Source organism: Vipera berus (genome assembly GCF_964194415.1).
Source record: "Vipera berus genome assembly, chromosome: 5".
NCBI classification, from domain to species: Eukaryota; Metazoa; Chordata; class Lepidosauria; order Squamata; family Viperidae; genus Vipera; species Vipera berus.
In genome coordinates, this window is record NC_138207.1 from 39,605,363 (window position 1) to 40,182,078 (window position 576,716).

The 576,716-nt window shown below is 38.5% G+C and overlaps 2 protein-coding genes across 3 annotated transcripts in view; one reads left to right on the plus strand and one right to left on the minus strand.

Annotated features, from left to right (window-relative positions):
* The window catches only part of KY (kyphoscoliosis peptidase), a 33,967-nt gene extending 33,301 nt beyond the window's left edge, over positions 1 to 666 (minus strand). For both annotated transcript variants that reach the window (XM_081328934.1, XM_081328932.1), the window contains exon 1: positions 345 to 666. In XM_081328934.1, coding sequence (XP_081185060.1) covers positions 345 to 492 — 148 coding nt within the window. In that variant the 5' untranslated portion in view covers positions 493 to 666. The remainder of the gene's footprint in view (positions 1 to 344) is intronic.
* A 98,611-nt stretch (positions 667 to 99,277) lies between these two features.
* Positions 99,278 to 475,018, plus strand: EPHB1 (EPH receptor B1; the record flags this gene model as incomplete). Its single annotated transcript, XM_081329090.1, has 16 exons — positions 99,278 to 99,350; positions 209,821 to 209,885; positions 257,065 to 257,746; positions 386,906 to 387,061; positions 401,105 to 401,440; positions 426,942 to 427,123; positions 429,152 to 429,314; positions 436,140 to 436,248; positions 438,425 to 438,489; positions 447,572 to 447,694; positions 457,706 to 457,953; positions 458,557 to 458,772; positions 470,220 to 470,369; positions 472,985 to 473,178; positions 473,683 to 473,838; positions 474,910 to 475,018. 16 exons carry the CDS (start codon positions 99,278 to 99,280, stop codon positions 475,016 to 475,018), a joined length of 3,027 nt encoding a protein of 1,008 aa, XP_081185216.1.
* Positions 475,019 to 576,716: the final 101,698 nt, after the last annotated feature.

Consider the following 576,716-nt stretch of genomic DNA (forward strand, 5'->3'; position numbering starts at 1 on the left):
AGGTGTAGGAGCAACGTTTCGACCCGAATGACCAAAGATCCACATACAAACACCCGCAAAAACCTCAGAAAACACACACACACACACACACACACACACACACACACACACACACATATATATATATATATATATATATATATATATATATATATATATATATATATATATATATATATATATATATATGCATATCAAAATAAAACAAACCAACCAAAAACCCCCAAACTGCTTTGTTTCCTTTCATTCCCCAATCCCCTCATTCTGCTAAAGTAACACTTACTAAGGGAGATGTACAGATAATCCCTCACTGCAAACTCCCCAGTCAATGCAATTTTTTTTACCTTGGTTTTGCTGTAGGACAAGGCTTCCCCCCTCTTTGTCTTCCTGCAGTTTTTGCACAGCAGTGGTGTGTCTCTTCTCAGATTGGACTACAAGAAGCATTTCTAGAGCAACTGCACTATGAACATTTGGAAACTCCATAGTCCCCATTAGATCATTGCCTCTTCTCCCTTATAACTACAGATTATACTGTCTCTAAGGACAAACGCTGTGCACATTTTGCTTCACCCTATACCCAATACATGCTCACACCCATACATGCATGAAACACATGCAGAAGGTTGATGATCTTGTTGATGTTCTATAGTGATCTGACCTAAAATCAGGTTACAAATCAGTTTTGAAAGGAAATCCCCAGCAGGGATCCATTTCCCAAACAGAGAGAGAGAGAGAGAGAGAGAGAGAGAGAGAGAGAGAGAGAGAGAGAGAGAGAGAGAGAGAGAGAGAGAGAGAGAGAGAGAGAGACAGAGAGAATATGGGGAGGGGAGGGTCAAGTTTCAGATCATGTCCTCTTTAAGCCTCTTCCTTTTCTGGCTGCCCTTTCAGCATGAAGTCCTTGCCCGCACATAAACCCTGCTAATATCTCTGTTGCTGTCGGAGAATTTACTTTGTGAAGATTGCCCATTCCCTAAAAGGATTTCTCCTTGATTGACAAACCAATGCTTGGACTTAAAACAAGGCTTAGGGTGAGCTAGTTTGGGTAGAAAATCAGTGAAATAGAAAAAATAGCAAAAAGGAAAGAAATGATCTGGATGCTCTTTGGAAATGGAAGTTTTTGATATTGTCCAACTCATCTCAAACAGTTAACAATGCAATCTCAAATATCTTTAGAAGCTGACCAGATCTTCCAAGATGTAACAGCATCAGCACAATATCTGCATTCCCCTATTTTTGTGACATTTTGCATATTTGATTAAATTTGCAGTGCCCACTCAGGCTAAGCATAAAAAAGGCTGAAGTCTCAACCAATCCTTTTTGCAGTCTTCCAGGCCAGCTAAAATCTGAGAAGGAACATAGGCAATATGGTTTAGCAATTACGAGCGACCTAGTTTAGCCAGCCAGTGTAGTGGGGAGAGAGTGCTAGCTTAAGAATCCTTTCTAAATATATATTGGGCCTCTATCTAGAGCTAGATGTTTAATGATGTTTGGCTTGTGGTTTCTGGAGGTTGAGTAAAGGACTGTTCAACACAGTTACATATTTTTGTGCTTCTGTTCATTAATCAAATGTGAATTTATATAATTGATCACAGAGTATCCAAGCTTTAACCACTACCAGCTCATTTTTTTCAAGTAACTTTGCTGTAGCTTGGGACTATAAATATTTGTGCAGATAATCCTTGACTTACAACCATTCATTTAGTAACCTCTAGAAGTTATAATGGCACCGAAAACCTCTAGAAGTTATGATGACCACTTCTCACATTCAAGAGCTCAGTTATAAGAGCAAAGATGCAGCCAAGAGCAGACTGTGGAACAGAACATGAATTGGTTATCCTTAAGCTAAAACAGAAAAACAAAGCCAACCAGATTGTATGATGTGATCTTGAGCATATGCTACCATTTTCAAGGAGAACATCAAATTTACTTTAAAGTCCTGAATCTCATTGATAGAGAACCAGAGGAACTAAAGAATGAAACTGAAAATGTTTCAGGATGAATGTAAAAAGAGACTGCCAAAGACCAAGAAACAGAAGAAAAGCACATTAAATGTTGGAAGAAATGATGGAAATTGTAAAGAACAAAAAAGAAGCCTAAACCAAGAAAAATAAAAATCAAAGAAAGGAAATGAACAAAGAATTTCAGAAAACCATTAACTATTTTTAACCAACTTTTCACAATTATGCATCCACAGGGTTTGGGGATAGAATTGTATAATTAAATGAAAGTTGAAAAAATTGTCCAGCATTTCCATAAGGACCAAATTGGATCCTCCCAGAAGTCTCCAAGCAGGGCATGAATACAATAGCCTCGATCACAGTTTCTCCCCACACATGATCCTCATGACAAATACTCCATCATCCAGAAAAATTTTTAATCCCTCAATCATGCCATTTGGTAGCCGTCATCACAAATTGTGGCAGGAAATCCATCAGTTAAATCTTATGTGCAGTAATATTTTCTACTGTTTGTTATGCATCGTGCTGCTCATTTTTTCCCTCGGTAGATTTTAGCTTCTACTTTGAGGGAGGAAAAATGTCCACTTTATCCACATTGTGTATCTTTATTTCTATAAACTACTAGTACATTATCTTATTTTTTATTTCTTAAAGCCTTAAATATTTTACTCTTTCTTTGTTAAGGAAACTGTTCCAACACCTTAATTTTTATTGCTCTTTTTTTTTGCACCTTTTCCAGCTCTACAGTACAAATATAGTATGCCAAAAAACATGATACCACAGATTTATGTAACACCATTAAGGCTTGAACAATTTTATCACCACTCCTTTTTCTAATAATCTGTAGTGTGAAATTTATTGTTTCACAGCTGCCAAACCCTGACTCCTTTTACATAATATGGTGAGTGTGTATATAAAAGAAAAGTATTGTGCTATCTTCTAAGTGCATTTAAGAAAAGGTGTGCAAATATTAACTTTCCCCATTCTGCAGTCCCAATAGGAATCAGGGCTGATCTCAATTTGCTCTGGTAAAATAAGGGTTGGATCACAAGTGCAAGATGCCTTTATAAAGGGCTGTGAATGGGCGGGAACAATGTCCTCCATTCCTGCAGTAAGGAATTGGTAAGAGGTTCATATAGATGATGAACCACACAGAGAGTGTAAAACTGCCTTAGAGAGAATGCTACAGAGATAGGAAGGCAACAGAGAAAGTGGTTGGCCTAGAGTAAGACATTTGTAGCCTTACCACATCTTAAAAGCAGTATGCATTTAGCCTAGGGCCTATAAGTATTAGTGTACATTCATTTGTTAATAATTAATAGATTCTTAGCATAGTTTCATTTGTTAATAATTAATAGCCTAAATCTCACTTGATCATACAGAATATCAAAGTACGTTTTGTCCCAGGAGTGTACATTAGACTGCTGAGCCTTAACTCTCAGTCAAAAGCATCTGTGAGGTCAGGAGACCTCAAAACAGATACAACAGTGGATGCAGTTTCAGAATCAAGTACTCAACACTTTGTACATATGCATGCTAGTGATGCACACACAAAAAGGATTCGACTTGGCTTCTGATGCTGTGTCAGTCATGTTGCCTATTGGATCCTGTACCCAGTGGACACCCTTGTTCAAAATGCTAAAAAATGAATGAACTCCCAGCATCCTAGCACAGAAGTATGATGCTCCAATAGCACAAACGAGAGGATAGTTATGGCTCTCTCTGTGACTGAGAGCTGAAAAAGGGAATAAAGCTTAATGCAATGTTAGCTTTGTTGCCTCAAATGAGCTTTCTGACAGGTAGCAAACTTAATAAGGTGATAAAACTCATTGATCAATTACTAATGGCAAAGTCACAAATCTTGATCCTCTATTTTGTCTTCATCTATGGGATTAAGTTGCAATATTAAATATTGTTTGTAGTCCCCCCCCTCCAATGCAACAGAAACGCCATAAAGTCTGTGAAGTGCTTCGAAAGGCTATGAAATGCTTTGAAGCTGCTGATTTGATTCACTGCTTTCATACAGTTCTCTGCTTTGATTCACAAATAGGCTTGGCTGGAATGATTCAGTTGATGTTTCGTTGAATTGAAGAACTCCTTTGAAGTTTTGCACAACTCTAGTTCTTAAACACCTTTCAGCAGACTTTATTTGCTAGCCCATTAAGCACTTTGTACATCTGACTGATTCTGAGAATAGACTGAGAACTGTATTACATGATTTATGTCCCATTTATAACCAGGATTATACCCATATTTTCTCTCACCATGTAGCTTGTGAGAAGCAGCTTGCAGGAAGTAACTATGAGCAACTTCCTCCCCTCAAAAAAAATAATCGAAGAGGGAAAGGAGTAAGCAAACATTTCCACTTGTATTTGTCCTTAGTTCTGACTGCATACTGTAATTTTATATTTGTGAAAAGTATCATGTTGCCTGAGCTCTTAGCCTAGTCTTAAGCATATTTATTTGGAAAAAATAATTCCTCCCAGATTCGATGGAACTTGTTTATTTATGCCTAGGATTGTTGATATTTGTCTCCATTATTATGGTATGTTAATCTGATTGCACAAGATGTTGCTCTGATACTGAATTCTGCTGTTTTGGAATGCAGACTGAATTTTTAAAGAAGAAATTTAACATTCAGGTGAAAAAAGAAAAAGATATATATTTTAGTTGTTTGTGGGCGAGGTAGTAATAAGTCCCAGGGAGATGCATTAGTTACTAGAGGAAGCTATCAGGATGCATGATGAATAAATCTATCCTACATATACATTCAATTTGTATCTTGATATCCTGGGTAAACAGGAAGGGGTTTAAATAACATAGGTTCCATAAGGAATGAAGAAAACTTTTGGAGGAAAAAAAAGGCAGACCAAGTATGTGGGGCATAGCTTCTGGAATCTTTCTAGCTCTTTTCCAGCAATGGTTGTAGGAAATGCATTTTCTTCTGTGTAAGAGAGTGGTTTAAGCTAGTGACACCCTTTTATAAGTGTATAAAAAAAATAGAATAACAGAGTTGGAAGGGTCCTTGGAGGTCTACTAGGCAATCTTCTGCCAAGCAGGAAACCCTATACTCTTCCAAACAAATGGCTGTCCAATCTCTTCCTAAAAACCTCCAATGATGGAGCATCCACATCTTCTGAAGGCAAGCTATTCACTGATTAATTGTTCTCACTGAAAGGAAAATTGTCCTTAGTTTTAGGTTGGATCAATCTTTGATAAGTTTCCATCTTTATTTCTTGTCTTGTCCTTTGGAAAATGGGTTGACTCCCTCCTGTTTGTGATAGCGTCTCAAATATTCGAAGATTGCTATCATGTCACCCCTAGTCCTTCTCTTTGTTAGACTAGACACCCATTTTCTGCAAGTGTTTTGTCATATGTGTTAATCTCCAGACCCTGATCATATTTTTTTCGCTCTTCTCTCTGCTCTTTCTAGAGTCTCACCATCTTTTTTTGTATCGTGATGACCAGTACTGGATGCAGTATATTGCATCCTTCTGTTGTTGTTTTTTTGCACAGTATGCATTTTATTCCAAAGGGCTATTCAGATTGTGTGCATATGTGTTGTTTGATAGAAAAGCCTATATAGCACAGGACAGCAGCAGAGGCTTTTCTATGCATCAGTGACCTTGAGGGAAGTGAGACTGAACCCAGAGTGGAACTCCCCCAGGATCTCAAGCCACTCCCAATTTGTGTTTTCCAAATGGATGAATCAGAGGACTTTTTTCTCTCTCTCAGAATGTTTGGTTAGGAAGCTCATAGCCACTCCTGGCCCATTTTCTAACTCAATCTTTCTTTGGTCAGTTTCTCCTTCTGCACCAAATGTGGTCCTGTTCAGGTCTGTTTTCAAAAGGCTATTCTAATGACTAAGTCCTTTCTTTACGACCCTCTGTTGAATTGAAAGGAACAAAAAGATGAAATTATTAAATAGTCATTTTCAAACAAGTTGTCTTGATTTCTAAAGGTATAATCATGTTTTATTCTGTGAAAAAAGGCACAGAATCGATTGTGGTGATTTGCCTAACCTGGCTTCAAATTTTTCCTCTCATTGAACTCTTCAGTCTAAATGTTAAACTATGGTATATTTATAACTCTTGGTTTAGATGGACTCATTTTTTTCTAGTTTTAGATCAAAAATCAGGAATTAAACACATCTTTTTTGACCCAAAGCTGCTTTTTCACAAGGCAACTGGTCTTTCTTTGAAGACGTTTTGCTTCTCGTCCAAGAAGCATTTTTGAATCTCTTCTTGTAGTACATGACATCTGAATTTATTCATTTGGCTAGGGCTAAGTATTTTTTTTTCAACCAGTAATTTGTAATGTAACCTTAATATGTACGCATTTGAACTCTTCTATTCAGGGTTCAGATCTAGTCATAGAATATAAATTACATTTATTGCTTTGGTGGCACTTTTCTTGTTCCTGCTTGATCTCTTAGCATGCTTCATACCATTCATCATGATATCCTATTGGAATGACTGCAAAGGTTGGCAGCAACTCTAACTTTAACTAATATCAGAGTAGTACTGTACTTGTGCAAGGTCTGGCACAATTCTTCCATTTTGAAGCATGCAGTGCCCTATTCATGGTAGAAGGTCACATAATTTCCATCATCTATAGCTAATCTAGGATATCATCCAAATTAATTTGATTGTCGTAGGTTTAAATGATCATAGTAATCAGTTTTAGGTATGAATTGCTTTTATCTTATATTGAGAGGATACTGATTAAGCATGCAGATAATATATGGCAAGATTGTGAATGTGACTCTCCTGGTGTTGTTTCATATTACTTCCACACCCCCTCCATATACATATCTACCCTTTGGACCACTTCTAAGGCCTGGCCTAAAGGTCATCAACACTGTAGGAGATGACCAGACTAATCCCGAGAAAAGAGTTGTACCATCAGTCTTGAGTCTCTTTGTACCCACAGGAGATGTTAATCCAACCCACCTTGAATTCCATTATCCTTATCTACTGTCAATTTGCTTTGACTGTTAGTTCAGATTCTTGTAGAGAGCTTATGCTTCTAATAAGCCTATATATTCATTTGAATTGCCTGGACTGCTGATTTCCTGTGCTTGACAAACACATGCATCAACACAAGATCTGGACACTGATGCTATTCAACTCTAAACTTTAATTCCTTATTGAACAGATAATATGAATGTATTGACTTAGAGACTGGATGGGGAAGAAAAAGCTTAGGTTCTATCTAGGCGGAATGGCTGCATGTTCAGGAGGCATCCAGTTTCAGGGAGAGACCATCCTTAATTCTGGATGGGATCATACTGCCATATATAAAATGAGCTCTTAACTTGGAGGAGGGGGCTTATTCATCTTTCATTTAGATCATTGCAATGCAATCTTTGAATAGAAGATACAGCTGATCCAGAATGCAATGACTCAAGTGGTTATGGATGCTACCTAATTTATTCATAGAACACAGCTACTTTGAAATTTTCATTGGTTGAAAGTTAACTGCTACTGCTAAGCTTGTTAGCTGCCCTGAGTCTTCAGAGAAGGGCAGGATATAAATGCAATTAAAATAAAAATAAATAAATAAATAACTTATGGGTGATCATTTTAAAAGCCCTTTATCCCTCAAGATGTAAGCATCTGTGGGATCACCTATCCCCAATAATGTCTGCCATTCTAATAAGATGTGGTAAACAGCCTCCCTTCATGTTCTTGGATTATTGTCTCTGGGGGTCATGGAAATAATCCTTCTCCATCAGTGCGCACTCCCACACCTCCATGGAACATAATACATCCAGAAGTGCATATCATTTCTCTTTGTTTTCAGAAAGGTGATTCAGCTTGGCTATTACAGGAGGCATCAAAAATTTGGTTGTCATAAAACTTTCTCTCTGATATATAATTTTATAATTAAATGAAGCTCCCTGTGTTTATGTTTACTTATGTTAATATGTTTGATTTTTTTAAAAAAAATATACACTTATTTTTTTAACCTGATTTACGACATTAGGATGTATGCCATGCAGAACTAGAATGGTTTATAAAACCATGAATAAATAAAATTATTATTTGAAGATTTATTATTGCTGCTGCTATTATTACAAGAAAAGACTGTCATGATCTAGTAAGAAGTGTACAGTATTATAGTCATTTTGTAGTGATTGACAAGCCAATTCATTCTGAAAACATTTTTACAAGGCAGCCATCTCAAATAAAATTGCCTTGTTAAGTTGGCAAGTCATCAATTAAATGTGCTGGGAAAGGAAGCTTTTTCCACTTCTGTTTAAAGATGCTGACTAAATTAACTGCAGCTCTCCTGCTATGCTTCAACTGTAGAACAAAGACTTCCAGGGTAATATGAGCTTGGAAGAGTCTGTTAATGGAAGCTTTAACTCTCATTTTCTGACTGACACTTTGCTCTGTATAGGTGCAAGGGGAATATCCAGAAAGCTTACTTTACCTGTTGAACATTTGTTACCTGTAAAGTATTTCCTGCTATATGTCTTTAATTTCATGGGTACTTGTTGTCTCTAATCTGGCTTTCTGAATATGATCAGGAAAATTCCTGTGCACCTCAGAACTTGAAGCATATACCAATTGAGTATAGTAGTCAAAAGTTTAAAGTCTGCAAGTGAAAAATATATAACATGCACCCTATTAAAACAAGCTGTGTAGCATCTATGGGTGGGTTCCTTTAAAGCAATATTTTTCAGAAAGGTTGATGGAATATAAAAATGCATGCCATAGTAATTTAGATTGTTCTGGCTAGAGAATCAAGGGCTAGTAAGGTCCCATGTCTTTCCAAAAAGTGAGAATTTGGATTGAGCACCATTTAAATAGAAGATCACTGAATAGTTAAACCCACCATTGATCCTTTTTTCCATCCACCATACCAACTTACAGGTTCCCACACTCACCTTTATTTTCAAATTTAGCTCAGTCTTGTTATTCTATTTACAGTACATGTCCTGTGAATTTTCAAAGACATTATTTGGATTTTGTTGCTTAGTAGAAAAACAAACGAACAGGTGGTATTCTCAATTTTGCCAGCTATTTACCTGGGTTGGGGAGTGGTGGGGTTTGAATGGATTTGGAGTGCACGCTTCAACTGCAGAGGATAAAACCTGAAAAAAGTGTGATGGTAGCAGTTATTAATTCTAACAAATTAGTTCTACCGTATTACCTTGCCACATTCAAATATCAGAAGCATTGTTATAGGCAGAAAATGGGAACAATTTGAGAAAACTATAATAAAAGTCACTATGGCAGTCTGACAATAAGGAATTCTGTAAAGAATCCCAAACATACCAGCCACAGAAATCATGTCCTCTATCTGCTGCATCATATTCTTAACAAGCTTACTGGTCATTCCTTTTTCGCTTGTAGCTGATATATTGTCCAAGGGATTTCTATCAAAGCATTTCAGCAACGTTATAGGATTTACATCTTTTGATTTCAAAAGTTGTTCTCCTTCCTTGCAACAAGTTAGACGAAGCAATTACTCACACTTTCCAAGCTGTTGAAACATAATGAACAACCCTTGGCTTCACACTATGCCTATGAGATGAGAAAGGCAAATATCTGATTAATTGGTTGTTATTTAACTATTAAATTTTAAAATTATAACTATAAAAAGTATTTCAAATAATAAAACATTGCACTTGTGTGTCATTCATAAATTAAAAAATGTGTAAATCAAACAATTATGTATGTGTATATATGTATGTGTGTGTGTGTATACACACACATACATACACACAAACACACACATTCCAATATAAAATATTGGAAAGCTATTTCTGCTTCTGTATAGGACAAGGTAATACACCATACAAATTGGAAAGCAGATAGTGTAAAACTTTCACATCAGGAGATATAAAGGCCATGATTAGTTCTACTCATTTCTGCATTCTTGCTGCATTGTTCCTCAATGTGTGGCAGAGCTAAACCCCTGATAAATTGCAGATGACATGATTGGAAAAGAACACCACTATATAGAAGAGACTATAAAGAAAATGCAGGAAAAGTCAGAATTGCCAAATCTCTCTCTGAAATGTATGGACATATGAATAGTCTAGATTTTAATTGGTTTTGATTCGAAAACACACTCTTCTATATAGTTGTGTTTTGAATTGCTGGAGAAATTCTTTCAGTTTGAATTTTTACCAAGCTGGATTTCACTGGAACTAACCTAATAATTCTGGTTATGTCTGTTTCCATTGTTATGTTTGTGAATGCTCATGAGCAGCCCAAGAATTTAGATAATTCTTGACTATGATTCAAGGAGCCATGGATGAGAAAGCAGAACTCAAGCTGTAGTATGATTTAAACACACACACACACACACACACACACACACACACACACACACACACACAAACACACACACACACACTTCTTACAGGCACCAGTTCAAACCTCATTTTTGTACCTGAAACAGGTTTAAGAGCACCTTTTCACCCATTGTCCCCAAAAAATCTTAAATCGACTTTACGTGGTTAGAAAATATGATATTTTAATTTATTTCCCTCTTGAGATTTAGTCAATGTTTTTATAGTGACAGTTGAAACTATACTTTTAACAACTAAATGCACATGTTATTTGCCTATTTTAACCCTAAATTAGAATTCAGCTTTGCTTTATTAGTATGAGGCTATCCAAATAGCTGTGGGAATAGAATGAAAGATTGAGTAAAACATTTAACTAAACAAAACAGGCAATGACCAGTTTTATAAGCAAAGTGAAATTCTCAGTCTCCAATAGAAGGTCCTATGTATTCCTTCTTGAAATACCACTTAGCAAAAGTCTTACTCAAAAATAATCTGGATCTAATTGGATGGCCAGCCATTGCATACAGAACAATGAAGGGCTTGAAGGCTGGACTTGAAGGAGATTGCCCTTGAGATTCAAACGTCTCCCTCCCCCACCTGCAGGAGATTCCTGAAAACTTGGCTCTTGCCCAGACCTTTTGGAGAAGGTGATTGAAGCCCTCCTTCCTTTCTTTGTGCCTATCTGGTTTTATCATTTTGGCCATCTTTATCCTTTTGTGGATTTACCTTTTCCTTGTTTTTAAATGGTTTAACTAAACCAGCCTGAGATACTGGGAATTGGCCACTATACACATTTAATAAATTATTATGTTTATTGAATGAGTAGCAGGTAATAATAATAATAATAATAATAATAATAATAATAATAATAATAATAATAATAATAATAATAATAATAATAATAACTATTATTATTATTATTATTATTATTATTATTATTATTATTATTATTATTATTATTATTTAATTTTTATACCGCCCTTCTCCCGAAGGACTCAGGGCGGTGTACAGGGCAATACAATAAAATACAATATATAAAAATTAAAAGAAATATTAAATACAGTAGCCCAATTAAATAGATTAATACAAAATGTTAAAATACCCCTAAACCCATCAGAACAGGCCGGCTTGTTCAAATAAATATGTTTTTAGGTCACGTCGGAAGGAGCGAAGGTCGGGAGCCATCTGGAGCTCCACCGGAGGGCTCTCAGACCATTTTCAACTAAATTCAGGTTGTCTGGTTCCTCCTCACTCCTTATTGATCACCTTTCAGAACTGCCTGACAATCCTAGCTCCTGATTGGTCTTTCTTTGTGAGTGCCCTATGTGACATTCATTTTCCTGTATGTATCCATCAGTGTTTAACTTGATAAGTTGAAGAGCCTCACCACTCTGATTACAATGGTCCTTTCAAGGGGTAATTAAAACTGTCCTTGCAACTCTAGCTTTAAATATATTACATACTATATAGATACATAACAAAAATTATATATTGCATAGGTAGATAGCAAAGTCTAAAACAATGTGTCTATCTTGTATCCCACACAACATTTTCTATATAACAATATAACAATGATGATCAGGGGACTGGAGGCTAAAACATACAAAGAACAGTTCCAATATCTCAGGGGTTGCCACAAAGAAGAGGGAGTCAAGCTATTCTCCAAAGCACCTGAAGGCAGGACAAGAAGCAACTAATCAAACTAATTAAAGAGAGAAGCAACCTAGAACTAAGGAGAAATTTTCTGACAGTTAGAACAATTAATTAGTGGAACAACCTGCCTCCAGAAGCTGTGAATGCTCCAACACTGGAAGTTTTTAAGAAAAGACTGGACAGCCATTTGTCTGAAATGGTATAGGGTTTCCTGCCTGAGCAGGGGGTTGGACTAGATGACCTCCAAGGTCCCTTCCATCATCATCATCATCATCATCATCATCATCATCATCATCATCATCATCATCATCTGGATTATTTGATGAACATAATAACAAAACTAGGATAAGTCACCCTTCTCAAGAAGCCAATGATTCAGCCAATACTGGACTATCTCCAATTTTGTATGACTAATATGGAGGGAGTACAGCTTTTTAAATCCTGCTTAATATTTCAGTGACATTCAATACTGTTGATCATTATATACCCATGAGGGTTGCAGGTTGGAGGTATTGTTTTTCAGTTATTTTGCTTCTTGAGTACATAAAGGGTGATCCAATCAGTGTGAATGAGAGTGGAAAGATCAGGCCCTTGGCTACGACATTATGAGCGTCAGTGCTCAGTTTTTCAACCTTCTTTTTCAGTATCTACATAAATCTACTAGGAAAGGTTTTTTTTTAAAAAAAATATTCAAAGTGAAGTATAACCACCCCTGCTGTGCAGGAAATGCAGTGGAAGTCCTGATCCAGTCCTTGGAATCCATGAATGGGACTGGGTGGGATGGAACAGGTTGTGAATAAAACCTAGCATGAGAGAGCTCCCTGGATCCAGAACTGCAACACTTTTGATTCTAGTTATCTTAGTCATGTCTCCCTGAAGAAGCAGTTGTGCAACTTTGGGATCTTCCTGAACTTATGACTTTTGCAAGCCTTTGTCCAGCTTGCAATCTACATCAAAAAGTTCTAACAAGAGTTATCAATGTTCTTATTATCTTGAAGGTGGATTACTTTAATTTGCTTTATATGGGGTGCCTTTATAAAAGGCAGCTGCCAACAGGCTGAATAGCCAACACTGATATAGCAGAGCAACATTAATATCGTGGGAGGTTCATTGATTGCCAATTGCACTTCAAGGTTCTACTCATTACCTATAAAGTGCTTTAAGCTTGGGTCCTTGTTAGTTTGGGGACCCAAGAAAAATCTTCCTGCCCAGCAGATGCTGGCTGAGGATACACTAATGCCCCCATCAAGACATTAAAGGAATGGTATTTGAAAAAAAAGCTTTCTCCTTAGCAGTCCCTTTATGCCAGTTCCTGAGTAAGGATGGTCCCTAACCTTGGAAGGTGATGAAAACTGCAGGCATTTTGGAATTTGATATAAAATAGTCCTTTTCTAACCAATCTTTGGGGGTAGAGATGTCACTTAATTGGATCTCTAACTGGAGGTAATTGTCTAGAATGCATGAAGTTACATAGTGTATGATTTACAATATTCATTTTGTTATTTTTATGATTTTATGGATAGTGCCATATAATTAATAGAGCAGGTGGCATACAAATGTAGCATGACATGAATAAATAAAATTAACTGGTGGAAATGTTTATTAATTAAAATGGGGAGAAATTTCTTATGAAAATATTAATGCACGCATGCATGATTTCATCTTATGCTTCTGTTGTGTGATTCATACCGAGCATGTTTTCTATATTCTTCCCTTTCAGAAATGTACACAACTATACCTGAAGCCAAATAAAATAACATCAAATCTGCTTGCTTTGTAAGCACCAACTCTTCAAGGTGCAAATCACAAAACATGTGATTAACTTATAACTTTATATAACATGCAGAAAGTGTAACAGGCGCACATTGTGGATACCAATAGCCAAGAAACATGGCATGGACAGTAATTCAGTATGCGTGTGGCAAGACATTTTGCACTTCCCAGGTGGCATTTTTAAAATCATGTGAGATGGGTGGATCAATGCTGACAGTTCTTCTCAGCCAAGTCATTATGACCATCTGCTCTCACTTTTACTGAGCCAAGAGCTTCTATAAAGAGAAGGCATGTCACAGGATGGTTGGCCTCTTTTGCAGTAATAGGATCTCTGGAACCTTGAGAATGGAGCTGACTCTGTATTTCCTACTGCAAAGTTTTGTACATTTTAATTTCAGTTCTTGGTCAAAGCATAGAGTAAAAAGCAACACAAGCCTCCTTAACTAGGGTAGCTGAAGAATGGGAAGATCTTTCAATCTCTATGTGGAACCACCATCAACATTGATTCCACAAAGGAACAAGTCCATACAGGTTTGTGTGAGGATCATTTATAAGCTGCTACCATTTATGCTAGTGTCACCCATGTTAAGCAACTGCTAATGTTACTCAGCTCTTAATATACAGTAATGTTTTGCAGAGATAGTTCCATATTTGCAGAAAGACTTGGAAAAGGTTTTTAGAAAACTCGTATTTTAATACGTTAACATTGAACAAACAAAAATATACAGTATTTAACAAGTATGCAAAAACTGCATCTGTGCCTGATGATAAGAACAAAGTTGTCATTAACATTCCCCCATGTACAAAAGAAAAGTTAGTAAGCGCAAATGCAAAAATCTCTCATGGTATTAATTTGTTCAGTGTATCCGGAAGATAAGTACCACACTTTTCCTTTGTGAGGGTATAAAAGGTGACGGTGAGCAATATTTCAGATTTCATACCAGTCAGTGTTGCATACCAGAATTTTTTTCTTCAACACATCACTGAGTGTACTAATGTTAGAAAGTTTATTCCACGTTTGTGGATTTAGATGAACTCAAGTGAACAACCTAAAAATATTGAATGGTTTGCATGAATATGATTTCTGGTTGTTGAATGTGATGGATACAAAATATGCTTGAATAAAATATGCATGCAATTAAGTGGAATGCTTGGTGAGTGGTTGGTTGTTGAACAAGGCGTAAGACAAAGAGGTGCGCTGTCCCATTGCTTACTGAGTGTACAAGGAATGCTTGTGATGATGATAGATCATGTAAGTTAGCTGGGATGTGAAAATATACATATTTTTGTATGGGGATGTTATCATGTGATTGGTTGACAACCTGAACAGTTTGTTGATCAGATAGTGTGATACAATGAGAAGTTCGGACATTAAAATTAGTATGTCAAAGATCAAGTTAATTGTAGTCGACACAGAAACAGATCGTGATTGCAAGTTAAAAGAAATTGTAAAAATATTAGAGAAGGAGATGAATGCGAGTGCTAAAGATGAAAAAGGATAGATAAATTTTAAGGTTGAGTAAATACTGTGCAAAAGATAATAGATATTTAGCATTCAATTGCAAGAAATGAACGTTTGTTAAAAGAAGCAAACATGGGTGTGTGTAACATGATGCTTCTGCCCACTTAATTTTAAGAGGAGAAACCTAAAAGAAAGTTGAATGAGATACAAAGTGTGTGATACATTAAAAAAAAGGTATGGTCAAAAATGATTGAATAGTTGACGAATAAACTGATTGCAAAAGTGAATAAAATGTAGGCACAAAACAAGTGTTTCAAATAGTTTTGGTCATAAAGAAAGAATGAGGATTCATTTATACGTAAGTTTAGAGGAAAGGAAAGAATGAGAAAGTCCTAATTGGATAGAATTGATAAAAATCTTCAAAAAGAGAGAGGTGAAAACTTTAAAGGGCAAAAGCCTATGAAATGGTCTTTGGATAGATTAGAAGCATGGATGGTTTGCAAAGACAAAAAGGTGTGGAGGAGTTTCGGGAATGGTACTGGTGAAAAAATAGATTTAGTTATATTTTCCTTGCTTTTTCTTGTTTGCCTTTAACCTTTGTTTCTTACTTATTGCTTTTCTTTGCCTTGCAGAGCTGCTGACTCTGAAAGGAAATTGCATAATGGGAATGAAGATATGTTGAGTGTCAAGATAATTTATTTATAGGTGAAATGCCATCATTAAAATAGACAGGATATGCTTGCATACACTGGCAGCCTATACTATATTCCAGGGTAGGGAAATGCAATATGATTCTCCAAATACATTGATTTTCTATCAGTAATACACACCATGTGTGACTTTGCATTAAGGAAAAGGGATGCCACTCATACAATCCTGGTATTTAATATTCCTTGTGTTCCCCTGACCCCAAAAGATTTCCTGAGATTTAGGAAACTCTTGGAAACAGAATGAAACAGACATTGGACAGCTGCCATAGCTGTAACGGGATATCAGTACATGTGTCTATTTAAGTAAACAGGAAGGTTTTCTGCAAAGTTTTTTTTTAAAAAAAGAAACAAAGCCATCAGTCCAACAACAAAGCAAACAAGGTAATTTTCTTGGATCAAGTGACTGACCTCAGGAAGATGGAAGACTGAGTCAACCTTGAGCCCTAGCAAGACCAAACTTCAGGCTGAGGGCAGAGTTTGCCTGCAATGTTGCATTCTAACAACTGTGCCAGCAGGGCTCCTAAAAGTTGGTTAGAAGCTGCAAACTGCTGAAACCACACACTAATCTTTGGGTGCCACAGCAGAAAATGCTTTCCTCCTGAGTCCTATCAAATGATATTCCTTCATGGATGGGATCTGCAACATGCCTTTTTTGCCAGACCTGATGGGAAAAGGTAGAGGTTAGATGTACTTGGAGATAGGCAGTCTCTCAACAGTGCAATTGGCTCTTAAAAATACTGCCTTACTTTTCTCAGCTATCTTAAGATAGCTACTTTTCCCCCTTTACCTTAAAGGAATGTATTTTCAATGAAAAACAAATGGGAAGATATATGGAATTATTATGAAAATCCACAGAGCCATGAAAACAAACAAGTTAGGTTCAGAGAATAATAGATACATCTGACTGTGTGATTTCTTTCTCTGTAGCGTTTTCAGTACCCCATATGGGAATACTTTCTCTTGTTTAGGTAATTATTTTTAATTCAATACCCTGATGTTCTGTTTTGGAGCAGATTGTAGTGAATTCAGATAGTCCTCAGCTTAGCAGCACCTGAAATCATTCCACATTCGGCACAACAAGACCTGGTATCTAGCCATGTTTGCTTGCCTTTTTAGAGGGCTCAAATTACTGGCACAGCAAGAGTCTTCAGAACTACAATAAACCAAATTTCTTTATTCTTTGATTAACTTGCATGTACTTATATATGCATATAATGAGCCCACTAAAGTCTCATCCCCACCTTACACTCCGCTGTTAAAATATTCACAATAATCTGATCTTTCCTCAACATATCTAGACTAAAGTCATAGTACTTAAAAGCATCCTGCACTTTTCAATTGAGCTTCATTACATTTCCAATGAATTTTTATGCAAAGTCTTACTTTCTCAATCGCAAGGCTATGAAACCCTGTATGACTTACCATATTTTATTTCATTTCCTTTGCAAGTTTGTTCTCACTGAATAAAGGATCAAGTACTTCAGTGGATTCTTTTACGGACCACAAGCAGTTTTAATAAGCTTATGCTTACTAAAAGTCATTTCCTCTGATGCAATAAATAATGGCAAAGCAACAAGCCTTCTCAAGCAAATGAACAATTGAGGGAAACACAGTTTTTAGGGCATTGCCACAAAAGTTGTATGGCAAGTTGAAATGGACTTGTTCAAGCTGTGGTGTTGGAGAAGGCTCCTGAGGATTCATTGGACAGCAAAGGTAACAAACAAGTACAGGAGCATATAAAACCAGACATATCACTGGAAGGCGAAATCACAAAATTCTGCCAATACTTCTTTTGGCCATATCATATGATCAAACTCATTGGAAAAGGCAGTTATGCTCAGAATGGCCAGCAGCAGCAATGAAAGGAAAGAAGACTGCCAAAAAACACAGTGGCTAGAGATCACAGACATCAGCCAGAACATAAACAACTGAAAGAAGCTGTACAACATCAGACAATGATATTCTACAGCTTCTTTCTGGTCTTTAGAATTTCTGAGAATTGTACACAATTGAAAGCACTCAACTAGGCCTGCTTATACTTTCTACCTAAATAGCCTATGGCCTACTGACACAGCCAATATAGGAGCTGCTCCTGTTCCATTGAGGATATATCTAGTAGCCACGCTAGAGAAATGTGATGGCCTTCACAATCATTTTCCAGCTTTCTTTTCACAATACATACTCTTCATAGACCTACGTTTTGAAGACTTCCAAAATGACTATATATGTGTGGAATGGATGACCAACTAGAGCTGATGCTAAAAGGATCGCACCTTTTTTGCTACAATAGAGGCCTCTGCTAGATGACTTTGATGGATGTAGCTAGCAATTAAAGATTATATACATGTATCCCATGAAACCTTGGACTGCCAATAGGTGCATTTATGAACTGAAGAAAGGGCAAGGCCTGGTGGCTGAACACATCAATGCCATTAGTTTATTAGCCCATGACTTGGACTGGAACAATGCAGGTTTGGCTAATCAATTTTAGGAGGGTCTGTCAAATGAGCTTCTTGAACTGAATGGCTTAATGCAACTCAGTCTGTGTATGGAAGAGCAACTACCAGGATGAAGGGCCAGAACTTGAGTCTCTAAAAGATCAGACCTGCCTGCACTCATCATGCCTGCATTTCCTGCAGTGAAAGAATCCACATAAGCAGGCAGGACCCATCAAGCAGAAAAGACTTTACAAGCCAGAATGCAGCTGTACTTAACTGTGAGGGCCAGGACTGCATATGCTGTTAAGGCACTGTGCCCCACTATGTTGGGAAAGGGAACTAGAAGTCTTTCTAGACTGGGGCAGTTTATCAGCAAGTCAGAACCCTCAAGTAATGCCCACCAAGTGCCTATGATGGTTTAAAATTTCAAGTGGCAGGAAAAAGATCTCTACTATCTCTGATTTTGGTAGATTCTGAAGCTACAAACAACTTCATAGATCTCTAGTTCACAGCAGACCATGGCATTTGAAAGCACACCATCCAACCACCCCTAGTAATTGAGATGATCACAGTCATCCTCTGCCATCAGTCCCAGTGGTCTGGGCCACACCACCATTGAGCTTGTGATTGGGAATTCTCCAAGAAATGGTTGACTGTCTATGTGTATGTGGGTTTAAAACCTGAAATAGGACATGTAAAGATCTAAAGGATTGTGAGTAAAGTACTGCTAGTTAATGCAGTTAATGGACTATAACCCTGGGGGATTCCTGTACTAATCCAGAGAAGGCATTGAGCAGCTTGGGCAAGGAATATGCTTATCAGTAGCATCAATTCCAGCTCATCCTTAAGGCCCAGCTTTATAAGTAGAATCTCATGCTGAGTTATCTTGAACTGTCTTTGAGGCAGTGCCCTGACAATCTTCAGAAACACCCAGAAAACAATAGTGTCCCGCTCCCTCCCAGTAGATTGTATCTGGGATCCTACAGTATGTCTTTAGTGGAATCTAAGGCAGACGCGGTGGCTCAGTGGGTTAGGACGCTGAGCTTGTCGATCAGAAGGTCGGCAGTTTGGCGGGTCGAATCCTGAGTGCCGCGTAACAGAGTGAGCGCCTGTTACTCGTCCCAGCTTCTGCCAACCTAGCAGTTCGAAAGCACGTAAAAATGCAAGTAGAAAAATAGGGACCACTACGGTGGGAAGGTAACAGCGTTCCGTGCGCCTTTGGTGTCTAGTCATGCCGGCCACATGACCACGGAGATGTCCTCGGACAAGCGCTGGCTCTTCGGCTTTGAAACGGAGATGAGCACCGGCCCCTAGAGTCGGAAACGACTAGCACGCATGTGCGGGGGAACCTTTACCTTTACCTTTTTAAGGCAGAAAAATACACACTGATGAAAGCAAGATTATGTTCACTGATGAACAATAAAAATAAAGTATATTTTATAGTAGAAAACAAAAGGCCACAATCATCCTGTTCAGCCTAGAATAAAATCATTTAGCTACAGAAAACAGCCCTATGGCTAGAAGCAAATCTTGCTTCAGTTTTTCATTAGGCTAACTGGAGATGAGGAAAATAGGGATGGCATTATTATAGCCTAAAATTAGAATACTGTATGCAGATCAAAAGGGCGCCTTGCAGCCCCCTAGTGGCCAAGTAAAATCAGTAAAACAAATCTCAAACTACCACATCAAATATTTCCTCTCCTTTTCCCTTAATATCTGCTGTATCATATTTAAACTAATACAATTCTTATTATATCCATTAAGTAAAGATAGCCTTGTTACATTTATCAACAATTTTTTCGCTTATACATATCCTAGTTACTTTAACATCCAATCTTTATAAACAGTCAATGTCCTGTAGTTAGTTGTTCCCAATTTTGAGTTTCCTGTTAATATTTAACATTTGATATTTATAATTTCCAAATTTTTGGTAACCAAAGTTTCCTTTATCACAATTCTTAACAAAGTCTATTATTCATAATACACATCTTATCTACTTGAGTATATTCTACTTCTCACCATATTATACCATCTAATTAATAATACAACATAACATTTCTTATTTTCAACTAGTTTCCAAATGTCTTAAATTTAATGACCAAAATTTTCCTTATCTCAGCATCAAATATTTCCTCTCTTTAACTCTTGATATCTACTATTTCATATTTACGCTAATACAGTTCTTATTATCTCAAATAAAAACATATTTATTACATTTATCAATATTTTTTTAGCTTATTACGTATCTTAATTACTTTTACATTCAACCTTTATAAACAATCAATATCCTATTTATTTGTTTTCCCCAATTTTTAATTTTCCATCAATATTCAATTTCAACTTTTAGTATTTATACTTCCAAGTTTTAAATGACCAAAGTTTTCTTTATCTCAATTCATAACAAAATCTGGTATTCAAAGTACACATCTTGTCTATTTAAGTGTATTCTATTTTAATTAGTAATATAAAATCCTCACTGATAAATCAGACCCCCAATTTTTTTCAGCCTTATTCTAGCTTTCTTCCTTTGCCAACCATGTCAGTGCTTTTAGGTCATCAAATAGATCTTCGCTCTGTTATTATATATATTATTTGAAATAAAAGAGACCATCTAGTTGGCATTTTTTTGGAAGGGCTAATAAATCATTTCTCTATTATTCCAGATCCCCATAATTGTCCTGGTATGTTTAGCTTCCCTTCAGTCTGTTCTTCTTCTTGTTCCTCAAGTTTCTTCTGGTTTATATAGAAAGTCTTTTCCATTTTCAACGTTGTCAGTCCCTTTTCTGGACTTTCCATTGACTATATTTGTTGGTCAGTTGAATCCTCTGTTATAGTATTAAATTGTTCCACTTCTTCTGTTATGTTTTGTGTAGTTGTAGTCAAAATGGCAGTGCTATTTTTGTCATAGAACACCTTTTTTTGACAGATTTTCCAAGTTTTAAAAGTAACTTTTGAAAATTTGATGTTTGGTCCACATGGACTTAAATCGCCCTTTCAAGCATAGCAGGTCGGCGGCAAAATCATTAAAACGGTGCATGCAGGCTGCTTGTGTGTCGAGTCCAATGCATGTGTACTTTGTTTGGCTGCTCAGCTTGTGACACTGCTTGGCTTGTGATTGGTCATGTGGCTGTGTGCTGAGTGCTTACTGGGGGTGACGACTGTTATATTTTGTTACACAACTGATGTGTGTGGGTGTGTGTACAGTGATTGACTATGTGCGAAAGGTAAATAAAAGATTAACAAGATGTGAGTTCCAGCATCTTTTTTCTTATAAAAAAAGCACTGTGTATGAGTATAGATATGTGTGTGTGTGTGTGTGTGTGTGTGTGTAATAGCATGTATGTTATGTATGAGTACGGGTAGATATATGCTTTCTTTTGAGAGCAGGCAACGTAATTTCATTTTTAATGTGTGACAGTGTGCCCACAGTAAAAAAATATGGCAATACAGGTTAACTTATCTAATTTTTCTGAACTGAATATTTTATCGTGAACCTGCCACCAATCCAATTCTGGAAAAATAGTTTTGTTTTAAATGCCTTTGAAGAAATTGTGGTATTACAAGAAATAGGTAGGATTTACCTTACTTCTTGATCCAACAAATAAAGTCTTAATTGACTAAGACTGGGAATCAGTGGTTTACAAACATGAAAGGAGGAAATCATTGGCAAGAGCATGAAGAGTTTTAAATCTTGCATATAGCTCCATTCATTCAATTGGCAGACTTGCTATCTCTGTAATCATTTTTTGCAAATTTTTTCCATAAGGTAAACAATATGACATTCTCCCTTTCTTACCTCTGTTTTGTGAGATGGTCTCATGAGGTCGATGGATCGTTAAGGTGCTTCCAAGTGAAAGGCAGAACGCAGAGATGCAATCATATATATGAAGTTTTATTCAACGATAGATTAGAGAGAAAGAATTACTTGGCATGGAGGCATCCATGCCTGCGTGTGAGAGAGAACAGAACAGAACTAGACTAGAAGAGACAAGAACCAAGAACAAAGAGCAGCCCCTTGAGCAGAGGTATTTATGGGGGGTCTCAGCCCCTCCCTAACCATAAAACTCTCTCGCCAATGGGGCTGCAGGGGCCGGGGACCCCTGACCCATCAGTGGAAGCAAAGAAGCCTCTTTGCTCCCATCTGATGACCTTTTTGGGGAACTGCCATGGCTGGCACAAAACATCTAACATGTTTTTGATTAGTTCTTGCAGGTGAAAAATTCCCTAATCTGCTGCCCTCCAGATGTGTTAAGAGTATGATTTACAAAATTCCTGACCAGACTTTGCACAGGAGAACTGGGAATATTGAGAATGGTGCATCCATTTTCTTGGGAATGAAGCAATTTGAAGAACACTATTGTAAGATACTTCTTGTGGTTGGAAACTGGAATGCTAAATAGGAAACATTATGAAAGAAAGTGTGGTTGGACTGTATGGTCTAGGTCTCTAGGAAACAGAAATCAGTTAGGAGAATGACTTAATCGGTGTCTATCAATCCAATTATTTCTTAATGTTTAACATAGTCTTCCAACAAACAACATTTTGCCTATAATGGATAATGGACATCACCAGATAGAGTACACAGAGTTAAATGAGTATATTATTGGCATAAGGAGGTGGAAGATCTCACTTATAATAGCAAAGGCATGCCAAGAAACTGGCTGTGGAACAGACTGTGAACTGTTCATGTGTAAATTCCAAATCAAATTAAAGTGGGAAAAGACTGCAAAACAGCTTCCGTGGTATGATCTTGAGCATATGCCCAGCATTTTCAAGAAAAACCCATGAATTACTGAATTGCATTGATAGAAAACAAAGAAACTGTAGAGTGAAATCAAAGAAGTTGTTAAGGATGAATGTGAAACTGCCAAAGGCCAAGAAACAGAAGACAGCAAACTGGATGTCACAACAAATGGAGCAAAATGCCAGGAAGAGAACAAGAGAACAGAAGCCAAAACCAAAAAAGAAAAAAGAAAAAGAAAAAGAAAAAATTCAAAGATCTAGGGACTGAGCGATGAGATAAGAAGAAATTTTACAATGACATGTATAAAGTCATGAAAGATAGGAACAGACATGGAAAACAAGAAAAAAATTCCAAAAGATCCCCAAATTCAAACAGATGTTCCAACCTCAAAATGGTATGCTAAAGAACATTAATGGACAGATAAAAACTGATTCCAAGAAGATTAAACAAAAATCAAAGAACTATATTGAAATTCTAAATGTAGTAGATATGACAACAGCCAAGGTACTTTCAAACATACCGGTATTCCCTACTTGCAAGAATCACTAATTTATATCATCACTCTGGTCAATACTTAGATGTTTTTTTTCTTCCATTCAATTTTATTTCATTCAGTTTTCAGAGTCTGCCTGAACATGTCCCTGTGGTTTCCTTGGCAAGGATTTTCACAAGTGGTTTTCCATTGCCTGCTTCCTAGGGCTGAGAGAAAGTGACTGGCCCAAGGTCACCCATTTGGCTTTCTGCCTAAGGTGGAGCTAGAGCTCAGTCTCTTAGTTTTTAGCCTGATGCCTCAATCATTGCATCAAACTGGTTCAGTACTAAGATGGGCAGGCATAGGAATTGATGAAATATCTACACAAATACAACAAACAGCAGCAGAAGAATTTGTGAAGGTTCTAGCCAAATCACACCAGCAAATTTGGAGAAAGGCAAATGGCTAACAGATTGGAATAGGTCAGTCTACATATCAGCACCAAACTATTGTACAATATCTTTAATTTCACATCCTTGCAACATAATGTTCAGAATGATCCAACACATATTAGAGCTTTGTATAGAAATGGAAATGTCAGATGTTCAAACTGTCTTTAGCAAAGGCCAAGGAACAAGACACTTGATTGTTGAAGCATGGTGGATAATTGAAAAATCCAAAGAATATCAAAAAGAGGAGGTTGTATTTCATTAACTAAAAACTCTTACTCTGGTTTATGCTAAACCTATTAATCTTGATTCCCAGTTTAGCCAAAACTAGAAATCATAGTTAAAGTAATAGTTTCTGTTGTTTGTGCTCTTGCCAGAAAAACAACAACAGTGATAGGATTTTGTGCTTTAAGGCTATTGACTTTAGGATAGGAGTTCTTCTATACCACCATCTGCAGCCCTTAAGAAACCAACTCTTTGCTTTGAAACCAAGAAAATAGTTACCACTAAGGTATCAATAATATTTGTACGTCAAAATCTGAAGATTATTACCACCCAATAGTAACTTATTTATGGGCCTTATTCTACCCTTTGTATTGCATCCACTCTGTTGTATAATTAATCTTTTGAATAGCAGCTGAAAGATACTTGATGTACATGTTGCTTTCAATGTGCCTGCATGTTCTTGTTTCTGTATTGCTCTTGCTGTGGAAACCAAAATTAGAAGTTTCTCTGGGAGGCCTAATTAGCTATTTATGATGGAAACTGCATTTCAATAACTGTGGCAGTATTAAATGAAAAGGAGACTGGTAAAATCCACATTTTTCAATAGGGAATATACAAACTTTAAGAAAATAATTTGCTATGTTTCTAATACCAGAATTATTTATAAAAGCTTGATGAGTTATTAGCATCTCTAACCTATAAACAAGCAATGAAGAGAAATATGTCCTGGATTCTTTGTGCCTATTGCATAACTATGTATATGATCACATTATAACAGACACAAATTCACTTATTAATAGTGAAACAAACTCTAACATTGTACTTCAGAGCCATATTGTCTTCAGTTCATTAGGCTTAACAATAAATTTCATCATTCAAGGACAGCAAGGGAAAAACCCCTAGAACTGAACTCATGTCAGGTAAATTAGATTAACAAAAATGCAGATAAAGCAATACTATATTCATTGCCTAGGAAGCTGGGAACATGTTTTTATTCTTCAGTTCATGATGACATGTGCTGTCAGTAGCAGAGTTATTATGCTGAGCAATTTCAGAGCAGCCAGAAAAGCTAAAGCACAGCATATTATCTGACATGAATCTTCTGCATCTATATATTTACAAAGACTTGAAGGAAGAGATCTCATTAAAACTAGTAATTAGGTTGATAAACTATTTTATGCTTCAAGAAGAGCATAAAATAAGTCCAGCAAGGTTATTTGGGCTGGCACGATTTTTAGTTTGTTAGTGGAGGCTGGGGAGAATGAGGAGCACCCATGAACTGCATCAAGCTGCATCCTATCTAATCTTGCTTAATGAACATCTTTGCAAACAGAGAGAGGCTTTCTAATCTGCTATTCAGGCAGTTGAGGCAGAAATATACAGAGTGACCTTTGATACTTTTTGCATGCAAAGCAAGATTTTTGCAACCTTGCTGCAACCCTTTCCCTATATTTACTTCTAACATCTGTTGCTTGCAAGTAGTAAAATCTCTTGCCCTAACGTTGACTCAGTAGCAGTCTCTTAGTGCAAACCTGTTTAAACAGTTGAGCAACACTTAAATATAAAGACACTGCCATTCTGACAGGATGTTATGGGCTCCAAACTAGTATGTGTACTAGATTCAATCTGTTATATTTAAGGCACAAATCTGACAATAAATAATATATAATACAGTTATATGTGATAAATGACAATTTCACACATGCAAAAGCATTCAAAGAATATAACTCTAAACAGCATATGGTAGTGTCAGAGAATAAAATACCCTGGAGCTAAACCCTCTAATGTTTTAAGGATAATGATGTCCAAAATGAAAATTCTTTAACTGGAGCAAGCAGCCATGACATCGAAAAGCAATGCTAGCAGAAACAAGAAGTGAGATCTAGGATCTGGTAAGGAAAGCACAACTTCCATCAGCCTACAGGCCACTTTAGCTGCTCTGCAGCTGACCAAGATACACACTTTAAATGCAGGCAGGAAAATTAGGACTTTTTCAAAAAGGTGTTTTATAAGTAGCTGACTTCCCTCTAACATACATGTGCCAGCGTATAAAGCAATAGGGCGAGAGAGAAGGCTAGAAGATAGGGACCAAAGACATCACCATGGGCTGCAATTCAATTCCTGTGGCTCATAGGTAGCCTGCACTCTTGGTTGTCTTGACTAACATGGAGAGTCCATTTGCTACACATTAAATGATACCATGCAGCTGTTGTGTCTTTCCCTTCCTACTCTCCCCTGCAGAAAGCTTTTATCTGCCAAAAGACACAGAAAATGATGGAAGGAATGTGAGGAAAGACAGGTAAATTCTTCCACCTGGAATCTTCCTGTCTGGTACTTTTGAGACAAGAAGCCATATTGAATCCTTGGTGCTCTCTGAGCTTAGCTGTTTGCTTGCAGATATTTCATTACCCAACCAAGTAACACCACCAGTGATAGTTACCAAGTGGGTAATTAAATATCTGCAAGCAAATAGCCAAGCTCAACACCAAAACATCCACAATTCAACCCTCAGCTACAGATATTTTCTTTTACTGAAGGCATACTGAAGATTTCCCCCTCCTTTAATATGATAGGGGTGGTATTTAGAAATAAGTTTTCCCTACAGCCTTCTCCCTTTTCGCACTGGTCAGGTTGTCTTACTATCTGTTTGTTTTTTGAATGATGGTTAAAACACCGTTTTTCAACCAAACTTTTGAGGAACCCAGAATGTTAAGGTGTTGTACTGGGCTACTGTCCCTCATAACAGTTTTTTTTATGTGTGTGGTTTTTTGTGTGATTGCATTGCTTGCTGTAAATAGTTGTACTGAGACATGGAAAAATAATAAATAGAAGGCAACCTTGTCCATAGCATTCCACCAATGAGGCAGGGTCACCCACAATAACAATCTGTCTGGAAAACAAGAATATCTGACTTGTTTTTCTAAGATAAACAAAAACACTAATATGTTGTTTGTTATGATGGATAATGAAGAGATAAATGTTGTGCACTTACTCTTTGTGAATGTGTATGTTGTTATAGCAGCTATAATTCTAATCTCCTTAACAAGCTTAAAGCCAAAAAACATTGTTTTTTCCTATCATTAATTTTGTTTAGAGTTTTATATGTTAATCTATTTTTGAATAAAATAAAAAAAATGAATTAAAAAAGAAACATTCATTATCTCCACCCAAGCAACGTAAGAACCTTGCTTGGGTGGGAAAAAATGTAACAGTTTGACTTTTCTTACCTTTAGTATCAATTGCACTGGGAGAAGAGAATGGATGCTTGGCTGTAAATTTTTGATAAGGTAATATTGAGAATTTCACCCTCAGGTCTATATTTTTAATGAATTATATGAATGAATGTCTTTCACAAACTCAAGAACATTTTTGTAAATTTCATAACAATTCATGTTGGCTAGTGACAATGCTTGTTCATTTATTATATACTTTAGATATTGTTTTTGTTTGCCTTGATACCTAAGGATCTTTGTTGACTCAAAAGGTGATTTGAATCCACTTTGAAATACTTCAGGTCTGCAGATTTATAACATGTTAAAGTCTAGATTTACAAAATAGTTTGTCAAGTTAGAATTTGGCTTGAGGTATAGCTTTGCTTTCATTTAGGTCAGAATTGCAATATTCATTATCCCTGAGATACAAGACTTCCTCTGCAATATGTGTTATCTTGAGGCAATGCTACATCAATGGATATGATTGATTTAAAAACAGTGATAATAAAATACTATGTAAGCAATATTTTTAGTTGCTTTCATAGTAACACATAAAAAGTAATCTTTCCTATGGGCAAAATGTTTTAATAATTTTGCATAGCTACTTTTATGAATGTTCAAAATGATTAATCACTATGTATTTTGTTTAATGTTTATAAGACAATTAAAATCTGTTTCACAAGTTTGAAAAGATGATGGGAGGGGGGTATTTTCAGTGGTGGGATTTAAATATGTGAACAACCGGTTCTCTGTGTGGATGCTGCTTCTGGAAGTCCATTCTGGACCTGGACAACAAAAAATTAGCTACCAGTTCTGCCAAAATTGTGCCAACTGGCTAAATCCAACCACTGGGTATTTTCCTAAATTCTGGAAGTACACAGTCAAATGTACCTCTCTAGAAAGAGTATTGCACTGACTGAAAGTTGTCTGGAAAAAACCCTGTCTTGTGTACCAGATAGCCAAGTTGCTGGCATCTGGGACATCTTCAGTGAACTTTCCAACTGATTTAAGCAACCAGGCAAGGAGAAGTGGTTCCTCACATAGCTTTCTGGAAAGATGTAAAGATGAATCTCCTTCCCATGTCCGCAGCACTAATGTATGTAGAAAAAGAGAGCTAGCCAAAGAGATATACATATCAGAAAAAGTTGTGGAATATAAGAAAATATGAATTTAAAAAATGATGTACTTTTGGATGAAAGCTAAGGAGGGATCATAATAAACAGACATCAGGAAAGATCTCAGTTGAATTCATACCCAACATAGGCTTAAGTTGTAGGCAACCAAGAAGTCAACCTAAGTTACAAAAGCATATGGATTACAGCCACATGAAATGAAAGAAAGGCAGAAACATAATTTATCTGTATCAAATAGCTGGTATGGAAAAAACAAGAAAGCTGAGTTATAGAGGAATGAATTATGCCAGGAGCAAGGAAAACGCAAAAACAAAATTGAAATGCTTAATAGGGCCACTAAGTTAGAAATGAATGGTTACATTAGGAAAGAAAGTGATAACAAAAATTAAGAGGAAGAATAGTTTATAACTGACAGCAATAGATATTAAAGACTTAGTAATCAAATGGACATAAACATAAACATGCATTTATCAATGTAGACCTCCCCCTGCTAATTAAAAAAATATCTAGACTAGTGGTTATAGCACCAGGTTAAAAATCAGAAGACTTTAAATTCATGCCTTAGGCATGAAAACCAGCTGGGTGACTTGGGCCAGTCATTCTTTCTCAGAGGGTTGGTGTGGGGAAAATAGGAGGAAGAAGGAATATTAACTATATTGCTACCTTGAGTTATTTATAAAAATAATAAAGGCAGGATATACATAAATATCTTTTTTTTTAATTATTTCTCTCTCTCTGTCTCTCTCTCATAGACATACACACAGAGACACATGCGCGCACACACGCATGTACACACACAAACACACAAACACACAAACACACTCTATTGTGGGACACATGGAATTTTTTAAAAAATCTGCCAAACATTTGATGAAGTATTTCGTGATTTAATTCCCACTTCACATGTCTTGATATCACATTTTAAGGACTGAGAAACAGAAGATTCATAGAAAGGCAAAAGGCATAATCAAGGATCTAGAAGCTGAATAATACACAGAGAGAGATTGTAGGAGAAAAGCAATTTTAAGCCATAGTGGCAAAGTCATAAGGAGTCTGGCAGCACCTTTTTCAGACTAACAAATATTAAAAACCATAAACTTTCATGAGCTGCAACTCACTTTGTCAGAAGCATACTGTGGCTATGCGGATATAAGATTATAAGGTGTGATAAGGGGACAGAAAGGGGAAGGAAGACATGTTGGTTAAGCAAATGGTTTAGTTACATGTGAGATGGATTACCAGCATCTTAACAAATCTAATGTTTTCACGGAAATCTTTCAAGATTGCCTTCTCACATAATGGTACAGTTAAAGTACCATTTTCCAAAAAACCCATACTTGTATATGCAATCCTTGGATGCTGAAATACTCTGATATTGCTTTGCCCTTGTTCTGAATCTTGATGTCAAATTTGAGCCCATCAATTATTTTCTCTTTGCATTACATAGAATCCAGAGGGGCATTGCTTCCAAAAATGGACAAAGGTATAAGGCTTGGAGTTTCATCATGTGACTGCAATTGGCAAATTGGAGCTAATGTTCTGATGCTCTTAAAATGTAAAGATAACATTTATTTGCAATCCAATTATTGTATATTGGCAAGGGCTTGGGTAGTTGGTGATCCCCAGGGGGAGGGTGTTCTCTGTGGGCCCGCCTGCCCTATGGAATCAACTGCCAACGGAACTCCGGACTGCCCCCGACCTTCGTTCGTTTTGCTGGGACCTAAAAACCTGGCTCTTTGAGCTATCTGGCCTGGACTGAGGGGTTTTAATGATTTTAAATTGTGATTTTGATTTTTTGGGGCTATATTTAATTTTATTTAATTTTAATTTTATATTGTATTGTTTTTAAATTCTGCCCTGTAAACCACCCTGAGTCCTTCGGGAATAGGGCAGTATATAAACCGAATAAGTAAATAATTAAATAAATAATAGTTATTAACCTTTACATAAAACAGTAAGTTCCTGAAATCAAAGAGCTTGAGCTGAATGCTAAAGCACCTATTTTATTTATATAAAGTTCCAAGTTCAGTTCCTTGCATTTCCTTCTTCTTTAGGAAGAAGTCTAACATTCCTGTAAACAAACAAACAAACAAATATGTAGGGACATACGTACGGAAAAGTTCCAAAAGTGCTTTTCAAAAGGCAACTAGATTTTCTTGGTTTTTTTTCTTTGAAAATGTTTCACTTCTCAGCCAAGAAGCTTCTTCAGTTCACTTCACTTCATTTCTTCAGAAGCGAAACATTTTTAAAGAAAATCCAGTTGCCTTTTGAAAAGCACCTCTGAGACAACCATGACCTGGATGCTTGCGAATCTCCATAGACATGTAGGGGAAAGCCTGTAAGTAGAAATTCCAATAGGGACGCGGTGGCTCAGTGGGTTAGGACGCTGAGCTTGTCGATCAGAAGGTCGGCAGTTTGGCGGGTCGAATCCCAAGTGCCGCGTAGCAGAGTGAGCGCCTGTTACTCGTCCCACCTTCTGCCAACCTAGCAGTTTGAAAGCATGTAAAAATGCAAGTAGAGAAATAGGGACCACTACGGTGGGAAGGTAACAGCGTTCCGTGCGCCTTTGGCGTCTAGTCATGCCGGTCACATGACCACGGAGACGTCCTCGGACAAGCGCTGGCTCTTCGGCTTTGAAACGGAGATGAGCACCGGCCCCTAGAGTCGGAAACGACTAGCACACATGTGCGGGGGAACCTTTACCTTTACCTTTTAGAAATTCCAATAAATAATATTTATGAAGTTAATATCATTTCTGATTATATCATTTCAGAATGCCAAGTCTTATTTTCAAGGAAGGAGGGAAGGTACTAATTCTTTACCCTCTCTGCTTTACACAAAACCAAAGTGATGAAATTCATTTGGACGGTAAAATGTGTCTTAAAATCTCTTGGGCCCCTTGACTGCATTTTAAAACTTCATCTATCAAGCCAAACTGACTCTTATTTGTTTCTAGGTGTGGGCAGCAGCACTGTGTTTAATGGTCTGCAATGAATATTCATAGCAAATCATCTGCATACATTGTTCATGCAGCCTTATTTAAACTTCTTCATGCTTCTCAAGAAATTGGAGCCAAACAGCCTCTGGCAGACTTTGTCCTCTTGGCACCCATTATTAAATTCTGAGTGGAAGTTGACAGCACTGAGCATAAATTTAGCATTCATAAATAAAAGCAAGAAAGTAAAGAAGCTATTCTGGAATTTTGCAAAAAAAAAAGAACAGATGTTTAATTATTTTAATTTTTTTTATCGACATGTGAGTATTTTTCGTAAAGCAAAATGTGAGAAGTAGGTGTAGATTGTGTAGAAAAATCTGTTTAGGAGGGTTCATAAATAATTTGAAATTCAGCAATTATAAACTTTTTAGAGAAGTGAGAGTACCTGATAGAAAAGAACTGGCAGATAAAGATAAATATTGGGTCTTATTGGAAAACTATCAAGGGAAATTTAAAATCAGATCAAGAGAGCAATTAATAGCAGATGGATATAACTTTCAATGATTTTCCCATTTACAGTTAGCAGAAAGATTTTAAATAGATAAAAGACATTATATGGAGCAAATAGATTTTGAAATATAAATGTGTACTAATGTGGATATGCAATTGTTAAAATTTACAAACTTTTGTTGAAATTGAAACAGGAAGAACAGGTTAAAATATACGATAAAGTGGACTAAGAATTTTGGTTATAATATGCAGATCAATGGGAAAATATATGGTTAAAGGGGTTGAAATTTACACCGTTATGATTTCTAAGAGAATTTTTTTTAATAAAAATGATATATCATTGCAACATAGTACTGTTGGATAAACAGTAAAAGCCATAAATGATTATCTATATATGTCTAAAACACTTGTTCCCATAACCTTTAACTGGGTGAAGCAATGCACCACAGGGCAACAATTTTTGAACCAAGGTATTTCAAATGGGCTAATTTTACACAATGTGCCCAAAATTCAGAAACCGTAATTCCCACAGAAATTAAATTTGGGAAAGTTCTTTGCTGCTTCAGTGCTGTTGGGCTGCTATTGTTTCAGCTCTGTTGGGCTTTGGGTGCAGTCACGTGATGCTCATCTTCAACATTCTGTGACAATTTCCCAGCCACTCTCATAACCTCTTGCTTCCTCCCACCTAGCAACAGCCACTAACATCCCTGCTGTGAAGGGAAGGGGGAAGAAAGGGAAGACTGAGGGAGAAAAAAGATAGAAGAGGGAAGGAGGGAGGAAGGAAGGAAGGAAGGAAGGAAGGGGAAGGGGGGAGGGGATGGAGGGAAGGAGGGAAGAAAGAGGGAGAGAAGAAAGCAACATTTCTGATTCTCCCAATCAATTTTCCACAAGAAAATACAAAGGACAAGCTAGCAAGAACTCTGAAGCCACTCCTGCTCTTGCTGCTTTTTTGCCCACCAGTGGTCATTCTGTTTTCCTGTTTAAATAAGGAAATAATTTTGAAATGAACCCAGTGGGGCACAGGTTCACTAGTAAATAATCACCAAACAATGGTTTCCCCTACCCACTTTCAGTACTAAAAGATTGCTTACTTCTGGTTTGGTGTTTAAATGGAACTGGGAAAACAAAGTGTCTTCTATTTGATTCATACAACGAAGGACTCATACAGTGTTACCAGTTCTTAAAGTCAGTTTAGAAGATTAGAAACAAATAAAATAATATCAAAGGGAATTATAATAGTTAAAATATATACACAGTGGATTTTAAACTAATTCAAACAATATTTGCAAAGAAAAGGATACTTTTTTGTACCCTTTCCCTTTCTCAGGGTTTCTCAACCTTGACATCATTTTCAAGTTGCCATGGTTTGAGAAACACTCCTATATCCGAAGTATTCCTTATTCTTCTCTTGGTACTAACCACATTTTTTGGCCACACAGTATTTTGGTATTTTAACAGATTGCCCATTTGAGGTTTCTGAATGCTGATCAGTACTTCTATTTTGCTTTTATTTCAGCCTTAATAGCAGCATTTTTGGACATTTTCTTAGTTCATACCTCCATTTAAATGCATCAAGATATACAGGAGAAATGGGTTTTCTCCTCTTTGGGGAATGCAGTCAGAGGGACTGCACTAGAGAATTACTAATATTCCTGGAAATGAGGTTTCTACTAAAAAGTAAAATATAAATAAATCTAAAAATCCTTTATTCGTGCTCTTTATGCTGAACATTAGTAGGGAGATTTATTCTCCTAGCCTTTTTCTGCCGTAAGTATTGAAGCTAGGCAAGTAGATTGAATTCAAAAACAACTACTGGTTCAAAAATCAGCTGGTGTTTTTGCTGCTACAAAATATAGTTATATATTCAAAACTTATCATTGGTCTGCTAATAATTTGCTAATAATGAACTTTTCCTTTTGCACAGGATTACTTCAATATTTTCCTTTTTCTTCATTAAAAAGGAAAGAGGACAAAATGAAATCCAAACCTTTTAGCATGTATTTGAGCTCCTTTGAATACCTTGTCTAAGAGAAGTATGAACTTGTCCATGCATAGCCTTAGAAGAGACTACAAACTTGCATTTTTCATGTGTTCATAGAAAGGAAAGAGTTGTTTACTTGCAATTGATGGAGAAAAGACAAGATATTAATCCAGTCAGTAAAGAAATAATAACATGTGAAATCTCCTGTTTAGAACATGCAAACCAGGATTGGAGGCTTCAACAAAGGCTCTCAAAGTTCTAGAGGTTTACAGAAGAGCAACCAATTGTTTTATGGCATTAGCCAAAAAAATAAGGCCATGTTTTTTAGCCCATGGTACTGTAGGTGGGAGGAGGGGGGGAACAGGATAAGATGAGAATAAGCCTGGCAGTGGCGTAGCGTGGGGGGTGCAGGGGGGGCCGGCCGCACCGGGCGCAACATCTGGGGGGGCGCCCATTAAGCTCGCCGGAGGGGGACGATTCCGCTTCGCCGAGGGTCGGAGGAGCGAGTGAGTGAGCGAGCGAGCGAGCGGGCGGAGTGTAGAAAGCAACCGCATTCGCTGCGCCCAGCCAGAGCGGGATCCCGTCCTCTCGCGGCTGCGGATCGCCTCCTTTCTCGGGTGGGGGTGGGGAGGCTTGGCGGTGTCTTGCCTCCCTCTCTTTCTCCCGCCGCGGCTCTCCTCCGCTTGGCTCTCAACCTGCAAGCCCGGCCCCCCCGACCCAGCTCCCGCCCCCGTCTCCTCCTTTCCCAGAGGTAAAGGTAACAACTGCAGCTGCCGCACCTGCGGCTGCTTGCTGCTGCTCCTCCTCCTCCTCCTCCTCCTGCCGTATTGACTCTCTGCGGCCACTCGGTTCCCCCTGCAGGAGGCGATCGGGACCGCCCCCCCGACACACGTCGCCAGCAGCGAGAGTTTCCAGCCAGGCCGGCGAATCTTTGGGGCGAGGTGCCAAAGAGAAGGAGGCGGCTTGGCTTGGATAAGCAGCGTCTGGGCAGAAAATAGGTCGGGCGCCGCAGCAAGTATGAATTCCTGGGGTACAGCCTAAGCAGGCAAAGCTGCAGGGTGGGTTGGTTGGCTTTTCCGGCTTTGGAATAACCTTGGGAAGCTGAGGCATTGTAAGTTGGAAGTCATTGTTTGTCGCCTAACATGTTGGGTCAACCCCACGCCACATGCTAAGCCATAAACCGTGGTTGGTATCCAGGGTTTAGGACAAGATGGAGAAAACTAGCCAATTGTGGGATCATAAATCTTGATGAAGCCCATCATCGCTCCATGTGATGTATGCACTCAATCTGCAAACGTACGGTAGTCCAAGCCTATTCACATCTGTTGTAAGGTCATTCTCTTGTGGGGTTTATCCTGACGTCCACTAAGAGTGGAACAAACATGCCCCATTAACCATTTTCAACGCCATGTCCTCTCTTTGTCTCATCCTAAATCACAGCTGAGGCACCTTAAAGTTGCCTTTCAGTTTTAAACTAGCATTTTCCCTCTTCTCCAGAGACCCTTTTTTGCCTTGAACCTAACTCAGGGGTAGGCAACCTTGGCTCTTTTATGACTCATGGACTTCAACTCCCAGAATTCCTGAGCTAGTGGAAGAGACTCGAATGCTAAAATCCACAGGTTAGGGGGCGCAAATTACTTGCCTTGCCCCGGGTGCTGACAACCCACGCTACGCCACTGAAGCCTGGAGCATTCTAGGAGACAAACCAGGCCTTTCCCTATAAGACCCAAAGCCCTCAAAGTTTAAAATAATTATGCTGAAGTTTGGTTATTTTACTGCCAAGATTTAGCAACACAGTCTGCGAGTTCAAGGAAGCCACATGTATCTAATTTAGACTAAAGCAGGGGTGTCAAACTGCCAGCCTGCGGTCTGGATGCGTCATGGCGAAACCATGCCCACCCCATTGCTGGCAATGGAAAAAAAAGTCGTGATATGTCACGACATGTCATGTGATATTGCGGGTTTGACACCCCCTGGACTAAAGGGTGCATGTCTTGTCATAAGACACAACTTCAATGTGATGTTGTAGAAATTCAGCACCCACCTTGCTAGAGAAGGAAATATTTTGGGGGATATTAAAAAAAGGCAGAATATTATATTTCCCAAAGGAATAATGGAGAAAAATCTTAGGCAGAAAAGCTCCTAGTCTATCTTTCCTCCAAGCAGAAACTGAGGATGCCATCTTTTTAGAAATGTAAATTTGGTAATTCATTTAGGAAGGTTGGTGGCAGGAAGGCTGGATCTGAGGGGATTAGGAAAATATTCCAAGGATGAGACATGACCTTTAGGATATAGTAGGATTAACCCACCACCATTAGAATACCAAAATGGCACATTCAAGCTCAGACAGAAACAGGCACCTCAAATACAAAGCCCAAGAAGGCTCTCTCAACTCCATTTTGTCAGCCATCCCAGAATCATGCTGTATCACTGAAGTTTCTGGCAACCAAATAAACAAGAACCTTCTTTCCTAAGCAGCCTCCATTTTATTTCCAGTGTCTTAGCCTCCATTTTATTTACTCCCAGCTTGGAACTAGACCTGATGATTTTTTTTCTTCTGACAATGTCAAGCAAAAATGTCACTGTTTTAGAGAAATCAGTCTTGATATAAAAGGTGGCATAATGAAGGAGAATATTTGTAGATTGGCTTAACAAGAGGGGTCCTTGGTGCTCTCTGAGCTTGCTTGGGTTTTTTGTAGACATTTCATTACCCAAACTAGATAACACCTAGTAAGGAGTGCAGTTTGCTGTCAGTTTATATTCTGTTGGCTTGCCCTCTCAGTATTGGTATTTTCACGTGATGAAAATTCTTTAATTTTGTCTTGAAACTTCCTAGATTTGAATTATTTAATTTCATAACATATAGACAGATTTAGCCATAATTTTAATTGGGAAAATGTGACCATGCTAGAACAAGCGAAGTCCAAAAACTAGCAGGTAATTTCTAGAAGCCTGGCACTCTACAAATCAGAGATCAATAGACACATAGACATTAACAGCATCTATAGACTATGCAAAAGAGACTATCACCCAGCCCAAAAAAGAACAAAAAGGCAGATGGTTAGCTTATAGATTGAGGAAAAAACAAAGGGCTTCTAATATAGACAAGATTGAGCATAAAGGAAGGGTTGTGTTTCAACAGGACCTTATCAAGGACGCTTTTGTGGATTTTTATTCTAAATTATATGCTAAGGAGAAAATTAATGAAAAGGACATTGATATATATTTGGAAAATGCTAGCATCCCGGTTCTTACGCAAGTACAAAAAGAAGGGATTAATCAACTGATCACAGAAGAAGAAATTTTTATAGCAATTAAGGAATTGAAGGTGGATAAAGCACCAGGTACGGATGGCTTGACTGCGGCCTATTATAAAAATTTACAATTAGAATTGATAAAACCGTTAAAGGAACTGTTCCAGACAATCCAGAGGGGGGGAAAGGTGCCACCGTCTTGGAGAACAGCTTTTATCTCTTTGATTCCGAAGGAAGACCAAGATGTTACTCAAGTTAAAAATTATAGACCGATATCGCTTTTAAACACAGATTACAAGATATTTGCTAAGGTTTTGGCTAATAGACTGATGAGGGTTCTGCAACAGGTGATTCATGGGGATCAAACAGGGTTTATTAGTGGTAGGCAAATGAAAAATAATGTGAGGCATATAGTTGATGTGTTAGAGTTTTTGGAAAGGAACAACCAGATTGCTGTGGTGCTAATTTTTTTAGATGCTGAAAAAGCTTTTGATCAATTGAATTGGAAATTTTTGTTGAAAGTTTTAGATAAAATGGATTTTGGGGAAAAATTTTTACAACCGATTAGGGCATTATATCAAAAACAAACTGCCCGAATTATAGTTAATAATAGCTTGACAGAAGCATGTAATATTGAGAAGGGCACAAGGCAAGGGTGTCCGTTATCGCCCTTGTTATTTGTGTTAACATTAGAGATATTATTGGTTAAAATTCGGAATTCGGAAAAAATTAAGGGGATTCAAATTGGAGATCAGGACTATAGATTGAGAGCATTCGCAGACGATCTGGTTGTTACAGTGACCCAGCCAGAGAACTCTGTTGTGGACCTGATGGAGATAATAACACAATATGGGAAGGTTTCTGGATTTAAGGTTAATGTACAAAAAACAAAAATTTTGGCCAAAAATATGACAACATCGCAAAAGGCCCTTTTAGAAGGATTAACTGGATTTGAGATTGTTAAAAGGGTTAAATATTTGGGGGTGATTTTGTCGCCCTCTAATACAAAGCTATATAAAAATAATTATGAAAAACTATGGGGGAAAATTCAAAAAGAATTGGGGAGTTGGAAAAAATTGCAATTGTCTTTGTTGGGACGGATTGCAGCAGTAAAAATGAATGTCCTGCCTAAATTTTTATTTTTATTTCAAATGATACCGATTCTTAAGAAAGATTCTAATCTGGAGGAATGGCAGCGAGGTATCAATAAATTTGTGTGGGCAGGGAAAAAACCACGAGTTAAACTTAAGATTATGCAGGATACTCGTGAGAGAGGTGGCCTTAAATTGCCTAATTTTAAATTATATTATGAAGCTGCTGCATTAGTAGGAATAAGTGACTGGATTAATTTGACGCAAGGGAGGTTATTAAATCTTGAGGGCCACGATTTGTTGTTTGGCTGGCATGCATATTTGTTGTATGATAAGAAGGTAGACAACGTGTTTAGGGTGCATATTTTAAGACAGGCATTGCTGAGAGTTTGGAAGAAGTACAGACATAAGTTAAGTTGCAAGATACCATTGTGGGCAATTCCAAAACACGCAATAGAAAATATACATGCTGGCTTTAAACATGATTTGACTACGTACAAGGAGATTCTCAGTTTGGAAAGAAATGTTTGGTGTTTGAAATCATATAGCCTCTTGCGAGAAGAGAAGGTTGTTCAAAATTGGTTTCAATATACTCAGTTACGGGCCAGGTGGAAAGAAGACCAGAAAAATGGATTTACAATGACTGATGAAAATTTGATAAAGCAAATCAGGAATCAGGGACCAGCACATATCAAACGGATATATCTTGCATTGATAGAGATTGACTCAGAAACAGAGCTTGTTAAGGATTGTATGATAAAATGGGCCCAAAATATCCAGGAAGTTATCACAATGGACACGTGGGAAAAGATTTGGGTGAGGAACGTAAAATTTACACAAGCTCAAAATTTAAGAGAGAATTTTTACAAAATGTTTTATAGATGGCATTTAGATCCCAAAAAGCTTGCAAGTATGTATCCGAATTATCAGCCTAAATGTTGGAGGTGCGGTGATGAAGATGCAACATATTTTCACATATGGTGGACTTGTAAAAAGGTTAAGGCTTTTTGGATAAAAGTCTGGTGGAACATGCAGAAGATTTTTAAACAGAGGATAAAGTTTTGTCCGCAATTTTTTTTGTTGGGAATAATTACAGATGCCACAGTTGTGGACACCAAGTTGATGTTGAATTTAATTACGGCGGCAAGACTTTTGATAGGCCAATACTGGAAGAAAGAGGAACTGCCGACCATAGAGGAGTGGACTTTAAAGGTTTCCGACCTGGCAGAGATGGCGAAGATTTCGGCCTATTTGAAAGATCATTCGCAAGAACGCTATATTATGGAATGGAGAAAATGGATTGATTTTATCCAGAACAAGTATAGGGTTAAGAAGTTTTATGTAGCATTTGAATAAGTCTTCCTTCGTTTTTTTTTCTTTATTATCTTAGTTTTTTTTTTATACATATTCAATATTATTATTATTTGTTTTATCTTATATAAGCTAGAGAGTGATGGATTTTAGAGTTTATAATTGTTAGTATATGATTGTTTATGATTGCTTTTTATATATATACCTTGTATTTAGCTCTGGGAAGTCGGGGGGGGAGGGGGGGAGGGGGGGAGGTAGGGAGGGGGGAGGAGGGAGGGGGAAGGGGGGATTCTTAAAGGAAAACTGTATTTTAAAACTCTTCAATAAAAAAAAACAACAAAAAGACCCAAACACCTCTCCACCAGCAATCTGCACCCAGATCAGCATAGATTAACTCCAAGGTTAACATCAGACCAACAATCAAGTAAACAATACCCCAGTCAAGAAACTGCCAAGGAGCCAACAGTAAACAGCCCAACCAAAGAATTTCTAAGACCACCATCACCAACACTAACAGGGAAAGCCACCAGAATATAATCTGACAGCAAATTGCATTCCTTACTAGCACTGATAAATGCTATCTAGTTTGTGTAATGAAATGTATGCAAGAAAACAAGCAAGCTCAGAGAGCATCAAGGACCCCTCAAAGTGATACAAACATTATGTTTAAATTTTGACATACAAAGACACAATGCTTTGGGGAAGGAAGCTGGGGCTTCTTTGAGGGCCACATGACTATTTGGAGGTTTGCTTTCTACTTTTAGATTTATTCCTAGTAAGAATGGTTAAAACTGTGACCTTAAATTTTGAGAGAAATATTAGAACTTATCTCACAGTATCTGATCATATTTTATTGCAGGCAAGATTTGTGTAATCAGAATTTGTTGAAGAAGCCAAAATAAATTGGTTCACACATAACTTTATACAAATACCATGTCCAATTACTGCTATACAGTAGAGTAGCAGTTATATAACACCCCCCTCTCTCTCTCTCTCTCTCTCTCTCTCTCTCTCTCTCTCTCTCTCTCTCTCTCTCTCTCTCTCTGTGTGTGTGTGTCTGTCTGTCTGTCTGTCTGTCTGTCTGTCTGTCTGTCTGTCTGTCTCTCACAGACAGACAGACAGACTTAAATTAAAAGAAATGGAAATCTGGCATGCTGCAAAGCAAAGCACCAGTCTTAAATATAAAGTTTATTTCCAAAATTGTCTCTGGGCAATTTTATAACTCTGGGCTTCCAGAGCTGGAATATCCAGATAATCACTAGATAGTAGTAAACAGGCAGAGTGTTCTTCACCTAAGTGACATTATTGATTTCTGAAATCCTGAAACCTGATTGTCACATTGTAGTTTTTCATTCAAAATAAAAACAATAGCCCCCAGTAGAAACTCAGGAAACCACCTTTTAGAAATGCAGATTTGATAATCCCATTCGTGAGCAAGTACCCCCAGGCAGAAGTCCATTCAAGACAAAATATTTTGAAATCCCCCTACAGCAAAACTGATAGCTAACAATAGTAGAGTGATAGAATTACAACCAGCAACCCCTCACACAAAAAATCCAATACAGGAAGTAAGCCATCAGCCCCAGCCCCAGCCCCAGAGAAGCAGGATATGACCTTTAGGATTAATCCACCAATATCAAAAAGGCACACTGAACCTCAGGTCAAAGTTCATGTCACAGGAACAGGAAACAACCTCAAAAGCCCAAGAAGGTATAAAAACTGACCACTCCCGGCTACATGTGGTCAGTTGCTCCAGAGTCTCATATCTTGTGGATCTGCTCTTCAATAAACTCCAACCTTTTTTCTAAAGCAATCTCCATTTTGTTTATTCCAGGCTTGAACTGGACCCTGATGAAGACTTTTCTTTTAACAATCCGTTGGAAGTAAGGCAGAAGTATATCACTCAGGGTAAGTGTTTTGCAGCTGGATATTTTGGACACAGCGTCTTTTCCCCTCAACAGCTACTTTATAACACAGATAGACCCAGATAAATTCTTAAAATTCTAAATCTGCTCAATCAAGCCCCAAAGACAGGTTATTTCTGTATGAGAGCATGCTACAATGAACTTTATTTGTTTATAAAGTAGGATGATAGTTGAAGCTAGCCAATTATAGATTATCTGGATTTTTCAAGCTAGCAGGAGGTTGGAAGCCTTAGCTGCCCTGTCCAATTAAGATTTTAAGATTTAGATTTATTGAGATTTTTATACCGCCCTTCTCCCAAAGGGACTCAGGGCGGTTCACAGGGCATAAATATAAACAACAGTACAAACATTAAAAGATAATTAAATTAATGCCCAAGTTAAAACCAGAATAATAAAACAAACCTATAAAAAACCCAAGTACCCCCATCAGGCCAGACCCGCTAGTTCGAATAAATGGGTCTTCAACCCGCGACGGAAGGATCGGAGGTCTGATGCCATCCGGAGCTCAACAGAGAAGGCCCTCCCCCTGGGGGCCACCAGTCGACATTCCTTGACAGGAGGCACCCTGAGGAGGCCCTCTCTGTGGGCGCGCACAGGGCGGAGGGGAGTCGACGCCGGCAGCAGGTGGTCCTCGAGGTATCACGGACCCATGCCATGCCACTTATTAACCATTACTAAATAAATCACAGATAGCACAATGCATGACCCCAGCATATAGTTTAGCAGGATTTATTAATTAATCCTCTCTATAGGCAGGGGAGTTATTGTACATTGGGCAACTGGGCAAAGGAATATATACAGGGATGTAATATACAGAAAAGATACACACAGAAAGATCCTATTAATTTTCATGAGAAAAAAATAAAAAAAAACATATGCTCATTCAAATGTTTATGATAACCTTTTTCTTTATTTCATTCCATGCAATCTCAAGATTAGATACACCTCTTTAAGTCTACATTAGGACTAATTAGCCCATGTGTGGCTGTAATAAAGCAATTATTAGTGAAAAATTTGCCACAATGTTATATACACTTCATTTGGATTTCAATATTTTTAAATATTGTATATCATCAGAGGTATTTTCAGTTACACTGACAACTAGCACATATATCTGACAAGCCTTAAAAAGCATGAAATCAGTCACATGCTGCCTCCTGGTGGTCAATCTAACTGGGGAAGGGGATTATCTAGCAATCAGGTTTGTTACATTCCTTTCCCTGTATAAAGTTATTCCACTGAAGCTGCTATTAGCATTAAGCGAGAGAATGGGAAGAACCAACAGTGTTAGAACCTTCATGTTTGCAAGTTTCTGGAAATGCCATTAACTGCAGTGCCACAGAAGAATACCCAACCCCACCTTACTGTAACCTCATTCTTTCCCTCCACTTTCATCTAGAAATTTCTAATAAATGAATAGATGAGCAACTCAACCTTGGACTTTCCTCATCCCCCATCTAGTTTGGTTTTGAGTCAATTTGGGGAAATTATGATTAATCTCTAAGTAGTGTCCATCAGGAGTACCCAATTGTCCATGTGAAGGTAGGTTTCTGAAGTCTTGAAGACAATTGTTGATAGTATGGCTTTTGTCAGTATGCCTGGCTTTCTGGTTGATTGAAGAATCACACTAAGATTACAAAGCAGATTTCTAATGGGCAGAATTGAAAGGCTTTCTTCTGATGTGTCTTCTGAACCATAATATTGCAATTGCTCTGTTGATTAATTTCATGTCTAACACATGAAGGTTATAAATGTATACTTACAAGCAAATCCCATTGGATTCCAAGAACGTATTTCATAAGAAGCCCCAGAAAGAAGTTAAAGTAAACATTTCTGGCCAGAGAATCTTTAGCAATTTGCAGCTTTGCAACAAAGAACGCAATCACTGGCTCTAGAGGACAAGGTTGAAAAGTACCGATCAAGTTGCTAACTCATAGCTAACCATAAAAGTGCAACCCTCATTCTCCTTTAATATCTTTTAAATTTGTGCAGGGACCAGAACAGGATACATCTGTGTGCTTACAAACCAATTATGCCTTGGCTAGAGTCAGAGCAGGATGAGCATATTGACATCTATGTATTGAGATGAGCTAGGGTGTTCTCAGAACTCTTTTCATATTTTCATTACTCTCAGATATTGAATGGCTGAAGTTTTCTTAAGTGATTTAATACTAAGAGGAGAGAAGTTCCTAAATAAGCACTCAGATTCTGATCAGAGATACTGGTTTCAATTGTTCAGGAGCTGAATAATTGACTGGCAAAGTTTTGCTGATGGATCACATGCACAGAGTTTTGCAAACAGAGCTCTTTACATCTTAAAAGGTCAGTGTTTAAAAGAAGCAAAATGAATTTTGGAGGCGATTTTAATTTGATATATTATTGAGATGTAAAGGGGCATCGCACAAATTTGAACTATACCTAACCTCATGGCTGAGTATTTTCCTGATGTATTTGTTTGGATTTTGCTATTCTAACGTATATTTCCACAATATATCTCCTTCTCTTAAAAAAAAAGATTACTGTGTTATATGAAAATCAGATCATAAGGGTAATGACCTGAGCAAGACACAAATGAAACTAACACAGTTTTAATGGAACTCGCCTTAGCTCCGTTGTGCCTTACCACTGAATATACCAGTGATGCTTAACTGCCATTAAGTATTATGTTTTACTTTTGAATATATCCATTAAGGGATAGATAAAGCTTATTAATTTGTATCTTTTCTTGAACATAGAAGCTAAGCCTAAAAGCTAATGCATTGGTCTGTCTTGGCACTATTCACTTCTTTGGTCCATTTATACTATTTAGTCATTTATACTTTATTTAGGAAATTGTTTTAACTGACTTTCTTTGTGGAGGTAAATTTACCAATATAGTATCTGAAAGTACTCATCATTGTACAAGACTAAAAAGCTAAAAGTAAATGTTCATGGGCAATTCTGAAACAATTTATAATTGGCCCTGTGCCATTAATTTTCAAAAAGCAGTGGCAAAGACCTCTCATTCAGACCTGATCAGCAAAAGTCCATTAAATTTACAGAGCTAACAGTTTATCTATTTTAACTTTGAACATATAAACTAACTTTATACAGTATTCCTTCCTTTTAGTTTTAACAATCTTGATCTTCAGTTCTTTCAAATAATGTCCTAGAATTTTATTTGTTTTCATTTTTTTCTTTGTCACCACTCACAAAATTCTTTATAGCTTTAACAAAATCTCATTTTGCAAATTCAACATAGGAAAGTTATCCAGGTTAGTTTTTTATTTGTTATTTATACAAATAAACATAATTTAATTATGAAGACATCCATCAGTTTCATATATATGTCTGGTGTAACATCTTTTTCCATATCATTCTTGTAGACTGTCATTTTTAAATCCACTTTCACATCAGTTTCAGTAATTTCTTGTCCAGTAACACTTGTTCCTCTTCCATAACCATGTCTTTCATCCAGAGAGGAATTGTGGTTTACTCACTGGCTTTTCATTCTGCTATAGTCATTCTGCTACAGTCATGTTCAGTTCATAATTTCTTTTCTGGAAATCATTTTATTGTGCAGCTTTTCATACAGTTGCTACATTGGGCTATTAATTGGAACCAGTAGAAATGCCATGTTTACTTGTCATGAAGGAAAAATATATTTTTTGTGATAGTCTGTTTTTTTTAAAATACACAGTTACTATTACTTAGCAGCTACAAGTAAAATGTTGATAGGCTGAGTGCCTTTTTTTTTAAAGTTTCCCCCGCACATGCGTGCTAGTCGTTTCTGACTCTAGGGGCCGGTGCTCATCTCCGTTTCAAAGCCGAAGAGCCAGCGCTTGTCCGAGGACGTCTCCGTGGTCATGTGGCCAGCATGACTAGATGCCAAAGGCGCACAGAACGCTGTTACCTTCCCACCATATTTTTCTACTTGCATTTTTACGTGCTTTCGAACTGCTAGGTTGGCAGAAGCTGGGACGAGTAACAGGCGCTCACTCTGTTACGTGGCACTCGGGATTCGACCCGCCAAACCGCCGACCTTCTGATCGACAAGCTCAGTATCCTAACCCACTGAGCCACTGCGTCCCTAGGCTGAGTGCCTACTTTTCTGTAAATTTTTGTTTTACATTCATATATTTCATTTAAATAAGAGCAGAATTTGCATATTGGGATTATATAAAAATATGTATATTACATGTAGAGGGCTAGCTAGTACTATGGTGTATTTGTTGGCCTTATCTTTTCACTTATATAACGAAAGAGAATTATCAGGAGGATGATATATTTCAGATTCTTGATAGTTTTCCTATTGTTTTTTTTATAGAACTTGCAAGAAGGTACTAAAAGGTTGAGATGTCAATACATACAACAATTCTTGATCTACAACCCAATTCCAAGCAAAATGACTGAACCTTGTCATTTTTTACAACCAAGATTCATCATAGGTTCATCTATCTCTGTTTTCCCTATTAAAAGTTTGTGAAATTATCTACATCTGATTGACTTTAACTTCAGCAGTCAAAGCTGAACATCAACTTGATTTTTTTGCTATTTATTTTTTGAAAAGTAAAAGGAGAGAGAAAGAAAAAAAATAGTAGCTACATAAGATGACAATATGTCTGTGTTTCTACATAGGTGTAAACTTAAAAGCTTCAGTCTAACGACTCCTAGGAGCATTGCTCAACATTTCCCCTCCTATATGCCATTGGTTATATTCCATGAAGGATTCCATGTAACTCCACTTTGCCTTGAAAAAACCTCAGATTTTAAGAAGGGCAATTCAAATGTACATACTCTATCTCCTGATTACATCACAAAAAATGGGGAACTTAGAGAATGCTAATTCCAGCTGAACAAAGATACAGTTCAGGGGAAATTTTATCCCCAAACGTGACCATTTCAGGTTTTCTCTTAAGAAAATTGAAGGTAATAAAAGAGAATGGAGCTGAATCACGAGTTCCTATATCATTTTCATGTTTTTAGTCCCCTGATGTCTGAGGAGAACTTTTGCTTTACTTGCTAACTTATGCCTGGCTTTAGAAAGATCAGTGTTGAGGTAAGATGAACAGAAAATCTAAAAGAGTTTCATAGCAGTGTGGACTGAAAAGCACAGAGAGATGGAACCGTAGCATTTCAGGACGGCAGTCATCGATAATTTTATTGCATTTTTGCTATAACAAATCAAAAGTAAGACTAGTAGTCGTCAACCTATTTTCAAAACAGTGATCCTAGCCAATGAACCAAAAGCATTCTTGGCCTTTGGAGTACCATGGCCACACTCCCCAAAATAGTGGATATGGCTTGTATCAAAAAGTATTTTGATTTTTCTTTCATTTGGCTGGAATTATAGTTAATATGATTATTCTTCAATCATGTAATTATTACTCTCCTTCCATTGCATAAAAAATAACCATAGCAATTTTGGGAATCAGTGATCTATATTAAGGTTGTGAAGTCTCAGGTTAAATGTCTATGGAGATTCTTAGTCATCCAGGTCATGGTTGTCCCAAAGGTGCTTTTTCAGGAGGCAACTGGACTTTTTTGTTTTTCTTTCTCCGTAGACATTTAGCTATGCAGTTCGGGTTGAACTCCCTTTGAATGGTGAGAGAGTATGAATGGATTTCCAGAAAACATTGCAGATTACAGGAACCATTTGCACTTCAGTTTGAGAAGCAGACAGCACAGACCTATCTGCATCAGCGTAAGCCTGTTTTCAACAGGGAAGAGACACAGGGCAGAAAACATTCTGCAGCCAGGAAGGCTCCACACAATTTGCACTACTCAGATGACCCTGAAGACACAGGTAAACCTCCAGATGGCTTCAACGACTCTCTAAAAGAATGCAAATGACCAGCTGTCTCCAAGGAATATAAATCCTTCCATTCCCCACCATCCAGTCAGAGCTGAAGAGGCTTCTTGGATGAGAAGCCAAACGTCTTCAAAGAAAAACAAGAAAGTCCAGTTGCCTCTTGAAAAAGTACCTTGGGAAGTCTCAGGTTGTACGCCTCTGGTTTAATATTTCCAGCATTAAGTGTACACTTGATCAATTCAACATTTAACTTTCTCACACAGATAATACAATTAATTTCCCAAGATTCAATGAACAGGATAAATTTTATTTTGATTCTGCATTTGCACTTCCATTATGCATCATTAGCCAGAACAATTTCTAAAATAAACCTAACATGTAGAGCTGGCTGCTATCCAGATGTTTTGGTTTTGAACAAAATCAATGCAATGACTTGAGGCTTGGTCAGCATATTTGAAATCCATAACACATGTCAAAGTATCATGAAGCATTTTTTTATTTTAAATCTTAAAATAAAACATTTCAGATAACCTTTTAAATTTACAATTAAATTCAAACATGTTCTTTTTTTCAGTCAATGTATATATGTACTACAATGTTCACAAAGTTCAAGCTGGATTTTAGTAGCTAAAATGTGTTAAACACATTAACTGTATTTTTATTGGATAAACTCATAATGAAAATTGATTTATATTTTATCAGATATATGGCTGAAGCTGGCTCCAGATACCCATTATTATAGGGGTCTATCTCTATGTCCCTATACAGCTTTTTCTTCTAAACTCTTAAGTTCTGTCAGGACTATTTGAAATTGGTCAGCACCAGCCTATATCCAATAACTTACAGTATTTCTACTGGCCTATAATTAGGATATTTTAGAAAATAGTAACTGCTCAATTATACACTAAAGTGGGAATAAACCATAATTGCAAAATATGCGGAAAACAGCAGAATAGGAAAATGGATCTTTGTTGGAAAGTCTTCCTCAGAGTTTCAAACCTAACAATAGCATGTCCAGTTATGCAACATCACTTCAGTCAGGGAACTCAAGATTTTGAACAACTATTAGTGGATCCTGTTTGGACCTCTCCCTTACTAGGTAACTATATAATGATGTTGCACAGCAGAAATCTGAAACTTTGCATAAGCTGAAGATCTAAATTCTAATTAAATCTGTCTCTCACAGCTTTCTTCCTGGCTACATCTGTTTAAAATTAAAGGGCTATTATCCAAAGGTTTCTTTAGAATGAGAGGATCCATATTCTGAATCCAAGAATAATTGGGGTGCCAATCCTTTTGATATGCAAAGCATAGGCTACCAAATATTTTTTCTTGTTTTCAAACTGTTACAACTTGCTTTCCTCAGTGTGTTACAAAACCCAGAGTTAAACTTCATGGCTGTGATTATCTGAAATTATGCCTAATCAATGCTTTGCCATCATCTGGATAAGAAATAGTATTTCCATCTATCAGTTCTACTCTTTACACAGACTAAGGGGCAAAGCAAAAGCAACACATTAAGAAAGAATTTCCTTTGATTAAACTGGTTTTCAGTCCATGAAAATATAGCTGAGGGGCACAATTAATGCCATCCATATGTTGAAATCTTCTTTTAAGAACAAGGCCTAGCATTTCAAAGTAGAAAAATGTATTATAATACCTGCTTTAATGAATGGATATACTTTAAAAAAGTAAGTATGGAAAGAGAGAGTATGTGTATGTGAAAAAGTGAGAACAGAGCCAAATTTTATTTAGACTAAATTTGATGTCTATCAAAGGGATGTTGATGGATTACAACAGCAGATATAAGTCTAGGAGGACCACCAAATTGCACATCATGTTTGAATGACATTCCATAAAGCTTAGGATCTGAAGCCTTCTTTTCCAAATTTCAAAGAATAGGTTGAGAACTCTGGAAGAAGGCATTCCTGAAGTTTTCCTAGGACTTGAACAATGAAATATTTTAAAAAAGACAACCAACAGCCCAAACTGCACTTGGAAACAAATTGTGTATAGTTCTCAGAACAGAAATATTATATGGGTAGCTTGACTAGTGCCCATACCTATTTGACCCACTGGATTGTGAATAATTTCCAGTTTTGGGGAAGTCTCCAGATATAGCCTTATGTAAACAGACTTGAGAAATCCAAACAGGATGTGATTCAGGAGTTTGGGACAGCAGATATCTCCATTGTATCTTCTTATCTGTTCATAATTTATTGACTATCTAGTTTCTCTAACCACCATCTCTTGGAAGTTGTGGGACATTTGGCAGGCTCAGCCACCACTTTATTAATGGATCATCAAGTTTATTCATTTATTGTATTTCCATTTCATACTTTACTTGGGACAGCAAAACAGCTTACATGGAAATCTTTCCTATCTTTATTTCTTTATTTTATTTATATTGTATTAAAGATAAACTTCCTAACAGTGACGACAATTAACCAGTGAAACAGATTGCATTCAGAAGATGTAGGTGCTTCATCACTGGAGATTTTTTAGAAAAGAGGGGACAGCCACCTATCTGAAATAGCATAGGTCTCATACTTGAGCAGGGGGATTGGACTAGAAGACCTCCAAGTTCAGTTCCCTCAATTGAATGGCTGCTATTGTAAGTGTGCTTTTTTACATACACACCATCCTATTTTCATTAACTGTCATGCTATATAACAGATCTCCAATGATGCTTATAAATTATAAACAGATAGATCCAATCAGATCTGAAATCACATAGGAACTTGAAGAGAGCATTGTCCTAAGACCAAGATTAGAATCAAATAGAGATAGAAGGGACCTTGGAAATCTTCTAGTCCAGCCCCCCACTCAAGCAGGAGAACCTATACCATCTCAGACAAGTGACTATCCAGCCTCTTCTTAAAAATCTCCAGTGATGGAGCACCCACGATTTCTGGAGGCAAGCTGTTCTACTGGTTAATTGTCCTCACTGTCAGGAAGTGTCTCCAGGTTGCTTCTCTGATCAGTTTCCAACCATTGTTTCTTGGTTTCTTCTGGTGCTTTGGTGAATAACGTGACCCCCCTCTTCTTGGTGGCAGCTCCTCAATAGGGTTTTATAAAGTGGTACTAATACTTCACGTGATCTTGATTCTATGCCTCTGTTTATACAACCCAGGATTGTATTAGCTTTTTTGGCTGCTGCTGCACACTACTGGCTCATAGTCAAGTGATCGTCCACTAGGACTCCAAGGTCCCTCTCACAGTTACTGTTTTTAAACCAGGTCTCGCCCAGTATGTACTTGTATCTTTGATTTTTCCTGCTTAAATATAAAACTTTACTTTTCTCCACATTAAAACTCATTTTGTTGGATAGGACCCATTGTTCAAGACACAACGTATCTACCATATTTTGTGTTAACAGTAAGTTTAAGTTTAAGTTTAAGTTTAAGTTTTATTTAATTTGTATACCGCCCTTCTCCTTGGTAGGGACTCAGGGCGGTTCACAGGGCATATATAAAAAAGACAATACAAAAATTAAAAAAGATTAAACCCATGCCCAATTAAAACAGTAATACAAATCTAAAACAACAAATTAAAACCCATAATCCCCCGTCAGGCCAGACCAGCCATTTCAAATAGGTGGGTCTTCAGGCCACGACGGAAAGTTCGGAGGTCTGATGCCGTCCGGAGCTCTACCGGCAGTTGGTTCCATAATGCCGGAGCGCCCACAGAGAAGGCCCTCCCCCTGGGGGCCACCAGTCGGCATTCCTTGACTGGCGGCACCCTGAGGAGGCCCTCTCTGTGGGAACGCACAGGGCGGAGGGGAGTTGATGCCGGCAGCAGGTGGTCCCTGAGGTATCCCGGACCCATGCCATGTAGGGACTTAAAGATCGTAACCAAAACCTTGAACCTCACCCGAAAGACAACTGGTAACCAATGCAGCTCGCGGAGCAAAGGTGTAACATGGGAGTACCGGGAAACTCCCAAGACAACTCTCGCGGCCGCATTCTGTACCAGTTGGAGCCTCCGAGTGGTCTTCAAGGGAAGCCCCATGTAGAGAGCATTACAGTAGTCAAGGCGAGAGGTCACGAGCGCATGAGTGACCGTACACAGGGCATCCCGGTTCAGATAGGGCCGCAACTGGCGCACCAGGCGAACCTGGGCGAAAGCCCCCCTAGTCACGGCCACTATATGATCTTCCAAGGTAAGCCGTGAATCTAGGAGGACTCCCAAGTTGCGAGCCCTATCCACGGGGGGTAAGAGCTCACCCCCCATAGAAAGAGATGGAACATTTTGAATGTCCCGGGATGCCGGAATGTACAGCCACTCAGTCTTGTCAGGGTTGAGTTGAAGTCTGTTCCTCCCCATCCAGACCCGAACCGCCTCCAGGCAACGGGACATCACAGCGAGGGCATCACTGGGGTGGTTTGGGGTCGAAAAGAAAAGTTGGGTATCATCAGCATATTGATGATACCCAACTCCAAAACCACGAATGATCTCACCCAGCGGTTTCATGTAGATGTTGAACAGGAGAGGCGAGAGAACCGACCCCTGAGGAACTCCACAAACGAGAGACCTAGGGGCCGATCTCTGCCCCCCTGCCAACACCGACTGCGAGCGTCCCAGGAGATAGGAGGAGAACCACTGAAGAACTGTGCCTCCCACTCCCAATCCCCTGAGACGCCGCAGCAGGATACCATGGTCGATGGTATCGAAAGCCGCCGAGAGGTCTAATAGGACTAGGACAGAGGAATATCCCCTATCCCGAGCCCTCCAGAGATCATTCACCAGAGCGACCAATGCCGTCTCCGTGCTGTACCCGGGCCTGAAACCCGATTGGTAGGGGTCCAGATAATCCGCTTCATCCAGGACCAGAGGGAGCTGATGCGCCACCACACTCTCGACAACCTTCGCAAGAAAGCGAAGGTTGGAGACTGGACGAAAGTTGTTCAAAACAGCTGGGTCCAAGGCAGGCTTCTTGAGGAGAGGTCTCACCACCGCCTCCTTCAAGACGGTGGGGAAATAACCCTCACTCAAAGAAGCAGATATAACCGCCTGGAGCCAGCCTCGTGTCCTCTCCCTAGCTGCATAAACCAGCCAGGAAGGGCACGGGTCCAACAAACATGTGGAGGAGCTCAGCCTCCCCATAATCCTGTCCACTTCATCAGGGGTCACAGAATCAAACTCTTCCCAGGTAACATTGACTTTACTTCTGAACCCTTTGAAAGGCAACTTTAAAATCAAAGTCAGAGTAAGCAAAACAAGAAGTGGTTAAGGATACAATCTTCATTCCTTTGAAAAGGCTTTGAATCCACATACAGTAATGATACAGTGGTCTTGTGATAGGCTAACTCTTAACTGAAGTAAGCATAAAGACTTTTTAAACCGATCTTGCTTCCCCTCCCTACCAATTTGTATTTGTTCTGTTTAGTGGGATTGGAGACTCCTATAAAAATAGCAAATAGTTCCTTACATATCCAAAGTCTGCCCATTCCAGCCCTAAACTTCATCAAGTCTTAACATGTTTATTCAGAAAAGTCTTCAAAGTTCATTACTGTTTCCATCTTATCTAATGTGCTGGGTGTATTGCAGTCTTTGATTCAGAACCATACTGGAACAGTATGCTCAGCATATTGACTGCTGCAGTAGCTTTCATATGCAGATCTCTACCCTGGATTCTACTGAGATTTGCCGGCAATGTTCTCCAGTGACTTAATTAGGCTGGGAGCTCGCTCTGAGCAGTGCGTGCTGCTCAATATTCATCTCTAATCATGCAAAAACATTAAATACTCTGCCTGCCTCTACTCTTTCCCAATTTCACCCTACAGGGAAAAAAGGCTATCAGAGATCAGGGGTGATACATCACAGAGTATGGAAGCTGGGCAAGAAAAGCACTGTGCACTGATGATCTCATTAGTGCTAGTAAAATATAAGCTGCTGGAATACAGATGGGCCTTAAGCAAATTTGCTCTGTGTTTGTGGTTTGGTCCTTTTGAAACTTCTTTCAAAGCTTCTTGTGCTCCCATTTGTAGTTTAGATTTTATTCCTCACCTATTTATTCTGTGATGATCTGTTGACCCAAATTTTGGCACATGGATGAAATGCCACCTGTGAGAGAGTAATGTCCTTCTCCTCCTCCTGTGTTTGAATACCATGATATAGTAGCTGCAATATGGAAACATTATTAAAGCAATAAAAACCTGGGCAGTTTCTTGTAATTAGATATACCACAGAAATAATTGACTGGTCCCAAGCCAAAATCAGACAATCTTGATAGGAAAACAAGGACACTAATGACCATACAACATGCCCTTCAGCCAAGATGTGACATTCATAGATTATACATACCCAGAAGTAAAGATACTAGAGGACTATTGCAAATAAAATAAACTAGAAAAACAAAAGCATATTCTGGATGATTACATCAAGAAAAAACAGAGCCTGTATCTTATAGATGTTAGTAAGGGGAGGTTCTTGAAGACAAACAAACACTAAATCAGAATAGAAGACTCAAGTAGTATATATGTGTGTGTGTATTATTTCTTTGAAAAATAATACATATTTTGCTGAAAAATATTCTGGTTAAATGTAATAGTTGATTACAAAAAATCCATATATTTCTGATTTGGACAAAGTAAGTTGTTTTGATATATCACTGTTTTACTTGAAGACCATTATCAGTGGAATATAAGGAAAAAATTACCTCTTCCTTAGAGAAATCATACCCAGATTGTGGTTGGGGCTGAAAACTAACATCAACGGCTAAGAATACTGAATTATGCAAAATATTTTGTCTCTTGACAATCATAACTAATTATTCATCTTACTGAAAGAAATCTCTAAGTCCTTTGTTTAACAACACTTTTTTTGGAAAAAGATATAACTAGTATTTCCACTGCCTCATAAATATTTATCTGAGCATTAATTCATAAACACAGGTCTGGGGAATACACTGTAATTTGGATGAGATCTATTTAGAATATTCCAGAAAGAAAATCTTTCATTTTCTTTCTGTTACTCTTCATGTTACTATAAAAACTATATAACTGGGCCCCATATTTATATGCAAGTACATAGAAAACCAATTTTTGCTCTTGAAAGTAATCCTCCTATCTTTAACTTGTACTTTAGCCACCAAAAATGTATTTTCCAGTCTTTTTAAATAGGATAGGAAGGGGGCAAAATCATATTATCACTATGACAGTATAAAAAGGCCATTGATCAAAGTCAGAATAAGAAATTAAACAGGGAAAGGAAGGGATCTATTATAAATGAAATAAGATTTAATTTATTCAAAATACAGCCAATAATTCCAACTAGAGCTGAGCATAAATAGCCCTTTTGAAACTCTTCACCTAATTTGTGGGAAGGAAAATTGTGTGGCTAATTTCTCTGACTTTTTCCAGTGGAAAGAGAATTTCTTTAACAATTTCTCAAGGGCAGAACTATTCTTTTATTAATAGCTGTAGCAGAAGTTGTAATTTTTTTTCATGATGCTTCTCATACTTTTAATTGAGCATAGAAATCCAGAGATGCTGCAAAATACAGAAAATGATTATAAATTAGAAGACAGAATATTCACAGACACAAACCCTGGCTATTTCATAACTTAATTAGATTCAAACTACTACAGTCCATATATATGAAACATGACTTTAGATCAATCTCAAAAACAATTTCTCTTTCATAAAACTGAATGACAAATGGCATTAAAATGTAGAATTTGTCCACCCAATTCTAACTCCAACAAGTTTTCATTAAGAAAACATTTTAAATGTATAATTTTTACAACTGGAAATTATGAGCTGAAGCAAGCATAACTAACCAGAACTGAATGGATGATAGATATCCACTAAGGTTGGTTCCAAAAAATTTAAAATGTATTACATGTGATTTCTACATTTAGAATGGATCCAAATGTAGTTATATTTAGACAGATGCATGATGGGACATAAATTAGTCATAACTTTTGTAACTGATTTCAGCAGGACCTGAATTAGATGTGACTGAATTAAATCCTCTCAATTACAGTGGATCGACTAAATATGATCAAAATTAAACCCCCTTTTATAATTAGGAAAATTAATCTTTGGCAGTAGGGCTAGAGGACGGTTAATTGATTAGTCTTTGGTATTGGGCTATATTGAGCTGTTACATAAAATGCTATTTTTTTTACTTTGAGTTTTATAGTTATATCCATTAAACACATTCCACAATATAAAATATTTTCTTATTTATTTAAATTCTAGCTTATCCATTAAAATATTTTTAGTTTTTAAATATATGATGAAATAAAAACAGAAGATAGATTATGGGAAAAAACATCTGTCTTCAGAGGAAGTAAGTTTCATATTTAGATCTGCATTTAGAAATATGTTATCATCAAAGAAGATTTTTTACTAGAGAGAGGGAGGCAGAAAGGCCCAAATCTATGATAATAATTTAAATGTAGTATAATAGTCATACAACTGAACCATCCAATGCAAAACCTGTTGTTACATTAAAAATCTTACTGATTTTGCAGACTGAATCTGCAAAATATATCTTATAGGTACAAAAACCCCTTCATGGATTATTGCCTTGTCGTGGTGAATGGGCTTGCATAATTCAATGAAGCTATGAACTATGCCGTGCAGGGCCACCCAAGATGGAAAGGTCATAGCCGAGAGTTCTGACAAAACGTGATCCACTGGAGAAGGAAATGGCAACCCACTCCAGTATCTTTGCCATGAAAACCCCATGGACAGTACCAAAACGAAAAAAGATATGATGCTGGAAGATGAGCCCCTGAGGTCAGAAGGCGTCCAATGTGCTACTGGGGAAGAGCAGAGGGCTAGTACTAGTAGCACCAGAAAGAATGAAGCGACTGGGCCAAAGCCGAAAGGACACTCAGCTGTGGATGTGTCTGGTGGTGAAAGGAAAGTCCGATGCTGTAAAGATTTTTTCTCCATAGGAACCTGGAATGTAAGCTCCATGAATCAAGGCAAGCTGGATGTGGTCAAACAAGAGATGACAAGACTGAACATCGACATCTTAGGTATCAGCAAACTAAAATGGACAGGAATGGGTTAATTTAATTCAGATGACCATCAGGTATACTACTACGGGCAAGAATCCCTCAGAAGAAATGGAGTAGCCTTCATAGTCAATAAAAGAGTAGGAAAAGCAATACTGGGATACAATCCTCAAAATGACAGAATGATCTCAATTCGAATCCAAGGCAAACCATTCAATATCACAGTAGTCCAAGTCTATGCCCTAACCACCAGTGCTGAAGAGGATGAAATTGACCAGTTCTACGAAGCCCTACAGCACCTTATAGAACTAACACCCAAAAATGATGTCCTTATCATCATGGGGGATTGGAATGCTAAAGTAGGAAGCCAAAAGATAACCGGAATAACAGGAAAGTTTGGCCTTGGAGTACAAAATGAAGCAGGGCACAGGCTGATAGAATTTTGTCAAGCGAATACAATGGTCATAGCAAACACTCTTTTCCAACAATCCAAGAGACGGCTCTACACATGGACATCACCAGACGGTCAACACAGAAATCAGATTGACTATATGCACTGCAGCCAAAGATGGAGAAGCTCTATACAGTCAGTAAAAACAAGACCAGGAGCTGACTGTGGCTCAGACCATGAGCTTCTCATTGCAAAGTTTAGGCTTAAACTGAAGAAAGTAGGGAAAAGCACTAGGCCACTCAGGTATGAATTAAATCATATCCCTGTTGAATATACAGTAGAGGTGACAAATAGATTTAAGGAATTAGATCTGATAGACAGAGAACTATGGACAGAGGTTCGCAACATTGTACAACAGGTAGCAACCCAAACCATCCCAAAGAAAAAGAAATGTAAGAAAGCAAAATGGCTGTCTGAGGAAGCTTTGCAAATAGCTGAGGGAAGGAGGGAAGCTCCTTTCCTCTAGTGGCACAGTTGTTAGAATGCAGTAAAATCTGCCCTCAGCCTGAAGTTCAGTCCTGATGGGGCTCAAGGTTGACTCAGCCTTCTATCCTTCCAAGGTCAGTAAAATAAAGACTGTTGGGGAAATATGTTGATATTGTAAACCACCCAGAGACTGCTGCAAAGCACTATGGGGCAGAATATACTATAAGTACTATTGTTACTGCTATTGCTTATCTTAAGTTGACTGTACACACACACACACAATTTTAAAAGATATAAGAAAAATGTGATAGGAATAATCTTTTCATGGAAGCTAAGCTATGTTGGGTCTGGTTGGTACAGTCCTAGAGCTTAGGATAGACCAGAGAGTCTAAATCTCTCTCTCCCCACCCCCATGCTTCTACTGGAGGGAGACAATCGGAAGCCACTTCTGTAAAGCTGCTAGGAAAGTTGCATGGGTGTATTCATGAACTCAGTAGAATTCTAACTCTTCATACTCTTTTTAAAATGTATAATAAATTGCAGCTACCTAACCCAGGAAGTCCTGCTGCCCAAGGAATGAAGGTCCACCATTCTTCACTATTGTTACTCTCTAACTGTACATGCTTTCTTCAATAGATTAAATTGACCCCTGATGGCCAGCAAGCAGACTGCCCTATCAACACAATCTGATGGAGTCCTCAAAGTGATGTGACGTAGCTGAAGTCTGCTTGTAGGGAGAGATGATATAACCTCCATACAGTAATTCTTTGAGAATCATAGCCAGATTCATATAAGCTAACCTGCCTGGGCAGAAAGAAAATCAATTGGCTTTGATTTCAATAAGGCAGATGCTTGTTGACATAGATATAGAAGGTGATGGATAGGGATGTCTCTGCAATCCACCATCTGTATTGTTCTGACATTAAACTGCTTGTTTTTTCTTGTCTAATTGATTATGTGACATCAGATCAGTATCAGCTCTTAGCAACCACATAGATTTTCTCCATGACAACCTTTCCCTAACCTGGTTCTTCAGGTCTTCCAAGAGAACCTATCACCTGCTATCTGATTCTATTCACCTACTGTAATTCACCCATGTAATATACACTAGATAAAATTGTCATGTGAAGTTTTTTCTGGAGATTGAAGCAATGAAAAAAGTTCAATACCCCAAAGATTAGTTTGGAATTAAGACAGAATAGAAGACCTGCCAGAAAAAAAACCCAGTGAACTTTACTGAGCCATTCTATATTATATTTACAGTAATATAGACTATTGAATCATGAGTATATGTGAGCTGTGATATTAGTGGTGATGGGAAATTACAGCTCACTCTGCAGTGTTGGGAATGCTATTTGAACAGTTGACAAAACATAGAACGTAATCGGGTCCAAGTCCTTATATAAGTTCTGTATTATCAATAAGAATTGGAACAATTTTATTTTTTCCGCTGCTTTCTGCTATCAACTTTCTGCTATCAACTTTAGGGGGATTCATGAAACCAGTATATTGTTAATATGGTAATTAAGTTTTGAAAAAACTTGACTGACCTAAGGCCACCCAGCTGCTTTTATGCCTAAAACAGGACTAGAATTCACACTTCCCCAATTTTTAGCCTGGTCCTTAACCACTGCATCAAACTGGTTATCAATTTATTTATTAATAGGATTCTTTTAAAAGTAGGTAGCCCACATTTCTGTTTCCATGATATTCCAGTTCTGTTTCTGTTTTTATTCATCTTATGTTGATCTCACTTTGTCAGTCTTGGGGATCTTTGTCTTTGAAAGATAGAAATCTTTAGGGAATATTTTAATGATTTACTGTACACAGAAATAAAAGCTGCCATTCATAGTTACTGTTCCTTCAAAGTGGTTCCTTTATCATCTCAGATAAGTGGCTTTTCAAATCAATGATCAACAACTTCACAGGAAAATGAAAGGAACAGGGCTGGGTGACACCAGGGCATATTTAAAATTTCTAATGCTTCAGCAGGTTTCTGTCAGCTGGGACCCGTCCAATATTTCTGTATCACTGCATCCAGGAATACCAGCCAGAAGGGGTGGACTTGATTATATCAGTGATGATTATGAGAAGACCTGAAGGACCAGATATGAGACAGATCATCCCAGAGAAGTGGTCACTAAAGTAAATACAAATGTTATGACACATAATCAATTTATCAATCAATCCATCATCAGACTCTGCAGTTTGTCAGGCTGGCCCTGACTCTGATATGAAATACACAAAAACACTTAAGAAATTATCTTATGATGTATTTCCCTGGGAACTAATTGAAGTGTTGGGAGTCAAGGAATCTAACCGCCCCCCCCACCCCCCAAAAAAGATAACTGTACCAAGAAAGATGAGGGCTATATGCATTTCTCAACTACCTCCAAATTAATTATGACTATGAGAATTGTATGTTGGTACATTTTGGCAATTTGTTTTCTTTTGTCAAATTTATTTATCCGATTTATGTACTCAGTTGGAATACACATAAACATCACACACATACACATGTACCATACTTCCTCAAGTTGCTTTGAAAATGGCAATTTATCCCCTTCATGTATATGTGTGATCTGACTCTCAATTTTAATTGGTTAAGGGCAAGATAAATGCTTTATAAGACTCATCATTTCCCCACTATTCTGGTAAATAAACAGTAAATATTTATTAAAGTGGCTTGTAAATTATGTCACAAGCTATGTTTCAAAAGTTGAATTATGATGAGGTAGAATGGAAGGAATATTCCCATATATTATTTTGCCATTTTAGATAGTAAAAGAAATGTATTAAATACTAAACCAATGAAGTGAGAGGAGATATCATAGTTAAATCCTGAATGTTGAGATTTTTTTAGCAAAGCACAGTAAACTTAAATGTATCAATTTCCTCCAGCAATGGCCCTGCAATTCCCATTATTTTTAGAATCCAAGGCAAGAGCATGCTGGTGACTCATACATTTGCCTCTCTAAAAAAAGGGTAGCAAATTAAACTAGCTGTGATTTAAATCACCAGCAGTGATTTAATATCAAAATCAGCTCTGTTTTAATGGATTTGGTTTTATTCTATAATGATGTCTTAAGTGATGCCAAGCTATTTCCAGAGGATTAAGATATGGAGGCCTAATGAAAGGAAATCTGAAGTGTTAACATATACTGAAGGAACAGTTGCTCCTGAAAATTCATTTTAATTATCTACAGGCAATAATGACACAGTTCATGACTTTGATACGAACTCTTTAGCCTTTCCCTGGCCTCTGTATTGCAAAGCATTCTCTACATTAGAGTCTTAATTGAGTAATATGCCAGCTGTTTATTTCTGTAGTGGCAATGTCAAGCATTGACTAGGATAAGAAATACTGTAGTCCAGTATAGCATTTCTCTCAAGCAACTTTGAAGGACAAAATCAGTTGGAAATTTGTAACTTTCTTTTTTTGTTAGCTGCAAAGTCGTGTCCGACCCATCGCGACCCTATGGACAACGTTCCTCCAGGCCTTCCTGTCCTCTACCATCTTCTGGAGTCCATTTAAGCTCACGCCTACTGCTTCAGTGATTCCATCCAGCCACCTCATTCTCTGTCGTCCCGTTCTTCTATTGCCCTCAATCTTTCCCAGCATTAAGCTCTTCTCCAGTGACTGCTTCCTTCTCATTAGGTGGCCAAAGTATTTGAGTTTCAACTTCAGGATCTGGCCTTCTAAAGAGCAGTCAGGGTTGATCTCCTCTAGGATTGATCGGTTTGATCACCTTGCAGTCCAAGGGATTAGCAGGAATCTTCTCCAGCACCATAGTTCAAAGGCCTCAATTCTTTGGCGCTCACAGCCCTACATTGCAACTGGGAAGACTATATGCACTTTTGTCAGCAGGGTGATGTTCTACATTTTAGTGTGCTGTCTAGATTTGCCATGGCTTTCCTTCTCAGGAGCAAACGTCTTTTAATTTCTTGGCTGCAGTCCCCATCTGTGGTGATCTTGGAGCCCAGGAAAATAAAATCTTTCACTACCTCCATTTCTTCCCCGTCTATTTGCCAGGAATTGAGAGGGCCAGATGCCATGATCTAGGTTTTCTTCATGTTAAGTTTCAAGCCAACTTTTGCACTAGAATCTGAAGACTTAGGAACCTGAGTTCATTTGGGAAAATATATTAAATATGAAGAAAGTTGAATTTGCCTTAATAAAAAAATAACTTTACGAACTAATATTTTTTTCTTACCAGTGTTAAAATAGAAATTTTTCACAAGCTAATGTTTAAAATAATGATAAATCACAATATTAATTGTTAATAATGTAAATGTATTTCCAATAAAGTACTGATTTCACAGGTTGTCTTATAAACAGTTGAAGATACTCCAGACAGAACAGACTTAGGTGACATATGGACTTGGAATAGCAGAACTAACCTTGGAAATTACTACTGAAGGAACACTTTAGTGGTAAGAGTGAAAATAGTACCACCACCCCTTACAAAATTAATTAGACTGTTATTTTTGCAACTCAAATAAATTAAGGGGAAGAATAGGATCTAGGATGGAAGAATATAAGTTCTTCACAGAACTTCCAGGCATTGTTTACCTTAAGGAATCTTTATTTGAGTAGCATAGCATCGGCACTAACATTATCAAAGCCAAAAACTGAGTTCCCCTCCCCTGAGCACATAATAAAAGCACAATTCCCTCCTCCAATTAACAGTCATAAATCACATTCCCCAATTAGTTTGAAGCACGGGCTTCCCTTTCAGCTCTCCAGCCCGCCAATTCTTTATCATCTCTTATTTCAATAACCTTGGTTCTCACAATACGTTCAGTGTTATTATGTCTAGCTAGACTCTCATGCACTCCCCCCCTCCCCAGCATCATCTAACTCTAAAAGCAAAAAGAAGAAAATGGCTGCATCTCCATCTGTTGTCAATGCAAAAACATCCAATGTTAGCAGCATTGACAATAAGCTTCTTTCTTAAGACTAATACTGTTATAACAACAATTAAGGAAGCTAAATTTTACTTGAAAAAGGTACAATGGGAGGTCATTCTTTTCTTTTAGTGGGAGTGGAAATATATCTGAGAGTAGTAAGTACAGATAAGTATAGAATAAGAGTAATAACTAAACTGCCATATGTGGTAAAAGCCTTAGAAGTTTCTTATTTTACATATGTACAAAAGGTACAAAAAACTTTCTCATTGCCCGTATCCTGGGAAATCTAGAAAAATCAGTTTCCAGCAAAGAAGTTCTTTCAATTAGCTGGTACAGAAAATGTAATAACCTCAATTCCACAGTAGAAGCATTTGCAGTTCCAGGGCTCTGTAAAATTTGAAAGCTTGCACAGTTTGAATATAAGTTTAAATTAAAGACCAAAGCATAATTTTAAAGACCAAAAAGGAAAAAAAAATTGCCCCTGCCAAACTTCAGCTGAAGGGCGGGTTGGATATGGCAGAAGTGAAGCACTACCAGAGAGAAGATATGTCCATATGAAGGGCCCAATAACAACCTTAGAGAGTTCTGTGCATGTGTAGGAGACCAATCCCTGCTGTCCCACTAGTTGTTAGGTGCTGAAATGCAGTCCGTGCTGAAATGCTGCCGGCATCAACTTCCCTCCGCCCTGTGCGTTCCCACAGAGAGGGCCTCCTCAGGGTGCCACCGATCAGAGAATGTCGATTGGTGGCCCCCAGGGGGAGGTCCTTCTCTGTGGGCGCCCCGGAGCTATGGAATCGGTTACCGGTTGAGCGCCCGACCTTCGCTCCTTCCATTGCGATCTAAAGACATTCTTATTTGAACAAGCCGGCCTGGCCTGATGGGGGATGGGTGGGGTTTTTTATTGTTATTTTAATATTTGTATTCACTGTTTTTAGTTGGGCATATGTTTAATTCCTTTTAACTTTTGTATTTTTCTATTTTTTATATATTTGCCCTGTTCACCGCCCTGAGTCCTTCGGGAGAAGGGCGGTATATAAATAAAATTAATAATAATAATAAAGTCCATAGGGGAGAGGCTAGAATCTGCTGGATCAAAAGCCCCATGTACCCCTGGCATAGTTGATATAATTATTGTCTTACCCATGTTGAGGAGGGGAATAAAAAAGTAAAGGTACAATTATTGGTGTAAAAATGAATAAATGCTTTTCTTGTCCCCATATTTTACAAGCTAGTAGGAAAGTTGTAGGTCTTCCTCCTACATTACACTACTACCATCATTGCTTTTTTGTGATTGTTTTAATCTAATTCATGCAATTTTCTGTTTATAGTTCTAACTGGCAATAAATAATAGTAGCACTCAAGGCAGCTAAACAAAACGCATGGCATCACCAATGTAAAAAAAAAAAAAAGTCCATGGTTAAGCACACTTTTTTGTTTAGTTTCAGGCCAGGTAGAAAAGAGAACATCTTCCAAAGTTATTTATTGAGGTAAATGGTCTTAAAACCAGAGGCTGCTGGTGCTGAAGAAGGCTTGGACATGTTTCAGTATGTTCTATCCAATCTCCTTTCAGCAGGATGGACAAGATCAAGTCAGCACATCCATGTGATATGGGAATGATGAACAGAAAGGATATTTCAATTTAAGATAGAAGGATGATTTGTTACATTAGCCAAACCTTCTGACAGCACATTTTTAATCTATAGTAACAAGAAAAACATTTTCCTCATCACTACTTGTCACGTTCAGTGCAGCTGGGCAAGATCAAGGAAACAAGGACAACACAGAGTTTGGTGCACTATAGTTAATGCTAGTCTCAGAAAACAGACTCTTAAAAACTGCAAGAGGAATTTCCAACCCTCATTTATAGTGAGATATTTAAAACAGAGTCTCTTTGAATGCTCTGAAATGCTTTACACTTTTCTTCCCACATGGTTTAGTTACCATTTGTGAGATAAAGCTGCTTCTCTCTGTCTCTCGATTATTTATACTTTCCCAGCTTTCCTCAATTTCTCACACCATATTACTACTATTCCAAATCAAACTCCTTAGTCTGAGAAAGCTTCAGAGTAGGACAGAAATAATATGTTTCTCTTTTTTGGCTCTAACTTTGTTGTTCCCAACTATGTCAAAAACATGGCCTGGCAATGAAAGAGAGTCAGCCAGCTGTATAGTGCTGATTGAGTCATCATTTGGTATATTATATGCTTTTCTTTTTTCTTTCTTTCTTTTTATTAGTTTTCCAATATTACAATAGTATCTTTAAAAAGCAACGTGGTGTCTGGGTTACAATAGTTCCATTTCAGACAAATACATATTATTACAAATCTCCAAATTGTTGTAACCAATACTTCCTCTCTCTTGTTTCCTTTAATACATATTATCTCTTATCTAAATTAACATACTTCTCATTGCTATCCATCAGTCATTTAATAGTTTTCTTATATTTGTCAATACTTTGGTATATTTTATATTTTAACATTACATCTTTAAAACATCAAACACCTTATATATTTTTCCAGCTTTAATTTTACATTGATATTAAAATTAAACGTTTAAAGTTTCTCATTTTCATATTGCTAAATAACCTACTTTCCCTTTACACAATTTTATTTATTTATTTATTTATTTATTTATTTATTTATTTATTTATTTATTTATTTATTTATTTATTTAATTTAATTTTTATACCGCCCTTCCCCCGAAGGACTCAGGGCAGTGTACAGGGCAATACAATAAAATACAATATATAAAAATTAAAAAATATTAAATACAATAGCCCAGTTTAATAAATTACAAAATGTTAAAATACCCCTAAACCCATCAGACCATAGTAATGTAAATACACTTCTTATTTATCTCATTTACGTATCAATGTTAGTAGTACAATATTAGAATGGTAGTCATTAGGATACCAATTGCAAGGAGGAGAAAGAGGAGGACAATATAATATTCTTATTTCTCATTTATAGTTTACACATATTAAAATTAACCAAAATTTCTTCCGTTTCAACATTTAATACATCCTTTCATGTCACTACATCCAAGTATATTAGTTACATTCTATCATTCTTAACATATATACATCTTAATCCATGTCATTTAAAGAGCTCAATATTTCATTGTTAGTATTCATACATCTGTGTTTTATTTTTTTTAATTAGTCAGTATTTTCATCTACTCATCAAAACAATCTCTTGTATCCAAGTACAATCCTGTCTGTTTTGGTATTATCTATTTCAGGCCTCTTAAGGATGTCCATATTTCTTCAATCTTATTCTTGCTTTCTTCCTTTGCCATGTCATTTTTCACTTCTTTGCCTCAGGGTCATCAAAGCATTCTTGTGTTGTTATATCATATTGAAGTAGCTCTCCAGTCTCCATTTTTGAAGGATTGAGGAGTCCGTTAACAGTGCCAAATCTTCTCATTATTTTCACCTCTTGATATAATTGTCCTGGACTGAATAATTTTTTCCACCTTTTTCCTATTATGGTCTTCAAAAGTCTGTGTTTGTTGAATAGTTAATTCTTCTGCCAATGTACTTGATTGTTCAATTTCTTCTGTTAAGTTCTGTCCTGATAAAATATTAGTTGTAGTCACAGTTTGAGTTTGTTTCTTCAAAATGCTTTCTAATTCTTTTCCAAAAGCTCTTATTTCATTGCCAGCTGTAGAAAGGAACTGATACGTTTGGTAAGATATTTCCCTCATAGCATAGATTTGTTTTTGAAACTCTTCCATGGTGGAGTTTCACATCTGGTGTTCAAGGTTAATCTTATCTTGTTTTTCTTAAATATTTTCTTGATTTTTTTAAAAGAGAAAGTCAGATTGCAATTTCAGGTTTAGCCACTGGGTGTCCCCCAAGTACTTTGAAAGTTCTTTTCTTTTAGTCCGTTTCTTTTTTCAACATTTTTTTTAAAAAAACACCCCTGAGTTTGCTTGCCGCTTATTAGAAGGGAGGGTTGAATTCCCCCCTCCCTCTCCACTGGGGGGGAAGGTACTTAGCAACTTATTTACTGTAGGTGAAAAGAAGAAGATTAAGGTATAAGAGAGAAACCTTACCCCTGTCTCTTCCACACTGCTTTAATGTTGCCTGGTGGTAAGTTTGACTTCAGCTGTCTGCAGCCTAGTAACTGGCCATATTACTATGCCCAGTCTTTTGTCCACCAGTACAAAGAGAATTCAGGCACTAATGGGGGGGGGGTTGCGGCTCCCCCACATTTCTGCAAAAGCCCCTTCTATCTGGTTGCCCCTCCAAGGCGACTCTTCGGCCCTTTTAGGACCCCCCAGCAATGCGAAACTGGACATGGAAGATGAGAGCCATCCTCCAGACATCCATGTCGGCTGGCTTGGCAAACCGGAAGTCATATTATATGCTTTTCTTTGCTTCTGCTGAAGAGGGGGGCATACAGTATGTGCATTATTATGATTGTTGTTATCACTGCCATTTCTCAGATCTTGGGCAAGAGTTGTACAATTGCACCCTGAGCAGACAATACTGTGGGATCAGTCTCATGAAGCTACAGTTTTTGTAGCTGTCTGTACAATGCCCAATGATTTGTGTTTCCCTTGATGGACGGTTGGTTACCATTTTGCTTACATTGTGCTGATTTTGATGATATTAGGTGCCCTGGTGATTATTGTTCTTATACACAGGCCAATCACAACTGCTTGAATCTGGAAGGCTGTTCTAGTGAAGGTAGTTTCCATTACTGTCCAGTGGCTTCTTCCATGAGGTCAGAAGAAGATTTCTTAGTCTCTTGCTGCACTAGTCGGAGAAAAAACATGCTAATTATCAATTGCTTTCTCCCACTTCAACCTGTGTCTCCCTGTGTGGGTTGTTTTTTTTCCTGCCAAATGGGCTAATTTTGAACATCTATTTAGTACTCTTTCAGAAGGCTGCTATACTTGTGTTTAGAAATAGTCTTAGTGACAGGTTACAGGTATACAGAGATGGATTGTGAAGAGCATCAGAAGAGGGCTGCCCTGCTTTTAACAGTATGTCCTCTTAGCACCTGTCACCAGTTAGTCATGCAACTTGTCAGATGGTTAAACCTGCCATTTTAAGAATTTATCTAAAGCCCACCCCGTGTTAAGAAGAGTGATTGAGGATTGTTTTCCCAGCAGCATGTGAACCTTGGAGAGAGGGGAAATAAAGCCAGAGGAATCCACCAATCTCTGTTATAAACTTGGGCCACAATAAATAAGTAAGGACAGCACCATTCACTGGCCTCATTACTATGACAAATGGGGATTGGCAACAAGGACAGTACAATTTATTGTAGTTTTTTTCCTGCTCACTCAAGGATTGGTGGATAACATTTTAACTCAGCTGTGTGGATGTGAAAGACTATAAGTTCTAGTATGCAAGCAAACTGAAGTTGTGTGTGTGCTCAAATTAGTATTCTGTTCTTTCTGAATGTGTTAACGGATCCTGAGACTTGCCTCTAACTCCAGTTTATAGACCTCAGAATCCTAGGAAATGAGAATGGGAAAACCTGAAACTTGCTTGTCTTTAATACATGGTACATTGTATCATTCATAAATACATTTGTTTCTTATAAGGTATTTATTGAGAATTCTATAGAAGAGAGTGGGAAATGTTGATCTTCCAGGTATTGCTGGATTAAAACATAGTAGTCATGCTGACTGTAGTTCTTGTTTGCAGTGATGCAGAAACTTTTCATCTCATAGAAAGCGGAAGCATTAGAAAATTCAAATATGTCATGTTGTTGCACAAATGTGATACTAACAAATACATGAGCAACAAAATGAAAGGCTTGGTGCCTTGCTTGGTTTATGTTTATTAATTAATTGGATTTATTTGACACCAAAAGGTTATTGTGTCTTACAACATTCAGAATTGTAACAGGAGATGCACAGCAGCAGCAACAATATTGTTCTAAATTGTTTTAAAAAGTAGAGATGTAACTATTGCTTTGCTGGTAGAAAATGGAGAACTGCATTGGCTTTTTAAAACAAAATCCTTTTTAAAACCAAACCCCAACAGAAAGCTTAAACAGTGATCTCTCATTCTCTCTCTGTCTCTCTTACACACACACACACACACACACACACACACACACACACACACACACACACAAACCCTATTCTATGGTTATGCTCTCTATTGTTCAAATATAGTTAAAATTCACTCACCTTTCTCTAAAGACAATAACTTGTTTTTGGAATAGTTGATTATCAGTTTTTCTTTACAATACCAGCAAAGGCTTAAAGCTTAAGCATACTTGAGTTGTAGAAGGAATAACTGCATCAGCAGCAGAAAGGAGATTGAGATTGAGGAAACTTGTTTTTGGATATGGTATGAATGAAAGAATTGACATACAAGTGACAGCTAAAATGCACTTTTGACTTCTGGAAGGAAATGGAGGAAGAAAAAACTTAAAAACTTTTGTTATTTTTATAAAGTGAGATAAAATTACAAGTATCAGAAGGAAACACATGAGGCCAGCAGAAAGGTTTTTCACTGGATAATTTATTAGGAATCTGATTGCTTGTAGAATTACTGAATAAACCACTAAAATACTGAATCCAAATCTCTGGAGAAACTATTCTACTTGTCTGGGAAGCAGCTTTTGGAACAGAATGTTCTATAAGTTGCCAAAAAGCTGAAGAATTCTTGCTTTTAATTGATTAAACTATTTTTTTCCTATGGTAAATTTGACCCTTGTTTTTATTTTGGCTGTGTGTTCTGAAAATTAAAAAAAATGTAGCTCTCACATGATATTCTTGGCATTTTGTATAGATTTCATCTAATTTGATGTTAGCATATAATTAGCATATGATTCAAACAAGGGTTTATATCTATGCTGTCATGGCCAGGAATCAGGTGCTGAATCTAAATTTGGAGTAGCTGCTCCAGCAGAACCTGTGGAATGACAGCCTCAGGGGACACAAACCCAGGAATCACCTGGGGGTAACCAACAAAGGAACCACCTGAGCAGTCCAATGATGTTGACATCAGGCTTTTCAGCCCTACTTTGGCAAAGACAGAGCAAAGACATTTTATGAGGCTCCTTGTCAATCAAAGGGTGTAATCACTTGATTAAAGGCAGCTAGCTGTGGCCTGACCCTTGTTCCCTTGTTGGAGTCAACCATCTGACTTCTGGCACTTGTGGATTCTGCTTGTGAAATTCTGGACTGGCTGACAACCCTGACCTGCACCTTGGAACTCTGGATTGGATTTTGGCTATTCTTCTGTGTGCTTCTGTTAAAAGCAAAACCATCCAGGCAAGCTTCTTTTAAACTAAACTCTGTTTTGCTTTACATTCTCTGTGACCTGGAGTAAGCTCCTAATATCCATGGCAACCTTGTGAGTATATAATTGAAAGAAGAAGCAGGACGTATGCTGAGTTCTGACATTCTTAATAGAAATTCAGCCATTAGAAATCTTGAATGAGAGATTGTATTCTGAATGATTCACAAAGTTTCATCTATGCCTTTTCTTTGAAAAATGGTTTGTCGAAACTGAAGAGTTCAGTGAGCAGTTGAAAAACTGGTTGGCAAATCTCTCCAATTTTCTGGACCATCTAATTGAATCATCTTTATCAAGTGATATTTCATCTTCATGAACATGCACTAGAAGACTAGCTTCACAGCTTCAGTTCTCATTGCAAGGGATTGCTATCAAGAAGGAGATAAGTTTTTAATTGATAGCTGTTGAATAAATGTGGGGTATGATCAAATGATAACATTGATACATTCCATCCAAGTGAGTGAATTGCCCTTCAAAATCACACTCATCATACACATTTTGAAAAGAAGCACTTGGGTCACCTGTCTCTGCCTGAGGTTATGTTTTCTTAAATGAAATAATCAAGGAAAGTATGAATGGTTGGGCATAAAGCATGGTTTTAAAATGGAAATAAAGAGTCTGCCATTCAGGCACTGAATACAAGGATTTAGCCTGAACTTGTAAACATGAACAGTAGGTTCAGGAAATAATAAATATGACCCGACAGCTGTCGTTGTTTTGATTCATTAATTTATAATAGAGAGAAATGTACAGTATATTCACTGTCAAGAAGGAGCAATAACTTTCATTCAGATTGATGGTCATTTCCAGATGGTCACACATTTTGTTGTATTATGTTTGATGCAATTTAGAACAAATTAAAATTCTGGTTCCTCTGTGTGATTCTTCACTCTTTGGGTTAAATATGGCTTGTAATGCAGAAGAATGTCCAAGAAGCTCCAGTAACTCCTTTTCTTCAATTTGTTTTAAAAGAATGTTTCCATTTTATTTATTAAGCAGGTAAAGGAAAGGTCATGTCTCTTGGAACAAAAGCCATCTAGGTGCCAGAACATTACGGAGATATCCTTCTTGAGATATTTCAGCCATGGCAAATAAGGAAAGGAGCCTCTGAGTCAGTGGATCATTGGCTAAGACAAAGAAATCAAGATCTACTCTATGTTTCAGATATTGAAACATATCTTTGGGCCTAGTTCCATGATCCTCCTGCAGCTTCTGAGGAGGGATGTGTCCAAAATTTGAATCTCCATGATGTTGGTCTTAGTGAAGAACTATTTTAGTATTGCAGATAATGCAGGCATGTCAAACTGCCGGCCCGCAGGCCAGATGCATCATACTAAAACCGTGCCCACCCCATTTCTGGCAATGGGGAAAAAGTCACGATATGTCGTGCGATATCACGTGATGTCACGAGTTTGACATGCCTGAGATAATGGGTAGCTGATTAATTCCAGCAAATTCATAATTTTCTGACAATTGTACAATAGAAGAAGGAAATTGGAGTTGATTAGCAGTAGACCATGGACATTGCCTCTATTGGATCACTGGAAGTTATTCTGACATTTGATTTAAAAATCTAAGGTAACAGAATCTCTTTTACATTGTGAGCTGTAGACTAACAGAGGTTTAAGAGAATAGACATACGTATAATATCCAGTCAAGTCTTGTTTAAAACTTCTAGACTTTAAAGGATGAATTGGGATCATTATACCTGAGATAATTGGTCTCTAACCTAAATGTTTTCCGTAAATAAAAACAATCTTTAAAGACTTCTCTTCAGGTACAGCTTCAGAAGAGACGGTTTTAAAATTAGGCTTCATTTTTTTCTTTCAAGAGTTATTAAATTTGACATGATTTTCTTTGTACGTGTGTACACTGAAATTATGCCTACTCTTCCTTTCTGTTAATAGTGGTCTAGTACCAGCATGTTAAATACAGGTTCTTGAGTGTGTTACCAATGATTTTCTGTTCTTGGGAGCTGAACTGATCTTTCTGAAGCTAGTCCTGCCCTCAGATGCTTTATTTTTATTTATTTTATTTATTTTTATTACATTTATATCCCGCCCTTCTCCGAAGACTCAGGGCGGCTTACAAACTTAGCAGTAGCCTTCATTCTATGTATATGCCTGCTTGTTAGGGCTTTCACACACACCCCAAGCGGCATTATTACAAAGTCAGCTTAATTGCCCCCAACAATCTGGGTCCTCATTTTACCTACCTCGGAAGGATGGAAGGCTGAGTCAACCTTGAGCCTGGTGGGATGCGAACCTGCACTAATTGCAGGCAGCTGGTGTTACTTAAGGAGGCATTAGCCCACTGCTCCACCAAGAGAATAGGTTGACCTGTTATCTCTGTGACAGGCCTTTAAATATAGAAGACTGCTATCATGTCACCCCTAGTCCTCCTCTTTGTTAGATACCCAGTTCTCCCAACCCTTCATTATATGTTTTAGCCTCCAGCTCCCTAATCATATATATTGCTCTTCTCTGCACTCTTTCTAGAGTCTCAACAACTTTTCTGTATTGTGGTGATCAAAACTGGATGCAATATCCCAAGTGTGTTTTTTTTAAAAAATCCCATTTATATCCCACCCTTTCTCCGAAGACTCAGGGCGGCTTACAATCTAAAGCACAAATCAATGTGCTTAGCAATAGCCTTCATTCTATGTATATGCCTGCTTATTAGGGCTTTCAGCCCCCCCCAAAGTGGCATTATTACAAAGTCAGCTTATTGCCCCCAACAATCTGGGTCCTCATTTTACCTACCTCGGAAGGATGGAAGGCTGAGTCAACCAAAGCAGTATAAAATGGTACCAATACTTCAGTTGACCTTGATATTTTCCCTCTGTTGATGAATGAACCTTTATTGTCAAAGTACAACCATGTATACATTGAGATTGGCTGAGCCTCCCTTCGTGCCCCCACCCACAACTCACAGTGACAACAAACCCTCCATCTTATTACACCATGTGAGCAAATTTGACTGAGCATGCCCAAGATGGCGGACGTGCTCGGCTAAGCTCCGTTTGGAGCTTCAGCAATGCAACGACCCTGGGAGCCTCACAGGAACATTCTTTTCTGTGAAGGACTTGGATGGGGGACGAGGACGAGGTGAGCCTCTGTACTGCTGTCTTTTGGCCCCGTGAGCCTTGAACTCTCTGAACTCTCCGAGGTTTTTCCATCTGAGCCCGGAAGAGTTTTAGAGGCCTTAGAGGATGCGGAGGAGGCTCGGTGCTGCATGATCAGCTGTTCGTCGGACCAGCTGTTTGTCGGGAGGCTTGCGGACTTGGCGAACTCTAATGGAGGCTGCTGGAGTGCCTGGAAGACCCAGATATTCTGCGGAGCTCTACTCTGACTGTTGGGGCCGGGAGTTTTTTCTGAGAGTTTTGAGAGCTTGTTTAAGAACTTGTTGGAGCCGGGCGGAGGATTTCGGAGGCCTGCGTTACGCCGACCAGCTGATTGTCGGCCCTGATAGAGTTTGCGGATCCGGGAGGCATTCTCGAAGCCTGTGGAGCCCGGGACATCTTTTTAGAGCTTGGCGGTGTTCCGGAGCGCCCTTCAGCTGCTTGGGGGAGCCGCGTGTTGACTGATTAACTATGAATCGCGGCTTGGAGCAGCGTTGGCGTGGAAATGCTGAAGTGTTTGTCGGCTTTTTGGAGGGCCCTGGCTGCTCGGAGGAAGTTTGGGAGAGCCGTGTGGGCCCGGAAGATCTGATTGAGCCCCGTGTTGAATTTCTTGGCGCCGACCAGCTGACTGTGCTCCGCGGTACCGGCCAGCTGTCTGTCGGCTTTCCGGAGGGTCCCGGCTGTTTGGAGGACTTTGGGGAGAGCCGTGCAGGCCTGGAAGAACTGGCAGAGCCTTGTGCTGTGCTTTTTGGCTCCGACCAGCTGTCTGTGCCCCGTGGTGCCGATCAGCTGTTGTCGGATCCCGGGACAACTCGACGGAGCCGGTGACCTTGAGGGGAACCTTCCAGTTGCTCAGGAGCCGGATGCTGGTTGAGTTACAACTGCTATTATGAACTACGGTTTGGAGCAGCGTCAGCGTTTTAAGCTGGAGTGGTGGAGACGGCCCTGGTTGGCGTCTGAGACGGTTGGCGGTGAGGGAGTTGGAGCGCCGCGACCGCCTTGGCACGGTGACTATGGCTGGGTGGAGTATGGACTTTTATGCCTGGACATCTGGAGGCATGGACTATTATAGTTCATTGGACCATATCCCTGAGCCCCACTCCGTGACTTTACGGGTTTTTACCCTAATCCATCTCGCTGACTGGTTTCCCCTATTGTCCTCCCTTTTTCCTTTCCCCCTGGGCTGTGGAAGGCGCCGGGTGTATAACCACTGTGAGAGAGTGGTTATGAGCTAAGAGTTTCCATCTGTTCCGTCTTGGAGGTGAGAGCTCTAGGCGGTATCTCTCTCCCTGGCCGTATATCTCAGGCTGCTCCCCGGTTCTTACCGTTGTGAGAGAACAGGGATTGTCCCGGGGTTACCCAGCTCTAGTGGCAGAAGAGCTGGGTTTGCAGTCTGGATACTGTCCTTCCATTTTTAAGATCCTCCCATTTTATTTATTCGATCTGGGTCTGTTTTTGCTGTTTTACCCAATTTTACCATGGTTTTGAGGTATTCCAGCACGGTTTTACTCGCTCTCAGGGGTGCCCCCCCATCCTGGGAGCGACCCGCCTTACCTATTAATTTGCCTCTTGATGACGGGTCCGACTGTTGGGTCCCTGAGAGATGGCCGGGCAGTAACAGGGGCCTAAGATATAAATTTAATAAGAGGCCCCTGATTACTTTTTTAGCTAAATTTTTTGTAGGGTTAGGGAGGGGGGAGGGTTGTGGTTGGTTGGAGAGGGGGGGTAATCCGCCAACTGCTGTTCAGACCAGGCCTAGGATAGATCGCGTTGAGGGGGAGCCGGGGTCGGTCATCTCTGGAGCTCTGGAGCGGGTCGTGGGAATGCCAATTCCCACGACGATAGGGAATGGCAGCAGGTGTAAGATCAGAGGGCCGTACCGACCTCCGGGAGGGCCTCTCCACTACCTACAAGCGGTGAGGCGCTCCGACCCTCTGCCTTCGACCCAAGGTTCTGGGAGCGGGGATGTGCAGCCACCTGAGCTCCGACTGGTGTACTTGAATGCCAGGTCCGTTGCTAATAAGGCTCCCCTCGTCCGGGATTTAGTCGAGGGTGAGCAAGCGGACCTGGCCTGCATCACGGAAACCTGGTTGGGCCCAGAGGGTGGTATCCCCCTGGTTGATCTTTGCCCACCAGGCTTCCGGGTGCTACACCAGCCTCGGACTCAGGGTAGGGGTGGGGGAGTGGCTGTGGTTATGAGGGAGACCTTATGTCCGCAGGAGGCCACCGTTCCTCAGATAGTCGGGTGTGAATCTCTCTTATTGAGGTTTGGTCCCAGGGCGCAGTTGGGCTTGCTGCTCGTGTACCTTTCGCCTAGTCGCGTAGCAGCAGCCCTGCCTGAGCTTCTCGATATCCTCTCAGGGCTGGTGATTGAGTTTCCCAAACTTATGGTTTTGGGAGACTTCAATCTACCATCCCTGGGAGGAGCATCTGAGGTAGCTCGGGAGTTCATGGCTTCCATGACGGCCATGGACCTGACGCAGGTAATTCTTGGACCGACTCATGAGGGAGGTCACACCCTTGACTTGGTTTTCTTATCTGGTCGGTGGTTAGATGATCTTGGTGGGGGCTCCCCAATTGTTATGCCCCTGTCATGGACCGATCATCATCTCCTGCGGCTGGTCTTCCGTTTTGCCACTCCCCACCGTGGGGTTGTTGAGCCAACTAGATGGTTCCGCCCCAGACGCTTAATGGACCCTGAGAGGTTTCAGGCAGCGCTGGGGTCCCCACCTGCCTCCTCAGCTCACAGCTCGGCAGATGCCTTAGTGGAAGCCTGGGAAAGGACGGCCACGGAGGCACTTGACCGAGTTGTACCCTTGCGGCCCCTGACCCGGCGCAGATCCCAATGGGCTCCATGGTTCTCCACGGAGCTCCGGGAGATGAAGCGTCGGAGACGGGGCCTAGAGAGCGTTTGGAGGTCCACCCGATCTGAATCCGACCGATTGCGACTAAGAACCCATATTAGGTCTTATCTCGCAGCGATGAGGGTAGCGAGATCTAACTACTACGCTGCCCTCATCGCGTCCGCAGATAATCGCCCGGCCGCCCTGTTTAGGGTGACCCGCTCCCTCCTTAATCAGGAGGTTAGTGGGGAACCCTTGCAGGGGCGGGCCGAGGAATTTTGTCAACATCTGTCGGACAAAATCGCTCGGATTCGGACCGGTTTGGACTCCGACTGGGCAGTATCGGACGATCAGGACACGAGCGGTCTTGTCAATGTCACCTGGGAGGAGTTCGATCCTGTGACTCCGGAGGAAGTGGACAGGATCATGGGGAGGCTGAGCTCCACCACATGTTTATTGGACCCGTGCCCTTCCTGGCTGGTTTATGCAGCCCGGGAGGGGACACGAGGCTGGTTCCAGGCGGTTATATCTGCTTCTCTGAGTGAGGGTAGTTTTCCCGCCGCCTTGAAAGAGGCGGTGGTGAGACCTCTCCTCAAGAAGCCTGCCTTGGACCCGGCTGTTTTGAATAACTTTCGTCCGGTCTCCAACCTTCGCTTTCTTGCGAAGGTTGTTGAGAGTGTGGTGGCGCATCAGCTCCCTCTGGTCCTGGATGAAGCGGATTATCTAGACCCGTACCAATCGGGCTTCAGACCCGGGTACAGCACGGAGACGGCATTGGTCGCACTGGTGAATGATCTCTGGAGGGCTCGGGACAGAGGATACTCCTCTGTTCTAGTCCTATTAGACCTCTCAGCGGCTTTCGATACCATCGACCATGGTATCTTGCTGCGGCGTCTCAGGGGATTGGGAGTGGGAGGCACGGTTTTTCAGTGGTTCTCCTCCTATCTCCTGGGACGCTCGCAGTCGGTGTTGGCAGGAGGGCAGAGGTCGACCGCGAGGCCTCTCGCTTGTGGAGTCCCTCAGGGGTCGGTCCTCTCGCCCCTTCTGTTCAACATCTACATGAAACCGCTGGGTGAGATCATTCGTGGTTTTGGAGTTGGGTATCATCAGTATGCTGATGATACCCAACTTTTCATTTCGACCCCAAACCACCCCAGTGATGCCCTCGACGTGATGTCCCGGTGCCTGGAGGCGGTCCGGGTCTGGATGGGGAGGAACAGGCTTCGTCTCAACCCTGACAAGACGGAGTGGCTGTGCGTACCGGCATCTCGGGATATTCAGGATATCCCACCCCTCATTATGGGGGGTGAGTCTTTACCTCCTGTAGATAGGGCTCGCAACTTGGGAGTCCTCCTAGACTCACAACTCTCCTTAGAAGATCATATTGTAGCTGTGACTAGGGGGGCATTCGCCCAGGTTCGCCTGGTGCGCCAGTTGCGGCCCTATCTAGACCGGGATGCCTTGCGCACGGTCACTCATGCGCTCGTGACCTCTCGTCTTGATTACTGCAACGCTCTCTACATGGGGCTACCCTTGAAGACCACTCGGAGGCTCCAACTGGTACAGAATGCAGCCGCGAGAGTTGTATTGGGAGTCTCCCGATACTCCCGTGTTACACCTCTGCTCCGTGAGCTGCATTGGTTACCAGTTGTCTTCCGGGTGAGGTTCAAGGTGTTGGTAATGACCTACAAAGCCCTCCATGGCATGGGTCCAGAATACCTTGGGGAGCACCTGCAGCCGGCGTCAACTTCCCTCCGCCCAGTACGCTCCCACAGAGAGGGCCTCCTCAGGGTGCCGCCGGTCAAAGAATGCCGACTGGTGGCCCCCAGGGGGAGAGCGTTCTCTGTGGGTGCACCGGATTTATGGAACCATCTTCCGGTTGAGCTCCGGATGGCGCCCGATCTCCGCTCCTTCCGGCGCGACCTTAAAACCTATCTTTTTAAACAAGCTGGCCTGGCCTGATGGGACGGGGTGGGATTTTTATTAACGACTTCAATTTTAAACTTGTATTATTTCTGGGCATTGTTTAATTATGTTTTAATAATCTAATTTTAACTTTTGTATCTAATTTTTATGTATTGCCCTGTTCACCGCCCTGAGTCTCTTGAGAGAAGGGCGGTATATAAATTAAATTAATAATAATAAAAATTGCACAACACACCGGCCTCACAAGTCAATCATACATAAAGTTTATAAAATTATTTCCCGTTCAAGAGCCTAACAGCCCATGGATAAAAGCTGTTCTTCAGCCTGTTGGTACGGCTGGCTCTACTTCTATATTTCCTACCCGATGGTAAGAGAGTAAAGAGATACCATCCAGGGTGTGAGTCATCCCTGAGAATTTTCCTCACTCTTCCAAGGCAGCAAGCCCTGGCGATGTCATCCAGTGGTGTCAGGGGACAGCCTACAATGTCTTGTGCTGTGCTCACCACCCTGTGTAATACTTTCCTATCCGCAGCTGTCAGACCAGCATACCAAACCACAATACAGTACGAGACGACGCTCTCTATAGTAGACCGGTAAAAGAGGGTCATTAGCCTTTGTTCTACCCTGTTCTTCCGCAAGACCCTGAGGAAGTGGAGTCTCTGTTGGACCTTTCTGGCCACCTGGGTTGTATTAACTTTTCAGCTAAGATCTTCACAGAGGTAGACTCCCAGAAATTTAAAGGAGGAAACTCTCTCCACACAGCCCCCCCCGATGTAAAATGGGGCAGGTTCCTCTTTTTTCCTCCGGAGGTCTAGCACCATCTTTCTCGTCTTGCCGATGTTCAGGTGCAAGTTGTTGAAACACCATATGGATAGTTTTTGTACCTCCCCCCTGTATGCTGTCTCATCCCCACCTGTAATAAGACCCACTACGGTGGTATCATCTGCTAACTAGGAAGCCACTGGCTATTATGGCAGTTGCAGCACATTGCTGGTTCACATTTAAGTGATTGTCTACCAGTACTCCTAGATCCATTTCAGTTACAGCTATTGAGCCAGGTGCCATTATAATATGACCTTGTTTTATACAGATAATCTTTATGTATGGCTAGATTTAATATTCCTGTCTCCATCATTTTAGGAGGAATATACAATAGCAAGGAAAACATTTCCCTTTTCTATTGGGGTGACAGAATATTTTCTCATCTTTTATTGTAGCATCCATTCTATCAAGTTTGACACCTTGACTTAATAATCACTTTGTTTTTTAATCATCTGGGTAGGTCAGATAAAAATATAATCTTATGGTACTAGCTTACCTGTGAACAGAAAACACTGGGAGAGTCAACAAGTTTTGTTGCTTGCAACTGCCATAAGAATGTAAATTATTTAGTTCTCACTGCTTCTGTGGACCATAAAAGTTGTCAGAAGTTGGTATAATGACACAGCCCAACTTTACTGATTAACTATTATTTTTTTATTATTATTTTTTATTTTGCTGGAGTTTTTTTCTTTGTATACATTGAGTGAATTGTGATTATTATACCTGAGGTAATTGGTCTCTAACCTTCATAAAATAAGTACACTACATAGTAAAAGATAAAAGGATGCTTTCAGCATTATTACTACAAAAATTACTACAAAAATAGAACCCCACTGCAAAATGAGATAAATATTCTAGAATTTACCTTTGTAAGCTGCCTGAAGTCCCTAAGAAAGAGTTGACAGGCCATATAAATTTTCTTAAATAAATAAATTGTAGCTCAGAAATTCTGGGGTTTATTAACACACATTCTGTGAATTCTACTATAGTGTCATGGCAGATGCTTAATTTTCTAGGGAAAGTGTGGAAATCCTTCTTTAGTGACTAATTTAAAGTCTCAGGTCGTAAATGTTTTAAAAGGACATTTGAGTGCTTATGTAATTGCAAAGATTGTCATATTTTATCCAAAACTGGCAACATTGAGGAGATCCAATCCAATACAGAGTTAGGCATATTCAATCCCTGATAATTTTCAATATGTACTAGGTCATATTTTAGTGTTTTCCAATGCTTCTTTTCTTCAAGAAACTGAATAAGTTTTAATAAAACTGAGAGTCTTGAATTGCAAATTCATGTACCCTTCATTAGATAACTGATTTCCAAAAGGTGGTGAAAAGCAATTCATGAAGTTGGGAAACATCCCAAAGTTCACTTAAGTGTAACTTTGTGCTACTGTGGACTATCCATCAGTAGCTCTGCACACTCCAACCCATGCAATACATCTGCCACAGTCAGATGTATCTTAGAGCTGCTTTCAGATCACAAAATCCCTGCTTTATAAAGAAAGGTAACAGATCCCACAGCGTGGGATAAAACTGCTTCCTTATCACAAATATGATGGTGATGGTATTTGATCCTAAGCAGGCATGGGTATATGTTACAAAAGAATGCTGGCACACTTTCCTGAAAAGCAGTCATAGCTGTCAAAGAAAAAGCACAGTTAAGAAGTGCTAAGGCGCTTGTTTTTTTGTTCCAGGTCCTCAACTTTTATGTGTCTGCTTTTTCCTCCATAGGGTTCTAAAATTTCCCTTGCAGACTTATAAAATTTATTGTTGATCTTTATGTCTTGAGTTATCCATATACATATTTACACCTGTACAACACCTTCTATATAACCTACCATATGATCTCTGCCTCATTACTCTTCTACGAATAACTACTCTATTTTATTAGTGACTTATAAAATTTCCATTTCATAAACAGTAATTTTAATGTACAGTTAATCTTCAACATACGTCCACAATGGAACCTATCCATTATAGTTGGAAGTTGAGATAGTAGTAAAATGGGTTGGTCATGTGACTGACCTGATTTTATGACTTTTTGGGTGGTAGTTGTTAAGCAAATGCTGCGGCACTTAAGCAAACCGATTGTTTCTATGGTGTGGTTTTGCTGAAAACCAGAAGAAAAATGCGGTCATATGACTGCAGGATGCTGCAAAGGACCGTAAATATGGTTGTCTTGCTAAGTGTCCAATGTTCGGTGACATGTCTGTGGAGGGGCTCTGACAGTAGGAACTTTGAATCTGGGTCATAAATAGCCCAAAGATAGTCCTCAACTTAAGAACTGTTCAGTTACAACGGAACTATTTGCAAAAGATAAGTTTAAATAGAATGTCCTGTTTAAATATTAGTAAACATATATTTCATAGTTCAACTGAACAATAGGGCTATAGCACTTAATGGTTCACTGGTGACAAATTCTATTTAAAGAATTTTTTTTTATCCCAACTGTTTTTGTGGTGATAGAAAGATGCTGTTATTATGTTTAAAAAACAATATTTCCCTACAAATAATTGAGTCACTTGAGCCATAGTTATAGTTTTGAAATTATTTTGTACACAAACACTTCAAAGAAATATATTTTTTAAACCTGGAATAAAGTATTGGTAAATAAAAACCTTGAACTGTTCTATTTTCTCAATGCCTTCCCCCAATTTAGCAGTTTAATTACGCAGAAACATCTAGATCAATGCAATTATTTGATTCTTGCACCCAGTTCACTAAAAAAAAGAGATTTTGTGCATTGCACTGCAGGACTAAGCTGATCTGTGCTGCATCACAGAATCAATTGGAGTTGAGTTACTATAATAAATTTAAATAAATACATACATGAGCATATTTCAATGTAATCATTTGTTTGTATAAAGCAATACTGATCAAGGATTTGAAAAACTTTTTACAATAGTCAGACTGGGAGCAGGTGGAGCTTCTAAAAATGTTATTATTGTCAGCTTGTGGAGCTATGATTTGGCTGAAGCCTGAATCAGCAATTCCCCACCCCCTTCAAATTATAACACACACAGACGTTTTCTTATTTGCCTCCCTTTAATTATGCTCTCTTTGTGCTAGATTATAAGTGAGCAAACAGGTTGAAAACCCCCCAGAAAGAACTACACTACCCCTGTTCAGTTTCAGACAAATATTTGGAGATGGATTTGTGCAAGAAAGGAGAATCATGAATGTTGACTTGAATCTGATATTTTCAGAAGTTGAAATGGCAGTAAAATAGAGTAATTCATTGTCTTGTCCACAAAACCCATCACTCGTTAGGTTAGTTCAGTTATGGTTGATGGAACACTTCACATGACTTCCTAGGGCAAGAGACTAGGCAACAATTAAGAGGGAACAATAAGAGGGAGAAATACCTGTACCCTTAACCCCCATAGTTTCTCTACTCACACCATACTGTGATTGGCTAAGTAGCAGTAGCCTGATATCAGCAATAATTTTTAGTTTAAAGGCAAACCTAATGAACATTAAACCTGATATTCCTTCTCCCTTTCATCATAGCATTTAACATATTGTAACTGGTTAAACTCTCTTTCTTTTGGGGGTCCCTTTCCTCTTTGTAATTTGGGCTGGACATAGTTAATTCAGAAATGAGTTCTCATTAGCAATATTGATTAGAAGGAAGGTTAAGGTTACAATAGAAGAATTCCAGCAAGTACTCTACTTTCAAATATATATGTCGGTAATCTAATGTGAGAAAAGTGTGATCTGTTTTCTTGTGGTGTTCTCAGGGCAAAGGGCTTGAAGCTTATAATTTTCATGATGCTGAAACAATCTGCATCTGATCATTGTTTCAGTAACTAACTGCTGCAACTGCTGTGATGCTGCCTTTCATAGCACCACATCGTTTGAAGAAAGAGGCTTGCAGTGGAGTTTTGGGGAGACCCAGCATTAGAACAGAACAAGTTCAAATTTATTTGTTTCATCCCAGATAAAAGTAGTTATAGAAGAAGCTGGCTTCCCCTTGGTCAATCCACAGCTTTACTTGGAGGTGCATTGCATCTCCTAAGCATTGGAGTGGGGCCTTTACATACACGCCCAGTGATTTTCCAGAAAGCTGGTGGCCACATCTGACCTTTACCAGTCATGTGTTACTTTCTCCTGGACATATACCATCATTTACATACTGTCCAGACATTTGCTGGACATTTGTTACCATCTAAAAGACTATGTGTTTGGCATTGCTGTGCTGAAGGGGAAGTGGGGAATGTGGCTCTTCAATTGGCATCCCCCATATCAAGCTGTGGGCTGTTGTTTGAACTTTTCTCCACTTCCATTCTCATTTGGGGATTATACTCTCCTGTGGGGAGTTTAAATCAAGAGCCCAAGAGAGCTACTTTATCCAAACAATCTAGATTTATTTTATCCATTTCTCTTTTCTTGAGGGTGAAGGGGAAAGTGGAGATACAGGGTCAAGTGTTACTTCTCTCAGTGTTTTCTTTCTTTGCAATGTGAAATGGGGAAGCAAATTTTTCATCGATTCCCCATGATAAATCTAGAGGAAACCCTCATCTTCCTTTGCTGCTTCTGTTATTCAATTGTCACACATGGCAAGAGAAGCTGGTAAGAGAACAGCTTCTTTGGAAATTGTCCTCTGATCCCAGAGAACTGATCATTCCATGGATCTGGGAAAGTGACAGCAGAAGATTCTAACAGAAGATTGTCTGTTATTGTTTGTTCCACTCTTGCTTCAGTTTTATGCTGTTAGCTGCTCAGAATGATTAAGATGAGCATGCATATACATTTTCTGAACAAACATAGACACTGCCTACCATGGTCACTAGTGGTAAAAGGTTGTAAATAATTCCAAAACCAGATTCTGCAAGTTTTTCCTACTGTATTGGAATAGGTTATAGAAAGAATCTTGAAAGTTTGACATTTTTCCTCCCTCCTTTCTATATTGAAGAGAGTAAAGGGAGAGTCATTTTGAGAATTATTTATTTTGTAATAACGGCCAATTCTGACAGGTTTTTTTTAGTTCTGCTTCAAATAAATGCACCCTGACCTATCTCTTCAGGTCAACCTAGGCTAGGTAAAACTGCTATTTGCTATTGGTTTGGAAAGGTCTTTCCCTGATCAAACTCCTCTGGTTTTAGAGATAAAATATCTGCTAAACTCCTTTCTTCCTAACCAGATGGCAATGTCCTTCAAGCTTTAAGGACTGTCTTTTTGTTAACTGGCTTCTGGCAGATTAGCATCAGAACACGCAGGAGACTTTCTCTTGTTGCTTTATCTTGGTTCCCTTGTTGCAATAGCTAATGTCATTTGGTATCCATATGGCCTCTTTAGGAGAATCTCAATGTTTTGCAGACATAGAATGAGGACTTAGTCATTTAGTGCCTTTCCAAGTGTTTAAATGATCCTTCTGAAATTATTGTTCAACTCTTTCAATCTGAAAATAGGTAGGGACCTATCAGATGTATGAGTGAGACTATCATTCTGGCAACCGAGTTCTTTGAATTTCTAACTGGATGGCATATCACCGTTCACTGTTTCCCATTTTAAAATGAAAGCAAGAAACCAGGCTCTGGTTTTTCTGCACTATAAAGGAAGCTTAAGTACATTCAGCCCAATGATCTATGGGGAAAATGCCTAGATGCTTATAGCTGTACTCTTTTATTTATTTTATAAAATTTCAGTAGCATTCTCTCAAAAATACTTTAGGCAGTACAGTATAACACATGAAGATAAAATGCTCATATCGATAGCCCTAATCCAATAAAGAACAACCTCAGCACCCTCTCCAGCATAGGGGGGAAAAAAACAACAACCCATAATCAGGTACAGTTGCCAAGTCACCAATGGATTTAAGTGTCAGACTTCCAGTTAAAAAGAAGAATCTAAGTGTTTTGCTAATAAAAGAGAGAAGAGGATATATACTATGCAGGCTTTCTTTTGTAGAAGAAGGAGCATTTATCTGTAATGCTCATACGTTGAACATCCTAGTTGAAAATTTTCCTGCATTATTGTGCCCCTTCCACATTCTCACTGAGATTGACAAAGTAGGACCAGGGGATGGATTTGTCATTTCACCAGTAGTTTGTCTATACTTTTCTTTAAATGTGTGTACACCCAGTGGCATCAAGGCTGAAACATATGTTCATATCTCCTTTATGTTGGCCTTGATATTTTTTTTATCAGAAGAGGCTTTCTCTTGGCTTTGACATTTTTATCAGATGAGGAAAAGAGTGAAGGAAAGAGTGCACAACAAATGCCCACACTGTGGAACAGGAATTGGTATTTAATAAAGAAGCTGCACTGTGAACACCTGAAGTGATTAAAGCGATACTTCCCAAGGGACAGAAAACACAAATCTATTTGCAGAGTTCACAGCTGGTTAGGAAAGGTGTTCAGTAGACAAAGAAGCTTGTAGGCCATGCAATATAAGGATGCTAAAATTATTACATGCACGTACATTTTCTCCAAGGCCATTACAGCAATCATTTTAAAGAATTGTTGCATGCAGTATCCAACTCACTATGTAAACCAGGCCAGGCAATCACCTCCACAGAAGGCTAAAATTATTTTTATTGAGATTAACTATAATAACAGACTCTTTTGAATCTGATTGTCCTATACCTTTTCTTTTTTTCTTATGCTTCAGCAAATTAGGAAGAAGTTTATTTGTGCATCTGTTGAATGTTATCTTGTTCTGGACTTAAAAAAATGTTTAATCTCCTTTTGCCTTGGTAATGGTTCCCGCATGTTTCCAACAGCATCTTCCTGAATCTCTACAGGCAGTGTATGACAAATAAAATGTAAGTATCCCAGCCCCACTTGATGTTCACCAAAGCACCCTTGTATTGTGTTACTGAAATCTGATAGCCAAGTGCTGACTGTCAGTATTGTTAATGTCCGGGTATAATCCTAAATTAAGGAAAAATGGTTAGAATATTTCATCTTGGTATAATCAGCCTGTCGTCTGCTATGCACAGGGCATGGTCTTTAGGACAGAAAAATACAAAGTAAGGTCCCTAATGAGGAAAAAATAACATTGCTCACCCCCATTTAAAACTATAATTTTCTTTCATACAGTATGAACAGGCAAACAGTGGGAATGAGACTTACAGAGGCACACGTGAAATCTGTCTCATATTACTAATTAAGCAGGCTTGTCTCAAAGGGATTTTACTTTTAAAAGAAGGGTCTTAATTTCATTTAATGCCCTTAAACGTAAGTAGCATAAGACAGGGTTTTTTAGTCAGTTTCAGAGCATATTTTTAAAAATGCCCTTTGCAGAGACAGTTTAGAAAATGCACCTGTGATTAGGGCTGCTACAGTAATTAAAATTTAGAGTATGTTTCTTGTTAACACTTAATACAGGATATGCTGGAAGAGAACTGTTCTTCATCTTCATTTTCCCCTCTACAGTTCCAGATTTTTTTTCTTTTAAAAAATACATCTTGATGTAGTTAAATATATTGAATTTTCATTGGGAAGAATTTTGCATCAGCTATACATGCACTGAGTAGAAAAAGGATTTGGATAGACTTGTACACCACAAACAAGCATTCAGCAATAATTGAATATGCATTCCCCAGACTCTCGATAACTGTTTATTAAAAGAATAAACAGGTAGTGGAAAGAGCTTTGAGGTTAGGAATTTGGGGGAGGGGGGGATAACTGCAGTGTAATTTATGGCAAGAACAAAGGATTTTGCTGAGTCAAATGAAAGAGAGATTCTTGTGGGCTTTGTTATGCAATATGTGCCCACTCATACTTCCACACCAGTTCCCAGAGGGTATTATGTGGCCTGGGGCTCAGGTGCTGATTCAGAAGACATGGCAGATTGTGCATCTTCATTCATTGCCCACAGTGTTATGTATTGGTAATGATACTATCATTGTTGTGACACACAATATGTGTCCTCCAGCTGCTATGCTCACCCACCAGCCAACAAGCTTGACTTGCTACTATTACGACAGCACCATATAAGACCAAAAGTTTGATTTGGCTCAAATGAGCTGTGAAAATTCTCCACCAGTCTGTGGGCAAAAAACCTGGATGGACTTCTCCTTTCCCTGTGTTCCAGGGAAAGGAGAATTTTTCCAACAATTTCTCAAGGTAGGATTCCCTGTTTGTGGTAACAGTAGTGCTCTGATGAAAAGGCCCAGCGGAGAAAGCTGGCTTGACTTCCCATGACAATCGAAATATGGGAATCAGAAAGGCTGCAGACCATTGGAAAGAAAACTGTACAGTGAAAGGTAGAAGAGGAACACAAACATACATTACACCTCAAATTTATGCAAGACAACCATGCTCTCCCCATGGGAATTTCTCAGAATTTGTATTCTCCTCTGGAAAAATTCCTAAAGTACACAAGAATCAAAAAACAAAATATGCAAGAGGATTTTTCCCCCCTTGTTTAATTTGTTTATTTTTTTAATTGGAATGTCAGTGCTGAAATGTGGCTGGTGGCATTCTTAGAGACTTTTCAGAATGTGAATTTCATGCTTTGCTCCAAGCAAAGGCCTTTTCTTCAAACCAAGGCATTGTGGTGAATTGGTCTAGAACAGGGGTGTCAAACTGCCTGCCCATGGGCCGGATGCATCATGCCAAAACTGTGCCCACCCTATTGCCGGCAATGGAAAAAAAGTCACGATACATTGCGACATGTCATGTGACATTGCGAGTTTGACGTATAGAATATCTGCACTGCATTGTAATACCATTGAAAGCCAGGTAGGGAATCTTTAGTTTCCTAAGAACTAAATCCCCATCAAGGTATCTCCTAAGGGCATCATGACAGCAATAGGTGAGTGGAAGCCATACCCATCATGCTCCTTGATGCCCAGCCAGAGTTTACAAATAGAAACAGTTGAGATAGAGAAGAAAGGTGGCTGGGTTTAATTTCAGTTAGGAATGTTGTTGACCTTAATAAATTATGTAGAGTCAGCCTATGATCCCAAGTAAATCCCTTTGAATCCTTGTGCCTTGGTGCAGCAGCTTTCCAATGGTCGACTTTTCCTGAATATCTCTGGGTGGTTTAAGATACTGAAGCATTCATGGGAAAGACATGCAGGCTGTAGTTGAAATTTTTTATTTAGCCAGCTACTTTGATGCGTGCCTGTCTCTTTGTTTGGATATGAAGCCACTCACGTCCTTCTGCAGACAAATTAAATCCCTTGATGCCAAACAGATGATCCTTTCTCTGGGCCAGCATGTATTGGATTAACTTCACTTTCTTATCCATGGAACATTTGACCCTGATGTCAAATATTCAGGCAGTTTTAGGCAACATTACTGCTGGGATTAATTTTTTCTGATTGCATAGTTTCTATACTTGGCAGGATATGGAAGAATTAAATTGACTTGTAGAGATATATCAATATACATTTACTAGTTCCATCTCTACTAAGCAATTGAAGAAACTAAAACTGTTGAATATCTAACAGGACTTCTCTATCTCCTGCCCAGTATGGACCTGATAGTCTATACAAGTGGAGTTTGACCTCTGATTTGCAAAACTACTATATGTGAGTGAAACACATTTAAAACAGAGTTATTGTATTGCACTTTCTTTGGTTTGAACAAGAATGGAAATTGTAAGCATCTTACTATTCTCATCCTAACTTAACTGTTCTTGAATGTTCAGTGTACTGTAGGGGCAGATATATGGAAATATATATTTCAGAGAGAGATCAAAGTCACATACTTGGCAATAGGAAATGAGGTTGGCATTTTCCTTTTGCCAAATGATCAAGTCCCACTAAACCTGTCCAATCAAAATAGTGCATCTTCAAAGTCATAAATTGAACTGAGTAATCAAGCAAATATTTTATCACAGTTGAGTACAATACTTCTACTTCTGTGATTCATTACATACTGTGGTACAGAAAATCTGGGCAGACATGGTTCAGTTCATCATGACTGATCATTGCTAGGGAGGAATACACTGTATGTGGAAGGTGTGGGAAGAGAGGGCGACTTGTGAATTGGACTGAGGTCAAATTGAGGGTAGAACTCCAGTGACTGAGATTTCTTTTAACTCAAAAGGTATACTGAAAGTTTTCTTTAACAAAAGAAATATGAGTAAATACCATTATTAGAAAGATAAATGACCCCTTCTTTATAGGCTATAAGTTGAATTTTACCTTGGAAATGAAAAGGACTGTTGCTTTTATTTGTGTGCGTTTGTGTCTAAGGGACATCTCAGTTGCAAGGGGGATAATTATAGAATATTTATTTATTCTACAAGTATAAAAGCAATAAAACATTTTTAATATTTTAAACAATACAAAAATCCTAATTAAATATATGCAGCAGCTGTGATAATTAACTAGTTAATAGTAAAGCCAAGAAATGGGGCCCTTAGCACATTCAAAGCGTCAGGCTTGGGTACACACCCAAGTTTTTAAAGCCTTACCAAAGGCTCTCAGGGTTAGGAATACTTGATCTCCGAGGGGAGAATATTTCACAGATTATTGGCTACTGCTGAAAAGGCCTGTCTTCTAGTCCCTGTCAGGCCAACCTTCAATAATAAAGAACATTTTAAATAATAATAATAAACAATAGTTCAGTGAGAACCATTCAAAAACATACAACCAGAAACATGAAGTTGGGCTTATCCAATAGCCTGACCCAATGCCAGGGGAATAATCAGACCTTCATCATCTTATACAAGGCCAGTAGAGTTGGGACTATCCAAATCTCAGGGGACATATTTTCCCAAAGGGCAGGTGACACAAAAGAGAAAGCATTCTTCCTAGATTCCAATAGGTGGCAGTGTTTCATAAATGGGACCAGGAGGCTGGCTGCCCAACTTGTAAGACTTATACCTGTGTATGGAACTAGCTTTTCAAATAAGCATATATTAAGTTTGAAACTCCTGAAAAAAGTGCAATTGCTTTAAGGCATTAATTCATTAGTGAATGTGTTTGTTAAGTCAGTCACACTTTTATTTACAGGATGACATAGCAGTCATATACAAAATTGTTGTTTGTATATTAAAGGTAATACATAACCATAAAGGTAATACATAACTAGTATTAGTTATGAAATTCTTAACTTCCATGAATTTTTCTAACCGTCCTTTAAAGTCATTCATGTGGTGGCCGTCACTACATCTTGTGGTAGCACATTCCACAATTTAACAATATATTCTTTTATTAGTTCTTTTATTGTTTAACTATTGGTTGAACCAAGTTTTAATATAATAACAGAGGGAAAATCATGTCCACCTTTTTGTATATATCATTTATGTACTTTTTCATACAGCACTGCATGCTCATTTTTGCATTTTCCTAGAATAAGCCTTTCATCTGATCGTGGAATAACTTCAGAGTAACATCTGCCAGACAAGAGACCATATCACTTGGGATCTTGGATGCCTGCAGCATGTGAGTTAGCTCTGAAACTTACTTTAATAACTGCTTTCTCTAAATCATTTCCACATACTGATTCATTGGCAGACATACACAGTTATTTCATAAAATAGCAGTGATTTCCTTCTGTAGGGACTGCCAAACATAAAGTTTAGCTGTATATATTTGAATGTTCAAGTGTAAATGTAGGCTTTTTACTATGACACCCAAATACATTATCAGACTGAAGGTTTAAATAAATCCAATAAGACTTAGTAAGATACTTACAGATTATTACTTACAGAATATTGTGCAAGACAGTTGCTGTTTATTAGATTTCTTGGCCCATTATGTTTATACAGTTAAAATGTAGAAGAGTAGCAGAATAAAATACAATCTATGAAAACTTTGTCATGAATGACAGTAATTGTCACCATCAATGTTTCCTTATTATTGTTGTATAAAAACCACTGTTCAACATGTAATAATTGCAGTGATTATGATAGGTTATTATAGAACCTGTCCCATATGGCATCTCTTTATTGCAGTTGATTCATATTATTTAAAAAAGAGTGAGAGCGATAATACTTTATATGATACACACACACACACACACACACACACACACACACACACACACACACACACACACATGATTCCTCCTTAGAGGAGCATAGTAGCAATTGCACTTAGACTTATATACCACTTCACAATGCTTTACAGCCCTTTATAAGCGGTTTACAGACCCAACAATCTGGGTCCTCATTTTACCGACCTCGGAAGGATGGAAGACTCAGTTAACCTTGAGCCGATGAGACTTTAACTACCAAACTGCTGGCAGCCACCAACCAGCAGAAGTAGCCTGTAGTACTGCATTCTAACCACTGCTCCACCAGGGCTCAGTATTACAGTATCATGTAATATTGGTCCATATAAACACAGAGCACTAAAATCCTACCCTGGTTCCCTTGTTAGGTTATGTGAATCAGCATAAAGCAATCTTCGTATTTTGTCCCACAGTATAAGAAATAGCAATCTTAATTCATTAGCAATTACTTATGAACATCTGCTAATTACATTTCATTGTTTGATGATGATGATGATGATGAGCCTGAATTAATCCATTCCATGGATTTATATGGAGTAAAAAGACTTCTTCTCTGAAGGTTATGCATAGTAATCTACCATGCTGGTTGCAGGTTACTAAGTTTTTTTTTATTATTATTTCCCAGTGTAAGGGCCAAAGTTTCCCAGTTAGCTTCTGTTTCTAAGAAAAGGCTACAATTTGATGCTGCTGGTCCTGCTCCAGGACCTTTAATCATTTTACTGTACTGGCTCTAGATTTGTAAATTAGATCTGTTTAGAATCTTAATGTTATATAGATATATTACTATCAACCCAGATATATTAAGTTTGTATATTTTATATTTTTTAAACAAAGCTGTAGCTTTATGTTTTTTCCAGTGTGAAGAAGTACATGAATCTTCTTTACCTGCAATTGAGCTGTTTCAATACCAATTTTATCCTTGTCATTTTCTTGTGTTTTTTTTTTCAAGCTTGGCAAATTATAATTTAAGTTTTTTAAATTATATCAGTTGTAGTCTACATAGAAGAGACGTTACAAACAAAATAAAGCAGTATCACTTTAGCAATTATTCTCTTTTGCCTTTGTATTCTAGCAGGTTATCGTATAGCTTTTGCCAAGGCATTTGATAAAGCATGTACAGCAACTTTTTCCCAATTTGGCATATAGATCCCCCCCATTCTTGGTATTTCTATGGGAGGATTGCCCTTCAGCGATGGGGTTTCCACACTTTGTCCTTAGAATGTAAAAGTGAACCATGTTATCTGGGATGAGCTTGGTTTGAAAGTCAAGCTCTAAGTAAAACATGAGGGATGGAAACAAAGATGTTGTGAGGGAGGATTGAGGTAAGCAGAAGTATGGAAAGTAAGATATAAAGGTGGAGAGAAATTAGATGAAATGGTCACAGTACAATGGTACTGTACATCAGGGCTTTTCAACCAGTGGTACAGGTACCACCTGTGGTACATTGACACCTGGCAGGTGGTACGCGACCATTCTAGAAAAGTGGTAGCTGGGGAGGGGAATGAGCTGAACTGGTGGCAGCACCGCACAAGCCTGAGCAAGAGATGGCTGGAGCTGCAGGGCTATCAGGGCTCAGTGGAAGTGCCAGGATCAGCGCCAGTTTCCAGCTGGAGCTCGGCGCTGATCCTGGCGCTTCTGCTGAGTCCAGAAGAAGCGCCGATCAGCTGGAATGTTGCAGCATCTCCAGGGTCTTGTAATTTACATTCAGATGCTTGGAAACTGATTCATATTTATGATGGTCACAGTGTCCCAGGGTCATGTGAAGTGACCAAAACCTGCTGCAACCACCCAGCAGAGGGGGGGGAAATAAAAACTAAACACCACCACCACCACCCAACCCCTGCTCCCAATCCTCAACAGAAATGCTCACAACAATGAAAACCTTGGACAGGAGGAAGAGCGCCGTTGGGCGAGCAGGCAGATGTCTTGCTTGGCTGTGGCTTGGGGGGCACTTTTTCAGTGCCATTGTAACTTTGAACAGTCACTAAGCGAACTGTTGTAAATTGAGGACTACCTGTACTTCATTACTTTTTTTTTCCTTTTTTGGGAGGGTCATTAAGTTTTTGACACCTTGCTAGGCAACTGGTGGTACTCAGATGTTGCCATATCCTAAAAGTGGTACAATGGATGAAAAAGTTGAAAAGCCCGTGTTCTGCAGGCAGAAGATGTCAGCTTCAGTTCCTAACATTTCAAGCAGGGCTAGAAATCACTAGGGATCACTACTATACTGGGTGAGATGGATTGATGGCCTGATTGTATAAAGAATAAAAGGTAAAGGTTTCCTCGGGCCAGTCACGTCCAACTCTAGGAAATGGTGCTCATCTCTGATTCACAGGCGAAGAGCCAGTATTATCCAAAGAGGCTTCTGTGGTCATGTGACCAGCATGACTATATGCTGAAGGCGCACGGAATGCCGTTATCTTCCCACCAATATGGTACCTATTTATGCACTTAAATTTACATGCTTTTGAACTGCTAGGTGGGGGTAAGTCACGGGAGCTCACCCTGTCATGCCATACTTGGTCTCGAACTGCCAACCTTCCAGTTGACAAGCCCAGCATTTTAACAGCTCAGCTGCTGAGCCCCTGTATACAGAATAGTTTTCAATACATGAAAATTACAACAGGGCAAGAAACTGCAAAGATGGAGAAAAGCCATCCTTAGAAACTTGCTGCACAGAGAAGTCACATCTCATCCAAATGGATTTTCTCCCTTGAGCATAATGAGACATGGGAAATAAGCCAAGGAAGTACAGTTTGGAAAGCTTACTGAATAATACACAGAGTTTACATATATTCCTCTCACTCCAGTGAAGCACTACATTAGAAAAGGCTACAAATATTTCAAAAAGATAAAAAGTGGCAAGAATGCTTACCTGTGATGCAAATATGATGCAGCCAAGTACAGGAACAGATCTCTCCCAATTAGGGATTCTATTGGTATAAATCTAAAATCTCAATCACACTGAATCTGCACTGTGATGGCATTTCATTCAAAGACCCCGGAGCAGTGAACTGAGCTTGGCAGGTCTGATGTGTTTGTGTTTTTTGCTGCTTACTCCCATTTATTTATGCATTTTGATTGAACAGAACATGTCTAATGTCTATTATCATAAAATATATGTACAGACATAAACCATCACTGCATTGTACAGCAAAAGCTGATTTAATGGCATCCCTTTCCATTTTATTCTTGAGTAGTGCATGAAAAATCAAGGTACGCAGTATAAATACTAATAAGAAGGCTTGGCTGAGCTTTGTGATCGCTCCCCATCTCTCATCTCCAGCCAGGTTGTCAGAGAGAGAGAGGGAAGGAAAGAGAGAGAAACCTAATTTGCACTCTCCCAGAGTTAGGGTCTGAGCCTGCAATTCCTTATAGCACTCTTTCCTCGATCTAGCACTGCTCAGAATCCCAGACTCTCATAGCCAAAGAATTGTCGGAAGGTACAGTTGAGTCCATTTAAAAGAAATTGGGCTGAGAAAAGCCGAAGCTCATTTCTCCTTTTTATACCCATAATATCTGTAACACCTGACAGACCTATTTCTCCGAAATGAACAAAAATAAGGTTGTAAGCTATTATTTGTCATAGAGGTAAAAGAACAAAACAAATTTCCTTGGAATTCATTCCTGTTTAACATAATTTGACTTTTGAGTATAAACAGCAGTTTGCTTTTTAAAATGATTAAATATTAAAATGTTGCAATCTTAGTCCCTTTTCTATGCAATGGCTTACATTTGCTCGAGCTGTATTAAATGAGCAGCCTTCAATATGTTTTTGGAATCGGAAGTAACCTTAAGTTAAAAAAAAAAGGTAGGCAAGCATCCATTTGTACTTTCTGCTCTTTTTTTCTGTAGCTGTGTCACCTGTCTTAAGACTTGTGTGACAATAATGAGAAGTTAGTGAATCATTCTACTGCAACTTACAATAGAAAAATGGCAAGGAAGATGATATTAGTGGCATGTAGTTTGTTGATTTTTTTGTATCTAAACAATACTTCTTGGAAAAATAATAAATAACCAAAAAACAGTAACACAATAGCACAGTAACATGCTATTCTGACATAATACAAGGCCGTTATGTGTAATAGAACTTGACCCTTTAGAGCAGGGATGTCAAACTGCCGGCCCCGCAGGCCGGATGTGTCATGGCGAAACCACACCTACCCCATTGCCAGCAATGGGAAAAAAAGTCACGATATGTTGCGACACGTCACGTGACATTGCGAGTTTGACACCCCTGACTTAGAGCATCCTTTTCTAGATCTCGATCACTAGATGTTACAGTAGCCAAGATGAACCAGTTGGGGATGGTTACATATACTAACTGGGGCAATCGATCTCAAGCTGCAAATAATTTAAATATAGAAAATCTTTTAAATCTTATTTAACCATATAAAAAAACCTTTTTTGACATTGCACTTATAATATCTTTAAGTTATATGTCTGTAATTATAAGATCACACAATTATATGGCAGCATCTAGCTGACTTTGCTTAAGCAAGTCAGATGGAGTTAATACTTGGAGACTACAAAAAATATTAGGGCTATAGGCTAGATATCTACAAAAGAAGACAATGATGAATCACTTTCTTATTATTGTCAAGAAAATATATAAATACATTCTTACCACATATTCCATTTGATGGTTTCGTTGTTTCTTGCAGGTTAGTTTCAAAAAAAGAACTATGGTACTCTTCCTGCTTGTCTTCCTATATTGCCCTGAAGATCAAGAACATCTAAGAATAATATAGGAAGACAAGCAGGAAGAGTACCATAGTTCTTTTTTTGAAACTAACCTGCAAGAAACAACGAAACCATCAAATGGAATATGTGGAAAGAATGTATTTATATATTTAAAAGATTTCCATGCTGCTTCCCATTAAAAAAACATCAAAAGCATTTTACAATGGAAAAACGTGCCTAAAACAATTACTAAAAACTTGCACTGAAACATTTATTAAATTCAGAACAAAATAAAGTGTAACATAACATTAAAACAATGATAAAAAACCAAACAGCAATATAAAGTTAAAAATTACAGCAGAATTAACACATAATTAAAAGGATGGGGAAAATAATATTTCTGTTTGCTGTTGAAATAGGCAGGTGACTAGGGTGCCTTGTTGTAAGACAGGAGCTAGCACAGAAAAGAGCTGCTTCTGAGTAGCCCTGGCCACAGATCAGCATAGCAAGACATCTGGATGAGACCCTCTGAGCAGAAACTTCAGATACTGATAGGACAACTTCGTCAGTCCTGCCAAAGTCATGCTGACACTAGGAATACCAGAAGCCACTGGTTTTATTCTTTTAATATTGTTTTTATGTGCCTTTTCACTTTTAAGGATGGGAAGATATAACAAAAGTGCATAGGTAAAATTATCTGCTTGCAATGCCCTTCTGGATTCTGTTGGACAATGGGGCAAACTTTGCATAGAATAATTAATGGACACATTTTTGACATATAGGTTCCAGGCAAGGACTAAATAGTATCAGATCATTTTGACCTCCTAGGGCATCATAGCAGATCTCAAAGTGGCTGTTGTGGAAAGATGGGAATTTAATTGCCTACACCACAGGTCGGCAACCCGTGGCTCCGGAGCCGCATGCGGCTCTTTGAGCCGTCTCCTGCGGCTCCCAGCCGCCCGGTGCGCGTGCACCTCTTTGAACGGGCAGTGGTGCGCGCGCACCTCTCCAAATGGAGAGTGGCACCGCCCGTTCCGAGATGTGCGCGCGCACCTTTCCGAAGGGCGGAGGTGCACGCGCACCACTCCAAGCCGCCGCCGCCCCGTCTGGAGACCTGTCGTGTTCACGGCAGCTGTGCAAACGGGATGGCAGCGGTTTGGAGAGTGCGCGCGCACCTCTCCCAAGCCGCCGCCGTCCGGAGACCTGCCGACGTTTGGGGAGGTTTGGGGAGGTGCGCGCGCACCTCTCGGAATGGGTAGCGGCCCTGCTTGTTGTGAAAGCTGCTGCGGCCCGTCTGCAAAGCTGCCGCTTTCGGCAGCTTTGCAGACAGGCCGTTGCCGTCGCGCAACCGGGAACCGGTTCCATCACACATAAAAAAAAGGCAACCACGTGCGTCCGCGCATGCGCAAGAAACGTTTTTTGCGCATGCGCGTGCATGGACACACACACACGCGGCTCCCACTTTTTTTTATGTGTGATGGAACCGGTTCCCAGTGGCTCTTTTTCTTTTTCGGGTTTTATTTATTTTATTTTATTTTATTGCATTTATATACCGCCCTTTCCCTGAGGACTCAGGGCGGTTTACAGGGAGTTAAAATCAACCATACAAAAGTTAAAACCCAATTTAAAAAATATTAAATCAACCCTGTACTATTAAAACCCCCAATTAAAATGAATGTCTCCTCAGCCTGGGCCCGAGAGCTCAAAGAGCCAGGTCTTCAGGCCCCGGCGGAATGATCGGAGGTCGGGAGCAGTCCTCAGCTCCACCGGCAGCTGGTTCCAGAGGGCAGGCGCTCCCACTGAGAAGGCCCTATCCCTGGGTGTCACCCACTGGCAATCTCTTACCGGCGGGACCCTGAGCAGACCCTCCCTGTGGGAGCGCACTGGGCGAAGGGCGTTTGATGCCGGCAGCAGGTGTTCCCTCAAATACCCCGGACCCAGGCCATGTAGGGCTTTATAGGTGATAACCAGCACCTTGAATTTCACCCGGAGGGCAACCGGAAGCCAATGCAGCTCGCGGAGTAGAGGTGTTACATGGGAGTATCGGGAGACCCCCATTACAACTCGCGTGGCCGCATTCTGCACCAGTTGAAGCCTCCGAGTGGTCTTCAAGGGCAACCCCATGTAGGGTTGCCGACCCCTGGCCTACACGCTAGTGAGAGGTTGCTGAACTCACCCCCATCAAAATATTTCAGGTACTCTCAGGATATCTCAAAAAACCAAGTAGGTTTTTAACACATTTCAGTGGCCAATTGATAAAATACAGGTAGTCCTTGACTTACAACAGTTCATACAGTGACCGTTTGTAAAGTTACAACAGCACTGAAAAGTGGCATGATTATTTTTCACACTCGTTGCAGCATCCCCACGATCATGTGATCAAAATTCAGATACTTGGCAACTGACTCATATTTATGATGGTTTCAGTGACCCAGGGTCATGTGATCACCTTGTGCGACCTTCTGACAAGCAAAGTCAATTGACTTTGACGACCTTCACTTGACAACCATGTTACAAACTTAACAACTGCAGTGATTCACTTAACAACCGTGGAAAGAAAGATTGTAAAATGGGGCAAAACTCAATTTTAGGCATACGTTGAGGATTACCTGTACTGATGATCTTTCTTATATGTAATCTACATAATCAACATGTTTCCCCCCCCCATCCCTGTTCAAACTCATCAGTCTAACCACTCTGCATGTGATAAATTGAACTGCAACTCTAATAAGGCTGCATCTTTTAATAATAATTTGTTGGCTGGAAAAGGTGCTACCAGATTCCTTCCATGAATCATGTACTTTTGATTCCTTTTTCAGGATGACATTGGCTGACCCTTAGATTATAACTTCACAATATTTTTCTTCTTAGCACGCTTATTATATGTTATTGGGATATTTCAGCTTGTTTTTTGTAAATTACCTTGGAAGCTACCAAAAGGCAACATATAAAATCACCTCTTTTTATAACAAATGCTCTACCTCTCTATTCAACACAACCCAATTAACTTTAATAGAATTAATTCCAGTATATGTAGATATCACCCTGGAGACAAAAGCAAATAAATCGATGTTATTTAAGTTAAGCATTTACCTGCATGAACTTTTCAAAAGCAAAGCAGGATTACAATTTTGAAAAGATGTATTCCAAATATATATATCTTCATATCCCATATACAGACTTTGGATTATTTATTTTTATTTATTTATTCATTTTTATTACATTTATATCCCGCCCTTCTCCGAAGACTCAGGGCGGCTTACAAGCTTAGCGGTAGCCTTCATTCTATGTATGTGCCTGCTTGTTAGGGCTTTCACACACACCCCAAGCGGCATTATTACAAAGTCAGCTTATTGCCCCCAACAATCTGGGTCCTCATTTTACCTACCTCGGAAGGATGGAAGGCTGAGTCAACCTTGAGCCTGGTGGGATGCGAACCTGCACTAATTGCAGGCAGCTGGTGTTACTTAAGGAGGCATCAGCCCACTGCTCCACCAAGGCTCTCTGTTATTATTGTTATTATGTTAACTTCTACCCAATGCAAAAATGTTTTGTTCTCATCAAAACTTGGATGGAAAGAGCTGCTGTTATTCGTTCTTTAAACAACAACAGAGGAATTTGATTCTAGGTATTACCGGCGCGACTAAAATGCCCAAAGGTCAAGAAAGTCTTTATCAGAGATCCCAGTATCTCCTTCTGCTCCGTTCACCAACCTTAGACTCTGCCTTCACCTGGCACAGCTCAGGGTTGTTGGGCTATGTTAGCCTACGGTACTTTCCTACATAAAAAAAAACACAACATATCGAATGGGAGAGTCTCGAAGACCCAGTGTGAAGAAAATTTTTACACAGACCAGATCCGAAGGTAGAAATAGGTAGGTTAAGAAAGAGCCAAGTGGCTTTGCGGACGGGTGACCGGAATGGATACGACTTGAATAGAATGAGACGAACTATGTGGCCGTGGAGACAGTAGGGGGCGCTGTTCTCCTTCCTTCTACGCTTTTGCTCGCTCGCGCGGGTCTTTCCCTACCGCTTCCTGCAAAAGTTTCTCTAAAACTAACAATACCGGAGTAAAGGGAGTGTTCTTTGCTGATTGGTCGAAGGATTTTTGTGGGCTCGATTTCTTGATTGGACGGGAGCCGTTAGGGGTGGGAAAAGTATTGATGGGGGCGCGCGCGCGCGATTGACGAGGAGGGGGGGGAACCCTTCTCTCTCCCCCTCCCTTCAGCCTCAGCGGCTGATTTTGTTCTCACTGTACTCTACTACCGCTTGCAATGTGACACTTGAATGTAGCTCTCTCTTTTTCTCACCCCCACACACATCACACCTCATACACACACACACACACACGCATACAGACATTGGCACATACCTACACACACTTGCGCACACACACACACGCACGCACGGACCCACGCGGTGGACTCGGTATTCCGGAGCGGAGTTGTTCAGGATATATATTGAATTATATATATATATAAAGAGAGAGGGAGAGAAAGAGAAAAAGCGACGAGAAAGGAGCTAAATCTGGTCCAACAAGGAACTATTCCTTTCTTCTTTTTAAATCTGCCCCCCTCTCACGTCTCTTCTGCATCATGTTCGGGGCTCCTACGGCACTGGATTTTGTTGTGCTTTTTTGCTTGGCATCTGCAATTGCAGCGGTGGAAGGTAACAAAATATGATCAACGAAAGGGAAGCGAGTGGGCGGGTAGAAAGAAAACTTTTTTTTTTTTAAAAAAAGCCCTGACGATATTCGCCGGATTGTTCAGTTTGCTGTTGATACTCGCACGGGGGGGGGGGAAGCCCTGCTCGGTTCCCTTGCTGTGTCTGCCGCTTTCCCAGCCCACGCTCGGAAAAAGGACGCGGGGAGCGGGCACCGACTCCACGGGACGCGTCCCCGGGTAGATTTCCCATCCAGTCCGGCTGCAATGCGGCTCGGCTACCCTATTCCAAGATCTGGAAGGCTAGGGAACTGGGGCCAGGAAGTGGTTTCCAACCCTTCCCGCTGCGGAGCTCAGAGATTCTGCCGGCGCTCGGAACCGGGCTCCGGTGGCGTTTGCACCGCCCTTCGGCCCCTCACCCCGACTCTTGCTTCAATGGAGAAACGGGCTTTTCCCAGGGAAGGGAACGTCGGAGCGGTGTGCGTGGTAGACCGGGCGCAGTAGCCGGGCAAATCCGGGCAAGACGTTTGTGCTCGGGGGAGAAGGCGGGCAGGTCCGGCAAAGAGCAAGAGCGGAGCGTCGACCGGCTCCCAACTTAAGTGCTCACACCGCCCGTCCTCCTCCGCCCACAGCCGTGTCAGGCTACAATAGATGAAGGGTGGGAGTGGGCTGGCGTGGTGGAAGGTGTAACTGGGACCCGATCCTTAATTCTCCCTTTTTGAGTTTCAGTAAAGGAAACGCCTGATAATGAACGCTCGCAAATTTGGCCGGTGGTTTGGTGTGTGTGTGTGTTTGGTCTGGCTAGCTTGAAGAGGGGAAGAATCAAACCGGGGCGGCGGTCCTTGTGATGGCTCTTAGCGTGGAAAGAATATAGATGTGTAGCCTACAGGCCATTTCCACCCGAGGGATTTAGAGCGACTTATACTGTACCACGTCCCGGCCCCTCGTGGTTTGCGAGATGAAGTCTGGTTTGGTTAGTGGTCGATTCGTCCTTCAGGGCTCGCTCTAAGCAGAGCTCCCGCTCGCGTTTCCCGGACTATACCTTACTTGAATCGCTAGTCGGGCCAGCACGTTCTGGAGAGGAGAATGCCGCCGGCCCTTTTCCTGGGCTGGGGATCGAGCGCAGAACTTGCTGCAGCTTTTTTTTTTGCAGGGAATGACTTAAAAACTTAAGTCCTGCCCGGCTTTTTTCTTTGCTGTCTAGGGAGTAGCTGGGAGTCTCCCCTTTCCCAAAAAGAAAAAAGAAAATAATCGAGGGCGGCCACCCCAACGAGCGTGCTGTGATTTTACTACCTCAAATGAGGGGTGGGGGCACAGCCTAGTGATGAACTGCGGGGTACATCGCATTGGTGGGCGCCCCTGTTGTAATGGGCAGAATCGGTATAAAAACTCTAGGCAGGATCCAAAGGAAAGAAGGGGGGGGAGGGAGGGAGCCCGAGAAGGAGGTGCTGTTGGTGTAGCTTTGATGATGAACGTGACCATTCAGAAGATGTTTCTCGGCTGCAATTAAAACAGAACCGCGAAAACCGCTTAGCTAGACTGCTCCTTGATTGATGCAACAGGGTAGGGAAAACTTGGGAAGCTTATAGGGACCACCAGATCGTGGCATCCTAAACCCACGGACCTCTGGTATTTCTTCCCAGGAGCAGTTTATTCTATGAGTAGCGGGAGAAACGTCAAAACCCCTCTTCTTTTTGTTTTGAGAGCTGCGGGGGAGCCACCTTGCGGATCCCCACGTCGCCCCTGCCTTCATCCGCGATGAGATTAACCGGAAGGCAGCGTTTGGCGACCCTTTTCTCTTCCCATCCTTCTCAGATGGCGGTTTTCTTTTTTTTTTTGCGCGCTGATCTTCTCCCAGCTGGTTGCTTTGCGGGAGCTCTTTATTTAAGAAATTGCTGAGATGCAAGGGAGGAGCCTTGGCTAGCCGCTAAAGCAGAAGGCGAGCCCACTCCAGCCTCGACGTTGACGGCGGCTTTATTGCAGGCAATTAGGCGGGAGGGGGGGGGAGCGGCAGCGACATTGGTAAAAAAGACACTTTTAGTGGAATCTTGTTTTGTTCTCCTTGCAAAAGGCCAAAAAAAAAAAAAGCTTTGGGCAATAGGCATATTCTGCAGTTAAACTAGGGAGGAAACGAACTGGGCAGGACAACAGGGAGCTGTATTTTTATAAAAATTAGGAAGGAAAAAAAACCCCTGAATTTGGTGGACCTTGTGTGTGTGTGTGTGGGTGTGCCTAGAAAATAAATTGGCATATTCATGATAACCTGAAGAGCTGAAGTTGTTTATATCTGCTTTTGTTCTTAGACTTGTGCAAGTGAAGACAGTACAGTTTGCAGTACAGTCTGAAAATGAAAAGAAATAATAAACATGAAATTGTGTCAGTTGGGGGAATGCATCTAGGATTAGGGTTGGGTAGGATCACAGGACCATTAAATGGATATATGATTGGCTTGCAAACTGTATCCAGGGTGTTCATAAATGGTTCCTCATTAAGTTGTAGAATGATACCCAGTGAGGTTACACATGGTTTAGCCCTGCATCTTCTTTTGGCTTTTAGCATTTAAAAAAAATCACTTCAAAGATAACGTGTATGTATGTATATAAAATTTGCAAGCAAAATGGCCCAGAATAGCTGATGCTCTAAAACACGGGTGTCAAACTCGCCACATCATGTGACGTATTGCGACGTATCACGACTGTTTTTGCATTGCTGGAGCTGGGGTGGGTGCGGCCTCCATATGATGCAACCAGCCCACGGGTCGGCAGTTTAACACCCCTGCGTAAAGCAGAGGTCCCCAATATTTTGAGCACCAGGGACCGGTTCTGTGGAGAAAGATTTTCCTGCGAACCAGAGCGGATGTGGTTTTGTGTGCTGCCTGCATCCAGTGGATGGGGTTTCACTTGTTTGCGCAGCCCGGTTGCTGGTATGCCGCAGCTCAGTGCCGGTCCACAGAACAGGGGTTGGGGACCTCTGCTCTAAAGTAAAAATCAAAACCATCTTGATAGTAGCAGCATCTGCAGGGATGGGCGAAGGGGCCAGATTAGCATCAGCAGCGTGGCAGTGTTGTGATGCAAACCCCATCTTCTGTGTACATCACAACATTGCATGCATGGCCCAAGGGACAAAGTTTGCAATGTGTTCTCACCATCATTCCATTAATGGCAGTGAGTTTATGTGGATGCTGCTGCTTGGTGCGTGAGAGAAATGGATGGGCAACAAATACTTGAAAATTAATGGAAGGAAATGCAAAGTTTTATCCTTCAGAAACAGATCAAAACAGAGGTGTAAGAGGGTGATGTTTGGCAGCATTAGTTGTAAAATTAGGCTATATCATATGTGCCTAAAATCTAATCATGTGAATGAATAGTGTGATTTCCTGCAAAAAGGACAAATGGGCTGTATCATTTCTGTTGAAATCACTTGTTGAGATGGGCAGTCGTATAAATTGGAAAAATAAGTAAATTACAAGAAGTAATTGTTCTGTTTTATCCCATGTTAGTCCCTTGCCTTCATACTGAACCCAGTTCTGGACATCAAACTGAAACATGTTTAAGGAAGGTTGTCAGAATGGTCAGGGAGTAGAAACTAAAACTTACAAATAGAAGATGAAACAATTTGAAATGTTTAACCATGAGACAAAGGCTGGGGTGGTGAGCATGATCACAGTCTTGAAAATACCTGAAGGATGTTGTATAACATGTGACCAAATTGAAGGCATAAGGTTTTAACACTGTTTTTAACTAATTTACTGCATCCGGCACAATCATTTAATTTTAAATCTTATATTCTGTATTCTTATTTTTATTGCCCTGTACACCGCCCTGAGTCCTTCGGGAGAAGGGCGGTATATAAATCAAATAAATAAATAAATAAAAAATAAATAAATAAATAAATAAATAAATAAATAAATAAATAAATAAATAATAGACTGATGGATTGAAGTTACAAGTAGCCAGTCTTTACTGGATTTTAGACCAAAAATCATGGTAGTTGTAGGAGCAATTCAAATAGTGGAATCAATTACCCAGAAAGGGGGAAGATTGGTATGTATCCTTCACTGGATATATTCAGCAAAAGGCTGAACCGCCATCTACTCCAGATGCTTTCATGTGGATTCCTGCACTGAAAAACAAAAGGGACTTAATGATTGAAATCCCCTCTAACATGTTCATGCTTTTAGGTAGCACAGTAATTGCAACACTGTTATTCCCCTACTTTTGACATTTAAAAGTTTCTTTTAAAAGTAGGCTTGTACCCTTTCTGACTATATTCTGAAGTACCTATATTGATTTATAAAAGGCATACTTAGATTTTCATAAGTGATGTCAAGGAAGCTTTCCAAAAGCTGATTTTTAAAAATGCAAACACCTCCAGTAAGTTACTGATAAGGTAATGAGTCTGCTTTTCACTTGCTCTTGTTCTCTGAAGGCTATTTGCACACAGGCTACACCCTGCAAAAAACTAATCATATTCTGATACTCTTAAGGTATAGAAAGCAGACCACCCTTTACTCCAAATTATGAATGGTGGCAGTTAATTTTCTCCTTATCCCTCTCCCCCTCCCCAACCTCCCCCTTTTGGAAATCTCAAGGGTGAAGAATTAAGTTAAGCTCAAAGCAGACAGCTTAAATCATTCCTAGCAACCATAGTGAAAAATGTTAAATCTTGATAAAGCGAGAGGGAAGAGGAGGACAGGATAAACTGGGAGTGGTGAGAATTGGTTGTGCTGCATAGTTTTTACATTACCTGCACCTTTGTTTGGGACTTTGTTTGGGCATCAGGATTATAGGATAGTTGGAATGCCATTGTAAGAAGCAAGAGAAGGAGAAGAAAAGAATGAGAGCGTGCTGTTAGAATATTATGTTGGCATGACTGAGCTTGTGGCAGAAAAGTATCTCTTACCATCTGTAGCAGACATTGGAGCAGAAAGTAAAACATTGGAATCATTCAAATCAAGTAGAGATGTCTCAATATTTCCAGGATTTATTGTGTGTTGACCAATATATTTACAGGAACATTACCTGGGGCTACTTTCTTTCCATGTGAGGTAAAGTAAAATGTTAGGATGGGTGGTTTGTGTGTTTGTGTGTGTGTATGCATTGCCTCTTCAAAGTTTTGATAATTCTTAAGGAATTTCAGAATACAATTCATCAGTTTTGCTTCGACTTTTCAAGTGATGTTTTGTTAAAATTTGATGAAATATCTTAAATGTGAAAGAAGATTAAAAAACTGGACATATTCAGACATACATAGAATATTTGATATTTCTTTGTGCATTGGATAAGAGTTGGCAACTGCATGTGTGAAGAACTTCAGCTGTCAGGTGTGAAAGACCAGGTCTGTATGCAGCATCTTTATTGCTAAAAATCTAAGCATTGGAATCTTTTCAAAGGTTAGCACCTATTTGGAATAGATAAGGGTGTGTGTGTTGAACTTAAGGATTCCAGGCTTATCCCTCTTTTAACTCTGTCCCCAGGTTCTGCCAATCCTACATCAACTGAAATTTTTTTCCCCTAAATATATAATGAAAATGCCTGTAATTTTGGAATAGATTATAAAGTATAAATGGCCTAACTGATATATGCTTGTTCTCATGAGTCCAAGCACTGATGACTCCAGCTCAAATGATAGAAAGTTGAGCTGTTCTATTTCCCGGTGCTAAAGAAATAAACTCCCTGTCTCAGTCTTCATAGCATCTAAATTTATGAGGACATGAAGAATCTTTCAACAGGGCACTTTAATTTTCAAAGGAAATGTAGAATTTTTTTAAAGTTGTGCAAAGGATAAGATAATGGCAAAGCAGAGTACACATTGACTCAGAATTCCAATCGGATAATGAATCAGACATTGCCCTATTTGCTTTGTTAATGAATTTTTTGGTGTCCTTTTTTCCATTCCAAAAAAAGTAATCTCCATGACCTGCTGTTTTATAATGATACAATACAACAGTATACCATTAAAATAGTGTTAAAACTGACCTCCAATACAAAAGAGTCCACTGGAATTCGGCAGCCAATATGAAATAGCAAGACTGCTTTCAGATCAACAACAAAACAACAATAATGAAACCCATATTTTCATAACCTGGCACCTGAATGCTAGCAAAACAATCTTATAACTGTCCAGTCTCAAGGAAGCCCATAGTCCAGGCATCAATCTGTTTTGTATGTTTGCAGTTATATTAGCAATAGGACTCACAGCATGTCTTTCACTTCCTTGAAGATGAGAATGAGTGAACAGTTTAAATTCTACTTAAAACAAACTGGAAGCCAATAAAGATTGAGTAATATAAACTCTTGGCAGATGGATCTCTATGTGAACTTTAGGCTCATCTTCCAGACTTCACCACTATTTCTGGGAACCTGCAAGATTTATGGTTCCTGTTTCTTTCACAATATATTGTTAGGATTTTATTTGATTAATCTATTTGTACAGGTTACTATTTACCTGATTTCTTTTATATATATTTAAAATAATGAACTCTGACAGCATGAAATATTCAACCACTTTTCTTTAAGGAAAACATTTTACTTAAATTAATATCGAAGACCTGTTTGCCTCTGCATGATCTTTGTGATTTCATACATACAATCTGTTCTTGGACGTTACAGTCACATTCATATTCTAGAGGGATTCATAGTCCATTAATTCAACCCTTCCGTGTAAAAGAAAATACATGGGAAGATTTCCCAAACTCTCAGCGTTTCTTGGAAAACAAAAGAGGTGATGTACAGTAACTTCTTCATCAGATTCTTCCATGAACTCCTATGCTGCTACTATTAGCCATTTGGCAAAATATTGTAGTTTAGATTTGTATATAATTCACACAAGCTTTTACAGTTGGCAGCTTCTCCCTGCCCTGATATGGCTTTTGTGTCCACTGCTCTCCAGTATCAAAATCTGGAGAATCATCTAAAATGATTGAGTCCTCCCTTTCTTCCCCCCACTAATAACTTATCTATTCCTACAGTCATTCTAACTTGAGACATTTCATAGCATGTAACTTTCAGAATTATCTTTCTTTTGAATGTTTTTAAAACTGCTCTTCAACATTTCTTTATGAAACACGGATGTATCATTTCTACCCTGCAAGCAAGTTAGTACTGTAGGTGGCATTTCACTCATCTGACTTGCTGGTTTCCAAAGATTTTGTGTTTGTATCTTTGGGGAGAAAAGTGTGAAGTATCTTTTGCAGATTTGCTAGATTTGGGAGTAGTGAGACTTTTTGCCGAAAATGGTCCTCACTTTTCCTTTGGTTTTCTTTTTTGAGTCTTCACTTTATCATTTCTGCTATCTGTTGAACGTAAATCCCCAGCCACCAAAAGATGCTTGATAGTGAATAGGGTGGCATATACATTTAATACATACATAAAAATAAAATAACCATCCCAGTGGCCTTTGTTTATGATCAGCTAATTTATTAAAACCTGTGTGCATACACAAAATACATAGATCGATTGGGATGAATCAGGTGAGGCAAATAAATTGATAGCCTCTCTTCATTTTCTTGAGGGGATGAAGGGCATTATGACTGCATAAGGATCACACTCATATATAGGAGAATGGCCTCACTTAGCTAGTTTGGAGGTAGCAAACACAAATGCTGATTATTTGGATGTGCTGAACAAGTGTTCCACTCTATCATTTATTTATTTATTTTTATTTTATTTAGATTTATATACCGCCCTTTCCCGAAGGACTCATGCTGGATGAGATGTACAACATTAGACTAGTAGTAATAAGGCAGTCAGAAATGGAGTGCATTGAAGGTTACGCTAAAAAGATTAACAGATGAGCTGCTTGTCTAGAGGAGTGCACTGGTGGGACCTCATTCATCACCCTATGTTGCTATGTTTAGTTTGGATTTGACATAGCTTATTGCACTAACTCTGCCATTATGGTCTATAAACCATGGTTTATGACAGTGCAGAAGATGAAAACAACAATTGTTGTTGATTTAATATTTTTTCAGCATCAATAACTGATTGGCTGTAATGTACTTCTGCAGGCTGATGGGGTGCTGAGGTTTTATGTGATCATAGGGAAATAAGGAATGTATTTCACTTAATGTTGAATAAGGTGTCCAGAATATACTGCGGGATTTGCAACTGAACTGATGTTCTTGTGTTGTTTATTTGGGGTCTTTGAGATGCTGAGAAATGGTAAATTCTTTAAAATTGAGAATTCCTGGGTTCTTGAATAATAGGGACCCATGTGATATTTTTTGCCTGTGAAGCTCTGTGAAGATGTGATACTTTTAGGAAGTAACCAATGTGAAGGACTGAGTGGTAAATTCATCTTGCCTTATGCTTTTCTTTGAGAAGACTTTATTTGTAAAATAACAGACATATAGTTAATGCTTTTCTTTGTTACATGGAGATACCTATTAGTTGTTCTCTGGCTTTTCTGGACTTTTCCAACTTTATGATACTATGTTTAGACAACTTAAATAGATTAAACCAAGAACAAATTGTATTTGGTATCAGGTATTTTGTATCTTTTTAAAGTTGTACACAGATTTTGACACTAGTGATCTAGTATAGTTGCCTATGAAAACAGGTAGAAATCTGGAGTGAAAATATCCCTCAGATGTATCTATAATCAGAAAATCTGCCAAAGAGTGGATCAGAGGTTGTTGAAGGATTTCGAGAAATTTGTAGATGAGTTGCTGTTAATCTTTCATGCAGAAGCAAGTTGACCCATTTTCATCCAAAAGATTAAAAATGATTTGGACAAAGTTGTGTAGGCACAGGATCTTACTGCCATTCAGTGAAACGACCTTTCTCCTCTAGGCTTCAGCATTACAGCTTTAAAAATGCATTAATTTTAATTCTTTTATTTTCCTGATCAAGATAGAGCAGTGGTCTTCAAACTTGGCCCTTTTATGACTGGTGGACTTCAACTCCCAGAATTCCTCACCCAGTGTGCCTGGCTGAGGAATTCTGGGAGTTGAAGTCCACAAGTCATAAAAGGGCCAAGTTTGAAGACCCCTGAGATAGAGGACTATTTGGTTGCAAAAAGCAAAACAAAACAAAACATGTAGATTGTTGTAACACATGGTACATTTTTATAGAAAAGTGCAATATAAATCTTTATTTCAGTTGATAAGTCCTGTAATATTTAAATCATGTTATAAATTAATAATTTAAAGTCTTCTGGTTTGTATCATTACAATATAATTTTCCTCCTCTCCATCCTTCTACTACCTACCTACCTACCTACCTACCTGCACAGCAACCTGATGCAGATGTTGGCTGCTTGTTGTACAGATCAAATTGTGCTTAGTCTCAACTCTTGAGACTAAAAAGGTGCCCACCCCCATCTGGTTATTGAGTCAGATAAGTGATGGCCCTTTCTTCCAAGGTACAACTATCCATATGTTTTGTGTCCCTTCCTTAGCCTTTCCTTGACTTTACAATAGATATGGTAACAATGGCAGCAACACTGTAAATATTAATTTTGATTGGGAGGCTATTAGTTGCTATATCTTGCCACTGAATTGTAATTCTGAAAGACCTATTCATTGTAGCCTTCAAAATCCAATTATATATAGTTTACTATCACCTCTCATTTTACTTCTAAACTTATCAGACAAAACAGTTTAACATCAGGCCATGCAAATGATTCAAAGGTTACAGAGCACTTTGGCTTTAAAACTCTGCAGTTTTAAAGCAGCCTTCTTAACTTTTTTGCTGAACAGTTTGGGAAATAGTAAGAGGAAGGGCAGATGGAGTAATAATCTTCAATAGCATCTGGGTTATTTTCATATAGCCTGAAGAAATAATAGAGCAGTTGAGCATGAATGAAATCCTCTGATTTGCTTGGCTTCCTTTGTCATCTCTTAAAATTACGCTCCTAAATGATGCTTTTGTAAAGTTTAAAAGACTTTGAAATGTAGGCAAATTCTACTACCCTCTAAACATTAGTTCATATTTTGTTAAACGTTTGTTACCTGGGGCACAATTCTTTCTTTTTGGATTAAAATAGAAGGCCATTTCACTCCTGTACCAGAGAATGATATTATATACTTTGTTGATAATACAGAGACATGACTGACAAGGAAGCCAATACATGTACAATTGTATGTACAAAATCTTTCTCCTGCAGCCATTTGTGATCAGTGTGCAAATGTCCCCTGAGTGGCATTGGGTTAGAAGAAGTCAAATGGAATTTATATATAGGAAACTGATTCACCAGAGGTTAAGCACTTTCTAAATTATATCTCTACTTCCCTTAAACCTCAGTGGGATGCTTTAATTTCACACATTTCTCAGTATTAATTTCTGTACTAACCAAGGAGAAGCTTGATGATTCTCCTTCAGTTCTGGCAGATAGCTTCCAAAAGGGCCCCTTACGTTTTCACCCCCAGATACCTATAGCTATACCAGACCCCCAAATTAGCTAAGAGATCGAAGTGTTGCAACTGCTTTGAAGTAAATCCAAGGGGATCTCATGTTGTAAAATTCTAGGTGATGCACCAAGTGCTTGAGAAAATAGCCCAGCTGGTATTTTCAACAATTCCCTTAAAAAAAAAAGCATTTGAATTACTATTGTGTATCAAACCGAAGCTATTTATGTTGTTTCCATTTGCAGCCTAGCATCACTGAGTATTTGAAAGGGGTGGAAGAAAGCAGATTGTGTTTTTTTAATCCATAGAATTTGGCCCTTCATATTGTAACATTGTATTGGAAGGAGTGGGGAGGAAAAGAAGTAAAGATTATTTCATCAGGTGTACTTGAGTGTGTAGTACAAAGAGGCACTCAGATGCAGAGATGTTATGCTGTGTTCTAGTATGAAAATGGGATAATGGGAAAGGTGCTTTTTTGTAGGCTATGATCTATATGACTCATGCTGTATGGAGCATGGTGTGCTATTATGAAATACTGAAAGGGGATCTTATTTCTGGTATTCAGAAATAAGACTGTTAGCGTCTTGCTATGCTGTCTATGAAATGGTGCAAATAAATATGCAGATATTGTTCTCCAACTGCTGCCACTAATAATGTAATGGAAGCAGAAAGCAAAGGACTGATGTTGCAGGATTTTTTTCACAACAGGAGAAACGGCATCATCAACAGAGCGCCAGGTAAAGTAATGGACCCTCATTGCCCTGGCAGGTGAATTCAGTTTGTTTTTAAAAAATGATATATTGGCTTTTCTGCTGGACAAATAGTTTATCAATTACTCTTTATTCCAAATTAACTCAAACAATAAGTTTTATAAAAAATATAAATGTCACAGCTATTTTATCTCAGCTTTTACCTCAAGTATTATGATCATAATATTGTTTCAGGAGAAAGCTGAGATAGAACAAGCTGTGATTTATTTATTTATTTATTTATTTATTAAATTTCTTCAGTACCCATCTCCTTCATAGAGGAACTCTATATAACATACACACACACACACACACACACACACACACACACACACACACAAACTAAAGAAGTGAACCTTTCAGGTGTTACTATTGTATTTAGGAAAGATTAGAGGCTGAGAACTAAAGCTGCAAGGCTGAGATCGAAGAAAGTAATTAAGAAGAGATTAAATATTCTCCTTTGATGGAGATCCTATTTCACTCTTTTATTTTAATGCTTTTCAATGGTAACCCCTATGGGAATGTTCAGCATTTCTTATTAAATGCTGAAGCATGTATTTCAGGGGTGGAAGGGCTGCTAAAATCAGTTATGTTTTGCAAATAAATCTTATTCAATTAGACCCACAATGAAACTTATTTCCATACATTTAATAGGATTACAGTCATGTTTATTGCAGTGGAGGACTACTCTGTAACATATTGATGATCTATCAATCAGTCAATCAAAAAAATGTATTCAGTTATAGGAATGTTGGGAAAAGTAAAATCAATAATAGGCATCTACATGAAAAAGTTTATTTGCTCTTTTTAGTTGAAAGTGTCATAGAAGAACTCGGTAAGAAGATCAGGAGAAAAAGCATCCACTTTCAGGCATGACCTCTTAATATTTTAGACTGTATTTCTTCTGGTATACAATGGACATGGATGCTCAGCATTTAAAATGCTGCCATTCAGTTCTATAAGAAGTAAACAAGGACCAACACAGCAATATCACAATTTCTTGTTTTTACAGGATTGGCATTTTAGACTCTGAATCTGCTGGTTCTTTTTAGGGTTATATTAGCACTTCCCTGAGAACATGGTTCTGATGTTCATGAAGCCTGTTGGTAACCATGAAAGAAAGAAGTGAAAGATCTGAGATGAAAAAATGAATGCGCAAGTGAAATTGACGCTCCATCTGTGATATTCATCTACCAAATAAAATGCACTTTCACACATGCATTGGAATAAACCAGAAGGAAAACTAGAAGAGTATTGTATAGAAAATAAAGCCAAATGTGTCAGTGAAGGAGTGATAATTTATATTGAACAGATAATCTACACCATAAAGACGTTATGTTTGTATTCCAATTTCAAAAAATGAAAAATAGGAAAATGGGGGTTGCAGTGGGTTAGACAATAAGAAGAAGTTGATACAAATAATAGTTATAAATAAATAAAATACTTGGGCCAGCTGTTTACTATACAACATTTACAAAAGCTACACCAAGCCAATAATTGCCAGATTAAATGAATGTTGACATATTGGAAAAACACCAAATGCTGGAAAAAAGACAAAATTTTAGTAGTATAAAAATAAAAAGAGCACACACACGCACACACACATGCACACGCACACACACGGAATGGGGGGGGTTGATGCCTTAGAACAGGGGTGTCAAACTGCCAGCCCAGGGGCCAGATGTGTCATGGTGAAACCGCTCCCACCCCATTGCCAGCAATGGAAAAAAAGTTGCGATATGTCGAGACACATCAGATGATGTGGCGAGTTTGACACCCCTGCCTTAGAACAACATTCTTTATGTTGGTATTCTCCAATAAATTAGAACTATAGTTTCTAGAATTTGTAGGCAGTTTGTCTTAGCAATGAATTCTAGGCTAAAACTCCAACATATCTAGAGTTGGGGAAACTGCCCATAAGTTGTTCATTTTGGTACTTTTCAAGAATAGGGTAAAATCTGTATATTCCAAGCCTGAAATGAAATGAATAGTTAAAATAAAGGCTAGAAAAAGATGCATATTCTAAATATAGGAGTATTCTTAAATGCTTTGATTGGAAAAAAAAAGGATAGCCATTAAAGTGTCAGCCCAAGATTAAGGAGATTGATGGTTAAATTTCCCTGATGAAGTTTGCTGCATGACATCTCAATTTAATTGATCTTATGTTATGAAGTTATAAAATGAGATTAAAGAATACAGTAGAAATATCAATGTTGTGACAAATAATTCTTAATTATACTACAGCAAGATCACAAAATATTGTGAAAACAGTTTTATAATCATTCAGAAAAAAATACACAATTATATATTTAATATATAGAGTCCTATGAAGGAATGGACAATTGTTTGATAGATAAATAAATAAGTAAATAATAAATCTCTCCTCAGACAATATTATGATCCTAATATTTTTTTTTAAAATTTCATTTATATCCCGCCCTTCTCCGAAGACTCAGGGTGGCTTACAAGCTTAGCAGTAGCCTTCATTCTATGTATATGCCTGCTTATTAGGGCTTTCACAACACCCCCCAAGCGGCATTATTACAAAGTCAGCTTAATTGCCCCCAAAAATCTGGGTCCTCATTTTACCTACCTCGGAAGGATGGAAGGCTGAGTCAACCTGTTGCCCTGTTCACCGCCCTGAGTCCCTAGGGAGAAGGGCGGTATACAAATTAAATTAATAAATAAATAAATAAATAAACCTTGAGCCTGGTGGGATGCGAACCTGCACTAATTGCAGGCAGCTGGTGTTACTTAAGGAGGCATTAGCCCACTGCTCCACCAAGGCTCTTTTACTTTTGAAGTAAACGCTGAGATAGAACAGCTGTTATATATTGATATTTTTTGTGATAAAACTTATTGTTTGAATTAGTTTGGGATAAACAGGAACTGATAAATTATTTATCCAGCAGAAAAGCTGACACATCATTTTTAAGTTGAAAACACAAACTATTTAGAGTATTATTAGCTTCATATTTTTGTGGAGAGCCCTTGGTGCTCTCTGAACTGGATTGTTTTCTTGCAGACATTTCATTACCCAAACTAGGTAACATAATCAGTACTAGTGTTCATTTCAACCCTGAGCTACAAATATTCTCCTTCGTTGTAAATAAGTGCTTTAACATAGAATGATGGTTTCAAAAACACAAGAGGTGGGAAATTTCAGTTGTGATGAAAATGTAATTTACAGAAGTTGAACTTGTAAAATGTTACAGTTTATGTTTGTGTGTGTGTTCCTGTGGCTGAAATAAAATCTTCCCTTCCGTATTTGCCATCCCATTCAACGTTGATGTAGTATGTATTTGGGGAAAGAATATTTTATCAAATGTTGAGAATGGGGATAATCTTTTTTTTATTAGTTCCCTAAGTTAGTTGCTCCCTCTCTCAAAAAAACTCTTCCTCACTATAAAGTTATGTATTTTGACCGCAGCTGAAAGGGAAAAATTACAACAGCAAATCCTTCCTTTGTGGTTTTAAGTTTCAAAAATACACAAATTTCAAATTAAAAGGATGAATATGCTCCTTTAAAAATTCATGTATTATTCTGGCACTTATTTCCTAATAATGATGTAAATAGACCCCAGTCTTTTAGGCTGTTCTTTATGAAAGAGGAACACCCAGTTTTCTATTTCCATTGATGCAGTTGCCATTTTCTAGGTTGAGATATCATGGATTGAACATAGAACCTATGTTCTTCCAGTGGATCACGGCTCTTTCCTAGGAATATACAATCGGGGACCACAGGGTCACCCGTAGCCACAACAATTTTGGACATGGCTCACAGTCACTCTCCAAAAGTATACACCTAATTATAATTTTATAATAATAGAAACTTATTAAATAGGGAATAATAATGTTAAGTTAAAATGAAATAGCATTTCATTTTTGTGTCTGGCTTCTAGTCATGTGGCTCTCAAATCAAACAAATGGATGCAACTTTGCTTGAGGTTTTACAATGCTGTTTAACTTGTATGAATATGAATTGACTTGAGCATTTTCAAAAGTGGAGTAATACTGTTTATAATAAACGAATCTTATACTGTAAAATCTCTAAGGTTTGTGGTCTCTATGTCTGTTCCACATTTCAGGATAATTTTTGGAAACTAGGATTGAAGAAAGTGAATATAATCTCTAGTCCAGTAAAGAATAAAGCTTATGTGGTGGTGGAGGGAATTCTAAAGGTTAACATTACTGGTACTAGCAGGTTGAGATTTGTGAAATACAACATTAATGGCTAATCTGGATAGTGTGTGCGATGGATGAATTTATAGACTGTGAGGGTATTACAGGGATCTTATCTAGCTCAACAGCGAAGAGAAGGTGTGAGCAAATCAACTAATTACAAGCTCACCATGTGACAATGTGTCATCTTTCAGGCAAATAAACTTAAGCAAAAGTGAAACAAAGGCACTTTTTTCAGCTTGCCAAATAAACTTTTGCAAGTTTTCAATGTGATTGATTGCAACCCTCAGCATGGCTAATTTTTCAAGAAAAGACATAATTGAGAAATATTAAGAAAAACTGGACAAGCAAGAAAGGGCTTAGCTTTTTTATTTTATATTTATGAATTGTCAAGAGTACCGCATCAAGATTAACTTCTTTTGTTCAATGTTTATTACCGTTCTTTGTGGTAAGAAGCTCTCGCTTCTATCACCTGCCCTCTACAGTTTCATGATTAGCACAAAATATCCAACTTCCCTTGACTGAAAACCTAAGTTCCTGTGTAGTTTTGCCATTTCATAAAGGCAAGGTAATGATATATCTGAAACTTTCAAACTTTCACCTCCATGACTCTGGCCTGTTTGAACACTATCTTTTAATTTTTGGAAAATTCATGCCATTTTCTCATTGGAGTAATTTGGAATTTGGGCATTTGTCCCATGTTTAAATTGTTAGTCTAATAACAAAACTCCAGAAAACATTTGGACTTTTTTTTCTTTCTCCTGAGTGGCTGACCTAAGATATTTTGCTGCCAAGACAGAATGGCAAATTATGCTTCAACCATACTGTTAAGGTGACGAATATCTAAAAACAGCCAAATGATTTTCGCAATGAGGCAGTAAATCCCACATGGATCTCTCTTCATCCTCTGCAGTAAAGAAGCCATAATAGAGAGAGTTTGCCGCACTTCATAATGTTCAAATCTGCTCACTCAAAATTCTTCAAATTGACTGAGAAGACAGCCATATTTTACTTTTGTTTTCTTAAAGTCATAATCTAGCAGGTCAGCTTTTCACAGCCAGATATCCTCCACTTGGACTGGATTTGTGGAAGGTTATAGTAAGAGATGGATTTATTTTTAAAAAAAGTATTATATTTTCTCTACTTAGTAAGTTGCTGGGATTAAAAATGGACCACAATATTTTATTTACTTTCCACAAGGGACTGTTATCCATAGTATTAGCACTCCTGGAGTATCTGAGATCTGATTAAGGATTAGAGTAAGTTACTAACGGTATCCTAAAGGTTGTCACTATTATTTTGCATTTGGTGCAGTTGTTAAAGCCTTTCCTATGTATTGAGACTATAGCACTGTTCATTGGGCATTATGGGAGTAATATAAACTGTGTAGCAATGGCAGAGGCATGGAAGCACAAAGAGAATTACTTTAGGAATTGATGGCAAACCACATGCCATCTTCTCAGTTGCATCATTTAGCTTTCTTTCTCTGCAGCAGAATTAGCAAGAGAGTGAGTTATCATAGGAAGTTGCCTTTTGCTGGGTTATCTAGTTTAAATTATTTGCATTGGATTTCCTCATTTGATGTGTTGGGCAGTACTGAATGGTAGCAGCTTTTCAAGTTTCTGAAGGGAGTCTTCTCCTTGACTTGAGATGGTAGGGACAGGATTGTAGACCTTTGTAGGAAATGCAAATTTTCTATCACTAAAGCCAAACTTTTCTTTAATGCATTTCCCCCTTCTTGCTTGCTTTATGTAGAAGACAACATCTGCATTTAGTTCTGGATGGTGCAAACTTACTTTTTGGGATAACTTTGAAAGAACTCAAGGTTGATTGACAAAATGATCAGAATAGTAAAAACTTATTGTGGGGCAAAAGGTGCAGGTCTGTGCCTGGGTGCTAATGTGAAAAGAAAGGAGAAGAGAATGCTTTCTCCATTTAATACACAATATTAAGCTCATCATGTTTAGAGAGCTAAGCAAAGTAGTTCCTAATGGGTCTGGATGATGACTGTGAAGGATTTGGGGAGTGTAGTTGAGACCTGTAACTTTCAACTTGTTACTGTTTTGGTAGCCTGTTTTGCTGGCAGTAATACAATATTTATGGGAGTCTCAAGGCGAAATCTCAGTGCATCACAATGAAAACATGCCAGTTAGTGTCAATTTGTGCCTGCCAATAAAACACAAAGAGAAAAGCATCTGTTCAGCTGAAGAAAGGACTAATGATAAACACAATTGCCATCCCTGCCTTAAATAATTGAACAAGAATACCACTGAATATTTCATTTTGTTGATATTTAGTTAGCGCAAGCCTCAATCCTATTTCAGATGCAAGATGATCTATATGAGAAATAAAGGGGCAGAGGGAGAAGAAAAGGCAAAAGAGAGATTCTTCAAAGGAGGTATTTTTTAGATAGCCTACCAGGGATTTTTATTAATCAGTTGTTAACTAAAATTGGTTAATGAGCTGAGCTCAATTAAGAAACAGAGACATTGAAACTTGATGTGGCTAAATAATTATAGCTTTTGTCTACAAAGCCAATAACCCCAGGTGACCCAATTATTATGAGAATTCATGTGTTCTCATCTTATTTTTATAATTTGGCTGAGCAAAGCTTTTTATTTAAAAAGTGTTAGAGTGGGTGGTTATTTCTTTGATAATATAAGAGAAGGAGCTGGATTCTGTCTTTGTGAGATAATTGCCTGAACATCATTTTCATCTTTATGATTTGCTCATAGGCATGTGTATGCACACACATGGATGCACAAATACACAGAATGAGCCTGGGCAATAATCATGGTAAAGAGATTACTTGGGTGAAACAGAGTGATAAATTGGGTGTTTTCAGAAGTACCATAGAATGTAGGTTTTGACAGATTCATCATCACCACAAAATAGGCAGCAAAAATTACATCCACCGATGAGAATGTTAGAGCATTTAGTAAATGCAAAATAAGGTCTTGGTTCATTCAAGATCTCATTGTAAAAATATCTGGCAATGATCCTAGTAGGCCTGTTCCTATGTAACTATCAAACAACACTTCTGTCATTTTGTTTCTTATACTTGCCTCTCTCCCCCTTCCCTTGCATGTACATTTTTACTTTCATCCTGACTCTCATCAATTTGACTTTAGGCACTATACAACTTTGAAACCTGAGGCATAAAATTCTAGAACTGTGTCTATCTGACTGCTATGGCTGGGCAGAGTTTTAAAGTGCTACTCCACTCTGAAGATTTAACTGGCTCCCTACTTCTAATAATTAGATTGGCCCTAGCATTCTGCCTTTCTCATGAATAACAACAGCAGATGCTTATGAAGCAAAGTGGCCAAAAGTTATGATTCATCAGTCAAAATAGAACTGGAAGGGACCTTGGAGGTCTTCTAGTCCAACCCCCTGCTCAAACAGGAGACCATGTATACTCTGGTTCCTCTTCAGATCGTATAAATCTTTCACCTTTCACTAAAGATTTCCGTGGAGAGGAACATTTATGAGTTTTGTACTTATTTTTGAGGCCCTGCTTCGTTAGGGTTGAAAAGAAACAAAAAGACCATATACCATTTCAGACAAATGACTGTCCAGTCTCTTAAAAATCTCCAGTATTGAAGCACCCACAACCTCTGATGGCAAACTGTTTCACTGATTAATTGTCTTACTATTAGGAAGTTCCTCCTTACTTCCAGTGAATTCAGAGTGAATCATTGAAATCACTCCACCTTTTATCTTGGCAGAGTGCTGACATGGGTGGCATATAAAACAAACAAACAAACAAGCAAATAAACAAATTCACTACATTGAGATGCTTATTATAGTGACATCACAAATCAGTTGCTGGAGTTGCTTCCATCTTTCTACTTAATGGTAAAGTTGGCTCTTATTAGGTAAGAAATAGCAGTTGCTCCATTCAAATCAATAAACTCCTCTTTACAAAACGTATTTGCCTATAGTGCAAAGAATGGAGAACAAAGTTATGAGACAAACTGATTTGAAAGCAACACTAAACAAAAATTTGTTCAAGCGAGAGACGCAGAACAAATTTGAAGTACATTTGAAGGAAGGAATTATAAGTCAGTTATAATGAGCAAACCATGTCCTAGGTGAACTGAATCTATCTGAATACTTGGTAAGTTCCTGTATTTATATGTAAACATATATTTTACATAATCAAAATGCTCAGTATTCAATCTAAAATCACTGTTGTAGTGTGTATGGAATTAAGTATTCTACTGGCTTAGTGAAACGGTTAAAACACAATATAAATTCCTCCCATATTAACCATCTGTGACAAAATCTATATCTCCAACTTTGAAATAGGAAATGTTGCTATTTCTCCCTTTTCATATATTTTAGGGGTTGATGTGTAGTTTCCCTTTATGCAAGTCAACAACAGCTGAATACAGGAGAATCCAGGCAAAAGATAGAATAGACCAGGCATGGCAAACTGCTGGCCCACAGGCTGGATGTGTCATGCCGAAACCGTGCCCACCCCATTGCTGGCAATGGGGAAAAAGTTGCAATACGTCACACGACATCACGTGTTGTCACAAGTTTCACATGCCTGGAATAGACCTTTTATCCAGAGCTGCATCATTCTTTCTCTAAGAGCCAGGCAAGTATGTATGCTCAGAAATTTGCCCGAGATGTGTAAAGACTTTTCTCAGGTCAAGGCAAAATTAAGTCCATTTTCTCCCTCAAAGTGCATCCTTGCATCTTCCCTAAAAGTGTAAGTAAGACAAATCAGCACATCCTGTTAGCACAAATCCTTCCAAAGTTCTGCAACCAACTATTTTCTAAGAACCAAAATAAATTTTATTTGAGAGAGCACAAGTGTCATTCTTAATATATATGCTATAGGAAGACAGGTGGAGAGGTAAAAAAACATGTGAAGGAAGGAGATGAAGAACAATTTCAGATAATGACAGTAATTTGTTTATCTTCTTTGACAATCATACCTCTAATAAGCAGGTGGCATTCCTTTTAAGGATTTTGCTGTAAGAGAAAAATAGGAGAGCATTAAATATATTTTGCTTCTCCATCATTGTGAAATGGAATATAACTGGATAATGAAAAGCAATTTTGGCTTTTATGATACGTTAGTTATGGTACTCAATATCTGATCAGGACTCAGAAGTTATGGTAGGGAGTATATCCAAAGATAATTTAGAATGTGGCTGAAATGCTGGTGCCCTTCCCCCACCCCCCAAAACCCCTTGAAGTTTTACTTAAATGGTGTTTGGATTCCTACAATGGAATATCCATTGTGCTTTACGTTGTACTGTGTTATTTGTCATTCGTCTCCCATAAACTATTGAAGTATTTCCCCACTTTTTTGTTGTAAGAATATTTTTCAAAAGTCTTATCTGTCTCTTTGGCTCCTTGTTTTTCTCCCTATTTTGGACAATAGCTGGTATGGAGTCAGATATTCCAGGTCAGGTGGTATTGGTTGTCTAATTATATGTACAAAACTATTGTAAGGATTTCATCTCACATTTTTTCATAAACGTTTGGCACCATAAGTGAAAGAACACAATTGTCTTGTTCTAGTTTTAGAGTCCTGTTGTTTGAATATTCATGTTATGGGTAGTTTACTATCCAGACTATACTTGTCATTTCCTACAGTCAGCTTTTTTTTGTATGTGCATTATCTTTGCCAAGATAAAATTATAGTAAGTCCAAACATGTTGACATGAAATAGTTCTTCCAACTTTCCTGAGATCTTTAGTTTGATATGTTGTAGGTTATTGTTATATATGAGAACATTTGACTTTTATTTTGATGGCCAAGGAAATAGAGAGTAAGTGAAGATTAATCAATGTGCACATTTTTAAAATGAGCACATATTGCAGGTTTTGGTAGCCCACATCTGCTGTAGTGCTTAGTGTGCTTGACTTGGAAAAGTCCCTCAACTATAAAGCTAACTTCATAATTCTAGGTTAATCACACTATTGAACTAAACTATCCCATAAATGCTTATAAGAATAATACTATGGAAGGAGGAATATTAAGCATATTGCCTTGATTGCCTCATGGAAAAGAGGGATGCAAACACCAAATATTAACAAATAAATGGGTTTAGGGTATCTTGTGACTTTCACTCAAAACCTCAGACTAAAGATATCCTTCTATATCAGACCCAAGCCTTTTATCAGCTGTTCAATATATGCAAGGTCAAGCAAGGAGCATGGCAGGGTTTCCAGAAATGATCTTTATTGTTGCAGAGGAGAATAACAAAGAATTTTGGAAGTCTCCTGGCTATTTTTGTCCCTTCTTCAAGACCAGGTCTATAGTTCTTCAATTTTCTAAGTTTGAAATCATATGCCTTGCTAACTCAGCTAGTCCTTTATTTTCTATTTCACTGCTTTAGTTGAGATCATAATGACTTTAGTTAGCTGGCTTCATTGTTAAAACACACAGAATTCAATAATATTTACACTTATGATAATATCTAAAATAATATCAAAGAATCACAATAATAACCTGCCTTCAGAGTCTTTTCTTCCAGCAGTAAAATGAACAAAAAGTATTGTAAAACAAAAATGCTAGCAAGTTCTTCTAGTTTGGGAAATGCCAATTTGGATTGGGTCTACATTTCTGTCAGTTTGGGAAGTCAAGGTGCATCACTTTTAACTTAGCAGACATCATTTTTATTTATTTACAGTAGGATTCACAATAGATAAATAGCAAGGTTAATCATAATTACCTGTTCTGTAGGGAAAGTTTCAAGAGGACATTATGTGGAATTGGTATAAAATGTAACAAGAGTTCAGAATGAACAAGTCAAAATTGGTATACTGTGATTTATGATCTTAACTGTTCAAAGCAGTTAAAAATTTGCTGAATTAGATCCAAGCGCATATACTCCTACATTTTGTTTTTTCTATGGAGAACTATGTAAGTGGGAAGTCCACAAGCAGAGCATAAGTTCTATAGCTTTTTTCTGACACTATTTCTCAGAAACTTTATGCAACCTTTATGCAAGAGCCTGTTGCTCTTGCTAGTAACTATCAGCAGCCTTATCTTCCATGGCTTTGTCTAACCCTAATTCATTTCAGTGCCTCATTTATGTTCGTGCTAATATAGGGAAGAGAAGGAAATAGCATTTCTGTGATTGAGGTCTTAAGCTTTTCCCCAGGATCAGGAGCAAGAGAATGATTTAATTCACTTCTTAGAGGCTTACATTTGATCATATCCCCCTTAGCTGAGGTTACTAAACATTATCCTTTCCCACTGGGTCCTATTTATGCAAAGAAAACTGTTCTGAAATTTAAAATTAGCAAGGAAGATTTGAGCTGATGCAAATTACTCATATTTTCATTCCCTTGCAACCAGCTCAATGGAAGAATGATAAAGAGTCTACTATATCTGAGAGCTAAGATTTGGTAAAACCTGAAAGCGTTCTGATATGATTTCTCACTTATCTCTATTTCCACCACAGATATGCAAAATCAAGGATTAAAGTGGACCTTAAAAGCTTTTGCTCCATATAGGAAAACACAAGACATCTCCAAGAGCTGGACATTTGCATCTACTTAAAAATCTCCAGTAGAAAACAGATGAACATCACCCTCAGCAATTTTGTTAAGCCATTCTGTCATTAGGGCAATTGAGTCATTTATTTTACCTAGTCTGCTTACTGCCAAGATAAGCCCATGGCCAATATGACAATTGATATGACCTCTTCATCTCTATTGTTGTGCAGTTGAAATGATTTTGGAAAGTGAGTCTGCTCACAGATGTTTCTAAGCGTGTGAAGAAGGAAGGAAATTAAGGGTCTATTGTAGAGTTTAGGGCCCACAAGCCTGGAATCTATAAGGCAAGAGTGGACAATACTTGTTTGCAGAGAGCCATACTTAACATATGAAGACCACAATGGATGAGACCATAGTACAGTGTGGATGTGCCATGTCATACTTGGATAAGACTAGGATTTTTTGTTTAGATTTTCAGAAATTTGCATCTATTTTAGGCTGTTCTAGGATATATACTTATTTTGTGATTCTCTACTTCAAAATTGGGTTTGCTGATTTGGGAAAATTACAAGTGTCTCTTGCCTACTGGCTGATATGTGTTGTCATATAACAGCCATTTACAAGAAGGAAGAGATTGTTCCCTGCCACAAGATGCTTTCTACTGCCCCAATTTATTTTACATTACTTTTTTCTGGCTAGATGGGCACATTTCCAAACAAAGCTATGCTAGACAGTCATCCATCATTTTTATTTTCTAAGAACGCCTCTAGAACATATGTGGTGGCCAAAAGGATCTTATAAATAAAATGAAACTGCTTTGTTTTACAGCATGACATTCCTTCGTTGGAAAAATTTAAAACATCTAAAAGTCAAATGGGCACCAAAGGAGATGCCCATGAATACATAAGTGCCATAACTTACCCTTGTCAAGAGATCTTTAAAAATAAAACCCTAGTTGGCTATATAACTTTAATTTTTACAATCACTACCAAGGACAGGAATTTTGGAAGCTGAAGTCCACAACTTCTGATACATACTGATACAAAACTGTTGGATCTGTTCTTTCGGATGAAATTCTTGCCCAAGACAAAGTTTTCAACTGTAATTACTGGCTATCTCTTTAAGCCAGTTTGTTCTTCCAGTTTCACTGGAAATTCTGTCTTAGAAAAGTATCTGTTGTGAGAAGAATAACTTACTCTAAAGCACAAAAACTTGCTATTCTGAACAGCAGAAACTTAATATTTTTGTCGAGGGCTTTTAAATAATTCTTGGGTAGAATAAATGGTTTCAGTGGTTTCAGAGCCTGCTAAGACAAGCACATAAACCCTTTTGCTATTGTGTTTTCTTTTTTTCTGCATCAATTCATGTTTGTGTGAAACACATGCTTTATAAGAAGTCTGCCTGCAGAAAAAAACAACAGTGCAAAAATAAACATTGATATTATTCTGGAAAAACAAGTTGCAAGTAGCAAGTTGGAATCTCTCTTTTTATCATTTTAGGAAATGCATTTAGAGGTAGTCTATATTATGGAGAGGCAATGGAATTAATTAGTCTTTCTATTTAATAAGATTTTCATTTTAAAACAAAAACTTATTGCAAAGAAGTTAATAGGCACTGATTTCTTCTGGAATTACTGCTGATTTTTATTTTTGTAATTTCAGAGGGGCAAAATGTGGAAAAAACAAAAGATACTTTTGATGAAAAAGCCAAAATTGAATAATAGTGAAACTGTAAAAATATATTATTTTAATAATTTTAAAATGTAAGATTGTACATTGTAATTGCAAAATGTAAGCTGCTTTCATATTTCTTGGAAAACATTTAAAGTTTGTCTCATTTATAATCTATTTTAAAAAATCATCTTCATTTTTGCTAGAGTTTCATTTCTTGTAAACTATTTAATAATTCCTTGTGTTTGATTTTTCTTCCAGTAGTGAGCAGATAAATGCTCTTCTGTTTTCAGTAAATTTATTGTCAAATCTTGTTTATTAACGTATCATCCTGAACACATCAAAAACTTGCTCTAATTGATCTTTTGAAAAATCAGTTCTTATGAACTTATTTATAAAAATAAGAACCTTACTTTATAAATGAGAAATATTGAAATGTATGTTAAAAGTCCCACTTTTCAGCTAATGAAAACACAACTTTATGCATGAGCAGTATTATCACTGAAATATTCTTAAGTTACTCTTAAATTTCATTTTTTATAAAATGCCATTCTAATTTTCAAGGCCACAACTTAGTAACATCATTCTATTGCTGATTCCCTACCTGCTCACTGTTCTTTTTTGGGAGGGTGAGTGTGTGTGTGTCTATATTTTTATCTCTATATTTCCATATCTAGTCAGCTTGTAGACTTAGTAGCATTAGGAGCATTCTTCCCACTTGAATTGCATTTACTAGATTGGGCCCACTATCTCCACCATTTTAAGTTATGCCTTGTACATTTTTTATTAAGGCCCATCAACAAGAGTGATTAAAATTCCAAACTCATGTATTCATTCAGAAAAGGTCTAATTGTAAATTTAAAAATGCACATAGGGAAAATTAGTCAGAGAATCTTAAAATATTTTACAATTTATGAGCAATTGCATGAAAATGGTTCCTTATATTGTATGTGAGGCAGTCTATTTCCGAGGAAGGCAGGCAGGGCAGTCCTTTGTTGAGGTCAGCATTGAAAATAACTAGACCTCTCATTTAATCAAAATCCCTCAGTTTATACTATGCTATTCCCATTATACGTTCTGAAATGTCACTTAGCCTTCTCCATATCAGGTCTCCTATGGTTGTTTATATTAGATTAACCTTCTTGGATGCTTTCTTCTTTGCATCTATATGGAGACAGGAGAAGTTATAGAATTCTTTAAAATGTACCCAAAATTCTGCATTTCATAGTGTAAAAAACTCATTGGTGCATATTAATGGAATCACAGCATAATAGAATCTGAATACTAGGATAGAATAGAATAGAATAGAATAGAATAGAATAGAATAGAATAGAATAGAATAGAATAGAATAGAATAGAATAGAATAGAATACAGCTGGGAGGGACCTTGGAGGTCTTCTAGTCCAGCCCCCTGCTCAAGCAGAGAACCTATACCATCTAGACAAGTGACTGTCTAGTCTGTCCTTTAAAATCTGGAGTGCCCACGATTTCTGGAGGCAAGCTGTTCCACTGGTTAATTGTCTTCACTGCCAGGAATTTTATCCTTAGATGCCTAGTTCCAACATTCTCTTCTTTTTAGCCTGCTTTACATACATTGGCATTCACTGTTTTATTCTTAGTCCTAGCCCCTGCATGAATTCTGCTGAGACTTTTGCTTTTTATTCTAAGATCCATGGCTTTTAAATGACAATTATTTTATATTGGCTATAAAATGGTAAGAAGACTGGAAGAAGGAAGTCTGGGAATTCTCTGCTACTGTATCATAGTCAAGCTTGATCAAAATTGGTAGATTCATATGACTTCCGGCTGCAAATCTGTCAATTTGGTAAGAAATTGGATTGCTTTATCGAGCAATGACACCTCATTGTCATGTTTTGTTCCCATGGTACTGACAGTCCTCCTTTGCTTTTCTATCCCTCCTCCTCCTCCTCCTCCTGAAAGAAATATTCTCAATGGGTTTTGTAGCTTTGCTAACCGTTGTAAGAAATACAGAAAATAAATTCTCAGAACAACTGCACCACCAAATAATGTTCACAAGTCACTGAATGATTTTGTAATAAAGGGATAAATGAACAATTTAATGGAGTATATTCCAATTAAATGAAAAAGGAATGTAATTGGCTAAATGTGCTGGAGATAAGCAGTACTAATAGTTTATTTACAAAACTTTATTACCTCCCCAATCTAACAACAATGGGAAGAATATAGAAGAATCCCAGAAACAATTTTCCAGAATATATAAACAATTGTTAAATTTTAAGAGTAAGGTAAAATAATATAGTGCTATCCATTCTCAATCTAGACATAACAACACTGAAGGACCATGTTAAATGGAACTGAACATTCCTTTTAAAAGCTGGGAGTGAAGAGACCAAACATATCTAACGTCATGATGCCCCACAATATTGGGGATATTATACACAAAGTTTTTCTAGTTACCTCTGACATACTTCACATACGAGTGTAACCTTAAGAATGACCTCTGTAAATGACTTGAAATAATGGGCAGACTAATTTGGACAAGATGACATCTAAGATATTCTAATGCCATACTATATATGTTAGAGATAACTAGCACATTGAATAGAGCTCAGAAGACTAGTAAGCAACCAATGCAGTGACTTTAAAACAAGCATATCCTGAAGTGAGAAAGATCTACTAGAAGTATAGTTGCTGCATTCTATATCAGTTATAACTTCTGAGTCATTTTCAAAGGTAGTCCTGTAGAGTAATTTCAGTAGTCTAATTGCATTACTTGCCCTTTGCCTAGAATATTATATATGTGGTATATCAGGCTTACATCAAAAGCTTGCTGCAACATTGCCATCTGCTGCCTCAGCTTGACCCATTGAATAAACAGATGCCATGTGGAAATTATCACCTGAAGATTCAACAGGGAGTAAATTAGCAAGATTGCCTGGCTCCAGGGATCAGTAGCCAATGGGGACTCCTTCTAATATCATATAGCAGAAATAATTATTAAAATGCCTCTTAAGCAGTGTCATACAAAATATTTCAAGTTCGAACAGCTTTAACAATGAAACACCATGCTTTGAGTATGAACCAGTTGCTTTATATTTTAAACCCCTTGTTTTGATCATTAGGATTGGTTAAAACTTCCAAAATAATTGAAACAGCCAGTTGGAATACCTCTCTTGAACTTGAAGCAAAGTTTTTTGTTTTTTGTTTAAATTGGACCATATAGTCCAGGGGTGTTAAACTGCCAGCCTGCGGGCCGGTTGCATCATATGGATGCCACACCCACCCCAGCTACGGCCATGCAAAAAAAAGTCATGATACATCGCGACACGTCACGTGATGCTGCGCGTTTGACATTCGTGATGTAGCCTAAGGCTGACAAGACTTTATTTAGGGCGATCAACTATACCTTGATTTATTTTGTTGATCCATTTTTTTCACAAATGGAAACTGGCTAGATTTGCACAACAATCTAGACCAGAGGTCCCCAAACTTTTGGGCACCAGGGACCAGTTCCATGGAGAAAGGTTTTACCACAGACCAGAGAGTGCGTGGCTTTTTGTGCTGCATGCATCCCATGGCTGGGGCTTTGCTCGTTTGTGTGGCCCGGTTGTTGGCATACTGCGGCCTGGTACCGGTCCATGGACTAGACTAGACTAGACCAGACTACAGTGGGCTTGTCTAATTTGTGGATCAGTGTTTTGTGCAGATGATGCCATTATGTGGAATCCTCATTATTACATTTTCTGTGAGTATCATATCATCACCATCATCATCTTTGTTGTTATCATTTATCAGAAAGGAGCTTAGCATTTGATGAGAGGTACAGCACTGGCTGTCTATGTTTTATATTTCCCTGCAGTGCCATAAATGATTTCTATTTTCCTGTAAGGGTCATGAGATGTACTAAAAGATCATAGGGAGGAAAAGATGAAAACCCTTCTTTTCCCACTGCTTTTGAAAGTAGAAATTACTATTTTGGAGATCTTACTGCTACTGCATGATAAAAATTTTTGTCCCTATGTATGTCTGCTTTTGAAAAAGAGTGGAAATTATATTCTATGGGAAAATTTAAGAATTCAAAGTAGCAAGTAAGCTCTACCTAGATCTTTCTTGTGTTTAAACTGAAAAGTCTCGTATTTCATAGGAATATTGGGAGATGTAGTCCTGCTATCTCAAAGTCACCGAAATTGAGAAATGCTATTATATGTTCCTTTGTTAGATGTTGTGAATGGGTTTTGGTTTCCAGATTTTGCTTAATAATAGGTAGTTAAAAGGATCATAATTGTAAAGGTAAAGATAGAGACCTAGCATGTAGACCCTAAGTTACCATACGGTTAGTAAAAAGAAGAGAATTTCATTCTGCAGGTTTGCCCTTACAGACATGCATATTTTCCAAATCATATGAAAATTACAGTACAATTATGTTCGTAATTTTCAGAATTGTACAATGCAATGCTCTAAACTAAGTCTACAAAAAGTATATATTATAGCAAAATATGCATGAATAGTTTTTTTTTTAAAAAAAGACAGATGCATGGAAAAACATGCTAGGGATATTGAGGTTAAAGTTGAAGTTAAAATTGCTCCAAAACATTCCAAACTGGACTGGGGCTTGAGCAGATCCTATGGATTTCAATAAAGAAATAGGTTTGTATGGACAAGTTTGATCATTCCTCTATTTATAACAAATAAATAAATAAAAGCCTCTAAAAGCTAATAATCTGTGTTGTATTTAAATATTTGACAGTGTTGCCCAAATTAAATACCTTTTTATATATTGAGAATAATACATAACAAATGGATTGTCTTTTCTGGATTTGAGGTATACCTGTTTACATTCCATACAGAAGTATTAGTTCTTTTCTGTTGTTTGTTTCTCAGTTGATGTCTTTGTGTATGTGTGCATGCAGATATGAGTCAGTCTTGACTCCCGGCCACTGCCTAGAAAAGTGGCTATAGTTTTCTTGGCAAGATCTTTGGAGAGGTTTTACCCTTGTGTCATATTTCCATCTTTTTAAGAGTAAAATATATTTTCTAAGGATGACAAACAGTTAATATTAGGTTTTAATTGTACTAATTCCTGAAACTTAATTAGTATAATTAAGACATCTAATAATTGGTGGTTACCTTTAGAAAAGATATTTTATTATTGAAAAGCAGAACAAGATGAAAATGTTAATTCAGGTACCCAAAGTGGTTTGAATTTCTCTTTAAAGAAGAATCATATGAAGGAAGTTACATGTTCAGGGCAAACTATATTCAGTTTTTGCTGAAGGAATTCCTGAAAGACAAGTATCTGTATAGTTGAATGTTGCTTATTTCTTTTGCAAAGGAAGTGTCTTTTAATGAAAAATGGAAACAAAGCTAGAATCACTTTTTTGACTTTTATCCCTACATATATTTTTAACAATTATTTTATAACAAGAGCAATGTAAGAAAATAGGGTAAAAAGACAAATGGTAAATTATACCTTTATGGTATTTTTATCTGTTTTTTTAGCAAAGATTCTGTAATTATTAAAAATAAGGGTCAAGGTATTGTAGGTTTGCATCACTATAATGGACATCAAAGAGCAAAGGAAAAGTATCTCCTTAAGAAGTGAATTCATTTGTATAATATCCAATTTGAATAATCCCTAACTATTGAAATTATTTATCAATTCATCATAAATTCCTTTTCTTTAGCTGTAGTTATTTCCATAAATACTCTATTCCTTGGTTCCTTGGGGCATATGTATAAGTAACAAATATATGTATATTAAATGAAGCACTAACAATGCAGCCTTGTTTGAAAATTGAATGCATAGCAGCTGTGTTGTTCAGACATTTCTTACAAGGCTGTATCTCTTTATGACACCTTAAAAGTGACCTCAAAAGAAAATAAAATTGGATTTGTCCCTTTTTATTTGTTTGTTTCTTTATGATTTTTATATAAAAAGCTTTGCTTGTTTTTTATAACAGAAATGTATCAAAAGCCTATACAGTGACTGGAAAGCTAATATGGAATATAAGCTCTACAGGTGCCAAAAAAAATGAACAGCGAATTGAATACCAAATGAAAGGATCCAACTTGCTTCAGTATGTCTTTACTCCAGAGAAATCCTTTCTAACAATAGAGTTAGATGTTTTATTTGACACGGGTTCAGTCTGAAAATGTTGCCCTTTAATAAATCCTTATCTGTCATCCCATATCATTTAATTTGTCCTTGTGCTGCTGTAGCTTTGTGCATTTGCCCATCTGCACCAGTTGCAAACATCAGCGAAAGCTACAGTATGTAATATGATGATATCAGAACACTGATATAGTGGACCACTTGATATGTCATCATTTTTGTTTCCACCCAAGTAGACAATATGTTAGTTAAAGTAAAGACAATTGCATCACAATGATATTTTGTACTGTCTTGAGCCTGAAATGTGTATTATGTCCCTTTTTCCCCCCAGATGGAAGTTCTTTATCAGATGCAACAATTATTTCCCTGACTTGGTGTGGATGAAATGGAAATGGGAGGTTGAAGGGAGATGAAATGCAGAAGATACAAACTATGATCAGTTTGATATTCAGTACAGATTTGTGAATTGGTACAGAGGAGCATACCAATGGGGTGCTCTGGTATATTCAAGTATACATTTCGGGTCTCCAAACAAATATTTAGTATACTACAGAGTGATGGGGAGGAACAGCCAAATTAGTTCAATGTTGAATAAATTTTATGGGACTTTTGAAAAGAGCATGTCCTGAAAGAGAAGTTTTGTTTGTGTCTGAGTGGTGAGATTAATTGCATGCTTGAGCACGTCCATAGTAACTTTTGAGGCATGCACACAGCATAGTCTGCAAAGGTAAACATATTTTACTTAATAAAGGGGGTTTTGGTTATATGTCTTGACTTCCCTGGTCAGAGTCTGTATTTGACTTTGACCTATGTGCTTTTGAAAGATAATGGAGGTTTTAAAGCTTCTACAAACCTTTAGGTATCCTCCACAGCCTGAGTAACAAACTCATATTTAGCACTGTAGAAGATGGCCTTCCTCTATTTTGGTCAGGCCTTTACTAATGCTTATAAAATCTCCCAGCTTCTATGTAACCTCTCTTACATCTATGTATAGTTAGTGTTAGATGTTTTCCTCTTCTTTTTCCAAGTTAACTTTAGTTAGCTTTATTTGGTAGAAACAACATTTTAAAGAAGATAGAAGAACCTCCATATGAACATTCTTTGAGCAGTTCTTTATGCAAAGGTTGTCACAACTGTAAAATCATACAATATTCTGAAGCATTTTATACAACACAGCATGACCATGTTTCAACATTTGTGTGATAAAAGTGATTTCCAGAATTGCACAAAAGAAAGGATGTAAACTGTACATTTTAAGTATATAAGGTATAATTGCAGGTGCCTGTAATAATAGCATACAGTAAATTATATAATAACATATAGCGATTCTTGACCGTTAGTCTCATTTTATTGTATAAATCTTTACAGTTTTTTTCCCTAAAAAACCCTATTTTTAGCACCCACTGTTTTAACACTCCTAGGCTCCACCACCACTATTTCTTTCTTACCTTCCTCTCCAGAAAAGGGATAATCACTCACCAAATCTTTCAGACTCTCAGTTAACATTATTTTCATGGTTAGTGCTGTTTAGTGGAAGCCTTTTTACCTTTAATATACTTTTGCATTTGATAAGGCAAACCTATACACTTTTGGACATTCTTTGACACAAACTTAGTGATTGTGGTGTTTGGTGGGATCTCACTGGCCAGTTGCCCTAAATTATCATCTAATGGTGGTGTCTACACAGTTTTTCTGCCAATAAAAATGATTGGATTGGTGTCACGATACACATGCCTCTTATTCAAACCCTCCAGGACCCCACACAATTCCAATTGTACGTAAGCTGTAGTAAACCTGGCAATAAATATGTTAGTAGATTGGATGTAATAGGTTGGAATCTGGAAATTTTTCATGTCATTGTGGTTGTCTCTGTGTCAGTAAGTTCACATGGAGGAACAAAGTTATTTGAATAATTCCTCTAGATTTGTCACTATAGATATAGTTGGATATTGGGATTCTGTCCAAACTTACTCTATAGCAGGGGTGTCAAACTCAATTTCATTGAGGGCTGCATCAGCATTGCGGTTGCCCTCAGGGGGCCGGGTGGGTATTGCAAGGGTGGGCATGGCCTACTGGGTGAGCGTGGCTAGAGTGCATATGGCCTACTGGGTGGGCATGGCCAGCTCTACATCGTTCGCATCAAGGGTGCCTATGGGGGCCTGGGCAGGAGTGGGACAGATCTGAGGGTCTCTGGCAGAAGGAGGGTCTCTGGGCCAGGGCCAAGGCAGTGGGGGCCATTCCCTAACTGTTTCCAGGATGGCTTCGCAGGCCACATGAAACCACTTTGCAGGCCGGATCTGGCCCCCGGGCCTTGTGTTTGACATGTCTGCTCTATAGTGAGTTTAAAAAGAGTGTAGTAATCTGTTTGAGTTGTCTTTGATATGCTTACACTGTAAGTGCATGCTTTTATTATTTTGTGATCCTGAATGCACTGGTCCTGTCCTTTTCCATCTTGTGCTGGTTAGGATACTCTCTAGTCCACGGGTCCCCAAACCCTGGTCCATGGACCAGTACCAGGTGCATCTTGCTAGCAATCGGGTGACACAAACAAGCAAAAAGCCACATCTGCAGGATGCAGGCAACACACAAAACTATGCACCCTCCAGTCCGTGGAAAAACCTCTCTCCAAGTAACCGGTCCCTGTGCCCAAAAGGTTGGGGACCTCTCTCTAGTCTCCTGTTTTTTTTCTAAAAGTTGATATATTTTGGAAATAATGCTTTAACTTTTTTTTTACAAAAGGTTATATGGTAATGTCATGGCCTTCTCTTCATTTTTGTGTCTTCACAAAATGGTCTGTTTTGTGTTTCTGTGCGTTGCATACAAATTAAACATTAATTTATCTTCTGGTTTGTAGGATAAATTTGGGAAATAAGGCTCCTCAGTAAGTTACACTTTAGCAATTTCAGAATACCGCTGTATATCCCCTATATTTTGACATTCATCTGTTGGATTTTATAATAAAATATATTTTGAAAATAGAGTACTTTATATCCTGTTGTATTTGAAAGGATTAATGGTTTGGCACATTGGCCTTTTCAAAATAACAGACAATTTGGCTCTAAAGTTTGATATTACTAAAAGAGTAGTGTCCTCTTCAGTGGAAGGCATGATGGTTGCCATTTCAACAAAACTGTCCAATATGAAGTACAACTTACCCAGCTTGGTGGAAATATTTGTAATGATCCATAGGGTCTCCTGTCTATAACACTGTAGCAAAAGCTTTTAGTGACTTTATTTCAATGAGGCCATCAATTTATTCTTCTTGGCTTTGTTGACAACCCATTAGACAAAAATGAAAAATCTTTTTTTTTAGACCTTTTTCAAAATTTGGAGTCAGGCTAATACCTTGGTTTTATAGTTTCTAAAAATAACACAAAATAAAGAAAAATTGAGATTCAGTGTATAGTTCTACTATTTTTTCTTTATCTTTACCATTTGTGTATTGTAGAATATGTAGTAACAAGGCAGAATGACTTTAGTGCCTTCTCCTGAAACAGGATACATGTTGTTCTTCTAGCCCAGGGGTAGGCAAACTCTGCTCTTTTATGACTCATGGACTTCAACTCCCAGAATTCATGAGTCAGCTATGCTGACTCAGGAATTCTGGGAGTTGAAGTCCATGAGTCATAAAAGAGCCGAGGTTGCCTACCCCTGTTCTAGCCCTTAGATTTGTAGGCTTATAGGTCAGTTTTATATTACATGAATCAGCTTCTATGTTACTTGAAGAAAAAACTTAATCTCTGCCCTCACATGTCAGAACATGTAACCAGCATTCCCTTTGCTAAGTGACAAATGATTTTCCATGCCAGGTAAAGACAGTAACAGACCTTTCCTTGCAGAATGTGCTCTGTGCAGTCATTGAAGGAGTGTGTCTCTGTTCAGTTGAAGACTTGTAGTAAACTTTTGCACGTAGCAGTTTAAAGGTGTTTTTTTAAACTAGTTTTTGTTTTCTTTCAGAAAGGCTCAAAGTAGGGGTTTTTTTTAAACAGCTTTCTGGATGATTTGAAGGACGTGCATGTGTATTTTAATAATACTTTGCAAAATTATATGCATGTATTTAGCTTTCAGAAAAAGGGAAAAAAGCAGGGTATAGCTTTAAAAGTTTTCTTTTAAGATGTTTTGTTTGTGTGTGTGTTTGTGTATGTATGTTTCCAGTTAAACCTCACAAAAATATGTGTTTAACTTTCAGACAAGATAGAAAAGCAGTCAATAGCTTTTAAAATTCTTTTTTTCTCCTGATTTTAAAAACAAAACAAAAATAAACTTTATTAGTTCTCTATTTCAAAAGTTGCTTTAAAATTTAGATGTTTTCTACTATTAAGCCCTAGGGGTCACTTGAATGAAGTGGAGAGTTGTGTTAATAATTAACTTCTTTAGGGCTTACAAGCAGCCATTCCATATAGAATTAAGTAATTAAGTAAATCATATCCATTAGGATATATGACTTGGTGACATTTGCATCATGTAGACCAGAGGTGTCAAACTGGTGGCCCGCGGGCTGGATGTGTCACGCATAGGCCACGCACACCCCAGCTTCACAAAGGCAAAAAAATGTCATAATACGTCATGTGACACGATTGGGTCTGACTCCTGTGATGTAGACTGTTTACTTTGATTAATGCCCCTGACTAAAATTACCAATAACCTCCTATTATAGGTTACTAACATTTACTTATTTATTTGTCAAATGTAAGGTATGCAACTTTATAAAGTAAAGAGAGACAAAAACAGTGAATATAAAAAGGACATACAATTTATAGGAAAATAGCCATTGCCTAATATACCCTATCCCCTTTAACTATTGGCCTATGTTCTTTTTTCCCTTTAACACCATGTCAGATCCATAATATCTTAGTTTTCTACCAGTAATCAGCTGAAATGCAGTTCTGTCTTTGTCTAGATATTTTAACAAAATCTTGCAATGACCTAAACTGAACAATAAAACTTGATTGACTGAATAACTGATCTAAACCATTGAAACTGGCTTTGGAGAATTTTAAATCTTTTTTCCATCCTTGTTATTTTTGTGTGTGTTAAGAATAGGCAGAATAGGATAGACCTAACCCTTCTGGAATAAATCTTAAGTTCTGACAAATTACAATCTTGGTTGTTGAAGGCAATATTTGAATAAATCCCAGGGCTCCTAAAAGTCATCTTTGAAATATCTTGAAAGATAAATTACATTCTAGTTGATTTGTGAAGTCCAAAAAGCAGGGAATTTAGGAATGTAGTAGTCCTTTACTAGAACAGTTATTCTTGTATATTATTTAAAATAATGATAAAAATATGTTATTTTGGATTTAGCAATTTTTGTTATCCTTTATGAGATATCATGGCAAATAAACCATATATATCATGTTCAAAGGCAATTTATAATTTGCATTATTGATGGACAATCTTTCCTTTCTCTTAATATTTGTGTAAATTAAGAATAAATAATATTTTTCCTACACTAAATTTAAAAATTTTTCTTATCATAGTCCATGGCATATGAATTGTTCTTAAGGTATTCTACTACCAGGCTTTATAAGATAGGAAAATTCCATTGTAAATGTGTGTTTATCAGTGAAGAGACCATACGCAAATAACAGTGTCCATTTTACTTGATTTATTGCAATTTATAGAAATAGACTAGGACTTACTTCAGTTGCAGTCCAAAACATCTGGAGTTCACAATTCATGTATCCCAGTCTTTTGTTTTTGTTTGGCTGAGATTGACTCATGAAACCTAATTTTAATTTTTCCACATCATAAAATTGATCATAAGAACAATAGTATGCACAGAAGTGTTCAGTTCTTTTGTAAGTTATGAAACCAACTTACTTTCTCTACAAATAAAACTACTTGAAACAAACTAACAACTTTCAAGAATATTATTAGAAAAATCACATAAGCATTGTTGGATTAAGTTACCAAGAGCTTGCAGGAAGATATTATAGTGAAAATACCGTGTAGTCTCTTCTTTGAGTGAAAGTGAAAGTGGAGGAAGATAACATTGTAATCAAAAGTAGTACTGGGCCAAAAATCATTTTATATTTTCCCCAAACCATTCAGTTTTTAATTTGAGGAGAAAGGAAATTGCAGTAAAAGACAATTTCCCTAAAACTCTCAAAAGTAGGGTGTGGGGTTCTTGCAGTTCTCATAGTTACAACTTAGTGTATGTGAATGTTTGATTAATTAATTCTCTGTAGTAATTCTCCACAAACCATTGAGTAACAATCCTCTTCTTCAGTGGTCTGTAATAAATATGACTTCTCATATTTACATAGATTTCCTTTCATGGGTCTTTTTAGAGCAGCCAGGAAGACTGCACAAGGCTGGAGAGATGGATCTCTATCTCACATACACACCTACCCATAATCAGGTTCTTAGTAACAGCATAAGCTTGTAATATTATAAAGAAATGTGTAGGATCTAGAGTGTAGCAAAGCAAGAGAAATTTTACGGAAGAAAAACAATGTGGAATTAGAAGACAAATGTAAATAGTGTAGGGCCTTCAGAAGGCCCTAAATACGTGATTCTGTCAGCAGTCCTGGGGAACCCAGAACAGGATGGAGGCCATTCAATGGCTGGTATGAGTGTGTGTTGTCACCGGGGTGGGAGGGTAGGGTGACGGAGATTATTATTTTATTATTTTTATTTATTTTCTTTTATATTGTGTTTTTATTCCTGTAAGTCATCTTGAGTTGCTGTGAGCAAGTAGGCGGCAATATAAATTTTCCAGATAAATAAATAAAATAAATTAGCTCAAATCCCTCTCCCCACTCCCGTTTGTAGGTATGTCTTTATACCCTGTGAAATCAGCTTATGTTTTATTGAAATGCTAATGTAAAATTACTTTGGCTGAATGGTTCATTCATATTACAAATGCCCCTCTTCTTTTTCTTCCCATTAATAAGGTTCAAACAATAACATGAATAGCAGATGAGAGACTGACATCTAAGCCCCCTTTACAAAAATGCTGTTACTTCAGGAGCTCATGTTTACAAATGATGAATTTAGAAGAATTGATTAATTTATGTATGCAAACAAACAGAATTTGCTTAGTTCTCTGGTCACAAAGTATTACCTGGGGTGCTACATTGGACTGTAATCTTACAACATTGTGGATCTATTTTTAAATAACGTGGCATTTTGACATCTATTAGCCAAAACAAGATACTTAACAGTGATGAGGCTGTAACTGTATACCCTCTAGTCTCACATAAACTCACATTGATGAGGACTTGAGAAGAGCAAAGCTAATAAAGAGTTTGGAATGTGACATGTTTCAGGTAGTGACATGAAATTATTGCTCATACTGTTGAAAGATTGAAGGAAAACAACTTTTTATTATGTTCATAGTCTAGGTCCTAGAAAGAGGAAATTTTTCAACCATACGTAGATAATTCAACATTTCTGGATTTTTTTGGTAGGGTAGATTTAGGATAACTATTTAGAAAAATTGTACTAGATAAGGCTTGATGTATTTTCCAAATGCTGTATGTCATGTTGAAGTGTAGATGATTTTATACTGAAAATATTTTAATGTTTTCTTTGGGGAAATGGAAAAGAAGTGAACATCTGATTTTGCAGCTGATTTTGCAGCAGAATACAATCTAACAGTGACAGGATACTTGTTTCCCTTGCTTCCTCTTAATTTAATATTCCAGTTGTCCCCACCATTGTTGCTTTGACTCGGGTTTCCTGCCCTCTAGGGCAGCCATATCAAAAGGCTGTTTAACTGATGCTGAATGATGAGCTCATGAATCACAGTCTGTTTGCTCTGTCCTGATGGATGATTTACAGGGGCAATCCTGGGTTAGAGCCAAAGAACCACCTCTTTCCTTTAAAATGGAAGAGAAACCTCAGCTCTTCTAGAATAACTTCAAAGGGCAGAACTGTAATCTAAATCTTAAATTAGAAAAACAACAAAGTATCCAAATATATGAAAATGAGTCCAGCTAATACAATTAATCAATATAAAGTCAGCTTTCTGCTGCCTCCTTTCAGCAGAGAAGTTGTGCAAAAGTATGACCTGTACCTTCATTTGTTCATGAACTTTCCAGTATCTGATGTCTGTTCAATGTACAGAGAAAATAAATGGATTCTGTAGCCTGCTTTATTTAAAAACACTAGGGAATGTAAATACTCTTGGAATAACTTCGTGTCAGATTAGGCTTTTATTGTGTATATTATCTATTCTTCACTTATAGATATGTGTACTAGTGTAGACATGGAGTTCCAGACATTTTCATTTTCTATTTGTGACCCTCTTGGGTTTTTCCATTGTTTCTGTTTTTTGTTAAGCACAAACAATGGAACAGTTGTGTAATTTCATCTGATTTGTACATTAGAATTTGTCTTCCTAGAAGTACTGTCCCATACAAGTGATAATATTGAGGAAAGTCAGCTCCCCAGAGAAGGAAATATTAAAAGGGCAGAAAAATATATTTCCTAAAAGGAAATTGAAGAACCAGGAAAGCATACTCAGTTTTCTTAATAGGTCTTCCCCCCCAAGCAGAAAACCAGTTCTATAGACATGCAAATGTGAGCCATCAAGAAGGTTGGAGCCAGGAGCTTAGGAAAGACAAAGACATACCCCAGCCCCAGGGAAGCAGGTGCTGGGACATACAACCAGCAAGATTCTTAGAAAGGCACACGCACAGCCCCAAACAGGAACTAGAAATAACTCCAAACAATAAAGTCCAGGGGGTATAAAAACTCACTACCCACATGTGTTCAGCCTTTTTTCTGGATCCATCTTCCTGTCTGGCTTTCCTCTGTAATAAACTGTAACCCTCTTCCCAAAGCAGTTGCCATGTTGTTTATCCCCAGCTTGGATGGAACCGTGATGAAGACTTTTCTTCCAACAATAGTTAAATCGTATTTCCAAGAACTGCAAAACAAGAATGAAACAAATGTGTTAGCAAATTCACAGACCATGTACAAAAGTTAGGACCACATTAGCTGTGGCTTCATGGGACTTGAAGCCCAATGTATATAATAGGAGAATGCAAAGACAATAAGCTGAGGAAAATGTTTAGAAGTGGATGGCATGTTGACTTTCATTCTACTGTGATTGACTAAGTTATATTATGAGAACAGAATATTAAAAGAATTTCCTGGTATATGAAAAATAACTTCCTATATCCAATATTTTATATTATCCCATTAATTATATAGATGTTTCTTAGCATATAGCTCCATCAGCAATAACCTTGAAAGGGAGGAGAGGAAAAGTTACCACTAGGTCTAATGGGGCTATTTGGGTGAATCAAAAAGGAAACGAAGAACCTGCAATTTGAGTGATCTACAGTTAGGGAGATTTTAAAGGAGTAGGAACATATCATGACACTGAGGAAGAGCGGAATGTTTAACATTTTCCTTCTTGCATAATTTTCTTTATTTAAACTGACTCTAGAGCTGTGGAGGGGACTAAACATAGTACATCAAGGGCACCTATCAGTCTGTTCTCTGTTGAAGGCTAATAGCAACTATGAAGGGAAGTCTTATAAGGTAATAAAACTGAGAGTGTAGAGAATTCATCCATTCTTCAATTTACCCCATAGCGGTATCCCTGATCTAAATTGAGTTTCCTGCATCTCTGGATATTTTTAAGGAAAGAGAAAGATATTGACCCCCCCCATTTCCAGAGTATGTTGTGTGTAATGAAGTTTTGAGCTCTCATGTCAAAGGCCAAGCCAGCACTTGTGTACATGCATTAATTACTGTTTGAATACCAACCAACTATAGGATATATTTGTGCCTCCTACTGGATTATATACTGATGGCCCAAGAAGGCAGTCTACAGTAATTGTTTTAGGGATGAAGTTCACTCTTAGCCTTTGGTTGAACTACTGCCAGTGCTTTTTTTTGTAAAAGAAAAAGGTGCCGGAACTCACACATGTCATACAACCTGCCTTGCCTACCCTACAAGGTTCCATCCAAAAAAGGTGCCGGAACTCCATTCTGAGCATTCTATGAGGAAAAAAAGCCCTGACTACTGCACAAACAAAAGTGAGGGAGCAGGATAAAACATACATGTAGTCTAATTTTAAGATAAATGGTTAATTATAGTCAATGGTTATACTGTTAACTTAATTGCTCCCATATCTTTAATAACCTCCTTTTTTGTCTCATATTACAAGTCACAATTTGGCAAGAACTTTTGGATAGCCAACCTAGGGTTTTAAGGAGTGGATGTGGTAACTCCTTAAATTGTAACCCAAGTTTAGAATTCTCTTCCTCAACTTTTACAGAAAATAATAGTTTGAGGGTTTTTTAAATCACCTCTTTAAAAAAGGATTTGTAACAATAGCCTTGAAATGGGAACAGTCCTCCCCCCAATAGTTATTTTAAAATCTGTCTCACTGTTCCATTTGCAGTTACAGATGTTTTTGTTTCTTTTTCCCTGTGAGTGGGGTAATTGTTTATACTTGGGCACCTGGGGTTATATGTTGTGGGCTTTTCTGTGTTTTAATCACTTGTGAGAGATGGATGGCAATATAAATCACATAAGTAAATACATTTTATTTTTTATGGCAGTGGGCCAGCCAGACAAAGCTTCTTTTAAAATAAGGTTGTACTTTTGCCTCATTTTCTCATCTTTATAATAGTCTGACTGTTTAAGAGGCATGAGAAGGGAACTGGAGATTGTCTGCAATACTGTTTTTAGCAGTGGAAATTCAAAGCCATCTGGGTATTATACTGCAAGATTTTCCAGATGAAGAATAGGCCAAGGTAGTCACATGGCTGTGGCCAACATGAAACAAAAGAATTCATTTATTATCTTGGCAGGAAATTTGTTCTCCTAGATGTTGTAGCTACAGACATAATGATTTCATTTCCTTCACTTAGATTAATTGCTTGTGCATGTGTGCATGCTTTTTCTAAGTATCCTGTACCTAGGTGTACTTTTATTGTAGGTACTTCTACTTAAAAGGTGTTTGTGACAGACTGCACACAGGCATATTTGATGTCTCTTTTTGTGACTGACTTTTTTTTAAATTTTTGCTGAGGTCTCAGGCTGATTTCATTCCCTTGTAATGAGAGAGCTGACATGCATCACCTGACAATAGCAAAACAATTAGAGGCAAATACCTCAAAAATTACAGCTAAGAATCTTCAACTCCAAATCCTTCAGGAATTGGAGATAGGTACCATAAAACGTACCGCTGCTCCCTATTGTGCTTATTCAGCCCTCCTTTGGATATTGCTTACAAGGAATTGAGGTGTCTTTCCAGGAAAGGAATGAAAAAAATACACAAAGAAATGTTTGCACCAACTCATTTCCATGGGAATTGCTGGTCAAATGCATAATTGTCCATGGGCATTAAGCCATATATAGAGGTTGGTTTGGTGTTTCATGCACATCTGTCATGTGGCCTAAATAAATGATCTGAACGTGTTTTTCATAATGAGGTTGCGGTAATGAAGTCTCTTGCGGTTTTCTGAAATGTATGCTTTTGCCAGCTCTGTTTAGTTATAAAAGGTATTTTTGCCACGAAGGGTATATGTGTATGTGTGTGTGAATTGCTATGGCCTGATTGCTGGATATACTGCCAGCAATTGCAAAGCATTGACAAAGCAATTAAGGCCTGCAAAGGTTTGCCTAGTGAAAACTGAGACATAAACTAATGTTGGGGTTTTGTGGTTTTCTATGTATGAGCAGGAAAAAATAAGATTAAACTCTTCTGTATATTAAACACTTTTTCCCTGGGCAAAATGATAGGCTTTTCAAACTTGGCAATATGTTGCTAGCATGTTCCAGCTTCGCTCTTGCTTTGTTGAAATGAAAATTGGCTATAGTTATACTAACATTGACATTTCTTTTTAAGAACTAAACATATTTACCTGAAAAATAAGAAAACTTCAATTTAAAACACATCCTTAAGAAAGAAAGGGAGAAAAAAGATAATCTGTTTCCTGTATTCAGTACTCTCAGAGAATCCAGTATTCTCCTTCCATTTTAAAGATTTAGGGGAAATTCCTAAACCTTTTAGATGAGTACAACAAATTTCCTCACAAAGGAAAGTGGGCTATGATTTGGCATAACAGCTTGTCCTTGCTCAAGGAAGCAGGGCTGTGCCTGTTTTTTTTAAATATGACAAGTTTCCCAAATGCCTATTGAGAGCTAGACATACTGGATTTCCAAGGCATTGGATTATATTGTAAAAAAAGTTTTGTTGTACTGGTTTTACTAATAAATTGGAAGAAGAACACTGGAAAATTCAAGTTATGCCACTTTTATTGAACAACAAATCTATTATTGCCATATTGAAACACAAGCAAGAGCCCCTACAGTAGGGGTGTCAAACTCGCCATGTTACGTGACGTGTCACGACATGTCACAACTTTTTCCCATTGCCGAAACTGGGTTGGGAACGGTTTTGGCATGATGCATCCGACCTGCGGATTGGCAGTTTGACACCCCTGCCCTACAGTCACAGGGTTACACAGTGGCAAAGTTCAAACAATAAGCTGATAGGTCCATGTAACATGCTATGCCCAAATGAATAAACAATATTAAAGTGTAATAGTCTGTTATAAACAACAGTGACTGGATTTTCACAACATACTGCATTACATCTTCTCAACTCCATTTCAGTCTTATGTGAATACAGCTACAGTGTACTCAGGTGAAAAGATTTAATTGTCACCAATATGCGCCTGTAGCATTTAGCTGACAAGCATCTATTTCTCTCTCTTCCATGACCCATACCATCTTCTCTCTTTAGTAAAATGCTCAAGAGTTCTAGCTGTTAACTTCCACTGAGAACTTTTTAAACTGACCAGTGTGCAGGCTACTAACAAGCAAGGACTAGATGACTGCAGCCTAACAACTTCCTGTTTGGTCTGTTTATTGAATTTTTCAGTGAAGTGAAAGACTTTCTGATAGTAAAATATGTTGATGCGCTTGCCAAATGCAATGAGGCTGAAAACAGACTACAATTGGAATGTAATTGATGCCTCTTATCTATTACATTTATTCTTGTCTTGCTAGTATCTACAGTAGCAGATTATTTTTTTAAGTCAAATACATCACATAAGGTTAATTGAAAGAAATCTTACTGGCAGACTGTTTTTCCCTTTTAATTGCAAGAATGAGGGCTTGGTCTGCTCTTCTGTAGATTAATTTTGTTTTTGTGGCAGCAAGCCTGATTATTTTCTGTTTTGTGCTTCTGTTGGATTCTCATTTCAACTGCTAAATTGTCAGATAATTACTTCCTTTTTGTTTAATAGTTTTACCCTAGTATCCCTTGTGATAGAAGGAACAGTAAATCCTATTATAGCAAGCAGTACTGTCTTGTTCACAAAAATAATGGCCAATCCAGAAGTGCATTAAACAAGGTAAAAAAAAGGACAAGAATATAGGAGAAAATGACCAAGAAATCAAGTCAGGCTTATATCCATTTTTCTTCATGAGGCGGAATAGCCATTTTTTTTCAGATAAAATTTGAAAAAAGTACATGGAAAATCTGATTCTTCATACCTGAGAAAAGTGGCAACATTTTCTCTTCCCCACTTTTCTGAACCGCCCATCTCTGATCCAAGTTTAATCATGTTCATTGAAGTAAAATAAAATAGCTCAATATGGAAAGCTCCTTTTGACCATGCTTTCATTAAATTTCTAGTTCACAAATATTGTACTATTAAAATCAACAGTATTTGTTTTTTATATTAGCCATGTACTGTATATTCCTCCCTCTCTCTCTCTCTCTCTCTCTCTCTCTCTCTCTCTCCATATCAAGACTACCACAGGTCAGGATTTTCATTTGAAGATAGCTGAATGATGTACTTGAAATTGTGATGACTACTTATAGGAATGTAAAATATATAGTACGAGTATACATCCTCCAGATTAGATACAGCATATTCTCGCCTTCTTTAATATGTATAAAGTCATCCAATCCTATAAACAAATCTGTAACAGGACTTGAAGAATGTTAAACATTGGTACTTTTTATTTAGATTTCATTTTATTTCAGGGTGATCAATCTTTCTGTGGCTGGAGGAAGAAAAAGTCTGTAGATCAAAGAAGTATGGAAAAATCCAAGATAATTTTTTGAGTTGAATTGAAATTAACTAAATTAATAGGAGAGTTCACCATGTATTTTACTAATTCCTCTTTTAAGCACATTAAAAATTAGGAAGCTGCATGTAATCCTGGCATTACAATTTGTGTATTACTGCCCAATTTGGTTGAATACTTATAAAAATATCATCTTTTATGAAAATCCCTACAGAATGTCCTATGTTTGCTGTGTTATGTTGATATGCTTGGAATACATTTTCTTTCAAAAGTGTGAATATTATCATCTGAAGCATGCTAAATATAGATTATAACTATGCAGTAGATTACAGTATATGTAAAAATCTTGGTAGTTTATAAATTTAAAGATCCAAAATAGACTGCATTTTTTTGTGGCTAATACAAGAATCTAGCAGTCTAAACTACTGCAGATGAGCTATGCCAAGTTGATAATAAATCTAGCAGCACATATAGGTTTGGAAGCAGCTAGATCTCTGTTTATGAATTTAAAATACATTTGACTGCATTATTCCTTATTTAATATAACACTTTTAAATTTATAACCTTGTATGCAGTTCAATTTTATATTTGTGAGACTCTCCTACACTCTATCTGTCTGACCATCGGTCAGGAATGCTGTAATGGCATTATTGATCTTGCATTGAACAATAGGCAGGTCCAAATGACTTCCAGAGTTTCTCCCGACTTTATGATTCTAGACTTTCTTAAATGATTCTGTTCTTTCTTCCTAGCTGCTGCTTATCATACCAGTATCCTCTTTACTTAAAGAGTTGGCTCAATTTCTTAATCTTCATCTCTGGTGCATTTAATTGCTCTCTTCTCCTGTATGAAATACTGAATTGTATACTCCTTGAGAAGGAATATGTTTTTCTTGTCAAGAATTCAGAACATAAATACTGTCCCAAATCTGAACCCACCCTACCTAGCCTAGAGCTCTGTTACCTGCCCATTAAGGTACCTTTTGGAAATATAACTCTTAAGTGACCCTAAGTGACACTGAACCCATAGATTATATATAGCCACATATAGTAAACCTCTGACATTTTTTAATCTGTGGGAAATATGCTGACATACAGCAGTTCTCTGGGAGAGATGTCAGTTATGTCAACAGTTATGTTGTTGGCTTCAGGGCTAAGAAAGTCCAGGGGAAAAAAGAATCAAGAGAAACATCCTGGAAACAGTGAGGGAACGGCCCCCACTGCCTTGGCCCAGAGACCCTCCTTCCGCCAGAGACCCTCAGATCTGTCCCACTCCTGCCCAGGCCGCCATAGGCACCCTTGATGAGAACGATGTAGAGCTGGCCATGCCCACCCAGTAGGCCATATGCACTCTAGCCACGCCCACCCAGTAGGCCACGCCCACCCTGGCCATACCCACCCGGCCCCCTGAGGGCAACTGCAATGCTGATGTGGCCCTCAATGAAATTGAGTTTGACACCCCTGGTTTACAGTAAAGTTTGTATATATACCCTTTCCCCCAAAGTAAGACCTATTCCGAAAATAAGCCCTAGCTTGGGGGCAAAGCGCATGCCTAAAAATCAAGTTATGGCAGGGGTAGAGCTTACCATTGCAGCCAGGTCTCCCATGGATCGACCCTTGCCTCGCCAGCCCACTTTTTCTGCGGCCGATTGAGTAGTTTCATTCTGCAGCTGAGAATGGAGCTGGGATTGCATTTCACCATCTGGAAAGGCTTCTGACTGCGAAATGCAGGCTGGAGCTCCATTCTCAGCTGCAGAATGAAGCTGCTACTTTGGCACCAAAAGAAGTGGACCGGCTGGGTGGGACTGTTGGTGCCGCCACTGCGAAGTGAGTGGAAAACACACACACACACACACACACACACACACACACACACACACACACACACACAAATAAGACCTGGTGCCTCTTTTGGAGGCAAAAAAAAAATAAGTCTGGGTCTTATTTTCGGGGAAACATGGTAGTTGATTTATATCTTGTGGTTGAAAGTCTGAGGCCAAGCCTAGCCACCAATTAGACTACATGAAGTTTAATTTAATTTAATTTAATAATTTGATTTCTATACCGCCCTTCTCCCGAAGGACTCAGGGCGGTGAACAGGGTAATACACAATAAAAATCGAATACAAAAATTAAAAAGCCATTAAACATCATGCCCATAAAATCAATACATATTAAAGTTAAAACTAGTTTTAAAAACCCAACCCCATCCCGTCAGACCAGGCCAGCTTGTTCAAAAACAAATGTTTTGAGATCGCGCCGGAAGGAGCGAAGGTCGAGGGCCATTCGGAGCTCAACCGGTAAGCGGTTCCAAAGGTCTGGCGCGCCCACAGAGAACGCTCTCCCCCTGGGGGTCACCAATCGGCATTCTTTGATCGGCGGCACCCTGAGGAGGCCCTCTCTGTGGGAGCGCACTGGACGGAGGGAAGTTGACGCCGGCCGCAGGTGTTGCCGTAGGTAATCCGGACCCATGCCATGAAGGGCTTTGTAAGTCATAACTAACACCTTGAACCTCACCCGGAGAGCAGCCGGTAGCCAATGCAGCTCGCGGAGCAAAGGTGTAACATGGGAGTATCGGGAAACTCCCAAGACAACTCGCGCGGCTGCATTCTGCACCAGCTGGAGTCTCCGGGTGGACCTCAAGGGCATTATGTAGAGAGCATTACAGTAGTCTAGACGAGAGGTCACGAGCGCATGAGTGACTGTGCGCAAGGCATCCCGGTCTAGATAGGGCCGCAACTGGCGCACCAGGCGAACCTGGGCAAAGGCCCCCCTAGTCACAGCTCCAATATGCTCTTCCAAAGAGAGCTGTGAGTCTAGAAGGACCCCCAAGTTGCGGGCCCTATCTACGGGGAGATGGAGACTTAAGATTTACAGGAAAGTCATGTTAATGGGGACACTGGAGTTATTAGTTTTGTTATTAGTGCATTAGTTTAATCTTCCTTTTTGAGCTGTGTCAGTGGTAAAAAGGCTTACATTTAATCATGACATGTTCATATGGTTTTATTCTATAAATGGTTACATTTTAATGGCCACAACAAAATCAAGAATAATACTCCATAAAAAATTCCTGAGCAAATAGTTACAATATATCCAGGAAATTGCTAAATAAGACAGTGCTGCCAAGTGTATCATAGTACAGGTAGTCCTCAACTTATGAGCACAATTGAGCCCAACGTTTCTGTTGCTAAGCAAGACATTTGTTAAGTGAATTGTGCCCCAGTTTACAAGTTTTCTTGCCACAGTTGTTAAGTGAATCTGGTTTCCTCATTGACTTTGCTTGTCAGAAGGTCGCAAAAGATGATCACATGACCCCAGGACACTGAAACCATTATAAATTTGAGTCAGTTGCTAAGTGGCTGAATTTTGATCACATGACCATGGGGATGCTGTATTAGTCATAAGTGTGAGAAACGGTCATATCTCACCTTTTTCTGCATCATTATAACTGAATGGTCACTAAATGAATGGTTGTAAGTCTAGTACTATCTGTATATTTAGAAATCAGAAATCCTAGAAATTGTAGCCCCCAGGATATTAACATAACAATATTGATTACAGTACAACCCTTTCTCCAGGCCATCTGTAATTCACTAGAGATTATAGATTATAGAGACAGTCAAGTCCAAGAGTTCATCATTAGCTTTGGTCAATGGGCTAGTAGAACTTGATAGTAAAAGATACTTTATGTTGAATGGGCTTCTGAGAGTAGGACAGGAAATCTGTGTGCAGAAAGAAAGTTTGCTGGCATGAAGGGAAATCTGAACCTGCCACTAGCTATAAACTAAACATGTAACACCTGTACTACTAAGCAGAACTTGATAATTTATCCCAGACTTTCCAATGGCTTCATTCGTTTAAAAATTAACTCTTTGACAATACCACGTTGAACTCTATGCCTGATCACTGCATACAGCTATTGTTTTAGTTATTCCAAGCAATTGGTTTGATGGAAAAGGAGTTCTGTTCTGAGAAAGAGAGGTAAAGGAAATGTACTGACAACATGATTTATTGCAGAGTTCCTATTCCTTCCTCATATCCCTCTTATGATTTGGGGGCACCTGCAGGCTGCTTTTATATACAGGAAATGAACTCTCAGTCACTCCACCCTAATGAAGATAATCAGAGGAACTTTTGATGAGAGAAACAGTTTGAAAGCTAGCTTTAGCCACTCAGTTTGTGTCCATACAAGGTCAGGAACAGTTTTCTGCTGCCAGCACTTTTGGAAGTATGCAATTGCTCCATGCCCTTCCCTGAGGAAACAGACCTATCAAACTATGGTTTAGGGCAGACATGTCAAACACAAGGCCTGGGGGCCGGATCCGGCCCGCGAAGTGGTTTCATGTGGCCCGCGAAGCCATCCTGGAAACAGTGAGGGAACGGCCCCCACTGCCTTGGCCCTGGTCCAGACACCCTCCTTCTGCCAGAGACCCTCAGATCTGTCCCACTCCTGCCCAGGCCCCCATAGGCACCCTTGATGCGAACAATGTACAGCTGGCCACGCCCACCCAGTAGGCCATACGCACTCTAGCCACGCCCACCCTGGCCATACCCACCCGGCCCCCTGAGGGCAACCACAATGCTGATGCAGCCCTCAATGAAATTGAGTTTGACACCCCTGGTTTAGGGTCTCCATTCCATTCTAAATAGTGAAACAAACCAATTAAAATAATCCCCACAATGATTTTTCTCTCTCTCAGTGTTCACATTCTTCTCATTTTCCTATTTACCATTTGCTATTCCTATTACTTTCAAGATATAATAAATAATTGAGGAAAACCATTGGCACAGATTTTATTAAAAAGAAGGTGTGCGGCATATAACTGTATATGTATATGAACAGTGGAAAGACTCACATGACAATTTTGTTCCTGAGTCTTTTGGAGTCTTCACAGCTTCTCAGGTTCTGTTTTAGGTGGTATTTCAAGATGTGTTTGTTTGTTTATTAAATTTATATACCATTTCACCGATAAGGCCACTCTGGCTGGCTTACAAACAGTAAAAAAATAAGTATAAAATAATTTAAATTAAAGAGCTATATAAAAAACTAGATGGATGACATATTGGTACAAGGATGAGATCTTACTCCATCAATCACCTCCAGCAGTGGCAACCCTTCTGGGCCCCAAACCAACCAGCAAAACCAGTTATGAGTCCCTTCTGGAAGGCCAAAAGGGTGGGAGCAATTCTCACCTCTAGTGGCAAAATCTTCCATAGGGTGGGGGCCACAGCAGAAATGGCTCTCCTTGACCCCCCCAGCAAAAGTTCTTACCAGATATAGTCCTTATGTTGGAGCAAATACAGAATAACAGAGTTTAAAGGGACCTTGGAAGTCTTCTAGTCCAGCCCCTGCTCAGGCAGGAATGGTTGTCCAATCTCTCCTTAAAAACTTTCAGTATTGGAGCATTCACCTTTTGGAGGCAAATTGTTTCACTGATTAATTGTTCTGTCTCCCTAGTTCTAGGTTGCTTCTCTCCTTGATTAGTTTCCATCCACTGCTTCTTGTCCTGCCTTTAGGTGTTTTGGAGAATAGGTTGACTCTGTCTTCTTTGTGGCAACCCCTGAGATATTGGAACACTGCTATCATGTCACCCCTAGTCCTTCTCTTCATTAGAATTGTTGTTGTTGTTAGCTGCGAAGTCATGTCCGACCCATCGCGACCCTATGGACAATGTTCCTCCAGGCCTTCCTGTCCTCTAACATCTTCCGGAGTCCATTTAAGCTCACACCTACTGCTTCAGTGACTCCATCCAGCCACCTCATTCTCTGTCGTCCCATTCTTCTATTGCCCTCAATCTTTCCCAACATTAGGCTCTTCTCCAGTGAGTCCTTCCTTCTCATTAGGTGGCCAAAGTATTTGAGTTTTAGCTTCAGGATCTGGCCTTCTAAAGACCAGTCAGGGTTGATCTCCTCTAGGATTGACCGGTTTGATCGCCTTGCAGTCCAAGGGACTCGCAGGAGTCTTCTCCAGCACCATAGTTCAAAGACCTCAATTCTTTGGCGCTCAGCCTTTTTTATGGTCCAACTTTCACTGCCATACATTGCAACTGGGAAGACCATAGCCTTGACTATACACACTTTTGTTGACAGGGTGATGTGTCTGCTTTTTAGTGTGCTGTCTAGATTTGCCATGGCTTTCCTCCCGAGGAGCAAGCGTCTTTTAATTTCTTGGCTACAGTCCTCATCTGCAGTGATCTTGGAGCCCAGGAAAATAAAATCTGTCACTACCTCCATTTCTTCCCCATCTATTTGCCAGGAATTGAGAGGGCTGAATGCCATGATCTTGGTTTTCTTAATGTTAAGTTTCAACCCAAGTTTTTCACTCTCCTTCTTCACCCGCAACAAGAGGCTCTTTAGTTCTTCTTTACTTTCTGCCATTAGAGTGGTATCTTCTGCATATCTTAGGTTGTTGATATTTTTTCCGGCAATCTTAATTCCAACTTTTGATTCATCTAGCCCTGCCTTTCTCATGATGTGCTCTGCATATAAGTTAAATAGGCAGGACGACAGTATACAGCCTTGCCGGACTCCTTTCCCAATTTTGAACCAATCAGTGGTTCCGTGTCCAGTTCTCACTGTTGCTTTTTTGGCCCATATATAGGTTTCTCAAGAGACAAATAAGATGGTCTGGTACTCCCATCTCTTTAAGAACTTGCCACAGTTTGTTATGATCCACACAATCAAAGGCTTTAGCGTAGTCAATGAAGCAGAACTAGATGTTTTTCTGGAACTCCCTAGCTTTCTCCATGATCCAGCGTATGTTGGCAATTTGATCTCAAGTTCCTCTGCCTCTTCAAAATCCTGCCTGTACTTCTGGTAGTTCTCGATCCACATACTGCTGGAGTCTAGCTTGTAGGATTTTAAGCATAACTTTACTAGCATGAGAAATGAGTGCAATGGTGCGATAGTTTGAACATTCTTTGGCACTGTCTTTCTTTGGAATTGGGATGTAAACTGATCTTTTCCAATCCTGTGGCCACTGTTGAGTTTTCCAAATTTGCTGGGAAATTGAGTGTAGCACTTTTACTGCATCGTCTTTTAAGATTTTGAATAGCTCAGCTGGAATACTGTCACCTCCACTAGCTTTGTTGTTGCTCAGCTTTCCTAAGGTCCATTTCACTTCACATTCTAGGATGTCTGGCTCGAGGTCAGTGACCATCTCATTGTGATTATCAGGGATATTAAGCTCATTCTTGTATAGTTCCTCTGTGCAATTTTGCCACCTCTTCTTAATCTCTTCTGCCTCTGTTAGGTCCCTGCCATTTTGGTCCTTTATCACGCCCATTTTTGCATTAAACGTTCCCTTCATCTCTCCAATTTTCTTGAAAAGATCTCTGGTCCTCCCTATTCTATTGTTTTCTTCTATTTCTTTGCACTGTTCATTTAAGAAGGCATTCTTATCTCTTCTAGCTATTCTCTGGAATTCTGCATTCATTGGGCGTATCTTTCTTTTTCTCCCTTGCCTTTCGCTTCCCTCCTTTTCTCAGCTATTTGCAAAGCTTCCTCAGACAGCCATTTTGCTTTCTTGCATTTCTTTTTCTTTGGGATGGTTTTGGTTGCTACCTGTTGTACAATGTTGCAAACCTCTGTCCATAGTTCTTCAGGCACTCTGTCTATCAAATCTAATTCCTTAAATCTATTTGTCACCTCTACTGTATATTCAACAGAGATATGATTTAATTCATACCTGAGTGGCCTAGTGCTTTCCCCTACTTTCTTCAGTTTAAGCCTAAACATTGCAATGAGAAGCTCCTGGTCTGAACCACAGTCAGCTCCTGGTCTTGTTTTTACTGACTGTATAGAGCTTCTCCATCTTTGGCTGCAGAGCATATAGTCAATCTGATTTCTATGTTGACCGTCTGGTGATGTCCATGTGTAGAGCCGTCTCTTGGGTTGTTGGAAAAGAGTGTTTGCTATGACCATTGTATTCTCTTGACAGAATTCTATCAGCCTGTGCCCTGTTTCATTTTGTACTCCAAGGCCAAACTTGCCTGTTATTCCGGTTATCTTTTGGCTTCCTACTTTAGCATTCCAATCCCCCATGATGATAAGAACATCATTTTTTGGTGTTAGTTCTATAAGGTGCTGTAGGGCTTCATAGAACCGGTCAATTTCATCCTCTTCAGCACTGGTGGTTGGGGCATAGACTTGGACTACTGTGATATTGAATGGTTTGCCTTGGATTCGAACTGAGATCATTCTGTCATTTTGAGGATTCTATCCCAGTATTGCTTTTCCTACTCTTTTATTGACTATGAAGGCTACTCCATTTCTTCTGAGGGATTCTTGCCCGCAGTAGTATACCTGATGGTCATCTGAATTAAATTCACCCATTCCTTTCCATTTTAGTTCGCTGATACCTAAGATGTCCATGTTCATTCTTGTCATCTCTTGTTTGACCACGTCCAGCTTTCCTTGATTCATGGATCTTACATTCCAGGTTCCTATGGAGAAAAAATCTTTACAGCATTGGACTTTCCTTTCACCACCAGACACATCCACAGCTGAGTGTCCTTTCGGCTTTGGTCCAGTCGCTTCATTCTTTCTGGTGCTACTAGTACTAGCCCTTTGCTCTTCCCCAGTAGCATATTGGACGCCTTCTGACCTGAGGGGCTCATCTTCCAGCGTCATATCGTTTTGCCTTTTGGTACTGTCCATAGGGTTTTCATGGCAAAGATACTGGAGTGGTTTGCCATTTCCTTCTCCAGTGGATCATGTTTTGTCAGAACTCTCTGCTATGACCTTTCCGTCTTGGGTGGCCCTGCACGGCATAGCTCATAGCTTCATTGAATTACTCAAGCCCCTTCGCCACGACAAGGCAGTAATCATTAGACTAGACATTCCCAATTCCAGCAATTGTTCTTTGTATGTTTTAGTCCCATAATCATTTTTGTTGTTCTCTGCTCTCTTTCTAGAGTCTCATCATCTTTTTTACATTGTGGCGACCAAAGATGGATGCAGTATTCCAAGTGTGGTCTTACCAAGGCACTATAAAGTGATATTAACACTTCACATGATCTTGATTCTATTCCTCTGTTAATGCAACTTAGAACTGCATTGGCAGCTGCAGCACACTGCTGGCCCATATTTAAGTTACTACTGTTGAGCCAGGTACCACCTATATTATACTGGTGCATTTGGTTTATCTGCCCTAAATCTGGAACCTTACTTTTTTCACCACTGAATTTCATTTTGTTAGATAGCGCCCAATGTTCAAGTCTGTTAAGATCCTTCTGTATCTTAAACCTATCTTTGGGAGTATTGGCTGTTCCTGCCAGCTTGGTGTCATGTGCAGATTTGATAAGTTCCTCATCTATTGTCTCATCCAAATCATTGATGAAGATGTTGAAGAGTGCTAGGCTTAAGAAAGAGCCTTGGGGTATCCCACTGCATACTTTCCTCCATGTAGATGCAGTTCCATTGAGGACTATACTTTGAATGTATAGTCAGCTCAGCCAGTTATGAATCCATGTGATGGTGATGCTGTCTAACTCACATTTTTCTATCTTATCAAGTAGTAGGTTGTGGTCTACTTTATAAAGTGTCTTACTGAAGTCCAAGTAAATTATATTCACAGCATTTCTCTAGTCCACTAATTCTGTCACTTTGTCAAAGAATGCAATAAACTTTCTCTGGCACGATCTGTTTTTGATAAACCCATATTGGCTTTTGGTTATGACTTTGCCTCTAGGTGTTCACAGATTCGTTGCTTGATTAACGTTTCCAGAATCTTCCCAGGTATTGATGTCAGGTTGATAGGTCTGTAGTTTCCTGGATCCATTTTTCCCCTTTTTTGAAGATGGGAACTACATCAGCTCTTTTCCTGTCCTCTGGTAGTTCCCCGGTACTCCAGGATCTTTGAAAGATATAGTTCAATGGTTCTGAGATCACATCTGCCAGTTCCTTCAGAACCTTGGGGTGTAATCCATCTGGTCTTGGTGATTTGAACTTGTCTAAGGTGGACAGGTGCTCACTTATCTATTTTAACTTGTATTCCTAAGCTGTTTTTTATGGTACTGGTTTTGATAGGTTGGACTGTTTTTTTCTTTTTGTGTAAAGATGGATGCAGAAAACAGAAAGCCTTAGTTCATTTTGAGCCTTAGCCCTTTCTGACTTCACCTTCTCAGGCTCAGGCTATTTGCTGATATTCTGTCTTAGTTATGTGCCCATCTTTCCACTTTTTATACATGTCTTTTTAGTCCCATTTGGGCAAGACATCTCCTCAGATATCCAAGACTCATGTCATAAAGGGCTCTAAAGGTAATAACAACACTTTGAATTGGACCTGGAAGCAAACTGGTAACCAATGCAGCCCATGCAACATGTCATATATGCCACCCTAGGGCATATATAAATTGTCCGTGCCACTCCCTTTTGCACCAGCTGTAGTGCTACTGTTCAAGAGTAGCCCCATGTAAGGGCACATTGTAGTAATCCAAATGAGATGACCAGGGCATGGGTGTGTGTGCACATGAGTATAATAAATCAGTACAATAAAATCATTCCCTTGTCAATGAAGAATATGTTTACACATAGCATATTACAGTTTGTACTTTTGCATGTGTGTGTATGTGTTTGTGTAAGAGAGAGTTCCAGTACAAATCTGGAATTGTACTTAGCTTTCAGAGCTTTCAGAGCTGGGAAACATCAATAAAAGTATAATACAATCATGCAGGATAAGGAACTTGTGGCAGGAGGGCTGAATCCTCTGGCAGTTTTAACATCCATAACCAGAATGGAAAGTGTTCTCATAAATAAAAGCTGTAATCTGGCGTCCATCCCAGTGTGCAGATGGTTTCCCCTATGCTTGCTCCTTTGGAGTCTTTTTCTAGCTGAGGCTTACATAAGCATCTAGGCTGGAAGCAGGTGTGTGCTTTGCAGGAAAGGTGCCAAACTTCATGTCCTGCCAGCTTTTTCTTACCAGTTCCTCAATAATTAAGAGCAGGAAGTGCTGCTGAGAAGCCAACGCTATGTACGAAATAGACACAGGCCTGTGTGTGTGTGCATTGTGGCATGCTTAGTGATCCGCATTTGATCTTTTCAGTTGTTGCTTCTTAAAAAGTCAACACATACAGATATGTGAAACTCATGTGAACTCCCCCTATAGTCTTTCTTTCATCTTTTCAAGCTGAATATACATTTGTGGAGTAAAATTCATAGAGAAATTTAACAGGAGGAAGTTGGACACTGGAATATCAAAGGGCTTTTCTAAAACTATATGAAACTGTGATTGTAAAAGTAAATCTGATTTTGATTCTGAAATGGGTTAGCATCTTTATAAGGTCTATTTTATCTGTTCATGTACAACTTTTTGTAATGGAAAGTAGGAATAACCTTGAAGAACAGGAGAGAGAACCAATACCAAGGTGAAGCAGATTTCTTTATTGTTCCTTATCTATGGAAAGAAATCTTACAAAACTGAGGCAGACTATTTGCACCATAAAATATATACTCTGGTAATTATTAGGGAGAAGCTGTTTTCATCCTCTGTCCCCCACACAAAGTATCTAAACCCTTGCTTCTCTCTCCATTTGTTGGAAGCTGGACAACATTCCATCACAGATGGTCATATAAATTTAATTTGATAAAGTATCTCAGATTTGACCCTCTGTAATACCATAAATAGGGACGCGGTGGCTCAGTGGGTTAGGACGCTGAGCTTGTCGATCAGAAGTTCGGCAGTTTGGCGGGTCGAATCCCGAGTGCCGTGTAACAGAGTGAGTGCCTGTTACTCGTCCCAGCTTCTGCCAACCTAGCAGTTCGAAAGCACGTAAAAATGCAAGTAGAAAAATAGGGACCACTACGGTGGGAAGGTAACAGCGTTCCGTGCGCCTTTGGCATCTAGTCATGCCGGCCACATGACCATGGAGACGTCCTCGGACAAGCGATGGCTCTTCGGCTTTGAAACGGAGATGAGCACCGTCCCCTAGAGTCGGAAACGACTAGCACGCATGTGCGGGGGAACCTTTGCCTTTACCTTTTAATACCATAAAGATAAAGGGATGGAGGGGAAAAGCACATTCAGACTTACAATATTCTGTTATTGCAATATTACAAAAATGTACCATTGGCATTCATGTATTTGGTTTTTTTAGTCTACCTTGTTGAACAAGTGGTTAAACATGGAAAAGAGCTTTTGTGGAAAAAACAAACAAACAGATGGTGGATGTTTGCTTGACATGCATCAGGACAAACTGCAAAGAAGCTCTCCTCTTCTTCCCTAAAGGTTGATTGATTGATTATATGCCATCAAAGTTGTTTTTTTTTACTTCTACCAACCAGATAAATATATTTTTTTCCATGATAAACTGTCTTTGACCTGGTCTTTCAGGTATTCAAACACAGCATCCTTTGCCAATGTAGCTGAGTTCATCCATTTGGCTGCTGGTCACTCTTTTCTTCTCTTTCCTTCTACCTTTCTCAGTGTTCGAGCTTTTTCCAGAGAGCTAGGCTTGTACTTTTATTATCTTCAGAATTTGTTGCTGTATACTTTATATATATGACCTCACAGAAAGAAAATGGATTATTTTAACTGCAATCTCACTGGCCAGACAATAATACAATTTAACTGCAGCAGATGTTCGTTGCAATTTAAATGTGCTGTTTAAAGACTGAAGAAGTTATTGACTTTGTTTTCTGGCAACACATATTATGAATCATTCTACAGACATAAACAATGCATAAAACTGAACTACACTAAGGGTAGACTTGATCTTTATCTCACCAGGGAACCCAACAGGAAGAACAATAACTTTTGAGGACTATATTTTTTGATAGCATCGGAATAAGTGGAATCTCTTGATTGAAGAAAAACCAACAGGCAAAGTTTCATTCATTATCTTTTGGTGGCTGAAATAAGTCTTTTATTTCTAATCAAAACCTACATTAGTGGGGCCAGAATATGGGATGAAATAATAAAACTACATTTTATGCTATGTGTATTTTTTTCCCCTGAAAACTCTGCACAGATGAGAATTTTGCAATAGAAGTGTTACTGTCCATGAGTTTGGGTAAATCAAGAGTACATTAACCTCTGCAATTAAAAATAAGCCGATATGTCTTTTTACCTTATCATTACCTGTAGGCTCAATAGCCCACCGAACAGTCTTTAGGTTCTGTGTGTGCAGAAAAAAGAAAAGAGGAAGAAATAGATATCATAACATTTGGTCCAATACTTGCACAAAAAAGGTGGCTTCACATAGAACTGAGATTTTTAAACAAGCCCTCAAATTAGAAATTATTAATCTTTCATAGCCCTTTTGTTACAAAAGATACTGTAGGTAGATTTAGATTTTATTAGATTTATATACCGCCCTTTTCCCATAGGACTCAGGGCGGTTTACAAGGTGTTTAAAACATCAATACAAAAATTAAAAAAAACAATTAAAAATGATTACATTCAATCCCTGGAATAAAATATAAAAAACCCAGTTAAAACTGTCAGCCTGGGCCGGAAAGCTCAAAGAGCCAGGTCCTCAGGTCCCGGCGAAATGAGCGAAGGTCGGGGGCAGTCCTAAGCTCCACGGGTAGCTGGTTCCAAAGGGCAGGCACACCCACAGAGAAGGCCCTCCCCCTGGGTGTTATCTTCCGGCAGTCTTTTACCGGCGGCACCCTGAGAAGGCCCTCCCTGTGGGAGCGCACAGGATGAAGGGAACTTGATGCTGGCAGCAGGTGTTCCCTCAGATATCCCGGACCCAAGCCATTTAGACCCAGAGCCTTGGTGGAGCAGTGGGCTAATGCCTCCTTAAGTAACACCAGCTGCCTGCAATTAGTGCAGGTTCGCATCCCACCAGGCTCAAGATTGACTCAGCCTTCCATCCTTCCGAGGTAGGTAAAATGAGGACCCAGATTGTTGGGGGCAATTAAGCTGACTTTGTAATAATGCCGCTTGGGTGTGTGTGTGAAAGCCCTAATAAGCAGGCATATACATAGAATGAAGGCTACTGCTAAGCTTGTAAGCCGCCCTGAGTCTTCGGAGAAGGGCGGGATATAAATGGGATTAAAATAAATAAATAAAAAATAAATAAAATTTAGGGCTTTATAGGTCATCACCAGCACCTTGAATCTCACCCGGACGGCAACCGGAAGCCAATGCAGCTCACAGAGTAGAGGTGTTACATGGGAGTATCGGGAAACCCCCATCACAACTCGCGCGGCTGCATTCTGCACCAGGTAGATAGGTAGGCAGATAAATAGGGTTTGTAAATGCATCATTTATCTGACATTTCATCTACAGTACTATGTTGCTTGCTTATCTACAAACAGTGATAGACTGTAGTAAAACTGAATTAATAAATTGTGTAGGGACTTGATTAGAGAAAATCCATTTTAAACTTTCCATAAATTATATTCAAGTATAATATCTGAGCTCTAGTAAATATATTCAACATAGAAAGATTATACTGACAATTGAAGTTCGTGTGCCTGTGTGTATGTAGATTTATATTCTTGCCTTCTGTTGGAAGTTCATGGAAGTACAAGTGGGAATTTCTCCTTATTTTATCCTGGCTCAAAATAATAAACTCATGGTCTTTCCTTGAATATCATGGTTGGGAATTTAAACCAAAGTCCAAACTGATACATGGCTTATGGGAATGTATGCAACTTCTGAATTTGAGAGAACTTAATTACAATGTATGTTCTTGAAAGAAGCCCTTGTAAATTTTGGAGAGAGGCTACTACACTCAGCTCTAATCAGCTTCCCCCCCCCCCAAGGTGCAACTCTTAGCATTTTTCAAAAGCATATTCCTGTTTTCTTGTGCTGCTTTGCCATGGAACAAATACCAACAGCTGATCTATCCTGTTCCGGTTGGATGGGAGTGGAGGCCCTTAACTATTCCAAGTGGAAGCACTTCTTATACTTTTGCCAGTGAAATAATACCTGCCAATGGATTAAGAGTATGATAGGAAGAATGAGATGCTCTGAATCATGTTTCTAATAAGAGACTGCAGGACAGTAAAAGATCAATGTCTTTTCAGGAAAAAAAAATCAAATGTGAAAAAAATTATGGTTTGAAACCATCTTCATTTGCATACAGGTAACAGAGCTATAAAAATACATGGCCCCTGCAATACTTTGAGCTATATTTACAGCTCAAAAACATGATATTTTCTATCAGTTTTGAGGTATATGCCTTTTGGTTTATAGTTCGGTCTAACTACACCAGAAAACCTATTTACTTTTGTCATGTTTATTCTGATCAGCAACTGTGCTCTTAAAAATTCTTGCTACTTAAATCTCATATACATACAAAGGGAGCATAAGTGTGGACTGAACCAAATTTAATTTTAACACATAATACAGCAAAGTTAAAACCCTTGTTACTATAATACAGTGTTTCACAGCGTCAGGAACTTTTAAGACGTGTGAAGTTCAAAACCCAGAATTTATATACTGGGGAGGTTGAGAAACACTGCTATAATGGTTGCTATCTCTTCATTATTTCCTGGTGTGTTCTTAATTGGAACCAGGTTGTATTCCAGGCTGCATCCACTAACCATCTACCTCACTCTTACTGTAACTCATAATTTTATGAAGTCTTTTTATTTACTTGTGGATGAATACCTTCTTAAGTGCTCTAAAGGACCTCTCCTCATCTCCCATTTTTCATTGACCAAGGCATTAGTATATCTCTTTGGTACAAGGCTATTCACTACTTTGGGGGCTGCTATATGTGGACTGAATTTCATACTGTGTTTTCTGAACTAGATTTAGCAACATTCTTGCAATGATTGTTCTTTGGGTATTATGCATGTAGGTTATTGATGCTTCTATTGAAGTATACAACGGCAAAATTGCTTTTTAAAGAAACAGTAATTAAAATCTGCAGTAGGACTTTGTTTTAATTAGTAGTTCAGCCTCTCGCTATATTTTTGAAATTCCCCTTCCCGCTTGATATTCTCTGTTTTGTCTGCAAGCATGTAAACTTCATGGCAGATGTCCTTTAAATATATATTTAAAGATTACTGAAATTGACACTAAAATCTATAGATAATAAGATTGCATTGCAATGCTTGGAGAGCTAGAGAGAAATGCACAAATAACAGCTATCCTTTCATAAAGGACCTTATTTAAATGATTAATTGTAATCCATGTATAGTAAATATTTGGTTTATTTAATTATATAAATTTATATAATATCTCTTGTGTTTTTTTTATTTTCAGTCTGCCCCTATTCCCACCCAACCATTCTTGCAGGTCTTTCTCTAGACCAGGAGTTTCAAACTGCCGGCCCGTGCATCATTGGGAAACCACACCCACCCCATTGCCGGCAATGGCAAAAATGCTTCAATACGTTGCATGATGTCATGTGACGTCATGAGTTTGACATGTCTCACATGCTTGTTTTACAATCCCTTATCTTACAAAGAATGGTAGTAATGATGTAAATTTATATGATGGCAATCAAAATCCCTATAAAAGCCTTACTTGTTTTGAAAATCGAGAGGATTAATTGGTGGCTTTTTCCTTTTATGTTTGGATTTCTTGTATTTCAAACTGTGTAATTTATATTTGTATTCCTAATGGGGGCCAATGATGTAGCACCAAGTTGGACAATTTAGTGGTGGTGGAGAGGGAGACATGAAACATTGTCTGAGTGGCTGGATGCTGCAGTGGCTAAGTTGGTGATGAAAACTTGATGAACCAGGATTTTATTGGATGAGTTTGGGCAGTTTGCTTATTAAATTCTAATTTAAGCATTATATTAAATCTATTTTAAGGCTTATGTTAAGGATGAAGATGGGAGAATAAGAATCACTCTAAAGTGGAAAATTGGTTAAAACAGTTCCAATTTTGGTGGGATTAGGGTAGGATGGATTAGTCCCCACATTTTACTCTTCCACTCGATGTCTCTGATGGCCCCAAGACCTATCCAATGCTGATGCTTCTTTTTAGTTCCTTATTTTTCTTACAACATATATCTTTTGTCTTTACCATTTCTTTTTTCTATTCTCATAGTACTAATGTCAAAGACACCTTATGTTCCCCCCACCCCCAGTGGTTTAAATAAGGCTGACTCCAGGTATGAGAGGGGGGTAGAGGCAGTGCTGAAGAGATGGGTCATATTGTATATGCAGGGAAGTATTGTGTTGGGGCATTGCAGGAAATTTATAATGGCAGATGTGAGTGGGGATTGGTAACTGACTCAAGTTTCATTTTGAAGAGCAGTGGCTCAGTGGGTTAGGACACTGAGCTTGTTGATCAGATGGTCGGCAGTTTGGCGGGTAAAATCCCGAGTGCCGCGTAACAGAGTGAGCGCCTGTTACTCGTCCCAGCTTCTGCCAACCTAGCAGTTCGAAAGCACGTAAAAATGCAAGTAGAAAAACAGGGACCACTACGGTGGGAAGGTAACAGCGTTCCGTGCGCCTTTGGCATCTAGTCATGCCGGCCACATGACCACGGAGTCGTCCTCAGACAAGCACTGGCTTTTCAGCTTTGAAACGGAGATGAGCACCGGCCCCTAGAGTCGGAAACGACTAGCACGCATGTGCGGGGGAACCTTTACCTTTACCTATATTCTGAAAGGGTGTTTGTGTACCTCTCTATAACCACTAAAAATCATAGCATTTTATTCAAGGAACATCTGTTTGTTCACCTGATTTGAATTCAACCTGGATTTAAGATTGGAAAAACATCTTGGTACTTTTTCTCCAAATCAAATACTGTACGTTTTTTTATTTATTCTTTCAAATTCTTATTATTTTTCTAGTAGACAACTGCTGAAGTATATTTTTCTTCATAGCAGCTCTTTTATTTTTTATTTTTGCTTTGGATACAGTTTATTTTCTTTACTCAAGGAATGATCCACAAAGAATTCCACAATGGGTCCAGTGGATGTAGAAATAATGAAAAAATAAAGTTCTACATTTAGGCAAGAAAAATCAAATGCACAGGTATAGTATAGGTCAGGGGTAGGCAACCTCGGCTCTTTTGTGACTGAGCTGGCTCAGGAATTCTGGGAGTTGAAGTCCATGAGTCATAAAAGAGCCGAGGTTGCCTACCCCTGGTATAGGTAATACCCTGGCTCAATAGTAGTAGTTGTGAGAAGGATCATGGACTCCTAGTGGACAATCACTTAAATATGAGCCAGAAGTTTGTTACAGCTGCGAAAAAAGCCAACAGAGTTCTAGGCTGCATTAACAGAGGGATAGAATCAAGATGATGTGAAGTGTTAGTAACACATTATAATGCCTTGGTAAGACCACACTTGGAATACTGCATCCAGTTTTGGTTGCCACAATGTAAAAAATATGTTGAGATTCTACAAAGAATGCAGAGAAGAGCAACAAAGATTATTAGGGGACTGGAGGCTGAAACAACTTGCCTCCAGAGGTTGTGAATGCTCTAACACTGAAAGATTTTAAGAAGAGATTGGACAACTATTTGTTAGGCATCACTAACAATTCCAGACAACCCCAGTCTGCACTTCATTCATCATTTTGTTTGTAACCTGGTTAAAAAAAAGGAGAGTAGGAAGGAGGGAGATAGAGATGGAACCATTCTAATTTATTAGCCACAGCAATAGCCAGATCATTGTTTTAACAATACATGCTGCTAGTCAAGAATTCCAAACCATCTAAACAGAGTAGTCTTATCATTAGATGTGTCAGGTTACCTCAGGCAGCAGAGGCTGAGAAACAGTAATGGCAACCTTTCAGCTATTTCTCCTGACCTCCTGATTATTCTGCTCGGAAGGCAGAAGTGTGTATGCCACTCAGTCTGTCATTGGTTCCCTCAACTAGCCTACTCTCTTGGCTGTAGTGACAGACATAATCGTTTTGTTAGTGTTGACAAATGATTCAGCTGCTGATCCAACTAGCTTATCTGTGTGGAATGAGGAGGGCACACCATCTTACCCTTCACTATGGGCAATAACACGGTTCATTATTCAATGGGGCTGTATTGGCAACAACACAGGACTCTATTTCGTGCCTGCAGCTATGGCAGAATAGCGGAACAGTTGTTCAGATTCTTTGTACTGAATTTCCCTGCAGGGATTCAATCTTCTATGCACACTTATTTTGGAGGAGATCCTAATGAGTAGAATGGGGAAATTAGAAAAGGTAAAAGACATGTATGATATCGTTTGGGACATAAAAATGTAATCCAGAGACACATTCTGATAGTTGCAAACCTTCCATAAGGATCCAAGATATTTTTGCTTTAACTTGGTGTTCTATCATATAGCAAATTAGTAAGTGCTGGCTGACATGCAATCATCAAGCTATCGGGACAGATTTATTTCTCCTAGTTTCTCCTGTTCCCTGCCTCTTTTGGCACTTATTCCATATAGTAGAGAAACTAGAAATTTGGGACACTTTCCAATTTTGAGGGAGCTGATAAAGAGAACCAGTTAAGGCATCAGGCTAGAAAACAGGAAACTGTGATTTCAAGTCCTGTCTTAGCCATGAAAACCAGTTGGGTGACTTTGGGCAGGTCACCCAACTTTCTCAGTCCAACTCATCTAAATAGGATTGCTGTTGTGGGAAAAATAGCAGGAAGAAAATGAGTTGAATATGGTTGCCACCTTAAGTTATTTGTAAAAAATCATAAAGATGGGATATTAATTAAACTAGAAATAATTTGATTCCCCTTCCCCAAGATAATTTTTTTAAAATCCCATTTATATCCCGCCCTTCTCCGAAGACTCAGGGCGGCTTACAATCTAAGAAGCACAAATCAATGTGCTTAGCAATAGCCTTCATTCTCTGTATATGCCTGCTTATTAGGGCTTTCGCCCCCCCCAAGCGGCATTTTTACAAAGTCAGCTTATTGCCCCCAACAATCTGGGTCCTCATTTTACCTACCTCAGAAGGATGGAAGGCTGAGTCAACCTTGAGCCTGGTGGGACTCGAACCTGCACTAATTGCAGGCAGCTGGTGTTACTTAAGGAGGCATTAGCCCATTGCTCCACACAGAATATTCTTATTTTAGAAGTCTTGGAAAGTTTTGGAAAGTGCAAACTGGGTGAAGTTAATAATAAAACGAGAACTGAACAAGTATTATTTTTACTTCTGTTAAATATTATAATATTTGTGAAGGAGCAAGGGAAGAAATTTGCTTCCTATCTTGTTATAATCTTAACTAGCCTTGATTTTTGATCACTTCTCAGACAGTGGAAAACCCAACAGATTTAATTATATGCAAATGGAATTGTGTACTGTTTCCCTACATCTGAACTGCTCCATTAGCCCACTGCTCCACCAAGTGGAATCCATATGCAGTGTCAATCCTGTGATAAAACGTTTCGTTTATTGTTGACTTTGGAGCACCATTTGTGTTGTTTTCCTCTTTCATTTCAACATTTTATTTATTTTAATGCATTTTTTATTTAATGAATTGAGTTTTTTTGATGGATGAAATATTTACTGAATCTTTGTACTGCAAAAGATATTGTTTTTCCAATGTGTTTTACTTGGTTAATTAATCAGTGGAATTTGAATACATTCACATTTGAATAAAATGTACAGCTGGATAATTCATAAACAGCCACAACAACAATCAAGATAAACCACTTAGCCATGTTGGAAAAATGTGCACTGTTGTGTTCTAGATTTATTGGATGTAATATGTTTGAGATTTACCATTTTTTTTCAACATGAGGAAGATTTGTTACTATAATATTTAGTAAACTCTACATGATGCAGGATATGTTTATTTGCAATGTTAGACACATTGCTTAAAGTATTTTGTTGTGGTTATTTTTGTTGGTTTGATACTTTGTACTCTGGTGATTATTATTCATTGTACTAGTATCTTAGAATAGGTATTCAACCTGCGTATGAAAGAGAAGGAGAACGTCTCTTCAGAGCCCTCTGCAGTTCTTCTAATCAGTATTTGTATTAAAATGATACTATAATAATGCACATATGAGCATTTGAATTAAAGCCCCCCCAATCAATCAAATATATATATATAATGGTCCATAACACACACACACACACACACACACACATATATATATAAATATAAATATATATATATATATATATATATATATATATATATATATATATATATATATATATATATATATATATATATATATATATATATATATATATATATATATATATATATATATATATATATATATATATATATATATATATATATATATATATATAGGTCCATAACTTTCAGTGAAGAGCCCTTTGTGCTATAGTGGATTAATCTGGCCTCAAACACTCTCATCATCTCCATTTCTTCCTCCTCCAATCTAATTCCATCAGACATTCCATGTCAGCCCAGTACTTGAAATTCCCTTTCTTTTTCCTCCACTGTGATCTCCAGCTATTTTTGTCCCTTGATCAATCTACTTTTACCTTTTCCACAAATGAATAAGCATGCAATTTATTCTTCTTTTCCTTTCGTTCTTCTGGGCATTGTTTTATTTTAGTTATTGCTTTTCTCTATGGACTTGATTGCCCTTCAGAATTTTGGGGACCAGGATTTTGCAGAGCAAAATAAAGTGACTTGGATAAGGAAAACAAGGGGCATTGTTTTACAGTACAATATTATTTTGTTGCTCCTGCCCAACCTCACTGCAAACTTTCTTGAAGTACAATTGTTGGTTTCAGATGCTCCACAGAAACCTCCTTCAGTTACCTAAAAGAGGCTTCTTTTAAAAGAAGAAAAATCTTTCACTGGGAGAAATGAAGAAGCCTGTGCTGATTTAGATCAGTGAAGATATAGATGACATAGACAAAGATATAAATATTTTCCTATCTTCTGTTGCTGATAGAGACTTGAAGACGTACACATGGACGCACGTAACTATACTAACTCTTTGTCTGTGAAAATTCTCAGTCATCCAGCTCATAGATGTCTCAAAGGTTACAGTCTCAATTGCCAGTACCTATCCTTCCAGCCTCCCGGCACCAGAACTGACGAAGGTTCTTGGGTGAGAAGTGAAACATTTTCTTCTTTCTCTTCAAGGAAAAAAAGTCCAATTGCCTTTTGAAGAAAAAAAACACCCCACCTTTGAACTCTTGTGAAATAACAACAGACTTAGTATTTGCCTTTTCCCCATTTGTTTGTTTCTCCTTTGAATCTGCCTTTGTTGGTATTATTCTCCTCTTTATCCATACAAACTCCATTTTTTTTTGCCTGAATGAATACCAGCATGTTTTTTTCTCATATGTTGCTGGTTATTCAAGGATCCAGTATCAAGGAACCCTTGTGAGGGGTTTGAATGGAGGTGGAGATAAAAACAATTCCCACCTTGGGACATTGATCCAAAGCCTTTCTCTGCTTTATAGTTGTTTTTAGCAAGAGTTTAAAAGATCTCCTATATTTTTGATAGTCTGTCTGTAAAAGACAGGAACATACACTGTTTGTCTGTTAGTTTCACAGACAATTTGTTTGTCTCACAGATAGTTATTGCAGTAAAATTGTGATTCAGAATCCAGAGCTGATAATTTTGCAAGCTTTGATTAGAGGACTTAGAAAAATATCCTCCTGCTGCCTTCAAAGTATCCCATAACTGCAGTATAATCTTGATTTTGAGAGGAGGAATAGAAATCACAGTTGGCAAGTTCTTAAAAATCTATATAGTGTTGCTATGTTTCTCTCCTTGCCTCCCATACAAAAATGAAAGCTGAATATTTTCTACCATCTATTGTAGATAATGAGATAATTCTTAATTTATAGACTTATGTATAAAACGAGTTATGAATAAATAGGGACATCAATTCCTTTTTGTTTTTCAAAGCATAGTTTCTATGTAATGGTGAATGGATTGATGTACAAATCTTACTAAGTGCTGTTTAGTTTACCAGCAATGAAAGACATGTTATTCAGTTGTAATGGAGTCTTACGGCTCAGCCCAGAGGTTTTTCTCACATAAAAAATGATGTAATTGCATTTAGCATCACAAAACGTTGGGTGCGTTTGTGCAGATAGAACATTTTTAACTGACATTTTCTAAAAAATATTTATTTATGAAAATTTATATGGCTGCTCACTCACTTTCAGTTATTCTTTCACGCTTTCAGTAGCTTATAAAAATAAATAATAAAAATGATTTATTCAATTTATTTAGATACCATTTTGACATCATGATCCTGAGCATCTTACAAAGTTAAAATATAAACAACACAAAAAAAACCATACAATGCTAAAGCATGAAATAATTAAACGCAATAAAACTATATATACTATTCGATCTACTGGAGAACCCAGTCAATTTAGAAGCAGTATAACCATCTGATAGGCTCCACATCACCAATACCTGATTCCTAAGTCGACAGGCCTTTCCAGGATGCCAGCAAAGTCAGGCCCAGTCTGACCTTGTAGAGCAGGGGTGTCAAACTCGCAACATCATGTGACGTGTTGTGACATATCGTGACTTTTTTGCCATTGCCGGAAATGGGGTGGGCATGATTTTGCTGTGATGCATCTGGCCCATGGGCCAGCAGTTTGACACTCCTGTTGTAGAGAATGACATCCCACAGGGTGTTTGCAGTGGCAGAAGTTCTCCTCCTGAGTCCCAGGAACTGCAATTAGGGATCACAACCAGGTGAGCTAATCCTACTTTATTGTAAAGCTCCACTGACAGAATCTTGCAAGTTTCAAAGTACATTAAGCTTTAAAGCATGACAAGTTAGGGAGAATCTCTTCTGAGTCTCTTGCCCCACCCATCACCAGGTTCTGAGCTATGCTGTCTCTTATCTGACTGTTCCTTTGGCAGTGTTTCGGGGCTCAGTCTTAATGTAACTTATTTTAATTGTCATTTTTAATATATATTTAATACATTTCATATCTGTGTATGTGTTTTATATATATATTTATATATCTGTGTTGATAGATAGATAGATATGCAAATACTATATATGTATACATGTACGTATATTTACACACATTGGTCAATGACTACAATAACGGTTTACTTTTCTACCTATCTGCCTTGAGTGAAGCAAGATAATTGCAATCATGTTATTGTAGTGAATGCTTTTTACCTCCATTCTTTACTCCAGCACTTGTATTAAAGTGGGAGGGAGAGGGCCCGGAGCAGGCAATGGTACAGGTATATATCAAAACTGTGAAGCTTTACTAGAGAAAATAAGTAATTCTGAATTGATAAGTAAACTATGAAATGTTTGGATACAGGTTTTGACATTTGACTGTGCTCCTTAATAGTATTTTCTTTGCTACCACAGAAGTGATGTGAAAAAATGGAAAAAGAGCCAGTGGTTGGACTCAAATATGTGAACAACCAGTTCTCTATGTAGATGCCGCTTCTGGAAGTCCATTCGGGGCCTAGGCAACAAAAAAATTAGCTACCGGTTCTGCTGAAGTTGTGTGAACTGGCTGAATCCCACCACTGAAAAGAGCTAATATTTTTATTTTTTTTATTTTAATTCCATTTATATCCCGCCCTTCTCCGAAGACTCAGGGCGGCTTACAAGCTTAGCAATAGAATGGATAGAGTGATAGAATGGATAGAGTGATCAGTCTAGATGTGGATGGATTCCTAGGCAGAGCCTTCCAAGACACACAGCTAAATAAGTTGAAAATAGTAAAGTACTTTATACATTAAAAGTGCAGTATTGTCTTCAAAATAATAAGAATACAGTACTCTTAATGGGTTCACAGCTGCACTGTAAAAAAAACAAGCTCCAGATTTTCTAAACAATGCATGCAAAGCGCCTGGCATAAGAAACATTCAAATAATTCAGTTCTTTGGGATGAGGGGTGACTGTATGTTCTAAAACATCTAGCTGTTAATTTGCACTTTTTGTAAAATAAATTTGCTTGAGCCTGCTTATATGAAAAAGTAATTTTATATTGCTGGCCACATGGCCATCATTATTTTGATAGAAAGGAGAGAAGACAATGCCAGAAACTGTTAAAAATAATAAATTATACTATATTTAGAAGGTCTCAAGTTATAAGAATGAAAACACACTGAAAAAACAGGATTATTTTTAAATTGCCCTAATTTGTCTCCAAAATATTTAATAGAAGTTATAATAGATTAGATTTCTTATCTTCTTTTTTCCTAGAGCAAATAATAAAGTATGTTTACTGTAGATGAAATTTTGATGAATATATGATAGTGATTTCACTATAGAAAAAAATTATAAATGTATTGTATTTCTTTGACTACATTTGTCCTACCACAGCCTTGAGCATTTTATCTTCACGAAATTTTGTTATTTTATCCCTAATTTAATAAAGAGTGACCTTTTTGTTTTAAATATTGAAAAACTTTCTTCCTCTTCTGCGGTGAATTTAGTCCATTAACATTCCAGGTTAAAAATTTAGTTGCCATGTATATCCTCGAAAAGCTCTTGGACCACAGCTTTGATAGGACTAGCTTCCTTAGGCCGTGCTCCTCCCACAGCTTGGCTATGAATGCGCTGTGAAGAATCTGAAGGCTTTTGCTGATCTTGTTCTTTTATTTTCTTTGCTCGTTTTAAAGCAGCACGTGTCACTCTTTGCTCTCTAGGATCATCCAAAGAAATTGTAGCTTGATCTCCTCCAGCACCAATTTCCTCTGTTTCCTCCTCTTGTTGTTCTTCTTCTCCAGATCCCTTTCCAGCTTCCAGAAGCGTTAATGGGGTTGCTTTTAAGACATTATTGTAGAAATCACGCGCTTGCTTCACAGTAATCAGCCTGTACCTTTTACCTTCATACATCACCATCAGCCCATCTGGAATCTCCCATCTGAACCTTATATCTCTTTGCTTAAGCTCTTGCACAAGAAATGTATAGTCCTTTCTTCCCCTTAAAATCCTTGGAGGAATTTCCTTTAAAACCAAGACTTCTTGTTCAGCAATCACGACCTTAGCATCATAGGCAGCTTGTATAACTTGATCTCTAATTTCTCTTTTTGCAAAATAAACCACCACATCTCTAGGCAATTTTCTCTGTCTAGCAATCCATGAATTCACCCGAAACACTTTGTCCATAGCTGCTCTTATTTCAGATGCTGGCTGGTTCAATACCCCTTCGAAAGCCTCAGAGATCAGCTGCTTTAAATCTTCTTTAACATTCTCTTTTAAACCTCTGATTCTGACAGCAAACTGCATCTGGTAATATTGGGTAAGGCTTAACTCCCTTTCCAATTTGCCTCTTACATTTTCATTCTCGCGTGCTTTTACTTCTAATATAGCATTCCTTTGAGCCAAATCATCCACTTTTTCATCTAAATCTTCCACACATTCCGCCACTTTATGCACTGAAGTCAAAATGTCTACCCTCATCACGCTATACTTCTGTTCCATCCTCTCTTCCATTCTTTCCTCGAATTTCTCCAATTTCTCCTCCATCTGTGCAAATTTATCAGCAATTGATTGATTAATTGATTCCAAAAGTACCTGGGCATGTTTATCCAGAGCATCTCGCAAATCCTTCGATGTCAGCACTTCAGGAGGGTGCAACGCCTGTAGTGATGATTGTTGCACCGGCGATGATCCTCCACTCCGGAGAGTTTTAGAGGGAGGTTTAGCCGCCATCTTTTAATCCTCAATTATGACGCACTTTAAATTAAAGTTTAAAAAGTCCAACAAGTTCGAGAGTATAATAAAATAATCCTCTTCACCTTTTTCCCTCTTGCACCGCTCTGCCTGCTCCTTTAAATCATAGTCCTTTCTTCAGGCAGGGATGGTTCGCAGACGCCTGGCTCTGCTCCAAAAAAATCGGAGCAGAGACGACGGCCAGCTGGGAGCAACCCAGGCTTCGGGGGAGTTCGATCCTTCAGCCGCCCAAGCTCCAAGCTCAGGCGGCCTCGGAGAACTCTACCCCTACCTGGGGCCTCACCCCCTCCTCTTCTCCCAAGGAGGGGGCTTCAATTTCGCCCGAACAGCTGATCGGCGCTGTTTCGGGCGAAAAAACAAACAGCTGAGCCGCGGGCAGCCAGGGGAGGCTGTCTTCGGCGCCGCGCCGCCACCGGAAGTTTAAGATAGATGTTATATGCTTGCAAGAAACGCATATTAGAGTTTTGGATCAAAAGTACTTATTGAACTCGAGGCTGGGTACGCAATTTGTTGCTTCTGCAGAGAATAAGAAAAATGGAGTGGTTGTTTATGTTAAAAGTGCCTTAACAGCGGATCTAATCGAAGCAGATAAGCATGGAAGATATGTTATGATTGAGCTGTTGTTAGCAGGTAAAAAGACGCTTTTAGTTGGATTATATGCACCGAATCAACAACAAGCTGATTTTTTTAGTTTACTTCATACAAAGCTTACCCAGTTGGATTATAAATCCTTTATTTTTATGGGGGACTGGAACGGAGTTATGGATGTACAGTTGGATAAGGCTGGAGCCTTTAAGCGCATTCCAAGTCACGCTAGACTGCCTAAATCTTTTTTTGAAATGAAGGATGACCTGGAATTGCGAGATATTTGGCGTGAGAGACATCTGCAGGAGAAGGATTATACTTTTTATTCTGATAGACACCAATCTTTTTCGAGGATTGACTTTATTTTGTTGACTAATGATTTTCTTTTGAGAACTAAAAAGGTGAAGATCTGCGCAAGAATTATCTCTGATCACAGTCCAGTGTGGTTGGAGATTGATAAGGAAAAAGGAGATAGGCGCTCATGGCGCGTAAATGAGAATTTGTTTAGAAATCAGAGAAATGTGGAAGAATGCAAACAGCGGATGAAGGATTTTTTTGAGATTAATATGAATAAGGGTACCTCTATGGATATGGTTTGGGATGCTAGCAAGGCCTACATGAGAGGAGTGTTGATATATATGAATAATAGACATAGACGTGCAGTGGAAACTAGAAGGAAAGAATTGGAGAATGAAATAAAGGAAAAAGAAAAGGCTTTGATTTTGAACCCAGAGGATGTGAAGATCAAGGAGGCTATTAGACTGTTAAGAGGACAATTTGATAAATTAATGGCTGACCAAGTGGCGACCAATCTGCGGTTTGCTAGGCATAATACTTTCTGCAATGCTAATAAACCAGGCAGATGGTTAGCTTATAGACTGAGGAAAAAACAAAGGGCATCTAATATAGATAAGATTGAGTATAAAGGAAGGGTTGTGTATCAACAGAATCTTATTAAGGATGCCTTTGTGGATTTTTACTCGAAATTATATACTAAAGAGGAAATTAATGCAAAAGATATTGATAAGTATTTGGAGAAGGCTAGCATCCCGGTTCTTACGCAAGTACAAAAAGAGGGGATTAATCAACTGATTACAGAAGAAGAAATTTTTAGAGCTATTAAGGAACTGAAGGTGGATAAAGCACCAGGCACGGATGGCTTGATTGCGGCCTATTATAAAAACTTACAATTAGAGATGATAAAACCGTTAAAGGAACTGTTCCAGACAATCCAGAGGGGGGGAAAGGTGCCTCCGTCTTGGAGAACAGCTTTTATCTCTTTGATTCCGAAGGAAGACCAGGATGCTACTTTAGTTAAAAATTACAGACCGATATCGCTTTTAAATACAGATTATAAGATATTTGCTAAGGTTTTGGCTAATAGACTGATGAGGGTTCTGCAACAGGTGATTCATGGGGATCAAACGGGGTTTATTAGTGGTAGGCAAATGAAAAATAATGTGAGACATATAGTTGATGTGTTAGAGTTTTTGGAAAGGCACAACCAGATCTCTGCAGCGCTAATTTTTTTAGATGCTGAAAAGGCTTTTGATCAATTGAATTGGCAATTTTTGTTGAAAGTTCTAGATAAAATGGATTTTGGGGAAAATTTTTTACAGCCGATTAGGGCATTATATCAAAAACAAACTGCCCGAATCATAGTTAACAATAGCCTGACAGTAGCATGTAATATTGAGAAGGGCACAAGGCAAGGCTGTCCGTTATCGCCCTTGTTATTTGTGTTAACATTAGAGATACTATTGGTTAAGATTCGGAACTCGGAAAAAATTAAAGGGATACAAGTTGGGGATCAGGACTATAGATTGAGAGCATTTGCAGATGATCTGGTTGTTATAGTGACCCAGCCAGAGAACTCTGTTGTGGACCTGATGGAGATAATAACACAATATGGGAAGGTTTCTGGATTTAAAGTAAATATACAGAAAACTAAAATTTTGGCTAGAAATATGACAGTTTCACAGAAGGCTCTCTTAGAAGGATTAACTGGATTTGAGATTGTTAAAAGGGTTAAATATCTGGGGGTGATTTTGTCGCCCTCCAATACAAAGCTATATAAAAATAATTATGAAAAACTATGGGGGAAAATTCAAAAGGAATTGGAGAGTTGGCAAAAATTGCAATTGTCTTTGCTGGGACGGATTGCAGCAGTGAAAATGAATGTCCTGCCCAAATTTTTATTCTTGTTTCAAATGATACCGATTCTTAAGAAAGACTCTAATTTGGAGGAATGGCAGCGAGGTATCAATAAATTTGTGTGGGCAGGGAAAAAGCCACGAGTTAAACTTAAGATTATGCAGGATACTCGTGAGAGAGGTGGCCTTAAACTGCCTAATCTTAAATTATATTATGAAGCTGCTGCATTAGTAGGAATAAGTGATTGGATTAATTTGACGCAATTGAGGTTATTAAATCTTGAGGGCCATGATTTGTTGTTTGGCTGGCATGCATATTTGTTGTATGATAAGAAGGTAGATACTGTGTTTAGGATGCATATTTTAAGACAGGCATTGCTGAGAGTTTGGAAGAAGTATAGACATAAGCTAAGCAGCAAGATACCATTGTGGGCAATTCCAAAACACGCAATAGAAAATATACATGCTGGTTTCAAACATGATGTGACTACGTACAAGGAAATTTTAAGCCTGGAAAGGAATGTTTGGTGTTTGAAATCATATAGCCTCTTGCGAGAAGAGAAGGTTGTTCAATCTTGGTTTCAATATATTCAATTACAGGCCAGGTGGAAAGAAGACCAGAAAAATGGATTTACAATGACTGATGGAAATTTGATAAAGCAGATTAGAAATCAGGGGTCAGCACATATTAAACGGATATACCTTGCATTGATAGAGATTGACTCGGAAACAGAGCTTGTTAAGGACTGTATGATAAAGTGGGCCCAAAATATCCAGGAAGTTATTACAATGGACATGTGGGAAAAGATTTGGGTGAGGAACGTAAAATTTACACAAGCTCAAAATTTAAGAGAGAACTTTTACAAAATGTTTTATAGATGGCATCTAGATCCTAAAAAGCTTGCAAGTATGTATCCGAATTATCAGCCTAAGTGTTGGAGGTGTGGTGATGAAGATGCAACGTATTTCCACATATGGTGGACTTGTAAAAAGGTTAAGGCTTTTTGGATAAAAGTCTGGTGGAATATGCAGAAGATTTTTAAACAGAGGATAAAGTTTTGTCCGCAACTTTTTTTGTTGGGAATAATTGCAGACGCTACAGTTGTGGACACTAAGCTGATGTTGAACTTAATTACGGCGGCAAGACTTTTGATAGGCCAATATTGGAAGAAAGAGGAACTGCCGACCATAGAAGAGTGGACTTTAAAGGTTTCCGACCTGGCAGAGATGGCGAAGATTTCGGCTTATTTGAAAGATCATTCGCAAGAACGCTATATTATGGAATGGAGAAAATGGATTGAGTTTATCCAGAACAAGTATAGGGTTAAGAAGTTTTACGTAGCATTTGAATAAGTCTTCTTTCGTTTTTTTTTCTTTTTTTTTTTTTTATTCTAGTTTTTTATATATATTTAATATTGTTAAGGTGTGTCTTTTCCTATATAAGCTAGAGAGTGATGGATTTTAGAACTTATAGTTGTTAGTATATGATTGTTTATGATTGCTTTTTATATATATACCTTGTATTTAGCTCTGGGAAGTCGGGGGGGGGGAGGGGGAGGGTGGAGGGAGGGGGGGAGGGAGGGAGGTTGGGGGGAGGTAGGGGGGGAGCAGGGAGGGGGAAGGGGGGTTTCTTAAGGGAAAACTGTATTTTAAAACTTTTCAATAAAAAAAATAAATAAAGAGTGACCTTTTTGTGTATCAGATACAAAAACCACATACTCATTTTAGTCATTTTTGATAAATATCTAAAGTGAATAATTGACTGCTTCAGCATATATTTCTCTAAACTATTGCAGTATAAGTTGTATAAGAACCGTAAGTTATCATTTCATTTCCCAGATCTGGGAGATTGTCCATTCATGAAAACAAACAAAATGTATATATAGCTTAAAAACAATGATAGAAAAGAGTCTTGTTCTATCAATATATTTACACAAATTTATCCAACTCACATTACCAAATTTATATATGATCTAAAATTAACCTGGACACCATAATTAGTTCTTAGAATAATGTGATAAAACTGATAATTCACAAATGTGTTTAATATAGTGTACACAGAAATGAATATATCAAGGAAGAATGCATTGCAATATGTTTATAAATGTATATATAAAAGGACATAGTAGATTGATGAGGAAAGTGCATTTTTCAGTTAAACAATGCACAGATATTTTTATTAGGAGATGATATATGAACAAAGTTTTAAGAAGATTACTTTTTGCCAAATTTGCATAGTAAAAGGAAATGGGTCCAAAACAAACTTGCAGTTGGAAATTGAAAATCTAATAACCTGAAATTGGTTGAGTCTCCCAGTTCTACTTAAAATTCTCTATATTGTGAGCATAAGATGTGCTGTCAGTCAGGAAGGCTTGTTTCCCTTGCAATGGAATCTGCTGGTATCCATGCTTTTTCTAAAGGCTTGATATTTGTGTGAGTTTCCTTTACACACAAACACACACACACACACACATACACACACACTTCATTTCAAGATGAAAGCATTAATCTCTGATTGCTGCTGATGCTTCAAAGCAACAGGAAACTGGAAATGAGGACTGTGAATCTACAGACGGGGGTGTAGGACAGTGGCTTATCTCTCAGGGTCTTAGTTACCTAGTGGCTGAGTAGAATGGATGGAGGAATAGGCAGGTGGTACCTTCCTGATTTAAAGAAGATACTGATAGAGAACCTGAGGACATCTCCCCAAACCTCTTGAAGTAGACAGTGTGATTGTTTTGATTCCTGCTGACCTCTGAATACTGCTGAGAACAGGCAGGGAAGGAAATAAATCAATCTTAGCATGACCAGGAGGAAAGAAGAGATTTTGTTACTGATATGGTGCCACATCCCATTCTGGAAAGCCCTGATGTAAAAAAAAAATATATCTCTTTATTTCACTTAACGTAGAAGAGGAACGCAATGTATTGCTTTCCTCTTTCCTCTCTTGTTTTTGGTATATGCGACTGGCTATTTCCTCCCTTATCAACCTGCCACCCCAAAGTGAGATATGAAGGTGAATCTCCCAATGGCAAGATACTAAGAATATGAAGTTGTTTCAAAATGTTGTAAGTAGTGATAGTGATTTCGACACATCTCTCAAATGTATCAAATTCAGACTTTTAAAATGGCATCTTGGTTGAAAACTGCTTTGAGTTCTTAATAGGATTACTTTTTTAAATGGCCCCAAACAGAATTACTCTGTTAATGGCCCAAAATATGCTTAAGCTTGTTTTGCTTCTAGAAATGTTTTATGCATACCCTATTTTACTTTTTGTTTTTTTTTAATTTTACAAGAAGCACAATACAGCAGGAAGTTATGAGGGTGAAAGAAAAAAGATGAAATTATACAACTCGGACTTAATATAGAAATGTGCATGTATTCCCTTGTAATGATGGCATCTATTGTACAGTTCTGGTCCTGTGAGTGGGAAAAAAGTATTTTATATATGTATAGTCCAAGTATAGTCGTAAGTATAGAATTGGACATAAATTAATGAGTCATCTATGAATGGTTTGGGTTTAAAATTACTTTCTATGGTACTCTGTGGTAATTTTCAAACTGTTCTTTGTTTCCTCTTTTTCTCCCAAGATGCATTGCTTTTCAATTTTCTTTTTCTCCTATTTTCTTATCTCCCCACCCCCTCTCTATGTAATTTGTTTGCAGACAGGTTGTCTCTTTGATTTACTGTGTCTTTTCTCAATAAGATTATGATAAATGGGCAGCTTGCTCAGTGAGAACTACACTATTTACACAGCTAGGTCAAGCCCATGTAAACAGATGAACAGTACTCATCTTACCTTTCCCCTCCTGCTCCTTACTTGTAATTTATTCCCATTTACTTACAACAGAACAGAATCACTAAGATAATATAACAAAGGTCCTTCAGTTGCTACAATCTACAGAATGTTGACTATGATACAGGATTAGACCTTTGTAAAGAAAAGTGCTCCACAGAGCATCTATGAATAAAGATAAACCTGCTCTCATTTTTAGTTATCTTCTGACACTATATGAATGTCCTTGGCTAGCAATTCTGGGTAAAGGTTAATCATCAGAATAGATATATGTGAAGATCAATCTCAACTTAAGTAAAACTTGAAACTTTTGGAGCCCAGGTGGTGTTGTGATTATAATTCAGTATTGTAGGTTAACTCTGGAGTTTGATCCTGATGGGCTCAAGGTTGACTCAAACCTTCCATCCTTTCAAGGTCAGTAAAATGAGGACCTGGATTGTTGGGAGCAATATGCTGACATTGTAAACTGCCCAGAAAGCACTGTGGTAGCATTGTTATTCCACGAAGATGGTGTCTGTTGGGAATAAAATACTGTAATTCAAAAGAGTTTACTAGAAAAGTTGGAACACCAGATCTTCCCTATATGGAAACTTGGTTTGGAACATCTTCCACCTGGAGAATAGAAGACCTGTGACCCCAGCGGTCTTTTGTAAGGCCCTGGAGATGTGCCTGTGTTCCTGGGCATGAAGGTTGGAACATCGTTTGGAGCTTGTGAGGTGGCTATGTTGATAGCTGCTGATTATGTTTATTTCATATTATGTTGTGTTAGTGATTTGAGTCACAAAATATTTATGTTATAAGAAAAATATAAACATGACAGCGATCCCCATGGTATTCCTAGTGACATCAAATATATGTATGTGGAAGACATTAATCCCTTTTAATGCTGCAATGAGATGGCAAAAAGGAATTTACACATTTTCCCCTAGTGTAGTGCTCCACAGCCTAAGTTCCTCTGGAGGGTTTTGGGGTACAGCTCTGGAATTCTCCAGTTTTCATCCATACAAATGTGAAGTACTGCAATCCCAATACATTAAGGCAGGGATTCCCAACTGGGGGTGCTCGCACCTCCTGGGGGGTAGAAGATGATATTCCAGGGGGTGCAAAAACTTGAGTTTTTAAAATTATAGTGTATAGGCATAATTCATTGCCATATTTCAAAGTTTTGTACGAGGTGTGAGAATATATCAGAAGCGTTCTAGGAGTGCGGGGTATAGAAAAGGTTGGGAATGACTGCATTAAGAAGTGACAAGTTAGGAAGACCATTGTATATAATGTTCCTAGAAATAGCTACATTAGCATAGAAAATTCCATAGCCCAGGAAACCTTACATATATGATGGCCATATCCTATGGTTTGTCTAGAGCAGGGGTGCCAAACTGGTGACCAGTGGGCCGGACGCGACATGAAGAAACCGTGCCCACCCCATTGCTGGCAATGGGGAAAAAGCTCTGATACGTTGCGCGACATCACGTTACATCGTGAGTTTGATATGTCTGGTCTAGAGTATCAGATTCTTATAGGCATGTGATCACATAAATTCTACTTAAGTACTGCATTTAATACCTATAAAATACCTATTATTTTATGAAAGAAACCATATTAGTAAACACATTAGTAAATAATTTGTCCAGTAAATGTTTCATTTCCTATTGTGGGCTTGAATCTCCCTGTTATTTGGTTTGGTTAGTTGTTTCAAGGTACGCAAAGGTTAAAAAAAATATCAATTTTGTTTTACCCATCTTCTTTTCAGTTTTTTAAGTTAACAATTTTAGGGTTCTCCCCCTTTTCTGTACCATTTTTATTTCTGTTTTTTGAGTATTTTAAAGCTCTTATTTATTCACAAAACAAGTAATGGTCTACACAGTGGATTTCAGAGTTTAAATGGTTTGATAATATCCTCTCATCCTGCACTTTAGGTGAGCCCTATAATAGATCTGCAATAAAGCCAACAGATAGAGGGGTTTTATATGTATAAGAGATCACAGAAATGCTTTACAGCTTTGCAAAGTGGTATCACAAAACTTGTATAGCTATTCTAGAGGTAATTCCTGATTGCAATGAATCCATGGGAGACTGATGAGGATGCTTCTTAGGTACTTGTCAAGTTATTCTGCCATAATTCTGGAATGGCAAAAATGCACCATTAAAGGCAAAGAGCCATGGGAATGATGGACCATAATTAGTTGTTGCTGTAATAGTTTTGATTGAATGTGTATAGATATTGTAAGCACCTCTTTTGGGAGCCAGTGCTCTTAGGGAACAGTTAAACAGAGCGGTGCTTAGTAAATGAAATAGGTTCATCCTGCCCTTACCCAGCCTGCCTCTCCAGGGCTATAATTAAAATGTCTGGCAGTTATGAGAGAGCTGCGGAATAATCATGTCAAAATGCTCAAAACATGCTATTCTTCAAGAGAGGCCAGCTCATTCAGAATGCAAGAGAAGGGCCACAGAGCATGCAGCTGTATTCTTTCCAAATTAGGAACAAGGAAAAACTCCTTTTTTCCTGCCCCCCCCCCAAATCTTTAAAGGCCTTGGGTTATAGAACGGAAGATGTGATATTTACTATATATTACTGAAATGTGAAAATTATTCCAATTCTCTTCTTTTTTCCTTATTATTTCCAATGGGAAACTTAGGAATGTTCACTCCTATGTTCACTTTCCCCCCGCTCTTCTCTGGATTGAATTAAAAAGTATCTAAATACACTAAGCAATTTTTTTGTTTACTTTGAAGTGTTTGTCCTTATTTTCCAGATAACAGAAGCAAAGATGCATATGATGAGGTAACAGTGGATATTAGCAGTTTGTAGTCCTTTCTTTCTGACAGAGATTATATTCATAGTTTTATTTTTATAAAGCTAAGACATTAATAGTACATATGCTCACCTCTAGCTAAAATCCACTCAACAAGGAAACTGTACTTTGGAGTAAAAATGGCTACAGTTGTCTGGAGAAGCTTTCTGTTAATAAAGGCAGATCTCCAACAAACAATTTCTTTCTAAAAATATTATTAAAATATTTTATATGATATCTATAAAATATGCATTTAAAATAATTCAAGAGTATATTGTAGTAGTAAATACTTCATGTCACCCCCATGCCATGCTTGAGTCTTCTCCCTAGAAAAAAAATGTATTGGGGAGCATTATTGATAATTTCATTTGCAAATATTAAATCTGCACAAGTCAGATATATCCTCATGACTATTTGGCATGCTTTAGTTTTTTAAATAATAGCTAAAGGTATATTTACTTAACAGACCCTACTATTTTAAACAAATGTGTGTGTTCCCACTTTTTAATTTAGGTAGGGTGCAATATCAAGCTGAGGTGTCATTTTCTTCCCAACTCCTAGCATATGTGGTAGATGTATCTTTGAAACGTACACCCATTCCCCATAGGTTCTTCTGATTTTAAGCAGAGCAGTCATTCTAGCATGCTTGTAATTTGCCTGTTGTTTCAATTACACCACACTGTTGTCAGAGCATCTGAACCAAGCTCCCAAGTGCTTCAGGTGAAGAGGCACTTGGGAGCATGATTCTGCTCCTCAATGTCAGTGAAAATGCAGGGCAAGTGATATATGGCATATTTTCAGAATCCTTCTGGTTCACTGCAATGAACTCTAGAAATTAGGGCTGCCAGGCAAAGTCAAGGGAAATTGTGGGGGAGCTAAGACAAAACAATACTTGTAAGCCTGACAGAGATGTGTAAGCCTGACAGGGAGTATTGCAGAGTACTGTAGAAGGATCCTTGGCCTGGATGACTGATTGGCCAGGTTAGCCTGTAGGCCAGAGCTTCTTCAGTGGTTTGGTGTGGGTTGCTGGCACTGCCCTTAAGGCACAGCCCATCAAGTGGATAACAGGATGCCTAACTTTAGATATTTTTTAGAAAGTGAAAATAATTGAAATTCTCCCCTATTAGTCACTTTAAAGACAACTGAGTTAGTCTTAATGAAAGGCCTCATTCTATAGTATATCACTTTACAGTTTCTGAAGGAATTGGTTGAAACCTTAAGAGGTCATTGGTCTTTCAAATTTCTATAAATTTCAATGAAATTCTCTTCCAGCATAATGGCAAGTCCTTTAAGGGCCTAATCTTAAAATTTGCTGTGACATGAAAGTTCTGAGATCTTCAACAGGAATGATACAAGACGCGTACTGTCTTCCATGTTAATACCTAAGAAAACCACTGATAAGTCCTAAGGATATTATTATATGGTACACTTATTTTATTGTAGGGGAGATATGAGACAAGCCTCTTGTTAAGATAAAATAGGGATCAATTGATTAAACAGTGATACCATTAGGGTTCTACTCATCTGCTGTCATTTTCTGCTTTTAAATAAAATCATATTTATTTAATGCTTTTCTGGAAATGAAATGAAAAAAAAGATTAAAAAAATTAAGTTCAGAATTATTTATAACAATATTATTGATTCAGAAGAAGCTAATTTTCTATGAATTTTTAGGCTGGACTAATTTTCCTCTTTGTAGTAGTCCTTAGGTTCTTCCTCCTCTCTTTCATTCCTCTTTATACATCATAACACTTCAGCTTGGGTTGGTTTTCTGTCAGATGTTTTAATATGCTGTAACAGGAATTTTTTTCACTGTATGTGTGAAATGGAATATTCAGTGTTTCAAATAATTATGTACTGTATATTATTAGATGGTTAAAACACAAGTAATTATACTAATGACACTCTACAAAAATCTTGGCTGAGTTCACATCAATAGAATATTGTTACTGTTTAGTTTTTCAAATTATGTGTGTCAGTATAGCATTGTTACAAGCTAAGCTTGTAAGCCGCCCTGAGTCTTCGGAGAAGGGCAGGATATAAATGGAATTAAAATAAATAAATAAATAAATAAAATAAATTCTTGGAGGTTCTGTTATAGATCTCCATCATCTTTTAGAACAGAGGTCCCCAACCTTTTGGGCACCAGGGACCGGTTCCGTGGAGAGAGGTTTTTCTGTGGACTGGAGAGTGTGTGGTTTTGTGTGCTACCTGCATCCTATGGATGGGGCTTTGCTTGTTTGTGCAGACGGGTTGCTGGCATGCTGCGGTCCAGTTCTGGTCCACGGACCGGGGGTTGGGGACCCCTGTTCTAGAATGTTTCTGTATAGTGTGGGAGAGGGAGCTTTCTTCACCTGCCACCTTGTCCCTTCGTCCTCTTCTTTGGGGATATTTACAGTTAGGTGGAAAGTCTTTTCTACATCCTCCTCTCCCATCTCAACAGTTTTTCTCACCCTTCATTAACATCTCAACATTCTGGTTTGGCTTCTTAGAAAGTATCTTTTCCCTTTTAGTTTCTAAAGACTTTAATTTCTTCTAATCATTCATGTTTCCTTTAATTTCATGGGAGTTCTCTTAATCCCAAATATGTAGAAATTGATAGTTAATAGGGAACAATCTCCTTTTGCTTCCCAGAACTGATTATCACTCAGAGGTTTGATACAATTTTAGTTTTTGGTGGTTCAAAGTTACGTATACAATTTTAGTGTTATGTATTTAGTACCGTATATACTTGAGTATAAGCCGAATTTTTCAGCCCACTTTTTGGGCTGAAAAATTCCACTTCGGCTTATACTCCAGTCAACAAAAAAACTTACCGAGGACTTGTGCGCGGCCGAGGCTTTGGTGCTTCCGGGATCGCGCGCACCTCTCCCAAGCCACCGCCGTCCGAGACCTGCAGGTCTCCGTTCCTCCGCGCCCTGCCTGCCTGCTTCTTTCAGCTGTCTGCCCATCAGCTGTCCATAGGGATGCTGCAAAGCTCTCCTTCTCTAGGCCTTGGACTCCCTCCTGGCTGAAGAGTAGATGAACCAAGCCAGCAAGGAGACAAAATGTTTCTGCAGCTGTTTTTCCTCTGAAGGTTTTTTTTGTTGTTTTTTTTAAAGTAATCTCCGAAGGTTATGCCAGAAAATGGAGGACGCTGGGTCTTTGCAAGCTTTAGCTGTCCGCCTGGCTGCCTGAAGGCCGCCCTTTTCAGGCAGTCTGACAGACAGCTAAAACTTGCAAAGACCCAGCGTCCTCCATTTTCTGGCACAACTTTTAGGGATTTATTATTATTATTCCTACTACTACTATTACTACTACTACTACTTCAGGAGTAAAAAGTTGCAGAAAAAAATTCTCTCCTTACTAGCTTAGTTCCTCTACTCTTCCATCTGGAGCCAAGGTAAGATTTTAAAAAGGGATATTGGTTGGAAGGCAGAGGGAGAGTTTAGTTTTAGCATCTAAAAAAAGGGGGGGGGAAATCAGCGAGTACATCCCAACCAGCTTTTTATGTTTTTGTTATTGAAGAAATATGGGGGAGGGGGAGGGGTTCTGGGGTGGGTTGGGGAGGGGATAATATTGTAACTTCAATAAAAATTTTCAATAAAAAAAAAAGAAATATGGCTTTCTGGGGGAAGGTGGGGAGGGCGTTAAGGAAGGAAAGGGTTTTTGGAAGCTCGTCCTGAAGCTGCCTTTTGTGCAAGGGGCCTTTTCTCAAAGCCTAGAGAGGCAGCTTTGTTGCCTCCCCGTAGACAGCTGATGGGCGAACACCAAAAGCTCCAAAAGGCTAGGGAACTAGTCCCAGAACACCTTGGTAGGAGGAAGGGCAGAGGCAGAATTGGGAAAGAGGTAAGACAGGGTTTTCCTTCCCAGATGTTTCTCTTTGGCAAGACAGCCAGCTGTGCTGAAGCCCAGTATCTGGGGGTGGGGGAGACCTGAGGCAGGCGGGCTGGTGCTTGCATTAGGCCTCCCAGGATCCCAGAGGCTTGCAGAGCGCGGATCCAGCCTCCGAGGCATGCAGAACGGCGGATCGGCTTATACTCGAGTCAACAACTTTTCCCAGTTTTTGGGGGTGAAATTGGGGGTCTCGGCTTATACTCGAGTCGGCTTATACTCAAGTATATACGGTATTTACATATTACAATTTCAGTCCAACAAAGTAAACTGTATCAGAAACCTGACTCCATAGGAAAAGTAGAGCTACACTTTATTGAAATTGGCTACAGTATCAGAATCTTGCAAGCTTCATTTAGCTTTATGTCTTGTCCGTCTTACTGTATATCCCAGTTAGTCAGAGAGGGTCCTTCCTGAGTTGCTTCTGAATACTATCTTGCCTCCTAGGACTAAAAAAAATGTTTCAGTCCTCTTTACGTATATACTGGTTCTTAACCATTTGCCTCAAGGTAATTCTCTATAACTATATTAGTTGTAATGATTGGTTTGTCTTTCTTTTTTTAAATTTCATTTATATCCCGCCCTTCTCCGAAGACTCAGGGCGGCTTACAAGCTTAGCAGTAGCCTTCATTCCATGTATATGCCTGCTTATTAGGGCTTTCACACACACCCCAAGCGGCATTATTACAAAGTCAGCTTAATTGCCCCCAACAATCTGGGTCCTCATTTTACCTACCTCGGAAGGATGGAAGGCTGAGTCAACCTTGAGCCTGGTGGGACGCGAACCTGCAGTAATTGCAGGCAGCTGGTGTTACTTAAGGAGCATTAGCCCACTGCTCCACCAAGGCTCACATTTGATACTGTCTTAATTTCTTACCTCACTTCATTTGGCAGCTTGGGCACTGTATCGCTGTACTCTCATTAACTTTGTCATATTGATTGTTGTAGCTAGGATTTTCATAGAAACTTATCCCGTCTCAGCAGAACTACATCAAAAGAAAGCTACTTATGGGAAGACATGCAAGTGGGTTTTATGTCTCTTGGGAATGAAGAATTCCCCCTCCACTCTCAACACTCTGCTTTCCTCCCTCCTGAACTGATTTGTGTCTGGAACGTGAGAATAACATCACAGATGGATATGCTGCTCTTCCATGTTCATGCATTTTAATTGCTGGCAACTTTACTTGTTACTGGTGTAATTGTGAGTAGACTTTGTTTTTGTATTGATAATTAGGGAGGCTAACAGATGGTGAAGGTTTAGTTTAAAGTAATGTGTCCATTAAAGAAAATCTACTGTATGCAGCTGAAGAATCTTTGTTGTTGCAGAACATCACTGCTTTTAACAGGACTCATTGTCTTGGCAGACTTGCATAAAAATAGATAAAAGATGGCACCAGTACTTTCCAAACAATATAATGACTAATTTTTAGCCTGAGTCCTTTGGGTCAGTGTAGTCCAGGCAGTATATTTCCTTGCATCTGGAACTAGATTTATTAAAGGGAATGGTTGCTATGAATGCATGGCATGTGGCTTGGCATAAATTCAAACACACAAAAAAATGAGAGTCTGGTCCAAATTGGCTGAGTTCCCTGAGCAAAAATTGCATTTACAGATAAGGAAATGTAGTAGAATTCATCCTGGAGAAGATCTATTTGCTTAAAGTTGACACAGTGATAAATAGTCAAATTTAATAGTCAAAATTTAATTTAATAATCAAATTGTGTGTTCATCTTATTTTGCTGCAGCCTTTTGTGTGTGTGTTACCCTAGATTATGATTCAGTAACTTAAGATTCATCACTCATTATATCTCTACCTTAAAAGAAACCTGTTCCATGCCCCCAGTTTTCTAAAGCAGGAACTGAACAGTCATAACTCTATAGCCTTTTATCAAACACTCTGATAGAGCAATATGTCAGAAATAGCCTTGGAGACTATAACCTTGGAGAATATCAGTATTAAAGAATGAATTAGAACTATGATAGAGGATATACAACCAGGAAATCACTTCTCCAAAATATAGAAAGTTCGGTGTAAACTTTCTTCCCTACTGTTTCTTTTTCTGAGATATGGTGTAAATCACTTTATTTTGTATACATATTTGGTATATTGCTTATAGTATCCTGTTACTTAGCAAATGTAAGTTTATGACAATAGGGATATAAGCAAAACATTTTGAAGAATTGTAAAGTGGCTAAGATGTGAGTCCCTATGTCTTCTGATGTTGTGTTTAAAATAATTTATGCCTTGACAGATCTGCCAAGAATGCCAATTCAAAGGCAAAATTGGGGAAGTATTTCCTGTGAACTGATATACCTCAGGGAAACTCAGGACTTTGTTATGATTTGGTCTGCTTAATATAGCATATATATATATTATGCTCATGTGCAAATATTGTTAATATAAAGTAGGAAATGCCAGCTTTTGAGACAGTCCAGACAAGAAGTCAAAACCATGAATACAAACACTACTTTTATTATAAAGTTATAGTAACATAGTTTTGGAAATCTAAAAGCATATCTCCGTTCCTTTATTTTTTACTTTCCAAAACTAGAAAGGGTCCTTTCTTGAAATGCCTCTTCCCTTTTGTAGGCTGAGATACCTTTTGAATGACAGTTCTGTAAGCTGCAGCTCCTCCTCCTGTCTCCCAAGGTCATTCAAACATACCATTAGAGAAGTAGAAACAATATAGCAGCAAAAAAACAGCTGAAGCCAACAAGATAATCAGATATGAAGACCAAATTGCACACCATAAACAGAATGTTCAATTTTACTTGAATCAAAAATGTTTCTACAATATCCATCAATGTAGAGACTGCAATGAATCAGTAAACACCTGATAAAAAATAAACAGTGCAGTTGTGGGTGCAGCTATGGGACAACCCAAAGAAATACAACGAGAGTGCAGTTTGGATAAAACAGGTTGAGAAGCTTAAATAAGAAGCTGAAATGAATGAACTTGTAATATCAGCAGAAATGGTACAGAAAAGGACAAGAAAGATCAATAATTGATCAGCACTAGGTGAAGATTGAACTGTATGCTTCTTGATTGATGTATACCGACTCATGCTAAGCAGTTTAACAACATGTTGCAAGTAGATGAAATTGAAGCTTGATTAACACCTCTCAAAACCAAACTGATTAAGAAAGATAAAAAAAGGAGACAGCATTAGGCAACTATAGGCCAATTACCTGCTTACCAACAACAGTAGTCAAATTGTTAACTGGTATGGTAGCTAATACAGTCCAATAGCATTTAATTGAAGTTCTTTCCTCCTGAACAGAAAGGAAACTACCCATACAGTGGAGAAATTAAAGATCACAACTAATTGACAAGATGGAAATTGCTAGCCGAGGAAGACTAAGGTAGATAAGGTTGAATGTAGTCTGGATTGATTACAAGAAAGAAAACATTCAACTCCCTGCCACATGATTAGGATAATCAAGTGCCTAGAAATAACAGGAGTCAATAGAACCATTAGAACAGGGGTGTCAAACTGCCAGCCCGTGGGCCGGATGCATCACCTGGAAGCCATGCCCACCCCATTGCTGGCAATGGCAAAACCATTCTGATACATTGCACGACAACATGTGAGTTTGACATGTCTGCATTAGAAGCTTTGTGCAAAGGTCAATGGCACAATGGAAGACACAGCTGCTGGTCAATGGTGATAGACTGGGAGAGGTTAACATCAAGAAAGGAAAATTTCAAGGAGGCTCACTATCATTTCTGTTTGTCATTGCCTTGATTCCTGTGTCAAAAATACTACTCAAGTCAGGCCATGGCTATCAAACATCAAAAACATCTGCCAGGCTATCCCATCTTGTGCATAAGGATGTTATTAAATGATGTTGAAAAACATAATTGAAAATAGAATTGTTGCTCAATACTGTATATACAGCCAAGATACTGGAATGGAGTTAGGACTAGAAATTATTGCATCCTTAAGGTCAGTTGGATAATATAGTAAAAACTGAAGGAATCCAGATGTCCTATAGAAATAACATGAAGAGTCTGGATGAAAAGGATCATTACAAATACCTGGGCATCTTTCAAACAGACAGCATCAAGTTTGACACTGAAATCAAGATTAGAAGTGAAGATCTTAAACTCCAAAATGAAAAAAATACCATCAAGGCAATTAACACCTCAGCAATTCCTGTCATTGCATACACTCTGGAATAGTGGACTGGACTTGAGCGAAAGTAAAAGCCATGGATAGGAAGACCAGAAAAATAATGACAATCAGTCATGCCCTTCTTAGCATATAAATATTATGGTTTGTTGCATAATCAGCTGATGTTCAAACTGGATCTGGCCTTTGTCCACCTACTGAGTCCCAAGTACCTGGGATAAGCAGATATGTTTGATTGTTTTAAAGGTATCATTGTAGGATGTAAGCTCTTCTGAGTAAAGCTACCTTTTGCAATTGCCTGATGGTGTTCCAAGTGGTGCTTCAGTTGTTTTGGGATTGCACCCAAGGCACCAATTGCTATTGGTATTATCTTTGCTTTCTTTTGCCACAGTCATTCTACTTCTATTTGCAGGTTTTTGTATTTTGTTATTTTCTGCAATTCTTTCTATTCTATTCTGCTGTCTCCAGGTACTGCCATGTCCACCATCCAGACTTTTTGTCTTTCTTATCAACAGTTGTTAAGTCTGGATTATTATGTGGTAGGTAGTATTGTTATTATCAGATATATTTACTGCCCATCTTGCAGTTCAAAGCAGCTCTGAGTGGCTTAGTAATATTGACAGACTACTTACCAAGAAAAATAGATGGGTTTGGAATGCTGCAGGTACACCAGACAGAAGAAGAGGAAAAAAGAGCATTGGAAGAATATCTGAAGGACAGTGAAGAAGATGAAATGAAGCTAGAACCATGAAGGCTTACTGAATAGGAGAGTAACTGGCTTACAGGAAAGATCAAATGTAGAATAGTAAAGAGACATGGACAGGCAAAGTATGACATGGCCAGTACACAAAAACTAGCAGGAAAAGCAGATAAAATAAGATCTTGCAATGGGTAAGAGTAGAACAATTGAAAAAGACAGAGTATCCATTTTAGTTGCACAAGACTATGTCTTAAGAGCACATATATACCAAACAAGAATTGAGAGGACAGCAACAGACAAGAAATGGTGTTTCTGCAAAGAAGCTGAAGACATAATGAACCACCTACTTAGCTTATACAAGAAGTTGCATAGGCAACAAACAATGCATCAACAAATAGCAACAGTTGTGCACTGGAATATCTGCAAGAAATACCATTTGCCTGCAAGTGATAACTGGTGGGATCACAAAATAGACAAATATAAAATGAAGAAGCTTGAATGCTCTAGAACTTTAGAATTCACACAATCAGGCACTTGCCACATATACCCCATGGTCAATCAAGAAGACAAAAAAGTCTACAGATTCTGGTGTGGTAGTACTTGAATTGAGAAGAATAGGGTGGCAGTCCCATAGTTGCATACAAATATCTTCACATATTATGCAAACTCTCACAAGCAAGGATAGTGAGGCGAACATGGAAACAAAAACCCTGCAACAAACTCAAGTGTCTACTTTGCCCCTACATTTATGCCAACAATGCCATCACGGGCCTCGATAAGCATACAGGTTTAGAGGTGCCTTTCCATGCACTTTTTCTAATATGATATATTTCACCATCTACTGGCAATGCCCCTCTGGATTTTATGTAGGACAAACTAGACAGATTTTGTGCAAAAGAATTAATGGGCACAAGTTTGATACCTGTGCTCAAAACAAGGACAAAGAAATATTAAAGCATTTCAACCTCCTAGGACACTCTGTTGCTGATTTCAGCCTAATCATTTTGGAATAAAGAATCTGAAAACAAGATTGAGTGAGAGAGAATATCACTATACATAAAAAGCTTTCAGCTTATCTCAAAGGTCACCACAAATATAATAAGAGTTTTAACACATTACAATGCTTAATTGTTATGGTTCTAGTAATCTGTCATATGTAGCTCATGTTTGCATAATTAAGCTGTCTTTAAATCCTACATCAATTTAGCCATTCTATAAAGCTGATGAAGTGAGATGTAGTTCAAGAAAGCTTATGCTTTTGCCATGCTTTTGAATACAATTTGTTATCAGAAAAGGTTTTGGTCGCCCTACTGCACAGTCATTCAGAGGAATGGCTCAGTTGTTGTCCACTTATGTATTCCTGGCATGGCAAAAGGGGTGGTTGATTTTCATTCCTAGCATTTACCCATCAGTCAGCTGGAAGGAACACCAACCAGATCTGTAAGAGGACAGAGCAAAGCAACAGAATCATTTGCCTGGCAGTTAAAGACGGTGCTGTATCGATTGAGTTAAAGCTGTGATCATCTGGTATCCTAAATTTTCAAATTGATAGAAGAAAGAAACTATAAAAACTGATTAAAAGAAAAAGAGAATGATAGGTAAGCTTCAAGGACAAATGTATTGAGATGACTATTGAATTTTCCGAGGAAAGAAATGCAGTAATGAAATAACTTAACTCCACTTTTGTTTTGTTTTTGCTTTTTAATAATTAATATAAACCAATGAACCTTTTAGGGGGTATGGGATGGGGGGGAGAGAGGAATAGCATACACTTCCCTCTTTATTAATGATTAAAAGAAGAGAAATTAAGAATTGGGGGAAAGCTACACAGCATGAGATTAAACTTCTCCCCCCCCCCGTGAAGACTTTTCAGTGGGCAAAGAGCACCACAGAGGAGTGAGCTTTTGATTCTTAGGACAGCACTTAAATTTGGGGTGTTGCAGGAAATCAGATAACAATGAAAAAGGAACGTGGTTATGATTTTCTTTGATTTGTGGGGTGATGGGAGGGTAGACATTTGACTTCTTATTTTAACTTCAGTTATTTTCCGGTTCTTTAATTCTTGAGTATTCTCCACTTCAGAAATGAGAAAATGCCATTTTGAGCATCAATTTTAATTAAAAAGTATTTAATCCACCAGAGAAAAAAAGTTTAACAGAATCCTGTGGGAATGGATTGTCCATTTTGAATGAAAGAAAATCTTTTTCTTTGCCCACCTATTTTGTACTTCCAAACGTTGACATATTTTTTTCAGCTTTAACTTGAATAACCAGCCCAAATGAACGTCTTTGGTTGCACCTTCATATATTCTCTCTCTCTCTCTGTCTCTCTCTCTCTGTCTCTCTGTCTCTGTCTCTGTCTCTCTGTCTCTGTCTCTGTCTCTGTCTCTGTCTCTGTCTCTGTCTCTCTGTCTCTCTGTCTCTCTGTCTCTCTCTCTCTGTCTCTCTCTCTCTGTCTCTCTCTCTCTCTCTGTCTCTCTCTCTCTCTCTCTTGTTTCAAAACTCCATACCTGCCTTTTTCTTCTGTCTGTTAGCCCTGAGCTTGCAGTATGATGGGCTAATCTCTGAATAATTCTATCAGCTGTAATGAATGGCAGATTCTATCAAGAGTTTATCCAGAGTTATTCTTTCTCTCTCATTCTTTTACACCATGGGAAATAATTGCATTTTTAAAAAAATCTTGGTTTTCATTCTGTACTAGTCTTGTAATTGTCATAATTACCATAGAATGTGTGGCACTTCCACGTATAAAGGCATTTTACAGAAATAGGAAATCTGCTTAGCTGGACACTATGCAAGAAGTGTTTTTGTTCCTCTTCCACTGAAGCTTAAATTTTTATTCTTAAAGACCACTAGCCCACATTGACTTATTGCTACGTATTGTAAGATCTCCTAAAGGAAATCAATCCTGACTGGATAGATACTGAAGCTTAAATACTTTGGCCACCAAATAAGAGAGAACTCATTAGAAAAGCCACTGATGTTGGGAAAGATTGAAGGCAAAGGAGGAGGGGAAAGTAGAGGATGAGATGGTCAGATACTGTCACGGATGCAGTGGGCATGAGTTTGGGCAGACTTTGGCAGACAGATGAGATGGGGGCCTGGCATACTGTGGTCCATGGGGTCATGAAGACCCAGACACGATTTAGTGACTGAACAACAGCAACAACAAAAATTTTAAGAGCATATTATATATTTGACTAAATATTTAATTTAATTTAATTTAATTTAATTTAATTTAATTTAATTTATTGAGATTTGTATACCGCCCTTCTCCCAAAGGGACTCAGGGCGGTTCACAGGGCATAAATATAAATAACAATACAAACATTAAAAGACAATTAAATCAGTGCCCAAGTTAAAACAAAAATAATAAAACAAGCCTATAAAAAACCCATGTACCCCCATCAGGCCAGACCCGCTAGTTCAAATAAATGGGTCTTCAACCCGCGACGGAAGGATCGGAGGTCTGATGCCATCCGGAGCTCAACCGGCAGTTGGTTCCATAACGCCGGAGCACCCACAGAGAAGGCCCTCCCCCTGGGGGCCACCAGTCGACATTCCTTGACAGGAGGCACCCTGAGGAGGCCCTCTCTGTGGGCGCGCACAGGGCGGAGGGGAGTCGACGCCGGCAGCAGGTGGTCCTCGAGGTATCGCGGACCCATGCCATGTAGGGACTTAAAGATCATAACCAAAACCTTGAACCTTTAACATATATTAAATAAAATGATTCTAGTTTTTGTGAACAATTAATCTTGCATGAGTTTTATGTAGAAATACAATGCTTAATGAATTGAGTGATCTCAACACAAATGCATTCTGACAGAGTGCATTTTATCCTCCCCTTCTCTCCACATTAGAGAAATATACAGGCACAGAAACAGACAAACAAACTGTATTTATTTATATACAGAGGGATGCTTTTTCCTGTACTGTACTACTTGGAAATTGAGAAGCCTTAACCTTTCAGTTCTGCATGCTGAGATCCTTTTATAGCATCCTTCTACATTATAATTATGAGACTGATTCTGCATATTCTATATGCCTTAACTGTTACCTCACTGACATAATGTGCCTGACATCCTGCTTTGTAGCTGGCATTAATGGGTTGATTGACTTTTCATTGCACTGAGGAAGACATTGCCTTTGTGGTTTCAAAAAATCAGTGCTGGTAGTATCAAAGCAGGCCATAAATTTGGCTGATGATGGAGAAGCACCAATGTTAGCATCCATAGGAAGCCACACTGAAAGTCTCTAACTTATCAGGCAGCTCAGACTTGTCATGAATATGATACAAAAAGCATATACAAATGCCAAGTAGTTCAATGGACAATCACAAATAATTGCTGCTAGGCGGCAAATCAATTTGATAAATAAATAATAATTATATCAAGAATACTTGAGTTATGAAAACTTAAAGTTCATCGGATTGTTCACTGTGCTTTAGCCAACCTACTTCATAGGATGGAGTTCTGGGGGAAATTGGAAAAGAGATAAATTTAACGAACAACTAAATATTGGGGTTCTTCAAAACTTCAAAGAGATATTTTGATTTAACAAAGCTTTTAACAAACTAATTAAGTAGATTCATTTGTGCATCTAATTGAATTAGGTAGCTGCAAAGTGTTTTGCCTTCTTGGGAAGTTCTTCACTGATTTGATAGATTGATTTCTACTACTGAGGTTATTACAGACAGTATTGAAAATCCACTTCCATATCTGGAGAAGGAGTAGAGCCATTTGACTTCAATGTGTGTTCTAGTACCTCATTCAACTTTCTACCAATTACAGTTTTTAGCTCTGCCATTTATTGTTCTTATAAATAGATGGGGCAAAGTTACAAAGTTCACTTTCTCAATTTCCTGCTATTTCCATGGCATTGTATCTCATTGTACCATGCTTCTACTATCTATTCTAACTACAGTTTTTCCAGCAAGCCACATCCCAGAAACAACCGAGTTTTGTCTAAAAGAGGAGTAAATTTTCCACTGCAGATCCATAGCCACCAACTGAAGCAAGTGAAGAAGAGTTTCTACTCAAAGGTCCCAACTTGACAACTATCCTGGAATCCCATAAAATTGAGTGATCTGTGAGGCATTTGTCAGTCACACCATACCTGAAATCACAGTAAAAGTATACTTTTGAAGGTTTTTCAATCTTTTAATTTTGGAGTCTGCATTGATTTAATGAGTGCAGTATAGATGCCTTTGGAAACTATTGAGCTGTCTTTTCATATTTTTGCTGCTGCTGCTTTGAAAGAAAGATGGGGCAATATTCTTATTTTTTGTATGTACAGTATGTGTGGAATCCTTGAAAGAATCCAGCTAATATCTTCTGAAGAGTGCACCATTTCTGCCAAAAATGAAGTAGTTACAGTTTTGGGTGCTTTTCTCATAGACTATGGATAAATATTTTTGAACTTAATCAGACTATGAAACACTCCAGAAGGAATTTGGTTTGTTCTCAAACCTGGAAACACAAACTGGAACTAAATCACACCTTATTTAGACCAGCAATTCCAACTGAATCTAAGCTGAATTTACATGTTCTCAGTCTAAAAACCTATGATCTACCTCAGACATGTTAAACACAAGGCCCGGGGGCCGGATCCGGCCCGTGAAGTGGTTTCATGTGGCCCGTGAACCCATCCTGGAAACTGAGGGAATGGCCCCCACTGCCTTGGCCCTGGCCTAGAGACCCTCCTTCTGCCAGGGACCCTCAGATCTGTCCCACTCCTGCCCAGGCACCCATAGGCACCCTTGATGCGAACGATGTAGAGCTGGCCACGCCCACCCAGTAGGCCATACGCACTCTAGCCACACCCACCCAGTAGGCCACGCCCACCCTGGCCATATCCACCCGGCCCCCTGAGGGCAACCGCAATGCTGATGCGGCCCTCAATGAAATTGAGTTTGACACCCCTGATCTACCTAGTCCTTGTTTTTCAAGTGAGTCTGTTGGAGTGGCATGACATTGTCTAACTTCATAAATGAAACTTTTTATAATTTTTCAAATGTGAGATTCTGTGCCTTATATATAAATTGTGGGTATGTACGATCTTAAACTGTAATATAAGCTAGAGAGGGAGAGAGAGAGAGAGCTTTAAAAGCTGTTAATCACAGTGCACAGTCATGTGTGCTGTTTTTTCCCCAATATTTCCTTGCCATTTGTAATAATATCTCAGGAAGCTCACATTTTGTAAAAAAATATTAAAACATATATTAACACAAATAAAAGGCTGTAACAAAAGAGAAGTTTAGTTTCTTAGCAGAACATTTCCTCAAATCAAGGACCCGCTAGCTCCCTGGAAAGGTGCAACCTGTTTTTACTCCTGCACTGGATACAGAATGAATTGGAAAAACTTCCACAGAGAAGATATTCAACAGTTTTGGGCACATGCAGTGGGTTGCCCATAACAGCCACCTACATATTCCTTACCAACTGTTTCAAGTGCCTGGAATGTGGCATTGGCACTTAAAAGGGTGGCCAAATGACCTGTTGCTATGAAAGAAATTATGATAGAAAGGGAGCTTGGTGACAGCATCTGGATAATGCATACCATCAACAAACCCACAAATGTGGATTTTAATTAGAGCGTTAGAAAGCAAGTTAGTTAGAAGGACCGTACAATTGGAAAAAGAAAAGCTTGATAGGAATTGAGGATATGGGGGAGGGAAGACAGAAGGAATTAAATATCTAACAGCACTGAAGAAGATGAAATACCTATTGAAAATGAAAGAGCAAATACAGGAGGAGAGACAAGATGTCTTAGAAGCTTCTGTTCTGATTAATGATGTTCAGGCCATGATCCATTGTAATCTCCTCATTAGCAAACTCTGAAAAAAAATTATAGTGGCCCCTGACCACTTTTCCCACTGCAATCCTTCCCTATCTAGGATTGATATTTCTTGCACGTTCTTTGCTGTCCAGATATACACACAGCCAAGGAGAAACACTGAGTTGGTGTGGTAACTTTTGCCTTTCTTGGAAACATGTCAAGATTTAGATCAAGCTAATTGACTATTAATGTTGGACTTTGAAGTTTGTGGATTTTCGTATCAGGAATCAATATTATTTATTTCTTTTTTTACTATAAATTTTATTAAGTTTTAAAAAGAAGATTAAAAAAATCAACAAAAATTAATACAAAGTAAAGACAGAAAAGGGAAGAAAAAAGAAAGAACAATGGTGAAAAAATAAAAAAATAAAAAAAATAAAAAATAGAAACTTTCAATTTCTATGCAGCAAGTATGATTGCATAACTGTCTCTTAGTCTAGAGTTATAAAAACTATTTTTATTGTTTTTTCTTAAACCAATAGAATGTTTTAACTAATTTTATACATTCTGGATAGTTTCTCTGGTTTCATATATCAACGGTATACAAATTATACACAAATTACTGAATACTTTCTTTAAGGTTGTAACAAAATGCAAATTTCAAGCCTTTCAGCCACATATGTTTCTATTGTTCAGTTTGTATATTATAACCACATTTTTTAAGTTTTCAAAGTTCCATTTGCATATCATCCAATTCTGAATCTCTGCTATTTAAAAGTAGAAATCATGCCCTCCAATTTATCCCATCGAAATGGGATCTTTGTTTGTTTTAGTATTTAACCCCAAAAGCATGAAAAACCAGGGCCACATGTGATGTTACAGTTGAATTGATTTATTGCTCATGCTTATGGACAGGAATCTAGTTAACTAATGGCAGTAGGTAAGGGTTAATAGAATTCAAGAGGGGTTGGACTTAGGGCATTTGTGGTTATACAGAGATTCTAGACTGATTCCTCTTTTGACTCCATCCCTGGGCTCTTCAGTCTCCTACAATCTTCTTTCAAACAAATGTGGCATTTCTTGTTCTAATTAGTTGTGAATTTCTTTATCAGTTTCTATTTCCATATCTTATTCCTCCCAATCCAGATAATTTGCCAAGCTTTAATAAACTGTTCTCTAATACCTTCCTTTGAAACCTTTGGAATAGCTCTGAATCTCAAACAAAATTCTTCCTCTTTTAATTCCAATGAAGCTAGATTATCTATTTCTTTTGCCAATTCTTTGTCCATTATTTCTGTTTTATTCTCTAAAATTTACACTTTATTATTGATTTGTTTTAGCTGTCCAGTTACTTTTTTTTAGAACTTTCTATATTTTTAATATCTGCTTTTATCTTCTGTGTCAGCTTTACAAACTGTGGTAAAATGTAGGCCAGAGTTGCAGGAAGGAGGGGTTGGTTCTCAGGGAGCAAAGAGACAAGTTTGGAATCTTTGGCAGAAAAAGAGTGAAGATGGAAACACACACACCCCAAGCCAGTGGCGTAGCGTGGGTTGTCAGCACCCGGGGCAAGGCAAGTAATTTGCGCCCCCCTAACCCGTGGATTTTAGCACTCGAGTCTCTTCCACTAGCTCAGGAATTCTGGGCGTTGAAGTCCATGAGTCATAAAAGAGCCAAGGTTGCCTACCCTTGAGTTAGGTTCAAGGCAAAAAAGGGTCTCTGGAGAAGAGGGGAAATGCTAGTTTAAAACTGAAACAAGGCAACTTTAAGGTGCCTCAGCTGTGATTTAGGATGAGACAAAGAGAGGACATGGTGTTGAAAATGGTTAATGGGGCATGTTTGTTCCACTCTTAGTGGATGTCAAGATAAACCCCACGAGAGAATGACCTTACAACAGATGTGAATAGGCTTGGACTACGTTTGTAGATTGAGTGCATACATCACATGGAGCGATGATGGGCTTCATCAAGATTTATGATCCCACAATTGGCTAGTTTTCTCCATCTTGTCCTAAACCCTGGATACCAACCACGGTTTATGGCTTAGTATGTGGTGTGGGGTGACCCAACATGTTAGGCAACAAACAATGACTTCCAACTTACAATGCCTCAGCTTCCCAAGGTTATTCCAAAGCCGGAAAAGCCAACCAACCCACCCTGCAGCTTTGCCTGCTTAGGCTGAACCCCAGGAGTTCATACTTGCTGTGGCGCCTGACCTATTTTCTGCCCAGACGCTGCTTATCCAAGCCAAGCCGCCTCCTTCTCTTTGGCACCTCGCCCCAAAGATTCGCCGGACTGGCTGGAAACTCTCACTGCTGGCGACGTGTGTCGGGGGGGCGTCCTGATCGCCTCCTGCAGGGGGAACCGAGTGGCCACAGAGAGTCAATACGGCAGGAGGAGGAGGAGAAGGAGGAGCAGCAAGCAGCCGCAGGTGCGGCGGCTGCAGTTGTTACCTTTACCTCCGGGAAAGGAGGAGACGGGGGGCGGGAGCTGGGTCGGGGGGGCGGGCTTGCAGGTTGAGAGCCAAGCGGAGGAGAGCCGCGGCGGGAGAAAGAGAGGGAGGTGAGACGCCGCCAAGCCTCCCCACCCCCACCCGAGAAAGGAGGCGATCCGCAGCCGCGAGAGGACGGGATCCCGCTCTAGCTGGGCGCAGCGAATGCGGTTGCTTTCTATTCTCCGCCCACTCGCTCGTTCCTCCGACCCTCGGTGAAGCAGAATCGTCCCCCTCCGGCGAGCTTAATGGGCGCCCCCCCAGATGTTGCACCCGGTGCGGCCGGCCCCCCCCTGCACCCCCCACGCTACGCCACTGTCCCAAGCATTTTACAGGCTATATTGAGTAGTTATGCAGATAAGTGCTTTATATTTCCATATATTGATGAGCAATAATAAAGGCCTGACACAAAGCTTGCTTTCAATATTTCTTCAAAGCTTCCTATTTATTTTTTATTTGTTGGTATAGTTTCTGACGCAACTATTTTTTTGTGCCAGTTGCTCTAGTGAACCCCTTCTGCCCTCTCTGGCTGTTTTTATCGTAGATGCCTTATATGATTTAGTACAAATTTATAGCAAAGTACTTTCATCAAAGTTTTCAAGAATATCAGCCTGTCATACCCACCAGAACTTCCAAATTTATTATATATTTATGACTTGCCTTTATATGCTGAATTTTTCATCCAAATATTTCTGTAGTCAGGGTTGCTAGTAACAAAAGTAATAGGTTGTGCAACCTATTACTGTTGTGGGGGAAAAATGAAAAGAGGGGCAGCTCTTTAAGGTAGTTTTAAGCATGAAAAATGGGATATCACTCTAAAAAATAAAAGAAAGATTTTATAGGGAATCACTAGCACATCAAACCTAAAACACCAGCCAGAATAAAAACCAGTGGCACGTAGATCTGTAAAAAAGCATGTTCAAATAGTGAGTCTTTTACGTACTATCTGAATTCATCCACAGAGGGAACTAAGCAGCTATCCTTGGGCAATGAATACTGCTACCATGGAAAGAACAGATCATGCATTCCTAGCCTCTGCACTTTCATGGGCAGTGACAGATATATGCAAGCCCTGTTGAACAGCCTGCATAGAATTAAATGTTCACATGGGAAGTTGGTGGCGAAATACATTTTCCACATGCAATCATTATTCTGGAATGAGCTCTAACCCATATTATCTTGGACTGTTCACAATATTTTTTTCAAATATTGCAGTCAGTTGCTTAATTACTCCCAGCTCTTCAGAACTCTCAGAGCCAGCTAAATTCTGCTAAAATGAAGAGAGTGCTTAGCAATTGTTCAGTCTATTCCTGTTAGTAAGTTGACCCGGTACCTGGACAAAAGTAGGATGCTCAGCCAGAGTTATCAATGTTGCATCGATATGGATTCCATCAGGACTGAAGGCAAGAATAGTTCTGAACATTTAGAAACCAGGAGAATGTGAATTCCAGGCCCACCTTAGGCATGAAAGCTGACTTGGTGATTCTGGGGCACTTTCTCTCAGTCCAAGTCATCTCATAGGGTTGTTTTGGGGAAAATAGGGGAAGGAAGGAGTATTAGATATATTTACCATGTTGAGTTACTTAGAAAAATAATAAAGGCAGGATTAAAAAAAATCTCAAAAAAGAAGATCTCGGGTTAATTCTTGCTATTGCAACAACTGAAGAAGCTTGAAATATCTTTGTTGTTTGATTGGCCTCATTTTTTAAAAAATGACTTTTTATTGATAAAATATAACAAACCATAACAAACAAAAATAACAGAAATTTTAGTGCAGTAAGATACATGCATTATAATCACTGAAGTAAAATTTGAGAAGAAAAAGATATGTATAATATTAATATAGAATTAGTTCAATCTTTAACATATTAAATTTAAACAATATAGAAACATTTTAGGCCATTTTTTTCTTTTTTTAAATATAAAGAAGTTTCAGAAATTAATCAATACATTTCTTGAATCCGCTCTTTAACTCCAGGAATATAAATTTCTTCCCACCTCTGTAACATAGATTGGCTGTTTTGAAATAGTAGAGGCAGGCCAGTTTTCATGAAAAGTTGGGAGATCTTTCATGTAAGCATTTAGCTGAGTTGTATATTGACTGTGCAACATTCCTCTAAATTAAAGTATTAGTTTCTGCAAGATCAGACTTATCAACCAGGTAGGTACTTCTCACATACTGTTTTCTTTAAATGGAACATTGTGGTGGGCTGATGGGATATAGTCTTCCAGAAGATTTCACAATAACTTTATGCTAGTTTATTATATGGTAGATGAACTAAAATCTGACCACCAACTGGCAGATAAATAATAAATGAAAGAGGGATGTGACTTGTACTTTGTATAAAAGAGAATTTTTGAAGTACAGCTTAATATGCAGAAGTCATGGAAATTTACTTTTCTGTGCAGCTGTTCTTGGGCAGTGTTAATGAGAGGGAAAGGAAAATAGGGATTCTGTAGCTACATAAAAACAAACATAGGATTCTAAAAACATTGTGACCTCGAATTGATCTCTAAGCTCAATTCCAAGTCATACTTTTAGATTTATGGAAATTACATATTTCAGGATAAATTGTAGCCTTCTATTCTGTTTTAGCACTTGATAAAAGAGATAAAATACCATGTGCATGAACAGAAGCAAGTCATTGTTAAAGTATTATATTGCCAAAGATATAATAAATTGTAACCAAATCGTCACTAAATCCCATTTAAAAAAGAAAACAAAACTGGATTCTGTATATTAATGCTCAAAGCATTGTTGTTGTTAGTTGCGAAGTCGTGTCCGACCCATCGCGACCCTATGGACAATGTTCCTCCAGGCCTTCCTGTCCTCTATCATCTCTGGAGTCCATTTAAGCTCACACCTACTGCTTCAGTGACTCCAGCATACCTGAAATCATTTCCACGTAGTGCGCGTAGTCTGTATTAGAAATTAGTCTTTGCTCAAACAGCATATTTGTGCTTGTAAGCTCACATTTGCTAGATTTTCTTTTTAAAAAAAACTTGGCTTACTTCTATGCCAACAACAGCCTTCTGTTTGGAAATTAAGCAACTAATGCTTTAAAAGATGTTTTTAAGCTGAGCCTGAATAGCCACATATTATATTAGTGGATTTGCTATACTAGAAGAACACTGGGCCATATAAACTTGGTGTTCTTCCATGAAACTCTTCCCCATCTTTTTGATCTCCACATGCTAACACATCACCTGCTTAATTGTCTTTAAGTGGATTTTATAGTGGTGGGGGCAAGGTCATTAAAGGAATTGACCTTCTTTTAAAAAGAATCACACACTCACATCCAGTCACTCTCTTGCTTTCCAATGTATTCACTGTGCAAGAAACTCCCTGTAATGTTCTACAGATGTTCTGTATGGCACCCGGGAGTAAAAAAAAAAGGATACTCTAATGGACTCCAGGTGTGACCTATGATGAGGTAACATCCTGCCCTGCCTTGGAGTGAGTTATTGAAGGTCAGGTTCTAATCCTGTGTCTTCAGAAGGTTTTGTCCATCGTAAATGAGTGAGGTTGAACAAATTAAAAAAATATATAGGCATAGAACAGAATGCGCATTTGTCATGTCAGACAAGTAGAAGGGGCTAATGCTAATTCCCCTGGGTAATACACTCATTTGCCCTGGTTGCTCCAAAGAAAGCAGTACTAGCCTCCTCTCTTTTTATGATAGTGGATGATGGGAAAGTAAAGTTCATCTAACAGGAATATTTTTCTTCCTATGATGATTATTTTTGGCTTGTTGCACCATCAGCCTGATGTTTACTTTGTATTTGGCATTTATTCCCCTATCGAATCCTTCCCGAGAACCTTGGATAAGTAGATATTGTTTGATGGTGTAAAAGGCACTATTACAGGTTGTAAAGTTTTCCAAGTAAAGCTGCCTTTTGCCATGGACTGGAAGCGGATTTTGTCAATGCCAATGGGGTTCAAGTGATGAAGTTTGGGGATTTTATCTGAGGCATCTATTGCTTTTGATACTATCTTTGTTTTCTTTTGCTACAGTCATTCTAGTTCTATTTCCAGGTTTTATAGTTTGTGATGGTTTCCTCTCTTTTTTATTCGGATGTCACAACGTGCTAACACATCCACTATGCAGACTTTTTTAAAATCTTTTTTACTGGCAGTGTTTTTTATTGGGGTGCTGTGTGGCAGTTGCCTGTTTGTTTGAAATCTAATGTCCCAGAGCATTTTAGCTTCTTCATTTTCAATGGCTTTCTCTACTTTATGGTCCCACCAGTTCTTGCTTGTAGGCAAATGGCATTACTTGCAGATCTGCCAATGCATCACTGTTGTTACTTGTCATGCCATTGTTTGCAGTCAGTCTGTGTGGTCTTGTAGCAGCTGACTAATTGGTCCACTGTTTCTTCAGCTTCTTTGCAAAGGTGGGATTTGCCAGTTGGGTGACATTGGCCCAGTCACTCTCCCTGAGCCCAACCGACCTCACAGGGTTATTGTTGTGTGGAAAATAGGAGAAAGAAAGAGTATTTGTATGTTTGCCACCTTAAGTTATTGATAAAAACAATAAAGGTTAGATAAATATAAAATAAAATAATAAATAATCCTATTTTCCTGCCTGATGTTCTACTTTGGTGATGCACTGTTTGGCATTTGATTTTGCATCCCAGCTTCGTATGCATTAGTAACCTGCACTTAGATTCACAGTCACAGTTAATTCACTGATTAACTAACCAAGAACCTAAGAATTATTAAGGTAGCACTATGGTATACAGGCAGTTGCATATGCGGTTGTTGTTGTTATTATTATTATTATTAACAACAACAAAACAACAACAACATAACCATGCAGTGACATTGACAGACTCTATCTACGAAGGCAAATAGGTGGGTGTGGAATGTTGGAAGTACATCATATGGTTGTAGAAGAAAAAATGGCTTTGGAAGAATATCTGAAGGACAATGATGAAGATGCACTGAAATTAGTATATCAGGAAGGCTTACTGACTACTGGAGAGACCAAACTGGCCTACAAGAAATGAAGAACAGAATAAAGGCATGGGAAGACAAAGAACTACATGGTCAGTACATCAAAAAATAGCTGGGAAAGCAGATAATAACAAGACTTGGCAATGGTTAAGAGCAGGAAAATTGAAGAAAGAGACAGAGGGACTTATTCTGGCTGCACATGACCAAGCCTTGAGGACAAATGCATATAAAGTCAAAATTGAGAAGACAGCAACAGATAGTAAATGCCGCCTATGTAAAGAAGCTGAAGAAACAGTGGCCCACCTGGTAAGCTGCTGCAAGAAGATCGCACAGACTGACTACAAGCGGAGGCATGCCAAAGTAGCAACAATGGTGCATTGGAAGATCTGCAAGAAATATCATTTGCCTGTAAGCAAGAACTGGTGGGATCATAAAATAGAGAAAGTCATAGAAAATGATAGAATTAAACTGCTATGGGACTTCAGAATTCAAACAAACAAGCACCTGCAACATAACACCCCAGACTTAACAATTGTCTATAAGAAAGAAAAAAAAGTCTGGATAGTGGATGTAGCAGTTACTGGAGACAGCATTATAGACGAGAAAGAACTGGAGAAGATAGCAACATACAAAGACCTACAAATAGAAATAGAAAGACTGTGGCAAAGGCAAGCAAGGTAGTACCAATAGTAATAGTCGCCTTGGGTGCAATCCCAAAACAACTGGAGCACCACTTGAACACCATTGGCATTGACAAATTCGCCATTAAACAATTGCAAAAGGCAGCCTTACTAGAAACTGCTTCCATCCTGCGACGATATCTGTAATACCATCAAACATCCACATCTGCATATCCCAGGTCCTTAGTAAGGACTCGATAGGTAGACAAAAATGCCAAATCCAGTCTGAACATCTGGCTGACTGTGCGATGATCAATATCAATAACAACAACAATAATGTCTTTATAGTATGAGTTAATTGTTTCCAAGGACACTAGTTATCCCTGAGTCTTGAAGATGCCAAGGGCCTCTAGCAAAGGAAGCACATTGCTAACTCATTCAGTGCATTCCTATGTCATTGCTCAGTCAGAAAAAAAGCCCCTTGCGAAACCAGTCAGGAGTTATTTATTTTATTTTAATCCCATTTATATCCCACCCTTCTTTGAAGACTCAGGGTGGCTTACAATCTAAGCACAAATCAAATGTGCTTAGCAATAGCTGAACTGTTGGACAGGAAGGAAAGACAGATGAACAGAAATTCCTGTGATATAAACAATTGCTTTTTTAAAAGATAAAAATTAAAATTAATGAGCAAGAAAGACTGTGCACAGTCAATTAACTTTTAAAAATGAATAAGAAAAAAAAGATAATAATGGGTAAATCAATCAATTTCTAACTGTTAAGGCTGGATCTGGGGCAGTTTCCTTCTATCATATTATATGTACATGGTTCAGAGGTGCAGATAGGGAAATGTGTGTAAAGTGTACTTGCTTTTTATATAAATAACAAAGAATTATTAAAAAATTTAAAAGGAAGGATTAAAAACTAATATAGAAACAATATAAGAGGGAAAAAGGAGAAAGAAATACAAAGTAAAAAGTGCAGGAAAAAAAGAAATGTAAAGGAATAACTTCCAATTTTCCTTACAGCGGTCAGAAGTACAAGTGTAAAGTTACCTCTATGGTTACAAAATCAATCCTACAATCTATTTTTTTTCCTAATAATCAAAATCAGAAATCGTAAGTTCATTTTTCTCACACAAAAATTCTTATTACTGGTGTCCAGTCAGCAATAAATATAGATACATAATGTCTTTTCTCAAATCAGAGGAGTCAATTTGGCCATCTCGGCAAATTCTATCATCTTCACCATCCATTCCTCCACTGAGGTGAGGGTATTGTTGAATCTTTCCACCTTTGTGCATATGATAACTTCACTGCAATTATTATGTACAAAAACAAAGCTCTGTGACTTTTTTCCAACAGTTTTGTCTATCAGCCCAAAAAGAAAGGCAACTGCTTTTAATTGTACATTAATCTTTAAATTCTTCAGAATTAGTGTATATATTTGAATCCAAAACTTTCTGTCTTTTTTATATGCCTATAGACATAAAAATGTCCTAACATTTGAATTACTTTATATATTCTAGACCATGTCTCTGGTGATGTATACCAATGATACACCATTTATAAAAATTCTATTTAACTTATAACATAACGCCATTTTCACTCCTTTCAGTCACATATTCTCCCTTTGTTCTGTCTATTATAACCAAAATTTTAGCCTATTTTATCATATATTCATTCACTTGTTCTTTTTAAAATTTCAGTTAAAAATTGCATGTTCATCATTTGTACACCATTGAATTTCAACCTCAGTTTTACACTTTTCAGAACCAAAAATTATTTTGGCTACTTTAAATGTTTTAATAATTGTATATAAGAAAACTATTGACAAATACAGGTAGACTTATGACCACAATTCAGCTCAAAATTTCTGTTGCTAAGTGAGACAGTTGTTAAATGAGTTTTGCCCCATTTTACCACATTTCTTGCCACAGTTGTTAAGTGAATCACTGCAGAGATTAAGTTAGTAACATGGCTGTAAAGTGAATTTGACTTCCCCATTGGCTTTGTTTGTCAGAAGGTTGCAAAAGGTGATTACAGGACCCTGGGATACGGCAACTGTCATAAATATGCCAGCCAAGTGTCCTGTCACATAACCATGGGGATGCTGGAATGGTTATGTGAAAAACAGTCATAAGTCACTTTTTTCAGTGTCATCGTAACTTTGAACAGTCACCAAATGAACTGTTGTAAGCAGAGGACAATCTGTATACACCTTTTGATTTTCATTTTGTATTCACCTTGGTGAAATTTTAGTATCTCACAATAAGTTACCTATTTACGTTTACTTCTGATCTACAAAATGCTTCTTATACTGAAAGCTGCAGAGGTGTTTTCAGGCACAAAATGGGTTTGTAACTATTCCACATTCTCAACATGGCATGTCTAACAACTTTAGCTTTATTGAACCATAAATATTCAAATCTCAAATAATGTCCTTCTGTTTCCAAAGCGTTCTATTTCTCAATAACACCCACAATTTCATCCAAAGAAAGCAACAGGCTGCAAAAGATACTTGTAAATCAGGTAGACCCAATTCTCCTCTTTCTTCTACATCTTGTAAACACTTTATATTTAACCTTGTATTTATGGGGATTTTTCTGTGACACACAAAATGTCCTTTTGTCATTGTTTAAATAGAGCATCATTTGTATTTTCTGAAACAAAAATAACATTCTAGGTAAGACATTTATCTTAATCATACACATTCTCTCCAGTCCCATTTTGACATACCTTTTCAACTTCATTCCATGTCTTAACCTAGTTACTTTAAAATATTTTTTTTCATAGCAATATTATAGTATTTTACACTTTTGTCAATTTTAAAACCTACTTTATTCATCATTTCTGTTTGATCTCATATCTCATATTATTGTCTTCTTTATTAAAACATTAAAAGAATTAAAACATTCTTTTAATTTACCCCTTAATATTTAAATTCTTTTAAAAGGATCTTCCATAACCAACATGAAGTCATTTATGAAAACTCTTAACTTATAAGTCTTCAACTGAAAGTGCTTGTGAATTACTACCCAAACTTCATGTTGAGTGAAATGACTAGCAGGCAAGTTTGCTTATTTGATGTACTGCAATTGTAAGGAAGATTCCAGCTGTTACTTGAAGTGGTTGACTAGAGTCTTTCCTGCTAGCAGACTGAGCCTCAAGGAAATATCCTTCCCTGTTGTTTTATGTGCCCAACCTCAGCACTTAATATGTGTTCATGTTTAAGTAAGCCAGATTGTGATTTGGCACTGGAGGTGGCAAACTTCTTCAGTGGATTAGTCACAAGTAGTTGCCCTCTTAGCTTGTTTTGAGCCACAAAACCTGTAAGGAAAAATATTCCTCCTGATAATACCGTCTGTTTTCAGAAAGTTAAAATATAATGATTTGTGGTGAAGCATGTAAAAGCCATATGAGATTAACATGTTTTCTAGGTTGGAAATTATTGTCATATGGTAGATCAAACTTAGATAAATAGTTTTGCATTAATCAAACCTGATCCACCCTATGGATATATTGATAGGTCATAAAGCTTTAGATCAGGGGTGTCAAACTCACAACGTCATGTGATATGTTGCAACATATTGTAACTTTTCTCCAATTGCTGGAGCTGGGGTGGGCGCTGTTTCAGCATGACGCATCCAGCCCGTAGGCTGGTAGTTTGACAGCCCTGCTTTAGATGGATGCAGCTAAAGTGCATGTTGATTTAGTGGATTCTGAAGCCTGTTTTGGTTAATCTATGATTGTAACTAACACAACTTTGCAGCTGAGCTGATTCAGCTATCTTGAATCATTTAATTTTGATTGTCCTAAAGTGTGTTATGACTATTGGTTAATCTCTTTCCATGTCAGCATTCTTCTTTAACTTGGACATTAAAAAAGCAGGCGTATTAGTAAAAACAAAATCCCAGACATGTAGCAGTCCTCTGATGACATGACAATTGAGGAATTCAAAATTTCCCAAATTTGGGGTGACAGTAGGATGATCAAAAATAGTGGTTTTGTCAGTCTGCCACAAGTTTGGTTGCTCAAGGCTGAAGAACAAATAGCTCATGAAGAGGAGAATATATTTAATTCCAGATTTGGAAAAAGAGATAGAGGAATTGGCTGAAGAAGTATAGGGTGTTTCTAGGCACCAGGTGAGTAGAAAATACATAATATAGAAGGCGAAGAAACAAGGTGATGTTTAATGTTTGGGATAGGGGCACTCAGCTAGAAAGCGGCAAACCATGAGTTAAAGTCCCACCTTAGCCATGAAAGTCAGCTGGGTGACTTTGGACCAGTCATTTTCTGTCAGTCCAAGTCATCTTACTTCTATGTGTGAACATAGAAGGAAAGAAGATGTGTTGGATATGTAAAAATAATAAAGCTGGAATGTAAACAAATGAAGTTTTCTGCTGCAGTAGCTTTTATGAAGTTATCAGTGTTGGAATATAATTATTTATTTATTTATTTATTTATTTATTTATTTATTTATTTATTTATTTATTTATTTAATTTAATTAATTAAAATGATGATTAGAATTGCCTTGGGACATAAACTGATGACTTTAAAAGAGAGTCAGCTGAGTTGTAAAAAAAAAGGGGCAAAATGCCCTGAATGGAACTACTTGACCATAGATTAATGACACACATGTCATTCCCCCCCATCAACATTTGGTGGAAACATTGGAATCAAGCAAGTTAATTTTTAAACAAATAAATAAAACCTGGAAGATTCTTCCCACTCCATTTGTTTTTCTGTTTCTGTTGTTATTACTATTATTACTCTTCAGAAAAGGGGAAACTGGAAAAATATTACCAACAGAACAGCTTTATCATGTTTTCAAAACAAAATAAATGTAATTCTTCATTTACAAAAGTCTGTATCCAATCACATTGTTTTAATATTCATGCTTAATTTTTTCCTAAGTTGGCAAGCCGTTTAAAAGAAATCAGTGTATATCAAAATATCAATCCACCAACATTTTTTATTTGGTTAGGCAGCCATCAGTTACTCATGGAAATGCCTATAACTCAGCGTATTCAACTCCACTACTAAGGAGAGCCAATGAAATTGTAGGCCAAGCTATAGCAGCTCGCATATTTATATTATCTTCCCTATCTTTTTGGCTTCTTATACTTGTCACTTTTATCTTAAATCCTGTATCTATTAACAATTTAAAAGTGTGATATCTGAAAAATTAAGGCAACCTGGGATGATATTCCCTATTTTCATTTGATTGCTTAAGTTTTGGCTGACAATTGTTTAAAATATATGGATACTAGATCCATCTATAATCCTATCAGTGCATAGTACTAGAAGTTAAAGCTATAAATTTGGGTACAGGAAACATTTTAAATTTATGTACTTCAGCCTTTTGCACCAAAGTTATTTTGTAAAGAAATGCAATTGTGCTATTCTTGTATAACTAGAGCTACGTGAAAATCTAAAAATCTAAAAACTGGTACTGCCTTTCTGGGGAAGAATTAGCTAAACATCCAGCCTTATAGTGAGGTCACAGGTATGAATCAATCTTGTGTGTGGATGATTTGGAGAAAGCTCAGTATGAAATATCTAAACAGATAAGGTCCATATTATAACCTGCAAATTGAAGGTCATTTGTGATTGGCATTTGGTGCAGACGAGTAGCTATTGATATACATCAATAATGTCATCTGCCTGCAGGCTGGATCCAGACCTTGGCTTTTTGATTATCATACCAAGTTTGAGTTTGATTTATTAAAGTGTATTAAAAGTTGAGCTTCCAAGAAAGTAAGTTGAATTAGGGCATCACTTAAATCAGTAAAACAATTTAGCTGCGACTTTGAGACCCATGATTTTGAACATGCAACACAAATCTGGAGTTAAACCTTTGTGCAGTTTCATTTAGAAAGAAGCAATGATACTGTTGTCTCATGCACATTATAACAAACAAAAATAATCCACACTGCTTTCCTTTTGGTAGGGGATGTTTTAGGAAATGTAGTGGTCTTTGAGTGTCTCTGATAATTCTGACATGGGTGAGCACCATTATTATAACACAAAGCATATGGCACTATTATTAGAGAATCTAAACATTTGTCAATACAACAGGAGAATAAGCAAATATTTTTGGAAACAAAGACTCCTTTCAAAATGAAGTGAACTACCCAAAATGAAGTGAAATACCCCATTTGTGTTGATGTAAAGAGTGTTTTATAGTAAATTAATACCAATACGTTTATTATGACCTAAGCTCTCTTGAGTTCAGTTCCTTAGATACATCCAACGAAATGGATTCCTGTCTTTAAAAGCTAATGTAATAATAATTTGGTAATCTTTAAGATGCTATGAAAAATTAAACATATTAATTAGAAACTTGTCTATTACCTCCCTGAGATTCTTTAAAGTCAACTCACTCATCCAAATATTCTCTTTCAGTTCCATTATTGTGTTTACTAGAAGTCATAAAGTCAAGTTTTAAAGCACTGTAAAAGCTTAAACTTGCATCCACAGAGCAGCCATAAAAATTATAAATCAATTTTGAATACAAATTATATTCCAATATTTCTTGTACTTGCATTCAGACTCCTAAATTGCTTTCCTGCCTTCTTTTGTTTCCTTCAGAAACACTAATGGATACTCGGACAGCCACAGCTGAACTTGGTTGGACAGCAATCCCACCATCAGGGGTAAGTAGATGTCAGCTACTTAAATGATTTTTAAAGGGAATGTTGTATCTTGCATAAATTCAAATAAGTAAGATTGGCTTTCAAAATTTTCCTACATTATCCTACTAGCAGTAAAGGTCTTTCCAGAAATCTAACAGGTTTTATTTCCTGAACTTGCCAGCCTAACAAAGTTTTTCATGAATCTTGAAAGCTTTTATATTGCTTCATGAAAGAAGGGTCAGATCCTGCATCCTGAATGTGGCTTTGGATCTTTTGAGTTTGGTAGGGTAAGAGGCAGTGGTGTTATTGCAGCATAGGTAACAGATCATATAGATCAGGGATTCCCAACCTAGTGGGCCATGAGCTGTTTGCAACTGGCCTGTGAAAATGGTGGGTTAGTAGGCATGCGTGCACGCGCATCCCTACTTGGGCAAGTGTGTGCACGCACGCTCCCTTTGTGTGCATGTGCCCACTGCTCACACAAAGGGAGCTGTTCGTGTGTGCTTCCGGCCGCTTGCGTGGAACCATCTCCTCCCCACCGCCTGTCTGCAAAGCCAGAAAGGTTGGGGAACTCTGACATAGACCACAAGTTTACATAATACTACAGTGCAGTTAACTCAGGGTTTACCTCAGTTAGAAGGAATACCACAGGTGACTGAGTAGCAGTTATATTTCTTGAAAACTTGTCTGTGAAATTAAGGAAATGCAGGACCCAGGACTATTGAATACTTTATTATTCTGTGTGAATTATTCATGATGGGAAGGTTAGGAGTTCCCTGCAGATTCAGCCAAGGTGACATTATGTTCTTAGACTTTTGAAAGGAAAAGCAGGCAGATGGACACTCCTACTGACTGAAAACAAAGGTGGCATGCTAGACAGCTATCAGGATTTTACGCAGAAGTTCAAACCTGTCTTTGATAATAATACTATCAGGAGAGCAGATGCTAATTGGGAGATTTGTGACAAGGAGGATGCAGAGAATGTGAATGCACAGTAGATTTTCAGTTATAATGTAGGAATGTGCATTAGAATGGTTTTGCCCTTATTCATTTTTAGGGAGGCCTTTCTGATGAACTGGATGAGTTATTTCAACATTGTGTGGTTATTGATGGTAGACTAGAAGAGAAAATAAGAGAAAGAGGTAGTTTCAGAGCCTTTCTTCACCCTTTCCCCCTTCTAGTTATCTCCTTAGATTCCAATGGCTTGGAGCCTATGCAGATAGGGAATGATGAAGAGTTCCCTGTCCACAGTGGAAAAAAACAATGAAAATGACAGCTCAGATTGTATGCTTATTGTGGAGCCCTTGGCCATTTATTGGAGGCTTGCACTGCTAAACTTTATTCCTTTGAATTACCTGGAAAATATTGCATTTGTGGAGATTTAGTAATAATAAATTACTTTATTATTTAATTTAATAATTTAATAATTTGATTTCTATACCGCCCTTCTCCCGAAGGACTCAGGGCGGTGAACAGGGCAATACACAATAAAAATCGAATACAAAAATTAAAAAGCCATTAAACATCATGCCCATAAAATCAATACATATTAAAGTTAAAACTAATTTTAAAAACCCAACCCCATCCCGTCAGACCAGGCCAGCTTGTTCAAAAAAGAATGTTTTGAGATCGCGCCGGAAGGAGCGAAGGTCGGGGGCCATCCGGAGCTCAACCGGTAAGCGGTTCCAGAGGTCTGGCGTGCCCACAGAGAACGCTCTCCCCCTGGGGGTCACCAATCGGCATTCTTTGATCGGCGGCACCCTGAGGAGGCCCTCTCTGTGGGAGTGCACTGGACGGAGGGAAGTTGACGCCGGCCGCAGGTGTTGCCGTAGGTAATCCGGACCCATGCCATGAAGGGCTTTGTAAGTCATAACTAACACCTTGAACATATTATTAGTACATATTATGAATAAATACCCTATTTGCTCTAAAGTCATCATGGATCTCCTTCCAAAGAACTTTTCAGGAGGGACCTTAGATAATTAAGAAGAGTTCTGACATATGAAACAGGCAATGCTGGTTTATAATCCTAATTAATATTTGTATATCTATGGACTTGGAACTCCAACTGCATAATCTCTTTTGGACTCTGGAAAACTGTTAAACTGAGCTATTGTGCAGCAATTGTGTTGCACATACAATCACTGGAAAAGACTATTCCACTGGAAGTGATCAGTGACAGATGCCTCAAATGAGGTCCCCCAACTCATTTGCAGATGAGGAGAAATGATCACAAATAATTATTGCAACTGTATTTGCAAATAATTATTCAACTGCATCCATATATGTCCCAATTTTCTTGGCCATAGACTGGTTGCAAACACCTAATCCTCATATCCAATGGAGCAACAGATTATTTCTTTCCTCTCAAACAAATAAAAAGGTCGACACTACTGGTTGCAGATTTTTTTTGGTCTTTTTTTCTTGTCCTTTTTAGATTTTTTCCCCTTCTCTTTCTTTCCCACTATGCTGCCTGCATTTCTTTCTTTGCTAGAAATGTATATAGAGCTTGGCAATGCTTTGAGGAAAAAGGAAGCTGCAGCCTCTCCTTTGCATTGGGTGTGTAATTATACTATCAACTTGCTACTTAGAGCCTGAATCTCAGAACTAAATGGCAATATACATGTCTACTCAAGAATTACCAACTTTGAAGTAATTTCTGAACAAAAATCAGAAGAAAGGATTTATTTATACTCCTTTTTCTTACCATTCCTTTGAGTAAAAAAAAAGAAAGATAAATTTTATTCAATTTATAGACTTCTCATTTCTCAACTATTAGAGGTCACTATCTATTGCCTCTTATTTTAGATCTGTTGGACTACCTTCAGAAATCACACATTTTTACTGAACAGGTTTGGGAGAAGCTTACAATTTAATTTGGATATAGAATGGCCATTAATATCTAACAGCCTTTTGACATTTCTTATGGCATAGAGAGCCATAAGGAAGAGTCTCAGAATAACTTTCTTACCCACACTAGGTATAAATTGCGCAGGAGAATTGCTTTGGAAGGTTTTCAAGATTCTGTACAATAGCTAGCCTACTAGCAATAAAGATTGTTCCAGAAATCCAAGTGGTTCTTTTTTCTTGAGTTTGCCAGCTCACAGGGCTTAACACGTAGTTGAGAAAAATGTGGATTTTTTAAATCCCATTTATATCCCGCCCTTCTCCGAAGCCTCAGGGCGGCTTACAATCTAAGAAGCACAAATCAATGTGCTTAGCAATAGCCTTCATTCTATGTATATGCCTGCTTACTAGGGCTTTCGCCCCCCCCAGTGGCATTTTTACAAAGTCAGCTTATTGCCCCCAACAATCTGGGTCCTCATTTTACCTACCTCGGAAGGATGGAAGGCTGAGTCAACCTTGAGCCTTGTGGGACTCGAACCTGCACTAATTGCAGGCAGCTGGTATTACTTAAGGAGGCATTAGCCCATTGCTCCACACAGAATATTCTTATTTTAGAAGTCTTGGAAAGTTTTGGAAAGTGCAAACTGGGTGAAGTTAATAATAAAATGAGAACTGAACAAGTATTATTTTTACTTCTGTTAAATATTATAATATTTGTGAAGGAACAAGGGAAGAAATTTGCTTCCTATCTTGTTATAATCTTAACTAGCCTTGATTTTTAATCACTTCTCAGACAGTGGAAAACCCAACAGATTTAATTATATGCAAATGGAATTGTGTACTGTTTCCCTACATCTGAACTGTGAAAATGAACTTTTTCTTGTTCCCTTCCAAAGCATTTTCCATTTTTGAAAAGAAACCTTATGATTTAAGGCTTGACTTCCAATTTTTTCTTTCTTAAATCCAGGGCTGATTATGAAACAAATATTCCAAGTGGCAGATAGGATGTAATCCTAAATCAGGACTCAATCTTCCTCCTCTACCCTTTTTCATATTGAAAAAAAACTAGATGTAGAATAAATTCATATTTTCTGTAGATTTAAAGGCAATAATAAATACAAAGATAACTTACGTAGAACCATTTGGTGTAGTGATTAAAACACTGGCTTAGAAACTGTGAGTTCCAGTCCTGCTTTAGCCATGAAGCCAACTGTGTGACTTTGGGCCAATCACTCTTTCTTAGCCCTGTGTCAGATAGTAGAGTACCAAATGCATCACAGATGCTCACAAGCATTTGGGCAATAGGCATCTTCCAATTTTGTTTCCTAAATGTTGGTATTAAATTATTCAGGACATAGAGGTGGAGCTGGAGTCATGGATAGCCTGATCACTCAGGCTAATCCTCTTTTAAAATTGTCTAAATTTGTGATTATCATCCCACATAATGGCAGCAAATTCTTTGGTTCAATGATACATTGTGTTCAGCTATAAACAATTGTGAAGCATGAAACCATACATCAGGATTAGGAAACAGAACCAACGAAGACATTACAAGAGAAACATTATGTTGGATGCATGCAGTATGGTACCTTACATAGAACTGTCTTAGTAGAAATGTCTTATATCAACCTCCATAATTTAGTCTCTTCCAGATGTATTAGAGTGTACATCCACAAAACCAGTACAGGAGCTGTGTTTCAGCACATAAAGAGCACAGGCCAAGGAAGGATGCTTTTGATGTTAGATTAGGTCCAGTAAAATCAAAAGGATCCCAACCTTGTCATGAAAAGAAAATCACCTTGTGTCAGAGCTTCTATATACATATGCAAACACTCTAGCCGACCCAAGGGGATTGCTGTATAAAAGGAAAATTATATGCTATTTGAACTATATGCTAGAAAATTATATGCTGTTTGAACTTTTATGACCAAGATACGATAAACAACCATACTTTTCCTAATTAACTATTTCCTCTGGCCATGCATAATTATTTCTGAACTCTACAGTTCATTTGCAGGACTTTATCTAGTATACAAATTTCTTCAGAAGAAGTGATCCTACAGTTTTATCACAAAATGACAATGGACCTGCAATGCATAACATTTTGATTCTGGAATAGATCTAATGAGGCATACTAGGACTTCCTGCCATGCTGCTATGCATAGGATTGCACTTTTGCTCTATTCATGCTCCCAACTACTTCCATTTTACATCCCCAGAATTAACAGTTTCGCTAATGCCACTATCATTGGAATATCTCACCTCTTCTCTTGCTAACACAATTCCCACATTTCCATTCCATGAATGCTAAGTTCAAAGTCAGTCAATGTGAAAGAATTTTCCCAGGATCGCAGACTATATGCCAATTTCAAAAATTCATATGCACTTGCTTTCTAAAGTTACATTTTTGGGGGTGGGTGGGTGGGTTATTTAGTATATTTAAGGTGGAGATTAACTTGTTGCATGTTGTTGCATAATGTGGTTGAGATAATAAATGCAGAGTCCATTTAAATCATCTTCCAAGCTGCTATTTGTGTAACAACAACCCTTTCAAGTTATACACAATATGTCATCAGAAACTCAGATCAATAAAGGCTACAATCATCTGAATACAAACCGGGAAAAGAATCACACAAAAAGAAATCAAATGTTTGGTACAGCCAACTTTCCACAATAAGGAAAATCATTGCTTTGAAGGTGACTGAAAACAGAACAGGTAGCGTCCAATTTGCATCACTCATATAGCAAGAGATAGGTTTTGGATGGTTAGTGGCAGGAGCACTTGCCACAGCATAGTCATTCTCAAAATAAGGATGTCATACAGCAAGAAGGAAGGGTCAAGTAATAAGATGTTTATTTTTGGATGTATCTTATAGCCAGAGAATCTGCCAAGAGTTGGTATAGTCCTTCAGATTTGTTCTGAATTTGAGTTAGTACAAGGAGATAACCCTACAATTTTCTTGTAAACATTTCAGAAGTGGGCATTTGTGATGCATTTGTCTGACACAGGATGCTGTAACAGGCAGGTCAGAGGGCTCCTACCATGTTTTTTTCTAACTGACCCCATACCTTCTCTCCTGATGAAGAACAAGGAAATACAGTACATTTATACTTTTCACGAGTGTTTTATCATCGATTATTCTTATTATCAATAAAGCAATACTGTCTGTAAACAGAATATCTTTGTTTCTTTTTTTCTGTGTCTTTTGTTCTTGGAAGTTTGCCTTGACTGATCATTTGGTGTATCGGGCACTTGTCCACATGGAAAGGATTCATGTGTTTCTGTTGTTTGCTTTCCGTCTTTACACGGGGCATCAGCATTAGCTGCACAATACCAGTTGGCTTATTATATTAATAAGTTAGTATCGATTTCACAGAGAATATAGGGTTTTCAAAATGAAGCAGCCAAAATCTGCCTGTCTTTGCTGACATTATTTCCCTCCCTCTTGGAATCAGTGTTCTACATTTTTTTTCTCCCTTCCACTCGCCTCCCTTCCACTCAGTACCTAAAAGATTATAATTAGGAAGCATTAGTAGGCTTGCAGCAGCTTTCATACCCGAACATCATTCATAATTGTATTCAGCAGTAGTGCTCTTCTTTGGCTATTAATGTCAGTTCTGTGGAGTAATGAGGAACAAACCACCTTCAGGCACTTAAAATATCTTCTTTATACAATAGAAGTGTTTGAAGAATGGGAACATAAAATACCCTGACTTGCATTCCTCTGACAAAGAAGTGATCAACAAAGAGTTGAGTAGGTACCTGGAAAAAGATCACTTAGAGATATGGTGTTAGCTTCATAGGGAGCTTTAAGCAAGATGATAGAAGGCTAGCCAGGGAGAGAGGCTATATCAGATATTATTGTTTTGCAGAGGAATGGAAAGATTAACAAAACAGATAGACATGTCAAAGCAAAGGAAATTTGAAGGAGTCCTAGGAAAAAAGGAAAACAAATAGTTGGATGTTAATTGGTCTTTGCCCGGTTTTACTTTTCTTTCCTTTTCTCTGTGTAGTTTGGAAACACCTTGAAGCTGCAATAATAATTTACTTGGCCACAAAACATCACATCTTTGGATGTAGTTTTGTTGCAATTCTGTCTATAAAAAGTAGTTTTCAATTATTTTCATGGAAGGAAACATATATAGAGAATGCCAGATCAAAAACGAAAAATAATAATAGAAATCCAAACATATTTTTTTAGAAATTCCACTCTGGTTTATTGTATTTTATGTTTGTATTTTTGTGTTTGTGTGTGTGTGTGTGTGTGTGTATGCGTGTTTCCATAGCAATCATGTAACATAAACCTGATAAAAGAAGAGGTGGTGTGTTTCAATCAACTAAAAGACCAGAATGAAATACTTGACAGAATAAAACAATATACATTATTGGTAGTAAATAGCCAAAATTTCAACAGTTAGAATGACTTGGAAGACTCAAAAACTGATTAAAAATAAAAGTTCAGCTATTTTTCTAAATCCAAGTTGTAAAGGAAAATACATAGCTTTGCTTTTGAAAATAATTCTAGGGATGGGAAGCTCTCCTAGAAAGGGCATTCACTCTATTATTTCTTGGAAGAGAAACAGAGAATGTCCATAGAAGGTCCTGTCTTCATTTAGAATCACTTAAATTCTAGTCTTGAAAAATACCCATAAATTTGCAAAGTTGTGTATAGTTCAGAGGGTTGGGACAGGGAAAACAGGGTATTATGACTGTAGTCTTCTTTCTTCAAATCAGTGTTCCAGTCAGAAATTTAGCCAGTATTGGTTTGTGTGTGTTTGTGTATATGTGGTGCTCTGGTCCTTAATCCTTTCTTTGTGGGGTGTGTCTGTCCATTAACAAATGAGGTCACTGGATGAGGTAATCCTTTGGAATGCAATGATACATCTTAGCCTTTGTTGCTCAGGTGTTGCTATCAGTATTCTGTCTCAGGGTATGGAGGCCGTTGGGATGGGAAAGAAATATTCATGCTTAACTCTAGCAAGTCCAAATGGTTGTAAGATCTTTTGTATTTGGAGATTTTAGTTCTGAATAGGGTTGTATTCCCCAATATAGGCTTAGTGTGCAATCCAGGACTCATGGCTCCTATTTAAAGAATAGCGATGGCTAGGAGACCCTTTGTACAAATCCATCTTGCCCCACCCCCTTCCTGGCTGAAGAAACTTTCCTTGGCCATTTCTTCTCTACATTATGGCAATGTGTTCTACACTTCATCCAGAATGCAGGGGCATGGGGTAATTATGACTGCCAGTACTTCTAAAACTGCAGTATTGCCAGTGGACTTCCAAGTGTGTCAAGCCAGTTAAGGATGGAAAAGTTAGGAAACAAGGAAACAAACCACTTGTATTTCTGAAATAGTCTTTATTGCTAAAATAATGTAGCAGAATATTGAAGCCCTGTCAAATCACTTTTCCAGATTAGCTTATACCTACATAATTAAGGTAGAGTTATTCTGAATCTCATTCCCACAGTTTCCCCTTTTCTAGACTAAGGAATGTTTTCTGTAATAGACATGTTCTTCCATATTCCCAGGTCTGCTAGATGTTTCATCCCAAAGGGTAATTCTGGTTATTGCTTTCAAAACACTCATGACATAAGCCTAGTTATTTGTGGGACCCCCACCTGTGATCAGTTTTGACAGTCCAGTAAAATACAATACAACACACTCCACGTTCCATCTCTTAAACAACGCCATCTTATGGAAACAAGGTCATTCATTCTACATTGCTGTGTCTGCCATAAACATCAGTACTTGCCCAGAAATTTTGATGACCTCAATCTTGCTTGCCTTTTGCAAGGCTCCAAAGACTTGTTGCCCCGCCCATCCAGTCTTTAGATTAGGAAATTTGTGAACCCACCAGACATTTTAATTGTTGAATAATCTCTATTATAATTTGTTTTAAATTTCATTATATGTTATAAGTGTTAATTTTTGAAATCTTATTGTTGTTCTAACTGTATGCTGCCCTTCAGTCATTTGTCAAGAGTGGCTATGTACAGTGATTAAATAAACAAATAAATATAGCTTTTTAAATTTAAAAACATCTTTGGCCCAAACTTGGGTTTGAGAACAAGTCCCTACCAAACACTGAAACTATTGATTTATTTGCTGAAATTTCTATACTGGTCAATTCCTGCAGGCTCTGAGCAGCTTACACTCATAAAAAAAAGATTAAAATCAATTCACAGGAGTCCAGATTGTCTCAGAACAATCAGAGCACCACGAAGCAGGCTGGGACTCAACATCCTCCAAATGGGCTTTGAAAGAGCCATACATTTATACTCTGTGAAAGCCCATTGGGGAGATTGTGGCCTGATTGTCAATCAGTTGGAAGACGGTATATATAATAGAAAAAGAAGGGTCCTGGGGTGAAGATGGTGGTGGTGGTGGGGAGGGTGAAGGTTGATTGTTACTCTGACCACACTTTAACTCAGAATCCTCTTCAACAGTTTTGCTCCTAGACATTCCTAGGAATTTATCTTGGGATTAGAGAATAAGAGATGTATTACTGCACGCTGAAATCCCATATTTCTCCATCATTTTTAGATGTTTGTCAGATACACAGTCATTTTCAACATATGTTATTTTACCTTGTGGGGAACTAGCATACGTTTCTCGTTTAATACTTGATGCGAAAGAGAAACATATTGATGTCATGAGACAAAGTGATTTGCTGAAATTGTCAGTAAAACAGGAGAGTGGGGTGGGGATTTGTGAATGCCATCAAAAGGCAGAACAGGTGGGTAGACAGGTACAGTGCCTAACATATGGATAGACAGGTATGCATGCACAGGAGAGAGAGAGAGAGAGAGAGAGAGAGAGAGAGAGGGAGAGGGGGAGGGAGAGAGAGAGAGAGAGAGAGAGAGAGAGAGAGAGAGAGAGAGAGAGAGAGAGAGAGAGAGAGAGAGAGAGAGAGAACACTTAGGGAAAACAACTAGTAGCAAAACAAATACAGGAACAGAGCAGAAGGAAGACTATAAAGAAAAACTGGAAGCTTCATATGTTTTCTTTCTCATATATGTCATTTGGATTTGTTTTTGTCACTAATTCTGTACTTCTTTATCTTGCAATGGCAAATTGAAACAGAATCTTTTAAAATTAAATTGTTTTAACAATTGTTAGAATTGGTTCTGGTAATACTTTCAGGAAATGGAGTACTCAGAATGTTAGCAAGAAGACAGTAAGCTCAAGTAGAAATGTGACATGATGGCCTCTTTATCATGCACACATTTTGGTAGAGGGATCTTCTAAGAGGATTGTTTCGTGATTTTATTTCCCTCCCCCATTTTTTTGTTTGACTGCGAGGGGGTGTCCATCTTCTCTCCATAAGAATGAACATTCATTCCACATGTATCAGTGTGCCCCTAGACACCTTCTTTGCTGGTTGCCAGTTCTCTGTGGACTTTTTAATGGGAAATAAATGAATAAATAAGATACTGGTGTGTTGCAGAACAAAACACCAAGCTCTACAATCATATTTATTTGCAATAATGCCTTTGGCCCCCTGTAGGGAGAATATCTTGTTGCTAATTTACCTTCTGCTAAGTGTATATTGTGGGAACAGCCTTGCCAATTGTGGGCCCACATTTAGGGAATAGGCAAGTTTTCCATGACAGATATTTTATGCATTTGCCCTTAAAATTCTAAATGTGAACATAAACACACAATCACTACAAAATTCACCATATTTTTGTTGTTTGCTACTAATAAATTTCAGACAGCAAAATTCAGATAAGCTGTAGGTTTATTATTTTTATTATATCAATTTATGTAATTGCCCATTTCATAGTTATGATTCTAGACAGGCCACATAGAATTAAAATGAAATGAAGCAAAGCACAATAATAGTAAAAAAATATTTTTACTAAAATTTTAGTAAACTAAGTTTTATTTTATTTACTTCATAAGGCATGACAGAATAATAAATAATAAAACTAAATAATGGTGGCCAATGATAAAAACAACTCACATCATAAGAAACATATCTCAGGTTGATTACCTCACCTGACCTCGAGACACCATGCCCAAAGGAACATCCAAGTCTTGAAGAACTCCCCAAATACTAATAGAATCAGGGCTCCATGAATCTTAGGGGACATGGTATTTAAGAAGGCAGGTTAGACTCATGCTTCCTGGATCCCATCAGAAGTTATTGTTTAATAGGCAGGATCTGGAACATCCCTATGTTATTGGATCTAGTGGGGTAGGCACAAGCAAGGGACAAATGGTCCAACAAATAACCTGGTCTCCTGACATGAAGGTCTTTATAAGTGACACCACTACCTTAAATTGTATCTGAAAGTCCATTAAAAGTCAATGTAGCATCCAGAGTACTGGTGTACTGGGTGTACATATACACATAACTGCCTATCTTGTATCTTCTGAGTGATTTTCAAGGGCAGCCCCAATTTAGAATGCATTGTAACAGTCTACTCAGGAGGTATCCAAGTAGACTCAGTGACTATGAGTAGTGTCTCCCAATCCAAGAAAGAATGCAATTTGTGCACAATATGGATTTGCCAAAAGCTCTATTTGCTATGGCTGCCACTGCTCCTCTAAGAAAAGATGTAAGTCCAGGACAATCCCCAAAATACATACCAGTCCTGTCTGTGGCAGTACTACTGCATTAAGATTACAAGTTCTGGATTGCCCTGAAACCCAAAGCTATTAGGATTGATCTAAAGCAGGGGTGTCAAACTTGCAACGTCACGTATCATGACTTTTTTTCCATTGCCGGCAATGGGGTGGGGGCAGTTTTGGCATGACACATCCAGCCCGTAGGCTGGCAGTTTGACACCCCTGATCTAAAGCTTATTCTTCCTCATCCAGACCTCCACAACTTCTAGCATTGATATAGAATGTCAGCCACATCACTTTGTCTACCCAAGAGACAGGTGTATAATTGATACCTTGATGATACTTTCCATGCTGGCAAATGACCTTACATAGCTGGACTCATGTAGATGTTAAATAGGAAAAGGGACTGTGCAGAGCACTGAAGAAGTCCACAAAGAAGGCACAAAAAACCTCCTGTCACTTTTTCTTGCAATCTAGTAATCGTCTGGATTTTTACTGCACATATTCTGACAATTTTCTTACTTGAATACCTTTGTCATCAAAATTCAGTATAGGTCTTATAGAGTCATTAGAATTTGCCTTATATCAAAACAAAATATTTTCCCATCTAGCCAACTGTCTACTTTCCAGCATCTTAAGGAAAAATATATATTTTTTGCCCCTAATAATTTACCCACCCCAGAGCTATAGTCTTTGAAAAAATATTAAAATATACATTTATTTAAGCATCAACTTTTCAATAGATGGCTTAATTTGTTTGTATTTTTGCGCTACTCCAAAATTTTAAATTTTTACTCAACAAATGAGAATCCTGAAGTCTACAAGTTGAATTAATCCTTCAATTATTTTTTGCCGTGTACAAAACATTAATTTCCTAATTGCTTGGCATGCTTGCACACTTTTATGAGAGGTTTCCAGAGAGACCTACTGAGAGTCCTTTCCAACTACTTCTTGCAGCACAGGTGTGTATGTTGTAAAATTGGCTGCTATTCTTAATTCCCAGCTAGGAGATGAAGATTAGCTTTCTATTGGTTGTAATATATTTATAACTGCATTGTGGCAGATGAGTGCCTGTTTTATGTAGTAATACTGTATATTACTGGTTTCTCTGTACTGATAGATTGTAGAAACCATAACTGTTTTGATTTGAGCAAACCTAATGCACCCTACTGAGAGTATAACAGGACTTAACATCTGTGTCTTTAGAGGGAAACACAGCATCAGTTTCTAGCCTTAGGAAATAATTGTTCGCTTTAAAAATAATAAAAGCCTGCCAGATCAGGACAACCATCTGCTAAAGTAGACACAAGCTTGGAGAGGCTAGATGTGCAGTCTGTGTAAATGAATGGTAGAAGGAAGAGGTAGATGTACCAGTGGAAGTGAAGATGCTTTGTCTTGGGGAAAGGGAGAAGGAGAGGGAAGGAGGGAGCTGGGCTGTAATAGGAATTTCTTACATGGTATACAGAATGCTATTGACTATTGTTCAGTAGTACACCTTTTTATTGTTTCCTATAAGCTCTTCTGTATTTATTATCATATTAGCACTAAGCAACAATGAAGAATTAATAATATTTTATGTAACACCTATATTTTTTATTATTTAGCAACTTTGGGGGATGATGTTAATTCATATTTAATGTGATGCAAAGCTGACAGCAAGAGAAAAAAACCACAGGCCTTTCCCTAACCAATTCACAAATCTAATGGCCAATTTCCATCACCCAGCTTTCTCTGACTAAATAAACAAGTCAAAATAGAAGAGCTGATCTAACACAGGTTCCCTGCAAAGTCTTTAGCATTTCATTGGGGATTGTTAAGGATCTGATGAGATTTTGGAGTGATAAAATCAAAGCAGATCTATTATGGGTTCTGTACTTGGGCATGAGAAATTAAATGACACACGAGTTGGTTTATTGCTATTCAGGATCTATCTGAATTTTTGCATCCTAGATATGGTAAGGTAAAGCTAAAGGTTCCCCCGCACATGTGTGCTAGTCGTTTCCGACTCTAGGGGCCGGTGCTCATCTCTGTTTCAAAGCCGAAGAGCCAGCGTTTGTCCGAGGACGTCTCCATTGTCATGTGGCTGGCATGACTAGACGCCAAAGGCACACAGAACGCTATTACCTTCCCACCGTAGTGGTCCCTATTTTTCTACTTGCATTTTTACGTGCTTTCGAACTGCTAGGTTGGCAGAAGCTGGAACAAGTAACAGGCGCTCACTCTGTTACGCGGCACTCGGGATTCGACCCGCCAAACTGCCGACCTTCTGATCGACAAGCTCAGCGTCCTAACCCACTGAGCCACCATGTCCCTAGATATGGTAGCCCTACCTTAAACAAGGTAAAGCATAATTAATTGTATTTGGAGAACCAGGACACACAAAAGTACAAACAGATCACAGAGGAAAAAAAACAAAAGGTAGAAGAGTTTGCTGCGAGACTTCCCATTCAAGGTTTGTAAAACTCTCCCAGCCCTTCAGAGAAGTCCAGCTCATTCCCCTTGCCTGGGAGCATAGCCATCCCTCAAATGGAATGCTATCTGGGAAGAAAACGAGCAGCTAGAACAGTGTTTCTTAAACGTGGCATCTTTAAGATATCTGAACTTCAATTCTCAGAATTTCCCAGTTATCAAGTTTGATAAACGTTGACCTAGAGAAAGAGAAAGAACTGCCTCAGCTTCCTTAGCAGAGACTGGCATTCCAAACTTGCCTATTGATGAAGGAGAGACCAGGGGATGTAAATCTCTACAGCCAAGACAGCTTATCTCTTTAGTTGGAAAGTATAAGTTGATTTAATAGTTTGACAGGTTGAAGCTTCAAGGGACACTACATTTGTTATAAAACCCTGACCCTGAGTGCTTAAAAGGACAGGTATGAATAAATTAATATTTTTTTATTCCTTTGAAGTGATTTCTGAACTTGTAAATGCTTGTTTGCTCCCCATCCCTCCCTAAATGGCACTTGCATGGGGTAACTATCATGTATGAAGTATGAATAATCTATGATTTGTTGGATTCATACATCAGTGCTAAGCACTAAATTGTGTCTTATAAACCATAATACTGAGTTTGTCTAAGATACTAAGCCCAAAAACATATTAACCACTTATCTCTCACAGCCATGTTATTCTTTTCTGTATTATTGAAAATGATGTGTGTTTTACAGCACATATACATAATAGAAAGCTGTAACAGATTACCCATTTTCAATGTGAATTTGTAACATTGGTCTTCTGTGCAATTGTATACAATACCTATTTATATGATTAAATAATTTAAAGTTTGAAGTGAGTCAAGATGGCTTGTGCTGTGGATCACATAGAAGACTGAGTACATAAATATTGTGAGGCAGGATATTATCATAAATTACACAATTGAATAATGATGGCTGATGAAAGTACACAACTGACCTCAATTGTATTGTAATTATGATAATGTGATTTTCTACAGATGCTTATGTTATGGTGACAAATGATTTCCTGAGGTAGGTGAGTTCTGTGGACCTCAACAATTCCCAAGATATTTGTGATAGGAGCCATCTAAAATGACTCCCTCCCTCATTTTTTTTCCTTTATCCTATGACTACAGATACCAAAACTAGGTTATAGGAATCCATCAAAGTTTCTGAATTTCTTTCTTGCATCTTGTGGTTGTCTGGATGTAAGAAATAAATTCAGAAAACTTTGATTCTAAGAATCAAAAGGCTTAGGAATGACAGCATTTATTTGACAACTGAGATAATGATATGTATGGATCTTTGGAAAAGTGACAGCTAAATAGACTAGCTAATACTGCCATGGTTACCAGCCAAGCTTTGTTATATTTTTCCCTCCCACTCCTATTCCACTAATTTTCCTCCTCAAATTTTTGGGATGTGTGTTGTTGTTGAATTACCTTTTTAGATAATGAGGGGAACTGTGGGATGCAATAGTCCATTATAGTTTTTTAAATTTCCCATCTGGAAATGTTTTAAAGCTCAACAAAGAGAGAGGAGAAACATTGCCTCAGTTATTAACTATCTGTGAATTATTTAAAGGAATCTTGTCTTCTACAGATTGCTTCTTTAGAAGAAAAACTAGCAAGCCAACGAAATAACAGTGTTAGTAACATTTAAGCTCCCATTCTATTAGAGCAGGGGCGTCAAACTCAATTTCATTGAGGGCTGCATCAGCATTGTGGTTGCCTTCAGAGCGCCAGATGGGTGTGGCTGGAGTGGGTGCGACCTACTGGGTGGGCATGGCCAGCTCAATGTCACTTGTGTCAGGGATGCCTGTGTCTCTGGCAGAGGGGGTGTGGGACTGGGGTGAGCACTTAGGCATGGTCCACTGGAGGAGCCTGAGTCTGTGCAGGGGGCCCCCTGGACAGTGGTATGGACTGCGCGGAGCCTGGGCAGTGGAGGTCAAGAGCCCAGCCAGGACTCCACAGCCCTGCCTAGCCCAATCACACTTCCCTAAGGGGGCGACCAGCTGCGCTTACCTCCTCCTTGAGGCTGCTGCTACTGTGCTCACTCTCCTTGGCCAGGTTGTTCATGGTGCGTGAAGGAGGGCAAAGTGCATGGGTCAGAGGGAGGCCCACTCCTTCTCCATGTGAGGATACCTGGCTTTGTAACCAAAGCATCCTCAGCAATAGGATGGGAGATCACCAGGGATGGTGAAAGGGCAATATGGTTGCTGGTGGCCAAGTGCTAAGGCAAGACTTCCCTTAGGCCCTCCCTCCCTCTCATTCCAATCTCCCTCCCTCCTTTTCATTCCCATTTCCTTCCTTCCCTTTCTTTCTTCCTGTTTTGCTCCCCTCCTTCCTTCCTTCCCTCCCTCCTTCCCTCTCTCTGTGCCCATGAAGGGATAAAGGGAGGGGGAGAGGTTGGCAGCACTTCTCTCAAAGAATAACAAGAGTTGGAAGAGACTTTTGAGGTCTTGTAGTCCAAACCCCTGCTCAAGCAGGGGACCTATACCATTTCAGACAATGGAATATCCAATCTTTTCTTAAAAGCCTCCAGTGATGGAGCATTCACAACTTCTGAAGGCAACCCTTTTCACTGGTTAGTTGTTTTCACAAGTCCTTATAGTTCTACTGTAGGCTGGTTTTCTTCTTGATTAATTTCTATTATTGCCTTCTGCTGCTTTCGAAAATAGGTTGATCCCTTCTTTTCTGTGGCAGCCTGTCACATATTGGAACACTGCTATCATGTCACCACCCCTAGTCCTTTTCACTAAGCTAGACATACCCTATTCCCACAAACATTTGTCATATGTTTTAGCCTCCAGCCCCCTAGTCATCTTTGTTTACCATCCATTTTGACCAGACAGTTCCCCTGATTTGGTTTATAGAAAAGTGGCCACGAACAGAGCCTTCTCAGAGACAGCACCCCAATTATAGAACTTTCTCCCAGGGAAAATATGAACAGTGCATCCCTCACCCATTTAAAGGCAACTCCAAACACATTGTTCAGCCAGGCAACACATTTTATGATCAAACAGCACTAAGTAAATTGCTACTATTTTTTTTTCTTTCTTAAAATACACACTTTTAATAATGTTTTAAGCAGTGCTGGTGATGCTTTACAATAGCTGTCTTTGACAGTTTTCTTTTAAACCACCCTGGATTTCTCCAAAACATTTAATTTCAAATTAGACGTTGATTTAATAAATTAGGCAGAAGAAACAAATGTTTAAATACATCTAAATCCCACAGACCTTCTGCCTCCTGGGCGCATACTGCAGAGAAAATAAGGTATTGTATTTCTAGTTAGCATAGCCACAGGATAATGGGAACTGTGGTCCATGACACCCAAAAGACATTAATTTAGGTAAGGCTGAATTAAATTATAAAAGATCAGATGAGGGGAAGTAGAATCGAGAAATGCTTTCCACGTCTCCTACAAAATAATTGGGGGGGGGGGCAGTTGACTTGGTCTTTTAATTTCAACTCATGTCAGTTCCTCTTAACTTCCCATTCAATCCAAAGAGTTCTATTATCGGCTGAATTTTAGGGAGTGGAGGCGGCAAGAATAGACCACAAAGCCAATCTGCAAGTTTGCTCTCTCGCCTGCCTGTACATGGCTCCAAGCCATCTCCCCAGAAGTCCTTTGCAGATAATTCCCTATATTTCTTTCAGGCCTCTCACTTTTCTGAGAATTGCAATACAACTAACCTGACCCCCCCCCCAAATGGCCTCACCTTCCTGCTGGCCTTCTGCAAATTGTCTGGCATCTAGTCTTGTCATCTTGCTTCTCTCTTTTTTTATACAAGTTTTATTGATTTTTAATATGTACATATACATGTATTTGTGAAGCAATACGGTGGTTGGGTAGTCAAAATAACAAATAATAAGTTGTAAATAGTTCAGGTTGCATTAACAGGGATTCCCTCTCTGATTCCCTTAATTATCACATAATCAAAATAGTCAAGTTAATACATTTCTAGTTGTAATTAACAAAATTTTCAATATATTTTCACTAATACATATCAATATCCTGTTTTTAAATTTTATCTAATTGCAATAGAATATTCTAGAATAGCCTATAATGTACAAAAGAAAGCTTAATTTTTGGGTAACCCACAATTCCCTATTTCAATAAAGAATAATTCTCTTGCCTACAAAACTTAACATTGTTCATTACAAAACATTCTTATGTTTTACCATTAAAATCTAGTTGTCATCTTAACAAATCACCATTAGAAATATATTTTTTGTCTTAACCATTCAACAATTATTAAAATACTATCTTTTGAATATAAAATTCTAGATTCTATAATATAGTTCAAAAGTAACAACTAATATATTCTATAAGTCGTCTTAACCATACATCAATTGTTAAAATACTATATTTTGATATATCATTCCAAATTCTATAATATAGTTCAGAATTATATTCTAAAAGCTTACTTTTGTTTTCCCTTACAGATCTAAAACATAAATGTAAAATCAGTTATATTTTTAGGGATTCCCCTTAATCCATTGAAAGGTAGTTTTATAGTCTATCTTTAGGAATCCCAAAAAAGAAACAAGTTCAGTTTTTTAAATCTAACTCTTGCCTTCCTTTTGTGCCAATCAGGCTTCCCTTTTGGCGTCTTTAAATTCTCAAATGTATCTCCCTTTCTTCCTATACCCTTATTTGAATCTAGGGAGAGTATCCAAATGTCAGTTTTGCAAAGAAAGTGTCCCCTTTGTAACCATTGAAGTTTTGCTTTAATAATTCAGTTTTTGATGATTGATGTAATATAGTTGTCATTAAATCAGGCACGTCTCTTTCTTCTTCCAATTCCATCTGGATTAGGTAGAAAATAGTAGCTGGTGTGATGGTTGTCATTTCATTAGTTGAATTCTCAACAAAGTATATTTGAAGGCCTTTAATGTCTTCACTCTTAATATTGTTTTCTTCAGGTGCTATTGCTTTTTGAGTTGTAAGTTTTGTAGTTGACATTGAAGTTTGGACTTTAAGATTCTCTGTAGGTTGCATTTGTTGTTCTTTAAAATCTCCTATTTTAGTGTTAGTTTCCACTTCTTTTATTTGCTCTTGGATTATTATTTCCTCATTTAAGGTCAGAATTTGATTTGGTGGCTTTAAGTTGTCAGATTTTTCTTCCAGTTTGGCTTTAATTTGCTCCGTCATTGCCAAAATCGTGTCCAGTATCAGTTTATGATCAAGTGGTGGGATATATTCATCCATTTCGTTGTTGTTTGCAGCTAAATCTTCCATGGAGGCTATTTTAATAATAGTCAAAGATTATCTACCTCCAAGAGTTGTTTTCAGTGCCAGGTATTCCCACACTTATCTTTAAAATTAATGTCAAGGACAGCTCTGTTATTCAGTCAGCTCTTACAACAGGAGAAAAGTTTACTTGCTGTACCATGTTTCGCCATAAGATGTCATCAATAGCATATAAAATGCAATGTAAAAAATTTCTTTTTTCCCCCAAATTAATATAAAACTTTTGTAGCATTAGTCCAATTTTTTTTCTTTAATTCACAGCTTAGAGAGGAAATAGGGTAGTAGTAGATCCCCACCAAAAATAGGAACTTTTTAGTAAATACAAATAAAATTACTTAATTTCTTTGCTGAATTTCTTGAATTTCTTTAAGGCTTTAAGATTTGTTCCCAGAGTAGATATTCACTGTTTTTTTTCAAAAAGTGGGAAAAGAAATTTTCAGGAAAGTCCCACAGGAAAATAGTTAAGGGAGTAAGAAAGGTAAAGTCTCACCCAGGTCCTCCAGATTGCTTCTTAGTGCTAGGTAGTGCTTTTGGCTTTTGGCAAGGAGAGGCTTAATGATCGGCCATCTTTATGGCCGGTCTCTTCTTCTTCAGGCCAAAGGAGTTGTCCCAGATTCAAGTGGAGGGCTGCCCCCCTTCCGCAATTACAGGGAAGGCCTCCTCTCGGTAGTCGCCCCTCCAGGGCAATTTTTGACCCTTTTCATGGTCCTCCAAAAAAGAAAGAACGGACGGCAGGAAGCGAACTGTTCCTGCATGTCCGGAAGCACCATGCGTACAAACCGGAAGCCATCTTGCTTCTTTTCACTGTCAGCGGTCATGGCTTTCCCACACAGGGGTGGGAAAAGAGAAGCACTCGCAGGCTGCATGACCAGGCAGGTGAGAGGACCATGGCGGGGGCAGCACTGATCTAAACTTCATGTTGGACATCCAGGACATGGTCAGTTTTAGATCTGCAAGGCCACCCTGGAGGGGGTCCGAAAGAGGGGGCCTGTCATGACTCCATCGGAGCCTGAATCTGCTGAGGAAAATGAGCTGGAACTGGAGCCTATGGAGGTCAAGGGAGAGGTGTCTGTGGCTTCAGAGGAATGTGGGGAAGAGCAGGCTGAGGCAGGCCAGGGCCTTTCAGGATTGGGACAGGATGAACATGAGAGACAGAGCTCATGCGATGAGCAAGGGCCATCCCCTCCTGATCCTAGAGCACAGAGAGTGGAGAGAAGGAGGGAACAACGCAGGCAGTCTCAACTACTTGAGAGGAGAGTGCCCTACCCCTCTCCACAAGGCACACCTGGAGACTGAGACTTAAGGAGATGCTGTGGGGAGGAGCATTTGTCGGGAACAAACACTGATTTCTTGGAGTTTTGTGTGCCATTGCTGATCTTGGAAACAACTCTCTGATCTCTTGTTCTGTGTTGTGATTTCTGCCTGGAAACCCTGAAACTCTGACCATTGGACTGGCTGACAAAATTGATTTGGTGTTCAAAGAGCTTGGATTGAATTTTGGCTTCCCTTCTGAAACTGCTCAGGCAAGCTTGTATTCCCACAGACTTGTTAGATTTTGGATGTTTGTTTCTTTCCTTGTTATCTATGTGGCCTTGAATAAATTACTCTTCTAATCTAACTGTGTGTGAGTTGAAACCTGAAGGAGGATGGCATGTTCCATACACACATTCTCCCTGCCTGAAGAGTTAAAAACGTGTGAAACTACTTGCCACCAGAGGCTGCTGAAGGTGTGTGTGTCTTAATTTGTTCTGCGGCTTGCCAGAAATGTGGAAGCATTTGGGGAAAACTGGAGCAAATAAAGGGCGGTTTGAACTGCCACTTGACTGTTTTGCCTCTGTGCTGTGACCTGGGTCATCACAGGGCCCAGTCTGACTGCCTCCTCCTGGTTGCCCTCTCCACCACGTGGTAGGGCCAGAGAAGGGAATTTGACATACTGGATGCAAAGCCACAACCTGGACCTGCTGGTGGCCGGCAATGTGTGAGCCTCTGTGGCGGCTGGAGAGAAAGGGTGAGAAGGAGGAGAAAGCAGGTTTCTCTCTCTCTCTCTCTCTCTCTCTCACACACACACACACACACACACACACACACACACACACACACAGAGAGAGAGAGAGAGAGAGAGAGAGAGAGAGAGAGAGAGAGAGAGAGAGAGAGAGAGATCTTTCCTGATTTCTCCTCCTCCTTCTTTCTTTCCAGTCGCCACAGAGGCTTACACGTTGCCGGCCACCAGCAGTTCCAGGCTGCAGCTCTGCATCCAGCATGAGTGCTGGATTTCCCTCTCTGGCCCGACCACGTGGCAGAGAGGGCAACCGGGAGCTGGCTGACACTCACCTTGTGCCACCACATGTTCCCATCTCCCTGCCTTTCAGCCCACAGGCCGAGCATGCCCTGGGGCACTAGGCTTACCAAACTCCATGCCCCAGGCGAGGAGAGGTGAGACCCAGCAAAGTGGGGCTAGGTGCGGTGAGGTATGGCCTGGCAAAGCAGAGCCGGATGAGGAGAGGCCCAGCAAAGCCGGGTGTGACGGAATGAGCCGGGAGTGGTGGCGGGGTGAAGCAAATGAACTGTAGCTGCTGCTCCACACCATCAGCCCCCGAGCGCTTGCTGTTTCCTGTTTGTATGCTGGGGGGGAGACACCCAGCCGGGTTGGGGTGGACCAGGACTGGGGCAGTGGGGGCTGGTCCCTTGCCATTTCTGGAACAGCCCTGAAGCCAAATCTGGGCCCTTTGTGGGCCACATCTGGCCCGTGGGCCTGGTGTTTGACATGTCTGTATTAGAGAGATCTTGGCTGTACCTCTGTACCTCTCCTAGTGGTTGTTGACAATATAGTGTTAAATCTTGGCATGTTTCAAAGATGCAAAACAGGTGTTATAGTTTATTTCAGCCTAGATCACATGGGCTTGTTATACACATCTGTGCAACCAGGCTAGAGCTAAGAAGTAAGCAATGTATTTTCGTGAGGTGTCACAAGAGAAACTGGGACTGCTGTGGAAGGCTGAACCAATAGGCTGCTCAATTCTGCTCAATATTAATTTTATCATTTATAAAAAGCAGTAAATTATATGTTTTTGGTTAGCTGCTACATGCTATGTCTTACTTACATTTGAGTTCTATTTTCTGATTAACTTTATGTGGGTCAGACAGGGACAGTCAAAGGGGTATAGCAGTATACATTGGTGGAGTCAGGTAATGTTGGGGTTTTCCATAAAGTGGCAGCCCTTCGTGATAAAACTCAACTCTCTTTTTTCTTCATATGTTTATTTCACATTATTTCTTTCCCTTGACTTTTTATATGCACATTTTGTGTCTGAGTCTCATTTTCAAATTAATCTTCCAATTTGGATCTGTCCTCCCAGTTTTGATTCAGGCAGCTTGGCAAAAATGAGAGGCAGGCTCCTGTTGCTCAATCTGTGTTGTATCTTTATTTTATGCAACCACTACTTTTATCTAGCTCTTCCTTTATCTGCCTTTCCAGATGGCTATTTAGAGTTTGCTCTTAGGCTCTTGCAAACATTCACTAGCAATTCTTAAGAATTTTTCCCATAGCAGAAAATATCCAGAAGCATGAAGAAATAATACTGTTTTCCAATCTATTGTTAATTTTTAATGCCAAGCTCTATATGCTTTAAGCAGTGTTTTGGTGGGTTTTTTTTTAAGAAAAAGCTGGTCTAACCTGAATATCTTTATTATGAAGGAAAAGTGCAAGTTGAATCAAGCCCTGTATCAGCTGTCCACCTGAGCTGTGCTCTGGCTTCTATTTGCTTCTGAAGCTGACCTAGGGAGTCATATCTCTGAGAGTAAGGAATAGCAATGGAGATTTCAACAGAGCACTAACATGAGGCTTTAAGCAATATGTGTAGCAAAAAGAAAACCCTTTCAATGTCTTTTCCATTGAAACAAAATTAAGCATTCTTTCTTAAAGAATGATTACCATAACATGCAGTTTTCCTGTATGGTAATTAATTAAGAAAATCAGTGACAGTGGCATTTGCAAAGGACGTTACCAGTATAATTAAAGACAAAAGTCATAACAACAGTTAAACAACAGACTAAAGTACTTATTCTTGGACAGGTGCACCACTCTGTTCCTTCTTGAAATGTGAATCTGCTCACCAGTTTATTTCTGGTGTTGCCAGGCTGTCATAGGAAATGCCCAGAGAAAATGTATATTCACAAGCAGAAATGCCTTACAATTATGCTTAGTGTTTATTGAACAAATTTCCATGAAAACCAGACAATCTTGTTTTGCAATAACTGTAGTATATATATAAACTTACAATAGCTATTAGACATTTAAACCTATCTTTTTTAGTATTTATTTTTGGAAATGCATATCACTTACATGCTAGTAAAATGAGAGCCACGTGGGGTGGATATATAAGTTGCAGAAGATTGAAAGGATCTTTTGAATTATATAGAAAAAAATGTTTTTAAGGTCTCAGAAATCCAGCAGATCCAATATTAGAGCTTTAAGGCAGTATAACATGCTGAATGTGAGTGCAAATTTTTGTTTTGAATCATGTAAGGGGTGAACCTTGCATAGTCTGCAATTTCTTAAAGCAGCATTGGCTATTGTATCCAGCTGCCATATGAACCTAAGAAAAGATGGATTTTGTTTAACTGCAGTTGCAGAGAGTGGCTACGTTATGCCCAAAGGACCTTTTTGCCTTCAGAATCAAAATGATGGACAGCACCATTGTACATCTTATTCCTGTCCATGTGCTAGCAATGCAGAGTACAAGGCCTCCTCGGCAACAAAGAAGGGAAAAAGCATTTTGTCATGTGTTTCCCATTGATCTAGGATTTGAACCAAGGAGAAAGATGTTAGAAGACTGTACAAACCCAGCCCATGCTCTATGAGCTTAACTGCCAATAGAACATTTATCCTGTGAAAGGGTTAAGATGTGTCTTACCCCAGAATCAATTAAACACTTAGGAATTGTGCTTTCTTTCAGTTTACAAGACTGTGTGTAAAAGCAGTTCCACATGAACATCTGAGAGCAAACAGAATCTGTCTGCATTTTAAGGTTTCCAAGAAAATGCACATATGGATGAGCATCTTTTTTTATTTTTAAAATAATTAAGAAGGAGAAAAGTAAACAAACAATGAACATCTTTCTAGGGACTATATTAGTTTTGTTTAATTTCTTCCTTTTCACAACTCTGCTAAGTGAAGTTTAAGTGATAGACTATCATCTGGGTCAGCTAGTGGAAGTGCCAGTAGAGGCTTCCGCACATGCCCAATGCAGACACAGAAGGATCTTCTTGTTATTGTAAATGGATGATAAAGTAGCAGTGCCTGTAGAAGAGAATTTCATTGCCTTCATGTTGTAAAACATACCCCTGAAGATAGCTTAGCTGCCTCACACAGATCTTTACCATGGATCTATCATTGCTATTAGTTCCATATAGAAATACTCTTCTGCATTTTTTCTTCCAGTTTTTATATCAATCAAGCAGAAAACAATACCCTAACCAATGAACTACCAAGGAGAAAACCATATCCCCACCAGGGCAAGACAAGCTACTGTATATAAACAGGCAGCAAGTCCCAACTCACTAATATTGATGATGTTGCCTAGTTGGGTATTGAAACGTCTGCACACATACAACAAGCTTAGAGAGCACCAGGGCTCCACAGTTTTCATACTGGGGAAAGAATTTGTTTTTAAAATGTCTTCCAAAGAGAGGAAAATTTAAGCAAAATTCTTAAGTGTTATTGAGTAAGACACACTGTAGTTATGAATTGGCAAAGCAGGAATAAAAAGTTTGCATTTACTCATATAGATGATTTAAAATTATTTTAAAAAAACAAAGACTGAACTAGATTCCTTATTAAAAAGCACAAAACAATTTAGTAAAGATATTAGAATTTAATTTGACATCAAGAAGTGTGCAAACATAGCCATAAAGGCAAACAAAATTGTTGAAGTTGATAGAATACAGCTTAACAATGAAGATTTGATAGAGGCAGTAGGTACAAATATTTGGGAATTTTGGAAGCTTACAATTTATTACAGAATCAAATAAAAATACTTCTACCAAATATATTAAATGAGTTCAGAAAATTTTGAAATTAAAGCTAAATGGTAGAAACTTCATTAAAAAACTAATACTTGAGCAGTCTCTGTTATTCAATAGACAGCAGGAATAGTTGAACTGGAACCAGGTACAACATGACAACTTGGTTCAGAAGACAGTGCACATTGTTTTGCACCAAAAAAGTGGTATTGATCAGCTGGGTTTGCAAGAGCTGAAGAGGGCAAAGGACTTCTACAAGTGAAACAAATTGTGTAGGAAAAAAATGTATGGCCTGTATGACTACCGTAGTTTCTGGCGTATAAGACGACTTTTTAACCCATGAAAATCTTCTCAAAAGTCAGGGGTCGTCTTATACGCCGGGTGCTGAAAATTTAGGGACAGGGCTGGCTGGAAAACCTGGAGCGGATCTCCCATTTAGTCTGCACAGGGAAAGCGGGACCAATTGGAGAAGAAGCTTCAGTCTGTGATTTTTTACAGGCTGGGGTCTGGGCGTCTTTCCTTCTAAAGTTGAAGAGCAGCTGTAGTATATCCCAACTTGACAGGCAGGTGGGGAAGGCAGCAGCCAGAGCAGCAGCTTAGCTCTAAGGACACATTTGACTCAGGAACTGGGCGGGCTGGCTGGAAAACCTGGAGCGGATCTCCCATTTGGTCTTTTTTTAAAAAAATCCCATTTATATCCTGCCCTTCTCCGAAGACTCAGGGTGGCTTACAATTTAAAGCACAAATCAATGTGCTTAGCAATAACCTTCATTCTGTGTATATGCCTATTTATTAGGGCTTTCACCCCCCCCAGCAGCATTATTACAAAGTCAGCATATTGCCCCCAACAATCTGGGTCCTCATTTTACCTACCTTGGAAGGATGGAAAGCTGAGTCAACCTTGAGCCTGGTGGGATGCGAACCTGCACTAATTGCAGGCAGCTTGTGTTACTTAAGGCTCTGCGCAGGGAAAGCTTTAGAGTGAATTAGGAAAAGTGAAAAAGTGAATTAGGAAAATAGGGAATGGTTGCTGGAATCAGGGGCTGCCACAAAGAACAGGGAGTCAAGCTATTCTCCAAAGCACCTGAAAGCAGGACAAGAAGTAATGGATGGAAACTAATCAAGGAGAGAAGCAACCTAGAACTAAGGAGAAACTTCCTGACAATTAGAACAATTAACCAGTGGAACAATCTGCCTCCAGAAGTGGTGAATGCTCCAACACTGGAAGTTTTTAAGAAGAGACTGGACAGCCATTTGTCTGAAATGGGATAGGGTTTCCTGCCTTAGCAGGGGGTTGGACTAGATGACCTCCAAGGTCCCCTCCAACTTCTTCTTCTTCTTCTTCTTCTTCTTCTTCTTCTTCTTCTTCTTCTTCTTCTTCTTCTTCTTCTTCTTCTTCTTCTTCTTATTATTATTATTATTATTATTATTATTATTATTATTATTATTATTATTATTATTATTGTTTAATCCACTTGCACTGTTTTATGTTTACATGTTTGATAACAACAGCCTTATGTTTATAAGTGACAGTTTTCCTACTAAGTACCTGCATGTCATAAGCATTTGAATTAAAATTACCATATTAAAATCAAATCTGATGTTTTTTAATTTTTATTTGGTGTGCATTGGAAGAGGGGTAGTCTTATACGGCGAGTATAGCCCAAACCCTATAATTTAACAGGAAATGTAGGGGGTCGTCTTATACGCCCAGTCATCTTATACACCGGAAAATACGGTACATTAAAAAAAGCCAAGAACCCTTGCTGAATCAAGAAAGCTATTAAAAACAACAAAGGCTGAATATGGAAAAGAAATAATTCAAAGCCCATGTATTAGTTGGAAGAACAAGTCAATGCATGGTCAATACCTGACGGATATAGAAGGAAAATCTGATAAAACTCCCAGATGTTAAAAAAAGAAAGTGAGGGCTTTATTTTAGTGGCTCAAGGACAAGCTTTCCAACTAATTGCATCAAGGTGAAAATTCAGCATGTAATTAACATCAAATATCATCTTTGTAATAAAAAGGATGAAATAATTGACCATTTGATCAATGACTGCAGCAAAATTTCACAAACTGACTATAAGCATCATGGCCAAATTGCCAGAATTAGTCATTGGAAACTTTGCCAGAGGTTTGGACTAGAATGTGGAAAAAACTATTAGTACCCTCAAGTTGAGAAAGTTTTGGAAAATGAGTGTGTTAAGATCTTATGGTACTTTAAGGCCCAGGTAGAGAGGCATCTTGTTCATAATATGCCTGATATAACAATTATTGAATTATTTTTGATATACTATTATTATTATTATTATTGATATACAACCTAGCAGTTCCAAAGTACGTAAAAATGTAAGTAGAAAAATAGGGACCACTACGGTGGGAACAGCGTTCCATGCGCCTTTGGCGTCTAGTCATGCCGGCCACATGACCACGGAGACATCCTCAGACAAGCACTGACTCTTCAGCTTTGAAACGGAGATGAGCACCGGCCCCTAGAGTTGGAAACGACTAGCACGCATGTGCGGGGGAACGTTTACCTTTACCTTTATTGATATACTGGCTGATTCTATGGAAAACAATTGGAAAAAATTACAGAATACTGGGACTTGCAAAATAAATTCATTGTTTTAATAATTGTGATTCGAGTCCTCAGAATGATATATAAAGGATTTCCCCAATAACTAGAAATATTGAATTTACCAGATATGAATACCCTCACTTTGGAAAAAAACCCCATAAAACCACCCTACCTGGAATTGTCTATATTCTAAGACTCTACTTTAATAATTCTGAATTTGATGGTTAGGACTTGTATTATTAAGTTTCCACCAATCTTAAACTCTAAAGATTCCCATACATAAATTAAATTTATATACTGCCTGAATCCCAGAGACCTGAGTGTTTTATAACTATTAAAACATCTAAAAAACTGAAAAAAATACAGAAAACACAAAAACATTGCTGAAGACAAGGCACACTTCCAGGATCCTGACAGACGATATTGTTTAATTGATGGAACCTGGAGGGCGCCAACCCTTGTAGGTCAAACTCGCTGGGTAGATCCCATGGGAAACAGGTGGTTCCCCAAAACAACCCTTTTAACCAGTATGTCTTAGATATATGAAGGTAAAAAAGTAGATGACACCACAATCTCCTCATCAAACCTCTGCTGTGTCACTTACACATGTGTAGCAGAAAGCAGCAAAGTTTTCAAGAGCAAAGCAGGCCCAAAAATCCCACCCAAAGAAATTGTTAAGGATTTACATTATATGTTTCATATATTTGCCTCCTCAAAAGTGAGGACACTATGCAGTTAAATCATTAAACTTCCAAGGCATGATCAAAGGATTTTGGGGACAGAGAAGGTTTGTGGGCTGCATGTGGCTACAGAATAACAAGCTGTAAACTCTTGCCATAGATGCGTCATTACTGTGGTAATTGGTATTATGTCCTTGGTTAATTCTGGATATGAAGTAGCTTCTTCAGACCTAATCAGAAGCCAATTATATTCTATAATAGTGGATTCCTGCTGTATGCAAAGGATTGAACTATTCTGTCTCTGAAGTCCTTCCAACCCCTTACATTCCAGGATTGATTGTTATTGTGTAGTAGCTGCTGTTCTTACATTTTTAACAAAAATGAGTTCAAATTCTAAAATGAAGACAGCTTCTTTATTGGTTCTACTGATAATGTTATTTTTATAGCTCACCTGGCACCTGATCTTACACTGTTTAGTACCAGGCAAAGATCTCTTTTATTTTCTCATGTTTTTTAAATACAACATTTGATTCCCTGATTATTGCTTTTGGTGCTGCTGTTCTGCTGCTGCTTTTAGATATTATTATGTGATTGTATTATTGTTTTTATGGGCTGCGTTATTGTTGGAAAATAAGTGCTGGGATAGATTTCTTAAAATATTGGTTTTAATGTGATTATTTGAAAATGTATTTTAGATATACAACATACACAACAATGGCATATTAATATTTTAAAATAAAAGTATAGGAATTCATGCCATTTACTTCAGAAGAGATACTTACTGTATTTTGAAGAACCTGCGACAAAATGTGAAATATCTATAGATGAGGGTGGATAAAATAAATATATTTCCCCGACATGTGAACTTCTAGCATTTCTTTTGTGAACCTTAGAGTACTCCTCCTGAATAGAGAGAGAGTGGGAGGCTAGACAGGTTGCATAAATACAGCATATTTTCCTAAATGGAGACCTTGATAAAATTGTCACATACACATAATCTGTTCAAGCCTTCAGCTGGAATCCAGTGTTAGTTTGGTCTTCAGTCTAATTGGAATAATGAAATATTGCTGAATTGATCTTTAGGTCTGGGCTACTTATTTTATGGTTGCCTAGCTTAGGAGTCATAGGTGGCTAGTATTGCATCTTTTCCCTGTAGCAACCCTGGTCACAATTAGCTCTCCCTATATTTTTAACATCTGAGAGAATTGAAGATTTGAAGATAAGATATTGGCTTGGCTGGATACCCTTGCAAAAAATGGCCAAACTCTCCATGGTAGGGAGTGGTTTAAGCAGTACAAATTCTTTTGGCATAGAGTAGAAATTTTACAGGCCCTTAGTTTAAATTCCATATCAAGTGGGAGGGGATGAACAGAGCAAGTTTAAATTGGTGCACAATATTTGCTACATTAGATTTCATGAAAGTTTTGAGTTTTCTAAGGCAGCATCAGAAATAAATTATGGATAAGTAACTTGACATTAAAAAAGATACTTTATCTGTCTCTGTCACTCTGCAGTCTAGAAAGTATATTGTTTTCACTGCCATTTTGAGAACATTTTTTTTGTAGGATTTTCTTTATTCTATCAAAAATATAAGGTTCTGAGATTGATCTGATTTTCAGTCAGATAGCACCACCCTTAGGTTAACATAAGGGCCATGTTAGATAATGAGTAGAACAGACTGAAGAATTTTCAGGGGGCAGGCTAACATAGTTCCTTTTGAGCCAACAAGCAGATGGGGCCAAGAGAGCCAGTTTGGTGTAGTGGTAAAAGCTACCTGTCAGTTCTAGTTCTGCTTTAGAGTTGTTTGGAACGTGGCTCAAGATCCAAAACAAACAAACTCAATTGGAATTCCAGCAACAAAGTTTTATTTAAAAAGCGTTTGCAAAGGCTTGGTGGACTGAAACACACACAGGAGTTCAGCCACACCTTACAGAGCTGTTTGACACATTTTTATATCCTATCTCCAACGCAGATTCCCCGTCCCCTATCGCACTCAACACCCCTTCCCTAATCATCCGATAAACTTTCCGGACCGCCTAAAACCACTGTCCTTCCCATGTTCCAGGAAGCCCCTTTGTCTATATCCTATCTTTCACCATCTAATTTTCTGTTACCACAGTCCGTCTCCTATGGTTGTTTTGATATTTCCTCTTACAATTTGTAACTTCTGCTTTTCACATTTGTACTTGTCAATACTTAGATAAAATATTATTTCTGATCTTCAGTTGCCTTCTGCTTCAACCTTTAGACTCATTAGAAATTTATGAATAATACTTTTATTCCTTTCAGACACATATCAATTGTCAGTTGCTTGGTCCGTCACTCTCAGCTCTAGGAAGGAGGCAGTGGCAAACCACTTCCAAATATTTTGCAAAAAGAATTGCAGGGACTATCCCAGGCAGTCACCAGGAGTCAAACACTGACTTGAGGGGCCAACATATTCAACATATCGTAATTCCATGTTTTGCTCCCAGATAATTTTGTCTCCACAAAACTACTCCACTTAGAACATACTACCTTGCCATTCATTTCCTCCTTATATCATTTTATATTTCCTTTCTTCTTTCTTCACATTACAATTAAAAAGATAAAAATTAATACAAATTAAAGAAAAAAATAAAAACATATTTGGAACTGATAATTCCTTATAAGATTTATTTAAATGAATTCTGCATAAATATTTATTTATTTTGTTTGGGATTCACCAGCCCCCATTGTATTGAAGAAAATTCTATTTTTATATTCTCTTTTTCATTCAGTCTTCAGATACCATCATGCCTTCCTCTGTGTTTTGCATCCTCAGCCTATATCTCTTTACCATTCCCAATTTATAACTTTCTGGTTCTTCTCAGAAAGTCCCTGTAGTCTCTCCAGTACAGAATGCAAGCTTGTATCCTATCTGTTAAAAATGCTACTCTCTCTTAACAGCATAGATTAGGTATATAAGCAATCATTACATAAATGTAATTTATGCAAATAAATACTGTTAGCAGTTGTGGGTTAAGAGGATAGGCCCTCTTATGGAAAGATAACTAGCTAAAGAACAGGGAGTGGAAGGCAGAAATTAATGGACATTAAGATGCTACTTAGTAGAAGTAAAAAAATTGTTATTGTTATTCTTTGCAGAACTCAAATAGAGATAATTGCAATAGCAGTTTTATAGCATCTGTTGGTGTTGAAATGCATTTTGAATTAAAAACTCCAATATACATTTCAAATTTTAATTATTGCATTTGGAATGTTCCTACGCATGCTTGTTTTAGTAGCCTCAGCAAAATAAAGTTTTTGAAAACTGAAACTAATCAAAATCTCTTTAAGATGTACAATGAGACAAGAATAACTGAGTTTTTAGGCAAGTGCTGTTACTGACTTTAAATATTGATACGTAAATGGATAGCAAATATTTTCAGGTAATAAAGCATCCTAGAGAGAAAAGCAGTTTCACTCTGCTAAGAGAAGGGTATGTCTTTAAAGAAGAAACGTTAGATTCTTTCCTAATAAAAATTAGAAAAATAAAAGTATTTATTTAGATTTAGTTCAATGTTTAATTTTTAGTTCACTTTCTGTGGTAATACATTTTAATGCTTAGTTTTAACATCTGATGTTTCAGAAATCTTTCTGCAATGTCACTCTAGAGCTGTAACTGGTGGGTCTGATACTGAATTGACCCCCCCTCCCAAATTCATTCCCAGGACACCACTGAGTAATGGTATCTTCTCTCCGTCCCTCCTTGTGCCTTCTCTCAATATCCAGTCTTTATCTAGAAAAATTATATGTGGCTCTGCATTTTAAATACAACTCCTCAGTCCCAAAAGATGACATTATGTAAGAGAGGAATATTGGAACTAGAAGGAAGGAAACGTTACAATTAAAGGAGAAGAACACTCAAATTTGACTTACAAATACAGAATGAAATAAAATATTTTAACATTGGATATATTGAAAGATATTTTTGAACAATGGACCCAGAAGTTAATTTTCAGAATGTCTGCTTCTATAGATTTTGTTGAAAAGATATTATGGAAGAGGAACAAGTTTACCTAACATGACTGAGGGTAATTAAAAGTAGATATAAAATGACAGTCTATGATACGAAAAAAGATGTTACACTGGACACACAATAGACACCAGCCAGTGTTTTAATAATTAAAGAGATAATTTTCCAATATTGGATTTACAAAAGAGACATGTTAATGCAGACATGTCAAACACAAGGCCCGGGGGCCGGATCCGGCCCGTGAAGTGGTTTCATGTGGCCCGCGAAGCCATCCTGGAAACAGGGAGGGAACGGCCCCCACTGCCTTGGCCCTGGCCCAGAGACCCTCCTTCTGCCAGAGACCCTCAGATCTGTCCCCCTCCTGCCCAGGCCCCCATAGGCACCCTTGATGCGAACGATGTAGAGCTGGCCACGCCCACCCAGTAGGCCATACGTACTCTAGCCACGCCCACCCTGGCCATACCCACCCAGCCCCCTGAGGGCAACCGCAATGCTGATGCGGCCCTCAATGAAATTGAGTTTGACACCCCTGTGTTAATGTTTTGAAGAATTTTGTGAAGTAGGACAAAGAAAAAATGAAAAGAAATTAAGTTCTGGGACAAGCTATTCTCCAAATCACCTGAAGGCAGGACAAGTAGCAACAGATGGAAACTGATCAAAGAGAAAAGCAACCTAGAACTAAGGAGGAATTTTCTGACAGTTAGAACAATTAATCAGTGGAACAACCTGCCTCCAGAAGCTGTGAATGCTCCAACACTGTCAGTTCTTAAGAAAAGACTGGACAGCCATTTGTCTGAAATGGTATAGGGTTTCTTGCCTGAGCAGAGGGTTGGACTAGATGACCTCCAAGGTTCCTTCCAACAACAACTACTATCTTCTTCTTCTTCTTCTTCTTCTTCTTCTTCTTCTTCTTCTTCTTCTTCTTCTTCTTCTTCTTCTTCTTCTTCTTCTTCTTCTTCTTCTTCTTCTTCTTCTTCTTCTTCTTCTTCATCGGACAGTCAGCCAGTTGTTCAGACTGGATTTGGCATTTTTGTCTACCTATTGAGTCCTTACTAAGGACCTGGAATAGGCAGATGTGGATATTTGATGGTATTATAGATATCGTTGCAGGATGAAAGCGGTTCCTAGTAAGGCCGCCTTTTGCAATTGACTAATGGCGAATTTGTCAATGCCAATGGTGTTCAAGTGGTGCTCCAGTTGTTTTGGGATTGCACCCAAGGCACCTATTACTATTGGTACTACCCTTGCTTGCCTTTGCCACAGTCTTTCTATTTCTACTTGTAAGTCTTTGTATTTTGTTATCTACTCCAGTTCTTTCTCATCTATTCTGCTGTCTCCAGGCACTGCTACGTCCACTATCCAGACTTTTTTGTCTTTCTTATCAACAATTGTTAAGTCTGGGGTGTTATGTTGCAGGTGCTTGTCTGTTTGAATTCTGAAGTCCCAGAGCAGTTTAACTTTATCATTTTCTATGACTTTCTCTATTTTTTGATTCCACCAGTTCTTGCTTACAGGCAAATGATATTTCTTGCAGATGATGATGATGATTATCCCTTAAAAGATTTTTGCTGATGTCATGACTGAAATGATGAGAATTTATGGATTTATTTATAGATTAGATATGGAATATGAGAAGAAATCATTTGTTGAATTTTTAAGAAAAAGTGATAATTTATTCAAATTGTTTACTTGTTGGATGAAGAGAGAAGTTATTTCTTTATATATTTCTTTTCCTTTATTATATTATTACTTTTCTATCTTCTCTGTTCTGCACCTTTTTAGTTTTTATTCTGTTTTAGTTATAGTTCTTATTATTTTAAATTTTAATCTTTAATCTTTAAATACAATTACTGTTTTTTTTAAAAAGATCAAGAAATCCCCAGATTCAAGGGACCCTAGAGCCACTCAGTGTTGCCAGGGGTTGAGTCATCACCTCTTCTTCCCCATCCAAAACATCCTTCAGACACTGATGGAAAACTTCCATAACATTGCTTGTATGGTCAGGGATGGAAATATGTACCTGAATATCATCACTATGATGATGGAAATTCATCCTGTGGTGACAGATGTCCTCACCCAGTGACTTCCTGCACATAGTAAATAAGGACTGCAAAATTCTATAGATTTTGCTGCCACCGGATCCTTATGTGACTTGTTTCATGCTTTCCCAGGAAACTAAGTTAAGGTCCATTTAGTGGGATTTATTCTCTAGAAAGTTTAAAATTGTGGCCCCAGGCAAAACAAAGCAGAGGGTTACAAAATTGTGGATGTTGGGGAGAAAGTGGGAATGTTTTCTCTCACACATAATTCAGGATCACATAGTGAAATAGATGGCCAATCAGTTTTCTGTATTGGATTTTATTGTCACAAGATATGGAAATAGTCATTAGTTTAATGAGATAATCATGCAAGCTTTGTCTCTTTTAACACGCTGGCTAGAAATTCTGGAAGCATAAATCCCAACACATCTGGAAAGCTGAGGTAGACTCTGAGCTAAATAGACTCATCTATCATGTCTTAGAACAAAATATCATGAACTAGTAATGCTGTTCTGGAGGTTCTTTATGAGCATTTTGCAAAGTAGAACCCTGGACCTCTAGCAACATCTAGATTCCTGGGTTACTAGGTTGACCATTGTTGGAAACAAAATGTTGCTAATTGTTTATGTGATTCATTGGCCATGGCTTTTCTTTTGTTTATGCTTTGGAATCCAGGATGCATCTGACTAGATGCTAAATTAAATTGAGTCTTAATTGACAGATCAAGATGTCTGATTTGAGTGCACCACATTTCCTATCTGCAATCAATATAATTGATTGAAGGTGTCCTGATTTGTTGTTTGCTTATATATGGAGATAAAAAAATAATAGACACATTCTAGTAATATCCTTCAATCCCATTGATACCTCTTCCTTAGTAGCTTGCAAGAAATGGTTTAGTGATAATGCAGAAGAGTTGCAAAATGAGAGCTATTTAGGGATGGCATATATTTATTTATTTATTTATTTATTTATTTATTTATTTATTTATTTATTTATTTATTTATTTATTTTATTGGATTTGTATATCGCCCTATTCCCATAGGACTCAGGGCGGTTTACAGGGCAGTTAAAACCATGAATACAAAAATTAAAAACAATTAAAACAAATTAAATTCAAGCCCCAAGAGTAAATCTAAAACCCAGTTAAATTAACAACCCCACATTCTGGACCAAATAGATCAAAGAGCCAAGTTTTCAGGTCCCGGCGAAATGAGCGAAGGTCGGGGGCAGTCCTAAGTTCTGTGGGTAGCTGGTTCCATAGGGCAGGCGCACCCACAGAGAACGCCCTTCCCCTGGGAATAACCCGCCGGCATTCATTAACCAGCGGTACCCTGAGAAGGCCCTCCCTGTGGGGGCGCACAGGACGATGGGAAGATGATGCCGGCAGCAGGTGTTCCCTTAGATATTCCGGACCCAAGCCATTTAGGGCTTTATACGTCATTACCAGCACCTTGAATCTCACCCGGAGGGCAACCGGAAGCCAATGCAGCTCACGGAGAAGAGGTGTTACATGGGAGTATCGGGAAGCTCCCATCAAAACTCGCGCGGCTGAATTCTGCACCAGTTGAAGCCTTCGGGTGGTCCTCAAGGGCAGCCCCATGTAGAGAGCGTTGCAGTAGTCTAACCGGGAGGTCACGAGCGCATGAGTGACTGTACGTAGAGCATCTCGGTCCAGATAGGGACGCAACTGGTGCACCAGGCGAATCTGGGCAAAAGCCCCCCTGGTCACAGCTCCTATATGATCTTCCAAACTGAGCCGTGAATCCAGGAGGACTCCCAAGTTGCGAGCCCTATCAATGGGGGGTAATACCTCATCCCCTATTTTTAATGATGGAGAAGGCTGATCAGCCCGAGATGCCGGTATGAACAGCCACTCAGTCTTGTCAGGATTGAGACGAAGTCTGTTTCTCCCCATCCAAACCCGGACCGCCTCCAGGCAACGGGACATCACAGTGAGGGCATCACTGGGTTGGGTCAGGGTGGAAAGAAAAAGTTGGGTATCATCAGCGTACTGGTGATACCCCACCCCGAAACCACGAATGAGCTCACCCAGCGGCTTCATGTAGATGTTGAACAGGAGGGGAGAGAGGACTGACCCCTGAGGGACTCCACAAACAAGAGATCTCGGGGTGGACCTCTGTCCTCCCGTCAACACCGACTGCGAGCGGTCCAGGAGGTAGGAGGAAAACCACTGTAAAACGGTGCCTCCCACTCCCAGCCCCCTGAGACGCCGCAGTAGGATACTATGGTCGATGGTATCAAAAGCCGCTGAAAGGTCTAATAGGACTAGGACAGAGGAACAGCCCCTGTCCCGAGCCCGCCAGAGATCATTCATCAGTGCGACCAATGCCGTCTCTGTGCTATGCCCAGGTCTGAAACCCGATTGGTACGGGTCGAAATAATCAGTTTCCTCCAGGAACAGAGGAAGCTGATGCGCTACCACACTCTCAACAACCTTCGCCAAAAAGCGAAGGTTGGAGACAGGACGATAGTTATTCAAAATCGCTGAGTCCAGGGTGGGCTTCTTGAGGAGGGGCCTCATCACTGCCTCTTTCAAGGCAGAAGGGAAAACACCCTTGCTCAAAGAAGCAGTTATTACTGCCTGGAACCAGCCTCGTGTCTTCTCCCGGGCTGCATAAACCAGCCAGGAGGGGCACGGGTCCAATAAACAGGTGGTAGAGCTCAGCCTCCTCATGATCCTGTCCACCTCATCGGGGGTTATAGGATCGAACTCAGTCCAGATCACACTTTCAAGACCACTCGAATCCTCCCTGTCAGATTCTGTCCAGTCAGAGTCCAAGCCGGCCCGAATCTGAGCAATTTTATCCGCAAGATGACGAGTGAACTCCTTGGCCTGTCCCTGCAAGGGATCCTTCCTCTCCTCCCGATGAAGGAGGGAGCGAGTAACCCGAAACAGGGCGGCTGGGCGATTATCTGCGGACGCGATGAGGGTAGCGAAGTAATTAGACTTTGCCGTCCTCATTGCAGCGAGATAAGACCTTGTAAAGGCTCTTAGTCGCAATCGGTCAGGCTCAGATCGGCTGGATCTCCAACAGCACTCTAGACCCCGTCTCCGACGTTTCATCTCCCGGAGCTCCGAAGAAAACCATGGAGCCCACTGGGATCTGCGTCGGGTTAGGGGTCGCAAGGGGACAACACGGTCGAGCGCCTCAGTGGCAGCCCTTTCCCAGGCATCCACTAAGGCGTCGGCCGAGCTGTCAGTGAGGGAGATAGGAACAGACCCAAGCGCCATCTGGAACCGATCAGGGTCCATTAGGTGCCTGGGGCGGAACCACCTGGTCGGTTCCGCAGCCCAGCAGCGGGGGGTGACATAGCGGAAGACCAGCCGCAGGAGATAATGATCGGACCATGACAGGGGGACAATAGTTGGTAAGCCCCCTCCCAGATCATCCAACCATTGTCTAGATAAGAAAACCAGGTCGAGAGTGTGACCCCTCCCGTGAGTCGGACCCTGAATTACTTGAGTCAGGTCCATGGCCATGGAGGCCATGAACTCCCGAGCTAACTCTGACGATACTCCCAGAGAAGGCAGGTTGAGGTCACCCAGAACAATGCGTCTGGGGAACTCCACCGTCAACCCTGAGAGGGTGTCGAGCAGTTCGGGCAGGGCTGTTGCCACACAGCTTGGCGCCAGGTATGTTAGCAACAGGCCCAACTGAGCCTGAGGGCCACATCTCAAGAGGAGGGACTCACTCCCGCCTATCTGTATATATTTCCTACAATGCTGCAAAGTATTCTGTTTTCTTCTTTTGACTGACAATGTATTTATTAGAAATTTTTTTGCAATAGTTAGAAAGAATATCTTCATCCCCAGCTGAATTTCTCAGAGAATGCAGACTAATGATATGTCTACATGTCTTTAAAACAGTTTTACACTGTTAATACATAAAGAATCTTTTATTAGAATTATACTTGCTCGGGAAGGAGGTAAATAGTTTAATTGGTGGCTACAGTGACAATTTTCAGTACTTTTGCTATGGCTAAGCATTTTGTACCACCACAATGAATTAGTAATTAGGAATACTCACTTTTTACATGAACCAAAAAGAACTTATGAATCTGCTGCCAGTGCTTTGTACCAGTTTTAATAATTGTATATTTTTCTTATTCTTCTTTTCTGTAGCAGTTTCACTAAGGTTAGATTACACAGATTTATTTAAAAGAAGTAGAAAGATTTAACATACTAGAATTTGCCTAACAACGCAAAAGAACTGTGCCTTTCTGTATGTGAGTCTAACTGTTTCAATTTTGAGTGTTCTCCCACCTTTTCAAGTCAATGCTCAAGTGACTATCCAAGTCTTTTCCATTGTTATTTTTTAAAAATATATATATAGAATGGATTATTAGATACTATAGAATGTATATGCCCAAAGCCTCAGGTGTAAAATCTGGAAAACTAGTTATGACTGACATACATACATACATACATACATACATACATACGTGTTGGAAGGGACCTTGGAGGTCATCTAGTCTAACCCCCTGCTCAAGCAGGAACCCCTATACCATTTTAGGCAAATGGCTGTCCAGTCTCTTCTTAAAAACTTCCACTGTTGGAGCATTCACCACTTCTGGAGGCAGATTGTTCCACTGGTTAATTATTCGAAATGTCAGGAAGTTTCTCCTTAGTTCTAGGTTGCTTCCCTCCTTGTCTAGTTTCCATCCATTGCTTCTTGTCCTGCTTTCAGGTGCTTTGGAGAATAGCTTGACTCCCTCTTCTTTGTGGCAGCCCCTGAGATATTGGAACACTGCTATCATGTCACCCCTCACCCTTCTCTTCGTTAAACTACACATACCCAATTCAAGCAACCATTCCCTGTATGTTTTAGCCTCCAGTCCCCCAATCATCTTTGTTGCTCTTCTCTGTACCCTTTCTAGAGTCTCAACATCTTTTTTACATCGTGGTGACCAAAACTGGATGCAATATTCCAGGTGGGGCCTTACGAAAGCATTGTAAAGTGGTATTAGTATTTCACTTGATCATGATTCTGTTAATGCAGCCTAGCACTGTGTTGGGTTTTTGGCAGCTGCAGCACACTGCTGGCTTATATTGAAGTGATTGTCTACTAGGACTCTGAGATCCCTCTCACAGTTACTACTATTGAGCAAGGTACCACTTATAATATACCTGTGCATTTGATTTTTCCTGCCTAAATGTAGAACCTTACTTTTTTCACCATTGAATTTCATTTTGTTAGATAGCGCCCAGTGTTCGAGTCTGTCCAGATCCTCCTGTATTTTAAGCCTATCTTCTGGAGTATTGGCTATTCCTGCCAGCTTGGTGTTGTCTGCAAATTTTATGAGTTCCCCATCTATCCCCTCATCCAGATCATTGATGAAGATGTTGAAGAGCACTGGGCCCAGAGCCCTGGGGCAACCCACTACACACTTCCTTTCATGTAGATGCAGTTCCATGGAGGACCACACGCTGAGTATGGCCTGTCAGCCTGTCAGCCAGCTACGAATCCATCTGGTGGTGATGCTATCTAACCCACATTTTTCTATTTTATCAAGTAGTAGGTTGTGATCTACTTTATCAAATGCCTTACTGAAGTCCAAGTAAATTATATCTACAGCATTCCTCTGGTCCACTAATTTTGTCACTTGGTCAAAGAATGCAATAAGATTTGTCTGGCATGATCTGTTTTTGACAAACCCATGTTGACTTTTAGTGATAACTTTGTTTGCATCAAGGTGTTCACTGATTTGTTGTTTGATTATCTTTTCCAGAATCTTCCCAGGTATTGAGGTCAGGCTGATAGGTCTGTAGTTTCCTGGATCTATTTTTTTCCCTTTTTTGAAGATGGGAACTACATCAGCTCTCTTCCAGTCCTCTGCTAGTTCCCCAGTGTTCCAGGATCTTTGAAAAATATAGTTCAGTGGTTCTGAGATCATGTCTGCCAGTTCCTTGAGAACTTTGGGGTGTAATCCATCTGGTCCTGGTGATTTGAACTTGTCTAGGCTGGACAGATGTTCACTTACCATTTTCTTACCTATCTTAACTTGCATTTCTATTCTTTTTTTATGGCACTGGTTTCGGTAGGTTGGACTGTTTTTTCCCTTTGTGTAAAGACAGATGCAAAAAACGAGTTAAATAGTTCTGCTTTCTCCCTGTTGCTTGTCACCTTCTTGCCACTTTCCCACACCAATGGACCAATCATTTCCTTAACTTTTTTCTTGTTTTTTATATGTTGAAAGAAGCTTTTTTTTGTTATTGTTGACTTTGGTTGCAAGCCTTAGTTCATTTTGAGCCTTAGCTTTCCTCACTTCATTTTTGTAGGCACGGGCTATTTGCTGATATTCTGACACACACACACACACACACACACACACACACACACATATATATATATATATATATATATATATATATATATACGCACACACGCACACACACACACACACATATATATATATATATATATATATATATATATATATATATATATATATATATATATATATATATATATATATATATATATATATATATATATATATATATATATATAGTATTCTATGGTATGTAATACGTCACAGCCTTGTCACCACATTAAAATTAATTTGTCTGTGTAATGGCATTTTGTTTATATAAAATTCTCAAAAATTTGCAATTCTCAAAAATTGTCCTAAGCCCAATAAATTTGCTTAATTGTAACAACAGCCATTATTTATTTATTTATTAATTATTATTAATTCATTTGCAAGTAGTCACACTCTCATGAGTTTTGATGGATCTGCTGGGCAATAATGAGTTCTATCATATTTTCCTTCTACCTCAAACCACATGTTGATTACAGCTATATGATTTGTTTCCACATTCCACATATGATTGCAGAAATGACCGTAGCCCATTCACATGTCCATACAAATATTATTTGTGAAGAACAAGAAATATGTGCTGCAGCATGTTAGCAGATGAAGACAAGGAGAAAACTCTTCAGTTGCTGGCATAGTATTTAACATGTTATTTTCACTATTTTTTTGAAGCTAGCTTGTTGTAGCTGAAACCTTTGAAGGTATGAATTTTCCTTCAAAATAGCCATAAATTGAATGAAGATGTTTTATATCTTTTTTATTCTTTGTTAAAATATGTGAGTTAAAATTAATTTACTGATCCTTCCTCAGTGGCAGTAATTTTAATCTGTTGCATGTGAAATAAAGAGCTTTTTGCTCCATAAAGGCTAGCACATATAGATGCATAAACATTTATTGTTGCATGCAAAAGATCTAAAAATTCATAAAATACAAGACATAGTAATAGTACTTTTGCAGCATTTATTTACTGTATTCAAATGTAAGCATGATAAAAACCAAATGGCTTCTTCAAATTAAGATTAGTGACAATTTTATTTCTGTAAATTTAATTTGAAATTTTGCAGCATGCAATGAAAACCTCAGAATTCTATAAAAAGTTGAATTAAATACATAAGAAAATCAGATTGCATGAAATATTTTAATTCACTGTAATGCACAGAAAGTTAATTATTAAAATTCTTTTTTAATACAACTTTATTCAATTTCAAGAAAAATTAAAATACCAAATAAGTATACAAAAGGGGGGGAATTCAGAAGAGGAAATAGTTAAAGTTCTTTTCCAAAGCTTTTTTCATTTTGAGATATCTTCAACAATCTGTCCAGGAAAGGTCTTCTAAATAATGGTTTCAGTCAGATGGATTTCAAGTCTGATGCAGAAAGAAAAAGTTAAAAAAAGCAACTTGAAATTCTGATGATAAATTAGGCAATGTCAAACAAGCTGAAATCAGAATCCCTAGACTAATTTCAAGAAAGGTGGCTTCTGAAAAAGGTTCTAATAAAGTTGATTCAAAAGAAAAAATAGCACCTTGGATAGCGCCATGCAATGTTTATCCTGGACCGTCTAGAGAGGAAGGTTCCTCTAACTATGTCCTATCATCACTGTTCCTCAAGCAATTTGAAGTATTGTAGCACCATGCACAGATATGCTGTTTTGGCCCTGCAAGGTCTATGCTATGTTTGTATTGTGGTTTGAGTGTAATCATGCAACCTGAAAGAAATAGCAAGAAGATCTAAGTCAGTGATGGCGAACCTTTTAGAGACCGAGTGCCCAAACTGCAACCCCAAACCCACTTATGTATCATCGGGTGCCGGGTGGGTGTGGCCAATTGGGTGGGTGTGGCTGTAGTGGTAATGGCAGACTGGGTGGGACTAAAAAGTTCAATCAATAAATTCCAACTTTGTGAGAACTTTTTTCCCCTGCAAGATTGATTGAACCTTTTTTTTTGTACATGGTGGTGGAGGCCTAAAGCAAAAAGGTTTTATAAAACCCAGCTGAAGGCCTAGAACTGGGGCGATGGCACGCGTGCCCACAGTGAAGGCTTTGTGTGCCACCTGTGGCACCTGTGCCATATAGGTTCACCACTACAGATCTAAGTGATACTTTGGTACAGTTCTCTCAAACTTACTGTATTAAAGAGAAAACATTTTATCTTACAGGAAAGGCAAGAGACACTCAGAAAGCATTAGTAATGGAAGGTTTTCAAGATTTTTTAACTCAAAAATTTATTGCAAAGATTAAAACATGTATGAAAAAGGGAAACACCCAATTCCTCCAAAAATTTGATGAATATTGGAAAACATATAAATTTGATGTAAAGAAAATGAACAAGTAGATTTTTTCTCTCTCTCTCATAACAACAATGTTGAGCCCAGTACAGTTGGGTAAGTTTAAGGAAGGAAGAGCTATATAAGACTTCAGTGAGATATTTATAATACCAATTCACAGTCTTAGAAAGTGGAAGAGGAATTTCTTACTTTTATAGTGAGTTACTTAAGGTAGCATTTCTTTGAATGATTTGAAATGCTTCTTCTCAGATTTCTTTTCACCTAGGCTGAGTTAGTGTTACGACATAAATTGCCAGCAGATTCATCTTCTCTCTTACAGTTCTCTCTTACAATACTTTCACCTCTGTTACTTTTCACATCTCCCTTCAATTTTTCACATCCCAGGAGCATCCAGTAAAGATGAAATATCAATGATGCAAAGCAGAAAAATGCATTTCTTTAAAAACACACAGTAAAATTACGAAACTTGCTATTCATATGATGATTGCAAGTAAATGGCATGGATGTAAAATGAAATCAGATAAATGTAAGGAGGACAAATCTCTTAATATGTATTAGCACTCTGCAAAGTTTGGATCAAAGTATTCTTTCCACATACCTGGATGAAGAAAAGCAGCCCTCACTTCTAAGTATGAGTATCTGTATTGAGTTGCTGAAGAAAAAAGTTTTCTAAAAAAAGGGGACTTAAGAGAAGTTGATTGGTCCCATCTTGATATTCTTAATTGAAATACCTAGGCCAGCTGCATTGTATCTGTGATGCAAAGTGCTACAGAGATATTATTTTTATTCTATCAATACACCTTTGATTATGTAAGTGGAACAGTGTTCTTATACAAATACCCTGCTTGTAGGCTTCTCATATTTATCTGGTGGTTGACCACTTTGGAAATAGTAAATATGGCTAGGCAGAGCTTTGGTCTCCACCAGCATTTTTATTTTGGTATACTAAGGCGCAAGTAATTTTAATTGATTATGGGCAACCAAGTATATTTTTGGTGATCACTTAGATATATAACTGGTTTGTTTGATGATCCATTTGGCTATCTATGGTGTTCCCAGGAGTCTTCTCCAACACCAAAGTTAAAAAGCATCAATACTTTCAATCCCACTTCATTAAAGTCCAACGTTCACTTCCATAGAGCAACACAGGAAATACTATTGTTTGCGTTGCTTGCACTACTTTGATCTTTGTGAGGGCATACACATCGCAGCATCTGAATATCTTTTCCAAGGGCTTCATGGCTGCTCATATCAAGTGCTAGTCTATGGTATATTTCTTGATGTGGGACTTTTGAGGCACAAAATATTAGTAGGCTTTAGATATCAAATTAGTTTTAGTCAGACATTTAAAAGTTCATAATACAAAGGTATGTACATATGTAATTTATATTGCATATTCTGGCAGAAGTCACTTTAAATCCTGTTAAGTTATGTAGTACTTGCTCTAAGATAAAATAAAGACTTCTATGGTATTTTAAAGATTATCTAAGTTAAATCCTATTAAATGAGTGGAATCAGCTTCCATGCTGAAACAATAAAAAACTTCTAAGAGACTGAAAATGTTATTTTTTGGAATAATAAACAATCTTTAAGGTGGTGGTAGAAACATAGCTGTTTTTGCTGCAGGAGACTATAATGCTATTTCTATGCAAATTCTGTGAAAATTAATGCATTTATTTATTGATTGATTCATTAGATATATATATGGCAACCTATCTCACCAAGGGCAACTCTGGGTGGTGTACAATATCCAATAAAACAATGCATCTAGAAAAATATTCATATAAATATATAAAAAATCAAGGCCAAAGATTAAGATTGTTAGAATTAATAGTAAAAATGCACCAACCCAAGGTATGGAGACAGTTTCTACCTCAGTATTATAGCTTTCTGAGCGTACCTCTGGTTCCCTGGAATCCCCAGGCCTGGTGGGATAATTTGTCTTAAGGCAGGGGTCCCCAATCTTTTGGCTACCAGGGACCAGTTCAGTGGAGAAAGGTTTTTCCATGGACCACAGAGTGCGTGGTTTTGTGTGCTGCCTGCATCCCATAGATGGGGCTTTGCTTGTTTGTGTGGACCAGTTGCTGGTGTGCCACAGCCCCTGTCTTAAGGGACTTGGGAAAACCCAAAAGAATGGAGCTAACTGAACCTTGGGTTGGCGAACAGTGTATTCCACAAGGTGGGTGTCAGAGCACAGAAGGTTCTACCAAATGTATGTACCTAGCAGATGGACCCCAAGCATGTCCTCTCAGCCATATATAGTGGGATGTTAGTGTATAAGGACACCCCCCCCCAGATTGCACACCTCATCTGTCTGGGACAGTGCAATGCTATTCAAAACCAAAGATGACATGGTTCTGGAACCAGTTGGCCCTGAATCTCAGAACCTCTTCATCTTGCCAGGGTTCAGTTATATCTGTTGTTTCCCACACAGACCCTCACAGCCTCCAGGCACTGGAATGAGACACTTAATACAACAGGGGCAGAGATGTAAAGATGTGTACTGATGTAGCTTCACCCAGCAGCCTCATGTAGATGTTAAACAGGAGCTGAGAGCAAACTGAGCATTATGGCATTGCACATAGTAGGGGCTGAAGGTGGGATGTTTACTTGCCAGTCAACACTGACTGGAATGGATCCTGAAGAAAGGAGGTGAACTAGTACATCAAGCTGACCACCCTCAGTCCTCTGAGGCAGTCCAGAAGGATACCATGTTTGATATTATTGAAAGCCATTAAGAAGTCAACTAGGGCAGGGATAGATACATAATGCCCGTACAGCCCACACTAGAGATAATTGAAAACTGCAACCAATACCATTTCTATCATATACATTCAGATAACTCATTTTGTCCGAGCTTCTCTGGAACTGTTGCACAACCAACTTTTAAACTGCTTTTCCATAAAAGGGAGGTAGAAGATAGGATGAAAATTGTCCAGTTTGGTGGGATCTAGCATTGATTTCTGGACTAGGGGACAAAGCAAGGCTCCTTTAAAGGTAAAGGAACAACCCCCTCACTCAAAGAACCATAAACCATAGCTAGAACCCACTTATGGCATCTCCTGGGCCATTTTATCCAAAACACTTGGGAAATTCTTGTATAAGGGTGCAAGGACTTGTAATTTATGCTAAATCAATGTTACTGCGGTTCCACTACTATTGTTACTCTAGTTCTGTTTATATGTATTGTTAGGCCTATGAATGCTTCAGAAATGTTTCATCAGAAGTGATCGGGGATACATACATTAGCACCTGTTTGAAACAGCTGGATATTTTTTTTAAACTTCTGAACAAGCCTAAAAATATACAGTTGCTTTAATAAGTCATATGTAGACTCATATTTTCTTACTGAGATGTGACCTGCCTTGGGATCATGAAGCTAAACTATAAAGTATAAAGATATTTAATAAATAAATTTAGTATATATATTTTTCTGGGTTAGAAATATTATTTCTGGATGATATATTACTACAACTTTAAAAAAAAATTTCTTTTTATCCAAAGGAGCAAGTAAATCACAAACTAATTTTCAAAAAATTGCTTTAAATCATCTTGTTAATCATATTGAATTCAGTTCCAACCTTATTTTTAAAACACACTGAAGTTGCCAGTTCTGTTCAAGGTAAGTGTTCTCAGGAAACTGCCAACCTTAAAGTGGTTCTGTCAGTTAGGGGGTTAAAAGAGTTCAGAGTCTAGTTGAATTTTATTAATTTTGTCAGAATACCTCTCAGAGATTTATTTGAGTTACATCAGCTTTAACAATAAATACTAAAAGTATTCATTTTGTGGGGCCACTGTCTCCTCTCTCTGTGTGTTTTTATGCATACATACATTCATGCATGCAAACTTTTTTCTTTCTGTTAGCTAGGAATAATCTTAGTTTAGTTGTTCTAATTTTTGTTGGCTGATTCCAAGCTCATAAGCCCTAGAATAGGCCCTAACATCAGCAACATTGCACACATTTTTCCAACAGATTGTAAAGCATAACACTCTTCCAAGGCTGTACATCCCAGTTATCTTGTTGTAAGTAATAATTTTCCAAGTTAAAGTGCCACCCCTGTGTTCCCTTCTTTTCATCCTGTTTAATTGCCTGATTTCCCCCTTTCTTATTTGTTCCATACAGTGGGAGGAAGTCAGTGGCTACGATGAGAACCTCAACACAATACGTACTTACCAAGTTTGCAACGTCTTTGAACCCAACCAGAACAATTGGTTACTTACCACCTTCATAAATCGACGTGGTGCACACCGTATTTATACAGAAATGCGCTTCACTGTACGCGACTGTAGCAGCCTTCCCAATGTTCCTGGTTCCTGTAAGGAAACGTTCAACCTATATTACTATGAAACAGACTCTGTTATTTTCACCAAGAATTCAGCTTTCTGGACAGAAGCCCCCTACCTCAAGGTGGACACTATTGCTGCAGATGAGAGCTTCTCTCAGGTGGACTTTGGTGGCAGGTTAATGAAGGTGAACACAGAGGTGAGGAGCTTTGGGCCCCTCAATCGGAAAGGCTTTTACCTTGCCTTTCAGGATTATGGGGCATGCATGTCATTGCTGTCTGTAAGGGTCTTCTTTAAGAAATGCCCAAGCGTGGTGCAAAATTTTGCCATCTTCCCAGAGACCATGACAGGAGCAGAAAGTACTTCCTTAGTGATCGCACGAGGTACGTGCATTCCCAATGCCGAGGAGGTGGATGTGCCCATTAAATTATACTGCAATGGTGATGGGGAATGGATGGTTCCCATTGGCCGCTGTACTTGCAAGGCTGGATATGAGCCTGAGAACTATGTGGCCTGTAAAGGTAAGATGATGATTTGCTGTTGTCTGATGGCCATTGCCTTGTCAACTAAAGAACTGATCAGAAATCCCTGAAATTAAATAATGGCTGAGATACCTTTAAAGTATTTATTTATTTATTTGTTTATTTACTTATTTATTCAAGAGAGGGACTTGAGTGGTGTACGATAACTTTTTCAGTTAATAAAATATTAAAATCAAAATCATTTTAAGATTTAAAAGTTGTGAAACTATAAAATTAATACTATAAAATTTCAAAAGGTGAAACCTTCCAAGATGGAGGGTTAGCAGTTGTTAATGTAGTTGTTAATGGAGGTGGGAGGGTCTCATAAGCCAGCCAGCCCCACAGTTGTGTGGGCTTCTGTGTCCCTCACGCAAGGCTGCACAGCCAGGTTTTGACCCCTTTGCAGAAGACCAAAATATTGGGGACTTTCCTCACCTCTGAGGGCAGTATGTTCCACAATGCAGGGGAAGCAGTAGAGAAGGCCTTTTTCCTAGACCCCACCAGTCAAAATTCTTTGATTGATGGGGACTTGCCAATAGAAGAACACTATTAACTCTACCTTGTGAAGGCTAACATCATGTGGTTACCAAAGAAATTGCAAATTGACATAGCTTTCTTTATTTGTGATAACTGTAGATCTGAAATGAGTCTTCTCAATGCCTGCCTCTCTTACAGTAAGGATAGCTAAGGTAGATTTTAGCTTCTCCAAACTAAAGAAGGCAAAAGATATTTAATACTAGGGCACAATAGGTACAGTATATGTTGATCAGCGCCAGTCACTTCCTTGACTCTTTTCTTAGGGAAAGTGATCCACGATCTGAGTGCCAGAACATTCTGCCTTTCTGTCTTTTTCTTTTATTAATTTTTTTTTTAAAATTCCATTTATATCCCGCCCTTCTCCGAAGACTCAGGGCGGCTTACAAGCTTAGCAGTAGCCTTCATTCTATGTATATGCCTGCTTATTAGGGCTTTCACACACACCCCAAGCGGCATTATTACAAAGTCAGCTTATTGCCCCCAACAATCTGGGTCCTCATTTTACCTACCTCAGAAGGATGGAAGGCTGAGTCAACCTTAATGAATGTCAGCCAGCCCAATATAGGTAGAAGCACTTTTGCTTTCTTTTTTTATCCTCCAGGTGCTGCAGGTGATGTTTCAGCTCAGAATAGACCCATCTAGTCATATTTTATACCAATCCCGAAGTTTGTGCAGTGATTATCTATAACAGCCTTTCCCTTCGTATTCCCAGTGTTCCTGTCTGAGACTGATAGCACAATGATTCCCACTATCCATGGTCATGCTGCCTTGGACTGATAGGAACTGCAGTGCAATGCATTAAATGGGGGGGGGGAGATTGATTTAGATAAAATGAACAACTTCTGTGTGGTTGGATGAATTAAAATGTAACTGCGAATGATTAATACTCTAGCTCTGCTGCCTCATTTGCCAGCTAATAATTTTCTGTATGCAACCTTGTAAAAATGTCTGGTTAGTAAATGGGATCTAGTTTGTGATTAGCAATTCTTACAAAAGGCAAATGGTAGCATGTATAAATAGGGGACAATTATCTGATCCAGTGACATTTTTGTGATATGTAAAGAGAATTGTGTCAGGAAATAACACGACAGCTTGCTTCAGGCTGGCCATTCTATAAATAGTTATTTTTCTTTCTTACTCAGTAAAGAGAGAGTGAAAAAGATCTTAGTCCAGATATTAGTTTGGCTATGGACCCATCAATTTAGAGAGGATGTATTTTAATTAAACCTAAACTAATGAGACTGTCCTAACTGTTTTAATTGATCTGTGTTTTTCTCCTCTTTGTGTGAGTGGAGCCAGAGATTTCATTCCTTAGTCTAAGTCAAAGAATTGTCAGAAATGGGGACATTAAAAAGATAGGCTGAAATAGAAATCCGTACACTTTCTGTTTTCTCCTTTGGTGATGTGGGAATGAAGCCATCAACATGATCAAATATAAGCTATACTTGTGGGAAGAGTATGGAGATCAGTATGATTCAGTTAGAGTTTGTAGGTGTGAAACCACATACTGGGAATAGTTCATTGTGAAAAGAGAGCTGTGCTATATGTCATGTCTATAAAAGGATAAGTATATATAAACAGCAGTCAGTCACTGGTTAGGTGCCCAACACAGACTGGTTTGAATACTCATTTTTCATAACATATGCGGTATTTATATATGAAAAGCTGAGAGAAAGGCCTACAAATGTTTACTAAATACTTTAAGTTGCAAAAGATGTATACTACTGTATATGCAACACACTGTAAAAAGTTATTTGACCTTCTATTCTCATTCACACTTTAAAATTATCTTCCAAATAACTTTCTGCCAACAAAATCTAATAATAGAAAAGAATATTCCTTGGCTTTTAAATATGTTTTCCTAAAGAAAGCTTAGTTGCTGGTGCTTTGTTTTTGGTCTGAAAACAATATCTAAGAAAAATAATACAGATATGCAGTGCTTTAAATTGTACTTCAGAGTATGTGGTTTATCAATGTAATATATTATGCAACTCTTTTAAACAGCCACACTCTTTCACAAATCATATGGCAGCAAGCAACCTTGAGAAAAGATGTGGGTGCTTTAAAGAGTTGCAGACAGATACTACAATTTCTGTCCTGTGTACTCCAGAAAAACCTTTTCAAATTATTTCCAAAGCTCTGCTCAGCGCTAGAAATTAATCTGCAGAAACTGGTTTTAAATTTACACATCATCCTTTTCCAGCTTTGAAATGCATTAAGATACAGTTCCCTTAAACTGGATTTGCAATAGTAGCTGAAAATGTCAAAGATTTATTCCAACATATCTGGAAGGCATATCAATCTGCAGTTGATCTATGACCAAACAGAAAATAAAGGCTATTCATACTACAGAGACTCTAACTGTTTATTGGATTTAATCAGATGAATGATGTGGTCTCTTGCAAGTTACTATGCACTGAAATAAAAACAGTAAAATAACAGGTGATGGTTCTTCATATATCACTGGAAATGTATCACAGTCATAAAAAGGCATTAAAATGTAATTGATGGCCATTATCGTGCCCACCATCTAGTGGCTTCATGAGCAGGTGCTGAAATAAATTGAAACCAAATTACAACATAGAAAGATTAAATATGAATAATGTGAGAAGGAAAGATGATAGAAGAGAAAATGGAATAGAAGGATTTTATGCCTCTACAAAAAGTTTCTACACAGTGATTGGGTAGGCAGTGCTACCCATCAGGTGTTTCAGACTACAACTTCTATAACCCTTTGTGATAGACCATACCAAGTCAACTGAGGAGAATTAAAGTTCTGATCAGTGTTTTTGTTGTTTGAGTTTACTTTAAAAATATGTAATTTAGCGAGTTTCTGTAGATACAGAATGAACACACAGTGTCAACTAAAGCCCATTTCACTAAAAAGTCTTAAATAAGAACTGCCTGTGCTTTTGTTTTGATACTACTGTTACCTAGGTAGAAACAAACATTATTTCCTGAGAAAGATTAAACTGTTTTCCAGGGGAGAAAGAATATAGCTGTGTGGGACTATAATTTATTTAAGATTTCTGGATGTATTTCCTGTAGAAAAGCTAAACACTAATAAAAATCACATTACTTGGCATTTTTCAACCATGTTGCATGATTGCTCTGATAATCACCTAATCAGCACAACCAACTGATGTGCTGGGAAAAAAAGATTGTGGGAATTGAAATTCATAAACAACTGGAGGGCATCAGGCTGGGAGAGCCTCATGTTAACTGTTCGACTGCTAACCTTGAGAGAATGGGAAATGGGATCTGTTTCATTGTATGAACAAAAGAGATTTGTCAGTCGGAAGATGGAAGGGAACACATTTCCCTGGTATGGATGATGATGATCGGCATTCTGGCAGAATCAGAAAGGGAAGCTGATAGACAAAGTTTTGCTGATGTAACTCACTAGCCAGGATGTCTCATTAACATTATGCTCCTCAGTGTATTCTCTTTGGCTATTCTTTTAATTTCTCACTGCATTAAATATCTGATATTGTTAGCTTAACCTATAGTTGGTTCATATATCTTTGGAATAGGATCTAACACCTTAGACTTTACCCATCTTTATGAAGACATTTGCACATCTCTTTCTGCATTGGAGCTGTAGCCCAACCCCAACTGACTCTTCTGTCAATTTATTTTATTTCTGCTTTTCTTTGACTGCCATTATAGACTAGAATTAAGAATTAAGTCTTTATTGATTAGCCCTTGGGCCATATCAAAGTGCAAAGTTCAGCAACAAACCATTACTAAAATTTAATAAAAGCAATTCAAAATGGAATTTGATAAAATACTATCTAAAATGAAATTGTAATAGAGTACAATAATTTAAGATATAGATAAAATATGATAAAATTATATTTTGGAGTCACCCTTGCAATCTACCCCAATCAGTCCCACATATGCAGATCTCAACCGAACCATTTTGTTTAAGTACTAGTTCCTTGATTTCTTACAGTTTCCAAATCTGGAACAGCAAAATGTTCACAATGCCACCGAATAAAATAGATTATTAAGGCAAGAAATCGCATTGAAGCTAAGTAGAGAAAACACTAGGACCTGTATGAACAGAAGAATAGCATGGGATGGGTGAGAACTTTGTTATCTGATTGTTTAGTTTTTAAACAAGAAATGTCTAAGCTTACCATGTGTCTTTGTTTTTTGATATGTCACTCATCTTTAATAGGAAGGAGATAATATTTGATGAAGTAGCAATTGAAATATTTTAAGTAATATCTGTGGACTTTGGCCACCTGCATAGATGAGATTCTAATTTTAGATGAAACCACATATTTTTTTCATGAATACAGTAGGGAGGAAGTCAAGATGAATGTTTGTCAGCCTTTTGAGTAAGCCAACTCGAGAAACAGCCATGACAGGGGTTCTCGGAATGTTCCTTATTGTAAGAAGGTAGAATAACAGAGTCCTGAAAACATGTCCCAAACCTGCCTGCTCCTATTAAGGATTACAAAGTTCTGATTCTCTATCTTAACAGTTTATGTTTTCCCAGAACTGACCAACTATTTGTCCTTCTCATTACCTGATGTAAATTCCTCCATAGTGCGTAAACATGAGAGAAAGCCAAAGAGACAATGATATCCATCCTTTGAGAGTGGTTATAGTTTGCTCATAATTTATGCTATTATTTGACTCTAATGAGAATACCCTTAATTACTCTTAGAAATGCACCCAACCTGAGACCTTGCACATAATATTTTCTGGATATACTGCTTGAACAGTTTACATTGTTTTTGTTTGTATTCATTAATTTAATTTTATCCCACTTTTCTTTTTAAAAATACTACTTGAATATATGTATTTACGTTAAAATGCTTATTCTTACACATGGTTATGTTATTTAAGTTTAGTTTTTTAATGAATAATGTATCTAGTTAGCTTGAGGTGACTTTTTTAATAGTGATGTTATTAAACTTTGCAGTCAAAAATAATAAAGCTAATGTAAACTGAAAACATAAAGAATGAAAAAGAAATGCAGAAAATAAAAAATAGAAAAAATAAAAATATGAATACAGTAAATAAAAATAAGAATAAAAAATCAACTTCCTCCTTAATCACTGATATAAACAATTTTAGTGATGTGTCACCTTCTATTAAAATAAAATAAATGATTATATTCCATCTCTTATCTGTCAACAAATCTTTAAAGCCTCATCCTTTTAGTCCTGATCAGCAAAGTCTATTAAGAATATGATAACACAAATCTATTTTAACCTTGATCATATAAATCAATTTTATATTCCTTCTTTTAGTTATAATAATCTTGATCTTTGATGCCTTCAAATAATGTCCCAAAGTTTGATTTTCATTTTTCCTTTGTCGCTTCTCACAAAAGAGTTTAAAGCTTTAACAAACCTCTTTTGTAAATCCATTATAGAAAACTTATCCAAGGCATACTTTTAGTTTATTATTTCTATATCTCTTTTAGACAGTGCTTTTTTTGTAAAAAAAAAAAAAGTGCCGGAACTCACACACATCATACAACCTGCCTTGGTTCCATCCAAAAAAGGTGCTGGAACTCCTTTCTGGGCATTCTATGAGAAAAAAAGCCCTGCTTTTAGATATTAAGACATCAGTGTCCTTTCTGAAGGCACTGACAACAATTGCAGTAAAATGGTTATTTCTCCCAAAGCTCTAAACTTGCTAGAGGCCACTGTTTTATGGCCTCTTTGTAAAGAGAAGAATTAAGAAGAGACAATCCACTTGCTGGCTGTTCATTTTGCCTTGGTCATTGTCTTCATTTGAGCTATCTTCAGTTCTCCATTTCTTTCCTGAAAGTCCATTTTATATCTAATTTTCTTAAGGTGGGAAAAATGTCATCTATAAAGTAGGTTGACTTGAGACAGAGTGACTGGTTCAAAGTCATCCAATCAGCTTCCATGGCTAAGATTATCCTTGAATCTGGGTTTCCCTAGTCACAATCCAATTTTTTTTGCTATACTGGTTTTCCTAAGGCCTGACAGTTTATTGGCAGTAAAGTACAGGGACTGTGGCAAAGAAAGGACATAAAAAAAATCAAGCAGCAGATCATTCTTTTGAAGAAGGCCAAACAACAGCTGCCACATAAACACAAACTCTCCAAAGTAAGGTTTGTGATTTCCTAGCTTCAAAGGATTGTGCGGGATTGCTTTGGCTAGCTGGCCCTCTTTCATCTTTCTCATTATTTCTTGAGCAAAGCTGCAGGAATCAGAACAAGCTTTGATGGGTTCTGATTTAAATGGAACTCTGGAAACAACACTCTGATTCTTTCTCTTAATTGGAACTTTCCTCTCTCTTATTTTGGGCCTTGCCATGCATGCTGTCAATTTGATACTACCTGCTGGAATCCTCAGAGGGAGCTGGATGTATAAATATGGAAATTATATGATTTATTTTCTTCTGTCACCGCTTTCTGAATTTATATTAAGATTGTTCAAATTCTTCTTTATGCCTCATGGCTTTACTTACACTTTGTCTCTCGGAAGTAACATTCAGTTGAAAGAGTCCAAAGCGAAGCGAATTTTGGTGCATTCAGTGTAGTGACAGCCAGACAGCTTTTGTATGGATTTCATGATGAGTTTGGTAATAAATAAAAATTAAACGTCTAAAGAGATGATTTTGTTCTCTCTCACTCTTCTGCAAAATGTAGTGTGCATATTTATCAGATTTATCATTTTACCATTTAAAACCTGACATGCAATCTTTTGTTACTATAATACTTTTATGAACTATTATAAGGTCATAAACAATGACACCCTTCAAGAAAAGACCCATTTAAGATATGTTTTAAAGCTTATATTTGGCTGTTGAAGGTATTTCAGAAACAATGACTTAATAACTGTAATGTAAAGTGTATAAATTGTATTAGTATTCTGAAGGTTTAATCTGAATGTTGATAAATGAACAATGGCCAGTAACAGAATTTTCATTAAAGGAATGATTTTCTCCTTAATGAGCAAAGGGTTTTTAGGCTAAATCTCCATAAAATATATTTGAGAAATAATTGCAATTTAATGTCACAATAGGGTGTTGTGTTATAAAACATACTTGCAGTATGTTATTCAGTCACTAGAGGTCTCTATGCACTCTACAGAGTTAAATAGAGGGTGTGTCCTTTGTAGACAAAGAAGAAAAAGACATAGCGGGAGGAATTAAAATCTTTTCTGTTTACACTTAAGACTAATGACAGAGACTCCTTTTGCTTATAAATGATTAGATTTGAACAAACTTGTGAATCAAAGCTTTAAACTAACAGAAAAGCAGCAATTTATATTTTCTTTTAATAAAAAACAAAGGACATCATCCTGTATATTTAATGACCACTATCATTGAGCTAAACAAGTATGAGTCTCTCTCACAAACAAATTTCCAACTCTCACCCTCCCCAACCCCAGTCTCCAGGGGGAACAAGGCAAGGCATGAAAGCATAATCCTCTTAAAGGATTCATTTGTGTTTCTCAAAGTAGGCTAAGGGTGTTAAAACTGACAGAAGGGCTCTCCTCCAGCGCATCCTTGCCTTTCATTCCATCTGTTCCATCTCAATGACCACATGGCCTCAGAAGACCACTCACACTCAATGCAGGTACCCCTTGGTGCATTTCTGAGCAAAACTAGTGATATTTCTTTACCAGTAAAAGGTAATTCATGGTAAAAGGTGTTTCTTTCTTTTTTTTAAAATAGACGAATGACAAAGTGAAATTATTCCAATGGAGAGTTGCTACTTTTCATATAGCTTTTATGTGATATATGCCATTTATCAAGTGCTTTCTCATTCCCTTATAGATGGTTTGCTTGCCCGTAGTCACTATTTTAATCTCACAAATTATAATAAAAGAGATTTTGAATGTCAAAAGTTGCCCCAAAAGTCTATTGGTGTGATAGAAATACATTTTTATAAGCTTTTACATTATTTTTCAAGCATTCAACTTGAAAGCTAATTTGAAGATCAACATATATAAATTCATTGAAATAATTTTAATTTTACACTGCTCCTGTTGATCCTGTTGTAAATGACACATAGTAACTTTGCTAATAAGCCAAACAAAAAATGAAAAGGAGCCATGTTGTGGAATTTCCAGCTCGAATGGGGGGAGGAGTGAAAAGACTGCCAAGCTTGGAGCCTTTGCAGGGAAGGAAGGGACATACACCAGCCCCCCCCCCAGTCCCACCCCACCTTCCCCAATTCCTGAAGCCTTTATCTGGCAGTTCCCAAGAAAATGTAGTCGATCTGGCAATATTCTTGTAAAAAGGTAGGCAACAATAAAGAAGTAACTGATCAGCTCATGGTGTTATTCTGCTTCCTTATGATTGACACATGTTGGCCCTTGACCAAAACAACTTTTCCATGAAATTGATTGTATGGCAACAATAATATTGGAACCATGAAAATGTCACAAAAGTTTGTGCAGTTTTGAGATCTTTGTAATTTTCTATCCATTGTAAGACTACAGAACTTTGGGGACTGTAGGAAATAAAAGGCAAACTGAATGAAAATGTAAAACTAACCATAGAATACCATTGAGTGAATCAGTTCATTCTTCATTGGTGCTATAGTTTTGAGATTGAGATGTTTTTGTCTTCTGCCTTCAGATGGCCTGTGATAGGACAACTGCAGGGAAAAGCCAACATTTTCAGCCATTTTTGTTGGGGGAGGGATTTTGTGGCCAAATTCCAAGTGACCATATTAAATATTTAGGATGCAAAAATAACAATAGCAAAAAAACCCCCACATCAATAGAAGGGTGTTCTTAGAAAGCCAAAACTGAGATGCGTACAGAAAAGCATCTGTATCCTTTAAATGTCTACTGATATTGGCCTTGTTTTCATCAATTGAGCTCATTGCTTCACTTTGTCAGGTCTTAGAAATGAATCAAAAGGACTCACAGGTTGGACCATGAATTCTCATCCTGTTGGCGGGGGTGTGATAAGATTCAGCAGCTAGAGCAGATGGGTCACACCTTGAATAGTTTGACAGCCAAGATGCTTAATAGATGAAAGGATGGTGTAAACCATCTGCACCGATGAAAATTTATCTCCTTCTTTAATTCAGGCTGGTGGTAGGAAAACCACTTTAATAGCAACCCTTTGAGAACAAAATCTGAAAAGCCAAAATACTTTCCTTCTTTGAATAAGCTCCTCTTGTGATATTATTGAGCAAGGATTCCCTTCCATCCTTTTTGTATTATCTTTAGGATTGCCTGCAACAAGAACAATAATTGATTACTTTCAATATTGTAAAAGCTACACTGGAAAAAAATGATAATTTAATATGCTCTACCTACTGATCAAGCTTTTCCCTTTGAACAAATTGTTTGTTCCAATTTGTGTCACTGTGGAGCCTGGGAATATGAAATTAAAACATTTGTGTGTGCTGAAACAGATTTTCCCCTTGTTATTATTAACATTCTGAAGTATTGTAGTAGGCATTTTCTTTTTTCTTTTTGATTAAATTGAAAACATCCATAATTCCATCATGGCCATGTAGGTTTTCTTTAAAAGGGAAGAATTCAAACTTCATACACTAAATTGTCTAGTTATTATAAAATCAGTACCTGTAACAGATTTTTTTCCAACTTTATCAGTTGTTGGATCCCAACTTCTATAATTCTTAGTTATCAGAGAGAATTAGGAGCTAGGGTATGGGATTAGTTGGATTAAATATATCTATAAAGAACCAGGATGGAGAAGCTGTCTGCTTTTTGGAAGGAGAGAGTGAATAAAAAGATTATATGACCACTTATATAGAAAAAAAATACAGTATCCCTTTAACACACACAGACACACACACACACACACACACACACACACATTTTGACTTGCTGACTACTTTGCAGAGACATTTTGGCTTTGTTTTTAATTTACAGGAGATTTTCTTATGCAGTGCTGTGATGTCATGATGCATTGTCAATGTTCTTGGGGGTTTGCAGTTTGGCTGCTGTTTGACGGAACTTGCTGTGAAGTATATTATGATAGGTTATTTCTTAAATGTAGGAATCAACATAATTTATATTTCAAAACTAGAATAAATTAATGATTCAAATGTTGCAATATAACCATAAAAATTCATAGAAAATACAGAGTACAGAATAGGATACAAAAATGCAAACACTAGGAATTGCTGTAATGTAGAATGTAATATATGCTATATTAATATAAAAAGGATATATTATGGAAAGTGGAGAACACTGTGTTGGAGAAAATTGCATAAAAAGATTTATATCAAGGTATAAAGATTTTCATGTAGACTGCAGAAAATATTTACAAAATGCAAAAATACCATGAAATAAATGCATACTTTTAAAAATAATACTGAAAGTCAAGATCATACAACTTTACTTCTAGCAACCTATACTAAAAATAAAATAAAGCTTTTACTTTTGGAGGAGCTCTTTACAGCCTTTGCTGCCTGTCCACCATCTTGGCTCCTCCCCCCAGCAACCTATACTAAATTACTTCATACCTTGTACTAGCAATACCAATAGCCCTTAAACTTATATAAGGGCAATTTGGAAACAAACCTTTGTTTGGTTATCAATGACAGACACTTGCAGATACAGAACTTTTATTATACACATTAGAAAACTACAACTTTACATTACTTTTTGACATAATCATCGTTCAATTGAGGCATTTGTCATAATGTGAACCAACACTACATCAGAAGTCAGCATGCCCCGATGCTTATTATGGATGGCTCATCTGAGTTTTCGTAACATTTCACAGTAGACTTCTGAACTGATGGCTAACCACGCTCCATGAACTTCACTAGCAGTACTCCTTTGGTGGGATTTTCTGTGGCATCACTTCCAGTGTGGTGTTGGTTCACGATAATGCTTGCCCGCACACTACTAGATGCACCCAAGAACTTTTGAAGCAGTTCTGTTGGGATGTTTTTGATCACTGCCCTCCCATAGCCCAGTTTTGTGCCGAGCGACTACTATTAAGGAATTTCAAACCTTGTAAGACGTTATGACAACTGCCTCAATTTGAATGGTGATTATGTCAAAAAGTAATGTAATGTTGTAGTTTTCTAATGTATATAATAAAAGTTCTTTATCTGCTAGTGTCTGTCATTGATAATCAAACAGAGGTTTATTTCCAAATTGCCCTCATATACCATTTTACAGTGCTTTTATAGCTCTCTCTAAGCAGTGTACAGAGTCAATATATTACCCCCAACAATCTGGGTCCTCATTTTACCGACCTTGGAAGGGTGGAAGGCTGAGTCAACCTTGAGCCATTCAGAATCAAACTCCTGGAGTGAACAGTGAGTTAGCCTGCAGTACTGCACTCCAACCACTGCGCCGCCACAGCTCTTAATGTGAGATTATTTTGGATTATCTATGGAAACACAATGAAACATTGAATTAGTTCTCTTAATTAAGCTACATTTAAGCAAAATGTTGGATTTAAATCTATACAGACTAGGAAAGAGGACATTAAAACAATAAATTCACATTTGGTGAAACATATTGAAATAGACTATAGTTGTATGAGCTCTGTAAATGTAAAAAGGAATGGTTTAAGGAAGAAGGAAGACATGCTCCATTCCTGTGTGTTTGGGTATTTTGTTTACTTACCCTTCTTCAGAAATCACCATATCATACCACGCATACATCATATTATATATAGACAGCCTTTGGTGGAGCAGTGGGCTAATGCCTCCTTAAGTAACACCAGCTGCCTGCAATTAGTGCAGGTTCGCATCCCACCAGGCTCAAGGTTGACTCAGCCTTCCATCCTTCCCAGGTAGGTAAAATGAGGACCCAGATTGTTGGGGGCAATTAAGCTGACTTTGTAATAATGCCGCTTTGGGGGGGCGGCGAAAGCCCTAATAAGCAGGCATATACATAGAATGAAGGCTATTGCTAAGCACATTGGTTTGTGCTTAAAATTGTAAGCCGCCCTGAGTCTTCGGAGAAGGGCGGGATATAAATGGAATTAAAAAATAATAATCTTAACTCTGCATCTCGGTAATTTCTGTCTGACAGCAGTAATGCGTTGTCTCCCAGTGTGGAATTTGCAGAAAAGTATGCTAGGTTAAAGAAGCTTTGATGGCACTTCTAATTCCTTATTCCATCTTGGCAGTGTGTATGTGGATAAAATTTAATTTAATTTAATTATGGGACTTACATGCCACCCTATCTCCCGAAGGACTCAGGGCGGCTAACAACAATAAAACAATAAATACAAATATTAAAAGAGATTAAATTTACAAAGCCCCACTAAAAACCAATAAAAATTAAAACAAAATTAAAACCCCCGTCTTCAGTCCAGGTCGGCCAGTTGGAAAAGGTATGTCTTTAGGTCGCGACGAAAGGACCGGAGATCTGGGGCCATCCGAAGTTCTCGGGGGAGCTGATTCCAAAGGGCAGGCGTCCCAACAGAGAAGGCCCTCCTCCTGGGGGTCGCCAGCCGACATTGTCTGGCCGACGGCACCCTTAGGAGACCCTCTCTGTGTGAGCACACAGGGCGATGGGAAGTTGTTCCTGGCAGCAGACGGTCCTGTAAAAGAGGAAGGTAAGGTTGGAAAGTGGGCTTCCTGCTTCTCAGTTATTTAATACCACTAAGCCAGGGGTGTCAAACTGCCAGCCTACGGGCTGGTTGCATCATATGGAGGCCTCGCCCACCCCAGCTCTGGTAATGCAAAAATAGTCGTGATATGTCGCAACATGTCACTTGATGCGGTAAGTTTGATACCCGTGCACTAAGCAGTAGGTGTATGGGTTCAGGAGAATGGCATCAATGAACTGTTCTCAGCTGCTGCTCTTCCGCCTCTCCTACCATCTATGTCAAAAAAGCAGGGAGAGAGAAAATATCTTTATTCTTCCATTTTTCTTATCAGGCAAGAGATTTTCTTTACTCTGTATTTATTTATTAGGGAAATATGCTGGATTAATTTTGTATGTATTGAGTTGTGCCTTAATTTACAATCAATTACTGTAGAAATGTGTGTGCTGTGTGAATATGCACTATTATACTTCATACATGAGTGCTGTTGAAGTTATACAGATCTTCTAATGAATGCTTTCCTTCAGCAAAGTGTCAGGCTAAGCACTTCCTCAGAATTGCTTTGTGCAGTAATGCTTCTCACAGTCCCTTATAACTTTCTGCAACTGGAGAAAAATGCTGACCACATTTCTTTGAACCACTTGTGAAAAGCTCTACAGAAAATGTTCCATTTGCCTCCTCCAGCATCACTTATCTCAAGCTATAGCAAGAAATGCTGAAGGATTTGTCACTTGCCTTCTTTGCCTTCTGAGCACTTTTCTCAAGTGAAGTTTCCCCTCTGTCTGTCAGAGGGGAACTGTGAGAGAGAACACATCTTTTCCTGCTCCTTCTTGCCTTTCTCAATACTGCTCACCAAAACCAAAGTTTTCTTGGCTTTGGCAAGTGAAAGGAGATAGGCAGAAGCTTTAAGACAAAACCAGTGCTTTACTGAAGCAAATCTTGCTTCTACACAGATAAGAAAGAGGGAGCTGGCTTCTGTGATGTGAATCTCTCCGTGAAGGAACATTTAAGTTAACTTGTGCCAGCCTATTGTGTAAATGGAAAGACTACTATGATTGATTTGTTTATTGGTTGTGCTTCTGGGAGAGGAGCTAATAGGAAGAAATGTTAAACAGATTAGGTCTTTTGTCCTGGTAATGTATTGTCTGACCACGACCTTGATGGTGATTTATTTAAAGAATTCTACTTTAAAATAAGGGGCGGGGGCGGAGTCTTTTCTGATAAGATCCTAAACTAATATGAATTGATTTTTTTCAGTTGCTGAGATCAGGGTTACATTTTCATTGCTTTCTTTTGGAATTTCTTTTAAACGTATTGAAAAGTATATGAAGTTATTCCTTGGGTATTTTTTTTCCTGCAAGCTGCCTGATGGATAATAGTCTGCATGGATTGCTATGCCATCTATTTTTGGGATGAAACAGAAGTTTTGCAAGTTGCTTATTCCAATGCCCCATTGTTACTTCTGGCTGAAATTTTTGAGTTTTGTTTGGACAACTGTAAGACATAAGCAATTTCTGCTTTTCCATTTTGTATGCATCTCCCCTTTCCAGTTTATATGTAAAACCTGACTGCTAGCTTGCTGTTTCCTTGGTCCATTTTTCAGCAAGGGCAACTGACTTCAGAGAGTTGGATCATTGTCTATGGCATGCCATTCACCCTCTTTACAACAGATCCATTCAACCAGGGTTCTCTTCTGTTGTAACTGATGAAACTGTGGAAAATTCAAAATAATAGCAGTTATTTATTTTCATTTCCTTTTTAACCAAGACTGTGTGTTCTATAAGCTATAGAGAATACAACTGTAAACAGCTGTAGAATTCTGGCACTATATCGTATTTTGCTTGCTTTTAAACAAGTTTTGACTTTATATCAGAGCAACTTCTTTCTTGACTCTATCTGCCTATTATGGCAAAAGATAAATTATCTGTACAATTGTGAAGAGCTCTCCATATTTTCTATAGGCATTCTTTAAATGAATTCTTTTTTCTTTTTTCCTCTTACTTTTATCCAGCTTACCAAAAACTGTTAAAGCCCTCAAAACAAGAAAGAATGATATATGTGACATGCTTGTAGAATAAGACATAGAAAAGGCATTGGAATGACATTACATTAAAGAATTCCAGCTCTCGATTCAAAGCCAGAAACAGATTAGAATTAGGAGGAATAAGTCATTCTTGCAAAATCAAACTGGAAGAAGTATTCCCACAGAAGAATATGACCAGTAGATAGGGCTATTCGATCGAGTTATATCAGCAGAATGCAAGATTGCATTTGTTAATCTCATGTAGATCTCATAGATGCTACTGAGTTTTCAGTCATGAAATGGTGCAGAAATTATTACTTGGTTATATTGGCAGAGCAGACAATTGCTTTGTAAATTGCACACCCATTTGAAATAGCTCATGTGAGTTTTAGCGAGAGGAAGGGATTAACAATGAAAGCTTCCAAGCATGAATCTTCAGTAACAGTTGACTTTGGACAACTGGCCTGATACACAATAGCTGGATAATTATAGATTCTGTAGAACAATGAGAACTAATTATAATGGGCATATTTTTTATTTGACTTTATCCTTTAAAACATCTATTTTTGAATGCAACACACAGTGTAACTGTAATATGACATCCCCATGGTGTGAAACAGAGAAATTTTAAAGGCAAACAATTGGATTTGGAGAATTTTAGTCAAAACAGACAATTGTGTTGCTCCAAATCCTGCTGAATTTGGCTGCATTGTTGTGAAAAGGAGCTCTATGGACTGCAGAAAGGGGCTACAAGTTGTGTTCCCTTGCTAAAATTATTTGTGAGGTCCAGTAATTAGTTAGGAGAAATAGAGGCATTCCTCGACTTATGACCCCAATTGACCCCAAAATTTCTGTTGTTAATTGAGACATTTATTAAATGAGATTTGCCCCATTTTATGACCTTCCTTGCCACAGTTGTTAAGTGAACCTCTGCAGTTGTTAAGTTAGTAACAGAGTTATTAAATGAATCTGGCTGCCCCATTGACTTTGCTTGTCAGAAGGTCGCAAAAGTGATCACATGAATCTAGGACACAGCAATGGTCATAAGTTGCCTAGCTTTTTGATCACATCATCATGGGGATACTACAAAGGTCATAAGCGTGAAAAATTGTCGTAAGTCGCTTTTTTCAGTCATTGTAACTTTGAACTGTCACTAAATGAACTGTTGTAAGCCGAAGACTACCTGTATGGGATTAGTTGCCATCAGCATTATATATTCTTTGCTCCATCAAGACATAGTCATTAATATATGATTCCTCCCAAGTTTAATTACAGTTGATTCTTATAACAGTTGAACGTGTGAAGAATGTGAGAGCTGATTTCTCTCACTAACAGAAAGAGGCTAGCACACTGTTGTTTCAGATAGTTTAGACTAAGTGTATTATTGGTTTATATTATTTCTTGAATTCATTGGATTACTTATCATGTTGTGTCTGAACAATGGCATCTTGAATGGGCAATCCTAGATTGCCACAGAAAGTGCAAGGAAAAATACAGTATATCTTCTTCCAAGAGACAACTGCTCTATAGCCTTTTTCAAAAAAGTGTAAAAAAAGGGGAAATACAACTTTTGTAGGCTCCTGTGAATCACAGGCTATATAATCCATCCATTAGGGGTGATGAAAGTTGGATTTGCTGAAATTAACCCATATGTACTGTAGAATAAAAGAGTCAAACTCTAAGTAGGCTTGTTTTGTATGCCTCATTGACAAATCAATACAGTTGTTTTATGTTTTTTTCCCTTCTTTAATAATTATGTAATGTTTCATTGTACACTTCCCTACGTCACATAGAACTTAAAAATTGACTGAATTTTTAATCAGTCAATCACTAGTCTCTGATTTATTTTCATACCAGTTGTGCAAAAGAGAGTTGCCTACCTGCTTTATTGATGTTCCTGCCTTGCAGAAAGGACAGAAACTACCTTGCACATCATAAGATGTATATTTCACTCCTTTTTTTGCAAGCTCCCAAAAGTTTCCCTTGGCATGACAAGTATTCGAAGCCTCCTTCAGCTTAAGCAGCTGAAAAACTCATAAAAACATTATAAGTTAGGAGAATTGTCATCAAAATTTCCTACTATTCGATGTTTGAAAAAATGGAACTCATTCTACCAGGGTTGGGTGTGTGTGGAGAGAATAGGCCTCCAGTGTTCAGCATTCTCTCTTTTCTCTCTCTGTCCTCTACCTTCCTAGAACTCAAGCAGCAGATAACATGGACTATTAGCCCAGAGCACTTTATGCTGACAGCCAAACTCAGGCGGCCATTAATATCAGCTTTTACCCCCCACTTAGCAGCTTGCTCCAAGACCCAAAGTCACTCACAGAAGCGGAGCGCAGTCTTCATTCAAAATATTTGTCAGGTCCTGGGGAAATTCATAGTATGTTTTTCTGTCAGGATATTGGAGTGATCAAAAGGGGTGATTCTAGAAAGAAATCTTTTGTCTTAAATTTTCCCTATCCTCTTTGCTTATATTTTGTATTTATCCTTCTTGCTAAGCTGGTTGCGAGTTCACTATCCCTTCCCACGAAATTTCCTAACTGGTTGTCTCAGAATTTCTTAATTGAAGTTGGTTTAGATGAAAATTCAATAACGGTTGTTAAAATGTTTGTAATTAGAAAATTTTACTGGTCAAATCAGAATCAGAAATCTGCCAATTGGTTTGGAGTAATTTCTGCCCATCTTTAGTTTAAGCAATCCTAGTCATTGTCCCTCTCTTTTAAGCTCTTGCGATTAGGTGGGAAAGGTGATTTTCAAGGAAATAGAAATTAGCAATGTTTCCAAAAGCTGATTGGAAAATAGTTAGTTATATGGTGGGTGTGGTCATCGATAAAACCATAGCCGGCTTTTCCTGCACAGTATTTTTCTGACTCCTGGACTCCTTTATTGTTGTTAAGTTTCTTTTCATTTATAAAATGCAAAACTGCAAGCATTCAGCATTGCAAAGTGCCAATTTCTACAAATATTTATGAACAAGAATATACCTGGATCCCAGACAGATCTCATAGTCCATTCTTTAAAAAAGCCCAATGGGTGAATGAATGTAGCCTAGTGCTTTCTTGGAGCATCTCTCTGTCCAGGCAAATTAAGAAGGCCATTTATTTTCCTTCTTTATCATTTTCCCTTCTCTCAGACAGAGCAAATGAAAAGGAAGCCAGAGCAAGGAGAAAGGGTGGGAGGTTCAAGAGACCTCATATTGTATAATATGCATGGGGCACATATTTGTACTGAGCTTGGAGCTTCAGTACAAATGAAAAGGCAGAGAATGACAAAATGATATGATGGGGTTTTATTGTCAAACAGGTAAGGGCTTTCAGGAACAATCTGCAGAGTTGAAGATAGATTTTACTAACCATCACAACTGGATGTTTAAATCAATTGGGTCAGTAAATCAATTGGGGAAAAAGCTTGCTGTTGCTGATCTGGTCTAATCCACTTGAAACAAGCATGTGATTAGCTGTTTCCTCACTATCAATGGGTACATCCTAAAGCAGAACCTTCAGTTGCTTTGCTTTTAATATGAGAATGGAAAAGAGACTTCTTTCCTCTGGAGGCAAGTCAGAGGCATTCTGATAAGTGCTCAGAATTAGCTCTCTATAAATAACATATTATTCCCTGCCCCCTGCACTCTTTGTTAGTCTCATGTGATTAATGTGCAAGACTACTACACTTAGTATCTAAGATTGATTTTAGTAATTGGCTTCTTTGAGTGGGCAGGTGCATTTTTAGCAGATTTGAATCTGAGCATCCCATGCTGTGCATATGAGTGCTGATAAAATGCAGTTTCTGATTCCTGCTAGTAACATACACAGAGGTGCCACATTTTCACAGAAAATCAGCTGGGGAGAAGCTTGCAGCAGCACAGCATAATAAAGCAAGTAGCTGCTTTGGAAAATTACTGCAATTATAAGGTTGACTAGCAAAAATTTAAGTTAAAGTTTCTGGAGTTGAAGAACGAATAATGTTAAATGGATGGTCCGTTGGGACTATCTAAAATCCCTACTGTCTTCATGGAGTGAAAGCAACTAAATGTTTGATACTTTCTCTATAGCTTATATTAGGAGGTGGGAAGATTCTGCTTCTATATTTTATAATATTTATCTGCTTTGGGTTTAAAAGTTCTCTGTTATTTTACAGTAAATTATCATTTCATCAGCTTTGACAGCATTATTGCACCCAGTTTTATATAAATAGTCCAGAAATATTTGAACATGCTGAAATATAGAACACTACTGATTAATGAAATTGTTTTGTCAGTTCTCTCCCCATTCTCCAGGCCCTATTCATTATTAAGAAGTCATGACATTGAAGATTAGGGATGGATGACTTGCTCTCTTCTGATCCTTGTCACTTTCATATATGTTCATTCATAAATCAGTTTTATCATGTTTCTGCATTAAGCCTTGATTTAGTTTTTATATATAGAAGAAAATATATGCTAAGAGGGGCTTCAAAAATATATTGTCTACTTCATATTGTACGAAGATGTCTAAATTTCCTTATGATCTATAATAGAATTCTGTCTATTAGGAAAACAGTCCTTTGTATCAAGATACAGAAGGAAGAGAAGCTTTAGATCAGGGGTTCCCAACCCTCGGTCTGTAGACTAGTACCGGGCTGCAGCACACAAGCAACCAGTCCGCACAAACAAGCAAAGCCCCATCTGTGGGATGCAGGCACCACACAAAACCATGCATTCTCCAGTCTGTGGAAAAACTGTCTTCCACGGAACTGGTCCCTGGTGCCCAAAAGGTTGGGGACCTCTGCTTTAGATGATAAGACAGGATCTGTTACTATTCAACAGAGAATAATTTGAGTTAGAATTAAAATATAGTAGGAATTTGTTGTTGTTGTTGTTAGTTGCGAAGACATGTCTGATCCATCATGACCCCATGGACAACGTTCTTAAAGGCCTTCCTGTCCTCTACCATCTTCTGGAGTCCATTTAAGCTCACGCCTACTGCTTCAGTGACTCCATCCAGCCACCTCATTCTCTGTCGTCCCCTTCTTCTCTTGCCCTCAACCTTTCCCAGCATTAGGCTCTTCTCCAGTGAGTCCTTCCTTCTCATTAGGTGGCCAAAGTATTTGAGTTTCAACTTCAGGATCTGGCCTTCTAAAGAGCAGTCAGGGTTGATCTCCTCTAGGACTGACCGGTTTGATCACCTTGCAGTCCAAGGGACTCGCAGGAGTCTTCTCCAGCACCTAGTTCAAAGGCTTCAATTCTTTGGTGCTCAGCTTTTCTTATGGTCCAACTTTCACAGCCATACATTGCAACTGGGAAGATCATAGCCTTGACTATATGCACTTTTGTTGGCAGGGTGATGTCTCTGCCTTTTAGTGTGCTGTCTAGATTTGCCATGGCTTTCCTCCCGAAGAGCAAGCGTTTTTTTTAATTTCTTGGCTGCAGTCCCCATCTGCGGTGATCTTGGAGCCCAGGAAAATAAAATCTGTATAGTAGGAATTAAGGGTGCACAAACCAGTAAAAATATAACTAATTATAAGATTTGAAGGCGTGAAGATTTGATTTGTACTCGGGAAGTAGTGGCTGGTTGAAAGAAGAAAAAGAAGAGAAAGAAATCTAAGCCCCCACTCCCCGAGGATGCAGAAATGGATTTTACACATCTAGACTTTTTTCAATGCATAATTAGAATGGCACGATGGCTCATTTCAAATGTATGTGTTCAAATCAATCCTGACCTACTTTTCTTCAAAGCTGGGAATTGCCATATTAGATGGTTCTTTCTTTCATGTTTTCTCTGGAGAACCAATCCTTTTCTTTAACTTTAACTCCTGTCTGTATGTTTACTTGTTATTGAAGATTCTTTAAGTCTGTCATTTTAAAGAGATTTTTTGGTGCCAAGTGGTGCTTTGTATGCTAAAATCTGATAGTCCTTGTCAGAAAGCCTGGTAAATAAAGACACCTGACTTCAGGTGCCCTATGTTTTTCACTTAGGACAAAGGTGAAAAGTGCCTGACATTTCTCCTATAACTCAGGTTGGCAAATACCAACCGAAGGCAGTAACTGCTGTATCACCCTGGCTTGTCCTGCTTAGCTGGGGAAATCCATTGACAAAGTTTCACTGATATATTTTTTATGGTCTAGCAAGCTTATTATAATAGTTCATCGGCTTTATCAAGATGTGAGGATAAAGAAAGATTGCATCAAGATGACTATTATTTATTCACTAATTCTGCTGAATGTGAATTTGTAATGGATTCAGTGTTTGTGATGCTCCCAAGCTGAGCTTCACTTTAATGAGAGAGATTCTGTGCTGAGCAATGTGTGATTGGAAGAAAGGACTAAAGTAGGATGGTTTTTAAAAGACTTATGGGAAAGGAAAGAGAAAAGTTATATCTCTTGGGGCTTGAGTATACTGTAATGAGGCTCGCAAGATAGACAAAGTTGTGCTGTACCACTAAAGAACAGATTAGGGCTGCTCCTAAAGAGCTTAAAAAGCTTAAAGAATGGAGGTTACAAGCTCTGTGCAGTAAAACAATTGTTGATGTGAGTTAGAGATCCAGCACTTGGTGATAATAGTCTTCTGGGACTGGGTCATGCAGCACTAGAGGTGACAACAGTGACATAACAGCCCCCAAGACACTGATGTGAGGAAGAAGTGAGGAAGGACAAAAAAAATAGAAACTGCTAAGGACTGATGTGAAAAAGAAGAGAAGGTGAAAAGAAACAGGAAGAAGCAGGATGGATGAGTCAGATGAAAGAGTAATGAATTGAGAATTTGCAAACTATATCAACCATAGAGAAGGTTAGATAAATCTGACAGAAGAAATTTGAGCTCTTATCTGGATTTTGAATTTAGAACAGGTATGTCCAACCCATGGTCTCTACTTCAGGGAGATTATTCCTCTTAAAGAAGAGATTCTTGAGTGAGAATCCCTTCCTTCCTTCCTTCCTTCCTTCCTTCCTTCCTTCCTTCCTTCCTTCCTTCCTTCCTTCCTTCCTTCCTTCCTTCCTCCCTCCCTCCCTCCCTCCCTCCCTTTCTTCAGCATAAGAAAGTTTCAAAATAACTCCACCTTAATTACAGTTGTAAGTTATTTGTTGAATTGCTTTGTTAGGCTTTTAAGATTCTGTTACATTACCCTATTAACAATATGACTTTTTCAGAAATCCAGGTAATTCTTGTTTCTTGAGTTTGCCAGCCAAACACTGCTTGCACATTGGCTATTAGTCATGGGTAATTTCCATTTTTCCTCTGTGGGATCTGATGAAGCATGGAATTTCATAGCAAACATTGGTTTGTCCCAGGCCATACTAGCTGCACCATGCTGGTCACACATTAGATCTGGTTTTCGTCTCAGAGCATATAAAATTTGGTGGGAGAGACCTCCCCATCAGTCTGTTTTCTTGGAGATCATTTTCATAACCATAGCTACCACATTCCTGTGGAGGTTAAGCCAATTAAGATAACTTGCCAAAGATGATTGATGGTTGGAAAAAGTTTTCAAACAGCACTTAGTGAATTTCCCAGTGAGCTGGAGGTTAATTTTCTTAGGCATCCATTAACCTCTGGATGATCTTTGAGCTTAATAAGATCATCCCTTAATGGTCCCTCCCCATCACCCCAAGAAGCCCTTTCATTTATCTAGAAGCTCCAGAAAATGAAGTGGCTGAAGTGATAGTTGGAATAACACAGAAAATGAGGAGCAAATATGACTAAACACATTGAGTGCTCAAATTTAAGCAGATAAGTGAAATTATAGCATTTGTAAAAGCCGACTGTATTGTTTGGAGTAACCAGGACTTTATTGGTGAAGGATGGGCAGGAAGATCTATCACTTGAATTTGCTCCAAGTTGGAAGCTGAATAGGTAAGATCCAGTGAGGTGGCAAAGCTAATATGTTACCTGGGTAGGTTTTGAGTCTCTGGATCCCAAAATAATGGATAGAATCTTCTGTGATTATGGTTAATTAAAGCAGCTTTGTAAGAAACTATAAGTGGTTACCCTGCATTTGCATTACTTAAATTTTCAGAGAAACTTACATAGATAGAAAATGCATCTGCCTATGTACTTACTTATTAGACAATCATAGCATTGTTATATAACACTGTAGTTACAGGAACTGCCCTGCAATGATCTGTTTCTGAGTGCGATTCAAAGTGCTAATTATTGCCTATAAAATCTTATATGGTTCAAGGCTTCAATATTTTAAGAGATTGAGGATCTGGAATAAATTCTACCTGCCCAAACTGGCTGAATCTTCAGTGACTGCAGAACATCTACTTCTACCCAAAGCAGGTCTGCACAACTTGTATAAGGGAAATTGACTCATTAAAAACAATGGTGGGCAGCAAAGGAATACCATCACCAGAGCTTGTGTCATTTGTGAGGCATGGAGGCATCGGTACTTCTTTCAGGATGGGGGTGGCAATGTTTGGCAGTGGTGAATTTGCTGAGTTTGTTTTTAAAATGCCAGTGGCTTACATAAGGTTGCTTGGTGGGCTGGGTTGTGCAGGCCTAATCTAGAGACATGGCTCCCTGCTTTTGGAACAGTCTTTTTGATGAGGCAAGAATGGCTCTCACTTTCATGGCCTTTCAGAGAATATGCTACTGTATGTTGTTTTTATTACATAGTTTGCATTGTGTCTTGATTTTGTACATTGCCTGCAGCCTCACAGGTATGGTGGCTTATAAATAAATAACTATCAGAGAGTCTATCACACTCCTGAAATCTATTCTGCTTTGTCAATATTTGGAAGGAAAGTTGCAACGCTGTTTGAGATTCTGCAAAAAAACATTGATCTCCAAATTGCCTTCTAATCTTTCTGAATGATTTGATTCAAAGGGATAATTTGATTGAATCTCCTTCTAATCAAATCACTCTTGAAGCTTTCCACAACTACAATAGAAATATTTCACACAAAAGAGGACATTATGGGAGATTCATTTCTCTTTTTCAGGATGTATTTATTTATTGTTACTATTTTTATCTCCTCCCCCTTTCTCCATTATCTTGAAGAACAGCAGGGAAGGATTGGGACTAGGATCAGAAGAGATAATTAGGAATAAGAAATGAAGAACTTTGGATTTTGATTTTTAAAATAAACAATCCTAAAATATATTTCTCCCAACATATGTATTTACATCAGTGTCCCATTTTTTAAGAAGAGAGCTGAAACAAAAGTATTTTGGATGAAGAAAAGTTTGTGCATAGTCCAACATTTCTCCACAGCAGATGCAGATTAGTATGTATGCTGTCAAGTCTGATGGAGCTCATAAACTTTGAAATTTTGGAAAAACTGTCAGTAATTCTCCACGTCAGATACACTAAAAGCAGCTGAGATGTGAAAGTGTGTAGACGTTAGGAGAAATAGTTATAGTAGCTGGCGCTAGCCTGAGTGGCTTGTACTTTGATAATTGAAGAACAAAGCTTTAGGAAAATCACTCCAATTTTCATTCTCTCTACCTTACCCTCTCCCTTACCCTCTTTACCTTACCTTCTCATTCTCTCTGCCTTACCCTCTCCCATCCCTCCTCTCTCTCTCTCTCACACACACACACATGAGAGAGAGAGAGAGAGGGAGGGAGAGGGAGATTAGTAGTTAAATAGTTAAATTTGTCTTTTTCTATCTCTCTTTCACTCAATTCTGTCCAGTCTTGGAGACTGCCAAAGACAAGTTCCTGAGGTTTCCTGGCAATTTTTTTTTCAGAAATGGTTTGCCATTGCCTAGTTTGTAGAGCTGAGAAAAATGACTAGGTCAAGGTCACTCAAGCTGGCATTATGTCTAATGGATGCCAGTTAACTTCCAGGTGCAATTCAAAGTTATGTTTGTCATCTATAAAGGTTAGACTCTGGATATATATGAGATGGTTTTCCCCGGATTGAGTCTCAGATGGGATCAAGGAGAAGGCTTGCTAAGGGTCCCTTCCTTGAGCGAATGTCATCTAAAGGGACTCTGAACTGACCCTTCTCACTGGTGTCTTTTCTTCTACAGAATGTCTTACCCTAACATATCTTGCCCTTTTCCAGATTTTTGGGCTGAAAACATTTGCAAATGCTAAAGCCAGATGGCATCTTAGCATACTTCTGTGGGATGACACCTGTTGTGGTAGATTGCAGATGTTTAGGTTTCGATGATTTTTAACTTGTGATATTCTGTAAACTGCTTAGAGGCTATGGAAGATTAGCAGCATAGCATATTTAGTAAGTAAATAAAATAAATATTCTTGGCCTAGGAGAATTCAAGTGGTCAGACTTGCAGAATAGCCCTATATGTTTTCAGCAGGAACACACTTTTGTTATAGTTCTCAGTGTTTTATTTCTCAATTATTGTTTAATATTGCCTTTCTATATTAGTATGTTTCTTGTGCCACAAGGAACCTTACATATTGTGCTGTGCTTGACAGTACATATTAAATTCCTCTTACCACAATAATTATGCTGCTCTTTGCAATTTGTAGGTGGTGAGCTTTAATTATCCACAATCAAAACACTGCTCTGTATCAGCAGTGGGAAATATTTTGCTATTGAGAACTGCAATCCATCACAGATGACTGTGTGTTGAACTTGCAAAAAATTAAGGACCCACAGATTGTTCATACCTGATTTATTTGATACAGTCCTTTGGACGTATTTTGCAAGTGTTTTCTTACTGAAAAGGACATGTTAAAAATATTGCACAGGGTTGTGCAGAAATGCAATAAATACACTTAAAGTCTCCCAAATAAATTTTATTGCATTACAAAATAATGTGGAAAACCTAGGCAACAAAAAGTTAGGTGGGGTCTTATGGGTTGTACTCTGTATGTACCAATATGCCTGCAAAAAAGCATCTTTAGGCTTCCTAACATGTCCTTTTAACTGTATTATTTTCAAAGAAAAAACCCTAACTAACGAAGTTGGCATGTAGAAAACCATTATATTTATTAGAAGAACCTTTCTACTCTCCTCATTCCTAATCATTCTTAGAAAATAATGAGCCCAGTGCTTTAGAACTGTCTGCCCAGAAGAAAAGAGTGGTCATAGGGAGGAGGGTTTGTGTGTGTGTAAACTACCCTTATTAATATGCCTTCAGGTAAAGGAAAAAGATTGGGGAATCTCTGCAATAAGGTCACAGGAGAAATACTAATTAAAATCTTAGTGTATCAATGGGTAAGCGTGAGGAACAATTAGAATAAAGTTTGCATAAAGCAGGGTTAATAAGAGACAGACGGTAGAGGCTATACATGTGAGTGTATGCATGTCTTGCTTTTCTTCTTGACTTGAATTTAATTAAACTTTGAAGGATTTCTGCATGGAAAATAAACAGAAATGGTAGTACCACAGTATATGTTTGATAATTAGGATTCCTTGTTTGCTATAATTATCTCTGTAAATTTGTACTTTCCAAAATTTTCCATTATTGTGTTGAGATGGTTAATTTGGAGATTGTGAGTTGCAAGCAATATATATATATAACTAATTTCTAGTTTTCTAAAGCATGGAGAAAAAAACATTTTTAACAGCAGAGTAGTTTATCCCTTATAGGGCAGGGGTGTCAAACTGCCGGCCCATGGGCCGGATGTGTCATGGTGAAACCGTGCCTTCCCCATTGCCAGCAATGGAAAAAAGTCGCAATACGTTACAACACATCATGTGACATTGCTAGTTTGACACCCCTGTTATAGGGGAATGCTTTTCTAGATGGAAGGCACTGTGACAAAGAGGATGCAGTTCCTAAATCCCATTAAATGACATTGCTAATAGATGAGATATTAGGCACATCCATCTTGTCAGATCTTACTGGCCAGGAAGGAGAGAGAGAAATTCTCTCAGATAGCCAAGTCTTATGCCATAAAGGACTTTACAGATGGTACTAGCTGACTGGTAACCAGTACAGTTTGCATAGCAAGGATTTTACATGGGCTGCTGAAATACACCCAATATTATTCATTCTGCAGTGTTCTAGACCAGGGGTCTTCAAACTTGGCCCTTTTATGACTTATGGATTTCAACTCCCAGAATTCTTCAGCCAGCATACCTGAGGTTTTCAAGGGCAGCTCTATATAGAAAGCATTGCTGCAATTCATGTATAAGGAGATCAAGATGTAAAGTACTGTGAAAAGAGATTCCCAATCCAGGAAAATGTGCAATTACTTGGTGAATCAGATGAATCTGTATGAAAGCTTTCCTGGTCACAACTATCATCTGCTCCTTGAGCAGAAACTGTAACTCCAGGAGATCCCCAAAATATCATACTAGCTCCGATATGGAAATTCCTACTTCATTCAGAACCAAGACAGAAAATCACTAGGATCAGGATACCCATGCATCAACAGCTACTTGGTCTTGTTAGGTCTAAGTTTGTTCTTTCCTTATCAGCTTTCAGGAACAGAAGCAGAGACACCCAAAAAACAAGGACCTTGGGGTTGGTTTTTTCCCACCTGTTAACACCCAGGGTTAATTGACTATGGAGAAAGGAGAACCACCATGACTCTCACCCACAAATCAGTTCATAAGGACGCTCTGATCAGTGATAGTAAAAGTTGCTGAAATGGAAATTGGCAAAAATTGTCAAGGCCCTATGGATTCAAAATTGGCTTCTTCAGGAGAGAAAAATAGTACAGCACCTTTCAGATTCGGAAAAGTTCTCCTTTCTGAAGGAAGAATTCATTACTTTTTTCTATCATGAAGGCATTTGTTTTACTTTAGAATAGTATAATACCTTGAAATGATTTTGACAGGAATTTAATGATTATTTATTGATAACTAAATGGAATGGTATTTTCATTTTAGAGTAAAGACGGCGAGGACTTCTCCAGATCATAATTTCAATCTAGTTTTTAACTAAGTAAGTTAAATGCAGTAGAGCAAAGTTAAATGCATTCGGTTATACCAACTGGTTATGATTTTGGCAAAAGAGGACAAATGAAAGGCTAATTGGCCAAGTTCCTTTGTCTTAAATGTTCTTCATCCATGACACATTTTTTTCTCTGTGATGATAGATGGTGAGGCAGGAATAGTGGTAAAGATTCCATCATTTAGGGATGCTATAGGATACTTATTTATGATCTCAAATTTTAGGTATTATAGAAGCCAATTGAATATAGAAAAATAAGCAGATATGAAAAAAAATCTTGATTCACCATTAGGCTAAATTTAGATCTAAAAGAGGAAGCAATCTATTGATTATTTAGGATATACTGTATTTGTACCGAAACATATATCCCTAAAGTGGTTACATGGATCTATTCCTAAACCACCGTTTACAGGTAGGTTTAAGAACCACAAAGAACACATTCTTTCCTGGATAGTTACATGCTCATTTTAAAGTATACTAGAATCCTGCCTTTGTGCTGATGACCCATTTCTTTATAGGCAGCTGGGAAATAACTCTGTTTCCAGGCTACCTTCTTCATTCATTCTTCCCATTCTTTGCCCTCCCATTGTAGTGTTTCATTGTGTTGCCCCATTTGGGAGCCTAGTGTAACTCACTGTGGTCCCAATACTATTGCTGATCTTAAATAGACCTTACATATTATTTGCCAACAGGATGGCCCAGGCATACAAAGGAGTTTAAGAGCCATCTGCCTCTGTCTTTCACATACACTCTGTGCTTGTGTTCTGTGTGAGTAGGTGCATGAGTGTGCATGAACATCCATATAGAGAAGGAATTGCTAATTAGAGCAAAAGAAAGAGAGAGTACAGAACAGGAAGAGGGGATCTGGGAGTAATTCTGTTTCCATGCAAATCAATCAACCCCTTAAAGCAGGGGTTAAAGCAGACAGAGAATAATGGGGAGCAAGCTTTTTCCAAAGAAGTGAGAGTAGTTATTTTGACAAAACAAGTGACAAAGGTCTTTCCAATGTGAAAAACAGGCTCTCAAGGAGGAAAAAAAAATCATCCTAAAAAGGGGAAGGATTTTGGTTTTTGTTTTCAAAAGAAGATACAAAAGGGAGCTTTTCTTACAAACTCCTACTGTTAAACTCACTGAATAGGTCCATTATGCAACTGACTCCATTAAAATGACTGTAAAGTGTATCACTTTCACACACATTTAGAGTGTCCATATAATATGTGTGTGCGGATACTTCTCCAATCCTAACAATTTTCCATTCTATGCCACCCCTACCAATATCTGGCTGAAAATTCTTCATAAAAGATAAAATGCTGAAGATCCAATGAGATGGTCAGAACTGTTAGAAATTCTAATAAATCAAATTTGCTAAGTTATTTTATAACTCTTCCCTCCTCCCCTACGGTTCCATTGTCATTATTCCATAGTCTTTCATTTTCATAGTCTTGCATGCATTCTGTAAAGTATATGTTTTACTAAAGATAATTTTTCAGATTCTGCATCTAAAACTGATGTGCATGCTACAAAACACCACAAAAATAACTTCTATTGACATCAGTCAAACTCATTTCTTAGTAGATAGACACTGAATGAGATGCATGTAGATTTGATGTTCAGACGTTAACTGTATTTAAAGGGCGAATAAAAGAAAACTCTTGACACAATTTATTTCTAATTTCTTATCTATTACTTCATAAAAATCATCCCCTTTTTGTTTTTTTCTTCCAGGATAACCGCTGCCTTTTCTTACATTGTCATTTCCATTTTTTCCCTATGCAACTCTAGTAAGGGAGAAGAGATGTCCTGATTACTCATACTTGTTTCTTCCCCCCCCCTCTCTCTCTCTCTCTCTCTCTCTCTCTTTCTGTGTGTGTGTGTGTGTGTGTGTGTGTGTGTGTAAGGGAGGCATCGATCTCTGAGAATGGGTAAGCATGGATTTAAGTACAATCTCACTGATATAATTTAAATCTCCTTATAACTGATTTGCTGATTTCTGCCACTGGGTGGAACAGTCATGCCTCTTTCAAATTGTTTGTCAAGTTTTAGTTAGATTTAGAGAATAAATGATTTTGAAACATCATATACTTCAGAAAAGAAAAAGAAACCTTCAGATGTAATTTTTTATACAAACATTTCCTTAATGAACACAGCCATTAACACAGATAATAATTTCATGAGGAAAATGACCAGGAAAAGCTAATTACCATTTTTATTAATGAGAACCAAATTTTAATGGACATTATTACATCAAATGTTTCATGTGTGATTTGAAGTCTCCTTCCATCCCATCCCTGTAAATGTGCACTATATACTTTGAAATATTTAGGTCTTGGCATTGCTTCCTGTATTATAAGAGAATTACAATGTTTTTCCTATTGCTTTACTATAAGAGCAGAAGAATGTCAAATATTAGGACTAAACATTTATTATGTTTATGCCCTAAGACATGAAGATAAATAGCGAGGCAATTGCCAGGTTATTTTTACATTTTCAACTACAATCTTTTTGAAGAACCATTCTATATTTCCTTGCCACCCCAGCTCCCCAAAAAATCACTGAAGCACTGTGGTTTCAACAAAGAATATCAATGTTGTTGTGTATCACAGTGGGAAAGCTTATTTTGAAATGTAGTATCAATGTAGTATCAAAATGTAGTATCAAATGTCGTTAATGAGATATTAAGTTTTTAGTGACTTATTTTTCCTTTGACAGTAGAAAGAGAATTGAGGTCTTGATCTCAGCTTACTTATTTTTCTGATTCCTAACAAATCTGCCACAGCTAACCATCCTCTGAGTTCAACACAGAGCACTATTGGAAATCTAGTAATGGATTCAACAAATGTGATACTGTTAAGTGAGTATGCATGTGCTATGAACTAGCATCACAAAATCCAGCGTAGACAAACTAAAATATTTGTGGGTTTCTAAAAAAAGGGTGTCATACAGATTTGGATTTTCTTGAAAACAAACTGTCTTTGAGTAACACAATGCATGATCATTTTCATTTCAAATATAAGAACCAGGTTTTATGCCAGAGTGCATTCTATGTTGATCAGATATGTCATGCAGAATACATTCTAGGAATAGGCTTTCTTTGTTTAACTCATATTACCTTAATCTAGAAAACAGCCTGTTTAAATTGGATATAGTATGAATGTATAATGCATTAAATTTGTTGGATGTGGGTCTTATATCAGATCCTTGTAATTTCCTTGCATCTCTATCCCACTTTCTCTATCCCACTTTTTCTGGTGTAGCGAGGCTGGCCAAAAGGCTTTGCGGGAGCCTGACTGGAGAGACAAGTGGGAGGCTCGGACAGCTATGGCCGGCTTGGGCCCAGTGGGCATGGATCGGGTGGAAGGAAAGAAAGGGGGAAGGAGAAAGGAGTGGGTGGGATGGTTGTTGTTGTCGGGGAGAGACCAGGTGAAGCCGAAGAGGGGTTTGGGGTTTTTAGGTAACTCCTTTCCTCTGAAGTAGAAGGAAAGAGAGAGTGAGAGTGAGAAAGCGGAGTTTTATTGCTTTCTTTCGCAGGGGGGAATATTCCAAGCAAAGGGAAGAGTGAGAGTGAGAAGAGGGAAGGTTTGCTGGAGTTTTAAATCTACGTTTTAACTAGAGAATGAGGGAAGGGGAGGGGGGATTTGGGACGTGGACACCTGGGGCTACAAGTGACAACAGAAGAGAAGGAGAGGCTGGCCACTATCATTTCGAAGATCAGTGGCCATCCGAACTTTGATTATTATCACCTGTGCAAGCTGAAGACGTTTTAGGGAGTTGCTCTCATGGGGTGAGCTGTTGCCACAGAGCGCTGACTATCTTTCCTGGTGCTTTCCACTGCTGCTTGGAGCCGGAGGGTCTTCTACCCCCTCCCTTGTTTTTCCAAGCGGGTGCTACAAGCCATTGACTATTACTGCCACGACTGCCAGGGAGTTGATGAACATTGTCTCATACTGACTGCCGTAGTTAGGGGTTGGTCATCTTTGTTCATGTAAACTCCGTTGACGATGAGAGCCTGCCACCCCTTCACCCCATGTGAGCTCCCACTAAAAAGGACATTCCACCAACGCCTTGAGAATGCGTCTGCTGGGCATAACGGAAAGGGGGAGGGGGCTAGGAGGACCTGGGCTTTGGTGGTCTCTGAGGGGGTAACACTACACTGGTATTGCAAAGTAGGTCATCATTGTTGATTACTATTTATCATATAGCCCAATAGTTGCCAAGGCTATGGATCCTCAGAAAACTGTCCTTAGGACAGGATGGAATACAACTTCCACCTTCTCCAGCCATGGCTTCATCCCATCAGTGATGGGAATTGTAATCCAATTCTTTTGAAGGCATCCAGGTGGGGAAGATGGCTCTACTAAATCAATTAATCAATATCTATCTATCTATCTCTATCTCTATATCTATCTATCTATCTATCTATCTATCTATCTATCTATCTATCTATCTATCTATCTATCTATCTATCTACAGTATCTATCTATCATCTCATTTTGGAACTACCCATCTCACTCACAGTGGGACTCTGGGTGGTGTACAATAATCATATTAAAATACAGAAACAATATATAAAATATATCATTTTACATTAAATATTTAAGCTCTTGCTAAATAACAACATCTCTGGCTGAATTCTCTCCACATAAATATAATTGTTTATGTCATGTCAAGATACTTTTGTCTATATTCTCACTGAATTGACACTATAATTCTGTATTATTCACAACAATGACAGTTGAGTGCTCAATATCCAGTATAGTTAATATTTGCTGTTATTCTTCCAATTATCACATTCTAGGAGTACATTGAAAAAAATACTTCTGAAGTCAAGACCAGGCCTGTATCAAGATCAAGGCATTTGTGTGTATGTGTGCATGTGCTTGTTGTGTAATTACTGTTACAATTTTTAAGCTTAAGATAAAAACAGAAACAAACTATGCTTTTATTCAAAGCATAAAGAGGATTCTATAAAGCAACCAGTCCTCTATATGAAAGTACATGTTTGCATGGAAAAGATGTTCCAATATTTGTTCCTTTGATCATAAATATGACCGCTGCTTGAAAAAATCAGCAGTCAGGCTTTGCAATGCAAATATTCTCAAATGTGTTATGTTGCTTTTCCAAAATTTAATTTGTCTCTACAATTCAAAAGAATGAGCTGAAAGGTTGACTTCGCTGTCCCTTTCATTGTTCTTCTAGATCAGGGGTCAGCAACCTGAAACAGTGAAAGAGCCACTCGGAACCAGTTCCCTCACAAAATGAAAAACTGGGAGCCGCAAAAAATGTGTGCACATGCGTGTACATGCGTGCATGCGCAGAACAGGGTTTGACTGAAGAGTGGAGCCAAGGCGAGATATGCACCTACCCTGCATATTTGAATTGGTTGAACTTTTTTAGTCCCACTTTTTTTTTTGGACTGCACTGGGAGCCGCAGGAGACGGCTGAAAGAGCTGCATGCGGCTCCGGAGCCGCGGTTTGCAGACCTGTGTTCTAGATGGAGCAGAATACTATGGGAGCTTTTCTCTTGTTTTAGTGAGAACATTTGAATGTCATATTGATTTTTAACTTTAAAGAAGCTTCTATTGATTCCCCTGCCCCGCCCTGGGAGTTTTCATAAGCTTGTTTAAAAATAGTGCCATAAAGATATTTCTGAATATTTACTTCATTGCATTGAGCCAGGGGTACATATAAACTTTTGGGGTTGGTGGTTGGCAAGGGTATGGTTTAAGTGATATTGGGAGTTGTTTCTAAGGCTTTTTTATTTGGGATTTGGTTCATTCAAAAAACAGGGTTGGGGATTTTTATCCCCAATCTAAGCTTATCTTTGATCAGGGTAACTAGTAAAAAAAAATAAAGGGGATAAACCCCAAGTGGAAGTCCATTCTCAACTATGACGACTAATTGTATGACTTTGGGCCAATCACTCTTTCTCAGTTCGGCCCATTTCCCAGCATTCTTGTTATGTGGTAAACTGAAGGATGAAATGCTATGATATCATAATGAGCTCTGAGGGGAAAGATGGGATTATCAATTAAGTTAAAATAAACCTTAAGGGTTTATTTCCATTTTTATACATGATACAGTAAAAGTACTAGCTTTATTTCCTAATAAGTTATAGGTAAAGCTTCCTCTGAGTTGGGTTTGACTGCTAGTTACTTCATGGAAATACTCACGCACAGCAGTACAATACAAGTACTGAATTACATTCTTTCATATTTTTTATTGCTTTATAGTCGTAACTATATTTTGCTAGGATTTTTTTGTCAGTATCTGCTCCATGTGCTAACCACGTCTGATGCTAGTTTGTAAATTCTGTTATTTGGCCAATTGTGTCTTGATAAATAACTTGACTGAAACTAAAACATAAAAGCCCAATAATGAAAATTATCAATAAATATGTAATTTTAAACTTCTAGACTTTTTTATTTCAAGCAAGGGAAAAACAGTTGATTTTCTAACAAAATGGAAGATAAAAGCATTTTTGTAAAAAAAAAAAAGAGCTAAGAGGACAAACTACTAAATTTAATAGCAATTCATGATGAAGCCTAAAGGAAACTGATCTTGAGTTCTTTGAAGTAAGTTCATTTTTGCCTTACTCCAAGCACAAACTTAAACAAGTTCTATTAAATTCTGTTACATTATGCTTCTAGGCAAATAAGCACACCTTTGTAAGCATGTGGAATAATTCCTCTATGCATATTCACTTATAAATAAGCAACATTTATGCCTCAGTAAGAGGGCATGGATCTGCAGTCTCAGCTACAGAGCAAGATTATTATGGCCACTTATTTTTACTTCACAGGAAGTAAATAGAAAAATTATATATAAACATTTTAAATAAATAAAGATGAGGTTGTAAAATAACCCAACTCTTTAGTAGTAGAAGGACATATTCAATGATAGTGTCTCTCTCTTTCTCTCTCTCTCCTTCCCTCCACCCCTCCCTCCCTCTCTCTCTTTTTCCTCATCATGTAATTTTTCTCCTCTTTATTTTGTTGACAGAAATTAGTGGCTTATCAAGTGAAAGTGTATAAGGAAATCCAAAATATTGAATAACTTTGGGACAGTAACTGAACTGGCTAATTTTACTGCCTTGAATAGAGTTTTGATCTGTCTGATAACATGAAGCAATCATATCTTTGAAAAAGATGCCTGCATGTATGCAGTTTAGAGTAAATGACCCATTGGCCATCTTTAAAGAAATCTGTTCTTGGCACCGGACTGACAGCACTATCTAGTCCACAGGTCTGCAACCCGCGGCTCCGGAGCCGCATGCGGCTCTTTCAGTCATCTCTTGCGGCTCCTGGTCCTCTGCCACGTGCAGTCCAAAAAAAAAAGTGGGACTAAAAAAGTTCAACCAATTCAATTCAAATATGCAGGGTAGGTGCATATCTCGCCTTGGCTCCACTTTTCAGTCAAACCCCTGTTCTGCGCATGCGCGCATGTACATGCATGCACATATATTTTTTGTGGCTCCCAGTTTTTCCTTTTGTGAGGGAACCGGTTCTGAGTTGCTCTTTCACTGTTTCAGGTTGCTGACCTCACGCTTTCAATCTGCACAAGGATTTTCTGTACTTAATGGAACAATACTCAGACTAGGGCAGTGGTGGCGAACCTATGGCACGTGTGCCAGAGGCGGCACTCAGAGCCCTCTCTGTTGGCATGCGCGCTGCAGGTCCATGAGGCTGCCCCACCCAGCACAAAGGAGGCGAAGTGGCCCACTAGCAAGCTCGAGTAGAGGTGGTAGAGCAGAGGTCAACAACCACCATCGATTGGCGGACTGGAAAAAGGGAGGGGAAAGCATGCATGCATGGGGCTGTGAGTATGCACGTGTTGCAAATGGGGTGGGGCTAGTGCCTGTGTGATACTCCCTAGTCCTGCCCCATTCTTGCGTGGTGCAGTGCCTTGTATCTGCACCCCGTGGCGCAGCGGTGGACATATTTACGCCTTGCAGCATGGTGGCCCATTTTTGTGCTCCTGGTTTTTGTGTGCCAGAGGCGGCACTCAGAGGGGCCTCCCTGCCACCAACCCCCGAGGGGACCACAATGCTGATGCACCCCTGGCACTTTGCGATAAATAAGTGGGTTTTGGGTTGTGGTTTGGGCACTCGGTCTCTAAAAGGTTCGCCATCACTGGACTAGGGTGAAGTATATATAGACTTGCTGCATGTATCTTTTGATGTCTTGAGTATTCATAGATGATGCTATTATAGATAAGCATAGGTGAGCACAGTGCTATATGCAACAGTATCTAGCTTCCCTCTCTGGCATCCCCATGTTGATTGGAAAAGGCATGTCTGAAATAGCTGTACAGTCTATCCTTCTCCAGCTTGGGGCCTCCAGATGTATTGGACTTCAACTGTCAGATTGCTCCTTAGTGGTTATGCTTATCTGGTAATCATGGCAGTTAAAGTTAAAGATCATATCTTGGAGAAAGGGGGAATTTATTTGGAAAATACTAGTCATATAAGACCATGCATTTTAACTATTTAACCAGTCTTTCAATGTTGGAAATGCCTGCTTTTGCAAAGTCTACATTGGGAAAAATAGGCAGGAACTTTCCAGGAAAAGCACTTGTCTATGTATAATTATAGCCCAACAAATTATGCCTATAGAGTTCTGTATTTCAAATGAATAGTTTATAGTGTCTTACCTGCTTCCCTCCTGCACACAGGTTTTTTCTACGCGTTTATTTCTGGACTCTTTTCTATCACAGGGAGGAAAATGGCAGGAAGGAAGTGTAGCATCTTTGTCAACCTGACTTTGCTGACCTCTGACCTTCTCTCAAAAACTACACTCCTTCCTATCAAGACAGTTGGCTTAGCAGATCTCTCTTTTGTATTCTGCTTGTTCCTGCAGAACACTTAATTTTTCTGCTCTTTTATATTGTACAGCTGCAAGTTGTTTTAATTAGACATGAAACTTCTTGGTGTCTATATGACATTGAGCATGATTTTGGCTCCTAAGGGAAAATAACTTGGAGACCACTGCATTATCCCAAGTCCATCTGGGGAACAGACAAAGGGCTCTGGATTTGACTAAATGAAATATTACTCCCAATTCCTATACTAGTCTCGAACTTCCATGTGTTTATTATTAATCTCAATTTTTTAGCATATCTCTTCTGGCACTGCTATTGTCATGTTTTTATTATGTCTCTGTGTTTTTATTTTCAATTCATTCCCTTACAAATTTGCATTTTAAAACCTTTTTTTAGTTAAACCAGGTAGATAGCTCCTTTCTAGCTAAAGTCCGGAATACTATTCTTATTCATGGCTATTAATAAATGAAGTATAAATAAATAAATGCTATGTCACTGTTCTGGTTCTGAACTGCCGCTTCTTAGCAAAAATGTCCAGTGTTCAGCTATCATTTGTAATTTGTTTAATAGCAAACACATTGCAAACTGAAGCCAGCATATTGTTGGGTAGCCTGTGGATACAGTCTTTTTGTCTTAATTGGATATGTGGGAGGGCTAAAGACTACAGTTTTGCTATAGGATCTATTCCATTATTATATTCAGAATGCACCTTTTTCAAAGCAGTAACAGCTGCAATCTCATGTATTCTGGGGAAGATAATCCAAATGCCTCACCATGTGAATTCTGCAATCCTTTTGGTTAGGGTATTTATTTGCTTCAAGGATTCCTTTATACACATTTTTACATGTTTAGCAGAGTACTTTTCTCATATTGCTGTGCCAGATGAGCTAACAAGATTCAAAGGCATATGGGATAAACACTTTCCAGAGATGAAAACACCAACAGATAAGAAATATTGTAGGATTGAAATAATTTGAAATAATGAACTTCTTGGTCTTTTGTTTTTGATTTTTAAGAATAATTATTGAAATTTAAATTGATGTTTCAGCTTCATTTATGGCTGGAGTCAAAGCACCAACATATTTAACTGTGCTAAAGCAACAACATGAATGGAAGTGAGCTTGTGCTTCATAATGGGTTTTGCCACTGCTGATAAAAACTCCAGGCAATAGTGCAAAGACATTCAGATTTTAATGCAGTCACAGGCTATGATTGGACTACAAACTCATGTTCTAATTGTATTATTTCCATTATACCAATTTTGATTAGGGGAAAAAAATTCCAAAGATCTTTCGTACAGTTTGAAGCCGCTGCCGAGTATCTGTCTGCATGAGGAAATGATTCTGAAGGGTACACTATGGAGCAATCTGTAAATCCCATTCTAAGACACATTTTAGACTTCATTTTGCTTTTACAAAACAGTGTTTAGATATTAAGGCAAAGCAGTTTTTGATGTAGGGTGGGTGGCATTTGTTTTTGTTCCTTGTCTTTAGTTGGTCTTCCATACCCTTAGAAAACCCCACTATGGGTTAATTGATTTATCATCTTTCATAATTTCCTCTGTGCTACTTGTAGGAAATTTGCCCTTATGCTAATTATCTACTTATAATAATGAGAAGCTTTCAGTTTAGTTTATATGATTGATAACTGTGTGGCTTACTATTCTTACTGAGGTGGGGACATTTCTATTTCTTTTACTTATGGCTTTCCAAAGGTTATTGTAGTGTACCACAACATGCTGACTATAGGGCTGAAAATGATAAGTCAGTAACATTTGCAGGGCCACAGATTTCTTATCTCTTAGATCTGTATTGAATAATGACTAACCCTAACTTGTAGAAATTACATTATGGGAAGGAGAGAAATGACAATAATTGCCCTTGGGAGAGGGAGTTCGCTTGCTGATCATACAGAAAACCTAGAGTGTGATAGTCTCCCAAAGCAATCTTCCTATCATGAAATAGGAAAGACAAAATAAATCTCACTAATTACACCACACTCTTTGTCTTTAAGGAAAGCTCAATGAGCCATGAAAAAAAACCTGAGTCTTTTACCTGGGGAATTATATTTTTGTGTGCAAAGTATAATTAATGTCTTCTTTATAAGGGAACATTACATTTGTCTTTGGCTATAAAATGAGAAGGCTAAAACAAGGAATCTACTTATCTGGTGGGTTGTCCACAAATCTCTTGACTGTATATTAAGAGTCAATTAAACGGAAATCTGTAGAATGAGAATAAACCTATTATACATAGAGAATGGAAACTGTGTTTGCAAAATGTTATAATGTAGCTAGTTACAATGTTTTTTAGAAATATATTTTTGAGAGTCAGTGAAGGCAGGATTGGAAATTACCAGGGCCTTTCTTTAAACTATATGTCTAACAATGGGGATAATGATACAGGATATCTTTGTTAACATGATTATTTATTGGTTTTATATGTCCTTGATCTCTTGTCTTATCATTATGTCCTCCCCTTTAAGTTTTTTTAAAGATAATTTTATTAAATTTCAAAAACATGAATAAAAAGTAAGCAAGCAAAAAGTTGAAAAGAAATAAAAATCAAACAAAAATCAAGATAAAGATACAAAGAAAAAAGAAAGAAAAAGAATGGCTTCCAACTTTCTTTGGTACAGACATAAATACATCCGATTCTTACTCTAAAATTAACAATAGTTTACAGTATATCTATAATCACATATAATTCTAATCATCAAATCCCAAAATCAAACTTTCATTTTTCTCAGTTACTTGCAAAAAGTCCAAAAGTGGCTTTCAAATAGACCTAAATTGGTCAAAGTCTTTTCTTTAATCAAATTATCTATTTCACCATCTCTACTAGTTCCATTAATTTAATTATCAATTCTTCCAATGTAGGTAATTGCAAATATAAAAGCCTTGCCACTGTTATCCTATTATAATAACAAATTTCCACAAGATCTTTCAATCTTTTTATCCATTGTTTCTCAAAGAAAAAGCTCTTGTTTCAGTTATACATTAACCTTTAGAAGCTTCTTAATCAAAAAATATGGTTGATCCCAATATTTTCTGACTTTCTTACATATCCACCAAAGATGAAAAAATGTCCTTTCAGTTTAGCGTTGCTTGAGCGGGGTCCGTAAGATTATCTGGGACACTACACATCCTCTTCATGACCTGTTTTCCTTGTTACCTTCTGGGAGGAGGCTTCGTGGTATCTGCAGCAGAACATCCAGATTCAGCCGTACTTTCATTCCATACAGCATTAACCTTGTGAACTTTCAAACTTCCTCCTTCTATTATATATTCAAGATGGACAGTATTTAATATTTATTTGTTATGTATATGTAGGGGTGGGTCTATACATATGTTGTATATAGCATGTTTAGGTGTGTGTCATGTATGTCTTTCACTTTGAGAGTGGGCAACTAAATTTCATTTTTGATGTGTGCCGTTGTACCCACAGTAAAAAAAAAGACAATAAAGGTTATCTTATCTAGTTGCATTTCCAACAAATATTTGAAATTCCATTATACATTTTTGACAATTTATCTGCTGTCAAACACAGTAAACATCATTTTATAAAAAATTCCTTTAAGAGTATAATTCAATAGAAGTTTCAGTCTTTTCTTGCACATATTTTTCCATTGATCCAACATTATATCCATTTTTTTCAAATCATATCATACAGTCTTTAACTTGGACTCTTCTGTTTAATGCATCTTAGCAATAAAATGGTCATCATTTGTATATCAACTTCAGTTGCACATCAAATTCTTATCTTTTTCAAAGTTATAGTTCTTTTTATGAACTTTAAATCTTTTCTTTAGCTGAACATAGGAAAACCATTAACATATATAACCATGTGATTCTGGATCTTGTCTTGTTTTTAACTTAAAACCTTGCCATACTTCCAGTTGAAATACATCTCACCAAGTCAACTATGGACTGATGGGACCACAGTGCTCGGGGAGGTATTAAGCTTCCATCTTGTCAAAAAGTTTTATCAGAATTCAATGGTTTTGCTGCAGGAAAGTTAGCCATCACGTGATCTCATGGAATAGCTGGCTGGGGAATTCTGGGAGTTGAAGTCCACCAGTCTTAAAGTTGCCAAGGTTGGAGACCGCTGGTTTAAGGTATAACTCATAAACGATTAGATTTCTTTTATACTGTTAGGAAATAAACTGCTGTAAGTGGCTGAACATACGCAAGGAGTCTATGAGAAAAAATTTCTGTTATAGAGGAATTCATGGATCTATATCACAGATACATTAATTGTGTGAGTGGAGGCTGTATTTTATCTTTGAATGGTTAGGTCAAAGAAATGAGCAAGACTGGGAAAACAATCTGATTTTATCAAGTTATGGTTTAAATTAAGTTAAAATATAGTTAGTGGGATTACTCTCCATATATTTAACAGTTTCTCTTCTTTTTGTAACTTTAAAAAATGATAATTCAGCTTTTGCAGTTGGGTAGTTTCAGGGAAACACGCACAAAGTATTAGTGTCTTCAGATAACCTGGCTGCATCAAATTAAGTTGACGTAGGTCAGCAAATTGATACAGGGTTGAGATAGAAAACAGACAAAGGCAAAGGGCTCCGAATGGAGCAACCAAGAACATCCTCTTTTTTTTAGAAGAGGAGGCATGCTCTTTGCAGTCTTTTGACATAATTACATCAAAAAGACTTTAAAAACTAATTTATTTCAAAAACATGTCTATAATTTCAAAGATTGAATTCAATTCAATAAAGCTTAACATCAAAGTGAACACACTCGAAATGAAAAAAAATTCTATAATCCAAATTGTTGTGCTATTATGGAAGCACATAGACTGTTATGAAGCAAAGTAAAGCTCAGTAAGTGTATATCTAGAAGGGGATTAAGAGGACAAGCTTGATACTGTATGTCCTATACAACGAACACAAAGTCCTAGCCTTTGCTGATTAGGGCAAGATCTCCTGTAGTTAAATTGCCTGAGCAATCCTAGAACTCAACTAGGCATCTGAGAAACATCTTCATTGAATTCATGGGAGGCTTATTGAAAAATCTTCTTTGCCAAACAATTAATTTTTGAACCATTTCTAAATTGTTCCAAAGATAATCCCACTTGCAATTCTGATTTGCTTTCTCTTAAAGGAAAAAAACAAACACCACCCATTATGGTAGAGCGAAGAAAGTTCTCTCTCAAAACACAAATCAGCAACCCAATGGTGGCTAGGGGAGCTAGATGACTATTTGGCACATTCTCTTTGTTCTTCAGTGCCCAATATCCTGAAATGATGCCTACATATTTTTCTTCTATTTCTTTCTCTTTTCTGGGCTAAATCCCAAACTCGGTTCTTTGCTGGCTGTAAACTCGTTATTCACTGGAAACTTTGACTGCACCGTTCTTCCTGTCTGTTCCACCAGAGACATGGAGAAAGAAACTGGGAGATAGATTGCAACCTCACATCTTATATTCACTTTTCTTTCATGGAGACTATGTAGAGATCAGCTTGCTGGGTCTAAAAACTTTGGCAGGGTGGCATGTACCAAGATATTCTCAGGAACCTTTTATAGTTACCATGATTGTTTCATTCATGCTGTGTCTATATCAAAAGGAGAACAAACTATAGCTCCATCCCACATCCTCAGCTCAGTTGGCAAGTTGTGCTATTCAAACATATGGTTGTGTACACAGTATATAATGATGCTGCTTGTGGGGAGCCTGTGCTTTAGTGGCATGTAAATGTAACTGTGATCTGCTGGAAATCATTTGCTATGCTACACTTTCATCTTTTAAGGCCTTCCCACCTTCCCAATTCAGTTAGCAAAGGGGACGGGGGGGGACTCCTATTCTTGTATCTATGAGTATGTGAGTGTACTCTTTGTTACATTTCTGATTGCAAAGATAACCTTATTCAGTACAACAGAACTGTACTCTTTCCTTCCCTTCCTCTCTTTCCTCCTTGACAAAAAAGCTGGATATAAATGACTACTTAATTTGCTGTCTTGGGCCTCATACCTAGCAGATGTTAACATATAACTTTATCACCTTCTACCAAAGCTGTTTTACTGTCTGCCTTCTCCTTACCAAAAGGCCAGTCTGGAACTGAGCGATCACATGGTAGCAGAACACAGCTGTCCAAGCAAAAAGGGGTGGGCAACTATGGCCTCTTTAGACCTGTCTGCATTACAGTCCCTTTCCAACCATTCTTATGAGCATGAACTTGGCATGCCACAGAAAGAATCTAAGTGAAGTTTTCACTTTGGAAAAATTCTTTGCACCCTCAGTTCAAATTCTTGAAAATGGTACATATTTTATGGCTAGGCCTTTTAAACACGTAGTTTTGAAACTATATTTGGAACTCATTAGGAGTTCATTAGAAGTAAATAATATTGGACCTTCCTAAGAGAGATGCTGTTGTGAGCATTTTTGTGGATCACAGGGTTTGTGATTATTGAATTCTGCTGAATCTCCAGCAACCACCAAATGCCATCTTTTCCAGTATTTATTGAACATTCAGAGCAATGAATGCTTCCCAGACTTGTTTTTTTCCTGTCCAACAATAATTTGGGAGGCAAAGAAAAGGGGTCACTTTCAAGTAATTTGTAATTATTATTTCAAAGATAAACCTAAGAATAACAATCAGCAACAAATACCGGCTCAGAGGGCCCATTAGCAACCAGCACTTGTTGCCAGCATCTGTCTTTAATTCTATGGTGGCAGGGCTGGCAGCACTCAAGCCCTGAGTAAGACTCTCTTTATCCTTTTCTCAAAGAAATATTCATTATTAATGTTGCCTGGTGAACTTAAAGAATGGATCTGCCAGTTAGAAACAAGGTTCCTGCCTGCCTGCCTTCCGCCTTCCTTGAACTGAAGCTGGGCTAAACAACCATTCTGACAAAACTCTAAAAAAGTGATCATTGAAAAATAGAGCACATACGGTAGTATTACCCCTAAGTATTCTCCCTGTCTACATAAGAGGTACAACATATCCAATGAGAGTATTATCTCCATGATCAATCATTTCCCAATCCAATTTTTCAAAAGCAGTTCAACTGGAGATTTAGATATGATCTTATTGTTGTCCATGAGAGTAGTCATTTTAAATTCAAGTCCTCTAATGGTACATGCATATTGATGTTTCTGACCTCTATGCCAAATCTAGAGCCAATGTTCTAAAAGATAATGCAAGAGGTTTGTGCTTTATGTTTTTCCCCTTACACACACACACACACACGAAAAAATGTTTTATTTATTTTTATTTTAATGTATTTAAGAAATGTATATAGCCACCTACTCATTCACAGTGACTCTTTCTTTATATTAAATCAAGAAAGAAAGGGAAAGGAGCTTGCATGTGCCAAGTGAATCTTTCATGGAATATAAATACACGTGGACCACATGTTGCCAGTCCCGAATTGAAAACCTGGATTCTTATTTGGAAAAAGGAAATAATCTGCGTTAGGATTACTCTTGAAAACACAAGCACAAATGTTTCTGTATGATAAACTGGGGAATTTAAAGTTAAGTCAGTTAAATTGCATATTATCTGGAAAAAAGAAAAGTGAATAATGTTTATTCATGCTGAATAATGTTAATTCTGTCTACTAATACATGTGATGAATTGGAGGGAGGGATTATGAGGAGAAAATAATTGAACACTTTTTCCAGAAATTGAACACTTCATCCAAAGAGTTAATTAACAGAGATTAAGAAATCACCCAGAAAAATGTTTGTTTAACTGCAGTGTTCACTGATAACTGCATAGTAATAATATTCAAAAAGTCATCATCAAATTTGGTAAGCTGCCTGCCAAGGGAATGGAATAAAATATGATAAAATATGAGAAGAGAAGCATGAATAAACTCAGTTATATGTTTAAACTAAATATTTCTCTGAATAAGGCAAACTACTCTATTCAAGGATCTTGTCAGACTTAGATACTTGCCTATCAATCCTTAAAAAAATCTACTTATTTGAAGCCAAAGATGAAAAGGAACTGCTATATATTTAAGCTTTTAACTGAATAGAATCTCTCTGAAAATCTGTGATGGGATGACTTTTGTGAAGTAACAGGGAATGGCAGCTTAAGTCAGAATAGGTGACAAAAGAAAGAATCAATTAGAAGGAGGGAGTGGGGGACAGAGAAGAGATTCCATGTAAAAAGACTAAAGAAAGGTTAGTTCAGTCATGCAGAACAGATATATGTTATGGCAGCAAACATTCCTGCCCACGTTGAATTAAGAAGTCAATATGTTGAGCCAAATGCTGAATTTAGGATCCATTAAAATACTGTTGAGGATCCATAAAGATAGCCAGGATTTGAAAGCCTGCTTTCTCCCTTTTGGTCTTTACCCACGTTATCAGATTTTTGGAAAAAGGCTTCATCTTCTGTCCTGTCACTATCAGAGGGATGTTTGGTAACCATACAAGAAAGCCATGTACTGCTACAATATTTTAATTTCGTAGGTACTGAAAATGAAAGCTTGAAATTAAATAAAATCATTAATAACATTTTTTTTTTCTGATAACAGCTGGTACTTTATTAATTTTATGTTTAAGATGCCTGTTGCATTCTTAGGACAAGGAACTTTTGTAAATTACAGTGCAGGACGCTTCCCAATTCTTTGTGACTTCATTGGGGTAATCTTTCAATAGTCACTTTTTTACTGAGAATTATCTGCTTGGAAATACCTAATATGGTTTAATTATATATTAGTAATTATGAAAAGGTTGGGGATATTTTCTCAATGAAGTAGTTATAACACAAGACTAAACTTTTCCAATTTACATTGTTTAAAGAATATCCAGGAAAGCCATATTTCCATACAACACTTATCATCTTTAGGAGGCTGATTCCAGAATGCATGGAAGGATGTGTATCCTCTATTTTAACCCTTCCAGCTTTACTTTACTTTAGAATGAAGTTCAGACGAAACTGCAAGGCTATAAATGATATAAGAAAAAGTTCCTGACTGCTGATATATCTCTCATATTATAGTAATTACATTTTTAAAGTTTTCAAGGTGAAGATGTGACCAAAAGCTAAATGGGAAAAGGTCCCTCCGAATGAACTAATTTAGCATTGAGAAATCTTTCATCTGGCAAGAAACCTTGTTTAATGTTGCTTAATGTGCAGTAAGGATAAGTTGATGGTATCCTCGGAAGGACAGGACTAGGCAACACGTTGGGAAGAACATGGCAGGGCCTAATTAAAAATAGAACTCTTTGATTAATCATTTTCTGTGTATCTCTATTCTTAGCCTTGTCCTTTTCTCCTGGTTCTTGCTCATGCTCATTTTTTCATTGACATGTTTCAAATTTCATTTAAAATGAAATCAAGAGATGGTTCTGACCTATGCAATCTCCTATAATGTACACATGCTCTCAGTGACATTTATGTTGTTAAATGTTGAAAGGGAGGAGATCAAAGATCTTACCCCCACTCACAGGCACCCTTGAAGAGGAATACTACGTAACTGCTGCAGATAATCCAGTTCTAAAAAAGAGTAGCTTTCTCATATGGAAACTCTTACATCAGTGACAATTTAGGACAGTTAAATGAATCATTAAATATTTTTTTTTCAAGTTGGGGTTATGATTATATTTTTTCTACTTTTTTTAAATAGTAGAAATTTACATAGTGTCATCTTTAAGTACTCTTAGTCCCATTGCTAATCATTTGTAAAACCAAATATTTTTCTTCAGAAATTAATTTCTAGTGATCATTGCAGTAATTTATCTTGCTCCTCAGTTTTAAATACTAAATACTACTAACTTCTCTTCCTAAAGAGCTGTACTCAGTTAATATACACAAATCTAGCTTAATTGACTGCTTTTAGTTTGGAAGCACTTAAAGGAAAGTGGTTGGTGATAAATCCCAAGAAATTTGGTTCTCATTTGGAATTCTTGCTCTGATTGTTTTAACTCTGGGCAGAAAAGGGCTGAGCCAGGAATCCTTGAAAGATTGTTATTACCTTTGGTAAAGGAGGAAAAATCATAAACTCGGTAAAGGAAGGCTGAGGCATTTTTATACATAGTGTATAAATTGAATGAATCTTCAAATAAGAGAATGTTTCTGAGCATGTACTGTATGTTTCGGGTGGGGGGGCGGTTAAAGATGCTGAGCTTGTCAGCTGGAAAGCTGACAGTCCGGGTTTGAGACCTGAGCTCTGCACAACAGGGTGAGGTACTGTTGGTTGGACAAGTTCCTGCCCACCTTGCAGTTCGAAAGCATGTAATTGCAAGTAGATTAATAGGTACCACTTCAATGGGAAGGTAACAGCATTCTGTGCACCTCTGACATATAGCCATGGTGGCCATGTCACCAGGGAGATTGTCTTCAGATGGTGCTGGCTCCTCAGCCAAGAAACGGAGATGAGCACCGTGCCCTAGAGTCAGACATGACTGAAAGGGAAACCTTTATCTTTATTGTATGTTTTACCAGCAGTGAGTAACTACAATATATCCCTGCAAATTTTGGTCAAAAGGACTTGAAAGTATGGCTTCAAAATAATCTTGAGCCACATAAACAGAGCTGTAGGAAAACATAAATCTTGTAAAATGATGGCTTCTTTACATCAGTGATGGGCAACAATTTACTCTACAATCACCTCATCTTTGCTCTATTTTATGACCACTGAAACATTTTGTGATCACATCAGTATCATTCCTGAACCCATTAACCTGATCCTAGAGTATGTTTCTTTAAAATTAAAGGAAGGTTAGCATACAATATGTAAAGGAGAGAAATCATTGGGACATTTAAGAAATTGCTTCTGTATATTTTTAGGCTTTAATGGCACCTAGTGGTTTCTAAGATTAAGGCTGATAATGGCTTCTCTGTGGGAATAACTGAAATCAATGGAAGTAGAAGATGCATTTAACTGCTTTGGGAAAATAGAAGGTATTATTAAAAAAGTGACAAATCACACAAAATTTATATGAATGATGTACATACATAGAAATAATAGAAAAAGAACAAATTGCATCCAAATGCATAAAATAAGGGATTATTTTCCCTAAATAGTTAAAAAAAGAGATATCAACCTATCTAGAGTTGATAAAGCTTGTATATTTATTTTTAAAGCCGCAAAGATACAGCTTCATATTCAAAATACATGTGTATGTTAGAATAATTTATAATGCTTAATACTGAGGAGTAAAATAAAGGCATGACATGACATATCACAGGTAAACTTGTAAACAAAGTATGGATGGATGTATAAAGATGTATCATCTAAATCACTTTATTTATTTATTTATTTAATTTCTATCCTGCCTTTATTATTTTTATAAATAATTCAAGGCATATTTCACACACCTTCTTCCTCATATTGTTCCCACAACAACTCTGTGACATGAATAGGGGTACGAGATGACTGGCCAAAGGTCACCCAGCTGTTTTCATAGTTTATAATAGTCATATTTGATAGATTTTAGCTGAAATGTGCAGTGCTTTAATTTAGTATTATCCACCATCAGAAAAATCCTGCTTTGGGCCAGCATTTCTGACAAATGTGATTTAAAATGGATCTTCATATTTTCTTGTGTGTGTCCAAAACTGCCAAATATTTTTGTCTTCAGCATATCACATATAGCTTTTTTTGGCTATTTTGGATGTAAAACCGAAGTAAAATTGTTAACATTCTCATAATTGGAATGCCAAAGACTCCTTGGCATTCTATATTAATTTTATGGTGTTTTAGAATTTTTTTTGGATGTGTTCTCATAATGCCTTGAAATTACTTATTTCCAGAGAAACAGCAGAGGATGCTCTTGTTGTCCTGTAGAGATACCCATCATCTCTCCATTATTCTGCAGCCTTCTTGATCTGAATACCCTCGGAGAAGCTCTCTCATGGGGACATCCCTTGAGACTTAATTAAAATGTGGGAAGTCAGGGATGCTGCAAACCATCGAGGAGGTTGAACACTCACATAATGAAGGGCAAAATATTCACAGAGCTTACAGACACATTCACACACTCACATCTTGACCACCTCAGCACTGATAGATACAGAAACTCCATATGTCACTCATGATGAGCATTATCACAATTTTCATTCTTTTTATAAAGCATTTTTTTTCCATACAAGTTGAACAAAAATGGTATAAAAATGCAGGAAAAATGATATCAGTATGTCTTTAAATTGAATATGAAAGCTTTAATTTTGATGCCGAGGTTGTCTATCCAGTTATTGATAAGATCAGATTATTCAAGCAAAATACTATAAGAGCCTCGGTTTAAATTCTTCATCGTTCCTACTGTAGTAGTGGTTTTTCTAAGGTGTTAAATTGCATGAATAACCTGTTGAATATATTTGAGAATAGTTTACAGACAGATTTTATTCTGAAAGTGAGACTGCCAGTTTAATATGCAATGTACTTGGTTTTTTTAAATGTTATATTGAGGGCTTTGTGTAGAAAACCAAGGAAAAGGAATGTATATAAATGAATGATGATACTTCATTTTCAAGCCGAGAACAAGGGTTTCTTCATTGCACTAGGACTAGGAAGACTGAGTCACCAGTTTTGTATGTGAATCACTAACAGAGGGTTTAATAACTGTTTCTGTTGCTTTCCCTTTGTAGCCTTGAGCATTGCACCCTATATAGGTTTGGCATAGTACTAATGAGAAACAACAGTATTTTCAGTAGTGTGCTGTTTCTTCATTTTTTCTTTTTGTGTGTGCAGTCAAACCCTCTAGTAGTGCTGAACATGTGTTCTCAGCACTATGTCATCTAGTCCATTGCAGGTTTGCATGATATGAGAGTAAAAATTCTTGTGCAAAGCTAGTTTTGAGCCTCCAGCAGCAGTGGCACCTTGTGATAAATGTGCTGTACATACAGGTGAATATATTTCACAGTGATAATAGACATTCTGCTGCTCTGAACACTTGATTAACTCAAAATCCCCCCCATCAAACCCACTACAAAGTTGTTCCATGTAATAACAATTATGGGATTTTCCATTATTAATATTCAAAGGGGAATGTTTCTTAATTATTTTGAAATTAATTACATATACAGGACTATGAGAGAGGGGGAAAATATGGGAGAATAATTATATCCCAGATGATTAGTTCCAGCCCTGCTGAATTAATCCTTGTTTTGAAGGCTCCAACAGGGTACTAGCAATAAAGCCAGATTTTGGAGCCCATTTGTTAGCTATCTCAAATAGCAAGAGTCAGACGTTTTTCTAATCTTTCTGGACCTCCTGAATTAGATTTATGCTGTGGTCAGTACAGACACCATATCTTCCACTTATACAACTCGCAGAAAGCAAGACAAAGTAATGCAAGGCTAACCCAGGTAAGACAAGGATAATATATATGTTAACGAGTGCAGGCATGTTCATTATTTGCCAATAAACAAGGCAAATTCTCCTTTTTTTTAAGTCTCCTCACCCAAATTACTAGTTACAAGAAGGCCATTTGAATATGTGTAAATATATGCTGTCTGACTGATTGTAATGGACTATTTGCAATCTGTCAGTTAAAATGGCCAATTGATTGAATGCTTGATAGGTGTTTTTTGGAGTGAAACACTATGTCGGAACTTGACTTTTATTGTTGATGCCCTAAATAACCTTTTTATCCTATATGTTCTTATTTTTTTAAAAACAGCATGTTTTATTTTGTGTAATTAGCAGGACTGATTCTGATAGAACCAGTCCAACCATCATTTTATATTATACAAGGCAAATTTTGTGCCCACATCTCCTTCCTCAATATGCTTTGATATTTCCCCAAAACACTGCTATTTGATTCAAAGTCTACATAAACTAACATATTCAAACTTCTCCAATGACCGTTTAAATATATTGAAAATAGTAAAGTATTTAGAACACTGAATTAATACTTATAATTATCCAGAATAATTTACCTGTGCTTTTTAGTTGTAACACAAGCCTCTTCTGCTGTGATATCATTACATATTTACATATTTTTTCATATACTCTATCTAAGAGCATTTGAGGGTTCTTTTTTCCCATGATTTCAGGAGCTTATGCTGTCCTCTTGCTAAACCAATATCAATATTACTATTATGCATTCTTACAGCTTTATTCTGGTGTTGTTATTATAGATAATTTCATCATGCTTGTATTTTTTTTAAAAAATCCACCTCCCATCTTACAGACTTCAATTTGAATTCTCAATCCTTTATTAGTTCTGTTGACTTCATAAATGCACAGTTACATCTATAATTGTTATTATAATCTTGTGGCCATTGGTGGGACTGCTTCTGTATGGGACTAGACTCTTGACAGAGAGACTGTGGTAGTTCTTTAGCTAGTAGGAGAATTGGCAGCTGGAAACAGCTCTATGGCCAGCTTCATACATCTTGCTAAGCCCTGGTTTCTTGAGTGAAGAAACATTACTAGGTTTACGCAGTATTCTATATCATAAAACATAAGCTGTAACAGCTGATATATATATAACATGCTAAGCCAAAACCAAATACTGTTTTTCTCAGAGCATTATTGAGAAGTTATTTATGTTGACTACTTCTGAGTATACTATTCCTGCACTAAGAAACTCTACTTAGCTATTTTTTAAAAATCAATTCAGGGCGAAAATACAGATTGGACTTTTCTCCCTGAATAAGAGAAGAAACTTCCTTTCCAAGTGTTGATGATAATAATAATAATAATAATAATAATAATAATAATAATAATAATAATAATAATAATAATAATAATAATAATAATAATAATAATAATAATAATAATTTTATTTATATACCGCCCTTCTCCCGAAGGACTCAGGGCGGTGAACAGGGCAGATACATAAAAAATACAAAAATACAAAAGTTAAAAGAAAATTAAACATATGCCCAGCTAAAAACAATAAATACGGAGTGCCTCACCGCTTGTAAGCAGCGGAGAGGCCTACCCAGAAGTCGATACGGCCCTCTGTTCACACGCCTGCTGCCATTCCCTAATGTCGTGGGAATAGGTAATCCCACGACCCGATAGGCTTGAACTATATTTGCTATCCTTATAAAAATTTGGTTTCATTTGAGACGATATAGCATTTGACAATTACTGGACAAAAAAAGTCTATGTGAAAAGCTGTAGAAGATCTAAATTTCTAACAAAGGATGCAATTACAGTTCTACATTGAAGTTTGCTTCCTTGAACATTTACCTTTATGTTGACTTTCACACTGAAAAAGAATCTTCCAAGAGGAGTAGAATTATATGATCCACCTTTCATCTTAATAAGTTTTTCATTCTTATATTAGTCTCCTAGTTGACCCTCACTGTTTACTGCAGCATTATATTAGAATGTTCTATTATCCTGTGTGAACTTTATTTTTCCACTTAATGTGAGAACTCTCATAGAAAAAAAGTATTAGTGCATATATCATGATCCAATTTGTAACCATTATTTTACTAAGGAAACATGAGTATCTATCTATATATTGAGAAAATGAGGAAAACATACATTTTTTAAAAAAATGTTTTGTTTCTTCTTATGTCCACAAGTAAAAAGATGCCTCTTTGTACCTACTGATGATATTATGAGTCTAAAGTAAAATGTAGTCACTTTATATCAATATCTGTTTGTTTTGTACATGACTATTGCATTATTGCCTTAACACAGGGGTGTCAAACTGGTGGCCTGCAGGCCAGATGCATCACGTAAAGGCCATGCCCACCTCGACTCCACAAAGGCAAAAATGTCACAATATGTCATGTGACATGATCAAGTTTGACACCCGTGCCTTAAAAGATGTGTATTATCTGAAACCATTCTATATTTCTCAGGAATTTGCTCCTTATTTCTAACCATCTGAGCAGCAGGTAACATATGCACATCTTTTCCTGCCATTGCTAAGCACATTTTAATTTAATTTAATTTAATAATTTAATTTGTATACCGCCCTTCTCCCGAAGGACTCAGGGCGGTGAACAGGGCAATACATAATAAAAAACAGGATAAAAAATTAAAAAGTGATTAAACAACTATGCCTGTAGTAATTGATACATATTAAAAATTAAAACTAATTATAAAAAAAACCCAACCCCATCCCGTCAGACCAGGCCAGCTTGTTCAAAAAAGAAGGTTTTGAGATCGCGCCGGAAGGAGCGAAGGTCGGGGGCCATCCGGAGCTCGACCGGTAAGCGGTTCCATAGGTCTGGCGCGCCCACAGAGAACGCTCTCCCCCTGGGGGCCACCAATTGGCATTCTTTGATCGGAGGCACCCTGAGGAGGCCCTCTCTGTGGGAGCGCACTGGACGGAGGGAAGTTGACGCCGGCCGCAGGTGTTGCCGTAGGTAATCCGGACCCATGCCATGAAGGGCTTTGTAAGTCATCACTAACACCTTGAACCTCACCCGGAGAGCAACCGGTAGCCAATGCAGCTCGCGGAGCAAAGGTGTAACATGGGAGTATCGGGAAACCCCCAAGACAACTCGTGCGGCTGCATTCTGCACCAGTTGAAGTCTCCGGGTGGACCTCAAGGGCAGCCCCATGTAGAGAGCATTACAGTAGTCTAGACGAGAAGTCACGAGCGCTTGAGTGACTGTACGCAAGGCATCCCGGTCTAGATAGGGCCGCAACTGGCGCACCAGGTGAACCTGGGCAAAGGCCCCCCTAGTCACAGCTCCAATATGCTCTTCCAAAGAGAGCTGTGAATCTAGAAGGACCCCCAAGTTGCGAGCCCTATCTACGGGGGGTAATAGCTCACCCCCCATGGCCAGAGATGGAATAATCGGAATTTCCCGGGATGCCGGCACGAACAGCCACTCAGTCTTGTCAGGGTTGAGTTGAAGACTGTTCCTCCCCATCCAGACCTGGACCGCCTCCAGGCAGCGGGACAGCAGGTCGAGGGCATCACTGGGGTGGTTTGGGGTCGAAATAAAAAGCTGGGTATCATCAGCATATTGATGATATCCAACTCCAAAGCCACGAATGATCTCACCCAGCGGCTTCATGTAGATGTTGAACAGGAGAGGCGAGAGAACCGATCCCTGAGGAACTCCACAAATGAGAGGTCTCAAGGTCGATCTCTGCCCTCCTGCCAACACCGACTGCGAACGTCCCAGAAGGTAGGAGGAGAACCACTGGAGAACTGTGCCTCCCACTCCTAACCCCCTGAGGCGTCGCAGCAGGATACCATGGTCGATGGTATCAAAAGCCGCTGAGAGGTCTAAAAGGACTAGGACAGAGGAGCAACCCCTGTCCCGAGCCCGCCAGAGATCATTCACCAGCGCGACCAATGCCGTCTCCGTGCTGTACCCGGGCCTGAAACCCAATTGGTACGGGTCTAGATTTGTGCTTAGATTGTAAGCCGCCCTGAGTCTTCGGAGAAGGGCGGGATATAAATGGGATTAAAATAAAATAAATAAATAAATCTTGTCATTAAACAAAGTTATTGTCACTGTGTAAGAAATTTTATGAACTGTAATAGCCATAGCAACAAACCAGCCAATGAGAACTGTTTTTGATTAAGACACAGTATTGGCTGTGTGAGGCATGTGATCCAGCCTAGATTTGGGCGTGTCTATGTTGTTTTTCTGATCTCCAAGTTAAGAGTTGTTGATGTTTCCCAGAGCTGAATGAAACTGTATGTATCATGTTTATATATATATATTATAGATAAAGTTTTTCTAAACTATGCCTCTTGTTCATTTTGAATGTGTGCTTATTTTTTGGGCTGGGTGAGCTTTAAACTCTTAACAGTTATTCTCTGCAACATAATATAATTTCAGAGTTTCTGTGGGTCACTTCCTGTATAATGTCAATGTTACAAGCCCCTTGCATGGCCGCTGCTCCATGTGTGGAAAGTTTTTTTGTGCTTTTGACATCTGTGTTGATTTGTCCATAGTGAATGTTCTGCCTTGGATGAGCACCAAACAATCTGGCAGTGACTTGGGCAGAATCAGTGCCCTGAAGACCTATCCAACAATCAGAAGTGCCTAGCTGTGCAAGATAGTGGGAAATCCATGACTGAATATCCCAGCTTGCTTTGGACTAAAGACATTAAAAGTATTACAGTATATTTATTTTAGAAAATACTTTTCTCACATTTTCACAAAGTACATCAACTCCAGAGAGCCTCTTTAATATAGTGCTTCAGACACCAGGCTAAAATCCAGGAGACTGTGAGTTCTACTCCCATCTTAGGCATGAAGCCATCTGGGTGACCCTGGGTGGCAAACTCTCTATTAGCCCTAGGATTCAGGTAGTGGCAACCCATTACCAAAAATATTTCCAAGAAAACTGCAGGGACTTGTCGAGAGCCAAAACTGACACAAAGACACAAACAAAAGCATCAAATCCCCCTGCAACATTTATTTATCAATGATAGAAAAGATACTTGCATTGAAATTCATTGCAATTGAATTGAATTCAATGTATTGAATGGTTTTTTTTCCAGTGGGAGAAATAACTTTGGTTTCTATTAGAAAATGGTGATTGAGAAGTAAATTAACCCAGCTTCCTCCAGCTACAGATTGTTTGCTTTCCCCTATTTCTATAATTATTTTTAGCTTAACCATACACATAGAAAAGAATGATGCGTTTATAATATTTATATATTGCATTTACTAGCTTTACTCTAGCAGAATTAAATGTGGCATGTATGTTTTTTTCTCATTTTTACTCCTACAATTACCCTGATGATAATTTAAGCTCTTGCATGCCAGAATAAATAAATAAGTTCATGTATAAAAGATGAAATATAGATCCAGTAAGTAATTAAAACCACAATAAATTTCACATTATCCCCTTTCCCTTTTCTGCCACCTCCCCAAAGCCTTGCCTGGTTGCACCTGCAGCGGTGGATGCATTGTTTATAATGGCCGTTTGAATCCTTTATTTAAATGCTGATCTGGTATCCCTGCTGTATTTGCTCTTCTGTTGATCCTACAGTATGAAATATTCAGATCTGGTTGACGAATACTGTTTGTGCTTAAGCTGTTTCCAAGAGTCATCTCCTACAGACTTTGGTAATAGGAATGATTTTGAGCCCTTGCAACTAAAATCATGGTGATTGCTTCAGTTCTGGCTGCTGAAAACAACTTGCCCATAGGCAGCCTGTAAGGGCCTGTTTCCAATGACTGGTGTTGAGGTGCTTCCTGGGGGAGGGCCACTTCTGAAATGTCTTCTGATGATGTGAATCTCCTTCTCCTTCATTCTTTCTGAATCTGCTACCTGCAGGAGACACACACAGACTGCAGGGGAACTACAAACTTGTTCTGCAGATGAAATTGCGAGCTAACAATGTACAAAGCACAAAGAAAATCTAATCTCTCGCTCACTCGCTCGCTCACAGAGCTCAGCAGAATTTGCAGTATTGGCAGGAGAAAAAAACAAATGTACCTTTTTTCAATATAGTCAGCAGAGCTGGCCTGTCCATAGAGAGAATTAAGGTGATGAATGTGACTTTGATTCTCAATATGGACAGGCCAGAAAAAAATGGTTCTTCACTTTCCCCTTGGTTAATCTTAAACTCATATATGATGAGGATTCCCTCTTCCCAGAGACATTATAGCCAAGGAATAACTTCATGCTTTCACAAAAATTATTGCCAGCATCTTATTGCTCTAACATGTATGGCTCTAACACACACACACACACACACACACACACACACACACACACATATATATATATATATATATATATATATATATATATGTAGGTCTAGAGTCTCGGGTTTCTTCCCGCGTTCCTTTCATCTTCAGAAAGTTGTGGCGACGTTGTATACAAACAGAATATACAAACAGAACTACACACCCTGACAGACATATTGACAGCAAACAAGTTCCAAAAAAACAAAATCACCAATATAATTCAGCAGCAGACTCCAAAACAGAAAAACATCCAAGAAGAAGAACAGAACAACGGACGAGCCATCTTGCCCTACATAAAAGGAACAACCGACAAAATCAGTAAAGTACTACGCAAACATAACATCAAAACCGCATTTAACACTGACAGAAAGATATCAACCATCCTGAGAAATCCCAAAGACAAAATAGAACTGGAAAACCAAGGCATATACCAAATCCCATGCGCCTCCTGTCCAGCAACATACATCGGACAGACTAACAGAAGAATAGAGGTACGTGTAGAAGAACATAAGAACTCAGTACAGAAGAAAGATCGCACATCTTCACTAGTACAACACATAAACACTACGGGACACAACATCAATTTTGAAGGTACAAAAACAATCACCAAAATAGAACATCTCAATAGCAGAATAATCAGAGAAGCCATTGAAATAGAAAAACACCCAGACAGTATGAACAAGCGAGACGACACCTCCCGCCTACATGCCATTTGGAAACCAGCATTGATAGACAAACGAATTTCAGCAAACAAGGATTTAAAAAACCAACAAACAACCCCAAATGCCACCAGCCCCAGCAAGACTCATCCACACCCAGAACAAAAACTCTCCCACACAGAAGATAGAACAAGTCAAGCAAAAGTGCTATCACCCAAGCAGAAGAATGCACACACGAACCTGACTGACCCATACCAGAGATGCATGGCGGGTCCTCGAACTCGGAGCCAAGCCAAAGCTCTGGAGGCCACTACACAGCCCACTCCCCAAGACACCAAATCACAACACTCAGGATATTACGACACAACAAAAAACCCCACCCATTCAGAACACACCCCACCCAATCAGAAGACAGCCACGCCTCCAACCAATCGGAAGACAACCACACATCCACCCAATCAGAAGACAGCCACGCCTCCACCCAGTCGGAAGACACCCCCACCCAATCAGAAAGCAGCCACGCCTCCACCCAGTCGGAACACAGCCCCACCGGCAGTTGGAAGGAAAGGAACAGACAGACCACGCATTGCTCCTGAAAGCAGCAGGAGGAATACTCCGGCCTGATGATGACGGATGGGATTTCGTCGAAACGTCGCCACAACTTTCTGAAGATGAAAGGAACGCGGGAAGAAACCCGAGACTCTAGACCTACACATACAGACACCCGCGAGAATCTACGAAAACAAATATATATATATATATATATATATATATATATATATATATATATATATATATATATATATATATTTGTTTTGTGCAATCCAATTCCCAATACTGAGAAGAATTCAGAGACAATGCTTTTTGAGTCTACATTTCTGCACCAAAAGGCTCTCCAAATGTGCTGAACTATAACTTTCATTTCCAAAGATGCTTTATCATGGGGCAAATGGACTTTCTTGTTTTTCCTTGAAGACGTTTTGCTTCTCATCCAAGAAGCTTCTTCAGCTCTGATTGGATGGTGGGGGAATGGTAAGATTTATACTCCTGCAGACAGCTGTTCATTTGCATTCTTTTAGCCAGTTGTTAAAGCTGCCTGGAGGCTTATCTGTGTCACCAGAGCAGTGCAAATGGGTGTGGAGCCTTCTTGGAACTGTTGAAAGGACTGTGTTGTAGCCTAGAGATAGATGATGTTGGATCCCTCCCCCTCTGTTGAGAGAGGGCTGTTCAGTTTTGACATAGATGGCCTCTTTGACCTCTCTTTTAAATTAGAGCTCCTCTCTGTTTAAAATGTGGACTTTGCTATCTTCAAAAGAGTGGCGTTTGTCTTTTAAATGCAGATGGGACTGCTGACTCTTGTCCTGATGGGTTTGTTTTCCTATGTTGTGCCATAGTTTATGAAGTTGTTGTTTCGTAGACATAGACATATAACTTTCACTATGTCCAGTCAGAATGTTAATTATTGGTAAAATAAGGAAGCAAGAGACTTCCGCACAGCCTCTACCAACAATTCCTCAATATATTCCAAATTCTCAGAAGCATTCGTAAAATAACAATATTTCTCACCACAGCTATCAAGTTCCCCAGTTGAACCATTTGTCATAGCCCACCTGGTTACATCATCTTCCTCAGAAGAGTACCAAGCTGATGATCTGGATATTAAAAAATTAAATTCTACTATCAGAACTGAAAGACCAAAAGCAGCCTCTACTGTGTTTGACCCTAATACATAGGACTAACCTGGAATATTGGCCTTAAGAATATTGATAGCAATGTATGGACAACCAGAAGCTATAAAGCAAAGAAATAGCTTTCTATAAAGGAATGCGCCTAATGGGAGCTAAAACTTTGTTACTAATTTGATCCCAGTTAAACAAAACTATTTAGTTTTAGCTCTGCCTAGATATACAATAAAAGAATCTTGGTAATTTAAAGGCTAAGATTGCAGAACCAATTTTGGAGAGACATGATGGCTGATAATATGGATTTGTTGACTATCTGACAAGTTTCAGCCTTGAAAGTTGATTATTGGAGGAAAACGTATTTAGACAATGCTATTACCTGTGTTCGCTCAATGCAACGTGAAAGCTATAGCATGCTTTATCAGAAAAGTAGATTTGATTTATAACAAGCGTATTTTTGGCTGAAGTCCTAGTACACTGAGAAACCAATCAGCCTTATGGAACTAGGCATTAATTCTGGATCATCAGCAAGCACTTGTGGAAAAGAAGAGACCAGTTCAGTGACCCCTGTTTTACAGAGTTCTCCAGGGACCATTATTTCCTCCCCTGGTCTTTAACATCTATATGAAGCCAATGGATTATAGTCATTGGAGAGTTTAGGAAAGAGTTTTATCAGGGTGCTAATACTCAATTTACGGCATCACCAAAAACTGCATGGACAATGTTGATGTCCTTTGTTTGTTCAGAGGCTGTCAGAGTCTAGACAGGACAAAACAGCCTGAAGCTGAATCTAAAAAAGGATGTTTATCTATTAACTTTAATGTTATCTCTGGACTGGCAGCCAGTATTTCTGAAGGAGCAGACTTGGGGTCCTTCTAGAATCACAGTCTCTGATTGTACTGCAGGTGGAAGCTGTGGCTAGATTGGCTTATGCCTAATTTCATTTACCATATCCCTGTAGTCTTACCTTGGGCAAAAGGTTCATGCTTTAATAACTTGTGCCATTATTTTTGTCATCTCATTCAATAGTGTCTGATTCTTGCAGACTGCAGTTTTTGTAGCAAGATTTTTTCTAAGTGGTTTGCTATTGCCTCCTTCCTAGAACTAAGAGAGAGTGACCTACTCAAGGCCACCCAGTTGACTTAATGCCTAAGACAGATTAGAACTCATGGTATCTCAGTTCCTAGTCTGATATCTTAATCACTTTACCAAACTGAGTCTTATCCAATAAACTGCCATGATGTGGTTTATGTGGAGTTGTCTTTGAAGACCATTTGGAAGTGCAGTTGGTGCAAAATGCAATGACGTGTTATAATTGGCACCCACCACTGGGGACATATTACACCTTTGTTACTAGGTCCTGTACTGGCCATTAACTAATTTCAAAATGAAAAGTAGAGCCATTATAAAGCTCTGTGTGAGTTGACACTTTGGTACTTATGGGACCTATTTTCAGGAGGTAAAGAGAGATGGACATGCTGATTCTTCAGATGAATGAATGTTTGTCTATATTTATCATCTGTCTGTCTGTCTGTCAAATTAATTGGCTACCCACTTTAGCACATTATAACTAAATTGGATCTAGGGAAAGGCCTCCCTGTGGAAATCAGCCTGAGTTCATCCCTTCTTACATTCAGAAAGATGCCAAAGCAGAAATGGAGGTCATTTTGTTTTATTGGGTCTCCTGATTTACCATTTTGAACAGTTTGTTTTTATTTCATTCCAACTGCTAAGATTTGTTTGATCACAGTATTATAGAATTATAATAATTAACTAGATACTTTCCTTCTTAAATGAATCCAACTAACTTATAAGTGAGCTATCCTTGAAATAAGAACAGAAGCACTGAACAAATGATCATGATATGTCAAAGAGCTTAACATATCCAGATCCCAAACATCTGGGAAAATCTCAAGATAGATGGAAGAAACGTGAAGTCTAGTCTCACAATCTTATATTGTGGTAATAATAATTGGAGTTTTGAGGGATATGGTGGGAGTTTATGGGTTGTTTTAATGTGGGTCTTTAATTTTGTAAGCTACCTGGAGTCACTATGTTTTAGTTGGGTGGTCATATAAATTTGTTTAATAATAAATAATTAAATAATAAAGATCTGTTAAGGCCGATATAAAAACAAAGAAGGCTATTAGCACTTCAAGCAGTTATTTTAATTCTGCATGGAGAGTCCAGTGTGCTGCCTGGATAATTACATTTCTCAAGTAGAACATTACTAATTTCTAAAATGGATAATTATAAAAGAGGCACCTGGTGGTCTCATGCCATTTCTTTGTTTAAAAAAATAGTGGAAGTACAGAACTCCATGATTCCAACATTTTACTTCTCAGTACATTAATTCTGTTACTTTAAGTTAACAACTTTACTCTGCTCCATTATATCAAATAGATCAACAAAATGTATTTGATTCATTTGGCCTATATAAGTTTCCCATAGCTCTGAAAGAACTTGAATTGTTATTGAGCTTTCTTGATGAAAGTTTTCCATCTTTGGAGAATTATTCCTTGGGTGGTAATCTTGACTCATACATGCTAATATTGATGTGCATATTATGATACCTCCTGGGAAATGGTGCAGAGAATATATCTAAAATAAATTCATTCAATATGATATTTTCAAATGTATTGGAAAAGTTCCCCAGATTCTTCATGATTGCTTGGAATTCTAAGAGTTGCAATCAAAATGTTGTGAGGAAGTTATAACATTGCAAAAGAATTGATCCATACAGATGACACATTCAGATGGAGGCTCAGAAACAGTAACAAGTCAAATTGATTCCACCTCCCTGGCAATTATATAATTCCACTGTCAGGAGCTTACTTTTGTATTAAATTCCACTTTTCTGGTTGTAATTGTTGCATAAAATAGGCAGAATTGCAGGCAGAAAATGCCACTGGAATAGTGATAGGGTTCTGCTGAGTAGTACTGTATTGCATCAAGGGCTCTCACTGGTCATTGCAAGGGATATCTGGCCTGCCTTGACTCACAACTGTTGTCACCCAGTGTGGTGGTTCAATATCAAAATTGGGTAAAAAGGTTAAAATGTAACAGTATCATCAGGTTGGGGATTTACTACAATCACAAGTGAACAAAGTGCCTGAGCTTTATTTTCTAGAGAGAGAAAAGGGAAGATGTAGTCAAAAGAAAAGTTAGCTAAAGTGAATGCAAAAACTATAAAATCATTAGTTTGTTCGGTGTGTAGGGGGAGTTGATTTACAGAATTCTGACTGAAAGGACATATTGAGAAAATCTGGGAAGTATAGTGAAGCTTTACTACTCTTGATAGAGGATATATGAACTAACCTTTTGCATTTAAGCAGGTCACTGAAAAATGTATAAATGTGAGAAAGTTTACTTGTAGATTCATTGATATAGAGAAAATGTATGATAAAGTGAATAGGCTTGAATTGTGGAAAATTTTGCTTAAATACTAAGCTTGGGTGCTGAATGCAACAACAGCAGTATGTGAGGAAAACAGAATGCATGTGAATAAATTATATGATAAATAAATGGTTCTATGAATATGAGTAAGAGATAACACAAGGATATATTATATCCTCTTGGTTTTTTAACATTATGAATAAATGTATATCCTACTTGAGATCTTGTGTGATTGGGAATATGAATGCATATATATTTATTCATACCTTTTATTCCATGTTTTGACTGAGGCTTTGTCAGTGGCAAATGTTAGATTTTATGATGGATCAAGGAGTATGGGCCTGTTAATAATACATCAAAAACCAAAGTAGTTGTACTTGGCAGGGAAAATAGAACAGCTTGTGGTAAATGGCAAAAAAAAACAACCTGAAGCAATTTGATGAAATTGTGTACTCCAGTGGAACTTTTATTAAAGTTGGGGAATAGAAATTTTAAGACATTCATGTGCTGGTAGCAAGGCAATAGAGTAAGATAGTATGTGATCTGTTGTGAAGAATGAGCATTGGTTGAAAGAAACAAAAGGGTGTCTATTACAATGCTTCTCCTCACTAGCATGGAAATGAATGTTGGATACCTTAGGATAAGTATAAAGGTAAGAACAGAGAGGTGGGAGTTGGGTACTTAATAAGCAAGATAAAACAAGAAGAGAGTCAAGTATGAATGGTTGCTGAATAACTATTGATTGAATACAACAACGGGGAACCAGTACAAAACAAGAACGTTGGTGGGTGATTAGAGAGAATGAATGAGGATTGGATCACTAAACAATTATATGAAGGGAGACTAATTGGGTTAAGTGAAATGAAAATGTTAAATTTTGAAGTTGACCTTCAAAACTAAAAAGATGAAAAATATAAAGAATAGAATGTATTGAATAAGACAGAGGATAGATGTGGAAGCAAAAATTGTTTACAAGGACAGAAAGTTACAAAGAGATACAGTGAATATTGTTGGTATACTTCCTTTTTCTGATGTCCTAATTCTGTATCTGCTTATATTGCACAGCAAATATATCATAAGAAAGGCAAAGTTGTATGCCATCAAATGTGGAATAAAAATTGGAGACTGTAAAATTAATAAATTATACAAATAAAACAGTCTTGTAGCCAAACACAAATATATTGTCTCTAGAGAAACTGCTAGACTCTGGGTCAGACTGAGTGAAGGAGACAATTAAGAAAAGGATTGAAGATATAGAGGCACAATGAATTAGTCAAACTTCCACAGATATCTAGACAAGTATTTTTTCAATTACCGGTACCTAAACTCATTTAGTCAGCCTAAATATTGTTGAATTTTTACCAAAGTAGTTCTAAAAGGGAGCTTTAATAATCATTCAGACAAGCAGAGAGTATGCCCTTGTAAATCTGGACAGGTTAAGTCAATTGAATGCACAATTTTGATATGTACATTTCATACTGGTCTCTATTTAAGACAGTTCTTATTAATAAAGATACCTGAGCATTTAGATGATATTTATTTGTATTGGTAGATAAAAACTCAAGCTGATTTGTGTAGTTGTAAACTACTGATTTTTAACCTTTGAGGACTTAACCATATTATCTTTGACAAGGTCATACTAATGTACGTAACTACTATAGCTCTATCATATATATCCTTTTTATGGAAATTATTAATACAAATATTTATCATACAGGGGATAGATCTAACTTGATAGTATCTTATTAATATTAAAATTAGTGAAGTACTAGATATAGCAACTGCTACTCAACTTTGTCGATGTCAAAAAGCTAAGCAAGATCAATCCTGGTTAGTATTTGATAGGATATCACTAGAAAATATTAGGGTAGACTAGGAAGTAAAACAAACAAAAAATCTATTAGATGTTTCTTCCAAGAAAACCTATGGGCATGTCCATGAAGTCAGAGGTTCTAAGTTAGCAAATCATTTCCTATCATGGGTGTGCAATATTTGGTTACAAAGCAGGCACTTGGATATTTTCCCGAGTCTAAGTACATTTGTGTGAAACTATTATACATTGGTATGATATATATCATTCCAACTCCAGATCCTTAACTACATATTTTATCATTGGCAACCTTTCTAAGGGATAGATGACAGGCTTTCGTATCCCTCATAAGACATTGCATCTCTTACATTTTAATTATATTAAATTGATGATATAGATATTAATAAAAATCTATAAGATAATATTGTATCACTTCTCACCTCAGTGAACTGGAGATGCCTCTCTATTATTTCAGACAACTGGAAATTGCAACAATCAACCAACAATAAACTCCACAAATTGTAAATTAGAGCTTGCTCAATTTAGACCAAAAGGAATAGTGCTACCGTAGAGAATAGCATGCTCTCTGTTTTCTATTCTTCTGCAATCCGTGATACAGGTGGGTTACATAGCCATTCCTATGTTTTGATTTTCATTGGCTCAAATCGAAGAAGTGGATCTTTTTGGCAAAATGATTGCATAGGCTTCTTTCCATCGACTGCCTGGCAGCAGACAATGCTTGCTATTTCAATATATTTTCTAAGTGACTGAAAAACCGCAACATGGTTTGGCCTCTCCTTGTTGGACATGATGGCTTTGGCAGATGACACTGGAGAGGCCAGACTTGCTCTGCAACTCTATCACTGTCAGACTGCAATGATTCATCTATGTACTTAAAAGCTATCCATAAATCTGTCTCTGTTTGCTGGTCTGTTGCTCTGCATCCTAATCAGTCTGCATCTCCTAGCACCATTAATCAGGCTATCTGTGTATTTTCACCTCAATTTTAAGACCGGTCAATCCTACACATCCATGTATAGAATTTCGATGTGCAGAATAACTACTAGTCATTTACTGGGTGTGTGCCTGCTGTAGCTGTAGATTGCTATTCTATCCATATCAGTCTGTCAAAGTTCGTCCATTGCACAAAAGAGGCAATCCTGAGAAATTCAAAAATATTCAGGAAATAAAACAGTTTGGCCAGATACAAACAGGTTGCTTCACTCTAGTAGCAAAAAGCAGATGGGCAAACAGAATACACCTAATACTGTAGAATAATGTTAGGTTCTCTCTTTGTTTTCAAAATACAGGGGAAAAATAGCAAAATAACAGAGTAAAGCCTTAGAGTAATGCAAGGTCAAAAAGCCTTAGAGTAATGCAAGGTCAAAAACTGTCTTCCTGAACATTCTGTTCAGAACTATTTTTCAAAAGTTTCCATCAGGAACCATGTGCTCGAAGTTTTCTACAAACAAGTTAGTGCTAATTTAACATGTTAAGCTTTTTTTAAAAAATAAGTCTAAAGAAAATTCTTCTGCCATCTCATAATTTTTATAAAAACAGTTCTTCAGCCTTTGTATGGCTGTTTGGCAGATGACCAAGAAAGATGAATGGTAACAGAACCAGCTAATATTTTGGTCCTAGAGAAATTAATGGTGGAATACCTTTACATACAGTTGCTACAGTGCAAAAACTGGCCAGTCAGTGCACAGTTGCTTCAGAAACAAATGTGAGCAAGAGTTCAATAGCTTTTACTACTGCTGAAATCAAACCTGATAATTCTTAGCTAAGCAAAAAAGACTGAAGTAATCAAAGCAGTGTCTAAGTTGCAGTACCTTCCTATAATTTGTATGAAGAAATTGGATTAGAATTAGTAAGAAAGAATATCAATTATGCCGTGCAGAATGCAATAAAATAAAAGGGTGCTCCTAGTGAAGAAAGCAAGAATTTACAGTTACTAGCTAAGACTGTACTGAAATTTGTTTTCTCTATAAACAACTTTTTGAGTGCAATGAATGGCTTTAGTTGCATGCAAATAATTAAAAAAATGGTATTGTTCTCCTGTGCTGATGCTGCTACTTTATATAGTATATAATTCTATCAATTCATCTAAAATGTTGAAAATTTGTCAAAAATATCCACATTTTGCAAAATAAACAAAAAACAAGGAACAGTGATGGCAGACCTAGGAGTTTATTCTGAGTTTGCTATCCAATATCTCCAAATATATTTTCAAAAACAAACTAATTCCCATCTAGCCTTAGTTTGCCTTTTCTGAAAACTGCCTGTTCACTTTGCCCATACAGACTCTGCTCTTAGGAAGATCTTAAGCAAAATTTTATTTGTGTGAATAATTGATTTACTAGTTAAGCAATTTACACATTGTCTTGAATCTCCTTTCTTCTGTGTGGTTTCTATGCATAGATTCCTTTTTAATCTGTAATCCACACATCATATGAAGGGTTAGCACTTTAATTGCCTCTTTTCCTGCAGCTTTAAACTGTTCAGTGGGTTATTCATCCACACCAGATGTTTTCATATTGACAGCTGGTGTGTTGTCTGTCAAACCTCACTTTCTAATGGAGCTGGTTCCTGAATATATTTTATCTCTACCAGTGTTTCCATAATTTTATGATCTTGTTTGTAAAGAATTATAATCTATATTCCATGAAACTCATTTGTCCTATGACCCCTTTTGTGATTACTCTTAAGTAGTCCTATTTTAATTGACCTATCATTTCTGTCATCTTAAAAATATAACTCATATTTTTTCTTGTTATTTTTCATTGTTGACTTTGTAAACTGAAATTTTTGCAAGCTTGTTTGGTGGAATTTGAAGAAACCTTCAGGTAGGGTAAACAGAAAAAAAGTTAAGGCAAGATGGCAACCCTGTTTATTTATTGGTCTATTTCTTTCATTTAATGTAGACTGGGATTGCACAGGTAGTCCTCAATTTACAACAGTTTGCTTAGTAATCATTCGAAGTTACAACAGCACCGAAAAAAGAGCTTATGACCATTTTTCACACTTATGACCATTGCAGCATCCCTATAGTCATGTCATTTACATTTGGATGCTTGGCAACTGACTCACATTTATGATGGTTGCAGTGTTCCAGAATCATGTGATTTTGTAACCTTCTGACAAGCAAAGTCAATGGGGAAACCAAATTCATTTTACAATCATGTTACTAATTTAACAACTGCAGTGATTCACTTAACAAATGTGGCAAGAAAAGTCATAAAATGGGATAAAGTTCACTTAACAAATTTCTCACTTAACAACATAAATTGTGAACTCAATTGTGGTTGTAAATTGAGGACTACCTGTACAAATGATATATTTCTGAGGGATATATTTAATGTTGTTATACTTTAAAAAGTGATGCATTTCTAGATGAAAAACTTTTTGGTATAATGTTAACCTTGTTATTTATCTTAGCTATATTTCTATTAAATTTCTCTTCTCTGTATTCTATATTTTACTATGTCCTCTTTTCTTTCTGTAACAACTTTTCTAAACTAGGTACATAATTTCTTTTCCATCATGATATACTTCATTCTTATCACTGTTTTTCTGCATCCTCATTTCCATGTTGTCCAGATCTCTATGTGACTGCATATTGTTCGCTCCTTTTGGTCTTTTTATTCAGTAATTACATTCTCTCTTATATTAGTGACATAATACCTGCTTCTGTGTTCAGTCTCTCTAATCCCCAGATAAAAGATTTCATATAACACAATAAGGAAGAACTACAGCTTGAAACTTGTAGGGTGACTGGAATAATTGGAAAATTACTATGGACTGGAAAAAGACAATGTTGGACATAATGGACCCAGAGCTTAATTTATTATCAGGCAGTGTATATTTTATATACTCTGTTACTCTCTTTTACTTTCTGTCCTCTGTTTGCATAGCCCTTTCAATCTTTGCAACATATTTAGAGATGAATAATTGCCCTCCTGTTAGCCAAAGGAGTGGTTTGGGTTTTTTTAGTTTTGCAAGATATTTCTTAGGAAGTGTCTTTGATCAGAGACAAATACTACTATAAGCACCATTATCATTTTACCTTTCTGCAGTCCTGGAGCAGGCAGTCACCTTGATCTCTTGCACGGAGAAGCAAAAGGAAGCAATGTGGCACTAAGACCCTCAATGGAAAGTAACATCTGGGGTGATCCCCCTTTTACCTCCTCCCTAACTGTTTGGGGTATTTGTGGTTGCAATATAGCCTAACAGGAAAGAAAGTATTTTGTGAAAATGCTCATTCATGTATTGTTGGAAAAATTAGGAGCGTTTCACCTTTGAGCTGATAATGATGCTTGAGAAGTGCAAGGCATGGTAGGTTCTAGTCTTGATTTTGCTTATAGAAATTTGAGCAAGGAATTTAGTTTGCTTCAAATTCTCACCCAATCCTTTTCCATAAGAAGGTCCCATGTAGGCCTTCATATCTTGAAGTTTTTATTTTTATTTTTTAGGTTTTCCTGCTTTCATTAAATCGTGAGTTCCTTTTCATTTCTTTTCTCTCCCCCCCCCCTTTTTTTTGGCTCTATTGTTCTTTTCCTCCTTTGTAAGTTTGGTGAAAGTAAACGCAAGACTTTCCCTTTCTTCCAGCAATTTATACATTGACAAAGACTAGGATACAAATGAATAATGTAATGTGGCTACTGGAAAACATTGGCAAAAGATTTATCAGTTTCACAGTGCACCTCTAGCTTCAGTTAGAAATGGGCTAATGCTGGTATAAAAATAAAGCATTCTCTCTTACATACACAAACATTCATTTTAGATATGCTTCAGTGAACTTGGATCAGAGGTGTCTTTTCAGTTAATCTGAAGTGCAACTATCAACAGCCCTAGTTAAAAAGATCAACAGTGATAAGTAAGATCCATTTTATTTGGAAATAAACTATTTTTGGTTTCTATACTCCAGTGTTATTGTATAAGAAACAAAGGAGGCCTAAAGAATAGGAGAAATTTTATGTAGGGAATTGTAAGACAGGTGTGATTCATAGTCTATGTAACTGGAGCTATATATCATATACATATTGGCAGATGGTGGTAAAATTCAAAGAATTCTATTAGAATGTAGTAAGTTGCAGATTAGTGTTGATGAAGAGAAATTGATGACTCCTAGAAGCATTGATGTATTTATGACAAAGCTGCATGATAACTTAAAGCAAAATTAGAAATAAGAACAAGAAATATTAGTAAGTAAAAACTGGATCGTTGTAGGCGGTAGAAAAGTTGGTAATTATCTAGCTAAAGAGCCATCTCCCATTGAAATCTGTGGGATATTAGGTTTTCTAATTTGTTTTGCATGAATAAATGTGTTTCTTGCTGTTCACCATATGTCTGGTGCCATGAAATTATGGACTTCCTTTGAGTTTTGTCTTAGAAGTGTAGAGACCTTCAAACTTTTAAAATCCAAAGCATTTTTGGTTTTAAAGTTTTAATATTAATATTGTCTCTGAAGAAAAAAAAAGATACATCACCTAATTTTTCCCCACTGTCTTTAACTGCATCACACATAAAATGGAACCATATTTCCAAAATACCTTCCTTTCCTGGATAGAAAAGAAAAAAGAAAAACAAACAAACTTACCATTGAAATATACTTCCAAATTGTAATTAAAATAAATCCACATTTTTTGAACCTACAATATATTGTTCCCAAATGGCTCAGAAAATAGGAACAATTTAAAAACATAGCCTGGAGTTCTAAAATGTATAGAAATGAGAGTAAATCAACATAAAAAATGCTTGTCTTTTTCTTGGGTGATGTCATGGACATGAAAGTATTCTCTGCTAATAGCAGACCAATGAGTTACCTTTGGCCAATTGCTTGTTTTGAGATCAGTGCATGCTGAGTGTATATTTAGTGCAATTAATCACAGTCACAGGATTGATTGATCAGTTTCCAATCCATTTGAGCACAATTTATGCAGACAAAATAGCAATAATTTCAGAATGTCTGTATAGCAAGTGGGTTACCCCTTTACTATGAGTTTTGATGGACAAAATATAAGAAAAAACATGATTGGGGCTTCTACATTTATCTGCTTTTCTATAAATCAATGAATATTATTTGCAGCATGTACAATAACAATGAAAATTTGGAGTGGTGTGTATTTATTAAATATTAAGGATGTGCTACACTTTGTACTCATTTACAAAGATATATATATATATATATATATATATATATATATATATATATATATATATATATATATATATATATATATATATATATATATATATATATATATATATATATATATATATATATATATATATATATATATATATATATATATATATATATATATATATATATATATATATATATATATATATATATATATATATATCTTTGGGCATGAACCCCTGTCTGAAAGTTTTTAAAACAATCATATTTTTTTCTTTAAGGCAGCATTGCAATTCTATTTAAAGCAGCTATAGTGTTAAATAGAAAAGCTCCTTTAAAGACTTGCAGACTGGTTCTACTTTTGCAATTCCACATATTAAAGCAATGTTTTGAAACTGAATACAAACTGATGCACAACTCTACTTAAAACTGCTTTCCAGTGAACCACATTCTATATATATATATATTTCAGAATGAGCTACATGAGTCTTATTACAGTTATTCACTTGGGCCATGTTTTTTTTAAAAGGAATGAAGTAAGATTGGCCTACACATGTGTAGACAGTCACATGTCTTTGTATACAGGTAATGTTGATGTCATGCCTTCATCATAATTGCTCCTCGTTAAAAAGGGAAAAAAAGACAATTAGAATTAAATACTCATTTTATGTAGAAATCCTGCCTGCCTGCCTGCCCTGAAAATGTTATTTGTATGCATTGGTCCCACTTGCGCCCAGTGACAGCAGCTTCCAAACTCCCTCTCTATTTTGGGTTCTGCTAAGAAGGTCTCCTAAATGCATTTCATAATTATTTATGTAGGAGTTAACATATGTACTCTAGCATTAGATATACACACTGCCTTGAGTTGATCAAAAACAGAGGTGGGATTAAAAAAATCTAATAAATGAAATAAATACATACAATCGTCTTTAGGATTTATTATGTAAGACTATATCCTGTACTGCATATAAATCTAGGCATTGTGTGGTTCAACTAAACTATAATTTATAAAATTAATGATTCATTTAGATACGTGAAATAAACCACACATGACTGGGTTCTTGCATCAAATAATAATATGATGTGACTTTTGGCTTATGCAAGCTCAAAAATTCTTGAATTTAGCCACTACAACTAGTCTTTAGTATGCCATTATACCTTGTCATATTTTTTAAAATATTTGTTTCATTCCAATAAAATGGGAACAGTTTAGATGACCCGAATGTCCTTTTTTATGTTGCACAGGTTTTGTCTTTGTGTTGGTCTGTATGATAGTCCCCAGATCGTTAATGATGACTGATGGTGACTGATTCCTCTCTCCATATTCTATGACACACACCCCCTCAATATTTAAAAAGTCATTCAGAAGAGATACAGATTGTTGCCATTGGTAACACATTAGCGCAGAGCACTTGACATTGTCTATATACCCTCTGGCAGTGGCTCGGAGGCTGGAGCTGTGGGTTCCAACAGATGCCTTGCCTGGTTTCTGTTCTGACTACCTCTGTATTTTAAAAGATAGAAAGGAGTAATGCTGATGATTGTTTTTTCCTTAGTGTATTATATATGCAGGTGTGTGAAAGGAAAACCATGGCAATGAGTAAAGATTAGAGCTTTAAAATCATATACTTAACCTCTGTTAAACCTGTTAGGATTTTAAAAGGTTGTATGTCATTAAAAACAAGCACATTCATAATGATTTTAGCTTTCCTGAAATAGAGTCTACTTTGTCATGTGCAATATTACCCTGAGTGGAAAGATGAATTCTGAATGGCTCAATAGGGTCAAAAAGAAAAGAAAAAAAACAGAAAGCATAGGTAATCACATAATAAATTGCAGCCATACGTGAATAATTACGTGTGATATAGATATTTTTATATTAGAAGCTGGATTCCCACCTAATCAGCTAATGAGATAATGACCTTGGTTCCTCTTAAATTCTTAAAGAACAAAGTCAAACCCTAACAAATTGCCCCTGAGAAATTTCTGAAACCGATTTTGTTTTCTAAGTTGCTAATATCAAAATATTGGGAGGCAAAAGAACAAATATTCCCCCAACTAACTGAAAAGGGAACTGAACTATGTATATACCACTCCACACTTTTATTTTATGTTGATTCATTTCAATTGGTAGTATAGAAAAAATAAAAACCATCAGTAACTCCTCTGAAGATTCAAGCCATCTTTTTGCCTGAAAAGCCAGGTGCAAGGAAATATGATGAAGTATTATGAAGCAGACATTTGCAAACTCATAAGCTCCAAAGAGCTTCAAAATAATAGTTTTCCAGCAGAAGCCATAATGATACTATTTACATTAAGATTGTTATCATGCAGATAGCACAAATATATTTGCATCAGTTGTCATAATGTCATAAGTACATATGATTTCAGGGCACAAGTGACATCACTTGCTAAATCCAACATATGCACATGCTCAATATTTCAGATAATTAAAAAGAGAAGTTTTATTGCAGTTCCCAAATTTGTAACTGAACTGGAAAGACAGGCAAAGTTGATTTGACTCAGAATTCTAGCACAGTTTTCAAACCAGCACAGAATTCTTGTGTGTATGTTTGTATATTTTATTCTTAACAATATTTAACTTTTAATGCTGATTTTACCTCTTTATAATCATTGTTTTTATATATGGTAATATATGATTATTGTAAGCTGCCTAGAGTAAAATTTTTGTAAAATGGGAAATCCTATAAATTTTATTAATAAATAAATGATATAAACATATATAAAATTTATATAAATCTATCTATATAAAATTGTATAAATAAATGCAATTTGCTGGGGAAGTGAAATATTAATGTATTACTTTTTGGATATTGCTATTTCTAATGTCAGATGATAGTCAGTTTTGTGTAGAGATTTGGTTTATTTAGATTGTAAAATATTCTGGCAACTTATTATTGATAATTATTTTACTTATATATTGCTCTTCCTTTCAAAAATTCCAAAAATTGGGGGAAAGTGATGTGTGACAAAAATGTAACTAATATGTGTGCTGTATGAGTTATTATTGTGTAAAGCTATAACTTTGGGAAGAATAGCTGTGCACATCTACATTTTTAACAATTCTAAGCAAGGCCTCAGATATCTGGAAACTTAGGGCCACACATAGTCCATGGACATTTTTTGAAATGTTTTACCTAATTTAAAAATCCTTTTTAAATAACATCAGTTTAGATCTCAGGTAAACTATTCTTTTTCAAGAGAGATAAGTGGGCATCATAAAAAAAAGTGTGTGTTCCAATTCACTTTTGGCTTTTCTTACAACTATGATTTTATTCAGGGCCATCCATGTTTACAATCCTCAGTGTGTAACTCCTGAAGTAATGTAGTTCTTGATGTAGAAAGTTTGTGTACCTCTGGCATAATATGTTTCCATCAGGTCATGCCATGCATTGGCATCTTTTTATTTGTGCTATGCACAAATAAAAGATTGAGGGCAATAGAAAGATTGAGGGCAATAGAAGAAAGGGACAAAAAAGAATGAGGTGGCTGGATGGAGTCACTGAAGCAGTAGGCGTGAGTTTAAATGGACTCCAGAAGATGGTAGAGGACAGGAAGGCCTGGAGGAACATTGTCCATGGGGCCGCAATGGGTCGGACATGACTTCGCAACTAATAACAACATGCACAAATAAAACAGAGCACAAGAACAGTCTTCCTAAAAACCTAATATGCTCCTCTAATGGTAGGTGGGAATGATGTTGAGAGACAGGAGGAAGTGCTGCCACACTAGGCAATGGTCAGAGGCAGCTGAACCTACAGAAGGAATGGGGGTGTGGAAGTTGTCTCAGAAGGGACACTCTCTAGTTTCTGGACTGTAAAGGCAAGGGTGAAGAGATGTACTTTCAAACGTGCCTAATTTTGTTAATTTAACTTTACAATAAAGATATAGCTAGTATTCCTGGCCATTCTTGACTACTTTATCTTGAAGAGCTAACAGTTCCAGATATATTGCATCTGCTTGATAGAATGGAATTTTGGTAACTGAAGTACCAACAGATTTGGAGACATCATTCAAAAGAAGACAGCCCCACAGTATATAATTGATTTCTAAGTTGCTAGCAAGTCTGCCAACATTATGAAGCTGTTCACCTTTTTTAAATGATGTTATTTAACTTCAATTTTAAAAATGTCCAAGGACACCATCAGTTTAAATCTATGATGGTTGTTATGTTTTTTTATGCAAAAAAGCATAAAAGTCATTGGGAGAAACAAATAGGAAAGATAAATGAAAAGGAAGAGAGATGGGACAACCAATGAATATGATCAAAGAGCAGGGTTATAGTGTCTGCTAATGGGTTTATATATTTCAACTCTTTCTGATTGTCCTTGTTCTTTCTTCTTGTTTACTCCCCCCCAGTTCATAAAAGAAGGTTGCCAACATTCTCCCATTTTTCACCAGAAGTTCTCAGCCCATTCTCTGACTCCCCTTTGAAGGATAATCACCTTTATCATACAAATTCTTCTAAGCTACAGTGAAGATCACTGCACTATCTCAGTCAATATTTATCAAACAGTCATCTTGTATATTTGAAGATGAAGCACAATGGCCAAATATTTATGAGCAATATTTTTATTGCACCTCTATAGTGGTTCCCACCTCCCCTTTGTCTCTTTGTTTCTATCTTTTATATAAACTTCTTTTCACTTAATTTTATTTCCATACTTTTAAAATACGTTTCTGCATTTATGTTGGGGATATTTCATCTTTGACCTTGCACTTCCCTTTTCAAGATATTTCATCTTTGACCTTGCTCTTCTGGACATGTAGCTCCTGCTTGAAAAGCAGGTGCCAGCTTGTGCCTGGGAAGGGCTTTGCATAACTCCATTTGTTTCCTATATTGGGAGTTGTACTCTTTCCTATATTGGGAGTCCCTTCAGATAGTCACTCATGCCCTAGTGACCTTGCAGTTTGACTGTTGCAGTGGTCTCTATATGGAGATGTTTTGAAGATCACTCATAAGCTTCAACTACAGGTTGGGGTGGTTTAAGCCATAATGGGAATGCCTCAATATGCCCATGTAACATCTCTGTCTAATGAGTTGCACTGGTTGCCAGTTTGCCCCTAGGTATAATTCAAGGTGCAGGTTGCTACCTATAAAGCTCAAATGCTAAAGCAGGGGTGTCAAACTCACAATGTCACATGACATGTTGTGACATATCGTGACTTTGTTTCCATTGCCAGCAATAGGGTAGGTGCAGTTTCGGCATGACGCATCCGGTCTGTGGGCCGGTAGTTAGACACCCTGTGCTAAAGGGTTTGGTTAATTAAACTGCTTTTCTCCCAATGTCACTGTGCTTCACTTTCTATGATTAAACAATCTCTTTTAGGACCCCATAAGCATGCCTCCTCTGTAGCAGTGTTTGCCTTCCCGGATTAGGTTTTTTACTGATATCCAAATGGCCCTGACTGTGCTATTGTATATAAAAGCCATTCAGATCTGGCTCTTTATCCAAGCCTTTGATGAGGGAGAATGGGACCTCTTAACTTCTGTTAACATCTTTTATCTTTCTTTTGTATTAATTTTATTGCAATTTGTGTTTGATTTTTGTAAGGTGCCCAGAGTTTGATTTTTGTAAGGTAAAGTTACAGAGGCACTGAAAAAGTGACTTATTACTGTTTTTCATACTTAAGACCATTGCACCATCCCTCGGTCACATGATCAAAATTCAGACGCTTGGCAATTGATTCATATTTATGGCGGTTTCAGTGTCCTGGGGTCATGTGATCAGCTTTTGCAACCTTCTGACAAGAAAGAACATGGGAAATCCATGTTCATTTAACAACCTTGTTACTAGCTTAACAAATACAATGATTCACTTAACAACTGTGGCAAGAAAAGTCATAAAATGGGGCAAAACTCACTTAACAAATGTTTCACTTAGGAACAGAAATTTTGGGGTCAATTATGGTTGTAGCTTGAAGACTACATGTAATAATAATAGCATCATTTGAACATTATCAACATTGACAAAATCAGTATCAGTCAGTTGTGAAACATAACTTTACCTTAAACAGCTTACATCCTGTGGATGATACCTTCAACACAGTGGTGGGATTCAACTGGTTCACATCACTTTGGCAGAACTGGTAGCTAATTTTTTGTTGCCCAGGCCCAGAATGGACTTCCAGAAGCGGCATCCACACAGAGAAATGGTTGTTCACATATTTGAATCCCCCCACTGCTTCAGCTCCATCACATATCCACATCTACCTATTGCAGGTCCATGGGAAGACTTGATAGGTGCATAAAAATGCCAAATCCAGTCTGAACATTTGGCTGACTGTGCAACAAACCCTAATAACAATAGTTTTCAACTAACCATCCTCTCCAAAACCACTGAGACAAAGCAATAGAGAGTAATATACTATCTAGATATTCTCTGGCTTTCCAAGAATGTTATATAACTTATGAGTTCTAATTTTTGGTGTTTTCCGACATCTAGTTCCACTTCACAGGGAGAAGTTTCCCCAACTCCATGCTTTTTCCAGAAACAGAAGATGTTGTATACCAACAGTTGTTCATCCAGTACAAATTGTTTCCCCAGGATACTTTCATTTTCTCAGTCTACATTTGCACATTTGATAACGTCTGGTGGTTTCCATGTATTTCCATCTTTAATTGATATAATATCATTTTCTTTGGCTGCAAGTGTAGTGCTTCTTTAATTCTTGTTTTCAAATATTTGAGTAGCGAACATTTTTCACAGCACCTAGCAATTTTAAATATCAAACTTAATAAAACATAATGAACATGACTTCAACAAGCAAGAATATGTAAAGTTACTTCTCATGGCTCTATTTTTGCTCTGTTAAAAGAACACAGTGCTGTGCCTGACATGTATATTGATATGTAAATCTTGTCCAATTCACATATAGGTTTGGAAAGTGCAGGCTGTGGTGTAATCTTTCATCTCTACTTTAAATGTAACCATCCTTCCTTTCATTAATATGATAAAATGTACCATACTAACAATCGGTTTTAATGGAAAATATGCTGATGTCAATGGGACAAGGTCTTCTTTCTGTTCTAGAAATGTCCCAACTGTATCCTAAATGTCCAACCTTGTATTTCTGAATTTATTTTGGCAACAGGAGGTATCTGGAAGTTACAGTATTTATATAGTTGTTATAGCAAAATACAACTGAATATATGGTTCAATATTTAAGAATTTTGTCTCCTTCTGTCCAAAGAAATTCTGATGAATTCCTTGAGAGCTCCCTATTCATGAAAAACCAGTCAAATTTATCACATGGCTTTCTCAGATCCTAGATAAAAATAGTGTAACAAACCCACAATTCTTACATAACTGCATATAAAGAACCAAATGGAGTTGTTGTAAGAATGCATATCATATCAGCTATTTGTTCTTGCAAATGGAAGGGAGGTAGAAATTGTTTTTAAAATGTACACATTTAAGAAATAAAATTCATACTGGAGCAATCCCAGAAATAATAACAGAAAAACTTCATAAAGCTGTCCAGGGATCCATTATGGATAAGTGGGCACTTACTGTGGGACAGCACAGAAAACATTACCAAGATGCGTCATTGGAAAACTGGCAATTCTGCTGTGTGTCTCACTGAATTTCTCTTGTTTGTGTTTTTTTCTTTAATAATTTTCCATTTGGGAAATATAGTCACTCTGATGTACATTTTCTGATTGGCAAGAGATGTGAAAGGGGGCTATGGTTTCTGTTTTTATTCTGCTATTTTTAGGCATAATCATTTTGTACATGGTACTTCAGTGGCTATATATGGAAATGCCTTTTTTTTGAGCAGATGGGTATAATAAAGACAACAGCTCTGAAATGCGGAACCATTCAGGACATCAAACACTTTCTCCAGTCTTCCAGGCCCAGCTTGATAAACTACTATTGATGCAAGACAGCCCCATGTACTGACATGAAGGGCAGCCATTTAACTGCTGATCCATTTTAATTTGAATGGCAGCTTCTGATGGCTTTGCCTTCTTCATCCACTTACTTCAGAAGGAAGTGATCTTTCTCAACTAATTGCAAAAGTTCTTGCAAGCTAGAAGCTATACATTAAAACCTGAAAGCCAGAAATAAAGATTTTTTTTTCATTTTTCAAAAAGGCTTCCCAAGGAGAGAATTCTTTCACAGCAATTAGGTTAGCAAGATTTGTCTCTTACATCCTTATCCATAATTAAGGAAACTGAAGCCCTTGATTGCTACTGGTGTTACAAAAGCATGGTGATTTGATAAGAATATAGAATGAAGGTAAACCTTTTTTTATCTCTTAAATGTATTTTTGATATTGCATTTATACAGAGGCCTGTGGCTTCTTATTTTATTTATAGCTGCTTTCATTGCATTCCAGAAACTTTAGCCTCTTGGTTATATTCTTAAGACTACATGTATATAAGAATAATATTTGATTTTTAGGGTTGAAAATATTTGAAAATATCATTTAAAATGCTAATCTATTGTCACAAGATAGATGATGTGGCATGAAAAAAATGAAATAGCATAACTTTTGACGTATTAGCATTCAAACTTTTTTTAAAACAACAACACTGTGCAATTCTAGCTGTAGCCACAATATGTCCAATCAAGTTTAGCTTCCAAATCCTGGACACGATTAACATTCCCATATCCTTTCATAAAGGTGACTTTCATTTTAATAGATTCTAGCAAAAAGAAATCTAAAAAGATAAAACATTAAAAACATTCTTCCACTCGATGTAACTGCCTTAGGAATGTAGTATGATGATATGCAAAGAGAAACTAATTTTGAAACCTGAGTTTTATTATGAAAGAATAATATTTGATTTTTAGGGTTGAAAATATTTGAAAATATCATTTAAAATGCTAATCTATTGTCACAAGATAGATGATGTGGCATGAAAAAAATGAAATAGCATAACTTTTGACGTATTAGCATTCAAACTTTTTTTAAAACAACAACACTGTGCAATTCTAGCTGTAGCCACAATATGTCCAATCAAGTTTAGCTTCCAAATCCTGGACACGATTAACATTCCCATATCCTTTCATAAAGGTGACTTTCATTTTAATAGATTCTAGCAAAAAGAAATCTAAAAAGATAAAACATTAAAAACATTCTTCCACTCGATGTAACTGCCTTAGGAATGTAGTATGATGATATGCAAAGAGAAACTAATTTTGAAACCTGAGTTTTATTATGAAATATAAAATGTACAGAATTTATGAATGACACATATGTACCAGATGGCCCTTCTAAATAAACAAGAGGAAAATATTAACTCTAAAGTTACAATTTCCAGTGACAAAGTTACAATACATTGTAAGTGATGCTTATCACATGTGTTTAATTATATCATAGAATCCCTTTTTAAAAAAAAAAACACCTTAAATTGTGGCTCTTAGGCAGGGGTGTCAAACTCATAACATCACGTGACATGAGTAATCACAACTTTTTTTTTCCATTTCTGGCAATGGGATAGGCACAGTTTTGGCATGAAGCATCCGGCCTGCAGGCCGGCAGTTTGACACCCCTGCTCTTAGGTATCATAAAATTTGTTAAAAATGTTTATTGAAGATGACATCAGAAGAGACCAAATGTCATGAGACAGTTATGGTCTACGTGTGTGTGTGTATACACACACACACACACACACACACACACTAGCTTGTGTAGATGAGCAAAGAACATAGGAATCTTCTTTCATCTAATTTATCCCATTCATGTCATGGTTCCGATAGATGAAACCTTTCAAAAGAACTTCGAGGCATTGTTTTCTTTAAAGAATCTTTTATTCGGGAAACAAAGTATAGGCACTACATAGTTGAACCCCAAAACTAAATTCCCTTCTCCCTAATAAACTCTCATAAATCACATCCCCCAATTAGCTTAAAGGGGGGGGGGGCTTTCTCCTTAGCTCCACAGCCTGCCAAACTCTTATCAGCTTGTCCTTGGGTTCCCACCACAGTGATATGTTATGGCCAGCTAAGTTTACATTCCAACCCCCCCCCCTTGCTGCACCTAATTTATAAAGTAAGAAAAGCATTGTAAAGGAATAGAGAAAATGGCTTCATTTTCATCAGTTGTCAAAGCGGGAACATCCAGTGTTGGCAGCATTGACAATTCCCCTTTGTAGTTCTTAGGCAGGGGACTTCCCTATTACTTTTAAATTGGAAATGCTAGAGTCTCAACTCAGATCTTTCTTTATGGAAGATATATATTCTGTTCCACTAACCATTCTTAAATTCCTTTTTTCACAATACTGACAATATAATTAATCCTGAACTTCCAGAAGCAGTCAAATAATCACAATGGGAATAGTAACTAAATCCATCTGATTATAAAGGATTAGTGTTCATTTTACACTGCTAATTCATTTTAAAAGGCTGGGGTGTAACCATTTACAAAGTGATTTTGTGTAATTGGGAATTGTCATTACAAGGTAGATAAGAAAAAAACTAATCTGCCAAGCTGGGCTGATTAAGTATATATTAACGCTTGAGAAGGTTAAGTGCACTGAGATATTTTGGAGAATTTCATCACTTGTCTTTTGTTGATTCAGAATTAATAAATTTGGTCAGTATTAAGTAGTTAGCAAAAGCAGATGATAATCAATGGTGTTGCTAAGCAGCAACAATTTAGCTAGGACCTAGACAGCAGAACTGCATTGAATTACATAACTTTAAATCAATAGTAGTGAATGCTGTAAAGCAGGGGTGTCAAACTGCCAGCCGTGGGCCGGATGCGTCATCCAGAAGCTGCGCCAACCCCATTGCCGGCAATGGCAAAACCATTCCGATATGTTGCGCGATGTCACGTGACATCGCTGTAAAGAGTTGAATGCTTACCTGTTTCTTAAAATACTGTACATATATTCTGGCATTACTTCCTTTATATACTATATCTTTATAAATGTGCAAAGTATTGAAATGTCTCAACATTCGTGGGCTAATGCCTCCTTAAGTAACACCAGCTGCCTGCAATTAGTGCAGGTTCGCATCCCACCAGGCTCAAGGTTGACTCAGCCTTCCATCCTTCCGAGGTAGGTAAAATGAGGACCCAGATTGTTGGGGGCAATTAAGCTGACTTTGTAATAATGCCGCTTGGGGGTGTGTGAAAGCCCTAATAAGAAGGCATATACATAGAATGAAGGCTACTGCTAAGTTTGTAAAGCCGCCCTGAGTCTTCGGAGAAGGGCGGGATATAAATGGAATTAAAATAAAAAAAATAAAATAAATTCTTAACTGAATTAAGTTAAAATCGATAATTAACTGTTTTTGTAGGTTCAGTTAAACTACATATCCTACTATTCTGGTCTTCTTGACCCAAATAGTCAAAAATTGAAACTATTCTCTTGGGAGATTATCCTGCAGCTTAGATGTTATAAAAGGGTCTTTTTCTTTGTCCCTACCTGTGATAGGGAAAGCATAATGAAAAGTGGAAAAGCTAAGAAGAACTAAATGCTGCAGCTATAAAGAAAGTTCTGCAAGGGAAGTGAATCTTGATAGTTCAAGGCTGCTTTGTGTCCTTAAGAAAAGAAAAATTAATCCATCCTGATTATTTAATTTGGTTTGGTTTGGTACTAACTATACATAAAATGTAAAATATGAGCCTTCATGGCCATATGTGAACACCAGTATCTTTGGGTGTACACCCTACTAAATCTAAAATTTAATAAGTCTGTTTATTTTTTAATATGCTAGCAGGGGAGAAATATAAAATACATTACTAAAGAATAATCAAAATTTTAAGACTAATATTAATTATGTGAAAATGAAATTGGATTTACTTTTTGTCCTACTGCCCTGAAAATGTCATGTATCCTTGCTCTGGAGCTTCAGAATGTTTTATCATGACCTAGTCAATTTGGTGCTTTTCATCTAGAGTTGATTCCATTTTACATTCTATTTAAGATTCACAGAGTTGCAATTACAGCCATCTGCAGCTGACTGAGATAAATAAACTGGTGGCATCAAGATGCACTTTTGGTGGACTCTTTAGGCAATAGAGATAGGAACACCACCAGATCATGGACCAAGCCGTGTGTCTGCAGGACTGCCACATTTTTGTAGCCAAGACATGGATGCTTGACTCCTTGCCAATTTCAGAACAAATACTTAGCATAGAAGAACCCCTGGCTTTATATTAACCATTCAATTTCTTATCTTTACTTGTAACAATGCACACACAAAAAATATGAAGTACTAAGATCTGTAGATGCTGAATGGCTTTATGACTGAAGTCAATGAGACTGTAGGTGCTCAGTGCAGTGGCTGAATCAGCACATTACTTGTGATTTAAAGCCTTTTACAGTCTTACAAATTATACTACAGACCACTTACACATATGCTATGGAAATGTTATCATTAATAATTGAAATTGCTTTTGTCAAAATACAAGAATGATGTTCTATTCCCCAACATAGTGGATTAATAATATACATACTGAGGAACCGTAGGGAGCTTGTAAACTGCAGGAGAGCATTAGTTCCATTGTCTGTTTCTTTTTCCATTCCTCTATATATGTTGAATGCATACACCATATTAGAAGAGAGTCTTGTTCCAAATCTGCAAATCAATTTAATCTGAAATATGATTAAACACTGCTTTCTGCTCTTCACAAAATTAAACAAGGACAGTGTTAACACAGCATGTAGACGTTAAAATATAAGGTGCATAAATACATACATTCAACTAGCTGTGGTTGTTACAGTGATAATATAATGGGTGGAGAGTGCCCAAAATACTAGAAGATACATTTTAAAATTTTGTTTCATTTTCCATAGTTGCTTGCGCTTATTGAGCATGCTTAACAGGACAGTTTATTGTGAAGCACTGCTGTCACATAACATATCAAACTTGGTTAACAGTAACCTTGGTTAATATTTTGTTGCTTAGAAAGTTGAAGAAATGTAGTCTATTCATCTTATGATTCATTGCATTCTGCAAATCAAGCATAAGCAAGGTAGTTCTATGCATACATCCTCTGCATTTTTAATCATCCATCCATCCATCCATCCATCCTTCCATCCGTCCATCCATCCATCCATCCATCCATCATCTCTATCATCTATCATTTGCTATGTTATGTTAAATTTCAGCCATGAAAGCTGGATGATTATAGTGTCACTCAATTCAACCTAAGTTATGGGGTTGTGATAAAAATTAAAAAAGGAAATGTATTATGTACGTCATTTTGAAAAAAGTCTAATATAATTAATAAATAAAAGAGTCAGACTAACTAAGTTATAATGTTCCTTTTTCCTTCTTCTATGTGCTATGCCCTAAAGAAGACAAAACCTGATGGTCTTAGTCCAATATTTATGATGAGCTCCTATGAAAATGTTTTAAATTTTAAATTAAATGTTTTGAAAATAAGAAAACTTACAAAAATTCAATGATTGTGTGCATATATGTTGAATGCATACACCGTATTAGAAGAGAGTCTTGTTCCAAATCTGCAAATCAGTTTAATCTGAAATATCTTGTATTTCATCTTGGACATGTAAAATATTCAATATTTCATGCTATAAAAAACAAAACATTGCATATTCTGAACTGATGGCAGCTTTAAAAGATTATACATGACAAAATGCTGAAAGTTGGATACCAACATTTTTTACTCCCATATTTTTGTATGGTGGCTGAATTGTTATATTTTAATTGTCTTATGGATTAATCAAGCTTACAATGTTTTATCTCTTCATCATGTATGTACCTACATGTTGCACACATTTTTTTAGCTGTTGTGAGGGCAAAATGTTTTGTTTCATGGCCAGAAGCATTTGTACCTGAGCAGAAAAAATCCAATATTATTAAGAGTTTTTAGCACATACTCAGCAGAAAGTATTTAAAACTTTAAAAATTAGTAGATAATGTGATTGACTCTCATCAAATTTGCTACTTCAAATCTTTTTGGATATTTGATTGACTGATTATAATTGTTTCTAAAAATTGATTTGTTTTCATTTGAAACATCAAATTTGATCAATGTTGTTTGATTTTCTGAATCAATTAGAATTGTTTAATTTATCATTTGGAAATTGATTCCATTGAATTGCCTTTGAATCAAGTCTCCAGACAGAAACTTCACACATATTATAAGCCAGATAGAATAATGATGTATGTTTGGATGCATACATGGAGACATACAGTATTTCAGCATTCAGCTGATATAGTTAATAGAATTAATTTAGGAAGAAGAAAACCCCATTGTTTCTTTCTTCCAGATTCATTTATTGCTGAGTTACTCAAACAAATAAGCGCAGATCAAAGCCCCCCTCCTTTCTCTGAGACTAGTGCTTATTTAGCTTACATAGTTTAACCTAACTTGAAGTAGTTTGAGACAACTAGAGGATGAGGTTGGCAACTTGGTGGAGCAGTGGGCTAATACCTCCTTAAGTAACACCAACTGCCTGCAGTTAGTGCAGGTTCGCATCCCACCAGGCTCAAGGTTGACTCAGCCTTCCATCCTTCCGAGGCAGGTAAAATGAGGACCCAGATTGTTGGGGGCAATAAGCTGACTTTGTAATAATGCTGCTTGGGGGGGGGCGAAAGCCCTAATAAGCAGGCATATACATAGAATGAAGGCTATTGCTAAGCACATTGATTTGTGCTTAGATTGTAAGCCTCCCTGAGTCTTCGGAGAAGGGCGGGATATAAATGGGATTAAAAAAACAACTTAATAGGCAGTCCACTGTAACTGTTGTTTTCTGCCAGTATTGGGTGAAATAGTGGCAGTATAGTTAAAATACTATTACATCTTTGAAGGAGGGTTTACTGAATAATTACTAGTGCTAGGTCTTTCTCTTGGACTGTGTATCATTGTTTAGGAAAGAAAAAGGATGCAACTTCAGAAGATCATAAATTAATAATGTAATTCTCTTGATTTGGGGTTTAAGTTTTTCTTTAAAATGATATTTCCCTATAGTACTTATTGGTTATAATCATCATATCAGAGAACTGTTAATGAGAAGGAAATAGAATAAAGACAGCAAAAGGGCTAAAAATTTCAAAGTCAACACCAGAGTCAGCTCTTAATTAACTCTTTGAAATGGAACTTCAGATTTTTTTTATTTCTCTCTCCTGCTTCTGTTTAATTTTAAATAATAAACATTTCTGTCTTTTTCTGTTAGAATGCCATTTTCTCCCAGCAGAACATGGGTTTATTTTATACATATCTTCTGGAATTCAGGGCATGGTTATTTATTTGTAACTAGTATCTGACAGTGCTTGTAGAATCCATCCTGTATCTTTCCTAATGATGTATGGTACAGTGGTGTAATATGCATTTGAAGTAGGCAGACAGCAGTTAGCTGGAAATAAAAATGAATTAAAGTGTTAAAAAATGGTTTCAAAAGAAGGCAATTGTGGAAAATCAAAACAGTGCCTTCCCAAAGTTCAGATTTAATTCTAGCTGATCAGCACCCACATTTCACTTCTCCTATTCCACTGAAAAATAATGATAGCTTGAATAGATCCGGACAATTGAAGTCCTCACTGGCTTTTGAAGACTGGGGTAATGGCAAACATTGTCTGGGAGAGTTCCCTTATCTGTCAGTTTTCCTGGAGTCTTTAATATAGAAGGAGTTTGACAGGAGAATTTCATTTGGTTGCATCTAAGACTTCTCAAAATAACTACAAAGTGATAAATCTTTTATGGACAGAAAAAATATTTGTGAAAATACATCAGTTCAGAAAATTTGCTAGAGTTGTACCTTTTCCCGCTTAGTAGTGACATTGTATTGAATAACTTTGATTTGTGCTATTGGCATTCCAGGTAAAGATTTAATGCAAGGATAGGTAGACACCAAATTTCTTGGATCAGCATAGTTGTTGTTACTATGTAATAATAATAATAATAAGTTGGAACGGACCTTGGAGGTCATCTAGTCCAACCCCCTGCTAAGGCAGGAAACCCTATACCATTTCAGATAAATGGCTGTCCAGTCTCTTCTTAAAAACTTCCAGTGTTGGAACATTCACAACTTCTGGAGGCAGGTTATTCCACTGGTTAGTTGTTCTAACTGTCAGGAAGTTTCTCCTTAGTTCTAGGTTGCTTCTCTCCTTGACTAGTTTCCATCCATTGCTTCTTGTCCTGCTTTCAGGTGCTTTGGAAAATAGCTTGACTCCCTCTTCTTTGTGGCAGCCCCTGAGATATTGGAACACTGCTATCATGTCACCCCTCACCCTTCTCTTCATTAAACTACACATACCCAATTCCAGCAACCGTTCCCTATATGTTTTAGCCTCCAGTCCCCCAATCATCTTTGTTGCTCTTCTCTGTACTCTTTCTAGAGTCTCGACATCTTTTTTACATCGTGGTGACCAAAACTGGATGCAGTATTCCAGGTGTGGCCTTACCAAGGCATTGTAAAGTGGTATTAGTACTTCACGTGATCTTGATTCTATCCCTTTGTTAATGCAGCCTAGCACTGTGTTGGCTTTTTTGGCAGCTGCAGCACACTGCTGGCTCATATTTAAGTGATTGTCCACTAGGACTCCGAGATCTCCGGATGTACTTAGATTCTTAAAATTTGCCAACCAGCAGAAGCAAGTGGAAAAATAATCCACTTAAAATGAAAAGAGGCTGCTACTAAACAGTCTGAAAGTGGACATTTGTTTTCAGTACAAAAAGTCAGCAAAGCTAAGGCCAGCTGAGAATTCCAGAAGCTGAAATTCAAATATATCTCAAGCAGAGTGGATGGGGCAATTATGGGAGTTGAAGTCCACATATCTTAAAACTGCCAAGGGTTGAAAAACACTGATCTGGAGGATTGTATAACAGGTTGAGAAGGGTTTCCCTAGAGCAGACATGTCAAACCCGTGACATCACGTGATGTCACACAACGTATCGGGACTGTTTTGCCATTGTCGGCAATGGGGTGGACGTGGCTTCCACGTGACGGGTCCAGCCTGCAGTCCGGCAGTTTGACACCCCTGCTCTAGAGGGTTTACAGTACATTTCATTTAAAAATACAAAATGTGTAGAAAATACAACTAGAAGACCTTATTGCAGTGGAAAAAAATGTGGCAAGAAAAATTTAAAAGAAAGCTAGAGTTCAATTTAGAAACCACCACTTGGTTTTATTGTTACAATATGTTTTTATTTGATATAATTTTCTCATGGGATAAATTTGAATCAATTAGCCTGCAGTGATTTTGACATTTTAGACTTGCACAATCTGTATGCAAATTGCCCACGACATTGCCAAACACTAATTTATCATTTTGTGCTAGTTATAAATTCTTAATGCATGAATTTACCAGTTAGCCAAATCTGTTCATGTGATTAAAAGTGACTGAATATTACTATATATTAGAAAACACATGCCAATAAATTTTTTTAGAAATGGTTTTGTGATCAAAGGATAAGATAATGGCTAAGGAATGCATTCTTTTGAATAATGCAATAATTGAAAAAAACACTGCTTTATACTAAAAATTGACAAACTATAAATATAGAGGCACATGATTTTTAATGTTTGTGGTCTGTAGAAATTATTATACATTCATCAGTTATATAGATTTTGAAATCTAGTTCACTTACTATTAACATAATTTGTGATATACTTTACATATTGGTTATCAAATATTCTAGGGACACGGTGGCTCAGTGGGTTAGGACACTGAGCTTGTTGATCAGAAGGTTTGGCGGGTCAAATCCCAAGTGCCGCGTAACAGAGTGAGTGCCTGTTACTCGTCCCAGCATCTGCCAACCTAGCAGTTCGAAAGCACGTAAAAATGCAAGTAGAAAAATAGGGACCACTATGGTGGGAAGGTAACAGCGTTCCGTGCGCCTTTGGCGTCCAGTCATGCTGGCCACATGACCACGGAGACGTCCTCAGACAAGCGCTGGCTCTTCGGCTTTGAAACAGAGATGAGCACCGGCCCCTAGAGTCGGAAACGACTAGCACGCATGTGCAGGGGAACCTTTACCTTTACCTTTACCTATCAAATATTCTATTAATATATGGAATAAATTGGTATTGTATTTGCATTTTTCAGTATTGCTCTGAGGAATATTATATTGTAAGGAATCTTTTAAGTATCATTCTGTTGTAATAAAGCTAAGAAAATTTCATCAGCATTTCCTCATTATCATCATATTCTAATGTGAAACATTGTCCACAGGTAAAATAATAATGTATTTATTTTATTAACATAAAGTAAAAATTATACATACTAAAAACAATTTAACATATGATTAAAGGAAAAATATTCAATTTTACTTATTCTGATAATCGTATATGTCTGAACTTACATATCAGCTATATTCAATTTACAATGATCAGTACGTAGTGGTCATTCTGAATCTTTCTCAAAGGGAAGATCAATTTAAAACACCTGGAAATATATAAATAATGATTAAGAATCATTTTTTCAGTTTCTGACAATGATGATGATGATGACAATGATGAAGTTCCATTCAAGTGAATGTTGACTCTTAGTAATCACACATTTTTTTTCCAGGGTGATCTATCCCCAATCTGATCCTTCACATTTTCTAATTGTGTACCCATTGCCCCTGTAATTGAGTCCATCCACTTGACTGCTTGCTTCTCACTCCTCATTACTCTTTCCTTCCATCTTTCCCAGTATTATAGAATTCTCAAAAGAGCTATATTTTTGCATAGTGTGTCAGTATTTTATTGTAATTTGAGCCTGATCATTTCTGTGTTTGCAAAATGTTTTGTTCTGCAAAACATTGGTTTGTCTTATTGACTATCTTAGAAGTCTTCTCTAACATTAGTTAGGAAGCATCAGAACTCTTTCTATCCTGCTTCTTTGCATTTTGTTCCTTGTAGGAATATCTTTTCCAAGACTTTAATGGCTGCTCTATGTAGTGATAATCTCTGGTATAGTAACTGATTGCTGCTTCCTTTGCTATTGAAAGCTGATTCTCAAAGACAGAAACTATCTGGAGTTTCAGCTTCTTTACTGTCAGTTCAAAGGCTGGTTGATGTACCAGTTGTCATTAGTGTGGTCTTCTTTATATTTAATCATAGTCCCATTTTTTCACTCTGACCTTCATTACTACACCTTGCAAATCATTTGTATTCAGCTACCAGACTAGTACCATCAGTAGAGTAGTTATTGATGTTTCTACTTCCAATTTTAAAACCACATTTTTCTTTTTTCAATCCAGCTTCCCTTAATATGTATTCAGCATAGAGATTGAATCAGTAAGGAAAGAATATACAGCTGTCCTGTGATTGACCTGCATTTTTTAATTAACACCAAGAAGAGAGGCTGCTTAGATAAGCTAGCTTTTCTTATTTGATTTCCTGAGTGGTGTGCCAGGTACTCACTAAGTATAAGCCACTTTGACCCCAGTCAGATAATTATTTCCTTCTTTTTCTTTAACTAAGTATGAAATACCTGCTAGAATAGTAACAACATAGCTAATTCTCACTAATATGTAATCTTCCCTTGCTAAACTAAGAAACTCTGTGGGTGGGGAGAACAGAGGGGTTGAAGGGATATAAAACCTGCACATCAAAGTCAACCCCTTTGAGGGATGTGACATGGCAAAACCTTCTTGCTCATATTTTCATTCATCGTATCTGATTGAGAATACTTGGACTTATTTCTTTATTAATTATAATCCTAGTATTTTCTATCACTAATCCAGTCTCTCATATTTAGACTGCAGCCACTTAGTTTACATTAACAGCCTTGTTTCACTGCTTTTATGAACCGGAGCCAATTTGTTGCATTGTGTTCCACCTGGATTTTGGCCTCCTGACCTGTGTATACATTTTGTATGAGGTTAGTGAAATGTTCTGAGATTCTCATATTTTTAACCACATTCCACACGTTGATATATTAGGCAGAATCAAAAATTTTCCTGTAATTACATATTACTTTTGGTATTCCTTATCTTTCTTAATTATTGTATGCATCATCAATAATATCTCTTGTTCTTCAACCTTTTCTAAAGTTAACTTGTATGTCTGGAATCCCCCTTTCCGTGTGGGGCTCTCATCTGTATTGGATAAATTTAAACATTACTTTGTTAGTGCACTACGTGAGATAAAGGATATTGTATGATAGTTTGCACATGTTAAGTCTCCCTTTTTTCTATTTGTATGTAGATTAACCTCTTCCAATCTGTTGTTTATTGGGCGAGTCTCCAGATTTGGTAGCATAGCTCAGTTACAGAATCTTTAGTTTCTTTTTCTTTTGCTTACTATAGTTCTGTAGCTATTCCATCAATTCCTGTAGCTGTGGTGGAATCTGCAACTTGGGGGTGGGGGATGGAATTAAGAGATTGGCTGTCTTAGAATGTCTGCAGGTGGAATGGGACAATTGGCTGCAGCCACCTGGCCTACCTGCTTCACCCCATTTCCCCCACCCCAGCCAACTCACCATGCGGCTCCTTCCCCTGCCACTCCTCCCTGTTGCTCCTTCTTATTGCCACTACTCCTCCTCCTCTGCCTCACTCCAGGCAATTTGCCATGGAACAAATAGCCCTGGCCAATTCACCATGAGCGACAATTAGCTGCGTGTCCCAGTAGCCAATCTGCATGTCAAGGGGTGGGCCTCTGCCATCCCATTAGAAGTGGTGTGCAGAGACGGTGCTGGGTGGGGTGGGCAGTGGCTTCAGGTGCCAGGCTTTTTCAAAAGGCAGTATGCCTGGCATGGAGGAGCAATGTAGTTGCCCTGCACAGGATCCACCACATGCCCCACCTCCCGGTGCACAGCCTTTTGAAAAAGCCTGGCACCCAAGGTCACTGCCCACCCCACCAAGCGCCCTCTCTGCTCGCCGTATCCAATGGGAAGGCAGAGGCTCACACCATGGCATGCAGATTTGCTGTTGAGATATACCAATCCACACACCAAGGGGAGAGTCTCTGCCTTCCCATTGGACATATCAAACAGAGAGTGTGTCAGGTGAGGTGGGCAATGACTAATTGTCCTGCATGGTGAATTGTCCAGGGCTATTTGTCCTGCGGCAAATTGTCAGGGGTGAGCAACATGGGAGGAATGTAGTGGGAGGGATGCCTGCAGTGGGTTGGCTGGGGCGGGGGAGGGTTAGAGTGAAGCAGGCAGGCCAGGCAGCTGCAGCCAATTGTCTTAGACTTGACTGCAGAACATGAAGTGATGGAGACCTGAGGCCTCCCACTCCCAAATCCTAGGGGCCATTATAGGCTTGATAATGACCATAATGTTGATTTAACTTCATCTTCTAATACTAGAAATAAGTAGAGAATATCTTCTAAGGTATTTGGGATTTTGAAATCTCTATTGTACAGAATTTAGTAGGCTTTTCCCATCTTTGTTTGCTCTTTTTTGACAGTATCTGTTCATTGGCATTTTTTATCATACAAATCTCCTTCTGGGTTTTAAATTCTTTGGAAAGACTTTCCTTGTATTTTTTTATGTTTATTATAATACTATTTCTTGTCTCTTATAATAGCTGTCTGAAATTCTTTGCTAAGTTCCTTCCTGTGATTTTTGTTTTTCTTGCCTTCAGGTTTTCTTCTCTTATTAACAATTCCCACAGTTTGTTACATCCACTTTGGTTTCTTCTGTTTCTTGGCCTTCAAAAGTCTTTTTTTTTCCACATTAAGCCCTAACAACTGCTTTGATTTTATTCCATTGTTGTTGTTTTTTGTTTCCCTGTCAGGATTCAGGATTTCAAAACAGTTTTTGATGTTCTTCAAAGTGGTGGGCATATATGCAAGAACATATTGTGGAAACTGGTTAGCTTTCTTCTTCCATTTTAGTTTGACTTGAAACTTCCATATGTGCAGTTTGAGATCCATTCAACAATTAGCTCTTACCCACCTCTTTGGTGTTGTAACTAACATTTTTCTAATAGTAATTTCTGATCTCAAACTTGTTTTTTATTCTCCATTCATAATGGTCTCTGTGTGTGTGTGTGCGTGCGTGCATTTGGTAAATTTCTCAAAACAAATGAAATAAAAGTTACAGTGGCACCTATAAAATAAGTTAATATTTGTTTTAATAAGTAAATTCAAATGAAAGTGGGTTAAAATACTTTTCAGAACAAAGAAAAGCTTTGTCATTTGCATTTCATTTTGTTTTGGCTTTATGACAGTGGACATACAACCTAATCAGAACTAACTCATTTTAGATTCAGAGAAATTTATAGTGGAAAAAAAATTGAGCTTCACATCATTCATACTTTTTATCCTGAATGCAAATGCAAACTTTACCAAGCTGGCTACCTAAGAAATAAGTGCAAGAGAGACTAATCAGTGCTATAATTTTGCTGTAAGACAGATGCTTTTATGTAGCAGTTTGATTTCCCCTCTAGTATTTCGTGTTCAAAAGGCCATCACTCATGCCCCACCTGTGTGTTTTATCTGCTTATACTGCTACAGTGAGTGATGATGAAGAGCATTAGCTCTCCAGCCAGTGAGTCACAGTAATATCTGTCTGGTGTAGAAAGCAGATGAGAAAGATGAAAGCATGAGATTAAGGAACATATGAATGTAAGGTGAATGGGAGTATGAGGAAAAGTAATACTACAGTATACTGTATAGTAATTTATACCATTATTATTAAATATGTTTTCACTTCTGGGCATCAGAATGATTTGTTCCATTTAATTGGAGAAGAAGGGAAAGCAAATGCTATGTAATACAAGTAACTGAAATGACAGGTCCTAGATCGACAGAATGTGAGAAACAAAACAAAACAAAAACATTAGATAAAAGAAGAAGAAAACAAAATGGAAGAGAATGAAGATTTCTTGTCCAGTGGTCTGTGTGCCAATTCTTGGTTTATAAATCTGGGAGAATAAGGTAGAAATATATATATATAATAGCATGGACTGCAGAACTGTGAGTTGTTAACATGTGTTTTCCCTCCATGTTCTTCCATGAGAAAATTCCCCCCAAGTAGAAAATTAGAGCATCTGGAAGAGGGAAAAAAAATCAATCCCAGCTATATTAGTTTGCTAGGTATAAAAATATAGATGTTTTAAGAGATTTTTTTTTAATATTCAGAAATTTTCTTCCCAGTTCTATAATTCTTTCTATCATTTCAGATTTTTGCAGTTTTGTTTATACGTCCAAAATATGCTATAACAGAATCAGGGACAGAATAAACTGAAGAATATCATACTTTAAACTTCAATAATTTATTATTAAAGTATGAGATTTAGGACAATCTACATCTAACTTGAATGTACTACTTTATATTGCCCACTCTATTAAAACTCTAAACGTCATCCCTCCATAGCCACAAGTCTATTTATATTGTTCTTGGTCATCTAATAAAAAATGCTTGAATTCAGTAACAGAATGGATAATATAAAAACAAATGTTAAATGAATGATACAACTAGAAAAATGTGTACCCTAGTTTTATTGACTTTATGGGCTTTCTTTCAGATAGTCATAAATATTTATTATTTTTTATAAAAACTAAAAGCATCACTTTTGAAATATGCACAGTTTTTAATATTTTGTCCCATTTTACAGCTATTTCATATTATATAGAAGTTTCAGGATTCCTCATAAGACAGAGCAAAAAATATTTACCAAAATGATTTTTTTTAAAAAAGCTATTCTTCTTTTTAATTGAATTTAAATCACATTCCTATGATATATCCACCCACACACCCCTACACCCCCTATATAATAATATATATGTATGCATGCATGTAAAGCGCTCTTTAACCTGAGCTCAGTGTGATTACAATGACAAATCCTTGTAGTTTTCTTGGCAGCAAGTGGCTTACCAATGCCTTCCACCAGGTTGTTATTTCGAATAACCTGTGTTCCAGAGAAAGTTAGCTAAAAATTGCCACTTGCTGAGTCTGTATAAGTATATAATAGATAAAGTTGCCTCCAGGTGAGATGGGTGGCATATAACTTTAATAATAAATAATATATATGTATTTGCTGTTAAGTATCTTATAAATGACCACAGGAAGGAATTCAATAGTATTTGTTCTACTGCCTTTGGGCTAAATGTGGAAATGATAATAATAATAATAATAATAATAATAATAATAATAATAATAATAATAATAATAATAATAATAATAATAATAATAATAATAATAATAATAATAATAATAATAATAATAATTAATTTCTATACCGCCCTTTTCCCGAAGGACTCAGGGCGGTGTACAGGGCAAATACAGTAAAAATACAATGTACAAAAGTTAAAAAAAGAATTAAATAATACAGCCCAATTCCAATAAAATTAATACGGTTAATATTAAAATACCCCAACCCTTCAGACCAGGCCGGCTTGTTCAAATAAGTATGTTTTTAGGTCACGTCGGAAGGAGCGAAGGTCGGGAGCCATCCGGAGCTCCACCGGTAAACGGTTCCAAAGGTCTGGCGCGCCCACAGAGAACGCCCTCCCCCTGGGGGCCGCCAGTCGACACTCTTTGACTGATGGCACCCTAAGGAGGCCCTCTCTGTGGGAGCGCACTGGACGAAGGGAAGTCGATGCCGGCAGCAGGTGCTCCCGTAAGTAATCCGGAGCCATGCCATTTAGGGCTTTATAGGTCATTACCAGCACCTTGAATCTTATAAATAAATAAATAAATTTATAAATCTTATAAATAAACTTATTCTTGTATAAGAAACATAATAAAACACTGTGTTTAACCTTGCGTATCCAACTACACATATATACTCATGTACATGCAAACATACACATATATAATAAAAGGGAGTTGCAATTTTGTTCTAGTTGATTCTGGAATGCCTATGAAATTGAAATACAGTTTTTGCCACAACTCCCATTATCTGCCATTCTCTGGGGAGTCATTTAATCCCAAGGTGTAGGACCTTGGTTCCCAAAGTCCAGTTCTAGGTACAGATAGTCCTCAACTTATGACTACAATTGAACCAAAATTTCTGTTGCTAAGTGAGACCTTTGTTAAATGAGTGCTGCCCCATTTTATGACCTTTCTCACCACAGTAGTTAAGTGAACCACTACAAGGTTGTTAAGTGAATCTGATTTCCCCATTGACTTTGCTTGCCAGATGGTCACAAAAGGTGATCACTTGATCCCAGGATACTGCAACCAGCATAAATATGAAACAGTTGCCAAGCATCTGAATTTGATCATATGGCCATGGGGATTCTGCAGTGGTCATAAGTGTAAAAACTGGTTATAAGTTACTTTTTTCAGCACTGTTGTAACTAAACAACCTGTTATAAGTCGAGAACTACCTGTATTTTACTGGGTTAAATCTAAATCAATAGGAAGCCTGGCTTCTGGGACTAGATTTCAGCCTTTGGGGAAGGACTTGAACACTTGACCTGGAAGATTAGCTTCATGGTATACTTTATCCAGGGATGCGGTGGCTCAGTGGGTTAGGACGCTGAGCTTGTCGATCAGAAGGTCGGCAGTTTGGCAGGTCGAATCTCTGCGTAGCAGAGTGAGCGTCTGTTACTCGTCCCAGCTTCTGCCAACCTAGCAGTTTGAAAGCACGTAAAAATGCAAGTAGAAAAATAGGGACCACTACGGTGGAAAGGTAACAGCATTCCGTGCGCCTTTGGCGTCTAGTCATGCCGGCCATATGACCACGGAGACATCCTCAGACAAGCGCTGGCTCTTCGACTTTGAAACGGAGATGAGCACCGGCCCCTAGAGTTGGAAATGACTAGCACGCATGTGCGGGGGAACCTTTACCTTTATACTTTATCCAGGGCTGTTGAAGCAACACTGAGGCAAAGGTCTGCTGCCTTGCCTAAGGTTTTCCATGGAGATCTTGGATAGAACTGGGGATTTCTTATCTTAGTTAAAATGACTGTTGGCTTTGCTCCATTAAAGTTAACTGCAACAGAGAGGATGAACAGGGATAGGAAACAGAATCAGACATTTTTATCAGGCATTCATTTGCATTTTTAGATTTATGAAACTATTGTTAACATCTCCTCAAGAGGAAACTTTACCTGCAAAGATTTCCACTCTGACAGTTTAGTAATCGCTATGCAAAGACCTCCTTGTACCTTTTAATAACCTTTTCTATCCACAATTTATATTTATTTCACAGCACTGAATTACTCTGGCAAATATTTTAGAGGGTCTTGATTAGTTAAGGCTGATAATGACATGTTAAGGAGGACATATCACTCTTTATTGGTTGTGGTTGCAGCTGGCGTCCATAATAAATCATATTACTGGTGAATAGGTTTGTCATTGGGAAGCTCAATTGTTTATCTTATTGTATATATGTAAAAAGAGAATTGCACTGAAATTTTCTTCTGCATTTGTCACAGCTATTTAATTTGGATTCAAAAGAAAAGAAAGTCCAGGTGATTTTTCTTCTTTCAGAACAGAATTAAAAATGAGTGAAATTCTCATAAGTGGAGTAGCAGGGCCTTGTATGTTTCTTTGGCATTATTGAATAATGTGATCAAAGGATTTGTATTGAATGTCCTTTACTGAACAATGAACTGTCATAGTATTTGGAGTCTATGTTTTTTCACATATAATTAAATATGGAAAAGACAGGAGAGTTACAGAGGACACATCATCCTGAGCACTTGGAAAAATTTGCTTAAAAGATGGCATGAGATAATAAAATCTAAGAATTCATTTTGGGAATGAAGAAAATGCATATGCTTTCTTTAAAAATTATATATATACATATACATATTCTCTAAACCATTTCATCTATTTATACTGAAGTAAAATTTCTTCAAGAGACCTCTTTCATCGTGCACATTCTTACAGTTGCAGGAGTATGAATGGATTTCCAGAAAACATTGCGGACTACAGGAACCATTTGTGCTTCTGCTTGAGATTCAGACAACACAGACTCATCCCCAACAGCCTGCACCTGTCTTCAACAGTGAAGGGACACAGGGTAGAAAACATCCTGTAGCCAAGAAAGCTCCACACACATTTGAACTACTCAGGTGATCCTGAGGACAGAGATAAACCTCCAAATGGCCTCAACCACTCTCTAAAAGAATGCAAATGACCAGCTGTCTGCAAGGAATATAAATCCTTCCATTCCCCACCATCCAGTCAGAGTTGAAGAAGCTTCTTGGATGAGAAGCAAAATGTCTTCAAAGAAAAACAATAAAGTCCAGTTGCCTCCTGAAAAAGCACCTTTCAGATGATTCTTAGAGCTAGACTTATACTGAAAGTGTGACTTAGGTCCTAGAAGATGAAGAAGAACTTCTGCATAATATCTCTTAATCCCAGCTCTCAAAGGTGATCCAAAAGAATACCATGATTTGACTATACTAAAAGCTGCCAGGAGACTCAGGTGGCCCAGAATGGTTGTACTTCTATCTTGGGTATTGGAAAGATGTACTCTTCCATCATCCACAAGTACAAGCAGTGCCTTCTCAGTAATGTATCCAGCTTGAACCTTGACCGAAAGTTTGGATAATCCATTTCACCCAGTTTTCAGTGCCTACTACTGGCTCAACAATTTTTCTTAAAAAGAGGAGGTCATTTTACTTCCACAATGCAATAATAAACTGCTGTGCTTTGAACTTAGCAAATGCCCCTGGTTAATTGAGCTTGACACAGTGGTCCTGCAAGTACTCCATCAGCCTCTGGGTAACAAGAGGGTCACCAACCAGGTATCTGGAGTGCAATAAGAGTGGAGAAGTGAGTTCAGTTTGCCATCTTTATGGCCACAAGCTCATCCTACTAAAGGCTCTCGCCTATATATAAGTGGCTTTGGTCCTCATCTTTTACAACCAGCATTCTAGGTGTTACATTTGTCACTTTATCTCTTGAGGCTTTTGGTAATAAATGCAGGAGAACCTAACTAAGGAGAAGGTCCCACACACAAACTGCTTCACACATTTTGGCCACCCAAATTGCCATGTTTCTCTAAATGAGCAGATGCAGCTCTATATTCTTTTCTGCTGCCAATAATAGTCTTAGAACCATTGATATATATAACCATGAGGCTTTGTCAATTTGGAGAGCCTGGGGAACCAGAGGTCACGTTTTTAACCAGAATTCTTGTTTTCCCCCCAAACTCACCACACTGAAGAATATTCATTTTAATTCATGTCAAACATTTTAATTCGCTTTCCTACTTTTTAAAAAACAGTAACTTATAAAAATCAGTAATAAGCTTCCCTGCTCTCAGATTTAGTCTATAAAAAGGGAGGAAAAAGGAGAAGAAAGGGATGCAAGGATATAGACGGTAGTTCTGAGTTAGAAAGTGCTAACATATGCTCTTTATGACATGCATAAACACAATGAGCTATCTGCAGTTCTTCCTCTTATTTGGTTTTCCTGTTGTGATGATGAGCCTCTTGAGTTCTCTGATTAATGAACGATGACTGAGTAGGTTGTTTTTCAGCAATACAAAAGCAGAGGTGGAAGAAGAGGTAGTTTTGAAACTGTTGCTTGGAAAGAAGAGGATAATTTTCTTTGTTTCGCTGTGTTTGTGATGAAAACTATTCCCTTATGCTGCAGTATGTGGCATTTTCTTTCAAATTAACTAGCAATTATTTGAAACGAGAAGTAGTAGGCCCAAGAGGAAAGGAGTACCACTCTACCAAGAAGACAACTAGGAATACTTAGAACTTACTGGGAAGTGAATTTTTGTTCATGAATCCACAGATGGAATTAAGTAACTGTCTAGCTGGAAAAAGTTGAAATGGAGAGCTAAGGAAGAAGAAAAATAAATCCATAGTTTCTCCTCAGCACAAGACAAGAAATTGCTCTTTTAAAATTCTCTTTCTCTCTCTCTCTTTCTCTCTCTCCCTCCTTCTCTCCATCTCTCCTTCTCTCCCTCCCCCCGCTCTCTCTCCCTCTTTCCTTCTCCCCCTCCCCCTCTCTCCTTCTCTCCCTCCCTCTCTCTCCTTCTCTTCCTTCCCCTCTCCTTTTCTCTCCTTTTCTCTCTTTCTCTTTCTCCCTCTCTCTCTCTTTCTCCCTCTCTCCCTGTGGAAATGGCCAATTTACTTGCTGAATGCCAAGTCACAGATTTCTTTGCCCAACAAATTTAAACTGATTTGCTTTCATAGTAGTCCTGGCAAGGAAATAAAATGTAGGTGTTTTCCCCATGCTTTTATTTAAGTCTTAGTGACAAGGGGGAATGTGTTCTGAAAATTTTGAATACATCAAGAGAACTGTTAAGTCTCTTCTGTAATGTTGTCAAAGTGTTTAATGGTTCTCTGTGCCTTTCAGTCTTGTGAATGAAATCGCATTACTCCACAAAATTTGATGCACAGATAGATTTTGACACTAATTCATGCAAGAGGTAGTTTTCAAGGGCAGAAATGGTAAGATGTTTTAGCAATTGCCATTAGTGGAAAACTAGGTGCAATTTTCTATCATTGAGGTTGATGGAAGAGAGAGAACACCCCCATAAACTTAGACTGTTGCATATGGTGCAGCCAAGAATTTACATAAACACTCTAGAAGGAAGTTATTTCAGGTTTCAAAAGTTGCTGATCGAAAACTGTCAAAAATAAGTTTGTTAAAGAACTGTATCCTTTGTATCTAGCAATTGTGACTAAAAATACATTTACACTGTTTTTGTACATCATGCTGTTTACTTGGTTTGGACGTAGAATCCAGGCATTGTGTTAATATATCATTGTTGAAAAATGTGCATCTTGGTGCAGTGTTGCTATATGCAATTTACTGTAACAGCAATACATTTTAGATGCTAACAAGGATTTTGGGGAGCATATTCCTAACCAACTTAAAGGAAGACAGTTTGGTGAAGAATGCATTTTGAACTTGAAATCAGACCCCTCATCTTGCCTTAAACAAAATAACTCATACATTTAAAATGATTTAAAGGACTAAGTCCATATGTACTGTAGGGGATTGTGAAAACTATTATTTCATGATTAAGTCTTTCTTTCTAAATTACTATTTGCATTGTACACCATCTCTGTGATAAAGAAGTATTTCTTTTCTCTTGAGTGATTCAGATTTGCACTAAATGAGAAAGATTGGATGTATCTACATAGAGGGCAAAAAAAGAAGATTGGCAAGTCTTATATGGAAACTTGAATTTATTATTCAGGTTTTGGTTTATCCACAAAGCATGGCATTAGAAGTTCAGGGCTGCAATGGGAGCCTTGGTGGAGCAGTGGGCTAATGCCTCCTTAAGTAACACCAGCTGCCTGCAATTAGTGCAGGTTCACATCCCACCAGTCTCAAGGTTGACTCAGCCTTCCATCCTTCCGAGGTAGGTAAAATGAGGACCCAGATTGTTGGGGGCAATAAGCTGACTTTGTAATAATGCCGCTTGGGGGTGTGTGTGAAAGCCCTAATAAGCAGGCATATACATAGAATGAAGGCTTTTGCTAAGCACATTGATTTGTGCTTTAAATTGTAAGCCGCCCTGAGTCTTCGGAGAAGGGCAGGATATAAATGGGATTAAAACAAAATTAAAAAAAATATTTTATACTGCTCAAAATCCCTGTGTGAATGAGATAGGTGGTTCTTAAATATGCTTGATCAATCAATCAATCAATCAATCCATGAATAAAATTCAGTAAGAACAATGAGAAAGGGAGAACAGTCACACTGATTCCTATCTTGTGTGTAATGCTTAGAACAATTGAATAGTACTTTGGTCTTATACATACATACATGTGTCTCTCTGTGTGTAAAATAAAGATGCAAAATAAATAAATATAAAACACATATGTGCAGAAATATTTTAAAGATTGCCAGGAGCTTCAAAATGTCTATTAAAATTATGAGTGGTTATTGAGGTTAAAAAAAGAAGAAGCATATTGTTCCCTTTGATTATCTCTCTTCAAAGCCAAAGCTGTGAAAAAATTGATACTCATTATCCAAGGAATAAGAATAAATTATATATAGTGTGATCATAGTAGAATGCTAAAATTCTTGGTAATTATATTGTTTTGTGAAGAAAGATACCAAAATTCTTGGCAATTATATTGTTTTGTGAAGAAACATGATTATGCACATTTGTCCTGTAGATTTCTGCTATCAGCTCTTCTTTTTTCTGACTTGCATTAGAAGTTTAAACTATTGATCTTCATAGAGGGCAGAGGGAATGGCCTTGAAGGACAGCAGGAAGGACCACACCAAATTAATAGTTACATAAAAATTGCTCAGGCCAAGAAAATAACATGAATAAACATCTCAGACTAGCCTCTCCCTAGTTCACACAAAGCTAAAAGGAAAGCATATTTAGACTTGCAAGATTTTGTTACTACAAGTATAGCTGTTATAATAAAAGTAGTACTGGTTTCTTAATCTTGTCATCCTTGAAGGAATGACAGATAGGGACATGTGACAACCAGCTAGATGCAGTTTACTGCTGTCTATAGGTACACATAGGTACCTATACATTAGGTTGCTAATCTGGTACAAAGAGAAACCTAGTTTGGAATGCTAAGAAACCTTAGTTCAAACAGAAATCCATATTCAAAATAATTTAATCAAAGAATGTAATATGAGGAACTGCCATATCTGGGCTTCAAAAATCCAAATGACCAATAGAAGTCAGCAAAGAAATGCAAAACGGGTGGGTTTTTTTGCTTTTAGATTTTCTAGCTCTACTACATTATCCCGATAAGGTATTATGAGATAGAAGAGACCAATCAAAATATGATTATTGGAAGCAAATAATAGCAAACCCCTTGATGACCCGTATTATATTCCTGCAGATAAAATACAATGTTGAGAAATACCTGGGGAATTGTCCTCCTTATATTATCTTCAAGTTTCTGGAGAATATGACTGGCAGGCTATGTTAACAGAGCATAAGTGCTAAAAATGCTTAAAAAAGCAACAATGAATATTTTATCCTCATTAAAATACAAATAGTAGTTTGCTGTATTTTCTCTTAAATCTCTCTCAAACATGTTTCTCTGATCATCTATGTTGTGTGATTAGATTCTTTTTTTCACCTTGCACAAAAGCTTCCTTAAATCTTCAGCCATCAAGATATCTAAGATTGTAGATGTTTCTTGCAACAATTTTAGTTCCAATTTCTATTTCTTTTCAGCATTTTTATTATATATAATGTGCCATAAGTTGAATAAGGTGACAGGATAGTACATGGGCATGCTGCTTTAATAATTTTGAAACAATTCCTCTAGATTTCATTCTAACTGTTGCTTTTTGGTCATTATTCAAATTCTTCACTAGGCAGATGAAATGGCTCAGAAAATCTATGTTTTTAAGAGTTACCAATGGTGAACTGTGGTCTGCAATGTAAAAGACATTGTATAACCAATAAGGGAAAATTAGATGTTTGAAACTCCCTTGTCTTTTCCATTATCCATTAGGCAATTAGCAATTATTGAATTAGCCTACTGGGACATACTCAGAAACCTAAGGCGCTAATGCTGGGAAAAATAAAAAAAAGAAGATGCCCAGCAATAAGATAGATGGATTCAGTTACAGTGGCAAGGAATGAACTGTTTGAAAGACTAGGCTTGGTATAAACCATCATAGAGAAAATCTATTGATGTGGTTGCTAGAAGTAAACAATGACTTGATGGTACATAATCATTAAATCAGCCTATCATAATATAATACCTCTGCCTCCAGCTTATACATCTGGCACTTGTTATATGATGTATAGTTGAAGTCTGAATTCCTTAATCACATATGTAAGATAAATGCAGCTATTTGCTAATTTGGACATTCTATAGCACTGCCCATTTTTGGTATTGACATAAGCATTGTTGTTTTTTTTTCTAGTCCCCCGGCCACTGCTGTCTTCTATGCCTGCTTACAAACAGCAAACAGCAATTTAACTCTATCTTTTAATAACATTGTAAACAATTCTGCTTCCATTTCATCAGCTCCTGTTTACTGCTTTGTTTACTTACCTGATATTTTCAGAATATCTCAGTATAATTTGGTGACCCAGCCTACACCCACATCTTAAATTTTGTATAGTTGTTCTATACTATCATTCTATCTCTTTTTCATAAATACTCTCCAGTAGATAGTTGTCATATTTTCTTTTATCATATTCATGTCTGTACAAAATGTTTCTGTGACTGCTTACTTGGAGAGAGATCCTTTTCAATTTTTAAACTTTCCTGGAGCTCAAAATTTAATTGGGTAACTTTTCCTCTCTCTTTATTGCCATTTGTTTTCTGCCTTCCTTCATTTTTCAACAGTCAGTAGACAGTAATTTTCATGGTCTTTTTCTCTCTCTTTTGGTATATTTTTGTATTATACTATTTTAATAATATCACAAATTTCAGGCCAGCGATCTTCAATCCTTCTGGTTTTTTTTTCCAAATATGACCTATGTTATCTATTCTTTTCCTATATCCCAGTAAAATAAGGATTATCACAATGAACCGCTTTGTTCAGATGAAGCAATAATTTTGCAGGTAGGAACTGAGCCACTACCGGGATTTTGTTCTGGTTCTGCTAATTCAGGGGTGTCAAACTCAATTTCATCGAGGGCCGCATCAGCATTGCGGTTGCCCTCAGGGGGCCGGGTGGGTGTGGCCAGGGTGGGTGTGGCCTACTGGGTGGGCATGGCCAGCTCTACATCGTTCATGTCAAGGGTGCCTATGGGGGCCTGGGCAGGAGTGGGACAGATCTGAGGGTCTCTGGCAGAAGGGGGTGGGACCAGGGTAAGTGCCAAGGCATGGTCCACTGGAAGAGCCTCACTGTTCCTTTCAGGCCATGCGGGGGGGGACTGGACGGTGGCGGGGAGGTCAAACACCTAGCCCGGCCCTCAAGCACCCACGGCACTAAGCCCAGCCCCACTTCCCCAAGGGGGTGCTCAGCTGCACTTACCTCCTCCTCAAGGCTGCTGCTGCTGCTGTGCTTGCTCTCCTTAGTCAGGTTGCTCATGATGGGTATGATGGCAAAGTCAGAGGGAGGCCCACTCCCTCTCCATGTGAGGAGACCTGGCTTTATATCCAAAGCTTCCTTAGCAATAGGATGGGAGACCCCCCCAGGATAGGCCAAGAGCAGGGGGCAAGGGGATGGTGAAAGAGCAACAGGGCAGGACTAAGGCAGTACTTCCCTCAGACCGTCCCTCCTTCCTTCGTTCGTTCCTTCCTTCCTAAGATTGATGGGAAAATATTTGAGATGAGGGAGGGAGAAAAACAGGCAAGAAACGCAGCTGGGGAAGTGTCATCCTTCATGAAGAATGAAGAAATGCACCATCGCCTGGAAGTGGCCAGCACATGGCCCTAGCCTACTTCACATATCCGGCTTGGTGGACTCTGGGGGAAGGGATGCCATGAGCAGCATGAGTCAATGTTACCTGCGCAACGCTGCCCAGCCCCTAGCCTGCCTGAAGTAGCCAGGGCCATGTGCTGGCCACTTCCAGGTGATGGTGCATTTCTTCATTCCTCACAAAGGGTGATACCTCCCCAGTGTGCACCCAGGGGGGGGGCAATGTGGCAGGGGCCGGTCCCTCGCTGTTTCCAGACGGACTTGTGGAGCTAAGACTGAATGCGTTTCAGCATAGTTGGCCACCATGAAATTGTACATTGGCTCCTGGCTGGCCTGGGCTGGGGTCAAGGCAGTGGGAGCCATTCCCTCACTGTTTCCAAGATGGCTTCGCAGGCCACATGAAACCACTTTGTGGGCCGGATCTGGCCCCCGGGCCTTGTGTTTGACATGTCTGTGCTAATTGAATAGAGCTTCTCCACCTTTGCTTGCAGTAAACGTGTATGTGTGTCTCTGTGTTATCCATTTGGTAAAAATCTTTCAGGTTGAATAAAAAAAATATTATGAATTTTAATTTTCTTGGCAGAACTCTCTTAATCTGACTTCTTTTTCAGTTTGTACACTGAAGTCAATTTTTTCTAGTCTTCTAGATGCCATTTTGTATTTTAGTTTTATTAAATTTTATAAGGCCACTCATCTAGCCCAGGGCTTTTCACCCATTGTACCACTTTTAGGATATGGCAACATCCAAGTATCACCAGTCGCCTAGCAAGGTGTCAAAACCTTGATGACCAAAAAAAAAAAGGAAAAAAAGTGAAGTACAGGTAGTCCTCGACTTACAACAGTTCGCTTAGTAACTGTTTGACGTTACAATGGCACTGAAAAAAGTGCTCCCCAAGCCACAGCTGAGCAAGACACCTGCCTGCCCGCCCGGCAGTGCTCTTCCTCCTGTCCAAGATTTTCATTGTTGTGAGCATTTCTGTTGAGGATTGGCAGCGGGGCTGTGGTGGGGTGGTGTTTGGTTTTATTCCCCCCGTCTGCTGGGTGTTTGCAGCAGGTTTTGGTCACTTCACATGACCCTGGGACACTGTGACCATCATAAATATGAATCAGTTTCCAAGCATCTGAATGTAAATCACAAGAACCTGGAGATGCTGTAACATTCCAGCTGATCAGCGCTTCTTCTGGGCTCAGCAGAAGCACCAGGATCAGTGCTGAGATCCAGCTGGAGCCTGGCGCTGATCCTGGCGCTTCCGCTGAGCCCTGACAGCCCTGCAGCTCCAGCCATCTCCCGCTCAGGCTTGTGCAGTGCTGTCACCAGTTCAGCTCATTCCCCTCACTACCACTTCTGTAGGATGGTTGCGTATCAGCTGCCAGGTGCCAATGTACCACAGGTGATACCCGTACCACTGGTTGAAAAGCCCTGATCTAGTCAATGAAACTTATTAATGAACAAAAGACATAATCAAAACATACAAAAAAAGCTCAAATAGAAGCCCCTCAATAAAAAAATTAAAATATTCCAATAATTTACATCCATATCACCTGTGAAACTATTACCTTCCCAATGTTTGGGGGAATAGGAAGTCTTCATAGCCTTTTGAAAGTCCAATATTTCTTAGGCTGTTTAAAAGGGCAGGTGCCATGACAATGAAGGGGCACTTTCTAAGACCCACCAGATGTCACTGCCTTACCAATTCATGGTCACTCTACCAGGCCTCATGGGCAGAAAGTATTGGAGAGATATACTATTGCAAGTAACTTGGAATTATGTCAAACAGAGTTTTAAAGATCAGCACCTGGAATTGCACCCAGAAGCTTACTGGCACCAGTGCAGCTTATGTGGCAATGGTGTTATAGAGACATATTATGTGTCCACAATACTGCCACTATATTTTGGACCAGCTGTAACTTTCAAATGCTTTTAAAGGGTAGCCCCATATAGAACATTTGCAATAGCACAAACAGAAGGAAACTAAGTTGTGGGTGACTGTGAACAGTGCTTTCTGATCTAGAAATGGGCACATCTGGCACACAAGATACATTTGTGCAAGTGCCTTTCTGACCAGAGCTGCAGCTGCTCCTCTAATAGGAGCTGCAAGTCCAGGAGGATACCAGATTGCACATTATCTTTGCTTTGAGGAGTGTAACCCCATTCAGTAGAAAACCAGGAGATACAGAGGTCCCTAAACCCCATAGCCACTCAGTTTTGTCAGGGTTCAGCTGAAGCCAGTTCCTTCCCATCCAGAGCCACACAAGACTCCAGGCATTGGAAAAGCACTTTCATAGCATCACTTGAACATCCTGTGGCAAAGATATACAACCAAGTAGATCACCATACAGATGACACATAATGCAATGCTGACAGATAACTTCACCTGGTGGTGTCATGTAGATATTAAGAAATTTAGAGGTGGACCTCCCCCATGCCCCAGGAACACTAACTGGAACCAACCTCAGAAGAAGTAGGAGAACCCACTTACAATCCCTTGAGACAACCCAGAAAGATACTATGATAGATGGGGTCTGAAATCACTGAGAGATCAAGACGATGATGAATACACTACCACCATCCTGCCAGAATACATTCAAAAAGTGCAACCAATGCTTCCAATCCTGACTTCAATGAGTCCAGATTTTACTTTCAACTTTAGCATTGCCATCTTCTATAATTAATCCTGGTGAAAAGATTGCAAAGTGTTGCAATCACTATAAAACTGTTCTGCTTCGTATACATCCATGATTACTTCAAGGACTTGGATTATTATAATATTGATTAACTTAACTTGGACTTGAATTGAAATCATTTGGTGATTTGGAGGCGGGTGATTCATCAAAGCACTTACTTTGACTCCTTTGTAAATACTGTAATGAAGGCCAGTCTATTTCTTCTATGATTTTCTTTGTTCTTGGTACAAGATCTGATGTGCCTCCGATGTGAAATGATTTGTGTCAGTCCATTTCAGCTTGCTTATTCCCAGAATGTCAGGGTGCGGTCTTGTTATTTCTGTTTTGACAATATCAGGTTTACTCTTGGTTTATGGTTCTGATATTCCACATATGACAGGTAATCATGTCTTTGCAACATCAAATTTTTCTTTTGCCTCTGGCTGTTTTGGTGTATAATCAAAAGCAGTGAGATCATGAGTATCAGTGCTACTCATATTTGCCACCTGCTCTTCCCTAGTCGTTAGTTGGATATCCTCTAACCTTGATGGGAGGGAAGGGATTGTCGATAGGCTTATCTTTCAGTACCATTTTGGTATTGTCTTGATGGAGAATGCCCAGTTGGTTTTCTTGTCAGAATAATGAAATGAGCTGTTGATTTGATCTCTGAGCTTGGCAATTTGGTTGCAAACGTTTCGTCTCCATTCGGGGAGACATCTTCAGTGGTCTTTGAATTATGTTTATAAGACGAACACAATTCAAAGCGCATTGAAGATGTCTCCCAGAATGAAGACAAAACATTTGTAGCCAAATTTCTAAGCTCAGATATGAAACCAACAGCCCAACTACCAAGCCGAGCTACTATTATTCAAACACATCTCATCTTCTTATAAGTAACTAACTATAACTGCTACTTTATCACAAAGATGGCAAATTATATTAAGGTAGTTTTTCTTCAGTTATGCTGCATCTTCTTCAAAATCTGTTTCATCAGAACAATTTCATTTCTTAATAACTTGAAATGGAATGCTACATTTTAATCTTAAAGAAAAAAAGTCTTTTGAAATATAAAAGATTGCACAAGTCTTCTATGCTCTCCTCTTCCCTTTTCCCATAGAGCCTCAAGATGATCAGAAGCCTCTACTTTTTATCTTAAATGCATCATGCAAACCTGAGGCTCTGATTAATCTTAACTGTGGCAACCATTGACTTTATATACATTTGCTTGCAAGGGATTCTATGGGAAGCTTTGTAACCTTCACATTATAGTTGGTTTTGGAAAATTATTACATGATAACCAGGGCTTTTTTTCTTATAGAATGCTCAGAACGGTGTTCCGGCACCTTTTTTGCAAAAAAAAAAAAAAGCTCCCTCTATTGGCTTTAGGAGTAGGCAACCTTGGCTCTTTTTTATGACTTGTGGACTTCAACTCCCAGAAATCCTGAGCCAGCCACGCTGAGGGGAAAGAGAGAGGTTTCCAAGCTGAGCCATGCTGGCTCAGGAATTCTGGGAGCTGAAGTCCTTGAGTCATAAAAGAGCCAAGATTGCCTACCCTACACTAGAGGAGGACATTAAAATTATTTAAAAGGTTAGGTAAAGGTAAAGGTTCCCCCGCACATTCGTGCTAGTCGTTTCCAACTCTAGGGGCCGGTGCTCATCTCCGTTTCAAAGCCAAAGAGCCAGAGCTTGTCTGAGGATGTCTCCATGGTCATGTGGCCGGCATGACTAGATGTCAAAGGCACACGGAACACTGTTACCTTCCCACCGTAGTGGTCCCTATTTTTCTACTTACATTTTTACATGCTTTCGAACTGCTAAGTTGGCAGAAGCTGGGACAAGTAACAGGCACTCACTCTGCTACGCGGCACTCGGGATTCGACCCACCAAACTGCCGATCTTCTGATCGACAAGCTCAGCGTCCTAACCCACTGAGCCACCGCATCCCATTTACAAGGTTACTTCTTTAGGAACTAAATTTAGAATCTAAAACAGCTAATTCGAAAAAAGCCAACAGGAAAGAACCTCACATTTTTCATCTGCTTCTGTCTTTTGGAAGGTAAAATTAGATAACAAAATAATCTATTTCCTATGTTCTCTGCAATGAAATCAATAAAGGTAACAGGAAAGAAATGAGAAACATTTTTCTCAATGTAATATGTCTAATTTAGCTGATGCTAGAAAAAAATAGTATCTTTTGTAAATACTCTTGAAAACTAATTTGAATCTATAACCATCTATTACAACTAAACCACTTTAAATTAAACAATTCTTAAGAATGAAATATTCTTAATTTGGACTTTACTTTTACTGTTTGGACTGTTGTGTGTTTTGAAAAAATAAATTATTTAGAATCTAGTTATGTTGCACTTCAGTCTTTAAATAATTAACCTAGTATATACATAACAATATATGATGTTTTCCATGGTGAGCTTAACATCAATAACAATATTTATTAAAAAGGCTAAAATAATTTCTGGTGGTATTATCTGTACATTAAAATTTTGTTTAGTCACAATCTTTCACTTTTCACATTCTGGACAAGCAGTGGTGATGTATCCTAGCAAAAGATGTTACATATGTGCATAAGTGTAGTCAGTAGCATATGCCTTTTTAAAAATATCAAACATGCAAAGAAACAAAAATAAGTCCAAAATATCTGTATTACATCCAGAAATGCCAACTTTGTAACCAATATTTCTCATCCATAACTATGGCACCCTAAGGATACCTGCATACATGCAAATGCTTCTCTGGGATCAGTAATGCAGCAGGGATTGCTTTTTTCCTTCCAGTAACAGATTGCTGGGAAATACCAAACATGGCCTTGAGAATTCCAATGTTTGTTACAAATTTTTCTGGATGTGGTTGGAAAGAGGCTGTTTAAAGTGGATTGATTACATCCAGAACAAATATGGGACCAAAAAGTTTCATTTAGCATTTGTATAAGTTTTGATGTGATATTAGTATTGCTTGTAGTCATTTTATATGAGCTAGAGTGCGATAGACTTAATAGCTTATTGTTGTTAGCATATGGTTGTTTATGATTGTTTTTACTTTTATACCTTGTATTTAGCTCTGGGAAGTCGGGGATGGGGGAGGGGGGAAGGGGAGGGGGGAGGGTTAGGGAGGGCTAGGAAGGGTTGGGTGGGGGGTGGGGGGGAGGGATTGTTAAAGATAAAATGTATTGAAAAACTTTTCCCAAAAAAAAAAGGAAAGAGGCTGTTTGGCGCCGGAGACCACTGCCACGAGGAACACAGCTCTGGGTTGGGGTTCAGAGCAGCTTCTGGTGGGGGCTCAGAATAGACCACGGCGTGGCAACTGTGGGGAGGGGAATTCCCACGGTGGCTGTGGGGAGGGGAATCCCCGCAGCATGTGGCTCCCAGCCACAGGGGCGGGGTGCAAAGGACGGGCGGCAACACCGTAGCAAGACACCGGCATCACTCCCAGTGACAGCACCTCTGAGTTCCAGCACCTTTTTTTGTTTTAGAAAAAAAGCACTGATGATAACTAACTAAGATATGAAAGACTTTGGATAGTTTGTCAAACAGTTGTTTTAAATTGTAAATGAATTTATGGATATTAGTAAGGTTGATATAATATAGAAGGAATGTTTTGTTTTACACTATTCTTTTAGAGATTAAAGGCTTCCTTTTTCCTAGCCTAATATTAATAGATATACAAAATCTGAAGCTTTAGCGGCCCTGTAGATACAAATTAAGCATCTATTTGCATTATATACAGTATGTTTTGTTTTACAAAAAAAAAGCTTTTTTGCAGGAATGCTATATACCAGGCAATTGGGCAATTATTATTTTTATGAAAAGTAATTAAACAAACATTTGCTACTTTATCCTTCAGAAAGAATGAAAGCACAGTTGATTAAATGGGAGATGAACCTGAGGACATGGAAACTTTTATAATAGTGCAAGTCATTTAAAACAGGTAGTGAAAAATTTTGTATCAAGTGGAACTACTGGGAAAAAGAGACTCCATAATTATCAGAATACATAATAATAACATTGCAGACTCCAAATGTGCAAATCAGCAAGTTAATGCATTATGAAATATATGCATTATGGAATACTAAATGCACATTATTTATTTTGACATGAATCCTTAATATGAATTGTCATTAAGTATAAACAAAAACAATCCATTAAATAAGCCACCAAGTGGTATATATGGGAAAGACAAGAGCCCTGCTACAGTCCTTCTCACTTTGTTTGCTATTTCACTGTTTTCCATATTTCAGGGTTTAGATCTTAATGACAAGCTTCTCTTTTCTTCCCCATTCATCATATCTTTAAAAGAACTGGATATAATTTGATTGCTTCCAAAAATGATGTGGATATGCTGGGATTCACGGTCACTGATGTTGCTTCCCAAAACATCCTCTATTCTTTTTATGCAAAAAGATTTTATAGTCAGAGAATAGTTGGCTAAGCATACTGTAGTTATAGATGCTTAGTTTTGTGTTTGAATGTATGAATGCAAAGCATATTGGGCTTAATTTCCTGTTAAAGCAGTAGACCATTAAATGTATGGTTTACAATCAAATTAAAACATTTATTAGGGCCTTTAGGCCAGAGAAAGAATTTACAATTAACTAGCTACAGCACTCAGAAGGCAGCTTGTGGAAAATACTGTCCAGTCCTTGTTTCCTTCTGTAATTTCTTAAATGTTTCTTTAGAGGATTGAGGAACTTTCTTTAATGGAACAGGACGTGGCACAGGAGATGGAAGTTGAAAGGAGGAATTGGCAACATAAAACATTTCCACCCAGTTTGATGAGATCCTGTACCCCAATCCCTATTGTATTGTTCTGGATAGGAAGGTCTTCTAGCCTCTCTGAAAAAACTTTCACAGGATTTGGCAGGGATTGTGAAAAGGCAGGGAGAAGGAAGCCATAGAAAGGCTATCTTTCTTAACACTCAACTTCTTTTCAGAACATTTACTTTTGCACTCTGAAAGAATACATAGAGGTGATAGTAAAGCCCCCTCTCCCAATTCTAGTGAATCTTCTTCAAGCAGATTAAGGGAGAAGTGAATCTTCTTTAAGCAGATTAAATATTACCTTTCTCCCTCAACATTCTTTTTTCTTACCAAGATCAAATACTTTTTTAATCTGTCAACTAGTGGTTTTATGACAAGCTGTTTGAAGCAATCCTAACTATTGCCACTGAAGCTTGATTGTCTTTAACTGGATGTCTATAAAATCCTTCATATTTTTAAAAAGACATGGATAAACAGAAGCCTGTCCCCAGAACAGCGAGGAAGATGATAAAAGGACATGACAGAAAAGAGGAGTGGCTTAGAGGGACTGGGAATATTTAACCTAGAGAAGCCTGCAAGTAGATATGAGAGTTGTCTTCCAGGATACAGAATACAGAATAACAGAGTTGGAAGGGACCTTGGAGATCTTCTAGTCCAACCCCCTGCTCACGCAGGAAACCTTATACCATTTCAGATCTGAAATGTAATGAAATGAAATGAAATGAATCTGAAAGATTGTCACATAAAAGGTTGCTCAGAGTTGTTCCATAATACAAGAAACAATGGGTTAAAATTACAAGGCAATAGATTTCAGTTGGTCTTCATAAAAATTATACTCATAGTAAGAATTGTCAATGCCTCTGGAGGTGATGAGCATTCCTTCAACGGAGGTGTTTTCACTGAAGGTGGATCACTATCTGTCAGGGAAGCTATAGTAATGGGCAGGGCATCATCCTGATGACCTCCAGGATCCATTCCAATCTTTTCAGTCTGTGATTATAGGACTTAAGCATTATTCCTTTTGTTTGTTTGTTTGATTATTTAAATATTAATGAGGGATGACCTTTAATGCTCATACATCGGAAAATCTCTACCTTGTCCATATTAATGCAAAAGTAAAAGCCTATATTGAAGGGACAATTAAGGCACTTGTGGGCAGTACATATAGTAAGCAAACTCAGTCTGTCTTTCTGAAGATGAACTGACAGACAGATGAAAAGCAAGATCAGAATAGCCTGACCAGTGACAAATTGATTGTCCTAAATATCCTCATTGATTGCTATAATCTGAGCCAGTCAGTGCACAATTAGTTACATTGTACTGTTCCTTTCCTGCTATTAGAACAGCAGCCAAAATAAAATGGAATTGTTATAAAAGAAAAATTTCAAAGATTGAAAGGGAAACAGAATAAATGCTTGTGGTTGGTAGCTCTCTCTTGCTGCTAACAAAAGACATAGCAAACTAGTGACAATTTAATGCAAAAATGGGTTCCTTCATTAATTTTCTTGTGTTTATTCATGCTTTTGCCAGAAAATATCTGTAGTTAATAATGTATAATAAAATAGAGAATTTACAAGTATAGCTGATGGATTTTATTACCAGGGAAACAAATAATATTTTGAAGAATGCACAGGTGAAAGTTCCCCTTTGCTTTTTTTTCAAAAATATAATATTTATAAGCATTCTAACATGAAATTATATAGAATAAGATTAAGAAATAAAATATAACAAACACTGCAGATACAATATGGTTCCCTTCTTACCATTTTTAAAATTAGCAAATCCATAAAACACACCAATTCATTTTTTCCCCATTTTCAGCTAAATATCATCAAATTGATCACACAGGTCAATTTAGCCATTTCCTCAAGTTCCACCATCTTCAAATCCATTCCTCCATTGTCTGTATTTCACTATATTTTAATCTTTGTGTTTATAGAATATTGCTGCGGTTACCATATACAAAATCAATCTTTCATAACTGTTTTCTAATTCGCTATCCATAAATCCCAGGTTTTTTAAAAAAAAAAATCATCTGAATATTGGTCTTTAAAAATCTTTGTGTCATCATATGTATTTTATCCATTTTTTTGCATTTTGACAAATCCAACATGCATTATAAAATTCCCTCATCTTTTTCACATTTCTAATGCAATTTAGGAGTACTTTTATACATCTTAGATAATTTGTCTGATGTCATATACCAATGGTATATCATTTTATAAAAGTTCTTTCATAAATTATAACACATCATGAATTTTAGTCCTTTTAGCCACAGTCTTTATCTGTCCCATTTGTCTAATGTATGTTAGAACCCAAATTTTACCCCCATTTTATCATGCATTCTTTAACTTAATTAACTTAACTTAACTTCTTTAATTTAATCGTTTTTTTAATTTTTGTATTCTGCTTTTTTATATTTATTGCCCTGTACACCGCCCTGAGTCCTTCGGGAGAAGGGCGGTATAAAAATATAATTAAATAAATAAATAAACTTATTCTTCCTCATTTCAGATCTCAGCAAAAGTTTATCATTTTAGTAATCACATGTTTCTTTTTACACAATTCAATTCTAATTTCCATCTGATGTTCTTCAATACCAGTTAACTTTTTATCTATATTAAGTCTCTCAGTTGTACACATAATTTAAATCTAAATCTCTACACAGGTCTCTTGACTTTATCTACTCCCTATTTTTTCCCAATTCCTTGTACTAGCAAGTCCTAATATTGTAAGCATTTCTCTTTGCTCATTGTTTCTTTATTGTAAAATGTTTTATTTTGTTTATCTGTGTGTGTGTGCTGAAACCAATAAATGTATTTTGGGCACACCCCGAGTTTATTCCATATTCTTAATATGGTAATCCTAACTAATGATTTTTGAAATCTAGGTGAATTTAATCATACCACAAAACCCATGTCAGTCAAGCTTCAGGTTCTAATTCTAATGTGCTCTTATTTTTCAAAGTACCCACTCTTTCAATGGTAATTTCACCTTGTGAATTTTCAAATATCATGGAAGTATAACTCCTAGCATCCTTCCCCATTGACTGAGACTATTGAAAATTTCAATTCAATTCAACATCTCTCACGTTTGTATCTCAGATTAGAAAATGTTTCTTTTTTGAAAACTAATTCCAAAAAAAGTCAAATTTTAGGTACTGAAGCAAACAGTGATAGGCCAGAACTAAAAAAGCATGACTTTCTCTTTTTCTCTTTACAAAGTAGGTCATCAGGATATAGACAAATCACTGTGTAGAAGTCTGACTGTTACCTGCTGAATAATCTCTGAAAATGCATGCTGTGAATATGCATGCTGCAAAATCTAGCCCATTCCATATCTTTTAAAACCAGTCTTGGATGTGATGACAGCTACAACTCCATCTAAGCTATTGTTATCTCTTTCAATTAGCTAATGGCAAAGTTGCAGTAAAGAGCACTCTGGTGTGCAGAGTGGCTAAAAATACTTGTAATCTCTAATAACTGAGGACCTTTCTTCAATCTCACTTCAGACCAATTTCCTAAACATTATAGGCAAATAACAATAGTAATAGGTATAATTTCTTTGCCTTTAGCACACTGTAGTTCTAAATGTCTCTTTCACTGAAATGGAGGATTGTCACAGTGATTTATAAGACAATTATACACACATTGGATTTAAAGTGGCTTACAAAAGTTTGTATCGGTTTCAATCTCAGTTTATACTTTATGTTTGTATTTCAAGTTGCTATTCTTTTCCTACTTCTTAAATAAGACGGCTACATTTTTCCCTTTCACTCCATATTCTGAGATCCAAGAAATATGAACCAATCAATAGTTGTATTGTTCTTTTTTCTTAAATAAAGTTATTGCCATTGAAGTAATTTCCAAATAAAGATTTAGTCCTTAAGCAGCTTGATATAGAAGAGAGGGGTGCAATTCAGCAGGTGAAAATTACATTTTAAAGTAAAAAAAAAAAAGAATTATGTTTCTGTCAGTGTTTTTGCTTTCATGCTGGCAAGAAATGTTGTTCTAAATATATGAATCTGCTAAATAATTGAGATGCTTTATCAAGCAATTCCAAGTTTTAAGTAATTCTTAAGGGTTGCATCAACTACACCAATTGCAACTATTTGTGGAATTTTAAACATGAACAAATTATATCCAGAGCAGAACAGTTCAAACAATAGCAGCAACAACAACAAAAATTTGTTCTTTTAGTCCTAGGGTCTTGTTGTGTTATGGCCATAATGGGGGGCAGGGGGGGGAGAGAAAATAGCTTTTTAAAAAAGCAGAATGTAATAGAATTCAATCCCATCTGCCTTTGACAGCTGGGCTAGGGATCAAGGCTTATGAAAGTTTTAGTCCAAAATAGACTTTCAAGCTAAGAAATGCTACATCAGTGTAGACCTTGGGAGATACTGCCTAGGGCAGGGGTAGGCAACCTCGGCTCTTTTATGACTCATGGACTTCAACTCCCAGAAATCCTTAGCCAGCATAGCTGGCTCAGGAATTCTGGGAGTTGAAGTCCATGAGTCATAAAAGAGCCGAGGTTGCCTATCCCTGGCCTAGGGAATGATCAGACAAAAACAGCATGGCCTGCAGCTGGATAATTTCTTAGGCATATTATACTTTTAGACTTGCAAGATTTTGTTAATTTAGCTTTACAGTAAAGTAGAATTAGCTTATCTTTTTGTGTTTCCTGTTTGGTCTAGCTGGTAAAGCTGACAATCAGCTATTGAGAAAGTAATAGATACTTATGAGGTCTACAATGCATCATGAAGAATGTTTTCACTTATTGTGGTGATAACTGAGTTTTTATCGAAAAGCATTTGTGATTCTTTTGCCTTTCTTTATGTGGCATATTTGGAATCCCTTCTGTTATCTGGGAGAACAAGATACTTTTCTATGTTTTGAATTAGATATTGAAAAATTTCAATAAAGATTAGGTGGCTTACTCTTTCTCAAGGAAATTGCTTCAAAGTGATTGCTTCAGTTTGCTCTTATTAATTTCCCCTCCTTCAGTGTAAGGAGATGGTTCGTATCCTGAGGAGCAGAAAACAGATAAGAATTACTTTCTTTTTATCTCTATCACTGCAAGTTGTATGAGATGTTTAACATATTTCTTAAGGAAGAAATGTCATCACAGGTGTCATATACCATGTGGGGGCAAGAATTTGTGAACAGAGGTAAATGCTAGACAAAGTAGTATTGATGGATGTTATATTCCTGTAAATTGATATCTGTAAAAATGGTTTGTGTATTTTTCCTGTTAGTAATTCTTGATTAGATGACACCATTCTCTTGTGTATGTTGAACATAAACATCCTTTTGCTTACAAACATTGCCTTTTAATTTTATTTTTTTAAGTTTTAGTGTTAAAAATTTTCAAACCATGTATCCCATGACAGAACAAATAAATTATAATTCTAGAAATTTGGTTTACTACTTTGAATAATAGTTGAGCAAAATGCTTGTTTTAACCTTAACTCCATTCTGTGTATTTTTCTCCTTTTTCCCAAGATGGCATTCCCTCTTAGTACTTTTTTTACTTTGTGTATATGTATCTGCATAGTTTTCTGGTGCAAGATATATATTTATATTCTTCAACTGTGCACATTCAGCCTGAAGAATGAACAATATTAGTGTTCATCTCTGTAAGAAAAAAAATAGTTGCCATTTTTCAAGTCTCATTTTGAATTATGTTAAACGCATAGGAATGTAGATAATAGAGCTGCCTAAAGCTTTGGTTCAAAGGATCTATAAATCAAATAATTTAACTGCCAAAACAGTTTGATGAGGTGAATTAAATCAGAGGCCTTCTAAACTATTCAAATACTAAGTGAATGTTTGAGCTTGTGCACATACAAATTATACAATTTAAAAGTAAATGATTGATAAACAATGTGTAAAAATGAAATGTTTAGCAATGCTATCCCAGGGAAGGCTTACTCATGATGATGATGATGATGATGATGATGATGATGATAATAATAATAATAATAATAATAATAATAATAATAATAATAATAATAATAATAATAATAATAATAATGTTGGAAGGGACCTTGGAGACCATCTAGTCCAACCCCCTGCTCAGGCAGGAAACCCTATACCATTTCAGACAAATAGCTGTCCAGTCTCTTCTTAAAAACTTCCATTGTTGGAGCATTCACCGCTTCTGGAGGCAGGTTGTTCCACTAGTTAATTGTTCTGTCAGGAAGTTTCTCCTTAGTTCTAGGTTGCTTCTCTCCTTGATTAGTTTCCATCCATTGCTTCTTGTCCTGCCTTCAGGTGCTTTGGAGAATAGCTTGACTCCCTCTTCTTTATGGCAGCCCCTGAGATATTGGAACACTGCTATCCTTCTCCCCTCATCCTTCTCTTCATTAAACTAGACATACCCAATTCCACCAACTGTTATTTGTATGTTTTAGCCTCCAGTCCCCTAATCATCTTTGTTGCTCTTCTCTGTACTCTTTCTACTCTGTACATCTTTATTACATTGTGGTGACCAAAACTGTATGCAGTATTCCAAGTTTGGCCTTACGAAGGCATTGTAAAGTGGTATTAATAATTCACGTGATCTTGATTCTATCCCTCTGTTAATGCAGCCTAGCACTGTGTTGGCTTTTTTGGCAGCTGTAGCACACTGCTGGCTCATATTTAAGTGATTGTTCACTAGGACTCCAAAATCCCTCTCACAGTTACTACTATTGAGCAAGGTACCACCTATACTATACCTGTACAATTGGGTTTTTTTGCCTTACTTTTTTCACCATTGAATTTCATTTTTTAAGATAGTGCTCAGTGTTGAAGTCTGTCAAAATCATTCTGTATCTTAAGCCTATCTTCTGGAGTGTTGGCTATACCTGCCAGCTTGGTATCCCCTCATCCAAATTGTTGATGAAGATGTTGAAGAGCACATTGTTGACTTTGGTCGCAAGCCTTAGTTCATTTTGAGCCTTAGCTTTCCTCACTTCATCTTTGCAGGCTTGGGATATTTGCTGATATTCTGACTTAGTTATGTGCCCCTCTTTCCACTCTCTGTACTTGTCCTTTTTATCCTTCAATTTGTCAGAGAGTTCTTTATGCAGCCATGCTGGTTTCTTTTGAGCGCTGTTATTTTTCTTCTTCATTGGTATTGTGCTAGATTGGGCTTTTATTATCTCACTTTTCAAAATTTCCCAAGTTTCTTGAGTTGTTTTCCCCTTGAGGATTCTCAACCATGGAATCCTTCCCAAGCCCTCTCTAGGTTTATTGAAATTAGCTCTCTTGAAGTCCAAGACTCTAGTTTGACTGTATTCTATTACTTGTGCTTCCATAATGTTGAATTCCAATATTGCACAATCACTTCCCCCAAGGTTTCTATGGCTTCAACACCTTCTATCATTTCATCTCTGTTAGTGAGAATTAGATCCAATATGGCTAATCCCCTAGTTCCCTTCTCTACTTTTTGGGAGACAAAGTTGTCAGCTAGGTTTGTCAGGAATCTGTTTGATCTTCCACTTGGTGCAGAGTTTGTCTCTCAGTTATAGTATCCAACAGTGCCTTTTATTCTTCAGGTTCTATAAGAAACTGCTGGAGCAGACACCTAAAGCTTGGAAGTGAGATGCTATCAGGATGTTCATTATATCCAGGTGTTCTGTTTCTTACGTCCAATGACAAGGAAGCAAACGCCATGGAAGAAATCCTGAATATTGATTAAATTAGAGAATAGGTGAAAGTAAACAAAGACAAAATGAAATTTAGACAAGATGCACTGAGTGACTGTTTTGGATAAGTCTACCTTCAACCTGAGATAAGAAATTTGCATTCTGGAAGTGCTGCTTCACTCCCAGCTGCCTTTGGATTTACTAGTAATAGCTGTGGTAAGCAGCACTATTGCATAATTAATACATAATCAACTGTGGCTTCTCCTGAATTTGGTCTGGTTTGACTACAAATATCCATGCTTAATTACATTCCAATATTCCAAAATTGTGATGTGGTTCTGTTTTTCTATTGAAGTTTCTGGAAGATGCAATTGATTGAAAATGTGGTGGCTTTCATACTAATTGATCCAAGTAGCAGGGACCACATAATGATTTAACTGAAAATCTATACTGGTTACTTGTTGCTTACCATAGGTAATTTAAGGTGACCTCTAAAACTTCAAGGATCATAAAGTGTGATTACTGTACATGAGGAATTGCTTCTCCTATTTCAAATCTGTCTGACCACAAAGTTTGTAAGAAGATGCATAGAGCTACAGAGGCACATCTAAGAAGTACATGAGGACCTTTTCCATCACTGACCTTAGGCTATAGAACACATTTTCTTGGAAATTCTGTTTTGTTCCTATTCGCTCAATATTTAGAAAGTGGGTTAATAAACCACCTCTTTCAGTAGAATCTTAATAGGTGAATGATTTTAGTTTTCATTTTTAAACTTTTATCTTTGTTTTCAAATCAGCCATTCTATTTGCTATGTTTTCAGGATTTAACATCAGTAACTCCCATTTACTTCATTACTAGTAGAAAGCATGTGTAGTCCACAAATCAGGGGAAAGGACAAGTAGGTATTATCAGCATACTGATTATATTTCAATAGTCAGGGATGAGGAGAGAAACTTGTTTGATTTCCATTTTCCAAATCAATATGCAGATTGAAATGCAATTACATTTTAATATTTATATTATACTTCTCCAATTTTTTGTAGACCAAGTCTCTTAAAACAGTTTATATACACTATTGAAGTAGGCATGATAGCAAATAATTGGAAATAATATGCACAATTTTATTTTTTAAGGGAAAACTAATTTATTAGCAAAACTGCACAGAAAGTAAAACTATGTTGAGGTTTTTTTCAGAGTTGTGAGATAATATTTTTTGACATTGGAAAAATAAGGAATTGAGCAAAACCAAATTTAGCAGGCCTGCTCCTTCCTCCTATTGGTATAATTTGTGTTAAGCTAGCAAGGAATTCCAATAAAAGAGAATATGCTGTAGCTCAGGATTGAATCATGGGTTAGGGTGGTAATTCATTATCTAGTCAAAAATGTCTGCAACCAACCAATCAAGCTGAGAGAGCACTAAGTACTGCATAGCAAGCAATTCCCCAGGGAATTCAGTGTTAATAAGTCTGAATACCCAGATTCTGCTCCTTGGTTACCAGCCTCAGTTTCCCTCATATTATCTCAAAGCTTTCTGGTATCTTATTTTGGGAAAAAAAGACTAAAGATTAAAGAAGAAACAAATTGGACTGGCAACACTCTGGATTGTGGAACATTTAGAGTGTTGAGAACAAGGCACGAGCATTTTCATAAAATTAGCCCGTTGCAAAACTTCAATCTGTTAGTAAGTCAACTGGAAAGGTTTCTCCTGCTATGCCTCTGACTCTCTCCATTTTATAAACTTTTATGTTTGTATAGTTTATAGTTTCTATCCTTAACTGGAGGCTGGTCTCAAATAGTCCTGTGCCAATAAAGGATAATGTTTGTAGCTCAGGATTGAAATGAGTGAGCACTGATGTTGTTGCCTAGTTTGAGTAGTGAAATGTCTGCAAGGAAACAACCAAGCTCAGAGAGCATCAAGGACCCCACATAGTCTTGTACATTAGGAACAAAGGGAAATGAATAGAGCTAGGACTACCGGATGTCTTCGGAAAAAGAAGACAGATCATCGTATACTCCATTTGGCAGACTTAGCCTTACAATCAAAGATTGTCCAGTACCTTTGAGTATCACAAATTATCTTTTCCTGAGCAGCTTTTCTGTGCAATGCAGCCCTTCACAAATAAGTGCTAACTACAAGTTAACAAGCTCTAGTCTATTCTATGACCTTGTCAGTATCTCCAGAAGCTACTATCTGGAATTTTCCTACCTTAATCAGCTACATGCTGAATGCTTTTGCCTCCTTACTGGCTCTACCACATTTCTGTGATTTAAAAACCAGTCTTCCTGATGTTGGAAAAAATAATTTCATTTAAATGTAGTCCTAAATACTTGAAGGGGTAGTTCTTTACTGTAATTTTTGTCACAAATGCCAAGAAAGTTAGGCAGTGTGTCCTGTTTTTCTTCCCATTTTTCCTCCTTTTCAAATGTGCCTGTCCCCCTTTGCCTGTTCAGATAAATCATAAATATAAATATAGCAGTTGTGGGATCTATGAGTTACAAGAAAAAGTAATAATTAATCAATTATGCCAATATTTATATTAGTGCAAGAAAAGATGCAGCTAATTGACAGTGATAGACAGGTGCTATGTTTGTACCCCCATACTCTCCCAAATACATTTTAGAATCAAATCTTAAACACTGTATAGACCAAATGCATAAATGGATTTATAAAATTATCGCTAGTTTTTATCATTTAAAAAACTTTAAAAGCTCAAGAATTTAAACGCATAAAACTTAACATATGAAAAAGGTCAGCAGGCTACAAACATAGATTTAATTTAATTTAATTTAATTTAATAATTTGATTTCTATACCGCCCTTCTCCCGAAGGATTCACTTTGTGCATGAAGTGAGTGGTCTCTAAATTTGATAAATAAATTGTATAGGTGAATAAATTAATCTCCCTAGTGCCAATCAGGAAATTTCATAATTAGCGTGCCTATTTTATGTTGCCACTCCAGTTACTCTGTTTGACTGAAACCATACTTGAAGAATGTTTGATTTGCTTCTAATTCTTTTTCTCCCATAAATCACTCTCAGATCTACTAAGGAATAAAAGGATGGTAGGAGCAGTTGAACCCAGAATATATAATTCCAGTTGGTAGAATCATAAGGATCCTTTTTGTTATTTTAGCTAATAGCTGCAGTATTTAAATCACTTGGGATTCTGAAGGTAGCATTTTCAAAAATAAGGCCATTTTTTTTTCTTTTTTCAAAACTTTTTCCCCCTCTGGTCCTATTTTGACAGAGATTTAATTTTTTGATAGCTGCCTTTCTGCTTACATATCACAACAGTTAGTGTTCTCAGCTCAATGGGATCTTTCACTGTTTTTTCTCTTATTCACTTATACATGCAATTTAGATTATAAAGTTCAGAGCTACTACCTTACAGCACCTTTGGTCCATCAGTTTCCTTTCCTATTGTAACTGATACATAAAGAAAGACTTTTGGGGAGAAAATAAAATACAATTAATTCAACTTTGGGCTAGGCATCTTCCATAGTAGTTGGAGCAAGCACTTCTGTCCATCATTGGCATTTTGTGTTGGACATCACAAAGTATGCAGAGTTGGTAGATATATGCAAAGATCCAATCTGCTCTAGTGCTCTAGTTTTTCTTTTTATGAATGTATTGCTAACTTTCTGTTGAATACATATTAAGGTGATATTACTGTATGGAAATGCTTGCAATTTGGGATAAGATAATCAAAAGATTTTATAGCTGGCTTTCATGAATATAGAGACATCTTCAAATGAATAGTGAGAAACTGTTAAAAGTGATCAAAGAAGAGATCTTTGAACAACGGAAAGTTGAATGTGACAGTTCTCCAGACAGTTTCTTGCCTTGTTCTCTTATTCTTTTTTACCCATCCTTACCATTCCTATGTCTTTATCTACCTTTTGTGACAAGGATTGGATCTTGATTATTCTCTCACAATGTGGATATTCTGCATGTAAAGCATATTATAATTCAGTTATTATGTAAATCAGATATTCACAGCCTACCAAAATGAATAGAAATATGTTACAGTAGGCTACATAATTCTCTGTTCTTAATGGCAAATCATCCTTCATTATGATTATAACAGACAATTGCATGTCAAGTTAATGTTTCTTATACTTATTTTAGATTTCCTTATTTATTTCAGCTTCAAAACCTCCCACTCCAAACAAACAATTCACACTGGACTCATGTTAACTATTAATTTTAGCTCACCTATCTTATTAAAATGAGATCTCAGCTGCCTCAGTCTTCCTTGTGTCATTCTACATTTCTATCTTAGCATTAGAAAACTAGAACAAGGCATTTCAGAATATTGAATTCTAGTGGCTTGGTTAAAAACAAATACAAAAAAAAATCTGCCCCAATGTCAAAGCTACCAGTTGGATTGAAAAGATTAACATTTATAACATAGTTAGTTAGAATAGAGTAGAATAACAGAGTTGGAAGGAACTTTGTAGGTCATCCTATCCAACCCCGCCCCCACCGAAGAAGGAGACTCTACACCATTTCTGACAGACAGCAGTCCAGTCTCTTCTTGAAAGCTTCCAGTGGTGAAGCTCCCACAACTTCTGAAGGCAATCTGTTTCATTGGTTGATTGTTCTCACTGTCAGAAAATTTTGCCTTATTTCTTGGTTGAATATCTCCTTGATCAGTTGCCATTCATTATTCTTTATCTGGCCTTCAGGTGCTTTGGAAAATAGATTGACCACCTCCTCTCTGTGACCTGAACTGAGGTTGCTATGCCATGCTACTAAAATCTTGACATCTGGTCATTTATGCAGGGTTAGCTAAACATAATGGCCTGAACTTCTAAAGGAATGTGCAATATAAAAATATATGTGCTATATATAAAAAAGTATTGATAGATAGTAGCGGTTTTGCATGGATGTCTTAGATGCCTGATTCCAAGGCTACTATACTGAAAAAGGAGAAATTACAAATGAATCCAAATGAACACCAACAGCTAAAGCTATTGATTATAACTGCAAGAATTTCATATTATCATTGTACCATTAATGAATAGTAAAAATCTTTACTATACTAACAGATCAGTACAAAGCATTGATTAACATGGAAATAATACTAGTTAAACTAGTTGCCAGTGTCAGTGAAATAGAGCACAACAATGATGAAAACTGTAAACTTGAATGCATTTGGGTCAATATAAAAGGGGGAAAAATGACATTGCCATAGATGTATACTATAGGCCACCCAACCAAACAGAGGAAATAGATGAACTTTTTGCTAATCAGCCGACTAAGGTATGTAGGAAGCACATCACAATAGTAATGGGGGACTTTGATTAGCCTGACATCAACTGGGAGACAAACTCTGTACCAAGTGGAAGATCAAACAGATTCCTGACAAACCTAGCTGACAACTTTGTCTCCCAAAAAGTAGAAAAGGGAACTAGGGGATTAGCCATATTGGATCTAATTCTCACTAACAGAGATGAAATGATAGAAGGTGTTGAAGCCATAGAAACCTTGGGGGGAAGTGATCATGCAATATTGGAATTCAACATTATGGAAGCACAAGCAATAGAACATAGTCAAACTAGAGTCTTGGACTTTAAGAGAGTTAATTTCAATAAACTTAAGAGAGGACTTGGTAAGGATTCCATGGTTGAGAATCCTCAAGGGGTAAACAACTCAAGAAACTTGGGAAATTTTGAAAAGTGAGTTAATAAAAGCCCAGTCTAGCACAATACCAACAAAGAGAAAAATAACAGCACTCAAAAGAAACCAGCATGGCTGCATAAAGAACTCTCTGACAAATTGAAAGATAAAAAGGATAAGTATAGAGAGTGGAAAGAGGGGCACATAACTAAGTCAGAATATCAGCAAATAGCCCAAGCCTGCAAAGATGAAGTGAGGAAAGCTAATTCTCAAAATGAACTAAGGCTTGTGACCAAAGTCAACAATAACAAAAAAAAAGCTTCTTTCAACGTGTAAAAAACAAGAAAAAATGAAGGAAATGATTGGTACATTAGGGGAATGTGGCAAGAAGGTGACAAGCAACAGGGAGAAAGTAGAACTATTTAACTCATTTTTTCCATCTGTCTTTACACAAAGGGAAAAAACAGACCAACCTATCAAAAATAGTGCCATAAAAATCAGAATAGAAACACAAGTTAAGATAGGAAAGAAAATGGTAAGTGAGCACCTGTCCAGCCTAGACGAGTTCAAATCACCAGGACCAGATGGATTACACCCCAAGGAAACTGGCAGATGTGATCTCAGAACTACTGAACTATATTTTTCAAAGATCCTGAAGCACTGGGGAACTACCATAGGACTGGAAAAGAGCTGATGTAGTTCACATCTTCAAAAAAGGAAAAAAATGGATTGAGGAAATTACAGACCTATCAGCCTGACCTCAATACCTGGGACAATTCTGAAAAAGATAATCAAAACAACGAAACAGTGAGCACCTAGAGGCAAACAAAGTCATTACTAAAAGCCAACATGGGTTTGTCAAAAACAGAACATGCCAGACAAATCTTATTGCATTCTTTGACCAAGTGACAAAATTAGTGGACCAGAGGAATGCTGTGGATATAATTTACTTGGACTTCAGTAAGGCATTTGATAAAGTAGATCACAACATACTACTTGACAAGATAAAAAAATGTGGGTTAGACAGCATCACCACCAGTTGGATTCATAGCTGGCTGACTGGCTGTACTCAGTGTGTGGTCTCCAATGGAACTGCATCTACATGGAGGGAAGTATGTAGTGCGATGCCCCAGGGCTTTTTCTGGGCCCAGTGCTCTTCAATATCTTCATCAATGATTTGGATGAGGATAGATGGGGAAATCATCAAATTTTCAGACGACACCAAGGTGGCAGGAATAGCCAACACTCCAGAAGACAGGCTTAAGATACAGGAGGATCTGGACAGACTCGAACACTGGGTGCTATCTAACAAAATGAAATTCAGTCGTGAAAAAAGTAAGGTTCTACATTTAGGCAAGAAAAACCAAATGTACAGGTATAGTATAGGGGGTACCTTGCTCAATAGTAGTAACTGTGAGAGGGATCTCTGAGTCCTAGTGGACAATCACTTAAATATGAGCCAGCAGTGTGCTGCAGCTGCCAAAAAAGCCAACATAGTGCTAGGCTACATTAACAGAGGGATAGAATCAAGATCACGTGAAATATTAATACCACTTTACAATGCCTTGGTAAGGCCACACTTGGAATACTGCATACAGTTTTGGTCACTACGATGTAAAAAAGACGTTGAGACTCTAGATAGAGTATAGAGAAGAGCAACAAAGATAATTAGGGGACTGGAAGCTAAAACATATAAGGAATGGCTGCTGGAATTGGGTATGTCTAGTTTAATGAAGAGAATGATGAGGGGGGACATGATAGTAGTGTTCCAATATCTCAGGGCTGCCACAAAGAAGAGGGTGTCAAGCTATTCTCCAAAGCACCCGAAGGCAGGATGAGAAGCAACAGATGGAAACTAATCAAAGAGAAACTTCCTGACATTTAGAACAATTAACCAGTGGAACAACTTGCCTCCAGAAGCTGTGAATGCTCCAACACTGGAAGTCTTTAAGAAGAGACTGGACAGCCATTTGTCTGAAATGGTGTAGGTCCTGCCTGAGCAGGGGGTGGACTAGATGACCTCCAAGGTCCCTTCCAACTTTACTATTATGATTATGATTTATGTTTGCATCAAAATTGAATAAGAATTACAACAATAGCAGTTTTAGGGTAAATGTCTGTGGAGATTCTTAGTCATCTAGGTCATGGTTGTCCTAAAGGTGCTTTTTCAAAAGGCAACTGGACTTTCTTATTTTTCCTCGAAGACATTTTGCTTCTCACCCAAGAAGTTTCTTCAGAAATATCTTTGAGGAAAAACAAGAATGTCCAGTTGCTTTTTGAAAAAAACACCTTTGGGATAGTTTTAGGATAGTTTGTGAAAGAAACAAACTGTTACAACACCATTCATATCTAGCTATGAGCACATAAAACATTAAAATGGAATAATTCCATTTGCAAGCTTGAACATGATATTTTACTAGAATTCTTCAAACAGATATTTATCTGAATTACTTTAGTAGGATGTTTAGTAGAAGCAGGATATTCGGTCTTTGTTTAACTTTTATATTGTTAAGCCCTCTGAATATTCATGGTGATTTACAACAGAAACTAAAATAAGTTAATTCATCATGAAACAAAATGTGATGATGTGTATCCATTGATTTTAAAAGTTAAGACTTGTGTTAACTCTGTTTTGAACACATTTAATATGGGGAAATAGGAATGCCATAAGGATCTCTTGGGAAGGCTGTTCCAGAAAATTGAGACCATTACTGACAAGCACAGGCTTATAGTCCTTTCCTCCAAATCTCCCATGTAGTGAACTTTCAGGATCACCCCATGAGATGTGTAGACTAAGTGGATAGATTCTACTCAAAGCAATAATACTAGGGGTACAATTGGGCTTTGTACATGAAAAGTAACACTTTGAATTTCACATAGAAATTTGTGTTAACAAATGGACAGCCTATAGTACTAGTGTTATATGTGAAAAGCAATTTTTTTCTGCCAATGAGTGCAGCCTCCATCTAGCTGTTTCCATGAATCTCAGAACTACTGTATCTAGACCACCACATGAGCATGCAAAAAACACCAGATGGCTTCCATAAAAGCAGCAGTTTAGTTTTGCTGGTATTGAACATCAACTTTTTAGACCCTTTCCAAATCTCCATAGTTTCTAGGACCTGGTCAGGATTTCCATCATAACATATCACCAAAATACCTTGCATAGAAAGGTCAGTCTATATGTCATCAGTATGCTTATGATGAATAAGCTCCCTTAGGAGTTATTGTTGGTCAATTCAGCTGGCAGAATGGTACAATAATAAATTGAATGAGAATTGTACTCGATTTTGAAGAATTGTACATTATGGTATTAAAAAATTAAATATACCCTTGAATTGAGCTTTATCCCTACTGACTGTAAGGATATATGTGATTTTTTTGCAGAGAGGTTGTTTGCCACTTCCTTCTGGATTTTTTTTTAATTTCTCAGTCTAGTTCACAGCCCTGAATTCCATGTTAAAAAAATTGATCAGATAACTTTTCAGATTTAATATTATAAATGCAAAAATTCCCAATAAAATATGGCCCCTCAGATTGCTATTCACATTCATTTACTTATTAAATTTATATGTTAAAACAACATATAAAAGAATACCTTGGTATTAAGGAGAATCAGAACCAATTCCTATTACTTAGGGATTGCTGGAAATATGGTGCTTTCTGTCTACTACTTTCAGAAACTTTCAGATTCTTTAATAAAATATTTACCAAAAAATTGTGAGTTTTTGCAGATTTTAAAATAGGGTAGTTAGATTGCTAATCGGAACATGCCAGCATGATCGCATTCTGTGCCTGATCATTGCAGTAGCAATGGGTTCAATACACAGTCCTGGCATTATCCATTTCAGTTAGCTTGAAAAATTGTGAAAAAAGGATTCTTAAACATTAATCTAATCTAGAATGCATGTGCACATCTAAATCTATTCTACAGATGGCTCTATCAAATTAAATGAATTTAGAGGTAAAAAGAGAAAGGATACTTCAGCAGAAATGCCATGTTTATTGAATTCATTTCCTATAAAGATTTGTCAGGGGTCTACTTTAAAATCTTTTCAATGACAAGAGAAAATATTAATATTTTTCTAAGTATCTAATACAGTCAGGGCTTTTATAAATTAACAATGTTTAACTATGAGGATGTTATAAATACTGTTTGTATTATAACTGCAGTTGATGATTTATCCTGATTATTGTCCTTTTTCATTATTGGGTTTACTAGACAGCTGTAGTTATTGTGTGGTTTAGAAGCAAAGTGAATAAGCAACAAAGTCAGTCCCAAGACATCCATAGATTAGTTCTCTCTTTGCCTGCTTTCAACACATTTCCTCATGAATTTTATTGAAATTAGAGGAGTAAATGCTACATTAAAACTATGATAATGTCATTTTTCAACAATTTTTGGTATCAAAGCAAGTTTAATTTTTTTGTGCGTGTGCTATATAATCTTGATTCAAAAAAGTGTCTTTTCTTTCCTTTTGTAGCTTGCCCAGCAGGGATGTTCAAAGCTCATCAAGGAATAGGAATCTGCACACAATGTCCTCCCAATAGTCGCTCCACATCAGAAGCTGCTGCCATCTGCACTTGTCGCAACGGATACTACCGGTCTGACTTTGATCCGTCTGAGGTAGCTTGTACTAGTAAGTACTAGTATTTATTTTTGAAAACAGGTTGTCTTCAAAACTAACTGGATCCTTCTTCTTAAATAGATCTGGAGAAACAACATTCAGGAATAGCCTGCATGATAACAATAGTGATAATCATGGGTTTTTTTGGAAATGATCTAGAAGGACACTGAACATCAAACAAGTGCCAGCTCAAAACCTTCCTGCATTTACTACAGCAGTCTGATTTTTTTTCCAGATTTAGATTTAAAAGTCATATGAATTTTCAGGAGACAATTCCTAAAAAAGGCGACAACTACATGTTTTTTTCAAACCTGCATGGAAGCCTAAAAAAGGTCTGGCTGATTTAATGAGTAGCAGAGAATTGTTCACATGATGTCCACATCATTTTTGAAGAATATGTACACATAAAAGATAAATGTTAAAATTATTTTTAATAGACTGAAAAATGTTTTTTAACCCTTAGCTTTCTGACCAGTACATAGCTGATTACAAATATAGAAAGTCTATTTAAGGAGAAAAAAATACTCTTTAACATGCTGTAACAAGAAAAAGGATCTCATCAAAATTAGTATTTCCTGGCAGAATAACAGCAGTAGTACAAACACAAGAAAAGAAAACTCATCAACAACTATTATTACAAGATCTGGGAACAAAGGCTCACAATTTAGGGATGGATGATATTAACCATTAAATGTTAATGACAGGCAGAAATAAGTGTACAATAAAAAGAAGAAAACTTTTGAGTTTTCTAAATGACTATCATTCAGATTATTGGCATCTATGTTATATCAGACACAAAATAAATCCTTAATGATTTTTCATCATTAGTAATTTTCTTTTCATGTGAATTTATCATTTTTAAACATTTAGGACATAAATATTATCTCTTCATAAGAGATACATTAATTGTAGTACTTTAGTCTGTTGGCTCACCAAAGCTAGAAAATTAGAATCTCTGAAGTTTAACTTGAATATGTGTGCATTCAATGTGCCAAAGAAATGGAATTATCTATAATATCTACAAAGGGAGCAAAAGACAATGGATTGACAATCCCATATTGGGGAAAAAGCCTTCTTGATTTTTCAGCCTTGCATTCAGTGTGATTTCTACCATGACCTGTTATTTCAATTTACATTTCATTTGTACTTTAATCTTGTTTTGGACAAATTAATATTTTGGGATTAATTTGTCTGATTTATTTAATACCATATTGCAGAGACATTTGAAAATTATTTTTTACTGCTTGGAGACTGCTGGGCTGTCCTGCATTTCCAGGGAAGAGGCTGACCTTTCTAACTTCCTTTGCAGCTTGCTTACACAGAAGTCTATATTAGCATACTACATTCTGCATAATGCTTATGTAGGTAATTGCATTGTAGTTATGAGTTGCCTAATGTGTGTTTGGAATAAGAGATTAATTTCCATATTCTGCTTGATCACTGGTAACAGGAAGTGTAGTAAATAAATCTGTTTTTATTGCCTCTTGTTATATAGCTGATTTACACTATGCCTTACTAGAGAAGTACTGTATGTAAAAAAAAGTCAATTTGTTGGTTTTTATTTCTGCTCGTTAAGACCTAATTTTAAAATGTTTTAATTTGAGGTGCCAGATGTTCTGTTCCCAAATTGTTCCATGCCATAGGAGTAAATAAATTGAGTACTGTATGCTAGCTGTTGCTGCTGTTCACTTCCTTTCCAGTGCATTTCCTGCTTTGTAGAGCCTTTCACTAGTATGCTTTTAAAGTTCCTCATTTAGTGCTAGGGATGCGATTTACATTAAATTTCATTGACTCTTATCTGGGTGCCAGTTTAGTAGTGAACTTTAGTTGACTAGCTTCTTGTGTATAGGCTGGAGCAATACATCTTCTGAGCTTCAGTTTAATGTATAGTCCTGATTCTTTGTTCCTGACAATTAGAAGCCTATGACTGAATTGCTCTTATTTAGTGATATTAAAAAGTAGCATACTTTTTTCCCCTCCATTACACTATTTCTCTCTTGCTGCATATTTTTCTGAATATAATCCTAAACAGTTCCCTGGCTCTTCCTGTTTGGAAAGAGTCATACTCCCCAAAGGTTAATTTGTTGGTTATCAGGCAGTACATGGGGTTAAAACGAGTGGGTGGGGCTAGCGCAAAATTGTATGGGCACTCTCACTTCTCTTTCTCGATTCTCTCTTCCCACACACAGCAGATTGCAGGCAGAAATAGACAACTTGCTGCAGCCGGCTCACCCTTGCCGACTTACCCCAACCAACTCACTGTGGGACAACAACTCACCAGTCAACTTGTCCATAGGACAACTCTCTGCAGGACAAATCAATATGGGATAACTCATGAGAGAGACAAGTAGAATTGCAGCTTGCCCCAACCTTGAGAACTCCTAACTTGAGAAGGTTCAAACCTAAAGCAAGACAAGGCCCATTGCAATTCTCTTTGTCCCTCTCTTGAGTTATCCTACACTGAATTGTTATGCAGCAAGTTATCCTATGGCAAATTGGCCAGGGTGAGTCAGCTGGGGCAAGACAACTGCATCCAGTCAGCCATAATAAGTTGTGCTAGACCTGATTGTAAGAAAGAGTTAGATATCTCTTACCAGAGGCCTAAACTGATTTTTTGCAGATGGTGTTTGAAATTAGTTTTGTTACTGCATGTGAATTTATAGGTTGCCCACTTCTGGTCTTGATGAAGGAAATGCAATAGGTCTGGAAACTTTATATTAACTAATGATACTTGACTGGCCTTCCCAAGCCAAGCTGGTTATAAATGAGCTTAAAAATCTCCATTGGCTGCAGGTTTATTAGAAGAGGGGAAATTCCTAAACAATCCAGCTTCCAATTTGAGCTACGCTGCACATAAGGCCAAGTAAATTTTTCCTCCCTTACTTCCTCTTGATTTGTTAAGATAATCATAGCTTACTGAACAGTATATATTTGCCTAATTAAAAAAGAATCAAACCATGAGTTTATCTCATGGTTTGCCTATTTACTGAATAGTATTGGAAATATGATATGTTTGCCACATGGATTTTCTATTTTGAATTACATTGAGGAAGGCAACAGAACTATAATGTCTGTGTTTCAGAAGTCTGCCACTAAATGCTCAAATAAGTTGATAAAAGCTTCTATCAAGTGACTGGCTATCAGCCATGCCAGGTAAACTGAACAGGAAACATGACTAGATGAGCTAATTTTACTTCATTGTAAGGCTGCATTAATAGAATACTGAAAAAGATTTAATTGACTATTTTGTTCAAATTCTTCCAACCTGATGTCCCAAGGTGGATAAAGCTTGAAGTGGCCAATGTTTCCAGTCAGTCACATTCCATAGTCTTGCAACTTTCAAATGGCTTGAAATTACAACTTCCAGAATACTCCTCTCATTGGACTAACTGGAGATTCTGCAAATATTAATCATAACTCATCTTGCAAACATCAGATCAGAGAAAATTGAGTTAGTGAGCTTTAGCATTTGTAGAGTAGAAATTTTAAAACAAAATCTTGTGGGTTTTTCCCCCTCAGTGGTGAGAGGAAGAGTCAAGAAATCTAGAGAAAGGATCATTATTTTTCATTGGGAAGAATGAATATGTTTTACAATTCTGTAAGCTTTCACTGTGAGTGCATATCTATCTACGAATTCAATATGGTTACATTTTTAAGTGCAGCACTGTTTTTGTCTTCTGTGTACATAGTAAAGCCTTTACTGCTAGATGGCTCATGACAAATACTTTATCTGTGCTGATAGGAAAAAAATTAAATGGAATGGAATTTTTGTTAAAAGGACAGCATTTTTCTAGCAATTTTAACAAAAATGCTTTCATCTGTGTAACCATGGCAACAGATCAGAGAAGCTCTCTCAAAGTGCCTCTCTGAATGTAATTATGAAGAAAAAGGGAAAGAGGAGGGAAGTAGGGAATTTGGAATAGAGACAGCAGCCGGAAAACCCTCCGGGCTTGAGCAGAAGTAGGCTGTGGCAGATTCAACAGAATTGCTTTTGATTCATTTTCTTTTGATTAAGATGTTGAAACACTTACCAGTTAATTATTTTCTTTGATCCCAACAAACTGACCAGCAGCATCTCCACACCAATGTCAATGATGTGGTGTCCAGCAAAGCTATCCCCACTGATGACAGGACTAGTTTTCAAATAAATGAGGAAGAGGAGGAGCCACAAAATCTTTCAAATCTTTCAAGACCTGAATGCATATACAGATGCCGTACTCTCTTATATTAGAACATGCACTGATAGGGTAACAACAGAAAAGTGCATTAGAGTTTATGGAAACTGTAAACCCTGGATGACTGCAGAGATACGGACACTCCTGAGAGCCCGGGATTCTGCCTTTAAGGCAGGGGACAGGGACACATACAGAGAGGCCAGGGCAAATCTTAGAAGAGGCATTAGGATGACGAAACAGCAATATAAACACAAGGTGGAGAACCACCTAGCAGACAACAATCCGAGGCAAGTGTGGCAGGGACTGCAGCACTTAACCAACTACAAGGGGAGTACAAGGAGCATGGTTAACACCGATGCCTCGTTGGCTGAGGAGCTGAATATCTTCTTCGCTTGCTACGAGGTAAAAAGACCAGACCCCGTAGCCTCTGCTGGCCGGCCTTCTGATTTTCAGCAACTCATCCTATCTGAAGACCAAGTGAGAACTGTATTGAAGGCTGTGAATCCCATCAAAGCTGCAGACCCAGATGGGGTGCTGGGGATAGTGGTTAAGAACTGTGCCGACCAATTAGCAGGGGTCCTGACAAGGATTTTTAACATCTCCTTGCAAACGGCATGTGTACCATCGTGCTTGAAAGCAGCTACTATTGTCCCAGTCCCCAAGAAAACTGCAGTTGAGTGCCTGAATGACTACAGACCTATTGCATTAATGTCTGTAGTCATGAAATGTTTCAAAAGACTGGTTCTCCAACATCTCAGGACATGCTTCCCACTGGATTTCGATAAACATCAATTTGCCTACAGGGAGAACAGGTCAACAGACGATGCCATAGCTACTGCTTTACACTCTGTAGCAAGTGATCTTGAGAAACCTGGAAGCTATGTCAGGATGCTTTTTGTTGATTATAGCTCGGCTTTCAATACCATTTTGCCAAGCACTCTCATCGAGAAGCTGAGTGACTTGAAATTTTCCCCCTCCATCTGCGATTGGATTCAAGACTTTCTTAGGGACCGGTTACAAACAGTGAGGGTTAGGTCTGCTTTGTCCACCCCCCTGAAGCTTTGCACCAGCTTGCCACAGGGCTGCGTGCTTAGCCCTTACCTGTACTCTTTGTACACATATGACTGTGTATCATCTGACCCATCTACTGCGATAATTAAGTTCACAGATGATACTACCGTGGTGGGTCTTATTACAGGTGGGGATGAGACAGCATACAGGGCGGAGGTACAAAAACTATCCATATGGTGTTGTAACAACAACTTGCACCTGAACATTGGCAAGACAAAAGAGATGGTGCTAGACTTCCGGAGGAGAAAGGAGGAACCTGCCCCACTTTACATCGGGGAGGACTGTGTGGAGAGAGTTTCCTCCTTTAAATTTCTGGGAGTCTACCTCTGCGAAGATCTGACCTGGAAAGTTAATACAACTCAGGTGGCCAGAAAGGCCCAACAGAGAATTCAGTTTCTCAGGGTCTTGCGGAAGAACAGGGTAGAACAATGGCTTATGGCCCTCTTTTAGTGGTCTACTATAGAGAGCGTCCTCTTGTATGGTATTGTGGTTTGGTATGCTGGTCTGACAGCCGTGGATAGGAAAGTATTACAGAGGGTGGTGAGCACAGCACAAGACATTGTGGGCTGTCCCCTGACACCACTGGATGACATCGCCAGGGCTCGCTGTCTTGGAAGAGTGAGGAAAATTCTCAGGGATGACTCACACCCTGGATGAGTCATTTACCTTTAGAGTCATTTACCTTTAGAGAAGAATCAGAAGGTGTTACTGAAGAACAAGCCCCATTGAATAACATTGAAGTTGACTTCAATTTCAAGATGGATTCAGAAAGGATAGCTTACAAGAAAGAGGTGGAAATAATGGATTAGCAAAGGGAACTGGATGATGATTTATCAATTAAAAAATACACACAAATAATTAACTAGAGATAGATGTGGAAAACTTTTTTTACATTGGCTTTACAAAAGGGGTTTGCTGAAGTTGCTACACTGGAATTAGACAAGAGAATGTGGGAAATAATTAGACAAGAGAATATGAGAAAGCAGATGTTACACTTTTTGTAAAGAAGTTAAGACTTTTGAGAGAAAGAATTAATATGAAATTGGTTCATTGGACCAATAAACTGGGTCTAAATGATAATGTTTTCTTAAAGATTTTGTTTATTTGAATAGAGAAAATGAGGGGATATGCTTCAATTGAAATGGAGATGTAAATATAAAAGGAAGTCAAATTCAAGTTTTTAATAGTTATAATATAATTTCTGGTAAACCTTTTTCTGATTATAATGGAGAAATGAGGTTTTAGAGATGGGTTTATAGAGAAAGGGGTGATGTGTTGGACTTTAGTGTTAGGAATAATAATAAATTGTTAATGTTGATTCTTGCTAGGAATAAACGGGCAGGTTCTTTCTATATTTTTTCCTTTTTTTTCTTTTTCTGTATTTTTTTCTTTTTTCTTTTTTTTTCTTTTTCAATTTTTAATTACTTTTAAGTTTTTAAGTTGGCTCAATTTCCAGGATGGCAGACAAGCATTTTAAAGTTGCCCCTATGAAGAGCTTCCTCACTGTAAGCAGAATCTTTAGTAAAGGCAAAGATATATGTTTATCCTATGTTGACAGTTACTTTTGGGAATTAGTGCAAGCTCATGGTTAAGTTGTTGTGTTTTGATTAGGAAGTTCCTGGTTCAAGAAATCAATTTTGGGGGCCATGGACTGAGGCATCGGAAACAATCAAGTATCATTTGTTGTTGTTGTTGTTAGTTGTGAAGTCATGTCCGACCCATCGCGACCCTATGGACAACGTTCCTCCAGGCCTTCCTGTCCTCTACCATCTTCTGGAGTCCATTTAAGCTCACGCCTACTGCTTCAGTGACTCCATCCAGCCACCTCATTCTCTGTCGTCCCCTTCTTCTATTGCCCTCAATCTTTCCCAGCATTAGGCTCTTCTCCAGTGAGTCCTTCCTTCTCATTAGGTGGCCAAAGTATTTGAGTTTTAGCTTCAGGATCTGGCCTTCTAAAGAGCAGTCAGGGTTGATCTCCTCTAGGACTGACCGGTTTGATCGCCTTGCAGTCCAAGGGACTTGCAGGAGTCTTCTCCAGCACCATAGTTCAAAGGCTTCAATTCTTTGGCGCTCAGCCTTTCTTATGGTCCAACTTTCACTGCCATACATTGCAACTGGGAAGACCATAGCCTTGACTATACGCAATTTGTTGACAGGGTGATGTCTCTGCTTTTTAGTGTGCTGTCTAGATTTGCCATTGCTTTCCTCCCGAGGAGCAAGCGTCTTTTAATTTCTTGGCTACAGTCCCCATCTGCAGTGATCTTGGAGCCCAGGAAAATAAAATCTGTCACTACCTCCATTTCTTCCCCATCTATTTGCCAGGAATTGAGAGGGCCAGATGCCATGATCTTGGTTTTCTTAATGTTTAGTTTCAACCCAGGTTTTGCACTCTCCTTCTTCACTCGCAACAAGAGGCTCTTTAGTTCCTCTTCACTTTCTGCCATTAGAGTGGTATCATCTGCATATCTTAGGTTGTTGATGTTTCTTCCGGCAATCTTAATTCCAACTTTTGATTCATCTAGCCCTGCCTTTCTCATGATGTGCTCTGCATATAAGTTAAATAGGCAAGGCGACAGTATACAGCCTTGCCAGACTCCTTTCCCAATTTTGAACCAATCAGTGGTTCCGTGTCCAGTTCTCACTGTTGCTTCTTGGTCCGCATATAGGTTTCTCAAGAGACAAATAAGATGGTCTGGTACGCCCATCTCTTTAAGGACTTGCCACAGTTTGTTATGATCCACACAATCAAAGGCTTTAGCATAGTCAATGAAGCAGAAGTAGATGTTTTTCTGGAACTCTCTAGCTTTCTCCATGATCCAGCGTATGTTAGCAATTTGATCTCTAGTTCCTCTGCCTCTTCGAAATCCTGCCTGTACTTCTGGTAGTTCTCGATCCACATACTGCTGGAGTCTAGCTTGTAGAATTTTAAGCATAACTTTACTAGCATGTGAAATGAGTGCAATGGTGCGATAGTTTGAACATTCTTTGGCACTGCCTTTCTTTGGAATTGGAATGTAAACTGATCTTTTCCAATCCTGTGGCCACTGTTGAGTTTTCCAAATTTGCTGGCAAATTGAGTGTAGCACTTTTACTGCATCATCTTTTAAGATTTTGAATAGCTCAGCTGGAATACTGTCACCTCCACTAGCTTTGTTGTTGCTCAGCTTTTCTAAGGCCCACTTCACTTCACATTCTAGGATGTCTGGCTCGAGGTCAGTGACCACCTCATTGTGATTATCAGGGACGTTAAGCTCATTCTTGTATAGTTCTTCTGTGTAATTTTGCCACCTCTTCTTAATCTCTTCTGCCTCTGTTAGGTCCCTGCCATTTTGGTCCTTTATCATGCCCATTTTTGCATGAAACGTTCCTTTCATCTCTCCAATTTTCTTGAAAAGATCTCTGGTCCTCCCTATTCTATTGTTTTCTTCTATTTCTTTGCATTGTTCATTTAAGAAGGCATTCTTATCTCTTCTAGCTATTCTTTGGAATTCTGCATTTAATTGGGCATATCTTTCTTTTTCTCCCTTGCCTTTCGCTTCCCTCCTTTCCTCAGCTATTTGCAAAGCTTCCTCAGACAGCCATTTTGCTTTCTTGCATTTCTTTTTCTTTGGGATGATTTTGGTTGCTACCTGTTGTACAATGTTGCGAACCTCTGTCCATAGTTCTTCAGGCACTCTGTCTATCAGATCTAATTCCTTAAATCTATTTGTCACCTCTACTGTATATTCAACAGGGATATGATTTAATTCATACCTGACTGGCCTAGTGCTTTTCCCTACTTTCTTTAATTTAAGCCTAAACTTTGCAACTAGAAGCTCATGGTCTGAGCCACAGTCAGCTCCTGGTCTTGTTTTTACTGACTGTATAGAGCTTCTCCATCTTTGGCTGCAGAGCATATAGTCAATCTGATTTCTGTGTTGACCGTCTGGTGATGTCCATGTGTAGAGCCGTCTCTTGGGTTGTTGGAAAAGAGTGTTTGCTATGACCATCGTATTCTCTTGACAAAATTCTATCAGCCTGTGTCCTGCTTCATTTTGTACTCCAAGGCCAAACTTGCCTGTTATTCCGGTTATCTTTTGGCTTCCTACTTTAGCATTCCAATCCCCCATGATGATAAGGACATCATTTTTTGGTGTTAGTTCTATAAGGTGCTGTAGAGCTTCATAGAACTGGTCAATTTCATCCTCTTCAAGTATCATTATAGTATCATTAATGGTATAACCAGTTAAAATGTCTTTCAGCAAAACAAGCCACTATATTGCTAAAAAATTACCCAAACAATAAGGAGAGTTGTAAGTAGAAAAGTGGAACAACAAGTTGTTGGAGTCTGGTCATGAGCATGATGGTTACAAGATGGATTAGTTGAGCATCAGCTGACACAGAAATGTAAGCAAATCAGATTTTCTGTGTTTATGTGATGTAGTACAGAGATGGGAGACACCAGAAGTGGTGCAAAAATGATTAGAATGCAGTAGTATTGCAGGCTAACTCTGCCAACTACCAGCAGTTCGATCCTAACCTCCTCAAGGTTGATTCAGCCTTCCATCCTTCTGAGATTGGTAAAATGAGGACCCAGATTATTGGGGGCAATATTCTGACTCTGTAAACCACTTAGAGAGGGATGTAAAATACTATGAAATGGTATATAAGTCTTAAGTGCTGTTGCTATTGCTATTTCTGAAAGAGTAAAATGGAAAGAGAATAAAAGTTTGCTTGCCTGCCAAACTAGGCTTTATTCTGAATTACATGTGTCAAAACCCTCATTTCTTTTCTTGATTTTTACTTCAAATGTTAAAGTGATGTCTTCAGCATATGACTCTGAAAGATGAGAGATACTGTACTATCAATGAACAACAACCAACCAAATATGACTTAATTTTTATCAGGATTGTTGCTTTGTACTTGTCACAGCTTTGCTTAGGGCATGACAATAAATCTCTTCCTATAAAAACCCAACCAGCATCCAGGAGTTAGCAGAGGAAAAACTAATGACAAGCTTCAAATAAATAATTTGCTTTTATTTCATATAAAAGAACCCCTAAACAATGATGATCACCTAATGCAGATGTAGCAATCCAGTTTAGGGGAAGGACTGACAGCTAAGGGGAGAGGTAAAAAGAGAAATTGAGAGTTGTTACATAACCACAAACAAGTCTCCCTTAATTGGCATTGAAACTTACCTAGCTCTTACCAGGTGCTGATCATTAATTAACAAGATTTCTGTGCGTAGGCTTTCAGCAATAAAACAGTTAAATTGAATCTGTATGTATGGACCTGGTTTTTTGCACATGACATAATCTTCTCAACTCACAAAAAATTCAAATAGAGTGCAACAAAAAACCCAGCATGGCATCTGATCCACAAGCAGGAGCAGCGGCTGATGAAGCAACAGTGGACACCATTTTATGAGGTCAGAATGGTGTAGAGAACAAAGTACACAATTTGTCAGCAGCATCACTCCAACTAGTGCAACAGATGCAGAATTTGAACTAGACTGCACCCTTGATAGACCTGTCACATGCAACAGTTCCAAGAGTGCAACCTGTGTTACAGAGAAGTCATGGAAGCCTACCAGAAAGATTTTGAAGAGAATCAGAAAGGAGGAGAATCTTCTTAGTGCAATACAAGTTATTTATGAGAACCTGCGTAGCAGAATTTCTGATCAACCGGTCACAAGTTTCGTTTGTACTGATAGTCTCAACAGCTCAATGGGCATTCCCCATTATCAAAACCAGTATCCAATTATGGATAAATATCAACACTTCATGTTTAAATTCAGGGTCCACTTCAGAAATCCAATAAGAGAGGTTACAGTGACCTGCAGGATTCATCAGGTTAAGCAGGGTAAGAGAAGAGTCAGACTGTACATAGCAGAATTCAAATTAATCACAGCAGACTTAGACTGGAACAAGCCAGCCCTAATTGCTCACTCACTTTCTCCACATGCCAATTGCTATGACCCCCTTCAAGTTTTGTATGGCACAGATCTGAGAGTTTTACCAGATAACCCAAAGGGAGACAGCTCCATCATAGGAATTGTGGATTTTTTGCAAGAGCAGTTTGCTACCCAGGTCCTGTTGAAACAGCAACTGGAACAAGAGAAGCAATCATATAATTAGGCTATGAACGCCCATCACCCATCAACAGGTAGGGCCATTGATAGCTGAAGGAAACAACATTTGGCACTCTGCCAAGTTTTTGATCTCTACCAGACTGTCTAAGAAACTAGAAGTGGGATCCTTCAAGGTCATCCATCAAATCAATCATGTAGCATTTTGCTTGTAATTACCTCCCTCCATGAAAGTTCACCTAGTTTTTCCCAATCATTATTAGTCAAACCCCTCCCCCCTTGCCAGTAATTGTGGAAGGAGACAAGTAATACCTGAAGAGATAGATTTGGTGGATAATTAATTTGCTGGATACTTTGCTGGATACTTTGCATCCCTTCAACCAGATCATTAATACAAATGTTGATAAGAGAGAATCCTCTGGCAATCTTAATACTTCTCCCTAAAGTGAAATTGCATCATGTTTGAATACTCACAGGTTATGGTGATCCATCTAACAGTTTTATAATGTGACCAATTTTATTAATGAGGATATCATGAGAGATATACTTTGCTAAGAAGATGTTCATAGCATTCCCTGGATCTGTTGATATGCAAAAAAAAAACATTAAAAAATCACATAGTTAGTCAGACATTATTTGTTTGTGCCAAACTCATGCTGGATCTTGTTATTGGTTATGTTTTCATTCATGTACTCACTAATATGCTGTTGAATAAGCTGTTCAAGGATTTTGTGTCAGAGAGAAGAAAAGCTGAGAGATGCTGCAATTTTCTGGGGTTTCGTTTCTCCAACTTGGAAGACATTTGTTCTTCTCCAGTCTTCTATGCTTCTCAGTTTGCTGGGAACTCTCAAAAATTACTGTTAATAGCTCTGCAGTCACCTTCCTTAGTATCGTAAAATAAGTCATCTGGTCCTAGAGACATGGATTCATTTAAATTAGTGAAATGTTCTCTAATTCTCTCCTTTGCTTCCTACGTTTTAGCTCCCTCCTTCTCCTATTAGCTAATGAAAGCAATGGGATTAGGTTTGGGGGAAAATGTCAAGATTTTCATACCATTTTTAGTAAGATAAAGAGTAGATTAGATTACTCTTTATCTAGACCACATGGAGTATTCTCTGCTAACAGAAATAACTCTGAGAGATCCTTGATACTCTCTGAGCTTGGTTGTTCAGAGAACACAAAGGACCCCTGGTTTCAACCCTGAGCTACAAATATTCTCCTTTATTGGTAGAAGTGACATTATACTGATTCAGTTTGGCAAATGCTTCCTGCTAAGACAGGAGTACAACCAAAGAAAGTCCTTCATTACACTGAAAAACTAATGGAATCAAGATAATTTTTCTATTTAGCACTACAGACAGCAGCAAATAATATAAAAGCTATATGCCATGGTTCCGGCAGATGTTACTCTTCAAAGAACGTTGTGGCATTGTTTATCTTAAAGATTTTTTATTACAATAACATGGCATCGGTACATACATGGTGGAACTCAAAATCTGAATTCCCCTCCTCTGAACACATAGTATCAAAGAACAATACCCTCTTCCTATTGACAGTCATAAATCACATTCTCCAGTTATTTTAAAATGCAAACCTCCCCTCCAGTGGTCTAACCTTATTCCTTATCATCTCTTATTTCAAACAACCTTGAAGAATACTCTACTGCGATGTTGTTATGTCTAACTAATCTCCATACACATTCTCTCCCCTCCCCCCATCATCTAATTCTAATTCTAAAAGTAACATACAGGTTAAAGAGAAAATGGTTGCAGCTTCATATATTCTCTCTCTCTCTCTCTCTCTCTCTCTCTCTCTCTCTCTCTCTCTCTCTCTCTCTCTCTCTCTCTCTCTCTCCTGTTTAGATTTTTTTTAGTATTATAGTTAGGTACAATTATTTGGAAGGAACAAAAAGTAATCTAGTTTGAATCATATCACTAAAGACAATAGTTAAGTGAATGATACCATGTTGTTATCATGTTGCATGGGGAGAGAATGTACTCAAGATTGACATATCTACAACCCACAAGGCAGTGACCCAAACAAGCAAGGAAAAACACAACATTTCTTCTATTCTGGATATTGAAGATAATTATGCTACACAATCTATGGGTTATTTGCTGACATCAGATGCTTCAAGGTAACTCAAATAAATGAGCCCAGTAAAAAAACTCTTCTAGGAACATCACTTGTCAATTTTCTTAGCTAAGGTTATCATGAGAATTTGTGTATGAAATACATTTGTTATAATTGCTTATATTCTCTTTTAAGATAATAATTTTCCCAAACCTGTTTACAAGTAAAAAAAGAAATTATTTTAAAATAAACACACTACTAAAATTTTTCCAACGTGACTGCTGATAGTAATAGGTCAGGCAGGTGTGGGAAGATCAGAGCAAGCTGAATCAAGTTTTTCAAGAGAGGGATATTTGGGGATGTGAAATGTTTATGAGAACACAATAAAAGTCATTTGGAACATGAGAAAGTCTCTCTCATTTCAACCATCCTCAATAGAAGCCCACATTAGAAAAACACAAGAGATATAGCACTCACTCATGTGGTCACCTCCCTGGTGGATTATTGCAATTGATTTAAATTGTAAATATTTTGCACAACACTGAAATAAACCAAATATTCCAATGTTTTAAAATAAAATGTTTTAAAGTACCACTAAAGTTATATATTTTAGTGCAGCCATATATTTGCTTGCATAGCCTTGATCTGCAAATTGTTATTTAACAGGTGTTCCCTCAGGACCTCGCAATGTAATCTCTATTGTCAATGAGACTTCAATTATATTAGAATGGCACCCACCTCGGGATACAGGAGGTCGTGATGATGTGACCTATAACATAGTCTGCAAAAAGTGTCGATCAGATCGCCGTAGCTGCTCCCGCTGCGACGACAATGTGGATTTTGTACCAAGACAACTGGGGCTTACAGGAACTCGAGTCTTCATCAGCAACCTGTGGGCCCATACACCATACACCTTTGAGATCCAAGCTGTCAATGGGGTTTCCAATAAAAGCCCATTCCCACCACAGCATGCCTCAGTGAACATCACCACCAACCAAGCAGGTAAGATGCAGCTCAGAAAACACCAGTATGATTTTCTTCATGAACATAAGGAAATAAAATTGAACAATTCGTTGACATGGTATCTGCTGTTTTGAATATAATCTTGATATCAGAACCATTAAATATTTATTTTATTTATTTATTTATTTATTTTTATTACATTTATATCCCGCCCTTCTCCAAAGACTCAGGGCGGCTTACAAGCTTAGCAGTAGCTAAGCAATCAAGTTCTAGAATTATCTATAGGTCTTGCTACTTATTTCTTCCCCTTCCCTTTTAAGCACTGGGAGATGGGAACAAATCTCTTGCTAGGTTTTGCTGTAACTGGTGAATTTATGGTACCCATGATATAGCTCTGATAGTCTTAATAGCAGAAGAATACTTAACAACTCCCCAAAAAGTTGTCTTCTTCCAGTAGGCTTATCTGGGATAGTGAATGAGGAGAAGCAACAGCAATGCTGCAGTGTGCATCAGGCAGGTAACAAAATTTTTAGTGTTTTTAATTACCAATAATACTCTCATATATTAATCTGGGGCAGTATAACACATATCAAATTGAGGTTGGATTCTGCAGCTACTACAAATAAGTGCAACTCTAGAGCAGGCATGCGAGTAGAACAACAGCCATGTCAGGCCATTAAAACCCATATGCTCATCTCACAGTTTCTTGGATTGCTCACATGGTGGCACTCAGTATTCACAGTCTTTAGCTGGTGGAAGAACTTCATGTTCCTAAAGAACAAAAACAAAATTGGTTTCTGAAGTAGTCACACTAGAAACATGATCTGGAAGGAAAACATCTGGATCCACATAACAACTGAATAATAGCTGTACAATTAGCATTCTTAGTAGCAAAAATAAAACCACAGCAACCTATAGAAAGAACCAGAATTTCTTTTGGACTTTGTCTTGTTTTTTCCATTGATTTTTTAAAAAAATTAAAGATAATCATGGATGACTCAATCACTGATTCTTCCTTGGGAGAGAAATGTGTGGGGACGTATTTTGATGCTGTTAGATCTACAATGTCTGTACATGTATTCTTTATATAAGACTAAAAAGAAGGTGGGGGATGGAAAAGCTAACAGGTAGTGACTCTGGTCGAAAATTTAATGAAGGGAAGAATTAACTATAGAATGTGACAACAGACAACAATCTGTTTTGGTTTGGCTATAACAAGAGGATGAACATTTTATGTGATATATATAAAATTGGAAGCCTTTATTAATGCCACCCCAATAGCCACAAAAATTAAAAAAAAGTCTTGGTATCAATATGTATGTATGTTGCCACACAGCTGGGCGCCAGGTATGTGAGCAACAAGCCCAACTGAACCCGAGGACCACATCTCAAGAGGAGGGATTCACTCCCGGCCATCTGGACAATGGTGGCCTCCCGGGGACACAAAGTCTCCCGAATAACCACTGCCACCCCACCACCCCTGCCCTGAGCCCGTGGCTGGTGTATCAATATGTATGTATGTATGTATGTCGAGGCGATTCTGGGGGTGGGGGGTCTAAAAACAGCTGCTGGGCGCTGTTTTTCTGCGGCGCTGATCCCCCCCCCTTCGAGCCAGCGGCTTTTGACATCTGCCGCCTGTCAACCTGCCGGCCCATGATGGCGCCGAACGCTGCTACGCTGTGAAACCCGAGATGTCAGCCCTGCTTTTTCATCTGCTGCTGGCCGAGGCGACTTCGTGCTGCTGTTGGCTGTGGCTACTCCGGGACTCGGGGGTTTTTAAAACAGCTGCTAAGCGCTGCTCTCTGTAGCGCTGAGCCCCCCCCCCCTCCGAAACAGCGTCTCGTGGATTCTAGCGAGCGGTGCCGAGAACTGTCTGTCGACTTGCTGAGCCTCATCATGGCGCTGAGCGCTGCCACGTCGTGAAGCTCGGGACGTCTGCTTTGTTTCCATCTGCTCGCGGGCTGAGGCAGCTTTGGGGATTGGGGATTGTTGGAACAGCTGCTGGGCGCTGCTTTTCGTGACGCCGAGCCCCCCCCAACCAGCGGTCTGCTGATTTGAACGAGCAGCGCTGAGAATTTCCTGCCGACCTGCTGAGCTCCGTTATGGCGCCGAGCACTATTACAGCACCGGGAAGCCCGGGACGCCTTGCCTGTCTTCCTTCCTCTGCTTGCTCGTCGTGGATACCCTCTGTTGTTGGAGGGGCAGCGGCGATGATCCCACCGGACGGAGATTCTTCTACTACCATTGGCTGGCTGGCACCGTTTTCTGCGGTGCGGAGCCTCCTCTCCTCCCGGATGGTGGTTGCAGACTGTGGGCCTGGTCATCGGCCTCGGCGGACATGCTAGCGAACTTTTTTATTCAATATAGCTGCTGGGACTACCTCTTTCCTCCGTTGGAGATGGTTTGGACTGGCGGACGGGCATTGACTGACGGCGCTGATTGGCGGTGTGAGGATCAACAGAGGCTTGGCCTCCCTGTCCTTTACTTTTTTGCTGCCAGGCAGGCGTTATGACTGGCTCCGTACCTGATGGGAATTAAGATCTCCCTATTGATAGTCCAATGTGGACGGGACCGAACCGTGGTGGGAGGACGGTTTTGGACTGGTCAGCGTCCACCTCACTGGTGTGAGAGACCAGTTGGGGTGGGCCTGGCTCAGGATCCCCTTTTTCTCTCTCTGCTCCAGTCAGATGCCTCAGCCGGAGTGAGAGGACGGCTGAGGTTGTCTTTTGGATTTCCATCTCAGGTGAGAGCTGAGATGGCTTTGCAGATTGAGAGATACGCCCACTGGACTTTTTCTTTCTCCATCTATGTACCATCAACGAGCGATCCTCTGGATATATTTGTAACATCGGCCCTGAGAGACTATTCGAGCGCAATATGATCTATCGTTATTCCGAAGCGGATTTGTATGCCCTTAGGGCGGTTCCTGCCTCATGGGCGCGACCTGTCGCCTGTTTCCATACTCCCCTTAATGACGGGTCCAAGCTTTGGGACTCCGAGAGGTGGTTGGGCTTGGACAGGGGCCTCGAGTTAAGACGCGCTAAGAGGCCCCTGATAAGATTCTTAGCCGGTTATTTTAAGAGGTTAGGGAGGGGGAGGAAGGGGAGGGTGGGGAAGGAATCTGTAACCGGCACTCAGTCTGGACCTGTTAGAGGTCCCGACGGGACGGGGTCGGGGGAGGTGGCTGCTGGCGCTGGGAATGTGGGGGTGGGGCATCGAATCCCCACGGCGATAGGGTATGGCAGCAGGTGTTTGCGCGGAGGGCCATATCAACATCTGGGATCGCGCCCCCGCTATCTCCGAGCGGTGGCGCGCTCCGACCCTCCGGTTAGCACCCTCCTACCCGGGGATGAGGGTGATCAGGCCCCTGAGCTCAGGTTGGTCTATTTTAACGCTAGATCCGTAGTTAACAAAGCTCCCCTCATCCGTGATCTGATCGAGGAGGAATGTGCGGATCTAGCGTGCATCACGGAAACTTGGTTGGGTTCGGAGGGAGGGGTGCCTCTCACCGAGTTATGCCCGCCAGGTTTCCGGGTGCTGCACCAGCCACGGGCTCAGGGCAGGGGTGGTGGGGTGGCAGTGGTTATTCGGGAGACTTTGTGTCCCCGGGAGGCCACCATTGTCCAGATGGCCGGGAGTGAATCCCTCCTCTTGAGATGTGGTCCTCGGGTTCAGTTGGGCTTGTTGCTCACATACCTGGCGCCCAGCTGTGTGGCAACAGCCCTGCCTGAGCTGCTCGACACCCTCTCAGGGTTGGCGGTGGAGTTCCCCAGGCTTATAGTCCTGGGTGACTTCAACCTGCCATCACTGGGGGGGTCGTCGGAGTTAGCTCGGGAGTTCATGGCTTCCATGACAGCCATGGGCCTGACCCAGGTTATTGAGGGCCCTACTCACGAGGGGGATCATACTCTCGACCTGGTGTTCCTGTCTGGACAGTGGTTGGATGATCTGGGAGGGGGTTCTCCGTCCATCACCCCTCTGTCATGGTCAGATCATCACCTCCTGAGGCTGGTTTTCCGTCATGCCATCCCCCGCCGCTGGGCGGCGGAACCGACCAGGTGGTTCCGCCCCAGGCGCCTAATGGACCCGGATCGGTTCCAGAGGGCGCTTGGGCCGATACCTATCACCCTTACCCACAGCCCAGTCGATGCTCTGGTGGAGGCCTGGGAAACGGCCGCCACCAGGGCACTCGACTGTGTTGTACCCATGCGACCTCTGACTCGGCGCAGATCCCGTTGGGCTCCATGGTTCTCTGTGGAGCTCCGGGAGATGAAGCGTCGGAGACGAGGTCTAGAGAGCGGTTGGAGATCCAGCCGATCCGAATCCGACCGATTGCAGTTAAGAACCTTCATAAGGTCTTATCTTGCGGCGATAAGGACGGCGAAGTCTAACTACTTTGCCGCCCTTGTCGCGTCCGCAGATAATCGCCCGGCCGCCCTGTTTAGGGTGACTCGCTCCCTCCTTAACCAGGAGGTGAGGGAGGATCCCTTGCAGGGACGAGCCGAGGAGTTTAGTCATCATCTGACGGACAAAATCGCTCAGATCCGGACCGGCTTGGACTCTGACTGGGCAGAGTCTGATGTGGAGGAATCAGGCGGTCTTGAGCACGTTATCTGGACTGAGTTCGACCCTGTTTCCCCTGATGATGTGGACAGGATCATGGGGAGACTGAGCTCCACCACCTGTTTGTTGGATCCGTGCCCCTCCTGGCTAGCTTATGCGGCTCGGGAGGGAACACGAGGCTGGTTCCATGCAGTGATAACTGCTTCTTTGAAGGAGGGTGTCTTCCCTGCCGCCTTGAAGGAGGCGGTGGTGAGACCCCTCCTCAAGAAGCCTGCTTTGGACCCGGCTGTTTTAAACAACTATCGTCCAGTCTCCAACCTTCGCTTCCTGGCGAAGGTTGTTGAGAGTGTGGTGGCGCATCAGCTCCCTCTGTTCCTGGAGGAAACTGATTATCTGGACCCGTACCAATCGGGCTTCAGGCCCGGACACAGCACGGAGACGGCATTGGTCGCGCTGGTGAATGATCTCTGGAGGGCTAGGGACAGGGGTTGCTCCTCTGTCCTGGTCCTATTAGATCTCTCAGCGGCTTTCGATACCATCGACCATGGTATCCTGCTGCGGCGTCTCAGGGGGTTGGGAGTGGGAGGCACCGTCTTACGGTGGTTCTCCTCCTACCTCCAGGGCCGCTCGCAGTCGGTGTTGACAGGAGGGCAGAGATCCGCCCCGAGGTCTCTCATTTGTGGAGTCCCTCAGGGGTCGGTTCTCTCGCCCCTCCTGTTCAACATCTACATGAAGCCGCTGGGCGAGATCATTCGTGGTTTTGGGGTGGGGTATCACCAGTATGCTGATGATACCCAACTTTTTCTTTCCACCCCGAACCAACCCAGTGATGCCCTCTCCGTGATGTCCCGGTGCCTGGAGGCGGTCCAGGTCTGGATGGGGAGAAACAGGCTTCGTCTCAATCCCGCCAAGACTGAGTGGCTATGCATATCGGCGTCTCGGGTTAACCAAGTTATTCCACCTCTAATGATGGGGGGTGAGGTGTTACCCCCCGTTGATAGGGCTCGCAACTTGGGCGTCCTCCTGGATTCACGACTCAATTTTGAAGATCACATAGGAGCCGTGACCAGGGGGGCTTTTGCACAGGTTCGCCTGGTGCGCCAGTTGCGTCCCTATCTGGACCGAGACGCCCTACGCACAGTCACTCATGCGCTTGTGACCTCCCGTTTGGACTACTGTAACGCTCTCTACATGGGGCTGCCCTTGAAGACCACTCGGAGGCTTCAACTGGTGCAGAATGCGGCCGCGCGAGTTGTAATGGGGGTTTCCCGATACTCCCATGTAACACCTCTACTCCGCGAGCTGCATTGGCTTCTGGTTGCCCTCCGGGTGAAATTCAAGGTGCTGGTTATCACCTATAAAGCCCTATATGGCCTGGGTCCGGGTTATTTGAGGGAACACCTGCTGCCGGCATCAAACGCCCTTCGCCCAGTGCGCTCCCACAGGGAGGGTCTGCTCAGGGTTCCGCCGGTGAGAGATTGCCGGCGGGTGACACCCAGGGATAGGGCCTTCTCAGTGGGAGCGCCTGCCCTCTGGAACCAGCTGCCAGTAGAGCTGAGGACTGCTCCCGACCTCCGATCATTCCGCCGGGGCCTGAAGACCTGGCTCTTTGAGCTCTCGGGCCCAGGCTGAGGGGAAAATTTTAACTGGGGTTTTAATGTACAGGGTGAATTTAATGCTTTTTAAATTGGTTTTAACTTTTGTATGTTTTGATTTTAATTCCCTGTAAACCGCCCTGAGTCCTCAGGGAAAGGGCGGTATACAAATGCAAATATTAAATTAAATTAAATTAAATTAAATTTCAGTATTCTGTCTCCCAGAAGTAAGAACTTTGTCAACTCAACATGTCAGACAGAATTGGGCAGCAAAGATACAACTGAGATCTAAGCAGAAGTGTAATTCTTGGCAGTGATGCGCTTTTGTCCATCCTTTCTGCTTCCTTTTCATTTTACCTGGTCATCTTCTTTTGCTCTATTCACCAGCCTCAGGTAATCTTCATTCTTTGGTTGGCTAAACTTGCAATCCATGGAGCAATCTCCAAATGTCTGCCCTTCCTCTTTTTGTATAAACCCATTGTTTTTAGGTGGTATGTGTTTGGTTCTTTTTTGTTCCTGTCAGCCAGTCTCCCTGATCCCCATTTGTCCATTTGATCTTTTCTTCCTGATTATTCCTGTCACGAAGATGTGATTATTAAAACTTGATATATTTGTATTGTACCTGGCTTTTCTCTGCAGTTGTCCAGATAAAGTTCAATGGATTTTGGCATATTAAGTATACGTACACAGTGTTTAAAAGGCCTCAAAGATGGAGCACATATTTGGCAATTAGAAATGAAGCATCAGCATTCAGCACTTTTTAAGCAAGTAGAAATGTTGTGCTGGGCGCTACAGGGATTTAAAGTGAGAGTAATGCAGAGAATGGACTAGATAGCACAGGTTTGACATTGACTCAGGCATTGATGCCTAACATTTTGACTTGCTGTCCTCATTTATTTTGTTGTTGTTTTCTGTTAATCTGGAAAATGCAGAATATTTCTAACTGCAAGCTGTTATTTCTTATGCAAGAAATAACATAAAATTATATTACAGGCAGCTGTATCTTCACATATCATGGCATACATTTACAGTCTGCATAGTCTTTATTAAATTCTCGAAGGAAAGAAATGGGGTAACAGACTTTAAATAAGGACAAATGATGGAGAAAATTGCATGTTCTGAGTTCATGCTCAAAAAGTATTTATGTCAGTTCTCCTCTCTTTAATTAATCTAATTAAGCATTTTTAACAGAAACAAACTTGAATGCTTTTCTCAGGTTCGTAAGAATTGACCTATATCCTCAGCTTAGCCATCTGTCTACTCATTTACCCATATATTTCTTTTCATTTCTTGGAAACAGTTATCTCTCCATCTGTCCTTTTTGCCTTCCATAAAATTCTCCAACCAATACATTCCTATTTAATTGATTGTATCTGCAGGGCTCTCTTCAGTTCTTCAGCTTTTACTGAAGTGATAGGCCTGAAGGACTCTCTAAATGGAGTTGAGGTCTTCTGCACCTCTGTCAGTTTTATCCATTTGCCTGCTAGGCTATTGTTTCATGAAATGTTGCTAACTGGGCCTTTTCTCAAATGTACATCCTAATTTCCTATGTGAACAAGCTTGCAGGCATACAGTAGATGTCATTATTCCTTTTTCAGCTGCTGTAGGACAATTGTATATCAGCCACATGGTTTCTATACTGTTCTCTTTCAAGTTTCAAATACACATATGCACACAGAAATGCTAGGTAATGGTAAGCAATTTACTCAAGGCTGAAAAGACAAGCAAAGGAACATAAATCAGACTATATGAAGACAAGGCTTGCCTGAATAGTTTCACTTTCTACAGGAACAGACAGAGGAGTAGTCAGGATTCAGTCTGAAGTTCAGAGAGGCAAGCAAGATTTATCAATCACTCCAAAGTTCATAGTTTCAGGATCAGATCTGCTTCTTTAAATAAGGCTGCACCAGTTGCTTTTCATTAAGGCAGTCTTTGAAGGCAGTCAATGTGTTTCAATGCCTATATCATCATCTGCTCCAGTTAGTCTGATGCTGTGTCTGTTTGAAGACCCTCCAGCTTGATGTTTTCTAAATTGTGTTTGGAAATGCCCATCTAGGCAAGGAGGAGGAATCAAGCAGGGAACTAGTGTTGAATCCTTGCACAGCTACAAGAGACTTAAGCCTTATCAGTTCCATGGAATCTTATCTGTTAGTTCCCAAGGCAAAACAAGCAGTCTGGTGAGATTCCTGTACTATACAGGAACAAATAAAATAGTCAATTTGAATCTTTCATGTATGGATCTGGTGATGTTCAACTGGTTCATCTGGAGCAGCTTTTTCAGATTCAGAGTCCTAAGCCGTGATGCATAAAAATATCTCATATAAACCTTCCTTTTCACTTTGCAACAGACGTACCTATTTTATTTCAAATTTCAACCATTTGAAACTTTAAAAACTGTCTTCTGATAGAAGTTATATATTTTCTTCCAAAAAAGTAGGATATAGAAGAATGACTATAGAGTAATTAACTATTTTTTTAATCACAGGATGTTTATCAGGAGTAGTTTTATGGATTAACACATAATCAGGAAGTTTCAGGAGTCCATATGTCAATCTGTGTATTCCTGTAGTCTCCTGAACATCCTACTGCAGCTACTTAACTCCTGCTGCTTGCTGTAGCAGTTATATGTTCACCAATTCCCTTCATATAACCAAGAGAAAGAGTAGTAACCTGCATAACCTGTTAATATACTAGAGATTTAAAGACATGGAATACATGATGTACCGTATATACTTGAGTATAAGCCGAATTTTTCAGCCCACTTTTTGGGCTGAAAAATTCCACTTCGGCTTATACTCCAGTCAACAAAAAAACTTACCGAGGACTTGTGCGCGGCCGAGGCTTTGGTGCTTCCGGGATCGCCCGCACCTCTCCCAAGCCACCGCCGTCCGAGACCTGCCGAAGTTTGGGGAGGTTTGGGGAGGTGCGCGCGCACCTCCCCAAACTCCGCGCCTTGCCTGCCTGCTTCTTTCCGCAGCGGAAAGAAGCAGGCAGGCAGGGCGCGGAGGAACGGAGACTTGCCGACGTTTGGGGAGGTTTGGGCGCCTCCACAAACCTCGGCAGGTCTCCGTTCCTCCGCGCAGACCTGCCGACGTTTGGGGAGGTTTGGGCGCCTCCCCAAACCTCCCCAAACCTCGGCAGGTCTCCGTTCCTCCTGCCGACCTTTGGGGAGGTTTGGGCGCCTCCCCAAACCTCCCCAAACCTCGGCAGGTCTCCGTTCCTCCTGCCGACCTTTGGGGAGGTTTGGGCGCCTCCCCAAACCTCCCCAAACCTCGGCAGGTCTCCGTTCCTCCTGCCGACCTTTGGGGAGGTTTGGGCGCCTCCCCAAACCTCGGCAGGTCTCCGTTCCTCCGCGCAGACCTGCCGACGTTTGGGGAGGTTTGGGCGCCTCCCCAAACCTCCCCAAACCTCGGCAGGTCTCCGTTCCTGTTTGGGGAGGTTTGGGCGCCTCCCCAAACCTCCCCAAACCTCGGCAGGTCTCCGTTCTTCCTGCCGACCTTTGGGGAGGTTTGGGCGCCTCCCCAAACCTCCCCAAACCTCGGCAGGTCTCCGTTCCTCCGCGCAGACCTGCCGACGTTTGGGGAGGTTTGGGCGCCTCCCCAAACCTCCCCAAACCTCGGCAGGTCTCCGTTCCTCCGCGCAGACCTGCCGACCTTTGGGGAGGTTTGGGCGCCTCCCCAAACCTCCCCAAACCTCGGCAGGTCTCCGTTCCTGTTTGGGGAGGTTTGGGCGCCTCCCCAAACCTCCCCAAACCTCGGCAGGTCTCCGTTCCTCCGCGCAGACCTGCCGACCTTTGGGGAGGTTTGGGCGCCTCCCCAAACGTCCCCAAACCTCGGCAGGTCTCCGTTCCTCCGCGCAGACCTGCCGACCTTTGGGGAGGTTTGGGCGCCTCCCCAAACGTCCCCAAACCTCGGCAGGTCTCCGTTCCTCCTGCCGACCTTTGGGGAGGTTTGGGCGCCTCCCCAAACCTCCCCAAACCTCGGCAGGTCTCCGTTCTTCCTGCCGACCTTTGGGGAGGTTTGGGCGCCTCCCCAAACCTCCCCAAACGTCGGCAGGTCTGCGCGGAGGAACGGAGACCTGCCGAGGTTTGGGGAGGTTTGGGGAGGCGCCCAAACCTCCCCAAACAGGAACGGAGACCTGCCGAGGTTTGGGGAGGTTTGGGGAGGCGCCCAAACCTCCCCAAAGGTCGGCAGGTCTGCGCGGAGGAACGGAGACCTGCCGAGGTTTGGGGAGGCGCCCAAACCTCCCCAAAGGTCGGCAGGAGGAACGGAGACCTGCCGAGGTTTGGGGAGGCGCCCAAACCTCCCCAAAGGTCGGCAGGAGGAACGGAGACCTGCCGAGGTTTGGGGAGGCGCCCAAACCTCCCCAAAGGTCGGCAGGAGGAACGGAGACCTGCCGAGGTTTGGGGAGGTTTGGGGAGGCGCCCAAACCTCCCCAAAGGTCGGCAGGAGGAACGGAGACCTGCCGAGGTTTGGGGAGGTTTGGGGAGGCGCCCAAACCTCCCCAAAGGTCGGCAGGAGGAACGGAGACCTGCCGAGGTTTGGGGAGGCGCCCAAACCTCCCCAAAGGTCGGCAGGTCTGCGCGGAGGAACGGAGACCTGCAGAGGTTTGGGGAGGCGCCCAAACCTCCCCAAAGGTCGGCAGGAGGAACGGAGACCTGCCGAGGTTTGGGGAGGCGCCCAAACCTCCCCAAAGGTCGGCAGGAGGAACGGAGACCTGCCGAGGTTTGGGGAGGCGCCCAAACCTCCCCAAAGGTCGGCAGGAGGAACGGAGACCTGCCGAGGTTTGGGGAGGTTTGGGGAGGCGCCCAAACCTCCCCAAAGGTCGGCAGGAGGAACGGAGACCTGCCGAGGTTTGGGGAGGTTTGGGGAGGCGCCCAAACCTCCCCAAAGGTCGGCAGGAGGAACGGAGACCTGCCGACGAGCCGCGGCCACACAGGGTATTCCTGTGTATTCAGGCTTGCAAAATGGCGGATCGAGCCTCTGCTGGCGGCAGAGGCTTGCAGAACGGCGGATCGGCTTATACTCGAGTCAATAACTTTTTCCAGTTTTTGGGGGTGAAATTGGGGGTCTCGGCTTATACTCGAGTCGGCTTATACTCAAGTATATACGGTATTTCATGTTTCACTCTCCATTAATTTGATTATTCCGGTTAGTTTAATTCTGGAGTTGACCTTCCAGTTGTCAGTTTACAGTTAGATGCTTGTGTCTGGAAATCTTTAAAACAAGGCACCTTGTTTATATTAGGCAAGAAATATTATCAATATTTTGAGCTCCCAGGTATGAGACCATGCTGTTTACCTCACATTTTCATCTGAATCTCCCCCTTGACTCAGAGAGATATAGTTCCATGCCTTATGCTGCAACTTATAGACAAGGACAAACACATTGATAAATCACAGGAGATCAACCTATAGTCTCAAAGCCATGTACAAATACCTTCTTCTGGCCCTTGGCACCTCTCTTGGTCACAGCTGAATGTTCTACTACTTTGGACTGAAACATAGATAAATGCTGTGAAAGTTCAAAACTGACATACCACATTTTTTTTTAAAAAAAACCTCTCCACCCATGTTCAACATCAGATAATTCACTCAAATTTGTGGCCCCCAGTACTCTTAAACTGTTATGTTACCTTTACCCACAAAAAAAATCTGCTTACCTCTGCAGTAATCCATAATGTAGTTTGTTAGTCTGTCTTAACAGAATGTGTATAGCAGGTCATAATCTCCTTATGTAAGAGTTGTACACATACTGTATATGATTTGGTTATAAACAAACTTTCAATGATTTTATATATTATGCTATGTCTAAGACTGAGATTACTGTTTTTAGATGGTCTTTTTTCTGAAGAAAGTAGAACAAAAATTTCTGACCTGGAATATTATGGGATATGGTATTTTTGTAAGACATTCTGATGCTATTTACATTTCAATTGTTTTGAATTAATTTGTTTGATAAATTTTTAGCAACAGATCTGTTATGATGATAATATATTCTATAAATACATTTGAGAAATCTCATAAGTATATTTTTCTTAATAGTGGTATATCTGTCATTTTGCTGATGTAACATAAAGTCTGTCAAATTTGGTAGTCTCTCAGATGACATGTCTTTAGATGTACAATCTTACAAAACTTAGTATACACCTGCTTCAAGTTTTTGACCACAAAACTGATATAGCTGTGGCAGACTTTGTTTTCTTTTTGTAAATTAGACATGACATTTTTGTATGGCTTGATTGTCATAGCTGCCTTTTACAACAGAATGGCTGATATCATGTCTTGGAGAAAAAAGTGGATATATAGCAAAAAGAGGAGACTGTGTTTATAACTGAGACTTCTATCCATTTTTTTTCAATTTTAATCTGGCTGTCTTCCCATCCCTACTTGCTAAACAGATTTTTGGGTTTCTTAGTTTATCAGCAACCTAACAAAATAATTTAACCAAAGCTATGCTTATTTGGCTATCTTACAGCTCAGACCTCACCTTTTGTTAAACCCTAAACTTTACACTTCTCATTAGTTAAAAAGGTGATTCTGTATAGGATAAATGAAGGTCACTTCAACAGTGTTCTTGTATAGAAAGCAGGAATTAGAACACAAAGAGAACTCAAGATATCTGCTGTTTATATCCTATTAAAATCCTTATTGAAATCAAGATTTTTGTGTTAATGACTGCATTGAATCATAGGTTAAAGGTGAGACTGTCAAGTTTGATTAATTCTTTAATCTCAAAATTTATGTGTTAAATAAATTGACTATTGTACGGGGATATTATTATAGAAAGATTGGCAGAGCTTTCTAAAATATTCCATCAACTCCTTGTTGCACAATTTGTTGCATACACTCTTAATGCAATAAGAAGTTTCTTGATTCTGATTCTTGTGCTTATTGTTTGGGCTGAAAAATTCCACTTCGGCTTATACTCCAGTCAACAAAAAAACTTACCGAGGACTTGTGCGCGGCCGAGGCTTTGGTGCTTCCGGGATCGCCCGCACCTCTCCCAAGCCACCGCCGTCCGAGACCTGCCGAAGTTTGGGGAGGTTTGGGGAGGTGCGCGCGCACCTCTCCAAACTCCGCGCCTTGCCTGCCTGCTTCTTTCCGCAGCGGAAAGAAGCAGGCAGGCAGGGCGCGGAGGAACGGAGACTTGCCGACGTTTGGGGAGGTTTGGGCGCCTCCACAAACCTCGGCAGGTCTCCGTTCCTCCGCGCAGACCTGCCGACGTTTGGGGAGGTTTGGGCGCCTCCCCAAACCTCCCCAAACCTCGGCAGGTCTCCGTTCCTCCTGCCGACCTTTGGGGAGGTTTGGGCGCCTCCCCAAACCTCCCCAAACCTCGGCAGGTCTCCGTTCCTCCTGCCGACCTTTGGGGAGGTTTGGGCGCCTCCCCAAACCTCCCCAAACCTCGGCAGGTCTCCGTTCCTCCTGCCGACCTTTGGGGAGGTTTGGGCGCCTCCCCAAACCTCGGCAGGTCTCCGTTCCTCCGCGCAGACCTGCCGACGTTTGGGGAGGTTTGGGCGCCTCCCCAAACCTCCCCAAACCTCGGCAGGTCTCCGTTCCTGTTTGGGGAGGTTTGGGCGCCTCCCCAAACCTCCCCAAACCTCGGCAGGTCTCCGTTCTTCCTGCCGACCTTTGGGGAGGTTTGGGCGCCTCCCCAAACCTCCCCAAACCTCGGCAGGTCTCCGTTCCTCCGCGCAGACCTGCCGACCTTTGGGGAGGTTTGGGCGCCTCCCCAAACCTCCCCAAACCTCGGCAGGTCTCCGTTCCTCCGCGCAGACCTGCCGACCTTTGGGGAGGTTTGGGCGCCTCCCCAAACCTCCCCAAACCTCGGCAGGTCTCCGTTCCTCCTGCCGACCTTTGGGGAGGTTTGGGCGCCTCCCCAAACCTCCCCAAACCTCGGCAGGTCTCCGTTCCTCCTGCCGACCTTTGGGGAGGTTTGGGCGCCTCCCCAAACCTCCCCAAACCTCGGCAGGTCTCCGTTCCTCCTGCCGACCTTTGGGGAGGTTTGGGCGCCTCCCCAAACCTCGGCAGGTCTCCGTTCCTCCGCGCAGACCTGCCGACGTTTGGGGAGGTTTGGGCGCCTCCCCAAACCTCCCCAAACCTCGGCAGGTCTCCGTTCCTGTTTGGGGAGGTTTGGGCGCCTCCCCAAACCTCCCCAAACCTCGGCAGGTCTCCGTTCTTCCTGCCGACCTTTGGGGAGGTTTGGGCGCCTCCCCAAACCTCCCCAAACCTCGGCAGGTCTCCGTTCCTCCGCGCAGACCTGCCGACGTTTGGGGAGGTTTGGGCGCCTCCCCAAACCTCCCCAAACCTCGGCAGGTCTCCGTTCCTCCGCGCAGACCTGCCGACCTTTGGGGAGGTTTGGGCGCCTCCCCAAACCTCCCCAAACCTCGGCAGGTCTCCGTTCCTGTTTGGGGAGGTTTGGGCGCCTCCCCAAACCTCCCCAAACCTCGGCAGGTCTCCGTTCCTCCGCGCAGACCTGCCGACCTTTGGGGAGGTTTGGGCGCCTCCCCAAACGTCCCCAAACCTCGGCAGGTCTCCGTTCCTCCGCGCAGACCTGCCGACCTTTGGGGAGGTTTGGGCGCCTCCCCAAACGTCCCCAAACCTCGGCAGGTCTCCGTTCCTCCTGCCGACCTTTGGGGAGGTTTGGGCGCCTCCCCAAACCTCCCCAAACCTCGGCAGGTCTCCGTTCTTCCTGCCGACCTTTGGGGAGGTTTGGGCGCCTCCCCAAACCTCCCCAAACGTCGGCAGGTCTGCGCGGAGGAACGGAGACCTGCCGAGGTTTGGGGAGGTTTGGGGAGGCGCCCAAACCTCCCCAAACAGGAACGGAGACCTGCCGAGGTTTGGGGAGGTTTGGGGAGGCGCCCAAACCTCCCCAAAGGTCGGCAGGTCTGCGCGGAGGAACGGAGACCTGCCGAGGTTTGGGGAGGCGCCCAAACCTCCCCAAAGGTCGGCAGGAGGAACGGAGACCTGCCGAGGTTTGGGGAGGCGCCCAAACCTCCCCAAAGGTCGGCAGGAGGAACGGAGACCTGCCGAGGTTTGGGGAGGCGCCCAAACCTCCCCAAAGGTCGGCAGGAGGAACGGAGACCTGCCGAGGTTTGGGGAGGTTTGGGGAGGCGCCCAAACCTCCCCAAAGGTCGGCAGGAGGAACGGAGACCTGCCGAGGTTTGGGGAGGTTTGGGGAGGCGCCCAAACCTCCCCAAAGGTCGGCAGGAGGAACGGAGACCTGCCGAGGTTTGGGGAGGCGCCCAAACCTCCCCAAAGGTCGGCAGGTCTGCGCGGAGGAACGGAGACCTGCAGAGGTTTGGGGAGGCGCCCAAACCTCCCCAAAGGTCGGCAGGAGGAACGGAGACCTGCCGAGGTTTGGGGAGGCGCCCAAACCTCCCCAAAGGTCGGCAGGAGGAACGGAGACCTGCCGAGGTTTGGGGAGGCGCCCAAACCTCCCCAAAGGTCGGCAGGAGGAACGGAGACCTGCCGAGGTTTGGGGAGGTTTGGGGAGGCGCCCAAACCTCCCCAAAGGTCGGCAGGAGGAACGGAGACCTGCCGAGGTTTGGGGAGGTTTGGGGAGGCGCCCAAACCTCCCCAAAGGTCGGCAGGAGGAACGGAGACCTGCCGACGAGCCGCGGCCACACAGGGTATTCCTGTGTATTCAGGCTTGCAAAATGGCGGATCGAGCCTCTGCTGGCGGCAGAGGCTTGCAGAACGGCGGATCGGCTTATACTCGAGTCAATAACTTTTTCCAGTTTTTGGGGGTGAAATTGGGGGTCTCGGCTTATACTCGAGTCGGCTTATACTCAAGTATATACGGTATTTCATGTTTCACTCTCCATTAATTTGATTATTCCGGTTAGTTTAATTCTGGAGTTGACCTTCCAGTTGTCAGTTTACAGTTAGATGCTTGTGTCTGGAAATCTTTAAAACAAGGCACCTTGTTTATATTAGGCAAGAAATATTATCAATATTTTGAGCTCCCAGGTATGAGACCATGCTGTTTACCTCACATTTTCATCTGAATCTCCCCCTTGACTCAGAGAGATATAGTTCCATGCCTTATGCTGCAACTTATAGACAAGGACAAACACATTGATAAATCACAGGAGATCAACCTATAGTCTCAAAGCCATGTACAAATACCTTCTTCTGGCCCTTGGCACCTCTCTTGGTCACAGCTGAATGTTCTACTACTTTGGACTGAAACATAGATAAATGCTGTGAAAGTTCAAAACTGACATACCACATTTTTTTTTTAAAAAAACCTCTCCACCCATGTTCAACATCAGATAATTCACTCAAATTTGTGGCCCCCAGTACTCTTAAACTGTTATGTTACCTTTACCCACAAAAAAAATCTGCTTACCTCTGCAGTAATCCATAATGTAGTTTGTTAGTCTGTCTTAACAGAATGTGTATAGCAGGTCATAATCTCCTTATGTAAGAGTTGTACACATACTGTATATGATTTGGTTATAAACAAACTTTCAATGATTTTATATATTATGCTATGTCTAAGACTGAGATTACTGTTTTTAGATGGTCTTTTTTCTGAAGAAAGTAGAACAAAAATTTCTGACCTGGAATATTATGGGATATGGTATTTTTGTAAGACATTCTGATGCTATTTACATTTCAATTGTTTTGAATTAATTTGTTTGATAAATTTTTAGCAACAGATCTGTTATGATGATAATATATTCTATAAATACATTTGAGAAATCTCATAAGTATATTTTTCTTAATAGTGGTATATCTGTCATTTTGCTGATGTAACATAAAGTCTGTCAAATTTGGTAGTCTCTCAGATGACATGTCTTTAGATGTACAATCTTACAAAACTTAGTATACACCTGCTGCAAGTTTTTGACCACAAAACTGATATAGCTGTGGCAGACTTTGTTTTCTTTTTGTAAATTAGACATGACATTTTTGTATGGCTTGATTGTCATAGCTGCCTTTTACAACAGAATGGCTGATATCATGTCTTGGAGAAAAAAGTGGATATATAGCAAAAAGAGGAGACTGTGTTTATAACTGAGACTTCTATCCATTTTTTTTCAATTTTAATCTGGCTGTCTTCCCATCCCTACTTGCTAAACAGATTTTTGGGTTTCTTAGTTTATCAGCAACCTAACAAAATAATTTAACCAAAGCTATGCTTATTTGGCTATCTTACAGCTCAGACCTCACCTTTTGTTAAACCCTAAACTTTACACTTCTCATTAGTTAAAAAGGTGATTCTGTATAGGATAAATGAAGGTCACTTCAACAGTGTTCTTGTATAGAAAGCAGGAATTAGAACACAAAGAGAACTCAAGATATCTGCTGTTTATATCCTATTAAAATCCTTATTGAAATCAAGATTTTTGTGTTAATGACTGCATTGAATCATAGGTTAAAGGTGAGACTGTCAAGTTTGATTAATTCTTTAATCTCAAAATTTATGTGTTAAATAAATTGACTATTGTACGGGGATATTATTATAGAAAGATTGGCAGAGCTTTCTAAAATATTCCATCAACTCCTTGTTGCACAATTTGTTGCATACACTCTTAATGCAATAAGAAGTTTCTTGATTCTGATTCTTGTGCTTATTGTTTGTCTATGTGATTTTTTGGAAAGGATTTCTATTTCAGAATAATTCTTTCCTTCATGCAATAATGCAAAGCAATCCATCTGAATAAGCAAGAATGGGGAAGCCTCAGTATTGCTGCCCATCCACCTGCGTACCAATTTGATGTTGATCATCTTTGCAGCATTATCCATTTTAAATAGGCAGGAACACCAGGGGGGTTGTGAATGTGGCAATTAACAAAACAGCAATCAAGCTAAGTGTTTAATTTTGGAAAATTATCATCTTCTCTGAATGGTTGTGGAAAGATTAAAAAAAATTAAAAACCCAGGATTAAATGTGCTGTGCAAACAAAGGCAGGGCTGGACTGTCAACATCACCCACTAGAAAAAATAAGCAGTCACCCCACTCAGTGAATTCCTGAATACACAAGAGCTGCCTCTTCCAAAACAGAACTACTATAACAGCACAAAGTACGATTTGGGTAAATATAAACAACCAGATGTATGTTTTCCTGTATAATTTGCAGTGCATAGGCTTAGTTTGTGTTAAGTATTATGTTACACACTAACAAGTGGTCAGCAGAAAAATCTTTAACTGGCATGAAAAAAATTCTACCTTCCCCCCCAAAAAAAACAAAACAAAACACCCCTTGGTATTTACCTGGCTTCTTTATCCTGCCATGCCCAAATAGTTACACTAATAATAACTTGTCATTGCTTATGCTAGCTGGGATGATTATCTGAGTGATCCAAAATATCAGGAAAACACTGTTATCTACCATTGATCTTGATTACAGAAAGGCTAAGTAAGGGGGGGGAATCCAATGACTATGGTTCTTAACAATAGTTATTTGATACCTTTAAATAGCCTTTCACAACTTGCATATCTTCAAGTTGTATGTACCAATTCCCAATGTTTTAGCCAGTGTTGATGTCCACTCATATGGAAGGGTGTCAGATTGTTTCTTGTGACTACCTTGTGACTATTCTATTTGTGGCAGCAAATCAGTGTCGCTCCTGCTGCAGATTTTATCATAGCAGTTGCAACCATCACAAAAATAAGACAAGTATAAAACATATCAGTTTTGGAGAGGTGGGCTATTTCATGAGAAATAATCAAACAGCATACCAAGAATCCTCCTTGTTTCTGCTTGTTTGTATTTATTTCAGCATAAACAAGATATGAAGCATTTATTTTAGTATTGCACATTTTAAAAAAATTAAACAGTATCTTTGTTGGACTTGCTCTGCTCCTCTTCCCTTCTCAAAAGTGGCAGCAAATGAGTAAAGCAGAAATTTGTAAATATCTAGTTAGGCATTGCTAGGTTAATTCTTTGTCTACCTGCATAGTGACCCTTCTTTCCACTAATACCTATTACACATATAGTTATTTATAAAACCTTCCCCACTTAGAGTTAAGTAAGGACATTAATTATGCTGACTGAAATGCTCATGCAGGACATGTTCTTTCTTAGGCAGCACCCTCCTATTTACAACAAGTAAGTTCCCCATTTTCAAAGCTGGAAGCCATCCTCTTAAAAAGGATGTGTTTTCTTAGGTTTTCTTAGGTTTCAGGTTATGCATCATGTATTTTGAGATACAACTATGTTGTAATCTTTCAGCATTAGAAAATACCTATTTCAACTTACGTATTTGATTGCAAAGTCAATTTAGTGCCAAACCATTTCTCCTTTCCACCAAACTAGCTCTCATGTTTGAAGGAGTTGGTTCATATTTTGTTCATATTTCAGCAGCAAATTTTAGTTCTGTTTGTGTGTGTATGGGCATGTACACATGCGCACGTGCATAATACCATATTTTCCAAATTTTGAATTTCGATGTTTTATGAATCTAAGGACAGCTTTAAAATTAAAGAGAAAGATATTTCCAAAAAGAAACAAACAGCGCAATATTTAGTATCTTTTTTCAGATAGTTTACATACACCATGATTACAGGGAGTTGTTCTAACTCACAGTGAATTGATTATGAATCTTAGAAATCTATTTAACATAGTGATTTGTAAGCAGAATGAAAAGAAGAGCACATTAGAATAATCACTTGTGTAAAAGCCTTACAGTATGTCAGGATAAAATGGCCAATTATCAGTAACTAACCCTGCTCTATTCACCAAAGAGCATCACCGCTCACCAGGGACTTAAGGGACAGTGGGTTTCAGAAGCATGTATGGGGAAAATCATTTAGAATGCTCTGTGAATTCATCCCAACAGAGCCCTTACCACATGCTTCAGTGGGCTTTTAAAATGAGACAGTTTGATTTCTCAGGGGGATCAGGCAGGAAATTAACTTGTTTAATGAAGCACAAGTGATATTGCCTCGATTCTTTCTGGATTGCCATCCCCAGCAGGGATTAAAAAAAAATAAGTGCGGTAGGCAGATTCAAAGATGAAGTCAGTGATTCTCCAGGAATCTGGCTCAGAAACATTAAAACGTTTTTGTCCACATAGATTATTTTTTCACCACTGCCTGACAAGTGAGGGGATAGATGAGGAACTCATCAAATCTGCAGATGACACCAAGCTGACAGGAATAGCCAACACTCTAGAAGATTGGTTTAAGATACCAAAGGATCTTGACAGACTTGAACATCGCGTGCTATCTAATAAAATGAAATTCAATGGTGAAAAAAGTAAGGTTCCACATTTAGGCAAAAAATCCCAAATGCACAGGTATAATATAGGTGGTTAGGTTTAGGGTTAGGAGTCCTAGTGGAAAAATCACTTAAATATGAGCCAGCTGCTAATGCAGTCCTAAGTTGCATTAACAGAGGAAGAAAATCAAGATCGTGTGAAGTGTTAATACCACTTCATAATGCCTTGGTAAGACCACACTTGGAATTCTGTATCCAGCTTTGGTCGCCACAATGTAAAAAAGATGTTGAGACTCTAGAAAGAATGCAGAGAAGAACAATAAAGATGATTAGGGGACTAAAACATGCAAAGAACAATTGCTGGAATTGGATATGTCTAGTTTAATGAAGAGAAGGACTAGAGGTGACATGATAGCAGTATTCCAATATCTCAGGGGTTGCCACAAAGAAGAGGGAGTCAAGCTATTCTCCAAAACACCTGAAGGCAGGACAAGAAGCAATGGATGGAAACTAACTAAGGAGAGACGCAACCTAGAACTAGGGCAGTGGTGTCAAACTGCCGGCCTGTGGGCAGGACACGTCACGACAAAATTGTGTCCACCTCATTGCCAGCAATAGGGAAAAAGTTCCGATATGTCGTGCAACATCACGTGACATCGTGAGTTTGACATGTCTGAACTAGGGAGACAGAACAATTAATCAGTGAAACAACTTGTCCCCAGAGTTGTGAATATTCCAACACTGGAAGTTTTTAAGAAGAGACTGGACAATCATTTGTCTGAAATGGTATAGTGTTTCCTGCCTGAGCAGAGGGTTGGACTAGAAGACTTCCAAGGTCCCTTCCAACTCTGGTTTTCTGTTATAAGTTTTAGTCTTGTCAACATAGTATCAAACCTCTTGTCTCCCAAAAACAGGTTTCTCCAAAAATAAACTCACTTGCAAAGGGGGTAAATCATATTCTTCCCTTTTCACAGAAATGTCTGAAGTTTATGGCTCAGTGATAAATCACAAGTTTTATGTGCAGAATATCCCATGATCAATTCCTGGCATCCCTCACAGGATAGGATACGATTTCCCATCTGAATTTTTGGAGAAACACTGCTAATCATTGTATAAATGTTAATACAGCTAGAACAATGGACTGATTCAATATGTAAGTGCTAGGATGTGTGGAACCTTACCATAACCACAAAAACACCTTTCTCATTCTCATGCTGCTGCTTCCTATCCACCATTGGTGCACTTAAGGTAAAATCTTCAGATTCTGGCCTTTGCTTTGGGAAGGAAGGAATACCAGCAAACAAGTTTTCTTTCTTTTATGACTAGATAGATTAGGTAGGTAGGTAGGTAGACAGACAGACAGACAGACAGATAGATTTATTGCATTCATATTCCATCACAACCATAAAGAGGTTCTCAGTGACTCATAACAAGTAGTAAAGCAGTAAATAATAAAAATATAGCTGTATACCTTGACACAGCATTTGCTGACAATCCCCAAGCAGCCTCTGGATTCTTTATTTTCTGCTGCTCCTGGAAGGTAGCTAAAGTTAAGGCCACTCAAACTTTCCACACTAGGACATTCCAGAGAGCTGGCCTGATTACATAAAAACACCTGTAAGTTTTGAATTCCCTGATATCCCAAACAGGGAACATCCAGCTGTTTTTTCAGCATGATCAAAATGGGTCAGTTCCATTGGAGAGATGTGGTTCTATAACATACTCAACACCAAGTCATAGAAGGTTTTGCTGGCTAAAACTAGTACTTTAAATTACAGCAGGAGAATGGAATGAAAATATTTTTATTTTATAAAATGATTTTTCTTCTGCTTCCAAGTGGATAGCATTGGATACTGCAATTTTTAATTTTCATTTTTTTTTAAAGGAAACTTCCCCTTTGGAAGTCTAGGCAAAAACAGAAAGGGGATGGGGTAGATGTGAGGACTGGAGATGAAAACTGCAGGGAGGTGGAAAAGTAAAACACTGCCATGGAGACACCAGTTCAGCAATGATGCCTACATTAACTTCCCACTGTTAATAAAAACATAAAAACATTATGAACTGTGATATTAAGCCCTACTTTATTTTATCCAGCATCCTAAGCAGAAAGATACTTCCTACCCTCATCAATAACTGAAAGCAATAGTCCATTTTGTTTCCTGTTGCACAGAAGATGGTATTCAAAGGTACACTGCTTCAGATGTGTATACCGGTATTCAAAAATTAATCAGCAAGATTAATTATGGCTGATAGATCTGTCTTCTCTTTCTTGAAAGCATTGTATGCCCATATAACGTATTGCATGCATGACTTTATCAACTTCAGCACTACTTCAGTAGTCTTTTGCATTTCCCAGGATGGGTGGGGGACAATTGTCTTTGTTTTAAGACCCCTCTTTAAAAAGCTGCAACAGTTCATACAGAAGCTACATGCAATATAGCAATGATGCTTCATCATTCCCTGATATCTTTTCCAACAGCATAGTTCATTTTATATCTCAAACCAACATATAAGTAGTGAAATATCAAATGGTATATACCAGGGGTAGGCAACCTTGGCTCTTTTATGACTCGTGGACTTCAACTCCCAGAATTCCTGAGCCAGCATGGCTCAGCATGGCTGGCTCAGGAATTCTGGGAGTTGAAGTCCACGAGTCATAAAAGAGCCAAGGTTGCCTACCCCTGGTATATACTAAAGCAGGGATGGGAAACTATGCCCCCTTTATGATCTTGTGCACTTCAATTCCCAGAATTCCTGTACCAGCCATATAGGCTGATAAATTCTGGGAGTTGAAGTCTACTGTCTACTGTCACCGCTGTACTATATGAATCATTTCAACAACTCACCAAATTCACAAAGGTCACTTGCTTTGGAGTGAATGTTTTCTACACCATAAAATAAAGAATAAAAATATCAGTTTTTTCATGATTCCAAATCAGGGTTATTCCTCCCAAGGAGATCACAACATATTAAAATAATTTATAATAACACATTACAAATAATATACCCACTCATGATACCTCAAATTATTATAGAAGTAGAGGATAAAAATATACCAGTGTAAAATAACATATAAATATGTAAACTGGTAGAAAAATACGTTATTTAAAAAGTAGCATCAAATTGCAATTCCAAACTTAAGGACCATATTTTCTAAACAGTGCTACTGAAAAGTGGGCTTCAAAGTCTCTATAATTTGATTTGCTATAAGAGGGGAATATGAGGTTGTTAGATATATGTTAAACTCTGCATAAAGATTGTGTGTTTATAGGCTTTCACATTGTTAAGGATCCTTGATGCATAGAGTTCCTAAGTATGGGAACAAGCCTGGGCATAGAGTCAGCTCTTGAGGGCCTTCCAGTACCCCAGGAGAATGGGCACCATCTATATCTTTAGAGAAATGCTATTCCAGAGGATAGGGGCAGTGACAGAGTAGGTTGTCTTCTTCAGTCCCATAAGATGTCAATGTTTAAATAGAAGGAACCTGGAGTCCCCCTAAGGACAGGAGCTATTGAAAGTACAGCTCATGTCCTGTTACATTATACTCTCTATAAGGATCCATATACCCATTTTATAACTCCTTACTGGTAAAATATCTGGGAAATTCTGGTCTCTTTTATGTGGAGCTGTTACTGTTGGATTACCACAATACAGTTTCTTTGAACATAGATGAATTCTGCTATAGTGTCTGTAAAATTAGGCAGACTTTGACCATCCATCGAAGATCACACCACTAACTGTAATATACTATTATGTCTTGTTCTGTTCTGTTTTATTTATTTTAATGTTTTAGTTTTTATTCTGGTCTGTGACCGTAATGAAAAATTAATTGACTTGGAGTATACCTATTACATGTAAATATATTGGATGAGCAGAAATGGCTGGACATAATCACTCAGATAGTCAGGCAGTATGCCTGAAATTTTCAAATAGAACAAGTTTCAGCTCTTGGGATTTCTAGCAGTTCTGACTAGAAAAAATGTGAATTGAAGATCATGAATCTGAAGGATACCCAAATTAGGAAGAGGAAACAGCACATATCTGTAATATAGGAGATATGACTATCCCTAATGACAGCACAGCTTAACTTTTACTCACTCTCAAGTGATTGGCATGGATGTCTTCATTTAATTTTATACACAAACAATGCTAGAAGATAGGTTAGGCATGAAACAATGACCGACATCCCCCCTAAAGACCTAGTGAATTCCTATGGCTGAGATTTGGTGGGAAGCTGGAAAGTCCCAGTCCAACACTTTAGTAGCCAAACCATACTGGGTCAAGAACTGGCACCCAGAGAAAGAAGAATGGAATCTAAGCTGAGAGAGAAAAGGCATACAAAATAAAGAAGACTTTGACAAGAAGACTATGGAAGAGGCAGTAAAGAGAAAAAAATACAAAGAAAAAAGTGACTCAAAGGGATGGAAAAGAAATCTTGGAGGAGGTAACTATTTGAAGTAAAGAGTGTGAATGAAAGATGTTAAGAGTCATAGGACAGCCATTGGAAAAAAATGAAGGAAGAAAAGCAGAGGAAGAGATATTTGGCTATTGCTGAAGAAATGGAGAATATAAAAACATAGGCAGGGAAACATGCATACAGAAACAGGGAAGACAACGGGTGAAAGGGCAGTTAGAGTTCAGTTCTGAAAGGAAGATTGAGATAATCCTTACATGAGGCCTTTGAATATACAAAATTATATTGATATATTTATATAGGGCTTCAAAGCAGCTGCCATGGAATTCACCTTTAAGGGTATATTTTATTGAAAACTTCCCCTGTCAAAATATCATTGAAATCTATTGCTACTTATTTTTATGCTGCTCCTGTTAATTTTAGTGGAGCTAGCACAGTTTTGTATGAAGTCTTGAGGGTCCTTGGCAATAATAACTTGCTTTCATCAATTCATTTATTTGTGTGTACCCTTTTCTGAAACATTATGCCCAGAGTCATTTCCAACATAGAAAGCTGGCAGGAATAACAAAGGATGTTAATCCCTGTGTTAATTTTTCTCTTTATGTCATGAAATACTTTGTTTTACTATTGTATTGAAGTGCATTATGTTGTGTTACATGCCTCCTCCTCCTCCATTCTTACTGACCTTCTCTCCTTGTCCTCATCCTGATGTTTTACTTTTATTCCTTTAGAGTGTCTCACTACCCTCCCCCTGTTTCACTTTTCTTGCAATTCCTATTCCCTCCTTTCTCCATAGCACCTTCCACAGTTCCTATTATGCACCAGGTAAGTGCCACCATGAGGAGCATCACACTGTCATGGCCTCAGCCAGAACAGCCCAATGGCATCATCCTGGACTATGAAATCCGTTATTATGAGAAGCTGAGCCGGATCTGCATCCCTGAGATTAGCAGCGCCATGGGCTCAAGACCAGCTACCGTAAGCTTGAATGCATTTCAGAGAAGGGAATTGGCTGGGCTGGTAATGGGGAGAAGATGGAATTGAAACTGCCAGCTATTTTTAACATATCATGGAATGCATGGTTTTGATTTAATCCAAAAATTAGATTGCAGATTTTCTGTGTTCACTCCAGCCTAAGATTCTGGATATCACTGTGAAAATCTTATTTTATTTTAAATAGATTATCCCTACTGTGTCCTCTTTTCCACATAGCAATAAGGAACTCATGAGATAAACCTGACTTTTTTTTAATATACTGAATGGGCTTTTTCTTTGTCAAATCTTTCTAGTTTAATGAATTTTACCTGTTATTTGCCTTGTGATAAACACCAGTAGATTGGGAATTCCTATCGCAAGCTGCACTAAATCAATCTGCAAAAAAATCTTTGCAACAGTAATTAATTGAAGCTGGGGCCTGCCCATTGATTCCTACTTGTCTGCATTGAGTATTTGTTCCAGTCCCTGTGTTCCTGAATAAGGATTGTTTCTAACAACTAAAAGCTTGCTAGGAATGCCACTCTGCATCCTGAACCTATTTTGAAGATGGTTGGAGAGTATTTTGTGCACTGTATAACACTCCTTAATGTCTATACTTATCTATCGAAAGCTATCTTGTAAGCTCCTGGTATCCTACAGATGACTCCTGTTTTATTACCTTGTAAGAGCTAGATAGATATAATCCGACGCAGTCGGCTATAGATTGAACTAGTTTTGCCCACGAGGCCCTGGGGTACAGTAAATGATATCCAATGCCAGATTGTCAGGAAGCAAGCATCGGCTGCCATGCTACTGTAAAGGCCTGCCAACCATGCCTGATGTTTAGGATTAGAGAGACGAAAGAATGTCACATGGCACAGTATTGTACTTGGTTGCATTTGTCACACTTGAAGCAGATCCTCTCACCTCAATGTTCAACTATATGGGGCGAAATGATATAGTCCAGGAGGGGAAAAAAGGCAGTTGGAGCATAGGAAAAATATAGATGTAATTATTTTGAAATGAACGAAAATTTTGATAAATTTCTTCCCGATGCATTCAGCTATAGAGGGAAGCCTCCTACTTCATAAACCTGTTGCACAGATAACTGTGTGAATGTCAATGATTTAACTGGAATCACTTTTAGGCCTTGCTGTCCACCTTGCAGCATAGAAGAGGCCATATCCAGGAATTAATCTGAAAAGAGGATAAAATCAAAGTTTTGAGTCAGAAGCAAGATTTTCAGCCAAGTGTAACCAAAAACAATCTGTATGCTAAAAAGCTTGAGAAAGGATGCTAGTTTTGTTATGTCTTAGCTTTGTGCTTGAACTGTGATGGCTGCTCTATATCATTTTCATAGTCAAGTCATGCCAGGTGCAGAAGATAAGTATTTAAATATAGCTATGGTTTCTCTTATTCCAGCCATTTAGAAGAGTGAATAGCTAGAATAAACAGATCTGCTGAATATTAAATTTGTTACCTAAGAATTAAAAGCCATTGCATTGTATTCTTTTTGCAGAAAAACATGTAGATATTTCTTATTTGCTTACATAATAGGCACACCTCCACTGCAAGTTGTACAAGTACCACAATTTTCTCATTCATTACTTATTATTTGTAGTTATTTTCATTTATACTAACGTATAAATACAGAAGAACTGTAAGAATCAAAATGGATTTGAGTAATAATGATATGTAAAACCCTAACTTCTTTGGCCCCTGCTGAAATCTTTAGCTTTCCCAATCAGGAAGCCTCCATAGGACTTGTCACAATTCCCATTAAACATGTAATTTGCTAGGGTTTATGGGAGTTACAGCTTTGGAATGTGCCCAAAACCCAATTTCAATTTGTTTTAGATAGCTACAAAATAGCCCTCTGCTTATCCTCATTCCATCCTATTCATTAAGAGGTGGAAAGCTAGAAAAAAGTTGGTAATTGGGATTGACTTCTTTAACCAACATCATAGTTGATATTGCAAATAATGTTGCTTCTTCTCTCATACCTTCTCCTTCATTTGTTCTTTACTGAAGGACCACAATGAGTACAACTCCTCTATGGCCAAAAGTCAGACCAACACTGCACGAATTGATGGCCTCCGGCCTGGGATGGTTTATGTAGTGCAGGTGCGGGCTCGGACTGTGGCTGGCTATGGGAAATTCAGTGGAAGAATGTGCTTCCAAACTCTGACAGATGGTGAGTGCCTTTGAAATTGAGGGAAGTTGGTTGCACTCTCTGTCAAATTCCCACACTGCAATTGAATTAAATCAACTTGTCTGTTCAAACCCTTCTGTGGTGGGGTAGCATGGCAAGATCAAGTGATTTACAGATAAGTGTGATTTATTGTCAGTTGGAGGGCTAATTTGGCTGAAATTCCTCTACCTCTTCCTCCTCTTCCTCCTCCTCCTCACTAGTCTTTCTGGCTCTAAAAGAAACGCCCCCCCAAACACACTCTTCTTAGGAAGAGCTAAGACCAAGTCTCCGTTGGAACACCAAAATGCATAATAGTAGGTTATCAAAGATTTGGGCATGAACAGAAAAACTTTTTTTTAAAAAAGTTGAGTGCAGATTTTAAGGGTGTGGAATGGATGAACTTAAATTTACGCCAATACATGGAATTTATTTATGATGGTCATTGTCAGTTTTTTTTAAAAAAAATGGACAAATAACATGTCTTTTTCCATGCCCTGCTGCCCAAGAAAGGAGTATATTTTAAAATGTTTTGTGCTTAAGGGTTAGTTGCATTAGATTCGTCACATTTTAAAAGCAATTGGAAATAGCTGAGCTCTTAAAAAAACACTAGGGGAAGTGTATAAGAAGGTCCCTTATATTAGAGAGGTATGCATACAAATCTTTTTAAAAATATTAAAAGATGTTGGGACTGAATATTTCACAATAATGCTGTGTGTCAGAATTAAAGGTCTCAGTAGGTACTTTCTAGGTTTATGGCCCATATATGTATAGTCTTAGTAATGTATAAGTAAGAAAAATCATTTTTGAAAATATACAGAAGGAAATAGAAAATATTTAGATGGATCAATAAGCCAACAATTGATCAGTTTATCCTGCACCTATAGACCTCTGAAATACAGTAATTTTTACAGGTTTTTATAGGACCTTCCCACCATAGTGGTCCCTATTTTTCTACTTGCATTTTGACGTGCTTTCGAACTGCTAGGTTGGCAGAAGCTGGGACGAATAACAGGCACTCACTCTGTTACGCGGCACTCGGGATTCGACCCACCAAACTGCCGACCTTCTGATCGACAAGCTCAGTGTCCTAACCCACTGAGCCACCGCGTCCCTTTTATAGGAGACCTATGTTTTAACTGAATCATAATTATTTGCAAAGTGACTAAAATCATAATTTAAGCATACATAATTCATTTCCAGAGACTACAAGATAACTGGAAACACCAAAATACAAAACAAAATTTTGTAGCACACTGTAAGAGCTGAAGAGCTGGCATGGTAGGAAGCTACAATCCTCAGACTATGTAGAATCATTATGTAAATCGGTCTGAGTTGCAGTTATTCCATGGTTTTAAATAAAGCCATGGAATGTTGTTAATTCAGAAAGAGAGAGGAAAAGTCTTGGATTTAAACCCTAACAAATATAGAGAGAGCTCTAGATTGCTGTGAACTGCAGTAGACAGATTTTCTCTACAATAAAACAATTATCTACCCATGTAAGTCTGTGAAATTTCTATTGTTACCTAGCAACAGATTATGGGATAGAATTTCTGGAGAGTGGAAATGTATTGATATGCTTAGGAGAGATATGTGATGTACACTAAATGTCATCGTCCAGGTACATTGGACTAAAGTGCTCATCATCCACACTTACCTGCCTAGAAGCTACTAATTTAGGAAATAATATTTTAGAAAATTCTTACTCAGACTTATTCAAGAAAAAATGATTTGTGAATCATCTTGATAAACTTCATTACAGCTTTCTGAATTTGGGGTAGGCAGTTGTTTTAATTGCTTTAATTACATATACACAGAGATATATATCATACCAGCCCTTTCCTAAATAGTTTTTTTTTAAAAAGGTTTAATAAACTATTAAAATCAATAAAATGGCCACATGATAAAAATAGCAATAATGATAATCTACAAGATCAAATATTAAAAAATAAAGTTCACTTACTATTTTCCCCTAAATCTAAGAGGGGAAGAGGGTGTTCTTTGCCTGGAGCTGAAAGGATTTTGGAGCAGATGTCAAACAAATCTCTGTGATGACAGCATTCCAGGTATGAAATTCTGCATCTAAAAAAGCTGCTTGCTTGTTGCAATCCATCCTACTACTGCAAGCATTCAGTTCCTATTTATTGTAAACCTATGTTGCTTATCTGACACCATGTCATTGTTGACTGTTAGTGACAACACAGTTAGGTTTCATCTAGGATGGTCTGTCACTTACCTGGTCTTTCCAATAGTGCACTCATCACCACTGTAACCAAGTCTATTTATCCATCTTGCTGCTGGTCATGCTCTTCTTTTCTTTCTTTCCTTCCATCTTTCCCAGCGTTACAGTGTTCTCTAGAAGTTAGGTCTTCGTCTGAAGTAGAGTAATTTGAGCCTAGTCATCATTGCCTTGAGTGAGAACTCTGGGTTGATTTTGTTCAGTGATCCATTCATTTGTTTTCTTGGCTGTGTACCATATTCTCAAGACTCTGCCAATATCGAAGTTCAAAAGCATCAATATTCATCCTATCCTGATTCTTCAAAGCCCTGATCACTATTAGTATAGACACATGGCTGCATTTGAATAGTTTTCCAAGATCTTCATAGCTGCTGTACCAAGTGGTAATACGTGACCTATTTCTTAAGTGCTTGTTCTCTAACCTTTGACACTTGATCCTAAAAAGTGGAAGCAATCCACCACTTGGATATCTTCATTGTCAGTTCTAAGGATGGTTGGTTAGCCCCACTTTTTCATTGTGTACCTTGAGTTTTATTATGAGAGCTTGCAGAACCTCTGTATTTCTGGGCATTGGTATAGTTCAAGTTATTGAAGTTTCTTCCTCCAATTTTAGTACTAGGTTAATCATCCAATCTAGCTTTCCTTAAAGTACACAGCAAATAAACGGAATAAACAAGGGAAGAATATACAGCCTTGTTGCATTCATTTCCCACTCTGGAACCAATATATTTCTTCATGTTCTGTCTGTACAGTGACTTCTTGACTGGTATTTAAGTTTTTCACAAGGAAAATGAGATGTTCTGGGATCCCCATTTTTTTAAGTATGTTTCATGGTTTAATATGATCAAATGCTTTTCCTTAATTAATGAAGTGCATATTTAGTTCTTTTTGGTGTTCTTTGGCTTTCTCAATTATCCTGTGTACATCAGCAATATTGCCTTGTGTTCCTGTGCTTTTTCAAAAACTAGCTTGAGCATCTGGCACCTCTTTTTTCATATAGGGTTTTAATCTGCATTATTGATCCTAAGCATTATTTTATTAGCATGTGAAATGAAGGATATTGCACAAGAGTTGGCACACACACTGTTAAGTCTCTCTTTTGGGTGGTTTTGTTATGTAGACTGATCTGTGTCTTTCTTCATATTTGCTGGCATAGTTTCTTACTTTATTGATTCTTTCTATTTCTTTCCATATTTCCATTGGTATGCCATTAGTCTTGTAGCCTTTCAATTTGATAGTGAGTGCTGATCACCTAATATTAGAGATTCCTGTAAGTAGGAATTATCTTCTAAGTTATCTTGGATACTGACATCTTTACTGTATAGTACAAGTAGTTCTGTATTTACAGCAGCATATAGGACCGTAATTTCTGTTTTGTGAGAAAGGGTCAGGGAGGATGCACAAGAAGTGCAATACAGGAAGGCTTCAAGGGGTGCACAAGAGGTCAGGGAGGGTGAATATGGATGCAAGGGTGTATGCAAGAGATGTGTGGGGGGAGGGTAAAAGAGGGATGCCATATGGATTGGGAAAGGTGAGGGAGGAAAGTATGCATAGGTGTGAGATAGGTCAGGGAGTGTGCATGGGGGTGAGTGACTGGTATGGTGTGAGTGGTATGGAGCAGAAGTGGGGTGTATGGGTGGGAGAGACTTAGTCCAGTGATTCGTGACCTTCTCTGCCAGCTTCCCCATTTACTATCTGGGGAAGCCAGCAGGGAAGATTGAAAATGGCAATCATGTGATCACGTGGTGCTTATCAACTGGTTGTAGGTGTGAATGGATTGCCAGGCATTCAGATCACATGACCACAGAGTGCGGGAGAAATCCAGAACTCATTTAGTGTCATTGCAACTTAGAATGGTCACTGACGCAATGGTCATAGGTTGAGGACTACCTGTATTTCAGTAACTTTTATTTATTATTTATTTGCATCCTGCCTTTTTGTTTTTACAAATAACTCCCAACAAACCTTCCTACTCCTATTTTCCCCACAATAACCCTGTGAGGATGAGTTGGGCTAAGACTGGACCAAGGTCACCCAGCAGGTTTTCATGGCTAAGGAGATCAGAACTCATGGTCTTCCCAATTTCTGGCCTGGTACCTTAACCACTAGACTAAACTAGACAAAAATTTAGCTTGATCTCCTTTGAATTGATTATTATCTGTCCTTTGGCATCCATTAGTACAGCAGTTTTCAACCAGCAGCCGTATCATCTCCTGTGGGACCTAGGGTATTTTAGTGAGGACACAGATGAAAAACATGAAATGGGGGTGGGGGCATGACATGTGTCGGGGGGGTCATAGAAAAGCCAAGTGCATTATACTGCAAATACTACCTTGTTGATGCCAGAAAATGTATCAGATTATTATCTAACGTGTGTATCTGGTAATGAAACATGTATGTAGAGTAGGGTGGAGGCCACAGGAGAAAAACAAAGTTGAAAATATGCCTTGGATTTTTTTTAAAAAGTCAGGAAATGCTGCATTATACCAATTTGAGATGGGAACCTTTGTCTGAGTTCAGATATTTTTTTCAATAAACTTTCTTGTTTTTTCATGCTGTTTCCATGTTCATTGCCTTTACAGATGTTATTGTAATATTAGTTCTTGCCTCATGAAACGGTTCTCTGAATTTCTTGTTAAGTTCCTTTGGGACATTTTTGTCTTTCTTGGCTCTGGCTTGTCTTCTTGACAATTTCTGTGGTTATATTCTGACATCAAATTTGGTTTCTTTTGTTTCTTCATTTTTGGCAGTCTCTTTTTACATTCATCTTTAACAACATTAAATTCATTCCACAGGAAATGTAGGATTATTCAGATATTGCTGCACATTTTACACATTTTGTCATGAACTGGATGCTTTTCAAAAATATTCTAAAACTAGATCTCAGTGTAATACATTACTATAATCAGTGTTCTTGCAAATGTAATAATGTGACTACTAATTGCACAATAATTCAAAAGTATGTTGATGGGAAAAAAAACAAGTATATATTGACCCCTATAGGCCTCTTTAATTTTTTAGCAAATGAATAACCCTGTTTTAACCTTTTAATTAATATATATTATTGTCCCACATCATAATGTCATAACACAGGTGGTTCCCCTCTAAAGTATTTTTACACAGTTTTGCTATATGAGCCTAACTGTAACCCAGAGTCCACTGTCCTTGAGCAATGTCTAACTAAAGAAATGGGAAGCATGTGTGCATCAGTTGCTAACTGAAGACATGAGCCGTTTTTAAAATATATTTCCATTTTACTTAGACAATTAGACAGGCAAAGAGAATATTCTGCCCGAAACATAAGCAGCTAATTGAAATCTAACAAGAATGGATACTGTATTATTAAATAATAATTGATTGTTAGATGGGAATTTGTTCAAAATTAATGCATCAGGCAGGAGATAAAGCAGATACCAGTAATTAGCTTCAAATGAGAATAAGAAAATTAAAAGGAGGTGTGAAATTTTCTGTTTGTATGAATTTAGTTTAAGCTATTAAGTATTCATGCCAGAATTATTAGAAGATAAGCAGTAATGTTAATCAAATTAATTTATTGTCTACCAGTCCATTGAGGTAAGGTGAGAGCAAGTAGACAATACTTTATCTGAATAATTTCTTGAGGAAGCCAGAGAATGTTACAAGGGATATTGTTTGCTAGAGTTTTATATTAAGTATCAGTCCTGAATTGCAGGAAAGCAGAAGCCATAAATTGTTCAATTCAGATATAATGGCAAACTAAAGTTTGCCAAAATGTAGAAATTAATCAGTACTTGTGATGAAAAGACAGAAGGATAGAAATCTAAAATATGATTGAGATTACTAATAGAAGGAACACTTATAAAGCATTCTTCCCAATTCCACCAATGCCTTCAATTTAGAACACAATATATGTAGCTCAAGATGGAGTCCTTGGTCCTCTCTGAGGGTTGTTTGTTTGCAGATGCTTCATTCCTCAACTAGGTAACATCATGAATTCTAGTGAGTGTAGAGTTGCTGCCTGCTAGTATATACAGTATGTACTAGCTTAACTTCCACAGGGTAAGCTATTATACAGAAATAGGCAGCAAACCCCACACTTACTGCACTGATGATGTTACCTAGCTTGTTAATTAAATGTCCAAGCAAATACCCAAGCTCAGAGAACATCAAGAATTCCATAGGCTTTAACTTAATTGTAGAATCTGTTCTTTGGGTGTGTTTTCCTAGCTTTAGTGCGAAATATAGTTGGAAGAAGAGGAGGAGGAGGTTGCAATCAAACCTGAGTTCCATTAACTACAAAATTATTTTCAGGATATGAAAGGATCTACTCTAATAGTTTTGGTAATGAATGCTGGGGCTTAAAAAGGGAACCAGAGATTAAGTTTCCTGATTTGCCATGCAACCCCCTGGGTTGCCTTGAACCAAACACTGCTTGTTAGCTTATCTCATTTCACAAACAGTAGGGTAAAATGCAATTACCTGTGTATGCCATCCTGGAAGAATAGGAGGATACCAGTCTCATCAATAAATAATCAGGATGTATTATTAACTGTGGAAGGTGTATATCAGCAGGCAGGAAAATGACAAAACTACTTATTTTTTTTCCCTCCCAGATGACTACAAGTCAGAACTGAGAGAACAACTGCCATTGATTGCTGGCTCTGCCGCAGCAGGGGTCGTCTTCATCGTCTCCTTAGTGGCTATTTCAATTGTTTGCAGCAGGTAATATTTGCCCCATTAGCCTTTTCTTTCCATTCCAAAGATGAACTTTCCCAGAGGTGATAGTAGGAATGCATAAATGTTCATCAGGATACTTTTGGCAAAACTAATGGTCTGCAGTGATTGCATAGAAAACATCTCACTGGGTGTGCCAGTGGACATAGATTGTTTTTTTTTTTTGCAAAAAACATATGTGCCAGAAAACACATGTCAGAAAACTCCAGGAATGCACCTCTGTTGGGAATACCAAATCAAAAGAAACCAAATTACCTAGATAACTCCCTATGTTTATTGGATCCACTTTTAGGAAACTTGTCTTCCAAGGCCAAACTGCCTTCTAATGTTTGCCTTCAGCTTAATCTTGTCCAAATGATTCTCTTCTTGGTCTCCCACAGAGGATATTTATGGTATGTTAGCCTTCTGTTGGCTACTGTGGTGCAATAAATTGGTTTTTGCTATTTTTTTTTTTGCCTTTTTGCTTCTTGATCCTATATTATCCACCTACACAAAAGGTTATTTTATTAACCTAAGTAAGTCTGTTTTATTTAGTTTTAATTGTATGGTGTAATTGCAAACCACTGAAAATATACCTGACATAGTGTGGTTACTAATAATATGAGAAATTACTAAATCATTATAGTACTAAATCATGTTTATATAAATTAAATAAAACATAAACATAAACATAAACATAAATCATATTAAATTTTGAAGGACAGTATCAGAAAATAACTGTTAACTGTTGGCCAAAAACAGCCCACAGTGGTAGTTTTCTGCAAAGTGCATTTCAGGAAAATACAGGTTGTCCTAGACTTAACAACAGTTTGTTTAGTTACAACAGCACTGAAAAAAGGGACTTATGACAATTTTTCACACTTAAGACCTTTGCAGCATCTCCAGTGTCATGTGATTAAAATTCAGATGCTTGGCAACTGGTTCATATTTATGACCGTCGCAGTGTCCCGGGGTCAAGTGATCGCCTTTTGCGACCATCTGGCAAGCAAAGTCAATGGGGAAGCCAGATTCACTTAGCGATCATGCTACTAATTTAACAACCGTAATGCTTCACTTAATAACTGTAGCAGGACAGGTTATAAAATTGGACAAAACTCACTTAACAAATTTCTCACTTAGCAACAGAAATTTTAGGCTTAATTGTGGTCATAAGTCAAGGACTTACCTGTATTAAATTAGTTAAGAAGGTGAGTGTGACCGTAGTTCTGTTCCTTTGTACATGTGTTCATGTTGCGTGCGTCCACATAGGAATGAGGCTCCAGTCACACATTCATGCTTGACATCTTGACTGGCTTTACTCCAATCCCCTTGCAGATACCCCTGATACATTTCTGAAATGGGTTCTCTAATGTAGGACTCATTTTCATTTGTGATCAGCTAATCGACTTTGCAATGCTAATACGCCCACTAAGGACCTAGGGGTGGATTTGTAGATTATGCTGAGCCATAATGTGGTTTGCATTGCTTTGATTTATAGATTATATGCAGCCGGCTGCTGTGAATTGTAAATTTGTAAGTTCAGGAAGGAGGTGCACAATGTGAAACCTCCTTTGGTGTGCCCCTCAAAGTCTTTTGAAATGTTTTGTTCAATGTATATATTCATATGTGAGAAGGGAATTAAGTAATTTTTATTTAAATTTAAATTACTTAAATACAGTGTACATGGAATATATTAAAACACATACAAACTGTACTTAAGTAAATTCATTTAATTAAATAAAAAAAAGTTATGCCCTGGTTTCAAGGAGGCCACATGTAAAAAATATAATGGGGGGCACAGAATGAGCCAAGGGGGACACAGAAAAGGAAAGTATATTATACTGCAAGTACTTTCTGGTAATAAGTCATGGACCAGAGCATGGGTCTTAAAACTCGGCCCTTTTATGACTCATGGACTTCAACTCCCAGAATTTCTCAGCCAGGCATGCTGGCTGAGGAATTCTGGGAGTTGAAGTCCATGAGTCATAAAAGGGCTGAGTTTGAAGACCCCTGGACCAAAGTGTATATGCAGGGGACATAGGAGAAAAACAATATTGGAAGTGGAGCCCAGGTATTAGAGAAGTGGCATGTTCATATAATCACTGCCTCCAAATGCTTTTCAAAGTGTGCACAGCCTTGAAATTTGAACATAATTTGAGCTGATGTTTACTTTTTATTTTCCTAGGAAGCGAGCATATAGCAAAGAGGCAGTATACAGTGATAAGCTACAGCATTACAGTACTGGTAGAGGTGAGTGCAATAAGCCCTCTGGAAGGTTATAGATGGGCCAGGAAAGTTGTAAGTATTTTGTTGTAAGGCTTTGACAATAGTCATATCTTTTAATGGCCTGGTTTGGAGTTGAGATGAAGACTGAAAAATACTTGGTGTGTGTGGGGGGGGGGGGGGGCTTGCAGGGAAGACAAAAAGGAAGGAAAAAATGGATGCTAGGCAAAAACAGATATATTATCGTAAGGTTTCTACAGTTCCCTTATGTTAGAAACAGTTTATAAATTTTGGCCAAAAAGAATGCTTACAAGCCTTTTGGGCAGAGAACAAAGAGCAACCATAGTCCATCAGAATTTCCTTTGCAGATGCTCAACATAACTAATTAACAACAGAGAGCATGGAAACTGGGTAAATGAAAGGATTCACAAAAAAGCCCTGAAGGAAATCCCTAACCTCAGAAGATAAGGCTGGCATTTGTTTAGCTAGATATCTGAAGTAGTTTTTAGAACACTTTTTACCCAGCTTCATTTAGGGAAAATGAAAAGCCATGTTATACAGCACTTGTTGCCATATATGCCCCTGGGCCAGTTATTTGAAATAAGAGGTTGTCATCAACCTTTCTGCAAATATCCCTGGAACACAGAACTTCACATAGCTCACCTGAAATGGGAGCTTGTTACAGAACACAGTAAGAGCAGTGGTATTTGTGCCAGTCATCGTTTGCTTGGCAAGCAAAAAGCAAGAACTTGGAAGAAAGTATAAGCAAAACTTTGTATCTTATTCAATCTAAAAATATTTTGTCAAAATGCATTGATTTATCAGTGACAGTGAAATGTTGGAAAATGTTTGTATGTCCTGTTTCATAAAAGATCACATTCCTATTGCTTCATGAATTCAATCTGGGTCATGGAAAGCAGTGAATCGGTTTTTATATAATGAAGGTTCTTTTTAATATATTAGGAAAGTGAGTAGGATAATCACAAGCCTAACCACCAAATAGTTACAGCCTACCTACACATGCTTTATTTGCTTACAGGGTATACAGAACCAGCTGCAAACAATTATATTTGATAGTTCCCAGGTGTTTGGGGAAAACAAGCATGACTCTTTGGGGTTCTATAGATTACAGCCATCAGCAATACCTAAGTAAACCTCAGCCAAATCAGGAAATGAGATAAAAGGTAGGAAACCAAATTGAGAGCAGCTGAAATCCAATTTGCATAGTAGAGGCAGTCTCCCAGACCTTTTATTTCTTTAAAAAAAGACAATGTGAGCCTAGATTGTAGGGGAGAACATCCTCATTATTATTCAAATGAATGGACCAGAATATGCTACTGATAGTAAAAGTTAATCAAATGAATATTAAAGAGAAACAGAACTAAAGCTTCATAGAAGCTTTTGTATTTGCTGACCTTCAAATTGGTTTCAGTATATTCCTAACATTTTGAATGTAGCTTAGCTGTAAATTCTGCTTGAAATTATATAGGCCAGCATAGCTTGATGTTGGGAATCTAATGATTTTAAACAAATTGAAATTGCTTTAATAAGAGCACTATGAATAAGAATAGCTTCTTATTAATAATAGCTTCTTTTCCAAGTCTCTAGAATTAATGTGGTAAATATGAAAATACTGTAGTACCTAATCATTTACTTCTTTCAGATTATTACTACAGGCACTTTTTTTAAATTCACAAAAATGTCTAGTTTAAAAGTTTAAGATCAGTTTACACTAATGTATTAGCTTTCTCCCCTTTATGGATTACTGCCTTGTTGCAACGAAGGGGCTTGCATAACTCAATGAAGCTATGAGCTATGCCATGCAGGGCCACCCAAGGTGGAAAGGTCATAGCAGAGAGTTCTGACAAAATGTGATCCATTGGAGAAGGAAATGGCAACCCACTCCAGTATCTTTGCCATGAAAACCCTATGGACAGTACCAAAAGGAAAAAAGATATGATGCTGGAAGATGAGCCCCTCAGGTCAGAAGGCGTCCAATTTGCTACTGGGGAAGAGCAGAGGGCTAGTACTAGTAGCGCCAGAAAGAATGAAGCGACTGGGCCAAAGCCGAAAGGACGCTCAGCTGTGGATGCATCTGGTGGTGAAAGGAAAGTCCGATGCTGTAAAGGTTTATTCTCCATAGGAACCTGAAAAAAGTGATGAAGTACAGGTAGTCCTCGATTTACAACAGTTCGCTTAGTGACTGTTGGAAGTTATAATGGCAGTGGAAAAAGTTGCCCCCCCCCCAAGCCACAGCCGAGCAAGACACCTGCCTGCCCACCTGGCAGCACTCTTCCTTCTGTCCAAGGTTTTCATTGTTGTGAGCATTTCTGTTGAGGATTAGCAGCGGGGGTGGGGTAGGGGGGTGTTTGATTTTTATTTGCCCCCCCTGCTAGGTGGTTGCAGCAGGTTTTGTTCACTTCACATGACCCTGGGACACTACAGCCGTCATAAATATGAATCAGTTGCCAAGCATCTAAATGTAAATCACAAGACCTTGGAGATGCTGCAACATTAGAGCTGATTGGTGCTTCTTCTGGGCTCAGCAGAAGTGCCAGGATCAGTGCCGAGCTCCAGCTGGAACCTGGTGCTGATCCTGGCACTTCTGCTGAGCCCTGATAGCCCTGCAGCTCCAGCCATTGTGCAGTGCTGCCACTAGTTGAGCTCATTCCCTTTCCCCACTACCACTTTTCTAGGATGGTTGTGTACCACCTGCTAGGTGCCAATGTTGAAAAGCCCTGGACTATGTGCTCTGCAGCCAAAGATGGAGAAGCTCTATACACTCAGTAAAAACAAGACCAGGAGCTGACTATGGCTCAGATCATGAGCTTCTTGTTGCAAAATTTAGGCTTAAATTGAAGAAAGTAGGGAAAAGCACTAGGATACTGAGATATGAACTAAATCATATCCCTGATGAATACACAGTAGAGGTGACAAATAGATTTAAGGAATTAGATCTGATAGAGTGCCTGAAGAATTATGGACAGAGGTTCGCAGCATTGTACAAGAGGTAGCAACTTAAACCATCCCAAAGAAAAAAGAAATGCAAGAAAGCAAAGTGGCTGCCTGAGCAAGCTTTTCAAATAGCTGAGGAAAGAAAGGCAAGGGAAAAAGAGAAAGATACACCCAATTGAATGCAAAATTCCAGAGAATAGCTAGAAGATATAAGAATGCCTTCTTAAATGAACAGTGCAAATAAGTAGCAGAAAACAATAGAATAGGGAGGACCAGAGATCTCTTCAAGAAAATTGGAGATATGAAGGGAACATTTCATGCAAAGATGGGCATGATAAAGGACCAAAATGGCAGGGACCTAACAGAGGCAGAAGAGATTAAGAAGAGGTGGCAGAACTACACAGAAGAACTATACAAGAACAAGTTTAACATCCCAGATAACCACGATTGGGTGGTCACTGACCCCGAGCCAGACATCCTAGAATGTGAAGTGAAATGGGCCTTAAGAAATCTGAGCAACAACAAAGCTAGTGGAGGTGACAGTATTCCAGCTGAGCTACTCAAAATCTTAAAAGATGATGCAGTAAAAGTGCTACACTCAATTTGCCAGCAAATTTGGAAAACTCAACAGTGGCCACAGGATTGGAAAAGGTCAGTTTACATTTCAATTCCAAAGAAAGGCAATGCCATAGAATGTTCAAACTATCGCACCATTACAGTCATTTCACATGCTACTAAAGTTATACTTAAAATCCTACAAGCTAGACTCAAGCAGTATATGGATCGAGAACTACCAGAAGTACAGGCAGGATTTTGAAGAGGCAGAGGAACTTGAGATCAAATTGCCAACATACGCTGGATCATGGAGAAAGCTAGGGAGTTCCAGAAAACATCTACTTACAGTGGGCAATCAACAGGCTGTTTCTCTGAAATTCTGTGCTGTAACTCAAAGGTTCCCAACCTTTTGGGCACTAGGGACCAGTTCCGTGGAGAGAGGTTTTTCTGGAGGGTGCATGGTTTTGTGTGCTGCCTGCATCTCGCAGATGGGTCTTTACTTGTTTATGTGGACTGGTTGCTGGCATGCCAGGGCCTGGTATTGGTCCACGGACCGGGGGTTGGGGACCCCTGTTGTAACTGATATTTCTAAGGAATATACCCAAAGAGAATGCTACAGCACATGTCATACATTCATTAGCAGAATATACTTTAAATTATATTTTGTTGCAACCTCAGGAAAGAAATAGTTTAAAGGATGTGAGGACTGGACAACTTTCATTCTCATTACCATTACGTCCTTTCAGTGTCTTATCTGGAGCAAAGAAAATGGGGTGTGAGGGATTTGTGACTGGTTTTCAGCCTTGTTACTTTCTTTTCTGAATTAATAATGAGAGATTTTTTACAAGAACCTGCAAAGTAACTCCACGGCTAATAGAATATCTCTTCAGTAAAGGCAGAAAGGTAGATCCAATTTTCTATTTGCTGTTTCTAACTATTTGCTGTTTCTAATCTCCTGCTGACGCCTGTTTTACTTTATTTTGCTCCAATTGTTTTTTAAAAAGTAACATATAAGGGAAAAGAAAACAGCCAGATCATCTTCACCAATATCAGTGAAATAGTCATGCATAAAAGCCATCTTCTTTGATTGCCCATGTGGATATTGCTTGACTCTCTTAGTTTTAGTCAGATAGCCCATGATTAGAAAATTAGTTAAAATAAGATCCCCTTACACCTTGACATTTTCTGATGGGGTGGTCAGTAAGAAATAAAGATTTTCACAATAATTTTATAATTAACTTCATATTGGGAAGTTTTCAGCTATTACTCATAAGTTTAGGATATTTAGGCCCAGCCAGGATCTGGTTGAAAAGCTTTTTTCTAGAACCTCTCGATACCTTGTAGTTTGATGGAAATACGGGATACATAATGCATTAAATGAATAAATGGAATCAATATTTCCCAAATATCTAGAAAAGTTTTCAACATTAAGCTACTTGTAGTATTATGAACAATTGAATTTGAAAATTTATGTAATATACATTGAAAAGTAAGATGTTAGAGAAATTATCCTTGATCAGCCTAATGGTGATCAGATTGATCAAGACCGTAAAATTCAGATAAATTAAAATTAAATTGCCCAACAACTGGAGCAGACTGAGCTCCTTCCATGTATGTATGGATAGATATGAATATCAGTATGAATGTAAATGGTGATATGCTGGTAAAGCATTTATTATTTTTACAAAAAAACATACGGCAGCAAAGACACACAATATACTTTCTTCCTATTTTCCCCACAACAACAATCCTGTGAGGTGGATTGGGCTGAGAGAGTGACTGGCCCCATATCATCCATCTGGTTTTCATGCCTAAGAGAAGACCTGAACTCATAGCCTCTGCTTTCTAGTCTAGGGCCTTTATCACTAAACCAGACTGGCTCTCTGTTATTGTTTGCTGTCTATTAGATAAGTTAGTGTAACATTTAAATGGATTATGTTTTACTTGTTTCAATTTTATTCTTCAGGCTTGCAGAGGTGCAACCCCCCCCCCAAAGTAAGAAACACATCACTGGGATAATGTTTCAATATTGTAGCACAATGCATCAGTACAAAAACATAATTTAATGAGAATGTCCACCTCAGGTGGCTATTGATACTAGCATGAAAAACACATTACACATAAGAATTATGAACTTTTTTTCATTGACAATTTTCATGTCAGGTTATAATCTTTACAACATGCATAATCTTCATATACTTTACATTCTGATACATTTGGATGCTAAATGTATCAGAATAAAGAAAATTAAAATGTGTAGCCCTTCATTCACAGGATGGTGACATGGAAGAAGCACAGTTAAAAGGCTACACTGATTTCCAGAGAAAGTTACATGAATATACATGTTAAAGATTAAAAATCTGGGGAGAATGTAAAAACTATAACAAACACATAATTTATGTTTATGATCCAAATTCTTGCTTATATTTTGATTTTCTGGAAGGTATTTGGTTGAAAATTGAAGAGTCATTAACAAAAGAACACTGAGAAGTACAGTTTCCCTGATCCAAATAGACTAAAAAAGTTTTCATGGTTTAATCTTTTGCTGAAATAAAGCATTTTGCAAATTCCAGCAGGAATATTTATAGAAGAGAAGGAAAATATTATAGACAGTTATTGCTAAGTACTCATAAACACAGGATATTGCCCTTAAAAAGCCCTAAGCAATCTAAAACTGAGGAAATGCATCTTTCTGTTGATTACCATCTGTTGGTGATAGAGAAGTGTGCAATCTTTGAAGTACCAAAATGTTTTCCTTTGGCAGAATGGAGAAGCTGCTAATTCTCAGCATGATAAAAGAACAAAGCTTCTGCTATCAGCTAGAAATATGCATCAGTCTATTCTCTATCATTAGTACCAGAGTTGTTGCATGTAGCATATACTTGCATAGCAGGATGTCCTTTTCATCCTCTGATCTTTGGGCTTTCATTCATGCTGTGCTAATTATGTCAGCCCACCTTTACCCCTAGGGTGGTTCCAAACTATGGCAAATTTTCTTAACAAGTTCAAAGACATTTATCAGTTGTACATACACCTTGTCTCTGGCACTTCATTCTATACTGCTGGGCATTTAGAAGCCACATTACACTTTTATTTTTTTATTTCTTTAAAATTCCATTTATATCCCGCCCTTCTCCGAAGACTCAGGGCGGCTTTACAAACTTAGCAGTAGCCTTCATTCTATGTATATGCCTGCTTATTAGGGCTTTCACACACACCCCAAGCGGCATTACAAAGTCAGCTTAATTGCCCCCAACAATCTGGGTCCTCATTTTACCTACCTGGGAAGGATGGAAGGCTGAGTCAACCTTGAGCCTGGTGGGATGCGAACCTGCACTAATTGCAGGCAGCTGGTGTTACTTAAGGAGGCATTAGCCCACTGCTCCACCAAGGCTCTTTGTAAATTCCTTTGTAATTCTGCTAAAGAAGTGGCTGCACTTATAAAAGGATTTATGGAACTGTAAAAGTCTGTGTGATGAAACAGTCAAAACAGAGGTGACTTCACGACAAGTTTCATTGTTGGTAATGGAAGAATCCTGCTTTGGACCAATGTGTAGCTAATAGTTTGTTCAGATAGCAGATTACTCTACATCAGATTTAGTGCTATAAAATTAATCCAGTAATAAAGGAATTGATCAATTGGTATAGGTTTTGATCATGGCATTAAGTATAATGCAATCTATATGATTCAGGTCAAAACTGAACATTAGTATGGTGACCCTTCTTTTCTTTCTAACTTATTCTTTTCTAGCTTATCTATCTTATCTTTCTCTATTATCTTTCTGAAACCTTTTGATTACCTACAAGACAGCTGCCAAATATAGAGAGTTAAGAATTACATGTGGCCTATAGATTAGTGGTTGTCCATGTAGCATCTGAAGCAATTAGTTGAGTTATCTAGTTATTATTGGTTCAGACTAGACATGTTTAGCAGGAGGAAAATCAAATATAATTTAATATTAAATGAGATCATCTGAAAGTGGCAAATTGTAATTTTTAATATGATGGAAGGTAAAAATCAGAACTACATGGCTTTGGGAAATTTAATTATATTTAAATAAAGCATAGGCCATACCCATCCACATCTTTTGGATTGTGGTCTTGAAATAGCATTCAAACAATATTCATAGGCCAAGGGTAGTCCTTTGACTGAAGAACATGAGCCATCCTGTACTACAGCATGTACCATAACTGGTGATTTCCCCTGTTTGGAAAGCTTCCAGTCACTTGTAGAAGCCTAATGTTTGAAGCTGTTAACAATCACCTACCTAAATCTTACAGTTTTAGTTGCTTTAGCAACTTTTTTGAGATTAAACATTTTGAAAAGGGAACTGAAGAGTGTTGTGGTGTAGAAAATAGTTTACAAGGAGGGAATCTTAGGTTTTCCATCTAGCCATTAACAGAAAAGACATCTTTCACCCTGAGGGGTACCTCACACTTGTATGCTCTTAGATTCATATGTTCCATAACATGTATGTGCTTCTACCAATATGATTTGTATTTCTGAATGTATGATCTCTGTTAAGATTTGTGAAATAACAATATTTCTACTCTCCTCTCAAAATCCTTTTAGCACTCTCAGATTCTTCCAGCCACGTGTGGTAAAGTTTTATCAGCTACAAAGAGAATCATTTAGAAAAGGGTAGCTGAAGAATATTTATTATGGAGATTGTGTTTTATTCTTAGGATGCTCACTAGCTTGTAATTGCTATATTCTGTCAGCAGCTGCAAAACAATCCAAAGGTGTGCTGAGTAAATAAAAATGGCTTAAATTATGCATTAAGGGAAGTGTGGTAAATCTGCTGTCATTTTTCATATAGAACTAGCAACTAGTTTTGTTGCCTAGCTTTGCTCTTGTGAATTGAACAAAAAAGACTTGTAAGAAGAGCTTTCACTCCAAGTAGCAAGCTCATCTATCCAAATCAAGTAGAAAGCTTACTAGAACATTTAAATTGTTGAAAAATGATTTTATCCTCTTTATCTATAATTACACTTTTAAAAGAGCACAACAATAGTGTTCTTAGATACTGATTGTATTTTATCTTTTCTTTTTAATTTTGTTTTCAACTTCTCAGGCAACTTATTTTTCCAAAGTGATTTCTTTATTTCTCCCCTTTTCTCTTTCTTTCCCTTTTCACTCAATTTCCCTCTTAGTTTGCTTCTATTTCTTTCCTGCATTCACTGCTATTGCACAGGCACCCCTTACAATCAGAAGAAGCAGAAAAAGCATTGGGCTAATGAATATTGTTCTCTAGCTACACTTTTTTTTTACATATTGGCTAATGTTGTGGCTTCGATAAGTAACAATGTGCACCCATTTTTGTATATAATCTATTTTTTGCTCCTGATCCATTATAACTAATATGTCCTGAATTTCCAGGGAGACTGCAAAAGAAAAGATTTTGCAGAAGTAGAGAATGATATAAGAAAGGACTGGAACAGAAGGGATAATGAACTGTCCAACTTAGAAAGAGGTCCTGGTTTTAAAAAAAAAATCAGGGAAGGAAGAAGGGTTTAGCTTCAGGATGCTGTTCTAACCTCCTCCCAGAGATGAATATGATTCTTTTTTTCTCTTCTTTTATCCCACTAAAATGGGAAGGCTCCCCTGGAATGAAGATCTACATTGATCCTTTTACATATGAGGACCCCAATGAAGCTGTCCGTGAATTTGCCAAGGAAATTGATGTGTCTTTCGTGAAGATTGAAGAAGTCATTGGAGCAGGTGTGATTCATTTGCTAGTGGGCTTGGTGCTCAATGCCACCCCCATTTTCTCCGTTTCCTTCCTTTCTTCCTTCTTCCGCAATGGATACTCTGGCTCATCCAGCTCAATTGTCTGTGGACTGGCACTTTTTTTTTTAATTGGAAGTCTAACTGAATCTTCTGTGGTTGAAGTGGCTGTGCTTAATTAATTGACTCACTTTAATACATTGTTGTGCTCCCAGGTTTAATTAACAATAAATAGGTTGGGTAATTGTTCCCTAGTTTATGGCATCTCTCTATTCACTAGAGCAGCAATCTCCGCCTTCATAGAGAAAAAAAACAAGCAAACCTAGCAATTTTGATTTTAAAAAGTGTTATTCAAAATCCATACTTTGCATAAAAGCAATTTGCTTAAAATGTGTAAATTATAGGATTAATTATACAATTTGTACACTACTTTTCATTTTTTTTAAAAAAAAGTCAAAGTGGTTCATATTTTAAAAGTTATATAATTAAAAGAAACAGATATAAAATTACAGAAAGAAAACAAATAATTATAGGACATCTGGCAAATAGGTAAGTAGGACATCAAAATAACCTCTGTGCTGTCAAATAGAATTTTTAATATATTGTATGCATGGCAGTGAGAATGCACTAATCTTTCTGAAATATTTACTAAGTATGTTAGATGGCACTATAGACAAAATCTGCCTCAGTTAAATTAATATTGGAACTCGGTGATACAGATATTTTGAGTACAAGGATTGGTTACACCAAATGAAAACAATCAGTTTCTTAAAAAGATCCTGGTTTGAACATTTTAGGGTCTTATTCACAACACCTCGACAATGACTAACCTTAGTCATCTTATTTTAGGCACTTCACTGATCTTTTTAAACTTTTGTAAGATACGTTTATTTAACATTAGGACTCATTGACAGTACATCCTTGGGGTTGCTGTACCTGTATCATTTATCAGAGTACCTCATCTCCCAGAAAGAATGCTAAATTTATATTTCTTTCCTACTCTTGATACAGCAGTAGATGTATTTGAATCAACAGATCTGCAGTCAACTTTCAGGGATGTTTTAACATGATTGTTGCAGATAGGGTAGTTTTGTAAAAGACTCTTTCAGTTCTTTGATTCTATGACTCAGAAAATATCATGCAGCTGTAGAAGGCAATATTTTCTTCTTTCTGGGTGAATAAAGTTATATGATTTGAGCGTCTACATATGATAACAACAGTAACTCTGGAATTACAATGAGGGTAAAGCAACCTAAAGTTCATTTAATTAATAGTTTAAAAAGTATTGTCAGCTGCAGACAAAATATTCTATATCTAGTTTAATCGAGGAGAAAGTATATTTACTCCGTGGATTTCAGATGGATTTTTAACTCAAAGTAAGTTGGCATATTTAGGATTTTTCACAGGGATGGTATAAGTAATCCAGAATACACAATCTTGCTTAAAAAGATTTGAAGCATTTGTTGGTCAGCCTGTGACCTACTTAAGGCAGTATTATTGCTTAGAATCTCCATACTATATTTTTATCTAATATTTAATATGGGTCTGGAAATGGTCCAGAATTTACTTTTTACTAAGTTCTTATTACATGCATGCATTTCTGGAATTAGCGTCAAAAAGGTTTACATTTGCTTGCAGACATTTGCTTCCCATTTTTCCATCTCTAGCATAGGTGAGCTTGCCTGTTACTTTTTGAACTGTTGTATTTTTTCTCTCGTGTTCTTCAACCTGTAATTTTCAACTTCTTTAATCAGATAATTAAAAATGAATTAATTGCTTAGTCACAACCAATTGCTTTATTGTTTTGTTTGCCTTCAGCATTGCTTTATTCATTGCTTCTTTTCCATTAAAGGTGCTTCCAGATGGAGATGTTTATGGACATCAAGTAGGCGAGACTGGCATGTTTAATATTTATATTTTTAATCATGGTGGTTTTCAGGAGACTTGCAGCATCTAATTGGGTGGCAGTTAGAGCACAGTATTCTACGACACTTCTGTGCTGGGAATTATCTTTTTTAAAAATATATTTCCGAAGGTGTGCTAATACTGTACTAATCACAGCAGTTTTTATCTGGAAGTATCCTTATTTCTCTCTCTCTCTCTCTCTCTTTCTCTCCCTTTCTCTCTCTCTCTCTCTCCCCCCCTCTCTTTCTGTCTGTACACCAGACCCCTTATCATTGCACAACAGGTGTCACCTTCCTGTTTTCTAAGAAAGATGGAGGAAGATGAGACAGCTCACAAGGAATTGAGAGTAGGACTCAAAGAGCAAACCTATTAACTTCAACTGTATTTTTCTTCTATTTATGTCTGCTATAAATTTATATCTTCTTTGATGAACTATTTCACTTATTTATGTTTTATGTTTCTTTATGTTTCTATAAATTTTGTTGTTTTTCTTTAAAGAAAGTGTTTGCTTATGTTGCTAAGTCACTTTATTGGGTCTGTCATGTTATCTGAACCCAAACCTGGTTGTTGTTGTTTAAAAAATAAGTATCATAAATTCAATGAGACTCCTGAGTGCATTTTTATTTATTTAATGAAATCTTAATGTTTTCCAGCATTAAAGAACTCCAATACTTATAATTATACAGTGTTAATCTTTAAAACTTTGGAATGATCCACTTTAAATTCAGTGGAACTTTCTGCTAAATCAGTATTTAGCCCTGTGTGATAATAAATGATAGACAAACAGATAGATGTCTTCTAAATTAATCATCCTAAATTAATCAGTCTTTTAACTATTAGCAAATTAACTACATATTCAGTAATACTAAGAGATGATTGAGAAAATATGAATAAAATACTGGTTTCAGAAGGATTTCATTTTATATTTTGAAGCAAAAATAAAGTCTTGTAGGTTTTTCAACTAATAAATTTATTATTCCATATGTTTCTCTGGGCCACAGTCAACTTTCTTTGAGGCCTCTATTGCTGACCACAAGGTGACAGTCCTTTATAAAAAGGATTAACAAAGTATTATTTCAGTGCAAAATACTGGAATTGGCATCATAAAAAGTTAATCCTATTTTTCAGGGATTAAACAAAAAGCTCTCAACTTCTGCTTTGTTTAAGTCACAACTTTTGACATGAAGTTTATTCAATGTTTACACAATACTACATGTAATTTTTTACATTTGTTTCTTCACAACAAGATGTGAACAAAGAGATATACAATGAATTAGTACAGAGTAGTCACCTTGTTAACTGAGTTCGTCCTTCAAATTTGATTGCCATGACTTTCAAATTGTAGGCTTGTAAAATATTGTGCCCCTTCATGGATTACTGCCTTGTCGTGGCGAAGGGGCTTGCGTAATTCAATGAAGCTATGAGCTATGCTGTGCAGGGCCACCCAAGACGGACAGGTCATAGCAGAGAGTTCTGACAAAACGTGATCCACTGGAGAAGGAAATGGCAAACCACTCCAGTATCTTTGCCATGAAAACCCTATGGACAGTACCAAAAGGCAAAACGATATGACGCTGGAAGATGAGCCCCTCAGGTTGGAAGGCGTCCAATATGCTACTGGGGAAGAGCAGAGGGCTAGTACTAGTAGCGCCAGAAAGAATGAAGCGACTGGGCCAAAGCCGAAAGGACGCTCAGCTGTGGATATGTCTGGTGGTGAAAGGAAAGTCCGATGCTGTAAAGATTTTTTCTCCATAGGAACCTGGAATGTAAGATCCATGAATCAAGGAAAACTGGACGTGGTCAAACAAGAGATGACAAGACTGAACATTGACATCTTAGGTATCAGCGAACTAAAATGGACAGGAATGGGTGAATTTAATTCAGATGACCATCAGGTATACTACTGTGGGCAAGAATCCTTCAGAAGAAATGGAGTAGCCTTCATAGTCAATAAAAGAGTAGGAAAAGCAATACTGGGATACAATCCTCAAAATGACAGAATGATCTCAGTTCGAATCCAAGGCAAACCATTCAATATCACAGTAGTCCAGGTCTATGCCCCAATCACTGGTGCTGAAGAGGATGAAATTGACCAGTTTTATGAAGCACTACAGCACCTTATAGAACTAACACCAAAAAATGATGTTCTTATCATCATGGGGGATTGGAATGCTAAAGTAGGAAGCCAAAAGATAACTGGAATAACAGGCAAGTTTGGCCTTGGAGTGCAAAATGAAGCAGGGCACAGGCTGATAGAATTCTGTCAAGAGAATACGATGGTCATAGCAAACACTCTTTTCCAACAACCCAAGAGACGGCTCTACACATGGACATCACCAGATGGTCAACACAGAAATCAGATTGACTATATGCTCTGCAGCCAAAGATGGAGAAGCTCTATACAGTCAGTAAAAACAAGACCAGGAGCTGACTGTGGCTCAGACCATGAGCTTCTCCTTGCAAAGTTTAGGCTTAAACTGAAGAAAGTAGGGAAAAGCACTAGGCCACTCAGGTATGAATTAAATCATATCCCTGTTGAATATACAGTAGAGGTGACAAATAGATTTAAGGAATTAGATCTGATAGACAGAGTGCCTGAAGAACTATGGACAGAGGTTCGCGACATTGTACAACAGGTAGCAACCAAAACCATCCCAAAGAAAAAGAAATGCAAGAAAGCAAAATGGTTGTCTGAGGAAGCTTTGCAAATAGCTGAGGAAAGGAGGGAAGCGAAAGGCAAGGGAGAAAAAGAAAGATACACCCAATTGAATGCAGAATTCCAGAGAATAGCTAGAAGAGATAAGAATGCCTTCTTAAATGAACAGTGCAAAGAAATAGAAGAAAATAATAGAATAGGGAGGACCAGAGATCTTTTCAAGAAAATTGGAGAAATGAAGGGAACGTTTAATGCAAAAATGGGCATGATAAAGGACCAAAATGGCAGGGACCTAACAGAGGCAGAAGAGATTAAGAAGAGGTGACAAAATTACACAGAAGAACTATACAAGAATGAGCTTAACGTCCCTGATAATCACAATGAGGTGGTCACTGACCTCGAGCCAGACATCCTAGAATGTGAAGTGAAGTGGGCCTTAGAAAAGCTGAGCAACAACAAAGCTAGTGGAAGTGACAGTATTCCAGCTGAGCTATTCAAAATCTTAAAAGACAATGCAGTAAAAGTGCTACACTCAATTTGCCAGCAAATTTGGAAAACTCAACAATGGCCACAGGATTGGAAAAGATCAGTTTACATTCCAATTCCAAAGAAAGGCAGTGCCAAAGAATGTTCAAACTATCGCACCATTGCACTCATTTCTCATGCTAGTAAAGTCATGCTTAAAATCCTACAAGCTAGACTTCAGCAGTATGTGGATCGAGAACTACCAGAAGTGCAGGCAGGATTTCGAAGAGGCAGAGGAACTAGAGATCAAATTGCCAACATACGCTGGATCATGGAGAAAGCTAGGGAGTTCCAGAAAAACATCTACTTCTGCTTCATTGACTATGCTAAAGCCTTTGATTGTGTGGATCATAACAAACTGTGGCAAGTTCTTAAAGAGATGGGAGTACCAGACCATCTTATTTGTCTCTTGAGAAACCTATATGCGGGTCAAGAAGCAACAGTGAGAACTGGACACGGAACCACTGATTGGTTCAAAATTGGGAAAGGAGTCCGGCAAGGCTGTATACTGTCGCCTTGCCTATTTAACTTATATGCAGAGCACATCATGAGAAAGGCAGGGCTAGATGAATCAAAAGTTGGAATTAAGATTGCCGGAAGAAATATCAACAACCTAAGATACGCAGATGATACCACTCTAATGGCAGAAAGTGAAGAAGAACTAAAGAGCCTCTTGTTGCGGGTGAAGAAGGAGAGTGCAAAACTTGGGTTGAAACTTAACATTAAGAAAACCAAGATCATGGCATCTGGCCCTCTCAATTCCTGGCAAATAGATGGGGAAGAAATGGAGGTAGTGACAGATTTTATTTTCCTGGGCTCCAAGATCACTGCAGATGGGGACTGTAGCCAAGAAATTAAAAGACGCTTGCTCCTGGGGAGGAAAGCCATGGCAAATCTAGACAGCACACTAAAAAGCAGAGACATCACCCTGTCAACAAAAGTGCGTATAGTCAAGGCTATGGTCTTCCCAGTTGCAATGTATGGCAGTGAAAGTTGGACCATAAGAAAGGCTGAGCGCCAAAGAATTGAGGCCTTTGAACTGTGGTGCTGGAGAAGACTCCTGCGAGTCCCTTGGACCGCAAGGCGATCAAACCGGTCAGTCCTAGAGGAGATCAATCCTGACTGCTCTTTAGAAGGCCAGATCCTGAAGCTAAAACTCAAGTACTTTGGCCACCTAATGAGAAGGAAGGACTCACTAGAGAAGAGCCTAATGCTGGGAAAGATCGAGGGCAATAGAAGAAGGGGACGACAGAGAATGAGGTGGCTGGATGGAGTCACTGAAGCAGTAGGCATGAGCTTAAATGGACTCCAGAAGATGGTAGAGGACAGGAAGGCCTGGAGGAATGTTGTCCATAGGGTCGCGATGGGTCGGACACGACTTCGCAGCTAACAACAACAACAAAAATATTGTGGGAAAAGAAGCCACATATAGTGGAATCTAGATAATATAACTGATTGCAAGAACAAGACTTTCTTCTCACTAGATCAGAGGTCTTCAACCTGTGGGCTGTTGTGGGCATTTGTGGCCCCATTCACATGAGCATTGTGGACATTCATGGCTCTACTTGCCAAGCATTGCTGCGAGTGTCACAGGCATTTGCGGCCCTATGTGCACACATCATGTGCACATGCATGCATTCACCCCCACACAAAAACGTTCCTTCTTTCCCCCCTTGTCCCACTCCAGGCTGCCAATCCCGAAAGGTTGGGGAACTCTGCACTAGATGAGAGGAACCCAGTAGACTCAGGTCTTTCTTGTTAACCTTGAAATTCATGGGTATGGACCAGCACAAAGCCCATTTTGAGTCTTTGAAAGCTTTCCATATTGTTGTCAGGAGTTTAGCCCTTCATGTATACTGCACATGATTAGATGCAGCTCATGCCAAACCATCTTGTTTTTATCTGCAGAGATAACTCACTGTAGCTCACGATAGTCCTAAAAAAAATCTTTTCATTTTTCTTTTGATTCCATTATCCTCCCACCCCCCTTAGCCTTAAGATATTTGGGGCAAGACATTATTATCTCTCTTCTTAGAAAGCCTTTGGTCTCAGTCTTAAAATGTTAAAGGTTCCATTTCATAAGCACCAGCATTATGGAAGTGAATTTCCTTCTCAGCTGGGGACAGGTTTTGCCTATTCTGCCTTGGGGAAGATCAAATGGTAAATTCTTGTAAGCACTGCAAAGCAATTACTAAACAGGCTCACTGCGATTGTTTGTCCTATTTGTGAGCTGTTCTTTGGGAATAAGTGTTTAGAGTGGCAGACTCTGAAAGTACCCTATCTCCTTTATCTTTCTTCAAAGCTCCTACCATGTCTCAGAGGTTTTCTAGGAGCTCTTGTCTATTCTCAGTTACGTTCAAGCTCTCTGTCTCTGGTAGAAAATCCCCAGCCCTCTACTGTGCTGCCATCAGCACTTGATAAACAACCCAAGCTTTCTAAAAGGACTGCCTTATTTATTTCAATTATGACACAAACACACACAAAATATTGTGGTTTCCCCAATAATGTTTCCATCAGCTATACGTCCTTTTTCACCCTGGTCTGCTACATTTTTAGTACTCCAGTTTCAGGAGCCACCGATCTGAACCATCCATCCCCTTTGCTGCACCATAAACCCAATTTCATAAGGAGATTGGGTTTTACAAAGCCTTCTCTGAAACCTTGTTTTCCTAGCCTCTCAGATGGATCAATCCATCCCCACCTGTATCTCAAAGTGATCAAAATCAAAATTAGTTATCTTGCAACTGTGCTTCCTATGGCCTGTCTTCAATTTTCTTTGATCCTATAATGCCCAATTAGATTTATTATTTTCTAGAACTGCCATTAGGTCCTGGTTCCAAGCAGTTCTTGGAGTATTTTCCTTCATTTAAATACTATTGTTTTCCTACTCTGTGTTGTTGTTTTTTTCCAAATCAATCCATGACTTGCAACTTTCTGTGGTATTACTTTCATGCTGTCAGAATTTTTCTGTTCTTCAGCACACATCAATGGAAATGAATAAGTCATCAACCATGCATTGCCACTTTTTCAAACATTGCTGCCTTCTTTACAGTCAATAGTTTAATCTGTACTTTTTGCTGTTCCTTATCCTCAAACTAGTACAACTGTCATTAATGGTTAATGGTAGTCTCTGTAAGGTATCTCCAGATATGTTTACAATACCACTTTGGTTCTATTGACTTCTTCATCTTTTTCATTGCTGAGTCCCCAGGCTCCCATATTAGGAGCAGTTTGTCCAATAATGCAGGCTCCAGCAAGTTAAACAACCAACTTGCTGTAGATCGAGGAGAAACCAATTGGTGAAGGATGTGATTGCTTTTTCAGTCTTTATAACAGTGATTCTTAAGCTATGGATAATTAGCCCCAAGGAGGTAATTTGGGCATATCCTGGGAATAAATGGAATAATTTATAATTGCTTGTTTGTAAGTCAAAGATTCAGTTTGAGACCGCTGCTACTGAATCATTTGTGTGTAAAAAAAAATCACGGGGGGGGGGGGGAAGAGGAGGATTAATGACATTATTTAAGCCTGGGAAAATGGGTAATTTGGTAAAACAGGTTAAGAGCCACTGCTCTGTAGTTATATTTCTAGACTTGCTGAAGACCAACCTTCATGAGCTAAACTGGTTACTCTGTCATCAACTTTTATAGGCCTATCTTCGCATTTGAAAATCATTCGTGGCTATACTGTTCATAATTGATCCTAAAAGACAGAAACAACACACAGCTTTAGTATTTTCAATTTCATTTCTAAGACTGGTTATCTATAATGCTGCTTACTCCAGAGAGAATTTCTTGGTCAGAGACTGCCTGTAGGGAATATTTGCAGAGCATTCTTTCCACATGAGATGGGAGAGGATTCAGAGATGAATATTTTCTTTAGAAACTTCCATCGTGTGAAATACACAGTACAGAGCAAATATACCTGAGATGAATGATAGCAAAAACATTTACAATGTGAATAAAAATGCTAATAAATTAAAAATGATATAACATCAGACCAAAATAAACAAAATAGCACAAATAACATTTTCCAAAAGTAGAAGTGAACAATGGAATAAAAAATGGTTTGGTGTAATTCTGTTTTTAACAACTTCTGAAAACCAATAAGGAGTAGGGCAACCTGATCTCCAGGGAAACTCCCCCCCCCCCCAAAAAAAAGCAATGCTTTCTGACTTTGGTTTTTATCTCTCGGAAGCTTGAGACAACAGCCATGTTTGGCCATGTCTTGTCATGGTTCAGGGACTAACTGATTCTTCTTTAAGCACTTGAAGATTCATAATGGATTCTGGTGTATAACCTGTGTAACTCTTCTTTGTACAAGTGATCACTATGGATAATTCCCACTGTCTTGTAATTCTTTTTTTTAACATTTCCACACCCTTCCCAAAACATTGGCTTGTGTGTGCAATATTGCATTCCCTTGATTGTATTCCATGAATCACAAAGGACTGTACAACACCGAATGTGTTTTTCTTTGAGGTTGCTATTAAAAATCCTTTGCTATTTTAATTTAGGTTTTTTTTCTCAAAATGAATATATATACATATCTATCTGTCAACACAACAGCTTAGCAGTTTAGAAGAACAGTACTCATAGTTATGAAAGGGTTAAGTGATGAGATACCTGCTTATTTCATAGCTATGGAGAAAAAAATACTATGTGCCATTTCACAATAAGAGAGCATTTTCTTCTTTTGCACAACCAGTGAAGTTACAAAACACCTTATGTGAAGTCTTTAAAAATGCAGTACTTTTAATAGAACACTGCCTTTTGAAAGAAATATTTGTAATATCATGGGAGAAAATAACACTCCATGCATATACTTCATTCAGAATCAAATCTCTTTTATTGTTCTTATTAACTTCTCCTTTTGAAATGACCAGAATTGGTTGATAACTTATATTGATCCCGTTACAGGAGAATTTGGTGAAGTTTACAAAGGGCGCCTGAAACTGCCTGGCAAGAGAGAAATTTATGTGGCTATTAAGACATTAAAGGCCGGCTATTCTGAAAAACAACGACGGGATTTCCTAAGTGAAGCCAGCATCATGGGTCAGTTTGACCATCCAAATATTATTCGGCTGGAAGGGGTTGTCACTAAAAGTCGGCCAGTGATGATTATCACAGAATTTATGGAAAATGGAGCCTTGGATTCTTTTCTGCGAGTAAGTACATTAGCCTTTTAAAGTGATAATGGACTGGAAATATTGTAGGGATGGTGGTGCAGTTTCAGTCATCTCTTCTTCCTCCAAATTAATCATTCAAAAATAATGTTTAGAACTCTATTAATCTTCTCATAATGAAATAACCCATAAGTATGTCTTGAAAGAGTCCACATTTTACTTCTTGTTAGTAACTTAAATTGTGAGAATTGAAATACAACCCTCTTTCCAGTCCCTGGCTCTTCCGCTATTAGAATATGATTTTTCTTGGTTTTGGACAATGGAATCTGCTGTTTTTCTTGCACATTCTCTTAGTTGGAATTTTTGTTCTTCAGCTTTTAAAATTTCCTGGTTTTTTTCCCCTCCTCTCTCAACATTCTTCTTTTACTAGCAATTTTCTCTAGATCCCATTTTTCTCTTCTTTGTCTATTTCTTCTGAATTAGCTCACTTCCTATAATTTATGCCTATTCTATTAAATTCTCTCCATTTCCAACCATTTCTTTCCTTCTATATCAATTTTGGGGAGACTTCTATTCTCAGCCAATTTTCTGGTTTCTGAATACATGAAATATGCTTATTTCTGTGCTTATTTTTCACTGTTACAGCAAAATGATGGCCAGTTTACAGTCATTCAGCTGGTGGGAATGCTAAGAGGGATTGCAGCTGGCATGAAATACCTTGCAGAAATGAATTATGTCCACCGTGATCTTGCAGCCAGGAATATCCTGGTCAACAGCAACCTGGTTTGTAAAGTATCTGATTTCGGCCTGTCTCGCTACCTGCAAGATGACACTTCAGATCCAACTTATACCAGCTCTTTGGTAGGTAGTTTGCACATAAGAATGCCTGTGGAGGTTAACAGGTGTTTTCAATAATTAACTTTCACCTTCTTATAATAATTTACATACTACATTGGTCCACATGTTGTAATTATATTACAAATGGTCCAGATTGAATATATATTTTAATCTTTATAGATGCTAATAGAGGAATGTTAATAAAGAAGGCCAAAATTCATTTGAACGTCTATTGCAAAAGAATGTCCTGATCTCAAGTAGGTAAGGTCCACACACACACACACACAAAAGAGAAAGAGATTAGAATGTATAACTAGTGTCTGCTCTATGGATATGGGAATTAAGCCATGAACAAACAGGTGATCATAGCAGATGGCAAATCCAAGGGAATAACAAAATAATACTTATCATTAGGACTTGTGATATGCTCAGCACAGCAGCCACCACAGAGCCATTCAACTAAAAAATTAAATTTGTGAAGACACTGGAAATCTGTTCTTCCTGAAACTTATGTTGTTTCTGAGATCTCATATAGTTTCCTCTGTCACATCTCAGATTGCTGACAGCTCATTAAATTTAGATTTACATATTGAAAAGTACAATGAATCTCAGTGATAAAGGTGCTATTGGTCATGACCATGATGATGCTACTATTTGTGTATACAAAGTGTCTATGGGATTCTTCCTCTTTAATAAAGGCAATAAATGGTCTGCTCAGGGCACATATGCTAGATGGAGTTCAAATTAAACTGCTAAAAATAAAGCAAATCAGGATTGGTTGATTCTTGATTTAAAACATGGCTTAAGACAGTTCTCTTATCTAAGAAAGGTGTGGTGTCTTTTTCTACCAACAAACTTCTAAACCTCAACAATTTTAGAAACTATTGGACCACATTTGTGAGTGACATAGGCCACGGGTCCCCAACCCCTGGTCCATGGACCAGTATTGGACCGTGGCATGCCAGCAGCTGGGCAGCACAAACAAGCAAAGCCCCATTCGCAGGATGCAGGCAGCACACAAAACAATGCCCCTCCGGTCCACAGAAAAAACCTCTCTCCACAGAACCAGTCCTTGGTGCCCAAAAGGTTGGGGACTTCTGACTTAGGCAATTTCTTCTTGCATTTTCCTAAGATCATGACGAGTGATCAGCTACTTGTTATTAGCAGGTTTATTTGGTCATCAAGTTCACTTACTCTGTTCTGTTTTTGTAGGTTTCAGAAAATATATTTTCTAATGGATCATTTGATTTCAGCAGTGAACCAGAAATCCATGGCTTAACCAGAAATTCTGTTTTTTCTCCAAACTGCATTTGCAATCCATTTAAATAAATCAGTGTGAGCTTAAATTGTCCACTGAACATAATAGGGTCCCTCCTACTCTGGAGAAAAAGCAGATTTTTATCATCTGTATTTTTATAGTAAATTTATGCCCCAAATGGCCTTTCAAGCAGCTGGAAAGTGATGCAGTGCTTGCAATTACATCATTACTTCCCATGATAGATTCATAATTCTGCTCTTGGGGGACAAGTAAAAGAATAGCCTTCAAGCAAATGTCTCTTTTTAAATGGAGCTCTTATTACGTTGGCCAAATCTGTTCTGTCATCCACTTTTAAAAAGGACATGAAAACCAAAATAACTAATTCTACCCAGAGTCAATTTTTTATTTTATTTATTTTCCCTTCCTTTTATATTAAGCTTAATTGTGACATGAGTGTTTGATCTGAAAGCAGGGTTGTTAAAAAATTAAACCAACCACTGTTAACTATTACTTATCTGTCCTTAGTGTTCAGCCTGTTCAGGTGATATGATACTCACCTATTAACTATGATGGCATAAATAGGGTGTGAAAATATAGAATTATGTTTTCTGTTGGGATGGTAAATAGATGAGCTGAAAAACAAAGGTTTCTGCTCATATCTTAGAGTAATGCTCCTTAGTTAATACTAATAAAAGAATGAGTAACCTGCCCATCTTTCCAACTTGCTTCTAACTATCATGCAAACCTGACTTAGCTGTATCTATTTTTCTGACATGTCTTTGTGACATAGTCTTCATTTTATTTCCAGCTCATCAATGGCACAGACTTATGTTATTTTTAGCTGTTAAAGCTTATTCAGATACTGTATCACAACAGCCTCATGGTGTGTAACTTATGTTATGTTTTAGTACCAGTTAGTTTGGAAGAAGTTAAATGACTGCAGTGAGTGGGAACAGAGACAATAGAGACAGGATAAGGATCAATAATGGAGGCAGCAAATTTTATACTGGGATCATTTTTTTTGTTGGCTGCAGAACGGATGGGCAGCACTTCAGTAAAGCAGTGGGAAGGGCTGTGAATCTAATTTCCACAGTCCTCTACAACTAATCTTCTGACAAGATTGACATGACTCACTCCCAAGCAGTGTCTGCAGGCTATCCTTTATACATTCTCCCCATTTTCAGCAACATAGCCCCTGACAGAATGGAAAAAGAATCTCACTGTTGTGATTCAACAGAGCTAGGCTTGGTAACAAACTTTGATTATATGAAATTTTTTTGTTGATCAGAGAAAAAAATTCCCATCCAGCTCTTGTGCATTCATTTTTGCTGTCATCTCTGTCATCAGTTCTGTCTGTTAATCATCAATTCACTCCATCACCCATTTTCTCTTGTAAAAGGAGATTAAGTTGCATGCAATTGTTTAAGGACCCCTGGTAAAATTGTATGTTGCAATGAGTTCCTCAGTGAAAAGAAGTTAATGTAACTGCCAATGCTAAAATCTTTCTGCAAATGTAAATTGATACCTACTATTTATTGTTTGCAGGTTCAAAACAAGAAAACAGTGATTGTGGTGAATATAAATGTGTCATTACTTTGTAATAATTTATTTGAAGGAAATAAGAGTTTCCAAATAGTTGATGTAGTTAGCTAAGAGTCTTTTCATTCTTGCATAGTACTCTTCCATGCAGAATACTTCTAGATCAGGGGTCTTCAACCCCCGGTCCGTGGACCGGCACCAGTTTTGCCAGAAACTGGGTCATGCAAACAAGCAAAGCCCCATCCATGGGATGCAGACAGCACACAAAACCATGCCCCCTCTGGTTCCCAGAAAAAACTCTCCATGGAAATGGTCCCTGGTGCCCAAAAGGTTGGGGGGGGTCACTGTTCTTGATTAAAAGTATCCTATGACATCCTTGTTTCTTCCCACAGATTTTTAGTAATATTCATATCTAGGAACAATGAAGGCCATTGAAAAAGCTTTATCTTTTTTTCTGTGTAAAAACTTTGATTGGGGACACGTTTCAGACTGCTGTCTTGCTAAAATATCCATTTTCTTTTCAGCTTTCCCCCCAAGAGATCCAGTGAAACACACAATTTGACCACAGATGTCTACAATTTTGTCTATAATTGTTTATGTGGCAGCTGATGCAGAGGCAGAAGAGAGAGATGAAAGTTCTGCTCCTCCTTCTCTGATGCTCTGACATGACTATTTGGCGGAATGGCAGTGTGGATTGTACCCCTCCTAAGTTTGTGGCATAGATACTTTTTTCCAAGATAGAATCAGATAATTCATCAACATAAGGAAAATTAGTTCACTCCTGATTTCAGAAGTGAATTAATTCATACCAATTTCCTAGTCAAATCACAGAAGTACTTGATACTAAGTCAGGCACTATTAATGGTTCTGGATTCCCTCCCCCTCCCCCTGTTTACTTCTGTTGCACAATCCTGCTTTTATTATGGAACAACTACTCCTTTTGCCTGCCCAAATAACTGCTTAACTACTATACAGTTTGCTAGATCATGGCTTTTCAACCGGTGGTATGCATACCCCTAGTGGTACGCAAGCACCCGGCCGGTGGTACGTGGTGTCACCTGCCTCCCCCCTGCCTCCTCCCCACCCCCACCCCCACGCTCCATTCCTTCTCAACTCACTTGCTGCTGGAAAGCATGCTGCTTGGCATCAGCCTGCAGGAAGCCTACAGAGGGCGTGCACAGGTGCAGAGTGAGGCCCCGCCCTCCCCAGGGACTTGTGCAGCAACCAGATTGACTTCTGATTGGCGCTTCTTCAGGGCACACATGGCTGGGAAGGCATGTTGGAGTCCCAGGTACTGGTAAGGCGATCAGCCCGCTCCTCCCCCATCGCCCGCCAGCCCCGGGAGAGCCCCGCACAAGCACCTTGCCAGCTGCAGAACCCTGCTTTTCGAGCAGGAGTGGCCTTACCCTGCTTGCCCTTGGCCACCTCCACGGGTGCTGCTCTAGTGCTGAGAGGGCGAGGCTGGTCCCCATTTGGCCTGCCATCCCCATGAGAGCCCTGCACGAGCGCCTCACTGGCCACCAAACCCTGCCATTTGAGTAGGAGCAGCTGTCGAGCCCCGGGCTTGACAATCAACTGGGTTGGGGGGAATCCGTGCAGCAACCCAGCTACCTGGCCTGCCAGCTGCTCATTGCTCCACCGATCAGCTGGGAGGCTGAGACTCCGGATTTGAGCTGCTGATAGAGCGCAGCGCAGGGACGACATGCCAAAGCTCACCCCGGAGCCTCCGCTGCCAGAAGCCTGCTTGCAAAAAGCAGGGCAGGCGGCAGCAGCTGCTCACGGCGCCGGGCAAGAGCAAGCAGGGCAAGGCCGCTATGAAGCCCCAGGCTCGACAATCAACTGGTTGGGGGGGGGGGAATCCATGCAGCAACCCAGCTACCTGGCCTGCCAGCCACTCATTGCTCCACTGATCAGCTGGGAGGCTGAAACTCCGGATTTGAGCCGCCAACAAAGCGCAGCACAGGGAAGAGGCACCAAAGCCAGCCATTCATTGCTCTGCTGATCAGCTGGTTTGCTGTGCGGATTCCTCTCCCCACACCCACCGAGTTGATTGTTGAGCCTGGGGCTTGATAGCGGCCTTGCCCTGCTTCCTTTTGGCCAGCGCCGTGAGCAGCTGTCACCGCCTGCCCCACTTATTGCAAGCTCTGTTATGCCGCCATTGCAGGCTTCCGGCAGTGGAGGCTCCGGGATGAGCTTTGGCGCGTCTTCCATGCGCTACCCTCTGTCTGTGGCTCAAATCCGGAGTCTTAGCCTCCCAGCTGATCAGCGGAGCAATATGCTGCTGGCAGGCCAGGTAACCGGGTTGCTGCGTGGATTCCTCCCCACACCCGGTTGATTGTCATGCCCGGGGCTTGATAGCGGCCTTGCTTTGCTTGCTTTTGGGTGGCACCGTGAGCAGCTGCCGCCGCCCGCCCCACTGTTTGCAAGCAGGCTTCTAGCAGCGGGAGGCTCTGGAATGAGGTTTCGCACGTCTTCCCTGTGCTGTGCTCTTCGGCGGCTCAAATCCGGAGTCTCAGCCTCCCAGCTGATCGGCGGAGCAATGAGCTGCTGGCAGGCCAGGTAGCTGGGCTGCTGCACGGATTCCCCCCCACAACCGGTTGATTGTTGTGCCCGGGGCTTGATAGCAGCCTTGCCCTGCTTGTTTTTGGGTGGCGCCGTGAGCAGCTGCTGCCGCCTGCCCCACTTTTTGGAAGCAGGCTTCCAGCAGTGGGAGGCTCCACCTGCTTGCTTTTGCCCTGTTTGCTTTTGGGCGGTGCCGTGAGCAGCCGCCACCGCCCACCCCGCTTTTTGCAAGCCCTGTTATGCCGCCGCCGCAGGCTTCCAGCAGTGAGAGGCTCTGGGACAAGCTTTGGCGCACCTTCCCTGCACTGCACTGTGTCTGTGGGGGCTGCCTTGGGAAAGGTGGAAGCGCAGCTATGGTCCGGGACAGTCAACCACTCCGAGCCCTGTTTGGCCGGCTTTGTGCCTCCGTCCCCTAAGAGCAGCTGATTGTGATTTGCTGCCATGTGCTTCCCTGAGTGTGCCTCATCCCCGGATCTCCCCGCACCCGGGACTCCGGTTGCGTCTGGGGAAGGCAGCGGGGCGAAGGGCGCGTTGGCATGACTTCCATCCATCCCGTGTGAAGGGTGCCTTCCTGCCCCGCGGTCCACAGCAACATTGTTGGCATGCATGGATCGACTGTGAGCGGATGCGAGGTGTTTCTGTTGCTAGAATAAAGCTTATTAAATGAGCTAGCAACCTCCGAGTATCGTTGATAGATCTTCCCTAACTTTCCTTGGGTGCTTCATAAAGAGTTAAGTGGGCATCAGGTTTCTTTGTAAAAATGGATTAGGAAGGAAGGAAAGAAATGACAATGGGAGGGAGGGAAGGAGGAAAGGACAAAGAGGGAGGGAAGGAAGAAAAGGAAGGAAGGGACAATGGGAGAGAGGGAAAGAAAGAGACAGGAAAAGAAAGAGAGGGAGAGAAAGAGAAAGAGAGAGAAATAGAGAGAGGGAGAGAGAAGGAGAGAAAGAGGGAGGGAGAGAGAAAAAGAGAGAAAGAAAGGGAAAAGGAGGAAGAGAGAGAAATAAGGAGGGAGAAAGAAAGGGAGGAGAGAGAGAAATAGAGAGAGGGAGAGAGAGAAGGGGAGAGAGAGAGATTAAATTAGTAATATGGTGGTTAAGTGCTTGTCACAAGGTTGCAAAAGGCGATCACAATGTGAGCATCATAAATATGACCATCATAAATATGAATTGGTTGCCAAGCATCTGAATGTAAATCACATGACCCTGGGGATGCTGCAACGGTCATAGGTGTGAAAAATGGTCATAAGTCACTTTTTTCAGTGCTGTCATAACTTTGAACAGTCACTAAGCGAATTGTTTGTTCTGTGTTTTTTTTGGTCAAGTTTTTGACACTTTGCTGGGTGACTGGTGGTACTCGGACATTGCCTTATCCTAAAAGTGGTACAATGGGTGAAAAGGTTGAAAAGCTCTGGGCTAGATCCCCAACCTTTTTGTCACTAGGGGCCGGTTTCATGGAAGACAATTTTTCCATAGACCCTGAGGGGGGGGAGGGGAAGGTTTCAGGATGATTCATTATATTTATTCTAAATTTTCTAAATAAACAAAGAAATAAATAATGCACTTTATTTCTACTATTATTACATTGTATTAGATTAGACCAGTGACTTTCTGCTTCTAAGGAAGTGGAAAGGAAAAGAGACAATCCTGAACTCAGCCTTCTAGTAAAAAAAACCAAAGACCCAGCACATTGAAGAAATGCTGAGAAAACCATTCAAAAAGTGGGGGGGGGGGCACTGCGCAAGCCCAGCAGCCTTGGATAAGGTGCAGATGAGAGAGGGATTTCCTTGGAGACACAGTGCTTAAGGGGAAATGTAACTTCTCCCTTCCCCCATTGCAAGCCGGGTAGGAGTGCACTTGGCTTGCAAACTTGAGAGCTGCATGAAGAAAGGAGCATGAACACACACACACACACACACACACACACACACCCCAAATTAAAGCAGGCAGGAAATTGCCAAAACGTGAGGCACCTAGAGCACCATCAAAACAAAAGCAAAAAAACTCAGTGGTCTTAGAAAAAGGGCAAACGAGAAGATTCCCTTAAAGATGCAGTGCTTAAAGTGAAAGGTAGCTTCTCCTTGCCCCCTATTTGCACCCTGAGAAAGCACCCTCACAAACATACCTTGGGAGGGGATCCCCTGCCAACAAGGTTTTGGGGAAGCCCCCAGTTGCAAGCTAGGCTGGCGCACCTTTGCCTTGCAAACTTGGGAGACTTGTGTGAAGGGAGCACGAGCCCAGCTGGGGTGCCGGGAGGGGGAGAGGAGGAAAGTGAGGAAGAAGAGGAGGAGGAAGAAAAAGTAGCAGAAGGGAGAGGAAGCAGGAAGAGGAGGAGGAGAAGGCAGAAGAAGAGAGAGCACAAGAAGCAGGAGGAGGAAGGACACTGAGCTCAGATGTTGCAAGCCAGTTGCAAGCGCAGCCGCTGGAGAACCTTTGCACTGAGCACGCTGGCTGCCCTGCCATTCTCCTGCCCCTGGCCAGACCCCTGCAGACTCACCGCATGCCTCCAGCTGCATGGCCCGGTTCCTAACTGGCCGTGGCCAGTACCAGACCATGGACCCAGGGTTGGGGACTCATGATTTAGATTAGTGTTTCACAATTTCAGCAGCTTTTGAAATGTGTGGACTTCAACACATGCTGGCTGAGGAATTCTGTAAGTTGAAATGAACGTATCTTAACTTTTCTGAACTTGAGGAACACTGATCTACTTATTTGGGTCACATGTTCAATGAAGTTCAGGTAAAAGTGAAGACTCCCAGGCTTTGAATTAACTGAATTTACTGATTCAGGCCTTTTCTTCTATTCTGTCTGGAACTATTTATAATCATAATTCATTAATACATGTAGGGTGATCCTTCTCCGGATCGCCCCCGACCTTCCTTCGTTTCGCCGGGACCTAAAAACCTGGCTATTTGATCTGGCCGGCCTGGACTGAGGGGTTTTTAAGGTTTTAAATTCAATTTTAAAGTGTTGGGGCTATTAATCAGTACGCTGATGATACCCAACTTTTTTTTCTCCACCCCGAACCAACCCAGCGATGCCCTTGCCGTGATGTCCCGTTGCCCGGAGGCGGTCCAGGTCTGGATGGGGAGAAACAGGCTTCGTCTCAATCCTGCCAAGACTGAGTGGCTGTGCATATCGGCATCTCGGATTAACCAAATTATTCCACCTTTAATGATGGGGGGGTGAGGTGTTACCCCCCGTTGATAGGGCTCGCAACTTGGGCGTCCTCCTGGATTCACGGCTCAATTTTGAAGACCATATAGGAGCCGTGACCAGGGGGGCTTTTGCCCAGGTTCGCCTGGTTCGCCAGTTGTGACCCTACCTGGACCGAGATGCCCTATGCACAGTCACTCATGTGCTTGTGACCTCCCGTTTAGACTACTGCAATGCTCTCTACATGGGGCTGCCCTTGAGGACCACTTGGAGGCTTCAACTGGTGCAGAATGCGGCTGCGCTAGTTGTGATGGGGGTTTCCCGATACCCCCATGTAACACCTCTACTCCGTGAGCTGCATTGGCTTCTGGTTGCCCTCCGGGTGAGATTCAAGGTGCTGGTGATGACCTATAAAGCCCTGAATGGCTTGGGTCCGGGTTATTTGAGGGAACACCTGCTGCCAGCATCAAGTTCCCTTCGTCCAGTGCGCTCTCACAGGGAGGGCTTTCTCAGGGTGCCGCCGGTAAAAGATTGTCGGCGGATAACACCCAGGGGGAGGGCCTTCTCTGTGGGTGCGCCTGCCCTCTGGAACCAGCTGCCCGTGGAGCTTAGGACACCCCTGACCTTTGTTCATTCCGCCGGGACCTGAAGACCTGGCTCTTTGAGCTCTCCGGCCCAGGCTGAGAATTTTTAACTGGGGTTTTTATTTTTAGGGATAATTTAATCTTTTTAAATTGTTTTTTAACATTTGTATTTTGTATTGGTTTGATTTTAAAATACCCTGTAAACCGCCCTGAGTCTTTCGGGAAAGGGCGGTATATAAATCTAATCTAATCTAATCTAATCTAATATAATATAATCTAATCTAATCTAATCTAATATAATCTAATCTAATCTAATCTAATATAATATAATATAATATAATATTATAATATAATATAATATAATATAATATAATATAATATAATATAATATAATATAATATAATATAATATAATATAATATAATATAATATAATATAATATATAATATAATTGTATTTTAATCTGTATATTGTATTTTTTAATTTGCCCTGTAAACCACCCTGAGTCCTTCGGGAAAAGGGTGGTATATAAATCGAATAAAATAAATAAATAAATAAATAATATAATGCAATGTACAAAAGCATAAAACTATTTTCTGCATTAGAAAAAAAAATGTTCAGAGAAGCCAGTTGTCTTTCTTGGCACTACATTAAAGCCATAGGTTTGTCCCCCTTTCTAATATTGTTGAGATGTGCTTATTCAGTGATGGGTGTTTAGAAATGTATTTTGAAGTATAATGAAAGGGTATTTATATTAGCTACTACATATCAGTGGTAATATATAATTTAAAACCAAGAAACTGAAGCACTTGTTTTACTTCATCTGGTATGCTCAGCAAATTGTGATGAGCTGTCATATATGTGCCAAAGGCAACCCCAGTTCCTTGCCCTTCCTTTGGTATCTTTCTTAGGGGAAAGTGCCAGAAGCAAAAAAAAAAAAATGTTCGTGTTCACAATACAAACAGCCACGGGTGAGGAAGTGTCACTCAGGATAAAACCCTGAAGACCATAGTTGCTACTTGATATGCAAAGAGATGCAAGGAAACAGCTGTTGCTGTCAGCCTTTGACGTCTGCTGTTGGGCCTAAAAGTGGGAGCACACCTACATATTCTCTGTAGGAAACATGCTGTCCTTTTCAAAACACTTGCTTGTCCATTGGCATTCATGAGCATGAGATTTCCTTAGCTACTGTTTATGCTGAATACCACAGCTGGAATAAATGTCACAATGCTAATTTCTTTTCTCATGCAGACAGTACTAGTGTCCCTGCCATGAAACAAATGAAGCATATTAGCTACAGCCATGAACCAAGCTCTGTTCTCGGGTTTGCATTAATACAATAATTTGAACTAGTTGAATTGTTTTATCTCTGTCCATAAAACTCTGGAAATTATGTTACACAGAAACCATTTACTACTTGTACATGGCTATAGTTTATAGGATTATTTCTGGGTATATATCAAACTATTGTTAAAAACAATTGCAGTGAATGGCCAATCTTCATAGGCCTGTTAATGTCCCCTGAGATTCGCACTGGACTTGGAACCAATCACTTATTTCCAGGTCAACTTTCCTTACAGGGGTGTGGGGAAAAAATGGAGGAGGGAATGACACTTATGGTGCCTTGAACTTAAAAGGGAAAGACAGGCTATATATGTGATTAATAACAATCATACTTTAATTGCTTCTGGAAAACATTTTCCTGTTCTCCATGGAGCAGATTATGTGTATTTCAGTCATGTTTAGAAAATAATTGGTACTGTTTCTTAAGCATGATTTATTTACTAAATCACAATTGACTTGAATTAATATGCTAAGATACAAACTATGAAATCATTAGATAATAGCCTAGTATTGGTTTTGCAACAAAACCCTCCTCTTTTTAAATGTAATTTCTTAGCAGCTAAAGTTTACAAAAGCAAACATACATAGTACTAGTAGTAGAATAGATGTGGAAAGTAGGACACCAGGTGATTCCTTCTATATTCTTCATCATAAAGAAACTATTTGGTAGGTCGGAATCATGTGTTCAACACTAATAATCTGCCATTGGTTTTACTATCCTTGTACTCATGAAATAATCCTCTACAGATTCCAGGGTAATTTATGAGTGTTAATTTGTTAATCAGCATAAGGACAATATTTGAAAAATGCCTCCCTTCATATGCAAGAGAAAGAAGCAAAAATGTGCCCTATCTGTGGAACACATCATTACATTGAGTTCTTTTCCTTTGGGGTTTCAGACTATGCTGCTATTGGAAATTGTAATAGATTTATATAACTACCTACCTATTAAATAATTAAACCTTATACAGGGAATCTTTGGTATATTGCACTGCTTACAGTTAACTCCCACCTTTGTAATTACTTTCAGGGTGGGAAAATTCCAGTAAGGTGGACAGCACCAGAAGCTATTGCGTACCGTAAATTCACCTCAGCCAGTGATGTATGGAGTTACGGTATTGTTATGTGGGAAGTAATGTCATTTGGAGAAAGACCCTATTGGGACATGTCCAATCAAGATGTAAGTTTATGAAGCCTTCTGCACAACATAGTAAAACTTTGCTTGATTTTTAGAGCAATGGGAAAAAATATTTGTTAAATACTAGTATGTTGAAGACGGAAATACTTATATAGCTCGGAGGAAATTTACAGCAGAGTCTTGTATAATACCTTCCCACCACCAGCCAGCATGTTAGATGTATTTCTGTCTTGCTTATTTAGTCCAACAACATCTCCAAACATATCCATATTAATATTTGCCTGTTACGGGTCTTCAATGCCTTCAGGCAGGCACTTTTTCTGAATACAGAAGTTATTTTTAGTTATAGATGTAATAGCTCTGGAGAGTGGTGGAAACATATTTTCCCTGACTAAAGCTCAAACTTCTCTGAACTTTCCCTCCTACCATGCTCTGTGATGTGGCCTCCATCTTGCTCACCAGTGACGAATGAGAGAGGCTTAAGTCCTCCTTAGCTGTGTTATGTGAAAGCATCCCCCTCTTTATTTTGATACCATCCAAGTGCACTCTCAAGAGAGTGAACTCTCTTAGAGGTAACCATATGGAATAACCACAAGAGCCGTGGTGGCACAGTGGTTAGAATACAGTACTGCAAGCTAATTCTGCTGACTGCCAGCAGTTTGATTCTCACCAGCTCACAGTTGATAAAGCCTTCCATTCTTCCGATGGTCGGTAAAATGAGAACCCAGATGGTTGGAGACAATATGCTGACTCTGTAAACTGCTTAGAGAGGGCTGTAAAGCACTATGAGGCAGTATATAAATATAAATGATATTGCTATTGTGTAATCAGCAAGTTTATTCTGTTTAGGACTGACCAGCCCAATTTTACTTTAATGGCTATGAGGTAGTCCCATTTCCACTTGCAAAGAAGACTGGAGTTAAAAAGAATGTTCATTAGTGCTTAGCAACCAATTGTACATGGCACTATATCATAATTTTTTTACCTGTATTGTGCACATGCAGCTTAAAAAAGAACCTCTGTCTGTAACACCTAAACCACACTTTTCTCCCTCTGAGCATAGTGAGGATGTCTGCTTTATGTAGTAGTCCCTTTCAGAACTAACTCATTGGCTCCAGCCCCAGTGCATGCTGAGCTATAGAGAGACACTTAGCAATACTAACTGGGAGATACAAAATCCTCAGCTGCTACTGCTTCTTCCCCCTTGAATGTCTACTGTAAGAAAGAGTATCAGAGATGAAAGAAACAGAGAAGTGGAGAGGAACTGGAAAGACGAGCCAGCCAGTGTATGATAATTGGACACTAGGAGCCTGGTAGGCTTTTGAAATATTTCAGAGACTTTATGAGCGAGGCGTTGAGCCTTGATGAAGTTCTGTACTGCAGCATGACAGACAGAAACAGTGAGTGCAGCGGCTGCTAACAGGGAAGGGACTGCCTTTATCTTGAAGCAACAGAAGTCAAATTAACCTCTGAATACCCTTTTTTTCTCTCCAGAGCCAGCACTGTTTTGTTGCTCCTTGTGTGCAGAGGGCAAGCTATTTCCTTTATTCCTGATTGCATGCTATTAGTGTGCTGAAATGATTCAACTTTAACAGGGCTCTATTTTTTAAAGTACAGAAGGTAGAAGTGCAAATGGTAGGAATGCTGAATTCGAATTCCAGTTGGTTTAATCTAATTTTGAGTTCATAACATTGAAAATATTCCATAGTACATATTTCAGTCCAGATAAGCAAACAATAGAAATCCTTACTAAAGCTTTTTTTTTACAACTTGTGGTCAGCAGAAAGCTAGGAGTTTCTTGAAGTATATGCCAATCCACATCACTAATGTTGTTATTTGTATTATGATTGGATTCCCCATTGGTGCTAATGCAGGTTTTCCTATTAGAGCAAATAAGTGTGATTTGTTGTTGTTAGCTGCGAAGTCGTGTCCGACCCATCACGACCCTATGGACAATGTTCCTCCAGGCCTTCCTGTCCTCTACCATCTTCTGGAGTCCATTTAAGCTCACGCCTACTGCTTCAATAAGTGTGATAAGTGTAGCTGATTAGGCTCAGGATCCTGGCAATCACAGAGGAATTATTTTTTGTGTCATAGTCAAAGTTTACATGATTCATCCCACATGATGGTTGCTCCCAGCATTATCAACAATGTGATCAGAATTCCATCTCATTGCCATTCTTGTATAAGCCCAAAAGCATGTTTATAAAACATGCCAAATTTGATTCACATGTGAAATTCACTAATATCTCCATGACTACTTATTAAGATACTACATATTTTGTTTTCTGTTTTCTTTCTTTGGCTGGGTATTCAGCCTTGGTAGCTCTTGGGATATAGCCCTGATGTCAAACATGGAAAAATGTCAAACATGGAAAAATAAATCTACTTTTGATAAATAGTAAATTCTGAGAAACATGGAGAACACATCTGACTATTAAATCCTGAAACTTTCAGTTCTTTTTATGTTTGAGAACTTGGAACTAATCACTCAAAAACTGCAATAAAGTGTATAAATATGGAAGGTTATGCATGTGTAGCAGTGGCTTAAGATTTACATTCTGATTAAAATATTATTTTAACTGTGGTGATTTTCAGAATTATATTTCTCTCTACTACATTGACATACTTACATTGTATATATATTACATGTATAGGTAATTAATGCAATTGAGCAAGATTACCGGCTCCCTCCTCCCATGGACTGTCCAGCTGCTCTACATCAACTTATGTTAGATTGCTGGCAGAAAGACCGCAACACAAGGCCACGGTTTGCTGAAATAGTTAACACTTTAGACAAAATGATTCGAAATCCGGCGAGCCTCAAAACTGTGGCTACCATCACCGCTGTGTAAGTTTCCACATGTGTTACTATTCTGAAATTTGCAAATAAAGCTATAGCTAGTTAAAGGATACTTGGAGGATCAGTCATCCCTCTTTAATTAATAAATTAAATTTAAATAAATGTGCATAATATCAAACTTCTTTCCTTTCTGACAAAGTAGCATTAGATAATGAAAGTTTCTAATTGCTGTTGCAAGAAATGACCAAGATTTCTTTTTCCAGTTGTTATTACAATAATATTAAAGAATGTTTAAACCCCCAAAGTATGAATAACTGTGCATTTACTTCAGTTCCTCTTGCTTGTTCCAGTTTGCCTAATCAATTCATAATAGTGAATCGCAATAACAGTGTTGCCTAGAAGACTATCAGATCAGCTCCAGTTTCAAATGAACTGTAGCGACAGACCAAGCAGATCAGTAGGAAGGGAATAAAAGGAAGAACTCTTTTACTGTCAATATTTCTGTTCTAAATTAAATCCCATATCTGACTCACTGCTTGCCTTCTATTCCAGGCCTTCTCAGCCACTATTGGATCGCTCCATCCCAGATTTCACTGCCTTTACCTCAGTAGAAGATTGGTTGAGTGCCATCAAAATGAACCAGTACAGAGACAGTTTTCTAACTGCTGGCTTTACATCCCTTCAGTTAGTTGCACAAATGACATCGGAGTAAGTGGCACCTTCTTATTTCCCTATTTGCTTCAGTGATGGAAGAAGATGAGAGCCAGCTTTTCTTTTCATGCTTCAGATAATCAGCAGACTAAATCTGGATCAGAGACAGGATTTTGGCATCAGGAACATGCTAATCTTCTGAAAACAGGCAGAAATATACTGTTTATTATTATTTTGGTTGGCCTTTGAAAATTAACTGATTTATGCTTATTTCTTAAATGGATTTTATGGTCATTTTGGTTTGTTTTGGTTTAGATGACTATTTAAGCTATTTAATGGATGTTTTATTTATTATTAACTGCTTTTGGAATTAATATTAAAAATCACGAGAAACACATATAAAAGTCAGGAAAATAGATCATTCATAACTTGCAAGGCAACATGCCTCCATCCAAAAGCACTTTCCCACTCTTCCTTTGCTTCTCTTTGCAGGCCTGTGTGCCTCCATAATCTTTTTGTGCTCTGGAAATTCCCACAAATTCCTTGCAGCTGCCATTCTATATATTCATCAGTGTCATCATCTTCACACTGTCTTCAGTCAGCACCTTATAGTTTTTAGAATTCACTAAAGAGGCTGCCAGCTTCCAAGCAGATCTCTGAGAAATTTGAATTCATATACTGGGGAGTCTCACTGTTCCTTTCATTCAGAGATTACAACAACTTTACCAATTAATATACAGGACTCATGTAATGCCTAGTTAATTTAGAAATTAGATATTTCTCAGAAATTCTTCTCCTTGCTTATATTATCGTCATTTGTAACAACAGAGTAGATTATCATTTCAAGACACCTGGGAAGTTAGCATCTTCAAGGAAAAGAAAACAAAGTCTCTGATCCTTTACTTAAGCATCTATTAGTTTTGGGTTTGAGAAAAACTATTCTTTTGAATCATGCACACATACATTCATTCAACATCTTTTATCCGTGTTGATTGCTCATCTTAGGTTAGCAGCTTCACTTTCTGCAACTGCATTTTGAATTTGCCAGCTCATGTATCTTGTCCATATAAGCAGAGGAGACAAAGACCTCTGCTCCACAAGTATGATCCTGTCTCTTATCTTTTGCAGAGATCTTCTAAGAATAGGGGTGACTTTAGCCGGACACCAGAAGAAGATCCTGAGCAGTGTCCAGTCTATGAGAGTACAGATGAGCCAGTCACCAACTGCGATGGCATGATGCTGCGTGTCTTCTTACAACAATGGGAAAAAGAGGGGAGGACAGAAGAGGGTTGGATGTGGGAGGGGAGGGGAGGCTGACAAGGCAGTTGTGATGTCTATAGAGATTGGATAATTGTTTGAGAACTCTTATGCACTGCAGACAAAGAATATATGGAATTGTTTTTAAATGGCAAATTATGTTTCTCACACCAACAGAAGCACATTTACTGATGCCATGGGAAACAGAATATAAATAAGTATAAATATGTACAGATCAAATATTTAAAAAAGTGAAGAAAAGCAATGTGTGTTGGGAAGAAAAGAGACTTCAGTCCCACCACCAGTGAGCAGTAGTCAAGAGGCCAATGGAGAAGAAAAGGCAACCAGAGCAACAATCTTCAGCAGTCAGATTCCCTTCCTTCTCTTCTTTAGTTCTTCTTCCATAGTCATTCTTATCCACCCATTTCCCTCTTTGGCTCATAAACTATGGCAAATGTTGTTCAACAGTTCCTGCAGTCAACTATAAGAACATCAAAGCATTGTGCCATCAGTTACAAAGGACTTCACTGACCACTGCATGGGGGAATCCAGACCAATCCAGTTAATGTCTTCATATTGAAGAAGAGTTGTACCTTCAATAGAAAACCCTGTTTTTTCTTTTGCTTGCATTTTTTTGCAAAAAGGAAAACGATATCCTCACGGGGGAAAAGATGTTCCCGCAAGTGTGTGCGTGTGCATCTGTATGTCAGCTTAACTGTGGAGTCACTCACAGCTTATCCATACAGAAGAAAAAACAATCAAGCTGGACTGATGGCTGATAATTTCATCACTTTCGAGGAACTTGGGGATCCGTTGGGAAACAGAAGTGATGTGCCTTGCTTTCTGTCTAGTTCAACTGTGCATGGAATGTGTGTGTATTGGGAAATGAAAAGAGAAAAAGAAAACAAATGAATTTCTAAGGAGAAAGGAAGCAGAAGAGTGCACTGCACAACAAGGTGTTCATGTAGAAGAGTTACAGAATGTTCAGCTGTAAAGTCAACTGGATAGCAGAATGCTTAGTCTTCCAGTGACCAGTAAAGGATGGCTTGGAAATCTTTAGTTCCATTATTTGGACCTCAGGATTTTGATATATATTGATTTTGGTTTCATGGCATCAGAGGTAGGTTCCTATATCACTTCTGTCCCCTTGCCCACCCTTTTCTTACTAGTCTTTTCTCACTGTTTCTTTAAACATTCTAATTTGCATTCAGCTCTTCCTTTCTATATTTGATTTTACTGTTAATTACTAGTGTCATTCTTTATTTAAAATACCTAACTAACAGAATTTCTCTGCTTATCTGAGAGTGCTTTGTAAAATAAAATTGCTATTCTTCTTCTGCTAACCCACATAATGGAGTATGTGGAGAGTTTATGCGAAACAATTATCTTTCAGGTAGGCTTTTTCCTAGGCTGGATATATTATCATTTAATTGTTCCACTATCAAAGGAACATAAAAAATTGTTGGCATCAACAGATTACTTATCCATTTTTCCAAGGACAACCTGCATTCTGGTTTTCAGAATCAGATATCATCTATTAAGTCATGTCAGAGAACCAGTGTCAAAGGAGACACTGCTAAGAGGGTTGGTAGTGTTTGATAGTACTGCCCACTGTCTATATTAAGGCTTCCTCTCCCCTTCCCCCCTGTAGCGTATGGGAGGAATCTGTAGTGCAAGTGCTTGTTCCTGAAATGTAGGCATGTGAGGAGATAGGTTGTTGATTCCAGGCAGATTATTTCCACAATATTTTGCAACTTTGTTATTTTAGAGCATTGCACACTTTTTTGGGGGGTGGTGGTGGGGAGACATCTAACTTTTCTTTCTATGGCAGCCACTGCTGTTGCAGCCACTACATCCTCATTGTGGGCAATACAAATGTTATTTACTTCAAAGTGGAGTAATGCTATGAAGATAATTCTAGTATTTTCTGTTCTGGTCCTTTGTTTTTATGCCATTCAGAATCCCCCTCTGAAATTGCTGGTTCTCAGTATCTTTCTTCAAAGTGACCAGGGACCAGAACAATGAGTGGGAGAACAGATCTTATACTCAGTAATTCTTATTTTATGGATAGATAGTTTTAGCATTTACCAAAACTCAGCAGTAAACTGATCATTGATTTGTGGTTAGAAAAAAACTGCTTTTATTGTTACTTTGGGATTTTGGATATAACAGTCAGTCATATAAAGCTATGTGCTCTGCAGCTCTAAAATGCTGACAAGTCAGAATTAATTCCAGTTATTCCATGGAAAGCTAATGATTATCATTTATCATATGAAGTTGGAATGGGGTCAAATTGTGTATTATTTTACATTTATACAGTAGTATGCAATTGAATTTGTGGTGGTTGCTCTGGGGCCTTCTACAAGTTAGATCAATTTGTTTTTTCCTCTACCAGTTGCTTTATTTCTGCCTGATAACTTTTCCCACAGGATGTAAACAAAAACAATTAGCATTGGCACACCAATAAAGGATTTTATTTTATTATTTTATATCCCATACTGGAGGAATCTTAAAATGAGGCAACTGAGGAAAGAAAATTTTTTTTACCCTTTCCAATCTTCTCCAGGTACTCTGGAACAAGTGTTTGGACTCAGAACTAGATTCTCAGAAGTAAACAGGGCCAAAATGTCAGGACCAAAAATAGGAACTAATAATCACTATTATTTTAATGGTTGCTGTTCTGATTAGCATCATTATTAGCTTTACAGTTACTTTTTCAATACTGCTAGTATTATAGTTATCATCATTTCAATAATATTATCATAATTCGTACTATCAGCACTTCATTGTTAACACTGTCATTGTTCTTACCATTATTTACTTGTATATTGAAGAAAAATGTTCTGCAATATTTTCTACCAGTTGTCATTCAATTTTATGAAAGAGAACTTTTAATTTTTTAAATTCCAAATGTTATTGAAATTCTCATGAGTGGGATGTGGTTATCCTTGTGCTTACTTTGTTTTGTGGTGGCCAGAGGTATTTAGGTAAATCCTGTCTTTCATTATACAGGTAGTCATCGACTTACAGCCATTCACTTAAGAACTGTTCAAAGTTATAATAGCACTGAAAAAAATGACTTTGCATTTAAAACTGTTGCAGCATCCCCATGGCAACAATGATCAAAATCCAGCCTCTTTTTAACACGATTGCAGCATCCTGAAGTCATGTAATCACCATTTGTGATGTTCCAGCTGGCTTCTGAAAATAGAAGTCAATGAGGGAAGCCTGTTTCACTTAACAACCCCGTGTTTCATTTAACAACTGTAGCAATTCACTTAACAATCATGATAAAAATAATTATAAAATTGGGTGTGATTCACTTAGTCACCTTGCTTAGCAATGAAAAGCAATTATGTTCATAAGTGGAAGACTCTCTGTCATCTCTTCATGGACTGCAGCTTTCCCAGCCTCCCATATTGTAATTAAATCTCAAGAAAACACATTACAAGAAAACTGCCATGAAGCTTTTTGCACATCAGGAAATATAAGCAACCAGCAAGGCTTCAGAATGCAATAAAAATGGTCAACAGAAATTAATAACATTGCTATTGCTAATTATTATGTAGCATCGAGACAAATCAAAGCAAACTTGAGAAAGCCTCTTTCATAAAATAAAGCTGAATATTAAAAGGCAGATTAATAATCAGCTATCTCTCTGCCTAAGACTTGTTGAAAGATTGCAGGAAATAAGAATCAGAAGGTTTTTTTTAAAAAAAGGTTTCATTTAAACTACTGTATTCTGTTACATGTTTAATGTTGCCACAAACCAGCAACTGAAGTTAGTGTAAATTGGGCAACAGCATAGGAGAGTTCTCTGGAGGCCACATGCACTTCAGAGATTACAGCTGTCTTTTCCGTGCTTTAGAATGAGCAAAAATCAGTAGATCAGCTGTGTACTTAGTAAGTCATGTAATGTTTAGCTCTAAGTGAGCTTCCTTATCAAGGCTGTGCTGCTCTGAATATGTGACACAGACACGAGCAATATTGTGTCTCCAGAAAACAAAAGCAATAGGAGAGACCACCTCATTTATGGCAAGTACCTAACACTTTTGTTTTTCGTTTTATGTCACTATTATTTTAGGGTGCTTGAAAACTTCCCTGCTACCCATATTAGAAGCAGGGCTTTTTTTGTCATAGAACGCTCAGAACGGAGTTCCGGCACCTTTTTTGGATGGAACCTTGTAGGGTAGGCAAGGCGGGTTGTATGACATGTGTGAGTTCCAGCACCTTTTTCTTATACAAAAAAAGCACTGATTAGAAGTAAATACTAACAAGATTTCAAAATATAAGAAATATGTTTTATCTTGCATAAGCTCTCTAGTCTGGTAGGAAAAGAGAGAAAGTCCCTTGTTTAACGGCAAGAAAGAGCTCTGTCCAATAGCTGGGCACGAATCCCTTGGAGTAACATGCACAAAAATCAGTATTCAGCTATGTTGTCAAAGCAAATGCAACATGCAGGGAAAATATGTATTCTGAATATTAATCTTATAAAGAGTCCATTGAAATTCATACAAGGTGGACTGAAAGAGCTTTTGCGCTCATGTTTTATGACTTCTGCTTTTATTACAATAAATTCAAAAAGAATGAAAGCATGACTATGATGGCTGAATTTATAAACATAACATTTTTGCCTGTCTGAGTACTCAGTTAATGGAATGTATGACATTTTTCTATAGCTCTGAAGCCATCATTTGTGAAATTTATTAGTCTTTCCTAGAAGTAACAGAGCAATTACCTTATTACCTATCTGGTGATAATAGGAAAATGCCCATTTTGGCTTCTCACTCATGGAAAGGTAGCCGTGTACACAATAGGAACGAGTCAGCAGTCTACATTCTTTGAGAAACATAATTTCTTTACAACTCCCTAGTTTGGGGAAAAAGGCAAATTCAATACATAATAGTAACAGCTAAGAAAGTTGATTTTTTAAAGAAAAAATATTTTACAAAAACACAAAGAGACATAAAAAGACCATTTAGGCTAGTGTTTCTCAATCTCAGCAACATCAAGAAATGTGGATTTCAGTTTGCAGAATTTTCCAATCCACAGGACTTTACGTCAGTAAGTCCAACCCCTATTTAATGCATACACGAGTATTCCTAGTAGATACTGCCTAGACTTACCTGCGTGCAGTGAAAGGGAACCCAACAATTGGTTCTAGTATTGGACTGCTGTTATTTTGAGGATTTTTTTTCTGAAGTTCAGCTGGTACCTGTTTTTTTATAATTTAAATCCATTAATCTGTGTCCTCTCAACAAAGAACAGAACTTGACTTGTATGCAACCTTTCAGTTATTTCATGAATGCTATCATACTCTACCTTAGGAGGTTCCTTCAATTCCTGTAATAGGACTTGATTTATATTGAATTTGACCCATGTTGCCCTTTTTTGAGCCTGTTACAGTTTTTCTGAATTTAACACAATACAGAAAATGTAATGTAGTGGATGCAGAATAAAGTGGAACTTTTATATTTTCCTGGGTTTTTCTTTGGGGGTGGAGAGTAATGGTACTTCTCTTGATGCAGTCTTAAAAGTCTGTTGCCTGTTTTGTAGGTAATCACATTCTTGAAACATATTGCTTGCAATCGGAAGTACCTTTGCAAGATCTTTTTATACAAGAATTATTTTTACAAGAACTATCTTTTTCACAAGTACAGTGACAAAGCCCATTCTATAACTGCATTTTATTTCTATCCTAAATGTAAATAAAAGTTTCTTATTTGCAACGCATTTCTTTATCAAGTTCATTTCTCATTGTTAGTCCATGTCTTCTAATGTGTTACCTACCCAAACCACTGCTGTATCGTTTGGAAATTTGAAAAGTATGCCTTCCACTTCTTTATGCAAATTAATAAAAAAAATGTGGAAGAGCATAGAACCTGGCATCAAATCTTGTGGCACTCTAGTCAATAGGGTATTCCCAATTCAATAAGGATCCATTGATAAATGCACTTTTCAGTCAGCTATGTATCCATGTATTTGCCACACCATCTAACCCACACTGAACTTTCTTGTAAATCAGAATGTCATAGAACAGGGCTTTTCAACCTTTTCACCCCTTGTACCACTTTTAGGATATGGCAACATCCGAGTACCACCAGTTGCCTAGCAAGGTGTCAAAAACTTGATGACCAAAAGAAGAAAAAAAAAGGGAAAAATGATGAAGTACAGGTAGTCCTTGACTTACAACAGTTTGCTTAGTGACTGTTCGAAGTTACAATGGCACTGAAAAAAGTGCCCCCCAAGCCACAGCCAAGCAAGATACCTGCCTGACTGCCCAGTGGCGCTCTTCCTTCTGTCCAAGGTTTTCATTGTTGTGAGCATTTCTGTTGAGGATTGGCAGGGGTGGGTGGGGTGGGGTGTGTTTGGTGTTTATTCCCCCCATCTCCTGAGTGGTTGCAGGTGGTTTTGGTCACTTCATATGACCCTGGGACATTGTGACCATCATAAATATGAATCAATTTCCAAGCATCTAAATGTAAATCACAAGATCTTGGAGATGCTGCAACATTCCAGCTGATTGGCACTTCTTCTGTGCTCAGAAGCGCCAGGATCAGCATCGAGCTCCAGCTGGAGCCTGGTGTTGATCCTGGCACTTCCACTGAGTCTTGGCAGCCCCTAAGAAGCGCTGATCCAGGCCCTTCCACTGAGCCCTGACAGCCCTTTAGCTCCAGCCATCTCTTCCTCAGGCTTGTGCGGTGCTGCCACCAGTTCAGCTCATTCCCCTCCCCTGCTACTTTTCTAGGATGGTCACATTGTCAATGTACCACAGGTGGTACCCGTACCACTGGTTGAAAAGCCCTGTCATAGAATACTTTACCAAAAGCTTTGCTGAAATAAAAAAGTACCATGTTTACAGCACACCCACAATTTGGAATAGAATAACAGAGTTGGAAAGGAACTTCTATTCCAACCCCCTGCTCAGGCAGGAAACCCTATACCATTTCAGACAAATGGCTGTCCAGTCTCTTCTTAAAAACTTCCAGTGTTGGAGCATTCACAGCTTCTGGAAGCAGGTTGTTCCACTGGTTAATTGTTCTAACTGTCAGGAAATTTCTTCTTAGTTCTAGGTTGCTACTCTCATTGATTAGGAAGCAAGTTATTCAATTGAGAAATAAATTTAATCTGGCAAGACAAACTCTTATAATAATTCTTGCTTAATTCTAGCAATTATATTATTTTTCATGATCAAACTCTTTATGATCTTCTTGTAGAATCTTCCCAAATGTTTTTATCACAGTGTCAGGACTGAATCCTCATTTCACTCATTTTTGAACATTTACCCTCCTCTTTAGGATTTCTCAGAGGTAATGCATAACATTTAAATTAGATCATGAGCCAATTTTTTTTTAATACTCTAAAATATGATTCACATTTCTTAAGATTGAAATTTATTGGGGGGAAATGTCTATGGAGATTCTCAATCACCCATGATTGTCCCAAAGGTGTTTTTCAAAAGGCAACTGGACTTTCTTGTTTTTTTTTCCTTGAAAATATTTCACTTCTCATCCAAGAAGCTTCAGAACGGAAGATGTTTTTTTGGATGAGAAGTGAAATGTTTTCAAGGAAAAAACCCAAGAAAGCCCACTTGCCTTTTGAAAAGAACCTTTAAGAAATTCAGAGCAAATACTTTTCTGACCATGATTCTTTCAGACTCAGACTTCTAGGAATTGCTGGTCTATGCCTGGTCATCTATATATAATTTGTCAGTTTCAAAACTAATTCAGAAAGAATTAAATAGATGATTTATGTGGGTTTTACCTATTTAAATAGAAAAGGAACTAAAGGGGGGAACATATGTTTCATTTATCTTCCACTTCTCAGCAACCTTACCAACCCCTGGTTCCCACAGCAAACAAGTGGTAGACTACAAGGTGGCTGGCAAACCTGGAATGGTCTGACCAGTATTTAATTATAGCAAATAAAGTCAGCGCTGGGAGTGATCTTCTCCCAGCGCCTTACATACAGTCTTTCCCCTCAGCTCCACCCCCCCATCCAGCTAGCCAGCATCCGGTGATAAGCTTGAAAAGCAGCAACACAAGCCCCTGGCTCTCCTATCTGGTCTGCTGTTCAGTCCTCGCTCCCAGGTGTCGTCCCAGCACCGATCAGCTGTTTGTCAGCGGCACGGCTGCTCAGCTGTTCAGTGGCTTTGTGGTGCACGTAGGACTGCCCCAGCTTCTTCCCGGTCATCGTCCCTACCTCTCAGCTGTTCGGTTACTTAGGAGCGTCCCCAGCTAATCTCCGGGCATCGCCCCTGCCACTAGCCTCCGTTGGGGTTTCCTGCGCCGGACAGCTATCTGGCACTGAGTCGTGTGTGTGTGTGTGTGTGTGTGTGTGTATGACATATGTATATAAAATATGTAAAGACTACTTTCTGTATCCCACTTTTCTGTGAGGAGGAAGGCAGGACCAAATGGCTATTGAGGTGAATGACCAATGCTCTCTCTGCAGAGTTCAGTGGTTCAAGGTTCAGAATAATCAATAGCTACACTATACAGGTTTCTTTATGCCTGGCCATTCCATATTAATCCATAATTTATTTTATACCCTGCAGTTTATCCTAGTTGTGTACTTATTTGTATGTCTGCTGAAAATCAAAATTATGCTCTGTTCTGAGAAATATGGGATTTACTTCTCTGCACGAAAATTATGTGATGGATGTGGCATATGATCAGCCTCAGAGATAGGCTTAGTCAAGAAATGGATAACTTGGGGGTTGCTGGAATGCTTCTTTATTTTTGTAGGGTCTATTAAAGACAATCTTTAAAAAAGGGAATTGACAACTATAAGGTGTGGTGCTCATCTGCGTTTCAAGGTGCTGTCCAAAGACATTTCCATGGTCATGTGGCCAGTATGATATCATCGAGCTCTGTTATCTTCCCACTAAAGCTTGTACCTATTTATCTACTCGCATCTGCATGCTTTAGAACTGCTAGGATGGCAGGAGATGGGGCAAGAACAGGAGCTCACCCTGTTGCGTGATACTCGAGTCTCAAACTTGGACTGATGGCTTTCTATCTGACAAGCTCAGCGTCTTAACCACTGAGCCACCATACCACCCAGAATCTTGAAACCTTGTCCAAAACCTTCACTTCCCCCTTTTAAAGAGAACAAGATCAAGGTGACTGTCTTTAAAATCATATTAATAAAATAAAATAAAATAAGGCACGAATAAATTGTTAACATAAAATTACAAAGTACAGGGATTAATATCTGGGAGAGGAGTATAAAACTACAATCAATTTTGCAATCAATAATCTGAATGCTATAGATAACTAAAATGGTTAACTATAAAAGTATAAAAAGTATTAAGATTTGGAAAACGCTACAGGAGGTGTAAAACTATGCTAATTTATATTTAGTCTAATACTAGCTGAAACCCCACTAAGTTGCTATAGTGTTTATTGAATTATAGATGCTAGGATTATTATTGTGAAAAAGTCATGTTTTCTATGCATGTTCATATTTCATTTTGAAACCCAAATTCTCATGTGATGTTCTGGGAAAAGTAAAGTTCTAAATAAGTCATATTCTTGCTACATATTTATTTTTTCTTGTTTTGTTTTTAATATCTTAAAATTACTTTCATGTAGTACATAGTATCATTGATTATTTTCCTATACTCCAGTGCGCAGTACTGCTGTAGGTCTGTGATCTATGTGTAATTATCTAGCCCAACATTCATTCTCCAGGGTAGTTCAAAATAAAGCTTCTGAAGCCTCGTAAGCTTTGTTTATAGCCATCTGATTATATTCTTAATAATATTTAATGCTACTGTATTAATATAAAATATATAATTCTTTTATATTTCATTTTTCATTATTTTTTTTTCTCCTGCTCATCAGTTTATCTATTTGTAAAGCTCATTTTTTCTGTTCTTTTTGACTATATCTGCCTTATTTTCTCTTGCATCTTTAAATCTGTGAAACACTTCTTATTTGTATTTCTGAAGCAATGGCCTATTTCCATCTATTCCATCTCCTCCTCTATCCTACCCACTTCAACCTTGTCCTTCCCTCCTCCTGTGTAGCAGAGATGCTGTGAGAATGCTGACAGGCTGAACACCAGGTAATTTATCTCAGAAAATGACAGCTGTGGCAAAAGAGAAGCAAAAAGAAGGGCAAGGAGGTTGGAAGAGGTGGCCACAAGGGGCTTTCGCTGCCAGGATGGGGGCAAAAGGAAGGTCGTGGGTAAAACCTTTGCTGGCAGGGGGACTCTTAGACAGCCAGAATAAAACCTGCGCTGAGTGGCTAGGCAAGTGCTAAAATGCCCCTTACAAATACAGACAGATGGTGCAGTGTTTGTTAAATGGCTGCTTACAATTCCACTGAGCACGGCGAACCTATAAGCAGAGCTCAAAAGTAGGTGAAGGCAGATCTGAGTGGCAAGATGCTTTGTCATAAAATGGTGTATCAAGGCATTGACTAGAATGCACCAAGTAGTGCCAGAACACTGAACAGCAGGCAGTGTGCTTGTCCCTGAGTTGGAGAATTTTCCCCTTGTCAAGTGCATATGTAACACCCCTGTTTTCTGTTTCTCTTTGTGCTCGAAATCCAGGAAGGGCTGAACAGTGGATGCTTGCAAACCACTATATGTTTGTGTGTGTGTGTGTTAGTGTATTTTGTGATACCTATGACTGGGGGAAGTCAATTACTTCTACATTGGAGATAATAAATGCTGCAGCGACCAGGATAGGAGTCCGTAAGCATAGCATTATTGTGTGGCTCTTTATAAATAAAGGGAATATATTTTATGCTCTTTAATGACCTTCAAATTAACAGCTCTTGAAAGCACTTATGTATATTTAATTTGAAATTGTGCTGAAAGCCTGAATGGTGATTGCAGCAAAAGCAGCAGGCAGCCAGTTTTTAAATAAGAGTAAACTCAGGCCATTATTTCTCAGCCTGTCAGGTTTCCTTGGATTTAATGTACCAATTTTTAAATGAGAAAAACCTTTTTTTTCTTTTCTTTCCTCTTTTATGCTTTAAAGCTCTCCAGGATCCTTCTCTGTAGGTAACAGCAGTGGCAGCCTTGGGCTGTATGTAATTGTTTTTTTTCTTTGTATCACATCAGCGTTTTACTGATGGGTCACTCTTGGGTATACAAAGGATTAGGCATCTTCAGTGACCTAAACAATGAATGCAAGTTCATGATAATTAATGTATCATCACAGGATTATTTCCTGCAATAGATTTTGCAACTCACAGACCCATGACAGGCATGATACATAAATTACAAGGTGCTTTTTGCAGTGGGCTTTTGTGTCATAATATCCTTGCAGTATAAAGTGATTAGAGCTTCCTTTTTTGTTTTTTTACCTTGGAACAGAAAAGCTTCCATTTCTTATGTTAGAACAAAAGCACTGTTCCCACAATTTTCCACTGTGAGCTACAGTATTCTTGCAGATAAAATTGGAAGCATTCCCAAGCTTTCACATGACTGAATCTCTGGATGATCATTTATGAATTCATATTATTTGGTTGGTAGACTGTCTTAAAATCACATACTATTTAAAAAGACAGGTCACACAAAAACATAAATAAAATACAAAGAGTAAAACAGTTTTAAATTATATGTAATTGAATTATCTGTGTTTGATAATAGTGTAAACCTCTTAGGTCGGATTTCAGATGATCCCTTTATTTTGCATCAATTAGCAGGGTAGCTGCCATATTGTATACCACTTGCAACTTCCTGACACTTTTTAAGTTGGAGACTTGTTACTTCAGGGGGAGCATAATCCTATTCAGACTTTAATTCTTTGGTTTGGTTTCCTGTTGATCAACAGAACGTCCATCCTATCTGAATTTAGTTGCTGCTTTTAATTGAACTTGGCAATGCTCAAAAATCCTGGTACTTTCTTGGTACAGGGTAACGTTGTATGCATAGCTACTACGTTTTAATTTTCTAAAAGTACAATTAATTCATCCAAATCCCTCTAAGCCCCCATAAATGTCCATCTAGTAATATCAGTGCATTATATAGAGGGACAAGGTATAACCCTAACAGTGGTCTAAAATTAATTTTAACAAATATTATCCCAGAAATGAATACACACACACATGCACAAACATACATATATACATATACCAATACACAAAAAGTGCACAGGAAATCAGACTCCATAGATAATTTACTATATAAATTACATGTTCAACATTCCTAAGTACCATGACATTTTCTATGGGGGGGAAAAAAGCAACCATTGTGACTGAACTACGGGGACCTGACTTTCAGTGCATCCTGTGTATATTTTCTGAGATCATAAAGTTGGAAGTCATCTTGAAGGCTATCTAATTCAACTCTATATCTGATGGTAGAACTCCAGGGCACGTAAGACCTATAGCATCCTGATAGACAGCCATCCAGTATCTGGCTAAATGCTTCCAGCAAAGGAGAAAGATTTTTACTTTCTTAAGCTAGACCTTCCTACTTGCTAACTGTTAGGTTATTTAACCTACTTTCTACCCACTGCATCTAGCTATGTCCTGAAAAGCAAAAGAAACAGGTTTATTTCATCTTCAGTATGACAGCTCATCAGTTATTTAATACTATCAAAATTCTAAATAATCTTTTCTTCTCCTGGCTGAATTCCCAGGTGTTCCAACCTAATCCTTTAAAATATATTTCTGGACTCCATCACTAATGGTTTCTCTACATGGAACGTCCCATTTAATACTTCTATTTTTTTAAAAAAAATTGTGGTTTTTCACTTCTTTATTTTTAGCTAAGCTTTGATAAATTAAAGGGAAGCTTTCCTTATCTTGTCAGGTACCAAGTCTTGCTGTTTATCCTTAATTTTAATAATTAATAATAATAATAATAATAATAATAATAATAATAATAATATAATAATAATAATAATAATAATAATAATAATAATAATAATAATAATAATAATAATAATAAGAAGAAGAAGAAGAAGAAGAAGAAGAAGAAGAAGAAGAAGTTGGAAGGTACCTTGGAGGTCATCTAGTCCAACCCCCTGCTCAGGCAGGAAACCCTATACCTGTGGTGGCGAACCTATGGCACATGTGCCACAGGTGGCATGCAGAGCCCTCTCTGTGGGCATGCACGCCATCGCCCCAGTCCTAGGCCTTCAGCTGGGTTTTATAAAAACTTTTCGCTTTAGGCCTCTGCTGCGTGTGCAAAAAAAAAAGGTTTAATCAATCAATCAATCAATCAATTTCAACTTCTTGCAGGAAAAAAAAAGATCTTGCAAAGTTGGAATTGATTGATTGAACTTTTTAGTCCCACCCAGTCTGCCATTACCACCACAGCCACGCCCACTCAATGGGCCATGCCCACCCGGCACCCGACAATACATAAGTGGGTTTTGGGTTGCAGTTTGGGCACTCGGTCTCTAAAAGGTTCACCATCACTGCCCTATACTATTTGAGACAAATGGCTGTCCAGTCTCTTCTTTAAAACTTCCAGTGTTGAAGCATTCAATGTAGAGTTACGAAGCATTCAACAAAGCAAAAAATCTTTATCATAGGCAATTTTAATATACGTAGTCTTATAGCTAAGCAAGTCCTGCTATTAATAATTTCCTTTCTCTTAGTGATATAATGATCACAGGACTTGGTGTACACAGATCACAGTTTTATTCATTTATTTTTTATATATCCTGCCAACACCAATTCAATTTTGACACTTTAGATGGCAAAAAATAGTAATTTAAAATTAATTTTAAAATTAAGCATACCTACCTCAAACGTTAAAATGAATACAATTAAAATGCAAGCAAACTTTGCAAATTTAAAATTGAATAATAACAACAGCAACAGCCTGTGGGAAATATCACAGACATGAAAACTCAAGAACATCTGGGACTCACAGCATTACCCCCTAATAACTGAATCTTAGCTATTTTTAAAATAGGCCATAAATAGAATGCTATGTAATGCTATGTAAAACTGTATATTTATTCCTCTACACAGGAAAGAGGGAACTATATCCCTATTATCTTGAGCAAAAAGGACTAAATAATATTTGAACATCTGATACAGAAGAATTATTTTTTATTATTTTTATTTTTTATTATAAGGAAAACATTTTTTCCTTATAAGAAAAAAGCTTTCTTACAAGACTGTAGTACTTTTGATTATGATAAACAGATGCATAAACTGATACTTAGCTATTGTCACAGACTATAATCCTGCAGGCTTCCCATAATTTGGAGGAACAATATTAGTAATACAATACGTTGGCAGAGAAACTGCAGGCTGTAGCTGATTCTGATGCTGTAAGAGTTTTCCAGGCTGGCAGGGACAGAAACACAGCATCATTTAGGCATTATGGGTTTGAATGAATTACTACAATTATTGATGTCGATTTGCAGGCTACACATGTGCAATGTAAGAATGCAAGGTAGATTTTCCCTTTGATCTCTAAATACTCCTAATAAGTTTTAACTACAATGTGTTCACTTGGAAAGCTATCACATTTTTGGTTTCCCCTTTTAGAATTGATTTTAAAACTGTAACAAACCTTAATGTATACCAGTTCTCAAGTCTGCCTCTATTTCTATTTTTCTGGCAGCCAAATCACTTTGCAAAACGTAAAAGGCTTTGCTTTACTAATAAGAAGTTAACTCTAGATTCATGCATTCCATTTAAACACCTTGCTTCTGGTTCCCTTTAAAGCCGAGTGAGCAAAATAGCTATGGATATGCTATCATTTACATATCATAAAGATTTTGTGGCTCTCTTTCATAAAAATGGAAACTTTCTAGTAATAAGCTGTCAGTCTTTCAAACTATTTATAAAAGAAACTGAAATCTCCCTGAAACTTGAAAAGAATTTGTTTTAAAAAAACAAACAAAACAAAATGGCCTGTTCATGTTTCATGCCATATTTGGATGCTATCTATACACAACAGAAGATAGGCCATAGGAAAAAGCCAAGGGCCAAAATATAAGGAAAAGAGAGAAACAGCAGGCAGACATTTCCCAAGCCAAGAGTACATATAGATGTTTAAATAATCATCCCTTACCATTTCCAATCATCATTACCATTTCCACAAATTTATTCCCTTTTCCTTCATTCACACTACTTCACAATACTTTTATCTTCCTCCATTGCATATCGTTTATGTTTCTTCCTATTTCTGTTGGAAATATTGCTTGAAACATTTAAATTTTATCTAGAAAAGGCACAGTCAGCAACTTATTTATATTTTAATGTGAATGTAGTTAGTGAGAGATGTAGAATATGCGTATGAATGTAGAATATATGTAGAATGTAACGGTAGTTAAACAAAATTTCCCAAGTTTATGTCCAAATTGGATCACATTTACTTTTTAACATTTGTGCTTTCTTGGATTTTGAGCCTGATCATCAAATTAGAGACAGAACTACAAATAGCCAGCAAACTTCCCTTCTATAGGTTCTCCAGGCACATATTATGCAACACATCTCTTATATTTGCAGTATTGCATTATAAGCCTCTTTCCATGGGCACCTGGTATCTGTAATTTTCACTTACTGAAGAACGATTTCACTCAGGGTATGATAACCCTAGTGTAGCTGAACTACACCATAAATGAAAGTGTCCTGTTGCCTTTCTGATTATCCTCAGGAGCCTCATTAGGCAACCAAACCCTTGTTTTGAAGGTGGGAAGAACGGATGAAAATGATGGTTAACATCAGTGCAATTCTCCATGCTAATTAGCAATGAGTGGAACTGACAGCATGAAATACAGCTCATGCCAAAAACTATGTTGCAGAAGGAGGAAGCCTGGAGATTATTTTATCTAAAATGCAAATCATGCTTTCTAAAGACAATCAGGAAGGTGAATGGAAGTCATGTCCTAAAGCACAACAATAATCTCTAAATGTTATTATAAGCAAACTCATAATATTAGTTTAGAACATATGCATTTGTATAGTGTGGGTTGAGATAATAAATCATTGTGAAGAAGGAACAAAAACTGTTCAGCATTAATGGGAAGCACACATTATTTTGTGAGCCTTGTTTTCTGCAGTAGCCTCCAAAATTGGCACATAATGAGATATTGTGATAATATGGAGTTTATTGTGTTTTTAGCCTTTTTACATTAGTTGTAGGCAAAACTGCATAACTGGAATATGTGTGCGTAAGTCTGGACTAAACAATCCGTAGTAATACCACTTGCTTATTCTACTTATATTCTATATACACATTTAGTAAGAAATGTTTCCATGATGTACTCTAGTGTTCTTAATTTACCATGTTTTGTGCTATTTCAGATAGGTCTGGTCAGCCATTTTTCTTATTTCCATTCTGCTTTGTTGATGTAAAGTTGTTTAATAAAAAGAGTAGGCATAATTTGACAGTCAGTAGAAACTTTACAAGCATACACAATCAGTTATGTAAGTAAATATTATGATAAAAAACTTTATTCAAAAAAAAAATCATCATTACAGACCTTCATTAATATATGAACCTCTTGTACCATTCAATAAGGTATCTATTCGGACTTGAGCCTTACAGGTTTTTAAAAGTTTATAATTGCCTGAAGAGAGAAAGAACATCTGAAGGAATAGCTTTATCATGTGTAAATTTTGGACGAACTATGCTATTTAAAATATTAATTCCTTCCTTAGTAATCTTTACCTCAGTGTGATAAATCAAGTATAAAACTAAACAACTAGTGATCTACTAACTCAAAATCATTTTTTTTCTTCACCATTCTCAGTATGGATTTTGGGGGTTGTAGAAGCTGTAGAAATGTTTAATGATCACCTAAACCAAAGAAGGGTCTTTATAATATGTTTATTTTTTTAAAAAAATCATATTTTTTCTAAAAGAACATAGGTCACATTTGCTAAAAGTGAGGGAAAATATCTCAGTCTAGAAGTCCTGGTAGTTGCAGTTCTAAGCTTTTTCTTTTTCCTTTTTAGTTTTTATACTTTTTTGTATTGCATTCTAATATTTTGTTTTAATGTTCTTATTTAATGTATTTAATGGTTTGATTTATGCTATTTTAGAAGTCTTATGTTATTCATGTAGATTTTTTTTTGTTTTCTTCATGATCTATAGAAATATTGGCTTATATTAAATTTTCCCCCTCTATATCTTATCTTTAGTGATTCCAGGGAATATTAAAGGCAATTTAATGTTTTTCCAATACATATTTGTTGGATGAAATATTTTTCCTTAATACTTAATGTTTATATTACTATAACTGCAAAATTTACTTATTTGGCAAAATAGGTTTTGCCAGAAAACAAAAAGGTGAATGAGATGGACAGATTTACCTGTTCATAAAACAAAGAGTGAAATCTTGGTGATATTGTACTGTACATTTTGATTATTTCTGCGTATGCAAACAAATGGTGGGATTCAGCCAGTTTGCACCACTTCAGCAGAACTGGTAGCTAATTTTTTGTTGCCCAGGCCCACAATGGACTTCCAGAAACGGCATCCACACAGAGAACTGGTTGTTCACATATTTGAATCCCATCACTGATGCAAACATTTTCATAGGCTGAGACTGAATGTTGCCAAGGAATTAGAACCTTTTCAGATTCTCCAACTGTTTCTGGCTAATGGGCACATTTGGAATTTTGTGAGCAGGACTCCTATTCTCACGGTGACTACCGTGAGATATATGATCAGTTTCAAAGCACTGATTTATTACACCCTCTCTTCTCTCCTGAGCTTTCAGGATACACCCTATTACCCCTGCTTAATTTTGTTCTTTTCTTTTCCTGGGCATATTTCCAACTAACAGATGGGCTACAGCCCATGTTGGGTTTATTTTTAAGGAAAGTTTATGGGACCCAAGGGACCTTTGGAAATAAAGATGATGCTGGAAATCCACACTTTGCATTGTACTGTGCCACTCTCAAATTGATTTTTCTAATGGAAAAAATTAGGAGGGGTATAAATCCTGGCAGGCATCAAAGGAATCAAACTACCCAACCCCCCCCAGGCATGATATTGGGATTCTAAAGCTTATACCTAAGTACAAGACAAGACTCATATTGTATAGAACAGGCATAGCCTGCCATTATAATTCTGCTATCCTACTTGCTAAGGTATTTGATTTATCTTGATTATGATAATTTGCAAGGAGCTTGTGTAGTTTGTCTTTTGAATGGATCACATCTATCACCTGAGAATTGTACCTCATTTATGCTGCAAAACATGTCCATGTCCAACATATGCAGCCTGTGCTCAAACCAATGCTAGCTCATTATAACCAATAAAAAGCTTTGACTCCCTACAACCTGAAGAAGCTAGCTTTTGTCTTGTCCTTCTGGGTTGGGAAGGCTTTCCCCTCGCCTACCATAGATTACTGACTGTCTCCTCATTCCCTGCTTCTCAGTCTAGTTTTTCATTCGCTTATCTGGCAGTAATGAGTTTCTGAAAGTATTTCTGATCTGCAATTATTAAATAAAGCAAGTTGTACCAGAAATGGTTTGCAGTTGAGTAGGTATGGTATTGTATTCTGATGTAGGTATTTAAAGAAATTGTGGTCTTGGTTTTTCATTTCATTGCTTATAAGCTTTCTGACGTCTGCATATTCTCCCTGATTCATCTTTCTTTTAAAAGGAATTGAATTAACCATCTGCTAAATATATAGTCAGCCACTTTCTAAAATGTCATCAACTCAATACAGCAAAACCAGAAAGGAATCTGAAGCCACACTGAGGGTTATATTCCATCTATATAAATTTCCTTTGGTGTCTGACATCTGTGTTTATAGCCTTGCTTGTGGATTCCTCCTCTCAAATACTTCTGAAAATTAACAAGCTTTGTCTTGTACATAGCAGGAGAGCATTGTTAACAGTCTGTTTTAGCTTTTAACTGCATGAAGGTTTCCTTCCGTTCAGAGAATCAACCCCCCCTTTGAGATAATTGTGGCTGACAAACTATCATCCCTGCTCCTATGAATCTGCTCTCCTTTGACAACTGGGATTCCCCAGTGAGTAGACATTATTAGGACAACTATCCAGGAGAGTGGCTGTCCCACCTTCCCTCTCTCCCCCACTTTCAACTAATGCTTCCGTCCTACCATGCCTCCATATGCAGACACACATTTTCAGTCTATATTGCCTGTGTTTCTGTTCTTCACTGTAATTTATTGCAGTAAAAAAAACCGTGTTGACTTTGTGCTGGTGCATAACATCTGTACCTTGTTTGCCAAGTTCTTGTTCCATGAAATTTGAAGCAGGAATTGTTTGATGACCTAGATGTTATACAATGTGTTAACCACACTTTTTCCTTTCATTGAGTGATTTACTCACAAATGAATTGTAATAATGTGGATTTTATCACTGTTGGTATTAACAAGGAACATTTTAAGAATATCAGGATAATTTATCATGCAATAGATTAAATGCAATAGATTCTCACATGTGCACATGTACATATACATAAATACAATTGCATTCTTATTTTGCAAATGGCTAATTCATTTTCAGTCAGATTTCTTTTCCACATTTCTCTGTGGCTTTTGAATACTCCCCCTTCCACTCCCATTATCAACCTTTCATTGGGCTGATTCTTTTGCCTCCCTCCCTCCCTCTCTTTTCTTCTTTTTTCTTTTTTTCTTACTACATTCTCCACTAATTTACTTATGTTTACTCAAACCTCTTCAACTACCAGCTCCAATTTCCGTGTATGTTTCAATAGATTCCCAATCTTTGAAGGGCATAAGCAAAGCATTCTTAGAAAAATGGCTGCCACACAACAGTACAGGACTGTCTCAATTTTATTTGTTTGTTTAATTAATTAAATTAAATGTGCCACCCATCTCATCAGAGATGACTTTGGGTGGCTTACAAACATTAAAAACTATTACACATTAAAATAATAAAACAAAGAAAATAACAATAATAAATACCATTAAAAGATGGGGAACAGCAGAACACAAAGATGAGGAGAGGTCTTTCCTAATCCAATAGCCACTTCCAGAATTGTGTACCCTCATTGGGCCCCCAGACTAACTGGCAGAGGCAGTACTTCAGACCCAAAAAGCTGGGTACTCATGGAACAGTGTAGTAACAAGGGCCACCCTAAGGACCCTAAGAACTGCCTATGCCAGTGCATTCTGTGCTAATTGTAGCTTCCAAATATTCTTCAAGTGTAGCCCCATGTAGACTGCATTGCAATAGTCCACGTGTGAAATGTCTAGGGCTTGAATGACTGACCACAGGGACTCCCAATCCAAGAAAGGGTGCAACTGGTGCAAAACACAGAATTGTACAAAGGGTCTCCTGGCCAAGCTTTTTGAGCAGGAGTAGCAAGTCCAGGAGAACCCCCCAGGTTGCGCACCAGGTCTTTCTGAAGTAGTACAACCCCATCCAGAACTAGTAATGTTAAATTCCTGGATCTTGAAACTCCAGGTACCCAAAGCCATTTGGTCTTGCTAGGATCCAGTCGAAACATATCTCCTCTCCAGACTCCCATAATCTCCAGGCACCTTGAAAGGGCAGCAACGGCATCACTTTTCAGGGCTGGAAATATAGAGTTGAAATTGCCAATTTACCAGAAAACAAATCAAATTACTTTCTCTTTCACTAACCTCTCATGTGTTCTCTATCACCATTGTTTATTTTTTGTCTCTTTCTCCCTTATCCCTGAGTTTCCAATCTCTATTTCTTTTGTATTGACACTTAAGTATTAAAGGCAGTTAACTGGAGCTCTTTGTTTCAGAGCTTTCTGTACTGGTCCTGGGTCTGTAATTCTCTCATCTGGTTGTGGATCTGTATAATTCACTGTCTTTCCATTGGGATACTTTCTTATATCCAAAAATATTTTTTTCATTTTTTTCTCTCTGAAGCTATATAATATTAGAGTACTTTAGTATCAATAGTTCTTACCTTTCCCTCTCTGTGTTCAGTCTAATGCTTCTTCCATTTGACACTGTGAAAATATACTTCTCTACTGAAAATTCAGTATCATATCTTGCTCTCATTAATACATTCTTCTGATTGCTGGGTTTTTTCTAATTATTTTGATTTGTTAGAAATACACTTGACCTTGCTTCTAGGTCAAATATAGCACTTCTCACTTCCAGGTTTTCCCCACAGCAGCCACAACCCTGTACTATTCAGGAGGTTGCATTAAGATACAGTGACAGAGCCAAATCACCCAGTGAGCTTCTGTGGCAGACGTTGGACTTGAATTTTCCCCACTCTTAACCAAGGCTTTCATCACTTTATCACACTGGTTTGGCCTACAATTCATACACCAGGAGGGAAAGGACTAAATTTGTTCTCTGAAACATCTGTGAAAATTTTCTTTAACGCCTGTTTCCAGAACACTCAGATGATGCTGGTTTTCTTTCTTCTTCAAACACCTTTTCAAAATCCATTTTCAGTTAAGTCTTTGATACAGTGATTTGTTCCCTATATCCACTGTGACAAAGGCTACAACATGTTTTATCTCAGCTTCTCTGTTGTCTTCCCTGTGTCAGATTTCTAATCTGAAGATGTTTAGAGTAGCAACTGGACCTCACATGTTTGATGAACTTTGATCATGCTGTAATGAATAGAAATTTTGATCAGACTCTTTTGTGAAGAATAGCTGTAATTAGCCCATCTGGTAATGTCCAATAAGATCAGGCATGGTGAATGAGTTCCAGGTTTCCTCAATTAAATAAAATAATCTGTTAGGATCTAGGAAGCAAGCCTTATTTGTTACAGGACCTTCCCTTTGGATTAGTATCACCCTAGAGATCCATATTGTTCTGTCCTTATGATCTTCTGAAGATTTTTGAAAGCCTGGCTATTCTCCCAGACTGTTGTGTAGGGCAGCTGCTGAGTTTCTTGTTGGAAGTTTGGTTTCTGTCCTTTTCTAGATATCTATCATCTGTTTCTTATTTTTTGTTGTTCTTGATTTCAAAGTGAAAGCTGCCAAAGGCCAAAGGCCTTTGGAGTTGGCTGGTCACTAAAATAAATAAATAAAGTAAAGTAAAACATAAAGATCAAGCTATTACTGCGAAGGGACCAAAGGCAAATGTAAATCCCTTCCAAAATTATATATGTTTATACCTGGATGCCTTTCATTTCACTGAAGAAATATAGTACCTATAGTTAATCTTTTTAATGAAGAAAAGTAAAAGAAAAAAATAAGTCCTTACCTGTAACACTAAATGCATAATATCTCTATGCATCTCATATTCTTAATATAACTTACAACTTCAGGGATTCCAGGTTTATGCAGATCCCATCACACATTTTTGTGTGTAGATAATTATGACTGTAATCTATAAATGGATATTCAAAAGTAACTCAATTAACTATATGTACTCCCAGTGAATATCTAAATTGGGATATTTAGTTTATTAAAATATAAGGTATATATAATTGAACTGGATGCTTCTTTCTTTTCATTTCTTCATGTAGTACTCCTATACAGTCTCTGGTCTTCTTTATTTCCTGCCCCTAAAATATAGAAATAAATCACATTGATTTCAGCTGAACTTTCATTTATTTTTAATATCCTTAAGACAGCAATATTGTCTGCTTAACCTTGGTTTGTGTGTGTATTATATCGGATAATTTTCACCCCTATTTCCTTCTTCTGCCTGATTTTCCATGTCTGGTCTTAACCCTCCATTCTTTTTTATTTATTTTTTCTGGTGAATTCAAGATTACTAAACAAAAGTTTCAGCTTAATTGTGTTGCTAGGCTATTTATTGAGGACTAGCCAAGGAGGCAATGTCTTCTTCAATTGGTCAATGACTTTATTATTTAATATGTAACTTTATATATATATATTAGTACAATTGCACATTAAAAGAATGTTTGCTTTCCACCCACAACCCACCACCCACTCGCAAAATAATAGTATTTTGTTGCTGGGTTTCACTTCTCTTTTACCTCAAGGCTAACAGGCTTTCTCTATATTGTTCTTTTCACTATTAAGTACTGGTAGTTTCTACTACAAATTGATGTTATGCCATTTTTCACTTTAAGAATTAGCCTGTGGAGGAGAACATTTTTCATATATTGTTCCAATGTTGTGATATAATTCCTCTCCTAGAAAGCTATTTCTATTTTAATAGACTGTTGGATCACTTTAGACTTACCTAAAGTGACTGACAGAGGAGTCTTTCTTAATACCTACCTCTACATTTCTCAGATTGAATTGAAGATCTTGGAAAACAAAATATCTACTCTTATCATTCAGCTGTGACCATTCCCTAAAGCCAGTTATTAATGAAATGAGAATTATGATCTGGTATGTGCTTCACAACCTATCTTGTCCATATTTTCTTTTATCCCCACCTCAACTAAATCAGGTAGCAAAAATAAATTTACTCCCCAGTAAGCAGATTGGTTCACAGTATTTACATTAGTGAATAATAAGTGGCACATCATGAGTGCCTTCTTTCAGTTACTGTCCTTTGGGGGTAGAGATTCTTTCATCCCCATTTAATGCACAAATATAGACCATATGGTGGCTCTGATTTTAAAACCTGACTATAGATTTCCTAAACATTTTTATTATTTGCCTTTAAGAACCAATCTGAGTTTGACATTAAGAAATGAAACAAAGATTTTGCAGAGCTTTCGGTAAAATATAGGCAGTTTGAGCAATTTGTGAGAGAATTGCAAAAAAGGAAAGAAGTCAACCTTTGGAGAGAAGTTATTACTGCTGCAACATTAAGGAAGTCCTGTTTTATTAATCTTATGGCTCATGCAGGCATCGGGGCAATAGAGATGTCAATTCTCCTGTTATTAACTTTCCCACCTAAAGGCATAGATCTCAATAAATATGTCCAAGAGCTACAGCTATTCTTGCTCTTAGAATGGAGGCCAGGGGTAATTACCTCAGCCCAGCATATTACCAGACAAGGGATAATCAATGAAAACTCTAGTGTTCCAAAACAGGAAGGAAGGAAGGAAGGAAGGAAGGAAGGAAGGAAGGAAGGAAGGAAGGAAGGAAGGAAGGAAGGAAGGTAATGACAAAGTTTATATTTTCCCCAATTTTCTAATAAATAGATATGAAGTTTAGCCAGGAACAGCTATATAATGATATAGTGTCTGCAATAATATACACCCTTCATAGATTGGTCTAATAGTACATTCATGGAAAATGTATGTAGGTTAAGGTAAGGATGACCTAAATAACTTAATTGTTTTGTTTCAGGTAGAATGGATAATGAAGTTGAAAATAGGGAGAGACTGGATTAATGTAAACAGAAACTGTCAAGGGATGAGGTTTTCCTCTAACCTGAGATACCAGATGTTGACACTTAATCTGTTATAGGCAATGAAGAAAATTGTACAAAATTTAGTTCAAGAGTTTGCTTTTAAGGGATTTGGATTAGGGAATATCTTTAATTCTTTAGTGGTCCTCAGAAGAGTCATCATTCATGTTGCTCAATCAACATGAAAAGATAGCTTGAGTAACTATATATACAGGATGATGATTTAGGATCATTTAAATGTAAACATTTAAAATGTAGCTATGCAAGAATATATTAAGGTTTAAGTTTATGTTCTGAATCTCTTGTTCCACTAATGAAAATGTTAAGTAATAATATTAATTTCAGATGATGTTATCTGCTAATTAGAAATTGAAGAATAATAGACTTATTCAAATAATTTTGAATTCCCTATATAGTTATAACATTTCCAGGCCTATTATATATTTTAAAAGTTATTTTGAGAATTTAGTTTTCATATTTGATTACCGTATATACTTGAGTATAAGCCGACTCGAGTATAAGCCGAGACCCCCAATTTCACCCCCCAAAACTGGAAAAAGTTATTGACTCGAGTATAAGCCGATCCGCCGTTCTGCAAGCCTCCGCCGCCGGCGGAGGCTGGATCCGCGCTCTGCAAGCCTCTGCTGCCAGAGGCTTGATCCGCCATTTTGCAAGCCTGAATACACAGGAATACCCTGTGTGGCCGCGGCTCTTGGGGAAGCCCTGGCTGTCCGCTTCCTCGCTCCACGCTGCCATTCGGGGCCCGTGCATTCCCCGGGAAAATCGTGGCGCCCAGCAGGCAAGGAAACACGCCCGCTCCAGTCGCCCCCCCTTCCCTCAGGAGACGCGAAGCAAGTGACCGCCCGGAGCTTACCAAGGACTTGCGCGCGGCCGAGGCTTCGGTGCTTCCAGGATCGCGCGCACCTCTCCCAAGCCGCCGCCGTCCGGAGACCTGCCGAAGTTTGGGGAAAGTTGCTGCGGAAAGAAGCAGGCAAGCAGGGCGCGGAGGTCCGGAGACCTGCCGACGTTTGGGAACCTCCCCAAACGTCGGCAGGTCTCCGGACCTCCGCGCCCTGCCTGCCTGCTTCTTTCCGCAGCGGAAAGAAGCAGGCAGGCAGGGCGCGGAGGTCCGGAGACCTGCCAACGTTTGGGGAGGTTTGGGGAGGTGCGCGCGCACCTCCCCAAACCTCCCCAAACTTCGGCAGGTCTCCGGACGGCTGTGGCTTGGGAGAGGTGCGCGCGATCCCGGAAGCACCAAAGCCTCGGTCGCGCACAAGTCCTCGGTAAGTTTTTTTGTTGACTGGAGTATAAGCCGAAGTGGAATTTTTCAGCCCAAAAAGTGGGCTGAAAAATTCGGTTTATACTCAAGTATATACGGTATATGGTTGAATTAATATATTACAGGGCATAGATAAATAATGGAATTCAGTATCATCATTTGTGGTAACAATCACAGCTTTACATTGTTTTAAAAGGGGTCCAAACTGAATAATTCAGGACTGAGGTATTGATGGTTCACAGTAGCTTCTGAATCACAAACCTCTGCAAGGGAGAAATATCAGAAAAGTCAGAATGGCAAGCATGACTGTGAGATGAAATCCCTGCTCCTTTTTCATTTGTACCATATGCATTGCAAGCATGTAAAACAAGCAATGGGGCATTGACTGCCTGCTCTTCCTGCCATCTTGAATTTTATGACCCTTACAACCCACGGACTCACCCTTCCAAATGACTCTGCGTGAGAGAAAGGGAATACCAGTCTTCTAGGATGCCACCTTTTGCAAAGGCTTATATTTTTTTTTAAAAAAAAGCTTTTTCTTAATACAAAAAGTTCTATTCAAATGAAATGTGCTAGTCATTGAATGCATCCATACTTAACACAATTGTTATGAAAACACTGCTTCTTTTGTAGACTAGTAGAACTTAAATCTTTTCTTCTATTTTCTTCTGTTAGCCTCCCAAAAGTGGATAAATAAGTGATGGTTTATACAGCATGGACAGTCTCTACAACTTACTTTCTATCTTTATTTTCTTTTCTTTTTTAAATTTAGGGATCTTTTTATGCCTGTATTCGATGTCAGAAGTATATGGAAAGATGCCAGTCTGGACAGTCAAGCTTACCACTACAGTCCCCTACTCCATTTCCACTGGCAAAGTAGCCATGATGCTCTGCAAATGAGCTGTGATCTCCTGGAGATGCTGTCAGGCTCTTGTGTCAAGGACATGTTCTGGCCTGAAGAACAAAGAGCCCAGGAGCCAACTGCCAGTCACATGCGCTGTTCCAGCCAAAAGAGGTCCAGTCATGTACATAGCCAATGAGATACCTGCAAAGGATTGCGTCCTCTTGTACATTGACCCCTTTCTCTTTCAGCTCATTGATTGTGTCAAAATTGTCCACGTTTGTAATAGTAACTTTCCAAACTATTGTATTAAAAATAAAATTGCACTCAATAAAAAAATGAAATAATCTTAGTGTATTTTTAACAGCAATTATTAAAAACAAACAAACAAACAAAAGAATATCAGAGAATAATGACCATCTGTTAAAACTATATACATTTAGAAATTATTACTGCTGAGCTTCAATGGAAAGCCAGGACCACTTTCCATAGGATGCAACTTTCTTACTTATTGCTTGCACATGAATAATATCTTTTAAAAAAATAAATTTGGATCATTCCTACTGCTATTATTAATACAAAAAAATAAGAAAAGTGATGTGTCTGAAGCACCTGGATTATATTATTCTGGATGCTAAGAAATAAAGGCTTTTAGGAATTGAATGACTGGATTGAATTAGATAGAATATTTCTATATTTTTAACATATTTGTGTGTGTGTGTATATATATATATATATATATATATATATATATATATATATATATATATATATATATATATATATATATATATATATATATATATATATATATATATATATATATATATATATATATATATATATATATATATATATATATATATGCATACTGACACCTTTCTAATCGCAGGGTGATCTAATAATAGGATCGTTATTTACCATATTTTTTCTGCTATATTTCAGAGTTAGTAATGAATGCATTAGTTCATATGCAGGCAAAGGGGGAAAAAATAGGCTGATCTCAAGACTGGTGTTAAAACAAGATGATTTCCTATTCTTAATGCTAACTTTTAGAAATGAATCTAGCTCATATTTGCAGAACTGCATCAAGGAATTTCTCTTGCCTTATTTTTTTTAAATAATATTTCACCGCAAACATTGGCATTTATGAAAAGATGACAAGACAGTGTTCCTGTTCAAAGATCTGGAAGAAACTATGGGTAGATTTTGGCTCTCTGTTATGGACCAATCTGACCCAGACTCCTCCTGAAGTTCTGACCTTGATTACCACTCACCTGGACTACTGTAGTATGCTCTATATGGACTGACTTTGGAATATAAGTTGCAGTTGGTGTGTAATGCAGTGATGGATTGATGGCAAGATAACCTGACCATGCAGAAAAGCATCTGTTTAAAAGATATTACATTGCACTGGTTATCAGTAGGCTACCAAGTCATTTCCCAGTGGTTCTACAAAGCCTTATGTGGTTCAACTGCTTGCCAGAGTCAAATTTTCTGCTTGAGTCAAGTTAACAAATGAGGACCTATTGGATATCCCCCACACACCATTTTTCTTGGAGAGTATGAATGACAAAGAGTTTTTGTGTAATAGCCTCCATGTTATAGAATTCTCCCCTCTTATAGGTACATATAGCTGCTGTCATCCTTTCTTTTCATAAATAAGTGAAAATAGTCATATTCAGCTAGGACTTTAACCCAACCTGATTGGGAAACAATTATATAAAAGTACTGAAGAATGATTGAATGAATTTACTTTACTTTTTATTGAGTATTTTTATTTCTTATATTGTCTGCTGCTAGGGTCTGTTAGGCTTGGGGAAAGCTAATAATGTTATTCAGTAAATAATAAATAAACAGATATATTAAGAAAACAACAACAGCTTCTTCCTAACATCTGCCAGAGTAGAAGCCCTATGGGAGGATTTATCAGATTCAAATTAAATTTTGAACTGTAGTTGTTATGTATTCACATGTTATTATTTGTACACACAAGTTATGAATATAAGTTCAATGGGGCTGAGGTAAAAGCCGCGGCAGCTTTTGACAGCTGTCAAAAGCTACCGGAGAACAACTACGCAAGTGCGAGCCGGCTGACAGCTCTCAGCTGTCAAAGCCGCCGGCTACCGCGCAAGCGCCACCAGTTTGACAGCTCCAAGCTGTCAAACCGGCCAGACACTGATTGGCTGAAACTAAACAAGCGGGAAACCGGCATCGCCCCGATTGGTTAATTATCTGACAGCTGTAGTATAAATAGAAGCTCTGTTTACTTGTTCCTTGCCTGGTTCCAGAATAAAGTTAGTTCTGTTAAGCCTGCTGTCCTGCCTGTATAGAATTCTCCCCTCTTATAGGTACATATAGCTGCTGTCATCCTTTCTTTTCATAAATAAGTGAAAATAGTCATATTCAGCTAGGACTTTAACCCAACCTGATTGGGAAACAATTATATAAAAGTACTGAAGAATGATTGAATGAATTTACTTTACTTTTTATTGAGTATTTTTATTTCTTATATTGTCTGCTGCTAGGGTCTGTTAGGCTTGGGGAAAGCTAATAATGTTATTCAGTAAATAATAAATAAACAGATATATTAAGAAAACAACAACAGCTTCTTCCTAACATCTGCCAGAGTAGAAGCCCTATGGGAGGATTTATCAGATTCAAATTAAATTTTGAACTGTAGTCATAATACTTATTGGTAAAGATTATGGGACAATAATGTTCATATTCTAAGACAGGGTCATGAAATAATAATATCCCTACTCAAAAAACAGAGCAGTTACTAATGTAGTTATTGTTGATCAGAATTCATTACATTACAGACTTCTGTATAAACTTTGCTTCTCTGGATAGCTGATTAGAAAGAATAGTATGTACAAATGTATTCTGGTATAAAATGGTTTTAAAATAGAAATAAGAAGGCAAAGATGTTTCTGTAATTCATACAGGTTACAAAATGCATCCATCATAATGTTTGAATTGCCTTAGTGCAGATTTTGATTACAGAAAAATTTCAGTCCTCTTTATGTTTATATAATGTCAGCTGCATAAGTAAGCTTTGTTTGCGAGTTTGCAATCAGTCTAGGCTTTCCCAGCTTAGATTCTAGTCAGCAGTAGATTAAAAAGGATGAGGATCAACTTGTTTGCTGAAACGTATTTGGAAAGATAAGGTACTCACAAAACGTGACTCTTTCAATGAACAGGAGTTTGCTTGAAGCCAAGAACTGTAAACCATACAGAAGACTTTAATCTCCTTATTTTGGTTTTAAAAAAGAAAACATTCTCACCTTAGTGGCACAGCTTTAAAGAAAATGTGTTCATGCTGGAGGCATACAATGGACAGAGGCCAGTTCATTTGGAAAATTAAATAGTCTGAAAACCATCTGCGAGCTTTGCAAAAGCTTTGTTGGAATTGCCCATCATCTTTTGTGCTGTTTGGTTTTGTAGCTTTTGCCAAATAATCAGTCCACTCTTCAGGAAAAAGTTATAATGAAGAGAAGCAAGCAGATTCTGGGTAAGATAAAATATTTACAGTAAAATCCACTTCTCATGCCCATCGCACATCACATACAAACAAAATATATCAAAAAGAGCAGGCAGCTAGATTATAATTAGAACAATATGGTGGGATGGTAAAACCTATTTGCCAGTTTGAAAGGTAAATGGAGAACACATCTGCTTTGATTTTTGTAATTCATTAATAATTAAAGGTGCATTCAGAGGTACTAAATTATGTGTGTTTTGTTTATGCGTATGTGAGAGAGAGAGAGAGAGAGAGAGAGAGACAGATTGACAGAAGAGAAAGACTCAAATCTTGGCATCACCTACAAATAATAGGGTGATATCACTTGCATCATGATGCTGTAAAACAAATGATAAACAATATATAATTTTGATCCTATGTTTGGGGTTGTGATGTTTCATCATATGTGGTGTCACTTTCATCCTTCCAGTTACATGTCACACTAGGAAATGGTTTCTTGAAGCATGATTGGCTGAATAAATCAAAATTATCTGGGTTTTTACTACATGACAAGTCATAAAACATGGTTTGTACTGTAAATTAGTTTTGGTTCATACAGTATACAAAACTGAACAATTTATATTGTGGCATAATTCAAAATGAACCTCTATGTGTGGAAAGAGAAGAAGTGAACAACATTGCCAGTTTTAGTTATTTCTCATACCTTTTTGCAATAATGAATGCCATATTCTCAATTGTTCTCAGAAATATCATCACATAAGACCAGGTCGTACCACAGTATAATTTTACATAATATGTGTCCTCTTACACAGCTGGCTAATCAAGATTAGAAGAAAAAACAGAAACTAGAATAGCTTGACTCCCTCTTCTTTGTGGCAGCCCCTGAGATATTGGAACACTGCTATCATGTCACCCCTCACCCTTCTCTTCGTTAAACTACACATACCCAATTCCAGCAACTGTTCCCTATGTTTTAGCCTCCAGTCCCCCAGTCATCTTTGTTGCTCTTCTCTGTACTTTTTCTAGAGTCTCGACATCTTTTTTACATCGTGGTGACCAAAACTGGATGCAGTATTCCAGGTGTGGCCTTACCAAAGCATTGTAAAGTGGTATTAAAACTTCACTTGATCTTGATTCTATCCCTCTGTTAATGCAGCCTAGCACTGTGTTGGCTTTTTTGGCAGCTGCAGCACACTGCTGGCTCATACTGAAGTGATTGTCTACTTTGCACTTAAATTTGTATTCAATCCTAAACTGATCCCTTATTGGTTCCAACAAGTTGAAAAAAAGATAGATCATATGTTATTTGGTTTGTAACCAACATGCCTTTTTTTCTGAATCAGTTGTAACAGTCACATCATTTTATGGATTACTGATGTAAAAAGCAACTCATCCAGAAGTAGACATAAGACAACATCAAATCTATTTAGACTTGTTTGAAAGTCTAGATTTCATCATGCTTACCTCTGTATTTGATAAATGCCTTGTACAGTATTTGTGGATAAAATAGGTTTCTTTTTAAACTGAGTATCTCTTTCTTTCCCTATTTTTTTCTCACTCTCGACTATCTCTCTCTCTCTCTCTCTCTCTCTCTCTCTCTCTCTCTCTCTCTCTCTCTCTCTCTCTCTCTCTCTCTCTCTCTGTGTGTGTGTGTGTGTGTTTGCTTGTGTGTGTGTGTGAGAGAGTGTCCTGGCCCAACTTGGTTCCTTAAGCAAGAAAGACCTTCAAAACCATTTGGTGTGAAAGGTTTTCTTTACTAAAGTCCAAGTGGAGTACAGAATAGCAAAATCAGAAGTGAGGGTTGCCAAACTTTCACAGTTAACTATGTCTCATTGTTGATCCCTCATTGTCTAATCATATTCAAATAAAATGTTTTGGAAGCAATCTCTTCAACTCTAGAGCAGGAAGTGAGGAGGTGCATGACTTTCTCAGCTGTCTGGCCTTTAGGTTGTGTCTCTAGAACGTACAATGAGTTGTTAGCCTTCCCCTCTTCAATCCAGATTCCTCCCTCCACAATTCATGGCACACTGGCAGACAGTGAATGAGATGCAGTTCCTACAGTGTATTTTGTGTGCATATCCTTTGGGTGGTTATTTGCAAGTTCTCAAAAAGGCTCTAATAATAGCTATATCAAATATGTATCTATAATATTGAGACAACTGCATTTAACATTTTTTTAACTTAACTTGAAAAAATATATTCCATAGTTTCTACTTCCAGCCTTATCATCTGCTACTGGCTGAGTGGCCATTTGGGGACCATGGGCTGCAATGGCCCTAGAGTGGAGCCATATCACTGTACAACATTTATCTTCAATTTATAACTACTCTTGTTGTTGTTATTGTTGTTGTTAGTTGTGAAGTCATGTCTGACCCATCGCGACCCCATGGACAATGTTCCTCCAGGCCTTCCTGTCCTCTACCATCTTCTGGAGTCTATTTAGGCTCACGCCTACTGCTTCAGTGACTCCATCCAGCCACCTCATTCTCTGTTGTCCCTTTCTTCTCTTGCCCTCAACCTTTCCCAGCATTAGGCTCTTCTCCAGTGAGTCCTTCCTTATCATTAGGTGGCCAAAGTATTTGAGTTTCATCTTCAAGATCTGGCCTTCTAAAGAGCAGTCAAGGGACTTGCAGGAGTCTTCTCCAGCAAACATAGTTCAAAGGCTTCAATTCTTTGGTGCTCAGCTTTTCTTATGGTCCAACTTTCACAGCCATACATTGCAACTGGGAAGATCATAGCCTTGACTATACGCACTTTTGTTGGCAGGGTGATGTCTCTGCTTTTTAGTGTGCTGTCTAGATTTGCCATGGCTTTCCTCCCGAGGAGCAAGCGTCTTTTAATTTCTTGGCTGCAGTCCCCGTCTGTGGTGATCTTGGAGCCCAGGAAAATAAAATCTGTCACTACCTCCATTTCTTCCCCATCTATTTGCCAGGAATTGAGAGGGCCGGATGCCATGATCTTGGTTTTCTTAATGTTTAGTTTCAACTCAACTTTTGCACTCTCCTTCTTCACTCTCAACTTCACTCTTAGCTCTTCTTCACTTTCTGCCATTAGAGTGGTATCATCTGCATATCTTAGGTTGTTGATATTTCTCGCGGCAATCTTAATTCCAACTTTTGATTCATCTAGCCCTGCCTTTCTCATGATGTGCTCTGCATATAAGTTAAATAGGCAGGGCGACAGTATACAGCCTTGCCGGACTCCTTTCCCAATTTTGAACCAATCAGTGGTTCCGTGTCCAGTTCTCACTGTTGCTTCTTGACCCGCATATAGGTTTCTCAAGAGACAAATAAGATGGTCTGGTACTCCCATCTCTTTAAGAACTTGCCACAGTTTGTTATGATCCACACAATCAAACGCTTTAGCATAGTCAATGAAGCAGAAGTAGATGTTTTTCTGGAACTCCCTAGCTTTCTCCATGATCCAGCGTATGTTAGATAACTACTCTTAATTTTGTATAAATACAAAGCCAGTTATATATCCTATAGAATTTGGGAACCAGTTCTTATCCTATACCTACATAGATTCCTATTGTCCAGAATTAAAATGAATTACACTAAGGTTTGTAGCAAGTTTTCTGGTATTGCTCTTCAATAGATTTCTTAACTGAGATTGATTCATGGGCAGAATTATTCTTCTGTTTTATTCATAAATCAATAACCCTCATTTTAAACATTTAATGAACCACATGGAATTATTTGAAAGATTCCTTCTTTCCAGACATTCACCTTCACCTTCTTACCACATCTGTTTTACAGTTATAAAAGACACTCCCTGCCCAGTCAGGGGAATCAGATAATAGAGTTACAGTAGTTGCAATAGTTATTAGGAAGTGATACTTGGTGAATTTTTAGAATACCATTTGCAAAATGCATGCAAATCCATACCATATTTTGTTCATTTTTTATAATATATTAAGGAACTACAGTTCAAACTATTTCATGTTTATAGTAGCCTTAGTAGCCATTGTAGAGATTAAAGATGATGATCTTGGAAGATATGTGTAGAAATTTTTATCTAGATAAAAGAGGCTGATTATTTTTTTAAGTCTAGAACAATAAGATGTCAGGCACAAGGAACCAGAAATGTGCTGTGAGCTGTTTGGAGAAGTTTATTACTACTTGCCTATTTACAAGAACCTGGGCAGACTAACTGCATCCTCTTGGGAACAATCAGATAAAGGCTCCAAGGATTTTAGGAGGGTCAAGACTCCATCACTTCCTCCCGTGCAGGGATCTCAAGCTAGCTGGTCTGATTACTCCACCCTCGACTCCAGGCATGTCAAACTCGCAATGTATCGTGACTTTTTCCCCATTGCCGGCAATAAGGTGGGCGCGGTTTTGGTGTGATGCATCTGGCCTGCAAGCCAGCAGTTTGACGTGCCTGTTCTACTCTAACTTCAGATTCCACCAGATGATATAATATTCAGATGTTCAGGCAGAAATCTCCCTAACTCACTGAAGTATAAGAAAGAAGAGGAAGTAGAACACAATTAGTCTTGAAATATTCTGTTCTATGAAAATAGTTTTAGCCTTCATATGGAGTTGATTTCCTGGTCTGGTGTTCTACTGACTGACAGACATTCTGCATTTAATTGACCTGACAAATTAAGCACACTTTCTTCCACTGTGAATTTCTAATTTATCAAGTCCTTTCTGCATGTACACCTGCATATTGAACCCTTAATGGAGCTGATTGCTATAACCATGTATAACTTAAGTACAAATCATATTTGAGTATCTACATATGCTTATGCAATGAAAAATGTTGAGTGTGGCAATAGCTGTGTCCCTGGAATTTGCATACCCCTCTTGGGGATTCTGTGAAGAAAAGCAGTTATGTTGACTCCATTGTTATGACTAGTTTTCAATTACCTTCTTAATGAAATGAGACCCAAGTGACCTGATACTGTTTGGCAGCCCCTATGGACAACAGCTGTTTTCAGGGCCTGCAAACCCAGGAGATGCATTTGCTTGCCTCCCATGAAACACCTTTATCCAGTTATTTCCTCTCTTGTGAGAGAGCTGAAGGCTTTCATAGCAGAAGCTAATTTTTGATCAGCATTCCAAAGGAAAGCTCTGTATTATATCTATCTATTAATATAAGGAAAGAAATAGAGAGATGAGGAACAGGGAACAAGCATAGTATGGGTTTATTAACTAAAGGCATGTTCATACAATATGGTATTTCTGGATAGTTTGAAGATTTAGAATAAAACATTAATAAGGAAGAAAAGAACTTTCGATTTTCATTTTACCTGTCGTATTCTTTATTTTAATTGAATAAATCTTCTGGCCCAACTTTCATTTTATTTCATTTTCTTTTCAACACAGACAAGGAATAAGCATCTGCACAGGCTTTTATAAGAAGTTTCATTCTTTCATCCGACTCATAACTTATTTAGATTGTTTTTTTTTTATTGAAAAGTTTTAACATACAATTTTTCTTTAAAACCCCCCCTCCCCCTCCCTTCACCCTCCCCCCCTACCTCTCCCCCCTCCCCCCCTCCCCCCGACTTCCCAGAGCTAAATACAAGGTATATATAAAAAAAACCAATCATAAACAATCATATACTAACAACCATAAACTCTAAAATCTATCACTCTCTAGCTTATATAGGATAAAACAAGCCTTAGTAATATTAAATATATATATAAAAAAAACTAATATAGAAAAAAAAGAAGAAAAAAGAAAGAAGACTTATTCAAATGCTACATAAAACTTCTTAACCCTATACTTATTCTGGATAAACTCAATCCATTTTCTCCATTCCATAATATAGCGTTCTTGCGAGTGATCTTTCAAATAGGCCGAAATCTTCGCCATCTCTGCCAGGTCGGAAACCTTTAAAGTCCACTCTTCTATAGACGGCAATTCCTCTTTCTTCCAATACTGACCTATCAAGAGTCTTGCTGCCGTAATTAAATTCAACATCAACTTAGTGTCCACAACTGTAGCATCTGTAATTATTCCCAACAAAAAAAGTTGCGGACAAAACTTTATCCTCTGTTTAAAAATCTTCTGCATGTTCCACCAAACTTTTATCCAAAAGGCCTTAACCTTTTTACATGTCCACCATATATGAAAATATGTTGCATCTTCATCACCGCACCTCCAACATTTAGGCTGATAATTCGGATACATACTTGCAAGCTTTTTAGGATCTAAATGCCATCTATAAAACATTTTGTAGAAGTTTTCTCTTAGATTTTGAGCTTGTGTAAATTTTACGTTCCTCACCCAAATCTTTTCCCACGTGTCCATTGTAATAACTTCCTGGATGTTTTGGGCCCATTTTATCATACAATCCTTAACAAGCTCTGTTTCTGAATCAATCTCTATCAATGCAAGGTATATCCGTTTAATATGTGCCGGTCCCTGGTTTCTAATTTGCTTTATCAAATTTTCATCAGTCATTGTAAAACCATTTTTCTGATCTTCTTTCCACCTGGCCCGTAACTGAGTATATTGGAACCAGTTTTGAACAACCTTCTCTTCTCGCAAGAGACTATATGATTTCAAACACCAGACATTTCTTTCCAAACTTAGGATCTCCTTGTACGTAGTCACATCATGTTTGAAACCAGCATGTATATTTTCTATTGCGTGTTTTGGAATTGCCCACAGTGGTATCTTGCAATCTAACTTATGTCTGTACTTCTTCCAAACTCTCAGCAATGCCTGTCTTAAAATATGCACTCTAAACACATTGTCTACCTTCTTGTCATACAACAAATATGCATGCCAGCCAAACAACAAATCATGGCCCTCAAGATTTAATAATCTCTCCTGTGTCAAATTAATCCAATCACTTATTCCTACTAATGCAGCAGCTTCATAATATAGTTTAAGATTGGGCATTTTAAGCCCACCTCTTCCCCCATAGTTTTTCATAATTATTTTTATATAACTTTGTATTAGAGGGCGACAAAAACACCCCCAAATATTTAACCCTTTTAACAATCTCAAATCCAGTTAATCCTTCTAAAAGAGCCTTTTGCGAAGCTGTCATATTTCTGACCAAAATTTTGGTTTTCTGTGTATTAACTTTAAATCCAGAAACCTTCCCATATTGTGTTATTATCTCCATCAGGTCCACAACAGAGTTCTCTGGCTGGGTCACTGTAACAACCAGATCATCTGCGAATGCTCTCAATCTATAATCCTGATCTCTAATTTGTATCCCCTTAATTTTTTCCGAATTCCGTATTTTAACCAATAATATCTCTAATGTTAACACAAATAACAAGGGCGATAACGGACAGCCTTGCCTTGTGCCCTTCTCAATATTACATACTTCTGTCAAGCTATTATTAACTATAATTCGGGCAGTTTGTTTTTGATATAATGCCCTAATCGGTTGCAAAAAATTTTCCCCAAAATCCATTTTGTCTAAAACTTTCAACAAAAATTGCCAATTCAATTGATCAAAAGCTTTTTCAGCATCTAAGAAAATTAGCGCCGCAGAGATCTGGTTGTTCCTTTCCAAAAACTCTAACACATCAACTATATGCCTCACATTATTTTTCATTTGCCTACCACTAATAAACCCCGTTTGGTCCCCATGAATCACCTGTTGCAGAACCCTCATCAATCTATTAGCCAAAACCTTAGCAAATATCTTGTAATCTGTATTTAAAAGCGATATCGGTCTATAATTTTTAACTTGAGTAGCATCTTGGTCTTCCTTCGGAATCAAGGAAATAAAAGCTGTTCTCCAAGACGGTGGCACCTTTCCCCCCCTCTGGATTGTCTGGAACAGTTCCTTTAACGGTTTTATCATCTCCATTTGTAGATTTTTGTAATAGGCCGCAGTCAAACCATCTGTACCTGGTGCTTTATCCACCTTCAATTCCTTAATTGCTGTAACAATTTCTTCTTCTGTAATCAATTGATTAATCCCTTCTTTTTGCACTTGCGTAAGAACCGGGATGCTAGCATTTTCCAAATATATATCAATGTCTTTTTCATTAATTTTCTCCTTAGCATATAATTTAGAATAAAAATCCACAAAAGCGTCCTTAATAAGGTCCTGTTGAAACACAACCCTTCCTTTATGCTCAATCTTGTCTATATTAGAAGCCCTTTGTTTTTTCCTCAATCTGTAAGCTAACCATCTACCTGGTTTATTAGCGTTGCAAAAAGTATTATGCCTGGCAAACCGCAGATTGGTTGCCACTTGGTCAGCCATTAATTTATCAAATTGTCCTCTTAACAATTTAATAGCCTCCTTAGTCTTCACATCCTCTGAGTTCAAAATCAAAGCCTTTTCTTTTTCCTTTATTTCATTCTCCAGTTCTTTCCTCCTAGCTTCCACAGCACGTCTATGTTTATTATTCATATATATCAACACCCCTCTCATGTAGGCCTTACTAGCATCCCACACCATATCCATAGAGGTACCTTTGTTCATATTAGTTTCAAAAAAGTCCTTCATCCGCTGTTTACATTCTTCCACATTTCTCTGATTTCTAAACAAATTCTCATTTACGCGCCACGAGCGCCTGTCCCTTTTCTCCTTATCAATCTCTAACCAAACTGGACTATGATCAGAGATAGTTCTTGCACAAATCTTCACCTTTTTAGTCCTCAAAAAAAAAATCATTAGTCACCAAAATAAAATCAATCCTCGAAAAAGATTGATGTCTATCAGAATAAAAAGTATAATCCTTTTCCTGCAAGTGTCTCTCACGCCAAATATCTCGCAGTTCCAAGTCATCCTTCATTTCAAAAAAAGATTTAGGCAGTCTAGCATGACTTGGAATGCGCTTAAAAGCTCCAGCCTTATCCATCTGTACATCCAAAACACCATTCCAGTCCCCCATAAAAATAAAAGATTTATAATCCAACTGGGTAAGCTTTGTATGAAGTAAACTAAAAAAGTCGGCCTGTTGTTGTTGTTGATTAGGGGCATACAGTCCAACTAAAAGCGTCTTTTTGCCTTCTAGCAACAAGTCTATCAGTACATATCTTCCATGCTTGTCTGCTTCAATTAAGTCCGCTGTTATAGCACTTTTAATATAAACAACCACTCCATTTTTCTTATTCATTGCAGAGGCAACAAAGTGCGTACCCAGTCTTAAATTCAATAAAAGCTTTTGGTCCATAGCCCTAATATGCGTTTCTTGCAAACATATAACATCTATCTTGAATTGTTTTAAATATTGAAAAACTTTCTTTCTCTTCTGTGGTGAGTTTAGTCCATTAACGTTCCAAGTCAAAAATTTAGTTGCCATGCATATCCTCCCAAAGCTCTTGAAGCACTGCTTTGATAGGACTATCTTCTTTAGGCCGTGCTCCTCCCACTGCTTGGCTATGAGTACGTTGTGAAGATTCCGAAGACTTTTGCTGGTCTTGTTCTTTTATTTTCTTTGCCCGTTTTAAAGCAGCACGCGTCACCCTTTGCTCTCTGGGATCATCCAAAGAAACTATAGCTTGATCTCCTCCAGCGCCGTTTTCCTCTACTTCAACCTCTTGATGTTCTCCCTCTCCAGATCCCTTTGCAGCTTCCAGAAGTGTTAATGGGGTTGCTTTTAAAACGTTATTATAGAAATCACGCGCTTGCTTCACAGTAATCAGCCGGTACCTTTTGCCTTCATACATCACCATCAACCCCTCTGGAACCTCCCATCTGAACCTTATATCTCGTTGTTTAAGCTCTTGCACAAGAAATGTGAAGTCTTTCCTTTTCCTTAAAATCTTTGGAGGAATTTCTTTTAAAACCAAGACTTCTTGATCAGCAATCACAACTTTAGCATCATAGGCAGCTTGTATAACTTCATCTCTAATTTCTCTTTTTGCAAAGTAGACCACCACATCTCTAGGCAGCTTTCTCTGTCTAGCAATCCATGAATTCACACGGAACACTTTATCCATAGCTTGTCTTATTTCAGATGCTGGCTGATTCAACACCACTTCGAGAGCCTCAGAAACCAGCTGCTTTAAATCTTCCTTAACATTCTCTTTTAAGCCTCTGATTCTAACAGCAAACTGCATCTGGTAATATTGAGCAAGACTTAATTCCCTTTCCATTTTATCTCTTAAATCTTCATTCTCCCGTACTTTTGCTTCTAATATGGCATTCTTTTGAGTCAAATCATCCACTTTTTCATCCAAATCCTCCACACATTCCGCCACTTTATGCACTGAAGACAAAATGTCTACCTTCATCACGCTGTACTTCTGTTCCATTCTCTCTTCTATTCTCTCCTCCAGTTTCTCCAATTTCTCCTCCATCTGTGCAAATTTATCACCCATTGATTGATTAATTGATTCCAAAAGTTTATCCAGAGCATCTCGTAAGTCCTTCGGTGTCAATACATCAGGAGGGTGCAACGCCTGTAATGATGATTGTTGCACCGGAGAAGATCCACCACTCCGAAGAGTTTTAGGGGGAGGTTTAGCCGCCATCTTTTACTTTCACTTATGACGCACTTTCACTTAAAGTTTAAAAAATCCATCAAGCTCGAGAGTAAAATAAAATAATCCTCTTCACCTTTTCCTCTTGTACCGCTCTGCCTGCTCCTTTTAATCCATAGTCCTTTCTTCAGGCAGGGGTGGTCGCAGACGCCTGGCTCTGCTCCAAGAAGTCCGGAGCAGAGACGCTGGCCAGCTGGGAGCAACCCAGGCTTCGGGGGAGTTCAATCCTTCAGCCGCCCAAGCTCCAAGCTCAGGCGGCCCCGGAGAACTCTACCCCTACCTGGGGCCTCACCCCCTCCTCTTCTCCCGAGGAGGGGGCTTCAAATTCACCCGAACAGCTGATCGGCGCTGTTTCGGGCGAAAAAACACACAGCTGAGCCGCGGGCAGCCCGGGAAGGCTGTCTCCGTCGCCGCGGAGCCACCGGAAGTCCCTTATTTAGATTGTTACAAGCAGTCTAAGATCATGTGGTTGGAAATTCTGGAAGGTATAATCCTAACATTGAAACAAAGAGGTTGAGAAAAGTAGGAATCAATCATCTTTGTAGGCACTGTATTTCTCATATTGGAAATATTCTGTCAGATCAAAAAAAATGGTACTTACAACATTTTATTGGGCTGGCTGTTGCACCATTTTGCCATGAAGCTTATTAAAATTTACCTCTTCTCAGTGAGTAGGAGTTGCTTCGCCACAGTGAGAAGTGAGTTATAACTACCATCATCCACATGGCTTTCTTTTTACCACAAGCCACTCCAGCAGATGGGAAATATAGATGAAAGGATTATTTATCAGAGTTTCATTGGCAAACTAAAAGGAGAAGGAAGACACTTCCCCCCAGACCACCTCTGAGATTATTCAACCATATTTTTAGATGCAACCTTTATTATTAGCTGTTAAGTACAGAAGTCATCTTTGTCTTATAATGAGAACCTTTGGCAGTAGAATTGCCTCCCACTGGGCCAACCCATTCTTTTGTCTGTTCCTCCCTCTTCTGAAGTCTTGTCATAGTCTGTAATTCTCAGCTGTATTGGAGCATAGACTTCTTTTAGCATTTCTGTATGAGACAGTACATCACATGGCAAGCAAACAGAATAAATCTGCACCATGGGCTACTACTATAGATTAGAGCTAGCAAATGATGTGAGTCTTAAAGCAGTGATCCACAGAGGGTTAAATAAAAAGAAATATTGTTGCCCTAGGTTTTGAGGTACCCCCTTTTCTTCTTTTCATCATCATAGTTCTTGGGTGAGCAAAAATGCCAGTTTTGGCAGGGAACTTAATTAATTCAGTTATTTATTTTGTTAGTCAACAAGCCACCACTCAGCCTAGTTTATCCCTTATGTATCCAAATTCCACTGTAGTGAATGAAGTCACATCAACCTGGCATTACATTTTGATCTTCTAAATTCTTACTTGAAATGACATTGTTGTTATCTAAGAACAAATCCTATATAGAGCCAAGACAAGTGGCAATTACTAAATTGCTAAAAAAAATGGAAGCAGTTTTGCAAACATTTCCAAAATCTTGCTGCCACAGGAGAAGTAGGTATAATAACATATGAAAATGTATCATCCTTAATAGTCTCTTAATTATCTACTCAGGTGAACTATAATTTGAGGAAAGATATGTTAAATCTAGTCTTTTAATGAAAGTATAGATGGTTAAGGATGTGATTTTATCTAATTGTAATAGTTGGATTTAACCAAATTGCTGTTGTATGTCAAAAAGCTGAATCCATTCAATAGGCAAGCATTCCTCAAGGCAATGTCCATCACAGGTGCTGGATCTCAGAAAAAGAATAGTGGAAGGGATAAGGCTGGTATGAGTCCTTGCCCCTGATCTGATAATAATGATATCTCTTTATTTTAAGATCTGTTCATAAGTATGCAACTAAATAATGTTCAGTTTAGCACTCACGTTCTGGCTCCTTTGGAAATTGCAGTAAGATAGGTGGGGAATTCATGTTCATCATACTGTTAGCAGACTATCTAAATAAACAAATCTAAACGGATTTAGTTCAGAATTTGGCCAATTTTATCTGGATTAGAAGCAAAGTGGGAGACATTCCAAAACATAAAAGCAGTAATTGCAAAGGGTCTTGGAGCAGATTGGGGTTGGGGTGTTGCATAATGATAGCAGCACACACACCTCACTCACTTTAATAACAAAACATAGATTTTATTTGATGTATTTTTGTCCACCAGGTTACTAAGCAACCTGGAAGCAGATATGTTTAATTAAGTCTGCACCATGGCTGATCCTTGTTTCTATATATTTTTAAAATTATAAGGGGAAATTAATCTTTAGTGTTATTCATCAACATTCTACCCCAACAGTCATATCACACACACAGAGAGACACACACCTGCATCTTTGAATTAAAGAATAAATATGATAAATTTAAGGGTAAGAGTATTAAAATTGAGATAGAGAGATTTGGATTTTTTAAAAAATAGACTGTAAAAGAATGTAAAGAGATTTATGATAGTATTCCTAAAGCTGGCATCCTCCAATTGTTTAGGACTCAAATTTCCATTATTCTTGAGTAACAGCTCTATTAACTGAGTTAATGTAAATTGTAAATCAAAATATCCAAAAGACAACAGGTTGTGGAAGTTACATTTAAAGGCAAAAAAGGAAAAGAAATCACTTAAATAAAGAAATGAAGAAAAATGGAATGAAAATAAGTAAGATGAGACTAAATTGAACATAGAAAAGGTTGTTATAGGAACCAAGTCCATTTCCTGGAGACACTTTTTCAGTGAATATATTTATAATGCAGTTTGTGGCTCAAAATTTGTAAACACGTGCAGGGTGTTTGTCTTTCTTTCCTATAACTCTCACAATAAATAATTAGTAAAAGCATATACCTGAAATAATTCTTTAAATTCCAGTTAGTGAATGTTCTGCCTCCCATTTTCTCTTGCCCTTCAGATTTTAATCTATCCTTGCAACCATACATTCCCTTGTTTGAACTAATTGCACCATAGCTAATTAAGTTTTAATATCATCTGGAGTTAGCCAAACCTGAATGCTAACTGATCCAAAAAGTACTCTGCTTCTACCTTACATCCTTATTTCTTCCATTACTGAGATGAAATAATAGGATAGGGAGAGCATGAAAAAGATACAGAGTCCACTTAAACATGCACACTCTTTTTAGCCAAATCCCAGAGTGGGAACCTTTAAATGTATTAGAATTACACATCCCAGAATTCACAACTAGCATCTGGCCCCATAATATTGGGAAGATGCCAGATTAGGTTAGTTGCTGTGCTATTTAGCTTCAATTTATCTCTCTTAAATAGAAATGACAGAGACCTACCTCAAAACTGCCTGTAACAAAATAAAGAATGTGAGCTCTAGGTACATTATAATTAACCAAAAGAAATTATTTCAGTTGATCCCAACTCTCTTCTTCCTACATTGGGTGCTCTACCCACTTCTCGCCTGTTATACTAATGGCTGCTTCACAGCAATTTGTGCATTTTTTGCAGAGCTTTGGGGCCAGGAATTGTGAGAGTTTCATAAGCCAAAGTAAGGTTTAACCTTTTGAAAATTAGTCAGATTTTGATCTGCCTCCCTAAATGTTCTGTTTTTGTTTTGTGGGAGGCTAAATTCCATTATTAAAATTCTGTTTTAGCCTTGCATTTTACTGTTCACATTCTTTATTCCAGTACAATCATCTTCCTTTTTTATACTCTCAAATCGGGAAAGCATTGGAAAAAGTATTTTATATTTTTTATTCTATAGACAAACAATATTAAATAGTTTCAGTCATATGGTTCAGTTGTTAGGTGAGGCTACTATCTATCTGGGCTGCAAACATCTAGGTAACCTCTAGATTGCATTAATCTACATCTAAACTACATTTTGTAGTCCTGATATGGTTGCCCTAAGATTGAAGGATCTGCACTGATCTTGAAAAAATACGGACAATTGTTCATTCCGCTTAACATACCACAATTCTTCAGAGGATATTTCCAATTATGGGGAAGAAGCAAAGAATCAACTGACAACAATCTCAACTTCATATTGATTTCCCCCAGGAAGGCATGATCAGACCCAACGAACGGAATTGCCAGCCACAGGCAGCAAATCTCTTATAGTGACCAAAGCTAGATGGCCCATGCACTGGAGGGGGTGGAATCTGGAAATGCTGGACATAAAATCCTCTCATCTATAGTCAGTGATATAACAGCAGCATTTGATCTTCTAGCCTCCTGTGGACACAGTTATTTTTCATTCACAGATTTCCCAGGACAAAACATATATGACCCACATCCCAGGAGGATCAAGATGGCTTGAAAGCCCCTCCTTGGCACCCTCTAATGGGGAGCAGGTGGGAAAAACAGGTGTGATGCTAGTGCCTCCCCTTCCTTCTCAGATCCCTTACCTGATTCCCCTGCAGAAGGCAAGAATCAGACCATCTTGACAAGTCTTCAAGTATGTTGATGATGTTGTCCTGAAGGCAGGACAAGAAGCAATGGAGGGAAACTAATCAAGGGGAGAAGCAACCTAGAACTAATGAGAAACTTCCTGGCATTTAGAACAATTAACCAGTGGAACAACCTGCCTCCAGAAGCGGTGAATGCTCCAACACTGGAAGTTTTTAAGAAGAGAATGGACAGCCATTTGTCTGAAATGGTATTGGGTTTCCTGCCTGAGCAGGGGGTTGGACGAGATGACCTCCAAGGTCCCTTCCAATTTAATGATGATGATAAATATTTCTTGGACATCTTCAAGCTGTGGAAGGAAGGAAGGGAATGGGGAATAAATGTGTTGCAAATAAAATGCATTTACTTCTCTTTGGCAAAACTGGGAAGTGCTGTCTGTTAATTTTAAATTTTATTTTGGAATGACTCTCTTGAACTGGAAAATTCCCCAAATATATATTCTAAACTAAATATATTCTATTGGGGAAAGGAAAATGTAATGGTTGCTTTGAATTAAATAATTACTGCTAATGTGTAAAATTTGCTGCCTCCATTTTCCATGTTTCATAAATGTTGCAAAAGAAAAAGCTACTTTCACTGAAATTTCAAATACAGCTAATCTAAAAATAACTAGCCCCAGCTTGAAATCAATGCTGATGGAGGTATGGAGCTGTTTTCCAACTGGAACAGAATCCTTGTGTAATAATTGGCTAATTTCATATTTGAGTAGAGAAGCTTGTTCAAGGTTAAGATTTAAACCTGTTTTTAGTCCAAGACAACTCAAAAGGTAATATGTCATATTTCATATATATGAAAAAGGAGGGTTTTATTGCATATGACAACAGATAATTTCATTTCAATAATGAAATTGGTCTGACATAAGATTCAGTTTTTTTATGTAGTTACTTGTTCAGTATTTCCTATCTCTACTCTTTTCTGATATTCAACAATCACAATATTCAGTCAAATGATAATGCTGTCAAAACAATGGTTTGGTCCTTCAGTGTGTTGCTGCTGGGAGCACATAATTGATGAGAACATGGCTATGATTATGAGCACATTATAATGATAATTTATTGATTTTACAACTACTATTTAGATGCCAGAGAAATGGACTTCAATTTTTGTCACTAGCATATAGAAGAAACATTCTGTTACTGGGAAACTTAGGACTTCCTGTGGTTATTTTTAGGTTGGGTTCACACCAACAGGGAGAAAGCAGAACTATTTTTTTTATTGAAAAGTTTTACAATACATTTTATCTTTAACAATCCCCCCCTCCACCCACCCCTACCTAACCCTCCCTATCCCTCCCCCCCATTCCCCCCCCGACTTCCCAGAGCTAAGTACAAGGTATAAAAACAAAGAACAATCATAAACATCCATATGCTAACAACAATAAACTATTAAGTCTATCGCACTCTAGCTCATATGAGATGACTACAAGCAATACTAATATTACATATAAAAGGAAAGAAAAAAAAGAGAAAAAAGCTTATTCAAATGCTAAGTGAAACTTTTTAGTCCCATATTTGTTCTGGATATAATCAATCCACTTTTTCCACTCCATAATATAACATTCTTGTGAATGATCTTTCAAGTAAGCCGAAATTTTTGCCATTTCCGCCAGGTCAGAAACTTTTAGAGTCCATTCTTCTATAGTCGGCAATTCCTCCTTCTTCCAATATTGACCTATTAAGAGTCTTGCTGCTGTGATTAAATACAACATCAACTTAATGTCCACAACAGTAGCATCTGTAATTATACCCAATAGAAACAATTGCGGACAAAACTTTATCCTTTGCTTGAAGATCTTCTGCATATTCCACCAAATTTTTATCCAAAAAGCCTTAACCTTTTTGCAGGTCCACCATATATGAAAATAGGTTGCATCTTCACCACCACATCTCCAACATTTAGGTTGATAGTTCAGATACATACTTGCAAGCTTTTTAGGATCTAAATGCCATCTATAAAACATTTTATAAAAATTCTCTCTTAGATTTTGGGCTTGCGTAAATTTTACGTTCCTCACCCAGATCTTTTCCCACGTGTCCATTGTAATAACTTCTTGAATATTCTGAGCCCATTTTATCATACAGTCTTTAACAAGTTCTGTTTCTGAGTCAATATCTATCAATGCAAGATAAATCCGTTTAATATGTGCTGGACCCTGATTTCTAATTTGCTTTATCAAATTTTCATCAGTCATTGAGAAACCAATTTTCTGATCTTCTTTCCACCTGGCACGTAATTGACCATATGGAAACCAAGTTTGAACGATCTTCTCATCTCGCAAGAGATTGTACGGCTTCAAACACCAGACGTTCCTCTCCAGGCTTAAGATCTCCTTGTACGTAATCACATCATGTTTGAAGCCAACATTTATATTTTCTATTGCATGTTTCGGGATTGCCCACAACGGCATCTTGTAGTCTAACTTATGTCTATACTTCTTCCATACTCTCAACAATGCCTGTCTTAAAATATGCACTTTAAACACATTATCTACCTTCTTATCATACAACAAATATGCATGCCAGCCAAATAACAAGTCGTGGCCCTCAAGATTTAATAATCTCCCTTGTGTCAAATTAATCCAATCACTTATTCCTGACAACGCAGCAGCTTCATAATATAATTTAAGATTAGGCATTTTAAGACCACCTCTTTCACGAGTATCCTGCATAATCTTAAGTTTAACTCGTGGCCTTTTCCCTGCCCACACAAATTTATTGATACCCCGTTGCCATTCTTCCAGATTAGTCTTTTTTAAGAATCGGTATCATTTGGAATAAAAATAAAAATTTAGGCAGGACATTCATTTTCACTGCTGCAATTCTTCTCAATAAAGACAATTGCAATTTTTCCCAGCTCTCCAATTCTTTTTGAATTTTTCCCCATAACTTTTCATAATTATTTTTATATAACTTTGCATTTGAGGGTGACAAATACACCCCCAAATATTTAACCCTTTTAACAATCTCAAATCCAGTTAATCCTTCTAAAAGGGCCTTTTGCGATGCTGTCATGTTTTTGGCTAAAATTTTTGTTTTTTGTACATTAACCTTAAATCCAGAAACCTTCCCATATTGCATTATTATCTCCATCAGGTCCACAACAGAGTTTTCTGGCTGGGTCACCATAACAACCAGATTGTCTGCAAATGCCCTCAATCTATAATCCTGATCTCTAATTTGAATACCCTTAATTTTTTCCGAGTTCCGTATTTTTATCAATAATATCTCCAATGTTAAAACAAATAATAGAGGTGATAACGGACACCCTTGTCTTGTGCCCTTCTCAATATTGCATACTTCAGTCAGGCTATTATTTACTATTATTCGGGCAGTTTGTTTTTGATATAATGCCCTAATTGGTTGTAAAAATTTATCCCCAAAATTCATTTTATCTAAAACTTTCATCAGAAATTGCCAATCCAATTGATCAAAAGCTTTTTCAGCATCTAGAAAAATTAACGCCGCAGGGATCTGGTTGTTCCTTTCCAAAAACTCCACCACATCAACTATATGCCTCACATTATTTTTCATTTGTCTACCACTAATAAACCCAGTTTGATCCCCATGGATCATCTGTTGCAAAACCCTCATCAATCTATTAGCTAAGACCTTAGCAAATATCTTGTAGTCTGTATTTAAAAGTGATATAGGTCTGTAGTTTCTTACTTGAGTGACATCCTGATCTTCCTTCGGAATCAAGGAAATAAAAGCAGTTCTCCAAGACGGAGGCACCCTTCCTCCCCTCTGAATTGTCTGAAACAATTCCCTTACTGGCTTTATCAGCTCCAATTGTAAATTTTTGTAATAGACCGCAGTCAGTCCGTCCGTGCCTGGCGCTTTGTCCACCTTCAATTGCTTAATTGCTAAAAGAATTTCTTCTTCTGTTATCAATTGATTAATCTCTTCCTTTTGTTCTTGTGTAAGAACCGGGATGCTAGCATTCTTCAAATATACATCAATATCCGTTTCATTAATCTTATCTTTAACATATAATTTGGAATAAAAGTCCACAAAGGCTTCCTTAATAAGATCCTGTTGAAACACAACCTTGCCTTTATATTCAATTTTATCTATATTAGAAGCCCTTTGTTTTTTCCTTAACCTGTAGGCTAACCACCTACCTGGTTTATTGGCATTACAAAAAGTATTATGCCTAGCAAACCGTAAGTTAGTTGCCACCTGATCAGCCATCAACTTATCAAATTGTCCTCTTAGCAAGTTAATAACCTCTTTAATCTTCACATCCGATGGATTCAAAATTAGGGCCTTTTCTTTTTCCCTAATTTCATTCTCCAATTCTTTCCTCCTAACTTCCAAATTACGTCTATATTTATTATTCATGTATATTAACACCCCTCTCATATAGGCTTTGCTAGCATCCCAAACCATGTCCATAGAAGTATCCTTATTCATATTAATTTCAAAAAAATCCTTCATCTGCTTTTTGCATTCTTCCACATTTCTCTGATTTCTAAACAAATTCTCATTTACGCGCCAGGAGCGCCTATCTCTATTGTCCTTGTTGATCTCTAACCAGACTGGACTATGGTCAGATATAGTTCTTGCACAAATCTTTATCTTCTTAATCCTAGAAATTATACTGATCATTAGTCAGTAATATAAAATCAATCCTAGAAAAAGATTGGTGTCTATCAGAAAAAAAAGTATAATCCTTTTCATGTAGATGTGTTTCTCGCCAAATGTCTCGCAATTCCAGATCATCCTTCATTTCAAAAAAAGATTTAGGCAATCTAGCATGACTCGGGGCACGCTTAACAAAACCAGATTTGTCCAGCTGTACATCCAGGACACCATTCCAATCTCCCATAAAAATAAAAGATTTATAATCCAACTGGGTAATCTTTGTATGTAGTGAACTAAAAAAGTCAGTTTGTTGTTGATTAGGAGCATACAGTCCAACTAAGAGCGTTTTTTTGCCTTCTAACAGCAAATCTATCATAACATATCTTCCTTGTTTATCTACTTCAATTAGTTCCGCTGTCAGAGTATTCTTAACATAAATAACCACTCCATTTTTCTTATTCATTGCAGAAGCAATAAATTGCGTGCCCAACCTTGAGTTCAACAAGTACTTTTGGTCCATAACCCTAATATGCGTTTCTTGCAAGCAGATAACATCAGTCTTAAATTGTTTTAAATATTGAAAAACTTTCTTTCTCTTCTGTGGTGAATTTAATCCATTAACATTCCAGGTTAGGAATTTAGTCGCCATTCTTGGCATCCCGAAGCTTCTGGAGCACGTCTGCCAGGACCCCTTTAACTTCCTTAGGCCGTGCCCCTCCCACAGCTTCACTGTAAGTACGCTTTGGAGGTTCCATAACTTTCTGCTGATCTTGCTCTTGCTCTTGTCTCACTCGTCTTAAGGCGGCACGCGTCATCCTCTGCTCTCCAGCAGCTGCCGATGAAACTGTAATTTGATCCCCTCCAGCACCATTCTCCTCTGTCTGTATTCCTTCAGCATCTTGAGGCTTTCCCTCGCCATTTCCCTTTACAGATTCCAAAAGTGGTAGAGGGGTTGCTTTTAAAACTTTACTGTAAAAATCACGTGCCTGAGTCACTGTGACCAAACGATGTCTCTTGCCATCATGCATCACCACCATGCCCACTGGAATCTCCCATCTAAACTTGATGTCGCATTTCTTAAGTTCCTGTGCCAAAAAGGCAAAATCTTTCCTTCTCCTTAAAATCTTGGGAGGAATCTCTTTTAAGACCAAAACTTCTTGCTCAGCAACCACAAGCTTAGTATCATAAGCAACTTGGATAACTTCATCCCTAATTGCTCTCTTTGTAAAGTAAACCACCACATCTCTAGGTAACTTCCTCTGCCTTGCAATCCATGAGTTCACACGAAAGATTTTGTCTATACTTCCCTCAATTTCAGCTGCTGACTGACCCAGTACCGCTTCCAAAGCCTCAGAGACCAACTGCTTTAAATCTTCTTTAGGATTCTCTTTTAAGCCTCTGATTCTGATAGCAAACTCCATCTGATGGTACTGGACGAGGGTCAAGTCTCCATTCATTTTATCCCTTATATTTTCATTCTCTAATACTTTTGCTTCTAATATAGAATTCTTTTGACTAAGATCCTCCATTTTTTCATCCAAGCATTGCACACATACAGCCACACCTTCAATTGCAGGCAAGATGTCTGCCCTCATTGCTCTAAACTTCTCTTCCATCTTCTCCTCCAGTTTCTCCTCCAGCTTTTCCATCTTTTCATCCATCATATCTGACATTAATTGTGAATGCTTTTTGAAGGCATCCTGTAAATCCTTAAGCGTCAATGCCGGAGCAGGTGCAGGAGGAAGCAAAGCTTGCAACGAGGTCTGTTGCACCGGGGAAGCCCCCGCACTCCGGAGAACTTTGGAAGTTTTAGTCGCCATCTTCCCCCACTTTCACTTGCTGTGCACTTTCACTTTAAAGGCATAAACTCCATTGAACTAGAGAGTAAAAGTAAAAGTCCATTTCACCTTGACCTCCTGTACCGCTCTGCCTGCGTCTTCACACTCAAGAGTCTTTCCTTCTGGCAGGGGTGGTTGCTAACACTTGGCTCTGCTCCAAAAATCACAGAGCAGAGGCGCTGCGCAGCCCGGAGCAAACCCAGGCTTCGGGGGGGCTCGATCCTTCAGCCGCCCAAACTTAAAGCTCAGGCAGCCCCGGAGAGCTCAACCACTACCTGGGGCCTCACCCCCTTCTCTTCTCCCAGGGAGGGGGCTTCCGAATCACCAAAACAGCTGATCAGCGCTGTTTTCAGCAATTCAACAAAGCTGCGGAGCGGACAGCCTGGAGATGGCTGTCTTCAGCGTCGCGTTGCCACCGGAAGTCCGAAAGCAGAACTATTTAACTTGTTTTTTGCATCTGTCTGTACACAAAGGGAAAAAAAGACCAACCTATCAAAAATAGTGCCATAAAAAACAAAATAGAAACACAAGTTAAGATAGACAAGAAAATAGTAAGTGAGCACCTGTCCAGCCTAGATGAGTTCAAATCACCAGGACCAGATGGATTACACCCCAAGGTTCTCAAGGAACTGGCAGATATGATCTCAGAAACACTGAACTATATTTTTCAAAGATCCTGGAGCACTGGGAAACTACCAGAGGACTGGAAGAGAGCTGATGTAGTTCCCATCTTCAAAAATGGAAAAAAATGGATCCAGGAAATTACAGACCTATCAGTCTGATCTCAATACCTAGGAAGATTCTGGAAAAGATAATCAAACAACGAATCAGCATTATGGTAAGAGGCAAACAAAGTCATTACTAAAAGCCAACATGGGTTTGTCAAAAACAGATCATGCCAGACAAATCTTATTGCATTCTTTGACGAAGAGACAAAATTAGTGGATTAGAGGAATGCTGTGGATATAATTTACTTGGACAGTTTTGGTCACCACAATGTAAAAAAGATGTTGAGACTCTAGAAACAGTACAGAGAAGAGCAACAAAGATGATTAGAGGACTGGAGGCTAAAACATATAAGGAACGGCTGCTGGAATTGGGTATGTCTAGTTTAATGAAGAGAAGGATGAGGGGGGGACATGATAGCAGTATTCCAATATCTCAGGGGCTGCCACAAAGAGGGAGTCAACCTATTCTCGAAAGCACCTGAAGTCAGGACAAGAAGCAACGGACGAAAACTAATCAAGGAGAAAAGCAACCTAGAACTAAGGAGAAACTTCCTGAGAGTTAGAACAATTAACCAGTGGAACAACCTGCCTCCAGAAGTGGTGAATGCTCCAACACTGGAAGTTTTTAAGAAGAGACTGGACAGCCATTTGTCCAAAATGGTATAGGGTTTCCTGCCTGTGCAGGGGGTTGGACTAGATGATCTCCAAAATCCCTTCAAACATTATTATTATTATTATTATTATTATTATTATTATTATTATTATTATTATTATTATTATTATTATTATTATTATTATTATTATTACATTGTAAATTAGTTATGGAATTAATCTAGTTTCTAGATGTGTGGAATACATTGAATTTTTAGATAATCAAATACGCTGAGCTTACCCAACATGCTATATCATAGGAAAAGGGAAAATTAAAGGATTAAATCCAGTCAATCTTAGCATGTCAGTTGAATATAACTACAACTTCTTTAGCAGGTCATGTTATTATATTCTAAAACAGGGATGTCAAACTGCTGGCCCATAGGCTGGATGCATCATCTGGAAGCCACGCCCACCCTATTGCCGGCAATGGCAAAACCGTCCCGATACGTTGTACAAAGTCACTTGACGTCGCAAGTTTGACATGTCTGTTCTAAAAGCTGGTGGTACTTTCAAAATCTGTACCATCTGTATTTTAGTGTGAAACCCATACTAGGCTCTTTATGGTAAGATTATCAAGACTCATAATATGCAAGTGAATTTATGTGCAGCTGATGGGGGAGGCAAATATACACAAGTCCTGCTTTTAATGTTCCTGCATATGTGTCCATTTTAAAAATAATCATTTGCTTTTATTGCATGAGTATCTGATTGTAGGCCTATTTGAGTGGATGGGTCATTGGGTCTGAGAACTCTGCTATTTTAATGTTTACTATAATAGAGTTTAAGCATGTTTACATGACTTTTCTTGTGTCCCCCTACAGTACTTCATAACAGAAGCAGAAAGATCTTTTTAACACAGCTGTATTCATGAGATGTTGAATATGGAGCTTTTGTGTGTGTGTGTGTGTGTGTGTCTGTGTGTGTGTCTCTTTAGTTTTAGGCATAAGCACACAAATGCCTGCATAAAATAAAAATTAATAGGAACCTTGATACATATGTTGAGCTGACCAGGACTGAGAATTTTAATTTTAATTTTATTTTAATTGGGTTTTAATTGGAGTTTAACAGGTTTTATACTTTATTCAAGGACTAAATTTAATTATTTTAATTGTTCTTAACTTTTGTAATTTGCATTGTTATTTTAAATACCTTGTGAACCGCCCTGAGTCCTACGGGAGAAGGGCGGTATATAAGTCCAATAAACATAAACATAAACATAAACAATCATCTTCTTGTGTGTGGTTGCTAAGAAAAGTGAAACTCTCATTATTGAATGAAATGTCTTTGACCAGGTAAGCATACTACTGTTGTATTTAGGCTATGTACATTTTGTGCAGCCGATGTAACTCCATTTAATTCTGAGACCTTCTGGTGTTAACAAAGGAGATTCATACCATCTAAATCAAAGATAGGTAATGTGTATTCAATAGGTTTTCACTGCATGGCCTATAAACTTTAGTTATTAACCATGTTAGCTTGACCTCATGGGTGCTGAGGTACATAATACCTGAAGGCCATCAATACTCAATGTGTACATAAGTTATGTGTATAACTTTAAGATTTTTGGAATGAAATTAACAAGATATATTTTAAAACAAAAACAAAAACTTAATTATTTTAGCAGAAATCTTCGCTAAAACTTATGTCTTAATTCCCACATTGCATGTTCTGTTTAAGCAAGCAAAACAAGTTACAGAATGCAGACATGGCTACAACTACTTTCAATGTATCAGGAAGAGAGTCTATACCTGCAAATCTCTTGCAATAATGAAATCTAGGAGTTAGCAAACAGAAGAGTTAAACATCAGATCAAATCTTGACAAGCCTCTGCTGTAAATTGAATTATTGGCCATGCTCTTGTCTTGTAGTGTTCTCATTCTCTCAGATGATAAACAGCATCTATCACACTATTCTGTCCAGAAGTCAAAACAGAACCTTTTTGTACTGTGTAGCCAAGAAATATGCATCTATTTACTTCTCAACATGATTGAAATGCATTCTAGTTCAATTCTTACTGCAGGTTAACTGGCTCTATTGGATTTGGAGAAGTAGAAAATTTTATTCATTGTGCATTGTCAGAAGAACTTGTTAAATTTACACTTTCCAAAGTATTAGGTTTACTCAGGGCTTTTTTTCTAAAAAAAAAAAAAGGTGCCGGAACTCTCATCTTGGTGGGGGGGTGGCACTGCTGCAGTCACGGGCGTGAGGGGTGTTGGCGGGCTGTCCCCTGGGGCCACAGCCGGCGTGGCTGGTGCAGTGGGAGCAGTGGGGCCCGCTCTATATGGTGGGGCTGTGCAGGGTGGGCGGTGGAGGCGTGGCAGGCCAGGCAATGCAAGGTGGCCACTTAGGCGCACAGGGTGAGGCAACGGTGGCTCAGGTCCAGCACTGGGTAGGCCACCAGCCTGGCTGAAATGGGTGAGCACAAGGAAGGAGTGCACATGGACTCTGCAGAACCCACCTCCCACTCCTTGTCCTCTCTTACTTACCTAGTTGAGATGGTATAGTTGGGCAGCAGGGAGGGATGCAAACTTCTTGCCAACTCACCTTTGCTGCAGACAATTTGCCGGTGCAACGTTTGCTGGCCGGGTCTTTTGGCGCTCTCAGCAGCAATTCCTACTGGATTTCGAGTAGCATAGCTTGTGGGAGGGAGGGAGTAGCATAGCTTGTGCAAAAGCTTTTTTTTTTTTGTGCAAAAAAGGTGCCGGAATGCCATTCAGAGCATTCAATGAGAAATAAAGCCCTGCTTTTATGTTTTAATCTTATGATTTTAAAAATATTTTTTCTATTGTAAGTTGCCCCAAACCTCGCCATATGGATTGCATACAAATATTATATGATTGGTAAATAAAGGTAGAACATACGTTAAATATACATCAAATGATAATATGCTTCCCTACAAAGTCAATTCTTGCTGAATGACCATCCAAGGCAAGAGGAAAATCTAGAAGAGGTCTGTGCAGCTTGTAGAAGGGAAAGGCCCACACTGATAAATTAAAAATCTTTGTGGTCTGCAAAGGAATGCTGGTGGGCTAATCAATGATTTGGTGACTAGAGGAGCATCTACAGTGTTGGAGCTCATGGTCATGGTAAGCCATGGAGACACTAGGCAACATGACTTTTAGGGCAGTGGTGATTTTATTACTTTTTTTTTAAAAAAAGTCTGTGCTCTGTCCAAGGGTGCTTGGCAGGCTGCATGTACAGGCCTGGTCTAGAATTTATTTTGGAGCATTCAACTATCTAGAGCAGGCATGTCAAACTCATTTTGTTTGAGGCAACTTCTTATAAAAGAATTGCCATTAATTTGTTTTAATAAAATAATTTAAATCAATTTTTCACTTGATTTCAAATTAAATGAATTATACTGGTTGACAATGAGATTTTTTTTTAGTAAACTGGTTTTAGGTATATGTTACTGGAAGGAAAAAGAAATCCCTGCTGCGTTACTGATGCCAGAGAAGCATTTGCATGTATGCAGGTATCTTTAGGGTGCCATAGTTATGGATGAGAAATATTGGTTGCATTTCTGGATGTAATACAGATATTTTGGACTTATTTTTGTTTCTCTGCATGTTTGATATTTTTAAAAAGGCATATGCTACTGACTTCGCTTATGCACATATGTAATATCTTTTGCTAGAATACATGATTACAGCTTTTCCAGAATGTGAAAAGTGAAAGATTGTGACTGAACAAAATTTTAATGTACAGATAATACCACCAGAAATTATTTTAGCCTTTTTAATAAATGTTGTTATTGATGTTAAGCTCACCATGGAAAACATCATATATTGTTATGCATATACTAGGTTAATTATTTAAAGACTGAAGTGCAACATAACTAGATTCTAAATAATCTATTTTTTAAAACACACAACAGTCCAAACAGTAAAACTAAAGTCCGAATTAAGAATATTTCATTCTTAAGAATTGTTTAATTTAAAGTGGTTTAGTTGTAATAGATGGTTAGATTCAAAATAGTTTTCAATAGTACAAAATAGTACAAAAGATACTATTTTTTTCTAGCATCAGCTAAATTAGACATATTACATTGAGAAAAAATGTTTCTCATTTCTTTCCTGTTACCTTTATGAAATCATCATTGCAGAGATGTTAACATAGGAAATAGATTATTTTGTTATCTAATTTTACCTTCCAAAAGACAGAAGCAGATGAGAAATCTGAGGTTCTTTCCTGTTGGCTTTTTTGAATTAGCTGCTTTAGATTCTAAAAGTTTAGTTCCTAAAGAAGTAACCCTGTAAATAATTTTAATGTCCTCCTCTAGTGCAGGCTCTTTTATCACTCAAGGACTTCAACTCCCAGAATTCCTGAGCCAGCATGGCTCAGCTTGGAAACCTCTCCATTTCCCCTCAGCATGGCTGGCTCAGGATTTCTGGGAGTTGAAGTCCACGAGTCATAAAAAAGAGCCAAGATTGCCTAGCCCTGCAATAGGCTTAGGAAAGCCAGTAGAGGGAGCTTTTTTTTTCTTCAAAAAAAAGGTGCCAGAATGCCGTTCTGAGCGTTCTATGAGAAAAAAAGCCCTGGGTTTACTGAATATTTTCTTTCAATATTTCACTGTTTCAGAATTTTCTATACAAAATCATAAACACAAGTTTACAGTAGAGGTAACTGTATAAATTCACATTTGGTAAAAATGTATAGAATATATTAGCATGCATGCCCACAAGAAAAGCACATTGATTTTTTTAAAGATTTTATACAGGTTTCTTAAAATTCCAAATGTAGCAATAGACATGATGAATTTAAAACTGGACACATGGGAAATCAAGAAATCTGCAAGGGCCAGATCTCTGCATCCTTATATTGGGATGATTGTTTCTAACTGAGAATCAGCACACTGAAATGGATGAGATCAGAACCCATTGTTCTCTGTGACTGTATTCTGACTAAGGGTACTTCCAGCTATGTGGTTTGTGCCATGATCCATCCAAAAGGCATTGTACAGCTACTTTGTATTTTTTTCCTTAATAGATTTCCTATATAAACAGAAAGGAAATTGGAAAAACTACAAATGGAAGATGCCACTGTATGGAGCTTCTCTTGAGCTCTGTGAAAGGGGCAGAGCAATTATAGGATTGGAAAGGCATTGTCCAAGGGTTGATATGCTTAGTGCTCCAAAAGGAAAGCCAGTATGTGTAGTGGTTAAGATACCATATTAACTATGCTCAATTTGAAGCTACTTCACAAGGTTATTTCTGTGAGAATTGATGTATAGCCCTTCCCCAATGTAACAGTTGAAAGAAAATACTTCCTTGAGTAGAACTGGGCTTCTAATAACAACATAGTGACATGTATGTGCTCCTTTTGACAGTGCTATGAAAGTGATTTGCTCTTCTTTTCTCCCAGTTTTTTAAAATTTCCCAATCTAGCCTGCAGCTTTGAAAGTTCCTACTAGTCTCCAGTTCAAATACTAACTGTTGCTGATCCTGTTGAGCCCTTTTTCTGATCAGCCAAGGTTGACTGAATATTGGTCTCCTGTGCATCAATGCCTTTCAATGCATGCTGTTCCTATAAAGGCACAGAAAGCCTGACCACTTCTGACAACAACAACAACTTTATTGATTAGCCCTTGGGCCATATCAAAGTACAAAGTTCCAGCAACAAACCGTCACCAAAACTTGATAAAAGCAATCCAAAATGGAATTTGATAAAATACAATTTAAAATGCAATTAAAATACAATTTAAGTTGAAATAGTAATAAAATACAAATTTAAGATATAGATAAAATATGATAACATTATGTTTCGGAGTCACCCTTACAATCTACCCCAATCAGTCCCACATATGCAGATCTTAACCGGATCATTTTGTTTAAATACTGTGCTACGTTGAATGTTATTTTCAAGTTCTGGCCGGACATAAGGTAAGTTATTTTGATATGGGGATCCCAATGGGTCATTCGTTTGGTATATAGACCAAGATACCTGTCTCTCACCCTCTTATACAGACAACAGTCAAATAGGATGTGAGCCAGGTCCTCTACCTCTGCCGCTCCGCAAATGCAGAGACGCTCATTGTACGGTATAGCATGAAATCTCCCATATCTGACCATTGTATCAAGCTGTTCGAATCTCGCTCTTGTAAATATCTCCCTAAGATGTTTTGGGAGTTGTAACTTCAAATAACTGTCCACTTGAAAAGTACATTTGTATTTACTCAGCCATTTCAAGTTACCACTTCTGACATAACTGAACATTTCTACAAGAACAATTATCCTTGGTGCAAAAGCAGAGTGCAAGACATCTGTTTCAGGGCTCTTTTATGCAATGGAAGCAAGACAATTACTGTAATAGAATAGCCTATTTCCTTTCCAGTGGGATCCCTTTGCTTGGAAGCAGACCACAAAGCTCCAAATATGAGCAAGCCAAGCAACAAAAGAAAAGAAAAGCTATTTTTCCTGCATGGCCAGCCAGTGACAGTTTCCCTTCAGTGTTCACTGAACCGTTGACTCCAAATCCTTCCATCGTGTTTGTATATGATGAATGCCAATGGGTGTTCTATCTCAACTGGATGTGAGGAAATTAGACTGAGAGAAAAAGGATTGATTTGGAAAGTAAACTAATAGATTCAATCTGAATCCATTCTCTTCTGGCTTAGTTTACATACAAATGCATGTAGGCTGTGCCTGTAATGGGGGTAGACTGGGGTCTCTTTTTCTTTCCTGTTGCAAATTGACAGCAGTCACGTTTGCCCTTCATGTAACTTCAGGAATTCATACCTGAGCATTTTTTTTCTTTTCTTTTTTGGTAGCTGCTGCTGCTGCTGTTATCATAATTGCTATTCCCACGGTGCCTGCTGCAGTTTGTAAGCTCATTTTAAACTTGACTGTGGGGATTAGTGATAACACTCCCTTCTGTACCATGCCTCTTATTATTTAAAACCCTAAAGAGAACAAAAGGCATCTTGTGAATAAAATAGTATTTTCTGGAAATGTTTGCTGAAAAGCCTCCATCCTATCTTTCAGATGGATTGCTATTTTTCTTGATTATTTTCACCAATAGAGGCCATAATATTTAGATTATGAAGCATTATAATTAAATTTTCATATATACTGCTGCCCTAGAATAATATATAATAATCTTGTGATATAATGAAGTAAGATTATTTAAAGGTGGGATAATGGAAATATATCATGTGAAATAACAGCCATTAGCTATGCTGGCTAGGGATTATGGGCATTGGAATTAAATGCATTGGAGGGCAGCCATGTGTAAGAAAGCAGCAGTAGAATACAATCTCTTCCTCATTTTATTTGAGCTAAGAAATGCAATATTTTTTAAACAAGATTAGCACGCTGATTATATTATGCGTACTACAAAGGAGGTATCATTTTGATTTAAATTTAAACCACCTCTGATAAACTCTTTGCATCCAAAGAAATATTTTTTATGTATAAAAATAGCCCCAAACATAACAGTAAATGGTGAAAACATTTCATCATTTACAACATGCAAGAAATAACATAAACCATGCAGTTCGATGTTTTTATCTATGGGCAAGCATTTATCCAAATATTGCATGCAATTAGATCCCATAGCATGTATAGGATTGGTACCTTGTAAGTATTAAGCTACTTAACAACTTGCAATGAATAGCAGATGGCAGCCCCAGGAGAAAAGAAATATGGATAAAATGGTATATATCACAAAACCTTCCAGGATTATGAGAAAATCACCTGGGAACTAATATTATGCTGAAAACAACATTTTTGGTGCTGAAAAAAGTGCCATATTCTTCCACCTATTTCCTTGTTTATGTTTTTCACAGCTCTTCAGCATCTACTGTATTCATTGTCCAGAACCGATCATTGGTGCTACTGATAAAATAAAACCATATGTTTTTCTACCCTAGAAGATTTTAGCCTATTAATACCTATCATAATCAGGTATGATGAAGATCATTTCCATGTACACTATAGTTTGCCAATCAACACTGCAGCACTGCCTATGTAATGAATGTCATAAGCCCATTGAAAATGGAAATAGGGTTAGGATTAGAGTTTGCGATCAATATGCTTTCACATCTACTATCTTGCTTTAAATTATTCTCAAATATATTAAACTTTGCTTATTTGCAACTAATTTGCAATTAGTAAAAGAAATTTTTATTTGCAACAGGGAAAATAATTATTGTTCAACTATTATTTTATTCTTATCTCCTTAATATTCAAAATATTTTTTCTTACCAATGATAATCAACATTTTGTTGTCTTCCCTTTTACTCACTGGAATTATTTTTAGTTTGAAGTTTAGGTGCACGTATATAGACACAAAAAGCACAGTTGTCCTATGGATAGCGAGGAATGTATTACTTATAAATCATCTCCATATGAAGCATTCTAATATTTACTTTATAAATTAATAGTAATTTAGATATGTATCATATTTCATACTTCTTTTAATGTTGCAATAGAGTTGTTGGACAATGTGACAAAATGTAGATTAAATTTGTAGTTTGAGAGAAAATACAATAGACCATGGATTGATTTGATCTAATTATATTATAATATTCTCAGCTAGACTGACATTTTTCTGACAAGTGTTTGATTCATAAAAGAAAATGTCAGGTCACCCAAAATAACACGGAAGGCAAAAATTGGCCTGAGCTACCATGTTACGCCATAATTAGTTGAATAAGCCACAAGTGACTAACTTAACACATGGTAAATGAAAACCAACCAAACCACATCATATCTTAGTTTAATGTGTAAACTCAGCCATTGCTGTCTGCATTGTTCCTGAGCATGGGGTTTGATTGCTGGTTTTATTGCCATGACTGGTTCAGGGACTTTTTCCCTCCAGACGAAAGGGAGGAGGGATCTTGAAATCTATCTACCGTAAGTGACATCTGAAAGTATGGTGCTATTTTTTCCAATGAAGCATTCTAAAAGGTTAAGCAAGGGGCAATAGGTCCTTTGTTATTACTCTGCCAGTTCCCTAATCTATCTCAAACAACATCATTCAACAGCTCTTCACCTACAAATTGGATTCTTTCCTTAGAAACTGGAGTTATCCAGTGTGGACAACTATGATCTCTTGGAGACACTAATCACCCTATATTCTCCATTAAAAAGATATTTTGGCTTGTGAGTCTAAGGCTTCTGCCTCCTCCTCTTCCTCCTTTTCACCCGATTTTTGAAAGAATCTATGCAAAAGAGGAGGAGCGAGTGGGAGGGGGATGGAATTCTGAATACACAAAAGCTGAAGGAATGGCAAGCGGCAGTAACCTAGCAACAGAGTCTCAGGATTTGAATGTAATTATCTTTCCAATGTGATAAATACTCTGAAGGACTCCTTATGTGGAGATCATACTAAATAAGTCTTTGAAATTACCCTCATCAAATATTGATTGAGAGAGAAAGAAAGACCCAGAAAATTCCAGCAATCCCATGTTCTGTAATGGGACAAGACCGATGCATTAATATACAACAATCGTACCAATAGCCTCATCTAGCAACAAAAGGAACAGTCAAAAGCACAGTCATCAAAACAGGCCCATCATATTGATTTTCCTTTTGTTTTATGTCCACCGTACCGAGAAACAATCACAATAAACAGGATTTATATTGGCCAGTTGAATTGATGGAAGTTTAATTGTTGCCTTAGGGGGCAAAATGTTCCCATTGGAAAGAATAAGTAGGAAAAGGCTAGGATGGGAGCTCATTAACAATCAGAAATATTTCCTTCTTATGCTGTGTGTGTGTATGTGTGTGAGTGTATATGTGTGAATGTGTGTTTGTGTTTAACATGGCTCACCATCTGTTTTGTGAAGCACTTCTGACTGGGAAAACATTGATTCTGTTTGTTTACTGGAAAAATGATTTATTGCACAGGTTTGTCCGGATTGCACTAAGTCAGAGTTTGTGGAGAAAAGAAAAATAATGATACCAAGTAACTGCACAAATGTCAAAATTAGGCTAAAGACAGGAGGCCCGCTAAGGAACTCTTGATGTACCTGTACTACTTTCTATTGAAAACAATGGACATCATATCCTAATAATTAACAGTTCATATTAATTTTAAAATTTATTCTTATTTTCTATCTACCTTGAGCTCTTGTCATGATGTTGAATATCAAAATAAACAAAATTATAAAAAATATATATAAAAGGAACTATTAATGGAATTAAAAGTAAACATGTGTATCAGAAAATATTTAATCTCAAGATTTAAAGGAAGCAATATTTTACTTGATTTGAGATTTGAAAACAACCCCATTAAATTTGAACTAAATCAATTACAGCTTTAGGCTGAATAAAAGAACTATCAAAATGCCTGCATTAGTGCCCTTTAAACAAAAATAAAAAAACACAAATAGAAATGGATAAAAATAGCAGAAACCTTTAGAAGGTGAGAAACATACTTATTCAGTATTCTTCAAATTATCCAACTAGTGCCAATCAAAGAATTTCTTTGAACTAATTCAGAAAACTTTAAACGACAATTTAAAAATAAAAATATACGTAAGCTTTCAATAAAAATTGAAAAAATCCATCACTCTCTGATTATTTACTTTTCCAAACTGGCAGCTTGTTTGGCATGGCTCATTGACCAAGTTGGCTTTTCCAGAATCTGTGCCTTTATTGTTTTAACAATGTGAAAACTGTATGTTTTATTTGTTGTGTAAATAATGCCCAACTATATAAAGACATAGTCCATCACCTAAAATGTCCAATGTAGTATTCTATTATGATTATATATATGCACTGAAGAGGACCAGTAACAACTATAGCAAATCACAATTATGCCAAAATTACACATGTGAAGGCAAACCACCATACAGATGCCACCATTACATGCTTGTGTTCCAACATCTAATATGAAAGCTGTGACATTTACATGATAACAGCTACAGCACGGAGACGGCATTGGTCGCTCTGATGAATGATCTCTGGAGGGCCCGGGACAAGGGATACTCCTCTGTCCTGGTCCTATTAGACCTCTCGGCGGCTTTCGATACCATCGACCATGGTATCCTGCTGCGACGCCTCAGGGGACTGGGAGTGGGAGGCACAGTTCTTCGGTGGTTCTCCTCCTTTCTCCTGGGACACACGCAGTCGGTGTTGGCAGGGGGACAAAGGTCGACCCAAAGGTCTCTCGTTTGTGGAGTTCCTCAGGGGTCGGTCCTCTCGCCTCTCCTGTTCAACATCTACATGAAACCGCTGGGTGAGATCATTCGTGGTTTTGGAGTAAGTTACCATCAGTATGCTGATGACACCCAGCTTTTCATCTCGACTCCAAATCACATCAGTGATGCCCTCGACGTGATGTCCCGTTGCCTGGAAGCGGTCCGGGAATGGATGGGGAGAAACAGGCTTCAACTCAACCTGGACAAGACTGAATGGCTGTACATACCGGCATGCCAGGATACTCAGAATATTCCATCCCTTAATATTGGGGGTGAGTTATTGCCCCCCGTTGATAGGGCCCGCAACCTGGGTGTCCTCCTAGATTCACAGCTCTCCTTAGAAGATCACATAGGAGCTGTGACCAGAGGGGCTCTCACTCGTGTTCGCCTGGTTCACCAGCTACGACCCTATCTAGACCTGGATGCCTTGCGTACAGTCACCCATGCACTTGTGACCTCTCGTCTTGACTACTGCAACGCTCTTTACATGGGGCTGCCCTTGAGAATCACTCGGAAGCTTCAGCTGGTACAGAGTGCAGCTGCACGAACACTTTTGGGGGCTTCCCGATACTCCCATATTACACCTCTCCTCCGTGAGCTGCACTGGCTTCCAGTTGCCTTCCGAGTGAAATTCAAGGTGCTAGTGATGACATACAAAGCCCTACATGGCTTGGGTCCGGATTACCTACGGGAGCACCTACTGCCAGCGTCAACACCCCTCCGTCCTGTGCGCTCCCACAGAGAGGGCCTCCTCAGGGTGCCACCGGTCAGAGAATGCCGGCCGGTGGCCCCCAGGGGAGAGCATTCTCAGTGGGTGCGCCAACCCTTTGGAACTGCTTGCCAGCCGAAATCCGGATGGCCCCTGACCTTCGCACCTTCCGGCGTGACTTAAAAACCTACCTATTCCAGCAAGCCGGCCTGGCCTGATAGATTTTGGGGTTTCACTTGTTTTACTATTGCTTTACTATATACTTACCTTGCTCTGTACACCGCCCCGAGTCCTTCGGGAGAAGGGCGGTCTATAAAACAAAATAAATAAATAAATAAATAAATAACAACTTCATGCACATTTCATTATTTGCTCCTCTTCCTCTAATGTTTATAAATCAGAACACAAAACAAGATAGGTAAAAGGAAATAAAGCATTTTTTTCCTTTTTAATGAAGTTGGTTAGTATGAAGTATGAAAAGGAATGAATAGATTGAGCACAGATTCCAACAGAAACATTACAGATCAGATAAATAGATTAAAAATTAAAGAAATAGAAAAATAAAAGTGTACGGATCTGGCCAAAGGTAGAAAAGTCACAGGAAATAGCAAACTAGATCAAAACAGAATAGCAAAATAAATCTAGTCCTTCTTTCTCACTTATTCCAACTGAATCTGTCCAAACAAATTCTATCAGAGGACTGAGAAACAGAGGAGCACTTCCCCAGATGAGGTTTGTGCATGTAATGAAACTTATTAGCAGCTACTCAGAGATAAATCATCACACCATTTATTTCTTACCACTTTGTCTGGTTTTCTTTTATATAGAAGAAAAGCTGAAATGATGTTTGAAACTCTCTAGAAAGCTAGGAAGTAGCAGGAGATCCATCAGAACTCCAAACCATCTTCAGATTGTTCTGAGGTAATTTAAAAGTATAAGATTCCTTCAAATTAATATTTCATATAGCCCTAACTGACAATAGTCAAAATAAAACATATATCTAAATCAGTAGCCACATTGATTTTTTTAAAAGGAAAAATATGAAGCAAATGCTTTAAAAAGAAAATATTCATTCACCAAACTGTATCCTGACTCAGACATGTAGTCTTCGTAATTATGTAAGCCAAAAAGAAAACTCTACCCACCCCCTTATAGTAAGTTTATCCCCCAGCCCCAACTAATGGGATTTAATTTTCATGTATAGAGAGATTTACACTACAACACATTAGCAATTTAAACTATCATAAAACACTTTGTATAATAATTTATAAGCAGCTTATAACATTCCATAAAACAGCAGTAGTAAAACAGAACCCTAAAACAGAGCATTACAGGCATTAGTTAAAAGCAGCTTTGAATATAAGTCACTCAGAGCCATTTAAAATTGACAAGAGTAGGAGTTATCTGTATTTCAGAAAGGTGTTCCTCAAACATTTCTTACCTTTTAGAGATGTCTTGTTAATGTCTATTGTGAGAGCTGCCAGAATTGTCATTCTTTAGTTCCTTCCACAGTCTCTAACATGTAAGGCTGTAATTATATATCATCAACTATCCTGGTTTAAGCCTTACTGGTGCAGAAGATTTGCTTCCAAACAAATGTGTTTCATGTCAGATTATAGCCATGACTATTAAGATACCATGCCAAACCATAGCTTGCCAGGTTTTGATACTATGGCAGATCAGTTAGAGATCTAATGACCTAGTATTCATATAAATTAAGCTTGGTTCAGTCAAACATTAGAATTTTGTTTGTTGTTTTTTTCTAATTTATGCATGCCTACACACCTTCCATAGGCTTATTGGTTTGGCCTTCCACAGCAGCCCCAGTTTCTCATGTGATCCCTTGGGGAAATTAATTGCCCATCCCTGTTCTACTCTCTCCAGTTTAACATGGAGGTGCTCTCCATTAATCATGGAGACTTCCTCCTCTGGCCTGTACTCACACTGTGAGTCAAGGTATCATCACTCCCCTGACAGCCACCAAAAGGGCTACCCAACTCCAAGTACAAGAGAACAGTCCCTTCCAAAAACTAGGTTGAGCATCCATGAATATTAATTGGCAATTCAAGAATTTTGGTGATTTGCTTCCTGGAACTAAGTGAATATAACTTTAGAAGGATCTCATTCCCTTATATGAGTAAGAGATTGGACTAGTTCAGATTTAAAAAAGTGATTATATTTCTTTTTGGTGAAAGTATAATAAGTGATGGACTAAAGTAAAACCTAATTTGAGTAAAATCCAGATCTTGAAAAGCTGTTCTGGAATTATGACATAAAATCTTAACGGAACTATTGATGATTTTAATTTTTAAAATGTTTCAATATGTTCTAATAAATATATAAAACATTGTTTTGTAATGCAAGAGGCACAAAGAAGGAACACTTCTGGAATAATTTGTATTCCACCTTCTCTTGTTCCAAGGTGGCAGAATAAAAAAGCTGTTGCAATAATCTTTCTCTACCAGTTGTACTGTTAAAACCATCCTTAGGGAAATTCAAACAGCACAATTGCTCTAGTCTGACTTTGTGTGCTAAGCTGCTTGAATTAAGTGGGTGTTTAGAATCCAGAGCAAAGCCTTTGGGAAAATAACCTTTCACCCACACTGCTGCACTTCTCAACCTGCTTCTAATTAGGATGGAGAGAGTCCCCCTTGTTTTCAAATATTGGTTTACCTTTGTCTTAACTTTCTGCTGGGAGCTGACCGCAGAGTCTTGATGCGTAAGGAACAGGGCACAGCAGATGGTAACATGCCAGCATGCCTTTGTCAGAAAACAAAACTTTTAGCATTGCAATGCAAGGAGGCCATGCCTCAAGTTTCAGTTAAGCCTCTCCACAGCAAACCTAACTATTAACCACACTACATGGCGCATAGTTCTGAAGATAATGTATTGAAAATGTGTGCCTGTGTGATATAATGGATAAAGTATTGGATTAGGAGTGGGGAGATTCTGGGTCTAGCCTTTTCTTAGATACAATCACTTTCTCTCAGTCTTAGACTGAGAAGTTTATATGTGTGTGTGTGTGTGTGTGTGTGTGCGTGCACGCATATGTGTATGTATATGTATATATGATTATGTTCCATAACTACCAATGAAGAAATTTCAGCCCACATTGAATTGATCCAGCTGATGATGAAAATGATGATAATGATGACTATGATAATACATACATAAACACACACACAAACATGTGATTTCCTTCCAGATTCAGCAAGAGAGATAATATCTTCATAATATAAGAAATGGTTCAGCCAATGGAATACTCCCAAAGTCAATTATGGTGCTTTACAGACTGAGGTCAATGGGAAAGATACAAGGAGCCCAGCCCATTATACTCAATCTGGAGCCTAAATGGGTAACTTACCATATGATTTTGTTCCTGAACTTTTATATTGCTAAGCACATTGGTTTGTGCTTAAATTGTAAGCCGACCTGAGTCTTCGGAGAAGGGCGGGATATAAATGGGATTAAAACAAATAAATAAAATAAATATTGCTTGTGGATTTGCTCAAAATATTGTCCAAAGCCTAGAAAAATGATTGCATAATAACAAATCATTAACTTAGGAGTTTGTTCTGCAGTTGTTAAATACCAATGTTTAAACGTCCTCCAAGAGAGTGTGGTGGTTGATAGGGCTATCATATCTTAGTTACAGAAATCTACTTGACTACTAGATGGCAACAAAGACATACAGAAACCAAACTCTTTGCTGCCATCTAGTAGCTGTCCAGATTTTTGCAACGTAGACTGGTAGTCCTACCTCTGCCCTACTGCCATCTTCCCAGACTTGCAGTTACTTGATACAAATTCTGGCATTTGTAATCCCAATAGATCTAGGAAGTTCCAATTTGGAAAAGATTGACATAGAGAAATACCAGCAAAGGAGAATTCCATCACAACACAACATGAAACTCCCTTTATTCAAATTTGCCTTAGTTTTTGTAAAATGAATAAATAAAACACATGCACTTTATCAAGTATCATCTTAATACAGATGAAACAAATAGAAGCTAAAAATTACTTTCCTTAAAAGAGGGAAAACCTTGAATTTTACATCACACCACAACTCCAGAATAAAAGCATTTGAGATTATTTTTTGAAAAAATATATCAAAATCTAAATATCTGGGATAATCGAACACATATGCACAACCCTGGGACTACAATTAAAGATCTTGCAACTCTGCTTATGTAGGATTTAACTCAATGGCTAAAATTTTCTTTGGATGGTATACAATAAATATAGCAAATAGAGCAGTCTGTTGTCCCTGCTTCTACTGTATAAACATTTTTATTAGGCTGACCTCTGAAAAATTTTGGTCTACTGCATTAATGTGCCCTGGAGACCCACTATAGTTGTGTAGTGGACATCTCTCCAGAAGGCGAAAGTCTAATGTATTAATATCCTCATAACCATAATCCATCTTGCAGATGATAGTGTCTCCAGTATGACCATTTTTCCCTTATCCTCATTGATACAGAAAAACTGTGGTAAAACATGCTTCAAGGAAAGCAGATTTCCAAAGTGTAGGTTTATGAGATAACTGCCCTTTAAGGTTTAATACAGAAATATCTATCATCTATCTATCTATCTATCTATCTATCTATCTATCTATCTATCTATCTATCTATCTATCTATTATCTATCTATCTATCTATCTATCTATCTATCTATCTATCTATCTATCTATCTATCAAATTTGTACAGCCACCCATCTCACAAAAAGCAGCATGGCTAAGGCTCAAATCCTTACCTGTGAAATCTTTTCCTCTAATCACAACTGGAATTGTAGCATCTGTAGTAAATGTAGAATATACAGTATGTTAAATGTATCATGTAGTAGAAAGTAACTGTTTCTTATTTTAGGACCTATATCTCTTAATATAATGATATGGTTCTCATGAAGCGTAGTGGACAAATGGGAATAATGGTACATTGTCCATCCCTCTGGGAACAAATAAATTGATTTTGATGTTCCAAAAATACAAATTCTAAATGCCATTCTTTGTATCTATGTTAAGTTTGGTTCTGCTGCATTAAATACAAGAATATCTCATTTCCATTCCATGTGAAAAATTGCCTTGTGTATATATTTATGTATATACCACCATAATAAATGTACACACCCATACATGTATACACACACACACACACATGTGTGGTGTGTGTACATCTATGCATGGTGGACAATGGTCTGATTAAAAATAATAATTGAAAGCAGTGCGCCTCAGAGATGCAGGGGAAAAATAACTTTGAGATTAAAAAAAAACCTTAAAAAAGCATAAAATGGTGGGGAAAAACCTGGAGCGACTATAGAGGAACTTAGAATTTTTTTTCTTTTTGTGATGAAGGTCAAAGTCATGAGCCATTCTCTCATTCCACATAAGAAGCTCTCAAGATTTCCAATGAAGAGATAACTTAATTTTGGTGACTGGGGACAGGACAGGAACACAGGAAGGTTAGGTGAGAACTGATGTCTTGCCATTCCTAGTATCTATGACTCAATTGTTCATCCTGCCTGATGGGCCAATAGTGGTTAAGGTTTTGGACTGGAGACACTGTAAGTTTGGACTAGCTTCTTCCAGTCAACCTGCTTCATGGGATTATTGGTATAGGGAAAAATGGACAGAGGAATATGAACAGTACTTTGTGTAATATATGTATGTATAAATGTTATTAATAAGTTAAAAGCGTTAAACTCTATGAGGTAACTCCTCTGACAGGAGAACACGCGGGAACTTTGACAGCTGTCAAAGTTCCTCGCCAGAGCGCAGGCGCAGCCATCTGACAGCTCGCGGCTGTCATAACACAGAAGCCGTTTAACCACACGGAGAGAAGAGCTGTCAAAGATGCGGCGGCGATGATTGGACAATGAGACGCGGCGCCAAAAGACAAGAACCTGATTGGTCTAACCTGACAGCAGCCGGCTATAAAAGCCGGACAAGTTGTACCCTTCTTTGCCTTGTTCCTAATAAATCCCAGTTAGCCAACCTGTCGTCCTTGTGTGGTCCTTCGGCCACTTCACTGGCGACGAAGGTGGGATCGCTCCGGAGCTGAAGTCACGGCCGAGGAAGGGAATTCCCGGCCAAAGAGCAGTCACTGGAAGTTTTAACTTCCGAACGGAGCGAGACCTAGGACCGGACGACATGGCCAACTTCGGGCGTGTGAGGGAATTTGACACCCGTCATCCGGAGCGATGGCAGTCACACCTGGGGCAGGTCGAGGGCTTCCTCCTTGCCAGCAAAATTACCGACGACTGAGCAAAGGCCGCAGCCCTCCTGTACATCAGCGGGCCCCCGGTATACGACGACGCCGTCGGGCTGTTCAGCCCGGTGCCCATCATCGAAGTCTCCTACGCGGACCTGGTCGACCAGCTCAACAAACACTACATGCCGGCCCGCTCAGAGCTGTATTGGCGAGTACAATTCGCCCAAAAGAAGCAGCGGCCGGATGAGCCTGCGAACAATTTTATCGCAGGGGTCCGGCACGCCGCCCGCAACTGCAGCTTCCCAGATTTGGAAGACCGCATCCGGGACCAAGTGGTGATAGGTTTAAGGGACGAACGCCTCCAGAAAAAACTCACATCGAAGCCCGATATGAGCCTAGCCGAACTTACCCGAGAAATAATGGCCTACGAAGACAACCATCGGAAAAAATCGACCACGACTACACCGGAAAGTCATGCAACCGTATACCAAGAAAACGCAACCTTCAGCGATGACAACGAGTCCGTAGACTTCACCGATGGGGACGCCCTACAACGCAGGATGGAGCGACGACAACACCGAAGGAACGACGCCTCAGACCGCCAAAAACCCAGAAACCCCCTGCCACCGCGACATGATCAACGGCCCACCTGTGCCAGCTGCGGGGGCAACCATGCCAGGGGCAGCTGCCGGTTCCGAAACGCAAAATGCCACAATTGCGGTAAAACCGGCCACATCAAGCCTGTATGCCGAAGCCGTCCCCGCGACAACGTGCACGAACTGGAGGCCAACCCCCCAGGTAGGAACACCACCCACGACAACAAGGGAGGAACACCGGGGGGCCTAGTGGAAACCATAGACAAGGTACACAGTTTAAGCCCAAAAGTAAAAATTAAGGTAAAAATACAAGGAGTCACCTGCAACATGGAGGTCGACTCCGGGTCTGCAGTCTCCCTAATATCGTTTAAAACGTATCAGGAAATCTGCCAACAGAGTAACAGGGAAATCCCTCTTAAAAAAACCCAGGTCCACCTAACAGACTTCCAAAAAAACCCCATTCCACTAGAAGGAAAGGCTAAGGTCACAGTTGAATACAAAAAATTTAAGGGACCCCTAGAAGTCCTAGTGACTCCAGGGAACCGCACCAATTTAATTCGGCTGAACTGGTTCAGCCCCCTGGGCATTGCCATTACCGGGGTAAACTTAGTGCAGGCCGCAAGCCTCGAAGCCGTCTGCAACAAGTATGCAGACGTCTTTGACGGCTCGCTAGGAGAATACACCGGCCCTCCCATCTCCCTAAAATTAAATCCAACCATCCAACCCATTAAGATAAGGGCAAGGAGGGTTCCATTCGCCCTCAAAGAAAAAATTGAGGACAAACTGGAACGCCTCGTAAAACTAGGGGTACTGGAACCTACCGAAGGGGGAAGCTGGGAAAGCCCAATAGTCACCCCGGTAAAGCCTAATGGGGAAATTAGACTATGCGCTGACTATAAAGCGACCCTTAACCTAGCTCTAAGCCCCCACGCTTACCCGGTTCCAGCGGTGAGAGACGTCCTCGCTTCCATCCGCTCCGGCGCCATCTTCGCCAAACTTGACCTCACGCAGGCGTACTTGCAATTGCCTGTAACCAATGAAACCGCGGAAGCCCAAACAATTGTCACGCACCGCGGGGCTTTCAAAGTAAAAAGACTTCAGTTTGGCATTTCGGCAGCCCCGGGGATCTTCCAAGGTATCATGGAGAAAACCTTAAAGGGAATACCCGGGGTCTGCCCATACTTCGACGATGTCCTCATCGCCGGAGAAAACGAAGCAAACTTAGCTGACAGACTGTCAGCTGTGCTGGACCGGCTCAGGAAAGCCGGTCTCAAATTAAAATGAGAAAAGTGCTCCATCGGAGTCACTTCCACAGAATTCCTAGGCTATCAAATAGATGCCCAAGGCATCCACCCCACTACAGAAAAATTAAAGGCTATTCAAACAGCCCCCAGTCCAAAAAATAAGCAAGAACTCCAAGCCTTTTTGGGGTTGCTAAACTTCTATCACACGTTCCTGCCACACAAAGCCACTATAGCAGAACCTCTCCACAGGCTTCTGGACAAGGGCACCGCCTGGTCTTGGACCAGGACGCACGAAAATAGTTTTCAGTCACTGAAAAACATTATCTGTAACAGCTCAACTGTCACACTCTTTAGAGAAGACATACCAGTGTGCATCGCTTGCGATGCCTCACCCTACGGAATCGGGGCGGTACTAAGCCACCTGTATAGGGACGGCACCCAAAGACCCATAGCCTTCTATTCCCGCACACTTTCCAAAGCTGAAAGGAACTACGCGCAGATCGACAGAGAAGCGCTAGCAATAGTGGCAGGGGTAAAAAAGTTCCACGACTATCTCTACGGAAGACCCTTCACCATATTTACCGATCACAAGCCCCTTCTGGGAATATTCACATGGGACAAAACAACCCCCCAAATTCTATCTCCCAGAATTTTGCGCTGGTCTACCTTCTTGTCAGCGTATTCATACAAATTAATACACAAACCAGGGAAAGAATTGGGACACGCAGATTGCCTTAGCAGACTGCCCATTCAAACCAATGACACAGACCCAGCTCCTGCAGGACTCATACTAGCAATATCCCAACTACCAGACTGCCCCCTCTCCGCTAAAATCATAGCCAAAAATTCAGCCAAGGACAAGGTTCTAAGCAGGGTTCTCAGGTGGACAACCACGGGGTGGCCAGCCAAATGCCCAGAACCACAATTTCAACCATTCTATAATAGACAACACGAAATGTCATCACACATGGGATGCCTTTTATGGGGAAAATGGGTAGTAATACCGAATAAAAACATAGCACAAACACTAGACACCCTCCACGAAGGACATCCAGGCATAGTTAAAACGAAAGCACTAGCCAGGAGTTATGTATGGTGGCCAGGGATAGACAAGGATATAGAAAGACATGTGGGAGGATGCTATCCCTGCCAAGCAACAAGAAGTGAACCACCCCAGGCCCCAGTGCACAGATGGGAGACAACAAAAAACCCATGGTCACGCATACACTTAGATTTCGCGGGACCAATCCAGGGCCAGAGTTTTCTATTAATAGTTGACAGCTACTCAAAATGGCTAGAAGTACTTCCCCTTAAGAAAACCACATCAGGAGCCACCATACAAGCCCTTAGGAAGGTCTTCGCCACCCATGGCCTTCCAGACATCATAGTCTCAGATAACGGACCACAATTCACTTCTCGTGAATTTCAGATGTTCGCTATGAGGAACTCTATTAGACTGGTCACTTCAGCGCCGTTCCACCCATCGACGAACGGGATGGCTGAAATCATGGTGCGCTCAACCAAAGAAGCATTAAAAAAGTTTGTAAAGGGGGACTGGCAGCGGCGTCTCAGCCAGTTCCTCATGGCACAACACACCACACCTTGCACAGCAACCGGCAAAACACCAGCGGAACTAAGGTGGGGAAGGAAGCTGATAACGCGTCTCGACAGACTGCACCCCGACACTTATATATCAGAACCGGATCACCCCCCCCCACCCCGCACATTCAAACCAGGGCAAATGGTCTGGGCACGATCATATACGTCCAACAACAAATGGGTCCAAGGGACAGTCTTACAGCAAACAGGACCCATTTCCTATTTAATACACATGACAACGGACGGCAACTTGTGGCGACACATAGACCAGCTCAGACCAAGACAACCGGAACACATACCACACCACCCAGACCTTCCTCCTACAAACAGCCAACCCCCACCCCCCGTGGACATACTACCTGCACCACCGCAGGAGGAAGGGGAACAAGAAAATGTACCTCCCCTGGAACACGGAAACGCACCGCCCCCACAACGATCTACCCGGAACAGAAGAGCACCAGCGTACTTACAGGACTATGAATGGGCTGGCACTAACAACCAACAACAAGAGGGAAGAAACAATCCAGGGGAGGGGTAAGGGGTGTAATATATGTATGTATAAATGTTATTAATAAGTTAAAAGCGTTAAACTCTATGAGGTAACTCCTCTGACAGGAGAACCCGTGGGAACTTTGACAGCTGTCAAAGTTCCCCGCCAGAGCGCAGGCGCAGCCATCTGACAGCTCGCGGCTGTCATAACACAGAAGCCGTTTAACCACGCGGAGAGAAGAGCTGTCAAAGACGCGGCGGCGATGATTGGACAACGAGACGCGGCGCCAAAAGACAAGAACCTGATTGGTCTAACCTGACAGCAGCTGGCTATAAAAGCCGGACAAGTTGTACCCTTCTTTGCCTTGTTCCTAATAAATCCCAGTTAGCCAACCTGTCGTCCTTGTGTGGTCCTTCGGCCACTTCACTTTGAACTCCTGAAGGATATATACCTAATAAATAAATAAGCAGCAGAACATTTATATAGAACCGCCCTCCCCAGTTCTGTTGGGTGATTTTCTCTCTAACAACGTAAGGAGAGACTTTCTAGATGAGGCCCAAAAGCCCCTTTTCATCAAGCATTCAGTCACCTATAGTAAACCAGCATGAATTCTCCTTTTCTTTTTCAGAGGATGAACAGCAACATTTGAACAGATTAATGTATCCCATATGTCTTTCTTCCTAGCTGTACAATTCAGGGGCAATCCCGATTCAGAATTTTCAGCCATATCCAATTTTCATCGCTGCTTGTATAACTTGTATAAGCTCGGATGGAGGAGAATAAATTAGTGTCTGAGAAAGAAAAAATATTGGGTGACTTGTGAAAGGGAGAGGCATTCTACTAGCATGACAACTGGGAAAAATCTATCAAGAATGCCTAAGTAAACCTGCTGCCTGTGCTAGCTAAGAAAGAAAACAGCCAGTCTTAATCTGTGGCTAGCAGCCAATATGCATTGATGATTAAATATCCATCAATTTGCACATCACACTCTTAGCTTTTGTACCCTGAGCCAGAAGAGCACTGAATTACAGAACCTCAGGCTTACCAAACAGGGGCTGTTAACTGACAGGCCAAGAGGCCCCAGAGCAATTTCACTTACTTTTGATTCATGGCTTGTCAGAATGCTAAGCAAATATTCCATTTCCACCCTCAGGCTGCATTTCTTGCTGCTGAATTGCATCACCAACTTTCTCCAGAGGACAATCTTTAGGAAAATGAATTATTAAATCACTATCTGATTTCCTAGGGACAAATGGTTCAAAGATGGAGGGGGGCAGTGCAGTTGCAGCCTGCTGAACTTATTGTTATAGAAATGTGTATTAACGTCCCATTTTTTCATTGGGTTATATTATATTTTGTCATTCTAAGGAATATGGGCTCTGTTTTCTAACTGATGGTAACCATGTTAGATAGCTTGGATTAAAAGCCAGGGTTTTGGGTGGTGTTTTTTTTTTTGGTGAAGTAAGGATGTATACCTGAGAACACATGCCTGGGAACACATCTATGTCTTAAGACCAGGGCTTTTTTTCTCATAGAACGCTCAGAATGGAGTTCTGGCACCTTTTTTGGATGGAACCTTGTAGGGTAGGCAAGGCGGGTTGTATGACATGTGTGAGTTCCGGCACCTTTTTCTTTTACAAAAAAAGCACTGCTTAAGACCCAAAGCAAGCAGACAGAAGCCAATCTAATCTCAGGAGAAACAGTATGTCATAGGACAGGTGCAGCAACTGAAAAGGCATAGGTCCTCTAAGATAATATTTCTGGATCCTCTAAGATAATATTAATTGATTGGCAAAACCCACAGCATGCTTCTCATGTGGGACCTTATGGTACAGGTAGAAACCAAGGAGAGGTGGTATCCAAATGAAGCACGCTAAAATCCAATGCAGCTCATGGAACAAAGGTGCAATGTGCACAAGGAAGTGCATTTGTAATTGCCTATACTATAATTCCCCTTCATTGATTACTGCCTTGTCGTGGCGAAGGGGCTTGCATAATTCAATGAAGCTATGAGCTATGCCGTGCAGGGCCACCCAAGATGGAAAGGTCATAGCAGAGAGTTCTGACAAAATGTGATCCACTGGAGAAGCAAATGGCAAACCACTCCAGTATCTTTGCCATGAAAACCCTATGGACAGTACCAAAAGGCAAAACGATATGATGCTGGAAGATGAGCCCCTCAGGTCGGAAGGCGTCCAATATGCTACTGGGGAAGAGCAGAGGGCTAGTACTAGTAGCGCCAGAAAGAATGAAGCGACTGGGCCAAAGCCGAAAAGACGCTCAGCTGTGGATATGTCTGGTGGTGAAAGGAAAGTCCGATGCTGTAAACATATTTTCTCCATAGGAACCTGGAATGTAAGATCCATGAATCAAGGAAAGCTGGACGTGGTCAAACAAGAGATGACAAGACTAAACATCGACATCTTAGGTATCAGCGAACTAAAATGGACAGGAATGGGTAAATTTAATTCAGATGACCATCAGGTATACTACTGCGGGCAAGAATCCATCAGAAGAAATGGAGTAGCCTTCATAGTCAATAAAAAAGTAAGAAAAGCAATACTGGGATACAATCCTCAAAATGACAGAATGATCTCAGTTTGAATCCAAGGCAAACCATTCAATATCACAGTAGTCCAAGTCTATGCCCCAACCACCGGTGCTGAAGAGGATGAAATTGACCGGTTCTACAGCACCTTATAGAACTAACACCCAAAAATCATGTCCTTATCATCATGGGGGATTGGAATGCTAAAGTAGGAAGCCAAAAGATAACTGGAATAACAGGCAAGTTTGGCCTTGGAGTACAAAATGAAGCAGGACACAGGCTGATAGAATTTTGTCAAGAGAATATGATGGTCATAGCAAACACCCTTTTCCAACAACCCAAGAGACGGCTTTACACATGGACATCACCAGACGGTCAACACAGAAATCAGATTGACTATATGCTCTGCAGCCAAAGATGGAGAAGCTCTATACAGTCAGTAAAAACAAGACCAGGAGCTGACTGTGGCTCAGACCATGAGCTTCTTGTTGCAAAGTTTAGGCTTAAATTAAAGAAAGTAAGGAAAAGCGCTAGGCCAGTCAGGTATGAATTAAATCATATCCCTGTTGAATATACAGTAGAGGTGACAAATAGATTTAAGGAATTAGATCTGATAGACAGAGTGCCTGAGGAACTATGGACAGAGGTTTGCAACACTGTACAACAGGTAGCAACTAAAACCATCCCAAAGAAAAAGAAATGCAAGAAAGCAAAATGGTTGTCTGAGGAAGCTTTGCAAATAACTGAGGAAAGGAGGGAAGCAAAAGGCAAGAGAGAAAAAGAAAGATACGCCCAATTGAACGCAGAATTCCAGACAATACCTAGAAGAGATAAGAATGCCTTCTTAAATGAACAGTGCAAAGAAATAGAAGAAAACAATAGAATAGGGAGGACCAGAGATCTTTTCAAGAAAATTGGAGAGATGAAGGGAATGTTTAATGCAAAAATGAGCATGATAAAGGACCAAAATGGCAGGGACCTAACAGAGGCAGAAGAGATTAAGAAGAGGTGGCAAAATTACACAGAAGAACTATACAAGAATGAGCTTAATGTCCCTGATAACCACGATGAGGTGGTCACTGACCTCGAGCCAGACATCCTAGAATGTGAAGTGAAGTGGGCCTTAGAAAAGCTGAGCAACAACAAAGCTAGTGGAGGTGACAGTATTCCAGCTGAGCTATTCAAAATCTTAAAAGACGATGCAGTAAAAGTGCTACACTCAATTTGCCAGCAGATTTGGAAAACTCAACAGTGTCCACAGGATTGGAAAAGATCAGTTTACATTCCAATTCCAAAGAAAGGCAGTGCCAAAGAATGTTCAAACTATCGCACCATTGCACTCATTTCTCATGCTAGTAAAGTTATGCTTAAAATCCTACAAGCTAGATTCCAGCAGTATGTGGATCGAGAACTACCAGAAGTACAGGCAGGATTTCGAAGAGGCAGAGGAACTAGAGATCAAATTGCCAACATACGCTGGATCACGGAGAAAGCTAGAGAGTTCCAGAAAAACATCTACTTCTGCTTCATTGACTATGCTAAAGCCTTTGATTGTGTGGATCACAACAAACTGTGGCAAGTTCTTAAAGAGATGGGCGTACCAGAGACATCACCCTGTCAACAAAAGTGCGTATAGTCAAGGCTATGGTCTTCCCAGTTGCCATGTATGGCAGTGAAAGTTGGACCATATAAAAGGCTGAGTGCCAAAGAATTGAGGCCTTTGAACTATGGTGCTGGAGAAGACTCCTTTGAGTCCCTTGGACTGCAATGCGATCAAATCGGTCAGTCCTAGAGGAGATCAAGCCTGACTGCTCTTTAGAAGGCCAGATCCTGAAGTTAAAACTTAAATACTTTGACCACCTAATGAGAAGGAAGGACTCACTGCAGAAGAGCCTAATGCTGGGAAAGATTGAGGGCAATAGAAGAAGGGGACGACAGAGAATGAGGTGGCTGGATGGAATCACTGAAGCAGTAGGCGTGAGCTTAAATGGACTCCAGAAGATGGTAGAGGACAGGAAGGCCTGGAGGAACATTGTCCATAGGGTCGCGATGGGTCAGACACGACTTCGCAGCTAACAACAACAACCTACTATAATTTTGCATCAGCTGCAAAATTTTGATATCTAGCTTTACATCTCTTCAAGGTACATACCAAGGATAACTCCCTTGCAGTAATTAGTCAGGAGGTGTATAAAATGTGTGTTTCCATAAGCAGAGTCACCCAGTTCATGAAATGGTACAAGTACACAAGACACATCTGTGCAGAAGCTCTACTGACAGCTGTTCTTTAATCAGGAACCGTAAATCCAGAAAGATGACCAAATTATGCACTTGTTCCATTTAGTGTAAAGCAAACCCATCTGGAATAGGGGCCCTAAAACACAAAGCTTTCCATCTTGTTAGGGTACAAATAAAGCCTGCTGTTCCCTATCCAGACCCCCAAAATCTTTAGACAGCAAGGCAGAACTTCCATTGCATCATTTGATCAGCTAGGGGAAGAGATGTAAAGGTAGATATCATCAACATATTGATAATACTTCACCTCATGCTGCTGAATGACCTCACTCAGCTACTTCATGTAGATGTTAAATAGGAGTGAGGAAAAGTCTTGAGTTCTAAGACACACACTGTAAAGCAATGGCCAATGAACTAGACATCTTTCTCTTATCAATACTGACTGGTACTGACCATGAAGGAAGGAGGAGAAACAGCACACCCACAAAGCCAATCAAAATGCAGTGATAAATGGTACTGGAGGCTCCAGAGAGGTCATGGAGAGCAAAGATGGGCACACCATCTCCTCTTGCCAAACTATCTATTGATAAACATTATATCATCATCCTCTTGCTAAAGGTTAATCACAAGCACAATCAATGTTATTTTGGCCCAGTATCCAGGGATGTAATCCAATTGAAAAGGTTCCAGATAATGCACTTTCTCCAGAGTCCGCTGCAGGTGTAGGAAGACTACCTTCACAAAAAACCTTCCTAGAAAGTGAAGATTGGAGACAAGATAAAAGTGGTTTAACAGCAATGGCTTCTTCTGGAATGGATAGGAGGGCTAGAATGGACCACCACCTCCTTCAGAGTCTATAGAACCACCATCTCAACTCAGGATGCTGAACACAGGCTACTAGAAGAGGCATTATTCCTCTGTTTAATGTGTGACCTGTGATTGATCAGCACTCATGCCATTGTGATGAAAATTTTAATATTGGAATTATCCCTAAGTTAATTCAGACTGACAATGGCTAGTTTGCATGGATCCTTATATTTCTGGACTTGTAGGTAGGAAATGAAGTTTTGATTCCTTTTGCTGTATAATCACAATGGATTACAATAAAACAATCAATATAACCTATCATTCCTTGGACTTAAGAATTTACTTTATGGACATCTAACTGTACTGTTATGAGAGTCAGAGACTTTCTTATTTAGTTTCTAATATCTGAGAATTCTTTTATCTGCTTCATTTTAAAAATCCTCAATCATTCTGTCTTTTTGTGTAGTCCTTTGATTAAGTAATATCAGCAACATTATCTCAGAAACATGACAATTAATAGGACTGTGTAAAACCTGTGTAATACTTTGAAAGAAGTGCTTTGGAAGGCATAAGAGCATATTTCAAATTGTTAAAATGTCTTTGTCTAGGCTTATGTTGCTGCTTTGGTAGACGGTATTGATACACCTGCAGATGTGTGCAATATGCATACATACACATATGAAGAGAGCAGTGGGCAGCATCTAGAAATGAAATACATTTGATCAGATGTATTTTGTGCAGTCTAAAGGATCTTATTCAAAGGATTTACACAGTCCTAAGACCTAGGACTAAAATAATAAAGGTCATGGATAGGATTATAAAGTGCAAACAAGGTCAAAGATTTTCACCCTTCTCTGCTCTACTGTTCTTTCCAGTGCTTTCAGGTATGGATTATTCTAATATGCTCTATATGGGACTACCTTTAAGAGTGTCTGAAAGCTTCAACTTCAATTTATTTGTTTATTACATTTTTATTAATACACACATACACACACACACACACACACATTTAGGGCTTTTCCCCCCACAGAACGCTCAGAACGGCGTTCCGGCACCTTATTTTGCACAAAAAAAGCTTTTCAACAAGTTGTGCTACTTCCTCTATTGGCTTTCAAAAGCCTGTAGGAAAGCCAATAGTAATTGCTGCTGAGCATGCCAAAAGACCCAGCCGGCAAACATTGCACCGGCAAGTTGTCTGCAGCGAAAGCGAGTTGGCAGGAACTTTACACCCCTCCCTGCTGCCCAACTACACCATCTCAACTGGGTAAGTAAGAGAGGACAAGGAGTGGGAAGTGGGTTTTGCAGAGTCCATGTGCACTTCTTCCTTGTGCTCACCCGTGTCATCCAAGCTGGTGGCCTACCCGATGCTAGACCGGCACCACCATCACCTTGCTCTGCATGCCTAAGTGGCCACCCTGCAGCGCCTGGCCCGCACTGCCTCCACCGCCTGCCCCACACAGCCCCACCATATAGAGCAGGCCCCGCTGCTCCCACAGCACCAGGTGCGCCAGCTTCAGCCCCAGGGGGCAGCCCACCGCCAACACCCCTCGCGCCTGTGACTGCAGCAGTGCCACCACCACCCCACCTCCTGTGCCCGCCAAGATGAGAGTTCCGGCACCTTTTCTTTTTTTTTTTTTTAGCAAAAAGCACTGTGTGTGTGTATGTGTGTGTCTATGTCTGTAATTCTTTTTTTTATTAAAGAGTTTTACAAAATTTTACAATATATCCCCAAATCCCTCCCACCCCAACCCCCCCACTTCCCAGAGCTAAATACAGGACTATAGTTACAACAATCATATTCTAAATAAAAATTTACACAATATACAATCAACCAAATTCGTACTGCGCTTTAACTCTCTCTTAACATAACTACAAACAATAACAATATCCCACTAAATTCTACTCATAAGCTAAATGGAACTTTTTGGTCCCATATTTGTTTTCAATATAATTTATCCATCTCCTCCAAACTGAAATATATCTCTCCTGTGAGTGATCCTTTAAATAAGCAGAAATCTTGGACATTTCTGCAAGATTAGAAACTTTAAACACCCATTCTTCTACCGTGGGCAGATTGTCCTTCTTCCAATATTGTCCCACCAGTAACCATGCTGCCGTTATCATATTCAACATCAGATTAGTCTCTTTGACATCACAATTTACAACAATACCCAGTAAGAACAATTGCGGGGAAAACTTTATCTTCCTCTTAAAAATCTTTTGAATGTTCCACCAAATTTTAATCCAGAAGGCTTTTATGTTTCTACAAGTCCACCACATGTGGAAATAGGTAGCTTCTAAGCTACCACACCTCCAACACTTAGACTGCAGATTAGGATACATGTTGGACAACTTCTTGGGATCCAGATGCCATCTATAAAACATTTTGTAAAAATTTTCTCTTAAATTTTGAGCCTGAGTAAATTTAACATTTCTGACCCAAATTATCTCCCAGGTGTCCAACGAGATTGGATCCTGAATATTTTGTGCCCACTTTATCATGCAATCTTTAACCAATTCCGTTTCCGAATCCAATTCAATTAAAGCATTATATATCCTCTTTATATGTGCACAATTTGAATCTCTAATTTGCTTTACTAAATTTTGATCCGTAATTGTGATACCAACCTTTTGATCTGACTTCCACCTAGCTTTCAATTGGGTATATTGAAACCAAGAGTAATTTATGTTTTCTTGTCTTAACTCCTCTGCTGATTTAAGTTGCCAATCATTCCCTTGCAATTTGAGTAGTTCCTTATAAGAAACCATATCCATACTCACTCCCATAGATACACCCTCTATCGCGTGTCCAGGAATTCCCCAAATCGGTATTTTATAATTTAACTTATTATAGTACTTTTTCCAGACACGCAGTAAAGCACTTCTAAGAATATGGGATTTAAAAGCCCTGTCTACCTTCTTATCATAAAGCAAGTATGCATGCCATCCATATACCAAATCCCATCCCTCAAGATGAAGTATTCCCTTGTTAGTTAAATTAAGCCAATCACTAACCCAGGTCAAAGCAGCCGCATCATAGTACAATTTCAAATTCGGCGCCTTGAGTCCCCCTCTTTCCCTGGCATCCTGTAAAATCTTAAATTTAACTCTTGGTTTTTTCCCCGCCCAGATAAATTTGTTAATACCCTTCTGCCATTGATCAAGGTTGGCATCCTTTTTCAATATAGGTATCATCTGAAACAGAAAGAGGAACTTTGGTAGAACATTCATTTTAACAACTGCAATTCTTCCCAGTAGTGATAATTGTAATTTTTTCCAATTATTTAAGTCCCTTTGTACCTTCAACCATAGTGTTTCATAATTATTCTTATACAATTTTACATTTGAGGCTGCAATATGCACTCCTAGATATTTAACCTTCTTCACTATTTCAAAACCTGTTAAGTTAGATAACATATCCCTTTCACTCGTAGATAAATTCTTGGATAATATCTTAGTTTTATTACTGTTCACCTTAAACCCAGAAACCTTACCATACTGAGTTATAATTTCCATCAAGTCTACAACCGACTGTAGCGGTTGGGATACTGTCACAACCAAGTCATCAGCAAAAGCTCTCAGCCTATAATCATTCTGTTTTATTTTAATTCCCTTTATCAAAGAAGACTCTCGAATTTTAATTAGTAAAATCTCTAATGTTAAAACAAACAATAATGGTGATAGGGGGCAGCCCTGCCTTGTACCTTTTTCAATTCTAAAAGTCTCTGTTAATCCCCCATTAACTATAATTTGTGCAGTTTGTTGTTGATATATAGCTTTAATAGCATGTAGAAAACCTTCTCCAAAATTCATCTCCTCAACAACTCTTAATAAAAACTGCCAATTCAATTGGTCAAAGGCTTTCTCTGCATCCAAAAATATCAGTGCTGCAGGGACTTGGTTGTTCTTATCCAAATATTCAAGCAAGTTAACAATTTGTCTTACATTATTTTTCATATACCTCCCAGATATAAATCCCGATTGGTCACTATGAATCATTTGTTTCAAAACTTGCATTAATCTATTAGCCAATACTTTAGCAAAGATCTTATAATCTGTATTTAAGAGCGATATAGGTCTATAATTTTTAGGTTGGATAGGATCTTGATCCTCCTTTGGGATCAACGATACAAAAGCTGTCCTCCATGATGGAGGAACTGCGCCTCCAGTCTGAATTTCATTAAACAAAATCTTTAAGGGTTCAATCATTTCAGGCAGCAACTTTTTATAATAAATTGCTGTTAATCCATCTGTTCCTGGATATGTCTGTAATTCTTAACATACATTTAATTTATTGTATTTAAGGCAAATGTTCATAGAAAATTCCAAACCTTTGTTCAATTATCGTCTGGCAAATCTTGACTCCTTTCCTTGCTCTTAGTATCTATGGCCGAATGTCGTCCTCTGAGTAACCACAGATCAACGTACTTTGAAGGATCGAAAAGTCTCAGAGGTGGTCTGACAAGTTTGATGAAAAAAAGTGCTGAAATTGTCTTACTCTTTAATGAAGCTCTTATTGTGGTCGCAATTAGATTCATCTGTGAGAACCCACGTTCATATTCACTTGAAGAAATAGGAATGGTATTCAGAGTCTGTATCAAATGCAGCAGTTTTTCTGGATTTGTCTTTTCGAGAATGTATTCATGGAATCCACGAATCATTTCTCTTTCATTTAGTTGCAGTCTGATTGATAAGTTTCTAATTTCCACTTCTCCAAATGTCAGTTGAGTATTAACATCTTCAGGTCAATGTTTTTGATCAAGTACGCGAGACCAATACACCAACTCATCGTCTTTGCTATCAAGTAACCTTTTTTCAATTGACTCTTTCAATTTTGTATAAAATATACTTGAGTCAATGGGAGGATCCTTTTTTGAATCTCTTTTGTGAAGTAAAACTCCACGAAAGTGAAGATCACTTACAGCAGCAACAGCACATTTATAATAGGGCCCAAAGTTCTGTCTTCTTTCTTCAAAAACTTGTACCAGTATTTTTATTTTCTTATTTGCCTTACACAAGTCGATGTTGCAGTCATGTAGATCCAAACTTAAATCTGACAATTCTTGGAGAGCATCACGCATCAATCCTAGGTCCAATAAAAATTCTGTAATGTTATTTTTCTTTTCAAGCCATCATAAGTGCATTTATCATTTTTATCTCCTGTAGGATCATGCATTGCTTGTTCAAAATAATACACAAGGAATTCAAAATTATTCCATACAGCCAAAACTGTACGCAAACTAGATGACATGCATCGGGTACTTAAAATTCTTCCAATTTTCAGCAGCTCAGTCCCCAGTAATTCTGCGCATGAATGCAACTCTCTGCTATTCTTTGGTGAAGCATGGTATATGACATACAGTTTATCAATAAATAATTGGAATCTATTTATTCCTGAAATTTCCCTGGCAGCATCACCTACTGATAATTCTAGTCTGTGATTAGCAGAATGCCAAACTATAATAGAAGGAAAATGTTCTGACAGCAATTTTCTCACTCCACTTTTACATCCCATCATCACAGTGGTGCCATTGCATGCCAGAGAAATCAAATATTTTTTCAAATAATCTTCTGTCATCCCATAAGCGTAAAGACATTGGAGTAAGGAATCAAATATTCCTTCTGCTGTTACTTTTTCAAGTTCTATCAAGTCCAAAAACAAATTTACTGGTGGATTCATTCCCATACCTTCAATACAGCATTGAACAAATACTATGAGGGTAGGTTTTTTGCTTATTGTGGTTGATTCATCAATTATCAATGAAATTTTATTATTGGATCAAACAATTTCTTTAACCACAGTTTTCCTCATTTCTTCACTTATATGATTAACAATATATAATCTTAAAGGGCTTGCCATTGTGATAGAAGATGGCTACCACTGCTTCAGGGTTTGGCTAACTTAAATATGCATAGCATAATTAGATTTATTATTACTGCTAAAGCTATGGATTACGGATTCACATTTCCCATGGATTGTCTTCTGTCTATGGGAGGGAAGCTTGGTAGATTCTAAATTTCATAATTTTAGTTATTTCTTTGTGGCAGGGTATATATGAGAACAAGCTGCAAAGGTCTTTAAAAACATGTTTCTCACATATTTATATTTTTGAATCATAAATATTAAATCTTTTTTCTTTCCAATGATCCAAACTAATGCTTTAGAAATATAATTTCCAGTTTTAGCTACAGTAAACAAGCAAATTACACTAAAGCTAAATTTAACGTTACTTGTTAAAGATATTTACTATATTTCAGAATTAGTATTCTTTCAGTCACAATATTATTCCTATTCAATTTGGCTGATTTTAAAATGTGATGTAAAATCATAAGCACATAAAAAGAAAACAGCAGAAACAGCTGCAAATTAACTCAACAGTTCTATGCTTAGCAACATTTCCATTTAATCAAAGTCCTTGCTCCTTCCAAATCTATTTCAGGGTTTACTTTCTATATACACAAACAATGGGAAATGAGTTTCTGGGGTGGTTCAAATTTTTTACACATTCCAAAAATTTCAGGTAATGTATCTGTTCCATATAAATATAAAAGCATGATAGGCTCTGTATTTGTACAATGGCCAATTATCTCAGTGTGCAGAAACGTGGATAACTACAAACAGAAGTTTCAAACCCTCTCCTTGACTTCAGAGTCATCCTGGTGAGATAGTCAGCATATCAATTTAATAAATAACATTTTTTTTTCAAATGCCCCTATCAGGAATTGAATTTGAATGAAGTTTCAGAAAAGCAAATGTTCAGTGCTGGTGGTACTAAGCTCCCAAAGATCTAGCATGGGATAAATGAATTCTTCCTAATAAAAATAACTTCCTGCCTTTTCCTAATTATTTATTTATTTATTTATTTATTTATTTATTTATTTATTTATTTATTCTATTAAATTTATATACCGCCCTATTCCCGTAGGACTCAGGGCAGTTTACAGGGAAAATTAAAAGCATAACATACAAAAATTAAAATCAGTTAAAACAATTAATTAATTCAAGTCCCCAAAATTTAAAACTAAAACCCAATTAAAATTAAAACCCTACAGCAATTTGAAAAGTAAAACAAAGTGAAACAAACCACTACTCCTTCCATGCAGGGAAAATTTCCTTGAGTCATACTTGGATATCCTAATTGCAAATAATATCTTACTTACCTAGTTGAGATGGTGTAGTTGGGGAGCAGGGAGGAGTGCAATGTTCCTGCCTTCACTGCAACGTTTGCCTGCTGAGTCTTTTGGCAAGCTCAGCAGCAATTCCTATTGGCTTCCAAAAGCCAATAGCATAGCTGACTCAGGAATTCTGGGAGTTGAAGTCCATGAGTCATAAAACAGCAAAGCCTGCAATAGGCTTAAGACAATAGCAGCACAGCTTGTGAAAAAGCTTTTTTTTGCAAAAAAAAAAAAAGGTGCCGGAACGCCGTTCTGAGCGTTCTATTCATAACTGGCTGACTGGCCATACTCAGCGTGCGGTCCTCAATGGAACTGCATCTAATGGAGGAAAGTATGTAGTGGGGTGCCCAGGGCTCTGTTCTGGGCCTAGTGCTCTTCAACATCTTCATCAGTGATTTGGATGAAGGGATAGATGGGGAACTCATCAAATTCACAGATGACACCAAACTGGCAGGAATAGCCAAAACTCCAGAAGATAGGCTTAAGATATAAAATGATCTTGACAGGCTTGAACATTGGGCACTATCTAACAAAATGAAATTCAATGGTGAAAAACAGTAAGGTTCTACATTTAGGCAAGAAAAAACAAATGCACAGGTATAGTATAGGTCATGGGTGTCAAACTGCCACATCATTTAACGTGTCACAACATATCATGACTCTTTCCATTGCCGGCAATGGGGTGGCCGTGGCTTTGGTATGATGAAACCAGCCTGCGGGCTGGCAGTTTGACACCCCTGGTATAGGTGGTACCTTGGTCAATAGTAGTAACTGGGAAAGGGATCTCATTATCCTAGTGGACAATCACTTAAATATGAGCCAGCAGTGTGCTGCAGCTGCTAAAAAAGCCAACACAGTGGTAGGCTGCATTAACAGAGGGATAGAATTCAGATCACATGAAGTGTTAATATCACTTTATAATGCTTTGGTAAGGCCACACTTGGAATATTGCATCCAGTTTTGGTCACCACAATGTAAAAAAGATGTTGAGACTCTAGAAAGATTACAGAGAAGAGCAACAAAGATGATTAGGGGGCTGGAGGCTAAAACATAAAGGAACAGTTGCTGGAATTGGATATGTCTAGTTTAATGAAGAGAAGGACTAGTGATGATGTGATAGCAGTGTTCCAATATCTCAGGGGCTGCCACAAAGAAGAGGGAGTCAAGCTATTCTCCAAAGAACCTGAAGGCAGGACAAGAAGCAATGGATGGAAACTAACGAAAGAGAGAAGCAACCTAGAACTAAGGAGAAATTTCCTGACAGTTAGAACAATTAATCAGTGGAACAACCTGCCTCCAGAAGTTGTGAATGCTCTGGTAGTTTTTAAGAAGAGACTGGACAACCATTTGTCTGAAATTGTATAGGGTTTCCTGCCTGAGCAGTGGGTGGACTAGATGACCTCCAAGGTCCCTTCCAATATTATTATTATTATTATTATTATTATTATTATTATTATTATTATTATTATTATTATTATTATTATTATTATTATTATTATTATTATTGTTGTTGTTGTTGTTGTTGTTGTTGTTGTTGTTGTCCCATTACACTATTGAGTGACTGTTATGCAACCTTTTGATGTACCCTATTACTTCACTAATTTTTAATCACAGACCTATATGTTATACATAACATATACATATATACATACATATATACATAAACATATATGTTTATGTACATTCTGCATATAATACCTACTCCTGTATTTTACAAAAACTGTATATTTTACAAAAACTGTACACATACTTCCATGTGTAAATGAAGTTGCACGGGCAGTTTTGTGTGCTGCTGGTTTTGTCCTTTAAAACATAAAACCATGTAGGAATGTAGGAATGCCTCTCCCCTGTTACATACGTATATCCATCCTATCAAGTCTGGCAGGAGAAGCAGGTTGCGAGTCCTATCCACTAAGAAATTCCACCTGGTGGGGCTTAGGACCTAAGTCTTTGCTGCTAGGGCACCTGCCCTTTGGAACATCATCCCACCACTCCAAGATGAGGCTAACCTAATCCTTGTGACATTCCTCAAATTAAAACATGGCTTTTCCAACATGCCTGGGGATCTCCTGCCAACAATGAGCCCTTGCATTGGATACATCATGTTTAATAATATCCTGATCTGTCCATTTGACACCTCTTTTTTGTTTTTTCTTTGTTTTAATTTAATTAATCCTGCTTAACTCTTGGTTTCAGAGTCACCTTGTATGATATGGGTGGCCATATAATTTTGATAACTAAATAAACTATAGTTCCATTAATTCCTGCAGTAGGCATCATGTCTTATGTACATTGTCTCAGAATGAGATTTGTAATCCAGTAGAACTTTCTAGCAGATTTATGAGGCAGTTTTATGAACAGATGTCTTTGTTCTTAGTGTCAGGAGACAAGGTACTGTAGTTGGGAACATCTTGCTTGTTTATTGTTAAAAAATGTGAATGAAAAAGCTTTGTGCAAAAACTACCTAAGAAGTTTCATTAATAAAATGTTGCTGCTTACCAGTTCAGTATGTTTTAATTGGATTATGAGTAAGGAACGCTTCTGGCCTAATTTATGCATGTCAAATACTGAAGATGGCAGGGACTGGAGGCATACAAAACATATGAGGGAAAATAACAAACATCTCCTTCTCCAAATTTTAATAAGAATATGTATTCTTATTCACTTCACATCTGTGTGGAACTGGTTTCTAATCTATGCAGTGGAATCTAGGGGGAGGAGGGAGAGGATGTTGCAATGATTTTTCTTCTATACAGAAACTTTTAAAATTATTACATTTAATCCAAACATGTATAGAATTATTAACTTAAATTAGAGGAGACATCCCTAATACCCATGGAATTTCCCAAAAGTATGCCAGATTTCTCCATAGAATTTCTGAATGGTTTAAAAAATTTAAATAACTACTATCTTTTAAATATTTTTTTCTATCAACACTAACACATATTAATATTAGTAATATTTATAATATTAGCATGATAGAATATGATATAGTCATCCTGTAATAATTTGAGAAACCAAGTTATTATAGTAATGCTCATTTAATAAGAGAAATTGGTACTGGAATTCTGATTAGTAAGCAACGTAGTCATAAAGTATGACACCATGTGACCATGCCCTTTAGCAATGGAAATTATTTTCATCATTCCATCATTCCATAACTGAATCATTCTGGATCATTAAATGAGGACAGCAAAGGGTCACCATTCTGTTGGCTTCCCCATTGACTTTGCCTGTAAGAACCTAGACAAAAAAGTAAAAAAGTTGCAAATGGTAATCTTGTGACCACAGCTTCTATGGGCTTTGATCTCTTAATTGTGTGCTGAGCACTCACAATCCTGCAATCATCTGAGCACAGAGATGCTGCTTCAGAAGAGGACCAGTCATAAGTACTATTTGTTCAACACCATCAAGGTCAAAAGTCAAGGAAACTGTAGGTCCACTGAAGAGAGAAGATGGCAATAGGGAGCTGCTTAACTCATACTTTGCGCCAGTCTTCACACAAAAAGAAACAATAGGCCAACATACCAAAAAAACCCACTGCAAAAGACATACTAGAATCAAAAATTAAAATAAGCAAAAAAAATGGTAAGAGAACACCTGTCTAACCTTGGTGAATATAAAACACCTGGATCCAACAAATTACATCCCAGAATTCTGAAAGACCTGGCAGATGTTATCTCAGAACCATTGCACCATATCTTTCAAAAATCCTGGAGCACCAAGGAAGTAACTAAAGATTGGAAAAGGGCTGATGTGGTTCCCATCTTCAAGAAAAGGGGAAAAAATTCTGGGAGTTGAAGTCCATGAGTCATAAAAGAGCCAAGGTTGCCTACCCCTGTTTTAGTCCCACCTCCTGCTCAAGCAGGAAACCCTATATCATTTCAGACAAATGGTTGCTGAGTCTCTTTTTAAGTCTCCAATGCAGGCTATAACCTACGTTGCTTGCTATATCATTTTTAGCATGTGGGTAGATGTAAAAAGCCTTCTGATGCCATTGTTCATTCGTTCGTTCATTCATTCATTCATTCATTCATTCATTCATTCATTCATTCATTCATTCATGTATCTTTGAGTTTCAACTGCCTGGACAAATATCTTCACTTTTCTTCACAACTGCTTTTTGGAAGTGGCTTGCCTGTATCTATTTCCTAGGGTTGAGAGAGAAGGACTGGCTGAAGATCACCCAACTAGCTTTGTACCTAAGGCAGCACTACAATTCACAGTCTCCTGTTTCTAGCCTGATAACGTAACCACTATACCAAACTGGCTCTGTATTCAATATTGTATGCCTTTTAAGACACTAAGAAGTTTGCAGGTTGCCACTGGGGTCAGTCTGCTGGCTGCTTTCTTTCTTTGTCTCTCAAATGCTATAGAAAGTATCTAAAGCCTCCCTTAGAATCACAGATTTGGCAATTTCTGATACTGCTGAAACATAATCAGCTTTTGATTCTGCAGCAATTAGCATATTATTACTCATAATGTTGTGCATAGCAATTTTGTTGTAAACATTTGCACTAATTCACCATAACCTAATTATTTTTATGATGCATAATTATGGAATATTTTCCAAGAAGGAAAGTTTCTATCTTTCAGCTATGTAAATCTTTCTGGAAAAAGCCAAGTTCTCAGAAATCATCCAAATATCTGCTTATTCACAAAATTACCCATATTTTATGGAATGCCAAGATAGAGACTTGTTTCTATGGAGTGTAAATTTTGGCAATGCATCATTGCTAGGGAAATTCAACAAATAATATGTTAGATTTTAGAACAGATAATCAAGATCTGTGATCATTTCCTCAACAGGCCAGCCCTGCCTTATTTTATTTGACATTTTCTAGGAATTACAAGCTTATCATGGGCATACTGTAAGGGCCAAATGAATGTTGAATGTCTTGCAGGATTATGCTAAACAATTTCTCTGTTCATTAAAGGCAGCCTAAGTTATAGATGAAATCTAGGATAAAATTGTCCATTTTGTTAAGACTCACACTATTTTGTCTCTTGTGCACTCATCACAATTAGATAAATAAATCAGTAGGCAAGGCAGATGGCCAATATTTCTGCTAGTATCATTATTTACCAGCTTTTATTAGACTATGATCTCAAATTGATGCCAACTGAAAATCCCAGATGTATAGGCCTAGTAAAATTATTATTAGGACCTTGGCCTGAAAAGGTGGAGACCCTACTGAAGGGTCTAAATCCTAACTCTTAAGAGTTGATATTTGTACAGAAAAGAGCTGCATTTTTTATCATATTTGTTTGGCTCTTTGTCATACTTGAGAAAATAAGACAACTGAATCGTTTGATACCTAGTTTCTGTGCTGGAGGAGACAAGGAGACACAGCATTCTTTCTATGAAATTAGGCCAAGAGGCACAGACTGCAATTTATAATTTCTGAACCTAATTAGCCATACTGTGGCCAAATGGAGATGCAGCCTAAAGCATATGCATATTCCCACCCTCATAGTCCTCACTTTTCAGTTTATAAAGCTAGACAAAAAAAGGAGGAAGGGAGGGTGGGAGAGAGGCAAAAAATACTGGCATCTCAGGAAATGAAGAGATGATCTGCCTGGACTGAATGTATATCTGCATCCTGTCTTTGGATTTGACCCCTTCTTCCAATGAAGAAAAAAGTCAGAGTCTCACTGGCATCCACAGAATCCAATAATACTTCTGATATTTCAGAGGGAGGAAAATAAATGAACTTGTTATAGCAACAATATTTCTATCCAGGTATGCAAAGAAGAAATCCTTTGAGATGATCAACATATACAGTAAAGCATGATTAGCTCTTTAACTTTTTAAAAACTTGCATAATTACAGATTACTACTCAAAGTTTATGCTTGATTTTAAGACCCTATTTGACTAATTCAGAAATAATTTACTTGCTGGGGTAATATATTTTTAAAGTGATACAGTGCCACAGTACCAACTGAATGGCATGATAAATGTGGTTGGCAGGCATCCGGCAAGCTAAGCAAAATTTTCAAGAACAACCTCCCTCTATGCCTGAAGAAAAAAAATATTCAATCAGTGTGTGTTAGCTACTCTAACATATGCTGGTAAAACAGGGACACTAACCTCACAATCAATACAAAAGCTACGAGTGGTGCAAAGAGCCATGGAAAGATCCATATTTGGCATTACAAGACAGGATAGAAAGACCTACCCATGGATTAGAGAACAAACTAAAGTATACAATATCATCAAGAGAGGAAAAGAATTGAAATGGAAATGGGCTGGTCACATAGCAAGAAGAGCTGATGGCAGGTGGACCAAGACAGTCATAGAATGGATCCCATTTGATAAAAAGCATCCATGAAAGAGACCTAAAACAAGATGATGACATCAGCAAGTTTTTTGGGCCCAATTGGCAAAAGAAAGCTCAGGCCCATATAGGTTGGAAACTCCTGGAAGAGCCCTTCTTCCTGCAGTGGATAGATAATGGTTAAAATGGTTATGCAATGATAATGTCACAGAAAGATATATTTCTTTTCTATTTCTATAAGATGGACTAGCTTATATTTGTGTTAATTTGGACATAATTACACTGCAATCTTAAGCAATCTATATCCTATCTAGTGTTCATACTGGCTTAACTCTAAGTCAGTTTTTTTTTAAAAAAAATCTTGTGCAGACTGAGACACCTTAGAGATAGCTTGCAAAGTATTCAATCTGCAGAGTAGAATAGAATAGAGCTGGAACCTTGGAGGTCTTCTAGTCCAGCCCCGTGCTCCAGCAGGAGAACTTATATCACCTCAGACAGGTGAATGTCTAGTCTCTTCTTGAAAATCTCCATTGATGGAGCACCCACAATTTCTGGGGGCAAGCTATACCACTGGTTGATTGTCCTCACTGTCAGGAAGTTTCTCCTTAATTCCAGGTTCCTTCTTTCTTTGTTCAGTTTCCAACCATTGTTTCTTGTCCTTCCCTCTGGGCTTTGGTGAACAACCTGGCCCTCTGCCTTGTGGCAACCCCTCAGATACTGCTATCATGTTGCCCCTATTTCTTCTTTTCTTTAGACTAGCCCAACCCAAGTCCCATAGCCATTCTTCATATGTTTCAGTCTTCAGGCCTTTGATCATCTTAGTTGCTCTTCTTTGAATTTTTTTAAAACTCTCAACATCTTTTTTTCTGATATGGTGACCAAAATTGGCTGCAGTATTCCAGGAGTGGTCTTACTAGGGTTTTATAAAGCAGTACTAATATTTTGCGTGATCTTGATTCTATGCCTCAGTTTAAACAACCCAGGACTGTATTAGCTTTTTTGGCTGCTGCTGGCTCATGGTCATGTGATCGTCCACTAGGACACCAAGGTCCCTCTCACAGTTGCTGTTTTTAAGCCAGGTATCACCCAATCTTTATTTGTACCTTTGGTTTTTCCGGCCTAAATGTAAGACTTTGCTTTTCTCCGCATTGAAACTCATTTTGTGGGATAGGGCCCATTGTTCAAGTTTGTTAAGATCTTTTTGGATCCTGAGTTTGTCTTCTGGGGTGTTGGCTACTCCTGTCAATTCAGTGTCATCTGCAAATTTAATGAGTTCCCCTTCAATTCCCTCATCTAAGTCATTTATGAAGATATTGAAGAGTACTGGGCCTAAGATGGAACCTTGTGGTACCCCACTGCTTACTTCTCTCCATGTGGATGTAGTGCCATTGAGGACTACTCATTGAGTACGTGTCAGTGCTGCTAACATCGGATGTTCTTGCTTTGACAACAGATGGAAATGTAGCCATTTTTTCTCTTTTAGAGTTAGATGATGCTAGGAGGGGGGATGTGGATGAGAGTCCAGTTAGTCATAACAACAATAACTCAACCGTGGGAATCAAGGTTATTGCACCTAGAGCTGATAAGGATTTAGCAGGCTGGGGAGCTGTGGAATGTGATTTATGACTGTTAATTGAAGAAGGGAATTGTGCTTTGCTATTTTGTGCCCGGGGCTGTGTGTGTTTTCAGTTTTTGGCTTTGACTATGTAGTGCCGATGCTTTGTTTCTCAAATAAAATATTCTTTAAGGTAAACAATGTCTTGAAGTTCTTTTAATGTCGGAACCATGACATTAAGCCAAAAACTCCAATTTTTTCCTAACTATCTTGGGGTCCTGAGCCCCAGTCTCTGTCCCTAGAATCGAGGGATAAGCGGACAAAGATTTGGGGAAGATGTCAGCATGGAGAAAGAAAGAGCACCTGAAACCAGCATCCTGGCAGTGGCTGCTACCCCAGAAGGGGTAGCAAAGCAAAGCCCAAGCTGTGAGGACAGGTGATCTGATCATCAGAATGGACCCTACCCAGCAGAGACTCCAGACACCTCGAGACGGCTTTTCCACCATCCAGTGCTTCAAAGGTGGACGAGGTTGAGCTGCAAAGAGGGGATTCCCACATGTCACATTCCTCAGAACCACAAAATTGTCTACCACTGAGGATTCGGGGGAGTGGAAGTACCTGTCCACAGCCCATAGTCAGTCAGTAGAGAAGTTGATGGAAAGATTTGAGGAGCTAGAGATGAAGAGTGGAGAACAACCTTCCCATTCCCTCATGATGATCGGTGAGGCAGCCACCAACTCCTACCAAGGGGAAACCCCAATCCCCCTGTGCAGATCAGGCAGCCTCCCCATCCTCGAAGCCACTGACCATGGCCTCCAGCCCCATGGGGAGACACAGCTCCAGTTGTTGCCCCTCCAAAAGCCCAGATCACCACCAATGGGATAAGAGCCTGAGCCATCACTGGGACAGCCAAACCCTGGATCGATGTGCTTACCAGCCACCCAGCCCAGGACCCATACAACAATGGGGAATGTTGCAGCCTCCAAGTGGGAAGCCAGCAGTCCCTGGTGGTGCAGCAGCTGAGCTGGGGGTGGCCACAGGCCCCAAATGTGCAGCAGCAGATGGGGACCTTGCAACGACCAGGGATGATGCAACTGCCAGGTGGTCAGCAATCGTTGGGAGCACTGCAGTAGCAGTGGGGCTGGCCGCTACATCCAAATGTGCAGCAACCACTAAGGGGCCCGCAACTGATGGGGATCCAGTAACAACTGCCTCCAGGGCCACAGGGAGGCCTGCAGCAACTGGGGGCACCACAACCACCTGCAAGCCAGCAGCAGTGGGGATGCAGCAGCCCCTACCCATGCAGCAACCACTGGGAGGCCTGCAGCAGCTGGGGGTGCCATTACAGCAGCCTCTGAGATTGGTGGGGGCTGTGCAGCAATTGGGGGTGCCATAGCCACCAGCAATGGAACAACAGCCATTGGGGTGGCAATAGTCCCCGGGCAAGCAGCAACTGCTGGGAGTCTTGCAGCAACTGGGGATGTGGCAGCCACCATGGTGGGGTCAGCAACCACTGATGGTGCCACCTTTTAGAGCCACCTTTGATGGGGACCCATAGAAGCTGATCTTTTTCCTCAATCAGATGCATTCTCACTTGAACCACTGTGCCTATTTCTATCTGAACCCAGCCGCTATGGTCGACGTGATTGAGTCCAGCTTGGAAGGAGAAACATCCAAGTGGCTGAACAATTATATAATGAGCAAGCACCTGAGTTAGAGGACCCCCATCTCTTCTTCCTAGGATTGAGAGCAAGGTTCGAGGACCCATCCATTGCCCTCAAAGCGGAGGAGCAAGCCCACAAAATAAAACAAGCCGGCAGGTCTGCACTGGAATACGTACGATAGCTGGCTGAATAGAGAGGTGGCCTGAGCAATCCCTGGTCCATAACTTCAAGGAGGGACTAGACAACCACCTCTCCCAGGCTTGTATCTATTGAGCAGTCCCTAATCAGCTGCAAGAGTGGTAGCAGTAAGTAAGCAGGCAGCAGTAAGACTAGATGTTTAGCTTGCCCGGTATAAGAAGCCACCCCCACAGGAAGCCAAGTCAAGGCCAAACCAACTGAAACGACAGCTACCCCTCAAAAGCCTCCAACCGTTGCGGCTACTGAAAATCCCAAACCACCTGCTGGCCCACCAATCAAGTGCTTTAGATATAGACAACAGGGACATAGAACAGCAAATTGCCCAGTTCCTTACCTTCAGCAGCAGAATAGACTGGGACCACCAGTGAGAAAGAAACCAGCTCAGCAGCCAACAAAAGAGAAATCCAACTGGATCGCGCAGGAACCCATTGCCCAAGTCACATCCCCTGTGGCAGGAGAGTGCTGAGACCCAAGCCGGACCTGCTGCTACTCTACCCTCCTACAACAGCGACAATGAAGGAGAGAGCTACCCGATGGTGAGTCAACACATCCCACCTTTTTCACTACCTGCCAAACTCATAATCTCTAAGATGGAGGCACAGGTAGATTTAAAAGTACTAGTCAACTCTGGATGCTCCTGGTGTGTTATTAGCTTGTCACTTGCCCTGAAAATGGGCATATGAGCAAAGCTGCTCTCCAAACCTGTGAGGTTTGAGCAAGCCAATGGCTCCCTAATGGGAGGAACTTTAGTCACACAATTGCCTGAACCCCTATGCTTAGAAATAGGTGAGCACTGGGAGTTCATTCATTCCATGGTGGCTCTGAAAATGACTGAGGCTGTGATCTTAGGGCTAGCCTGGTTGGACAAATGGAAGCTGTTTATCTGGTGGGAGAAGGGAATGAGGACTGTATGGTTACCTATCGAACCCAAGCCCCCCTTAACTCAACAGACATTACAGGAGACTTTAGCCCACCCAATGAGCTAGCACACATGGCTGTCTTGTCTCAACCAGGTGAGCCACTCATCCCCATCAAGTACTGGGACTAGTGGAGGCATTTAGTGAGAAGGAATGCAACAACCTGCGTCACTACTGACCCAATGATTGCTCTATCAAACTCCCATCACCAATAATGTACGCTATGTCCCCCCTTGAAATGGAGGAGGTGCAGCGGTATGTGAATAAAAACTTAGCAAGGGGATTTATTGAATGGGCCAAGTCTTCTGTGGGAGCCCCAGTGTTATTTAAAGAAAAAAATGATGGGTCACTTCGTGGGTCACCGCGTCCCCCTCCTGAAGGCTTACTGACCAACCTGGCTAAGGGGAGGGTCTTCACTAAGTTGGACTTATTACTGGGTGAGGATAAAGGAGGGAGATGAGTCGAAGACTGCTTTTAACTGTTCCACAAGGAGCTACCAATTTAAAGTCATGCCTTTTGGTCTCCAAGGGGCTCCAGCTGTCTTCATGCAGCTGATTAATCAGGTACTACATGGCCATTTATACAAAGGAGTTTTGGTCTTACCTTGATGACATCCTGATATACAGCACGAATATGGCTGACCACGTAAAAATAATGAGAGAAGTGCTAAAGAAACTGTTGAATGCCAAACTTTATGTTAAACTATCAAAGTGTGAGTTTCACCAGACCCAACCAGATTATCTTGGCTACAGAATTTCCAGCGAGGGCATTGAAATGGACCTGACCAAAGTGAAAGCCGAATGGCAACCCCCAAAGACTTGCAAACAGCTCCAGAGCTTTCTGGGATTTGCCAAATTCTACCGTCAATTCATCCCCTCCTTTGCTGAAATTGCCCTGCCCCTTACAGAATTACTAAAAACAGGCAAAGGGGGAGGAAAGCCGCATGCGGGCCAACCACTAGCATGGACTATGAACTGTCAAACTGCTTTTGGAAATTTAAAAAGACTGTTTATGCTCGAACCGGTTTTAAAATATCTTTGTCCAGGGAAGCCCTTTGTGATTCAAGCCGATGCCAGTGACATGGCCGTTGGAGCTGTGCTACTGCAAAAAAAACCAGAGTGGGATCCTACAACCCTGTGTCTACACCTCAAAAAAATTCACTGAATGCGAGAGAAGGTGGGCTGTGTGGGAAAAGGAGGCTTTCGTAATCCACTGGGCTCTATTAAACTGGCAACACCATCTAGAGGGGAGTAAAGTGCCTTTTGAGGTATGGACTCATCACAAAAACCTAGAAGGACTAAAGACTCCTCACAAATTGTCCCTGAAACAAGTACAATGGGTGCAGTACTTTAACCATTTTAACTTTACCCTAAAGTACATACTGGGAGGAAAAAACTTAGCTGGTGCTCTATCCAGACTGCCCCAGTACAAAAACCAGCGTGAAGAGATTAATGAGGCAATTATCTCCAAGCCACAAACTGCTTCTCAGTTTACACCATGCAGAGTCCCACCTCCGAGAGCACCTAATCCCAGTGACCCTGGGGCAAAGAAAATAAAACAAGAGCTCCTCACCAACCACTTGTTCAAGGACAATCAAACCTCCCTAACATCCAGGGATAGTTTGGCTTACAAAGGTGGGAAACTATATTTGCCAGAGACCCTCTGCCTTAATGCGCTCCAACACAGCCATGATGTAAAACAAGCTGGGCACTTTGGATATTTAAAAACACTACACCTCATCTGCCATTAATTCTGGTGGCCGGGATTGAAACGGGATATGGAAAACTATGTCCGGAATTGTGCAGTGTGTGGCACCATGAAATTATTGCAATCAGTGGCAGACCCTTCCCAACCATGGGAAGAAATTGCTATGGATTTTATAGTAGATCTACCTGAAATTATTATTATTATTATTTATTAAACTTATATACCGCCTTTCTCCTGCAGGACCCAGAGCAGTTCACAAGGCAATTAAAACAACATCACAATACAAAAAATAATAACAATTAAAATAGATTAAATTATCCTTAATTAAAATCTGAAACCCCTATAACTCTGATTAAAAACCCAATTACAATAAGTTAAAAAGTTAAAAAATCCTCAGTCCTGGCTGGAAAGCTCAAAGAGCCAGGTCTTCAGGTCCCGGTGGAACGAACAAAAATCAGGGGCAGTCCTAAGCTCTATGGGTAACTGGTTCCAGAGGGCAGGCGTGCCCACAGAGAAGGCCCTCCCCCTGGGTGTTGCCCACTGGCAATCCTTTGCCGGCAGCACCCTGAGAAGGCCCTCCCTGTGGGAGCGCACAGGACGAAGGGAACTTGATGCCGGCAGCAGGTGTTCCCTCAGATATCCCGGACCCAAGCCATTTAGGGCTTTATAGGTCATCACCATCATCTTGAATCTCACCCGGAGGGCAACCGGAAGCCAATGCAGCTCACAGAGCAGAGGTGTTATATGGGAGTATCGGGAAGCCCCCATCACAACTCGCGCGGCTGCATTCTGCACCAGTTGAAGCCTCCGAGTGGTCCTCAAGGGCAGCCCCATGTAGAGAGGGGAAATACAGTCATCAAGACTGTGATAGATCTGTTCTCAAAGCAGGCTTACTTCATTGCCTGCAAAGGGCTCCCGTTCACCCAATGACTAACCAAATTATTCCTGAAACACATCTACATAGTGCATGGCACAACTAAACAAATAATTTCTGACAGGGGGGTGCAGTTCACAGGTACATTTTGGAGAGGTTTTCTTAAACTAATTGGCTCATCTCAAGGACTATCATCTGCTTTTCACTAATGGGGTGGCTGAATCTGTGAACTCAATGGTGGAGCACTATCTCAGATGCTATGTTGATTATCAACAAACGAACTGGACTAACCTCCCTTTTGCAGAGATAGCTTACAATAACTTTGTTCACAGCAGCACTGGCTTCATGCCTTTTAAAGTGGCCACAGGAAAAGAGTTAAGCCCGATAACCGAATATCCCCAAGCATCCTCCACTTCCCAGACTCTTGATCAAAGGGTGAGGGGATGTGAAGAAGTTTGGAAAACCATGAAAACTGCTTTGAAAAAGGTTTCCAAGACATACAAAAAACAGGCAGATTAAAAAAGGGCTCCTTAAAGAACATTCCAAGTTGGGGAAAAGGTTTATCTGTCAACTAAATATTTACAACTTAAGGTACCTACTAAGACGTTTGGACCGAAGTACTTAGGACCCTTCCCCATTGTAAAGATCATTAACCGGGTCACAGTGGAATTAAAACTTCCTGGGCTCTTAGGAAAAGTTCACCCTGTTTTCCATTGTAGCCTGTTGAAACCTTTTCAGGGTTCCACTTTAAGACCTCCCCCTAAGGCACCCAGTCCCCTTGTGGTGGCAGGACAGACTCACTATGAAGTAAAGTGTATTCTTGTTTCTAGAATTTTTAAGGGGAAATTGCATTACTTAGTGCAATGGAAGGAATATTTGTTATTTGAGGTCACCTGGGTGAAGTCTAGCAATGTGAAAGCTGACATATTCATTAATAGGTTCTATAAGAAACACCCTAATAACCAAGAGACAATCCCTAATCTGTGCTTTTGTTTACATTACAGGATTTGTCCTTTTTGTAAGGGGTGGGCACATGTCAACACTGCTAACATCGGATGTTCTTGCTTTGACAACAGAAGGAAATCTTTTCTTTTTCACTTTTAGAGTTAAGTGATGCTGGGAGGGGGAATGTGGATGAGACTCCAGTTAGTCAGAACAACAGTAACTCAGCCATGGGAATCAAGGTTATTGTGCCTAGAGCTGAAAAGGGTTTGGCGGGCTGGGGAGCTGGGGAGAAAGCCCGCGCTTCAAGCTAATTGGGGTATGTGATTTATGACTGTTAATTGGG